The sequence below is a fragment of the Paroedura picta genome, chromosome 5 (assembly GCF_049243985.1).
Source record: "Paroedura picta isolate Pp20150507F chromosome 5, Ppicta_v3.0, whole genome shotgun sequence".
NCBI classification, from domain to species: Eukaryota; Metazoa; Chordata; class Lepidosauria; order Squamata; family Gekkonidae; genus Paroedura; species Paroedura picta.
In genome coordinates this window covers 67,469,680-67,878,363 of record NC_135373.1, presented here as the reverse complement: position 1 = coordinate 67,878,363, position 408,684 = coordinate 67,469,680, and the positions used below count along the sequence as shown (strand labels likewise).

The window sequence follows — 408,684 nt, the reverse complement described above, 5'->3', positions numbered from 1 at the left end:
TGGTTTGATCAGATTTGCTGTCACTCTATGGCTGCGGAGTCTCCACCACCACTTTTTCAAGTAAGAAAACCAATTCTAGGACACCTGGATTCAAATCGCCACATTACCATGGAGGCTCTCTGGCTGACCTTGAGCCTAACCTGCATCAAAGGGTTGTTGTTGTGAGGATACAATGGAAAAGAGGTGAATGGTGTTGCAAGTTGCATTGGGGAATAAAGCAGAGTGTAAAATATAATAAATAAAAATAAATATTTGTTTAACTTTACAACCACTTTCATTGTGGCATTCAAGAGTCTAGTCCCAAATGAGATTCCTATCAAAGTTTATATGTCTAATTTGAATTGCAGTGACATTCTTTTATGGTATTTCTTGCCTGCCTTTCCCACAAACTTGTAAGCAGGTGAATTGTGACCCACCTCTTACATCCATGCCTGGAAAGTCCCACCTTATAACAATTTTGCATGCTGAGAAGCAATGAAATCATAATTAAAAATGTTAGTGGTGGGGAGTCCCACAATCTTTCTTTTTAAAAGCTCATTTCAATATTACAGAGGTGGTCTGAATATTCCAACACCAACAGCATTTTAACTGGTCTCTGCTCCTGTCGTTTGCCCAGAAGCACCAGTGTTCCATTTCAGGATCAGTCAGATAGCTCTAAAGTCAGTGTGTGCATGTGCATGTACGGGTGAGTGTGGGAAACATACCCCATGTGGTATAGCATAGTTGTAAGCAAGCTGGGGAGACCTGGGTTTGAGTCATTCCTTGCCACAACATTTTCTCAACGATCTGGAATCAGTCAATCTCTCTCACCTTAATATACCCTGTGGGGTGGTTGTAAGGATAACATGGAGGAGGGGAGATCCAAGTACACTACCCTGAGCTCTGAACAGGATAAAAATTAACTTACTGAAAAAAATAAGTGAGTTGTAGGAAGGATAATAAGGTCCTTCATGCCATCACTACACAGAAGTCTCACCTGCCTATGAAGTAATGTCCTGGTCATGAACAAGACTAGGTTTAGGCAAGAGTTCTAATTAAAAACCATATGAATTAACAATAAAAGGGGGAGAAGCTCTTGAGAAATTGCAGAATTACTTCTTCTTCATCACAGAGTAACCACCATCCACCCCTCCATACACACCCTGAGTTAATCTCCCCCAAAATATTAAGTACAAATTTCCATCCTATTTATCCTCCAACTCTCCATGACAAAGCATGGCTATGAGTTATTATACGGTTGCTAAAATTGACTGGAAAGGCAAAGATATATAAAGCCATCAGTGGATGCCACTGAATGATCTGTGTTCAGCTTAATGTTTGCAAAGCCCAGTTTTTCCTTGTTGCTACTCTTGACAAATACAGATGGATACATCAATGGGACCTCAAGCACCTGGATTCTAACGTGACAGAATAAAGAGTAAAGGTAAGAACAATGGAATAGGATGGAAGAGATGCAAGTTCAAATCCCCACTCTGCCTTGAGTCTCCCTGAGTGAAGAAGAGTTCTTCCAACCCATTCCAGAGTTCTTCCAACCCTGCCCCTAGTCTAGCACCCTCCACATGCAGCCAGCTGGGTGACCTTAGGCTAGTCACAGCTTGCTTAGAGCTGTTCTCACAGAGTAGTCCTGTCCGAGCACTCCCAGCTCCACCTACCTTACAGGGTGTCTGTTGTGAGGTGTGGAAGCGAAGGTGATTGTAAGCCACTCTGAAACTTCTTCGGGTAGTGAAAAGTCAGGTGTAAAAACCAGTTCTTCTTCTTTGATATAGTATTATTCCAATATGTGTACCAAGTTCACTGAACTCTCAGCTTTCTTTTAAAAGGGTCCCTAGCGGCCCTTTGTGTTGCAGAGATGCAAGCAGGAAGGCTCTCTCCGCAATGGACGAGGTTAGTTTTTGAAATGTAAGCTGAGTGCTCAGACAAGCCCGCCGTATACATGTTGGTGTACTCTTATAGGGAACAAACAAATTTATGGGGATACTGTTTAAAAAAAGAAATCACAGAAGTCCTGACAGCCTAGGTGAGAGAGGGAAGGCCACTGGTGGGACTTGGGGCAAGGAGACAGTGGGAAATTCGGCTATGGGGCAGTTCCTCAGTAGGGTGCCAGACATGAGGAGGCACAAAATAGAGGGCGGCAGTCATTTCTTGGGAAGGAAGTCCAACGGATTTCCGGGTTGAAGGCGGTCAAGTCAGTGCCCACTCCCTGTAGTGCCCGTCCGCGTCGGGGCTCGCTTTCTCCATGCCTTCCGCCCAGGAGATCTTGGCGGCCTTCTTTTTTAAAAGGCTTGCACGAGCGAGGCTCCCGTGGCAGCAGCAGAGGCCCAGGGGGAAGCTCGGAGCTGCGGGCCCCGCTTGCTTGCTTGCCTGCCTCAGGCCTCCAGGTTGAGGGCGCAGCTCCCCACTGGGTTTGGGCGGCGCTCGGAGCAGAAACCCGCCCTGGGCCCGGAGCGCCTCCCCTTCCCCTGAGCGCGGCCGAAGCAGCCCGCGGGGTTCCCGCCTCTCGTCGCTGCCCCGGGCGGGAAAGGAGCCGGCGCGTGGCTCGCTGTTCGCCAGCTTTTGTTTATCGCTGTTGATTAGCAGCGTCGTCTCGTCTCGCGCGGGCGGGCGGGCGGATTGCCGAGGAGGGCTCGGGTGCCAAGAAACGTTCTCCGCCCCGACTCTGCCAGACGCGCTCCTCCTTGCTGCGGGGGGCTGCGGGGTTTTTCACAGGTGGAGGCCTTGGCGGCCTTGGCAGCAACGACAGGCCAACGGGACCGGGACCGAGTCCGAGCCCCCCCCCCCCCGGTCCTTTCGCCTTTGCTGTTTTTTGCAAGGGTAACCCGTTGGCGGCATATTGCCTGTATGCTCCAGGCAATGCGGCCTCAGAGGCTTTAATGCCTTCCAAGATTGTGCGTGTTTGCTGGCGGGGTGTTAATGAGGGAATATATAAACCCCAAAAACATTTATGTAAATTTATACCCAGCTTTGCTCCCCAAAGCAGCTTGCAGCATCTCACCTCATTTTATCCTGGCAGGAAGTTAGGCTGAGACGGCAGCCTAAGGTCATCGAGCGAGCTTCCTTGACATAGTGTGCATTCCATGCCCTCTAGAGTCCAGCCTGACACTGTTTCCACTGGCCCTTCCTGTGCATGTGTGATGAACCTCTAGCAACAACTAAGGAGGCTGGAATAACAGGGACAGTTCCGAAAATAATTTAAAGTATCATCAGCAAAGTGGTGCCTGCACTCCAGCCTCACAAAATTGACTCAAGGCATGTAATGGATTATTAATCAGTGACAGGGAAATAGCTAGGAAGTTGGATCTCTGAACTGGTGGAAGCAAATATTTGCGCTGAGAATTGATGAGGGATATATTAGAGTCAAACATGAAGGAAAATTTTCAGGTTTCTAAGGACTGCTTCAAAATTTGGAGGCTATTAAAGTTTTTTTTATGTAGCATCTGTTTGGATGGAAAGAAATCCAGAGCTCCTCTCTAGGATATTTTTAGTAAGGAGGAATCTGACTTTACTATTATATTTTCAGTATGAAGGCAGCAGATAACACTGAAATAATAGAATTTATTGTTGAAATGTGGTTAGTAAAACACTCATAGTTAATGTTTCGCTAAAGAAGGGTAGAGTGGGGCTCCAGGCTTGCCTAGTATACATTTATACCGTTCTCTGCAAATCACTGTCTATAAAGCATTGAGTTAGTTTGGAAGATCTCTTGCAGTAGAAAGAATGAGAACAATTGCATTTTAAAAACTCCATCTGAGAATGTTTTATAGAAGGGTGGAGGTGAATAATGGAGGAAGTGGGAAGCATGGTCAACCATTACTTCTTTGCTTAAAGGATTTTGGCTCTGAGGTGTCAATGGAAAACTTGAGAGAAGAAAAACTGTTCAGTCCCTGCAGAAACATTGTCATCTGACCAGTCAGGAAAGCCAACAGCTTGTTTGATTGCTAGTAAAGACTATTAGTTTGGACCTTGGGTCAATCTTCCTTTCTTTACCTCTTTTCTTACATGTCAAATGGGAGCAAGTGTTGAACTGTATCATCCTCAGCAGGGTAGCACACACTCTAACAACAAGTATAATCTGCAAGTGAAGCTTTATGGGGGATGGTAGTATGGAAATGCCAAGAGGTTCTGTGTTGATCCAACGAATATCTAAAACAATTATCTGAGTGCATTCCCATCTCTTGTTTTTCTTTTTAAATAATTATAGGTAAATGGAGAGGATAAAGTGTTTTCAGCGATAAATCAGATTACCTTTCTTTTGAAAGCACCAATAGATGGGAACAGGACAACTACGGAGTCCTGTTCTAGCTTGCCCACTGTAGGTGAAAGTTACAGGGTCCAAGTAATGTGTTTTCCACCCATGAGAGTACAGAGAGCCCCTATGCAAATCATGATCAAGGGTAGGAAAGGCTCCTGCAGTTGGCTTCTCCCACGGTCCCACACAGGTAGAGGGGCATTCTGCAGTCCACAGCTTATTGATCATTAGAAGAATGTTCTGCTGGCTGGTGTGAAGTTAAACCTAGGATGTAGGAAGCTGATATATAATATGTAATGTAAGCCATTTCTGGGTGGTGTTTTAGACTGAAGACAAACAAGCTGCCCACTTGTATTGGGATAGACATGTTGCTCAGCAGTGCCATCCTAGTTACAGCAAGCCAAGCCTATGGATGCTGAAAGGTGTATCTCCGGCTGGCACTGGCAAACACTTATGACGTGGAGGCTGCTGAAAGCCACTTCTGATTCTCACGTGGCACCAGTCTGAGTTTAGAATCATAGAGTTGGAAGGTACCTCCAGGGTCATCTAGCCCAGCCCCCTGAACAATGCAGGAACTCAGAACTACTGGTTCTTGCTGTTGTGGCCAGAAGGCAAGAGAGAAACACTGAGAGATCAAACATAAATCCTAACTAATGCAGGTTTTTAAGTTATTTTAAGAATACAAGCATACTTTTAACATTCTAGGTGCACACTCCCTCCACTGTCATTTTAAGGATCAATTGGGGCTGTTTGCACATTTGCAGCTAAATTTGGGACTTTGAAACAAGTAATTTATTAAGGATGTGCCCTTGGAGACATTTCTTTTATATACAGAAGTTAAACACCACCCCGCACTCTAGCATCTACCCTCTCAGCACACTACTACTTATGTTTACCAAGATATATGTGTGTCTAACCAGCACCTCTGTCCAATCACCAGTGAATGAACACAGACTGGTGTTGAGCCCCTGAAGACCAGAGCAATAACGAACTTGGCATGATCACTCCCTATCACAGAAAACCTTTGGCTTTTCCTGACATCATCTGGGAACAGTGACAGCAGTTCCAGATGGGAGATCAGAGCAGGCAAAACTGGACCCAGACAAATTTTCTACCTACTTTTCTTTGCTTGTGAAGATAATCTTCAAGATAACAGAATATTTTATTTGCCTTTCTCCTCACTGACAAAAAACTCCAGTTGAGTTCTTGGGGAATGATAAGTAATTGTCACTTCTAAAAGGAGCCAAGTCCTACCAAAGTGTAACTTGTCTGCCCTTGTTCTTCACAATTTACTTGAATGCTTAAAAAGAAATCCTCTTCAAAGCTTGCTACTTTCAATCCTTGAAGTCTTTGTGCTTGTAGAACAGCTGTGAAGTTGCCTGACCTGTCTTTGCAAAGAACAGTCACATAAGCTACAGAGATTCTGAATTGTTCAAGGAATTCATTGGAGTAAAACACTTCACTGCTAAATTATGGCCAGACATTTAGAGTCAATAGGAACAGACGTAATCCACCTCCCCTGCCTATGCACAGTACTCTTCTAGATCCCTTTAGAGTAAATTCAAGCTGTTGCCAGTTGGCAATAATGGATATGTATTATGTCAAAATATGAATATGAACCATTTTTTTTAATAAGGAGAAAAATAGAGAACACAATGAATTATCTGTGATAAATGGTTTCCTTTTTATGTTAAGATAAATGGATCTTAGGTTTTTCAAAATCTAAAAAGTTATGAGGTTTTCCAAATCTATCACATAAAACAGTATACATTGCAGAAGATTTAAAGACAACTTGTTTTTAACTGGAAAAAGTACACAAAGTCGAGTGATTTGAAATATTGCAAACATATTTTAATTTTAGAACCTTTATACAAACATACAGAAGTTGTTGTGACCAAAAAAAAGGGGAGGGGGTCTTATTGCCTGCAAGTTTTCACAGAGACATAAAAATACCAAAGGCATCCAACAAGACAAGAGATCTTTATGCTTGCAAGGATGATGAAAACGTAACACTTGGAATTTCATTTGTGCCTATTTTGCGGGCAGTCCTTGAAGTTGTTCTGCTGTTATATATAGCAAGGTCAAAGCACTAGATTTTAAAAATGCACTTCACCTAATAATGAATGTGGAAAATAAGTGCAAACAGCAATGAACCATGAAAAATATGGGGAAGGTTGTAATCTTTGCAAGTGACACAGTTGTTTGTTTGGAACAAGGACACTGAAGAGTTTCCCAGAATGACTCCCTGTAGGGTTATGTGTGACACACAAACTTCTGTTTTCTGCACAGGGCATGCCCACTCTTCGGTGACGTTACAGGAAGAGAATGCAACCTTACAAAACGAAAAGGAACTAAAGCACAAGTTGAGGGCAGGCTCCAAACTGGCATTTTCACAGTGCAAAGCAAAAGATACATAGAAAAATATGCAAAACCCTTCTATTGTTTTCACAAAGTCCTTGGCACTAACTTCTTCCCTTCTTCCAATTCCAACCTTTCAGAGACCATTTGCTCACTCCTTTGAATGGGATGAATTACATTTTCATTGTACCTTGTGTTATTAAGGCAAAACCATGAATGAAAATACAGGAAAAAATTACAAAGCAAAAAACCTCATGACACACCCACAAATCAGCCTTCTTCTTCATCACTGTCCTTCATTGTGATGCCTTGAAGTCCACTCCCATCAGACACAGAGACTGTGGCCTCCTCTACAGTCAGACGGCTGTGGATGGTGTCATACGTTTTGCTATTCAGAGTTCCTTCCAGCACACCTTGCAGCCTGAAGTCTCGGTAGGTCTTCTGCAGTAACAGGAGAATGTTTTCAGTGTAGTGTCTTCCCAACCTCTCTGTTCTGCCCATTCAAGAAACGTTTAGCTCAACTGAAGAGACAGCTGGAGTGACAGTGTTATATGGACAAGGAATGCAGTAGGATGGAAAGGGAATAGTGGGATAGACAGAAGCTAATGCTTCCTCCGACCTATGGTCCATACGGGCTAGAACCATCTGCTCCCAACAGGTAGCCATTCTCCAGGGCCTCAAGACAAGGTCTTTGCCAGTTCTGCATTTGAGAACTTTTAACTGGAGGTGGCCGAGATTGAATTTGCTTGACCTTTGCTATGCCTTTCCTGCTGCTGATACAGATACAAATCTGTTGGCTGAGACCAAGGGGACCCACTTGGTGCAAAGGCTGAGAAATGGCTGCCAATCCCAAGAATATCCAGACAATGGTTTAAATTGGGGGTGCCCAAAAGCTGAGCATCTGTTCTTACAATAGCATCCTAGTGTTCTTTTGTAATGTGTGTGTATATACACATGGATGCATTAAAAATGCATACAGAGCTGTGTTATATAAAAACATGGAAGTTTTTCAAATGATGCCTTTTCACATGCTATCGAAAGAAAAGTATATAACACTCCATTAAGTAGCTTGTACATCTGGGATAAACTGGCCATTGAGCTCACAAAGCAGCTCTTTAATTCTTTGTGTGGTTTAGGGAGGCATTTCTTTCCTCTCCATGCCTGCAACTTACCTATTTACTTGGAATGCTATAATCATTTGCTTCATTGCCCTAGTCATAGAATTCCAAGTTGGTTATTTTTCTTTATTGGCAACTCCACCCACTCACAAATGCTTGGGCCTTGATTCATTTAGTGACACTGGTACAGAGTAACGCCATCGGATTAATCCTGAATGTCACAGTATGAATATATGGCATTACTCAGGCTAGTAAAAGAAAGATATTCTTGAGGACATGTTAGGCTGATAGCCCTAGGGAAACTTCTCATTTTTAGACCTTCAGTTTCTTGCTTGGCTGGTGAAGTCAAAAGAGAGAGACTTCTTTCTTGAATGGTTGTTCTCTTTTGGTTGAAGCCATGAGAATGCTGAAATAGTGCTTGAAGCATTTGACTTTTGCTTTATATATTTTCAAATTGAAGAGTTTGGGACAAATAGGCTGGCGGCTATTTTCCCACTATTTGAACTGACATTTTCATGACCAGCCCAACTTGATTCGAATATAATCTAAACATTATGGTGTGGGCTCAGCTTGCCAGTCAGTGTGCCACTCACTGAAAACACCCTGTGGTTTCTGAGCCATAGTGTGCTGAGCTGTGGCTTGCATGTATGGCAGCATCTTCAGGAATGTAGATCTCACAATTTCTTTTGGATTGGAAGGCTACCATTTGATCAAAATTGTATGAAAAAGAATTTAATTACAGTAAATCTAGTTAATCAAACCCTTGTTTCTACATATCGCCTTCCTGTTTAAGATCCTTCCTAGACTAAAGAATTTTTATCTCTGAAAGAAGCCCCTTAAATGCCTTGGGTACATTTACAAGCACTAAAAACAGCTCTTGGCCATTCAAATTATCTTTGGGCAGTGGAATCAGATTTGCTGAAAGCAAAAATCAGTCCCTGTCAATCTTCATTTATGCAGTGAACCTTATAAATAGCTCAGATGATTCAGATAGACCTACAACCACCAATCACTTATTAATGGCCTTTTAGGTTTCTCTACTGTAGTTTATTGGTCTCAAGGCTCATGTTTATCATAAGCTAGAAGCATGCACAATTGGGCTTGCATACTGCTCTTGATTTTGCTATGTACTTTCAATTCAGTTGTGAAAACACAGAGTCTACTCCTCCTGATTATTGCTAAAGGCATTATTCTGGGGTCTTGGTTAACCACTGAAGTCCAAGGAATCTGACCAGCTGTGTGCATGTGTGTGTTTTTAATATGATGTTTATTTATTTTTGAATTTATTCCCTGCCACTTTCAGCACACCAGCTCATGGTGGGTTACAGAATAAAATCCCAATACAATAAAGCTCCCATTAAAACCCAATAAAAATGAATTAACATTAACAAACAAGCATGGCAGTAAAAACAAGCCCTCCCCCACTATGAATGGCACCCCCAGCCAGCCATCTGCTGGCCACCACTGATAGAACAAGCTTGGTGAAATATCTTCCTTAGGGGGGCCCATCAGAACTTGCCCCAGCACTGGCCTCACCCAAAAACCTAGTGGAAGAGCTCCTTCTTGGCCCTGTGGAATGCTGATAGCTCCTGCAGGGCCTGTAGCTCTTCTGGGAGCTCATTCTACCAAGTAGGAACCGGGACTGAAAAGGCCCTGGACCTAGTCAAGGCCAGGCAGACTTCTCTATGGCCGGGAATGACCAATAAGTTGGTACCAGCAGAGCACAAAGCCCTGCAGGGAGCATAGGGCAACTGGCGGTCCCGCAGATATGTGGGTATCAGACCACGTAGGGCCTCAAACCCTTGAATCTGATCTGGGCCACAACTGGCAGCCAATGCAGCTGCCTTAGCATAGGCTGGATGTAGGCCCTCCAAGATGTTCCTGTGAGGACCATAGCAGCCACATTTTGTACCAGTTGCAATTTCCAGGTTAGAGACAAAAGCCGGCCCATGTAAAGCAAGTTACAGAAATCCAGTCTGGAGGTGACCGTTGCATGGATTACTATGGCCAAGTGCTTGGAGGACAGATAGGGCACTGGAAAAACACCTGGCGGGCTACCATCTTGATCTGTGCCTCCATGGTCAGCGAGGCATCCAAGGTCATCCCCAAGTTCCTGGCCTAGGCTGTGGTGTTCAGTTGTTTCCCAGCCAGGACAAGTAAATGTGCTCTTCCTACCCAGTCATAGGACCTCTGTCTTGGAGTGGTTGAGTTTCAAGCAACTCTGCTCAAGCAATCCAGCCACGGCTTCCAAACATCTGGAAAATGGTTCTGGGTGGGGGGAGTCTGGGTGGCTATCCATGAGGAGATAGAGCTGGTTGTCATCGGCATACTGATGACAACCCAGACAAAAACTCCAGACCAGCTGAGCCAGAGGGTGCATGAAGACGTTGAAAAGAGTGGGGGAGAGTACCGCCCCCTGAGGAACTCCACAAGGGAACTGACAATGACACGACAGCTCATCCCCCACTGTTACCCTCTGGGTCCAGTTTTGGAGAAGGGAGCATAGCCAGCCAAGGGCTACATCCTGTATTCCCGTGCCGGTGAGGTGGAGGGCCAATAGCTCATGATTGACCACATCAAAGGTGGCCAACAGGTCTATCATTACAAGAATGGCTGACCCGCCCTGATACAGCTGGTGCCAGAAGTCGTCCATCAGGGCAACCAACACCGTCTCCACACCGTGGCCAGGATGGAAGTGAGAGCCGAAGTTTCTTCCAAAATTGCTAGGAGCTGGTGCCTTCAACAATCTGACCCAGAAATGCAAGATGTGAGACCGGCAGTGGCTGGCCAGGTCATGTGGGTCCAGCAATGGTTTTTTAAGGAGTGGGCAAACTACTGCCCCCTTCAGTAGTTCAGGGAACTCCCCGGTCAACAGGGAGAGATTAATAATAGCCTGGAGTTGACCTCCTATTTGCTGGCCACCCCCTTTGAGCAGCCAAGACGAGCAGGGATCAAGGGGATAAGTAGAAGCCCTCACCGACCCCAGCAATTTGTCCGCTTGCGGTTAAAGAGAGCTGCCTGAAGCCAGATGTTTGTGTCATGTCAGAGTGGTATGAGGATGGGGGCCAGAGTAAATCTTTGTCAAAAGACCCATGGTAGCTGGTGACCATTCTGGTTTGACTTAACATGCAAAATGTTAACAGGTGCACAGTTTATCAAATTATGATAAAACATGTTTGGCTGGTTTTCATTATATGCACATTCACCACAGGAAGGCTTAGTTTGACAAGTTAAACAATAATTTCACTGTGGATCTTTGAGCCTAACTGGGATTCAGGTGACAAACCACTCGTAGCACTAAATATGGCTAAGTGTTATGTCTACCAAAGTCAAGATGAGTAACCAAAAAGTCTATTTCCTTCCTGTATTGTTGTTTGTGCTCTGAGTCTCGTGCAGTGGCAACAGCTTTTGATCACAGGAAGACATGAATGTTAAGACGATGACATTTTGGCTGTTGATTTGCAATGTTGCTGTGCAATCCAAATGTAATATAATTTACCTTCACCATCTTGATGAGCGTTTTCAGCTGGTAGATATGAAGCTGGAGGTCTAATCTACCAGCCAGCCACATGCATATGACTTTCATGGAGCTGCTGTACCATTGCTGAAGAGAGGAAGGGGGTTGGGGAAAAAAAAAGGTCCAGCGTTATTCATTTAGCAGATTGGTAATGAGAGGGAATGGCACACTTTGAAATGACAGGAAATCAGCACTTCAAGTCAATAATGCTATAATTCCTGTTAGTAAAATTGCATGTGTTGTTGCTAGGAAATCAGCTAACTTGACCTGAACTGGTCTTCACATGAATTAGCATTAGCAATAACTGCTCGGTCTTTGAGCTGTGCCATATTCACGCAAAAGAGTGTTTTGCACTTTGCTATCTGCAGGCAAAAAGGGGGAGGGTATTAAATACACACACACGTACATGAAACAGCGGATTGCTGAAACAGTAGGGGGAAGATTATTTACAGAAAGGCAGGGGGAACCCATGCAACGCTACAAGTTTTGCTTAACAAAAATGAAATCTAACATAAGAGAACATCTCGTGATGAAATGTTCTTTACTGTTCACTTCTATGAATATCACAAAAGGGACTGGGGAGAGGAGAGAAACAGACTCTCTGCTAAAACTGGAATGGATGAAATTATCTCCCTCCCCCTGAAATAGATTGCTACTAAATCATGGATCTTTTTCTGAGATTCATACTCTTACCTACATTATTTCAAAATCATAGATATGCTGGATTAAGGCAGAACTAGAGCTGCCTTGCCTCTCCCAGGGGACAGCAGTACCTACGGCAGTCCTGGACCCATGGCATGCCTTGCAGAAAAAAGGTGCAGCCAGATTTGATTGGGGGGGGGGGCAACTAGTGCCCAGCTAAAGAAAAGCAGATGGGAGGCAATAACCCAACAGGGGGAGAAAAGGCATTTTCCAAGCTTAAATTACCCCCTACCCTGCTGAACAGATTTGGAGGATCTGGAGGTGGCGGTTTGGGAACTAAGAGCCTTTGCTTTCAGCAGAGGCCATTGTTACATGTCTGCTGGTCCTTCATTAGGTGAAAGGCACAGGACATGGACAAAGACCTAGGAGAAAATCAAGCTAGGCATTTCAGACTTGGGCGAGACATCTGCTTGTTCAGTCTAAAATATTAAGGTGGCTGAGAATGAATCCCCTCTGCCTTTGTCATCACAAACCGAATCTTGTCTTTCTCAATTAGCAAACAGAGTTCTTAAACTATGAGGTGAAGGACGAGGAGTGGTTGTTTCATTGTAAGAGTGAGATTACACTCGGAGAGAATTTACACCTCAGCCCAACAGAGCAGGGAAGCTTCCTCCTGATGTAATTTCCTCTTCCTGTACAATAGGAAGAGATATAGAAATGAGACCAAAAGAAAGCCCGCACAGCCAGCGAGTCAAGAATCTATGAATGGCATTCAGAATGTAACCAGGGTTTGCAACCAAGCAATATACCACAGAGCTTAGTATTCTCAAGGTGGATCACAGAAATGGGAAAAGTAGAATAATATAATAAAATCAACCAAACATTAACCACATTTCCAGTGAGTCTAGAAATCAAATACAGTGCTAATAATAATGTCTGAAAGAACACAGAAAAAGAAGCACCTAAAATGTGGTAAGAGTAGCAAAAAGGGACAGTCTCAGCTGAAACATTCAGCATCAAGAAATGCTTGGGAAAAAAAGACTATCCAGCATTTAACACTTAAAGGAATAGATGGCAGGTGACCCCACTGAATACATGTAAAAGCACAATTGCTATTATGACACTGCAAAACCCAACTACCATCTTCTCCCATATGGTGCATGAGGAAGCTACCAAGAAGAGCACTACAAGATGCCCCTGTGAAAGGCCTTCAGTGGTCCACAGGAATGCAGAAATGGCTGCCTGTAACCACAAGATCCAGGACTTCCCTCAAACACAGATGCAAATGTGGCCAAGCAACAGATTATAAAAAACACTGCTGACAAGGGAAACAGCCAGGGCCAGAGACAGAAGGATGGTAGCAAGGTCACGGTCAGCATCAAAAGTCTAGTTCTCCTTGCACACCAACCCCCCCCCCCCGGCTAAAAACCTTCAAGCGATTGGGATGTGAGTGTCCTGCATAGTGCAAGGGGTTGGACTAGATGACCCATGAGGTCCCTTCCAACTCTATGATTCTAAGTGTTGTGCACAGATCCAGGGTTTTTACTCCCTCTCTGGGATGAGCTGGAAATAGTGTCATTTGCTTATCAGTAACTGTACATAGAATGTGGATGTGATTGCACCAAACTTGTTTGCAGTGGTGACTGTGCAAAGGAAACATTTTGCAAGAGAAGGGGATGGGGGACACAAAAAGGAGGAGCAGACATCACAACTGCAAGCTTATGCTACACAATACTTGTGCCCACTGGTAGCTGAGTGGGAAGCATTCACTCAAAGTGGGGAGGAAGTTGAAAATTCCATTCCTGAGTAACGTGAATGTGGTCCTCACAAGGCAAAGCCCTACCCTTTTCAGGAGTTTGGTAGACTGTAATAGTTTTGTTTGAATGTGCCAAAATGGGCAAAATCAGCTACCAGTAAATGTCCATTCTTTGTTGTGGTTGCCACCTTGAGGAATGACCAGCTTGGGGAGATAGGAAGGCTCCCACCACACTTTTGGAATTTTGCAAGCTCTTGAAAACAGGAGGACATTTTATAAAGGCAGAGCTTTATTATAATGGTTCGTGAAGGTGTTTTAACAAAGCGAATGAGACTGTGGACTATATACAGGCACAGTATGCATTATTTGCTGCATTATATATTATCTTACACTGTATTTTCTGCTCATGTAATACCATTTTCTGTATTGTCTACTGTATCATCTTTAATACTTATGCATAGTTTCAGATCTCTTTAATCTTATTCCTGTTACATTGCTTATTAGTAAGAAAGTACGAAGGGAAGACTATAAATAAAAATAAACATATAAACAAAAGGCAAGGCAAAGGAACTGCAACACCCACTTGTTATTCTGCAGAGCAACAGCAAGTCAACCCTCAAGAGCAGACAAATATTGATTAAATGATGGGGCCTTCATCGTCTCACAGCCCATGAACTGCTGACTTCCTCTTTCTCGTGTGTCATGCTCTAGAATTCACCTCCCTGACACTGTGAGAACTTTGCTGATTAGACAGGGCATGTTTTACATAAATACAGTTTAAAAGACCCACAAGCCTCATAAACTTTGGACCCAAGGTTTGATTTCTGGTACAGATCCCCCCAAATATTACTAGGAGTAGCCATGCCTCCAGTCCTGAAGCACTGCGCTGTGACAGCCAAACAGAACAACTGGCCCAATGATCTCTCTGGGTCTGTGCCCAGGTGCCCCAATGATACTTTGATTTGCCTTGCCTCCTACATCTTCAGTTCAGCCTCTGTTGAACAGTGTGCATGTGTGTGTGGGGAGGTTATTATTGCAGTGCCCCTAGAAAGCGATTGCTCTCTCCTCCCCAATGTGGTGAAAAGTGTGGAAAAAAGTTAAAGCAAAGTAGGAAAGGACAACTTTTTTATATATCTACTACTTACTGAAAGGGATGCTCCTTTGCAAGATTAACTGTGTAGGAGGCGGATAGAACTATAAGAAGAGGGAGAACATAGCCTGATGGAAATAAGGACCTTTTAAGTAGGCTGCATCCTGGCAATCACAACAGGTTGTTCTGGCTGGTCTTGCCTTGGTCAACTGCTGGCTTGGCTAATGGGTTTACCAGGATCTGAGAACCAAGGGATGCCCCTGAGCCTTTTAATAAAGTTTGCAGAAAGGCCAAGTTCTTTACTATGCCATGCCTTCTCTGTTTCCCCAGTGGTTGCAGTCAGAACTGCATTAGATTTCCCTCCCCCTCAATACATTAAGTGAATGCAGCGTGATCCAAGCTTGGGGCTCTCCACCAGATCTCAAGCCCCTCAGATTTTGTCTCCCCAACCCCCTTTGGGAGCTCTGGGACTCAAAGTATAGCAGCATGTTCTAATAGCCAAACCACATAGCCTGCTGGAGTTCCAGATGTGTTATTTGGCCTTAAAAAACAGCAACTAAGAACTGGGACCATTGAAATAGGGAAGGAGATGCTTCCTCCTCCCCACATCTTTACACCACTCCGCAGGAGCGGTATAAGTAAAACAGTAAGGGGTGTGTGGGAGGGCTCAGTCCGGGATGGGGGGGCAATGATTGGCCCCTTGCCCTTGGACTGACGAGTCGGGAGGTGCTTCATGCCTCCCAACCCGTCCACGCCCCAACCTGGGCTGCCTTCAGCTGACAGCTGCCATTAGGTGGCTGTCCGCCGACGAGGCAGGTAGGCAGACGCCTGGCCTAACCTGCCAGGCGGCCTTGGGGGGGGGAGAGCTTGGGCCGCCCATCCAACACTTCACCTCCCCTCCACCCTCCTTACCCCCCTGCCCCATCATCCACCTTCCTTCCTTTGCCCCCCTGCGCTCCGCTGCCGGTTTCCCACCCCCAGACACCCAGCCAGCCACCCTTCTCTCTGCTAGACTTTTTCTGCACCGCCCCCCTCGCTTCTCTAACCCGCGCTCCGCCGCCACTTCGACCCCGTGCTCCACCGCTGCTTTTCCACCCCAAACAACCACCTACCCACCCTTCTCTCCGTCAAACACTTTCCCCACGGTCCCCCTTGCTTCTCTATCCCGCACTCTGCTTTTGCTGCCGCTTCGACCCTGCGCTCTGCCGCCGCTTTCCCACCCCCAAACAACCAGCCATCCACCCATCTTGTCCCCGAACTCTTCCCCTGCCACTGCCCTCCCAACTCACCCCCCCACACCTGCCCAGTGGACCCTTCCCCCTTCCTTCCCCCCCTGCCCCGTCGACCTTCCACTCCCCCTTCCTTCCTTCCTTCCTTCCTTCCTTCCTTCCTTCCTTCCTTCCTTCCTTCCTTCCTTCCTTCCTTCCTTCCTTCCTTCCTTCCTTCCTTCCTTCCTTCCTTCCTTCCTTCCTTCCTTCCTTCCCTTCCTTCCTTCCTTCCTTCCTTCCTCCGTCCCTCCCTCAGCCCCCCGGGGGAGGGCTCCCGTGGCCATCCACTGCCTGCTAGCACCCGCTGTATTTTTCATACAGCGGGCTTAATTTCTAGTGATTCTCTAATTGAAAATGTCCTCCTGGAGTGCTTTAATCCCAGTGGGCTAAGGAGAGGACCAGTCTTTCCCTCTTGCCACAACTTACAGAAGCTGGATGAGGGTGATTTCTGACTAGAGAATGGCATAATGGGAACAATTAACCTTCTCTTCTCAAGAGCTGCAGCCCCTATCCCCTGGCTGCTGTGGGGCCAAACACTATGTCTGGTATACTAATCACAGAACTCCAACACATTGTGCATAGTTTGTCTCCATCCATATTAATTTGAGAAGAGTTTCTCTGTAAGAAATGGTGTCATTACAGCCTTTGTACACATTTCTCAAGAACATGCAAGAACCATTATTTCTTAAAAAAATGCATTCAAAAACATGTTTGTGTTGCATGAAACTTGAGCATGGGATGCAAAGTTGGTATTTCTCTTTTTGAGATGACTTTTAAAGCTGAATCCTAGTTAAAGGAAGGCAGTATTAAAAAGACACACATGCAATAAACTTTAATTTTTTAAAATGATAAAAATTATTAAAGCAATTTTAATTCTTAATCCAGGGATAACAGGTGGCATTCAACTGAATGCTGTCAGCTACAAAGAGTGTCATATTGCTTAACAGATGGCATCACAGTGAATTCACTTGCACTGATAAATTGACTCACCTAATAATTCTCTTAGCTGCCATTTGTTCTTTTGTACCTATATGCAATATGATAGGTCTAATCTGTTCTCTTATCAGTCCGTCTTTCAGAAGAATTAACCTCAGAGTTACACAACTGTGATCTAGTACTAAATATCCATAGAGAGCCCATGGTGTGGGCTGCTGATTAGTTATGCAAAGAGGGTTGAATATCAAACAATTAGTAGAGTGCAAGAGTGACGCTGGGCAGAAATGAGCAAGCTGCAGTTAGTGTGACAAGTACGGCAATTGGCAGTCCTCTGAAAGGAAATTAATGGGGCCGTCACAGGCTAATTGAGAACGGAACCTTGGTCCAAAGCCCTCCCCCAGACCCACCAATGCAGTCGGTGTCCAGACACACAACTCAGTCCCGGCCTGGAGTTTGGTTTCTAGACTTTCAAAAAAGCTAAATGCAAAATAAAACATTAGACAAGATAAGCTGGAAGAATGCCCCAATTAAAATTTAGAGTTTAAATTTGAATTTCTTCTTATGCTGCCTATAGTTACATGACCACCGTGGCGGCGGTGGTGCTGGGCATCTCAGAGCAAATCATTTTCAAGAATCCATTTCAGTTCGCATTCCATTTCTGTAGTATTCGGTAGTATGTGAAACACTAACATACAATGAACATTTTAAAGCCCAAGTAATAGTCAAATTTCCCAGGTGTTGGACTCCCTCTTCCCTGGGAGCACCTAAAACTTCCAGGAAAATAAGTGGAATATGACATTTGGCATGTCAAAGAGGAAGTGGTTTTGCTTCCAAAACAAACATCTGAAACTATTTTGACATGCTAAGAAAAGGTGGTTAATTCCTATCACTTTTTTCATTAAGTGATATAAATGTTCATGGTCTGAGAGAGCTAAGTTATAAAAACCAATAAACCCTCGAAAAGACAAAGAAGTCCCTGGGAAGACAGCTTACCCATCCTGAGCGCAACATTGTTGTGCAAGCACCATTCCTTTTGGAGGTTCTTGCAAAGGATCCACCCACTGAAATCATACTATTATTTTAATGTCAAATACTACTAACTTTACTAATAATGTATGATAACACAAGCAGTTTGCTTGGATTTAACTTACAGGCAGAAAAATACTGGCTGGATTTTTTTTTTCTCCAGTAGGAGCAGTTCACAAGTGGAATCTGCTGCCTAGGGAGGTGGTGAACTTTCCCACAATGTCTTCAAGCAGCCATTGTCAGGGATGCTTATGGTGACCAGATTTTAACATTGGTAAAGTGGGATACCATTGACTGGGGGGGGGGGTCTTGATTAAAAATTTGGTCTATATGGAGCAACAAAATTTTTCATAGAATGCATAGAACACAAAAATAGTATTGTAATATATATATATATTTAAATTTCAACGTAAGTACAATTTGCCAGCTGCCCCCAGATGTCCCTCCAAAAGTGGGACACTAAATTTTAGGCTGCTCCTGCGTTGAACAGGTGGTTGGATGAGGTGGACTCTATGGACCCTTCTAACTCTAGGATTCTAAGCTTAACTCATCTTAAGAGGCAGGATATTTAACACTACTACAAATATTAAGGATAATATGAAAAGATAGTCAGCTACTACCTGTTCCTGACCACCAAATGAGATCCCACTGTGGAAGATATTCACCCAGACTGCTAAGTTGTACCAATACTAGGCCCAGCCAATGGTCTGAAAGCTTTAACGTGGGAGTCTATAGCACAGTTAGACACTTCCAAGCACTTAGGAGAGTATAATTTTGCTTAAGGCTATGCTGTTAGGAGAAGAATTTTGGAGTGGATTTCAAAGTTCATAAATTAAACAATGACAAAACCATAACACTTTCCAAAAGTCTCTCCCTAAAACAAAATCACATTCTCCTATACTTGATGGAGGAGAATGAAAAAGTCAGTGTCGCAGCATTATTGCTATGAGAAAGAAAACAGAAAGTGTGTGTTATATATTTTTTCACACCAGTGCATGACAGCAGCCAACCATTTTAAAAGAGAATTTGTTCTCTCCCTCCCCTCTCCTCTCCCCCTCCCCCCTCATTCATAGTTCACCCAGCTCCTGTAAGGGCATGTATTACTCACTTCATTTTCCCCTGAAATATCTCTTTGAAGTACAAAAAAAAAAGGGGGGGAGAGGAAAGGCTAGGGTTGACTCTGCAAGACCCCTGTATTTATTCACACTTATTGTGCATGACTGTAGACTGGTAAATCATATTAGCAGCCTGTCTCTCCATCAAGCTGCTACTTGCTTTCCAGCCCTGGGAAGGTTCAACAAATCAACAGGAGCACGGAAAACAGAACATCAGTCTAATCTAGTGTTTAAGGTGAAGTTTTCAAACCCAATCTAAGAAGATCTTTAGAGCAAGTAACAAGCTGAAGGGCTCAGAAGGTGGTATCGACAATGAAAGAGTGTTGAAATATTGAGAAGCGCTGCACTTGTGCATTTTTAATAACAAGAGGGTCAACAAGGACACAGCTCCCTCCGCGCCAATAGTTGCCACCGACTATGGAAATTGCCACACCAGGGCCATAAACGCTTTCAGTTCATCAGCTTTCTTAAACACCCCTAAACCCCCTCAGTGGACCTTTAGTCTTGAATTAACAAACCAAAGCAATGAAAGAGGGTGCAACTTGAATGGCTGGCATTGATCCCCAACCGCGTTCGGCACTGCTACAGGCACTGAAAAACTCTCTCCATTGTCAATAGAAATTGACAAACCCTCCTCTCCTAAATAGTACAGCTGAGCCAGGCTGGATCCACGCAGCTGTAAAGGGCTCCGCTCTCAGGGCCCAGGAGCGCTAACAATAGAACAAGCATGAGCTCTTTGTCAGCCACAGACTCGGCAATTTTCTAACAAGGATTAAAGTTGTTTCTCGGCAGTGCCAGTGAAAAGAGATTTAGCAACATACCGTGCTTCAGGCGAAGTTAAAGAGAAGTAGTTAAGGAATTTCATTATGCTACTGACTATTGGAAATAGAAAACAAATATATTCAATATTCACAAGCCTCATCGCCCTTTCCAATCCTTAATCTATAATATTTTGAATATGCTAAAATAAATGTAAATTTTGATCCTTGAAAGCATGCACGTCTGATTTTTTTTCTTTTTTGGGAGATAGGGGAAGAATATTATTTTGATTTTTAAAAGGTGCCATTACTAGCTACCTGGAACGAAGACTCAATATGTACTAATACACAATGCCTTAGAGCTTTGCTGATAGCCCTACATTTGAACCAGATGACCACATAAGGTTTTACGTTTTTGTTTTTTTCCATTTCAGATTGGCTCTTCGGGCAAGTGGTCACCGAGAGATTGCAGTTGCTGATTTTTTTTAAAGGGTAGTACTGCATTTGAAGGAACAGAGCTGCATTTTCTGCATACCTGCATACAATCCTGCAAGTGTCAAAATAAACTGGGATGGGGGAGGGAGGCAACATGGGTTTGGCAATTGTGCTTTGCTTTTACAGATCAGTCCATGGTTTGGAGGCTGGTGCTGTAATGATCCTGGTCAGTTTTCATTACTTTTGACACTGCATAAGCAGTGGCACAAAAAATTGGGATTTCCATTGCAAAGGCTGGTAAAAGCTAAACTCCCTAGCGTGGATTTTGGAATGTGCTTGAAAAACTGGACCTCACGAATGAACACACATAGGACTGAGCTCCAGAGAATTAACATTGTGCTGAGGGATTCTGAGAAGAATGTTAATAGTCTTGAAGCTTGAACGGGACAAGTGATTTAAATACAGGTGAGGCAGAAAAATAAAATATGAATCTTGTCTAAAGAAGCTTTGCCTGTTTAGCACAGAGAGCTAAGAAAATGCAGTTTGCCATTTGGAAAAAAAAAATGTTAATCTGCATTCTTTTCCTTCCAGTGAATACTTCGGATGAGAGCATTTTAGAAAGTAACGGCAATAAAGATACCCATGCGCAACACCAATGTTACCTTTTACCCAATATTTAGTTCCAAAACAACAGTGTGTGTATTCATTCATTCATTCATTCATTCATTCATTCATTCATTCATTCATTCATTCAATCAATAAATGCCTCAGGAGGAGACTGGCAAATGAAACAAGCTACAAATTATGCCTCCCCCATACCAAAATGTACTTTATTATCAAAATACATAAATCAAACCTCAGTCATTTATTTTCAGGCTTTTGAACCATCTTTACAAAAATCACATTTTCATACATATTAACGACATAAAAAAGGACTTTTCAAAATTTTCTAACTTTTAAGGGGAAAAAATCCAATACGGTTAAGGGTAATTCAGAATATTTTGTTCCTTAAAGAGGACAACAAACATGATATGTTTCAGTGGAACCATCAGAAACCTGAACTCCCTGAAACCTTCTTTTGTGCTGTGGTGGTTTCTTCACAACACGCAACTGTAAGTAGGAGGGCTGAATGACCATATATAGATAAGGAAGCACTCTCATGCGTTGTTAAAAATTAATAGCCTGTTAAACTCCTTAGCTCTCTCCACAGTGAACCCCCTATTAACAGAAGACAATCATTCATTACCGTGTGCATCACCCCCTAATTACCCTAGATTAATAGTTGAATGGTCTCTAGTCAAGACACTCAAAATTAATATCCCAAAAACAATGCTGTTTTTTTTTTTAGTTTTTGGTTGGAGGTGGCAGGAAAGCTCAATCACTTGGCCTGTGCCAGAACTAATTTCATGCAATTATCCCCACTTTGTTGTAATTTAATTAACTTCAACATGGTGGCACATTTGTCTTCTTGAGGAATGGAAGGGTGGGTGGGAGGGAGAGAAGGATTTCTTATGCTAGTTTTACTGGCTACAGAACTGCCCTTCATTTTGTGTCTTTGCAAGCCGATCCTATTTTTCATGTGGATGGTGGTCCCAATAATAAAAGAAGGCGACACAAGTGATTGGGAGAAATGAAAATCTGGTGCATAGGAATATTTCCCAAGAATCTTGGAACTCTTCATCCTTAGGGATACTGTGGATCTAGACAATAACAGTACTTCACAGCTTCAGAGAGAGAAAGATTGCTGGGAGCAGATTTAATCGCCTTAGTAAATACTGATGTGTGGGTAAGTTAACCAGTGCTGACAACCCTTTTCAGGACCGGTGCAAGGATGGGGCTTAGGTTCTGAAATCACAGCCTTCCAGTTCTATCCCATTTCCTTTGTATTAATAATAAAAATCATCCCATACACTGTCTAATTAAGCTTGAATACATTTGATTAAAAGACATTCAAGTTCAATGCAAAGCTCAATAGGAGCTCCAGCATGTGTATGTAGCTCCTGTGTAGGACAGGTTTCTGATTGTGCAGAGCCAAGCTGTCCTCTGATACTGGAGATCTTCCAGCAGCTTCTGGATCTGATCTATAATCATTGTTTCATGAACCTTGGAGTGATTTGGAGCTCCAGGAGACTCATTTGTAGGACAACAGCATGGGATACTTATGGCTGCTTTTGGAATAACTTATTCATAGAGCCTGAGTACAAAGGAAGGAGCACATTGGCGCTAATTCCACAAAGAAGCTCTGTTCCAAGGCTGCCGTGATCTGTATGGCTGCCACTTCACCCAGCCCCATTAAGAGCACATTTACTAGAGATGCATCCTCACCTTGCACAAAAATGTCAGTGCAAATGACTGGAACATTTTGGTGGAACAGGTTGGAGGGCTTTAAAAATGGCCTTGCCCTCAGATTTATCCAACCAATGTAACCCTAACTGTTTCAGAAGCTGAGGTTTCACTGTAAGCATAAGGTTTATGAAAATTGCTGTAACTTCATAATAAAGCTTAATTTTGCAATGGAACCCATGTAAATCCTCTCTTTTTAATGAGTATATTGAAATGAGAATTTAAGCAAAACCAATTGAATCTGTTTAATTATATTTATGCAGTTTTCGGTGGCATCTTTTATGACCTTCCTCTCCCATGTGTCTTCCCACACATATGGCAACTGCTGAATAAAGCTGAAACATTGCTAAAAATCCCACACATATATACACACAGAGCTATTATCCAGGTCTGGACATCTGCGATGTTATTATTTTTTTAATTTAAATATTATGTGCTGATATAGACGCTTGTTGAAGTAAGGGGCTCCTAGATGGAGCATACAGAATTCCCTTTTCTGCCAGTCCTTATGCCCGAACCTCAGTGTGCTACTAGTGCGTGAGTTCCCTTGAGCAAATCCTACGATGGTGCCATATTGAGCTGTGATGCAGACAAACAACACACCTACTTAATGTTACATAAGATTTTCCAACAACAGACCTTGGGAAGAGGTGGAAGGCTAGGTTAGGAAATGCACTGGAAGATGATCTAATCAAGAGTTTTCTCTTTTCATAAACAGAAGGACTGGAATCAAATTCCCTTTGGGCACTGAGCCACTCTAGCAGCTGCTGAACCCTACTTCTCTAAAACATGCAAGCTCTCTACTAAACGAAGGCTTTGGTAAGTAAACATAGCTTAAATCAGTGCAATTAAATATCTAAATATAAAAAAAACCCAGTTGGTATAACTCCAGCACATGTGGTCACTTCCATCATGCTTGAACAACTCAGAAGCCTCTAGTGAGGAAGGGTCTCCAATTACAACCCTGCAGTAACATCTTACATGCTACCCATGTATACTCCCCCCACAACCACATACTAAGGGCAGACAGCATTTAAGATGCTGCTGATTAGCTACACTGGTCACTGGATTCCCTCTATAGTGGATTTGTTGGGGGTAAAAACCCACAGCAATTGTCTAAACACTAATATCATCACGACAAACCTTTCTTCTCCATTGAAAAAGCATAGAAGTGTAATGGGGCATGGCAGGGCAAATCCACCTTGGGAGTTCATGGCCTCCCATCAGCACTGTGGCATATTTGAGCAACTCCTGGCGTTTTCCTATCTTTGCTCTGATTTTTTCAAACCTATTTTGCTGTTAATTTTTGGGAAAGATTGCAGTAAAGTCAGGATGGCTACTGTGTGGGTAACAAAATTGGGATTGTCCTGTTCACATGGCATCCATTTTCCCTGACCCTGTCCCTGTAGCAGCCATTTCCTCCCCCCCCCCCACCACAGGAGGGTTTAAAAAAATTTTTAATTTCATATTGTTATACCAATAAATGTTAGCAGCGTAAATAAGTCAAAGATATGCACATGCTGCATTTTAGGATAAAGGCGGTAAAAGGATTTATTTATGGAACGACACTCTGTGATAGTGCAGAGGAGAGATAGGGACAGGCGTCTGCTCTACATGGCTACCTAAGTAGAAGAGAGACCTAAGCTTCCAAAAAGACGCAGGATATTGCCCTAAATGTAGCAATCTAAGGACAGACAAGAAAGCACACTTAATAGGAGAGAAAGGTCCTGAAACTGCTAATACATCCCGGTGTAACAGTATATTAAGAAAGCAGTATGAATATGTTGATACTCTTGGGGAACTGGGGCAGACAAACTGCAGGGAAGCCTGCCCTATGGAAGCCCTGTTGCCACTGTGCTGCATCAGCAGCCTCATCAGCAGTGGGGAAACGACACAAGTCTGTTCCCATGAGGCAGCAACGAGGGTTTTACCCACTTGTGCCCTAGAGACCAACCACCATGGATCAATGACCAGCCTCTTTTCAAATAATGTCGGAGAAAAATTGTGGAAAAGAGGATCATTTTCCCACTTAGGTAAGGACTTAGTGGATTTAAAAATAAAAGAATGGATGTCCAAATCCCCTCTGACAAAAATTTCCTGCACTAGAGCTGGTCTTTCTCAGTACTACATAACTCCAATAGTGGAAGTAGACAGCTTGTTCAATACCAGAGGCTAAACAAACATGCCATGAGCTGGAGAGCCACTCATAATTTCCATGTGTCAGAAGCACACAATCACTGTCATTTGTATGGTGTTTTTTTTACTGATATGGCAGATGCCAAACTTTAGTTGGTGAAAAGACTCTGTTTGTTCTGCAATATTTATTCAGAAAGCTGTAAATGTGAAAGGCAAGTCAGTCCTTGGAAAAATAACGATCTATGAATTAAGAAACCAAGGGAATTGAAAAAAAACTTACAAAGCCTGTATAATTTCCTTTTAGCCACTAACATTTTCAGACTTCAGAAATGTAGCAATAAGAGTAACGTAGGAATCTTAGCTGCCCTAACCAGTCATCGCTAGGTCCTTGAAGGCACAACACCAGTTCTCAAGTGTTAGCAATAGACTGATCCTATGAGAAAGGGCTGGTAAAATCTGGGATAAAGTGCTGTTCAAACTTTTTCTGGTGCTTGTTTATAGTAATTTGTCAGAAGATGTTGTGCTGAAATCCTAATAAATGCTTCTTCTTCTTCTTCCTAACTGGTAGTGGTGAAGCAGAGTCATATGTCTTGGCCTGTCTTTTTTCCTGACAGCAGTATTCATTGTCTTAGGCTATAGGCACCAAGTCAATGAAAATATGTTTCCTGGCCTACTGCCCCCTCTAAGTCTCCCAGGAAGCTGCTCTCCAGCTACTCAGTTGCCACATGAAATATATCTACTTAATTCAAATTTAAAAAGAGCACTGCATTCAGTTAAAGTATTTTAATATCTGTAAACATACATTTGAGGCAGCTTTTGCATTCCTACTGCTAGACTCTAGGAGGTTCTGCTACTGGGAACATAGGCAGCCTGGAAGCTCTATGCTGCTGATTCCTGGCTGTACAGTTCAGTCCTTGCCATTTCCCCCTTGAAACCCACCTTTTGTTCTCATGCAGTACAGCACATAGATGGGGAACACAGCATGGGTAAAATGTTAAGTTCAAACAAGGAACAGCTTCAGAGGCAGCTACTCATCATTTTATTACGGATGGCCATAAAAGAAACTGAGTCTCTGCAAGGAGGGCTACATTTTTGGCAGCTTTGCACAAAACAAATTTGTGCTGCCGTGAATACTGGCAGACTTCTAATAAAGCAAGCTTAATGTGCACAAGCACATACCCAAGAGTATAGTGATATAGGTACAATCAGTACAGACTTGGCTTTAAAAACTGTGAGCTTCTCCCGCTGATTAAGAGTGTGTATATTTACAGTAAGGAAGAAATCAATAATCCCTCAATGGCGCCTGCACTTGGCACTTCATGGTGGAAAGAATATGACCTAAGACAATCCAAATGGTAGAGACCATATTGATTTTTCCTCACTGCACAGAACAAGAAGGCTGCAGGCACAGTTAACACTCACCAACAGATTCACCTACAGCTTCAGAGCTATTACAGCTGGATGTATCCCATTGATCTCAGTAAGGTGCTATCCCATTCTGAAAGCCACCTAGATAAAAGGTATATGTAATTGTTATAAAACAGTCTTCTTTGCGCTTAGCCCTGCTAGCGTATGACGTGCTTGTGGGTTCACATTTAATTCCCAAACTGAGAGCGATCTTTTTCTCAGTCCTTGAAAATAAAAAGCACGCTTTTTTTTTTAAATAAAGGGAGCAATTTAAAACAAATGTTATATAAATGTGGGTTGTCTTTAAAAATTTGTTCACACAAAAAGGGAATTATTTCCCCAAATCATGTTGGAATAATCCAAATGACAACGATCCTGTTGGTAGAGGTGCCACTGTTGCCTTTTCTGACACTGTAAAATTCGTTAGGATTTTGAAACCACACCATGGAATATATTTTGATCTCTTTTGCCACCTGCAGCCTCAAAATGTTGACTTTTCAAATTTAAGTTAAAAAAAGAAAGGCAGATTCAAAGTTTTAAAAGCTGTACCCCCCCCCCCCCAAAAAAAAAAAAATCTATTTTGCATTTACCAGAAATAGAAGGTTTGCAAAGACAGCCATCATACTTCTTGGGCATGCTGTTCTGGGTTATCACTGCAGGGGCCACATTTGCATTTTCTTCTAAGTCCCTCTATGAAATGCAAAATGGTCACTTGGGAGGCAATGGTCACTTTACCAGACAAAACTCCACTCAGGAAAAAAAATACTGTGCTGTTTTAATAGAATGCAATACTTCTTTGCTTTTTGGAGGGTTTTTATTCCTCAGGACTGGGGAAGCCTGAAGATGTCAAGCAAATGACATGATTAGGCTTGTGAAGAGGAAGTGGCAAGATTAATTCTAAAGGTGTAACCTGCTGATTGAATTATGGCTCATGTGGGATGGATGCCTGTCTCAGGGAAAATTATTCTCATGTGTTCTCTGCCTGACAGCTGTGGCACCCACACGGTGCAAGAGTAGCCAGGAAAACCTTAGGCCCCTAATCTAGACTAGCAGCCAGATTTGGGGGGGGGGGGGTCTTACTCCTGCAAGTGTGATTCAGTGTCATTTAGTTAAATGTATAACTTATTCAGGGTAATAAAAATTTAAAAACATATAACTAGAATCTAAAGCCATAGGGAATTTTAAAAATGAAATAATGGTAAAATGTCCATGCTATCAGTTATATATAAAAGAGAAGTTGGTCCTGAAAGGTCGGATAGCCTGATAGGCCTGAAATATTAAGCAAGTAAAATTGAATTTTAAGCATTATAAATACATTAAATAACACTGCTAGACTCAAAGGATATATGGCTGAAGTAAACTAAAAAGATGTCCAAGCTTTTGGGGGACCTAAGGGAATCTATTTGTGCCAAGCTACCCCAAGCTTTTTATAAAGGAGCCACGTCTGGACTTAACAGGCATCTACTGCAGTGAGAGACTGAATTTATTTCTCTAAGGAAATACAAAGAACAAATTCTTAGAATAGCCTTTGTTCAATATGCACTGAGATAGAAAGCCCTTAGAATATCACTCATCTTTACAGTGGTATATTTCTTGTGTCTGTATTTAAACAAACGATTTTAAGTTTAATTCAAAGCTTAATGGCTGGAGAGACAACCGAGCAAGCGCTGAGGTTGCACAATCCTCATTTATTTTAGCAAGGTTTGTATGTCATCTGCACAGGCTTTGCTGACATGGCAGGAGGCTCTTCCACAGCAGTGTTTGGTGGACTGTGCTTTGTGCGTGCACACATATGTGTGTGAGTGTGCTCTTGTATAACAGCCTGCTAACATATTTGAAAATGTACAAGATTTATCTCTCTCATGCTCCATAGGGGAAACCTGATGCTACAAAGAGAGTGTTAAAGGAGGCAATTATTCCCCCCTTATTGTAGGGGGGTGGGTGGGCTTTGACCAGTTCTTACACTAAGGGGGGATTGTGTGTTCCCCATGCTTAAAAAAAAATTAGGATAATTAAAGGTGAGTTAAAGCTCAGTAGAAATGTAAAGAGTATCAGCAAATCCGAGCACTGCTCAGCTTTTGAATTGTTTTTTCCCCCTACTTCTCAGTTGTTTTAAATGGTTTTCTATGGCAGGAACATTTTTCTTAATTAGTCACAGCTAATTAGTGTTCTGGCATAGACAAGTAATCAGAAATGTCAGAGCTGCAAGGCTACATCTCCCTAATCCTTTGATAATAATTTAGCCTCCTGGGAGGGCCTCAAGCTGCGGTAAGTAGTGGTTGACAATAAGGCAAAATTAGGTGGGCAGCAGACCATTAGGATAGGAAAATAAAAAGCACTACCAGGTCCCGCTGAGCACCATCAGGCAACTAACTACATTGCCAGATGAGGTGCCTGTTTAAGCCTGTGTTGTTAATTAGCTGATTCTCCCAGACCTGCCACATATGTCCAGGTGCATCAGGCAAAAATGTCTATTTCTGGATTTGTGCCAAGTGACAGTTTTGTTCTGAGTTGGATTCTTGAAACCTGATAGCAGAAGTCCGCATATTTCTTGAAGATTATTTTGACTTATCAAAGAAATAAGCAGCTCAACATGCTACCCATGCATTGTCTTTGTGGAGTTTCTATAGGGAATTAGGTATGCTTCTCTCAGATTTCTTTGATTTTCATTCTTGTGCAGTTTGGATTTAAGGGGAGGACTTTTAATAACCCACCACCCGGTCTCAACTTGTAAGGCGACGCCCTGGTGTATAATGGAGATCAAAAAGAGATTTTTTTTTTGTTAGTGCCTAAACCTATAAATATTGATTTAATGTAGAAAACCAAGATGATGCCTACGGAGGCTAATTTGACAAGATTGTAATTTGAGAATGAGCTATTTTGAACATTTTAATGGGAAAATCCAATATTCTACCCTGGCAAATATGAGATGCTACTACTTGATAAGATAAAAAGCAGTGTCCATAATGTTGTTTTCCACAACACTACAAAACTCTAGTATGGCCCAACCTCTTGCTTCACCTTCCTGACAGAGTGCTGATAGGCTAACTAGTCTCCCTGAGACCTTCAGAAGTAAGCCAGAATGTAAATACAATAATATATGTTATTAACTGTGACTGAGAAATTTTAGCAGAATTTTTCCATGACAAACTTTAGAAAATAAACATTGTTTCTCTGAACGTCACTTCTTCAACAAGAAGCACCCCTTTCTGTGGAAGGGGAAAGCTGCAATGTGAGTGTTATTAATATTCCTGATAAACCCCAAATCATGTAGCCATCTGTTATTTTGGATGCAAATAAAGATAAAACAAGCATTAAAAATGCACATCATGAATAGTTATGACCAGGTCAAGAGGGCTGTTAACATAACAGTGTCTTCAACATGAAAGTGCCACAGAGATTTATAGTTCATTGCCTCTCATTTTTATCAAACCAAGGAATAGTATATCTAGCCTGAATTGAGCCAGACAAATGAAGGTGAATAAACAAAAAGGGATGATGGTCAAAGATAGAGTGTTGTGACTTGAAAGGAAAACAGAAAAAAAGGCCTCTATCTGGGCAAGTTCTTATGTTACAAGGGTGGTGTGGCTGTGGATTATAATGAAAAGGCTAATTCTTTACTTGAGTCAGCTTTATTGACCTTCTTTTCACACATTTGTAAACTCAGGGCCTGATTACTGTGTATACATTTTATGTAAGGATACCCAAATTGACTGTTGAAGAGTTTTAGCTACTTCTTGATGGAGCTGGTGGTACCAATTATATTTTGGGTATCAGTTAAGATGCTAGAGAGCCAGCTAGGTGTAGTGGTTAAGAACAGCGGTTTCTAATCTGGAGAGCTCCTTCACATGTAGCCATCTGGGCGACCTCAGGCTAATCACAGTCCTGATAGATTTGTTCTCACATAGCAATCCTGTCAGAGCTCTCACAGCCCCACCTACCTCACAGGGTGTTTGTTGTGGGGAGAGGAAGGGAAAGCAATTGTAAGCAACTTTGAGACTCCTTTGGATAGTAAAAAGTGGGGCATAAAAACTAACTCTTCTTAATCTCTAAAGCACAGAATAGCTTGGATAGTAATAGCCTCTCTTCAAGTTCATCATTATCTCTGCTATCATCAGATACCATCCTGTTGACTGTACCACCAAGTCTCAATGACAAGGGCATGGTGAGAAGTATTCTTAGTGATGGAGTTCACTTCTCATGAAGATTCAGAGTCAGAAATATAGTTTTCCCCCCTCATTTCAAGTGACTTTTAAGGCCTGGGGTTAAGCAGCTGTGGAGTTAATTTAGTCTGTTCAGGCATATGGTATTTCACATTTTAATTGGCTATGTTGTTAACTACTCTGATCCCTAGAGATGGGACAGGTTATAAAAGAAATATAAAGAAACCCCATTGCCTATGTTCACTCCCAACATTTCTGACCACATTTTATTTTATTTTTCCTTAGATTTAGATTTTTATGCCGCCACTCACAACAGGCCATAGTTTTAAAAATCTGGGGAGGGCAATGTCTTGTTGTCTCTTGTTAACTGTGTCACAAAATGCAGGTATACAGATTAAATGGTGTTACATTTACCTGTAACTGTTGATCACTAAGTTATCTTTTGTTCAGGTAAACATTTGGGTTTGCACAGGAGCAGAACATCTGAGAGTTTTCTACCTTCTTAGGACTGCAGGCACACTCCTCCCCCTCACAAATGCAGTGTCATTTTCCTGCTCAAACCAGTGAGTTCTGTGAGGGAGGTTGCTTCTGCACAGTATGATAACACAACAAACCTTTGTGCAGAAGGTCTTGACAGAGAGGGAAAGAATGAAAACATGGTCTGTTCATGAATCATAGAATAATAGAGTTGGAAGGGCCCTCATGGGTCATCTATTCCAACCCCCTGCACTATGCAGGACACTTACATCCCAAACGCTCATCTACTGTAACCTTCCACCCCTTTGCCTTCACAGAATCAGTCTCTACATCAGATGGCTATCTAGCCTCTGTTTAAAAATTTCCAAAGATGGAGAACCCACCACCTCCCGAGGAAGCTTGTTCCACTGAGAAACCGCTCTAACTGTCAGGAACTTCTTCTGGATGTTTAGATGGAATTTCTTTTGAATTAATTTCATCCCATTCATTATGGTCTGTCCCTCTGGGGCAAGAGAGAACAATTCTGCTCCATCCTCCATATGGCACCCTTTTAAATATTTGAAGATGGTTATCAGATCCCCTCTCAGTCATCTCCTTTCCAGGCTAAACAGACCAAGCCCCCCCCCAACCTTTCTTCATATGTCTTGGTCTCCAAACCCATCACCATCTTTGTTGCCCTCCTCTGGACACGTTCCAGTTTGTCAACATCCCTCTTTAACTGGGGTGCCCAAAACTGAACACAGTACTCCAAGTGAGGCCAAACCAGAGCAGAGTAAAGCAGTACCATCACCTCCCGTGATCTGGACACGCCATAGGTGCATACCCCAGGATAGTGACAGCAAGAAGAAGAACCATGGTTGATGTGGCCAAAAGGATGTTATCACTATGGCATGGGTTCTTTCTTGAGTCATCTTGGTGTTAACCCTTTCCAGAAGAGATATAACTGTATACAATGGTTCATCACCAAGAGATTTGAAAGGCATCACTTAAGGGATCACATATTCCTTGGTCAGGATGCCCCTTCCCACAGTTCCAAACCAGCTGCTGTGTTCTCCTCTGTCACAGAATAATTAGGTGCCAAGCACCAATCCACAGAACAAACAGAAGAGCTCATAGTGGGACAGGAGGGAGGGAAGGTGTGTTTGCACTGAGGATATCAATGAACAGCAGTTACAGGTAAGTGCAACTCTGTTTTCATTCTCTATCCTTTAATGCACCCCCACGTTGCTACATAACAGGATGCTGTTCGTTCGTTCGTTCGTTCGTACATTCATTCATTCATTCATTCATTCATTCATTCATTCATTCATTCATTCATTCAGATTTTTATACCACCCTTCCCTATGGATCTGGATGGTTTACAGAAAACATTTCAGAACCTTTACATGGAACAGTATCAGTATCAATATAACAATATAACAATAACAACTTACCAACTAGAACTAGAACAGTATTTTGACAAAAATAACTTTGACACTCCCTTGGTAGGTTTGACCTCTCAGTCTGGGGGGAGGGGGGACCTGCAGATGTTATGGGTCAGTCGGCCTCAAGCAAATGCGTGGTGGAAGAGTTCCTTTTTGCAGGGCCTGCGGAATTGTGGAAGTTCCGGCAGGGCCCTGACCTCTTTGGGGAGCAAAGTCCAGTCTAGAGGTGACTATTGCATGGATCACTGTGGCTAGGTGCTCTGGTTCCAGGTAGGGCGCTAGTAATTTGGCTTGGTGGAGGTGGTAAAATGCCAGCTGTGTTACCTTTGTAACCTGGGCTTCCATTGTAAGGGAAGCATCCAGAATCACACCCAGGTTCCTGGTGGAGGGAGTCACTAGGAGCTGCACACCGTCCAGGGTGGGCAGGCGCGCTTCCTCCCATGGTCCCTTCCTACTCAACCACAGGACCTCCATCTTTGCAGGGTTGAGCTTCAGACAACTCTGCTTGATCCACTTCACTGCTTCCAGGCATCTGGCTAAAGATTTTGGGGGGAGTCAGGGCGGTTATCCATCAGGAGGAAGAGCTGGGTGTCATCTGCATATTGGTGGCAACCCAGCCCAAACCTCTGCACCAGCTTAGCAAGAGGGTACATGAAGATATTAAATAGGATAGGAGAGAGGACTGCTCCTTGTGGGACTCCACATGTGAGCTGCTGATGGCTAGATTCTCTCCTATTGCTACCCTCAGTCCGCGACCCTGGAGGAAGAAGATCAGCCATTTGAGGCTGTCCCCCTATCCCAGTGTCGGCAAGTTAGTGAGCTAGGAGCTCATGATCGACTGTGTCAAATGCTGCTGACAGGTCTCATAGTACCAGCAGTGCTGACCCGCCTCAGTCCAGCTGGCGGCGGAGGTCATCTGTCAGGGCGACTAGCACTGACTCCACCCCATGGCCAGGCTGGAAGCCTGACTGAAATGGGTCAAAGGCTGAAGTTTCCTCCAGGAAAGATGATATTTGGCCCACAGCAGCCCTTTCAACCAACTTCCCCAGAAACGCCAGATGTGAGATGGGGCGGTAGTTGTCTGGCTCCTGCGGAGCCAAGGATGTTTTTGAGCAACGGGCGTACCACTGCCTCTTTTAATCCCTCTGGAAATTCTCCCGTCGAAAGGGAGTGGTTGATTATTTCCCGGAGGAGGGCTCCTATTCTTATGTCTGATATTTTTAGGAGCCATGATGGACATGGGTCTAGTGGGCACGTGGTTGGCCTCGTTGTTGCTAGCATCCTGTCCACTTCAGCTAGTAAGAGTCAACTGAAGTTATTCATTGTTCTCTCCAAAGACGGCCAAGGGGCTTCTAGTTCACTTTCTGTGTCCAAAGTTGGTGGGAGGTCATGGCGGAGAGTTGAGATTTTGTCTGCGAAGTGACTCGCAAATGCCTCACAGCTAATGTCCAATTGGCTATTGTTTTGGTACCCTTCGTTGAGGGCGGTAAGAGATCAGACTGCCCTGAATAGTTGCACTGGGTATGAGTGCGCAGACGCGATGCTAGTCGAGTAAAAGTTGCATTTCGCTGACCTCACCACCATCTCATAGGCTCTTAACTGCGTGCTATAAGATGCTCTCGATTCTTCGTCACGAGTCTTCCTCCAAACTCGCTCTAGTCATCACAGCTCCCATTTCTTCCCATGGAGTGCCTCGGTGTACCATGGGGCCCGCTTGAGACGGGAAAAGACAATGCAGTTCAGCCTTTCCAAATTCTGCCTCCTTCCAAGCCTAAAGGTCAGCACTGTAATGTTCAATGAAGCTATCTTCTGTCACCCAGATCACAGCCCTGCAGATTTCTAAGAAAGAGACTCTCTGAAAAAAAGTTGTGAAAGTGCTCTGAGAGTAGAATTAGCTCTGATGTCCAATGGGCAAGGCAGGAGCAAAAAATGATGTGCTATTTGGATTGAGGCTTAAAACCTGTGGGCAATGGATTGTGAAGTAGCTGCCCAACTCTTTCTTGGGCCCCAGTAACAAACAAACAAGGATTTAGAGACTAAACTGTTTTGTCCTGTGCAAATTAAAAGGTACAACTCTCCAATGAGTATATATATTTTTTCTTACTTGTGAGGAAAGATTTGAGAAGAAGCACAGGTAAAACAACTTGGGTAAAAATTCCAAACTCAGGTGCAACATGACACCACCAGGGAAGAACTGAATAAATGGCTGGTTTACTCTAAGACCCACCAATTTTTGCATGCACCTAGCCAATGGATGTCTATAAAAATGCCACCACTATGACCTATTATGCACGGCAGCAGCTACTGTGGCCGGGCGCCAGATGGATGCAGGGGACCAGAAAGCTGTGCGGTAAACCATGCACAAACGGCACGATAGCTAAGCTGGAGCAACAAGGGGGATGGACAAAGTAGTGGCAAGGTGGAGCATGCGGCATGGGAGCGCAGTGCAGGGTTTCCCATCTGCAGTCTGTCAGTCAGGCAGCCACGCCGGAAACAGGCTGGTTGTAGCGGGCTGCCACATGTGCAAACCAGCCAGCAGCCCCGTCCATTGCATAAATCCCGCACGGAATGTTCCGGAGGCCAGCCAGCGGACACAGCTGCCAAAGGAGGACACAGCGGCCTGGACAGAATGAGGGGCCCAGAACAGCAGGATGGATTGCAGGGCAGCCACAGTGGTAGCGGCACAGCTAGGCGCAGCCATCAGCCTGCTAGCCAGCGGCGTCCAGGCCATCATGGATGGCAGTCACATGGCAGCCATGTACCTGTGGCAGTGACGGCGGCCCAGGAGGCAACATTGAGCCACAGCAAGCTGGGTCGGGGGGGCACATGGCAGGGGGCCTCCCTGGCCTGGAGGTGAGCGGCCACCCAGCAGGCGCATGCCCTGGCCACAGTGCGTTTCTCGAGGGCCCAATGGACAGAATGGCAAAGCAGGGACTGATGGGAGAACTATGTGACAGCCATCTGGAGCAATGACCACTGGATAGCGAACTTCTGGATGACACACAACATGTTCCAGGAGCTTGTGACAGCACTCTGCAGCAGACTGGAGAGACAGGCCACTATCATGAGAATCCCAATCCCTATGGAGAAGAGGGTAGTAATTGCCCTGTGGTATCTGGCCACAGGGGACACGTACCAGGACATCTCCCACCAGTTTGGGGTTGATGCTAAGAAAAATGGAATTGTGATGTATGTTAAAGAGAATTTGAAACCAAAAATAGTGATGGCTGACAGTATGGGTAGATTTTTATTGATTGAAATGGGTAGATTTTTATTGATTGAAATTATACTTAATGAAATAAAGGTTTTGCTGGTAGGAGTTTATGCTCTGAATGCAGGGAAAGAGGAATTTTTTCGTGTTCTAAAAACTATTATAGAAGACTTGCCATATAAGGACCTAATCATGATGGGAGATATGAATGCAGTGGAAGACCCATTAATGGACAGAAAAAAGGAAAAGGGAAAGAATTTAGATAAAACTCTTGGTAAATTACCACAGATATTTTTGAGTTAGTGGAAAATTTAGGTTTAGTAGATATTTGGAGAAATAGAAATAAAAATTGACATGAATATACATTTTTCTCAGCCAGACATAAATCTTGGTCTAGAATTGATTCCATATGAGTTTCAAAACAAATTAAACTTATGACATCTAAAGTGGAAATCCTGCCAGGTGCAATTTCTGACCATAAACCTGTAAGGTTAAAACTTAAAAAATTGAAGGTCGGGGGTGTGGCTAAAGATGTCGTCCTGAGAGGGTGGCAGGGCATCTGCTCTGCTATCTCTGAAGCCTGACAGGGGTCAATTGTGCAAGCAATTGGCAGAAAAGAGGAGGGGTACGCAAACCCCACCTCACCTTTCTACCCAGGAAGTTCTTGGGGCCGTCTCCAATCCTTTAGGGAGTATATCTCCCTGGATTATAGGCTGTCAGCGTTCCAGGTCCAGAGGACGACTGCCATTTTCTACCTCGGACTTTCTTTTCTTTCTTCAATCTTAAAGTATCTGCTTCAACCCTACATGATGATTTACCACAAATGAACGCTTTGAACTGAGGGGAGGACATCGGCTGAGTTCCAAAACATCATTTACTGCAAGTATCTCTCGTTTTTTTTTTCTCCGTCTCTCTTCCTGCATCAAAGCCCTTTGTTTCCCCCCTCCTCTTACTCTGCTCTGCCCGAAGCCACCTCGTTAAGAGGCAGGCTAATTCTCCTAACTAAGCAGAAGAAGGACTCAAATCAACTCGAATTAATTGGCAAAAGCTCTTATTGTAATTGTTTTGGTTTTCGAAGATAAGATAAGCTGTGAATGGGAAAATCTCACGAGAACTCTGTGCCAGCACGAGAATCTCTGCCTTCAATACGTCACATGCCTGTGCCGGAACATTAGAGGATAAAACAGAGGACCTCTACTGGCCACTCGTAAAACTGTTTGGGGCCGGTTTTTTTAAAAGTCAAAATCATGTTTATGTTAAAAAGATTGGCTCATCTAATAGAGATACAAACCCAAGATTACAAAGTATTTTTAGATGGATTGATCAAAAATATCTCCAAGGAGATCCAAGATGGCAAGGAAGAAGTTTTCAATAGGAATGATGGATCAATAACAGTGACTGATGACAGCTTTAAACAAGGTGGAAAACCAACAGCAGAAGAGAAATCTGAAATTCATATCTTCAAGGAGATCCAAGATGCCAAGGAAGACGTCTTTAACAGGAATAATGGATCAATAACAGTGGCTGATGACAGCTCTAAACAAGGTGGAAAACCAACAGTAGAAGAGAAATCTGAAATTCTGGAGACGGAAAATGGGATGCCGGAGTTCTGCAGCCCAGATAAGGACACCCTTTTAAAAAAGACATACAGCCATCTCAAAGCAACAGTGTACAAAAATCAATCAAAAGAAATATGGATCTGCAGTGAAAGTAACCCATTTAAAGGATCTCTCTGGGGAAAAAATTGTATTGATACTGGAGTCCAGGAGGTGCAACGGCCTCAAGATTTATCGATGCATATTCTGCGGGAAAGAGTACAACTGCACTTTCTACACCAAAGGCCAATGGGACAGAATATAATTTTACGGGAACGACAAGATGTAGCAAGCCTCGAGATGAGACCCCCTTAAGAAGACCGAAAGCTCATATTGTTTTATGTTTAATGTTATACTGTATTCTATATTTCCATTTTTATGAAAAAGGGGAAGCAGTGTCTCTTTCTCTCTTGTTTTTTTTTGTCTCTTTTCTTTTGTAGGCATATAGGTAATATAATCATTAGTGCTGAAAATGTAAAATGGGGTTCTCCCCCCCTTATTTTTTATTTCTTCTATTAGGGTATTGTCCTAGGACTAAAGCCTACACTGACTTGTAGAAAAAGTTTAATGTTAAGCTTTCAACTTAAATCTGAAAATATATCTGTCAGGATGGTTCTTAGAATGGGTCAAGCACAAATTGTTTTGTAGATGTATCAGAACCAAGGATAAGGAGAAGCTATAGAAGACTGAAAGCTTATATTGTTCTATGTTTAATGTTAAGCATTTAATCTAAACCTGGAAATCTTATTATTCTCTGTATTAACAACATATACTGTATCCTACATTGCTATTTTTATGAAAAAGGGGAAGCAGTGCCTTTTTTCTCTCTTGTTTCTTTTTCTTAGTAGGCATATAGGTAATATAATCGTTAGCGTTGGAAATATAAAATGGGGCTTTCCCCCCTTATTATTATTATTTTTTTATTGGTGTATTGTTATAGGGCCAAAGCTCATATTGATCTGTAGAAAATGCAAAGCTCTCAACTTATACCTGTCAGGATGGCTCTTAGAATGGGTCAAGTATAAATGGTTTGTAGATGTATCTGTATTAAGGATAAGGAGAAATTATGAAATCCTTTTGTAATTTTTTTTCTTTGTACATCTTTAAGGCAAAGCCCTACTTTCCTCTCCCTTTATCAGGGTATTGATACAGGGCCAAAACTCATACTGTGCTATAAGAAATGTTTAATGTTAAGCATCTAACTCAAACCTAGAAATATCTGCTAGGATAGCTCTTAGATTGTATCAAGCAGTTAATGTGAGGTCTACGATCTCTCAAGTAAGTTGATTAATAATAACTTTTCTTTTGTATATCTAAACAGGCCTTTTTTTTTAATGTAGTGGAAATGTGGATGGCTCTTAGACTCATGGCTCTTAGAGTTTTGGGCAAAAGTTTATATCACTGTGGAGTCAATGTGGGGTCGTATACTCTCAAATGATGATTATATTTCTATCTTTATGAAAATAAAAAAAATCATTATAAAAAAAAAAAAAAAGAATCTCAAGTGTACAGTGTTTAAAACTTTCCAATGTACTAAAAATATAAAATTTGGAAAGCCGCTCAAAAAAAAAAAAAAAAAAAAAAAAAAATTGAAGGTCGGAGGGAAATTTAGATGGTCATTAAATGATTTATTGTTACAGAATAAAGAGGTGGTAGAAGACTGCAAACAGAAATTGACCGTATTTTAAAATCAGAATCTGAATAAAGGTGTTGATGACAGAATAGTTTGGGACACAAGTAAAGCTTATATAAGAGGAATTTTAATTGCTCATAAAAAGCTCCAACAAATTTTGGAAGAGATTAGAAAGGAAGAATTAGTATTAATGTGAAATCCCAGAAATGAGAGTGTAACCCAAAGACTAAATATATTAAAACAACAAGTAGATATGCTGTTAATAGGGGAAGTTGGTAAGCAACTAAAGGTGACAAAACAAAAATATTTTGAATCAGCAAAGAAGCCAGGGAAATGGCTATCTTGGAAGTTAAAGAAAAAACATCGAAAGAAATGGATTGATAATATCAAAGATGGCTCTGAGATTTTTGGAAACAGTGAGGAAATAAAGAAAAAACTACATTTTTTTTATATTACTCAAAATTACTCAAAATTATACATCAAACTTTCAATAAAAGGAAAGGCACAAAATTATTACTGAAATAATAAGATTAGTAAATTTAGTGAAGCACAACAAAAAAATTAGAATAGAGAATTTACATTGGAGGAATTAATGGCAGTGCTGAAAGTATTAAAGCCAGGGAAGGCCCCGGGCCCAGATGGTATTACTGCTAAATATTATAAATGTTTTTTTTGAGGAATTGTCCCACCCATTAGTTAGACCCATGAATAATATAAAAGTCAATAGAATACCAAACTCATGGAAGGAAGCAAATATTGTTTTAATTCCTAAAACTGACAATGTTGTACCAAATATTTGTGATTTTAGACCTATTTCACTCCTCAATGTAGACTATAAAATATTCACTTCAATGATTGCGCAAAGACTAAAATTAATCCTAAAAGATTTAATTCATGAAGACCAAGCAGGGTTTCTCCCAAATACAGATAAAAGAAAATATGAAAACATTAATAAATGTGATTGAATATTATCAAAATCACCCAGATAAATAATTAGCTTTACTTTTTTGGATATAGAAAAAGCCTTTGATTTTCTGGACTGGAATATGATGTTGGAAGTGCTGGAAAAGATGGACTGTGGAAAGAATTTCATTGGTTGGATTAAACAAATATATAAAGATCAACACGCTAGTTTAGTAATTAATGGAGAAATAACTCTTGCCCATAAAATAAGCAGAGGAACAAGGCAGAGGTGTCCTCTCTCTCCACTACTTTTTATTCTGGTGTTGGAAATACTGATTAATGATAGGAGGGTTTAGGATTAGAAAAGAGGAATACAAGGTTAAGGCATATGCAGATGATTTATTGCTTATTTTAGAAGATCCATAAGATAGCATTGAGTACTTAAATGCAAAACTAGAAGAATTTGGTAGAGTATCAGGCTTAAAAGTTGATAAGGGTTAATAAGTTAATAAGGGTAAATCTAAAATCAATATCCTGTTAAAAGACCAAAAACTCTTGGAGGAAAAATCAGGTTTTCAAATAGTCAGTAAAGTAAAATACTTAGGAGTTATAATAACTAACTCTAATTTAAATCTTTTTCAAAATAACTATGAGAAGGTTTGGGAAAAAATGAAGATATAAATAGCTGGAAGCATCTAAATTTATCTCTGCTAGGGTGAATCTCAGTAATTAAAGCCAATATCTTACCCCGAATTATGTTTCTTTTCCAAAATATACACATAAGTTCGGACAAAGTACTAAATTGTTGGCAAAAGCAATTAGCAGAATATATCTGGCAGGGATGAAAAGCAAGAATTAAAATGAAAATATTATGTGACACTAGAGAGAGAGGAGGTCTAAACGTTCCCAATTTAAAACTCTGTTTTGAAGCAGTGGCCCTCACCTGGGTGAAAAAAATGGATATTACTAAAAAAACATAGATTGTTGACATTAGAAGGAGAAGGGACCATTTATGGTTGGCATGCCTATATGTGGTATGGAAAAGAAAAAATAAACAAACAGTTTGGTCATCATTTATTAAGATTTGCACTAAATAGAGTATGGAATAAGTACAAAGGAAAGTTATTAGACAAAATTCCTTTATGGCTATCACCACATGAAGCCTTATCCAGTAGACAGGTTAGCTCTGAGGAAGTATGGCTCACTTACAAAGAACTATTAAATGAACAGATAGAAGATGGAAAAACTGAATTTAAACTAAAATCATTAGATCAATTACGCAAGGAAGGTAAATTAAAAGACTGGTGGCTTTTCACTCAATTAAGAGACAGATTCATTAGGGACAATAAAGAATTTGGATTTGAAAGTAAACCTACTCTATTGTTAAGTCAACTAATGGAAAGTAATGAACATCTGATATGAATAATGTCTGAGTTTGGATTCTGAGACTGAAATTATTAAGGACATTATGTTAACTTGGGCCAAGAATGTAGACATGAGATTCAATCTGATGACTAGCAATTTGTATGGAAAAGAAGGTTCTAAATTCTCAAATAGCTATTACATAAAAGAAAATATTTACAAAATGCACTATCGATGGTATTTGACACCATCTAAAATCTCAAAGATGAGTAAGAAGGCAAACGATAAATGCTGGAAATACCATGAAGAGCCAGGTACATTTTATCACCAATGGTGGACTTATCAGAAAACACAACAATTTTGGAGGGGAATTCATGAGGAAATTTCAAAAATTTTAGGGAAAAAGATTAAATTTAAACCAGAAGCCTATTTATTAGGCATTTTAGAGGATTCTTTAAAAATTGAGCTAGGAAATTTTTTTGAATACCTCTCTGTTGCAGTGAGAATTATATGGGCAAGAAAATGGAAGTGAGAAGAAATAACCACAATTCATGAATGGCAATGTAAAGTGATTGAGTTAGTCAGTTTTGAAAAATTAACTATCAATGTAGAAGACAAATATACCTCAGAGTTTGATGTTGAATGGAAGCAATGGAAAATTTAAATTGAAAAAAAATTTAAAACAAAGATATGAATATATAAAGGATGGCTCTATATATCATAGAATAACTCGAGATACTTGATATTGTGATACAACAAAGGTGTATATATGGACAAAATAGGTTAAGAATATTTTTTCTTTGTAAGTAGAGCTGGAAGTCTCTATTATTTATTTATTTATTTATTATATTTATATACATACTTATTTTTCTTTTCTTTTTTCTTTTTTACTATTTTTCTCCCTGTATATATTTGTTGTTCTGTAATTTGTATGTAACTTTTTTCTGTATTAATAAAAAATTAACTTAAAAAAAAAAGATCTCGAGAGTTGGACCAAACAAAACTTTTCATGGGCAGAAGAATGGCAATGAGGTATCAAAATTTGACAGCCTCTGGAGGAGGAAGAAAGGAACATTCTCAATTAGTAAGAGAAAACATAAACTTAAACTGATTAACACACTGGCAATTAGTGTCTAGAATGTAATATGAAATAGGGGAGCCAGAGAGACCATTAAGAGCAGTTTCTGAATTTGAAATGCAGATTAAAATAAATAAGCCTCACCTTTTCGGTCCTGTTTCTAACTGGTGGAATGAGCTCCCAGAGAAGCTGCAGGCCCTGCGGGAGCTTCTGGCATTCTGCAGGGCCTGCAAAACAGAGCTCTTCCACCAGGTCTATGGTTGAGGCCAGTATGGCAAGAAAATCTGTATGGCCCCCCTTCCAGGATAATGCAATGTGCATGGTGGCTATGGGTTCCATCTGCCCACATCGAGAGCCAGATTGGTGTAGTGGTTAGGAGTATGGACTTCTGATCTGATGAGCCGGGGTTGATTCTGCACTCCCCCACATGCAACCAGCTGGGTGACCTTGGGCTCAGCACGGCACTGATAAAGCTGTTCTGACAGAGCAGTAATATCAGGGCTCTCTCAGCCTCACCTACCTCTAAGGGTGTCTGTTGTGGGGAGAAGAAAGGGAAAGCAACTGAACGCCGCTTTGAGACTCCTTCGGGTAGAGAAAAGCAGCATATAAGAACCAACTTCTTTTTCTTCCTTGTCCCTCTATGGGATTCTTAGTGGGGGGAATGGATTGTGGTTGCATTGTTTTTTCCCCATCATATCTTTTCTTGACTGTATTTATGGATCTGTGTTTTCTGTCTGGGGTTTTAATGGGAGTTTTATTGGGGATTTTATTCAGACCTTGTAACCTGCCACGAGCCATTTGCGAGTGGCAGGTAATAAACTGAAATAATAATAATAATAGGTCATATATACAAATGTTTATTGAAACTAGAAATAGAAAATTAACAAGTTAAAAACTGGCATGACTAAATTGATGCAAAACTTTGGACAGGGAATTATATTTGAAGAATGGGAGCAACTGTATTCTACAAATGTCAAATTAACTAAATGTCAATCGATAAGGGAGGACTGGTACAAGATATTTTATATGTGGTATGTTACCCCTAAAAGCATCAGTAAAAATTTACAAAAGGCAGATGGTAAATGTTGGAGAGGCCAAAATGCAATTGGTTCTTTTTACCACATGTGGTGGTCTTGTAAAGTGATTCAAAAGTTTTTGGCTAAAATCCATAGTCTGCTGCAGAATATTATGAAATGTAAGCTTCTAAGGCATGCCAAATTTATGTTATGTTTTCTTCCCTCAAACTTACCAAGACAACTGAATGTTGCTGCTCCGTAGGTGATTGTGGATGGAATTGTTTCTGCCTTGGCCCTGTAGCCTGCTGATTCCTTTTTGGCTGTTGTTGATGGAGACTGGACAGTGGGTAAAAATGCTGGTAACTCCTGGAATACCTTGCATGTCCCAGCTGAAACTGGTAATGAAAGCACTGTTCGTAAGGCATAGCAATGGAACTGGTAATACCCACGGATATGGCTGTTTCTTTATGCTGCTTAATTTGTGCCAAAGGCCCATTATGCACGGAGTGGAAAGTCTGCATTCAGGGTGGAATGGCGGCGGCTAAAATCACCAATTATGCACGCTGTAGGTGGCAACCGGGTGCAGAGTCAACGTATACCACCGAAAAAGCCACATTAGCGAGATGCGGAAGTAAGTGGAGCTTCCTGGGACCAGGGCACAACCAGAAGCGACTCCGGAGTAGCCGCGTGCATAATCGGATACTCTGGGTTTTGCCGCCATTGTGTTCCGTCCCATGCATAATCGGTTTGCTTCGCTTCTTCCTCCTCCTCGTTCTCCATGCCACCATTTCAGCGGCCATGCATAATAGGCCAAAGTGTCAACAGTTTTCGCTAAGAATTACTTTCAAAAGGTAAATCTTCCACCTTGGCTCGCATTTTCTGGAGGGAGAGCTGTGGTCATCAGCCAGGAGAAACAATGCAAGGATGACAGTAGAGGCCATTGAGCATGCCTCTCCACGTTCATTCATTTTTTGGACAACTTGGTTGCTTTAGCTTATACTTGGGTAACATTTCAATATATGCTGTCATATACTCCCATAGAAACAGTTGGTAGGAAGCCATCATGTCATGGTAGTTTAAAATGTGATTTTCAAAGCTCCTGCCAAGTAGACTTTGTGACGAACTAATCCATTCTCCTGCCATCCTTATCCATGGGAACAGAGTGTGCAGTCTGCTTGTATCATGCCTGGGGATGATTAAATAAAAATATACAATTTTCTTGCTTTACTTTATACGTATTTTCTATTTCTCGTGAGGTCACAGACACTGAGAATGGTTTTTCCCAGAGACCAGAGGCAACATCTAATAAGTCCTCCAGCATTGGGAAAGCCACCCTCACTGGCATGTGTGAATAAAGCACACTTAAAGCACACTTGTATTTAGGCTTTCGTTGGGTGGAAAAGTCCATTTGGAGTGATTTTGCCATCTTCAGCATCTGTTCCAAGTATAGCTCCAGATGTTCCTTAGGGGAGATAGGTCTCGCATCCCCAACTGCTTCATTTGGCATGAATCCACAAGATATTTTGTTTTCTTAGGTTTTAAGCAAGTGCAGGATCTCAGAGTGGCAGTGCCTCAAACACTGCTAAAACAGAACTCATGCTGGACTGTGGCGACTCTGCATACAAGCAGACCATATCAGACTAGATGTCAGACCACCACTGCAATAAGCAGGATCATCCCACTCTTTTTTTTCAAAACATACATTAATCTTTATATATATTGTACAAATGATAGTATGTCAAATTGATATGTAACCCCAAGAAATGCTAAGGATCATGGTTGTTTCAGAAAAAGCATGCCTATGAATCAGAAATCATGTTTTCTGTGGAAATAACATCTTTAATGAGCAGTATTCACCTTTGCCATATGACCAGGCTAACACTAGCTAATTTTATTTTTATGCGAGATACTTTAGTGTCTCATTTAATAAGCATAATGCCAATTAAAACTCCATCAGAACAGGTAGAAATTTAGTGCATTATTAACATTTCACATGAGAATGTGAATCCTATGCTGAAAAAATGAAAGCTTTGTAAGAGAACTCTTTCTAAAGTCACCAGCAAGGACAGAAGCTACACAGGTACAAAGAAGTGGGCACAATGGGGTTTTTAAAGACACAGATGAAACAGAGATGTAGAGTTTTTTCATACTCTAAACTATCTGCTGGCCATTAACTGGAATAAAAGTCTGATTTTTGTAAAAAAAAAAAACAATCACCTCAAACCCTCAAAACGAAGAATGAATTCTCTGATCAGATTACACAAAGGCTTGGATCCTAAGCAGTGCAACTAAGCTTATGCTAGACCAGACTTTCTCAACCAGAGTGTAAACTGCACGGAGCTTTTATTCCAACTCCAGGTCGATTCAGTCCCTGCCCTCTACACAGGATGTGATTTCCGTTTTGATTTGGGGCAATTTAAATTTTCCTTCTGCAGCAAGAAGGATTGATCCGGAGTGACCCTGCCTTTATTGTGCGATATCTTAGAGTGCTTTTAATCTTGAATATATTATAAAATCGCATTGTTTTGAATCGGGGCTCTCCTCCGTGGTAGAGGACCCGTGATTGGCCACAGGTGGTCATGTGACGAATTTGCCTTAAAGGAGAAGCCCCTAATTTCTCTCAACTTCTGTGGGTCCTGGATTTTTTCTCCCTTCTCTGCCTTTTTCGATCTTCTCCCCCTCTGCTCCAAGAAAAGAAAGAGGCTCCGTGCCTGGCTCCTCTCCTCCCCCTTCAAGAAAAGAAAGAAAGAGGCTCGGCTCCCCCCCCCTTCTGAACTACTCTAACCACGTGCAGAAGACTGTCCTGTTTCAATGGGGGGGGGGGAGAGGAAGATCCGAGTTCAACGCGATCTGAATTCAACAGGATTGACAATGGAATAAACAAAGTAAGTGCAGACTCTGCCTAGGATTTTGTGAAATATTTCATGTTTTTTTCAATGGTAAAGAAGTTGAGAAAGGCTGTGCTAGATGAGGGCAGCCTCCCCACCTTGTCCCTCTCACTGCAATATTCTTTGTCACCCCCATCACCAATAATGCTCCTTGTGGTTAGAGGATCCCAAGAAACAGTGTGTGTTGGAGGGGCAGGGATTACTCAGCTGGAGGAAGAATGGCTGAAAAAAACCACCTTTCCCTCCTCTACAGACAGAAATGCTGTTCATTGGAAGAGTTTCTGTTGCTCTGATGAAATTGTCATGGGACTGAAGTTGGAATCTCTAGAGATTTTGCAGTTCTATGTGGCTCACAGAGAAGTTTCAGAATTTTTGCCTGTTCAAACACTGAAAAGAGACTACTGCTAAGATTTTCTACAACGACACAGTGCTTGGTCCAATACAGCATACCTTTGCACACTACTGCTTTCACATACTTCATGCACAGGAGCTATTCTACCTTGTCGCCTATATTCCTCTTGGGGTAATTTCCTAGGAATGAATTTACAGCCAACTGAGCAATCATCCTATGTGTGAGTGTGTGTGGAAAATACTTGAAATGCACATGACACACTGCTATCGCAAAGAGAAAAATACAAAACTGAGTATTCCAGAAGGCAGTTCTGAAGTTTCCTGCTTCTTGGGAGTTAACCAAATAATCCCCATACAGTGGGGAGTGGAAAAGTTCTCTTCTTCAACCTGAAAATCTCAGAAGCCTCCTTTTAAAAGATGAACAATGATTCAAAGGAGCTGAACATTTGGGGTGTGCCTGGGTTGTGAAATACTCCATTTGTTTTCACACAAGCAAAACCAAAAGACAATAATTTTCATCTCCCACAACATTTTTCTGTAGCTTATTTTGATAATCTGACAAACTGGAAAAGTTTAATCTTCATGCCTGCTTAAAGGTGAACTGTCTTTTAATGTACTGTCCCAAGAATGAAAAGCTTATAATCGGTTTCATCACTGAGAGCTAACCATTGGGTTGGAATCCATCTCTTTTCTGTGCAGAGGACCGGAGTGGATAAATGAGGGTGAGGGGCAAGCATAGTGACTGAAAGTTACATTCCACACCCCAAATCCTCCCCCCCCCCAGTATATCCAGGGGAAGAGCACTGTACCAAATGTTTAAAAAGGTAAAGGTATCCCCTGTGCAAGCACCGAGTCATGTCTGACCCTTGGGGTGACGCCCTCTAGCGTTTTCATGGCAGACTCAATACGGGGTGGTTTGCCAGTGCCTTCCCCAGTCATTACCGTTTACCCCCCAGCAAGCTGGGTACTCATTTTACCGACCTCGGAAGGATGGAAGGCTGAGTCAACCTTGAGCCGGCTGCTGGGATTGAACTCCCAGCCTCATGGGCAAAGCTTTCAGACGGCTGCCTTACCACTCTGCGCCACAAGAGGCTCTACCAAATGTTTACTTGAAACTTTACTTGCTTCTGACAATAGTTTGTATGTAGGAGATTAACTATGCCTGAATCATTGATTTCAGTGAACTAAACAGAGTAACAGCATTGTATGTCACGGAGCAGGTGCTGCTACTGGGTGCTGTAATTCCTTGAAACATGAACAGCAAGAGAGGGTAGGGCTGGCATATCTTTTTCTTTCTGTCTCTCACAATTCATCATTCAGACCTAGCTTCCTGACTACCACACGTGGAAGAAATTATTTTGGTATCTTGTAATGTGAATAATAACAGTAACAACAACAACAATGAATTATCTCAGTGATATATTTGACTGGTCGATGGTGTTCTGCAGTTTCAGATCCAGCCACGTTCCTGGGAACTGCAGATGTATCTTAGAAGGATTATTGATGTTCCAAGCAACACTGTAATCGGGAGCTGAGCTGGTGTTATTTGCTCAATGGCCATAATGTCCAGGTGTTTCTTAAAACTTCTAGGCACTTCCAAGGGTTAGGATAAAAAGCCTGCTTTAGTCAGAAAGAGACCAGAACCTGCAAAGGCAAAAATCTTTTCCTTTTCTTCAATGATAGGGAGTGGTGTTAGAGGGAATAACCTTTCTTATCAGTGGCTAAAAAAGAACTGAGGAGAGTGGGCCACTCCATCCATGTCATCATTTCCCCAACAAAAATAGAGTCCAGCAGCACCCTTAAGACCAACAAAGATTTATTCAAGGCGTGAGTTTTTGAGAGTGCATGCACTCTTCCTCAGACTAGACTCTATTTTTGTTGTGCTGCTTCAGACCAACATGGCTACCCACCTGAATCTACCATTTTCCTAGGTAAAGATAACTTACAATGGTGTGAGAATGGAAGGGTGCCCTCTAGAAATGAATCTTTCCACAGCAGGGCTGCTTGGACACAGTTCACAATGGGGGTTTGCACAGAAGACTGAAGATGAACCTTTGTTTCATCATTCTCTATGATTTTGTCTGCTTTGAAACTCTCATGAATTTCTGGCTGATGGTATGCCATATTTCTGGCAAAGATTCCAGTGCATCATAGCTGCAATTCTATTGTGGCATTCTTTATAGTCAGTTTGATTAATTTTACTGCAGACTGTTCATGTGATTGACTGTTTCATTCTTTGTCTTGCAAAGTTGACATTTGCTGTCAACGCTGGTCTTCTGAATCTTGCCTTTCATATTATTCATTTTGAGTGCCTGCTTTTGTGCAGCTAGAATGAGTCTTTACTTTTTTTCTTTAAGTGCTCATTATGGGGCCACTTCCAGGTGTTTTTGTCATCCATCACATATTGTCCAGTTTTCATTGCAATTGTTTTGTCATCTTCTTTGGTTCCTGTAATCTTACAAAAATCTGCATTATACGCTTCTCTTTGTTTTTCTTGGTATAGTAATTCAATACTTTTTTTTCTTCTTCAACTGCTTGCTTAACTTTCAGGAGATTTCTGCCACCTAATTTTCTTGGTAAATAAAAACAATAATCATTTCTATGGTGCACTGAATGATGCATTGTCATCTTGTGAGTTTTGTGATGTATTGCTTCTTAATTCTGCTTCTTCACTAATCCCAGCTTTGAATCTTGGAACTTGCACTGCTGAGGTGTTAATTGCCTTTACCGTGTTGTCTCCATTTAATTTGTTTTTGCAATATCTTTCAAACTTTTTAGTAATACTTCTTGATTGTATTTCACTTAACAATGGCAGGTTTGATGTTGTCAGCTTCTAAAATCCCAAGCTTAGTGTTTTGATGTTGTTGTTCGGCATCTTATTTTCCTCTTGTCTAACAATTTTTCTTCTATTCAGTGCTAATGCTGCCCATTTCTCAAGGCTAAATATCTTTGCTGACTATTAAACTGTATTTAGTAAAGAATCAATCTCTGACAATGTATTTTTTTTAGTCATCCATATACAATGTGTGAAAAATGTGGGCCTTTTTTTGAAAGCTTGTATCAAGGCATCTGCTTATGAGAATGATTGAGAGTTGCATTAGGGCAAAGAATAGTGATGATAGTAGGGATGGACGTGAGCCAAATTATGAGGCTAAATTCATCACGAATTCGTCACATTCGTGGCTTGTGAATGGGTTTACTGTTAAAAAATTGTATAAACTTTTAGAACAGTTTGTGTATCTCATAAACGAAGCAGAAAGCCACAAAAATGCTGGGTGGCAGGGAGACATTCCTCATCACTCTGCTACCTTGGGTTGTCGTGTAGTTTTTTTTTAAACTTTAAAAGGACTGCATAAGAGATGCTCCTTGCTACACAGCTGTGCTCCCTGCTACACAGCTGTTTTGGGCTGTCTTCAACAGGCCATTTAGAGCAGGGGTAGTCAAACTGTGGCCCTCCAGATGTTCATGGACTACAATTCCCAGGAGCCCCTGCATAGCGAATGCTGGCAGGGGCTCCTGGGAATTGTAGTCCATGGACATCTGGAGGGCCGCAGTTTGACTACCCCTGATTTAGAGTTTAAAGGGACTGCAGAAGACAGCACAAGAAAAAGCAGCATGGGGGGAGCTGATCCCTATCACACTGCTTTCTTCTGCAGTTCTTCTAATGTTTAAAGGGACTGCAGAAGACAGCATGAGAAACAGCTGCATGGGGAAAAGTGTTTCCTGCCACACAGCTGTTTTAGCTTGTCTTGCACAAATCCTTTAAATTTTAAATGGGCTGCAGAAAACAGTCTGAAACGGCTGTGTGGCAACGAGTGCCTTCCCTTATGCAGCTGTTTTTGCACTGCTTTGTAGTCTCTTTAAATGTTGCTATGATTATTATTTATATCAAACTAGTAAAAAAGCCCATTGTATAACAAATACAATGGGCGCTAGCAGGCGGGGGCAGAGCGAGGGACTGGCGAGGGTAGGGTGAGGAAAGGCGGCTTACCCATTAGAGGCGTTTTGCGAGGGTGGGCGGCTCCTTGGTGGTGTCTTCTTGCCGGCGGCCATTTTTGTTTCTGGCGGTGACTTCGTTGAGGCTCGCAAGTCGACGGGCGGGAAGGCGCCGCGCAAGCAATGGGCTACCAAGGCTGCCCGCAAGAGCGCTCTGGCCACGGGCGGCGTGAAGAAGCCGCACTGCTACCGGCCGGGCATGGTGGCGCTGTGGGAGATCCGGCGCTACCAGAAGTCGACGGAGCTGCTGATCCGCAAGCTGCCTTTCCAGCGGCTGGTGCGCGAGAACGCGCAGGACTTCAAGACCGACCTGCACTTCCAGAGCTCGCCTGTGATGGCGCTGCAGGAGGCGAGCGAGGCCTACCTGGAGGCCTCCTGACGCGTCAGGTCGCCGGCAAAGGAGCAACTGCGAGCTGCGCACAGCGCGGCTCGCAGTTGCTCCAGCAGGGAATCGGAGGGACCGCGCCTGCCGAATGGTCCCTCCGATAGTCTGTCCAGAGGAAGGGGCCAATCGGCACCCTTCCTCATCCCGGACACATCCTGCCTTCCAAGGGCTTACAGCTTTATTTAGTCCGCGGCGCCGCGGGCTTGTGTGAAGATTGTAAAATGGATGCCTCGTGACTGTCACAAAGGCTGCAAGACCACTACACCCTTGGTGTTTCTACTTACTCAAAGAACTCCCATTCCCATCTCATGATGAATACAGAAAATAGTCTATAGTCACACTGAAAGTAATGTATGTTTGTGAGGATGGACAGACAAGGAGGTGGGGAAAATAGCTTGCTCGTGCTCCTGTGAGCTTATGCTGGAGGTGGGCATTTCCCAATAGTCGATCCCCACCGCTATTCTTCACGGGCACAGTTAGTGGTCAAGCAGCACAAAGGTGTGCCCCTGCAGACAAGATCAGGATGTCTGCATATTCTAGGCAGGGGTCTCCTGAGTATGATAAAAATACGAATTTGTAAGTTAAAATTAAGCCCTTCCCTCTCAGACTCACATGATGAAAACTGAGTATACTCATTGTCCCTGTAATGTGGGATACAGCTGGAATCAGTAAATCATGAGAATGGGGGGGGGAGGGGAAACCAGCTTAAGTCCTCACCAGTTTATGGCAGGAATTATTTGGTTTGGAGGGAAATTTCCCATTCATTTACAAACTTCATTCCCTGTGATTCTTTATTAGCCCCTAAATATTCCTTGCAGAAACACATCTGTTCTATTCTCACAGGTGGGACAGCAAAATATGGCTACTATTACAGAAAAACACTTATTTCAGAAACAACAACTAAAAGACACGGTTGCCATGGCCATAAAAAGACAGCAAATACTCATTGCATATAATGTTGAAGACATATCAATTTACAAAAGAGAACAAAAGTATGATGACAGGGCGGGAACTTGGCTTGCCTGTGTCTCTGATAGTTAACAGTATCCTGGAAATGGGGCAAATTAAAATTGGATGATAATTTTTATACCCCAATCCTAATTCCACCCTGCCATGCTAGTCCAGGAATCTGAAAGCACAACTTCCTCCAAACCACATGCTCCCTCACCCATAAGAATAAAGACGGAAAGGGAATGGAATGAGGGATGTCCCTGCTGTAGAATCTTAAAAGATACCTCTTCTCAGAGGGAAGGGGGGATAGAAAGTAGGAAAGTAAGATGTGGGTGTGAGGGAACCGGGCATCTTATTTATTCTGAAAACTGTGTTCCATACCGCACGACTTCAATGTTGCAAAAGGCTTGCAAATTGTAAATGCTACTAATTTGCAGTCCCGCAAGATGTTGCACACAATCTGCCACACTCCTGAAACAGTCCCGCAAAAAGCGATTCGTTGTAGTGCTTAAAGGGAAATTGGGAAAAGTGGATTCACCCTCTGAAAAGCGCTACACTCTTGCAAATAATCTGCAACACTAGCGAAAAAGACCTGTGTGTTCTCATTGTTGCGGTTCCAGCAAAGTCCCTCCCCCTGGCTCTCTCCTCTGAACTTCTGGTGAAGCGATCGCCTTTTTTTTTTCTCGAAGCGAGCAGAAAGCAACGAACTGGCGAGCCTTCATTCACCCAGCGAGGCTTCTCCGGCTAAAGTCCCTCCACAGAGATGCTTTAAAGCTCCCCTAAGTCTCCAAGCACAACACAGCCCCGTTTGCAAGTTCCCTTTATTTTCGGCCGAAAATCGTGCCCGTGCAGGGGGGGATTTTTCTTTTCACTTGGGGGAGCATGGCAACAATGAATCGCCAGCTCACACGCCAGCTGCCAGCTAAATGGGTCTCTCCGTTGCAACGAATTAACGCATATTTGTTGCAACGTGTGTATTTTTTTTTTTAATTTCTTAAAGGGAAAGGGGCTTTCCCGGAGCATGATAACAACCGCCCATTGGCTGTTCGTTTGACTGACGGCCAGGGGCGGGACAAAGCACAGGAAAAATCGCTTCCTGTCTAGTGATTTTTGCAAGACCGGAAACCTGTGGGAAACGAATGAAACGCTACTGGATTCCACTAAAAAAGCAGGTATGTGTAACGCCGGGATTGCACTTTTAAAAATAGTTTTTCTGCTTTATGGGACCAATTGGCAACATTGGTCCTTGTGCAGAATCAGCCTGGATCTCCACCAGCTTTCTGTTTAACAGACCTAATCTTCAACAGACAAGTAGATTGAACGGTGCTGGGCCTGATTCTTCTCGAAGCAAATAAAGGGCTGTTCTATGACCAGTTACATTGTAACAAAACTGCCGTGGGGAGTGCAGAGTAACAGGTGTACAGGAATTCTTGAATAACAACAACAACAAAAATCAAATTACATTAACTTGAATAGTGAGATACCCCTTTTAGTGTGGAAAGTCCACAGAGTTATAATGAATTACACGGCTGTTGAAAGGATCCAAAAAGCTCATTTCTACCTCATACTGGAAGTTAGAGACATTTGCCCCTAGATCAGCCACTACCACAATATACCACATGCAGCAGTTTTTGTTTGTTTGTATTTGCATTATTAAAATCAAACTGGACAGGGACTATTGTAATGTTCTTTTGCACCTCACTTAAATGTATTTACTAGTTGTCCAATTATAAATACAGCAAATGATTGTAAGTAAAAGCAAGGGAAATGAATAAGTACATTTTCTGGATTAACCCCATTTACTCCTGCAAAAATTCAAAAAGCTAAATGCAATTTATATACCATCATAGTTTGTAGACAGCAACTGTGGTTTTGTGTCATGGCTAACAACACCAGAAATCATAGTGTGTGACTTGGGCAGAGTTTACAGTGTCTCACAACTATGGACTATGTCTAGTATCTTACATTATTCATGCTAATGGTGCTTTGCCTTTATCCAATCTATCTATAGATATCTCATTACTGCAATAATTCTTCATTAGATTTTGCTAATATTTGTAACATGGTCTACTAATGTAGCAATTAAACACCAGCATTCAGCATATAACCAGCCAACGGTTCTGCTATTCTTGTGATGTGAGATCTGTTGGACACATTTGATGTGGTCGACCATGAGTTCGTAGCCCATTGTCTCACTGGGGCAGGGATATGTGGGGCAGCCCTTCAATGGCTGATCTCCTTCTTTCAGAACCAGACACAGAAGGTTGTGGTGGAGATGAGACATCCTGCCCCTTTCAACTCCAGTGTGAAGTTCCACAGAGGGTGGTTTTCTCCCCCACACTTTTTAACATCTTCATGTGCCCTCTGGCCCAGCTGGTCCAGAGCTTTGGGCTAGGTTGTCATCAGTATGCAGATGACACCCAGCTTTATCTCCTAATGCATGGCTGCCTGGACTCCCCTCTCCCCCCCCCCCCCCGCCCGGAAAAATTCACCAAATGTTTGGAAGCTATAGCTGGATGGCTCAAGCAGAGTCACCTGAAACTCAACCATTCCAAGATGGAGGCCCTGTGGCTGGGAAGGGGGCAGACCAGGAAGCATGCCTGTCCAAGCCTAGCTGGGGTGCAGCTTAACATCTCACCTTTTGCCAGGGCATGACCCTTGATGCCTCCCTTCCAATGGAGATGCAGGTCATAAAAGTAGCCCACCTCGCATTTTTCCACTTTCACCTGGCTACTAACGCCCTACCTGTCCTCGGAGCACCTAGCCATGGTGATCCATGGAACAGTCACCTCCAGAATTGACTTCTATAACTTGCTCTACACGGGCCTTCCCTTGTCCTTGACCTGGAAATTGCAGCTGGTACAAAATCCTCACTGGAATACTGGAGGGCCCATATCCAGCCAGTGCTGAGGCAGCTGCATTGGTTGCTAGTTTCAGCCTGAATCAAGTTCAAGGTTTTGGTTTTAACCTTCAAGGCCCTTTGTGGTCTGAGTCTCGTGTATCTGAGGAATTGCCTATTACCCCCTGCAGGGCCTTATGCTCTGCAGGTACTAATTTCTTGGTGGTTCTTGGCCCATGGGAGGTTCATTTGGCATCAACCAGGACCAGGGCCTCTTCAGTTCTGGCCCTGACCTGCTGGAATGAGCTCCCAGAAGAGCTGAGGCCCCTGCAGGAACTTTTTTGCAGGGCCTGCAAGATGGAGCTCTTCCTTCGGGTCTTTGGTTGAGGCCAGAACAAGGAAGAACTAGGGGCCCTTCCACATTTAGTTAGATCTACATCATTTTAAACTGGAACAGCAGGTGCCCCAGAACCCTGGTCAGAGATCTGGGATGGGGTGGGAGGTTAGGATTTTTAGCTTGCTGCCAGGTTATCATGGGTGTTGATTTTGTTTTTATTGTTGTGACCCACCGCAAGACAGTTTTTGATAGCAGAAAGTAATACATCTAAATAATACATAAATAATTAAATAAAATAAAAAGGGCAGAAGTACCACAGAAGTACTGAGGTGGATTCAATGAAGTACTTAGGGCCTTAAGTACACACTTTATAGATAACCAGGGGCCAAGCCCATTGCATTCAGGAATAAAACGGGTGCTAGATTGAAGAGGTGGGGTGGAAAAATTCTGTGGATGGCCTCTCCCTCCCCCCAGGACCTGGAAAGGCTGGAGACCCCCGGGAAGGGAACTCACCAGCAGGGGCAGCTCTCATGCAACAGGGATCTGCAGCCTCTGTGAGAAGTGGAAGGAGGAGGGGGTGGTCAGGGGTGGGGGACGGAAAGCAACTGGCTGGCTGCTGGACAGACAGGCAAGACGGTTGGAGGAGGAGGCACTCAGGGGTGGGACAGCCACCTTGAGTGGGTGTTAACTTAAGCCATGAGACACTCTCCTCCTCCAAGGCCTTACCAGAAATATATAATGGGGGACAGATATCAACAGCAGCTGTCCAACAACTGAACAGTATACAACGGCAACTGGGAACCCTGTGCTTTTTTTTCTTTTTAAAAAGCACAGGATAAGGACTATGTATTCAGCTCTTATAGTAGCCTACTAGCCCAGTCTAGCCTGATCTTGTCAGAGCACAGAAATTAAACAGAGTTGGCCAAAGTCAGTATGTGGATGGGAGACCACCAAGGAAGATAGAGCAAACCACCACTGCTCCTCTCTTGCCTTGAAAAACCCACACTCAAGTGGCTGCCACAGGTCAGTTTTGACTGGATGGCACACAATTATTATTATTATGTCCAGCTCCTGGTAGATACAAGGGCTAATTGTCTGGCCAAACGCCCATAAAATATGTAGAAAACTTCCTGCTTCAACATCTCTGCTAAATGTGAATTTGTACATAAGTTTTAATTTCTTTTTTTTTAAACAACAGTGCTGTAAAGGAGTAGGGATGGAAATTAACCATATGCTTGCAGATCCAACACAACACCAAACTGACAGAGATGTTGCTAATATGGTTCTGGTGCTTTGTAGAAATGCCAGCTGGAGAGATTGGTAGTTTTCCTACCCTTGCTTTTGCACACAAAAAAATTCATTCACACATATTAACACTTTGCTTATTAAAACAGATGATACTTTTATTTTAGAGCTGTCTGGCAGTCTCTCCAACTAGGGCGTTTGAACGACAAGGCTCATTTCAAGCAGCCAAGACAGCAAACAACCAACACTGACACGACATATCCATGGTGGAGAGGCTTGTGCGGCAAGACCTTCTGCAACTGCCATGAGTGAAGTGTCACAGCAAAGGCTGTGAATTGCTGTTATGAAAACATTTGTGGTAACTTGCATAATTAAAGGAAAGTGCCAGGAAAAAAAGCTTTCTAAAATGCTGTGGTAATGGAACATAAATAAATACACTTTGCGACAAATAAAATGGGGTTCACATTGGCTTCTGGAATGGACTAGATAACCAGCAGAGTCGGTATTTAGATGTCATAAACATAACACAGTTTGGACATAATGCGATCAAGCCAGAAATCCCTGGGCTTACATACTCCTCCCTCCTTCTCTTATGTGCTGTTCAGAGGCTGAAGGCTCCCCATTTTAAGAAGACTTCACCTCTAATGCCAATTTTTGCAATTTAGAATAATACTTAATAGGCAAAAAACTCTTAATTTATTAAGTCATCGGAATTTGGTCATCACAAGAAGCTATGCTTTTGACTGGATGTTCACAAAAGGTGCTACTGGACTCAAAATTTGTGAGATGAATTTGGGCATCCTTTGAAAACACAGCTCCACTGGAGTGGGATGTGTTTATTTAACACCACAACCAAATAGAACAGCTGATTCAGTATATTTAGGCACAATTAAAGCTGGAAGTAATGGTGATGATAATTTAGAGATTACAGTTGCAAAAAATGGTAGAAGACACCATGTAGGACAGTACACGAAAGTCCCCCATCATGGGGGAAAGGCACTATGGTCTCAATCTGAATCAGGGCCCTACATGTTTCAGAACTGAGTTCCCAGCAAGGAAATTGCTGACATCTGAGTGAAAGCTCCTGCTTGGCACCAATGTTCCCTCTAAACCATGTGCATAAGTGGCTGCTCATTAACACAGGAAGCCCCGCTCAGCAGCAATCTTTAGCCGTATAGGGTCTTGCAATGCCCATTGCCATTTTAAGATTACAGCAGTTATATTCTACTCAGGTTGTGAACTGCTTTGCTCAGTAGGGGAAAAATTAGAGGGAACTTTGCTTGAAACTAGATGTTAACAGCTGAGGGTAGTGTTTCTTCACTCAAGCCAAGATGCTGATTGGTGACTCTGACTCTTCAGACTACAGCTGACTGGGATCAGAACAAAATGGAATACTTTGCTTGCATCATAGGGTATTCTGCAGTATTTTTATATTAGAAGGAAAAACACTAATTCAGATTTAGGGAGGCTCATGGACTCCGTGAACTTCCTGGTCTCTCATTTCAATATGAGAAAAAGAAAAGTAATGTTAGGATGACTAGCTGTAGCTTCTATTTCTTAATTTGCCCCCCTGTAGCTTCAGTTCTTGGGTTGGAATCATCAATGGTAACTTGAATCACAAAACAACCAACAGAACAAGCATCTCAACAGGCAACTGAGACTGAAAGAGTGGGTCAAAATACTCAGATGCATCAACCAGTAATCCTCACAGAAGCAGCTACTTACATCAAACAATTTTTCAATGTACATTTCTTCATTGATCTTATCACGAAGTATATCTTGGTTTTGACGAACAAACATAATATAAGTATCTGCTAGATCCATTCCTGGTTTCTGCAAGAGAAAGAAATAAGGGGTTCTAACTGCCAGTATTACAGTTTTTTGCTTACAAATATATATATATATACCAAAAACATGCACACATGTGTTATTATCTTATCTGAAAATTTGTCATAAACATGGTAACAATTTAGAGTAGATCTACATTTCAAATTGATAAAGTCAACTTCCCATAATGAAAGTTGACCTTAGGTTGTTTAATTTTTTTTAGCATGTACATAAATCTATATGCAGATCAGTGATACTGATGTGTATTTTGCAGTCACTGAAATAAGAAGACAATAAAAACAGAAAAAAGTCCCTCAGAAAGATGAGTGATTATATATAAGCTTCTAGAAAACAGAGTGGGAAATTACATGCTCAATAGTATGAAAAAAATTAAAGTCCATTATATTTACTCATATATACATACACGGTTGTGGTCTGTAGTCTGGATGTATAGTAGCATAGCATGGATATGAAACAAAAATGGATACATTACCAGTCAGAAAAACACCGTATTTTCTGCTGCTCTCCCCTTCTGCCTCCCAACCATTGCCTATGTAGTGCTGAAGCCAACCCTAGTCTTAATCTGATGAATTCATGACATCATTCAGAAGGAGAAGTGGCAGCAATATAAATAGACTTCCTTTCATTCTTTCTTCAGGATCCTAACTGGAAAAAAACCCAAATAAACAAAACAAAAAAACCCAAGAGCTCTTCAAAGTGTTGGCAGGATTATGATCCCAGGGACATGAGCCACAAGTATGAAATATAAAATCTTAAGCTCTGGAAGATGCATTAAGAAAATAGAAACAAACTGGCATTGAGACTCAACAGAAAATGCATGGGAAACAGAAAGCAGAAAGGCTGAGTTTTAGGACTGGGTCACACAATAACTTTTATTTGCATGAACAGTCCTAAGACCTAAGCTGAATGTTTGTTCTTTTGCTACAGGTAATTTAAAACCTAGGTGTGGCTGGAGATCCCAGTCAAAGGTTAAGAACCAAGAGGCTCTTGATTCTTTGGTTCTTAAGCATGTAGTTTACAGTTATGAACTTGGCCCATTATGCACGGAGTGGAAGGTCCGCATTAATGGCGGCAGCTAAAATCACCAATTATGCATGATGCAGGTGGCAACTGGGCACAGAGTCAACATATGCCACCAAAAAAGCTGCATTAGCGAGATGCAGAAGAAAGTGGAGCTTCCCGGGACCAGGGCGCAACCAGAAGCGGCTCCGGAGTAGCCGCATGCATAATCAGATACTCTGGGTTTTTTCGCCATTGTGTTCTGTCCCGTGCATAAGCGGTTTGCTTCGCTTCTTCCTCCTCCGCGTTCTCCATGCCGCCGTTTCAGCGGCCGTGCATAATAGGCCCTTGTGAGAACTTCGGTGGCAGAACCAGAAGCAGCCCTGAGAAGACCTTGGAGCTTCAAGGGTACATTGAGGGCTGAACGTTGTTAGGTTTTATGCCTTTATTTAAAATGTATTTTGTTTTGTGAGCTGCTGTGGCCTATACTGGGAGAAAGTAGTATTTTATTAAAACATTCATGAAGAAATTAAATCTATGAGCCCACCACAAACACAGCCACCTGCTATTGTTACTGTCACTATTACCGGGAAAAGTTGGCACGATTCCTTAACTAACACATTCTATAACCAAGTTGCACTGACCTGACTAGCCTGATCTCAGAAGCTAAGCAAGGTTGACCCTGGTTAATATTGGATGGAAGGTGACAAGGAGGACCAGGGTGAGTATGCAGAGGCAGGCAATGGCAAACCACCCCTGAGTAGCTCCTGCCTTGAAAACCCTACAGGGTTGCCATAAGTGGGCTGTGACTAGATGGCAAACAATAAAAAAACTCAGTTATGTCTCCTCTTGTATCACAGCTTAACATATTCACAGTAGCCACTTAACTATGAAGAGAGAAAAGTTGTTGTTGTTGTTTTGCTGTGGCTTATATTCTATGCTGGACAGCAGGAATGGGTCCATGCTAAATTGGGACAAATTGATGTAAAACTGGATATTCTCCCCCCCCCCCCATAGTTACCTGCATCTTCTATGTTGTGTTTGGTGCCAGAAAACAGGGTGAAGAGAAAAAAGACTCCCACTTCCCTTCACTACCACAAAGACAAGTGCTATAGGAAATGAGGTGGCAATGTGAGGAAAAAATTCCCTTTATGATGAAATCCCTGTGAAAATGCAAAATGTTGCAAAATCTATCAAAACTGTAAATTCTGAAAAGCTGTCTGTCAGACATGAAGGGAAATCTCTGAACTCATATCTTTCTTGGCGGGCTGTGAATTCACAGGCAAGCAAGAAGTCATTCTATTATGTTTCCTTCCTACTGTGTCAACAGAGTGGTGCCATGAATGTAGCCGTCCCTAGCTTCCAATATTTCTTTCAAAAGTTTGGACACAATCATTCACTGAACACTCAAAACTAATAAATAGTGGCTTGGTGAATGGATGTACCACTTAAAGTAACTGAAAGGTGTGTTATCTTGGAGAGCCAAAGGAAAGTTATCACAAGCCCAGACCTCTCCAGATCCCATGTTTTCAAAATTTATTAAATTTTTATATTTTAAGGAAATTGCAGATATCTAGCATAGAAATCCTATACACAGTTACATTGAAGCCAATGCACTTAGAAGGGTAAGAAAAATTGCCTGATAATTTCATCCAAGGTAATAAATTGAAAGGTCTGTTGCGGGGAGAGGAAAGGGAAGGCGATTGTAAGCCTCTTTCTCCATCGGGTAGAGAAAAGTGGCATATAAGAACCAACTCTTCTTCTTCTTAATGGTGAAAACACTGTAATATCTCCACACAATATCCTCAATGCCCATGCAACAAGAATTGAAACATACACACACACACAAAAGTGAAATCACAACTGAAAGAGATTTGGAAATTTGTATTATGCTAAAGATCAGTTCATCCTGACATATCCTGTGTTGCCGGTATATTTATGAAACATGCAAATTTACTTTCAAGTTAGTTTTTTTTAAAAGTATCTCCCGAAAACAGTCAATAGGAAATAAAAATCCCATTAGCAAACTCTCTTCTATTTTCTTAGAGATGTTTACCTAATCTATGACATATGGGAATTTCACACCTAGTGAATATATTTTCATGTAGCTTGTGGCATGAGACTCTAATCATTAGAAGAATATATACAAGTAAGAGAACTGCAACAGCTGGTGACATTTACCAATTAGAATTACAGTTCTTTAAAACACTTTATCCTTTCCCCCCTGGTGTACACAGAGTAATTATCTTGGATAAATTGATGAAAAATCTAATTTTCCTTAGAAACACTTTTACTTACTGTATAGACATACTTGGATAAAGTCAACTGATTCTCAAAAGAACTTAACAATGACAAAGTTTTCACTTTCAAAGCCAATGAAACTGGATTAACCAGGTCATTAATAACCAATAAAATTATATTTGGGGAGAAAGCCATTTTCAGTAAAATTAAATATTTCAAACAAATGGTGTAAGTCTCTCTAAACCACATTTAGCATTATAAAAAATTGTTTCTTCAAATTTATCACATTTATCACAAGCCTGAGACTGGACACACTATGTTAGCAGTTAATAATTACACATTTTGGAAACTGGGATAAAAGAATTTTTGCAGCATTTTCAGTGATTTTCACCAGGACTGAAATTAAAAAGTGCTTTTTTATACATAATAAAGTAAGCTACCCTTGAATTTAAAAAGCAGCTTGATTCTTTGTTAATGTGAATTACTATAATAAATTTGAAAACAGTTATTAAGTGAACAACTGTGCAGGTAGTTTTCTCCTCTGCATTTTATCTTTTCTTTGGATCTTGACTCTAATCTTTTCTGTATTGTATAGCAGTTAAACTAAGCTTAGAAATATTCAACATGAGGCTCACTGAGTTACCTGGAGTCATCATTCTCTTTTAGCTTAATCTATCTCACAGGGACATCGCCCCTTTCAGTAAAACTGTCTTGCCGGGGTTTACACATAACATTCAATAGACTGACACAGTATAGTCAGTTACTACTAAAACAATAAAAAACATTTAAGATAAATTAAAACTGCATTTGTCGCTGTTACATCATTACTGGTAATAATGCGTGACTACTAGGTATTAAAATTGGGGAAGAAGAGGGAAGAAAGGGCAAAAAAAGGGAGGGCGGGAGGCCCCAGATTTTTCTATAATACTGTTTATTGTCCAGCCGGCCTTAACCATAGGCCTGGCAGAAGAGCTCTGTCTTAGGGGCCCTGTGGAACTCGGAGAGTTCTGACAAGGCCCTGGTCTCTTTAGGGAGCTCATTCTGCCAGGCAGGAGTCAGGGTCAAAAAGGTCCTGGCTCTAGTTGAGGCCAGGCGGATTTCCTTAGGGCCAGGGATCCTCAGCTGATTTGCTGTGCTTGATCAAAGAGCTCTTTGGAGAATATATTCAGAAAGATAGTCCCTCAGATACATAGGGTCCAGACCATGTTAGGCCTTAAGGTTAAAATCAGAACCTCTAAATGCATCTGGAATTCGACTAGTAATCAATGGAGCTGCCACAATACTAGTCTTATGTGGGCTCTCCATGGTGACTGTGTAAGTACCCGGGCAGACAAAAAGGAAGACAGGAGACCCATGTGTGTTTCCTTGATCTCCAGAACATCAGTTTGGTGCAGCAGTGTCTCTTAGCAGAGCCAAAAGAGCAGTACTCTCTTCTCTGAGATATGGTAAAACAGCTCAAATCAATGCTTTGACAAAGAAATTGAGAGAAGGGGCTATCTGATATTTATTTATTACATTTGTATACCACCCTCCCCTGATCTTAGGAATTGAAATGAAGAAGTAGGTACCTCATTATAAGCATATGCCTAATAGCTGATAACAGCTGTTGGTAATGGGAGCAGACAGGAAAGCCACACAGAGAAGGCCTTCTGAGCTGCCTGACCCCAAAAATATGCCCATTAGTGCAATCTAGGGTGGCCAATAGCTGGAAGAAAAATATCCCATCCCTTTAATTGTGGCATAATGGCATGTTCTTTATTAGACTATGTTATTTACCTTCATGCCATGCCTGTTTTGACACATTAGGCATCTCTTAAAAGGACAGTACCTTTTGTTACCAGGTTGTTGACAACCTTAATTGTAATCTTATGCATGGTTAATCTGACTGAACTCAATTGAAACACATGGTATATCACCACTTCAAGTCTAGGGCTATGCCGAAATCCACACAAAGTGCAATATGCAAAGATTTCAATTGTGAATCCTGTCTCAAGTAGCCAGATAGAGACCTTAAATATTTTTACATGACAATTTGTAGTCAATTTTAAGCAAATACCAGACCATCTTTACAAATAAGATCATATTGTAATGGGATTTAAAAAAATTAGATGACAATGAGCTTTGCAGGGTGTAAAGAATCTTGAAATTGTTCAGTTGCACGTAAGGGTTGGCTTATTTTTAATATAGTGCTTTTTAAGAAGATGGGTAAGAGCTCAGTGCAAACAAGAAGCCAAGAAGTCTTGGTCACAGTCACACATAAAGACAAGTAGAAATACTGGAAACACCACTAAGGCATTAAACAAAGATACTTGGAAATTAAGTGTTGTGATAGGGTTACAGTGTCACCTGGCAACACATGTAACCAAACACACTGTCAAAATAAAAGTGTAAAAAGTTTAAAACCACAGGATTATTTTCCTGGGGTTAATCACTAGTTAACTTGGCAAGATGAACACGATTGAAGAGAGACAGAAAATGCCTCCTTAATTATATACTGCTGTAAGTGTTCTTACTTCCTGTTCCTTAACCTAATCCCACAGGTGTGGGTCATCCCTTGCTGTTCACTGCTAAGAAAGTCCATCCTTCCATTTTCACATTAACTGAATTAAACAGAAGCCCCCACTCTTCTGAAGGATGGAAAGTATAACAGATAGTCTTTAAAAAAATACTAAATGGTCAAAATACTTAAATAAACCTTTGCAGATTTTAAAAATGGTTGCTTAAAAGCTACTTTATAATTAATTTAACTAGGGGATGAATTTTTTCCCCTATGGAAGATTTAACTGCAGTCAAAAAACCAAATTAGATGGTGTGTTTGCACTGAGAAAAAAAAACTGAGACAAGGAGTTACAAATTAATGGACCTAAGATATAAAAAGCACATAAAGAGAATGTGTCAGGATATTCAGCAATTGAAAGGGCACTATGATACACAGAGTCTTGGTTAGGTAGATACTTGGAGACTTCTGCATGTGACTTCTGCAAATTTAGCAACTTGATACACTCTTAAGAATTGTTGAAGACTTTCATAGCTAGAATCAACTGGCTGTTGAGGGCATTGCAGGCTGTGTGGCCATGCTCTGGTAGTTTTAGTCCCTGGCATTTCACCAGATGCCATTCGATTCCACCACTGCTACAATCTCCAGACTATAAATATCAGCTCCCCAGGCAAAAATGCGTGTTTTGGAGGACATGCCTTCCAACCTCAAGGAATATTTCCAACCCAGGGGTAGCCAATCTCCAGGTGGAGCCTGGAGATCTCCTGGAATTAGAGCTCATCTCCAGACTATAAAGATCAGATCCATAGGCAAAAAGGCGGCTTTGAAGGTGGGGCTCTGAGGCATTGTATCCTTTTGAGGATCCATGCCCAAATCTCCTGAATTTCCCTATCAAGTGTTGGCAACCATGGCCTGGTGGGCTCTGGGGCCTTTGAGAGCTGCAGGCTTGAGGGCTCAGCCTGCCCATGCTGCCCAGCATCCTTCCCAGATGAAGCTGAGCCTGCCCCCTCATTCCCTCCCCCCTTGTGGGAGATCTGCCCTCTTGCTTCCCTCTTGTCATCTTAGAAAAGGTGGTGATGGTGAGAGCTCTCTCTCTCTTTCAGCAGGAAGAGGTGTGCAAGGCTGTGAAAGAGGAACTCCCCTTTAATGTGATATGATTCTTCCAAGGATTGGAGTGCAACTAGGAAGTGCTTTTCCTGTGTCTGGGTGGAGTTCATTAGAAAGTCCATTAGTCAAGGTCTTGTATGTCTTATTTGATGGGCATTTTCGCACATAGTTAAAAATAGCGTTACACCAGCTGAATGGCATAGCACTAAATATTATTGAGCCTTCCGGCCATTCCTCACTGTCTTGCTGTCTGCCGCCTTTTCACATTTCTCACCCTACACAAGCGCTGCTGGAAATGGTGGAAGAGAGCAACACGGTTTATACGCAAATCTCTTCCACCTGTCAATCAAGCCAGGTAGCCAATCCTCTTTCTCTTTTTTTTAAAGGTCCCACGATGCCCGCCATTTTTTTTAATTAATACTTCTCCGTTTAAATGCCTATGCACCTAGTCATAGATGCATCTAATCATATACGCATAGTGCTTTTTGAACACCACCCCTTATGGAATCACAAGTCTTGAGTCTTATAAAAATTAATCTTGTTCCTGATTTTTTTTTTTGGTTTTAACTTTTGGAAAAAATATTATTGGCTTTGCCTGCACGCTTGTATGCCTACTCATTGCTCCAGGCAGTTTGCCTTAAAAAAAATCCCATCCCTGGAAGGGTGAGGGAGGCAGATGCAAGGGCAGGACATTGGAGGCAGAGATAATGCTTCTTTGCCTCCATACATTTCTTTTGTGTGTAGTCTGCTGGTTGTCTGATGGGGGAAAGTGCTTTTTAAGTTCGTGAATCCATTTTCTGGGATTCACCAACTTGCGCTTTAAAATGACGGATATCATGAGTAGTTTACTGGACACAGGAGATTAGCAACATCATGCAAAGGGTCCAGAACATAGTGTCTGCTGGGGGTGAGTATGATGCTATATTTATGGCATGTGGAATGGCCCGATTTGAACTGTTGAGGAGTGTTTTTGAATTCCATTTTTTTTTATTCTGTGTTTTTTAGGGCTGGTAGATGGGTTTTATTGATTTTCAGACTCTTCTTTAACATGCCCTCCTCCTTTCACAAACCTATATCATGAATTCCTTTTTCAAAGCCTGAAACTGTGTCAGTGTTTGTGAATTTCAATGGCTTCCCTGTATAGTCTAACATAGTGTTGTCCACCATTTCTCTGTCTTCAAATAGGATTCAAATTGGTTTAGAACATGTTCAGCTATTGCTGATTTCCCAGGTTATTTTTGTCTGCAGTTATCTTAACACCGCCCGTGGCGCCACGGGCGCCATGAACTAAATAAAATGGTAAGGGGTTCTGGGGCGGGATGTGTCCAGGATGAGGAAGGGTCCGGATTGGACCCTTCCTCCGGACAATTGGAGGGACCAATCCACAGGCGCGAAGCGCCTGCCGATTGGTCCCTCCGATTCCCAGCCCCGAGCAACTGCGAGCCGCGCACAGCACGGCTCGCAGTTGCTCCTTTGCCGTCGGCCTGGCGCGTCGGGAGGCGCAAAGCGCCTCCCGCCGCCTCCTCCAATATCAACGTGGAGCCCCGCAGCCTGCCGCCGAGCCGCTGGCCGCACTCCGATATCCGCCAACACAGCCAGGACACCGCTGAGCCGCTGGGGGGGGCCCCCACCCTCCTCAAACGGCGCGAATACAAACAGCACAACGACAATCCGCCGCCCGCCCTCGCACTTCACCGCCGACATGACGAGACCGCCGACCAGCCGCTGCAGGAACCCACGGCCTACCTTCTTACTTCCTGTTGCTGGCCACCGCCACCACGACGACGCTGCGGAGCCGCCGCCCACACTCCAACATGGCCGCGCCGAACGCCAACACGCAGATGAGCCGCTGCCCACTAACAGTTCGTGCCAACTTAGTCTCCAAAATACCGAGGCCCAACGACCAGCCACCACACGGGACCAGCGCTGGAGCCGCCAGGGTGCACGCAGCAGGCAGAAGCTTCTGCGCCGGCAAAGCTGGCGGCCTCGTCAGCGGCACTGCCGGAGACGTCTGCGCCGCCCCTGAAGCCCCCGCACCCAGCAGCTATGCCGCCGCCGCCTCTTGCTGCTGCGCTGAGCTCTGCTGCTGCCGCTTCCTCAGCTTGCCGCTGCGCCGAAGCCTCCTTCTCCCGCCCATCAGCCAGCCAACCTCGCCTCGCTCAGCAAGGGCGCAGGGCCTGCCACGCGGCCTGTGCACCCACTCCGCAGGGCGAGGAGAAGAGCCTGAGGAGCCCTCGATGAGCGGCCAGGGCAGCCGGCAGGACGGAGCTCAGAGGGGGAAGGAGAATGCCTCCGAATGGCTCTCCGCTCTTCCTCCCTGCTACACTTTAGGTAGGCCATTCCGCTGGGGGGGGGGGAGTAACTGCTAGGGCCCGCTGTATTCAGACAACAGCGGGCTTATTTTCTAGTAAAAGAATATAAAAGGAAAGAGATTCCCATCTTGTCCTACCTCTGAAGATGCCAGCCACATTTATGGACAAGATGTCAGGGACCAAAAGTACCAGACCATGAGCACACAGCAGTCATAACAGTGAATTGCTACATTCTCGTTATACGTGTCTACTTCTGGTTGCTTAGCTTCCTTTTTGGAACTTGAAGGAGAAAACAGAATTGCTGACCCAAGGTCACCCATTCTTTCTCAGCCTAATCCTGAGGTTGTTGTGGTATTAAAATGGGAAAGAAGACAACTGTGTTTCAGTTCCTTGGAGGAAACATGTATGTGTGTATGTGTGTCAGTGAGTGAGAGAGATCAATGGGCATTCTGGATTACATGAACAACAACAACAACATGAGATGAGCCACTGCTAAAAGAACAACTAACAGCAGACTTTTATTTCACATTGCTGACTTAATGTTACAAGACCACCACACTGAACTTCAATGGATACAGACTTTTAAAGAGCTTTTTTCCATTTATATAAGAAACTATTTCATTTTTAAATTTTTTACAAGTTTCTTTGAGCAAGTCTTTTGGAGAGGTGGTATAATGGACATATTCTAAAAGAAAGAAGGGAAATAAGCACTTTTTTTGGGGGGGGAATTTTACACTTATAACGGCAGCAGAATTGATAATTTTGGATTATTCCAAGGATGAGAATGTAGAAGTTCTTTTATTCTTATGATTTGGTTCTCTGTGTTCTATACTTTATACTATTACACAACTTTCAGCTCTTTTTCAGCTAGAATACAAGATACCGGCATACCAAAAGTACTTATGAATGACAGCTAAGAGCATATTGTAACTCAATAGATCAAGCATTAAAGGGAGGTTAAAATCTTTAGAATCCTTCTCTGATACAAACATTAATTGCACTACAACTTGTAGAAGTGAAATTCTTTGCCGCCTAGACTATATTTTAAATTTGATAGGCCTTGCTCAGCTCTTTTCTTTTTCAGATCTATATTTTAAAACACTTTTTATTCATGCTTTAAACAAAGCACTAAATATCCAGGCTCCTTAAAAGCAATGATGAGCCTCAGGGAACAAGATATTCATGAACTTCTACTTTCCCAACAGAGCCACTTTTCAACCTCTCCTAGCTCTGAGTTCAAATTGTCACTCTGAGTTCAATTTGCCGTAAAAATCTTAAGTAATGCTAACGGCTGATCTCCACATGATGGAAGTTGGGACTGAGGTCTCCTCTCTCTGTACAAATGAACTTTTCTGTTTCCAGACACATGACACTCCAATTGGATTGTCACCACAGCTCATGTGGAGAAGGAGCTCTAAGTCTCCCCCTGCCCTGAGGTATTTTCTTGTACTTTAATGGTACCCGAGAGATGCTGTTGAGCCTGTTGGGAAACTCACAAGTTTTCATATGGGTTTCCCCTACTGGCCGGACACTACCCCCCCTCCCCCCAACCATTCTGTCTCAGAAAAATGGAATGCTGCACCTCAGTTGGATTGATATTGAAATATGTTTTGATTCTTAGTTGACTTTGGAAACAGTCAAATCTGAATCAGGGCAAAGCATATAGGGCTGGACTCCACCTGTTTATCCCATAATATAGAAATTGGCCCTAAGGGAGCATCGTTCTAGGAAAATGGTTTTCTAACAACCTCTAGAAGAAATTGTAACTACTTTACTAAAGGGATCAAATCGCATGTTTGACTGAACACTAAAGCACAAAACTGGAAGAATGAGAAACTCCCATGAGTATATACTGCAGAGTAAGACTGTATCAAAATTAGCACAATGTTGAGCGCATACAAGGTTGATTTGTGTATCTGAAAATGTAGAAACATCTGAGTGCATTGTGGTGTATGAAGTACTATGGTTAGCAAGTATACATTTTTACAGCCAATGCACATTTTTCATACATGGCATAGCGAGTAAAGTACCTAGTTTCCGGTGGATAGCTATGTTGATCTGCAGCAGAAGAGCAAGATTCAAGTCTTATAGCACCTCAAACAGCAGCAAAGATTTCTAGGATATAAACTTTCAAGAGTCAAAGCTCCTTTGTCAGATAGCTCATGAAGAGAGCTTTGACTCTTGAAAGATTATGCCCTAGAAACCTTGTTGGTCTTTAAGGTGCTACTGGATATGAATCTTGCATGTATATGGCATTTCTATTTCAAACTGTGTGACCCGGCCCACTACCCAAGGTAAACTGAAAAGGACAAAAGGGATGGAAAAGAAGAAAGCTGGGAGAAGAGAGGCCCAGGGAACAAAAATTTTAAACTAATGGCATCAACCTAAAGAAAGATTTAAAATCTTTAAAAAAAAGAAAAGAACAAATAGTAAGATGAATAGGAAAATGCAGACAAAGGAAAAATCTAGGATATTCTTAAGGTGGATAACACACTTGATATTTTCACTAAGCTTGATCTGAACAATGGGTGGCAAGAGAGCATAAGGGTCACAACAAACTGTTCATGGCCATAGATGTAATTCTGTAGAAAATGTGGCAGGAGTGTTAATTTTCCTGAGAAACCCAAGTGAGCGAAAGCCTTGGCACAACGACCCAAAGGATGAAGCAGTCCCTTATGAAACAGTTCCTAGGTTACACTCCTCAGTTCTCTGCAACTGCAAAAGTGCATGGAGGATAACCTTCCCAAGCTTTGCTCTGTTGGCTGCTACTTGAGGGAAATGAAATACCCTCGAGAGGCAACACTGTATCTGTTTAAATACTTTGTGCAGAGCTACAATGAGCCTCTAAAGCAGGGGTAGTCAAACTGCGGCCCTCCATTCATTCGCTGGCAGGGGCTCCTGGGAATTGTAGTCCATGGACATCTGGAGGGCCGCAGTTTGACTACCCCTGCTCTAAAGGAAAGTGCAATGGTCACGTATGAAAAAAAGAAGAAAGAAAAAAAAACAAACACATGCACACCGTGGAAAGCAACAATTTACAAAAATTAATTTTTTCCTTCGGGGAAATATCATACTTACAGGAACATCAACATATTTTGCAGCCGCTTTCACCTTAAAAAAAATTGAAAGTAAAAAAACAAATACTGTAACCAGCAACCATTAGCACTAAGTGGACTTTAATAATCAATTGCAAAAGAACTGAAGTACTTACAGTGAATGAAAGGATGGACGAGAAGAAAGTGCCTTCATCATACCTTGATAATTTAGACAGTACGCTTTCCAGCACTGCAATAAACTATATTAAGAAGAACTAGGTAAATATTCTCACAGGCACAAAGGATTCATGAAAATGACTCATACAGCTGAGGAAGGAGAATGTTTCCTCATGTGGCTGAGACCATGCAGTCAAAATGCTATACACTGGCAAAAAGGGTTAAACTTAATCTGTTCAGCAACTATACAGAAAGTAGCCATTAAGGATACACATGCATGGGTAACCATTACTAGAACAAGTCAATACAACAACTAAGCCTTGAGATAAGAGATTCCGGTGTTTAAAATCAAATCAGCCACTACTGGTTTCAATGCTGGATCCACTTGTTCTGTTAATGCATTTCTGAGGTTGGTATTTGTTACTGAAGTAGAAATGCAAGAAATACCAACGACAACCCCTCCCCCAAATTCATAAAATATCCTGTTCTTGTTTATTTTTGTTTTTTAAACCCCAAGATGGCAGAAAGATTTTTTTTTGGGGGGGCACCAAAATAAGTAGACATCCTATACCATACTTCTGTGGCTATTTTTTTTAAAGAGCTTGGATCTCACTAGAAGAAGAGTTGGTTCTTATATGCCGCTTTTCTCTACCCAAAGGAGGGTCAAAGTGGCTTACAGTCACCTTCCCTTTCCTCTTCCCACAACAGACACCCTGTGAGGTGGGTGAGGCTGAGAGAGCCCTGATATTACTGCTTGGTCAGAGCAGTTTTCTCAGTGCTGTGGCGAGCCCAAGGTCACCCAGCTGGCTACATGTGGGGGAGCGCAGATTCAAACCCAGCTTGCTAGATTAGAAGTCTACACTCCTAACCACTACACCAAGATGGCTCTCAGCACTAGAAAACTAGTTCTGGCAAAGATGCAGATTGTACTTTTACTGTTTTATTATATACTAGGGGCAAAGCCCGTTGTATCCAAGAATATAACGGGCACTCTAGAAGAAGGGAAGGAGTTGTTCAGTCTGTAAGGGCATGGGGTTGAATGTGTATGTTGTGTGGGAGGTTGTGGTGGCGTGGTGGAAAATGAGGGCATGGGTGTGGGGATATGGGTGTCAAGAACCTATGGTTTGGAATGTTAAGTGTGGGAGAGGACTGACCTTTGGGAATTGTGGCATAGTGGTTACAGATGAGCTTTCTGGAGCCATGCCTTCAGATATGTGAAGGGAAAATCAGACTGGAGACTCTTCTTATGGGGGGATTACATGGCAACCAATTCCTCCCACTTCTGCGTCTTTCCCCTTCTTGTGTGAATTAGGCCACAGAAATGTCCCCCTGCCCTTATACACATGGGGTAGTCACAGTACACAGGGCTGGCACAGCCTGTCCAAGCCTCTGGTCTCATCCCCCTTGGCAGCCCTACTGACTTCATCTCCCTGCGGTGGTCAAGGGCAGACTGGCAGCGATGTCTCCATATTGCCCCTGGCTGGGCTGGGTTGACGGGCCCTGTCAGAACTTTGGCTTCGCGCCTCCCTACTGGCTGGAACTCTGATCTGTCCTGTTGAGGGCCCAATTGGAAGGAGCTTTGTGCCTTCCGATTGGGCCCTCACCTGGACCAGCCCCGCCCACTCTCCACCCACTTAGGCCTTAGCCTTTTATGTTTATACAGCGACAGCTGTATAAAGACTAGCAAGAAAGCCCATTGCAAGCAGGAATGCAATGGGTGCTAGGACCCAGGAGACAGCGGGAGGTGCAGATCTCTCTCTCTGTGTCTCTCCCTCTCGCTGCATATCTCTTGGTGTGCCTTTTAGCAGGAGGAATAGCAGGTAATTAGGGCTTGTTCTTAGGAGGGAAGCAGGGCTGGTGTGCAGTTTGGGACAGCTCTTTCTGTCTGTCTCTCTCTCCGTTGCAGCAGGGGCGGTTTTCTCTGTGTCTCTCTGTCCGTGGCAGCAGGAGCCATAGCAGGTAATGAGAGCTCATTCTTAGGAGGGAAGCAGGGATACTCAGCAGCTTGGGGCAGCTCTCTTTGTGTCTCTCTCTACCTCCCTTGCAGCAGGAGCAATAGGAGGGAATGAGGGCTCGTGTTCGGTCTGGCAGGGCTCTGTATGTCTCTCTGTGTGTCTCTCTGGTGCGGCTGAGAGGAACGTGGCTAGCATCCAGGGAGGGAGGGAGGGAGCTGTAGGGGCAGGGCCAATCAGGGTGCAGCTAGTTGCACCCTGATTGGCCCTATTCCAACTTGGACAGCCAGACACATTCCACCCCGCAGGCTGTTTCACAAATATATAGCGGAACCATGGATATGGATGTATATAAGAGGCAAAATTGACATGGGATATTAGCCCACCATTATTCTGCACTCAATCCTGCTCATTCTGGCTCTGAAGGATGGACAAAATTATCTTACAGAGCTTACCTTCGCAAAAAGACCCCTAGTTTGGAGTTTGTTTCACAAGGGATATAAAACCAAGCTGAGAAACTCACAGACTTGGCAAATACAAATCTAGGGTCCCGAATTTATGTACACATACTTAGCAATGGTAGTGTAACTAGCTGCCATCCCTGTTGCAAACCCGCTTCAATGTGAAGAAACTGAGAAGCGTTTTAAAGAATAATTGCTTGACAGTTATACGCTCATTCCTAGAACAGGAACAGCATTTTACAAGTGAGAGGACAGGACAAAATTCCATCTGGCATGCTGTTAATGGCTACTCTAACAGTGTCATAACAGTGTCATATTCCTTGTTCTCCGTAAGGATCTCTCACCTTACAACAGATTCAGGCTCCTAATGGCTTAAAGGAAAAACAGAAGTGAACAGCACTCATCACATCCTTAACCTGTTCCAGTTTTTAACATATCTCCTTTCTGTGTCATTTGTTTTACAATATTATCTAAGATCTATATCAAAAAAGAAGTGAGCTTCACTCTATTCTGAACAACTAGGAAGAGGGCCTACTTTTGATGTGATTCAGATTCTCTGGCTTGTTGACTAACACATCAGTGAATCACATATCCGCAGTGCACTCCAACTAGCGATATCAGGCAGGCCTCTTCCTGCAAAATGCTGATTATAATGGAATTATCATAGATTATTTTAATCTCCCTGAGCTAATAAAGTTTACATGGGAGATGAATGACTGCTGGAAAGGTAAGATGGTCTGAGAGGTGAGGGCCAAGCTAGATGTGACATTTGTCACGTATTCTCCACAGGGAGTGGCAGACATACGATAGCTGCTGGTCCGCATGGAGAACTCCCTCAAAGTACTAAGGAACTGGTGCAGAATGCAGCTGCTAGGGGGTCCTCACAGGTACATCTTGGAGGGCCCATATCCAGCCTGTGCTGAAGCAGCTGCACTGGTTGCCGGTTATTTTCCGGATCCGGTTCAAGGTTTTGGTTTTGACCTTTAAGGTCTTATGCAATCTGGACCCGGTGTATCTGAGGTACTGCCTGTTGCCCTATGCCCCCTGCAGGGATACAAACAGGCCCCCTGCCTGTTGCCCTATACTCAGCGGATACAAACTTATTAGTCATTCCCAGCCCCAGAGAAGCGTGCCTGGCCTCGACCAGGGCCAGGACCTTTTTGGTCCTGGTGCCGACCTGGTAGAATGAGCTCCCAGAGGAGCTGCAGGCCTTGCAGAAGCTTTCAGCATTCTGTAGGGCCTGCAAAACGGAGCTCTTCCACCAGGTCGTGGAATGAGTCTGGGCCACATGGACAATCTGGCCCCCCTTACAGTGGCAGTAGTGCAACCCATCTGGCACCCTCTGTCATCCCCCCTCCCCCATAGCAGGTTACGAAGGGGTAGTGTAGATATGAGCTGTGTTTTTGCCGCATCTTGTTTTACTCTGTGGGGAATTGTATATGATACATTTTTTATGTTTTATTGTATAGTTTTAGTGGGGTTTTTATATGTTTGTAACTCTCCTTGGGCCTCCGGGGAGAGGTGAGGGATAAATCTAACAAACAAACACTGACTCTGGGCGGGACTGTGGTGCAGTATCAGGGCCTGGTATGTTAGTTCAACCATGCGGTTTCTCTAGAAAAGGAGTACATTATATTATTAGTTGGAAAGCCTGCTGCATGCAGAAATAAAGTCGGCACTAGCTGGAGGCAGTTGGGGGGGGTGGAGGCAGGGCTGGGGAGGTTTGGAGAGGGCTCACGGCTACTTGGCCATGTCACCCTCCCCAGGTGGCAGGTTTAGTGCGTGGCGGGTGGACTTATGGTGGTCGGGCGGTGCAGGCATGGGCAGTGTCCTCTGGTGCAGGGACCTCAGCACTGCCATGGGCTCGCTGTGGCAGCTCCGCGTACCTGGTGTGGCCGCCGGACTGGCACCTTCTGGGACTGGCTTCCGTGGCCTCCTCACCAACAGCGTGGCCTCCTCTTTGGTGGCCGCAGTTTCTTGGAGGCACGGGCTGCCTTATGCCGCCATTGTGCTGTTCAATAGTGGGCTGTTGGTAGCGGCAGTGACACTGCCTCACTCATGCCAAGGTCAGCAGCGCCAGCAAGGGCTGGCAGTGTCCTGTAGGCTGGCTGAGTCCCGCTGGTATCACCCTTACTGCCATCGCCCTCGCCACTGCCTCCAGTTCCTTCTAGCCGCAGCCAGTAGCTGCAGTGAGGGCCGGGCAAGCGCTGTGGGCCAGCCCCTTCTCGCTGTTGCCACTGCTGCCTCCTTCTTGGCGAGGCTGGCGGCTCCTGCGAGGGCTGGCCTCGTAGGGATCAGCCCAATCAGGGCCGCACCCTGATTGGCTCCAATTGGAGCTTGGACAGCTGGACACGCACCACCCTCCAGGCAGTTTCATAAAAATATATAGGACCATGGATAAGGATTTTGAGACAATGTACCACTGATGAAGACACCATTAAAATGTGTTTAATCACACACACTATTCAGAAATAAGGAATGGTTTATTTATTCTATTTACTTATGAAATTACTGTTTATTAAAATTTATTTTCTATTGCTTCAATAACAGATTAATTTATACCTTTCTGTGCAACCTTTCTGGGGGCTACTTTTAGTGCAGCTGGAGCTTTAATCCTCTGTAGAAGCTTCTAGGTACATTATTTGACATTTTAAAGTTATTCGCCTAAGATCTACAGAGGAATCTCCAGACTTTTCAAGAAGAGTCTATCTGGGGAGCTGGCAATTCCTAAGAAAAGTAGTCATATTCTTCAAAAGCTTTTGTCCATCTTGGTTATTGTATGATTTCACAAAAAATCTGATTGACTGTTTCTTCTTTTAAAAAAGAAGATAGTAAACATCTGTAGCTTAATGCACAATGCCTCATGAGGGAGGAGACCATAAATCTGAAATGGTTCCTCTACTGCATGGCAGCTCTAGATAGCTGGAGAGCAATAATCTTTGCCTCTATGTTAAGCTGAGCAGTGCCTGGCTTCCACAACTGGAAACTGAAGAAAGCAGGTGTGTGCCAGATGCCGCAGATGAGGTGCTATGCCAGATGTTCTGAAGTGGCCACCCCATGGGAAAAGGCCACAGAACTTCCAAAAATGAAGTCTAAGTTGAGGTGATACTTTTCATTTTTATGTAATTAACATTATGTAATTAACACATTGTGGGGGGGGGAACTTTGCCTCATGACAATTTTGTAGCTTGCATGGTACTGCCCTAAGTAAAGCAAAATTCTTATGGATCATGCTAACTATGAAAGGGTAGTGAAAAAGGCATCATATAGGAGTTCTACCCAACTTGGAATCCATAGCTTTGCTTTCAAAGGCACATGACTTTGTGCTATGAAATAGGCAGGCTCAAGTAGGCATAATTCAGAGAAGTTGTTTGCTTGTGATCCATGTGTCTATCTCCATAAAGCCTCAGAGCATGGAATCATTCATTCTGAACAGTTTCATGGCTAGGAGCATTCCAGGACTATGGACAGATACTATGCTAAGTGTGTGTGCGTATATGTTAGGGGGAGGGGTAGAGGCAAACATTCAACACTTCTCACTAGCAGCTATTTTCCTTTAGAGCAAGCTGAGGTTATTCTTCCACTGTTCTCATTTTGTACTGACCCCTCCCCACTCAAAGATTCATGGAAGTTCATTTTCTTGGTGAAAAGTTTTTAAAATTAAGTTGGCTAAAATATCATCCGATTTTATCATTTCCCTCTCTAGTATAAAGGAAAACTACCAAGCTGCTACATTTAAACTTCTGGAGGCCAATAAGAAAAAGTTTAAACATTAGTCTTTTAAATGTAAATGCAATGGCTAGGTTACAGTATGAAAAAATGAAAAAAATACTTTCCTGATCTGCAAGATAATAATGATGCCCCTAATTAAAATCTAATCCTAATATGGCAAAAAAAGAAGAAGTGATGGTGCTTGATGCTGGTAATTAATTAATTAAGCCACTTTTGCATGGAACACAAGAGAAATATATCTGATTGACAGATGCTGCAGAACAACCCCCCCCCCCCCATTTAAACCTGTAAACATCCTGCTGAACTGATGGAGTGCTGGCTGATATGCTTATTTCCCCTTAAAAATGAACAGGTAAAATACAAAACAAAAGCCTCCTTTCTGCAGAAAGCAGATATGGAAATGGTTTTTTTCCTGTTTTCCCGCTGCCACTCAGCTACAGAGCACAAACACATTTACCTTTGCAACAAGGAGTGAAATTACTTCCTTCACTGTTTCTTCTATCAAGTCGTCTATTTTCGAATGGTATTGTTGCTGTGTTTCAGAAGACAAAGGCAGTATTAGCGCGTGTATGAACACAGTACTTTTGTCATAAGTCATATATGGTACAAAGCAGCTAACCCTGACATATCAGATTTACTGAAAATTATCATTTTGAATACCAGAACAAAACCTTGAAAATGATCCACCCAATCAACACTTTCCTACCCATGGCATTGAACATTTTCCCATGTATGCTGTTGAGTTAAGCAGCTAATGGGGTTATTATTTAGATGAATTGAGTTCTTATTCTTATTCAAGCAAAGGAATGTGAAGGATACTTTTTGTCTTCTCTGTAATTAAGGTGGCTGTGAGCCTCCCCCGCCCCAGTTTGGTTTAGCCAGAGAAGCAAGATGAGAAAAAGATTTAATTAATAAAGCACTTTATTTCCAACAACTCTCATTCAGATTTTATGTCCTTCAGAAATAAAATAAGGGGCCAATTGTTAAATCTTAAAAGACCCTTTTTATCAGTTGCATGAGTGGCAGTTTATACAACTCCTACTCAATCTACTCAAACATGCACAAAAATAAAATTTCATCAAGATAGCTGAAAAGACAGTAATAATTCTCTAGGTTATAGAAGGTGTAGCAAATAAAGCGCCCTGAAACTGCTGTCTTTAAATCTGAAAGATTTCCATACTCTGTCTCTATGACAATAGAAGAGACCTTCCATTCTGCAGTCAGCAGGAACAAGGGCTTTTCTATTCTCAACATACATCCATTAAAAAAGAAATTCTCCCACCAAAAACATTTCCCTGAGAGCAAAGAATCCCCTACCAGTCGCTTCACCAAAAATGTGACTTGTAAAGACTAACCCTATCTAGATAGTTCAAGGCTACCTGAAAACAGCATGAACAGAAATGCTTGAAGTAAAAGCACCAAAATCAATATAAACATTAGCCTAACTTGGCAGGAAGCCCACTGAATAGTTTTCTAAAATTTAGCTTTTTCAAAGGCTATCTGCCTTCTTTTTTCAAACTTTCCACACAGACACACTGCAGAACTCCCAGGAGAGCTGCCCTTTTGTCCCACAAATGCCCACTGTGCGTAGATTAATGGAGCAAGCATAGTATATACAAGGAAATGGATGCAGATACATATGTAATGTTGGAAAGGGCCAATTACTGCTTCTGGTAAATCATTCAGTTATACATTCTGAAACACTATGGAAATCATAGCAATAGACACTGGGATACCCATAGACCATTGTACATTATTAATTTTGGGAGGGGGATTATTTTTAGGAGGGAGGGAGATAATGGCAGACAAGAGAGTTAAACACAATTCATACTGAAGTGTATGCACTTTGGCTTCTGCTAACCCTTCTATTAACTCGAGTGTACAGATTAGGCTTTCCCCCCAGTGTACCCTGCCCCCCAAATAATCTCTGCCTGGTTGACAGTTGTTTGTGGATGGGTAACTGCTAAAAACCAGCAACTCGTTGTTTATTTGTGCTATCAGAAACCCTTTCAGGTGATTGGTTTTCATTCCTTTGGTTTTGAAGAGAGAGAGTTCATCTATCTAGTCTAGGTAGGAGAAGACTGGATAGCTATGCCTTTACAGTGAGAAAAAGAAAAACTGAAAAGAGCTGGCTCATTGGGGTGACAGGAGGAGACTATTTTTTTGTAAGTTCCACCAGTGAGGGAATACAAACTATGCAGGAGGGCAATATAGGGAAGACTCCTTGTAAAAGACATGACGTAGCACAGTGGTTCTCAACCTTCCTAATGCCGTGACCCTTTAATATAGTTCCTCATGTTGTGGTGACCCCCAATCATAAAGTTATGCAAGTATTCTTTCATAGAAATTAAACAGAAACTGAACAATGGCGTGAAGATCCATTGTTCATGATTGCATATAAATTGTTTTTTCCCCAGGGTTTCTCAGTTCAGTTCTGCCTCTTGTCCCACCATACTGATCTCGCTCTTTTCTGCTGCTCCAGACAAACGAAGGCTCTATCTCAATCTACTCCAAAAGGCTGTTGTACACATGGCACCCTTCCCGGCCAGGCTGCTTGAAAGGGTTGTTTGACCCCCAAAGGGGTCCCAACCCCCAGGTTGTGAACCACTGGGCTACTTGGAATCTGAATAGTAAAAGGGCCAATAAGGCAGGTACGCCAAGGGAATGAATGCAGTGGTGGGAAAATGGCAAGGCAGCTGGAGATGAAAATTGTTATCCTTTCCTTTGTAGTTGTGAAAAGTTCAAGGGCCAAGTTACACACTGCATAGTCCCTGGCCACTACAGGTACTATGAGAAACGCGCCCTGTGAGTTCCATGCTCAGTAGTTAATTCCCAGGTGCAAGTGAATCCAATTCAGATTGGGCAGACAGAGTTAGAGGACTCCCCTCCACCCAGTGACATTTTATCAATTTGTAATGGTCCTAAAGAGCCACTCTTTGACCTGTCGAGAAAACATATGTGTAGTCTACTGGTACATGGGTAGGTCAGCAGTTAAGGTAAGTTTTGCGAGTGAGGCAAATTGTGCTGCCTAGGACTATTTCAGTTTGGGGAAATGGGGGGATTAAACTCATCTCCTTATATGCCATGGTCTCAGCGGTTCTTTTCTTCACCATGACCCCAACTTTGGCGGTGGCTGGTGTGGTGGTGGCGGTGGCGTGCGCAGACACAGCGTGCGCTCGCAGGTGGCATGTACGTGCATGCGTGAACGATCTAGGTGGCGTGGAGGCAGCCATTGCCATGGCTCCGCTGCCTCCGTTCACCTCTTCCGGCTGCCACTACCACCCGCCTCCTCCTCTGCCCATCACTGCTGCAGCGGCAGGCAAGCTGGCGACCCTAGGGAAGTGGCCAGGTGACCCCAAATGGGGTCCCAATCCCAAGGTTGAGAACCACTGATGTAGCAGGACAGGAATGGGATCTCCTCAAATGCATGTATTTTTGGCTGAAGATATTAATCTGTGTTTATTGCTTTTCATTTTCTGTATTTCAAAATGCTCACAATCCCTGGAATGGCTTATAAATTTAAAATAAAAATTAGATAAGTTCACTTAAAAATGATCAGATCTATAGAATATACAGAAAATGCACTGGTAGCCAATGTGGTATTAGATTAAGATTGGGGAGAACTGGGTTCAAATACCTGCTCTGTCATGATACTCACTGGTTTACCCTGGGCCTATTTTAGGGCAGCCAATCTTAGAGGGAAAAATGGAGGACAGAAAATACATGTATATAGCTCTGCACTTTTTGAATGATTGTTTTGTGTAATTCCCTTTGAATTTTTGTCTCCTTTCTCAGGAGACTGTTATGCAAAAATCTCAGAATTTGGGTTTTCAAGTTTGAATGATGAATCCTGAGGGAATTCTCTTTTCCTTTCTCTTTTAGATGTCAACATTTGGTGTGTGCATGCATCAATGTATGCAATCTGGGTGTCAAGATTTCAGTTTTTGAGAATGAATAGTTCTCATTTCAAAATACCAATATCCAAAATAGGTCAAAATAGCTACAGTTCTTATTACATTGTAGTAGAAATAGAAAGCAATTTCTTGTGTCAAGGATGAATTAAAAAGAATGAAATACCTGGAACCAGTTTAACAAACTAAAAGGTTTCCTTAAGATGTAATAATTTGTTATATGGCTATGATTAATAGTAGTTATAGCTACTGCATTTGCAATACCCAGCAGCTGCAAAGACAGCCTTTAAATAGTTGTTTGGAAGAGGGTGTAGCTTTTTCTATTCCGGAGAGAACAGTTGCCAAATTCCCTTTCCAGCATAACTATTACAGCTACTGGAACCCTGACATCAGGGCCTGATTAATAGGCGGGACACTGCCTGGAGTTAAGGGCCTCAGGGGGTACCTGTCAAGGGCTATCTAGTCAAATATCCACTCAACAACTGAAACAAAACTTTTGAAACTAAAGGACTAAAGTTAACTCTATTCCTGGGTCTACTCAGAAGCAAGCCCTTTTTCAGTTCAGAGGGCTTTATTGCTAGGAAAGTGTTTTTCAGATTGCAGCCTCTATTACCTGCTGGAAACACTGGTTAATACTAGTCCAATAAATTTGGACATATGTTTGAATTTCTGGATGTCAGTAGATAATCTCAAGAAACTTCTATACACAATTAGAGGAAACAGATTTGGTTTATGTGGCATAAATATAGATTTACAGATCCTAGAGGGAAAACCAATGTGATGTGATAAATCAGGTGTGCAAACTGTTCATCAAAGCTGTGAAACGGGTTACAAACTGAATAGCAAAGTATTTAAAATGGCCAGATTGGAATTGTGTGGGCTACCAAAAGAAACAATACTTTGTTTACAAGTAACAAACATGGGAAAAAACTGAAGATAAATTCTAAAACAACATGAACTTACCCATTGATTAGCAAACTGGGTCATGTGACAGAAAGTCCCCAAAAAAACAAACAATGAGGGGAAAATGGTGAAAATAATAATTATAAAATTATACAAGAAACAACTGTCTAAACTGATGACTAAATGAAGTTAGTGATATAAAAATTCAACAGGAAGCATAAAACAAAATAAATAAAATAAACTGAAATGCACAGTTCTGTACAATGTTACGGTAGGTATCTGAGTTTGCAATGCCTGAGTTTGCAGATCAGGGGTCCACACATTTTTGGCTGGGCTCAGTTCTTTCTTGTAGCCAAGGAGGCCAGAAATGTTGGGGTTTTAAAACATTTTGTTTTATGTAGGCAAGTAAATATGTGGGTTTTATGTACTCTTCTCAGTAAAGTTTTTTTTTTTTTTAATGGGAGAAGCTGAGAGTGTTACCCCCCTCCTGTAGTTGAGGATCCGGAGACCAAATAAGTAAGATTAAGCCATTGTTGTTGCCACTATTGTAAATTTATTGGATCTTATTGTTATTTTATGGTTTTAGGGGACGGAGTTATGTAAGCTGCCTCGAGCCTTCGGGGGGAGGCTGGGTATAAATACAACAACAACAGCAACAACAACAACAACAATAATAATGATGCTTCCCTGTACAGCATGGAGCCTCACAGCATTTTGAAAGAGAAACTCTCAGCCTCTCTTCGTTTCTGGTAGCTTTAAAACAATTTGACACTCTTAAGGCAGAGTTGTTATTGTTGTTGTTGTTAGGTACGAAGTCATGTCCAACCCATCGCGACCCCATGGACAATGATCCTCCAGGCAGAGTACATTTCCCAATTCTGGTTGCTAAAGGTTAAGATTCTGGTCACCATTGGCGACTGTGCATTTGTGGATCCCTGCTTAAAGCTTTCCCCACCTTGGCAGCCTAATGTGGCATAATATTCTGGGGGCTATGACTTCCAGTCTCAGGTGGTTCTGGAAAGAAATCTTTCACTGACAATGGAAGCCAAGGAAAGGCAAGCAGGCAGGCAGACATGTTACAAACCTGCCAGCAAGTACAAGTAGCTATATGCTACTTGAATGCTGAAGACCATTTTGGGATATGAAACAGAAGAAAGATGATCTAATGGGAAAAAAATCATCTAGTTCTAGTAATTAAAGCACTGTATTGCATATCAGGTTCCCACAATCCTTAATTTCACAATACATGAAACTGGATGACTGTTCTCAACAAAGCTAAAGTACAATGGATCTACCATCTGCCTCTTCTGATTATTGTGCTGTAATTGTTTCTTGCCTCCAGGAAACCAGCAACTTACCTCCTTATTATCATATAATTCATTGTGGTCTGTGTACTAAATACTTGTATATTCACAATAAATGAAAAAAATGTGTTGCCAATCAATAGATAATGCTCACAGAACTTCACAGTCATTAATTCTGCAGGCTTAACAACTAGCCAGTAAGACAGAACAGCAGCAGCATCTCTACATTGCTGTCTGAGGATGGGTGTTTCCTCATCCCCAACTGGCAATGAACTACCCCATTAGCTGACTAGCTGTGATTGGTGGCAGCTGGTCACATTGAATCCTAACCACCTCAAGTGAAAGCAGGTTCTAGAGAGAGGCCAGAAGTTCTGATAAGAACTTGCCATGCTCAGTTTAAATAGACTAGGGAAAAAGCCATTGACTCACCCTGCTTCCTGGTCCAGGTGGTGGAGTACAAGAACCAAAGACAGGAGGGAAGATGATGCCTGCAAACGACTGCTGCATGTGAGGCCATGAGTGTGGTTCTTGGGGAAAACAGAGGTGGAATCATGACTCCAAAGAGCCAGTTCCTTACATTTTCTGGGGTTGGGGTGGAGAGACTGAGCGATATGTGCTATATGTAGAATAGGCTGCCTCAGGAGGTGGTGAGCTCCCCCTCACTGGCAGTCTTCAAGCAAAGGTTGGATACACACGTTTCTTGGATGCTTTAGGATGCTTTGGGCTGATCCTGCATTGAGGAGTAGATGGCCTGTATGGCCCCTACCTAGGACTAGATGGCCTGTATGGCCCCTACCAACTCTATGATTTTATGATTCTATGATTCTACCAGTGTAATTTATATACCCATATTGGTACCATGCCACCAAACTTCATTTCTGCATTAGCAGTGGTGTTAAATGGGATAGGTGACTGAGAGGGCAGGTGGAGATTGAACAGCCAATGTTATACTAGATCTTCTAGATGTTTGTTGTTATTTGCACAGCCATGGCAGGACAGACACTGGTGGCGGGGGCAGGGGGATCAAGGACATGTTAGGATAATGGGGTGCTCCAGTCCCTGGCCAATACTTTTATAACTGAATGAAACACAAACTTGAAGTATAATTCTCTCGCCCCTTTCAACCCGCAATAGTCAATCCAGAGTGTTGAATAGAAATTTGGTAACTTGTGTGTGAGCTGCTGTTAATCTTTTTCACAATGCATTTAGGGTACTTACACCTTCACCTACCTCCTGCCCCCCATCCAGAATACACAGTTTAGCTATTTGCTTCTTTGCATCAACCAACACGTTGAACATTGTGCATACAGAAGAGGGAATGCGCAAGTCTGTCGATTTGCTTGTCTTTTGCAGCTTGAGTTCAAATGCAATTCTTGTTCTATTAATAAAACATAAATCATAGCAGAAAAAAACTGTAATAATTCTAAATAATTGAAACGTACAAGCAAAACCCGCACGCAATGTGTTAATTTAAAACCTATTTATTTCAAGCAAGTGAAAATCAAGCTAGAAATGTTTAGCAACATGCTGCTTTAAGCAGTAGAATTATCATATGCATGTGACTTAATAAAACTTTCCTTTGAGGTGACTAGGTAATCATTTCAAGGTTAGGTACTAATTTAGCTAAATAATTGCATGCCAAAACAACACATAATATGTAGATTGCTTCTGACAGATCAACATCCTTACAGTTTATTTAAAAATAAAACCTCAGCTAAAACCAGAATATGATGTTGTCTATGTCACATGTTCAGTCACTTTTGACATAAAATAAATGCTTTTAGAGTTCTAGTGAGACTGACAGTTTTTTTTAAAGGAAACAAAAGCAAAAGAAGAAAATGATCATTACTTCATTTTCTCAGCCAAGACTGTTATACCGGTATAATTCAAGGAGAAATGATATTGGAAGTATTGCTTGAAATAACTAAGGATCAGTATGCTTTTATTAATTTAGAAAATTTCTATGCTGCCTCTCCAGAGAACTACTTGACCGATTCTGCACAGGTGGAAAAGGCCAGGCTTGAGCAAATTCCCACAGCCATATGATGTCAGCCTGGCCCCATCTCATGCATGGCACACCTGAGACCCTCTTTTGCCCCCGTGCAAAGGGAACATGGATGACCGCATGAAGGGATAAAATGTGGCTTCCTGTTTGCAAACACGGGATGGTAAATGTCGCGTTTGCAGCTCTCCTCACGGTAGACTCCTCCCACATTTTGCTCTGCCCCGTTGTGGCTTTTTGCTAAGGGAAAGCAAAATGAACTTCTCCCTCTGCTCCTTGGCTTGTCAATCACAGCACAGCAGTTCGCTCATGGACTGAAACTTTCTTCCCATCCCTGAGTCCCGAAATTAATTTTTTAAAAAAATGGGCTTACATGTTTCTGTGCAATAGTTCCACAACACAAATGCAGTTTTAATAAAAACCAACACTACCACGTTGCTATGGAAAAACACTAGATTGATACAGCATTCCCCCACCTTTTTTGGATTTGTAATTTTTGGGACTTTATTTTCATCAGGGTGGATTTTTGAGATGCTGAACATGGTCCCTGGAACCCCAAAAGACATTTTGTGTTAATGGCTGGCTTAAAAATATAGTGCTCAGATCGGGAGAATGATGCTTGATCACCTGCCCCCCCCTTTCCCAGCTCATTCCCCACCTCCAGAAAACAGAAAAGGGGCTGTATTTTGCCTGCCTAATCCCAAAAAAGATTTTTAACGAAGATTTTATTTAACCTTTGACAATGTGGGTTTGCAGTCATATTGCAATGCAGACCATGCCATTTAAAAATAAATTACTCAAAGCAGGGAATGGAGAGAGGAAGGAGGGTGTGAGGGCGGGACAACGCTGCAGAGACTATCATGCTTTTTACCCTCCATATGGGCTTGCCCCTGGTTGCTCATCGATGGGATGTGTGATTTAGGGTTGTAAATCCAGTTTTGGCAATTTCTCTAATTGTGATTTAAAAATGGCCAAAACTCAACCCAGCTCCTTAACAGCCTCGGGATGTAGGCGACATCATGTGGAAGGGGTTCTAAAAGCCGCCAACATTCGAAGGCTGTCCCGGGGCAGATTCCTCATGTTGAAATGGTTGATGTTTCTGCATTCCCAGGTTTGCTGCAGGGGCCAACATGGCCTATCTAGCCCCTTCTACAGCATCCCAGAAGGGACGAAAAATGGTCCAGTGAGCTCCATGGTGCGCTGCAATGCTATGGTGCTGAATGGGGCATTTAAAAATTTCCACCTTCATGGAAATACCTTCCCTGCACATCCCCCCCCCCCCACTTGGCAGAATCTTTCTGCCCTGACTGCATTGTGAGGATGCAGCAATCTGGAGTGGACGGTGTGCTCCATGGAAATAGGTCCTCCACGGGGACACAGGAAGCAATGAAGCATGCTGCTCCGATGCAACACACTGGTGGCGGCCCGAGTGGTGAATCTGGTGCAAAATATGTCCTTGATTTGGCTCACAAGGTAAAGACTATACTACAATAAAATTATAACAGTGATCAAGGTTAAAGCCAAAACGTCTTTAACGGTTAAAGCCATCAAGGTTAAAGCCAACAACAAAGGAAGTCCACTAGAAGACAAATGAAGCATGGAAACAATGGTTCATTCCACACACATTGGATAATGAAATTTCAATGCACTTTAGAAGGAGATTTTCCTGTTTTGCATAGGACAACCCATCTGCAAGAGCACATTGAAAGTGCATTATCCAATATGTCCTTATTCAACAGCACTGAATGAAACAACCTTCAGGCTGGAAGGTGGCCATAAAACAAACTAAAAAAGAGAGAGCCCTTCTATATAAAGCCTGGAAAAACAGAAATAATTTGGTCTGACGCCATCCTGCTTGTTTGCTTATTTAGCCCTGTCCCAGAAGCTCACAATAATTAAAAAATTGAAAAACAAGTTCTCCAAAACCTTGAAAACGGAAACAAAATGAGAAGACTAGCTGAAGCTATTCCTATGAAGCATTACAGGTAAGAACTTTGATCAGGGTTTCAACTGGAGTCTCTAAGTTTGGCAACTAATACCGTATATACTTGCATATAAGCCCCAGAGAAGCGCATCAGACCTCAACAAGGGCCAGAGCCTTCTCGGTCCTGGCCCCCACCTGATGGAATGAGCTCCCTGAGGAGATCAGAGCCCTGCCCGAACTTCCACAGTTCCGCAGGGCCTGCAAGAGGGAGCTCTTCCACCAGGCATTCGATTGAGGCCGACCGACTCAGAACACCTGCTGCTCCCCCAGATCAGTGGTCCACAACCTTTGTCAGGCTGCGGACAGCTGCACCGGGGTGCGGGGAGGGGTGACCCGGGGCCCCGCGTGTGCGCAGCAGCCCCGGCGCAAACGTGCATGCGCTGACTTGCCATGCGTGCGTGTTTGCGCCCCCACCGGACGCAAATGCGCACGCGCGGCAAGTCTGCGCGTGCGCGTTTCCGCCGCCAGCATGCCGGCGACCGCGGCTCCCTCTCCCCGCCCCTCCAGGCCGCAAGGAAATCGGCCGCTGAAGCGGCCGATTAGCTTGTGGCCCGGCAAGCTTCTCTTCCCGCCCCCTCCCAAAGCAAGAAGCTTGCTGTGCTGCAAGCTGATCGGCTGCTTCGGCGGCCGATAGGCTCGCAGCCTGGCGAGCTTCTCGCTGTGGGGGGGGGTGGGAAGAGGGAGCCGCGGCCCAGCGCTGAGGCCTTCGTGGCCCGGCACCAGGCCACGGCCCGGGGGTTGGGGACCACTGCCCCAGATGCTCTCCCAATATTACTGTTAATTGTTATTTATATTATAAAATGGTTTTGTAATCTTTTGATGCTTTATTGAAAGTTGTTTTGATGTTATAGTCTGTATAATGTTCCATGTAAGTTATATAATGTTCAGTGTAAACCGCCCAGAGCTGCTAAGTAATGGGTGGTATAGAAATCTAAACAAACAAACAAGCAAGCTGACCCACATATAAGCCGAGGGTAGGAAATGCAGCAGGCTACTGATAAATTTACAGGGTGGCCTAAGCGCTTAATCCATGCTCAATCATCACAGGTTCTCCAATCTAGCCTCCCTCCCAACAAATACAGAAAAGTCAAGAGGATGAATAGCTGCTGGTTTTTGTACCCCGCTTTTCACTAACCAAAGGAGTCTCAAAGCAGCTTACAATTGCTTTCCCTTACTCTCTTGATGCCAGACACCCCAAGAGAGCACTGACAGAACTGCTCTGTGAGAACAGCTCTGGCAGGAGAACCAAACAGTGCCCCCAGGCCAGCAAACCAGAGCAGAACAACAGTATCCAAAGTTGGCAACCTACTACAAGTACAACAGCTACCAAACTGTGGGCTACAGTGCCCCCCAGAACAAAACACTGAAATAAAGAACTGTAAAACTGAAAACTGAAAGAAAGAACTGTAAAAATCAACTTTTAAAAGAAACACAACCCCAAGAAGAAAAGGCAAACAATGCTGCCCCTCAGATAAAAGAAGAAACACTGAAAAAACAGTAAATCTCAAAGCATCCCCAAAGGAATAGGATGAAAGAAAGATCTAGGACCACTTGCTGAAAGTTGCTTTCCAGAGATTTTAGAATCATAGAATCATAGAATCATAGAATCATAGAGTTGGAAGGGGCCATACAGGCCATCTAGTCCAACCCCCTGCTCAACGCAGGATTAGCCCTAAGCATCCTAAAGCATCCAAGAAAAGTGTGTATCCAACCTTTGCTTGAAGACTTCCAGTGAGGGGGCACTCACCACCTCCTTAGGCAGCCTATTCCACTGCTGAACGACTCTGACTGAGAAAAACTTTTTCCTGATATCTAGCCTATATCGTTGTACTTGAAGTTTAAACCCATTACTGCGTGTCCTTTCCTCTGCAGCCAGCAGAAACAGCATCCTGCCCTCCTCCAAGTGACAACCTTTCAAATACTTAAAGAGGGCTATCATGTCCCCTCTCAACCTCCTTTTCTCCAGGCTGAACATTCCCAAGTCCCTCAACCTATCTTCATAGGGCTTGGTCCCTTGGCCCCAGATCATCTTCGTCGCTCTCCTCTGTACCTTTTCAATTTTATCGATGTCCTTCTTGAAGTGAGGCCTCCAGAACTGCACACAGTACTCCAGGTGTGGTCTGACCAGTGCCGTATACAATGGGACTATGACATCTTGTGATTTTGATGTGATGCCTCTGTTGATACAGCCCAAAATGGCATTTGCCTTTTTTACCGCTGCATCACACTGCCTGCTCATGTTTAGTTTACAATCCACAAGTACCCCAAGGTCTCGTTCACACACAGTGCTACCTAGAAGCGTATCCCCCATCCAGTAGGCATGCTTTTCATTTTTCTGACCCAGATGCAGAACTTTACACTTATCTTTATTAAATTGCATCTTGTTCTCATTTGCCCATTTTTCCATTGTGTTCAGATCTCGTTGAACTCTGTCTCTATCTTCCAGAGTATTTGCCAGTCCTCCCAATTTGGTGTCATCTGCAAACTTGATGAGTAGTCCATCCACCCCCTCATCTAGATCATTAATAAATATGTTAAAAAGTACCGGGCCGAGCACCGAACCCTGAGGTACCCCGCTACTCACCTCTCTCCAGTCTGATGAAACACCATTGACAACAACTCTTTGAGTGCGGTTCTCTAACCAATTCCCTATCCACCTAACGATCTGAAAATCCAGATTGCAGTCCTTCAACTTATCCATCAGAACATCATGGGGAACCTTGTCAAAAGCTTTACTAAAATCCAAGTAAATGACATCAACCAAATTTCCCCGATCCAGCAAACCTGTTACTTGGTCAAAAAAGGAAACTAGGTTGGTCTGGCAGGACCTGTTGGAGACAAATCCATGCTGACTTCCTTGGATCACCAAATTGTCCTCCAGATGTTTGCAGATCGCTCCCTTTAATATCTGCTCCATTATCTTCCCCACAACAGAGGTCAGACTCACTGGTCTGTAGTTTCCCGGGTCATCCTTCCTCCCTTTTTTGAAGATCGGAATAACGTTTGCTCTTTTCCAGTCCTCCGGGACATCTCCAGTCCTTAAAGAGGTTCCGAAGATGATGGACAAGGGCTGTGCAAGTTCTCTGGAAAGTTCTTTGAGTACTCTCGGGTGCATTTCATCTGGACCAGGGGATTTGAACTCATCCAGTGCAGCTAAATGCCTCTCGACCACCTCTCTATCCATGTTAACCTGCCACCCAGACACTATCCTTTGGCTACAGCCATCTCTAGATGTGCCTAAACACTTAGACCTGTGGGAAAAAACAGATGTAAAATAGGCACTAAGCCTTTCTGCTTTCTCTGCATCTTTCGTTAGAGTTTGTCCATCCGCACCCAACAGCGGGCCTATTGCCTCCTTTACTTTACGTTTGCTCCTCACGTAACTGAAAAATCTTTTCTTGTTACAATGGGCTTCCCTGGCCAATCTTAGCTCACTCTCAGCTTTGGCCTTTCTGATGATTGATCTACAGTGCCTAGTAACCTGTAGGTACTCTTCTTTAGAGCTCTGTCCTTCCCTCCATTTCCTGAACATTTTCCTTTTCTTTCTTAGTTCCTCTTGAAGTTCTCTGTTCATCCAAATAGGCTTCTTAGAGCTCCTGCAGTGTTTTCGTATTTCTGGAATAGTCATTGATTGAGCATGCAATAGCTCTTGTTTGAGTAGCACCCACCCTTCACATGCTCCCTTCCCTTCCAGCATTCTCGTCCATGGTATGACACTCATCATGTCTCTGAGTTTATTAAAGTTTGCCCTACGAAAATCCAACATCCGCGTCTGGCTACAAGCTTCCTTGGCTCCCCATCTCAAAAGGAATTCTATGAGGACATGGTCACTTCCCCCTAGGGTCCCCACCTCCTTCACCTCATCCACCAACTCTTGCCTGTTGGTCAGTATTAAGTCCAGTATGGCTGAACCTTTTATATTATGGCTGAACATTTTATATTATCATCAACATTTATTATGATCAAGAGATCAATCAATGACAATTTAAGAGCACTGTATAAATACAAATGTGAAACTAATATACAGAGATTCAAATTCATAGCTTTATTGTAAGAACACATTTCAACATTTCAACATAATGCAGGTTTACCTCTTGACACAGGCTTCAATCATGTCGCTGGCCATGAGTTTAAGTCTCTGCTCTAAGTGGTGGGCAAATTCTGGTTCTGGCCAATGAAGATCAAAGACAAACATCTGTAGTGCATCAAGTTTCCAGAACAGATCTTCTGATGTTGCTGATCCATTACTGTGAAATAATTTTAAAATTGCTAGTAATATTCAAATAAAGAGCAATAAATAATACAAAACTCCCTCCCCTTTACCCCAATTACACTTCTCAGTACTTCAGGTCTGGAGTCACAGTCATCTTCCTTTAACTACTGATCAGTCCTGTCTTGCTTTAGCTGCTGAAATATGTTATTATTGTTTTATTTATATCCCACCTCCCCCCGAAGGCTTGAGGCGGGTCACATAAAATCCCCATAATCCCTTAAAACCAATAAACCAATAAAACTAACACAATAAAACCTATTGACCAAGAATGGCAGCAAAACTCATCCTTAGTCTCACCCAAACCGCATCCCCATCTAAAAGAGAGGTGAAGGGGAGTTGATGACACACGCTACCGCCATTTTGTGAGGGGGGGCAGATCTTCCTTGCTGCCTGGCCTCAACCATAAACCTGCCTGAAGAGCTCCGTCTTGCAGGCCCTGCGGAATGCTGGAAGTTCCTGCAGGGCCCGCAGGTCTTCTGGGAGCTCATTCCACCAGGTTGGGGCCAGGACCAAAAAGGCCCTGGCCCTGGTCAAGGCCAGGTGAGCTTCCTTGGGGCCAGGGAAGACCAATAAGTTAGCCCCCGCAGAGCGTAAAACCCTGCGAGGGGCATAGGGCAATAGGCGGTCCCTCATATACACTGGGACCAGACCACGGATGCCCTTAAAGGTCAAAACCAAAACCTTGAACCTGATCTGGAATATAACTGGTAGCCAATGCAGCTGCCTCAGCACTGGCTGGATGTGGGCCCTCCAAGATGTGCCTGTGAGGACCCTAGCAGCTGCATTTTGGACCAGCTGCAGTTTCCGGATCAAGCCCAGAGATAGTCCATTGTACAGCGAGTTACAGAAATCTATTCTGGAGGTGGCCATTGCATGGATCACTGTGGCCAGGTGTTTAGAGGACAGATAGGGTGCTAGTAGCTGTGCCTGGCAAAGACGGAAAAATGCCTGGTCAGCTACCTGTTTGACCAAACTTGGTCAGAACTACTGTAATAAAGTTTGAACTGAACTGTTTGACCTGTGATGAGTGCTAGTGAAACATTAATGATCACCCCCAAATTTCTGGCCTGGGATGTGATCTTAAGTTGCGTCCCTGCCAGAGAGGGTAAGCGCGCTTCCTGGTCTGCCCCCCTACAGCCCAACCACAAGGGCCTCCGTCTTGGAGGGGTTTAGGCGACTCTGCAGGAGCCATCCAGCCACAGCTTCCAAACATCTGGCGAATGGTTCTGGGGGAGAGTCCGCGTGGCCATCCATGAGGAGAAAGAGCTGGGTGTCATCAGCATACTGATGACAGCCCAGTCCATAACTCCGCACCAGCTGAGCCATTGGGTTGTTGAATAATGTGGAGGAGAGCATTGAGCCCTGAGGGACCCCACAAGGGAGCCGATAAGGGCCTGATAACTCTTCCCCCACAGCCACCCTCTGTATCCGGTTTTGGAGGAAGAAGCATACCCTTCCTCCGTATCCCCGTACCGGCGAGGCGGTTCGCCAGCAGCTCATGTTTGACCACGTCAATCTCGGCCGACATATCTAGAAGAACTAGCATAGCAGAACCATTTAGTGGCAAGATCTCAGCATCCTCTGCAAGGGGGCACCATTTTGAGTGTTTGCATTTGCATGTTTCTGCCACTATACCTTGCCCACTGTGGATGTCCTCATCTAAGTCTTTCAGAAATAATACCATTCCCACAGTAGAAGAATTTGGCTATATTTTATTTAATTCCTTGAAGGCTCTGCATATCCACCTAGATTTATTTTGTTATAATATCAGCTCCAGTATCTCTATTCCAACCTCATCCATAGAATCACAGAGTTGGAAGGAGCCATACAGGCCATCTAGTCTAACCCCCTGCTCCATGCTAGATCAGCCAAAAACATCCAGCTGCTCATCACCTTTCTAAGGCAGCCAATTCCACTCTTAATGGCAATTCTTTCTAATATCTAGCTAGTATCTTCCTGCCTATAATCTAAACCTATTATTGAGACGCCTGTTCTCTGCTGCCAACTGGAACTACTTCCTGCCTTCCCCTAAGTGCCAGCCTTTCAAATACTTAAATGGAGCAATCATGTTTCCCCTCATCTTCTTTCCTCATTGCTCTCTTCTGTACCTGCTCTATTCTGTCCACACCCTTTTTGAAGTGAGGCCTCCATAAAAGCACACAGTACTCCAGGACTATGACATCTTGTGATTTGGATGTTAAGTCTGTGTTAATACACCTCAATATCACATTGGCTGTTTTTTCTGCTGCCTCATATGGACTACTCATGCTTAGCTTACAGTCCACCTGTACCCCAAGCTCTTGTTCACAAACCCTATTAATCAGAAGTGTGTCGTTTTTGTTACCCAGATGAAAAACTCTGCATTTATCCTTGTTGAACTGCTTCTTGTTCACATCACACCCCACACCTTTGTAGCTTGAACTCATCACTTCTGCCTTCAAAATTAAATCATGGATTATCACATAAAATAATGTATTTTAGAAGCACCTGGAGACAAGTCACAGAGAGAGACTTGTCAAAGATAGCTCCATGGGCTTCATTGTCATGGGGGAGGGCACTTTAACCTAGTTATCTCCTATCCAGTGCTGATACTCTTATATAAGACTGCATTTATTGTCACCAATTCCTCTCTCAGGATTTGGGAGAGCCCCCCCCCCCCTCAGAAAGTGCTGGTACTCAGAACTGATGACTACCAGCAAAAATAGGGCCCTCCTAGTCCAACATTCTGATTCTTGCAGATTCATTCATTGGTTAGTTAAGCTTGTTCCTATTGATTCAAAAGCACATGCATCATTGAGTGACCTGAAACTGAAGGTCTATGAAGCTTCCATTAACTGCAAAGGTCATTTAAACAAGTTAACACGGGATGCTGCAGTTAACAAGACGTGTGGACTCAGTCTCATCTTCAAGATTCCCTTTCCTGTAAACGAACTCTAGAATTGATCGAATGACCCCAAGGAAAATGTTGGCCTCCAAAATTTCATGGGTATCTTTGACAGATGTCAGAACAGCTTTTTAAAGATCAGGGCAACTGTCCATCCAATCCAACATCCTGCTTCACATAATGGCCAACCAGACATCACCAGATGGCCTACTACAGGAACCAGGGGCTATAGCCTCCCCCTGAGATTGTTGTCTCCCCAACAACTGTTATTCAGAGAGTTAATGTCTCTGAATAAGCCAATCTCTCTTTTTCTGGAAAACTGATATGGGTAGCAGATCTGTCTTGTAGGAGGTTTTTTTTTTTTGCCTCCATTTTGTGCTGTACTGGTATATTTGTAAATAAAGCAAATATTGATGAAACACTGTAAGTCTCTTGTTCCTCCAAAGGCAACCAATCCAAGTAAAGAGCTACCCCTGGAAATTCTCACCACTGGTATATTTGTAAATAAAGCAAATATTGCTGAAACACCATAAATCTCTTGTTTCTCCAAAGGCAACCAATCCAGGTAAAGAGCTACCGCTGGAATTTCTCACTACTCAGAAAAATGGAGCGTGTATAACAGCTTCTTGAAACATTTAAGAAATATAGCAAAGAATGTCTCTTCTATTTATATGATACAAAGTCAATATTCCCATTGGTTCTTTCAGGTGAGAGGGGAAAAAGAACAAACTCGTAAGAACACAAAGAAGGAAAGCTATGGCAACATGAAGAAGTAATATGTACCTAATAAGCAGAAATTTGCTTTTAAATTGATTGGATCCAGCAGTAATTTCTGCCGGCAGAAGGGACTTCTATGAATGGAATGAGATTTTCTTACACCCTCCATCCCCAAATGCTCCTCCTGGGAAAGAGGGGACAACCCAGGAACACCATTAGAAGTTGGAGGTCTGCAGCAGAAGATAGAGAATCTCTATATCCATTAGTGGAAAACTATTGTGGCATTCCTTTAACTGTGTGAATAAAATCTTTTATTTTTTATTTCTCTGAATAAAATCTTATTAATGTGACTCAAACTTTTTTGATATCTTTTAATCCTTTCCTGGCCACAGGATTGGAAAAGGTCAGTTTACATTCCAATCCCAAAGAAGGGCAATGCCAAAGAATGTTCAAACTACCGCACCATTGCACTAATTTCTCATGCTAGCAAAGTTATGCTCAAAATCCTACAAGCTAGGCTCCAGCAATATGTGGACCGAGAACTTCCAGAAGTACAGGCAGGATTTCGAAGAGGCAGAGGAACTAGAGATCAAATTGCCAACATACGCTGGATCATGGAGAAAGCTAGGGAGTACCAGAAGAACGTCTACTTCTGCTTCATTGACTATGCTAAAGCCTTTGATTGTGTGGAGCACAACAAATTGTGGCAAGTTCTTAAAGAGATGGGAATACCAGAGCATCTTATTTGTCTCTTGAGAAATTTATATGCAGGTCAGGAAGCAACAGTGAGAACCGAACATGGAATCACTAACTGGTTCAAAATTGAGAAAGGAGTTCGGCAAGGCTGTATACTGTCACCTTGCCTATTTAACTTGTATGCAGAGCACATCATGAGAAATGCGGGATTAGAAGAGTCACAAATTGGGATCAAGATTGCAGGGAGAAATATCAACAACCTCAGATATGCAGATGATACCACTCTAATGGCAGAAAGTGAAGAGGAACTAAAGAGCCTGTTGATGCGGGTGAAGGAGGAGAGTGCAAAAGTTGGCTTGAAACTCAACATCAAGAAAACAAAGATCATGGCATCCGGCCCTCTCAATTCATGGCAAATAGATGGGGAAGAAATGGAGATAGTGACAGATTTTATTTTCCTGGGCTCCAAAATCACTGCAGATGGGGACTGCAGCAAAGAAATTAAAAGACGCTTGCTCCTGGGGAGGAAAGCTATGGCAAATCTAGACAGCATCCTAAAAAGCAGAGACATCACCCTGCCAACAAAAGTGCGTTTAGTCAAGGCTATGGTATTCCCAGTTGCAATGTATGGCTGCGAAAGTTGGACCATAAGGAAGGCCGAGCGTCAAAGAATTGAGGCTTTTGAACTCTGGTGCTGGAGAAGACTCTTGCGAGTCCCTTGGACTGCAAGGCGAACAAACCGGTCAGTCCTAGAGGAGATCAGCCCTGACTGCTCTTTAGAAGGCCAGATCCTGAAGATGAAACTCAAATACTTTGGCCACCTCATGAGAAGGAAGAACTCCCTGGAGAAGAGCCTAATGCTGGGAGCAATCGAGGGCAAAAGAAGAAGGGGGCGACAGAGAATGAGGTGGCTGGATGGAGTCACTGAAGCAGTAGGTGCTAACTTAAATGGACTCCGGGGAATGGTAGAGGACAGGAAGGCCTGGAGGATCATTGTCCATGGGGTCGCGATGGGTCGGACACGACTTCGCACATAACAACAACAACAACAAAATCCTTTCCTATTTCCACAAACACCTGACCATTCATAATGCAAGAACAATGAACAAAGGGCAAAACAATGTGCCCTACAGAGCCTTAGAAAAGGCAATTTATCCTGATTTCCCCTCAGAATGGCTGGCATGGTTCTCCCTCCCTCCATTTAAACTGTCATATAGAAGGGTAGGCTGAGAAAGTATGTTTGACTCAAAGTCATTCAGTGAGTGTCATGGATGAGTGGGGACCAGAACCCAGATTGCCCCTCAGTCCTAGTCTGAAGTACTGACCACTATACTATACTGACTTTGCTTAACTCATACTGATCCCATGCAGACCCCATTCCTAACACAAGCTATTTTATATAGTATTGTCTAGGATACCCTTTCTCAACCTTTTTACCATTGAGAAACCCCTAAAACATTATTCAGGCTTCAAGAATCCCCAGAAGTGGTGTGATTGTGTAGAATATGGTTGGGAAGTATAGCTATATACGTACACACCCAGGGACCTCCCCTTCCCACCCCCTCCAGTCTCATCATTGGCCATGAAACCCTGGTCTAGGAAGTACGGGCCATGGATGATACACATCTTAACCCTTTTATCCAGTGCTTCAGGAAATACTCAAATGTTTCCATTTGCCTTGTTTACAAATGCCTTGTAAACATGAACCCACATCATCCATTGAAATCTGTTGGGACCTAAGCTTTGCTTGTACTGTACTCTTTTCCATGGCACAGGTCGTCCTCCACTGTGGAACATGTTCCTCTGCACTAGGAGCTTCCACTCATGCAAGAACAGCAGCTTTCAATGAGACCAAAAGCTCTAAGGGCCAGCGGAAATTGCTGCACAGTGGATTTCTACTTCAGCCAGTGATAAAGATGGGCATACACAGAAGCAATGTTTGAGATGTTATTCTGCACTTGTTGGGAGTCTGTACTTTTTAATCCAATTCAAAACCCAATGGAATTTTAGTGAATATGATCCTTATCACAACCTTATGTGAATATGTTTCTTATCATTCAAAGCAAGCCTCAGACCAAACACTTTGGCTGTTGTTTAGAACTGCTGAAGTGAACAGTGATGGGAAATAAATGAGTATCTTTCAGGGAGAACTCCTATCTTGGCTAATTAAATGCTCTTACCTTCCTCCCCAACACATTGTTCCAACTCCCTCCAGCTTCCAATGTGTTTTCCTTAGACAACTAGGAACATAATTCAGCATGCTTTTCATGTCTAGCCAAGATGTCCTCAGAGTTAACCTCTCAAGGGACCAATCAAGCAGAACACTGAATACTACAAAGGGCATTTTGCTCTCATAATACCTCCTCAATCTTAATGCACAGTGCCCCAAATGTACCATTAAAGAGGAGGACCAGCAAAAACAACTGAAAACAAAGTAATGATGTTCCTGAGACTATAATGATAGATAAGTGCACACGTTTACTGTTTCTAACCACACAAAGAAAAAAATCCATTGTGTGCGAGCAGAAATGCCAACAGGGAAGAAATATTATACTTCACCACTGGAAATAGCCCATGTACAGAAACATAAGCCTCATGGCAGATCTAACCCTAAATAAAGCCACGAATGTGATGTCGATAGTGTGTGAAATCTCACCTTGAGTAAAAACAGGTGCTGTTCAGCAAAGCACATTTAACCCTTTGTTGGTTACACAGATTAAAATCTACAGTTAATTGCTTCAAGAAATCTAGACATTGCTAAAAATTCACAAATTTTAGGGTTGGTGGACTCCGCAACATCTAATAGTTTCAAGGCTTTTGAAATCAACTGTTATCTTTTCATATAAGCATGAAATTAGCTTTTTAATTTTTTTCAATTATGTCTTATCTGCTATTCTGGTTGTTATGAGATTTATCTTTACTGACATTACAGTTAATTTACCTACAAAATGCTTAGAATTATTTTCACTATTCCTTTGTGGGAGAAGCCATAGCTATGGCAGTAGATATTTTGCATGCAGAAGGTCAAAGATCCAATTCCAAATTCAAGGAAGTATGGTAGCATATTAATAAAAAACCTCCATTAAATAGCTGTAGCCAATCAAAATAAGCAGTACTGGTTTCAATAGACTGTCTAACTAAAACAAGTAATAATTAAATTTTCTTATCATTTGAACCTTAGTTTTGCAAATCTTTTTTTTTAATGTTTTGGGTTTTAGTTTTCAGCACAAAGTGGCTTATTACAGTGGCATTACATAGTTTTTAATATTATTTTTATTTTTTTCATTAGACAAAGAAAAGAAATATAACCGTGCCAACAGAATTACTATGTGGGAAAAAAACAAAAACACACACAATATGATTAACTATATATACAGAGTAGCATATTTACATAATTAACTCCCAAACTCTGCTATCTAAAGATTTCTTTTTGTATTTTATTACATTTTTCCAGACTGAATCAAATTCATACATTTGACAAGCTCATTGAATTATTCTTGTATTGTAAGTTATTTTTTCTAGAATCATACGTTGCTTTAGTTTGTTCCACCATTTATCCATTACCAAATTTTCAGCATTTTTCCAATTGTTAACAATAACCATTCTGGCAGCTAGAATAATAAAACTAACCAAAGTTTTTTTGTTTACAGCACACATTATGATTCAAAAATAAATTGAGAAGCTAATAAAGCTGATGATTCAATATTATTTTTTATAATTTATTATCTTTCTTTAAAGATTTTCCCCCAGAATTCTTTAACAACTGGACAGTCCCACCACATATGAATATAGGTCCCCAATTAGCCACCTCACCAACAGTTTTTGTTTTGAGAACCACTTAGGTAAGATAATCTAATTGGTGTATAGTACCATTTCTGAATTACTTTTAACCCATGTTCTTGAATATTTCTGGATACTGAATTAAAGGGAACTTGCTTAAATATTTTATACCAATCCTCTTTTTTTTATATTTATATGAAGTTCTGATTCCCATGTTTCCTTTCTGGATTGTAAATTTGGCAGCCTCTTATCTAATAATATTTTATATAATCTTGATATTAGTTTACCTTCGTTTCTATATTTTCACCTAATTGTTCAAATTCTGTAAGAGATCTGCTCATTTGTTTTTGAATTTCTTTTTTTTAAGAAAAAGATATTTCAGAAACCATATATACCCAGGAGGGAAAACATCTTTCTATATCTGATAGAGCCCCTTTTCCATCTGCTTCTAATGATTTCATAATTTTTTTTTTACAAGGATATCCTTTAAAATCCATATAATACTTTTTGAGTGATTGAAAGTTAGGGTGATAAAAAATAGGTATAAGGGGAGAGATCCCAGGGTACAATTCTTTCCTCTATTTTTTCCAGATCAATATTGGGCTATGTAAGGTGGACACTGAACTCATATTTCTCTCCAAATTTTTAGAAAATAAAACCTTCTCTTTCTTCTCTTCCACATTTTATACCTTTAATCTCCAGATTAGATCTTGACATATTTGCAAAAGGCTCTAAGGCTAAAATAAAAAGTAATGGAGAAAGTGGGCAGCCCTATTTAGTCCCACAATTAATTATACTTTCCACTATATTATTAATAGACTAGATATTAAGCCCGCTGTGGCCAAAATACAGCGGGCCCTAGCATGGTGAAGGAAGGAGGAAAAGGAGAAAGAGAGACAGAGAGAAAGACAGAAAGAAAGGGAGGAAGATAGAGACAGAAGAAGAGGGAGAGAAACAGGTAGCTAGAAAGAGGCAGATGGGAAAGAGGGAGGAAGGAAGAAAGGGAAGGACAAAGGGAATGCTGGGAGGAAGGGAAGGATAAAGGGAATGCTGGGAGGAAGGGAGGAACAGAGGAACAGCAGAAGGCTCCGGACGGGGGCAGCGGGCTCTGCAGCCTACTGCCGGGCCCAGGGGCAGGCTCGGCTGCCCCAGGGCCCGGCAGAAGGCTCGGGAAGGCGGTGGCAGGCTTTGCGGCCTACTGCCGGGCCTAGGGGCAGGCGAGGCTGCCCCAGGGGCCAGCAGAAGGCTCGGGACGGCAGGGGTGGGCTTTGAGGCCTTCTGCCGGGCCCAGGGGCAGGCGAGCCTGCCCCAGGGCCCGGCAGAAGGCTCCCTGGGTGAGGGGAAGCCAGCCGGAGGACTTACCGCTGGGGAAGGCTTATTCCTCTGAGCGGCGACTCCCCGGTCGGCCCAGGCGAGGCTGGGCCAATCTGCCAATGGAGAGCCGCGCTTTGCACTTTGCACGGCTCCCCATTGGCTTCTTGGCCCTCGAGTGACACTTGGAGGGCCCAGTCAGGAGTTTTTATCCCGGACAGAGCCCGCCCTATCTCCTCCCCTTTAGCTCCTTTATTTAATCCGCTCCGCATAAAATGTCAACCAGCACATACTCTACACAGTTAGGGCACAACTCAACAGCAACCATTGGTATTACTGATATTTCTATATAGCGTTCAAAGGCAGGTTCCTAAGTAAAGTACACTACAGTATTCTAAAGTGCATGTGATCAGAGAATGGGTTGATGTGGCCAGATCATGCCTACTGAGGAATAACTCTAGGGCCGATTCTGCACAGGCGGAAAAGGCCAAGAGGATGGTCATATGAAAGTGGGGCTAATCCCTGCTTCCGTATGACAGCCACTAGGCAGGCTACCTGCCAGGACTGGTATGGATCAGGCCCTCAGTTGCCCCGGGCTAAGGGAATGCGGATTCTTCTGTGTTCCCTTAGCCCGCCGCAGGGGTCAATAGAACATGTCCCATGGCAGGCCTGTGTGGACAGGGAAGAACTGTCTCTTCTCTGCCCTACGGTGGCCCTGAGGGGGCAAAAAATGCCTTGGTTGGCTTTGCAGTGTTTCACTGTGCCATGGACCAGGGCATTTATTTTTATTTTGCAGGCAGATGGAATTGCATGGAACACAATACCACCTTCCTGCAAAATAACCCCACTGCACCCCTGCCCTCACATGCTGGAATCATTCCACCACTGCTTTGTTTCCCAGGATACACTTCAGCACTGGAACAGATCTGGCACTGAAATGTGTCCCTCAAGGGGACACAAAAACCTGTGGAGCATGTAGCTCCACAGCAATGCACGGGCGGCAGCATGGCATGGCTGCTGCAGGACGGACTCGCTCTAGCTGGTGTATCAGCAAAAGCTGATAGGTGATGAATGAAGAACATCAATTGGGGTGACAGTGACAGTTTTAATCACAAACCTAGGTCTGAATCCAGATCTAATTGGTCTAAATAGCGCTTGCTTCAGCAATGTATAAGACTGGAACAATACTGAAATAGGTCTAAATAGTTTGTCTCCTTCAAGATCATTTGAAACTGTTACAATTACCTGCTTGAGCACCTTGATAAAGAAGGAATGGTGGATGCTGTATAGTAATTATTGAGGCCATTTCCAGTAGGGATATCATGACTGATTTTTCAAAGTAATCAAGCTTATACCTTCTGACCTATATGGCAAACCTGACCCACCTAGATGTTATCAGCCACAAGGATCAAGTTTAGATATGGTGGATCTACACTTCAACAGATTTTCCACTTTATTTGGTCTTACCAATGGAAAAAACACATATAAAACTAGGACTAGTCTCTATTCCAGTAGCATCCTTATTGATCAGGGTGTAAACTGCATGGACCTTTTATTCCAACCCCAGATCGATTCAGTCCCTGCCCTCTACACAGAATGTGATTTCTGTTTGGATTTTGGGAGATTTAAATTTTCCTTCTGCAACAAGAAGGATTGATCCGGAGTGACCCTACCTTTATTGTGAGATATCTCAGACTGCTGTTAATCCTGAATAAAGAAAGCTCCGTGGTAGAGAACCTCTGATAGGCTACACCTGGTCATGTGACACACTAGCCTTAAAGGAGAAGTCCCTAACTTCTCAGCTTCTGTCGGTCCTGGATTTTTCCTCCCTCCTCTGCCTTTTTCGATCCTCTCCCCCTCCCCTCCAAGAAAAGAAAGAGGCTTCAAGAAAAGAAAGAGCGAGCCCCCCCCCACCTTCTGAGCCTCCCTAGCCACGTGCAGAAGACTTTCCTGTTTCAATGGGGAGGAGGGGGGAGAGGAAGAATCGAGTTCAAAGCGATCTGAATTCAACAGGATTGACAATGGAATAAAGAAAGTAAGTGCAGACTCTGCCCTGGACCAGTCATGGCATCTAAGTATATAATTGTGACACTCACAATTTTTAATAATATTTCCACCAGATGGCACTGCACAGATGGAATGAGAAGCAACAAAAACACACTTTGTTGCTGCCACCAACATTACCAGAGAGTAGGCATGATAAAATCCTCTCATCTATGTTTGGCTGTATTTACTATGATTTACCCTCTGTTTGTGCCCTAATGGTCCACTCAACCATTTGATTACCTCAAGGTCCTTGGGAAACCAAGGGGAATTGTGGCTCCACCTAAAAGTAGAGGCTGCTCCACAGACATCATACCTACTATCCAGGTCATATTTAAATTCAACAGGACAGAGTTTTGACAGGAGCACCTATCTTGCTGAGTAGAAATCCCCAAGAGATATTAGAAAGCCCTTTGGATCCCTCAGCCTCCTGTACCATCCTAACTGCCCCCTTACCACTGTGGAGGTTCAGAGTATCCTCCAGTCTAAATTTCCTCAGGTAATGGTTAGTCCATAAGAACGGCAGAGTGAAAAAATCCCTAATTACCTAACCATGTACTGTATTCTTAGGAAACAAAACAAATCAAATGTATACACATTTGAACTAGAAAAGTTCCATAGTTGTTATGGCAGTCATGAAGTCCTAGATCATTACACAAGCAATAATAATCTGATAGCATAAGCACATACTGTAATAGAACCAGACCTCAAAGTGCTGGTATATCTACCATGAACACTGACTAAGCCTTAAGTATAAAAGATTAATCATAATGCTGTAAACCTATTTTCTCAGAATGTTACTGCAAAACCTTGTAATAGAAGCCCTTCTAAAAGTCTTTAATAATTGTCTTCTGCCATAATGTGTAATGCTAACTACAGAGCTATTCATTTATAATATGAAAAGCTATTCTGATTTCCCTCTTATTCTGATTTCCTTCTTTAACAAAAAGAATGAAGCAACTTCAGACAGCCACAATTTAATTAATTGGGAGTTGAACTCTATTAATGCTAGAAGTGTCCTATTAAAGAGATTTTTATAGTCCCATAAAAACACAATGAATTGTGGATGCTGTTTTCAAAATTCTTTGGCACATGCAGTGGATTAGTAACAACATGCCAAAACATAGAGAAAGCTCAACAATTAAAAAACAATAACAAACAACCCTCCAGTACAATAATTTAAAGTGTCTCCACACTGCTTATTAACTAAATAAGAGCAATTATGTAATTAAGGGCGATGACTGCCAAGTGTACCACAACAAACCTTTGCCTAGTTAATTTAAAGTAACATCCTACTGAGATTTTACACACCAAAAAGCACAACCCAATGACATGCAATGCTTGGCTTTCTACCAAAAAGCTGTAATTTCCAACCAAATGATCACAAACACCATGCAATCCAAATACAGCTGTACATGATACCAGCAAGGCCATGCAGAGCTGACATACACACACTCAGTGTTTAAACATCAGTCAAGAATACACACGTGGAGTCATATAAAGAAGCCATCCAGGTTGGTGCAGAAAAACTAGGTATCTGGGGAAGATTAAGAGGCAAACTTGGAACTTTTGGAAGAGCTACATTGGGAAGACTGTTGGTGATGGTCCTGTGAAGAAATAAACAATGCAGGAGTACAATAAAAATAGACTGTGTAAAGGTCAGTTGAGGAGTATTGTAAACCAAACTGGGACTCAAGACATTACAGGTGAATTTGACTTAGGTCTTCCAGAAACACTTACTTGACAGGCTGCCATGATTCTTGCTCAAGACCTCTGTGAAGGGACTGTGCAACAGATGATTCCATGAGATCAATGTAGCGGATGACCAAGGGAACAAAAATCTCTTGCAAGTGCTTGTGAAACTTTCCATTGCACAAAAGTGCTTGAAAAACAAAACAAAACAAAAATGGTTCTCAATTACTTCCCTAGGTTTTGTCATAAGAAGCTTGAAAGAAATTGAAATTATTCCCTAACAAGTGTTCTACCCCAGCTATCCCCAGCCCCTGGTCCTCTCCCTCAGCTGCTGCCTCAGGGGCTGCCCTGCCACTCTGCCGCCGGCTCACCTTTGGTGCTCTCCAGCGTCCAGCCATGGCTGGGGCTCCCCCTCAGCATGGCACTATGCAGCTGCTTCTGGCAGTGCCCCCAAGTGGGCGGCGGGAAGTCAGGGGCGCCGGTGGGAAAGCAAGCAGAACAGGGGCTCAGGCAGCAGTGGCAACGCCCCTCGGCAAAAGACTACCCCCCCCAGCCTCAGTAAACTTGTCAAGCGTTGACCAGTCCCCCGTGATAAAAAGATTGGGGATCACTGTTCTACCCCACTGCTTAAATTCAGTCATCAATGTCCTTTCACAATGGTTCCACACATCAACAGCACCTGCTTGCAATTCTGCCTCAAGGTCATTATCATAGCCTAATGCTATGTTCTGCAAATATGGCTTACCTACTTTCATTGATACCTCAGTCAAAACAGACCTCAACACTACTTATATCTTTGCTGCAGAAAATATCAAGGTTGATCTGACAGCACTTTTAGAACTTACTATGTGTGGGTTCTTGCAGCTGAAGCTGCATACATGGAATTTGATGTCAGAATGTGGTCATAGAATCATAGAATCATAAAGTTGGAAGGGACTTCATGGGTCATCTAGTCCAACCCCCTGCACTATGCAGGACACTCACATCCCAATAGCTCATCTACTGTAACCTGCCACCCCTTTGCTTTCACAGAATCAGCTTCTCCATCAGATGGCTATCTAGCCTCTGTTTAAAAATTTCCAAAGATGGAGAACCCACCACCTCCCGAGGAAGCCTGTTCCACTGAGAAACTGCTCTATCATCTTCAACTATTTAAAAGGGTGCCATATGTTCTGTCTTGCCCAAGAGGGACAATTATTGATTATTTGTTTATACTCATCCTTAGCAATAAGGCCTTCCTTCCATTTCCTAAATGACTCTTTTTTTATTCCTCAAATCTTTTGACAACTGCTTATGGAGCCAACGTGGCTTCCCTAGGCTCCTTCCATCTTTTCTTCTCAAGGGAATTGTTTGTGATTGAGTCTTCAGTATTTCACTTTTAAGAAACACCCAGCCCTCTTGGACTGCCATCTCTTTAAGTCTTTCTGACCACGGGACTCTACATATGGTTTTCATAAAGAGATCCCCCTCACTGAATGCATTTAGCATCAAGTGGCAATTCACATGCATGAAAGAGTTATAGAACATGGCTAAACTGTGTCTTTTCTAACCACTAAGAATCTACTGAACTGGATTTTTTGGCTGGTATTAAAAGAAGTGTAGCTAGAACACTGATATTTTCACATTTACTTTGCTCCAGTTGTCCCTTCTGATCCCCTGGAAAGATCATTTCTAGGGCTGGAGGAATAGTCTGGAAGACAGGCTAGGTTAGCATACAACAATGAGCTGGAGAATGATGGCAAAATTCACCTTCCTCCCTCTTTCACCAGTATAGCTTTCCATCGCCACTTCACTGGATACAAGCCATTAACTTGAAACTTCAGGCCACAATCTTAAACTCAGTAATTTTTCCTTAAAACCCATGGACATTTGATAGGTCTAAGCATGGCAAACTGGACACATGACTGCAGATACAGAATTTATCCTGATTTTGACTGTAGACCATAAAGAAAAACACAGTATAAAATAACAAAGAAAACCATTAGCACGTCAGTAAAGAAAAATGTTGAATGTTGAAATTTCATCTGCATACTAAATTCTTATACCTCTGTCATCAAAATAGCTGGGGGGGGGGGTTTATACATTAACTTTGCACTTTTGAAAAGTTTAAATACAGTTTTTGAGGTGCTCAAATATACCAAAAATAAAACAAAATACTGCAGATTTAATGCTTGATCCATGACCATCTTTCACAGGCAGTACTGAAGAAAAGCTGGTGCTGGCTCAGTGTTGCACTGCAGGACCCAAAAGGGGCATCTTGGCATCTCCACCAATCAGCCAACAAAACAGACTCTGTAGTCTTGCAGATCTGGGCTTGTAACTGCTGGACCACACACAGTCTCACTGGCATTCCCTAAACTGCTACTACCACAAGCAACTGTTTAGATTGTCTGGACAGTGAACCACATGCCAGGGTGGGTGGGTTGAGGTAAAATATAAAAACAACAAAAATAACAAAACGCCTCAATACCTAACACTAGAACTGAACAACATGTTGAGATTATTACAATGTAATTCTGTGCAGTGTCACCCCTGGCAAAACCCATCAGTCTCAATAGACTGGATTAACTGTGTGTAACACTGTGAAGTTTGCCACCCATTGCTGCTCATGATTTCTAAAATCAATTGCACAAGTTATGCTTCCTTAGTATTAGCATGCAAGTGTTTGTTAAAGAATAAATATATGAAAGAAACAGTGTGTTGCTGTTGTGCAGTAACAACATAGGCAACATATAGGTATTATAAACTGAAGATTTTGCCCTTGGGCTCATTAATGCCAGAAGGAAAAAAGCCTCCCGAGGCACTTGCTCTCCAGACACCCTGGCTGTTGTTCTTACACATGTCTTTTAAGTGCCAGCAACTGTCCTGTCTCTTCCTGCCACAACACGATACTCTATACCTTCACCTCTATATCCTCTCATTTCCCACCTCTCCCTGAACCCAGCCACTTCATTAAAATATTCTTGGCTCCCCAGCTCCCCTGGACCTTGATCCAAGACCTGAAGGAGCCAGAGCTCAAGCAATGAATGCAGCACACAGACGGGCTGTTCACTCTGCCATACCTCCTACCTGTTCCTCAGTTTCTGACTAGCTGGGCTATATGAAATGTAACCTTTACAGACACGTTAACTATCTTGCACTGAACCTGAGGACTTTTTGTGTGTGTTTAAATATGTTTTTTCTAGACACTGTAAAAACAGGCTGCAGCATGTTTGTATGATGAGCTCAACATACAAGTTCCTCTTGTCAATTAAGAGACAGTTATGATCCTATGAAGTGAATTGAGCTTATGAGACCGATTTCTCCCCTTCTACTTATAAAGTGCTGCTCTGGGCACTTCGGGTACAAGTAGGATGTGGCGTAGGGAAAATCATTTTCCCACAGCTGGACGTGCATTTGTTCTATTTCTATTAGAATCAGCATAAAATGAGAGATTATTTCTGATTTCTGTTCAAGCTATAATCTACTGTGTCATATCTCACTTTGTTTCTAGGTGGGCTCCAGAGCAGCTTTTTAGGGATACGGGTGCTTGGTGGGGGGAGGAAGGAGACCTGTATACCCTTTCCGAGGTAGGGTCTCTAGTGCTCTACCTTGTCTGATCACTGTACTACCACGGTAGAGGATGGAGCAAAGTTGTTCTCTCTTGCCCTGGAGGGACAGACCAGAACTAATGGGATGAAATTAATACAAAAGAAATTCTGTCTAAACATCAGGAAGAAGATCCTGACAATTAAGAGAGGCTTCTCAGTGGAACAGGCTTCCTCGGGAGGTGGTGGGTTCTCCATCTTTGGAAATTTTTAAACAGAGGCTGGATAGCCATCTGACAGAGAGGCTGATTCTGTGAAGGTTCAAGGGGGTGGCAGGTTACAGTGGATGAGCGATTGGGTTGTGAGTGCCCTAGATCAGTGGTCCGCAACCTTTCTAAGCCTGCGGACCAGTGTGTGTGGGGGAGGGCGATCATGCGGCCGCGCATGCGCGGCCGATCCGCACATGCGTGTTTGCGCTGGTGGCCCTGCTTCCCTCTCTCCCCCCCTTCCACAAAAAGCAGCTTGCTGGGCCGCAAGCTAATTGGCTGCTTTGGCAGCTGATTTGCTTGCAGCCTGGGAAGTTTCTTACTGCGGGGGGGGGGGGGGCGGGGAGAGGGAGCCATGGCCCGGCACCGGGATGCAGCCCAGTGGTTGGGGAACACTGTCCTAGATCAGTGGTCCCCAACCCCGGTCCGGGGACCGGTACCGGTCCGTGGATCAGTTGGTACTGGGCGGCAGCTCCTCCTTGTCCTCCTTCCCAGCTGCTGCCTCTGGGGATGCCCTGCCACTCAGCCGCTGGCTCACCTTTGATGGTCTCCAGCGGCTGCCATGGCTGGGGCTCCCCCTCGGTGTGGCACTGCGCAGCTGCTGTGGGCAGCAGGAAGTCAGGGGCGGCGGTGGGAAAGCAAGTGGAGCAGGGGCTCAGGTGGCGGCAACGTCCCTCAGCAAAAGACTAGCTACACCACCGGGCCTCATTAAAATGGCCAAGCATTGACCGGTCCCCGGTGATAAAAACATTGGGGACCACTGTCCTAGATGACCTAGGAGGTCCCTTCCAACTCCATTATTCTATGATTCTATGAAAGACAACACAAAAGAAAAGTTCCACTGTAACCATTTTGTGGATGTTTCAGCTTAATGACTGTTTACTGCAATGCCCTCTTGTAATCCCCAGTTCAAAGGAAATTGCTTAATCAAACCTCATGGGCAGGATGGCAGGTGTTGCTATTCAGCTGCTACAGAAGAGCAAATAGAATGGAGACAAGAGACCATGCAAACCAAGACCATTACATTACAAACAAGCAAAGCAGTGTACAACCTTACAACATTTCTTCCTTCACATCATCAAATATCAACATAAAATGTAGGGATGCTTCCCATCTTGACAGGAACAGCTAGGATTTTAATATACTATGCGATGGACACAACAGATGTAAAATATTCACTTGGAATACTGTGTTCAGTTTTGGGCACCCCAGTTGAAGAGGGATGTAGACAAACTGGAACATGTCCAGAGGAGGGCAACAAAGAGGGTGAGGGGTTTGGAGACCAAGACGTATGAGGAAAGGATGGGGGGACTTGGTCTGTTTAGCCTGGAGAGGAGATGACTGAGAGGGGATTTGATAACCATCTTCAAGTATTTAAAAGGGTGCCATATAGAGGATGGAGCAGAGTTGTTCTCTCTTGCCCCGAAAGGATGGACCATAACCAATGGGATGAAATTAATTCAAAAGAAATTCCGTCTAAACATCCGGAAGAAGTTCCTGACAATTGGAGTGGTTTCTCAGTGGAACAGGCTTCTTTGGGAGGTGGTAGGTTCTCCATATTTAGAAATTTTTAAGCAGATGCCGGATAGCCATCTGACGGAGAGGCTGATTCGTTGAAAGCTTAAGGGGGTGGCAGGTTTTGGCCCAATCGCTTCATTCATTCTGGTGCTACTCGTACTAGCCGTCTGCTCATCCCCAGTAGCATATCGGACACCTTCCAACCTGAGGGGCTCATCTTCCAGTGTCATATCGTTTTGCCTTTTGGAACTGTCCATAGAGTTTTCATGGCAAAGATACTGTGCTTTTTTCACAGTAAAGATACTGTGAAAGCTTAAGGGGTGGCAGGTTACAGTGGATAAGCAATAGGGTTGTGAGTGTCCTGCATAGTGCAGGGGGTTGGACTAGATGACCTACGAGGTCCCTTCCAACTCTATTATTCTAGGATGTCCTGTTATTGGCTGCCTGAATTTTTATGGCCAGAGCAAAAAATTTAACTAAAATAATGTTTTCTAATCTAGAATCTATTAGAAACGTAGTAACTAAAATATCTGGATGAGAATCATTCCACTGTTGTATAAGGGGTTTCATCCATTGCTCTCTAGCCTCATTATACAATGTACATTCAAAAAGATCACGGGTCATAGTTTCTGTCTTGTCTAAACAAGAACTGCTGTTTCTGTCTGAGAATGGTATCCCTATTTCCTTCAGAAAATGCAGACAATAGTACATTTAATCTTGCAAACATAATTACTCATCTATTGGAACTGAGGGACTGAGCAGATATTTTGGTATTGCAAAGAGCACATATAGAGAAGAGCAAACACATCTAGACAGGCAGGTATTACTATTATTATCAATCTCCACAATCAGCTGCTTAATAGTCTTCAGCGCTAAAGGCTATACTAGAGCCAAAAATACATTCTCTGGACCCATGAACCCCCCCCCCCCCCAATTCTTAATTTTTCTTCTATAGACTGATTCCAAGAATTGGAGAAACTCTTGTCCTCCAGAAACACTATTGTCATTTTCAGATTTAACGCTCTAGCCTAAGCTCTAGCTTCAACAGAATGCAGACAGAGTTCCAATCTGCCTACCAGCCACAAATTTTGGTATCTGAGAAATCTGGCATAGAATGCTATCATAGTTTTACACTGAGATTTCCAACAGAATTGTGACCAATAGCACCTTTAAGACTAACAAAGATTTATTCAAGGTGTGAGCTTTTATGTGCATTTACACTTCTAGATGTGCAGGCAAATCTAGACAGCATCCTAAAAAGCAGAAACATCACCCTGCCAACAAAAGTGCGTTTAGTCAAGGCTATGGTATTTCCCAGTTGCAATGTATGGCTGTGAAAATTGGACCATAAGGAAGGCCGAGCGCCAAAGAATTGAGGCTTTTGAACTCTGGTGCTGGAGAAGACTCTTGCGAGTCCCTTGGACTGCAAGGTGAACAAACCGGTCAGTCTTAGAGAAGATCAGCCCTGCCTGCTCCTTTGAAGGCCAGATCCTGAAGATGAAACTCAAATACTTTGGCCACCTCATGAGAAGGAAGGACTCCCTGGAGAAGAGCCTAATGCTGGCAGCGATCGAGGGCAAAAGAAGAAGGGGACGACAGAGAATGAGGCGGCTGGATGGAGTCCCTGAAGCAGTAGGTGCAAACTTAAATGGACTCCGGGGAATGGTAGAGGACAGGAAGGCCTGGAGGATCACTGTCCATGGGGTCGCGATGGGTCGGACACGACTTCGCACCTAACAACAACACTTCTTCAGACAAAATGTAACAAGAATCATGAGAGTACAGATATATAGAAAAGGTAAATCAGTGGCAAATTAGTAAAATGTCTCACTGTATCCAAATTAAGTCATATGATTCCATATGATAATTCTTTGCTAAAACTGCTAATCAGTCCTTTTGAGTTCAGTTGGCGTTCACAAAAACATGGGAGAAATAAAACTGCTCATGTTAGTAATTAATGTCAGACACTTTCCCAGTTGTGAAAAGACATAATTAAAAGAGACTAGTTGCTTGCCCCATCCATCTCTGCCCAAGCGTGGAAGCATCCCTGCAAGTGACAAGCTGTGCTGGCAAGTTACCTTGTCCTGAGACCAGTTAGATTTGAAATTACATTACAGACTACTTACATCACATTACTGTCACATTGTCCCAAATAAAATAGAATAAAAAGAGGAGGGGATAGTAAGGAATTGGATATAAGAGTTGAATAAGGTTAGAATGTATAGTGAGATAAAAAAACAGAACAATGTCCTTGCTGAGTCCAGGGTATGCTATTGTTTTGAGTGCTGTAATAACTTGCATTTCTGCAGTCTCCCTTTCTAATCTGTTCTTGATGTTTCTTTACAATGAAACAGCTACTTTGTGGTTCCTTATTGAATGTCCTGGAAGGTTGAAGTGTTCCCCTACAGGGTTTTCAGTCCTGTGATTTTTTATTTATTTATTATATTTATATACCACCTTCCCCGGGGGCTCAGGGCGGTTTACATAATAACATAAGAACAATACATGGAACAGTCTATGTATTGCCAATCAGAGACTTGCCAGTCAGAGACTATGACCCCCATCCCAGTCTCCACACAGGTTCAGATTCATGTACAGGACTCCAAATGAGAGTGTAGGCCTTCCCCTTAGCGCCTTCAGTGACTGGCAGTGTTTAGTAAATGTGTGTTTGCAGAATATTCTTTCAAGTTCCAGTGGCTTGGGTGTGGGTGGGGTGAGGACATGCCAGTACTCCAGGTCTGGGTTATGTCAGCCTTATGTCCATTAATTCTTTGGTGGTGTGTTTGACCTGTTTGCTCTATGTAGAGAACAGAGGGGCATTGTTGGCATTTAATGGCATATACAATGTTAGAAGATGAGCAAGTGAATAAGCCTTTGATGGTGTGGGTGATGTTGTTAGGTCCAGTGATTGTATTATTGAAATGTATCTGGCAGCAAAACTGGCATATGGATTTATTACAAGCTCTAGTACCAGTGTCATGTTCACATTAGATGCGCTTCCTGCCATATCTCACCTCCTCACTTTCTCATGTTCTTCTCCCACTTTCCCACACTTTCAGGCACTCCACACGGCTGATTAAAATGGCTGCAGAGAGGGACTCGCAAGATCAGTGAGTCTCCCCCTGCCTGTCAATCATGGCAGCCAGCCAGCCAATCAGCTTTCTCCTGGCTTTAAAGGGAAAGCAATCTTCTTTTTTAAAGTAGAAATTCTCTGTTGCTATGCCTATGTACCTAATCATAAATACACAGTGCATAATTTAATGCCATCACGCTACTTCTGGCCACTTTGGTTATGCACAGCCATTTTTCATGTGGTTCCCGATTGCTCTCCTCCCACTTGGGCTACAAGGCTGGGGAATCCAGTTTTGTGGATTCCCCAGTTAGCATTTTAAAATGGAGGATATAGCTGCCAGTTTGCTGCTGGAACACTGGATGCTGATGACGTCGTGTAAAACATCAAAAATAAAAAAAAAGCATCTGCAAGACCCTTTCACTAAATTTTCTGGGTGTGAAATGGCCCAAGGTTTGCCCCGCAGTACTTGGGAGAGAGAACTGTCATTATCCAGTAGAGGTTTCCAAGTTAGATTTGCGTCAAAAGTTACCCCCTCCCCCAGATATTTAAAGGACGACTTGTTCTAATTCATTACCATCTCACATCAATTTATACCTCTCTTGTAAAGCCAGATAACTTTGACTTTACAAAGTTGATTGTTCTCAATAGTAGTTAGAGAAGGACTATTAGCTTTCATAGTTCAACAGGAAATTGTGATATTAAAGTGGCATCATCCGTGTATAATAGAATAGGTATTTTGAGATCCCCAAGCTTTGGCAGATGGAATTGGCCTTGAGAGACAGCTTGGTGTAGTGGTTAAGATTGGCAGTTCCTAATCTGATAATCTGGGTTTGATTCCCTGCTCCCCCCCCCCCCATGCAACCAGCTAGGTGACCTTGTGCTTGTCACAGCCTGATAGAGCTGTTCTGACCAAGCAGTAATATCAGGACTCTCTCAGCCTATCCTAACCTACCTCACAGGGTGTCTGTTGTGGGGAGATGAAAGGGAAGGCGATTGTAAGCTGCTTTGAGACTCCTTTGGGTAAAGAAAAGTGACATATAAAAACCAACTCTTTCCCCTCATGGCTCAGAATGGTTTTCATTGGAATACTGAAACATTCATAGTATGATACAGCACAACATCTTGGTTTGAAACACATAACATTTTAACAATAAGAATTTTCATCAACTTCCATAATACAGTAAAATATTAACTTGATTTGTCACTCCAGTTTAGTATTCAACACTGGGATTCAGTTTTACTTTGGAGTAGCCGGGACGGGGGGGCTTAGCTTTCCTTAGCCAGTGTGTTCCATCCCCATTTAGAACTGGCAGACTGCTGATATGAGCTTCTTTGGCAAGGGAGATAGTAGCTCTGTTCTTGTTTTAAGAGCCCTGGGATCTAGGCCGTCACATGAGAAAAGCATTCAGGAGTAGATGCCCACCACCTCCTTCTCCAGGCTTGCTCTCCTTCCAGTGTTTGGACAATGCTGCCAACCAAAATACAAATAATGAGAATGTTGACAAAATAATGGCCAAAGCAATGACATTTAGCAATGGCTAAATAAGGCAGCCTCATATTTCAGCATGGTTGCCATGAGATTATTCTGCAAAGTGAGGAGGGAGGTACTGTATTTGGCTCCACCCCTGAAAATTCCCAAAGTGTGTGCAGGCTCAAAAAGATGCACACTGTCAACATTATTTTGTATTTTGCTTTACTTTTCTTCCCTCCCCCTTTTTGAATTTTACCCCAGGGTTTTGTTTCATCCTATGTTTTATTAATGAAAATCTTTACTAAAAAACTATTTTTTAAAAAGGTGAGCAACATTGATTTAGAGCACTTATAACCTGACTGGCACCCATGGCTGCAGATAAATGTAAAGTAAAATTACAATTTAAAAAATTCAAAAATATATATAACACTCAAAGATTTTTCATCTAAGCTTACATAGATTTCTTACCAGTGATGACATGCCAGCATAGACTGAACTCAAAACAGACAGATGTGCATCAGAGTATAAGGTTTATTATCATGCCATATGGTTTAACAGAAAGGATTTCATTATAACAAGGGAATACTTTATCCAACTTGCACCTTTACTCATGAAGCACATGTTATGGTAACATTCACACTAAGGTAAGTCTTTTTATGTTTGGCCTTCAGCAATTCAGCTGCTGTGGAGTGGCTCAATATGGTAACATTAGTGCAGAACACTCCACTACAGCATGCAAAGAATGCCCAGCTTCCAAGAGAGAACCCACCTCTCCTCGCAGCTAATGGTATACTTGCCAATTGATTTCATCCATTATCTGACTTCAGATTGATAAAATACACAAATCCTTGGCCTAGAAGAAAAAGAGAATTACTGTCCTGGCAACCTAACATTTATATGTTTTTTTCCCCCAATTAAGTAAGCATATCATTGTCCATGGGGTCACTATGGGTCGGACATGACTTTGTACCTAACAACAACAATGTATATTCTTTTTTTTTTTTTGCTAATAGTTTACTGAAATAGTTTGTAGGAACTATTTATATGGTACCAGTGACCACACAAGGGTATGAAATGGAATTAAAACCCCCCAAACTCTAAATCAAAGTTTTGATGAGTCATTTATTTGATTTAGTTTTCTTCTCCTCTGGAAAGCGGATTTGGTGGAATCATGGTAAAAGATATTTCAAGCAACAACCTTACCATGGGTAGAACTGTACTGGATTAGGTGCAAACAAACAAGTGTTTTAAAATTAACATCCTATGTTACAATTGAAATACTGAAGGCTTAATCACAAACAATTCCCTTGACAAGAAAAGATGGAAGGAGCCTAAAGAATCCAAGGTTGCACCATAAGCAGCGGTCAATGATTTGAGGAATAAAAAAGAGCCATTTAGGAAATGGAGGGAAGGCCTTATTAGCAAGGAAGAGTATAAACAAATAACCAATGATTGTAGGGAGAGTGTTAGAAAAGCTAAAATTCATTATGAGCTTAGGCTAGGGAGAAATGCTAAACATAGCAAAAAAGGGTTCTTTAGTTATATTTCAAGTAAGAAAAAGAATAGGGACACTGTAGGACCACTACGAGAGCAAGAAAGTAAAATTATAACAGATTATGAGAAGAGGGCTGAACTGCTGAACTCCTATTTCTACTCAGTCTTCTCTTGTGAAGAAAATAATGCTCAAAGTGGCAAAACGTATCACAACAGGGGAGATGGGAATGGTGGCCTAGGATCACTGTAGTGGCAGTCCATAAACACCTTGTTTCTTTAAATGAAACTAAGTCTTCTGGGCCAGATGCATCCAAGGGTACTAAAAGAACTTGCACCTCTGAACCTCTGTCCATTATTTTTGACACTTCTTGGAGTACAGGTGAGGTGCCAGATGATTGGAGGCAGGCAAATGTTGTCCCCATCTTCAAGAAAGGGAAAAGGGAGGATCCAGATAACTATCGACCCATCAGCTTGACATCTGTAGCTGTCAAAATTTTGGAACAAATCATGAAACAGTCAGTCCTTGAGCGGCTGGAACACAGAGCTGTGATTTCCAAGACTCAGCATGGGTTTCACAAGAACAAGTCATGTCAGACCAACCTTATCTCTTTTTTCGAGGAAGTGACTACCTTGCTGGATCAGGGGAATGCTGTGGACATAGTTTATCTGGATTTCAGTAAAGCTTTTGATAAGGTTCCACATAATATTCTTGTTGACAAGTTGGTAAAATGCAGTATGGATCCTAATTCTGTCAGGTGGATCGATAACTGGTTGACTGATTATATGCAAAGGGTACTTGTTAATGGTTCAGCATCCTCTTGGAGAAAAGTGATAAGTGGAGTTTCCCAGGGATCTGTCCTGGGGCCTGTGTTGTTCAACATATTTATAATTGATTTGGATGAAGGATTAGAGGGGGTACTTATTAAATTTGCAGATGATACTGAACTGGGAGGGGTAGCAAACACAGCAAAAGACAGAATCAGAATACAGGATGATCTTGATAGGCTTGAGAAGTGGGCTTAACTAAATAAAATGCAATTAAATAGGGACAAATGTAAAATTCTGCATTTAGGTAGGAAAAACCATATATGCCAATATAGGATGGGGGAGACTTGTCTTGGCAGTAGTATGTGTGAAAAGGACCTAGGAGTCTTAGTAGACCATTGAACATGAGTCAGCAGTGTGACTTGGTGGCTAAAAAGGCAAATGGGATTTTGGGCTCTATCAAACCGAGTATGGTGTCCAGATCATGGGAGGTGATGGTACCACTTTATTTTGCTCCGGTTCAGCCTCATTTGGAGTACTGGATTCAGTTTTGAGCACCACAGTTGAAGAGGGATATAGACAAAATGGAGCTTGTCCAGAGGAAGGCAACAAAGATGGTGAGAGGTTTGGAGACCAAGACGTATTAGGAAAAGTTGGGGAAGCTTGGTCTTAGCCTGGAGAGGAGACGACTGAGACAGGATCTGATAACCATCTTCAAGTATTTGAAAGGCTGAAAGGAAAAGAGTTGTTCTCTCTTGCCCTGGAGGGATGGACCAGAACCAATGGGATGAAATTAATTCAAAAGAAATTCCATCTAAACATCTGGAAGAAAGTCCTGACAGAACGGTTTCTCAATGGAACAGGCTTCCTCAGGAGTTGGTGGGTTCTGCATCTTTGGAAACTGGCCATCTTACAGAGAGGCAGATTCTGTGAAGGTACAAGGTCCATTCAAACTCTATTATTTTATTATTCTATTCTAATCTTTTTAAGTCTTTAAGATAGTACAAGATTCCTGTTTATTTCTGTTGCAACAGATGAGCACAGATACCCACCAAGTAAGGTTTAGACTCAAATGGACTAGGATATTCTGTTGGGATGGGGACAAATTGAGGAGGCCTGCCCTCAGAGGCTAATGAACCCAAATTGTTTTCTGACTGCTTGGAGAATTACCTATTGACATGGCTGGTACTCCTGTCACAACCCTGGTTAAACTTAGGAACTCTGACCTTGGGCTACTGACATGATTGTCTCTAGGCAATCTGTCCCTTCTCTTACTGAGATTGTTCTGCTCCATGGTTTATAGAGGGCCTGAAGACAATGGAATAACTTGGGGAACTGTTAGAGCTCAAATGGATGAAAATTCTTGGTGACAATGACTGAATACAAGTTAGAGCACATCTCTGTACCTGCTCTGTGGCAGTGATGACAGGCAAGCAGGGTCACTTATCCATCACCATTGCATCTGTGTAAAGTCATCCAACAGAGCTCAGCTGAGTAGGTAAGAAGACTTTTTCATCTGAATCCTCAAGTGGATAATGTGGATAACCCAGGGGCCTGCTGAGACTTGCTTGCAAGACATTTTGCAGACAAAATTGTTCACATTCTCTCTGATTTGGACTTGGTTATTCTCGGCCAGAGAAGTGTAGAATGCTATCAAAGTGCAGTCCGGTCAATAGTCCTTGGGTAAATTTCAGTACCTGCAACCTGATAAAATAGACTAACTGCTCAGAGAAGCATGACAAATTACCTTTTAGAATGACCTTTGTCTATTTTGGCTTATTATGGTCTGCTAGGATAGCTAGCAATTTGGTTAGGCCTGTTTCTCTGAGGAAAGGGGTTATCCTGTTTACCTTGAAGAATGCAGATGTAAGTCCCCTCTTGAAGAAGCCCTTCGATCCCAGCAAACGTCTACAAGATGTTCCTGACAGTTACAGCAGTTTCTCAGTGGAACAGGCTACCTTGGGAGGCGGTGGGTTCTCCATCTTTGGAAATTTTTAAACAGAGGCTGGATAGCCATCTGACAGAAAGGCTGATTCTGTGACGGCTTGCTTACTAGAGAGGATTATTGGCCAATTTTGAAAGATCTTGATTGGCTTCTAAATTGTTTACACACGTAATTTCAACTGACTAGTCCAAAATGTCCTCATGCAAAGGTAACCTAAGGATGCACTTTACCTCACTGTCACCAAGGTATGTGGCAAAGTCCTCCAGGTTCTGTGCTTAGCAACGTAGTTAAATTTGTTAAATGAGTGCCAGATGATGGTACTATCAGGTGGGTTCATTGCTGGTTGGAAGTATTTATCACTAGAACTTGAACACGATGGGGGGAGCTCTTGAGAGTGCTGCTGCATTTTTTGATACTTTTATTAATTACTTGGATGCAGAGGTGAAAGAATCCTTGCCAGTTTTGCAAGATACAAAACTGGGAGAGGTAATACTTCAGAAGTCAGTAATAAAATTAAAAATAATCTTAACAAATTGGAAAGCTGGGCTTGAACTAATAAAATGTAATTCTATAGAGACAAGTATGAAGTTCTGCATTTTGGAAAAAGACATATATATGATGCATGAATATCTGGCTTGCCAGTTGGTATGTAAAAGGTATCTCACGACAGTTGGCCAATCATGAGCAGAGCATGCACTGTGGTATGGTGCTCTTCTGAGTCAAGATTTAATGGAAGTTACAAAACGGTAGATTTTGGATAAATGTTAAGCCTCCTAATGGTAACAACCAGCCTGACAATGGAGTCAGTTTCAGGGCAGGGGGATTCTCCCTCACTAGAAGCCTTCTAGAAAAAGCTGGAAAGTTCAGAGTGCCAAAAACTCTGGATTTCCTGCATTATGCAGGGGTTTGCACTAGATGCCCTACAAGACCAATTCTTAGACTCTTGTGAACCTGCCTAGTAAAACCTTTATCACCCTGGATATCCCTACTCTCTGAGGTGAGTTGCATGGTTATTAAAAAAACTAGCAAGAAATCCCATTGCAACCAGGAATACAATGCACACTAGGACCGAGGGGACAACGGCAGGCGCAGCTCTCTCTCTCTCTCACAGCAGGAGCCATAGGAGGTAACCAGGGCTCCTTCGTAGCAGGGAAGCAAGGGTCGTTTGCAGTTTGTCTCTGTCTGTCTCTCTCTCTCCCGTGCAGCAGGAGCCATAGAAGAAGAAGAGTTGAAGAAGAGTTGGTTCTTATATGCCGCTTTTTCCATACCCGAAGGAGGCTCAAAGCGGCTTACAGTCGTCTTCCCATTCCTCTCCGGTAATAGCAGGTAATCAGGGGTTGTTTGCGGTTTGGCAGGGCTCTCTGCGTCTCTGTGTGTCTCTCTCAGGCATCTGAGAGCAAAGTGGCTAGTGTCCAGGGAAGGAGGATGGGAGCTGGAGAAGGAGGGCCAATCAGGGTGTGGCCAACTTTGCTGGCCACACCCTGATTGACCTTATCCCATCTCAGACAGCCAGGACACTCTCCACTAGCAGGGCTATTTCACAAATATTAAGAGGAACAATGGATAAGGATGGTCTTTTCTATAGCAGCACCTCATTTGCACCTCACTTCCCTACATCTGTTATCCTGGAACCTATTCCTCTCAGGCATCAGTGAAGATATTTCTGTTAAATAATATATAAATAATAAATTCACAATATTTACACACTATATGGAAAAGAGGACAACTCACTTCCTACTTAAATATAATATGCCAACATGGTATAATGATTGAGTGTTGGACTATAATCTGGGAGACACAAGGGCAAAGCACCACTGTGCCCCAGAAGCTTTGGTGGCTGATCTTGGGCCAGTTTTACACCCGCAGTCCAACCTACCCTGGGGAGAAAAACTGGATAGTAGAAGTAGTAGTAACAACAACAACAATCACCGGACATAATTTCCTGGGGAATGGTATCCTCAAAAGCTCTAACAAAACATATACCATTGGGAAATTATCATTTATCTCAATGTAGTTTATGCAGAAAAATTACAAGTGGACAGTGCTAGCTTCACACAAAACAAGTTGCATCAATCTGCACCAAAACTACTTAAAGTGAGTTTGTGCGTGTGTGTGTTCAAGATGCATTACTGGAACAAAGAGCAGGAAAACAAGTAGAAGAAGAAGAGTTGGTTCTTATATGCCGCTTTTCCCTACCCAAAGGAGGCTCAAAGCAGCTTACAGTCGCCTTCTCTTTCCTCTCCCCACAACAGCCAGCCTGTGAGGTGGGTGAGGCTGAGAGAGCCCTGATATCACTGCTCGGTCAGAACAGTTTTATCAGTGCCGTGGCGAGCCCAAGGTCACCCAGCTGGCTGCATGTGGGGCAGTGCAGAATCAAACCCGGCATGCCAGATTAGAAGTCCGCACTCTTAACCACTACACCGGCTCTCTAATATTAAACAGGATCATATAAGATGGTACACATAGATAAGTATCTAAAGTGGAGAAATAAACATGATATTCATGGAAAATAATTCAGAGTACCATGTAAAACTGTTGCCCAAAAGCTGAATATTATCGCAGCCGGTTATTCCTATATTCTGTAGCTCAAAAAGATAATTTCAATCTTTCCCGATATGTGGAAGCTTTATACTAGTAGGGGCTTATATAAATATAGCAAGACTTCTACATGTGTAAACATACACTGGGCACTGCTACTCAGCAATAGCAAAAGCTGGATCTGAAGATTTGCTTTCTACATATCCAGGAGGGCTTTGATATTATTGCTGGGTAAGGGAAGGACTGACCAGCGCATCAAGAAAGCATAGAAACCAATTAATTTTAGCAAAAGGCCACAGCATTTATTAAATATACATAATCTCATTCACATGAGCAAAGACAGCCCCAACACAGGGGGAGGATCCAAAGGCCCACTACCCTCCCATTTCGCTGACCACAACCCCATGGGAAGGGAAAAACCCATACAGCAGGCTCACCTGCGGGGTCCGAGCGACATGCCTGTCAAGCTCCCCCTCTCCATCAGGCCTTCTGGTCTGCCAGGAAGGTGAAGCTTAGGGGAATCCCACAGGTGTCAGCCTCTATTGGGGTCCTCTTCAGCCACCTCAAAATGTGCGGCAGTGGAGGACGCTACTGCTTTGTCACTTGGCACTCATAAGGAGGCTTCCAAGACTAGGCAGAGCTTGGGTTGCTGGCACACGCTCAGCCCCCAAAGGATCCGATCCTCAAGTGAAACTGCTGCTGCTGTGACAAAATTAAAACAACATTGAATTGAGGGAGGGAGCAAATGATCCTGGGAGTGGGCAAGCGAGTGGGGAGCAACTGCATTACAGGCTCCCTTTTAAAACCCACCGCACAGCAGACCCCGACCCAGAGGCCAAGCTGAGCCATGTGCCTGGCAACTGTACTGACTCATGCTCCCTGGCCTTGGGGCCTGGCCCAAGCTGTGAGCCCTGCCTTTGCCTTGAGCGCCTGGTCCTCGCCCACCCAAGCAATGGCCATTGCATGCCCAGGTAGGTTGGGGTGGGTGTGATTGCTCATTAGCTAAGGCAGTTCATTTGAATATGCTTACAATATACAAGCTTCTATATACATAAAATTGGACCGTACACCTTGACAAAACACTGAAGGTTTGGAAGCCACGTATTGGTAGAATATCCCCCACTCTGGGCCGACTGCTGCTCTTGCTTGGGATTCCACACCTCCCCCCTTCCCTTCTGGCCTGCTGTGAAGGGAGCCTCTAACAGCCCCTGAGGGGAGGGAGGCATTTCCAAGAGCAATGTGGAGGAGTCTGTGGGCATGGGTGTGCATCCCTTTTGAGGGGGGAAAGCTTTCCGATTCTGTCTAACTGCTGGCTGACAGGGAGGCCACAGAAAAAACCCTCCTCACTTAAAATACTGCTGTGGCTGGCATCCCTGCTGGAGGGACAATGCAGCCAAACCATGAGTGTCTCTTCTCCACCACTCTCTGTACCATTGAGCCTACCACAGAGGGTTGCTGTGCAGTAGGCCTCAAGTGTTTTGTCTCCACAACCTGTGTGGGGGGCCTCAGATGTTTCTTTTACACAATAGCCCTATCCACCCTCCAAAGTAGCTATTTTTGCATGGAGAGCTGATGTTTATACTCTGGAGATGTAATTTCAGCAGGTCTCCAGGCCCCATCTGGAGGTTGGCTACCCCTGGGTTGGAAATATTCCTTGAAGTCTGGAGGTGGGGCCTCAAAATGGCACAATTCCTCAGAGTCCATCCTCCCAAAGCAGCATTTTTTTGCCTGCAGAGCTGATTTTTATAGTTTAGAGGTGAGCAGCAATAGTAGAGACAATGGTAGAGACGTCCCTTGGCAGCATGGTATAGTGGTTAGGAGCGCTGACTTCTAATATGGCAATCCAGGTTTGATTCCCCACTCCTTCACATGCAGACAGTTGGGCAACCTTGGTCTTGTCACAGCATTGATAAAACTGTTATGTCCGAGCAATAGTATCAGGGCTCTCTCCTACCACAGAGGGTGTCTATTGTGGGGAGAGGAAAGCAAAGGCGATAGTAACCTGCTTTGAGACTCCTGGTAGAGAAAAGCTGCATATAAGAATCAATTTTGAAAGTGGGGCCTCAAAAGGATACACCCAACCAGCCACATAGTACCCCCGGCCTATCTCAGATCAAGAAAACCTTGCAGAAAGAAGGTAAGGTAAGGTTGCCAGATAGGAATAGGTTCATGTTCTGGAATTCAACACTTCCTAGGTGTGCTCGAAACTGCTTTGGGTCAGGACTGTTGTACACAGAGACTTCCTCTTAGGATTGCCAGCTTCCAAGTGAAGCACAAAACCATGAGCTAGCACCCATTGCACTGCAGCACAGAATGGGCTTTACTACTAGTTGTTTACGTGAAGTATAAACAAGTAATTAACTAGCCCTAACAGTAGTAATTAACAATACTAATTTGAGAACCCAGCTCTTATAGTGGACAAGACAAATTTGCACTGATGTATCAAGGACAGAAGGCATGCATTGTATCTCCAAGATGAGGACCTAAGCTTGCTTACAAGAATAGCTCTCTGATCAAAGATCAGGAGCAACAACAAAACAATGTCATGTATGGTTTTAGATCTCACTTTGAGCTCTTCCAACTATTGTATTTACATGGGTAAATAAACATTATACATCAAATCTATTGAATACCAAATAAAAAATAAATCTTGTGCATGGAAATAAGGAGCTGCGTTCTGAGATCAGCAAATCTACATGATGCAAATTTGCTGTACTTTACAATTTTGGCTAAATCCTGATAGCTGGGCTTTGACACACTGTGATAGATCCCCTTCAGTGCCCTGCAATCTGGAAAAGAACATGGGGAGAACGTAAAGGCAGTTGCAATCCAGTTGGTATTGCAACACCCTCTGCTATTTCTTATATGGTATTTTAACAACAGTAGCTGTACAAACAAATACCACTTCTCAGTTTTATTAAATACTCCCAGTGTTAGCCAGATTATACGGCTCAGTTGCTGGCAGTTTACTCCAACTGAGTGCATTGAGAAACAGTCTTCCATTTCACAGATTCAGAATTCATTGAAAGCTCTTGACACAGAACAACAAGCAGGTGCCAACCATCCATGTTTCAAAGGCAGAAGATTAACCTGGTGTACAATATGGTGACCTAACAGTTCTCCCTTTTCAAAGAAAACTGAAAAATAATCTCCAATACAGCCCTCAGTGCAAGAATAACCCAGTGGGATTTCCACCTCTTCATTTCCTAATGAGCTTTTTGATAATGAGAGGTGACTTTACCAGTCACTCTGGGCTCTATTATGGCTAATTTGACTCCACTTCACTCTCTGTGTTAATTATTAACACTAGCCTTTTTATCCTCATGAGAACCCAATCCAGGGTTCCTCTTTTTTCAGATTTATTCAAGGCTCTCATTCTATCTTTTCCTAAAAGAGGCAAAAGTCTTCAGTGTCAAATGCGTCCTTAAAGGTTGAACTATCAATTCTTATTCAACATTAGAAGAAGATCTAGTGACATCAATATTATAATCATGGGATGGTCTCTCTAACAGCCTTAATGTGCTAACTCTGTTAATTAAAGATTAAGCTCCACGTGGTATGTTTCATTTGGGAATTGGATCCTTGTTGAATGGTCATTTGCCACTTGCTTGCATCCTTAGGAGACAAAAGGGTGACCAGGAAAATGCTCTTCAATAGTGATGAAAGAAAAGATTTCCCCTAAATTTTCCAAGCAGCTTCCCTATACTTAAAAAAAAATATTACTCTTATAACAGCATTAGTGGAATTCCCAAATAGCTCCCTTGACCAGAAAATATCACACCAAACTACTTTTTTGTTAGAACACTGCTAAAACACACTATACAGCTTTGAACAAGCTTAGGAACTAGTTACGTTATACACAATTACCCACAAAAGACTTCTATAGTCTCTCCTTCCCCCCCCCCCCGCCCCCAACATTCGGAAAGATTATAATGCCAACCTCCAGGTGCACTTGATCTTTAGATTACAGAGATCCATTTTCCTAGAGGAAATGGCAGCTTCAGATTGCAAACGGAATGGTATGCCACTAGGTAAAACCCATCCCCAAACCCCACCCTCCCCAGGCACAACCACCAAAATCTCCAAATTTCTTAGGTTGGAGTTGGCAATCTTAGGGTTGATGAAGTTGCAGGGGGTAGGATACAGAACAATTCTGCTCCAAGCCCTCCTCATTGTTCTTTATTTTCTTTTTAAAAAGTGTCAGGGCTCTGATCCATGTATATATTGAATATAATACACAGCTTCCCAGGTAAAAATGGCTGTTTTGGAGGGGGGACAATTCATCTCCAGGCTTCTAATGAAAGGGCTTGTTTGGGAGGGGTGGAGGAACTCTGAAGCAGACAGGTTGTGACATGGGAGAGGTTGGGACCTGGGAATTGCTGGAAGTGCAGGTCATTTCCAGGCAACAGAGATCAGTCAACCTGGAGAAAAGCCCTCACTTTGGATCCCAAGGAGGTTCATGAATGCCAGGCTCCAGATGGGAAACAACAGAAATGATGGGTGGCAGCAATTGCTAATAACAAAAAACATCCAATAATTCATAGGTGTGGTGAGCTGGATTTGATTCCCTGCTCCTCCTCATGTTGAGTGACCTTGGGCTAGTCACAGTCCTGTTAGAAACTGTTCTCACAGAACAGTTTCACTCAGAGCTTTGTCAGCCTCACCTACCTTACAGGGTGTCTATGGTGAGGAGAGGAAGGGAAGACTATTGTAAGCTGCTCTGAGACTCCTTTGGGCAGTGACAAGCAGGGTATAAAATGTAATTGTTCTTCTACTGGGAAGGTGCTACTGGAATGCTGCTACTAGGAAACAGTGTCTCTCCTCTTTCACATGTCCCCATGGTGATTCTGTGCCCCATCTACACTTTCCCCATCTTCCATGGCATTGCTCTCAAATTTGCTTTGTTGTGATGGTCTTGGAAAGACTGAAACAATACCAAGCTGCTATCTATATGGAAAGGGAAAGTCCATATTTTCTGAGTTCCACCCACTTCACCATTATTTTCCCTGCTGCTATTCCCTGTGATGGCTACCCCCAAAGCACTCCAGATTGCAAATTGCAACATCTCATGACTTACTCATGAGTATACATTCCCAGGTCAGAGGCTTTTCCTGGCTACCCTGTGTCCCAGAGGGCCAGCAGGGGCTGTTTCTGGGCATTCCACAGCCCTCTCTCCAGAAGGCATGCAGAGGCTACACCAGGAGGCACCTCACTCCCCCACATGACCTCCAAATTGAAAGAGGCCAGAAGGCCAGGGCAACTTACTGGCAGCATGGCATGCTCTGAAGCCAGCTCCTCTTCCACCCAGCAATCTTCTGAAACTAGCAGGGAGTTGAAGTTGGAGAGCTGATCTCTTATTAGCTTTTCCTGACTGATTTGGGCTAAGTTCCCTCTTGATTTGGGCTAAGATACCAGGGCTGAGAGCCCTCCTGATTGGAGCTAAACTATCCTGGCTGAGGGCCATGACTTACTCATGAGTAAATATTCCCAGGGTAAAGGCTTTTCCTGGGTGTCTGCCTGCAATTTGACCTGATTGGCCCTAATTGGCCGAGTGTGATTTAAACTAATTGGCCCTCACTCATGAGTAGACATTCCCAAGGTAGAGGCTTTTCCTGGCTGTCTGCACACAATGTGATCTGATTGGACCTCATTGGCAGAGTGCAGTTTGAACCAATTGGTCCTCATTAGCAGAGTGGTCTCTCCCTATTGGTGGCATACCTCACAGGATGGCCAATCAGGTAGGGAATGAGTTGGCTGCACGCAAGTTCAACTTTATAATGTTTAGTGATAAAGATATTTTGTTTAGCTTCTAATCCAGCTCATCCTGGAAGCTAAGCATGGTTAACGTTTGAAAGGCAGGAATAATCAAAGACCAAACCAGTTATACTTGGAAAAGCTTACAGTCATTCCTTAGGAAGTTATTTAGCAGCTGGAAGAGAGGAAAACTATCCCAGGAGTCTGGTGTCTGGGCCTCCAGTGCTGAATCCATGTCAACCGTAAAGAGGGACCAAAATTTCTCTGCATGTTCAGACAACAAATCTGGCCACCAAGCAAATGCCTGCATCATAAATCAGAAATATTTTTTAAAGACAGTAGTGTAAACAAAAATCAAAAAATTCAACTTGTACTCTCTTCCATACATGATTACAGAAAACAGAAATGAATAAATGCATTTTTACTTAGCTACAGCAAGGGTGTGTATATGCTGCATTTTAAAACTTTAAAAATCCATTACCTTTAAACCTGATTTTTTCAAAAACCAAAGTTTCTTTTAATTGACTCAGCTATATTGTTTCATCAATGGTGGGTCTCCCCATTTCAAGCAAAGAAAGGTATTTCCCAGCATTTGTTATCTTACATCCTTTAATTGAATTGCCAGGGCCTGAACCAGGGAGCATCTGTTGCTGCTGTTCTACCACTGAACTTGCACAAATATATAAATGTGTATATATTTTCATGCACTTACTTAGATTATAGATCAATAAAGAAAATAATTTTTACTTCCTTTGTTAGTAATGGTTGAACCCCTTCTTTGAACCTAGTTGAAATTATTATTATATTCTTCACCCCACATGGCATGACATCATTTACATTCAGTGCTCCAATTAATTGTAGGGGTGGGGGAAAACTGAAAGCAATAGAGCCACAAGATTATTTTACCAAATGTTGCATGGAATAACCAAGAATCCTATCCACATGGTACAGTGAATGCATAAGGCCATTCCATGATCCCACAACAGAAGCAGTCTCAAGTGGAAGTCCAATCAATATCCACATAAACAGATTCAAGTGAAAAGGGAAGACTCCAGTGAGATATCTTGCAAAAGATTGCCATCAAAGAGCAAACTGTGTCAGATGTTGAAAAGAGCTTAAAAGATTCATGCATGAAACCACAAATAGATACAAAATACAGTGTTTGGTTTGCAATGAATAACATACCTCTTTTCCCTGTAGAAATCCACATTTTGGAAGTTTGTGGAACAGAAAAAACAGTCAAACTGTTAAAACATCAATTAGAAGCCAGCAAGTTATGGCTTTATCTTCTTATTGTTGAAGGTATTTCTCTATTTTCATTAGCAGTCTCAGCTTACTTTCAAATATTAATATTTATATCAAATTAATACTGGTTTTGAAAAATTATTAAGTTAGATTCTGCCCACATTAAGCTATTATTAGTAATAAGAGTAAAAGTATCACAACTCTATTTTTTATTACTAACAGAGAGGAAAAATACTTAAGAAAATGTACCTGTGGAATTAAATATCAGAATGTAACTCTTTGATCACATATTAATTTTCAGAACTTCTCTGAACTTATTTTCTTCTTTGAATGCACATTAACAGAAGAAAAAACTTGCATATACATATTATCAAGTAATTATTTACAGCATAACAGAATTGTTATACTAGTACAGAATAATGCCCTTTGGGAATTCATTTCAAATGATTGAAGCAGCTGTTTCTGCCATATAAAATAAAATATCCATAACAAGTTCACACATGACAGATGTGAGCTAAAATCTAGAACTGACAGTGTGAGGCAAAAGCAGATGTTTTGAATGATCATATTTATAGACACTATATCTTAGTTTACCATTTTGTCTGCTTTCCCAGAAAATTATGAAGGTTTTTAAAATTTTATAATATGAACTTCTTTCCAAGAAGTTTCATGCATCACTAAAAACCTAGCAAATCAGATTTTTTAAAATACTAGTATTATTAACAGTTATTTCAAAAATTGATTTGTTGATTTGGTAAAATAAAGGGAATTTTTAGTTCCTGTAGCAGCTACTGTAGTTTCCTCTGTATGAATTATTAGGAATGCCTCCTGCCTGACCAAAATAAACAGGACTTGTACATGAATACTCTGTGTCCTTACTGACTTCAGCAGGTCTGCCCAGGGGCTCCCTGAAAACATTGTGCCCACATTTTGAAAAATAATTGAACAGTAGTACTTCTTGGATCAGCTTTAGAGAAGAGTATTATTAAACAGAATCTCCTCTTTTGCTTTCTAAAAATGTATATATGAAATAGACACTTCACACTCCTGTTTTATTTTGCTTGGATTTATAACGAGAGATATGATGGGAATAATAATTTATATTAACCTGCATTCTTCATGTGATTTCAGGACCTCTGGCTGGCAATAGCTCTGCCTTTCCCTTCCGCTTGATCTGGTGCAGGTTTTTGAAATGTTTAGATCTGAAGCTTATTCAAGGGGATCCAAGTACAGTTTTATTTCACTTCACTTTCCGTAACCTTCAAAACTATTATGGCTCTGCAAATGTGAACTGCCTTTAACATATGTCAGAGGCTTTTACCATAATGTTTCTTGACAGAATTGCTTCACACCGAGGCTGTACAGGGTGGCTATCAAGCCTTATTGTACAGCTAATGCCGTTATCCTCACCTCTGAATGGTGCTCTTCATTTTGCTGCAGGACTTCAATGCAGAGCTCTGCTAAATGAATAACCTCTTCCAGCTTTACCGAAGGAGGCGCTTGATTCAGCGTTTCTGTGGTGGAAGAAACACATAAACTACGATGGTGGCAGCTACGAAAACATAGGATGGGAAATGAAACAATACACAGACTAGATGGTTTCAGAAGGTTGACATCACTTAGCTCTCCATGCATGCTTTTAATGCAAATGATTATAACTGCTTTTATGATCAGACCATATGTATTTTAAAAAGTATTTTACCGACTAAGAAAACAGAGGCCACAGTCTGGCCTTTCCAGATTAAATACATGGGAACTAACAGGTGCATCTCTAGTGGCACATCAGATGTTCAAGTTCAGCAACAAGCAACTTCTATTCCTCTCCAAGGTCAGCGGCACAAATGGATCACAGGCCAGGGACTTGTTTTCCCTTCATCTTACTATGCCTAGAGTGATATTCATGATGGATTAATTACTGTGCTCAACAGGCAGAATTCATACTCTTTCTTTGCAGCTGAATTCCAAGCATGTATAAGCTGAATATAATAGGTTTCAATTTATCTAAAAATTAAGAAAGAACTATGGTACTATGCAATTAGCTGACCCTTTCATGCCTCTGTACTTCTCACAATGAAGGCCACAAGTTGTCCTGCTAAAGCAGCAATTAACATTAAATATTAACAATGAATAGGAAGATATAAAATGAAAACTGGATTAATAAAGGAAAAAACAATTTCACCTTTAAAACATATACTAGGAAATCCCCCCCCCCAAAATGGAGTAGGCACACAGACAACAAAAATATATCATGAAGTTTAATTTAAATTCAGATATATTTGCAAAATACTCTTCTGAGCTGGCAAAACTATTAACACAATTAATTGGAGTAGAGAAGCTGATTGAAATTATTTAAAACTAAACATATATGAAAGACTATTCCTTTCCAAGCATATGTGTATTAGAGACCAGCAAGCGGAAGACTGCATTAGCTATACTGAATAAGTCCGTGAAATTCTGTCCCTCTCACCTCTTCATACCACTTTTTCATCAACAAGATAACCACCTATCCTTAAGAGGCTCTTTCCCTTTATCACCCCTCCCTTTGCTTTGCAGCACACAGATCCTCCCAAGTCCTCCATGAGGTTTTTCTCTGAAGCAAACATCCTATTTGTATCCCTTATAGCAGCTGTACTGTTTGCCAACAGTCTAGCCTTCAGTCTCCTCCTCATTAGTAAGAATACTTCATGTGCACATTCCTTGACATCACAGCATTCCAGCTGGTCTGTGTGTGATATCCAGTTTTTGACTCTTTCAGTTTGCTGGGTTCCCTGTAGCAAAAATATCATAGCTTTACAAAACAATTAAAATGAGAGGCATGATAACATTACTTTATTACAAAATGTATTTTTTCATAGCCAGACACACATCTATCGATGCAGTTAATTAAACAAGCTAGCAGAAGGCTATCCAATATCTGAAAACCTTCTTTTGGGATTAAAAAAAAACTGCCACCTGAATGAGGTTGTTGAACTGATAGCAAGCATAATGCCCAGAACAAGTTCCTACTTAGAAGAAGACAGCAGGCTTGCAAATTAGCATGAGGTCTTTTTTCCCCTTCTGTTTGATTTTCATTCAACAGCACAACAATCAGTGTCTGATAAAAATATATTTGTGAGTGGGCAACTCACTGATCCTGCCCTTTGTTCTTTCAGTGAAATGAACATGCGCTAAGAGCTTTAAATTACAAAAAAGCCCTCTCTCCACATGTACAAATGGCTCTACTCTGCCTTCAGTTCAATAGTGCTTGTAGTGCTCTTGTTTTCCTTCAGATAAGTCTTTGTGAGCTTGGAGGGCATTTACATGCAGCAATTCTTTTTTAGAAGAAAATTTGCCTGCAGAAGACCTCATTAAAAGTGGTTTCAGCCTTTGAGCAACGGGTCTGGACAGAAGCCTCTCATTGTCCTTTTTCCTGGCCATAGTCCACTTCTTCTTTGTCTATTATGAACGCTTGTTTTCTCCCCTTAAAAAGTGAATGTGCGCCACTGTAACCATTTATCCAGCTTGTTCTACTATCCCATAATATTCTTTTACTATCGTATGGGGGGAAAATCAAACTTGGAATTCAGGGGTGAAGGAAGGACACAGACATGGAAAAATAAAGACAAGGGGAGACAAAAGCGAAATGACATGGAAAAAATCTTGGTGCAAGCACCGATCTAAAAAAGCTCATTTTAAATTTTAAACTGGCATTAAATCTGCTGTATCTCTCTGGGACATGCTGTACACTTTGACCCCTCTGACATCGTTCAAATACACAGCTCTCCCACATGCAGAGTACCCACCATCCCAATCATAGAATTATAGAGTTGGAAGGAGCCATATAGGCTATCTAGTCCAACTCCCTGGCAGGATCAGCCTAAAACATCCAGGATAAGTATCCGTTCAGCTGCTGCTTGAAGACTGCCAGTGAGGGGGAGATCACTGCCTCTTTAAGCAGCTGGTTCCACTGCTGAATGAGCCTCTTGTGGCGCAGAGTGGTAAGGCAGCAGAAATGTTGTCTGAAAGCTCTGCCCATGAGGTTGGGAGTTCAAGCCCAGCAGCCGGCTCAAGGCCAACTCAGCCTTTTATCCTTCCAAGATAGGTAAAATGAGTACTCAGCTTGCTGGGGGGGGGGGATGGTAATGACTGGGGAAGGCACTGGCAAACCACCCCGTATTGAGTCTGCCATGAAAATGCTGGAGGGCGTCACCCCAAGGGTCAGACATGACTCGGTGCTTGCACAGGGGATACCTTTACCTTTACCTCCACTGCTGAACTACTCCAATGGTGAAACCCCCCCAACCCTGATATCTAGCTGGTACTGCCCTACGCATAATTTAAACCCATTACTGCGGGTTCTATGCTGGCAACAGGAATTGTTCTCTGGCCGCTTCTAAATGACAACCTTTTAAATACTTAAAGAGAGAAATCATGTCCCCACTCAACCTCCTCTTCTCTAGGCTGAATATTCCCAAGTCCCTCAGCCTGGATCATCCAAATCATGGAGTTGGAAGGGACTTGGCTCATCTAGTCCAATCCCCTGCACCATGCAGGACACTCATACACTATATCCTGCCACCCCTTGAACCTTCACAGAATCAGCCTCTGTTTAAAAATTTCCAAAGATGGAGAACCCACCACCTCTCGAGGAAGCCTGTTCCATTGAGAAACCACTCTGTCAGGAACTTCTTCTGGATGTTTAGACGGAATTTCTTTTGAATTAATTTCATCCCATTGGTTCTGGTCCGTCCCTCTGGGGCAAGAGAGAACAACTCTACTTCATCCTCTATACGGCACCCTTTTAAATACTTGAAGATGGTTATCAGTTGCCTTCTCAGTCAACTCCTCTCCAGGCTAAACAGACCAAGCTCCCCCAACCTTTCCTCATATGTCTTGGTCTCCAAACCCCTCACCATCTTTGTTGCCCTCCTGTAGACATGCTCCAGTTTGTCTACATCCTTCTTCAACTGTGGAGCCCAAAATTGAACATATTTATTTATTTGATTTCTATACTGTCCTTCCATATGGCTCAGGGCGGTTTACATACAACATCATAGGGGATACATGGAACATAGTACTCCAAGTGAGGCCAAACCAGAGCAAAGCGTTACTATCACCTCCCATGATCTGGGTACGATACTCCGTTTGATACTGCCCAAAATCCCATTTGCCTTTTTAGGCATCGAGTCATTCTGACATGTTCGATGTCTGGTCTGCTCTTAGATCCTTTTCACACATACTAGTGCTAAGACAAGTCTCCCCCATCCTACATTGGTGTATATGGTTTTTCCTACCTAAATGCAGAACTTTACATTTGTCCCTATTTAATTGCATTTAATTCAGTTTAGCCCACTTCTCGAGGCTATAAAGGTCACCCTGTTTTAGAACTCTGCACTTCTCCTTAATAAATTGCGTCTTGTTCTCATTTTCCCACTTTTCTAGTGTTTTCAACTCTCACTGAACTCTCACTATCTTCTGAGGTGTTTGCTACTCCTTTAAATTTGGTGTCATCTGCAAATTTAATGAGGAGTCCCTCCACTGCCTCAACCAGATCATTGATAAAAATGTTGAAAAGTACTGGACCCAGTATGAAGGCCTGTGGTACCCCACAGCTCACCTCCCTCCAATATGATGAAATATCACTGACAACAACTCCTTGGGTGCAACATTCTAACCAGTTCCCTAACTACCTAATCATCCGAAAATCCAATTTGCAGTTCTCCAGTTTACCCATAAGAATACCATAGGAATCGTTGTCAAAAGTCTTACTGAAATCCAGGTTGGTCTGGCAGAACTTACTGAAGACAAATCCTTGCTGATTCCCCTGATCAACAAATTCTTCTTCAGATGTTTGCATATCACCCACTTTAAAATCTGCTCCATTACCTTCCCTGCAACTGAGGTCAGATTCACTGACTTGTAATTTCCTGGGCCATGTTTCAGTTTTTTGAAGATTGGGAAAACATTTCCTCTCCTGGCACCTCTCCAATTCTCAAAGAGATCCTACAGATGATGGACAAAGGTTCCACAAGCTCTCCACTAAGTTCTTTGAGCACTATTAGGTGAACAACATCCAGTTCAGGGGATCTGAACTCATCTAGTGCAGCCAGGTGCCTCTCAACAACCATTTTTTCCATGTCAACCTGCCACCTAGACACTAGTCCAAATTGGCCATTTCAGGCTGATGCAGCCAGTGCTGTGCCACAGAGGAGGGGAGGGGAGGTGCAGGCAGCAGTGTGTAACTTGGTGCACACACACAGGTGCAGAGCCTGGAATGGCTGACTTGGCCGCTGCCATGCACAACCCTACATACCTTGCCTACTATCATTCCCAAACATATTTATATTCTTCTGGGAAAACACAGAGGCAAAATAGGTACTGAACCTATCTGTCAGAGTCTTTCCACCTTCACCCAACAGCGGGCCTATTGCCTCATTTACCTTATGTTTGCTCCTTACATATCTGAAGAAGCTTTTCTTGTTATAGTGGACTTCCCTGGCCAGTCTCAGCCCACTCTCAGCTTAGCTGCCCTATCTAGCCACATCCAGTGGCAGCTGTGCAGGAGGTGCCTGGGATGTAGAGCATAGCCAGAGTCTACACCATAGCAAGGTCAAAGTCCAGTCTGAGTCATTAGGTATCAAAGCAAGCAAAGTTAAGGGCAAGGTAAAAAGTAGTCAAGGGGAAGCCAAGGTCAGAGTGCAGATAAGCATATAGTCAAAAAAGCCAGCCCAATTACCAGGTGCATAGTCAAAAGCCGTTTGCCAGAAATCAGGTAAGCTGATAGGAGTAACAGGAGGTCAGGAGTTCACAGAGCCAGACAGGAGGGTTTCTGCATAGATTGCACCCATGCTGAAGAGCTGCTGTCTTGCCTAAAAGCAGCCCAGCTAATTGGCTGCACCTGGGGGAGGACTCGCTCATCCTCCCCAGGAGCTATCCCAGCTGGGCCCCATCTACTCTGAGAGCATGCCTGCAGTCTTTGGCTTCTTCAGCGTTCAACAAATATCACTATTCTGCATCCTCTGCTTCTTTCAGGTGAGCTGTCAGGGCTGGAGTGCATTTGCAGCTGCTCCAAAGATGCCTCTTGGGAAGAGCCTGGCTGACTTGTGTTGTTTTCCCCTGCTGCACATTCAGAAGCCCCTCTCTCTTCTGCCTGAGCTGGCTCAGCAGCAGGCCCTGGTTACTGTGGCAACTCCTTGGAGATGGGAGGTAGCAGTGGGGGCATGACACCTGGAGCGAAGCAGCTCCAGGGATCAGCTATGTCTATTTATATGCCTCTGACTCCCCCAATTTTGCTTTTCCAAATCAAGTTGACCCTGAATCCCAGTACCGAGATCAATCCCCAAAATAAGCCATTTTTTTGTTCATCTCTAATGTCATATCTTAGCAAATGTGTACATTTTAACAGTGTCATTTCCCCTCCAGGTACAGGGTAACCAACAAGAGCTTTACAATTAATGATAAGCACATATTATTAATGTATGTATGAGACGAAATCACAAGCCCATGTAACTTGACATATGTTCCACTGAATAAGCAGCAACGTCTTCTACATAGCTATATTATATATATATAATATATATATATAATATGCCATTAAAATGATATCCTCTTTTATCAGCCATCTCTCATGTTTAACAGCTGAACCTCCCAGCATTAGTCACTTTGGGCAGTAGTGCTAAATTATCCTTTTTTCTTTCATTACTTCAACATTTATTTTCAAATTCTTAAAAGTACCATTATTTCTCTTTCGCAGTACCAGAAAGGGCAACTCTGATGAAAACCACAGTGCCTATTTTCAGCTCTGATTGATTTGAGCAACAAGTATTTCTGAGCAAAAAAAGTAACAAACCATTAAAAGTCTATATCAAGATTCTATCCCTGTCCTACACCACAGCCACACACTTACAATGGGTAGCGAGGTTCCTTTTGTTGCCTCCCTCTTCAGATTTAAACAGTGACTGAGTTGATTTGAAATTGACATTTCTGAGTAATGACAAATTTAACAGACACTCTTAACTTAAAACAACTGGTCCAGGGAAAAATAGAAGCATTAAGAGGTACATGTCCACACATGGTTACACAAACCTTAAGGGTTGTACACTGTGGGTTATCAATATAGGACAGATACAAGAGATAGTAGCAGAAAGTCTGATGAGGCTTTCTGCAACCCAGCTAGAAGCAGTTTAGACACACAAATAGTTTGTCTCTCAACCAAAACATTTCTTGCTGACAACAAAGGCAGCTGTTTTGCTAGCCTAGAGAGTAGGTATCTAAATGTTGCCTGAAAGTACAGGTCTCGATTCGTATGTAATATTCACACACCATGAAGCCAGCTCAAATCATTAACCTGTGAAGACTAAAACACGTTTTCTAAATAAATTCTCCAACAGCCCCAGCACTTTAATAAAGTGCCAACCTCAGCAGTAATCTACACAAGTACACTTCCCCAGTGAAACCACTGTTTCTTCTAAAATACAGAAAGAATAACAGTGTACCAGATGTGGTCATGTACAAACAATTTTACACTCACTGTTAAATTGCTGCTGGTAAGTCAGCTCCTTTGAAAGAACAAAAGCATCAACTTACTAAAACTTGCATATGGATCAATAACACATTTGTAATATAGTGTTGGGTGCTGCGGGCCACACTGGTGACTCCTCGGAAGGCTGATAAACTCCTGACCCAGATCCTTCCCTTGTCTCTGGTTATAAAGCTTATTATTAAGAAATACACAGAAAATAATATTTTAGAAACAAATATTGAAGCATTGGTGGCTGACACAATTTAGAAAGCTCAGTGATCATACTTTTGACACTTTGCATATATGTTATGACATTGCTCAATTTCATGCATCTCTAAGCATCTCTTAAAAGGCACTAGAAATGCCAAGGATAAGACACTGTTTAATATGGCTTCATTTGTGGTAGACAGAGATCAATAAAACTCAGCCATAAAACCTTTTCGATAGAAAATGGGTGATAATAAAATAACCCAGTACTTGTGAGCATGCCAGTGTTCCATTTCCTTATCATTTGGTCAACTCAAACCAACTTTGAACACATTCAAGAGCTTTTGGCGTTCCGCAGGGCCTGCAAAATGGAGCTCTTCCGCTGGGTCTTTAGTTGAGGCCGGGCGGTGAGGAAGATCGTGCCCCCCACCCCCGAAGTGGCGGTAGCAAATATCATCGGCACCCTCTCTGCCTCTTCCTGCTGGAATTAGTTGGGAGTTTTGGGTCTGGGAAGGGTTTTTATGCTGCTGCATCTTGTTGTAGGGGGTTGATGTTTTATTGTGTATTTTATATATGTTGTTGGGGTTTTTATATATGCTGCAATCCCCCTCGAGCCTTCGGGGGGAGGCAAGTAAGAAATTTCATCATCATCATCATCATTCAGGATTAGGGCAGGTAGGAGGACTAGTGGTCTTCTCAGAAATAGATGATAAATGCGCTAAATTTTATTACATCAAAATCACGAGGCAGTCCAGCCATTCAAGGACGTTAGCAGAGCAAGACAAATAGGATACTGTTGTTTTCTTTCCTTATGTTTGTGTAGTGACTAAACGCTCCTGGGAAAGACAAAGCTCAAATCTCTGCATCATTTTGTTTTGCACAGGACTGCTCTTCAATTTCCCTATGCCAAATGAATCTGCCTGCATGGCACTACTGTGATATGTACCAACACAAATGTTCTCATTCAACTGGTGCAGTCATCAGTATAATCTTTCCTTGTCATCATCAGCTGTGGGTACAATGCCACTGAAATGCCTTGCTCCACTGAGGTCCACTGGAAGTTTTCTGATGACCTGAAAGCAGAATCCTCCACTATGGAAAGGTGATGCAGATTTATGGAAACCATCAGCCGAGCATACAGTGCCAGTGACCCGTCTTTACCTTCTAACTGTCAGGATTGCAGATTTGAAAGAAAAACTCCACTATATAAAAGACGGTAGTTTTAATCAAACAGAACTCCTTGGACATACATAGACGAATCTACGAAACACAGGTCAAACCCCAGCTCTTATCCCCTCAGCTTCCCGCCTTTCCCAGACCCGTTGACATTCACATTTCATCCAGACATAATAGAGATACAGGTGCAAGGCCCGGGAAGCCAGCCAGACAAGATAACAGCCAGCAATACTGGCCTTGGAGAACAGTGCTTAATTGTAAAAGCGATACAGAGGAACAGGAATAGAGACTACATTTCAAAATGGTTACACTTAGGTTCAAGATACAGCAATCAATCATGGCAAAACCTTGGGATTATAACATTCTGCCCCTCCAATCAATTCCCTCCCTTCAACCTGCTGCCGAAGGACTGGGGTTCAAAGGAAATGCCTGCTGAAACTACTGGACCAAACGGGCATCCCTAACATGTTCTGCACCCACCCATTCCTTATCCCCCATGGGGAACTCTTTCCAGACGACCAAATAATGGAGCTTGCCACGATGTCTTCTAGAATCCAAAATTTGCTGCATTTCCTAGTGAGTGTGCTTATCAACAAAGATTGAGATAGGATCAGCACGAGCAGTGTGCCATTTATCTGGAGGTGGGGCTTTCCTCAACAAGCTAGAATGAAACACAGGGTAAACATTTTTATAAGTCTTAGGCAGAGACAGTTCAACAGTCACTTCATCGATAATTCTTATCACTATGAACGGACTGTGAACAAGTAAGCTAGATCGCCCACTTTCCACTGCAGAGCAGGACCCCGTTTTCTGTCTGCTTGGATCTTATACGTGTCCTCAGCTGCCTCCAGAGCACGCACAATGTCTGGCCAGGCTGCAGCAATGTGGTCTGCCCAATTTAAGTCTGTAGGGCACTCGGGTGAAGGTGTCCAGGTGGGGGCAGCCAACAGATCTGTACCATACACCACTTTAAATGGTGACAAACCAGTATAGGGAGTAAGAACCATTTGGGTTTCCCCCTGGGATTCTTTGATGTGATGCAAATGGCACAGCCGCGTACATAAGATTCTACGTCTCTTCTGAGGTTAGGCCACCAATAGTGACGCCGAACTGTATAGAGAGTTTTTACAAAGCCAAAATGTCCTGCGGGTTTGGAATCGTGGCATAATTTCAGAATCTCCCCCCTCGCCGATGATGGAACGTAGATTTTTTCTCCTTTCCAAAACGCCCCCTCCTTCTCTTGGAGAGGCTTGTAGGCAGAGAAACTCTGGATCCCCAGCCAAACCTCTTTGAATCCATCTCCCCGGAGAGGGTCCTCCAGCTGATGCTTGACTGCGTGTGACCGCCGCCAATCCCAGCTGGGCAGAGTTAAACACTGTATCCACCAATGGCTTTTTTCTGCTATCATATTGCGGGAAGCGGTCAGGGTGTTGGGAAGAAGGTTCAGTTTCCCTGGAAGGTGCTTGAGAGTAAATGTGAATTGGGAGAAAAATTCCTCCCACTGCATCTGTTTGGCCATCAGAGTTCACAGTTGGTGCAGCTCCTGCAAGTTTTTATGGTCTGTCCAGTCTGCAAATGGGATAGGGGAACCCTCTAACCAGTGTCTCCAGCTAGATAGTGCCTATTTTGCCGCAGCAGCCTCTTTCTCCCAGTTTTCCCAGTTCTGTTCCGTGTCATTCAATTTTTTGGAAATACAAGCCAGAGGGTGCAGTTGACCATCCTCTCCCTTCTGTAAAATCACTGACCCCATTGGTACATCACTTGAATATACTTGCAACACAAAGGGCTTCATGGGGTCTACATGACTCAAAATGGGTTCAGAGGTGAACAAGGTTTCTAAGTCTCTCAAACGCCTCCTGGCATTCTTCGTTCCAAGCCAAAGCCGCACCAAGTTTCAACGCTTTGATGCCCCCCCCCCTTTTGTTTTCAACAAGTCTGTTAGGTGCAACGCCATTCAAGCAAAGTCTGGAATAAAGGTATGGTAAAAATTGGCGAACCCAAGGAAATTTTGCAATTGCTTCCTCGTTTTAGGAGCCTCCCAACATAATAAGTCCTTTACTTTGTTGGGGTCCATACTTATTCCCCTAGGGGAACTGCGATACCCCAGGAAATCCACACTGTCTTAATGAAATTCACATTTAGACAGTATATATAATTGATTGTCCCGTAACCATGTAAGAACTTCACAGACCAATGCCACATGGTCCTCCAGATTCTCTGAATACAAAAGAATATCATCCAGAAAAACCAGGCCTCCTTTATACCAGTGGTTCCCAATCTCCGGTCTGGAGACCGTTACCGGTCTGTGGATCAGTTAGTACCGGGCCGCGGATCCTCCTTGTCCACCTCCCTGGATGCTGCCTTGGGGGCTGCCCTGCTACAATGCCACTGGCTCACCTTTGGTGCTCTCCAGGGGCCACCATGCCTGGAGCTCCCTCTTGGCGTGGCACTGCACAGCTGCTGCTAGCAGCGCCCCCAGTGGGCGGTGAGAACTCAATGGCACTGGCAGGAAAACAAGTGGAGCAGGGGCTCAGGCGGTGGTGGTGACATCCCTTGGCAAGAGACTACCCTCCCCCCCTGGGCCTCAGTAAAATTGTCAAGCGTTGACCGGTCCCTGGTGATAAAAAGGTTGGGGACCACTGCTTTATACAATAAATCATGAAGCACTTCATTAATTAGGTTCATGAACATGCTGGGAGCGCTGGGTAATCTGAATGGCATCACTTGGTACTCAAACTGCTCCAATGGCATGTTAAAAGCAGTTAAATGTTCATGGCCTTTCTTTATTCTGACCCTATAATAAGCTTCTCTCAAGTCCAGCTTTGTAAATAACTTCCCCTTCCCCAACTGTCCCAATAAGTCCTTAATTAGGGGAAGGGGGTACACATTGGCAGTAGACACTGCATTCAACCCCCAATAATCTGTACATAGCTGCAAAGAGCTATCTTTCTTTTTTATGAACAAAGTGGGCGCCACCATGTGGGAAGTTGTGGGAGGAATAAAACCACAGATTCTTGTCCAGAAAGGCATGCAACTCTGCCATTTCTCATGGACTCATGGATTACAGTTTCGATTTCGATAGGGGCACAATCAGTCTTACAAAGGGGGGGCAGCTTATCGAATTCTTGTTCCTTAAACACCTCCCCCAAGTTCCAATACTCCTTTTGTAACCCTGGCACAGTCCTCCAGCACAATGCTGCAAACTCTTGCTGCCCCTCCTGGGCAGGCTCCGGTGCGGTTCCACGGCAATGGTGTTTACACCCAGGATCACTGAAAGTGAGCACCCAAGAACGCCACCTCACACTGGGATCATGCTTCCTCAACCAGTCCAACCCCAGAACGAAGCTGCCCGGGGGGCTACTATGGGCTGTATGTGTTCCCAATGTTCCTCTATGTCCAAGTTAAGGGGAAGGGTACAGGCCACTGCCTTTCCCCCCTTAGAGAATTCTCCGTCCATCTGGGCGAAACTAATGGGCTTCCGTAGTGGCTCTACCCCCACCCCCAAAGTCTGTACCATGTGCGGATTTACTATCCTGGTACACCCACAGTCCAAAATCCCTTGCACCCTAACTCCTGCTCCAGTTTTGGGATCAGACAAAGTCACTGGAATTAGCAGAAGGGGTATGGGAGTTACTGAACGACTGCCCCTGCCTCTGACCTGCCAATGGGGTTGTCTCACGACAGGTCTGCCCTGTTTCCCATTGGCTTCTGGGGATCCTCATCTTCATCCGACCCCTTGCTGGATAAGGTTTCCAAGGGTTCGGTCAGGAGAGTAAGAAGAGTACACACTGTCTTCCAGTTCAATTTCCCACCTGGAGTATGGGCGGTGGGTTTCACTGCAGGTTTCGGTGAAGGGGTTCCTTCGATGGCGGTACTTTCCTCACCTTCTTGGAGGAACAATCCACCAGGAAATGCCCCTGGCCCCCACAACCCAGGCACAGTGCCTTTTCTCGGCTCCTCGCTCTCTCTGCCACATCAGGTGTTGTGGGCTTGGCTGCCGGTCCCTTCTTCACTCTGCTGGGGTGCTTGGAGGGTTTTCCACCAGCATCCCATGCATCCATGAAGGAGAGAAAGCACATTCAATTTTCAATTTCCCCAGCCAACTGGATCCAGCCCATTAACGTGTGTGTGGGGGGATCAGCCCACTCTCCTTCCCTGCATTCCTTACACTTGGTGGTTCGAAGTTTGTTTTCATGCATTGTTTACTTTGTCTCAGCTGGCGATTTGGGGGTGAGCAGATCCTAGGGAGCAGGAGCCCATGCCTGTGTGCCCAGCTCTGCCAGGTTTGGGGGCTTCCATAAGAGGCTGATGCATGCAGGACAGTGGCATCTCCCTGGCTGGGGGGATGGCTGTGGTTTATGGCAGGTGGCCAGGGGAACCTCCAAAAGACATTTGTGGGGATTCTCCTGTGATCACCTTTCTGTGTATCAGCGGGCCTGAGTGGTAGGGGGAGCCTGACCTGGGGTGTCACTCGGCCTCCGTGTGTGGGCCTGCTGGTGGCTTCCCTGTCATCCCTTGTGGTCAGCTGGCCGTGAGATGGGGGAGCATTTGTTTGGGATCCGCCCACCTTTTGATGCCTATGCTCATTTACATAACAATAAAAACTGTCACCTTTTCAAGCCAAAAAAGCAACATTTTGTATCCATGTCTTCTGTTTCTGGGAATTGTCCCCCTGCCCAGCAAGAGTATTATATTAGAACCATCATATCTTTCCTGTGACTATCACCATACAAACTGTCCTAACTGTCAAAGTTTTTCTCAACTTTCAGTACAAAACAAATCTCTTCTATCCCAGAACAGCCCTACAAACTCTCAGAAGGAATGAATTGTATTTCAAGTCTGACTTCCAATGCCTTAGAATTCACCCATGCAAGTGGTAAGAAACAAATGAATACATGAATCCTTTTGTGAAAAGAAAGTAAGCACTAGTAAAGCTACCTCTCCTTCCTACTGCAATGCCCTGCTATTATGCAGACTTCTAACTTCCTTGGAAGTGATGTGTGCTCCCACACTCTCCTGTCCATGTAGCACTTTTCTTCTTAATTAGCAAACAAAGTATCCTATGACAGCGAGACACAACCCTTTGCCTTGCTATATATGAGCACCACACGTCCATTTACCATGCTGTACAGAGATCTGCTAATCCCCAGCAGTCTTGTGACTAAGGATGATATGGTGACTGCTGATGTGTTCCCTGGCAGCCATTTACTTGCTGAGCCTTGGGGATACAATTCAAGAGGGTGGAATGGAAAGAGAAAAGGGAGCCCCAGGTCACTCCCCAGCAACTCACAGACATGCAGACTTGGACAGATGGATTGTGGCTGTGTGCCCTCAGCCTGACTAAATACTCTCGTGTTTCAGGACCTGAAAACCTTTCCCTCTGGCCATGCAGGGAACAAACTCTTCAAAAGAAAGCAAACAAATGTCTTCCACACAGCAATGCAATGTTTCAAGTTCTGCAAACTAAACTGAATACACAATTATGTAAAAATTAAACATTTTTGCCTGCCAGTAAGTGCTCATAGAGTCTGATTTTCAAAAGGTAAAATTTGGATTTTCAGCCACTGCAACAACCTTTTCATTTTTCACTAAGAAAATAAAGCACTGCTTTGAAACCATGATCCGTTTAATATGTACAATATACCATCCTTTGGAAATTGAACTCCAGAATCTATAAAATACCCTCTTCATTAAAAACATTAAAACCAGAATGCTTTTACTAGTAGCATTCCACCAGGTCTACAATAGTCAACTTCAAGTGTCCCATACATTTTTCTTTCCTGGTGCTCTGATATATAAAACACAAGACATTCATGCAATTTAAACATAAGTCACCTGGATCCTTGTCGTTTGCTGCTTAATTATGAGAAAAAGGACAAGAAAAAAATCAGGAATATCATTAGTATATTTTCAGCACTGCAAATCAAACAATAGCAGCAATCTGAGTATTTAATAATATATTCTAGTACAGAAAACAATATACACCTTATTAGACTTCGATCAAAAAGGAACCTTAGTACTTCAGCCTCCAAACAGCAAAGTTATTCTGATAATCAAACTTATGTCTGAAATTATATGGGATAAACAAGATAAAATGGGACAACAGAAGATACATGATTATATCGTATCCAACTGGGGTTTTTATTTTTCACTTTAAACACTGAAATAATTTTTGCGAGAACAGTTTTTTGTTAAAGCAGGTTATGAAATAAAGTCTGCTAGTGATATGAAACTCATATTTCTTTCAAGTTAATAATCACACATTGTTTTATGGTCAAAATAAATATTTAAGTAAGTTAGTCCCATTTTACTCAAACTGTAGCTCCATGACATTAGAAAATACACAAAGCCTTAGGAAGTGAACAAGTGATAGTTAGATGTGGTTGTGGACAGATGGGATTCCATTATAGTGCTTGAAGGCAGTTCAGCTACATGTATATGTAAGTAGGGCTATAAGAGCACAGGAGAAGCACAAAGTTGCACACATGTCTGGATGTGTATTTTTGAGCAATTACAAAGGCAAGATTATATTCATAAACTAGCAGTAGTTTTGCAAAGAGAAAAGAAAAAATAGTGATTTTAGGTGATACAGCTCAAAAAATAACTCACCAATAAACCTGCTTTTTCACTTCAATTGTTAAAATCACAGGAGTCGCAAAATAAGCAAACAAGCAAGCAAGCAAGCGAGCAAACAAACAGCTTTGCAGACAGGTTGAATAGAGTTATATGAAAATCTTTATGTGAGTGTCAATGTAGAAGTCAAGCTTCCTTTAAAGATAATTCCAAGGATTTTACAAGGTAGGACTGGATCTGATCAAAATGCAGTCCCCCAAGAACTTGAACATGCTGAAGAACAAATTGTATGCTGTCTAGACCAAAAAGTTACGTTGTCTACTGAGAAGTATAGTGCTTTTTTATCCATGGAAATGTCACTTTAGTTAAGATGATTACTTTGTTATTTTTTTAAAGATTCAGAGTATAAGAAGAATATGTTTATTTCACTTGAAAATATGGAGTTACACACCGAGATTACTTTGCTGATTTTCAAGACAGCTTGGAAGATTTCTTTTTCAAAAGTTTCTATTTTTATACCAATTATTCCAAACAAGTTTGTTAAAAACTCAAGATAATTGAACAGCAAGAGCACCCTGCTGAAAGTCTACATATGAGGCTCATAGGAGGTGAAAAGGTATCTCTCTCATTTTCTAAAAGAACTACATTTAAACACAACATGATATCTTAATTAATTATGACAAACTGGTTACTAAGGTGCTTTCATGTTGTTATTCCCATGATATAATATTGGTTGCTATGGTGATGAGATGGCTTTTTTTTTGGTTAATCACTCAGGAGACTGGTTAACTCGTGTTTGTCGGTGATCTTGTCTTGACAAGATATAAAATAAGTTGAAAAACAATTCCGAAACACACCAGCCATTTCCTTTTCCCTTGGGTTTAGTAGAGAAGTTAATATTTCAAAGTCATACTGAAAATAAGTTTTAGTAAAATACTGTAAAAACATGCAACAACAGAGGGTATAAAATCATTTGCCTTACACTAAATGCTCCATTGTTATTTCCACTATTATAACTGGAAAATTCTTTTCCTTCTACCTATATAAATATGTGATCTTGTTGCATTTTAGTCATCAGAGGTGATGATGCTGTTCCACTTACAGATTTAATTTTTTTTTAGACATTTCCAGAACTCAAAACTGCAGCTTGTTTGATTATTGCCAGTGATTATAAAGAGAGAATGGAAGGTTTATTTCTCTTATTGAGGATCCCCCTTCTTGGTGGTCCTGAGGTGGGGCAGTCTGCCTGTAGGGAGGAGCTTCTTCTCACCAGTTCAGACTACCCCATCGCAGACCACCGGAATATCCAAATGTTCTCATGTGCAACTATGTGGAGACAGAAAATCTGGCAAAAACGTAGGTGAAGGATGCAATTAATCCCTTGCTTGCACACAACCCTTATTGAAAATAAAGTCATTAGCCCAACAGCAGTTCTTGATGGATTTCACCCGGAATATAAACATTCAATTCCATATTGTGAAAATCCTAAAATCTTACATTGCTGTAGCACTTTACAATGAGGCTTGAACAGATTTCTAAATATCTTAGTATATACTTTAAAACATGCTTTTAGGTATTTTAATAAAGACAACAGCCACTCTCAAAGACTAAAACATTACATGTACAAAAAGGCAAGTGGGGGGGGGAATTACCCAATACAAATACCCTGCCCCTTGCTTAGAACTCAAAGTGAACAACATGCTGTTTTACATGAGAAGTAAACCATTGCAGATATCTTATGACACATTTTATGATGCATATAATCTATTGGCAAATAGAGGCCAAACAGTGCCATAATGCTTAGGCCTTCTGTTGCTCAGGACTGCAAAAACCAGGAGCAGCTTGTTTATACGAGGAGCAACTGAGTTCAAATGTCAGAACTGGCCAAGAGTTCCCCCTCCAGAATGGGCTGCTATGACCCATTTTCTGCAATATACAAAAGTTCTCTGAAAATACAGGACAAAGGACAACTGCTGCACAAAGACTAGATCATTCATTCAAGTGTGGTCCCAGGAGGTATATTAAAGCAATGAATAGGAAAAAGCTCAGTAGTTCACCAGCTGAGATTCTAATGAGATATTTCCTCTTGCTGTGGTGCAGGTTTTGCAGAGGAAAGAGAAAAGGCTACTCTCTAAATATATTCAGTTAATAGGCGCCAATAGCTTTTACAGCCACGATGGTAGCTGATCATGGCACTAACCTTCTATTTTTGCATAATCCGTAAGCCGAGTGTAATTGATCAAGGCTGCTTTTTCCAGACATTTTCGAACCACTTTTTTCACATCTTCTGCTGGTATGGGAGTAGCAATATCTTTCATTAAGACCTGTGCCAAAGACAGCCAGACCTACTTGGTTAGATGTGTCACCATAGCCCATCAAAACACATATTTATTTTAAATTTGCTAGTAACAAGAAACTGAAAGGAAAGTAAGTGGTTAATCAATTACATGAATTGGAAATCCAACTTCAATACTCATTTAGCTCATAAAGAGTTAGGCATGGTTCACCAATGCAGGACAAAACCAATGGCAGAGACAGAACTGACTGAATCACTGAAGAACACAGGTGGTATATTCCCGCTCTGAGTGGGGGGGGGGGGTTGCATAAAAAACAACCTCCTTCCAACAAACAGAAAACTAGCCTAACGTGGTGAAAGATTCTACCTGCTCTCTTTGATGTGCTGCTTTTAAAATCTATTTGCTTGTAGAGAGTTTTACATATAGGGTAAGTTTCTATGATCCTCCACTTGAACTATGAAATGATGCAGTCCATGCTACCACCTCAGTTTCTTATCAACTCATTCTGCTCCATGTGTGAACCAGGTGTTAGTCTTGCTCATTAGCAGACTGCTGTGCCTACCACTTTTTTTACACAAAGCCTCAAACTAAAATAAGTATTTATATAATAAATTATGTATTCAGAGTGCTCCACAATTATCTCAGGCATCTCACAAAGGTAAGATTGCCAGCTCTAGGTTGGAGATTTTCCGAGGATTCCCCTTTCCCCAGACAGGGTACTTCAACAGGTTCAAGGCTTTTTCCCCCCTCATCAAACACCTTACACAGAACCTAAACATACCAGATCAAAAATGATAGACCATTAACAGGATGCTTGTTTTTGCCACTAAAATAAACTTTCTTTCCCAACCTGACCCCCAAATTCAAACTACAAAGCCAAATAAAAGCCTGGCTATGCTGAGCTATAAAATTCCCATTCCAAAAGTATGAAAAAGTTTCTTCACTCTTCTTAATCTGCCTTACCCTCTTCCATGCAGTGGAGTTCCTTGGACTCTAATTGGCTGACAATCTTTATGTGCCCTCTGGCCCAGCTGATCCAGAGTTTTGGACTGGATTGTTATCAATATGTAGATGATACACAGTTGTACTTCCTGGTAGATGGCCGACTCGACTCCCCACTGAAACACTGTTGAATGTTAATATGAATGTTTTTTTTTTAATTAAGGGGTTTTCTTGAATACGAGGATCTATATGTAACCTGCCACAAGCTGGCTTTCGGGAGAGTTGGGAAATAAACCAACCAACCAACCAAACAAATAATAAATAATAATTTGCCAGATGTTTGGAAGCAGTGATGGTCTGGTGCAAACAGAGTTACCTGAAACTCAAGACAGAACATCTGTGGTTGAGTAGGAAAGGACCAGATTCAGAAGCATGCTTGCCCTCCCTGGATGGTGCATGACTTCAGGTTGCACAATCTGCCAGGAATTTGATTGTGTTCTTGGACGCTTCCCTTTCCATGGAAGTACAAGTCACCACAGTAGTCCAATAGACTTTCTTCCATCTTCGCCAAGCTGGGCTACTAGTGCCCTACCTGGCCCCAGAACACTTGGTCCCAGTGATCCATGAGACGAACCCACATCCAACCGGTGCTGAAGCAGCTACACTGGTTACCAGTTGAATTCCAGATCCAGTTCAAGATACTGTTTTTGACCTTTCAGGTCATCTATGGTCTGGGTCTGGTGTATCTGAGGGACTGCCTGTCTGCCTATGCCCCCTGGAGAGCACTTCGCTCTTCAAATACTAACAGGTTGGTTGTCCCTGACCCTGGGGAAATCTGCCTGGCCTTGACCAGGGCGTGAGTCCTGGCCCCTACCTGGTGGAATGAGCTACCAGATGATCTCAGGGCTCTGATGGAACTGGATCAGTTCCCCAGCACCTACAAGATGGAGCTCTTCTGTCCAGGCATTTGGTTGATGCCTGGATATAGACAAAAATATTGGGCCCCTCCTCTAAGCCAAGACAACCCTCTGCTGATCACATATTGACATCATGGAGTCAGTTGCAAAGTATATCTATTTACATTTAATTCATCCTGTCCCTTTCTTGCAAAAAATACAATATCAACATTGTTTTTTTTGGTTTCCATGATTCCTCTTGTCAGCCCCCTCTTCTTATCCTCCATAATAGCATTTTCTCCATTCTAGGTGCTTTGCTAAACAGCAAAATTCAGGCACCCATCCCACTCAACTTTTTAACTCCATGAATTGCCATGTTGAAGCTATGTAAGTATATAAGGGAGATAAATAACAGAATCACAGAATCATAGAGTTGGAAAGAGCCATACAGGCCATCCAGTCCAACCCCCCGCTCAATGGAGGATCAGCCCAAAGCATCCTAAAGCATCCAAGAAAAGTGTGTCTCCAACCTTTGCTTGAAGACTGCCAGTAAGGGGGAGCTCACCACCTCCTTAGGCAGCCTATTCCACTGCTGAACTACTCTGACTGTGAATTCCCCCCCCCCTAATATCTAGCCTATATCGTTGTACTTGTAGTTTAAACCCATTACTGCACATCCTTTCCTCTGCAGCCAACAGGAACAGCATCCTGCCCTCCTCCAAGTGACAACCTTTCAAATACTTAAAGAGGGCTATCATGTCCCCTCTCAACCTCCTTTTCTCCAGGCTTTTCTTCATTCCCAAGTCCCTCAACCTATCTTCATAGGGCTTGGTCCATTGGCCCCAGATCATCTTCGTCGCTCTCCTCTGTACCCTTTACATTTTATCTATGTCCTTCTTGAAGTGAGGCCTCCAGAACTGCACACAGTACTCCAGGTGTGGTCTGACTAGTGCCTTATACAATGGGACTATGACATCTTGTGATTTTGATCTGATGCCCCTGTTGATACAGCCCAAAATGGCATTTGCCTTTTTTACCGCTGCATCACACTGCCTGCTCATGATTAGCTTACAATCCACAAGTACCCCAAGGTCTCGTTCACACACAGTGTTACCTAGAAGCGTATCCCCCATCCAGTAGGCATACTTTTCATTTTCTGACCCAGATGCAGAACTTTACACTTATCTTTATTAAATTAGCATCTTGTTCTCATTTGCCCATTTTTCCATTGTGTTCAGATCTCATTGAACTCTGTCTCTATCATCTGCAAACTTGATGAGTAGTCCCTCCACCCCTTTATCTAGCTCATTAAATATGTTAAAAAGTACCGGACCGAGCCCCGAGGTACCCAGCTACTTACCTCCCTCCAGTCTGATGAAACACCATTGACAACAACTCTTTGAGTGCGGTTCTCTAACCAATGCCCTATCCTCCTGACTATCTGAAAATCCAGATTGCAGTCCTTCAACTTATCCATCGGAACATCATGGGGAACCTTGTCAAAAGCTTTACTAAAATCCAAGTAAATGACATCAACCGAATTTCCACGATCTAGCAAACCTGTTACTTGGTCAAAAAAGGAAAGCAGGTTGGTTTGACAGGACCTGTTGGAGACAAATCCATGCTGACTTCCTTGGATCACCAAATTGTCCTCCATACGTAATGGAGGAAATATGCTCTTAGAAGATATATCTTATGTTAGTTGTGTCAGTTTATCTGCATCTACAATCACCAGGAATGTTGAAGAACTAAGAGAAGAGCTGCATATGTCACTGTTTCTCAAGGCAAACAGTTTTGATTTTTTTCCCCCTTTGGCATTAGATGAGAGCAATGACCTTATAGACACTGCTCATCTACTAATTTTTATCAGGGGGATAGATTACAACATCAGAATTACAGAAGAGTTTGAAAAGCACTACAACTGCAGAAAATGTATTATTGAAGGTGCGTAAATCAGTCAAAAATCTTGGTCTGAGTTGGGAAAAGCATCACAACTGATGGTGTAAGAAATATGGTGGGAAGTAAAACTGGTGTAGTTGCAAAAATCAGTGAAGGGATATTGAAATTAAATGGTACACTTGCCATGCAATTTCACTACATCATCCATCAGCAAGCCTTGTGTAGTAAGATTTTTCAGTGAGCAGGTGTGATATGTATCATTGTATCCATCATTAATTACATCAGACATCATGGTCTTGCTCATTGTCAGTTTCAAAATTTTCTCTCAGAGATTGCTGTAGAATTTGGGGATGCATTATACCATGCAGAAGTAAGGTGGCTTAGCAGAGGCAAAGTCCTCAAATATTTTTTTAGTCTTCACCATGAAATAAATGTCTTTCTTAAGAAGAAAGGAAAAGGTCAAGAAGCACTTTCTGACTCTGAATGGATTTTTGATTTGGCTTCCTTAACAGCTATTACAAAAGCATCTGAACACACTGAATCTAAGGTTGCAGGGGAAAGGAAAGCTTGTGTGTGACATGTATACTGAACTGAAAGCTTTTGAAACAAAACTAAACATTTTTGTGAAGCAAGTTAGCTAAAGTAACTTTCAAAACTTCTCATGTTGCAATGGACTAAAATTTGAGAAGGATGGGAATTTACAATTCAGTGTTGAAAGACACATCAAAGCACTAAACCTATTGCAGGTAGAATTTCAGAACAGATTCACTGATTGTTATAAGCCTGGAAAGAAAATAAGAATGTTTCAGAATCCAGTTGAAGTAGCACCAGAAGAATCAAATAACTTCTTTTAGATGGAAATAATGTTTTTTGCAAGCCAGTGATCATCTCAGAGACATTTACAAAGTAAATAGTCTGTTAGATTTCTATTCTGGTCTATCTGATAAATTTATCAACCTAAAAAAATTTGCTGCAGGCATATTCACAGTTGTTGGCACCACATACATCTGTGAACAAACCCTTTCCAAGATGAAAATTGTGAAATAAAAGTGTAGGGCAAGGCTTACAGATGAACATTTACGCGACATTTTAAGAGTGTCTTTCACAAACCTTGACTTGGACATCCATGCCTTTGCTAACAGAAAACAGCCACAAAAATCACACTGACTAGGTAAGCATATATAGCTAAATAAAAGAATCCCACAATAGAATATTGTTCCAAAATTGATTGCATTGAAGTTAACATTTTTTCAAAAATTTTTACCTTTGAATGTTTATTTTTGATCTAAATAAATAGGTTAATAATTTTGTTACATTTTGGTTTAAGATGTAGCCCTCTTTAGGCAATGGGAACACTAATGCAACCCCCATGTGCCAAAAAATTGTGGACCCCTGCCATAGACTACACAGACAGTAATGCAAGGAGGAACTTTGCCAGAAAGTTTTTATTATTTTGTGTTATGAAGGCTCTAATATCTCTTCACGGGTGGCTATAACAATACTAAACATAAATAAATTAATGTATTGCTCAATTTGGTTCATCCTTCAGGAGCTTCCTAATGACAATATCTACATACAAGGCTATAGTTGTGTTGCATCTTCACATAAACCCTTTGGAATACAGGATTAAACATATCCATTCTAGAGCCTGGACAAGAGACAACAGGAGGAACTCTCCAAAGTCATTGCTAGACTTCAGTCTATGCCTCTTAGGACCAAATCTAAACTGATCAGCCACTGGACTGCATTGTTCTTTATGATTACACAAAAGTTTGGAACACAGTAGGAAAAAAATGCAACTGTTCCCATGGTAATTTGCAAAGTGTAATATATGCAATTAAAAACAAAGCCCTCTATTCCTCTGACAAATATATTTAGAGTTATTCCTTAAATTCTCTCTTTATGCTTCAAGGTGTATTGAAATAGGTCAAATTATTTTTAGAAAGCAAGCGGAAACTTTGAACTTTGTGTATTGCCACATACTTGCAGAGAGAAGCAAGCTTATTATCAGGAGTGCAGTTTTAAAGGTTAAAAAAAAAAGAAAAAAAGAAAAAAACGTTAATTCTTTTCATTATAAATTCCCCAATATAAACAGAACTGTAAGGATACCCATCCTGTTGTCTTAAACCCCCTCACAACAGTCAAAATATAGGAATCAAGTTCTGCTCAGTTTTCTTTAAATAGGTGTTTTCAATACACCCAGAAGAAAAATTGTTAAAAATAAAGCACCAAAGCAAAAGAGTACTAAAAACACACATTTCCTCCAAAGTGAAATAAAACTCACATACCCTTTCAAGTAATGAAAGTGTAGCTTTTAAAGCTCCTTCTGGACGCCCAAAAGGGAAACAGTACCTTAAAAGATGCCAAAAATACACTTTATTAGATGAATCAGCATGAAGAACATGAGCTATATTAATTATTTTCAACTTAGAGATGAAATTATATAAAGTAGCTATAGAAAACGATTCAACTAAGGCAGCAAAGTATAGTCAATCAAGTTCCCTGTAACTCTTTCTGATCAACTACAAAGTAACAAATGTATTTACAACACAAGCTTCTCAAAAGGACCAGTTTTTACACGGTTTCAGGGTTACCCAGATAAGTGGTTGGCTTTATACTTTTTATCTTGCTGGAATTCTTGCACTGCCAGTTAGGTTGCTAGGCATTTTCTAGCTGCTTTGAGGATCCATGGGTTGGCTGTACATTATGAATAATTTTATTATTCTGCTTTCTGTTGTGCATATTTGTGCTAACTGGCTATGTAGTATTTCAGATAGTTTAGTGATTCTAACAAATAATAAAACTTGTGTGGTAATTATAGATTATGTGGTTAATCTAGTCAGGGTAGTCCTTACAGAATCCCTCACAGAAGACAGAATCCCTAACAGAATCCCTCACAGTGTCTTGCATAGATCAGTGGTTTGACTCAGTATAAAGAAAACTTCATGTAAACTATATAGGTTCTATACAACAAATGTATAATACCCCAGAGCTTTATCTTCTCTCTCAACCTATTTGGGGAAACCCTAGTTTGATTACAAAAGAGGCTCACTAAAAAGCCCCAAAAGACTGACCTGGAGTTGCTGCTGCAGGAAAGAGCGCAGCAAGGACACGCAGGATGGGAGGAGAATCCCATTCCCAGCAGCCCCTTGGGGCTAAAATTGCGCGTGCGTGTGATTTAGAAGGGGCGGAGCCGGGCAGCCGCCTTATTAGGAGCAGCACAATGCTGTTCTTCCCACACCTGCGGCCCTGGGCGGTGGGATCAGACTGCTAGGCCAGCTGCCTTTGCGACACTTGAGGAGCCTCTTCAGATAATTTTTATTTTGGCGACGGGGGTTTTAAAATCGGGAGTGGGAAGAGAAGCGGACACATGGCACGGCAATTAAAAAACAATTAGACGTTGCCACACGCGTTGCCTTCCCTCCTACCCCCACCCTCAACCCCAGTTAGCAAGGGGCACAAGAGGGGTTTGCAAGGGGAGAGGCGATCAGGGGAGAAAACGGTGGGAAGGAATGGCTGGCATTCCTCCCATGGATGCTAAGGGGGGGATGCGGCGAGCTCATCAACGGCCGCTGGCTCACACGGGGACTACGGGACGTGCAGTGCTTTAAGGTGCATAGCGAGTGCAGCAGCCTCTTCTGATGCAGCAAACGGGGCAGATGGTGGTTCAGGGGGGGGTTGACTTACCCCTCACACAATGCTAAAGCAAAAAAGGAACAAAACCCAACCTTAACAGGTAGGAACTCAAAAGTTGAGCTGAACAATAAAAATAATTTAAACTTGTTAATTATTTATTATAGTGCACAATTAAAAACAGAATAAAAACTTCTTTAAAACTATACTGAACTAACAGCACATAGAACCAAGGAACAAACGCGTTTCGACCCTTCCGGGTCTTCCTCAGTGTTCAAGATTATGATGATACACTCTATATAGTAATATACCTATATAGAACTCTCTATAATGTGTAGCAGAATGGTTGAGTGGGATCTGTAATGTGTAAATTTTATCCTTTATGGAAACCAATTCCTATGTTATGTCCCTAAAGTCACCACTCTTCACTATCATTAAGTTCTGTACTCAGAGTGTAATCTCATGTGCGTCAGAAAAATAATGAAAAGCCAATAGAAAGACTAATTACTCTTTTTTCCAGTTGTCTTTTCCAGTAGTCACAAGAGATACAGAGAGTTCCATAAACAGCTTCCATCATGAACAGCTATTACAGAGTTCACACCTCAAAACATTAGCTTGAGTGTTTACCTGTGGCCTAGCAAATGATCTTTGAACTGCAAAATTGCCAAATACTACTGAAATTATAACAGTTAGATCTGATTGATAATCTGTACTGGAAACCCATGATAGCACTCTAACAGCATTATTAATCCTTCTTAATAGTCAATGTTATATTCTCATGCCTGTTAGTGGGGTTGTAAAATGGGGCCATACACAGAAAAGAGTTGCTATATGTTTGGGTGACTCCATAGGAATGCAGAAAACTAGCATGCAAACTGGAACAATGTCCTTTTCTTCCCTTAAAATGGCCACATGGACGCTAAGAAGAAAAAGAAGAGTTGGTTCTTATATGCCGCTTTTCTCTACCCAAAGGAGGCTCAAAGCGTCTTACAGTTGCCTTCCCTTTCCTCTTCCCACAACAGACACCCTGTGAGGTGGGTGAGGCTGAGAGCCCTGATATCACTGCTCAGTCAGAATAGCTTTATCAGTGCTGTGGTAAGCCCAGCTGGCTGCATGTGGGAGAACGCAGAATCAAACCCGACTCGCCAGATTAGAAGCCCGCACTCCTAACTACACCAAGCTGGCTCTCTAAACATGATCACTGCCCTCCACGAGTCATGGAACATTGAGGACAGTTCAAAATCAGATGAATGTGACAAAAGGAAAGAGAACATTAGGGGAAAGATGGAGAAACTGGCTTGACTGATCACCTAACCATCAAAATAACCTGAGAGGGAAGGATAGGGCCTGGGGATACATTTTGTGAAGTGTACATTCCCTCTAATCCTAATTCTGCCACAGGCCTGATCGTGGTGCTATAACTTTAAGGGTTTGGAGCACATTAAAGAGAACATGTTGGTAAAGTAATTAATTAGGAGCAGAAGAAAAGCCATTACTCCAGTTCGAATAACTTCCACACATCGCTGGGACTTTATTGACAAGTTTGTAGCATCTTGTAATAGGCAGGATAAGTCAAGGTGAAGGGATGCATGTTGCATTCCCCAATACAGATGACCTCTCTCCATTTCCCCATAAGCATGTGTATGTGGGGATAAGGTAAGAGAATCTGTATGTACATTAAAGAAACAATCAAAGCAATGGCACTTCAGTGCTGGCCTGTGAGGTTCAGGCACTGAGGAGCAGGGCACTATTCTATCCCCAGAGATCAGCTGTTTTGTGCTGTTATGATGGAGAGAGGGTAAATTTCCTAAACAGAATGATCCCTAACACGTGTCAAAGACCTCTCCCCTCCGGTTTGTATTCTTAAATAGAAGAAGAAGAAGAGTTGGTTCTTATATGCCGGTTTTCCGTACCCGAAGGAGGCTCAAAGTGGCTTACAGGCCTTCCCATTCCTCTCCCCACAACAGACACCCTGTGGGGTGGGTGAGGCTGAGAGAGCCCTGATATCACTGCTTGGTCAGAACAGTTTTATCAGTGCCGTGGCGAGCCCAAGGTCATCCAGCTGGTTGCATGTGGGGGAGCGCAGAATCAAACCCGGCATGCCAGATTAGAAGTCCACACTCCTAACCACTACACCAAACTGGCTCTCAAATAAACACATATACAGTATTTGCTGGCGTATAAGACTACTTCCCCCCCCTGAAAAACATGCCTCCAAGTGGGGGGGTCGTCCTATACGCCGGGTGCACTTCAGATGGGATAGACATAGCTGCCCATAGTAGCCTCTCAATGCCCGCCCACCTCATTCTACATTCCATCCAGTATCGCGTGGTATCCAATGCGGCCACGGCGGGTCATCAGCATGGCTGTGGCGAGCATCAGCAGTGAGACAGGGGTGCCAGCCTTTTCGGCATGACCGGCCCATTCTGCTCAGCAGGAAGCAGCAGCGCTCCGGCCCGCCCCTTGTCTACGCAGAGCTCGCGTAGTGCCAGTCACAGGGAAATGCAGGGGTGGGCCAGAGGCGCTGCGGTCGCGCTGTGGCCATACAATAGTGACAATGACCGGTACTGTAATGTAATGTAACAAATTCTATATTTTGAGTGGAAATGTTAGGGGGTCGTTTTATACGCCCAGTTGTCTTATGCGCCGGCAAATACCGTTTGTGTGTGTGTATAACAGCCTTCAGTTCTATGTTGTATGTTGATTCATTCCATGTATACAACATGTTGTATGTAAACTGCCCTGGGCGGTATAGAAATCAAATAAATAAATAAATAAGTCAATAGAACTTTTCCCTAAGCAAATATGTGAAACCTAAGGATGTTAATGCTTAATGATTTTTATTTCAGGAATGTAAATGGACATGCTTTTAACAGCATATGTCAGTTGGAATATTGTAGATCAAATGGTCATATTTGGGGAGCTCTGCTCCAGGGGTTCCTCAGAGGAAGCCCTCTCCATGTGCTCCCAATATTTAATGCTAGGCAACTAGTTGTGAGGAACAGGGCCTTGTCTGTAGTAGCTAGGGTGGCTAAGTTAGCCCTCCCCCCTCTCATGCAGCCAAAGGACAGACTCTTCAGAATTATCCAGAGAGCCAAGATATTTAATTTTGGCTCATTCTGCTGTTAAAATCTTAAAGCATGGGGTTAATATATGATATAACCAGTTTCTGTGAATGTATGAAGCTGGGGCAATACAGGCAGCAACCAATGAATTGATCTTGAGACTCCTGAAGGACTTGTATCAAAGCCTGTTTTTCTGGGCTAAGAAAGAATGGCAGAGTGCCAGTATTTTTTCCTGACTACTGTGAGGTGAAATGACCTTAACACATAAACTGAAGTTGATGCTACAGGGCTTAATAAGAAGAGTTTTTCAAGGAGAAGATTCCAACTAGCAAGGGGTAGCTTGTACAACATGATTTCATTCTGGTCACCCATGTGGATGTCATTGCAAGAAACAATGAACCAAGTTTTGACTGTTCCCTGGTTATCTTATACAGCCATATCTGTCAAACCGGCAGAATGCAAACGAACTCACCTGAAGTGACTTATCTGGTTTTCTAAAAGGGAAGCAAGCCTTTCCTTAATATCTTCAAACCTCTTTTTTTCTTCAATGGTTACCGTTCCAATTCCATCAGGCCTAAAATTAAAGATCAAAAAAACTTTTTTTCTTTTTAAAGAAGTAATCTCCAGTTATGTCTGCCACTTATATAATACATTTTCTTCACTCACTGCAGAAAATCTTCTATGTATAAGTGATATTTGTAAACTGTCTTTTCACATATTAATTCCAACATTAAAACTCCCCAAGACTTGTAAAAATGTGCACCTTGTTTTCCACAGCACTCTGCTCAAATAAACCCTGCCTCCCAACCAGGAGCACCCAGCACCTTATGCCCCAATTCCTATGTTTGTTGATGAGCACGTGCTCTACAAAGTGGCCAAGATTCTGGACTGTCGAACCCATAGGGGTCAGCTTCAGTACCTTGTGGACTGGAAGGAGTTCCCAGAGGGGGAAAGGGAATGGGTTGATGTGTGGGCTCCCAGGCTGATCCAGGATTTTCATGAGTGCTACCCTGACAAGCTAGCTCTGGATAGGTGGGGGAGGAGAATACCATGACAAAGGGGGAGAGGAACTCTTCATGTGAGGTCCTCTCCCTGTCAAATTAGCAATTATTTGGAATTCAGCTCCTCTTTGAAGAATGGATATAGTGAGAAGATCTGAGCAGGAAAAAAAGAATACCTCCATTACTCTCTTTCTTCCATATTCAAACTCAGCAAGATTTTGAATAGTAGTAATCATATGGATTCATACAATCCATGGTCTCAATACAGCATTTGCTGTCTGGGTGTAGCATTTTGTATCATCAAAGAATGTTAAACTCCCACTCTATAGCACAGATCTCAGCATGTGGGGGGGGGCAACTTTCAAAATGTTTAGTAGGTACTGCAAGACCATTTTATTTGCCAGAGTATTTAATTGGTACAGATTACAATTATCTTGTATAAATGAAGAGGTTATTTGGAGTTTTATTTTATTCTAGATGTTTTAAATTGTGACCAGTAAGCCATGAGGGCAGGTAGGATATATTTTATAAATAGACTAGAATGATCGTGGCAAGCAACAGGCACTAGGGCAGATCTGTGGGGTGGAGGAAGGGACTGAAGGGTAGGCCAGCTCACGGTAAAGCCGCAGAAGGGTCAGTAAGGGCTAGTCCCAGGTGTTGGGGGAGGGTATTGGTGTGGGGTGGAGGTGGCGGGCAGGTCTGTGCTCATTGGGGTGCCTGCGAGAAGTCACAGTGGCGGCCGTGGTGGTAGTGGCAGGTGGTAGGGTGGTGTTCTGGGGTAAAGGGTCACACAACATAGGCGAGTCCCCGGAGGCAAGGCCACCCAGGAAGGCTGACAGTTTAATGGGGGGAGTTTTTGGAATGTGCAGGAGGGTGGGGCACAGCTCTCCCAGCGAGCGGGGCTTGGAGACTCTGGGCAAGAGTAATGGTGGACAAACAAGGTGAACAGCACAGGAACTGCCGTGGCTTGGGCAGAGGGGGTGTTTGGCAGGACATGGCCCTGCTGGGGCATTTGTCGCAGTGCGGTCTCATGGCCAACAAGACTTGGCTGCCCTTTCTGCCTTCAGGGCTGGGGAAAGGAGAGCGTCTGGACGATGCCCTCAGTTGCATGCCTGGCATGCCTTACCTGTGCTTGGTGGGCTGTAAAGGTGGCCAGAGAGATTGGAGGGTGGAGTGGCTGCAGCTAGCGAGGGGCTGCATGGCTCCTAAGTACTCGGGAAGTACCCCTGCATGGCGGGTGGTACAACTGTCATGGAGGGTGGCCCGAGGCTGTCCATGGTGGGCCGTGAGCATGGCTGGTCTGAGCAGCGGCCCAGCCAGGGTGCCTCATGTTCGCTTGCCTAGGTGGCCAGGCTGTGTCTGGCCACAAGGCTTCCAGAGCGCCACACGGCCGCCTCGCAGGGGTGGGTCTTCTAGAGACTGGCCAAATCAGGGGGTGCTCAGCTTTGCTGGCCATGCCCTGATCTGCCCGCAGAGCGATCCGGATGGAGATGGAGGCTGGACACGCTCGACCCAATATGGCTCTGCGCTTTTATATATAAGAGAGCCACTAAATGTTGATAAAAGTTCCTCAGTAATCTTCACAACAACCCTATCAGGTCAACCAATATTTAACTCATAATGCCAATGAATGAACTGGGGGAAAAGGACAGCAGCTTGGTTAGGACCATCTTGTGAGATGAGCTCATAACCAAGTTTACACAGTTGCCCAGGTATCAAATACGATCACTCATTAGCCTACAGTATACTCTGCTGTAAATATAGTTCTGAGTTTCTAATAATATTAATACTGTCAAAAGGGTCAGGAAAGATTAACCAGATGAAATATAATCTAAATGTTTTAGTTATCATGAACAAAGTATAAGACACAGCGATCACTTGATCATGACTTGATTTGCTGCAACAATAAGCACATAAGCATTTCCCCTCTTCTCTCTAATAATTTCTTCTTGTGACCTGTCAGGTGAGGGAGGTAAACATGCTTTCTTCTTTAAAAAATAATTTCAAGGACAGCAATAACATCAGACACAGCAAAGATATGTACATCAACTGCCTCTTTTATAAATATAAAGTGAAAGAATGGTTAAGTTCTCTTATCTCTTCCAATGAATGCCATGACACTTTACCTCAGAGTTCTGACAGATGGAACGTGCTTAAATTCAGGCACATTTCTGTCTGATTTCATTGTCAGGAGAGATTGCACTCTGCAGTGATAAAGCAAATAAGCCTGTCATATTAAACTTCACTAGGGCATGTCATGGATGTGACAGAAGAGAGCCAGAGGACCTGATGATGACAAGTGAGAAAGGTGAGGCAGGAGAATGTCACCATCTGTCAACCTACAATAAGAAAAAAAATGCTACATCCACACAGGAGATCTCACTACCTGTCATGTCACTACCTGGGTTTGTTGTCGTACAAAGCTCTACTGACAACACCTATGACTTTAGAATAACTTGATCCATTTGCAGAGGTTATACAGTGTCCTGTATAGAGACATCTAGAGAAGGTGGCATCGTAGGAAACCAGCAGGAGCCAATTCTCAAATGAAATGTATGAATCTTGCCCAGGGTGAAAGGTACATTTCTAGAATTGTGAGGCATAATGTTTAACATGGTACTTCCAAGGAGATACAGCAGATAGGGAGGCTTTGTGCCCCTTGCTGTGCTATCTTTACTGCTTCTGAAAGGATATGATCCCCAGGAAGGAAGAGAACCCCTCCAGCGATGAAACTATTCATGGCAAGATAGCAACCTGACCCTCCCTCCCCCAATGTCAGTTGAGGAGTGTTGGAAAGAAAATAATTTATTGCTGTACATTCATTTCTCCCTTCTTTCATGGCTTTGTATCTAACTGTTGCTTCAGTATGTGACTGAAGTCAAAAAGTTCCTGATGTTCTTCAGAATTCTCCCTCCCCCATTTTTATTCTTCTTAGCAATAGACAGGTGTTTGTCATCCAGAACATTTTGTTGACTTAGGACGCTTGAGAACAGACAACAATGAGGTTATGCTTGCAACAAGTACTCAGTCTTCTGGCTATGCTATTAGGAAGTGAACCATCAGGATAGAGATGCCATATGGGCTGTAGGGAGTGGACATGCCTGAGATGAATCCTCGTTTTTCTTCCAAAACTGGAAGTAGCATTAGGTAGCAAACAAATTATCTTCAGGATTAGTGATAAGCACTACAATACCATAAACCCAGCTATACATTTACAAACAGAAACATGGGTAGTTTAATCAGTGCTGTGTTATAACTCTAATTTTTATCATAGGATGGCTTTCTGGAATAATTCTCCTCCATACTCTGGTCTTCCCTCTTCAAGTTAGTCAAGTATCTTATAGTTCAACAGCTATGTATTCCCTCCTTTTTTCTCCCACAAGGAATAATTTTAAACATAAAAGAAGAAATTATAATGTTTGTGGTCAGAGGCTTTATTTGATTCTTGCGAGATGGTTTCCACATTTATTATCCATTTGAAGAATGTTCAATACATCAGCTTCCTCCAAAGAAAAGGAGTGAGACACCTAATGGCGGCGGGGGGGAGGCTTTTGTCAATTCAGCCTGACTCTCAGCAGGGGGAAAAAGTCACTTTGCACTTCATGTATTTCCCACCAACATCATTTCAGAAAGAAAGGTACAAAATGGGAAGTCGCAGCATGACTAGATACAAAATGAGAAGATGAGGAAGAAAACAATAGCTCCTTTTCTGTATTTTCTCTACCTTCACTTAACCTCCACTGTTTAGATTGTCAATTCTATCTTGTACTTACATAATTAGCCCATTACATGTGTTTTTAAATTTATAAAGCTAAGAATGAGGACAGCACTGAGAAGCTATATTAGATCTGCTGCTTGTGATACTAAATAATGGCTGTGTCTCAGAAACACCAAGTAGGAAATAAATATGCAAGTCAAAAAGTAGGGCTGAACTTCATGGACCCATTCTATGAAGAATGCCACCGGAATCAAAAGTGGCTCCCCTCCTTCAATTATTGTTTTAAACAACATTGCAAAAGGACTGCAAAGCTGATTGTTTTATGATCTCAGATACTTTGTGACCATCAACTGGCAAGGATCCAGTATTCTCACTCTAAAATGACTTCATTTGCCCTTAGTCATGTCAGCAAGTCACCAACACTGACTGACTAGAGTATAACTATGCTCTATTTGTATTCCCTTACTGGCCAGGATCGCTTGAGGACAAATCAGACAACAGTCAGCAATGAAATTAAAAAGACCACCAAAATTAGCACTGGCAGGGTGGTGGTGGCTGTGTGCAGCAATGAACAGCCATGAGAGGGGAGTAAAGTTTTAGGAGTGGGTGAACCCGTATCTCTATGTAAGCCTGGAAAACGTATTCACCCCTAGTGAAAAGCTAAGGGAGATAAATTGACAGTATTTTCTACGGCATTTTTGCATGCACAGAGCGCTTACCCTACCTTTACAAGACTGCATCATCAGTTGTGCTGATTGTCTATATCAGGCTGCTGGTGGCATATGTAATATTTACTGAATCTGGGACTGCTAAACATTTAGACCACAGGCAATACAGAACTATGCTTGCACCTTATTCCCACTGACATCCAGGTAAGAGAACCTCCCCCGGTGTCTCCACTGAAAATTCTACACCGTAATCCAAGAGAATCCATTAAACCTTCTTCACATTTAATGCAACATTCTGTATTCAAGAGAATTTCATCAGCACTTACTAGTCTCTTGACTTATACAGGCTTTTTGTGCCAGTGCTGCCTCTGTTACATTTTGAGAGAAATTTCTTCTCTTCAGAGTATTTTCTTTTGGAATAGCCCTCCCTATTAAAAATGCACTACCTACTTACACACCTGATGACAGACTGAGCTTCCTTCAGAGCAGTCCCGGGCCTTGGCTTGTTGATGACAGCTTCAGCCATCTGCTGAGTCCTGCCAAGCACCTTGAATTTAAGTGATATCCCCACTTCTGCCTTTCCACAAGCATTTCTGCTTTGAAAACTTGTCTGACATTATATAGACGTCTTTGGTTGTTATACCTGACAACATTTGTTGGCCCACTTCCCTTTAATGACACCTTGCACTTTTTCCTTTGGACTGGTAACTTTGAAGCCTTTCACATGAGCAATTTCTGCCAAACCAGTCCATGGTTCTTTGATGGACACAATGTCAAGGGCAGTAGCACCAAGACAATGATATACATTTTTTGGAATTAAAAAAAAAATCACGGCGCTTACATCCAGCCAGCCCTGTCCTAAATCGGAAAGTCAGCAGAAGGATAAACTGCCCCAGGACTGTGCACATGCAACACAACACCATTGCTCTGATTCCACCCACGGCACTCACTTATTGCCATAGTCCATCTTAATAACAAAAAAAGCCTTTGCTGTGGAAGCCTGAGAAGCAAGAGCAATTTAGCCACATTGCTATTTTCGGAAGAGCAGTTGTCAAGTTAATGGGCAGCATAACAATTAACATGGGTTGGGGACTTCATTATGTTGGTCTAAGGCAAATGTATAAACCTCCCAGGTATAAACTGGAATTTAAAATAAACACGAAATAACATGAAATGCTTGCTTCTACAGAGAAGGATAACTTGTGCTGCTGTGCACCCTCTTTTGAAAAGCAGCTATGTTTGAAATAGTCTTTGTCAGGCTGGTAACAGGGCCATGATGGCCCTCTTAACAACAGAATACACTGCTCATCTAGCACAGCCACACCATTTCATCACTGGGCCATAAAGACCCATTGTCTTGATGTTGTAGTCTTTCTCCTTGTCAGCATGACTTAGAAAACTAAGATGTATAATCACATATATCAGCCTAGAACTTTGACCTACCAGGTATTGTCTGTGAAATTCTTTTTTCCCTCCTTTAGTAATGCTGGAGATGAATGAGTGGATGTTATTATCTGGATGTGTGTGTGCATGTGCGCAATCCTGAGTGAGAGCTTCTCTTTCTGTCCTTGACTTACCTTTCTTCTCTCCCCCCTTTCTTCCCATTTCTTTTTCTCTTATTTTCAGTGTCTTAATATCAGCCAGACCCCTCTCTTTACAACACTATTCCCATTCTTTTATTTCTGAGACACTCATAAATGCGGTACAAATACAACAGTTTGAATAGGAGGAATACATACAGAGTGCTCACCACAGTGGAGGAGGATGAGCACTCCGAGAGATTTTTCAACACACTGTGTGCACTGTTGTCCTTCACTTCAGTTAATAAATAAAAGAAATATGTCTATCTTCCTTTTGAATTCTTGAGAGAAGTTTGGGCAATTATCAGTTGAATTTCTATTGAACATTAGTACCCACAGGTTCAAAACCAGACAATAAATAAGGGTCTAGGGAGGTAAGCTGCAAGGAGTCACGCTTCCATGGGAAATTTCTATGAATGTACCTGGGTGGCTCAGGAACTGGCATAGAAAATATGCTTTCATTGTAGCTTGTAAAAGCCTTGAAATTATAGACAAAAAAAAAAGAAAGAAAAAAAGAGAAAAAAAAGAAGAAGCCCATTTCCATTCAATAAGATAAAATGACATTATTGGAAGGGAATGGAAATCTAGTCCATCCAAGTTCTCAAAGAAACCCAGTTCTTCCTGCACTAGCCATTTTAAGTACTAATTACAGTTGGCAATCAAGAACAACATCCTAACAATAGAAAATGACGTTCTTAGCAGCACAAACCAGATTGTTTTGCTTTGCAAAAATAGACTGCTTCAAATTTTATTGCTGAATGACAGCATCCATTGCTTGTCTTAGCATATGCTTTTCAGAATCAAAGATGTCAAACTAAAAGAGCAACAAATACCATGAGATAGAGTTGGCACTGTCTTTTTAAAATTTCTTAAAAAATACAGCATGCTTAAAAAAAATCTCAGGGAGGCACTAGTACTCAAAGCATAAAAATTCTTCAGAAAAACACACACTAGAAAGCAAAACAGTAGCACTACAGGATTGTGTTTGGAACACCTAGGCTTCTTCTAAAAGCTTCAAATGCTACCAACCCTCTTACAAGCTAATGGATCCCATATACCATTGAGTCAATGAAGGGGCCAAGGCCTTTCATCTCATTTAGTTACAGGATACACAAGATACACAAGTGGATAAAAGCCTTCTCAGATTTAACTTCACATGAGAAATTACATTTGGGAATCAGAGTTAACTGAGTAAAAAATTAGTGACACCCAGGCTCTCACAGGTACGTGGGACACATACCTGCTCGGAAGCTCTTTAATCCATTCCGCCTCTCCCTCCCTATCTCAAACACACACACACATGCAAACCCCTTCCCTCCCAATTTCCCCCACCCCTCTCTCTCCTTCCTTGACCTACTCCCTGGTCTCTCCCCCCCTAGACACACACACACAAACACTCCTCCCCCACCCTCTTTACCTCTTCTCCCAGGAGGGCTGTGCCTGGGCCTGCGCCTGTGTGCCAGCCCTCGGAAGCCTGAAGGGCAGCTGCCCCACTCCCGGAAACCACATGGCCCCTGCCCCCAGAGTCCTCCCCAACACAGAGACTCCCTGTTCCCTCCCCTGCTCTCTTCACCTTTGTGGTGGCGCTGGCCTGCCCAGCCTCTGCACTGCCTTGCAATGTCCCATGGTCAGATGTGGTGGCACTGGCCCGCCTGGCAGCCACACTGCCCTGTGACTGCTCAGGCCTCCTTGGGCAGCACGACGGTGGCCTGGCTTCCTCCCGCAATGGCCCATGTTGCTCCAGGCAGCTACCTGCTGCCCCAGTCTCTTCTGACGTGCTCCCTGAGGCAGGGCTACGGATGTCATGTCCATACCCATTTACGTACCAGGGGCTGTACCAGAAGATGTGTCCCACATAAAAAATGAAGTCCCTAATTGTTCCCAAAGCTAGCAGTCATCAGTAGACGCTATTTGTAAGACCTAATTCCTACATGTGACAGCTGTAAGAATATTCAACATAATTTGCTCACGTTGGCTTATTCACAGAGGTCCAAGAGGGTTTTCAAAATGGCAGTTTGCAAGATCTGCTCATATTAATAACATTTTTAAGTGCCCAGAAAAGTTCAGGCACAATTCATAAGTTTTTTTCTGACAGAAAGGAGGATGTCACATCCCAGTTGCAATAAGCATCTTTAAGGTCTAGTACTTGACACAACTGTTATATGGGGTGCCAGTAAGTATATCAAGCAATTTGGACTGTGCAGAAAAAGTTCAATCTAATTTTCTGAGAGTGATTTTCCAGCTACCAAATAACTTCTCGAAATGCAGTGGTCAGGATCGAGACAGGAATGATTAGTGTTCAGCTTAGGCTTTGGCTAACTACAGTCAATTTCTGGTTAAAACTTCCATCAGAAGGTCTGACAAGCTTAATATTGATAGATTCTTATGCCACACCATGGCAAACTGCACTCACTAAAAACTGGACAGTTATGGCCTCGATTATCAACTTGTTCTAGTCTTGGGATGCAACAAAGTAAACTTCTTAAGACAAGGGTGACATAGACTGAGAGGCAGCATGATCTTAACAGAATCCTGGACTCTGGCTAGCTACTGTAATCAGGAAAAAGTGGGTTATTAATTTTCAAGCACTGAAACAAGAAATATCTGTAACAACTTAAAATGGATCCTTCTACCAAATTTATTGTCCTTAGCCTATGATAGGTAAGATTGAATGATATTATTTTATAAAATCTAAACTCCTTTTAGGCACTCTTATTAATACTATCTAAATGTTATCTTTCATGAACATGATTAGATTGTTCTTATTTGTAAATTTTATCTGCTTCTTATCTGTATTATGTATATACAATGACTATTGTTCCATGACTTCTATAAATGGGAAGCAGCATAATACCTTGATGCTTAACACATGATTTTGGATATTCAATTAAGTGACTTATAACTTCTATCTAATTTTCTCTCAAAGTGTTTACTCAGCCTTCTTGTAAATTAATATTTAAATTTGCTTAGATTATCTGGTAATAACAGTAGTGATGGACCACATTCAGTCCATTCCCTTTTCTTTTGTTATTCTGGTGAAAACAAGACAGTGTTGAAATGTTTCACCTGGCTTAATCACTGACACCCCCCCCCACACACACACACATATTTTTTAACATTTAAAAATATTTTTACTTTACTGGACTACTCATGCAGAAATAAAATTATACAGAGAAAGAGTGAGAGAAGACATTTCAACATTTCTATCTTAATTTTATATTAAATTGTTTACTTTTGTGTGCATGCTGGTGAAGAAATGAAATCTCTCTCTCTCTCTCTCACACACACACACACACACAGAATTTTCTCTGGGGAAAAAGGCTACATATTAAAATCTCTACTTAAAAAAATAGTCTCTGTTGGAGTGCTCATACTCTTGTGCACAAAGGAAAAATAAAAAACACACAGGAAAAAATCTTTCATATAAAGGAGGGTTTCATATTTGTTTAAAAATATTTTATAATGCATCTGTATACTTTTTATTTTTCTTTCCTGTGGCAGCACTGGAATATGTACATGCATAGACCATTTATGCACTGGAGGTTTCATGCCGGGCTGCAGTCTGGAGCTTTAGTCGTGGCAGGTTGCCCCACTTCTTCCTGCACCCATACGGGGGAGCATTTGGCCTGGTGTGCCTAATCCACCCCTGATTTGTGCTCCTGCACGGGAGCTGGGGCAGTGAAGTTCCCAGTGCGGAAACGGTCATAGAATAGGATATAATATTGTACCATTTCCTGATAAAGCAGAACTTCTTCCTAGGTATATTTTTATTTCCTGAATCAATGTTCCAGTAAAGTTAAAAGAAAGGATATAAAATAACAAAAGACTTGCATAAGAAAATACCTAGATCCACTTGTTGAGTTTTTGTTTTGTTTTTTGGTCTTTACAAATTCTTGATTGTTCTTCTTCACATTGCTGTGATAAAGATGGCTAAATCAAGCAGATATTTGGCAATCTCCAAACTTACTGCTGAGAACTACAGAAGGGGCCTAAAAGATTTTACATACCTCATGAGGCAAAATATGCTATTTCCCAGAGGAAGAAAAACAACAACAAAGGAAGTCTAGGAACTGGTCTCTTGGATAAAACTGGGATTTTCAGGAAGATTATGGGATCACTAGATGACAGTGAGACATTCTTTTTTGAAAATCCACAGGCAGCAAGAGTCTTTTTGGTTTATTAGCATTAGATAACAAGGAGTTTTGATAAGAAAAGTTTGCAAAACAAGGTTACATATCAGGGATAATTATGAAAAATATATACTTGAACTGGGGCAGGCGTATGAAAATCTAGCACTCTATGGCATTAATCTGACTGATGAACAAAGGGCAAACACTATGCTTGGGACTTTGGGAAAAGAGGCAAAAACTTTCAACCAACCACTAAAACAATTGCAGGAGGAATGCTCAAAATGGGTTATTGAATTTTAATCACTGAATGGCTCAAGTTACATTTCTAGAAGGAAATTGAAAGAGCAAGTCTCATCCAGAGAAAGGGAGAAAAACTAATTATTGCATCGCTCTAATTGTAACAAAGGTGCCACTTTGCAAAGGACTGTAGAGTGTGACCAGCTAAAGGTACTTCTGCTATGATGTTCAGGGAACAGCACACAAGCTATAAAGAAACAGAAGCAGTTTGAAAAATCAGAGCCATGATGGTCCTAATGCAGTATATAGGGTTTTTTTTAAACTAATTGACCAGAAAAGACTTATTTATGATGCTGCTGAACCAGAATTAGAAGAGAATACGTGGCTATTAGACAGTGGAGTATCTAGTCACAGCACACATTGTAAGGATTTCTTTGATGATCTTAATGAAAGTAAGAAACGAAAAATAAAACTTACTAATGGTGAATGCAAATGGATTCAAAGCATAGGTACTGACACTTCATGCTGTGGCACAGCTCAGAAACATTTCCTAAATCAAGCTGTAATTGACTGAGTGTGTCTGCACTAGGCCAGAAAGGCTTTGACATATGTTTTGGAAATAAGAAATGTACTATTGCCAAAGAAAATATTGTATAAGCACAAGGTAACCAAAAGGGGATAGTCTATGAATTGAGTCTTGCAGGTGAACAGGTACACATAGCACATGAAAGGAAACACAAAAAGAGGCTAGAACTGGGGTGCAGACACAGAGGACATTTGAATCCAATTGTAATTTTACATCAGGCTTCTGTGAAACCCCGAGGTTTCTTCATGGCCCTGGAAGGGATTCCCAAAAGGATGTTAATGAGCAACTACTCATGTCGGCAGTTTAGGGAATACCAATCTTGGGATCCTTAGTAGAATGACAAGTGCACCTTGAAAGAAAGAATGCGTTGTCGTAAAAAGGGTGGCTTTAATCTTAAAGGGGACTTTAGGTTTGAAACTAAAATTACCATTCTTCAGTAATCCAAAATGATTTGGTTACACAGATGCAGATTGGGCAGGAGACAGTTTAGAGCAGTGGTCCCCAACCTCCGGTCCGGGGACCGGTCCCGGTCCGTGGATCATTCAGTACCGGGCCGTGGCTCCTCCTCCCCAGCTGCTGCCTTGGGGGCTGGCCTGCCACTCTGTCTCCAGCTCACCTTTGGTGATCTCCGGCGACTGCCATGGCTGGGGCTCTCCCTCAGCGTGGCACTGTGCAGCTGCTGCTGGCAGTGCCCCCCAGTGGGTGGCGGGAAGTCAGGAGTGCCAGCAGGAAAGCAAGCGGAGCAGGGGCTCAGGAAGTGGTGACGTCCCTTGATAAAAGACTACCCCCCTCCGGGCCTCAGTAAAATTGTCAAGCGTTGACCGGTCCCCAGTGATAAAAAGGTTGGGGACCACTGGTTTAGAGTATAGAACCACAATTGGGTATTTGTTCCTGTAAGGAGGCAAATCAATCTCCTGGGGCAACAGAAAGCAAACAACAGTAAATTTGTCTTCCACAGAATCTGAATATGTAGCAACTGCTGAAGCATGCAGAGAACTGTTATGGTTAGATCAGTAACCGAAGGACTTCGAAGAAGAAGACAACCAGAGCTGCATTAAGATTTCTCAGTTGGAAAAAAAAAAGGCTGTATGCACGAAGCACACTTTTGTGAAATTTCATTTAGTGTGTGACCTAACTGAGAAGGGCATAATATAGAGTCCTGTTCAACAGAAGCGATGGTGGCTAACATCCTGACCAAGCCTCTATCAAAAGTCAGATCTGAAAAACTGCAAGATAAGCTGAAACTTGAGAACTCTTGCATGTGGCGTTAAGAAAGGGTGTTGAATATTGTAACTCTGCATGCAAGAGAATCTGGAAGGGAAAGGTTTAAGAGAACTCTTTCTCCCAGGTATACTTGGCAGTTGGCCCCAACTTCCCGGCAGTTAGACGTTGACTTGCTTTGGCTGTTGACTGTAGTTGTCATCTTAGAGAGTCCTTTTCTCTCTTACATAAGCTTGGAGCTGTAGCAAATTAACCTTTTTGAAATTGCTCTGTTCACAATAAGTTAAATGTATCTAACTTGAATATGTAATGTCTTCTTTTTTAACTGAAATGTATTTCTCTTATTACCATTGGAATCAGATCATCTTTGCAATATTTTGAACAACATTTTGCTTGGGACATCATGTTCTTGCAATTTATCTAGCATGGTCTGCAGATAGAAGGAAACATCTGGAATGAGACAGATAAATAATGGATTCAAACTAATGAGCCACAAATCCATCACACTGAATGACTGTTTGATAGGGATAACTCAAGTTATTGTGCTGTCACAGGTGGTATGGGCTGGGGAGCAAACACAAGTAACTTTTGCTTCCTGCCCCACCAGCAGCTGGAGCTGAAGAGGAAGGCAAGTCTGAGCTGAGTTGGTGGAAGGGAAAGGCCATGAGGCAATAACAGCCACAAGTCTCCTCATCTTTTACATGGCTTCTCAAATTGTGGTGGCCAATCTGGCCACCTGTGTTATGAAGTGGTGCATACAAAGCAACTCTCAAATCCATCTCTTGACTGAAAGGAATTCCATGGCATTCCAAAGCAGAAGAGATAATAATGGGAGCAAGAGGACAGCCAACAGTCAAGCTAGTGCCTTCCGTGGAGGGGAGGAGAGAGGAAAGCAAGGAGCAAAGTAAAGATAAAAGGCAGAGGAGCAGATTGTCTTGTAACCTCAATGAATCCAGAGTTAAACATGAGCCTTAGTTATGTTTAGAACTGCAATCTTTCCTGAAATCCATTTTGTTGAACCTGAACAATAATTCCTAATGGGTTGCTTGACATAGGAGTAAACTCATCTGTTTCATAAAATCAAGTCAAGAACCCAAAGGCTGAGCAACCAAAAAATACAACTATTTATTACACAGTGCACATAAACCAAAGCGACATACAAAGGTGATATTAAAAACTCAACTTCTTGCACACAGCAACCAGATGAAGCTGCAAATTCAGGGCCCAGTCTGCACACAATAGATAATGCACTTTCAATGCACTTTAGAAGTAGATTTTCCTGTTCTGCACAGGAAAATCCATCTGCCAAAGCACATTGAAAGTGCATTATCCTATGTGTGCAGACTAGGCCCTGGTTCAATAATGGTCACATATGTATAATAACCAAAGAACCCAATGTGTTTTGACACTGAGGGCCTTCTTCTGTAGATAAACTACAAACCTTGGGCAACTTTGGGCCACTCAAAGGTTGGGCATTTTATCAAACAAGTCTTAACTATTCTATTTTTTAAAAAATGTATGTACTGCTTGAATTTAAGTGTACATTTATTTTGGGAGAGAACACAGACTAGTTTGGAAAAGAATGGGGCCACAGAAGGCAAGAAGCCAGCATGAGTTGGGTCTGAAGTGCAGTAGTTAATAAGCTTCAACCTTCCACAAACAAACAGAGAATACATATATTTTTGTTTTCAAATTCATCTCACAGCAAAGTCTAGCCTAAGGTCCATGAGGTGAAAAAAAATCAAACAAAATCTTAAAGTAAGTAATTGGAATCTGTGATAGGTTTTGATAAGTAATCCTGATATATTGCACACAGGTAACCAAAGTTTCTTAAAGTAGCAGAAGACAAGTGTTACTAGTCTGGCCATTTTCTCACTGGCATCCCATCTCAGCTTACTTTCGCTCCTAGTTAGAGGCCATTAGGCAGCAGCCAGGTTAATGACAGAACTATACCAGGTGACGAATTCTAAAATGCAGGCCTACAGCTTTTTGGAACAAACCTTGTTTCTTTCTAGGAGATGATATTCACTGCTTGAAACGGTATCATAACTCATGGGCTGGATCCAGTGCTGGATGTCCTCTTGTTCGAGACCTTCTATACCAGTGCATGCACACAACCCTCCCCCCTTTTGTGTTTCTCTTTATGCATCCAATTTCTAAAAAGGCAAGCTTTGGGTCTAAAATATATGCAAGATCTTAGAGAGAGTTGCATGTCTCCCAGGGAGCACTCTAGAATGGGAGCGCTCCCTGGGAGGCATGCAACACTCTCTCTCTCTCTTGGTGATGAGAAGTGAGAAATGGCCCTCAAACACAGAACCTTCTAAGAGCTTGCATATATTTTAGACCAAAGCCAACCTTTTGTATAAAAATGTTTTCACTGTGCTCCAGAATTGATGTCGCTATTCTGTACAAACTGAACTCCTGATGCTCATTCCTTTCTTTGTCATGCAGCAAGCAAGCATTGCACTTTTCCCCCTTATCACATAGCCTAATGACATCAGCCGCATGATTGCATATTAAAAATACCTGTTGCCATGAACATGAGAAGCACAAAAGGCAAAGCTGTAATGGAGCAAGGTTGGGTCAATGACAGCGCCATTCTCTGAGTGTTCCATCAATTCATTCAGATAGCAGAGATGGCGGTGGCATCCTCTCACACCGTAACGAGCGCAATATTCATCTAGCACGAAGACCTGGCCTGGGCTAAACCAACCCTGTAAAGAGATGGGGAGGGAGGAGGAAAACATCACTTTAATGAAATCAGATTGTTCTTTTCTTTGTTTTGCAAATTAGATTCTCTCGTTGAGAACGAAGGGGGGGGGATAAGATCTTGCATGCATTAGGAAAACACTTGTCATGATATTACATCTATAACAAATCAGGTTATGACAACAGGGGAAGTTCAAGGGGCTAGGCACCCAACAATAACTTGACTGAAAAATATTATGGTGTCATGACAGTTTCTTTTACTGTAATTCAATGTTGTATACTGTAAAACCTTCTAAAATACAGAGCCACTAAAATGGTTGAAGTTGGTTTCTATGTGTTCGTTCGCATAACAGAGAACAACAACAAAAGAAACCTACTCATCTAATGGAAAGGAGTTTTCTCCTTGTAATGCTGACCTGGAAAAATTATGGGAAAAATAAAGATGAATGGTTAGGGACATAAAATTATTAGGGAAGTAGGCGAGAGAGATTTGTGTACCATAAGACTGTAGAGAGACTGGACTGAATTCAAAGCCTTTTTCAGACCTTATAATTAGGCATATTCAACTGTACATACTGAGACCACATGCTACCCCTGATCTTCCTGATACACATGTCCACCATTTCTTCTGAAATATATCCACTTCAGACAAAATGAAAACGGTATGTACGTGGAGGACCATGGGGAAGGTTTGTTTCACTTACTGTGAATCTCAGTGGTCTTAGGGAAGTAGCTCCTTGCTGGAGGCAGGCAGGGTCACAGACAATTAAGATCCCATAGGGGAGAAACTTTTCTCCCAAGATCACAGACCGATTCTGAAGCTGTCCAACTCTTATCCATGAGTTTAACAAATAGATACTCCCCCCCAACCAACGGCCAAATGAAAGGAGATCAACACAGAACTATAGGGATCAGAACAAAGCAAACATAGGAACCTACTGGGTGCTTTACAGGAAATGTTCAGGACCTTAGGACCAAGCAACATACCTCAAACAGACTACAGGCCATCCTTGGAAGATGGGGCTCTACCCCTGGGTAAGAAGACACTGCCCAATCCTAGAACAACTGAGAAGGGAGATTCATGGTAAGAGAAACAAACCTTCCATTCTCTGGTGGTCCAGGGTGGAGCAGGCTTCAAGTATATAGAACATAAAAAATTAGAAGACCTTAGCATGAAAATGCATGCTGCAGAGCCTTTCTACCAAAAGCTGCATCTGCAGAAGCTGCCTTTCCTGGACTTATATGCTAGCAAAATACACTCTCTGACCCAAGGATACCTTCCTAAAGGGCACAAAACATAGTCTGATTTGTGAAAGAGCTTGGTCTAATCTAGATAAAAGCTCAATGCTGAACCTTTGAAATAATGAATTAACTTTGAGGATAAAGGCCTAGCACTGTGCAGCATTACTCTGTCCTTATAGAAAATGCAAAGTTCCTTGTCCACAGAAAGGGCCTAAACTCAGAAACTGTTCTAGAGGGGGCGATTCCCACCAGGAAAATGGTCTTAAAGGTGAGTTTCTTAAATGGACAAGTGGCATGGGCTCAAAGGGGGCCTTGAGAGAGAAAGCTTTCAGCAGTATGTTTAGGTTCCCAGAAGGGAACCAGTAAGAACTCAGAAGATTCAAGAGAGATGTTCCCCTATGAAATCTCCTCCCATAAGACTGATGAGAGAAACCCCACCCCTTCTTGACTCCTCTTATTGCAGAAATGACAGCCACCTGTCTTTTGAGAGTGCTAGCACTCAGATCCTTATCAAGACCTGCTTGAAGGAAAAAGAGATGGCCTAATTTAGCTCTATGTGGGTCTAACCATTTCTCAGCCCACTAAAACTGGAAAAATTGCAAGGTACCATTGTAGACCCTATTGATGAAGCTCTTTCTAGAAGCAACTAAAACAGGCTTTCTTCAACCAGGGTTTTGTGAAATCCTTGGTTTCTTGATGTCCCTGGAATGGCTTCCTGAATGGGTAGGAATTAAGTTTTTTATAGATTTTTAAAAATTTGTTAAACATTGGGTGATATGAACATATATGGTCATGTCGACTTGCCCCCCCCCCCAGTGGGAAGAGGAGAGACCCCAGGTGGCAAGTACATGGCTATGCTTCCCAATCATATTTTGCACAATGGTGCTTGAAGAATGTGTCAGAGGTTTCCCAATGGTAAAAAAGTTGACAAAGGTTGCACTAAGGTATCTAGGATCTTATCTGAATAACCTAACTCACTAAACTGTAACTGCTCAATCTCCAGGCTGAGGCTTATTTATTTAATGTGATTTTTTAAATTTGTATCCCACCTCTCCCAGCATGGCTTGTATGTCCCCTTCCAACTCTATGATTCCCCTGTTCTACCCAATGAAGTGTGAAGACCCATCCAGATGTAAATCCATTTACCCATGCAACCTTAAGACCCACTGCTCCAAGACAGAAGGCAGAGGGGGAGGAACACAGGGAAAAAGAAGAAATATAAAGAGAAAAAAAGAGAAGAATCAGAAAAAGAAAGAGATAAAAAAGGGGGGAAAGGGCTCAGCCAGCAACCCTTTACTGCCTTGCAAGCATGGCCAAGACTGGGATCTTGGGACAGAAAGTCCTCCCTCAGAAAGTCCTCCCAAATTATCTGTGATCCTGGGCTGATTCTGCACTTGCTTTGTTTATTCCATTGTGGACCCTATGGAATTCAGATCGATTTGAGCTCGGGTCTTCCTCTATTCCGCCCTTCCCCATTGAGACAAAAAGTGTTCTGCACGTGGTTAGGGAAGCTCAGAAGGGGGGAAACAAGTGCAGCAGAAATCTCTTTCATTTTTTGAAGTGGGGGGAGAGGATCGGAGACAGGAGAGGAGGGGAAATAAATCCAAGAGGAAAATCCCTTCCAAGAGAAATTAGGGCTTCTGGAGATTCTGCTGAGAGAAGTTGGGGTAGCAAGCTGGGAACAAGGAGCAGGGGGGTTGGACTAGATGGCCTGTATGGCCCCTTCCAACTCTACGATTCTATGATTCTATCCAGGATATTGTGGGGGAAAGATAGGGTCACTCTGGATCAATCATGCTTCTTGCAGAGGGAGAATTTAAATCACCCAAAATCAAAATGGAAATCACATTCAGTGTAGATGGCAGGGACTGAATCGACCTGGGATTGGAATAAAAGCTCCATGCAGACTCAGCTCTTCCTGCCTCCAAGAAGGAGCTACTTCCATAGACCGCCCAATCTTGGACCACCGGAGAAATGCTTATGAATAATAGAAATCTGCACTGGCTTTACCACTTGGTGTACTCCCATCCTGCAGCTTCCAACACCTCTTATGTCTGCTTGCACTTCAGTGAAAGCCCAGAAATTGTTCTGGGGACAGGAAATGATCGACCCACCATCCTGGTATCAACATGAAGAAGCTAGCCATGGGGATACTACTGGTCAAACAATACCTCTGCTTGAATGGGTAGGGGAACAGGGTAGATTAAAATCTAATTTGTTGAGAATATTAGAGCACAGCATGCACCATGGAAGGCAGCAGTATACAGACGTCATGATGCTGTTCCAGTATATAAAGAGCAAAAGCAGGGCATCCTTCAGAGAAGCAAAGAAGAATATGCTCAAAGGAAGAAACATAGGAAGAAGCCACTGGGATCAAAGCAGCTTTATGAGACAGGGAGAGATGAAGAGGACCTTATTCATAATCAGGGACCCAAGCTCATTGATAAACAAAGGCCTGCAGAAAGTGCTAGATGGCATTTTGCTTGAATACAGATGACAAAGCCAAGATCAGGATCCATAGGCTATTGGACCAGACAAGGCAGACGAAAAAGAAAACACAGAGCACCAGGATTTCAGAGCATTTAAAATGATCTGGGGGAAAAGGAATCATTTAGGAAGGAGTTGCTTTCAAAAGTCAACTTATTTCAGCAAGAAATGGACCTGGAATAATTATCCTCCATCTTCTGCTTTGAAATAGGACTTTCTAATAGTTTCCTAATCGAGAGCAGCACACTTGAGTCTGACCGAGCTAAAAAAGATGGTGGTAGTGGGTGGCTTCTTGGGCATGCAACAGTCTTTTGCACAACCACTTCAAAAGCTGTGTGGCTAGACACTTTACTGTTCTGCTTACATGAGTAATGTGCAAGCATGGGTTGGCTGCCTGCAAAGAAAAAAAATATACAAATGCTTCACTTTTGAATCCAGCGGTATACTGAAAGAAAGAGTTGGTTTTTATAACCCTGCACTATCCAAAGGAGATAGGTGGGAAGAGGATGGGAAGGCGATTGTAAGCCACTATGAGACTCCTTTGGATAGTGTGGGACTGAGGGAGCTCTGTGACTGGCCCAAGGTCACTCTGTTGGCTGATGGAGGAGTGGGGAATCAAACCTGGTTCTCTAGATTAGAGTCCGTCGCTCTTAGCCCCTACACCACGCTGGCTCTCCTACCAACTGTGTGTACCAAGAATGTATTCTATATGTGATCCTCCCAAATGCTGATTCAAGGATGTTAGCAGTGCACATTCCCAAAATACCCAGTTGGATTCCCACCCCCACAAATATAATGTCTGACAAAGTCTTCTGAGCAGAGGAACGATGGCTAAAACAGAAGCATAATGAGGCGTTCTCTCACTACCCTCACAACACCTTCCACTAGAATACACACTGATTTATCCAGACAACAGTAGGCTGAACATTATTAGTCAGGTAATGTTGTCATAATCACTTTCTTGTGTTATAATTGCTTAGCAACTCCCCACTGTCTACTGAAGAGTTCAATAAAGGAATTTTAGTATTACTAATAATTTTAATCATAGGTTATGTTTAACCCTAATTGTTTCACATTAGGTTGATTTTGTTTTGCAGGGAAATAGTGTGTGTAGCTCCTTTCCCTTAATTTGCTGAAATGCTAAGATGTACTTTAAAAGATGTTTTCAGCACGGGGAGATTGAAAGGGTTCTATACAAATCATGTACGGTAAAATGAGAGAGAAATACAAATCTCTCTCATGCTGAAACATCAAAAAACCTGTTAAAAGAAAGTCCATTATTGATATTTTTACTCCCTTGGGTCAGTCACAGTTCTCTCAGAGCTCTCTCAGCCCCACCTACCTCACAGGGTATCTGCTGTGGGGAGAGGAAGAGGAGTTGTTTTTTATACCCTGCTTTTCATTATCCAAAAAAGTCTCAAAGTGACTTACAATTGCCTTCCCTTCCTCTCCTCACAACACACACCATGAGGTAGATGGGGCCAAGAGAGCTCTGACAGAACTGTTCTATGAGAACAGCTCTGACTGTAACTAGCCCAAAGTTACCCAGCTGGCTGCATGTGAAGGAGTGGGAAATTAAACCCATCTCTCCAGATTAGAGGCTGCCAATCTTAACCACTACACAAAGCTGGGAAAGGTGATTGTAAGCAACACAAAGGCTTTGGGGACCTCAGTGCCCTACTGGAGAGGCTGGCTGGGCATTGAGGACACTGTGAACTGGTGGTTCATTTCTTATTTGGCTGGCCAATTGCAGAAGGAGGTGCTGGGGAACTGCTGTTCAATCCCATGGCATGTAAGCTCCCCACTGTCTCCTGAAGACCGTGTTTTTTTAATTGACTATGTTTGATTTGTGTTGTGGATCTAGACTGTTTTATTAATGCTGTTAATGGTATGATTTCCTTGTGCTGCTTTTATTGTTTGTTTATGTTTATTTTTGCGAGCCATCTTGAGAAAGTCTGGAGAGGTGGTATACCAAACTTTCTAAATAAATAACTTTACAGACATTTAACATGGGAAATGCCATTGATGTGAAATAGTAGTTTGGGATTTCAGGTACAAGAGACAAGAACACAAGATACTCAAAAGAGAGAGTGTATACTTAGGTTGGATTAAAATTTACAAGACATATTTTTGCATAATACAAGAAACAGCTTGCTAGTTCTTGACTCCCAATTTTCCTAGGTGGGATCATTCTAGTTGCACAAGGAGAGGCAACACGAGGATTCACTGGTGGAGAAATTAGTAAGCATTGATTCATGAGTTTCCTTTAATTCCCCCCCCCTGTATTTCACATTTGTGTGATTTGAACCCCCCCCCCCACAAATACTCCACAAAACCTTCAAATATTAGTCAGTAATGGTAAGTAATTTATCTAGGCTTTAAGCCCATAAAGCTAACCTTGACTCAGCTGAATGCAAGTGCAATACATTTATTTGCCTTTCTACCCCTGTGGTTTTGAGTCTATTCTTTGGCTTTCTTTTCCCTCTCCAGCCCATAAAAGGGGAGAGAATTACAAGATAGATGACATAATGCTTGACATCTGGCAGGCTGGATTTGTACCTTAAAATGCCTGTACAGGTGTTAGCAAATCCTACCACAGAGGGTTCCGTATTTATTAAAGCCTCCTGTTTTTATTCAGCCCTCCCTAGAGGAGCAGATAACCCATGGTTCAGAGTCAGTTTGAGTCTATTCTCTTCTCTATTGAGTGGCACAGCAGTAGTCTTCAAGTGTATAATTTTCAAATTTGAAGCCAATCGATTGAAATCCTTTATCCCAACCTCACACACAGTTATTAAATGAGTCTGGAAGAAAAGACCACTTTGCAACAACTATTTCTCACGTTTTCTCTCTCTCTCCCTCCCCCCCCTCTCCTTTTATCCCAGCTTTTTTACTCACCAAGCAAGAATAGGAATCGTTCAATCGGTGATCCAGAGTCTGCCTCTGAAGTACTCTAAAGAGTGTGGCATGGTCAAACTTGCAAGGATTAGCAGATATAAACTCATCCATGCCATGCTTCTGAGCACGATCGGCAGCTGGATTGTGAGGAAGGAGAAAGAGGGGATGGATTGAGATGATCCTACTTGAAGGCTCTGGTTTCAAGTTTAATTGGAAAAAGATTTATTCAGGGTTTTTTCTTCCTCCATTTCCCCTCCCCAAGACGAACAGCCATAACTATATCATCTATGAAACAGCCATGATTTAAATAGAACCACAAACAAGAAGATAAAGAACACAAAGATGGGAAAATCTCTTCCAGGGATCAGCCAAATCATATTCTGAAGTGTTGATTTTTACCAAACCATCCAATATGTATTTTGTAGTGTGTGCATGTGTGTGTGCAGTGTCAATTTTAATAGTGTGTTGTGCCTATGGAAAACTTCAGTGATCATAAAATATATTGGCAAAACACCGAATTTATTCCTGTAACAATTTTCTTCATAAAATACTCTGCTAGGCGGCAGATTACTGAATCTTCTTGTATCTATATAACACACACTCACACACACACACGCCTGTACTAATGGGCACTAGCAAGATGTCCATCACAGGCCACAGTACTGATGAAACATTGTATCTGGAAGTGTGCTTCTCAAATGGCAAACTGGAGCAGAAATGAACACACTAGCTTGGCGCAGGGTCATTTCCAGCCTCTTGCTTTTTTTATACACAGCTTTTAATGAAACTAACCTTAATGTAGTAATGGCAAAAAGCTCCTCTAACTGAAACCGGGAGCGGTAAAAAATTCTTTGTGTGTGTGTGTAAATTATATATAACATCTCAAATGGCACTACAATCAGAGACCCAAATTTATTGTTTGCAGATTGCATCTTTCAACGCCTTTGAACCCCGCGGGTTTATCAAAAGACAAGCTCTAGCAATTGCTTTCGTTAATGGGTATGTTTTGTGAAAGTCCTCAATGTGAGTTTGTCTACCACGTATGGACCGAAAAAAGCCTTCCAGTGGCCAAAAGGACTAGTTCTGCATTAGCACATTAGTTCACTACACGCAACATTGGGGGAGAACAGTTTGCGATCAACTCCAAATTGACTTAACTCTTACAATGAAGTCTCTGCTTCTTTGTCCCCTTAATTTCAAATATAGGTCTTTTTATGTTCATTACTAGAAAAGATGAATCCTTAACGTACTTCTGAAAAAAAAATACCCTGCATAGTACAAATCTAAAATTTCTATAGAAAAGGAGACAAAAGTTTATTGATTAAACCCAATTATAGAGTCCAGCTGATAATAAAACTCTATATTGATCTGTAGGCATGATGCTAACATAATCAGTCACATTTAGAAATTTAGCCCCAGATCATATTGATCCATGTCAAGTTCAACTTTCAGCTGTATTTGCAGATGGAAGAATTATTTAATTCAAGCTGAAGGATCTGTAGTATCTCATGTTGAAAAGATGCAAGAACTAATTCATATCACTTGGCTCTGCATTGTCAAAGCAAGAGTCACATGAATGTGACAGATTTCACCAAGGTAGATACAGCAAATAAATGGTGTGACAGTACATTGATGATTTAAGGTATGAGATGATCACCCACAGAAACAGCAGTATATTTTGCTAGAGTTCATGAAGCAACACCATGTATGATTAAACACCCTTTAGGCTATAATCCTGTGCATGGTTAAATTCTGCTGAAGTCAGTACGACCTATGTGCAACTCCATTATAGAAATGGAGGATCCAAAGAGATCCTCATTTATTCTGCAGCTTTAATAAAGAGCTGATCTTATAAATAATGGCATGGTACAAGTGGTGCTAAATGTTAAGCAAAACAGAAACCAATGGAAATTAGATTTATCTGGATGGCATTTTAATTCTGCTATTTTTATTTAACACTTTGCTACTAATTTAACATTTCTGAATCCAACAATTCCACCACACTTTATCATCTCTTTATTTGCTGAATAAAATAAATGCAATATTAAAAGAAAAAAGAGAACAGCCCTTCTTTGTGCTTTATCTCATGCACGTGAATTCAAGCAAGCCTACCCTACCCAAAGAATTTGTAGCCTTGATCTTTCTTTCTGTTGTTATTGTGCTCTCTCTTTTATTAAAAGAGAAAAAATTACACATTTGTTTATGTGCAGTTATTAATGCTTTTGAAGATGTATATATATTTATTGTCTGCTGCTAGGTATTTAAGGCCTTGACTACTTGTTTATAAGCACATCAACACAAATTGATTCTCCCTCAGTCTACTGGCCCTATGAGAACAAACTTGGGAGCTCAGCCAGATAAATTAAACAAAGAATCTAGAGTTACACTAAGAGAAGAAAAAGCTCCTTGTTAAGATATGCCCTGAATACTGTCCAATAAAAGCTGCGCCCGTTTCAGTTGTCATACTATTCTCAGAGCCTGTTCATTAAAACAAACCACTGCTTATGTCTTCCCTCCACAGAATCAGATCAAGGCTCAAAATCTGCATTTTGACCACGAGATTGACCCAGAAGGTGGATGGGACTGGCCCTAATAGCTTATAGTCTTCTTTTACTCCCTCCTCCATGGGTACAGCTGGGGTGATCTATCAGGCAACTGTCTGACCTTAACTGGAGGTGGTGGAGTAAATTAAGTGATCCAGTCTGCAGAGAAAAATAACAAGTAACTACTGTTAGACAATCAAACACCCACAAGGGGCATGGCTAGGCAGCGTAGAAGGGGCTAGGCTGAAATGACAGGTGCACACATATAGAGATGCCTCACTGTGGTTGGATAGCTGCTACATGTCCATTGGCTCTTCCACCATCGTGTGACTATCCCAATATCTACCTCTCATGTTGGAATGCATCTTCCTTCAGACAGAAATCAAATCTAGTAGAAAGCTAGACCTTTGCTACTTTAATATTTCAATGGTAGCTGTGATGTTGCCTCCTGGGAGACAGCTGCTACAGTTCTTCTTTATCATTGTGGTCCTGACCACTCCCCGGTAAAGAAATATATCTCATTGAGATACAACAGAATAAATACTGAACTTTGTTAATGGGGATCATCAGTTCTGCTGCAGGAACAAACTTTTCCCTTGGGAGCCAATGTCCTGGGATTTGATATGTGGACCTGCTCTAACTCAGTGAGAGGTGACTGGAATGGTAGTTTTTTTAAAAAATAAAAATTTTCTTTGCTCAGCTCTACCTTTTCCCCATGGGTCTGGTACTTTTCCTGCCTGTAGAACTACAGGACTATGCTTTCCATGCCTACTTCAGTACTTAGGACTAAACTGGGGAAATGGTTGGAAAACAGACACCAATCATATAAAGGAGGCAAAGCTCTATTAGATATGAGGCTAAGGAGGATTTTCATTCCCTGAAGATGAACGGCAGTGAGGTTGCCCCAGAGGGAGCTGATCCCTTGCCTATGATGGGCTGAATCTGTCCTGCTGGGATCAGGTTGTGAAACAGAGTAGGACCAAGCAAGGCAGTCACACCAGGGAGCCTTGTTGTTTCTTGGTTCCTTCCTTTGTTATTTGTACCTTGTGTAACTGTAGCATTCCTGACTATTCCATTTTCACAGTTTTTCTCCTATTTCCTAGTTATAGTGTTTGTTTAACAAACTGTTTCTTGTTCACTCTACCTGGGTTCATCACACCTCAAATCCAGCCATACATCAGGGCATGCCCCTGACTAAAGAGGATGTTGTTTAGAGGTTGGGAGAGTGCTCTGGGCCTTCTCTAGTATAGCTCCAGAACCAGAATAATGATGGTTAGTTAAGGCTAGGATTACCTAATGTCTTTTTTTAATGATGTCTTTCCTCTTTGGATGAGCCTCTTGTGGCGCAGAGTGGTAAGGCAGCCGTCTGAAAGCTTTGCCCATGAGGCTGGGAGTTCAATCCCAGCAGCCGGCTCAAGGTTGACTCAGCCTTCCATCCTTCCGAGGTCGGTAAAATGAGTACCCAGCTTGCTGGGGGGTAAACGGTAATGACTGGGGAAGGCACTGGCAAACCACCCCGTATTGAGTCTGCCATGAAAACGCTAGAGGGCGTCACCCCAAGGGTCAGACATGACTCGGTGCTTGCACAGGGGATACCTTTACCTTTACCTTTTTTCCTCTTTGGGGCACTTTAAAAAAGTCATTGGGGGTTAGAAGTATTCCTAGTATGTAGCAATTATTACACCTTAAATAGTAGGAGTACTTAAAATTTGTCATAGTGATCACTTGTTTGAAGTAGTCAGTTGGGAAATATATCTTCTTTGATTTTCAAAATAGGGGAACCCTATGAAGGCCATTGAGTGACCCAGATCTGAAGAGAGCAAGAAGAAAGGAGGGATTGGGCAGGCCACTGAGAGAGGGAGACTGGAAGACAAAATGGGGGGGGGGGGGGGGTTAGCTGCAGGGCTCCTGAAGCAACATCCTGAATTCACAGAATGCATGGGGGTAGGTGGGGAAAGGAGGACAGAGAGACAGGTAGAAAGAGTAACGAAAAAAGAGAGAGATGAAGAGAGAAATAGGATAGAAAAAAGAGTTAAAAAGAAATAGGAAATGAGAGCGTGAAAAGAGAATGACAGCCAGAAATATAGGCAGAAGGAAGAAAGAAAGAGATGGATAGAAAGAATGGAGAGAAAGAGAGGGAGAGAAAGACAGACAAAAAAGAAGGCAGAAACAGAGAAAAGGAAATAGGTAGGAATAATGAGAGGGAGCCTCTTGTGGCGCAGAGTGGTAAGGCAGCCGTCTGAAAGCTTTGCCCATAAGGCTGGGAGTTCAATCCCAGCAGCCGGCTCAAGGTTGACTCAGCCTTCCATCCTTCCGAGGTCGGTAAAATGTGTACCCAGCTTGCTGGGGGGTAAACGGTCATGACTGGGGAAGGCACTGGCAAACCACCCCGTATTGAGTCTGCCATGAAAACGCTAGAGGGCGTCACCCCAAGGGTCAGACATGACTCGGTGCTTGCACAGGGGATACCTTTACCTTTAATGAGAGGGAGAGAAAGAAAAAAATAAGGAAGATAAAGAGAGAAACAGAGTGATACAAAGAAGAAAAAAGTTGTTAGGAAGAGAGACACAGAAAAAGAGACAGGAACAGGAAGAGAGAAAGGAAAAGAGAGAAGCCCCCCCCCCCCCAGCTCTCTCCGCCACCCCAAGAGCTGAGGCGCCCCTGGCCGCCACCGTCCAGAGCTCCTCTGATCCATGTGTAGGCTGCGGGAGGGCTGGAAGAGGTGGGTGGAGAGTTCCCCCTCTTGCCCCTCCCCACAAAGAACAGCAGCACCTCTGGCCAGCTTCTTCCGGGTTCAATATAATATAATGTTGTTTTAATGTGGAATGTTTAAAGATGCATTTGTTTGGCATATTCGTAAAATTGATTAAAATTATGGCTTAAATACAAAGTCTCTCTATCAATCAACAGTTTCAATGTAAAGACCTAATGCATATTTCCTTCTGCCAACAACTGGGCTGACGTGCCCCAGCTAAGCCCCAACAAATGACAGCTGGCATCTGAGAAGGCCTAGGACCCAAGTTCCAGTTGCTAAAACTGCTCAGACTGGGAGGAATGCGGCTGTTCCAATCAAGCAGGAGTTCTGTACAGCAGTGGTCCCCAACCTTTCTGTGGCTGGGGACAGGCAGGGCATCAGGCCGCGCCCCCGCGGGCCGCACCCGCGCATCGGGCCGCACCCGCGCATCGGGCCGCACCCGCGCATCGGGCCATGCATGCGCGATGCGCGGCCCGGCCCTGTTTCCCTCTCCCTGCCCTCCCGCAGTAAGAAGCTTCCCGGGCCGCAAGCTTGCGGCCTGGGAAGTTTTTTACTGCGGGGGGGGGGGGGCGGGGAGAGGGAGCTGCGGCCTGGCGCCATGGCCTTCGCGGCCCGGCACCAGGCCGCAGCCCGCAGGTTGGGGACCACTGCTGTACAGCACCTTGCTTCCCCCCCTTCATTGGGTGCAATCCTGGCTGGGTGGTGTTGTGTCCATCACGACTGATCACTTTAGCTTTATAGGGAATGTTGCATAGCCACTGGGCTATGAAGTGTCCAAGCTCCAAAACATATATATTTAAAATGAACAAAATTGCTTACAATAAAATTACATCTTTTAATAATGTTTCCATGGGAATATACATTTGAACTTTAATAAAACCAACTGCCTATTTTTACAGGTAATGCAATGGCAGTAATGAGCTGCAACTCAAGTGTTACATGGCTAAAAATGGCACAAACAAATCAAGTTTAATATTGAATAATTAAGATCAAGAAGTTAAAAACTAAACAAAACACGCAAAACAATACAAACTTACTTTGTGACAGATCGGTGTGGATATTGCTACCTTTTGAGTTCATCTTCTGTGCCTGACTTGTAGGGATGGGCTTATAAGACTGCCCTGTTGCTCTGTACATGGCTTGAACCCACAGGATTCTATCCTGTTCATCATCACTGGCAAATATCACAGTGTCACCTTCTTTTACAGCATTGAAGAACATCTGGCCACCTTGGAGACCTGCAAAATTGGGAAGTCAGAGTCAGGGCTGGCTCCAGCAATTTTGCTGCCTTAGGTGAAAATTAGTTGTCGTCCCCCCCTTTTCTTGTTCTGTACAACTGAATAGAGGGAAGGGAAGAGGGGAGGGCTATATCTACCTACAGGCCCTACAGGCAAACAAAGAAGGTGTGGAGAAAGGCCAGGAGGTATATTCCTCTCCAAAAGGTATTACCCAGTTGCCGCTTCTTTTCCTTGTGAGCAAAGGGTATATATGCACAACCTATGATTTCCATTTTATGATCATGAACATAACAAACTTTTCCACTCATAAGGCAAAAATCTGTTGCTTTAGCTCTTAAGGAGATTTGATAAATATTCAGAATTTAAAAAAAAGAAAATAATATTCCCCCACTCCCCAAAAATTAGATGGTCAATCTTATTTTTCTTAATGTAGTAAAACTCCTTGATGTTGAAAGAATTCTGTTTACCAAACATGTATAATTTGTTTTAATGACTGTATTGTATCACTGAAAGATGCCTGTGGAGTGAACAGTAAAATCTGCTCACTATTCCAATACGGTTAAGAAGGGTTAAGCAGCCACATGATGCTGTGCAATAAGGAATTGTTACTACTGAGGAACTCTGCATTCCACAACATTAAATACCTGAATATTGTATGATACTGGCAACTTTGATTAATATTTTTGTAACTTTTTGCATGGCTTCAAAGACAACCTATTTGCAAGAATATGACCAAGGAACACGGTTCAATTACATAACTAGTGAGTATTATGTCTTGAAATACCTGAATGAGGTTCTGTATAGTCCACTGTGTATCCTTCAAGTTGCATTAATTCCTGAGGCTCAGATTTCTTTTCTCTGTAGCTGCACATAGCAAATGTGTACTGACTAACCTGAGTAAAGAAAGTGTTAGGTTTGCAATATTTCATTATACAATTTTAGTTGTCTATCAGAAGACAATAATTACAAAGTTTACTGGAGGAAGTGATCATTTAAGTTGCAATCTTCCCAAAAACAAGTCCCATGCTATTCAAGAGGGCCTGCTTCCCAGGATAGCATCCTTAGGATTGCATTTTAGATACTAAAGGTATGGTTACAAATGACATTTCACACAGCTAGCAATTATGCAGTATAAATGAGGATTTCAGAAATACAGGACAATTTGGTCTTTAGTTTATCCTCCAAAAATACAGGAGCACACTGATTACTAAACTAATTATTTTCAGAGAATGGAAGCAGTATATAAATATGAGTTTTTAAAGCAATGCAGACTATCCTGTGTTGAGTTAGCTTGCTTGCCCCTGGCACAATCATCTGTGCCCACCACTTCTTTTTGTCAAAATGCAATATGCTCTTGGGAGTAGTTTTGAAAAGTGGCATTATTGTTTTATCACCTTAGAGAGGAGTGACTTGAGGATTGGGGGTGGGAAGTATGGTGGTGGAAAGGGCCCTCAAGTCACAGCTGACTTATATTGAAGGGTTCTCAAGGCGAGAGACATTCAGAAGTGGTTTTCCTTTGCCTGCCTCCGTGTCATGATTCTGTTATTCTTTGAAGGTCTCCCATACAAGTACTAGCCAGGGCTGACCCTGCATGACTTCCGAGATCTGATGAGATTGGGCTAGCCTGGGCGATTCAGGGTGGGTGGTAAGGAGAGAGACACTATAGTGTGTTATGAGGGTTAGGGAGGTTGAACTGAAAGACAAGCAGGTGTCTTCGACTGAAAGGAGGAGGTATCTATCACTCATTTACAGTTGACGAAAGGGAGAGGCTGTGGCCCAGTGGGTGAACATCTGATTGGCATGCAGAAGGCACCAGGTTCAATCCCCGGTATCTCCACTTAAAAGGACCAGGCAGCAGGGGATGTGAAAAATCTCTGCCTGAGACTCTGAAGAGCTGCTGATAGTATTCAGCAATACTGACCTTGATGGACCAGTGGTCTGATTCAATAAAAGTTGGCTCCATATGTTCAAGTGTTAATCGACAGCAAGATCCCAAAAACAAAGGTTGTGTAATACTTTTGATTCAGAACAGCCAAAGCAACACTCAGTATAATTGTTTTATAGTTGTTCAGAAATCTGCATGAGGCTGGCTGTGCAAACAAAAGAGATGGGAGGACCTTCCAGGCTGTGCTTTTAATGCCTGTGTCTAACAGAAGCCTTACGGTTGTGGCCTAAAATAACTATTTTTTTCCTAATCCCCTCCTCTTTGTTTTTTTTGCAATCCAGCCCAAGAGTTCTGGGTAGCTCAAAAGCTTAAACTATACTTTGTTTCATTTTGGCTATTCTTAAAACGTATTACGTTATACTTGTTTTTGCGTAAAAAAACAGGTGGGCAAACTTAACAACACAAACAGTAATAAATTAGCTATGATTCTTGTTGACAACAATGTTAGGCTGAAACTGGAATACCCTGGTCCATATACTTCGTGCCTCAAACTATTCACAGCTATTGCTATAAGTTACTCAGAATGAGCATGGGAAGCTGCATTAGACCACCAGGCTATTGAATCATCTAGCCAGGATTGTTTTCTATAGCTGGCAACAATTTGAATCAGTTTTTTCCCAGGCCTGCTACAAGGGGTGTACAAACAAATTTGGTATCTTTGGGTTAAACTATATGGAACCCAAAAATATCTGGATTTTTTCCAACTCAGTTATAGCCTACGGTGACCATTATAATAAATGGTCCTGATAGGCTATAATGTAGAATCACTCTGGGGCTATTTGGGGTTCTGGGGGACTGTTTTTTGGAGGTAGAGGCACCACATTTTGAGGTAGAGGCATCAAAGAAGGTGCCCCCATCATCCATTGTCTCCAATGGAAGGGGGAAAGACATTTACACTTTAAAGGAAACAGGGCAGTAGTATGAGCAAAAAGGTTCTAGGGGTCTTAGTAGACCATACACTGAACATGAGTCAGCAGTGTGACTCAGTGGCTAAAAAGATAAATGGGATTTGGGGCTGTATCAAAAGAAATATAGTGTCCAGATTGTGTGAGGTTACTCCTCTCTGGTTACATCTCACTTGGAGTACTGTGTTTAGTTTTGGACACCACAATTGAAGAGAGATGTAGACAAACTGGAATGTATCCAGAAGAGGGCAACAAAAATGATGAGGGGTTTGGAAACCAAGATCTATGAGGAAAGGCTGAGGGAACTTGGTCTGTTTAGCCTGGAGAGGAGATGACAGATATGATAGCCATCTTCAAGTACTTGAGGGGCTGTCCCATAGAGGATTTTTTCTGTTCCTTTAAAAGTTCAGGCCAGAACCAATGGGATGAAATTAATTTTCAGCTAAACATATGGAAGAAGTTGCTGACAGTTAGAGTAGTTCCTCAAAGGAACGGGCTTTCTTGGGAGGTGGTGGGTTCTCCTTCTTTGGAAATTTTTAAACAGAGGCTAGATAGCCATCTGACGGAGAGGCTGATTCTGTGAAGGCAAAGGGGTGGTGGGTTACAGTAGATGAGCAATTGGGATGTGAGTGTCCTGCATAGTGCAGGGGGTTGGACTAGATGACCCTGGTGGTACCTTTCAAATCTATGATTCTAGGGTAACTTTACAATTTAAATGCTTTTTGCAAGCCATGGTAGCATGAGTAAACTCCAAAGCCATTTAAAGGGCTTGAGGTCCGTTAAATGACTTCTCCATGCTGAGAATTCACTCCAAAGGCATTCACTCCAAAGGCGGGAGTGCCGCGCATGTGTGTTTGCAGCCGCGCATGGCGCAAACGTGCAAGCGCGGCCCGGTGCAGCCCTGCGGAGGCAGGGAGCCGCGGCCCGGTGCCATGGCGTGCCGGGCCGTGGCCTGATGGTTGGGGACCACCGCTTTAAACCACTCGGGGAGCGGTATAAATAATTGGTTAAGAGCTAAGTGTGTGGGGCCTTCCAATTGTGTGGGCCCTACCAGGACACACAAGAGTTCTAGCCAGTCGGGAGAGCCCATCGGAAGGCGCTTTGTAGGGAGGCCTTTATTCACTTTTTAACTCACCCCACCTCCTTGCCCTACACCTTCCTTCCATTCCCTCTGCATTCTTCCCTTCTTTTCTCCCTTCTTTTAGATCAATCTTCTTCATTCATACAACTCTCTCCTCCCATCCACCCTTTCTAGCACCCGTTGTATTTACAAGTACAACGGGCTTTAAATCTAGTAAATAAATAAATAAATGCAAAGATTTTAGTAAAGAAAAAGCAGAAAGATTCTCATTGGAAGTATTTTCCCTAGTGTGAGATGACTTGGAATGTCCATTGACAAACGGTTCAGGCATTCCTTCTTCGCTGTAGTCCTCAGGCATAATTCTATTGATCTGTGTCTATCAAAAACCACAGGATTTAGTTCAGAGAAATGAGCTAAAGTGAGTATTTATGGACAAGGAGGACTTCTAAAATTCCATAATCACAAGGAACTACAGGAGATTTGGCATTACCCCTGGACAGCAACCTCCCATGCAAATTTTACATTATGCACATAGCAAGTATAAGTTGCCAGTTAAATGAATTTATATAGACAAATACACCAGCTCTAGTAAAATAACTATGGGGTGGAGATCAAGTATATCACTAGAAGGATCAATACAGAAAAACTCAAAGCTACCACTATATGCTGATTTGAAAGCTTTTGATCATTTGCACACGGAGGGGTAAAATGCGCATGGCCTCCTGCTTGCAAATGTGGGATGTTAAACCTCCCATTTGCAGCCTTACAGGAGATCACTGCTGCATTTTTCCACTGCCCCGTTGCAGTTTTTTGCTTCTTGACGAGGCTGCAAGGGAAAACAAGCACAACTTCTCCCCCCACTCCTTGGATTGTCAATCACAGCAAGCTGCCAATCACAGCACAACGGTTATCTTGTGGACTGAAATGTTCCCCCCCCCCCCCCAAGCCCTGAAATTATTTTGGGTTTTTGTTTTTTTAAGGTACTTCTGTTTTGCTATGTGGTAATGCCACAACACAGATGCATTTTTAATAAAAATCAACACTGTCGTGTAGCTATGGAGAAATGCTAGAATGATACAGCATCCCCCCCGGATCCATGTTCTTTTGGATTTCATTTATGTCTGGGTGGATTTCTGATAAGCTGAACATGGTAACTGGAACCCAAAAAGTCATTTTTAGTAGACGGTTGGCTTAAAAACAAAGTGCTCAGACCCCTGTATGATTGGGAGAAAGCTGCTTGATCACCTGCCCCCCCCCTTTTCCAGATAATTTTCCACCTCCAGAAAACACAAATGGGGCTGTTTTTGTCTGCTTGAGTTGTGGGAAGGCTGGACATGGGAACTGAACCCCGAAACTATATTTTTGGTAAATGGTTGGCTTATATAAATTAAAAAAACACGAAGCGCTCAGATCTCTGTTTATAATCAGAAGAAGGCTGCTTGATCACCCCCCTCCCTTTCCCAGCTCATTTCCCACCTCCAGAAAACAGAAACAGGGCTGTGTTTTGCCTGCCTGATAAAAAAAAGACAGTGGACACTTTGCAGAAGATTTTATTTTACATCTGACAATGTAGATTTTTGGTCGCGCTCCAATGTGGACCGTGCCATTAAAAAAGAAAACATTCTTGGAGCAGGAAATGGAGAGAGGAGGGTGGATGTGAGGATGGGAAAATGCTGCAGAGACTATTGCACTTTCCCCCTTCCATACAGTCTTGTCTCTGGTTGCTCACTGTTTGCTCACTGATGTGATGCGAGATAAAAAGTGGCAAATCCACTTTTTGCAATTTCCCTCATCCAGAGGCAAATCTGGGCAAAACATGAGCCAGGCTCTGGACATATGGAGGGGGTTCTAAAACCTGTTAGCAACCATAGGCTATTCAGGGGCAGATTCCACATGCAGAAATAGTCTTTGTTTATACTGTTTATAGTATTGAAAGTGGCACAAGGGTCTGATCAAATTTGCTGCATCTGTCTGTCTGTCTAATTTATATCCTGCCACCCATGGCAAGCTGTCTCTTGGTGGGTCACATCGTTAAAACCCACATAAAACATAAAAACACAATATCCAATTAAACCTCCCTTACATTACAACTTGGCGGTGAAAATCTAATACCCACCCCGAACAACTGCATCACGGGGTGCCAGAATGCGGGCATTAGCTGACAGGCACCAGTATGATAGTCTGCAGATATCATCCATGGGGCTCCTGATCCACCATACCCCAACCATAAAACTGGTGGAAGACCTCGGTAATACAGGCCCTGCAGAATGCTGGAAGTTCCTGCAGGGCCCGCAGCTCTTCCAGGAGCTCATTCCACCAGGCTGAGGCCAGGACCGAAAAGGCCTTGGACCTAGTCAAGGCCAGGTGAACTTCCTGTGGGTGGGCATGACCAACAAGTTGGTACCTGCAGAGTGTAAAGCAAATGCTGAATGAGCATTAAAGCTATATGCTGATTTTTGGTCTCACATGGTGTTTTGGGAATCATCATCCTGCTGATGAACAGAACAAAAATATGTGAAACAGAAAGAATGGCAAAACACCACCTCAAGTCAAGCTTGGCTGGTAGGCTAATAACCTCCTCCTTGCCCTGGAGAGATACATGACTTTAGAACAATGGGTCACTCCTCTCTTGCCTTAAACACCTTAAGAATGGGGTTTTAAGAGGGCGGAGGTTACTTGTAAGTCAGGTTGCTATCTCTGGAGTGGGAAAGTTTTGGATATTTGGAGGTGAACCCAGTAGAAGGTGGCATTTGGTGAGGGGCAGGACCTCAGCAGGCTATAATGCCAAATAGTCCACCCTCCAAAGCAGACCTTTCCACCTGGAGAACTTATGCCTGTAGCATATCAGATAGAATTCTGAGAGAACTCCAGATCCATCCTGAAGGTTGGCAACCCTAAGTATAAGCCACATTAAGCCGGACTGTGGTGACATATTCATTTCCTAAATAAACAATCAGAGTTGCTTTCTGTGGAATGTCCAGGAAAGGTTCTGAGAGCTGGATCAGAGAGTTATCACAGATCCAGTTCATGAACACAACACATGCCCAGAGGTCACACAAACAGGACATGCTTGGCTGTAATCAATTAAGAAATGCAACATAGTTCTCAGAACTAAACCACATGGTCTTCTGATGAAAAGCAAACAAAATACTGTGTGAATAGAAGGCTGTGTCTGCCCTGAGGCTCTACTGCTTTTAATTACCTACTTAATTTGGACAGCAGTTTTTCAAGAAATATGGTATGAAATGCTACTAACCTGTACAAGTACACAGTAACGCTTTTTCCATCTTTTCCATACCTTCTGTCCAAGAGCATACAAATACCTGTCAAGGATAAGGGCAAATACATTCTGTTAAAAAAAGCGACACCAAAATATCCCCAAACTGCACTTTCATAAGGTAAAGGTAACCCCTGTGCAAGCATCGAGTCATGTCTGACCCTTGGGGTGACGCCCTCCAGCATTTTCATGGTGGACTCAATACGGGGTGGTTTGCCAGTGCCTTCCCCAGTCATTACCGTTTAGCCCCCAGTAAGCTGGGGTACTGCAATTTTTGGATTGTACTGGTCCCCGGACTGGGGGTTGGGGACCACTGGTGTAGATGAAAGCATGGTAATTTTAAACATATTTTATATCTGCTTTCCTCTTGTTTGCCCTGCACGGAAGATGACAGAGCACTTTTGCAGGGTTAACCTTCTTAATTTTTCAGGAATACAGAACACCAAAGAACTGTTTAGAGAAGATCTTTGATAAGTTTCTTGAAAGATTTTAAGACCGAAATCAATATAGAAACACACAAACCCCTTCAGATTTTCAGATAAGTTGTGTGTTTAATAAGAAGTTTTCAAACTGTATTGCGGAGAACCCAGGGGGCCTCAGAAATTTGCCAGGAATTCCTACATGGAACACTACTAGTGTAGAAACATCCCTGAAACAAAATTTAATTCTCAGTACAATATTTTCCCAGCACTGTGCTCAAAAGGAGTATGTTCTAGCATACAAAGTTATCTGAAAACTGGGGTGAAATGACGGCATCTAACACGCTTGGCCTGTGTATTCCAAAAGCCAACTGCCTGCTCTAGAGCCTGCCACAGGAAACCAACTTGTACCATGGAGGAGGCCTATAGTGGATGTGAAAGGGTCAAGGCAGAAATGATTTTTCTGGAGTCAGGAATTCTCCAATTAAGCCACTCACTCTGGGTAATCTATGGTCCGTCACTATCCTTAATCCAAACCTATCAGAGTTGTGGGGATAAAACATGTAAGGATGAAGTACACATGCCAGGCTCCTTGAAAGAAGGGTTGGATAAAAACGTAACAGACATTTACATTGTATAGTATACTTTTATGTGTGCTGGCAGGGTTACATTAATATATATTTTATCTGAGAAACATAACAGACATTTTTAAAAGATATCAAATTTATCTTTTACAGTTCTGTCAATAAATACCTTTCTATATTTTCCTCTTTCTTCAGGCTAATAGTTAGAAAATGGTCTTGGGCTACTATAATATAGCCCATTAGAAAATAAATATTTATCTTTTCTCCCAAAGATATGGGAATGTCTCTGTCTATAACAAAGAGTCAAAACATACTGCATGGTAGTTCCAATTATCTGGCAACATGTCAAACATGAGAAGAGAGAACAAAAGTTTTTTTGCGTATTTTGACCACACTGCGAGAGTTCATGGATCTGGGGAGGAAAAAAGCTTCTGTTTTAATGAATAGCATAATTGTCTATGGAGCACTCAAACAATCTGCTGATGGAGAGGGAGATGGGGCTTATTCCTTTAACAGAGATCGTCTCCTTCCCCTTCCAAGTTCATCCTTTTTTTTTCATTCTAAGGAATGAAACAATCAATCTTCATCTTGAATACAAATCCTCCACTTTTACAAGGATTTTTTTAAAAAAAATTTAGCACAATGAGGGGGAAATTACAGAAAAGCTGGGGGGGGGGATCAATAAATACAGCAGTTTAGTCCAGCAAAGAGCTTTTTTTCTTTTAAAAAAGAAGAAGCCTCCAGTCAAGGTTGAAAGAGCAATTAATGCAGTCTCAAAATCTGGGCCATTCTGATAGAGTTCGGTTAACATGTGGCAGAAGTAATCATCCACTTGTGAAAATGATTTTCAGTTCATTCTCAAACACCTTTCAGACACTCATGATCCCATTTAACTGACAACAATACAGGCTATCTGTGGGCATCATTGCATTCAATGTGAGAACCAATAGGGACCAAATGCCCACAAGGCACTTTCAGTCATTGAGGCATGTTCTGTATTGCCTAGCATGAAAGGAATTCTTTCCTTGGGCTGCATTCCTCTTTTTATTTAAACACCCCCCCCCCAAGATTAAGCTATCCCCCCCCCCCTCAGTAGAGGATACAAGAAACAACAGACTCAAGATAACAATGTGGGCTGGGTAATCGGAAGCCTAGCAGTAAACATTTCCAGATTGATTTTCATACTTTTCTGTGCTTTTGAGAAAGCAGACCAAACCAATCTTACAACAAATGGGTGGGAAAAAGAAAAAAACACAGCCCAAACAGCTGTTGTAATTATGGCAACTAAGGACAGAGACATCTTGAGGAGTGTCAAGTTAGCCAAGTGACAATGGAGGAGAACATTTCTATTTACATCTGATGATCAAAATGCTTATGATATGAATAGGAAAACTGGCAATAAAGCCCATGCTATTTCCTAGCACATTTTCCATTTCATGCATGCATTTTACCAGAGATATCGGATCATAGAGTCACCTTCTGTATACTATGGGAGACACTGGAATTTCTGAACATTAAAATGATAGTGCTTCCTCATTTGAAAAAAGACAAGTTGTATGATCTAAGATGGATGATTTAAACCAACATAAATATTTACTTTTCAAGACATGCTTGAAAATTTTCATTACCATTCTAGTAATAAGCCCCTTGCAAATAAAAGGCATCAAGAGTGGAGCATCAAAACATTAATGCTGTCAGTATGTTCCAGGCATTATTTATTTGTTTATTTAGAAAACTCTACAATGTTAAAAGTTGTTAGTTTAAAATTAACATTTAAACCCAAGACAGAGTACAAAAAGCATAAATCACTAAACAGCTTAGTCTGAAAATAATCATCACATTTATATTTTAAAAAATGGTGTTAGAAACTTCAGCCCTAGATCCATACCAGTCGGGCTTCCATCCTGGCCATGGGATAGAGACCGTGCTGGTTGCCCTGATGGATGATCTCCAGCGCCAACTGGACCGAGGCAGGTCGGCCATTGTCGTGTTGTTAGATCTTTCGGCCACATTTGGTGTCGCTGATCATGAGCTCTTGTTCCGCCAACTCGTTGATACAGGGATAGGGGGAACAGCCCTTAAGTGGCTGACCTCCTTTCTTGAGAACAGGTTGCAGAGGGTTGCATTGGGAAGGGAGTTAACAGACCCCTTTGCACTACCGTATGGGGTGCCACAAGGGGCGGTACTCGCTCCCACTTTGTTTAACATCTATATGTGCACTCTTGCCCATTTGGTCTGGAGCTACGGGCTGGGACGAAACCAATATGCAGATGACACCCAGCTCTAGCTCCTAATGGACAGCTGGGAAGAAACATTCGCCAGTTGTTTCGAAGCAGTAGCTGGGTGGATCAGGAAGAGTCATCTGAAACTCAACCCCGCCAAAACCGAGGTTCTGTGTCTGGGCTGAAAGGGGCAGGACCAGGAATAGCATCTTCCCTGGCTGGACAGGGTGCAACTAACATCTGTGCCCCAAGCCAGGAATTTGAGAGTGATTTTTGACGCCTCCCTGTTTATGGAGGCTCAGGTCACTAAGGTAGCTCGGACAGCATTATTCCATCTATGTCAAGCCTGGCTATTAGTGTCCTACCTGTCACCAAAGCACCTGGCCACTGTGATCCATACAACATTCACTTCCAGGTTAGACTTCTGTAACTCACTGTACATGGGCTTACCCTTGTCCCTGGCCCAGAAGCTGGTACAGAATGCGGCTGTGTGGGTCCTTACCAGGTCTTCCTAGAAGGCCCACATGCAGCCCTTGTTGAAACAACTTCATTGATTACCAGTCTGCTTCTGGATCAGGTTCAAGGTACTGGTGTTGACCTTTCAGGCTTTATGTGGCTTGGGCCCTACTTACCTATGGGACTATCTATCTCCTTATGTCCCCTGCAGGGCACTCCACTCTGTGGGTATGAATCTGCTGAGGGTCCTGGGCCTTCTGGAGGTGTGCCTGGCCCTTACCTGGTGGAATACACCAATATAAGATGGGGGAGACTTTTCTTGGCAGTAGCATGTGCGAAAAGGATATAGGAGTCTTAGTAGACCATACATTGAACATGAGTCAGCAGTGTGACTCAGTGGCTAAAAAGGCAAATGGGATTTTGGGCTGTATCAAACGGAGTATTGTGTCCAGATCACGGGAGGTGATCTTCAGATCTTCACTCTGCTCTGGTTCGGCCTCACTTGGAGTACTGTATTCAGTTTTGGGCACCCCAATTGAAGAGGGATGTTGAGAAATTGGAACGTGTCCAGAGGAGGGCAACAAAGATGGTGAGGGGTTTGGAGACCAAGACATATGAAAAAAGGTTGGGGGAGCTTGGTCTGTTTAGCCTAGAGAGGAGACAACTGAGAGGGGATCTGATAACCATCTTCAAGTATTTAAAAGTGTGCCATATGGAGGATGGAGCAGAATTGTTCTCTCTTGCCCCAGAGGGACAGACCAGAATGAATGGGATGAAATTAATTCAAAAGAAATTCCATCTAAACATCCGGAAGAAGTTCCTGACAGAGTGGTTTCTCAATGGAATAGGCTTCCTTGGGAGGTGGTGGGTTCTCCATCTTTGGAAATTTTTAAACAGAGGCTAGATAGCCATCTGACAGAGGCTGATTCTGTGAAGGTAAAGGGGTGGCAAGTTACAGTAGATGAGCGATTGGGATATGAGTGTCCTGCATAGTGCAGGGGGTTGGACTAGATGACCCATGAGGTCCCCTCCAACTCTATTATTCTATGAATGAGCTTCCGGACAAACTGCGGGCCCTGATAGGACTCTCTGATTTCCACATGGCCTGCAAAACAGAGCATCTTCCACCAGGTGTTTGGTTGAGGCTGGGTGAGAGGGCCCCCCGGGGTATGAGATCTGGTCCTCCCCCCGAGTTTGGACACATCATTAGTGCTGTTGATGGCCGTTTCCAACTTCCACCCTGGTTTTTGACCATCAACCACTGGTTACTATCTGGACGAATACCGGAGGGCCGAAGCATTTTTATGCTAGAGTTATTAGATGTTAATACTGGAGTGTTTTATGGGAGACTTATTTTTATGTTTTCTATTACTTTGTGACCCCCTTCAAGGATCGCTGCCTTGTTGTGGCAAGGGGGCTTGCGTAGTTCAGTGAAGCTATGAGCTATGCCGTGCAGGGCCACCCAAGACGGACAGGTCATAGCTGAGAGCTCTGACAAAAGGTGATCCACTGGAGAAGGAAATGGCAAACCACTCCAGTATCTTTGCCATGAAAACTCTATGGACAGTTCCAATAGGCATAACGATATGACGCTGGAAGATGAGCCCCTCAGGTCGGAAGGTGTCCAATATGCTACTGGGGATGAGCAGACGGCTAGTACAAGTAGCGCCAGAATGAATGAAGCGACTGGGCCAAAGCCGAAAGGACGCTCAGTTGTGGAAGTAACTGGTGGCGAAAAGACAGTCCGATGCTGTAAAGATTTTTATTCCATAGGAACCTGGAACGTCAGATCCATGAATCAAGGTAAGCTGGACGTGGTCAAACAAGAAATGACAAGACTGAACATCGACATTTTAGGAATCAGTGAACTAAAATGGACAGGAATGGGTGAATTTAATTCAGATGACCATCAGGTATACTACTGTGGACAAGAATCTCGCAGAAGAAATGGAGTAGCCTTCATAATCAATAAGAGAGTAGGAAAAGCAGTCTTGGGATACAATCCCCAAAATGACAGAATGATCTCAGTTCGAATCCAAGGCAAACCATTCAACATCACAGTGATCCAGGTCTATGCCCCAACCACTGCTGCTGAAGAGGATGAAGTTGATCAGTTCTATGAAGCCCTACAACACCTTCTAGAAGCAACGCCCAAAAATGATGTGCTTATCATCATGGGGGATTGGAATGCTAAAGTAGGAAACCAAAAGATAACTGGGATAACAGGCAAGTTTGGCCTTGGAGTACAAAATGAAGCAGGGCACAGGCTGGTAGAATTTTGTCAAGAGAATACAATGGTCATAGCAAACACTCTTTTCCAACAACCCAAGAGACGACTCTACACATGGACATCACCAGACGGTCAACACAGAAATCAGATTGACTATGTGCTCTGCAGCCAAAGATGGAAAAGTTCTATCCAGTCAATAAAAACAAGACCAGGAGCTGATTGTGGTTCAGATCATGAGCTTCTTGTTGCAAAATTTAGGCTTAAATTGAAGAAAGTAGGGAAAAGCACTAGGCCACTCAGGTATGAACTAAATCATATCCCCAACGAATACACAGTAGAGGTGACAAATAGATTTAAGGAATTAGATCTGATAGACAGAGTGCCTGAAGAACTATGGACGGAGGTTCGCAACATTGTACAAGAGGTAGCAACTAAAACCATCCCAAAGAAAAAGAAATGCAAGAAATCAAAATGGCTGTCTGAGGAAGCTTTACAAATAGCTAAGGAGAGAAGGGAAGTGAAAGGCAAGGGAGAAAGAGAAAGATACACCCAACTGAATGCAGAATTCCAGAGAAAAGCTAGAAGAGATAAGAATGCCTTCTTAAACGAACAGTGCAAACAAATAGAAGAAAACAATAGAATGGGGAGGACCAGAGATCTTTTCAAGAAAATTGGAGATATGAAGAGAACGTTTCATGCAAAGTTGGGTATGATAAGGAACCAAAATGGTAGGGACCTCACAGAAGCAGAAGAGATTAAACAAAGGTGGCAAAATTATACAGAACAACTATACAAGAGCGAGCTTAACATCCCTGATGACCACAGTGGGGTACTTACTGACCTGGAGCCAGACATCCTGGAATGTGAAGTCAAATGGGCCTTAGGAAGTCTGAGCAATAATAAAGTTAGTGGTGGTGACAGCATTCCAGTTGAACTATTCAAAATCTTAAAGGATGATGCAGTAAAAGTGCTACACTCAATATGCCAGCAAATTTGGAAAACTCAACAATGGCCACAGGATTGGAAAAGGTCAGTTTACATTCCAATCCCAAAGAAGGGCAATGCCAAAGAATGTTCAAACTACCGCACCATTGCACTAATTTCTCATGCTAGCAAAGTTATGCTCAAAATCCTACAAGCTAGGCTCCAGCAATATGTGGACCGAGAACTTCCAGAAGTACAGGCAGGATTTCGAAGAGGCAGAGGAACTAGAGATCAAATTGCCAACATACGCTGGATCATGGAGAAAGCTAGGGAGTACCAGAAGAACGTCTACTTCTGCTTCATTGACTATGCTAAAGCCTTTGATTGTGTGGAGCACAACAAATTGTGGCAAGTTCTTAAAGAGATGGGAATACCAGAGCATCTTATTTGTCTCTTGAGAAATTTATATGCAGGTCAAGAAGCAACAGTGAGAACTGAACATGGAATCACTGACTGGTTCAAAATTGAGAAAGGAGTTCGGCAAGGCTGTATACTGTCGCCTTGCCTATTTAACTTGTATGCAGAGTACATCATGAGAAATGCGGGATTAGAGGAGTCACAAATTGGGATCAAGATTGCAGGGAGAAATATCAACAACCTCAGATACGCAGATGATACCACTCTAATGGCAGAAAGTGAAGAGGAACTAAAGAGCCTGTTGATGCGGGTGAAGGAGGAGAGTGCAAAAGTTGGCTTGAAACTCAACATCAAGAAAACAAAGATCATGGCATCCGGCCCTCTCAATTCCTGGCAAATAGATGGGGAAGAAATGGAGATAGTGACAGATTTTATTTTCCTAGGCTCCAAGATCACTGCAGATGGGGACTGCAGCAAAGAAATTAAAAGACGCTTGCTCCTGGGGAGGAAAGCTATGGCAAATCTAGACAGCATCCTAAAAAGCAGAGACATCACCCTGCCAACAAAAGTGCGTTTAGTCAAGGCTATGGTCTTCCCAGTTGCAATGTATGGCTGCGAAAGTTGGACCATAAGGAAGGCCGAGCGTCAAAGAATTGAGGCTTTTGAACTCTGGTGCTGGAGAAGACTCTTGCGAGTCCCTTGGACTGCAAGGCGAACAAACCGGTCAGTCCTAGAGGAGATCAACCCTGACTGCTCTTTAGAAGGCCAGATCCTGAAGATGAAACTCAAATACTTTGGCCACCTCATGAGAAGGAAGGACTCCCTGGAGAAGAGCCTAATGCTGGGAGCGATCGAGGGCAAAAGAAGAAGGGGACGACAGAGAATGAGGTGGCTGGATGGAGTCACTGAAGCAGTAGGTGCAAACTTAAATGGACTCCGGGGAATGGTAGAGGACAGGAAGGCCTGGAGGATCATTGTCCATGGGGTCGCGATGGGTCGGACACGACTTCGCACATAACAATAACAATAATAATAATTACTTTGTGAACTGCCACGAGCCAGTTTCCTGGAAGCAGCAGTCTATAAATCTAATAAATAAATAAATTTAAAAGATCAATGCTCAGTAAAAAGCCTGGGTAAAGAGAAACATTCTGGCCTGGTGCCTAAGAGAGAGCACTGTAGGCCCCAGGTGATCCTTAAGGGGAAGGGAGGAGCCGTTATTGAAAAAGTGCTTCCTCTGGTTGCCACTGACATGGAGGCAGGCTTATTAAGGAGATCTCAACTGGCAGGCTGGCCAATATGGGGGAGCCACAACCCAAAAGCAAAGACTGCAATGGTTTGGCCATATCTGCAGAATGAACAGCAGCAGACTGCCTCATAAACTGTCCTGGAGAGAACGACCAACTGAATGGAAGATCCAACAAATGGTGCCAAAGAAACCATGGCTCAAAAAGAGGAAGACCTTAGAAACTAGTGATTGACTATCCATATGGCCAAAACTATTGCCACCAACCGCCAATTATAAACAAGGCAAAAAATCCACCTACCTATAGAAGTGTATTGGCTGAGAGAACAACCCGCTCTACCAATCACCAGGTAAAGGATAAAAAGAAAATAAAAAGAATATGGGGGAGCCCGTCCTTCTAATACCCTGGCCCCAAGCCACATAAGAAAGATGACTTCAAATTGTGCCAAGAAACAAATGGGCAGTCAGTACAGATCAGTACAGGGGGTGATACAATCCATATCTCACTCCATAAAAAGTGGAAGCCATATTTCTTCTGCCATGAAAACCTTCAAAATGAAAGGCAGGGGGATAGTGTAATATTATTTTAGAACAGTTATTGAAAGAAACAGTTTTCTACTGTAAGACTATAATCAAAATAGTGTTACCAAAAATGTTTACTGCAATTTGATTGCTAGGGCGTATCAGCTCTGTTTGTATTATTGATAATACTAAGGAACACATTTAATTACTCTTGAAAATTCAGGCACCAGTCAAAATTATTGGAAGAGAATAGGATTTGAATGCAACTAATATATCTATTCCTTAAAATGTCTTAAAATATTATAGGGATTTTTTTTAATTACATATATATACATTCTAGTCTATACTTCTCACCTCCAAAAAACTTTTCTATCATTGCTAATCTTCTGATATAAATATTTCTTTACATGAGAACACATTCAAAGGAGAAATTTACAAAGAGTTGAAGTTGCAGATAATCTCAGTCCTAACAGAAGTTAAACCTAATGTTCTATGTAAAGTGATCAAACCAGAGCCAATATATAGAGAGAAACTTCTACAACTAAAAAACAACAAAAGTACCCTCTTTGTTTGATCCTCTAGTACTGGATGCTTACTTCAATATAAAGTTAAATTAATGATCTACAATGTATAAAATATGTCCTAAATACTAAGGCCCATTCCATGCAAGGACCAAAGTTGCCAATTGGTTCCTGATAGCGGAAACGCTATTTTTAATAGTGCAATTTGGCGTTATGCATACCTGCCTTGTAGTGGAATCCAGTAGCGTTTCAATCGTTTCCTACAGGTTTCCGGTCTCGCCAAAAATCGCTAGGAAGGAAGCGATTTTTTCTGTGCTTTGTCCCGCCCCTGGCTGTTAATCAAACAAACAGCCAATGGGGGGCCGTTATCATGCTCCCGAAAAAACCCTTTCCCTTTAAGAACAGGTTTTTTTTTTAAAAAAAGAAAAACACCCATTGCAACGAATATGCCTTGATTCCTTCTAACGTAGAGACCCATCTAGCTGGCAGCTGGGATGTGAGCTGGCGATTCATTGTTACCACACTCCCCCGAATGAAAAGAAAAATCCCCCCCCCCCCGTGCACGGGCGCAATTTTCGGCCAAAAATAAAGGGAACTTGCAAACGGGGCTGTGTTGTGCTTGGGGACTCAGGGGAGCTTTAAAGCAGTTCTGTGGAGGGACTGTAGCTGGAGAAGCCTCGCTGGGTGAATGAAGGCTCACCAGTTCGTTGCTTTCTGCTCGCTCCGAGAAAAAAAAATGGTAATCACTTAGCCGGAAGTTCGGAGGAGTGAGCCAGGGGGAGGGACTTGGCTGGAACCGCAACAATAGGAACGCACAGGTCTTTTTCGCTAGTGTTGCAGATTGTTTGCAAGAGTGTAGTGCTTTTTGGAGGGTGAATCCATTTTTCTGGATTTCCCTTTAAGCGCTACAACGAATCGCTTTTTGCGGGACTGTTTCAGGAGTGTGGCAGATTGTGTGTGATGTCGTGCATAACTGCAAATTAGTAGCATTTACAATTTGGAAGCCTTTTGCAACATTGAAGTCATGGGGAATGGCCCTAAATAAGGGAAGGGCAGAAAGATAGGACAAACCAACACAACCACAATCACAGCTCTCATAGCACCTGCCCATCTGAATGGATGTTGTTTCTTAAGAAAACAATTGAGAAATAAAGAATGATAATACAGATATTATTCCAGCCTGCATATACTAGGAGTCAGTTCCTAGTTTCACTATATCCACTACAACATTAATTGGGTGCAACATGGTTTAAGTATGCTCTATGCCAAAATAATATTTCTTGATTACAGAAGTCAGAATGAGTGTCAGGCTGATGGCTCCTATAGATCAGAACTGTCTCTATACATATTTAGAATACTGGGTGGAAGTTATCCTCATGGCTACCTTGGATCTTTTCCACTCTAAATAATGGGGGATTATAGCAAGAAATTTGGCCTTCCCGGATTGAAGATCAAATTTTGGGACCTCCATGCTATCTGGCACTCATTGCTAATATGTGAAATTACTGATGTACATAATGATTGTGATGGAGCAATTTAGTGCTTTTCCCTAATTTGTGCAGTGAAATATTTATTAAAAATGCTAAATTATTTTTGTAATATAATCAGATTCTTACAAAAGCTTCCCAAGAAATTAATTTAACGAAACATATTTTAAAACATTGACAAAGCCTGAAACTAATCAATGAAACAAGTTCAAGTCAACCATCTCATTAATTGTTTAATTGCAATACAGTTTTACAAATTTATTACCATGCCCCAGCAAGGGAGAGACCACCTCAGCCTCATAAGAACAAAAGACAGGGAGAATGGCATTATATTTTCATGACCATCGAATAAGATTGAATTCCTATTCACCATTAATCCCACTTAGCACAGTTTTAGAGCTGGAACCCAATATATAGTACTTGATGCTCCCATGAAAACAGTTTGAGAAGTGCCATTAAATTTACCCCTTATTTTGGATGTCCAAGTGGCATCAGTGGTTCCAAGCTTAAAGAGAAACAGTTGTCATTTGTCCTGGCTACACTGAGGTAGCTTTGCAACAGTTATCTTTGCTCGGCAACATCTAGATCAGATTACTGTAATGTGCTGTACATGGGGCTGTCTTTGAAGACTGCCAGGAAAACTTCAACTGGTCCTGATAACAGCAGGATTATTGACTGGGATAATTCCCCGTTTCAATAAAAGCACTGGTCCTTACATATAAAGCCCTCAATGACTTGGTTCTATAATCCTGACCAATCAATCTAGCTTTTCTTCAGACAAGAAGACAAGAGGGTTTTAATCACTTTATACCACTGAGAGCCAGTTTGGTGTAGTGGTTAGGAGTGCGGACTTCTAATCTGGCATGCCGATCGGGGGGAGCCCAACCAGGAAGGAGACCGATCAGGGGCAGCCCAACCAGGAAGGCCAGCTCATAGGGAACCAAAAGTAAAAGGATTCAGATGCCTATATGATTCTATGATTCTGCGCTCCCCCCACATGCAACCAGCTGGGTGACCTTGGGCTCGCCACAGCACTGATTAAAAAAAAACTGTTTTGTCAGGGTTCTCTCAGCCTCACCCACCCCACGGGGTGTCTGTTGTGGGGAGAGGAATGGGAAGGTGACTGTAAGCTGCTTTGAGCCTCCTTCGGGTAGGGAAAAGTGGCATATAAGAACCAACTCTTCTTCATCTTAAATACAAATCCTCCTCCTATTATTATTATTATTATTATTATTATTATTATTATTATTATTATTATTATTATCATTATCATAATCATCATCATCATCATCATCATCATCACCACCACCACCACCACCACCACCACCATCACCACCATCACTATCATCATCCAGGGTCTGCACATAGCCATGACAGCACAGAGTGGCTCACACCAATGCATACTGATCTTACTCTCTATCTTCTGTATGGTCAAGTCCTGAATTTCTGGAATTGGCTTATAATTGAGCAGTCTATACCTCATTGTTTTTTCCATACAATTTCCTGCTTTAAAGTCTTATATCTGTTTTGCTAGGGCACAATCCAGTTTTAAAATTTGAGCAATGACAATATGGCTTTCAGATTGCCTTCCTCTTTTAAACATTTGTTTAGAGGCACTAGCAATACTGTTCCTTAGCACTAAACTAAACACATCACTTTAAAAATACCTCTGTAACACAGCTACTTATCATGTGTTATCCTGTACCATTTCAAGTAACATGCCAATGGAAGAGTAATAAGTGCAGCAAAGTAGAACTTTTTCAAACATATCACAGTAAAAAACATTAGCAAACATTGAAACCACTGGTATGATGCAAGTAAAGGGATGACTTGGAGGGCGGGCTCAAAGTTTACAAGAAAATAATCAAAATAATCCAAACTCAGAATAAAAATAATAATAAAAATTATTGAGGGGTGAACAACAACCTTTATATTAACACATCTTTCCCACTTAATAAAGCAGTAAGAGGGATTGGGGTGAGCTGAGTCCGTGATCAAAACTCACGGATTTGGCCCTTGCCCTCGGACTGACACGGTGTGTCAGTCCGCCCCTTTGCGCCCCTTTCGGACAGCGCATGAAGTGTGCCACCCAAACCCGCCCCTGCACTCGACATCATTGCAGAGCACCAACTCCCCTAGCCATCACCCCGAATGCGCGGTGGCCTCCCTCATGGCCTGGCCCCCTTGAGGCGCCTCCCCGCATGCCAAGAACTTCCTCTGGGGATCACCCCGAGATCACTGCCGCTGTTCCCTCCGGCTGCGTCCCCGCCCTCCTCGCTGCCCCACCCTCTTGCTCCCACTCTTGCACCCACTGTCGCCTCACCTGACACCCCCAGCCCAAATGCACCGCCGCCCGTGCTCCCGCCTCCCCCATGGCCCTGCTCCCTCTAGCCGCCTCCCCGCCGGCAGCGAAGACCCCATCTTCATCCGGAGATTATCCTGGGATTGCTGGCATGCCGCTCGCGCCTCCCTCTGGCCACATCCCCGTTCTCCTCACCGCCTCGAAATGCAGCCACGCCTGGCCCCAACTTCGCCAGTGCCGCCTGCCACCGCCAGGACTCCTCAGGTACATGCTCGAGCTGCACTGCCATCCCTGCCCTCCCCAATGGCTTCCCTCTCCCCGCCAGCAGAGGCCCTCCTCCGGCACCCACAGCCACGCAAGCCCCTCACTGGGGGCCTGCTTGCCCCGCCCCCTTCCAGCGCCCATTACATTCCAAAGTGCAATGGGCTATATTTCTAGTTTATGAACTATCACACATATTATTATCTAAAATAATAATGCTTATCATTAATGTATTATTCTCCCTCCCTCCCTCCCTCCCTCCCTCCCTCCCTCTCTGTATGGATGTATGTATGTATGTATGTATGTATGTATGTATGTATGTATGTATGTATGTATGTATGTATGTATGTATGTACCAGAGATTGGGGGAGGAGTATGAAAAAGATAGAAGGGGGAGTGGGTAAGAAGGATGTTCAAAGGGGGAATAGATCACTGATGCAGAAAAAAAAGCTTTTCGCCCATGGCATCAAGGTGATTTGAAAATCAAATCAACCTATAATTGCTCTGAAAAAAACACAGCAAAACCCCCACCAAAACTCTGATATTGACTTGCCATGGAGAAAATAAGTTGCAGAGCAAAAAATTAGAACCGAATAACATGATTGTGTATCCAAATTAAAGTATGTATGCAGAACTGGCCAAAGTTAACTTGAACAGCATCTAATTCCAGCTGCCAGAATCTGAGTAGCATCCATTTCTATTACAAAAGTTTAATAGTGCATACCTGGCAATCATTAAGACATCACATTTCCAACTCTTATCCCTGCAAAGCTTTGCACATAAAATGGGAGCGGTCCAACTTCTTGTGCTATCTGAAAGTCTTTCAAGCTGGTACAGCAATCATTGTGCCCATATCTAAATGCTTACTTCATGAGTACAGCATTCAGATCAGATTGCAAAAAACATTTTTCCCCAATATCAAGAACAACAATTAAAATAGTCATAATTTTGAAGCCTTTAGTTTACTGTACAACATTATTAATTTATATTATTGATTCCCGGTTCCATGCCATATCATTTTGCTGTTGTTTTAGAATGAATGTGGGTCCCTGTTGGACAATATGCAAGCATGAAGGCTAGTGAAACTGTATCTTAACCTGGCTCCAAACTGGAGGGTGTGAAGTTCTCAGAATCCTGCATTCATTGTTCTCAGTGAAGTTACAAATGCTATAAGCAAACATTAACTGTGGAAATGAGTAACAATGATTGGGGCAAAGTAAGTCAACTGGTGGCCAGATGTACATAATTCCAGCCATGAGCTTTCCTCAGAAGAGCATTCACATTGTTTTGGTGAGATAAACAACCATGGCTTATGCTTCAAGCTCAGACACATGCGTTCTTCAACCCTGACCCTGCTAGACAAATGGTCTGACTCAGTGTAAGGCAGCTTCTTGTCTTCCTGTTTGATGCTGAATTACACTCTTTAGCTGGCTAATTTTTTTTTATAAAGGCCAACTATTAATTGAACCAACTTAAAGATCCTGAAAAAATTATTTTAGAAGGTGGACAGCCAATATGAAGCAACAGAAATAAACAAAAGCACTCAATTAAAATACATGTAGAAGTGGCAATTCAGGGGTAATTTTGTGGCATGGGCTGGGGAATAAAAACTTGCACAAAGGGAAGTGTGTGTGTATGTGTGTGCGTGCGTCTGTGGGGGACTTCTTTTTGTAAACGAATCTGTACACACACTCACTTTATGATTACTCTATATTAAGAATTACAAGTGCTTAGTTTTTTTTCTGAAGTGAAATCTGTAAATCTCAAACAAAACTTTTTATCTATAGAGTCTTATTTTATGTGGTCAAAATGAGATTGTGTTAATAACTGAGTTAACTAAGTTAAATACTCTAGCATTTCTGACAGGGAAGTCTGTTTATATGTATTTCTATTTTAAAAAAATATCACTCTGCTTAAAACCACAAAAGAGAGACCCAAAGGGGTTGTACAGTAATCTTATAATTGTACTTGGAGCACTATTAGGAGGCACTTCAATGGCTGCTTACACTGGTATAATCCAATTCAAGTCAATGAGACTACACTGCTATTAAGTGGGCTTTGGATGGCCTTCTCAGAAACTCTCAGGGGATGTTTGTCAGACTATTGAGTCAACAAACACCTAGGCAATATATACATACTCATGCACACCTACACACCTGTTATTGCAGTTCATGCGATTCATATAAAACAACTATATGTCATAAACCACACCCAAAGTAACAGAATATTATGCAAACAATTTAAAGAAACTCTCTGCATATTCTCTTGCAGGCAATTTGGCAAATATGACAGGTGATCACTGGTGATTTTTTTTAATCCTTCTAAAATCACCCATTCTAGTTGCCGCTGAATTGGAATCCAGACAGGTATTTCCTCCATAATTCCCAGACTTTTATTTAAATTCAGCAAATCCACTTTTTATGCATTCATGAATGCCTTGTATATGATTTATAACAGAAGAATAAGGAAGAATACTAAGCTGGCAAAACAGCAAAATAAAGCAGGGCGGTAACTATGGAAAGGATACATAGAGCCTATTTCTATACAAGGTGAAAAGAGCAAAATATAAGCGTTTCTTTACATATGAACATGTAAGTGGCTTCATCAAAAGCATTACAGAGCTTGGTAAAGCCACTATTTTGGACAAATATTATGAATCTGCAAAATTACATAATTAACTACAAATCTACTTCTGATACATTTCATTGGCAACACAGCTGATGACCTTTAAAAGCTATAAAGGCAGCAATGCAGAATGCCATAGAAGTCGCACAACAGTTTCAAATAACTGTATCCAGGAACAATCCTGAGGATGGCCTAAAAACTCTTCTGCAAATTTTGTACAGTTACCAAAATAGACCTGTGTGGCTTGATATAGAGTGTCCGCTGTTAATTTCGTAGTGTGTATGGACCGAGATACTTGGTTCTAGATTATGGTCAACTGCAGTTTCCCTGACACCTGTTCCTCTTCTTCAACCAGCATCTTGGGCAATTCTTACTTATGTCACCTGGTATAAAAACTTGTCCCAAGAACCTCCATATTGGGTTCAACCTGGAATCCATGCCTTCAAACTTAGGACCTGTCACTACACTCTTGATGCAGCTGCATTGTTTCACCAGACTATATATTAACGTGAAAGCATCATATATGAAAACGAAACACTTTTTGGAAATAGTCCAGCAAACACTATTACTATTTCTTCACTTTTATCTTGTCTTTTCTCCAAGAAATTAATGGGAGATGTATCAAGTCCCTCCTCTCTCCATTTTATTTTCACAGTAATTCTCTAAGGTGAAGGTCAAGATTGGTTGGTCTAAGACCAACAAGTATGGTTGTAGCAAAAATTAAGATTTGAATATACATTCCTTCCAATATAAAAAGCTGTGTGTGCTATACTTCCACTTTAATTCTGAGGAATGAACTGGATTATATCTGTATTCTTATTGTCCACAACAGAGTGACTGTTTTGTGTATAAGTATGTTTTGACAGAACAAAACATTGGTCTTACCTGAAGGTTTCTTCAGTTTGCAACTATAAGTCTGAATACACATAAAGGCAATATTATACATTTCACAATTTGAACCTCAAAGAAACCAACACACTTTTATTGCTTTCCTAAACTATGGTGCCCTCTTGTGGTACATAGTATTTAAAATCTGCACAGAGGATCTGCACAGAGGATTGTATATATTTCACTACTTTATAAGGGATCCATAAAAGTAGCTACGATGGATTCAAACAAGTAGCCATGTTAGTCTGAAGTTGCACAATAAGAGTCCAGTGGCAGCTTTAAGACCAAACAAGATTTATTCAATGCGTGAGCTTTCGAGTGCAAGCACTCTTCCTCAGACTATGAACTGACCAACATGGCAGTGGGAATATATAAACAAAAGTTAATCCTGTTACATCTAGTAACCTAGTAGCCATGATGCTCAGTGATGGATTTTGCATTACACTAAACTACTAACACAGTCCATTTCTGAACTGTAACCTGGTGCCACAAATTAGTTGACCACAGGCCTCTCACAATGTGAGAAAAATGATAAACTTGAATTCAAATTAGGTAGCAACCTGGAGACCCACAAACAACCTTGGATTCTTTTACAAAGCCAGTGTCGACCAATTAAAACGCTAGACGTGAAGAACAATATGACTATGCTGTCACCAGGACTCTGGTGTTTCCCAAGTATCAACCACTTCAGAATTGCCTTCTGAGGGCAAAACCACATGTTACACATACATTGAGATTGCTGCAGGGACTTGCCGCGGGCCGGAACTCAATTTGGAACCCTGCAAGGGCTTGATTTTTATCAGGTCCACAGCACAGGGGGACAAGGGAATATTGCCCTCTTGCCAGTGTTTTCCAGACATGAAACCTCTCCCCCCCCCCACCCAATAGGGCAAATAAATTTCCTGAGGATGTTTCAGTGAGGAAGAGGATGTGCGTGGAGGAAGGCAAATCTCGTCCTCTCCTTTGCCATGTTATCAAGCTGAACTGCACCCATCTGGCACTTCTAAATCACATTCCCACAGGGAATTTGTAGGTGCTGTATGGCTGCAAACTCCCAGTGTGGTATACGTAATATGCTGTTTAGACCAAAGACAAGAACTAATCCAGATGTGTGGACAGAAAACTGGAACATGTTCACTCAGTATCAGCAGTGGGCGCTGACAAACTTAGAAAAGTTTGATGGGAGTCTTGGAATAGGAACTTAGGGTGGAAGTGATTCTAGATAGGTCTTAGGAGACCTATTTCTCAGTGAAGCTGTAAGCCCTGTCTAGATTTGGTTTCTGGGACCATGGGATAGGCTTTCTTGAGGAAGGCCTACTAGCTCCTGATGGACTGTACTTATCGAAGTTGGGGAAGAATGTGTTTGGCAGGAACCTGGGGAGATTCACAAGGGGAAGGAGATGTTCAACATAGGGAGTGTAAGAAAGGAGATCGATCAGGGGCAGCCCAACCAGGAAGGCCAGCTCATAGGGAACCAAAAGTAAAAGGATTCAGATGCCTTTATACTAACGCCCAAAGCATAGGCTATAAGAAGGAAGAGCTGGAACTTCTCATGCTGATGGAAAGGTATGATCTAGTAGGCATCACAGAAACTTGGTGGAATGATTCTCATGACTGGAATGTAATAGTGGATGGATATGAACTGTTCAGAAAAAAACAGAATAGACCGAAGAGGTGGAGGAGTGGCACTGTATGTGAGGAAAGGGCTTACTTGTCAGGAAATTCTAGTGAAGGAGAGCATATCTACAGTGGAAAGCATCTGGGTGAAAATAAGCGAGGGGAAAACAAACAGTGTGGCGGTTGGTGTCTGCTACTGACCGCCTGACCAACGAGAGGATGTGGATGCTGCACTGTGTGAGCAGCTTGGGAAAATATCCAAGCGGCAGGACCTTGTCATCGTGGGTGACTTCAATTTCCCAGATGTGTGCTGGGAAGCAAACTCTGCAAAGCATCCTCAGTCATGCAACTTTCTGACCTGCCTGGCTGACAATTTCATTTATCAAATGGTAGATGAACCCACAAGAGGTTCAGCCATACTGGACTTAATACTGACCAACAGGCAAGAGTTGGTGGATGAGGTGAAGGAGGTGAGGACCCTAGGGGGAAGTGACCATGTCCTCATAGAATTCCTTTTGAGATGGGGGTGGGGGGCAAGGAAGCTTGTAGCCAGACGCGGATGTTGGATTTTCGTAGGGCAAACCTTAATAATCTCAGAGACATGATGAGTGTCATACCCTGGACAAGAATGCTGGAAGGGAAGAGCATGTGAAGGGTGGACACTACTCAAACAAGAGCTATTGCATGCTCAATGACTATCCCAGAAAGACGAAGACACTGCAGGAGCTCTAAGAAGCCTATTTGGATGAACAGAGAACTTCAAGAGGAACTAAGAAAGAAAAGGAAAATGTTCAGGAAATGGAGGGAAGGACAGAGCTCTAAAGAAGAGTACCTACAGGTTACTAGGCACTGTAGATCAATCATCAGAAAGGCCAAAACTGAGAGTGAGCTAAGATTGGCCAGGGAAGCCCATTGTAACAAGAAAAGATTTTTCAGTTATGTGAGGAGCAAATGTAAAGTAAAGGAGGCAATAGGCCCACTGTTGGGTGCAGATGGACAAACTCTGTTTTTTCCCACAGGTCAAAGGGTTTAGGCACATCTAGAGATGGCAGTAGCCAAGAGATAGTGTCTGGGTGGCAGGTTGACATGGAGGTTGTCGAGAGGCATTTAGCTGCACTGGATGACTTCAAATCCCCTGGTCCGGATGAAATGCACCCGAGAGTGCTCAAAGAACTTTCCAGATACTTGCACAACAACCCTTGTCCATCTTTGGGACCTCTTTAAGGACTGGAGATGTCCCGGAGGACTGGAAGAGAGCTAACGTTATTCCGATCTTCAAAAAAGGGAGGAAGGATGACCCAGGAAACTACAGACCAGTGAGTCTGACCTCTGTTGTGGGGAAGATAATGGAGCAGATATTAAAGGGAGCGATCTGCAAACATCTCAAGGACAATTTGGTGATCCAAGGAAGTCAGCATGGATTTGTCTCCAACAGGTCCTGTCAGACCAACCTGGTTTCCTTTTTTGACCAAGTAACAGGTTTGCTGGATCGTGGAAATTCGGTTGATATCGTTTACTTGGATTTTAATACTGCTTTTGATAAGGTTCCCCATGATGTTCTGATGGATAAATTGAAGGACTGCAATCTGGATTTTCAGATAGTTAGGTGGATAGAGAATTGGTTAGAGAACCGCACTCAAAGAGTTGTTGTCAATGGTGTTTCATCAGACTGGAGGGAGTTGAGTAGTGGGGTACCTCAGGGCTCGGTGCTCGGTCCAGTACTTTTTAATATATTTATTAATGATCTAGATGAGGGGATGGAGGGACTACTCATCAAGTTTTCAGATGACACCAAATTGGGAGGACTGGCAAATACTGCAGAAGATAGAGACAGAGTTCAACAAGATCTGAACACAATGGAAAAATGGGCAAATGAGAACAAGATGCAATTTAATAAAGATAAGTGTAAAGTTCTGCATCTGGGTCAGAAAAATGAAAAGCATACCTATTGGATGGGGGATACGCTTCTAGGTAACACTGTGTGTGAACGAGACCTTGGGGTACTTGTGGATTGTAAACTAAACATGAGCAGGCAGTGTGGTGCAGCGGTAAAAAAGGCGAATGCCATTTTGGGCTGTATCAACAGGGGCCTCGCTTCAAGAAGGACATAGATAAAATTGAAAGGGTACAGAGGAGAGCGACGAGGATGATCTGGGGCCAAGGGACCAAGCCCTATGAAGATAGGTTGAGGGACTTGGGAATGGAGAAAAGCCTGTATAGAACTTCTCCATCTTTGGTTGCAGAGCACATAGTCAATCTGATTTCTGTGTTGACTGTCTGGTGATGTCCATGTGTAGAGTCGTCTCTTGGGTTGTTGGATAAATATTAGGCTAGCTAAAACATCTGCAGAACTAGAGGCCAATTTAATCCATAGGTGGTGGGAGTGCAAAATGGTAAATGATTTCTGGCATCTATAATATAGTACTATAAAAACCATGGTAGTATATGTATTTAATCTTTCCCTTGACATATTGACTGGGAAATGTTTCCAAGGACATTAAAGATGAAAGACATACCACAATTTTTCTATGTACAGAAAAACATATATCAGGAAAACGTTTAGGGCAGAAATCTCTGATTAAATATAGTATTTGGCAAGGATGGCATCTGACCAACCAGGGAGCCTGGTGCCTCAGAGTAAGCATAATGCAGTAAAGGAAATGACATATTATCTCAAAGAGAAAACAGTTTGCTTTCTTGCTTTTGTTCCTAAGGTTTTACAGTGAGAAAGCAGCTAACATTATACAAAAATAGGTTGTCTTAAGGACCTTATACATGAGCCCTTGTTAAGAAAGAAGCCATCTTAGAGGAAAATCCCTGTTAAACTTTCATTCACTGTAGTGTAATTTCTTTGAGGTATCAGTCACTCCCCAATGGTTACTAGCTAAGGTAATCTCCCAGGCTTGTTCATTAGCTCACTCAATTTAGTGGAGGGTAGTGGAGGGGATAGCTTGCTCCTGTCCCGAATGTTCATTTGAGATAGGTCTATGACTGATTGGGGAAGGTCAGAAGGTTATGCCAAGCATTTCCTATTAAAAATACCCTATGATTAGAGAATACATCACTGCCCGAAAGGAGAACCCAGTGCTACTGTTGCAAACTGAGGCCTGTGGTTTCCCTTATTCAGTCCATCCATCTCATATTGGGTCTTCCTTTTTCCTACTGCCTTCAGGTTTTCCCAGCATTATTGTCTTTTCCAATGACTTTTGTTTTTTCATAATGTGACCAAAGTACAATAGCTTCAGTTTAGTAATTTTAGTTTCTTTAGAGTGTTCAGGCTTGATTGATTGATATACCGCCCTCCCTGAAGGCTCAGGATAATCAGAAATAATACAGATAACTTAGTTTAACAATAATCAAAGAAACTGTATATAAACTCTCACTAAAATTTACATGTTGCTAATCCATTTATTAAGGATGGGAAATACTAATGTTTAGATGCTAACTGACCCAGCACCATCCACATTTCATAAATATTTCCTTAGGTAAAAATAAAGTTATTATTTTCTTTTAAGATTCTCTAATGCTCTTTTACTACACAATGAAATGGATCCAAAATAGCCCTTGTGCCAATAGATGGCATATCTACTTCCAAAAGATGTATCCACAATTTCTGGGGAGTTGCTCCTTGAGTTGTATTCAATGGTGTTTTCAAGGGGCCCACAACCCCCTAGTTTTTAAGCAGAGGTCTGTAAAAGACATTCAGAAAGATCCATTTTGCAACCAGAGTTCAATCTGCAGTCCTTTAGATCAGGGGTAGTCAACCTGTGGTCCTCCAGATGTTCATGGACTACAATTCCCATGAGCCCCTGCCAGAAAATGCTGGCAGGGGCTGATGGGAATTGTAGTCCATGATCATCTGGAAGACCACAGGTTGACTACCCCTGCTTTAGATGCAACGTATTATTTTAAAAATGCGTCTCAAAATTAATAGAAAAATAAAATGCATGATGTTTTATTACTGCAGGATTTCTGTCAGCAGAGTGCAACACGCTTCGGTCCTCCCAGTACAGTTCCGAATGCTCCTCTTAGGGATGGTGGGGAACCCAGGAAGAGGCCAGTGGTTCATTTGGGGTTGCAGTGGAAGAGAAAAATGATGAAAATAATCTCCCACTTCCATTTGTGGAAAGGTTAAGCAGAATCCGGCCCATTACCTATATTGTTGCATGGCATTATACATTCTTATTATTAATAAGATAAGATGGGGCAGTTATTATAGTTCCAATAAATGGAACAGTTATTCTAGACATCCATTCATTCCATAATCTAGAATACAATCAACTTTCAATTTTGAAAACTTCTCAGAAAATTATTCTTGAAGAAGTCTCAGACTGAAAAAAAAACCCAAAGCCTCAAAAGTGTTTAATATTCAAATGAAATATTGAGTTTTCTGCTGTTAACTGCCAATCAAAGTAACAAGCCTCCCATGCTAATAAAAAAGCAATTGACCCCAACAGTGAGGTTAATTAAATGAGGTAAGCTAATTAAATGCTTCTCAATATGTAATCAAAATTGAAGCTGTAAGTGTTTCAAAGTGACCCCCCTTCTCTCAGCATTAGCTTTCTTATAGCATGAGAATCAGTCTAGTTAAAGGTAAATGATACTTGTAAGGCTAGAACAAAAAGTGCCATTATAGGGGATAACCACAAGTGCTATGATAGGCTAGCACTCTGGTGTTCCCACATGAATGCTTCATAGCTGAGTACTACTTCCATAAACTGTAGCCATACAAAATGGCCCAATTTAAATAGGATTATGAGCAGCAAAACATAATAGTGAACTTGGAAAAGCTACTTTGCAGTAACACTAGTTAACAGCTAGTTCCATCCACAATGAGATGAAGGAAAAGATGTGCCCACCTCTGTTCTGTGTCCTGATGCCTAGGTATGGCAGCGAACATCCACCAATAATTGTTAACATGCAGATGCACCATCAATGTTGACCCACTGCTGAAATGTTGATATTTGGGTCAACGTTCTCTCTAGTTCATAATAGTATTTAGTGTGGGGCTGTTCATAAGGAGCAGCTGTAGTGAGCATGCAGAAATTCTACTTCATAGAGTAAGCTGATGAATTACAATATCAAGGTCCAGAAATCAATAACAGAGATCAGGCATTTTAGTTTCTGCATATAAAGGTAAAGGTAAAGGTATCCCCTGTGCAAGCACCAAGTCATGTCTGACCCTTGGGGTGACGCCCTCCAGCGTTTTCATGGCAGACTCAATACGGGGTGGTTTGCCAGTGCCTTCCCCAGTCATTACCGTTTACCCCCCAGCAAGCTGGGTACTCATTTTACCGACCTCGGAAGGATGGAAGGCTGAGTCAACCTTGAGCCGGCTGCTGGGATTGAACTCCCAGCCTCATGGGCAAAGCTTTCAGACGGCTGCCTTACCACTCTGCGCCACAAGAGGCTCTTAGTTTCTGCATATACACAATTTAAGTTTTCCTGTTATGACAATGCCTGATTCTAAAAGAAAATAACAACAATGGAAATAATTCTAAACCAGAGCTCTGTAATAACTCATAATGACTTTGCTGCTCTCATGATCAACGTATAGTGTTTTAAATTTTTAATTAGTGTTTTAGTTGAGATACAGGGATTAGAAAATCCCAGGATCTAGGGTTCAAGCATTCAGTCTGTTTCTCACTTAGAATTTGGGGGTCTCTGATATCCTCAAAGGCTCCTGATGTCACTGGTGTCAAAGGCTCCTGATGTCACTGATGTCATCCTTATGGGCAAAATCAACCAGAGCTACCACTTGGCAAGTTACTCCTAGCCACGGAAAGGCCCACAAGATTCCTGGTTTCAGATGTACATAAGCCTGTGCCCTCCAATCTGTGGAGGGAGGTGCTGTAATGTATACGAGGAGCCTCTACTGGCAAATCTGTGCTTTTCTTTCAGTTTAGCCCTGCAGTGCTCCTGTATGGCAGTCAATAGTTGACCAAACTGATTTAAGCTGATTCTACATGGTGGTGTGTAGCTACATGCTCTGCAGCTTTTTGTGTACCCACAGGGGATACATTTCACCAGGGTACCTAGTCCCCTGCTGAAATATGTCCTCCTGGGGGATGTAGCTGTGGTGGAAAGGTTCCACCGTGTTTTTTTTGGGGGGGGGGGATTGCAGGAAGGTGAGATTGTTTGAGCATGCAATGTAGATTCCTTCAGCTCAGTCAAGCCCTCACCCAAGTACAAGCAGGCAGAGGAGCTGGGCTATGAATGTTCTGCTGCAGTGGCAGGGCAATTGGAATTGGAAGGCAAAAACTTCCTTAAGCACCTCAGAATTTTGAGTTTTAAATGTGTGCTTTAAGGTCAATTTAAAACATGAAATCAAATTGTTCTCAAATTCTTTAAAGAAAAAAATGACATTTTAAAAAACTGTAACCCAGAAGAGTTGTGACTGAAGGCCATTCCAGAAGAAAGAACCAAACTGGGGTTCTAGAGATTACAAAAGCTCAGTATGTAGCTAAGAATATTTAGGGACATTTACTGCAACCCATCACTGGGCCAAAATTTTAGGCTAAGGTTACAATCCATTACAAAAATTCAAATAACATGAAGTGGTTGTCCAACCACATAACTCTGCAAGACTTCAGATTAAGTCAACTGTGGCTAAGCAATGTTCAGCTGGGATCTCCATTTTCTCCCAGGTATGACAAGTATGTCAGACTAATTACAGGAAAATGAATGCAAAGTGATACCTCAGTTAGTACTACATCTTTAGGCAATTAAAATCTGCTCAGCTTCTCTCTGCAATTAAAATGGCAGCAACTTGTTAGAAAGGTCTCCAAGATCTCCTTACTAGCAATTATTACTATAATCATTAAAAATCAGGCTCATAGCTATAATCTGGTCTCTAAGGAACAGGCAGCAGGAAACACACTTCTGTCGTTTTCTTTCCTAACCATTTTGCATTTAACCTCATCATAATTATCCAGTCAGTCAGTAATGTAATTTTTTTGCGCCATATCATTTGATTTTTGTTCTCTTGTCTTTCTTTTTTTGCAAACAGGCTTATATCTATTCATTGTGCTCAAATTATAGAATACACAAACACTTAAAGGTCAAAATGGCATTCCAATTTTATTTTAAGGGGAAATCCTTAAACTTAATTTAGTATAAACTAAGCCAACACTTGTCTGTAACGAGGATAACAGGCATTTGTACAACAACCAAACCTGTTTGCTATAATTGAAGCAAATCAATTGATTTGGAGTATCTGAGAAATAATAGGAAATTGTAGAATCCACCCTAAACTTGTAGCTTATAGGCATTTATAGGGCACCTATAAGATTGATTCACCATGTGTCTGTGATAATTTGTAATTGTTTTTATGGGACGTTTTATCGGTTTTATTGTATTTATGGATGTTGGAAACCGCCGCAACAAATGTTGGAGAGAACCAGTATAGAAATCGATAAATAGATAGATAGATAGATAGATAGATAGATAGATAGACAGATAGACAGACAGACAGACAGACAGACAGACAGACAGACAGACAAAATTTTATTGCACATTATTACACTGGGGTAAATTTCAGGTTTTATTCTTGTCTGATGTTTTGAAGTATGCATCCTGAGTCACAGGGAAAGGTGGGATACAATTTTTAAAAAATAAACAAATATCAAAGGAAACAAATATGCTCACTTGAAACTATTTCTTGGAATTTCTTTTAAGTACGGTACTTAAAGTTAAAGGTATTCCTTGAGCAAGCACCGAGTCATGTCTGACCCTTGGGGTGACGCCCTCTAGCGCTTTCATGGCAGACTCAATACGGGGTGGTTTGCCAGTGCCTTCCCCAGTCGTTACCGTTTACCCCCCAGCAAGCTGGGTACTCATTTTACCGACCTTGGAAGGATGGAAGGCTGAGTCAACCTTGAGCCGGCTGCTGGGATTGAACTCCCAGCCTCATGGACAGACAGCTTCAGACAGCACGTCAGCTGCCTTACCACGCTGCACCACAAGAGGCTCCTCTTTAAGTATTTAAGATCCAATTAATAGTCCTTTCTGAAAATTAATTTTGTGCCATCAAGTTGAGTCTTTTCCATCTCACCAAAAATGTAAAGAAATATCAAGATTTTGCAAAAGGTGCAAATCCCCTTCTAAACTCTTTCCCATTAATTTATAAACTAAATGATGTGCGACGGTGCATCCAAAGAATGAATGTATACTTTTATTACAAATTGTTAGAACTATGTTTTAAAATGGTTTTAAAGTATTTTAGTATTAGTGTTTTACAACAAGCCTTTAATAGCATATAAAAGTACAATATAAGAAAGAAAAGTGAAAAAGGATCCACTACTATACAGAGTAAACATTTTAGTATTAGTATTAGTCATTTTCAATTATTATTTTTAACAGGATTGGTACAAATATTGCTAGTTGCCTTGAATGCAGGAAAAGCAGGATGCAAATCCCACAAGCAAATAAGCAGCTTGGCATAAGCCTGGAAAGACATGGAAGCTAGGACTAGGCTTGTGCGATTCGGCCGCCGTTCCCTCTGGGTGCAGCCAGCACCATGCTGTGGGGGGGGGGAGGCAGGGCGGGCAGTGACGGCAGGCGCAACCACGCAGGCGCGGAGTTCCGTGACTGCGTGTTTGCGCTCGCCGTCACACTGCCACCGCCCACACCGCCCTCCCCCCCTGCAGTGTGGCGCTGGCGGTGCCCAGAGGGAACACCTGCTTTGGTGGCCGAATCGCACAGGCCTAGCTAGGACTGCATGAAGAACTGTCCAGTCAGCCTGATGCCAAACAACAAAAACAACAACAAAACACCCTTGAGGTGGAGTTACTGGGCTCAAACCCATCAGTGGCAACAATGAGCAGTGTCAGCTTACCAATTGCCTCCTGTACTATAGCAATGCTGAGTAGGGATGGGCACGAACTGGCTCATGAATTAAGATTTGTGATTAATTTTGGCAAACTATGGTATGTGAACTGAATTTTGTGGAAGGTCAACTTTCCCACAGTTTATGAATGGATACATTTCCAGACAGACAGTTTCTGCTCAATCCAAATATTTACCAAACACTAATAAGGGGGGAGGGGAGAGACTGTAGAGAAACAGTGGCAGGGTGAGGTTCCCAGTATGTTTGTTGTGTGTAGCTTGCAGAGGATCCATTCTATACACTTTTGAACCTTTCTGACATTAAGGAACTTTCCTGGGGGCACCTTCTTTGGATAGCTGTTACTCAGACCCTGTAAATCCAATCATCACCAAACTTGGAGGGGATGTAGAAGAGAATCAGCTGGAGAGCCCCTGTGAATTTGGTGTGCCTGTAGCATGCCAGGGGCTGAGAAACTAAACTGTTTTTTTTTTAGAGCCTCAAAGTACATGAAGGTTTGTGCCTCATGAACCGGCATTCTGTGAACCAAAATGAACCACGTTCCCTAATGCTGAGCTTGACGTGCATTATTGGTATCTGGCTCAATCTGAGCTGAGTGATCCCTGCACTGCTGGTATACAGCACTACAAAGCCCACTCAGCAAAGCTTGTTCCTGGGCCATTTAAATTTCCCAGTATGCCCCAAATCTTGGATAACTGCTCCCAGCCAGAACAGATAATATACTAGGTGGACCTATGCTTTCACTCATGGTATGTCCACATGTCCTTTATGACAAGAAAGGCTGGAAGGGAGGATAGGGCAGTGACCGAAGTACAAGTACACAATTACACACACACACACACAAATAGTGAGATTGCCCTCCAAAGACCCAAAGTAGTATACAACAATTACCATATCAAGGAACCCTGATTCTCCTCACTTTTTCTTATAAATTACATTATTGTCACATGCCTATAATTTACTGTCTAAATTTAATTAACATCTTAAGATTTTTGTGTTCAGATTTGTTGAAGCAATACATTCTTTTAGCCACTAGGCTATGCTAGAACATAACTCATATGATCAAATGCATTTCTAGCACAGACAATGTAAGTTAAGATTCAGGTGACTAGTTGTGTTGGTCTGAAGCAACAAAAGTAAGTTTGAGTCCAGTGACACCTTTAAGGCTAACAAAGTTTTATTCAAGGTATAGGCTTTCAGGTGCATGCACACTTCTTCAGATGCACATAGAAACTAATAACTTGAATAAAACTTTGTTGGTCTAAAAGGTGCCACTGGACTCACTTTGTTCTGCTGCTTCAGACCAACACCACATATCAATATTTTCCGGCTATTCTTTCAGATGCATAGTGGTTGGGACTGCATTTTGAATCCCACATTTATCTGCGGACTGGCATCCAGCTTTATTTGCAAAGTGAACACCTGCTGGTTCCTTCTTAAGAATGTACCCATGTACGTATGTATATTCAAGATGTACACTGTAACATGTAGATAGGGCTTTTGGTCATATTAATCAGGACTAAACGAGAAAAGAACTGGCAGCCTAAACTCCAGTCCTAAACACATCTGCACACTGGACACTCGAGTATGTTGCCAAAGTTTACAGCTCTTTAATGGCACAAATCATAGTATTGGATTAGGCTGACAAAAAACACCCTCTGAATGTTTAATCCAAGAAAATTATAGACTGTGGAGAACAGGTGCTTAATAATCAGGGGACTGTGGAGTACTGGCAGCGATGGTTATATTCTAATCACTTAAACCACCCTTCTTGTGTCTAACTCAAATGAGTACTTTCCATAAATTTTTAAAATCCTATCATAAATTATTTAAACAGTGACCTTTTCATTTTGCTACACATGGAACTGTTTGTTTCTTCTCTGGAAAAGTTTTATCGCCATTGCCCATTACCAAAGAGAACTAATGGCACAGGGATGTGTTCACATAGAAGAGTTGGTTCCTATATGCCACTTTTCTCTACATGAAGGAGTTTCAAAGTGGTTTACAATTGCTTTCCCTTTCCTCTCCCCACAACAGACACCCTGTGAGGGAGGTGAGGCTGAAAGAGCCCTGATATCACTGCTCGGTCAGAACAGCTTTATCAGTGCTGTGGCGAGCCCAAAGACACCCAGCTGGTTGCATGTGGGGGAGTGCAGAATCGAACCTGGCATGCCAGATTAGAAGTCCAAGCTCCTACCACATACATTTATTTCAGTCAGTGACCAGTACAAAATACAAAACAGTAAAACACAATATAAGATTGGTTAAAAGTTCCAAAATACTTCATGTGTTCAACAGATCCATCCTAACCCTTATACATATTTAGCCAGGCACTTCTTGCATATTTGGCAATAATATAGGATAAATTCTTATTTTTATCTCAAAGGAGTTTCTTTCAGATTGTCTTGAAGTAGCCCTTAAGTAAGTGAAGATGGAATACAGCAATTCCTGATGCAATTGGTTGTAAATACAACAATCAAAAGTCATATGTTCGGTGTTCTCAATGTTACCATCCTGACATATGCAAGTACATTCCTGGGGTGGAAGCTTATTATATTTTATCTCTACCTATGCTGAAGGAAGAGCATTGTAAATAATGTAAATGCCCTTCTAAATTCAGAGTTGTCAATATTAGAAAGATAAGGCATAAAAGATAATCTATTTAGAAGAAAGGTGTCATACAGTGGATTATTGATTCTATTCGAATCATACTGTCTTTTCAACCTCCTGTATTCTTAGCTGGCCATACCCTGATTGGCCCTATTCCAACTCAGACACCCTGGACTCGTTCCACCCCCCCCCCCAGGCTGTTTCACAAATATTAAGAGGAACAATGGATAAGGATTATATGGTTCAAAATTAAGCACTGGTCTATGATGGATCTTCCTACTCTGAACCTTCCTTGTTCTTCAGCTAGGTAATTATTTTGATCTAACCAATCCCTTAATTTCCACTGCAGATGCTTTGCATATACTTATCCTAACCAATACACCAAGCTGGCTCTTGACAAAGGCTGGAATTCAGTTAAACCAAGTGGGATTTTGGAGATTCTTCTGCCATATCTCAATCTACATATGAAAACTCTGCCCAATTCAAAAGTGATTTGGTAAGCAGCATGTGCAGGGACAGGAAAGGATGCATTTCTCTGGAGCGGTCTAAGGAAATCTATTTGGTAAAGCCCTTTCTCGCTGCTGTATATAATAATACTTAGAAAAGTACAATGGGAAAGAATTGGATGCTGAAACATTCTCTCATTCATGCACAAGAAGAGGTACAAAAATCAAAACTAAATAGTCGGAAAACTGCAGTGCCACAATTCAAGCAGAGTTCTTGTAAAATCTAACACACCTACATTTCCCCCCTTACCATATCTTGCCTTTGCTGTGTTTTATTCTTAAATGAGTTAATATAGTGTATAAGTTTTTGAACTTTAAAATTAAGCTCCTACTTTCTTGTGAAGTAGTATACCACAGCCACAGTTTGCTTCAAGTGTCCTTATGTTATATGATCTGGGCATTTAAAACCAACTTGCTGTTTTGCAGAGGAGATGCTCACCCGCAGTGCTTCATGTGTGGTGGTTTATCCATCCTCACGGCCAGCTTTATCCTCAAATCCGAGTCTTGGCTGTTTTTGGGGACAACCATTTTATGCAGCTCAGGCGACTTTGAGCTATTGGATGTTGGATACAATACTACCTGCAGAAGATGAACCATGAGAAGCTGTTTATCACAGTTACAAATAATCTTTGATCCAATAAGGAATCTCTATCCATGTCAATTTTTTTCCAGTTTGAAGAGAGATCAAAGAAAATACAAATAACAAGGCATAAGGCTTCCATTACATTGCTGTAACACATAAACACCTTCAAAACTTTATTTTCTCTTTATTTGAAAATGTTATTTTCTCACAAATGTATGCTTGAGGATCATGAAATAGCTTGTTTTCTACAAGGGCTCCCACATTTTAAATTCAAAGCTCTAACAGGTGTTACCTGAACTACTAGACAAATTCCTTTTCAGCAGTACAAGCACCTACAGCCTTGTACTGCTCAATACTGCATAATTAACATCTCTGTTTAACAATAGGCTATACAGAGGATAGCATTTGCCAGCAATTCCTGGAGACGATAAAAACAGAGCATTTCATACTGCCATTATCATTCAATGCCACTAATGAAATCCAAATAGGCAATCTTCTGGTTTTTTTATCATCTGTAATCAGGATTAGGCAATTCTGAATTATTTCTAAAGGATTAGATACACCTGGAGTAGACCTGATTCCACTTGATTTATTCAAAGCATTCCCTAACTGGTGGGCCCCAGTCTTAGCCAGCGTCTTTACTCCGATAAACGAATCAGGCATCATGGCTGGAAGATGAGCATAGTGGTTCCTACCCACAAAAAAGGCAACAAGATCGACCCACAAAACTACTGCCCCACTAGTTTACTAAATATGGATCTAAACTCTATGGAAAATTCCTCCTACATAAACTAGAGGATTGGGCTGCTGACAACCATATTTTACACACACACCAAGCAGGATTTAGAAGAGGCCATTCTACCATGGACCACTGTGAAACCCTCTATTATTTAGCTTATTCCAGCATGGAAGGCCCTATGAGAGCTCTATATGCAGCTTTCATTGATTTAGCCACAGCTTTTGACTCCATCGACAGAGACAGACTCTGGTCAAAGTTGAGGGAAACTAACATCGATAAACGCCTACTGTTTCTGATGCATGAACTGCATTCAGGCACCCACACAAAAATTAGGTAGGTGCTTCAGGCCCTCTAACTAAAGAAATTGCAGTAAGGAAAGGGATAAAGCAGGGGTGTGTATTAGCCCCTGTGCTTTTCAATATTTACATCAATGATATAGTGCAAAGACTATCGGGCTCAGAATTTGTACCCCCTTCTGTTGGTCAGCAAAAGGTTTCTATTCTGCTTTATGCATATGACATGGTCCTGGTTTCCCTTACAAGAGTTGGTCTGAAAAAGCTACTTAACAACTCGGGTACTTAATGTAAGGAAGAGTCCCTATCCACGAGGAGGCAAGCTAGAATTGCACCCCTCCCCAAGGAAAATGCACCATTCCAAATTGGACCAAAATTGCTCAGTGATAATCAGTGAAGAAGTAGATTGTGTTCTAAATATTTCCCAGAGACAGTGTCAACAAGATATATTAAGATTTTAATAAACAATTCTAGAACTGCAGCAATAAAAAGTCACACAAAAAACCTCTCAAGAAATTAGTTATTATTGACTGATGGAGGATTTTTCAAGCATGTTAAAACACAACTGATTTCCCCCCTTAATTATTTAATCAGTACAAAACTAAATTATCTTTATATTCAAATAGTTTCTATACTTAAACACCACCTGCTGCTCTCTCCTTGTATTCATCTGTGTGTTAAGCAACGGACAATAGCTGTCACTTTGAATTAGCAGTCCTGAATATCTTGATACACAAAAGGACATGGGGCCTCCCAGAAGTGAAATGCTCTCTGGTGTTAAACATTTCCATTCCAAATGCAAGAGCCATCTCCCTCCCTTTCCATGAGGACCTGTTTAGACAATTCCCTTGCTGTCTACAGTCAACTTCAAAATAATGTTTTTATTATGTGTGAAGAGGTTGGAACTACTGCAATCCTGAAGCCTTAATAGTTTATGCTGGCATTAAAATTATATTCATTACTAGGGGCAAAGCCCGTTGTCTGCAAGAATACAACGGGCGCTAGAGCTTGGCAGTGGGAAGAGGAAGGGGAGGAGTAGTCCAGTCTGTAAGGGCATGGGGTTGTCATGTGTGTTGTGTGGGAAGTTGTGGTGGCATGGTGGCAAATGAGGCCATGGGTGTGGAGATATGGGTGTCAAGAACCTGTGGTGTGGAATGTTCGTTGATTGTGGGAGAGGACTGACCTTTGGGAATTGTGGCATAGTGGTTACAGATGAGCTTTCCAGAGCCATGTCCTCAGATATGTGAAGGGAAAATCAGACTGGAGACTCTTCTTAGGGGAAGATTACATGGCAACCAATTCCCCCCAGTTCTGCGTCATTTCCCCTCTTGTGTGAATGAGGCCACATTAACCGAAATGCCCCTCTGCCCTAATACACATAGGGTAGTCACAGTACACAGGTGTCCACCCTGTTCCTTCTGTCTCCCATATTTTCACTGTTGGTAAAATGTTATGTGCCCACATGCTTCTTTCATGGTTGCTCCTTGGAAGAACGGATTTTTGCACCCTATTGCTTACTACCCAAAGGAGTCTCAAAGCGGTTTACAAACACCTTTTCCATTTGTCTCTCCACAATAGTCAACCTGTGAGGTATGTAGGGTTGTGAGAGATCTGAGAGAACTGGGAATGGGCCGCAGTGACCCAGCAGGCCTCAGGTGTCTCAAAGCATTTTCCAATCGTCTTCCCCTTCTCTCCCCATAGCAGACTCCCCATGAGGGAGGTGGGGTAGCGAGCCTCACAGGGAAGCTGGCAACCCTAAGAGGAAGACTGTCTGTGCACAGCAGTCTTCCTTAGTAAGGTTTTTAATACAGTTTTTTTATTTGCCAGGCCAAGGTTATTTGCCAGTTACTATTTCAGTTACGATGTGTCTCCAAACATTAACTTGTTCTCTATTTAGTTTCAGGCTGTAAATATTTATTTAGATCTTCCTGCACTTTCCAGACTCACAGGACTGATGCTGGTCTTCCTGTGTGCGCCCCAGAATACAAACAGTTGCTGATAAGGGCTGGCCATAACCCATAGGCCAGGAGGGACACTCCTGCACCACTCCCTACCAACTGCAGGCAAAAATGGCTCATTTGAAGGCTGGACTCTGAGGCATTGTACGATTTTGAAGTCCCACCTCCAAACCTCCAGGAATATTTCCAACCCAGGGGTAGCCAACCTACAGGTGTGGCCTGGAGAGCTCCTGGAATTACAGCTCACCTGCAGAGTATAAAGATCAGCTCCCCAGGCAGAAAGGGCTACTTTGGACAGGGTTGTGGTAGAGAAGAAACATTTAAGGCTTCCCACACAGGTTGTTGTGCAGATGAAACAGGAGACAAAAGAGCCAGCTTCCTCTGCAGAATAACGCTGTGCAGTGGCCTCAAATTTGCAGAGAGTTGCAAAGAAGAAAGACACATGGCTTGGCTGTGTCTAACCCCCGGCCAGAGCAGTATTTTAAGTGAGAAGGGGCTTTTCTGTGGCGTCCCTGTCAGGCAACTGTTTGCCAGAAGCGGAAAGCCCCCCCCCCCCATCAAAAGGAAGGCCCTCAGTCTCCCCTGCATTGCTCTTGGAAAGGCCTCCTCCCCTCAGTCAGGGCCTGTCAGAGGCTCCTTTGCAGCAGGCCTGAAGGGGGGGAGGGGGAGCACTCTGCAGCCTCCTGCCAGCTCTGTCAGGGTTCTGAGGCAATTTACAGTTGGACATGACAGTTAGGACAGCCTTGGGGTGAAAAGGGCTGGCACAGCCTGTGTTCTCACCACCACCCCCCCCCCGGCAGCCCTACTGACCTCCTCTCCCTGCGGTGGTCAGGAGCAGACTGGCAGCCAAACTGGGCTGGGTGAATGGAATTTTGGTCTGTCCTGGTGAGGGGCCAATAGGAAGGCACTTTGCGCGCCTCCCCATTGGCTGCTTGGCCCTGGATGGACACTCGGAGGGCCGAATCAGGAGCCGCTTTGCGGCTCCTGATTGGGCCCTCTGAGTTTTTATCCTGGACAGGGCCCGCCCTAACTCCTCCCCAGGTGGCCTTACTCTTTTATTTAATAGGACCCTGTCCTATTTAAAGATTGGCAGAATGCATATTATGCATATTATGAATGCAGCTCCCTCTGCCATACAGTTCAGTCTTCCAAACTGCAATGTTACACTCTATTAACAAATTACTACATATTTATGGTTGGTGTAGAATTATTCTCCCTGGTATTACAAGTGACATTATCTAAAAATGAAACACACTGTCTTTTCTGTTGAGCATCTCTCTCATTCCACATCAAGACATCAGAACCAGATAGCCAGAAGATTATATACTGGTATTAAAAACATGTTTCTTATTGATAGCAGATACTTATTATCTCTGGAATAATTCTTGCCCTGTCTCAAGTCTACAGCTTATCTTTCATAGGCTTGTGAGAACATAAAGAAGGGACAGAAACCCCCCCTCCCCCCACACACAAATGGTACCCTGAACTACTTGGAGAAAGAAAAGCTAACAACTTCTATGGACATTGTTAGAAAAGTACATGATCTTGTAACATGACCCGAAAATTTAGAGTTTACATTTCAATGGAATCAGGAGCAAATCATCTGCTAGTCTCCCCCACATCATCTTATGGAGATCTATCAACACAGGAGTAACAGAAAGCGCTATAATTTGCTCTTCAAAGAAGACATGAGCCACTTGGTTTCTTTGAAGAGAAATTTATCCTGTTCCCAGTTCTTAAGCAACAAACAAATATTCAGGAGGACTTCCCTCACAGACCTTAAGGAAACATATCACTAGCACACAGGAGAATGCCATACTGACATCCCATCATGTGGGTTACAGCTCCACCTGCCATACCACAATAATCTTCTGCTGTGCAGACATGCAGTGGCGTGACCTTACAAGAATAAGAGAAGGTCACTGACAGGAATGCTACTTTGTGGCTGTATCCCTATGAACATATAGAGCTCACCATTCATTCACTCCTCACACTCTATCATTAGGAAAACAGAAGGAAGTTGATAATAGTAAAGCATCCTTTGCATATATTTTACATGTCTTGAGCAATTCAGAGATAACAACAATTCTGGTCAATGCAACTTTGCTAATATTTCACAATCTTTCTTAAAAAGTGAACCTATCTCTGAAAGACTGTGTTAACAACATGATTTTTAAAAATCCATTATTACAAGAATAGTTGTATCTGTTAAGAGGAAATCCTGGCTCTCTTCTGATTTAAGGCCTGGTCCCAAAGCAGAACTGCAACTATCTTTGTGTCCCCTCACTCAGCTCTTCCCAGTGTGCCAGACTGGAATATGGGCATATGAGTGGCCCATATCAGAGGCCCCAGCAAGCCTGTGAGAATACCAGAGATTTATTTATTTATTTTATTTAGATTTCTATACCGCCCATTTCTTTGCAGCTCTGGGCGGTTTACACTGAACATTATATCACTTACATGGATAAAAGGAAAAGCAGTCAGACCTTGATTATCTGTGTCAAAAATCAGATCAGATGAGGGATCCCCATTGTAGTGCCCATAATAACATGGTAGCCACGGTCACCTTTCCTGGAACCTGCCAAGTTGTTTTAGAAAAGTGGATGGGGCCAGGCAAGGCTTTTACCCAGTAGGCCTTTTGATTTGCCACTGGATGTGCAGACTGAAAGTGCTTCTGCCTGAAATACTGAAATATTACTATTACAATTGGCTGCCACATTTTATTGCTGTGCCCATCACCCTGGCTCAAAGAGGTTAGGGACCCTTGCTCCAGATCCTCTCCATCGATAGTAACCAACACTAGAGGATTCTGGGAGGGGGGGCCTTCCCCAGAAACACCCATCAAGCTAAAACTGCCCCTCTTCTGAGTTACTTAGTCCAATCACAATAGAAGGGTGGGAAACCTATAGTAAGGGGGTATATAGTCTGGCACTGGCTGAGAAAGGGGATGGGTTTCCTGCATGAATTACATAATTCAACCCTATAAGCTAGCCAACTCTGAGTAAGGGTGCTCTGTGTGTACTGTGTTCAGCATGAATAAAATACTAGAAAAGCAGCTGGGTTTGTGTGCCTCCTGCAGAAAACTGAGTAAATGTTGTGGTACTGGTTCTATTCTGTCTCTGTCTAGTCAGTATTTCTTTTACTCAATACATTTGGCTAATTTTTATCCAGACTCCTATCAAAAAGATCCTTCTTATTCACAGAGAGCCAACAAGATTTGGTAGTACTTGGCAACCCATAAGACCTGATTGATGATGCAGGGTTGGTGCTTGGCATAAAGATGAGGTGAGTTAATGTGCATAATTCTCCCAAACCACATTTTAAAAATGACTTAATTAAAAAGTCATCAAAATTTACTGATTTTGCAAACCTCCTGTTACAAAACAAGGAACAAGTAAGAGAATTCCAACATATACTATTAAACAGAGTGGTTTAACCAAATACTGTCTGAGAAACTAAATGTATTTTCCTTGTTTACTGAAACATTAGAGGGATGAAGGAAACAGACTGATAAGTATGCGTGTGATTCAAACAGAGTCAGATAAATGTTTTATATTCTGCTTTATAATATTATATAGTAACTCTACTTTAACAAATTATAATTTCTATTTCAGGTTTGTACAACTACAACAGAAGATTTTGAACCGAATAATTGGAATATGATCTAAACACAGAGCTCTGCAGAAAGTAAATATCTCAGAATTAGTCTAAGAGATGCAACCTTTGGAATGATTAAGAAATATTTAAATTGGCTTAGCATCATAAACTTTTCATAGACAGGAAGTAATCTAATTTAACGTAGCATAGTTAAAAGTACTCAAAAGGCCCCTGTTCTGATTAAAGTGGAAATGTACAATTTCAAAATGAGACATGATAAAATTGGACTGTGCCTTTCCTACTTATAGTGGCACTCACTTTCCAAACCGAAGAGCAGAATTTTGAAGATTTACACTTGAATATCTAGAGTCATATTTCATGGACAAAAAAAGAGCATTATTCAGTCACTAAGTAGTGCTGCACTGTGAGGAAGAAAAAGCAACATTGTTCACAGAGGGGAGGAAAAAATCTTTCATTAGGTTACTTATCATTAGAAGTCGTTTGGCTCAGAGTAACAGAAATGAGTTTTGATTGCTGTAAAAGAAGTCCAGAAATGAAGCCATCCGCTAATGCAAGCCAGAATTACAACCGCTAAGATTACATTATTAAAGCATTATGTGAACACAATGTTCCAACCAGGATTATCACAGAGTCACTCTCCCTTTTCTGATTGTAGTTGAGAGCGGACAATAAACCAGACGACTTGGTGAAGAAAAGTAAATAACATTATTCAATGTCCAGCTCTTTCTGCAGTTTGGATGCATCCAAGTCCACAAGGCCTCTGTCATTCATTTCAAATAAGGGCAATTTTTTTGAGTGTGTTTGTGTGGAGGGGGGTATCCCATTCTGTAGCTGGCAAGCTGGACAGGTGGTTTAAGTGTCAAAGACAAGAACAAGCGGAGCAGGATCTAGGAAGTCAAGGTAGTAACTGAAGACTAGAATCTCCACAAGAAACAACTAAGAAATACAAGAAACAAGCAATAAAGCTGCTATCCAGGCTAGAGCACAAACTGCTTGACAGGAGATACTGAACCAGCAAAGGCTGGGTCTCCACTGCAGAATTATATATGGAAACTGAGAGTTCCACCCTATCCTGTAACCAGGGCTTGGTCTGTGACCCTACAAACATTTAGAACTAGATCCTTGATCCTGACATATTATAAAGAGCTGCACCTTCCAACTGAAAGAAGCCAGAGTGGGAAGCTCAATCTGCCAACATCTCCCGCATCCCCCCCCTTCAGGCTTTGGCTTTAACCTGCTGCTTTTCCAGTCCGGGGGTAGATTCTGGAGGTGCGGAAGGTGGTTGAGGTTATTCAGAGATTCTCTGAGCCATTGAATTGGATCCTGTTGTTGGGAGAGGTGGCAGGAGATCTTCTCATGGAGCATGCTGTGTCAGGGATCGCCCAAGAAGGGTTAAATGGCTAGCAGCCATTTCACCAGTCAATTTTGCTTCCCCCTGCTTCCAAGTGTGCATACCCATTCGCTGTTAGGCTGAAATGGCTATGGTTCTGCTTCCCCCTGCTTGGAAGCGGAAAGGGAGGGAAACAGGCTGGCTAAATGGCTCACAGGCATTTAAACCTAACAGCTGATGAGTGGACCCAGCAGATTGTTAAGTTTCAATGACTATGAGCCATTTCACTTTCCCCTACTTGAATTTCTTCCACAGCCTAAGTTAGCTCTTTGCCTTCATTTTATTTTAATCTGATTCCCCATACACCTTGTCAGTCTCTCAGCAGCCCCTTGTTGCGCCATCAAAAACAGGATTTTTTCTCTTAAATCCAATCCCCAACAGTCTAACAGACAAAAGTATCAAAAAGGCTAATTTGTCCAGCAGTTTGAATTTGGCCAATCTTAGAAATCAGGCATCACATTGGAACCAGGCAAGAACTCTAACTTGACCAAGGACTATCTCCACCCCTCCCTAGGGCCCATTCTGCACACATAGGATAATGCATTTCAGTGTGCTTTGGCAGCTGGATTTGAAAGTGACATTATTGTGTGCAGAATAGGCCTAGATCATAGAACATCCCCCCCCCCCCGACACACACACTCTTCTCATTGAACAGGAATACTATATTGTGTATTCTTCCCTTTATTCATCATTCAGGTATAGTGTCCCCCACAGTATCTTTACATAAATCTAGACTGTGTAGTAGATTCCTGTGGTTATATATGATATTCTGAAGTACCGGCTGCTTAGATTTAAATTGTCTATCTCTGCTTTTCTTTAAACTACTTCCTTTATTCTAGATAAAAGTGTACAGTTTTGCCTCCCATTTCTGGGATTCGTATCAAGACTGACTGATGTATACATAGACTTAAAATTCCCAGAAGAAACACAGACTGGTTTGAATGAACCAACAAAGCCTGAACTACTGTACAGGGAGCAGTCTGCATAGCATCATGCTGAGAATCATGGGATCCGTATGTGCAAAGGCATCTGAGATGGAAGCTGCAATACGATCGTAAAGCCTCTGTACATGAGCTTTATTAAAATCTAAATACTGCAAACCACATTCAGTTGACCAGGAAGCATTCCTTGAAAATACCAATCAAACAGAACTATCCACATTTAGAGTTAGCTTCCAAAATCTATCCTCCCTAATAATGGCAAGTATCTTAATATTGGCAGAGTAGGTCATTCCCAATCCCTTCTCTAACAGAGGTTCCTGGGAGTTAAAACAGGGAGGTGCCTAGGAAACCAATTGGTACTTTTTGGATTTCAGGAAGAGACTAAATACCAATATTCAAGAGTATTTGGGTCCCCAATACCAGTTACAATCAATTTATAGCAAGGGTCTAAATTTTACAGGCCCCAGAATAAGATGTTTCTAGCCATCCAACTTGTCTTCATTATTTCTTATACGAAACATATTCAAAGACATCAAACACACATGTAAAACCACTGGCCAAAGGCCTCCAAATGCAAACGGGAGCAAAAATCTCAAAACAACCAATGTCAAAACAGATTCCAACAGAACCTAAGGCCAATGTGGCAACCCAAACAAAACCAACAGCTCTTCATCACCGGAGCTCCTGTTCCCTCCCACACAAGAAGAAACTCAACAGCAACACAGCTTTTTAGGTTCTTTTTTGAGATCAGCTTCTATTTATTTTAAACTAATATTTATCTACTTTCCTAACATCTATTGTTGGCAAGAACAACATTTTCAGAACTGTATTGATTTATTCTCTGCACAGAAGTGCTCTCCCAACATTTGATCCCATTGCCTAGGAGAGCTGACTGCCTTTTCATATCCAGAAGATTTGTAAAATTTAAGGAAAAACAGGCCAAAGAGCCTTAAAATGCCAGCCTTAAATATTTTCAGAAATCAATATTTGGTATTCTGAAAATCCAGAATATAATTTGGATATACCTGACAAATACCAATAAGGTATTTTTCATGTTTGTATATTATACTATGTGGCAATAGCCAATTTCCATGGTTTTCAAAAAGGAGATGCTTCCAGTGGGCTCTTCCTTTTACTAGCATCTTAAACTAGGGACAATGTTAGTACTCACTCTCCCTAATTCCTTATCTTCAAGTGCCAGGACTCCAGTGCTCTCTGTAAAAAGTTTAACTTTGACGACAGGTCGAGGATGAGTTGTGGTGAAATCCCCTTGAGTTCCCCATCTGTAATAAAGAAATGACAAAATTCAATTTCTAAGTTCATTCATTCATTCATTCATTCATTCATTCATTCATTCATTCATTCATTCATTCATTCATTCATTCATTCATTGTTTCAATTTATATCCTGCCACTCTCCATGGACTAGTGGCATGTCACATAAAACAATATAAAATCCCCAATAAAACCAATTCAACTCCCCCAATAACATAGAGCACAAGAAGCTGAAAATCCCAACCTCCCTTTTCCACAGCCAACCATAATCACAGGTAGGGAATTCACAAGATGGCACGGAGTTTGGCCAGAGAAGGGGTCTCAGTTGGTCCTGGTCCTGGCGTCAACCAAACACATGGTGGAAGAGCTCAATTTTACAGGCCCTGCAGAACAAAAAAAGCTCCATCAGGGCCCTCAGCTCTTCAGGGAGCTCATTCCACCAGGTCGGGGACAGGACTGAAAAGGCCCTGGCCCGGATCGAGGCCAGGCATGTTTCTTTGGGGTCAGGGACCACAAGCAGATTAGCACCTGCAGAGCTAGAGGCCCCATATGGACTATGTCCATGTAAACAAACTTAACATTTTTACCTCCCTACAGAGAACTTGAACAGTTCCGCAGGGCCTGCAAAAGACCGTTTATGCACTGGAGGTTTCATGCTGGGCTGCAGGCTGGAGTTTTAGTTGTGGTAGGTTGCCCCACCTCTTCCTGCACCCACATGGGGGAGCATTTGGCTTGGTGCACCTCATCCACCCCCGATCTGTGCTCCTGACAGGGATCTGTGCTCCTGACAGTGCATAAACGATCAAAGGGAGCTTCTCCGCCAAGCATTTGGTTGACGTTAACCTGAACCAACTCCTTCCCGCTAGCCCCTGAGCCTCCCTCCTATGGTAACCACTGCCAATCCATCCAACCCACAGGTTCATCAGTATGCGTTAGTTGACTTAATGTTCTCACCATTGTTCTTCCGTCCTACTATGTTTTTTTATTGTTACTAGCGTATTATTATTGTATAAATACTGAGTTATCTGTATGGTTCTTGCTTTATGTAAACCACCCTGAGTTTTCAGGGAGGGCGGTATATAAATATAATAAATAAATAAACATACCTCCACCTGACAATTCAGCTCCCGGAACGAAACAGATTTAATTATTTTCATATATTAGCTTTGTCATTAAAAATCATCTAACATCACAGATGGCATAATGGGAGATATACTCATGGAGTATGCAGACTAACCATATGCAGGGAGAGTGCATCGTCAAGCAAATGGACTTTTACTAAGTTGTGTTCGGTAAGTTCCTAGTTTTCCACTAAAATAAACTGTAGACATTTGGACCGATTATATTACATTAAACTTGTTTTTCCCCTTCCAAACATGTTACAAAATTGACCACTGTAAAGATGTGAGCATTGTTTCACCAAACTGCTGTTTGGCTTCTGTTGCTCTGAGAGAAGTACTGGTGCCAACATCCAGGTATGTAAAGTAATCAGTCATCCATATGTGTTACTTACCTATGTTATCTATGTAGTCACACAAGCTATCTTTTCTCTCCACTGCTAGTGTCCTGCCTCTGTCATGGGTGGTGGTGGGGGGGGGAGGGTCTGCAAGATCCAACTGATAGGAAACCAGAAAGTGGCTCATCTCATACATTTATGTCGTGCCCACAGCGAGTATCAGTTTCTAGGCTATAGCTCAATAATCTTTTGGAGATTTAGAATACTTTGATGGACTGCACAGAAATTATTATGTAAATTATGGCTACATAGTCACAGGAACAGAAAGAAGAGAGGCTCATGAGATGAATCTTTGTAGTCTTCTAGAAGTCTAGCTCAAATTAGAAGAGAGTATTTGCGAAGCTCTAACTCAGTGGAAAATATAAGAATGTGAGGGCATATCCGCACATCATAAAAAATAGCATTATGCGAGCTGAATAGCTTAGTGCTAAATATTATCACGCCTCCTAGCCCCTCCTTACATTTTTGCTGCCTCGCTCTTGTCTGCTGCTTTTTCGTGCTTCTCACTCTCCACAAATGCTGCTGGAAATGGCGGAAGAGAGCAACGTGCTTTACACCCAACTCTCTTCCGCCTGTCAATCAATCCAGGCAGCCAATCCCCTTTCTCCATGTTTTAAAGGCTTTGCAATCCCCATTAATTTTTTTAAATTCATAGTTCTCCATTTAAATGCCTATGCATCTAATCATAGATGCATAGTGCTTTTTGAATGCCACCCCTTATGGAATCACACGTCTTGATACTTTAAAAAATTAATCTCGTTCCTGATTTTGTTTTTTTTGGGGGGAGGGACTTTAAAGAGGCATGCATTGTGTTACAACTTTGGGGGGGGGATTTTTTTGGCATCACCTGCACACTTGTCTGCCTATTTGTTGCTCCAGGATGTTAGCCATTTTTCAAAAAACGTTCCTGTCCCCAGGATCACAGGAGAGGGAGGCAGGCACGAGGGTGGGATGAAGTAAGATCCTTTAGTGCGTTTTAGCCTCCATAACTTCCCTCTGCTGGTTGTTCTCCAGTAGCTCATGCTAAATAGGTTGGTGAATCCACTTTATGAGATTCCCCAACTAGCACGTTAAAATGGAAGATGTAGCCTGCCGGTTACTGCCTAGATGCTGGATGTTGGTGACATCATATGAAGAGGCCGGAATATAACGACTACCTAAGGTAAGCATTTCACTATATTAAATAGGTGCAGAAATGGCGCAAGTTTAATCCATGCCTATAGTTTCCCAGGGAAAAGGACTCTGGAACATGCTGTCTGATAGTTTGAGGATCTGGTATACAGACCAGTAACTCTACTCAAGTAACTCTTTCAACTACAGTGTACTTCCTTGTGAAAGTTTAGCTATTAATCACTGCAAAACCAAGTGCAGGAAAGCACTGAAATAGAATCTGAAATCACAGGAGATTAGAGCTACAACCTTTCTTTAATTGCAAGATACATGACAGACACAGGTTTACAGGTACATTGCATGTTTGCTTAGTATTTCCCCCCCTAACATGGCAGTTTCCGAAATCCCATTGTAGGGGTTTGGAAACCCTTCATGTGGAATACAGAAGATCAAAGTTAACAGCCAGTCTTCAAAGATAAATATGGTATTATGACCCATTATACAAATTCAAATACGTATACACGGGCTGGAACACCCACTCTGGCAGCATCAGGGCATTGGAAAATCCCTGATTACGTACGATGATGACAGCATTGCGGGCGTGGATTGGCCCAGGCCCACGGAAGGCCTGCATTACGGGAATGTGGGATCTTCCATGGTCCCTAAGATACTGCGGGCGCCGGCAGAGGCTGGGGCAGGCCGGTGCCATGTGTAACTGACAGCGCCGGGCCTTTTGGCTTGGTTCCACCCCAACCTATGGTGTCCCTGCAGGGGACTGAAGAGATTTCCTTCTTTTTTCACAGACTTCAGGACTGTTTAACACAATTTTAATTTATATCATTTTGTTTAAAAGTCCCAGTTATGAACTCACTGCTTCCCCACTTTCAATAAAAGTTATTTGTTTAAATGCTGTTCAGATCATCCATTGCTATAATTTCAAAAATCAAATAGAATTTTTTTCCCTACCTACTCGGATTGAGGTGAATCCTACCCCTATCCTACCACTACTCTGAACAAAGTTTACTTAAATATTTATACGTTTTCTTTTGGTTTCAGTTTGTAGTGCTGTCCCAGTCAATTGGAGGAAGAGCTACTTAAACTGGAGAATGGCTCCTGAGGCTGGAGGAAGCCTACGAGGAAGATGGTAGAATCCACTCCATTATATCTACATATGAGGGCTTGTTATACATTTTTCTGGAACCTGAGAAAAGAAGCCACATGCAAGGTCCAAGCAAATGATATTTCCCAAATGCTAGACCACTGTCTGAAGAATACAGTGACCCTGAGTACACAACATTTATCGATACCTTTTAAAACACCATTTTTACAGGTATTTAGATTTACATTTAATCTACAACCTTTTAAAATATTTTGCACAAGTTATTTGTTTTGCTTTCTTTCCTGGAGCACCAAACATCTGTGAACCATCACAATGGGAATTGATTCTGTTGTGAGAAATGAGTGCCTTGAAGACACAATGCTAAAGTCTCTTATACACAGGGATAAAACAACTACAACATATCAGTCACTGCGAAATTTAATATTTGTGCAGCTCTGCCATATTAGTGGCAGTGAGAGAAGAAAGCAACCTGAATACCAGCTTTGTCTCATGGAAATTCAGCCACTTTTAACAAGAAGAGATACATCACAGAGATTTTTTGGTATACCAAAACAACAGCAAAACATTAAAATCAAGCACTAGCATGAAACGAATACAAAGGCAGATTCTGCACAGGCAGAACAGATCAAGCCAGTGCCCATATGTTCTGTGGAGTTAATCCCTGCAGCCATATGATATCACTGCCGTCCCAGCCCCAACCAAGGCCTGGCGTGGACCAGGCCCTCTATTGCCCCACGTAAAGAGAAAGTGGTAATATCTGTGTGGACGGGGAAGAGCCGGGCCTTCCTATGGAGGCTTGCAGGGGACAACAAATGTATCATTCAGCTACGAATGGGGCATCTTTGCTGGAAGGTAGGTGGGATTGCATTCTCACACAATCCCATCTTCCTGCAACTCCCCAAAAAAACGCCTCCCCCACCTGGAGTGGCAAAACTATTTCACCCTGGCTGTGTCCATCATGATGTACAAATGCAGGGTGAACTGGGTCTGCTGCCTAAATGTGTTCCCCATGGGGACACAGAAAGCAGAGGAGAATGCAACGCACTGGCAGCAGCCCAGAGTGGCATTGCTGGTGCAGAAACAGCCATAGTGAACCTACATACTTAGATCTTCACAGCAACAGCTGTTCAGGGTCCCTGGCCAGAAAGAGGTGAAGTTGGCCCTGGTCCCAGCCTCGTCATGGCTCTAATTGCCTTACAAGTAATAATTTTTTTAAAACACTATGTAAAATCCACTAAATAAAAATCCCCTCTAAACTCCTTCCACCAAAATATCCCTGTAGATTATACTGCATTAAAAGCTCTGGCAAATTACCCTTTGAAGGAGATTTTGGTGATAGGCAGGATTCACTGAAAATAGGCCGGGGCCTTGTGTTTCACCATAAAACATAGGAAAGAAAAAGTCCCATGCTCTCTAAAGCAAAGGACACTCTCTAGCTTGTTTAAGAGCATCTAAGATCTGAAGGATGAGATGGACCAGCAAAGCTCCAATGGGTTATTCCAATAAAAGTTCTGAAAGGATTCTTTTTTCCTAAAGTCTCCCGTACATGTAATTTCTCACCCAAAGGCATTTAATTATATAAATCCAGTTCTGAAGAGCATTCCTTTCTTATGGACATTCTACCTCATCCCTATATTTCAGCCTTTCTCAATTTTTTTACCATTGAGAAACCCTTGAAATATTCTTCAGGCTTCCAGAAACCCCAGAAGTGGCATGATCATGCAGAATCTGACTGGGGAACACAGCTGTATACATGCCCACATGGGGCCCCTAACCTTCCCACTCCCTCCTGGCCCATCATTAGCCATTTTGGAAGAGGTGGTGACTGACTGAGAAAGCTAATTTATTACCTAAGAGACAGGAGTCTTGGAGAAACCTGAAAGGCCAATAAGTTTTTCATTTAGTATATTCGAGTATATTCTGGGCTAGATTTGGTATACTACATTCATTCCTTCTGTCCTTGTTCATTTCAGCATGATGCAGAGTGTTGGATCTGGGAGAACCAGGTTCATATCCCAACTCTGCTATGGAAACTTATTGGATGAGCTTGAATGAGCAGTCACAGACTCTCAGCCTAATCTACCTCCCAGAGCCATTGTGAAAATAAACAGGAGAAGAGGAGAACAATGTAAGTGACTTTGGGTCCTCACTAGGGATGAGGTATAAACAAAGTAAGCACTCCAAAATCTAAAGCATTCAGACAAGTATCGTTTATATTCAGTTTTTCTTTTGTGAACTCTAGGTGCCATACATAAGGTGTGATAGTGGCTGTGTGTCTAGGCACCAAATGAATCCATGCCTGCTTAGCTTCTGTAAGGACTATGCATATTCAAGACTATGCTCTGGGACCATGACTGAAGGCTGACATTTGCTGCTTAGCTTGTTCCTCCCATATTAAGAGGACAGGCACTGGTAATACTTGCAAAGGAAAGTTTCCTTATGTATACACTGAAATCTCCTCCTCAAAATCTTTCACTTCAAGAACTCCATCCTACAAAAGGAGCAGTTGCTAACATTCTAGAAGTTATTCTCCCATTGCTGAAATGCACAAGTAACTTTTGTTTTCAATACTGAGAAATGCTACAAATTATTCATTTAAATAAATTATGAGTTACATCAATCATCTAGTCTTTATATTAAGATATCAATGCACAACTTCATCATATTTTACTCATTCACAGTGATCTCAAAGCTATTGATGAGGAATAGATATAAAAAGCCACAAAGTGATTAATTAGATTTCAACACAAACATATATTACTTGGGAGTTTCGATTAAAATCCCTCTAGAAAGCAAATGTCTTATTCTTGCTGAACTTTTATTGTGCACATTATCCAGGTGTAAAGCATATAAAGTAATTTAATGTTTCAAGCATTATTTACTTATATTCTCCATGTTGACACAATATAACAGCTGCAATGTTTATGGAGGTAGGTAATTTTGTTGTAGTGACATCTGCAAGCATTGTGTCAACCAATATATAACATAATTTTGCAGAGACTAAAAAAATTGAAACTATCAAGATTAATGTTAAATAAGATTTCACTATTCTTATAATTTGTTTAGCATCAGCAATCACAAATATATTTTTGTAGGAAATCAAGATAGGAGCAGCCCAGTAACTTTATAAGGTTGAACTATATAAGCACGAATCTTTCCTCAAAGACATAGCTCGTGACAGTAGAAAGGAATATAAAAGGTACCCTGAATAATCAAGTCAGTGATCCATATAATCTATCGTCCCTTTTTATACAGCGGCCAATCTGCTGTCCTGGAAGAGAGCAGAGGCTAAGGTCTTCCTCTGATGTTGCTTCCCAGCACTAGTTTCAGATGTTTTCTCCTCTGGATGCGGAGGCTCCCTTTAGTCATCATGGATAGTACACTTTGATGGACCATCAAAGTCTCAGAGGTAAGGGGAGGCCTAAGCAACCTTTTGCTCAACAAAAATGCAAAGTGTAACCCATTTGACTCTATTTTTAACATAAAACTATTTGTGGTCATTAGCTCAGAACACAAATTCACTGCCAATGCTTCTACCGAGTCAAACTAAACCTGATGTCTCCCTGGTTTATGTTGTGACCCAATGCATATGAACCTCTTGCTGCCTGGGGACAGTGACCAAGAACAGCCAAACATATCCACAGCTGAAAAGGCAACCATAAGATGCATTCTCTCATCAGTACATCTAATTCTCAAGATGGACAGAACTGTGGACACTTAAATCCTAACTCAATCACAGACTGACTCAAAAGCAATTATTATATTATACGATATAGAAATAGAGAAGGGAAGATCACAGTGGCTGTTTTCAGAATTAGCCACCATTTTTATATGATCATGTTTTGACTTTATACCTCCTGCAACAGGGGAGTCACTGTTTACAAATGAGTCCCAAAGAGCTAGACTCAACCAGTACTACTAAAATCCATTACAAAATGTTACTTTGGATACATTTTTAAATAAATAAACATGTGCTTTGTATAGTGATTTAAAAACTGCAGTGTTTCTCCTCTAGAGCTTATCAAGGAGTTCTGATGAACTGCTGCTTATGCATTTTATTAAACATTTCCAACTATTAACATTAATGGCTAAGAAGCCACATGGATATTGCTGCACCCAGCTCCATTTTAGCCCTAAATAGCGATGTCAATAATGACCAAGAAGGAAGTGCTGGGTATCTGCCATTCAGGGAACAGGGACACCCTATAGTGTGAAAGCAACAAAGCAGCACTGGACTTCACAGAGCTAAGGCTCTTTGAAAACACTGCTCTAACAGGTTGGAGAGAAAAGGTCATTTTCTATGCTGGTGGCCTTTTGAAAGCTTGAGAAAGTAAGAAGCTGCTGGAGTAGAAGGAGGGAGAGGGGAAAAATAGAAGAATGAATATTTCACAAACAGTAACAAACATTTAGCATGGCTGGCAATTCAGGATGCAATATGAAGGTCAATTTGTAAATAAAAGCATAAAGTTGGACCAAGTCAGGAGGTGAAACCAGCATAATTTGGAACGTTTTAGAAACACCACCTTATGCTTCACACTGTACAAAGGCACTTGCATGTCTGTTTGTGGCATTATTCCAAAGGGAAGTCACCCATGTGTGAGTAGAGGAAAGGCTTGCCAAATGGAAACAGAATTCCAAGGCAATTCCAGTCAAAGGTTAGCTTGATCATACATTTACTATTTGAAACTGATTTTTCAAAAACTGATGTTTTTTCTTGTTTACTAACATGCCATCCCTCAGTAGCTGGCAGGAAATAACAGCTCTAGAAATACAGCAAACGTATTTCTCTACTTTTGGGAAGAATTCCCCTCCGCCATTGGAAAAGACAGTCAAAAACTGTAAGCACTGACACCTTAGACTTACATACCAATCACATCTCGAGCTGGGGAAAAGCAGATAGTATGGCTGCACTTTGGTACTGTTTGAGCACTGGAGAAAGTGACCACACAACAGTAGCCTTTAATGACAATTTTCCTGTTACATCATGGCAATAACAAAGATGCTGCTCCCTCATAGGACAAATAGATAGAGATCTTTGAGTTTTGTCCACAATTCTACAGCCGTCACTCTTGTTAATCATTCTGCTCTCATACAGTCCAGCCATCTCCACTTAGACCAGCGATTCTCAACTGCTCTTACCTTGCAACCCCAAATGTGGTGGCGGTGGGGTTGTGGTGGCGGCATGTGTGTGCGCAGGTGCATAACAGTTGGGCAGCATGCAGGTGGCCATTGGAATGGCTCTGCCACTGCCCACTGCCTGCTGCTGCCCGTCAACGCCTGGCGCCGCCTGCCACTGGCCGCTGCCGGCCACCAGCGCTGACCACCACCACTTGCTGTTGCCACCACTTGTGGTGGCCGCCGTCACTTGCCCCTGCTGCTTCCCATCTGGAAGGGCCCAATTGGGGTCATGACCCCTAGGTTGAGAACCACTGGTTTAGATGTCTTTTGCCACCCATTCTTATGATATTCCCTTCTGGAACCCATGGAGTGACAATTTTAAATAATCAGGTTTTTTCTTGGTGCTGTTCTCCAGTTACATCAGAAGAACAGACTGTGGCTTTTGATTTCCACAAGCAGTGGCCACCAAACAGAAAGGAATCATGAAACCATAAAGACCACGTATCTGAAACAGAAAGACTATTTCTGTAACACTTGAAGCACGTTTAAGCCTACAGCTCTTGTATAACCAATAGGAACACAATCACATTTACATGTTTGATATTTCATAATGGAATTTTTAGATAAGTTTAGAACTAGTGCCAATGTCCTGGCTGTCGCTTAGAGAGCACTTTGACTACAAACTTCAAAATCTGTTTTTCATAGGATATGTTAAGGAGCAGGAAAAGCTCTCAACAGCCTACTTGAACAGACACCTACAAAAGATCCTGAATGACATTTTAACAAAAGGGAACAGAAATTAAGGTAAATGGCCGCCCCACAAGACGATCAAACCTCCCAAACATGCTTAATTGTCTTCCCATGCGTCAGTCTGGCTAGTTCAAACTAGAGGTGGCATGTTATTTTCTCCCTTTTGCTGCCTGCCTCTCCCCATAATTAACTAGAATCAGTATATCTTGCAATTCGCAATGGAATAATCTCAGAAGGTAAACAAGCTTGGTTGGGATGGATTGCAAGAGTATTGATTTTAAATTGTTTGTTCCAGCCAAGCTTTAGTAGCCCTGCTCCATAATATCCTAGAAAAGATGCAAGCACATTTGATAAAGAAAAGGCTACATTTTGGGGGGTATTAAAAAGAAAAGAAAAAAAAGAAGGGTGACACTTATGTTGTGTTGCTGCCACATCCCTCAAAAAACATGGGTGACTATTACCTGAGATGCAAAAAAAAAAAAAAGAAAGAAAAAAAATTCAATATTTTAAGTTTACATTTTTAGGAACTCTGTCATTTTGTATTCACACAATGTCAGTAGATATGCTATCGTACTCCAGCAATCAGACCAGGGCAGAGTCTGCACTTACTTTGTTTATTCCATTGTCAATCCTGTTGAATTCAGATCGCTTTGAACTCGGGTCTTCCTCTCCCCCCCTCCTCCCCATTGAAACAGGAAAGTCTTCTGCACGTGGTTAAGGTAGTTCAGAACGGGGGGGGGGGGGAGAGCCAAGCCTCTTTCTTTCTTTTCTTGAAGGGGGGGGGAGAGGAGCCATGCAGGGAGTCTCTTTCTATTCTTGGAGGGGAGGGGGAGAGGAATGAAAAAGGCAGAGGAAGGAGGAAAAATCCAGGACCGACAGAAGTTGAGAGAAATTAGGTGCTTCTCCTTTAAGGCAAGCATGTCACATGACCAGATGTAGCCTATCAGAGGTTCTTTTCCAGTCTGGATATTGAGGATTAACAGCATTCTGAGATATCGCACAATAAAGGTAGGGTCACTCCAGATCAGTTCTTCTTGCTGCAGAAGGAAAATTTAAATCGCCCAAAATCCAAATGGAAATCACATTCTGTGTAGAGGGCAGGGACTGAATCGATCTGGGGTTGGAATAAAAGCTCCGTGCAGTTTTCACCCCAGATGGCTTGACTTGTCCATACAATATAATCCAGTTGCAATATATTACAGTAGTAGTGCAACAACAACACAATACTCAATGATGTGTAGATGGGGCCTAAATCAAGTTAGTAGTCAGTAATAAGGTGGTCCATGTTAAAGCAGACTTAGTGGGCCAACCTAGTCCTTCTGATGAAAAAGGAAGCAGAGATGAGAGTACTGAATCCTCCCCTCCACCCACCCACCCGGAGTGCTTTTCCAGCTGAAAATATTTCTTTAGGGTACTATTCTCCTATTGTAATTACTATTTATAGGAAGCTTCAATGAGAAAACACAAATTCAGGGAGGAAAGCTGAAGTAGATCATATCTACCCCACAGGTGATCTGGAGACAGACACTTATCTGCACACAGCTTTGCTGCTGTCATATATAGTTTATCCCCAAATACACTGAAAAACGAAAGCAGGTTGTCTTGGGCACTCTCTGCTGCACTTTCGTCACACTAGCTAGTCCTAATAGCATAAGGTAGGGACCTCTTATGGTGGGGATATTGAATGGAGCCCCCTTCCTCAGCAAGCTTGATGTACTGGTTAAGAGCGTGGACTTCTAATTTGGCGAGCCAGGTTTGATTCCCCACTCCCCCAGGTGGGTGACCTTGGGCTCTCCACAACATTGATAAAGCTGTTCTGACTGAGCAGTAATATCAGGGCTCTCTCAACCTCACCCACCTCACAGGGTGTCTGTTGTGGGGAGAGGAAAGGGAAGGGGATTGTAAGAGAAGGGGCATAAACCAGCATATAAGAACCAACTCTTCTTCTTCATGGTATCATGTGATATTCTAACCAAGAAACTACTCTCACTTTTGTTACAATTCTCCCAAATATCAATTTCCTTTAAGGCTTTCTTTAGTGTTTCTAGCTGCAAAGGTAGCCTGAAAACTAGAAAATATTTAGAAGGTTAAGAAAAAGAGACACAAAAAATAGCTATTTTCTTTGTTCATAATCTCCAAGTGCATGCATCAACAGAGTCTGAATCAAATTTTCTCCCAGGTAAGGGTAAAAGTTCTGATTAAATCATGGTCACACAAGGCTTACTGTGGTCTTGATGCTTCTGCTTGGTCCGTTTGGAGTTTTTCCCCTCCTTCCACTTCCATTGTGCAGTAGACAATGCGGTTGGGAGCAAGGGACTTCAAACCCTGAACTTCCATAATAACAATCTAAACAAGAATGAAAAAGAGAAACGGCATAGCAAACATGTATCAATACCTCGTAACACAGTATTCTACATACTTGCTGTAGTAATATTAGCAGCAAAATTATCAGACTAGGACTTGGCCAACTCTGTAGCAGTGCTGTGTTATTTTTCTCTGTTTTACTGGACTCCTCACTCATTCTGTCCTTGAAATTTTCTAACAGATTCATCTCCAGGTTATAAAAGTCACCCAACAGCCTTACTCCCATGTAACTGTAAGTACATGTAAAAGCTGCAGATACATAAAGAGCCAATACACCTTCACTTTACAACTGAGACTGGAGACCAGTATTTGGAACACTTTCCACGGTGTGTGCATTGATTGTAACAGAATTACTCAATACATTTATAAAGAAAATCAAGCATACACTGTACAAGGGAACATGTGTGTTCACTGTAACATGTGAAGAGGGCTAGTATGGCATCGTTGGGTAGACTGAGATTAGGACATTGGAAACCCAGAGTCAAGATTCCTACTCTACCATGAAGTTCCTTGCATGACACCGACATTCTCTTAACCTAATCTACTTCTCAGGATAGTATTGGGTGCAAATATTTAAGGAGGCAATGCCACCTAGACCTCCTGGGAGAGAAAAAATATATATTTTAGAGAGGCAGATCCTCAGCCAAGTGCAGGCTGTGGGTGCAAGTGATCATCCCTCATATTAGATAACACACAAGGCAAAAAATCCAGATCCTCAAGTGATACTTCCATGCACTGAGATCTTAAACTTAAGCTTAAACTGGCTCAGAATAAGGCAGTCAAGCTGGCAGGGACACACTGTATTCATATAATTTCAATAATTTCAATAATTTCAATAAATTGAAATAATAATAATAATAATAATAATAATAATAATAATAATAATAATAATAAATATGTACAAATGTAAATCTAAATGAAAGATGCTGCCTCCAGCTGCTGCTTTACCTCTTTTTATTAGACTGTGTATTGGTCTCAAGCATATCTACTACTAGTTAAACAAAGACTATGAGAATCCAAGGTTATGACCAACTATGTTTTCCTGATGGCTTGCAAACTTATTTTGAATAGCCTTGTTCTGTTCAGACCAGTTAGGAGCAGAAGGACACAATTCATGGGGAAACTACCTTCTGCTGCTCCTTTCTACTATTTTGATTCAAAAGGCTGTAAAAACAAGTCTTCTGATTTAACACAGCCAGCTTGCAAAGCAATTACCCTGTACCCCTTGTAACGATACTACCATCTGTGGCAGGAACGCCTCTGACTAAAATGCCATCTCCTTATGACACATTACGATAATCCCATGCAGAACTTAACCCTTGACCATATGGCAAGCTTAATCACACTCAGCCCAGCAGTTTTCAGCATCATTTCTTCCAATTTCCAATTAGATTCATACATTCAATTCATTAATTTAAAAAACTGCCTACCATTTTACAAATTAATACAGGAAAATGGTGTAAATGCTCTTCATACACATGACAGCTTTATTAAAAAGACAGAGACAAGATGGCAGATCTCATTTATTATATGTGGGTAAGTCCCATGTCTGTGAATTACTTTTACTTTTGAAAAAAATATATCATTCAACATAAATCCAAGCACATCATAGGTAACTGAGTGCCTTGTCTGTAATAGCTGCAAGGCCTTCCTACATCTGCTTATTATTCAACAGTATATTCAATATTATTTAGATTCATTGCTCAAGAGATAACTGAAGACAATCTCATGCAAATCTAATGTAGATGCTCCTGAATTCCAACACTTAAAAATCCAAGCTTGATGTATCAATGAAATGAGATCAGATTCAAATATGCAAAAAACATGGGATGGTTAACTTCCTCATTTTTAGAAATTAGATGGGAGGTATAATCCAAATATTTTTATTCCATGTTTTTAAAGAGAAGGCAACAATGCAGTAGTGTAGGCCGCGGCTCCCCCCCGCCCCCCCCCCGCAGTAAGAAACTTTCCAGGCCGCAAGCAAATTGGCCGCAAAAGCAGCCGATTAGCTTGCGGCCCGGCAAGCTTCCTTTTGTGTGTGTGGGGGGGGGAGGGAAGCAGGGCCGCACATGCGCGTTTGCGCCATGAGCAGCCGCAAACGTGCATGCGCGGCAGTTTCGCGCTTGTGCAGGAGTGCCGTGCATGCACGTCGTGTGGCCGCGCTTGGATCGCCCTCCCCACTGCCGCTCGTCCGCAGCCTTAAAAAGGTTGCGGACCACTGGTGTAGGCCACAGTACCTATCTCTTTTCCTTCTCATATGTCTCACCCCAGGAAGACTGTTCTTAACTTGTAAGCTGTCATGAACCCTGATTCATGCCATCTAAGTTTCGTTTCTTACATGTCTTGAGGCCTCTCACCAGCCGGCCCCAGCCAAGGCCATAAAGCAATAAACCTGTCGGCTAACTCCCAGCCTCCCTTCCTTTTCCCAGCGGGAGAGGCTCCATGCTGATGTAACAATCTTACTGTAAGTATCCTTGCAGAGACAACTCGAAGTCTCAACAAAGTGTCAACTGCTTAGATAAGATTCTGGGCCATCTGGTCGCTTGGGAATCAACCCATCTTTGCTGTTCTCTCGCTCTCCTGCCAAAATGTCTATGCACCCCCTCCCTTATGTGGTGGGCTCTATAACTGCCCTGAGTGTCCCTTTGTACTTTGTTATTATCAAGATTTTTGCTTAGGAAGATCTTGCTTTCCCTTAGCGTTCTGTGGCCTTTGTTTAATAAAGCTCTCTTAGAATCTTCAACTGGCTGTTGGATTTCGGATGTGCCTTTATCTCGGACTCTGCAGGCTGGGCTCAGCCTAATTCCTGACATAAGCTCTCTGAGAAAGAAAATAACCTCCTTCTCCCCCCTTACTCCATGTTGCCCAGTGGTTTACTTATTTGAAAATAATAACCTTGAAGGCAGACTACTTTTGATAAGTCTGATTCTACTGAAAAAAACTTCCTTATACTCATGGCTTCATATGATACTACCACAAAGTAACCATTATCCTGTGTCAAAGTATACTGTGCCTGGCACAGGCTCCCAGATTCTCTGGTGGAAGGACCCCTGCCCAATCCTTCCTACAGGTTTTCTTCACAGTAGATTATCAGTATTGAACCTGGGATCTTCTGCGTGCAAGTCTGTGCTTAGCCACTGAGCTATCAACTCTTTCCTCAGTTGTTTTTTAGCAAGCTGAAATGTTCACTAACTTCGGCAGCTAATGAGTTATAGAGTCTTCTAAAGTACATGTTCCTTGCAAAAAAAAAAAAACTAGTGTATCAGCCAGAATCCACACATTTGTTCCTGCCTTGGGTTTAGTCCTTTGCTAGCTTTCTTTTTATTGCCAAAATTATTAATGTCCTTTTAGAAAGAAATGTATCACAGCATTTACTAGAAGGCGAGACACACAAGCCAGAGCACCTGACAGTTAAAAGCCATTAAGAAATTCTCCCATCAATTGCAATAATTATTTATTTGCTAGGGGCAAAGCCTGTTGCAATCAGGAATATAACGGGTGCTAGACTGGGGTGGGGCATGGTGGAAGAATTTTACAAACATCCTCTCCCCTCCCCCAGGACCTGGAAAGGCTGCAGGCAGCTGTTAGGGAACTCACCAGCAGCAACAGCTCTCACGTGGCAGGGATCTGCAGATTCTCAACCTCGGAGGGAATTGGAAGGAGGAGGGGTGGGCAGGGGAGGAGACAGAAAACCACTGGCTGGCCACTGGAAAGACAGGCAAGCCAATTGGAGAAGGCACTCAGGGGCGGGACAGCCGACCTGAGTGGGTGTTAAATGCTGAGTGTTACTTAAGCCATGAGACACGCTCCTCCTCCAAGCCCTTACCAGAAATATATTATGTGGAACAGATATTTGCATTCCATGGTCCTGACAGTCTTAAAGACCTACAAAACTTCAAACACAGCACATGCCAGAGGACCACTCTGAAGACTGGATTGCATAAAACAGAAAGCTAGAATATGTGAATTAAAAATCCTGAAATCATGTCTAAACCTGAAAATTCCAAAGCAAGGAGAACAAATAAGTATAATTTCAGCTGTCAGGAAATATTAGATGACTTGTACCCTTACCTCTAACGTGAACGACAGTACCACATCTGATTTTGACAACTGAACATCATTTTCATCTCCTATATCCATAAAAGCAGAATTCTGTGACCGTTTTAACTTCTGTAGTTTAAATTCAGGACCACCTTTTGAAACTGGAAGACTTTCCAAATTTGCCATTAGCAAATTCACTGAAGATCGTAATTCTTCTATATACATCTGCTCCATTTCTTTCGCCACAAACTTTGGATATTTTCTTTCCTTGAAAACAATTTAAAAATTGAGAAAAAAAGTTATTGTTCCAGACACAGTATGCTTGAAAGACAAGTCTAACTTCCTTGTAGTTCTTCAATAAATCTATTAAAATTTACCATACAAAATTAACCCAAAGAAGTGTGTCGGACCTCAACAAGGGCCAGAGTCTTCTCAGTTCTGGCCCCCACCTGGTGGAATAAGCTCCCTGAGGAAATCAGAGCCCTTCCTGAACTTCCACAGTTCCGCAGGGCCTGCAAAAGGGAGCTCCTCCATCAGGCATTCGCTTGAGGCCGACCAACTCAGAACATCTACTGGTCCCCCACCCCAGGACACCCTCCCATGACTGAAATAACTGACCTCCCAATGTTGTTATATATTGTATTATTGTTGAATTGTTATAATGTTTTATTGAAGGTTGCTCAATGTTGCAAACTATGTAATGTTCCATGTAAGAGTTATACAATGTTCAATATAAACCACCCAGAGCCGCGAAGAATGGGAGGTATAGAAATCCAAACAAACAAACAAACAAACAAACTAGTCTTCTTCTTGAAAAAAGATATTGGAATAGATTTTTTAGACTGAAAGATTATTCAAATTAATATTTTAATTCCCATAAATTTCTGATCAGTACTGAGAAACTGGACATGAGTATCCTTATGGTCCAACTTTCACAGCCAGACATTGCAACTGGGAAGACCATAACCCTGACTAGATGCACTTTAGTTGGCAGGGTGATGTCTCTGCTTTTTAGGATGCTGTCTAGATTTGCCATAGCTTTCCTCCCCAGGAGCAAGTGTCTTTTAATTTCTTTGTTGCAGTCCCCATCTGATTTTATTGAGGCTATGTGCCTTGGGTTTTTAACTTCAATAAATATTAGTACTAAATTTTAAAATTGTGTTCTACTCTACAGAGGCTTTAGTTCATTTCCCTTATTTTGACCTTTTTAGGTTATTGAGTTTGGTTTGGGTCAGGATATTTTCTCCATTTTGTTTTAGTATCCAGGAGACCCAGGTTGGAATCGCTTTTGCTGAATGACCTTGGATCAGTAACTCTCAGTCTAATTTCAAAGGATTCTTGCAAGGATCTAATAGAAGTAAACTGCTTTGGGTCCCCACTGGGAAGAAAGGTGAGATCACTGAAATAAACAGTGAAGGATCAGACTGAAGGATCAGAAAAAAAAGTGAGTGAGTGGGAAAAAGAAATAGAAAAATGGAAAGGATATGGAACTGCCAGAAGAGAAAAAAGTAATGCTGTAAGAAAAAGGATACAATGGCAAATGAAGTGATCAATGTAAATCCTTGCAGGTTCCCCACTTGTATCCATCCTATAGGACCAAGACAAGAAGTCTCCCGTGCTGTAGTTCTTGTCATGTTGCGGCAAGGATGGGGGGGAGGGAGTATTAGATCTTCCCACCATCTCCCTGATGTTGTTACTCTCATCCCTTCCCTCAAGAATAGTTTGAACTTTAAAAGTCACAGGAGATTCTGATCACTGTCTATAATCTGTGACATTTTAAGCACTGTTCACTGCACTGCTTGTTGTACAGGATCCATATTGTTGCATTGTTCTTCAAATTCTTCTTTATTGGTATGTATTATATACAGTTTTTCTAGTGCATTCTTTAATTGTGTAATCCAGTTTCTATTACATAGTTTCCTGTACAGTGTTCCCATTACAATATTTTTAATGGGGAATCCACCATGAATCAGTGAGAGAAGTAGTTTTATAAATAGGGTAAATCAAAGAACTCCTCCATTCTGTGGACTTTGGATACAGATTTCTGAATATATATTCCCTGATACTCATTCATGAGGTATAGGCAGGGTGCCTTTATTCAGTCTAATACAGAACTCGCGTATGAGGTCAGGATTCCCTCCTACCCACACACGTATGCTTCCATGTATTCATTCCCTGCTAGAAATTGTCCTTCAGAAAATGACTGCATTCTCCTTTGCTTTTCCTCTAAAGTTTAGATCCTCTTGCTTGACTGAAATAATGCCAAAGCCTGCCCCATATGCGGTACTGGTAAGAGGCTGCAGCAGTTTTTTAACTTGACAATGCAACCCTATGCAAAGGGGTTAAATTGGGATAACTGCATAGGATTGCACTGTTAGAATGACTCAAAAAGACAAGCTCTGAAGAATCTGGTTCCCATGTAAACTTTTACTGCTCACATTTCAGCACAGGACGACCTAATTGACCCCTGTGCCTTCAACAGCTCCGCCAATTCAGAAAAATAGGAAACGTGCAGGAAACATTCTTACACCCACTAGGTGGCAGATTTTATCTTTTACACCGATGGCTATGCCTACATTCTAAAAAAAGTCAACTTCCTTCTCAGCATTAGTGCCTATATTTTAATTAGTGACATTTATTTATGCGACTTGTTCGATGACTCAGTCAAGCATTGTCCTTAACACCATAGATCTTTTAAAAAACAAAACACTTCCCTAATAATCCAGACACACTGGTACTGCACACAACAAGCAATCCATCCCTTCTGGGAAGTGAATTCCTTAGAATTGTGATAAAGAATCTTGGTCTGATGCCGTTTTCCTAAACAGAACCTAGCAAACATTAAATATAAAACCTCAAATGATGATAAAAAATGGAGACATCTCTACATGTTTTGGGTACCTGTCTGAGCCACTGGTGACAGAGATTGCTCATGTCTGATGCTGAAGTGAGACTAAGTTTAACAAAAGTGAGCTTCTGCTCAAAAACCCCCTTCTCTTCCTCAAGCGCTCTGAGGGTATAGCTACACAGTATGCCCGACATGTGTTGGGGCATGGGTGGGTAACTGGACTCTCAGTTAAATGTGTATCAGTCAAAATCTCTTAAAAGGCTCTCCGTCCCTTGTTGCTGGGTTTGTCGTTTTCCTCCCACCCTGCTTTTGCTTGCAGAAAGGGAATGGGGGTTGCCCCTTTTCTCAGCTTCAGACATCCTTCCTAGTGATGGAGGTTTTCAAGCAGCAGCAAGGACAGCCATTTGTCAGCAACGTTATAGCTTTTGGTTTCCTGCACTGAGGTGGGCTGTTGGACTAGATGGCCCTTCCCAGCTTACAAGTCTAGTTTAGAAAGGCTTAGGAATGGATAGGAATCTTCACAAATCCTAAATTAAAGGGGACCCTCGGGAACAAAAGGGGGGGCAGAGGTCTGTAGCAAGAGGGGTGAAACTAACAAATCACACACATACCCTTTCAGTTCATAGAAATTCTCTAGGGGATCCAAACCAGCAACAACAACAGCAACACATATAAAAGTACCATATACTTAAATATGACTGAATATGTTTTATGCCATAAAGCAAGAAAGAGGTTAACAAGCTTACTTTTGCCATTTGGTCAACCAGCTGGAGGCGCCCATCAAGTTCCCGTCTAATCTGAGCTGCCTGTTCATCTGCATTGTCCAACTAGGTGGGGAAAGGAACAACATAAACAGTCAACTACTAATGTGTTGTTGAAGATTTGCCCACAAAAGTAACATAACATTGTTATACATACGCCAAAGGATCTGACTTTGTAAACTATGATGCTGAAACCAGCAGTTAATATTTTTTAAATGTATCTTTTCAACTAGAGCAGGGGGTGAACACCCTGTGGTGCTCCAGATGTCCGTGGACTACAATTCCCATGTGCTGGTGGGGGCTTCTGGGAATTGCAGCCTGTGAACATCTGGAGAGCTGTAGTTTGGCCCCCCCTGAGTAACAAAAGGTTATGCAGAGCTTTGTACTACATATGTATCCATAGATGGGGAGAAGGGGAAGTGTAAATTTCATATTATAGGCAACACTCAAACATTCTGCAGCAAAGTAGAATTGTTATACCATATTTTTTAATTTTAAAAAGCCAGTTTTATAACTACTCTACAGGAATCTTCCCAATCTCTTATCATTTTTATGGGGGGGGGCATCCTAAAGGGTGATCTAGAAGGGATAGCACTTTCAGGTTAGAAGCAACCATCTCCACAGGCGCCAACTAACAAATCCCCCAAGACTTACAGAAAGATCCCTGGCAAGCCTAGCCTAGAAAGGTGTAACTCTGCTTAGAAATTCACTATTAGCCTCCTTGTTCTAATGATGTAGAAAATCTATGCAAGACACTGTCACCTGCACAACTGAAAATCCTGCCAAACTAAAACCCTCAGCTTCTTGAAACATTTCCAGTCAGTGCCTACACAGCTTCAAGCCTGTTTGAACATCCGGGAGGAGTAAAAACTCCCTTAAAAAAAAAAAGGCTTTGCTTCCTCAATTCTGTATTCAGTTCTCACAGGCCTATTTTGTAGAGCAATTTGCTGAGTTACCTTGTAAAACTACATTGCTTATTTCACAAAGCCATTTACCGAGGCATCTTAATTACACACATTTACCATATACATTTGTAAAGCATAACATATTGAGCATAAAGATAATGTATTAGAATAACTCAAAAACATTCATATGATAAAGCACTGAAGTGTTGATAATATGGTTATAAATACATTGCTAATTATGCAGTTCTCTGGTTGCAATATAAGACAACTGGCAACTTAATACTCCAGAGAACTACTACATTTTCTATTCTGGCTGGGATTACACAGGTCGGCAGCATTAAAAGAAACCAGAGAACTGGGAGTGGCCACTCCCACAATGACAGTGTTGCATTTATTTATAACTGTTGTTATTTATTTATTTGTTACATACCGCTCTCCCTTGCGGCTCAGGGTGGTTTATAGTAAAAGCTTATAGCTCACAGTTCATTGTGATCTTGATACATTACAGAGAACACAAGTTTTAGATGCATAACACTTTAAACATCATAATACAACATTTATAAAAGTATTTTATGCTTATAAAAACTGCATAACACTTAACCATTGGTTACCTAATTGTGCATGCTGTTTCTGTTTAATAGGTGGCCAGATCAGGAGTTGCCCTACGTTGTATCAGTCAGGCATTGCTGGTAGTTGTTAGAGTGCTTCTGAGTTGGTGTAGCTCCACTGGTCTCAACCAAAGACTTAGTGGAATAGTTCCCTTTTGCAGGCCCTGGTCTCTTCTAGGAGCTCTTTCCACCAAGTGGGAGCCAGGATGGAGAAAGCCCTAGCTCTGGTTGAGGCCAAGTACACTTCTTTAGGGCCAGGGATCAACAGTTTGTTTAAATTTGTAGAGTGCAGTAATCTCTGGGGGGTGTAAGCAGAGAGGTAGTCCAAAGGACTACCTCTCTGCTGTTGCATTCCGTTCATCAAGTTGTTACTGTACAGGCACATGTGGGGTACTCCACAGACATACAGGGCAACTGCCAGAAGATTTTTCAGTTAGCTTTGCAACAGAGAAGGAGGTGCCTCCCAGCGGATGACATTGGAACTGTTTTCCCACCTAATGATCACGTGGTCCAGGGAAGGGCTCTGTAATCTCCCTCTGTTCTCGAGCTGCCACTATGAGTCAAAGATTTTTAAATATATATATGTAATAGATAAATATATATATATATGTAATATGTAATCACAGCAGGATAAGGAGGGAGGGATGTGTGTCTGCACAATGGCAATTCAATGAACAACAGTAACAGGCAAAGACAACACTATTTCTATCATTGTTCTGTGCAGTTCTATATGGCAGACTAACAAGCTGAATTACCAGGTGGTGGGGTGAACAATTCATTGGAAAACAGAATGTAAGATTGCTGTTCCCACTGATGTCTCCTTTCTTGTATTAATGTCTATAGAGTGTTTTATGAAGGTGTCTACAAATAACCAGGTGACTGCCGTGCACACCTCAGCCAAAAGGATGCCTGAAAACAGAACAGATGTACAGAATAGGGACAGAAAATAGCAGATGTAGATTGAGACCTTATTGAATGCACTTGTATGTGTAATAGGCAAGACTAGATGGATACTTGTTCACAGGCTGTTCTGATTGTAGAGACAATTCATCTAGATGTCATCTGGGTTGAAACAGCCTTTACCTTAGAAGGTCTGGTAAAGCGGATGAATAATTGCATGGTCTTCTTGAACTCACTTGTTCACGTTAAATAAAACAGTTTCACATGTAATGTGTGTAATCTCATTTTTGCCTCTGATGATGGGTGTGGAGAAAAATGGGATCTGAAATATCCAGACTAAGGTGAAAGTTGTAAACAGCCTTGAGTAAAAAATGAATGCTGAGTCTTCGTACCACCCTATTATTATGGAATAGGTAGTCAGATCTAAGTGCTGTTATTTTCCCCTACCCTCCTAGCAAATGTGACGGATACAAGGGGAAAAAAAACTTGAAAAGAGAGATGCTCCAGGGAGCAAGTGGGCAACAGTTTGAAGGGAAGCTGTATTAGGTGTATCAAAACCAGTATGAGAGACCACTGTGGTCTCCTGTGGGGCAATGGGAATTCTGGGTAAGTACAAATTATTGACACTCTTGAGGAATCTTTTTGAAACCTCATATAAAAAGAGTGATTTTCCATACATAGGACATGGAAAATAGAAAATGCATTAATGTTAATTACTGGGTTGGAAAATGATTGACTGTGGTTCTCACAGCAGGCAAATAAAGTGTTCATCCATAGATATTCTACTCCAGTGGAAGCAAAGAGAGAACTGAGGGAGACTGCAAAGCCTCTCCCTGTAGCACGTGACCATTAGGCAGGAAAACGTCTCCAGTTGGGAGGGGTTCCTCCTGCTTTGTTGCTAAGTGAACTAAAAAAATCTTTGAGCAGCTGGCCCATGAACCTGTATAGCACCCCATCTGGGAGTGCACAGGACAATTGTGATGAAGAAGAAGATATACCATATACCAGAGAAAGATGAACATGCATGTGCAAGTACACACACATGGTGTGTTTTTGTGAATGACCAGGCCCCCCAGTGTCATGTCCTTGGGCACTATATTGCCCGCCAACATGTGTTCTGGCACCCACTAAGTATCCTTAGGAAACAGATGGGGGTTTTGTCCATCAGGACTTCTGACTAACCACTGGAGATGTGATTGGCTGGGCAGATTTTTAAAAATAAAGCTTCAGAGGTAGCAGCCACCACAACATAAGGATCTCCGCTGCCTTACTGAAGTAAGATTTGTTTATGCAAGAAAATACTTTTAAATAGTATCCTGTTAAACAGAGATCCTGTCTGAAATGTTGATGACTTACTATTTTAATTATTCATTCATTTATTTATTTAATTTATTTACCACCCTCCCCTGAGGCTCAGGGCAGTATATGAGAGTTATACATGACCTCACACCTAGACTGTAATTCAACTCTTAGCACACATATTCCAAATATAAAGCACCCATCTAGTAAAAAAATACTCATAAGAAAATAAACACAAATTCTAATTTAACTCTCAAATAACTAGATCTACACAATAAGCATTCCAAGTACTTATACATATATCTGCCTGAATGCTTAAACTGCTTTTGATCCTCAGAACCTTCAAAACATGAATGCCAAAGCAGTCATAAATACGCAGAACATATCCACTGATAAAATAATTATCCCTCCATGCCTTGCAGCAAAACTTGCATTTGCCATTTTAAGCGTCATAGGAAAGAAAAAAAATATTTCTGCATAGACATAAAGGTTGTCTGACTAGATTTTGGTGTTTACAGTCTGACAACGGGGAACTAATTACAGAAGACTTCTACTGAGAAGCAGTCCTGCTGTTCAAGTGGAAGATTCATATTTTGGGGTCAAACTTACAACTAAAATCTTCAGAGCCAACGATTTGGACAAGCCCATGACTGACATTTTCTGCATTCATTGTTCAAGGATAGACAGACCACACTATATAGTATTCCTCTGAAAATGTGGAGAAGCAACATGAGCATTTAAATAACTTTACAAGTAAGGATGCCCGCAATGGATGTTTATGAGCAGGAGTTGACTTTTAAAGCCTCAATTGCCTAGTGGTTAGGACTGTGGACTTCTAATCTGGCGAGCCAGGTTTGATTCCGCATTCCCCCACATGCAGCCAGCTGGGTGACCTTGGGCTCGCCACGGAACTGATAAAGCTGTTCTGACTGAGCAGTAATGTCAGAGCTCTCTCAGCCTCACCTACCTCACAGGGTGTCTGGTGTGGGGAGAGGAAAGGGAAGGAAGGGGATCGTAAACCGCTTTGAGACTCCTTCGGGGAGAGAAAAGCAGCATATAAGAACCGACTCTTCTTCTACAACATCTTAAGCATCATGCATAAAGGTCTCTTATTAAGGCTCTATGTGCTGCTCCACCCTCTGGAGATCAAGAGGTTAATCATAGCAGCTAGGGCCTAGTCTAAGCTAACAGAGAAAGCAAATTTTATTTACTGCACTCTTCTGCAATACCATTCATTGGTAGATCCTGCAGGATGCTGCTTAGTTATTTTTACTGTTCTTGTTTCTGTTGTAAAACTTTGTGAGACCTGTCCAGACAAGGATGAAACAGAAAAATTGCATGGAAAAAAGATTTTATTTAGATAATTAAGTCTTGCAATATTGGTTAGAGTGTGTGACCAAGACCCAAATGGAAGCTAGCTGGGTGATCTTGTGCGAGTCACACACTATCCTATTTCATGGGGCTTTTGTGAAAAAATGGAGGGTGGAATTCTATTGTACGCTGCTATGATTTCCCATAGGGGAAAAGAGAGGGGAAAAAACTAAACAAATAAGTATAGAAGTTCATATTCATTGGAATTCTACAAGAAAACTCTTAGCATCTTAAAGTGAGTCCTAAGTAAACATATTATTTTATTTATCAATAAATAAATTGACCAATTCTCAGCATTCCTGGAAGAAGCCACATCCTGGTCAGGTTTCCGGCTTGGCCATGGGGTTTAGACAGCGCTAGTTGCACTGACGAATTACCACTGTTGCCAGTTGGACCAAGGCAGGGTGGTTCTGCTTGTGTTACTAGACCTCTCAGCTGTGTTCAACACGGTCGACTACGAGCTTCCAGCTCACCACCTCGTCAATACCAGAATACAGGAGATAGCTTTTAAATGGCTGATCTCCTTTCTCTGGGATCGCAGACTGAGGGTTACAGTAGAACAGAGATCATCAATCCACCACCAGCTTGCATGCAGAGTCCCTCAAGGAGCAGTACTCTCTCCAATCCTATTTAACATTTTCATGTGCTCTTGCTCAACTGGTGCAGAAGTTAAAGCTGGGATGTCACCAATATGCTGACACCCAGCTCTTCCTCTTGATGGATGGCCACCCTGATTCTCTCCCAGAAGTATTATCCAGCTGCCTGGAAGCAGTGACAAGATGGCTCAAGCAGAGTCGTCTGAAGCTCAGACCTTTAAAGATGAAGGCCCTGGGCAGGAAGGGTCCAAAGCAAGGAAGCATGTCTACTCAACCTGGACGGAGTCCAGCTATCAGTGGCTCACTCTGCCAGGAACCTGGGCATGATCCTTTATGACTCCCCTTCAAAGATGTTCAATAACAATGTGCATCAAATCAATCCTTGCTGGAACCCCAAGTTAGGGCCCACAATAACAACCTCTCTCCACCCATGATTACTTTTTGGAACTGAACCTAGAGGAATGAAGAGAACCAGCTCAAAGCCATACCCTTCACTCCCTGGGAGGCTAGGCAGTTGACAACGACCAAGTCATCTACTGTGTGAAAGGTGGCTGACAGATTCAACAGGATCAGTAATGCTGTCCCACCTGCATCAAGATGTAACTGCAGATAATCAACCAGAGCAACCAGACCCATCTCCATCTCAAGTTCTGGCCAGAAGTCAGATTGATGATGTTATCCGTTCAGTTGTGTCCGACCCTCGGCGATTCTATAGGAAAGTCTTTGCCATGCATCCCTGTCTCTGACTGCTTCTTTTAATTGATTCATGGTCATCCCTGTACCGGCTTTGATTGTGTCGAGCCAGATTGGAAGTGATCTAAGAAATATGTCTCATCCAGAAATTCCTGTTCAATCACCTTCCCAGAAATTAAATATTTGATACTTGAAGGTAATTAGCTAGGTTCCTCCCATCTAATTATGACTTTTTCAGGAGAGGCATTGCCAATGTTTCCTTGAGGGAGCTAGGGAAACAACCCTGGGAGAACAAATGCTTATAATATCTCCAAAAGCTCCTCCTACCACTTTCATGGTGGCTTTTACCAACAAGGAAGGATGAGGATCCAAGGAATTAGTAGTAGGCTGAATGGCTGATAAGACTTGTCAACATCTACTCCCCCCCCCAATGGACCTGATTGTGCACATGGAACCCTGAGATTCCTACTAACTCCAAATCCAACGGCCAAGCCTTGGCAGAGGTATGAGACTATCAGAAAATGTTACACATGTGTCACAGCTAATAGCCAAATGTTTATCTACTTTTGTAGCCAGGATGGTCAGTTGTCTAATAAATCCAAACAACTGAGCTGGATGTGACACAGCAGACACAATGGAGGCAAAGAAGTAAGAACATTTTGCTGCCTTTGCTCCCACTTCACAGGTCCCCAAACAGGCGCTATGAAGTGTTCTTATTACTTTGTCATGAGTTGGCTGCCAGCACCACTTTAGCCACCTTAGCCCCCTTTTGTCTACTTTTAATTTATTAATTTACCATGAAGCCAAGGTAGTATAGGGGCAAAGAGGGTGCCAGGGGGGCTACTTGGTCAATGCCTTCCTGAAGGCCCAGATTCCAGCCTTCAATGAGCTCATCGGCTGCCAGCACAACCAGATAAACCACACAGAACATTTCAGAATTCAATTGGGTCCATGAGTCTTTGGATGTAAACTCATCACCACTGCAGAGTGGGGAGGCAAATCTCAAGTCAACCTTCATAAAACAATAATCAGGTTCACAAAGCACCACTGACTCCAGATCAATTTCTGCACAAAAGATCAGATCCAGTGTGCAACCTGTTTTGTGTGTGGGGAGGGGGGATACAACCTGGGAGAGCCTTGATGAAGCCATGACAGTCATAAAATCCAAGGACAAACCACTGAAGTCCCTCAAGTTGGGTACATAGTAAACCAGCAAGACTCTCTCCTTTCCCTGGCAGCTCAGACCCAGGCATACACATTCAGTGCCACCAATGTTTGGTGCAGGAAGCTTCTCGAAGGAAATATAATTATTGGCTCACCCTATTAATGGCCCAACAGCACACAGACTCCCCACTTCATACTTTCCACATGGAATATGCAATCAGGTCACTAAAGCAACAAAGGGACAAATCTCCTCTAGAAGTTAAGTCAAGCAGACCCAAACCAGGGACTGTAGCTACTGGACAATGTTCATGCTATCATACATTTTCAATACACACACACACACACACACACACACACACACACACACATATATATATATATATCTGTTGATCAATAGCTGACACTTTACAATGGGTATCCATATCAGAAGTGATATACAGCAGAAACCCTAACCAACCTAATTGGCTTTCAAGTATACACATATCATAACACATCTCATGTGCAGCACATGTATTTTCTACAACAGACCAATAGTCCCTATTTGTCTTAATTGTCATGCAATACATTATTTTGAAAAGGTACATCTGGCATTGTGTTTGATTTTCTCATGCTACCTTTCATGCAGTTTAAAGAACAGCTTCTTAAGCATTGCATAAGTATCAACAGAGAAGCTGACATTTATTCAGCTGCGCCATTCATGTTGTCTTAGGGAGTCAACAGGTTTCAGGATCATGTGGCCAGAAATATGGTGATAGCTATAACGTGGTTCGGGTTAACAAAATTGAGTCCATTAGCACCTTTAAGACCAACAAAGATTTATTCAAGGTGTGAGCTCTATAAATTAGTGGCAAATTAGTAAACTGTGTAATTTTTCCAATATTTTTGTGAACTACAACTGAACTCAAAGGGCTGTTTTAGCAAAGAATTATCATGTGACATAATTTGGTATAATGTGGATCTGGATACAATGACACAGTTTACTAATTTGCAACTAATTTACCTTTTCTATATATCTGCATTCTTATGATCCTTGTTCCATTTTGTCTGAGGGAGTGTGCTGCACACGAAAGCTCATGCCTTGAATAAATCTTCGTTGGTCTTCAAGGCACTACTGCAGTGGTCCCCAACCTTTTTGAGGCTGGGGACCGGCAGGGCAACTGCCCGCCTGCGCATGCCGCGCATGCATGCCTGCGCATGCTGCTCATGCACGCCCGCGCATGCACGGCCAAAATCGTGCATGCTTGATTTAGGCTGCGCATGGCGCATGCGTGGCCGCAACCCTGATTCCCTCTCCCCCCCTCCCGCAGTAAGAAGCTTCCCGGGCCACAAGCTTGCGGCCTGGGAAGTTTTTTACTGCGGGGGGGGGGCCGGGGAGAGGGAGCCGCGGCCTGGTGCCAAGGCCTTTGTGGCCCGGCACCAGGCCGCGGACCGCGGGTTGGGGACCACTGCACTACTGGACTAAATTTCTGTTGTGCTACTTCAGACCAACACGACCACTCACCTGAATTTATCTTCATGGTTCAAGTTAGTACTTGAAGTTTTCAGAGCTACTTTCTCATTCAAACCAGAGAGTATAGAAGCAGTCCTGAACAGCTTTACTCTGTCCTATGCTATGTAATGAGGTTTACTCCCAGGTAAGTGTCTCTGGGATTGCATTTTCTGTTTTATAAGATAGTTTCCTTCTGAAAGAGATATGCTTGTTAAATACTAGAATCGATGTTTAGATGATCAAATACTACATTTCTGTAATATAGTCTTAACTAGTTTTGTAAGGTTAAAATATAATGAACGTTCCCTTAACTATTAATTCACTGATGTATGACTTAAAATTATCTCACAAGGATAAAAAAAGGAAGTGTTCGTTTGTTTGGGCCATCCTACAGAAATGTTTCCCTTCAGATGGTCTTTCATTTCAGAGGTGATGGAAAGTATAGACAAGTTCACCCATTTCTATTTGACATGGAAAAGTCATCAAGACAATTGACTGGATCAGATGATAAAAAGGTGTCCCATATTCCCCTGAATATCCACTAAAGGCTTTATGAATTTCTCAACATTTCTCTCCCTGTCCCTAACAGCACTAGGAAAATATTATTTCTCCCATGGCTTCAAAATGTCCAGAATTACAATTACTACATAGCTATCACATATTAAAAAGCAAGTCTTTCATTCTAATCCATCCTTATGTTGTTAAACTGACGTGTCAGTCTGCAACAATTACTGCTATCTAGAGTAGAAGCAACAGAACCACTCTAATGCCTAATTCTTGAGATTTCTACTGTGGGACTTAATTATGTTGTCCCAGCTTCTTGGTCACCCAACAGTGGTCACAGGTTAATATTCTGTGGCCCAGTAAACATGCATAAATAGAAAATTGGTCCCTCTAAAGCTAAATTGTCAAAACAGTACATTAGACTGCTCTGTTCCAAGCCCGAGAGTTTTGTAAATTTAATTAAACCAACCGTGGCAATGCAGCTAATACAGCTTAATCTTTTAAAATCCAAAATAATGGAAAGCAGGGTGGATAATCTTTGCTTTAAATGAATGAGGACAAACATCTGATGACACCAGCAAATTAGTTACGCCTGCAGCATACATTAATTAGCAGAAAAATCTTTGAGGGGAAAAAATCAGTCACAGAATTATCCTAGCAGGAATGTTTGTAGAATGCTTTGAAATTGGGGTTGCCAATTCTGGGTTGGGGAATTCCTAGAAATTTAGGGATTGAGCCTTGAGAGGGTGGGATTTGTGGAAGGAAGGGACTTCAGTGGGGTATAATGTCAGAGTTCACTTCCCAAATTTCTCCAAGAAAATTGATCACTGTAGCCTGAGGATCAGTTGTAATTCTGGGAGATCTATAGGCCCAACAAGCAGATTGGCAATCCTATCTGAAACATAAGCACACAAAAAATTAAGAGTACATTGTAATATCTCTGTACTATGGCTTCTGTCATGATGTAGTGGTCAGAATATCAGACTAGAATCTGGAGACCCAGTTTCAAATCCTCACTCTGTGACAAAACTTTGCTGGGTATCCCTGAGCTAATCTTTGACACTAATCTGCATAACAGGCTTGTTGTGAGGATACAATCGAGGAGTGAAGAACAAAAAGATCAAGTTTCAAACTTGCTATGACCACTTAGTAAAAAAAAAAAAAAAGCATTAGCAAAACTAGGGGTCTTCAACCTTTTGAGCCTGAGGGCACTTTTAGAATTCTAACATGGGATTTTGGGCCCAACCACAAAATGGCTGATACAGGAGTCAAAGCCACCAAGTCTTAGAGAGTAAAGTTATGCAGAACTCTTCAGCTTTTCAGGTATGCCTTTTAAAATTAGCATATTATTTCAAAAATATTTTCTTGCATACACACAGCTTACCTGCAGTCCCAAACTTAATATCATTATGTTGTAGTGGCAGTTACAGCTAAAGGTTTAAGCCATCTGAAATCTCCAATGGCCAGCCAGGACAAAACCCCCATCAGGCTCCACACATTAAAAAAAAAACACTTAGTGGATGCCAGGAAAGGTGTCAGCAAATGCCATATTGGGGACCCATGACCTGAATGACCTGCATCATTCAAGAACGAGGCACAGGAGCACTATTAGCAAAGAAAAAAAATAACATGGACAGGTTTTTGTATCTTAAATATTGTAAGCAATTCCAACAGTGCAATCATATGCAGAAGAAAACCCACAAATTAATGTGCTTAGACTGAAGAGGTGATGGTGCTACTACAGACTATATTTTTGATTCCTGAGCCTCATAAAAAGTATCCTGTCTGATATAAACTTGTAGAATGGGGAGAGGACTATTATAAGTCTATCTAACATTCAAGTAGGGATGCCAGCCTTCAGGTGAGACCTGGGGATCCCCCATAATTACAGCTTATTTCAAGTCTACAAAGATCAGTTCCCTTGGAGAAAACAGATGCTTTGGAGGGTGCTCTATGGCACTGCAACGCACTGAGGTCCCTGTTCTCCCCAGGTTCCATCCCCAAATCGCTCAAGAGTTTCCCAACCTGGATCTGACAATCCTATCCCCCTTCCCTCACTGGTGGCCACGGGGGATCTGGCATCCCTATGTTCCAGATTACTATATTCAGGGAGTTTTTAATGAGTGGAAACATCCCAAAATGCAAACTATCAGGAGTGCCTACTGTCTGAACTGGCACAGTCTATATTTCTACATAGCAGTCCAATCCAGAGTTTTGCCTTATTCTAAAAACTGCACAGAGCAGGTCTTCCTCATACTCCCAAGACAGCACAATGCAAACTGAGCACAGAACATCCTTGAAAAGCAACTGCAACTCAAAAATATTTTTCAGCTCCATACAGTTCCATAAATCAATATTAATCTGTACTAAATCAGTTGCATAATTAGTGTCTCTCACTCCCCCCATCCTTCCTACCCCCCGCTATGGAAAAGGAAGCACAGTTATACAAAATTGCCCCAGCTCAGTTAACTGCATCAGTCCATAGAGATGTCACGTGCCAAAACACTGTTCAAATGGATAATGAAAATAATGTTTTTAAACCACTGTTTTCTTCTTGGAAATTAAAATTACAAGTCAATTCACATGTAGGGAACAAGAAAAGAAAGAAAAAAGTCATTAAGGTTTTTTCAGTAATTGCTGTTTGGAGGCATTCCAAGTCCCCTCCTTTGGGGGCCACCCCCATGCATTCTCCTCCCTCCACTTCTTCTGCCTCTTCTCTCTCTCTTTGATTTGCAGGCAGAATAGTGCTAAGGAAAGGAAATTACCATCAAGGGCCATGGAGGCCGTTACCCCAAAGCCTCAGTAATGTCATGCTTTGCTGGAAAGCAGCATGAAGAAGAAAATTTGGATGAGAACGCCTCATGGCTACATTTTCCCTCCCACCTTCTGGCACAGCAAGCCTCTCATTTCAGAAGATAAATACAACCCACACACATCCTTAAAACTTAGTGTATTAGGAGTGCTTCTGCCACATCATTACTTAGCTCATTCTGCTGGTAATATAATTGTGCGCCTGAAAAAAAAACCCTCTTCATGCTACATTCATAATATCACATCATTTTATCAGTATAAATTAATCTAGACGAGTGGTTCCTAAACTTTTTCTGGCCCTTGGTTCCCATGCCACATCCCTAGTGCCCTCCTCCCCTCCAGGTATGAACACACACCTCTGTCCTGGTTTTAAGTCTATTGCAAATTCAAAGCACACTATATTGCCTATGCTTCTTTTTTTGTTTTTATGCAGTGGCCATATTTTAGTATGGAAAAAATATACAAGTTCTTTGTAAAAGACATTTGTAAAAGCCACTCTGGATCCTCATTGGGGAGACAGACAAGGAAAGAAAGTGAAAGGGAGAGAGAAGCAGTAAATGAAAAATCCAGTGGCAAGAACAAATAGGAGAAGGCTTTTCCAACCTACCTCAAATGAAGACTTTTGGGGATGGGCTGCCAACCCTGGAAATCTGGGGTGGAGCTGGGAAGACAAAGTCTGAGGAAGAAGAACTTAACAGGAATATGATCCCATCCAGCCCATCTTCAAGCTGTCATTTTCTTCAGGAAGTTAAGCAGGGTTGGCCCTGGTCAGCTCTGGGATGGGAGACCACTGAGGAAGGCCAGGGTCACTACTACCTAGAGGCAGCCAATGGCAAGCCACCTTGGAATGTTTCTTGCTAGGAAAATGCAGCCGTAGACTGCTGCCCCTCTACTACCCCAATCTTCTTCACCGCTTCCCTGGATCCTTCCAATGCCCCCAGGGGAGGCATGCCACCCACTTTGGCAACCCCTAATCGAGACTATCAACCATGTCTCAGTTCTATTGTCACAATCACAAACCAGAACTAGAACATGATCGGCTTTGACATTGGGAAGCAAATTTCTTCCAGGCCAGGGATTCTGGTTTGTTGAGGGGGGAGCATCATCTGGGCATAGAATTGGGATTACTGTGGGTGGGCAGGTAGTTGTGTATTTCCTGCATTCTGCAGGATGTTGGATTAGATGACTCTGAAGGTCCCTTACAACTCTATGATTCTATTATTCTCATAGATGTGCTTTTAAAGAAGAAAATTCCATCATGCCTGTTTAGTCAAAAGGCTGAGGAAGCTCATAAGGAGAAGGCTGGGCCACCAAGTAAGTGACTAAAGAGAAGCAGAGCCCTGAACCTATAAAATAAGTTATTTTGAGGTTGCAGAGTGCAGGGTCAAATTATGTGCAGGCTCACAGATGTCAAGTGGCCAAGGGTACCCAGTACTGGCCAACAGTACCTAAATTGTCCTGCCCCTGAAGGCCCCACCTTGCTGCTGCCTTACTACATCAGCTTGTAAAGGCATATGTGCCATGCTCTAGGTCAAGGTAAACTTCGTTTTGAATAATATTCCTGGTGCATCAGTAGCAAAGTGTAACTTGGTAAACTAGCTGGATCAGTCATGTTTGCATGCCAGGGAATAAAACACACCTAATCTGATAACCTGTCCACATGTTCATGTGGACAAATAGTATACACTCAGTGCTAATAAACAATTTTAGTATAACACTATATATGTTAAAGATTCTTATGTATTCTGAATCCAAATCTTGGCAACCCAAGAAAAATACCATTCAGAGGGGGGAAAATAATTTAACAATGCTGTAGGCTGAACAGATTTCTGGTGATATGCCAGTTTCAATCGATCTTCATCAACAGCATTAGCTAAAAAAACAGTGGAAGACATATACAGTACCTTAATACTGACAGCAATATTCAAAACACACAATACATCAGTACTGTTCACTAATATAAAGGATATGAACTCAGAATGGCAACAAGTTCAGTGTCGTTGAATCTCAGTCTTAAAGACCAAGACAAGGATGAAAACTATGTTCTAATACTACAGCTATCACAATATGTCTATCCATACATTCTATCAACTAACATTACTTATAGAGCAATCAGCCAGAGGTACCCCAAATTTTTCTTACAAAGTCCTTTAGAAGCTTGCTGCCACTCATTGCTTCCCTTCCTAGTTAAAGGGACGTGATTCAAAAACACTTAATGAACATTAAAGGACATACTCCAAAACCATTAAACCTCCATTAACCTCCAGGGAGGGCGGTATATAAATATAATAAACAAACAAACAAATAATGCATATTACAATAAACAGGTCACAAACAGGCATGTTACAACATGACTATGAGGTTTTCTTATTAGAAGAGCAATTCAAAAACACTTCATGACTTATTACAACCAAACTACAAAGAACTAGAGGGAAACATCCACTTAAATAAAAGCACCCAACTCCCATGAGATGTCCCATCCTTTAGGTGTTGACAACCTAAAAATAACATTCCTCTTGTATTAAGAATCTCCATCAGTACCAATGATCATATCAATGTTGTTGAAAGACCTTCAAAACCACGAAATAAAAACCATACTCCATATGTTGTTGATCTTGAAAGAGTTGAGCAATTGGTGTCTCACTATTCCCACTTCTTATTCTGGAACAATGTTAATAAAGCTTATTGCTCAAATAATGGCACCTAAGAGCTTGTTCTTTCTCTGATACTGTTCTCACAGGTATGGTTATTGTTTTCTTTAATTAATTCACCAGCCATTCCCTTTCCTCAGTTAACAGAGAGTGAAACATCTGGATATCTTTATTGGTCACTCATTTGTCTTTACTTGGGAAAGCCATTAGGATTCATCCTAAAGCAATCACTGGTGTCCTCCCTGATATGGGAGCAACTGGTAACTCAAGCAAATGCTTTTTACCAACAACAGAGCAAGTCCCTGGTCAACATTTCTGTACCATACTGTGATGAACTCATTAACTCCTTTGTTTTAGAGACTTGCTGCCTAGCCTTAGCCTCCAGACATGAAATAGGATATTTAATATTTAAACTCAGACTCTTGGCCATAACCATGTGTGTGTCATCGTTCTATGCAGACCACACACCCAGCATCATGCAGGTCATATCTGCTATCCCTTTTTTGGATTTATCCATATCAGAAGGAAGCTATTAATCTTTCTCTGACCCAAATCTTATGCCCTCTATCACATCATTTCAACTCTTTACTTTCCTTTTGTGTGTTTGTGTTAGTTTAAATCATGTGCAAGTGTGTAGGGCTTTAAATTTATATTTCAATACTCTTTTTATTTTATTTCAAACTAGAAATTAAGCCCGCTGTAGAGGAAATACAGCGAGCGCTAGAGAATGGGGAGGCAGACTGTAGGAAAAGAAGAGGAAATCAGGTATGGGAGGGAGAAAAATGGGCAAGGGGTGGTTGAAGGGATGGGTAGAAGGGAGAAAGAAAGGAAGTAAAGGAGAAAGACAAAAGCAAGTGAGGGAGAGACAGAGAGACAGGAAGGAGATGGAGAAATAGAGGAAGTCAGGAAGTAAGAAGGAAGAAAGGAAGGCAGGCAGAGAGGTAGATGAAAGGGGAGGGGACAGGGTGTGTGTGAAGGGTGGGGGGAATCACAAGGGGGGAGAATCGGGAGAGGTAGGTGGCGAGGGAAGAGGGGGGTAGAGAGGAGTGTGTGCCTGGGTGTGGGTGGTGGGGAAAGGGGTGGGAGAGCGTGGTGGGTGGGTGGCTGTGTGTGTCTGTGGGCACGGGGAAGCGACAGCGGGGCAATGGCACGGTGGGGCGGCCAGGGGGAGTTGGCTGGTTAGGCTGTGTGTGTGTCTGTGGGCGCGGGGAAGCCACAGCGGGGTGTTCACACGGGGGGCGGCCAGGGGGGGTTAGCTGGTGAGGCTGTGCGTGTGCGCATGTGTATGCATGCGTGTCTGTGGGCGTGGGGAAGCTGTGGTTGGGCAGGCGGCCAGGGGGGGTTGGCTAGTGAGGCTGCGTGTGTGTGTGTGTCTCCGGGCGTGGGGAAGCGGCGGCGACACGATGGGGGGCGGCCAGGGGGGTTGCGTGTGTGTGTGTGTGTGTCTGGGTGAGGGGAAGTGGCAGCGGCGTGATGGCCATCAGGAAGGGACCGCAGGGGGAAAGGAGCAGGGACACCCCCTTTTGCGAGGTCGAGGGGAAGCCAGCAGGAGTACTCACCATCGGGGAAGGCTGCTTCTCCTTATGTGTGGTGAGTCCCCAGCTGGGCAAGGCGAGGCTGGGCCAAGCAGCCAATGGGGAGCCGCGCAATTGGCCGCTTGTCCCTGGGCTCCTGATTGGGCCCTCTGAGTTTTTATCGCAGACAGAGTCCGCCCTTTCTCCTCCCACTTAGGGCTTAATCTTTTATTTATTCTGCTCCACAGGAGCGGTTAAAGATTCGGCCTTTGCCTGAGTTTTCTGAGAGGGTTACTCCCCCCATATACATAGGTGGAGATCTTACTAGTTACCTACCTGTCACTAAATCTTCAGAATTTGACAATTTCAGGAGAATTTAGATGGTGGAATCCGCGAGTTCTGGAAATTCTATTTTGAATAATATTATGGTCACTAGTAATCAAGCCCGCTGTACCTGGAATACAGCGGGTGCTAGCAGGGCCACGTGTGGCCCCCGAGTCGGCAGGCCACAATTGCCGGCGTGGCAGTGGCCTGACGCGTCAGAGGTGCTTTGCACCTCTCAATGCGTCAGGCTGCCGGCAAGGGAGCAACTGCGAGCCGCGCACTCCCTTGGCGGCGGGGTGGCAATCGGAGAGCCCAATCGGAGAGCTTTGCGCCTGCCGACTGGGCCCTCCCATTGTCAGTCCGGAGGAAGGGGCCAATCCGCACCCTTCCTCATCCCGGACAGAGCCCGCCCTTACTCCTCCCACCAAGGCCTTATCGCATTATTTAGTCCTCCCACCAAGGCCTTATCGCATTATTTAGTGTTAAGATTTTGGAACTTTGAGGACTGGGAATGGGCACCACCACAAAGCGGCTGGCAAGCAAATTATAGCCAATTGCAAAATATTGGGAAGCCACAAGCCAAACCAGTGTCTAAATGGATGCTCCCTACAGGCTCAAAGGTCAGGCCTACAGGGTTCTTCTGAAGTACCTCCAATGCAAGAGGGATGGAGGAAATCCGGGACTAACTCTTTGTTTTGAGGAAGAAATATTTTGTTGAAGAACTAAGTGGGTACCAGCAACAGGACAGCAACGTGAAGAAGCACACTGAATTCTTAATAAGCATTTAGCCAGCATTAAGTAATCTGTAGATTGTTTTTTTTAGGTCAAGCAAATCTATTCAGCCATCCCAAGCCCACTGCAAAACCAAGCAAAGCTTATTTGATCAGATATGTGCATAGCTGTCATATGGAATTATCTTAAATCTAAGCAATACCTACATGGTAAGTAGTCTGCCTTTGGTATTCCACAAAGATACAGAGACCTCCTCACCACAAAGGCTTTCAATGACGTAGAAATAGGAGGCTTCCATGTGTGGAAGTTGATTGGGACAAAACTGCTAGCCCCACAGGGGTCACAGGTAGCAATTTAAAAAGCATCCAATGCAGCCACACTAGCTTGCACTCTCTATAGTGCTTCCACTCCAGGGTTTTTTGTTGCGATACGGATTTCATACTTGGCTTAATCAACAGCCTGCATTCAGCTCCTGACTTTCATCTAAAATAAAGCATCTTGGAATGCTTTTTAAACAAGGACAAATGCCATTTGAAATGTAACTGGTATGGGAACGCCAATGAATACCAGGTGGCGTGAACAATTTTATTATGAAAGTCACCTTCAGTAGTAAATAAAAGAACACATTGAACTGAATGTTGAGTGGGATAATTACTCAGAAACTGGGATTCTAATGGAATAGTCCTTTCAGACAAACAAAACATTTTGTTCTTGTTTGTATCAACTCACAACCTTGAACATGAAAAATTGAGGGAGACAAGGAGATGTTTTAAAACCAGAAGTTCATGGCCTGTTTCCTGCTTCTACCCCTGCATCAGGTGATGGATACATCAAATGCCTTCATTGTGAGAAAGCAATGAAGAAGCCACCACTTTTGCCAGCTCATAAGAGGGCTAGGTGCTCTCTGCTACATCTTCAGTGTCAAGGCTGGGCAGTTGAAAAGCAGGGAACCAGATCAGTTTCCTGTGGCCTTCCTCAAATACAAATACAACAGCCAGTGTGGATTATATATAACAGTATGAAATACATTACAAAGCTTTGTTTAAAATAAGGAAATGAAGAGGTTTTGTGGTTCAAAGTATGCTGATATAGAGTGTGCTCACACATATGTTCTCCTTATGTTCTTACCTTTTACTCTGTTTCCTAACTATTCATTTGCAGGACATCAAATTGGGGGAGCATTAAGATGCGCCTCTTCCCACCAGAAGTATGGATTCCCACAGAATTCTGCCACCTCATTCTACTCCATCTGTAGGCTACGCTTTGAAGGCTTGGGCAGAAAATGGTTCTCAGAAAGTCAGTGTGGAGTAGCAGTGAGACTGCTGGGAGGGAGGAGTGGTGATGGCCTGATTTGAGAGCAGGGCTGACAGCAACAGGCTTTTGCTGGCTCTTACTATCTCAGAGACTAATCTGTCTCACAGCGGTCTTGGAGGACAAAAAGATGGAGGAGAGATGTTCTAAGCCACTTTATATCTTTACTGGGTAGAAAAGTACAGCATAAATACCTAGTAACCTGACATTGCTTGCAGCAACACATTCATGAAGAATTTCCCATACTTTTTATGCTTCAAATCAAAGACATTACGTTCTTTCCCCTAAGTTAAAAAACAAAAAACGAAGTAGGAAAGCAGGACAATGCACTAGTTGCACACAACATAGGAAAAGACTATGAAACCCATTTTAAAAGGCACAGTATGTCCCACTTTCTGCTCTTATTCATGAAGAAGTTAGTTTTTATACCCCATTTTAACTGCCTGAAGGAGTCTCAAAGCAGCTTACAATTGCCTTCCCTTCTCTCCCCACAACAGATACCCTGTGAGGTGGTTGAGGATGAGAGAGCTCTGATAGGACTGCTCTGTGAGAACAGCTCTAGCAGTACTTTGACTAGCCCAAGGTCACCCAGAGGGCTCCATGTGGAGGAATGAGGAATCAAACCAGGCTCACCAGATTAGAAGCCACTGCTCTTAGCCACTACACCATGCTGGCTCTCTATAACACATTTACTTCTGACTAAGGCGCAAAACCTTTCACAAAGTTTTGCAGCCAGATCAAGCAGGGCTTTACCAGTTTTCCTTGTCCAGACTATACACAGTCTTAAGAAGGATGCTAATACAACTGCGACATCCTAAAAAATCAGTATGGGTTGTGCAACCTTATCCACTGCCTTTGTGATGATTTCCCTGGTTTTTTAGTCCTCTGAAAAGAATTGTACAATATTGCACAGTCTGTTTGGATTTCCCTATTATATTTTTAAATATAAATGGACTCCGGGGAATGGTAGAGGACAGGACGGCCTGGAGGATCATTGTCCAAGGGGTCGCGATGGGTCGGACATGACTTTGCACCTAACAACAACATTATATTTTTAAGACCCCAAATCAACGGTCCTTGCTTTTTCAACAATGTAAAAGGGGATTAAAGTCTTTCATTAAGTATGGCAATTAATCTAGACTGTGCAAATAGTGAGGAAGGCAAGAAAAACTGTCCAGAGAAAGGGGTCTATAGCAGCACAAAGCAGACTGACTTTCCATTAACACATAGAGCCACCATGCTGGCTGTGACTGAGCAGAAAGGCAGTATATTTATTTATTATTTAATTAATATAGACTCAGCCTTTCTCCACAATGGGGGCCCAAATCATTCTCAGTTCCATCCACAACAACCCTGTGAGTTAGAGAGTATGACCAGCCCAAGGCCATTCAGTGAACCTCAATGGCACAAGTGAGGATTTGAACCTGGGTCTTCCAGATATTAGTCCACACTCTTAACCACTACACCACACTGCGTCTCATATAAATAAACTAAACTAATAAAACTGCTAGTGCCAAGTGCTCCATTAATACCCATTAAGATGGAATTTCCACCAATATTTTTACATGTATATGGAGATAACACAAATCTTTGGGGGAAAAAAACTATTCTCCATACAGATAGTCTGCACTTAACTGTACTCCCTGGCCTCATTTTCACACTTTCTCTGGAAAAGCAATTACCCATCCTTATTTATAGGATCGTTCATGCAGGGGGGGGGGGGGGGAGAAGCAATTATTTTGAAGCTGGAAAAAGGAACTATATATAAATCAGCTACAGAAGATTCAAAACACACACTCCATTCATCATTACCCTAACCAAATCAGCTCTGTCTTTTGACACGTATTTCAAATATCTGGACATAGAAGACAGACTACCAGGTGTACCTTCTTGACTTTACAACCCACCTACTTCCTGCAGCATATTTTCATGGCTAGGTTTAACTGACAATATTCTTGGTTAATATAGGCCCAACTTTTCTTCTCCATGACTTCAGTCATTTGTTTCCCTTGCACTGAAGCAAAAGTTGGGCCTCCATTACCAAGAACTCTATTGGCAAGAGCCGTGTTAGTGAATCAAATGAGCTGTTATCCGTGCTGCGTGTATGTCCTTGTGCTTTATATGCTTCCACAATGCATGCTTGGATGCATCTGCTAATGGCTGTTTTAGACATTTTGCGACCCAGGTTTGAAGGAGACAGTGATGTAAAAAGACTGTCTATGGGATCCCTGATATAACTACCCCCGTCTTTTGACACTAACCCTGTGGAAGGAACAGCTACCACAGGGGCATCGACAGCTGGCGCAATACTTCCTCTGCATACTCATGAAGACCGTTTATGCACTGGGAACTTCACTGCCCCAGCTCTCATACAGGAGCACAAATCAGGGTCGGATGAGGTGTACCAGGCCAAATGCTCACACGTGCAGGGAGAGTTGGAGCAACCTGCCACGACTAAAACTCCAACCTGCAGCGTGGCATGAAACCTCCACTGCATAAATGGTCAAAGAGTGTAAAGCCGTTTCACAAAAGATGGAAATGGTTTATTTATTAGTGACTTTTCCCACTCAGCTCTCATTCTTTTTTCAAAGAAAAATGACATGGGATATAATTCAGGGGCACTCTCAGTTACAGGACAAAATTCTTTGGCCCCTCATTCTTTTACCTGTTCCTCTTCTGTTTTAAATTTCAACAAAAATGTATACATTTTTGCAATAACATGTTCATCATTTGTACATAATTCAATTTCAAATACAGTCTTAATTTCTTCAAAACCATACAATTTTATCTGCTTTAAATCTTTCTAATAATTGTGCATAATAAATATCTAACCTTAAAAAGAATTTTTTATATTATGATGTATTGCTGATATATGGCTCTGGATAAACTGGGTAAGATGTATACAAATACTTCAAATAAGTGGTGTAAATGCAAACAACATGATGGTCATTTTACCATATGTTCTAGACTTGTAATCAAGTGGAATGTATTTGGATACATTCATTAATGAAGATTACTTAAAAGACTAATTTACCAATGAGACCAGAAAATTTTCTTTTGAGACTGATAGATACAGCTTGAAAATAGGCATGGAAATTTATTTCTATAGATGACAAGAGCAGTGAGACTGTTATCTGCTCAAAATTGGAAACACTTGAGAATACCCACAATAAAGGATTGACTGCCTGAAGATGCTGGAATTTGCAGAGATGGCTAAACTTCTTTGATTAGAAAAAAGGCAACTTCATTCCACACAACAACTGAAAACCCCTTATTGACTTTTTGCCTGGAAAAGAAAAATAATTTGATGATTTTTGGTTTTGAGCCTTAGGTATAAAGAATTTTTTTAGATTTGATTTGATGATAATAGAGTTTCATATTTAAAAATTCCTGTTATAATTTTGTAACTATTTTAGAATCTAGTTAAAATCTTATAAATTAGGGTTAATTACTGTTATCTCTCTTTCCCCCTTTTTATCAGTTTTCTTTTTCTGAACTTTTATTTTTAAAAAACATTTTCAATTAAAAAAAGAAGTATTTCCCTAGTTCCATAATTCCAGTTGCCTTCTCACCAGTAATGAGGATCTCTGCTCTTAGGACACAGATCATCTGCCCCTGTGGCAGCATGAACAATAATGTAATTTTATCCCGGCATAAATTTTGTTACTTCTAGTACATGAAAGCTTACTGTTGGAAAAAAATCTTTAATATGCCACAACATTCATCTTATTATATTATTAAGAGACACTTGCAAATTCTGCTGCCAGACACCTAGTTCACAAGAGAAGCAAAAAAGTTTCTGGCTCAGATGGATTGCAGTCAGGAAGTACAATATACAGACAAGGTTTGATCAACAGGGCAGTCTAACAAGGAGCAAGGAAGGGACACTCCAGGCATGTGAGAGAACAGGAAGGAGATCCTTACTTGGCAAGCATTGTAGATCAACTGGTGCTCCAGTTTCTTGATGCCAAGAATCTGCTGAAACATTTCATAAAGCTGTTCTTTGCTCAAAATAAGTTCCGATACAGCACTTAAAGCCATCCGGTTGGAATGTTTGTACAAATCCTCTTCGCCCCTGTAAATGGCATCATATTTAGCTATCCAAGAACTGAGTACAGTCTCCTTACTTAATCCATCAATTTCAGGCAAGCTTCGGACCCGTTTTTCTATGTTCTTCTTAAACACATCTCTAAAGTCATTGGCAGAACATCCTCCACTGTGGACCATTCTGGCAACTCGATCACTTTTGAGAAAAACCTTTAAAGAAAATGAAATATGGAATTAGAAACAAGCACACAAAAAATAGAGTTTGTGGAAGTTACCATTACTATATGATGGAGCAAATCCATTGGATGTATTCAAGCATTTACAAAGTTATTGAACAGAACTTATGCTAAACAAAGACACCTCATTCAGCACCATCACCATCATCATCATCATCTTTTTTTAATAGCCCACCCTTCCTGGTTGGCTTAGTGTAGGTAACAATATACTAAACATACAAATAATATAATTACATAATTAAAAACAATATACCATATATAGTTTGACTACATTTTTTAAAAACAGTTATTTAAAAAACCTACCCGGGATGGTTGGTTATGTCAGGCAATACAGAGTAGACAGTTCTTAGGAAATGAGGCCAGTGTTTACTCAATGTTAAATACCTGGGGCCATTCTGCACTACAACCAATGTTGTTAAATGTTTGCAGTATGCAGAAATGCTATATTTAACAGTGGAATTTCGTCATACCACACACCTTCAATTCTAGCGGAATATTGAAGTCCCAGTGGTGGTCTATTCATTCCCCACAGGTTTCCGGTCTCGCCGGAATCACAACAAAGGAGGCAATATTTTTCCACACTTCTTCCCGCCCCTGGCTATCAATCAAACAGAACAGCCAATGAACTGTTGTGTTCGTGCTCCCAAAAATCCCCTTTCTCTTTACAAACTGTTTTTTAAAAAAACCCAAAACACCAGTAGCAACAAATATTTGTTCATTCAATGTCTCAGAAAGACCTTTTTCGCTGGCGCTTAATCGTTTACACGTTCTTCAAGTAAAAAGAAAAAATCCCCCCCCCCCGATGGGTACAATTTCTGGCCGAAATTACGGCCAGTGTCGAACAGGGGGCTGTATTGTGCTCAGAAACTTTAAAGACAATTGCAGAGGGGGGCTTTGTTTTACTGTTAAGCACTTCAGTGGAGGGACTTTAGCCCAAGAAGGCTCACTTATTCGTTGCTTTCGCCAGTTTAAGGGGGAAAAAATGGTGATCGTGTCTCCAGAAGCTCGGGAGGGACATTCTTTCTACCGCTATTTTGAGAATGCACATGTCTTTCGCTGATGTGTTGCGGCTTGTGCTCAGAAGTGTAGTAGATTTTTCGGGGGGAATCCACTTTTCTGGATTTCCTTCTAAGCGCTATAAAATTCCGATTGTTCCTGGAGTTTGGCAGGAGTTTTACGGTTTGTTTACAATGTCATGCGGAACGTTAAATTAATAGCGTTTACAAAAGGTAAGACTTTGACTACATTTAAGTTGCGCGGAATGGCACCTGGTCTCACCCATAAGCCTGGCAGAACAGCTCTGTCTTGTAGCCCTTCTGGAACTGTTTCAGGTTCACTTGTTTCAGGTTCATTAACATGTTTCAGGTTCATTACTTCAACTGTTAAAGAGCCAATGCTGTGATATAAGTTGCTGTAGCAAAAACAGCTTTACTGAAAGTGAATGATACTACAATCTCCTTAGTCTGCATACTCAGAGGTTAATCCAATTGGGTCTACAGTGTATTTAAGATCACAGTTTTAGTCACTTTAAGGGGCTCATCTCTAGAAATGAGAACAGGCATAAGAAACAAAACTAAATTCCAGCTCTCGGTGTAATTCTCTTTGATACATATGCACTCCTTTGAAGTCCAGAGAAGTCCAACTATCTGTGCATGGAGAATGGCACATGACAACCTTAGTCAATGGACTGCAATATCAAATAATTATGTACTCATGTAAAGTAATAATCAGTCAAAAAATCTTGGAACATTTTGATAACATTTCACATTAGGAATTTCATTCAGGTCTTCGCAAATGTGAAAAATAAGGAGGTATTTTTCTTTAAAATATTATTCAGTGGAGGCAGTTGGGTAATGCCAACATGAAAAGATACCTGATAATGTGGGGATTGGCTCTGGCTGATAATATACTGTTCCTGCCTTCCCAATCTCAGAGACTATCAGTATTCACAATTCTGTTATTACCAATCCTGATACTATGAAAATTATGAATTATGTCAAGGATACAGGAGTAAGGTAAAGGTAAAGGTATCCCCTGTGCAAGTACCGAGTCATGTCTGACCCTTGGGGTGACGCCCTCTAGCGTTTTCATGGCAGACTCAATACGGGGTAGTTTGCCAGTGCCTTCCCCAGTCATTACCGTTTACCCCCCAGCAAGCTGGGTACTCATTTTACCAACCTCGGAAGGATGGAAGGCTGAGTCAACCTTGAGCCGGCTGCTGGGACTGAACTCCCAGCCTCATGGGCAAAGCTTTCAGGCGGCTGCCTTACCACTCTGCGCCACAAGAGGCTCTTACAGGAGTAGGTAGGGTGATTAATTTAACGGTCCATTAATAGGAAGCCCTTTGAAGTTTAAAAGGCCAAAGTGCTGCCAATGAGATGGGGGCTAATTGTCCTTCCTCCCTGCTCTTGCTCCCTTGAAGGGGAGGGGGGGGTTATGCTTTGAATTCTATGAATAAGCTAGGAGGGACACAATAGTTTTCATTAAATAGTTGGAGTACTTTGATTATTCCAGAAAGTCATGATGAAAACATTAGAACAATACTTTGGATATTCCATAAAAACTATTATCGTACACCTCTTGGCTTTACCATATGGAATTAAAACAATAATTTTGTAAGTGCACATCCCTATGCTTTGTGGCTTCTCAGATGTTTAATTTAGCCTTTCTCAACTTTTTTACCATTGAGACACCCCTGAAACATTCTTCAGGCATCAAGAAACCGCAGAAGTGGTGCGATCATGTATAATATGGTAGGGAAGCATAGCTGTGTACACACCCACCTGGGGCCTCTTTCATGTCTGTAGGACCAGCCTAGGTGATGGCACCAATTTCCCAGCAAAGAAAGATTGACTTCTAGAAGCATGCTTGCCAGAGTAATAACACCACATAATTGCACTTGGAACATGGTAGTCTGCATCCTTCAGTCTGCATTACTTAGGGGCTTTACGCACCGGGATCTTTGTTGCAAATTGGTCACTGAATGAAAAATCGCCATTTAAAATAGTGGAATTCGTCGTTATGCATACCTGCCTTTGTAGTGGAATCCAGTTGCGTTTTGTAGCGTTTCCCACAGCTTCCGGTCTCGGCAGAAATCGCTAGAAAGGAAGCGCTATTGCCAAGCTCGTCCCGCCCCTGGCCGTCAAGCAGCCAATGGGCAGCCGTCAGCATGCTCCCAAACAGCCCCTTTCCCTTTAAGAAAGGTTTAAAAAAAAAAAAACAGACCCATTGTAACGAATCTGTGTAGATTCGTTGCAACGGAGAGACCCATCCAGCTGCCTAATGTGAGCTGTCGTTTGATCGTGTGATCGTTGCCACGCTGCCTCGAGTGAAAAAAAAAAAATCTCCCCCCCCCTCTCACGGGCCCGATTTTCGGCTGAATGAATGTGTAAAAATTAATGGGAAAATACATCAGCAAACGGGCTTTTCTGTGGTTTGTGCTTAGTGACTAAAGGTGAAGGACTGAAGCCAGGGAAGCCTCTAGACAGAAAGAGGCTCGCTGGTGCGTTTATCCCCGCTCGCTCGGAGAAAAAAAAATGGCGATCGCTTCGCCGGAAGTTTGGAGGACAGGCTCAGGAGGAGGGACTTTGAAGAAACCGCAACAATGTTAACGTACAGGTCTTTTTCGCTAGTGTTGCAGATTGGTTGCAAGAGTGTAGCGCTTTCCGGAGGGTGAATCCACTTTTTGGGATTCCCCTGAAAGCGCTACAAGGAAGCGCTTTTTGCAGATTGGTTTCAGGTGTGTGGCAGATTGTCTACGACATCGTGCGTTATGGCAAATCAATAGCGTTTCCAATTGGCAACCATTGTGCAATTTTGAAGGCGTGCAAAAAGCCCCTTAATCTTGTGAAAGAGAAAGCAAAGGTGAACTGGGCAGATCCTGGTGAGCCACTACTCTGGAGTGCCAGCTGTGCCACTCACCCCCATAGCACAACTCATGAGGAGCAGCATGGAGGTAGGTGCTCAGCTTTGCCCTGACAACCCATACACTTTTCAGTCAGTGAGAAGCAATAAGGTAGCACCTTCCTCCATGAGCTAGCTGTTTGGCCCTCCATCAGATCAGGGATACATGATGACAGTTGGAGAGCATGGCCTTCTTCCTGGGCCATTTTGCTCCAGGTAGGAATGGTATTTTTATTTGCTAAGTAAAGCCTTCCTGGCCAGACCTAAAGCACACACACACACACACACACACACACAAACCCCTTAGAAACACAGAGCTGGAAGGGAACTCACAGGCATCTAGTCCAACTCCCCGCCCAATGCAAGAAACTACCTTTCCCTTCCCCCAGTGACCCATGCTCTATTCCCAGAAGAAGGCAAAAAAGTTCCAAGATCCCTAGGCCAATTTGGCCCGGAGAAAAATTATATCCTGACTCCAAAGGCAGTCAGCATTACTCTGGGCATGTAAGAAAGGACGACGGCCAAGCACTGGCTCAATCCTTTCTGCCCTTATTCTCATAATTTGCCTGAATTCACAGAAGAGTACACTCCAGCTGCCCTGCCAAAGTAGAATGCAATGCCTATGTTGTTCTTTTGGCATGCAGATATGCTAAGCAGCAGTGAAGGGGATAAGAACTTCTTACCAGACATGCTATAAAGTCATGTCCCACTGAGGAGAAGGGATGGACTGGGGTGACCACAGGCCAATAGCCAGGCTCAACCACACAGATGTGGATTGCTGGGGATGTCCTAAAGATGCCACAGACGTACGTTTCAAATTTTAGTGGCTCACTGTTAGTTCTACAACAACCTTGACATTTGAATTGCTGGACCCAATGTAAATAACTGGTCAGATGACCTTATCCAAGATATCTGACAGTACCTACCAGAATTCTATTTTTACAAAAAGGAAGTGATCACCCAGCAATTGTACAGCTGTGTTCTTCCTACTAATCAGCTCAAGAGGGAAGTCATCACAGAAAGCTTAGTGCCTTCAAGATCTCAAGTTTTTTTATTTTGATCCTTCAGCTGCTGCCACACTAGGGATACTAGATTTGCCCACTTAATGTAGATGGGGCAGACGCAAAAAAAGTGAGAATCTGCAATTCGGGAGGACTAACCAACAACAGCCCTTGCGTTAAATAAAGAGGAGCAAGAGAGAATGCATCTGCTCCAGTAATTTGTATCCACTGGGAGATTGCTATTGGAAATCTCTTTGACAGGGAAGTCTTCCTTATACCACCATCTTGGTTCCAAGCAACATCATCTTTGGCAAGCTTAGAACCTCAAGACAAGCCAAAACAGATGATGCCACATCCCCAAATCTGTTTCCACACTAGCTGATATTGTTCAGATTTGCATTTTTAAAGGGTCACTATTTTTCATCCATTTCAACAATAAAATTTGCTTATTCAGGCGCAGTCTCAAAGTGATCCCTCACTTGCCACGGAGCAAAGGAATACCCTGAAAACCGAATTTCATATTTTCAAGCGGGGTCTAATTTGGGGCTGCCCAATGTGGAAATGTATGCAATCAGCTTTTTCCCCGCACCTGCCATTTTGAGTCATTTCTTCGTCGTCATCATTCCTCCCCCGTCCCTTCCTCCGCTTCTCTCCATTCTGAAAAATCTGCTTTTTAAAAGCAGGCGTGTTCGTGTTTCTAAGTCTTAAAAAAGTTTCTAAGTCTTAAAAAAGAGCAGTCTTGCACTCTTAAAATAGCAGGGTGTGTTTTTTAAATTCATTCAGGAAGCTTTGGGGGGAGGTGATCAAGGGTACAGAATGGTGAGATTAAGCGGCACAACAAAAACAAAGGTGCAAGCAGGCACCATTGTCAAAACATTTTTTTAAGGGGAAGGGAGCAAACCATGATGGGAGGCTGCCTCCTTCAGACTCAGTGCAGAAAGCATGTAGGGAATTTCAGCCTGAGAAATAGAGGAAGGCCCAAATGTGGAAAGGCTAGAGTCACCTTGCAGCATCCAAAGGAAATCCAAAGCAAGGCTTTAAAAAGGTATGTATCCTAATGTGGAAACAGTTGAAATCTATCACAGGGACACAGAGCTTAGTGTTTTTCAACTTTTTAAAACAATGTGGTGGCTAGTCCTGCTCAGAACTGCAAGTGAGGGACTCCTGGCTCCTCACCAAATCATTTTCAGGAGTCTCCACTCTTGAAAATGGCAGGAGGAGTGAGACAGGAGCCCCTTATTCCCCCACACCAACGTCTCCAGCAAGATGGGCATTTTGAAAAAAATTAAAAATTCTGAAATGTCCCTGTGGAAGACTCGGGGATGCAGTATTATGTAGTTTGGTCCTAAGTGAATTTGGCTCTTTCCTTCATCACATACAGAGCAGCAGTAACACCACATAAGGAAGTGCCCATCTACAAAGAAAAGATGCACACGCTGGTCTATAGTGCATATTCTGAGGGTACACTTGCCGTCACAAGTAAAGGTCGGTGTGAGAACTACTGCCCTGAATTTATTTCAGTATTATTTACTGAGACAGAAATTAGATTTGCAAGTCTGTCATCTTCTTTTAAGAAACTAATTCTCACTCTTGGGTTAGTAATATACTGTGGCTCATTGATGTGTCTGATGCAGCACCATGTTTTCCCTTAAGCAACTGACAAAACCAACACCATTGCAAAATTAAGCCCAAAGTACAGTCAAGTTAATTTGCACATAGTCCTAGTTCACATTTAACATTTGATCTTAAGAAATATACAGAGGGTACATTTCAAATGATTGGTTGTTCTGCTTGAGGTGAAAGGCTGATAGAGGCTGCAGCCCTCTTTGTTGTTTCACAGTTACTATGAAGGAGAGATGAAACACTGGACTCTTGGTTCCAGTACCAAGGCCATTCAACAGAAGAACTCATTACAATTTCACTCCTTGCTGGGGAAAATGTTTATACTGCTGGAAAAATAGTTGTTATTTTATCAAATATAGTCATTGAGACTAGATACTGAATGCTGAGAGAACTCTGTTAATCAAACACAGAGAAATGCAACAATGTCCTTATGACTGAAAGGATTGTACAAATAAAACCTTAGAGTACAAATCTACTGGGACACAGCATGCCCAATATATTTCTAGTACTATTTCCCTAGCAACTCTCTTTTTACCTATGCTTGTTGCGGTCCCTCTTTGTTTGACAGTGCAAGCGTAACTATATCAAAAGAGAATTTTACAGCAACTGGAATTTGATATAAGTGAATACAGTGCACATATTACTTTGAAGAGACACTAATGCTCCAATATACATTAGATGGGTGGAACAAATTCATAAACTTCTAAGGCTCATGGCCCAAAAGCTCTGAATTTTTACTCACATAGTGCTGCTGCTCTGGATCCAACAAGCTTTTCCACTAGCACTAAAGGGATGACAGATCCCTTCAGGCTCCTGAAAAACTTTCCTTGGGAACACAAGACAAATGTGGGTAAAGATGACACAAGGATGGGGGCTGCAGAAAGGACAAGGATCAGGCAGTAGCCGCCTTCTTCCTCAGTGGGTGCCAGCTGATTGAAGTTCAGTAACTAGCAGAACTGTGTGAAAAAACACTCACTGCATTTCCATTAGTTTTGGGATGATCTGCCTCAACTTTAGGGCAGCATTTGCAAAACTATTTATTTGCATTGCCCCCTCTCTCCCAGTTGGTCTTCCTGTCCTCTGAGAGACTGTTTTATAGTGAAGCCTGAGTGGTTACGTAGCACTAGGAAGTCGCCAGCTCTCTGTGTGGTTCCTTGATTTGCTAAGGCTCACTCTACTGCACTTGCTTTAACAATATGCGGCCTGTACATGTTGGGTGCCGTGAATTGCTTTTTGAACAGCCATTGAGTCATAATTCTAAAATTATGTAAATTATAAGTAACATTGAAATGTGATGCTGAATCAATGGAGGAAGGAATAAATAACTAGCAGGGTCACCAAAACAATGACAGAGAGGGTACCAAATACAAGTGCTGAAAAGGTTTGCCTTTTGGTATGGGAACAAGCTTGTAATTCACTTCCCAGTACTTTGTTGGTAAAAATGGAATTTAAAAAGTAATCATTATGCGTATCTGAAGAACAGACAAAATGGAATTACAAGCATACTATTATGCAATCATCTACACCAGTGGTCCCCAACCTTTTTATCACCGGGGACCACTCAACGCGGGGACGTTTCATTATCGTGTATCGTGGATGAAGTAAAGGGCCGGGGGGGGGGGGGAGAAGGCATCCTCCGTGGCCCACCTCCAGTTAGTCCACGGACCACTTGTGGTCCGCAGCCCACAGGTTGGGGATCGCTGATCTACACAGTTTTGCTTGGATTTGTTGAAATCACTTTCCAGTTGTTGTTTATTCATCTTTACATGCTTCTTTTATACAGCTTATACTATTTAAAACACACTAATAATGCCTGACATTTGTTAATTTCTATTGTATGCATCACTGGCATATAGTTATCATTTTCAGCCAGTCAATACAAGATTCTTCTTCTTCACTTGCAGGTTACACTCTGTTATCCCCTTTCCTTAAAGGAGAGAGAGAGAGAGAGAGAGAGCTCTCTTCACCAAAACAATGACAACAGAAAAAGACTGAAATTGATCAATTTCTCACCATTAGGGTGATTGGGGAAAATGCTTCTACCATCAACATTATTTTTGGCTTGAAAAATGGGAAAGTGAGAATATTCAACATAGCCCAATTTGTTCAAAGGACATTATCAGAACTTTGAGAATGATAGTTTAAAATAATGAAAGTGGAGATAGTGAAAGAAACTTGTGAGGCAGGGAAAATTCCATGCACCTCTGCTAGTTTCTACTTCCTCCTCATGTTTATTTTTTTTACAACTACCTCTCTCATCCAAGTATTGCTTGCATCTTCCTGTCTTTATCATGGCCTTCACTCCCATCTTCCTCACCACTTTCCCAAATTGTTTAATTGTAGCTTCTACTTTAATCCACTTTCCCTTGCTCACCTACCGCAGCTGCTGCCTCTTGCCTCTCTTGCTCCGTCTCTTAGTTTGTTATACCTGCCTACAGCATTCTTTGTGGGATTCCTAGGCAACTCTCAAAACTGCAGCAGATACTTTTTTTTTCTGGTACACTTAAGCTTCTGGGATTTTTTAAAAACCCTGTTCCCTTTCTGTTGTGAGATTATAAACCTAAGGGTTCTGCCATATCTCTTGGCAAATCCCCTCTGCTTGTACATGGATACATTTGCAGATTTTAAGATCTGCATTCTAAAGCAATGTTCAGAATTAGATATGTGAAGAATCCAGGTAACAATTACAGGGTGCTTTTTTCCTTTCTAAAAAAGATGACTTGACCCAAAATTCAATTGCACCTGGGCCCCTTCCAACCTCTGTCCCAGCCCTAGGGACACTAGGGTGGAGGCAAATCCGCCTCTGACACTGAAGCTATGCAACACTAAGTCAATAAACAAAATGTCTACCCTGCAAACTTACTTTGCAGAACATAGAGTGGAACTGGCATGCGTGATGGGGACCTGGGTCAGGGAGGGTGAAATAGTTGCCCTTAAAGAACTAGCCCCTGCTGGATTTTCTGTCCTCCGTCAGTCTCAGATCGCATGGTGGGAGGAGGGATGGCAATCCTAATCTGAGAGGATTTCTCCTTCAGGGCTTTTCCCATGCCATCAATCCCAGGTATTGAATGTGTAGGCCTTGGGTGAGGATCAATCGAGAGCATGGCCATCTGGCTGGTGTACCATGTGCCCAATGCGCCTCCAGATGCCCTTCCAGCCCTACTTGAAGTGGTTGCGGACTGGATGCTACAGTTCTCTAGACTATTAGTTCTGAGGGACTAACATCCATACTGAGCTGCCATCCCCTAGGAGTGGGCTGGACCTGGTGTCAGCCATGGCAACACTAGGGCTCTCAGAATTTGTTGTTGGCCCCACCAATCAAGAAGGCCACACCCTGGATCTTATTTTTGGCAGAGGGTTGAACATTGATCTGGTCATGGCAAATGCCATGCCATGGTCAGACTACTATGCCCTGAAGGCTCAGCTAAAGTTACAACCTCAACTTGGTGTAGAGCGAAGCGCCTCCCAACCCGCCCTACCCTCCACGAGGGCAAACCTTCACCCCACGGCGGCCATTCCTCTGCTGGCCGCCGAGAGGGAAGGTGGCGGGGGGGGCTTCAAGCCTTCCCAGGGCCCGGGGAGTGCGATCACAATCCCCGGGCCCTGGGAAATCTTTCTCCTGGGGGGGGGGGGGCTTAAAGCCTTCCCAGGAGCCGGAGAGTGCGATCGCTGGCTCACAGAGCTGGCACTCGTACTACCCGGGCCTTGGGAATGCTTTCTCCCGGGGAGGGGGCTTAAAGCCTTCCCAGGGCCTGGGGAGTGTGAGCCGGCGATCACACTCCCCGGGCCCTGGGAACGCTTTCTCCCAGGGAGGGGGGAGCTTGAAGCCTTCCCAGGGACCGGGGAGTGTTCCTCCCTTCCTTCCTACCTCCTTCGTTCCTTCATTAGTCTTTTTCTCTAACTCTTCCTTCATCTCCTTCTCTCTTCCTGCCTTTCTTGCTTTCTATTGTTCTCTCTGGCTCTATTTCTCCCTTCTTTCTACCCCTCCACCCACCCACCTTCCTAGCATCCGCTGTATTTTATCTATAGTGGGCTTATTATCTAGTAAAGGAATAAAACAATAAACCTGCAAAACCCCTGACGCATTAAAAGATGGCTATTCATTGGAGTTAACTCCCCATCTCTCCTCCCCTGTCCAGCAGCAGTCAGGAGCTCTTTCATAGAATCATAGAGTTGGAAGGGGCCATACAGGCCATCTAGTCCAACCCCCTGCTCAACGCAGGAATAGCCCTAAGCATCCTAAAGCATCCAAGAAAAGTGTGTATCCAACCTTTGCTTGAAGACTTCCAGTGAGGGGGGGGGGCACCACCTCCTTAGGCAGCCTATTCCACTGCTGAACTACTCTGACTGTGAAAAACTTTTTCCTGATATCTAGCCTATATCATTGTACTTGAAGTTTAAACCCATTACTGCGTGTCCTCTCCTCTGCAGCCAGCAGAAACAGCATCCTGCCCTCCTCCAAGTGACAACCTTTCAAATACTTAAAGAGGGCTATCATGTCCCCTCTCAACCTCCTTTTCTCCAGGCTGAACATTCCCAAGTCCCTCAACCTATCTTCATAGGGCTTGGTCCCTTGGTCCCAGATCATCTTCGTCGCTCTCCTCTGTACCCTTTCAATTTTATCGACGTCCTTCTTGAAGTGAGGCCTCCAAAACTGCACACAGTACTCCAGGTATGGTCTGACCAGTGCCGTATACAATGGGACTATGACATCTTGTGATTTTGATGTGATGCCCCTGTTGATACAGCCCAAAATGGCATTTGCCTTTTTTACCGCTGCATCACACTGCCTGCTCATGTTTAGTTTACAATCCACAAGTACCCCAAGGTCTCGTTCACACACAGTGCTACCTAGAAGCGTATCCCCCATCCAGTAGGCATGCTTTTCATTTTTCTGACCCAGATGCAGAACTTTACACTTATCTTTATTAAATTGCATCTTGTTCTCATTTGCCCATTTTTCCATTGTGTTCAGACCTCGTTGAACTCTGTCTCTATCTTCCGGAGTATTTGCCAGTCCTCTCAATTTGGTGTCATCTGCAAACTTGATGAGTAGTCCCTCCACCCCCTCATCTAGATCATTAATAAATATGTTAAAAAGTACTGGGCCAAACACCGAGCCCTGAGGTACCCCGCTACTCACCTCTTTCCAGTCTGATGAAACACCATTGACAACAACTCTTTGAGTGCGGTTCTCTAACCAATTCCCTATCCACCTAACTATCTGAAAATCCAGATTGAAGTCCTTCAACTTATCCATCAGAACATCATGGGGAACCTTGTCAAAAGCTTTACTAAAATCCAAGTAAATCCAAGTAAATGACTCGCTCTTTCCTTTGGAGCGAGGGTCCTGATCTTACTAATTCTAGGGGATCCCCTGGGAGTAATTCCGGGACTTCAGCCTAGCCTCAACCATATGCTTGGTGGAGCAGGCCCTGCGGAAAGCTGAAAACTCAGGCAGGGCCTTTAGCTCTTCCAGGAGCTTGTTCCATCAGGCTGGGGCCAGGGTCAAAAAAGCCCTGGCCCAGGTTGAGGCCAGGTGAATGTCTGGGGGCCCAGGACAGCTAGCAGATTCATACCCGTAGAGCGGAGTACCCTGCAGGGCCCAAGTCGCATATAGCCTTAAAGGCTAAAACCAATACCTTAAACTTGATCTGGAACCAGACTGATAACCAGTGTAGATGACATAACACTGGCTGGATATGGGCTCTCCAAGATGTACCAGTGAAGACTTTTGCAGCCGAATTTTGTACCAGCTGTAATTTCCAGGTCAAAGATAAGGGTAGGCCAGTGTAGAGCGAGTTACAGTAGTTTAACCTGGAAGTGACCATTGCATGGATCACTGTGACCAGATGATCAGCGGACAGGTAGGGTGCTAGTAGCCACGCTTGGTGCAGATGAAAAAATGCCATTCGGGCGACATTTGTGACCTAAGCCTCCATGGAAAGGAGCTGTATCTCACTGATGGCCCAGTTGATGGTTAATCAAGGACATGGCAAAATCAGATGTTATGTTATCACTAGCTTCAAAGCCAATTCCTAAGAATGGGCCTTGAAAGAGCCCCCTCCCCTGGACCCTGGCCAGGCAGCTTAAGGTGGCTTTGGGCCGCAGTTAGCAGCCAGATCAAGTGGGGCAGGCGGGGGCTGGGCAGCTCATTAGCAGTGCCAAGACAGAGCTCCTTAGCAGGCAGTCAGCAGGGCAGGAGGCCCTTGTTAGCAAGGCCTCCACCACAACCCTTTGCCCAGGGCCCTCTCCCCTTACCTGCTGCTGGCTCCAGGCACTGAGGCATCTGAGAGCAAAGAAGCTAAAGTCCATGAATGGAGGTTGGGAGCTGCAGGGGCTGGCCCAATCAGGGCAAAGCTGGCTGCACCCTGATTGGCTCTATTCCAACTTGGACAGCCGGACACATCCCACCCCCAAGACTGTTTCAGGAATATATAGAGGAACAACAATGGATAAGGATCTTGCTACTGGCCTGGAGTGCTAAATGTAACTTTCTGGAATAAGAATAGTTTTTAATGGAAAGTGAAAGCCATTAAACCAAAAATGCCTGAGGGCACCATTTCTGCTATAGCAGAGATAGTTCATGTATTTCCTGCTCAGCAACTTTCTACTCTTGACAACCACCCCAGCTGGCTGGTCAGCCTGTGAAATCCTGTCAGTGAGTTTCCTCTCTTGTTCTTGGGTCTCACACCCCATAGATATTACCTTTGCTGTCTGTTTCCCGCTGTTCTAGGCTATTAATTCCAAACAATCTAAACTAAAAAAAAGCCTTATTTTTGAACTATTTCAGCTTTAAGTCAGTCATAGCTGTGAATCAATTATTTTTCAGAACAAAGCTATTTGGGCCGGAAGTGTCAACTTCAGAAACAGAAATATAACTTCAAATCTCATGAACTCGTTGTGTGTATATTAACATAACCCTAAGGTAGAAAAATTCACTCTTCACACTAAATAGAGAAATGTGCAACGCTCACAGGTATCTACTCTCATAAGAACAAAAATTAGTCCATATTTCTAGAGAGACCAAAGTGGAATTTTATTTCAACCACACGAGGCTGATCTTTGTTAAAGTAAGGCACGGAAAAGCTACTCTCCAGACTGGGCTCTTGCACGGCTTGGCATTTCTCCGTGCGACTGACAGAGAGCACTGGAAGGAGCTTCACTTGGTTCTTGAGCATCTAAAGATTCTGCTTCATTTCTAATGCCTTCAGTTGCTCCAAGCATGTTCCATTTGCACACAGGGCAGGTCTGGTTCTTTAAAAGCCAGGGGTCAACACATGCTTGGTGAAAGAGGTGCCTGCAACGTAAAACACGTGCCACATCTTTAGGCTTGTATGTTTCCAAACATACTGCACAGCTCTCGCTATTCGATCCAACCTCCTTGTCATCCTCCCTCAATGTCTGAAGCTCAAGCTGGTTAATGATTGCTTTGATATCAACTTCTTCCTGGCAGCTTTCAGTTGGACTCCTTGCTCTTCTCAGCTTCCCAATGCAGTGATAGGTGCAATATACCAGAATAAATGCCAGAAAAACAAAAATGGAGCACATGTAACGATTTAGCCCCGGATAATGGTGTTTTCCTACATCAATTGTTACGCCGATCTGGATGCCATTCTGAATCAAATGCAACAGGTCCATTCCTATCAGGTTCCCGATCATAACTGCTACAATGTCTTCGGCCCCAAAGTTAAACATTGGAAATATGTTATCGCCTGTGCCTGGGGAATTATAAATTATTACTCCAGTAGCACCTTTTTCTGAAGCCACACTTATTTTTTTCACAAAGGAACACTGTCCCCTCATGATGAGAGCAATCCAGCTGACAGAGTTGACTGGCTTAACAAAACTGGTCAATGAGCTGCAGGCATTTTGGTGCAGTTCCTCTGGAGGCACCACAACTCCAGAAACTTTCTTCAGCGGAGAGGCTTTGCCAAACACCCCAGTTTCTGCAATCTCCCACAGCGTTGTGTTTCTTACTTGAAATGATATCTTGAGATTGGCTATCCAGAATGCGCTGGCTTGTGAGCAATGCATACCGAACAGGAGACCGATGCCAAGATGCAGGAAACAAGAAGATGTTACCCCTCGTCTCTGAACAGAAGATCCAGGCAAAATCATTTTGGCTTCAGCCAAGCAGTCACAGATTGAAAAACTCAGAACAAAACAAAAATTGTTAATATGCCAGAACTGTGAACAGAGGGATTTAAAAAAAAAGAAAAAAGAAAAAAAAGAAAATCCAAAAATTGTGGAGAAACAGCCCACAGAGGATCTGCCTGGGGATACTGGAGACTTTTGCGCAGCTGGGATCAGAAAGAAACTATGACTTCTCCCCCTTGCATGAAGTAATGCATTGTTGAGTAATGAAATTGTGACATCATGGACAACTCAAAACAGTTAGCACTACATTATCTACATACAATCTGACTGGCTTAGCATTCAAATATATATTCATTTCTGACTAAGATTGAATTCTCAAATTAATATAAAAACCTTAGAGCTTACTGAAAGCTTTGGCTTAGAATGTGAGTCCTTTATGAGAGGTCCGGTGGTACAAAATACTATACCGGTAATGTGCATTTTATACTATCATATATGTACCTGAATAGTAGTTCTGGTGGCTTCAATCGGCACTTGTGAATGTTTTCAGTATTCCAAGGAATGATTCAGAAAGATGCTGAAACCATCCCTGACTCTGTACTTATAACTAATAGTGGGAAAACTGGTAAAATGTTAAACTCATTACTGATGTATTCATTACACATTTCTCTCTACATGTCAATAAAAAATGAGGTTTGGATTTGAAAACAAGCATCTCAAGAGTGCAAGCACCGAGCAGAGAAAAATATTTCTAGAAAATCAAAAGCTGTATGAGGGGAAAGGGAGGCCAAGGAAAGCTGAATAAACTTATCTTACTGCTTTAGAAACTAAACATGCATAATTTATAACTTGCTAGCATTAAACAATTCTATTTGGCATGTTTATGTGACTTTTAAATAAAAATTGCTTAGTTTGCTACAGATGAAATTGTGGTTAGGGCCACTACCAGCCAGAGAGCAAGTGCAAACAGAGCAAACTGCTGCACCTTATCTTACCTTAGCACTAGGGATCGGCACAAATGGCTTAGGGTGACTTTGAAAACAAAACCCACCTAGCAACTCTGGCCTGAAAATGGTAGACAAGAGTGGGTAGGTGTTTTTTTTTCCCAACCTTGGAAAAACCAGCAGGTACCTCCAAAGCTTGATAGGCACTGCCGTCTGTTTTCCTTCCTTCACTTCCTTTGGGCACATTTGTGGACAGGGCAATTGCCAGATCCACACTATCAATTTGCATGCAAGAACATGTGGTGCATGCCAGAGACCGTTTGTAGCAGCACAAGCTTACATCCACATGTGTGGGGTTCTGGGGCATCCTCCTTGCCTACAATAGCCTGAGAGCCATGCAGGGCATGCTGCTACTGGCACAGCCTAGAAATCTGCTCTGGGCATGCAGTGGCAGCACAGCCCAAGGAGAGTCTGTGGGCTGCCCCAGGCCTGGCAGTGGTTGCCAAAAAACCTAAGGACCATGCAGGGCCCAATGACAGCAGTCCCACAACCTGGGACTCTGCACTGGGCCTGGCAACGGCGCAGCCCTGGGAGAGCCCAGGATCAGCACAAGGTTTGGCAGGTGTGTGGGCAGAAAGATGGGATTCCCCCCCCACACACACACACAAGTCTCATATACCCCCAGTCATTGCTGTCATTTTTCTATTATTAGTTTGCCTTTCTCACTGGAACTCAGGGTGGATTTTAAATATTAATAAGAACCATTCATTCAGCAAGCAAATTATAAAGTATGATGATTAAAATCATCTGACTATAACAGCAAAGATTCCTAGTAAAACAGAATAATAGAATGGGGATTACAGGTATGAAACACACTGTTCAGTCAGCCAGTGATCTAAGCTATGGTAAGGCAATTCAATCTGATAGTATAAAGGTTCATAATAACATAGCAGGATTGTGATTGAAGAATGGGGAAAACAGCACAAGCAAACAAAACCTGTCTGATGCAATGAAACAATGTAGTTAAATTTAACCTAACAACAAAGATTCTTAATAAAACAAAACCGCCCTGAGCCTCCGGGGAGGGCGGTATATAAATATAATAATAAATAAAATCATGTAATGTGGCTGAGATTGAAGAACTGTTGTCTAAGGCAGGGGTCTTCAACCCCCGGTGGGCGGCCCGGTACCAGGCCATTAAGGCCATGGTACCGGGCCGCCAGCAGCCGCGCCTGCCTTCCCCCCCTGCAGCAAGAGGGGGGGAAGAGGAAGGCGCGGCCGCTGGCATGCCAGCAACGCAAATGCGCACGCGCGGAGCCGCCGCGCATGCGTGTTTGCGCCCCCTGCTAGCAAAAACGCGCACGTGCTGCTGTTCTGCACATGCGCGTTAGCGCCACCTAGTGGCGGAAACGCGCATGCGCAGCAACTGCACGTGCGCGTTTACGTGCAGCTGCTGTGGCCGGGCCGCCGTCTCTCTCCCACCCTCAGAGGCAGTCCCCGACTACAAGAAGGTTGGGGACTGCTGGTCTAAGGCACAAAACCACTGGAGGAAAACCAGTGTAGAAGTCACCTCCTAAGTGAAACCACCATTCTGTAGTTCTGCACCCTTTATGAGCCTACACTGGGATCTTCTCCTCCAACAGTTCCTTACTTAGTTACTTAGTTACTTAGTCAAGGTCACAATGTCCCTGCACAGTCCTTAGGGATTGGGAATCATAGCCTATTATTATGGCTATGCACAGTTTTTACTGTCAGCTTTTAAGAATGGGGTGGTGCCCTTTCTTGAGAAATGACTGGACTCCTTTCCTGAAGTGCGCAATTAATGGGAAGCAAGGAAGGTGTTCTTGTAATTTATCAACAATTCTGGATAGGAACAACAGGCTGCCTCTCCTGAGTGGTGGAAGCTCTTGATAGTGAATTGACAATTTCATGAGAAAGAAGGGATGTTGCCTAGAGAAAATAAGAGGATGAAGAGTCTCAAATACTAATTTCCCCTGCCAAGTTCCATATTTCTAAATTGATTTGTCTTTGCCTGACTCTCATTCAGAATGGAATAATCAGGTTTATTAAACTAGGCTGACAACATGCTCTATAGCATGCTGGACTCTTTTATACCAGAGGAAGGCAGAAGGCAGGCCATGGTCCACCAAGCCACTCTCTAACAAATTGAGTAAGTATTTCTGATTGCATGGTCTTTTCCAAAGAAATGTATTAGAAGATTGCTTTTTACACGTTGCAAAGGACAGCTACCCTTCTAAAGAAAAGGCCTGACTAGTAAGAGTTCTTGGATCATGCAACACTGATTGGTCATGCTTTAACCAATAAGATATCTTTGGTATGCATCCTTGTTTAGTAAATTCAGACACAAATGGGCAGCCAGAAGAGTTCTAATAAAAATGCCAGACTAGAGTCTATTATTTATTTACAATTTATTATTTTTCTTTTTGTGACATGGTCCATACTCTTTGTAAAAAATAGCTAGAGTCCCATCTCATATACTGCAAGATCAACACTGCTACCAATACTTAAAAAAACAGGGGAATTATTTTTTTTTAATTTAAGTTTTCAAGCAAATATATTGGGGTAATGTTAGTTACCCAACCACTGCAGGAAGCAAAAGGTTTACAAAAACAATGGCATACAACCAGCAAGTCGGGAGGCTTATTTAGCAGGATGGACTCACCTTTGTTATTTACCAGATGTCAAATCAAGGTACCGTATATACTTGTTTATAAGCTGAGTTTTTCAGCACAGTATTCACACTGAAAAAGTCCTCCTCGGCTTATACACGAGTATACGGTAATTGAAATAACAGCCTGCTCCTAGCCAGCCAATCGTTACATTGCTTCTGCAAACTGCCTGCAAGCTGAAGCTTACTTGCTCTGGCTGCTTGTAGGACAGCAACGGTTTAACTGAGGGACTCTGCTCTTTTTTCTTTCCTTTTGCCTTCTTCCAAACTATTATTTTGGTTTCTGTGGGTGCGGAGGGGTGGGGGTAGGTTTTGGGGTGCTTTGGGATTTACTGTTTATTTCTTCTATTTTCTGAGGGGCAGCATTGTTTGCCTTTTCTCTCTTGGCGCTGTGTTTCTTTTAAAATATGATTTTTACAGTTCTTTCTTTCAGTGTAGAGTTTTACAGTTCTTTCAGTGTTTTGTTCTGGGGGGGCAGTGCAGTTGTAGTTAGAGTAGTCCATTCACCCAGTTTGGTAGCTGTTGTACTTGTTGTAATAGGTTGCCAACTTCAGGTACTGTTGTTCTGCTCTGGTTTGTTGGCCCTCTTTTGTACTTACAGACCTAGTTTACTGTTTTTCTTTGAAATAAATATTCAAAAACACTGAACCTACTGGTGCCTCAATTAATGTAAATTTAGCAGTAACTGCTTCATTTCCCACCCTTGGCTTATATGCAAGTCAATAAATTTGCCCAGATTTTGTGGTAAGATTAGGTGCCTCGGCTTATATGCGGGTTGGCTTATATGCAAGTATATGCCTTAAATCAACTCTACTACTTAAATTATTAATTTGAGTCAAAAAGCAGGGGAAAAAGCAATAATTAAGTGGTTTTTAATTAACTGCTCCAAAACTCTTATCTTTTAAAAATACTACTGCATTGTTTGGGGTAACTCTCAACATATGAGCAGAAGGGGGATACTAACAAGTGATTTCTCCTTATAACTCTACCTTGATTTAAAGAAAATACAATGTTATTTGTCTTCCATCATCTCTGCACCAACTGCAAAACGTGCATTGAAAAATTGTTAAGCCGCCTATTCCAAATTTTCGGCAAAGCACAGATGTTATGTTTAACTTTTCAAATAAAGAGCATACTTTAGGATGGCACTTATGAGTCCAATAAACCACACAAGGCCACTACACTGCTTGTAATATGCACCTCTAGAATTTGGAACACAGTTGTAACCACTGTGACATCAGAATTGCCTTTAATTCTTGCTGCATTCATGTGCACAGATGACAGAACAGGGTAACCGAGAGGCTTCACAGGTACACAGTCTAATAAAAAGACCTTCCAGTCTGCATTCAACAAAGGAGAGATGGCTCTTTAAAATTAGCCAGTAAAAACGTTCTTCAGGATATTTAAGATTAAGTGCCTTCAATATATAGATTTATTTAGACATCTAGATATACAGTTTGCTCTTTCTCACTCAGCAAAGCACTACATCAGGTCAGTAAGGGACTCAAAGGGGTGGAATAAACTGAACTTTAATCCAAGTAGAAGTTACTGTTGGCTGGATATTCAACTGAACTTCAAAATGACTCAGACTGTGCTGGATAAGGCTGAATATGTATTTGTTTGTTTGTTTATGGATTTACAGTCTCGCGGTGGTTTCCAACATCAGTAAATACAATAAAACCCATAACACATCTCATAAAAACAATTACAAATTATCACATTTAGACAGATGGTGAATGAATCGTTGTTGTTAGGTGCGAAGTCATGTCTGACCCATCGCGACCCCATCGCCAATGATCCTCTACCATTCCCCGGAGTCCATTTAAATTTGCACCTACTGCTTCAGTGACTCCATCCGGCTACCTCATTCTCTGTCATCCCCTTCTTCTTTTGCCCTAAATCGTTCCCAGCATTAGGCTCTTCTCCAGGGAGTCCTTCCTTCTCATGAGGTGGCCAAAGTATTTGAGTTTCATCTTCAGGATCTGGCCTTCAAAGGAGCAGTCAGAGCTGATCTCCTCTAGGACTGACCGGTTTGTTCGCCTTGCAGTCCAAGAGACTCGCAAGAGTCTTCTCCAGCACCAGAGTTCAAAAGTCTCAATCCTTTGATGCTCGGCCTTCCTTATGGTCCAACTTTCACAGCCATACATTGCAACTGGGAAGATCATAGCCTTGACTAGACACACTTTTGTTGGCAGGATGATGTCTCTGCTTTTTAGGATGCTGTCTAGATTTGCCATAGCTTTCCTCCCTAGTAGCAAGCGACTTTTAATTTCTTTGCTGCAGTCCCCATCTGCAGTGATTTTGGAGCCCAGGAAAATAAAATCTGTCGCTACCTCAATTTCTTCCCCATCTATTTGCCAGGAATTGAGAGGGATGGATGCCATGATCTTTGTTTTCTTGATATTGAGTTTCAAGCCAATTTTTGCACTCTCCTCCTTCACTCGCATCAAGAGGCTCTTTAGTTCCTCTTCGCTTTCTGCCATTAGAGTGGTATCATCTGCATACCTGAGGTTGTTAATGTTTCTCCCTGCAATCTTGATCCCAATTTGTGACTCATCTAACCCCGCCTTTCTCATGATATGCTCCGCATACAAGTTAAATAGGCAAGACGACAGTATACAGCCTGGCCGAACTCCTTTCTCAATTTTGAACCAATCAGTGATTCCATGCCCGGTTCTCACTGTTGCTTCTTGACTTGCATATAGGTTTCTCAAGAGACAGATAATATGTTCTGGTATTCCCATCTCTTTAAGAACTTACCACAATTTGTTGTGTTCCACAAAATCAAAGGCTTTGGCATAGTCAGTGAAACAGAAGTAGATGTTTTTCTGGAACTCCCTAGCTTTTTCCATGATCCAGCGTATGTTGGCAATTTCATCTCTAGTTTCTTTGCCTCTTCGAAATCCTGCCTGTACTTCTGGAAGTTCTCGGTCCACATATTGCTGGAGCCTAGCTTGTAGGATTTTGAGCATAACTTTGCTAGCATGAGAAATGAGTGCAATGGTGCAGTAGTTTGAACATTCTTTGGCATTGCCCTTCTTTGGGATTGGAATGTAAACTGACCTTTTCCAATCATGTTGCCACTGTTGAGTTTTCCAAATTTGCTGGCATACTGAGTGTAGCACTTTTACTGCATCTTTTACTGCATCGTCTTTTAAGAGAATGAATCCTATAGGTGCCCTAACCCTCCCTACCCCCCCCTTCAGCCCAAGGGTCAGTTCTCATAGTAGGAACGATGGCCAGATCTAATCAACATGGAGGGGAGATACTCCGATGAAAACACCCGGATGCCACTCTGGTCTCAACCATAAGCCTGGTAGAAGAGCTCCATCTTGCAGGCCCTGTAGAAAGTTGGCAACTCTGGCAGAGCCCTTGGCTCCTCCGGGAGCTCATTCCACCAGATTGGGGCCAGGACCGAAAAGGCTCTGTTCCTGGTCAAGGCCAGTTGAACATCCTGGTGGCCCAGGACAACCCAGTTCAGAGGGTGGATGTCCTTTTGTACTTGCTTTGGCTTTTGAATGGCCAAGGTCTGAGTTTGGCCAAGAGTGCATATAACCAAACTGAGGCTGAGGTTGTGATCTTCCTTAGAGATCACTAGCTTAGCCACAGTTATGCTTGGGGCCCTTCCTGACAACCTCACCCAGGCAACTCCATAGTATGGGAACCATCAAAGATTACATGTGAATAGGCAGTTGCAGATTTTACTTGTTTCCAGGATGGCACCTTCAAAAAGGCTTTGCTGAAATTAACACAGTCATTTCAGCAGAACACAGCAAGACAGGATTGCAGATATTTAGGCCCAAAACAATTAACAGCTTTGTAAGTGATACCCATGTTGGAATAGACAACAACCAAAAACCTTGAATTGAACCCGGTAGTTGATTGTACCAATAGCTGATTGAAAATAAAAAGTGTTTGCATAATTTGTTCACTGCTGCACTTTCTCTGTATTCCCCAAAGCAAGAAAATGGAAAATTCAGTCATCCTTTCCTAATGACTCCAGGCCCATTGCACTAACCACTGATGCTGGACTGGGACCAATATGGTGTTACAGTAAAGAAAAAAAATCATATAGATTCACAATTGGTAGCAATAATTATCTATCACAGGGGAGTATAGCATCCTATTTCAATGATTTATTTTATTTTATTTTGCTAATGAAATAATATCACCATTATCGATATGCTACTGAATTTCTGATATCCTCCCATTTGACTTCAGGCTGGTAAGTCTGCCATGTTATGGGAACTGGCACAAAACATATCGGCACAAAAGTATACATATTTTCCAACGGTATTTGTACATCAATGGCACAGAAATCGTACAAAACAAATTAATCAGAAATGCCAGCACTAAAGATGGTTAATGAATATCAACAAAGTAAAAACAAAAAGGCTAATACACATTTCAAAATAATTCCCTTTCACAAGGGAATTCTATTCAGGTGACAAAAAATGAATCTTCTGGATTTCTTAAACAACGTTTGCAGAATTGAGTTTCTAGAGAAAATATGTTTTGCTATTTATATAAAATGTTTCCAGAATTGGAAAGTTATATTCATAGACTGATTACAACACCCCCAACCCAACCCAAAAGCTGCAACGGCAATTTTCTGTGAAATAAATGGTATCAAAACTGAATGACCACATAGTTCTTTAATGATCACACAGGGCAAAAAAGTAGTACTAGAACTAATCACCAGTCTGCCACAAAAATTAGTTCTTTGTCATTTTTGGGTAGAGAACTTTTGACATGGTCCTGGAAGTGAGAGGATGCCAGATGTCTGAGAGAAATATGTTGTAACATCTTGCTCAGTTCTTTTGGAGAATGTCACAGCTGCAAATTGGACAAATCCCACGCTTTAACAACCAGCGGTCAATACATCGTTTGTGGAAAACGTGTCTGCAAGTTAAAATCCGAACCACTTCTCTCTGCTTGTATGTCTCTAAGCACACGACACAAATCTCTTCCGCTAGATCAATTTCGCCCTTTTTTAACCTGCGCACCTCAAGTGAGTGAAGAGCTTTACAGAATTCAGTTTTTGCTGCACGAGCTCTCCTTTCCTCATGTCTTGCTATCATCAGTCCTGGAGAACAGCATAACACGAAGTAGGCTACAAATGTCAAAATGAGGCAGTAGGCACACAAATAGATCTTCCAGAGGCACTGCACGGTTCCCACTTCTATGACTGCAGTTACCCGAATACCCTTCTCAATCAAACGTAGTATTTGTTTCTCTTTCAAGCTGCTCATCATCAGGGCAACAATATCACCTGCATCCTTGCGAGACAAAACAAGAATCTCTTTGCCTGGAGAGACATTATCATAGATGATAACACCGGAAGCCCCTTTTCCTGCAGCTATCTTTATTTTGTCTGCAAAAGTGCAGCCTCCCCTGATGACAAAGGCAATCCATGTCTCAGTATCTGGCGGTATGCTGAAGGTGGTGTCTATGCTACAAGCATCCTTAGGTTGTCCCTCTGGTACCACCAGCTCTCCAATCATCTTCTCTGAAGGCAGCGTCTCTTCAAACAAAGCAGGATAATATACTTCCGACATGGCCCACTTCCCCCAAATAAATGTTACATTTGTATAACAGTTAGAAATACCTGAAGCTTGGGAGTGGGCCAGGCCAAACATCAAGGAAAGGCTGAAAGCCAGTTTCCACCAAGATGAAACCTTTCTTTTGTAGTTATCATGAAGCTTCATTCTCCTGCTTGCCTTCTGCAAAAGGCAAAAATAAATATCCAAGGGGTGGCTCACATGACCAAACTGCCAATGCTGAATAGCGTCTTCAAAAAAACAAGGCATGGAAAGCTAACATTTCTTTCTGTGTTTCTGTTTGAGAGATTTTTCTGGGATCAACCTATGCTTTGAACAGCCATATTAAGTAAGGAAGCTTGGGGTATCCGATGAAAAACAAACAATGGACCAGTTAATTTGAATACTGAAAGGCTATTGGCTAAATGGTTACATAGGCTAAAGCTGTCCTATTGCTGTGTCTATCATTAGTTAACATGATTTCGGCCTCAGGGCTATTCACATGATGAAGGTAAGAACTGGGGAGAAATTTCCCCCCCTTAAAAATAAGTCTAGCTAGTGCAATCCATTGATCATTTCAGTGGTGTAGAGTAATTGTTCAGAAGCATGCTGTCAATGCAGAGACATGTGTTTTCTGCCAACTACCCTTCAAATAAACACTTAAATTTGAGTCCAGTAGCACCTTTGAAACCAACTTTCAAGAGTCAAAGTTCTCTTTGTCAGACACAGGTAAGAATAGACATCTCTCCAACTCGTTGGTCTATAAGAAGGTGCTACTGGATTCAAATTTAAGTGTTCTACTGCAGATCAACACTGCTAGCCTCTGAAATAACCTTCAAATAAAGACCATTTTGGTATCTGCATCCCATTTTGAAAATGTTACATGTTTACAAAGGATGGAACTAGGGATGGGCACAAACTGCATAGCTGGACCGGGCTTGACATGGGACACAACATCCCCTCAAAGAAAGGTTCCAGGAGCCATGGTTGGACTTGGAACTGTAAAGCAAGCCACAGTCCTTGAGGTCAGAGGAATGTTCATAGGGATGCCCCCATTCCCAGGAAAAAGGGCAAGGGGGAGGGCTCAGGAGAAAAAATCAATCACTTCATTACTGAGAAGATTGCCATGGGTGGCCAACCATTCTCCCTCATGTCCTTTAGTGGGATGCTGCACCAAATGGCTGTCTAAGGCATCATCCTCCATGAGGACCATGATCCAGTGAGTATTGGCCTCCATGCATCAATTTGTGTTGAAGCCAGTTAAGGCCAAGCTCTCCATTCCGCGAGGCTGATCCGTCCACCTGGCAGTGGACCTCTGGTGTAGATGGCACCAAAGCTACCAACTGGCCACTAGATGTAATTGGAGGAACTCCAGAGTGGGACTATGGTCACACCCCAGGAGGGGAGAGGCTTTCTGACCTCTGACTACAAGGTGGTTCCTCCCCCATGCATGGGACAGATGCAGAGCACACGGCCTCAAGCATCACTGCAACAATACAGAGTAGCCTGAAGGAGCTGTTAAGCAGCAGATACATCATCCACTGCTACCTTGTCATGAATACCAGCACAAACATGCAGAAAGAAGTGATAGTGTGCACCTGATTAATTTCATTTGCCTGGCACACAAGTTGCATCTGGTGGTGAGGGATGCCCTAGGGCTGGGAAGGTTGGTGAGCACTGCTAAGGAAATCTGGGAAAACATGGTCCTTGAGATTAAGGTCCTACTGGAGACCTGCAGGTGCCTGATTGGCTGGTTCTCCTGCATCTGCTGAGAGAGCAGCTGAGGAAATGGGAGGAGCCTGGACACCTCATCCAGAATGCAGCCACATGGAGGAACTCCACATACACTATGATTGCATGCTTGGTGGAGTAGAATAACATGGTACAGTAAGTCATTTCCTCTGCTTGCAAGATGACTGCAAAGGATGGATGTAGTTCCTAGGTGTCTGCTTCCTAAGGTTCTCCAAGGATTGGAATGTGTCCTGGTATTCAGGCTGGTCATGGACTCAGATCCAGGACCATCCAGTTTTACTCATCCCACTGGCAAAGTGAGTGGCAGTGCAGGGCAGTCTTCCCATGGTATTATTGCAATCACCAATGATCATGTCCATCTCACTGTACCCACAAGTAGGAGCTGCGGGGGGAGGGATTCCTTGAGTTCCAGGCACGATTCAAATCCAGCACTCTTGTACCAGTGACAAGGCCATACACTTCTGGGGTGTTTGCTGTCATTCCAAATGGATCCATCCTTCTTGATGAAAAATAAAGCATGGGGGGGGGGCATGTCTTACATCCAAGAGAACTGTTTGGGCTTCTATCTCCTTGTCTTGTGTGGTTTTGTCTCCAAAGCCACAAATCCCCTTTCACTACTACTGCTGGCAATGTCAGTGCATGGCTGTTCCATCCAAGAAGCTTGTAATGGGTTGTAGATCTGAATACCTAGCACTATCACCTGATATCAGTTCCAATCCAGAGCCTAGTAGAAAGCACAACACATCCCTCTAGGGATGCACCTTTCATTCACCCTACTGGAAACGTTACTGCACGGCATAGCCAATCCCAGCTGTGCGGACTCAGAGGATCGGTTCAAGCCACCTCACCACATCATTCCTTTCACTGTCTGATTAATTCCAGAATAATCTCATTTGTACCTGTACCACTGAGAAAGCAGGTGACTGAAGGCTAGCTCATCCCATATCTGGGGCATTTTGTGTGATGTGTGGAAGTGCTTCGTTGGCAGCTTCTGTGCTGGCAAGGTGAGAATGCAGACTGGGCTTCCTTCCAGGGTGTATTGGGGATCCGACATTGAATGGTGACCTGGATTGGTGAAGTCTTTTAACACTTCTATCCAGTTCTCATTCTCGTCTCTCCTATTTTCTTGCAGGTATGCCTCATCCACTTTCTCTCCAAGTATGGTGCCATCCAAGCCAGAGCCATTCCTTTCTGAGTTCTAGGTCTTGCTGCAGCCAATGACCATGTCCATCCACCTTGGGACAGTTGCATGCCAGAGCCTGAGTGGGGAACATAACATGGTTTATGGAAGACTTCAGGAACTCATCCTTTTATTCAGTCTGGCACTAGCTCCATTCCAGAGTCAGGCTGGTTTTGGCATCAGGTTTGAACTGGAGCCACCCCTCCATTCTCACAATCTGTTCTGTCAAAGGTGGCAGTCAAGTTGGGGTGTTTGTTGCACTAGGTGTTCTGTGCTTCAAGCCATCCTGTAATTCACCCTGCTATGCAATCATGGTGCATGGCTGCCTGGACCTGCCTTGAGCCATCAGTCATTGAGGGACATTGTGCAGAGGTTGTCCATGATGGAATAAGTTTAGACCCCAAATGTCATGATGCATTTTGGCTTCTTCTTCAATGGTTCCTCGAAATAGGAGCCTACTGGGGCTTTCCCATGTTCCATGGCTCCATAGACAATCTCCACACTGACAAGATGACTAATCACAAAGCATGGATGACCCTACTGAGGCATGTGGGCATCATGTCACATTTGCCTGGGCATTTAGCCACCACTTATCAGGAACCCTCTTGTGGCGCAGAGTGGTAAGCGGCAGAAATGCCGTCTGAAGCTGTCTGTCCATGAGGTTGGGAGTTCGATCCCAGCAGCCAGCTCAAGGTTGACTCAGCCTTCCATCCTTCCGAGGTCGGTAAAATGAGTACCCAGCTTGCTGGGGGGTAAAACAGTAATGACTGGGGAAGGCACTGACAAACTACCCCATACTGAGTCTGCCATGAAAATGCTAGAGGGCATCACCCCAAGGGTCAGACATGACTCGGTGCTTCCTCTTTCCTTTACCTCTTTGCTTTCCTTGGGCCCTGAGTCTTAGCAGCCTCCCTTTGTGTTGTGGTTCCTGGACACCAGCCAACGTCATCGTTTGAAGGTCGGGTGATTAACAGGCCCAGGCTTCCAGGCTGTTGTCAAGAACATGTAGTGCATGTGAGTAACCCTTTATAGCAGGGGTAGTCAACCTGTGGTCCTCCAGATGTCCATGGACTACAATTCCCATGAGCCCCTGCCAGTTTGTAGTCCATGAACATCTGGAGGACCACAGGTTGACTACCCCTGCTTTATAGTACTCATCAGAGCCTACCCAACTCCAGGTCCCCAACCATGCCTGATATTTTCTTTCGGGTTAGGGTCATCCTTTCTCACTCATCCTGATGGCAAGTTGTTTGAAGGATATAGGCTCCAAAATGCAAGGTGGCTGGAGGATAGTGGGCACATACATCCAATGCTTCTGGAAACAGGATGTTCTTGGCAGAAAGTGAAAACCTGAGCCACCCCTGACAAAGATCTGTCAAGCACAGATTCTTTTTTTAAAAGATAAGGTAGGAACTAGATAACTTGGAGCAAGCTTTGTCCACAGAAGAGAGGTACACCCAGGGAGACACAGACAAATGTTTGGGTGTTTAAGCCCTGTACTCAAACCTGTTTTTTTCAGATCATGTCCCTCTCTATATGGAACTGGCACTAGAGCCAACAAAGATGTATTTATACAAGCAGTGAGGACAAATGGCTGGTAGGTTTTATGCAAATCAATGTTTGTTTGTTTTTTAAAGGAACAGGATTCAGTAACAGAGCACCAAGTTGAAAAGTGAGAACAACTCCTTATTTTTTTCTCACATCACCAGCTCCTCCCTATCCTGCAACATCACTTTAGGAAATATCTTTGTTTTGTTGGAAATTTGCTTGAAAAGATAAAAGACACATTATAGAAGTTATGCTATGCTTTATATTTAACAATTTAAATGCAAGTTGGGCAAAATCCCAATGTCTTCCTTTTGAAACAAGCTGGCACTAGAAGGTAACTTTTCAACTATGTCCATGAACATTAATGGAAAAAACACTACATAAAAACCTTTATCAAAAGAATGATTTATACTTTTTATTACTATTTAAAAACACATACCTAGCACAGCTCTCAGCTTCCCCATCTAAGTCAAAACAGTAATATAATGAATAAACAAATCCGTAAGAGACAATAAAGTTATGTCCCAGTTTTTAAAGCCTCTTATAAAACAGACCTACTCAGCAGTAAGAAAATGATGAATAGTAAAAGGTGCAGTATGAGAAGAGGCAAACAGATGAACGAGTAGGGGAAACAACTATAGACAAAAATCTTGTAGAAAAAGAGGAAGTCTTTTACCTGGTGTTTAACATCAACAGGCTAGACACTAGTTATGGGCACAAAACAAAAAATTCCGGTGCGAGGTGTTCTTGAACTGAACCAAAAGTGCCAGAATGAACTGGTCAGTTTGGGCCGGTCTACTTTGCTTCTCCCTACATAGAAGAATGAAGCGAAACTGATTGCTGAAATGGATGCCAGCTGTCTAAACCTAACATCATGGCAGGACAGCCTATCAATTAGGTTTAAAGTAAGGTGACCAGATTGTCCCACTTTTGGAGAGACATCTGGGGGTACCTGGCAAAATGTACTTATGTTGAAATTAAAAAATATATATTACAATAATATTTATGCGTTCTATGAAACTTTTTGTTGCTCCATATAGACCAAATTTTTAATCACGACCCGCCCCCCCAGTCAATGGTGTCCCGCTTTACCAATGTTAAAATCTAGTCACCTTTGTTTAAAGGGCTGGTAATGTTCAGAGGTGGTTTGCCATTGCATGACTCTGGTATTCCATGGTGATCTCTCCCATCCATACACTAGCCAGGGCTGACCCTGCTTAGCTTCCAAGATCTAATGTGATGGGGCTAGCCTGAACTATCCAGGTCAACATATTTTACACTCTATTTTATGTCACACAGGTCTTTGGATTATTTATTTTATTGATTTTGACTGTTGATTGATTATCATGAACAAGTCATGTCAGACTAATCTTATTCAAGAACAAGTTGTTTCAGACTAACCTTATCTTTTTTTTTTTGAGAAAGTTACTACCTAGATCAGGGGTAGTCAAACTGCGGCCCTCCAGATGTCCATGGACTACAATTCCCAGGAGCCCTTGCCAGCATTCACTGGCAGGGACTCCTGGGAACTGTAGTCCATGGACATCTGGAGGGCCGCAGTTTGACTACCCCTGACCTAGATCATGGGAATGCTGTACACATTGTTTACCTTGATTTCAGCAAGTCTTTTGATAAGGTTCCGCATGATACTCTTATTGGCAAGTTGGTAAACTGTGGTATGGATCCTATTACTGTTAGGTGGATTGAGAACTGGTTGACAGATTGTACCCAAAGGGTGCTTGTAAATGGTTCGTCATCTTCTTGGAGAGAAGTGATGAGTGGAGTGCCTCAGGGATCTGTCCTGGGCCCTGTGTTATTCAACATGTTCAAAAGTTATTTGAATGAAGGAATAGAGGGGGTACTTGTTAAATTTGCAGATGATACTAAATTATTTAATTATAATTATAACAATAATAATAAAAACTGTTTTGGGCACTACAACTGATGAAAGCTGTAGAGAAACTGTAGTGTGTCCAGAGGAGGGCTACAAAGATGGTGAGAGGTTTGGAGACTAAGTCATATGAGGAAAGGTTGAGGGAGCTTGGTCTGTTTAGCCTGGAGAGAAGATGACCGAGAGGTGATATGATCACCATCTTCAAATACTTGAAGTGCTGTCAAGATGGAGCAGAGTTGTTTTCTGTTGCCCCAGAGGGTTGGACCAGAACCAATGAGTTAAAATTAATTCAAAATAATTTTTGGCTATACACCCAGAAGAAGTTAGAGAAGTTCCACAGTGGAACAGGCTTCCCTGGGAGGTGATAAGTTCTCCTTTGGAAGTTTTTAAGCAAAGGCTAGATAGAAATACGGATTTTATGAATTTAGGCAGATTGTGAGTGGGTGGGCAGTTAGTTGTGAATTCCTGCATTGTGCAGGGGGTTGGATTAGATGACCACGGAGGTCCCTTTCAACTCTATCATTCTATGATTTAGTGGGGTTTATGCCATATGATTTCAAGTAAAAAAAGGAGCGGTTGCCTTATTTTTTTTGCATTTTATTGCTTTACTATTATTGTCTTAAAAGCTTTTACAATGATCTTGTCTGATATTGTTGTGAGTCATCTTGAGCAACTCCATTTTGGAGAGGTGGCACAAAAATATTTTTTTAATGTGTTTGTATGCATTGTGGATGATGACTGGGGTTAGGACAAGGTAGTCATAAGAAATGACATTGCCATCTTTTAATGATGGTAGACAAGAAGAAGAACAATAACAAGAAGAAGAAGAGTTGGTTCTTATATGCTACTTTTTCTCTACCCGAAGGAGTCTCAAAGTGGCTTACAGTCACCTTCCCTTTCATCTTCCCACAACAGACACCCTCTGAGGTAGGTGAGGCTGAGGGAGCCCTGAGATTACTGCTTGGTCAGATCAGCTTTTCCAGTGCTGTGGCGAGGCCAAGGTCAACTAGCTGGTTGCATGTAAGGAAGTGCAGAATCAAACCTGGCTTGCCACATTAGAAATCCAAGCTCCTAACCACTACACCAAGCACTTGGGAAACCTGATTGACCCAAGCCTCCCAGTATTTAAATATCTAAACCTCCCCTTTCTTTCCAATGGGGACCCAAAGCAGATTATATCATTGTTCTTCCCATCTGTATTTTATCCTCAGAACAATCAAGTGAGATTGAGTTACCCAGCAAGCTTCTATGTCAGGAATGGTTAATCATATCTGGCTCTTCGTGATCCTAGTGTGACATCATTATCACACTGGTTTATGTACTTGTATGACCATTCCCACAAAAGCAAAACAAATCTTTGGAAAAGAGAAGCCAGATTCCTGCTATGCTTTCATGAGGATGATACTATATAAAAGTTAGAGGCTACATCAAATGTATGTGATGGCATACTAGAAAGAAAAGAAATGTTCTAAACAAAACTTCTAATACACACTCAGAAAAGAATTATAGCAATTCTTGAGAAGGTAACTTAGTTGTTTAGGCCAGTGGTGGTTCCTACAGCACCTTCAGCAGTAAGCCTCAGCTTTACCTACTGCAAATGTGAACACATAAGTTTTCCCATGTTTTACAGGCTGTGCAGGAGCATCATCATCAATCACGAAAAGGTAATTTTGATTGTCCTGGTGTTCCTTTCATAAACTTAAAAAAATTCCAGTACACATGGAAGATTATTGTAGAAATATTATATTGTTAAGATGGGCATATAAGTAAACATATACAACATCACCTCTCTATCTACTGCACATTAAGAATTGTCCCTTTGCTTTTAAACCTTCTCGTGCTGAAAGCAAAGTAGTTGCCACTCATCTTACACAAGGTTGACTGGACCAAAATGATGCTTGTAAATCTATAACTTGCATGATAATTTTCAAAATGCATTCTGAATACCAAATTCATTTAAATTTAATAATCATCCAGTTGCACTTCAGACAGCTATGTTTCAAGATCAACAAACATTTGGGTACAGCTTAATTGCTTCAGATTTTAGTATGCAAACTGTATTTTTTCTGCATCCCAATTAGTTTTTGCATAGCCTTAATAAGTAACAGCAAGATGTCTTAGTCATTGTAACTTCTCCTTTTAGGCCTATTTCCATTTAGAAAATTATTAAATATTTAGTGGACTGTAGTATTTTGTAGGCACTAAAATGCCTTTAAATGAGAACATGTATCCTCAATGCATTCAAATTCACTGTCATTCCTGTTCTCAGTAGAGACTTCCCTCTTAGGTGCACACGTTAGTATCAATAGAATGTCCACTTGAAGAAAGAAAAAAATAGTAGGATGGGGAGGATCTATTAAGCTACTGGCTGTCAGTCACTATTGCCAAGTCCCTTTGGAAATGGTGTTCAAGGACTCAGTTATGATCTCTCCTTTCTACCTCACTTAGTCCAATACATGAAAAGTTGAATTCTGGCAAATTACAGACCAGCAACAACCACCCAAAGGGCTATCTGTGATCTTGGGTACCATTCAATCCAAGGAACCTTACAAACAAACCAAATTTGAAATTTTTGAATGATATTTTTTACCATGGCAGAAAGAACTTTGCAGGCCTAATATCATATGAGGTGTTTTGTTTTTGCCTTTTGCACCACAAAACATCTAAGAGTGCCGGTGACAGTCCACAAACAGCACAGGATTCCCCAGTTAAGATCTACATTCCATTTCCATTCAGGGAATGAAGGAGGGTCCGAGACATAAAAAAGGAGTTTTAGTTAGGATACAGAGAGGAAGGATTTCTAGCCCTTCACCCATTTGTTATATCTGATCTGGCACATACCTTTTCTGTCCAACAGGCCTCCCACTTGAGGTCCCTGTTTTCTCCTTGCTGAGGAGTTTTATAACATCATTTTAGACCATTGGTTGCAGAGGTGCTTTTATATCATAGCTCTCTTTTCATTAGCTTGGCTTATTTGTAGTGGCATGTTTTTATTGCTCTTTTAATTATGAAATTGTCTGAGCTTGGTTTACTGACTTTTTTCTTGATTAGTTTTGTTTTATAGTTTTAGTGGTGAGCTGCCTGGAGCAGTTTGGAAAGGCAACAACCTAAACAAAGTAAACCCTAACAGTGAAGAAAAGATAGAGAAAGAGGTTTGCGTTTCTGTCCTGCAGAAGTTATTCAAAGAGGTATGCAGAAGACATCTGTTAAAACAGGCTATGTTCAAATAAAGAGGCTTGAAATTTTAAAGCCACATTAGCATTCTTTGCTTCAGTCACATTTCTAAAAATTCATCCCTAGACTAAACCCAAAGAACACTCTGTTCCTCAATACCATTCCCTTTCCTTCACCACGTGAGTATTGCTGTTACATAAAAGAAAGAAGGAGATACCAATTAATTTCCCAATTTGTTTGCACTGCAGGCAGCAAGACTGATGTCTTGATTGCAGACACACAGCAGGCAGACACAGGTACAGATACCAATTAGACTAAATTCACAGCTTCAGGTTTGAGGGGAACTCCAAGAGCAGGATCCTAGTGTACAAGCCAGAGACAGAGATGAGAGAATCTGTCCAAGATGCAGGTTACAAGGTCAGTAACTAACAGACTCATTGCTTCTTTGGCTGCTTTTAAGCATCACACTAAGCACCTGCCAGCCACCTCAGCCCTGTTTCTGCAAACTCTCTGCTTCATCATTGAGGTTCTGTATTGCCAACCTGGCACTGTACTTTCTGTCTTGCAGTTCCCTCCTTATCTTCCTCCTATGCTGTTTCCAAGGCTGTGATGACAGGGGAAGTAAATTGGCTGGCACAAGACTTCCTGTTGCCACCTCAGGGCTGAAAGGCTTTTGTACTGGTACTTGGCTCCTCAGTAATTGTCTCCCCCTGCAATGTCTCTATCAGTCGTTTTGGCTCTGGGTCAGGTCTGCTAACTGCTTCTTCCCCAAAAGACTCCTCTGCTTCACTTAGCTGAGCTGGAGCTGGCTAGCCCATGACAACTGATGAGTAATAAATCACACTGTATTACTTCTATTACTGGGACAGTTTGGGGAAGATAGCATGAGCAAGAATAACACTTGAACATGGACCCTGAGCCTGAACTACCAATTAATCTCATGGTTCTCAAACTGTAGACACAAAAGGGAGTGGCTGCTCTATTGCAAACAGGTTGCAAAGCCTAGATGGCGAAGAAGAGGAAGGAGGTAAGCTGGGAGTGGAAGCTATGGGAAGCTGGTGACAAATGTTTCTTCTACATCAGGTGCAAAATAATGATAAAATACTCTGGTTTCTCTTCAGATCACATAATAAAATACTGCCTATTTTTCAGTAATGTTGTCCTGTATCCAACCAAGCAATCTGAAAACTTAAAGCTGTTTAGGTTTGCAGAAGAGTGGTGGTGATACATTTTGCTGATTCCTCCTTCTGGATTCAGCCACTGTTCCTGATAGTCAAGAACAAAATTGTCAGGCTGCTGAATGAACTGAATCAGGAGGGGGAGGAGAGATAAAAAGGTGACGTTTCCAGGGTAGGCTTCAGAATAAATACCCCCTTTAAGAAAAATGACTTTGTATCCATCCATACAAATCTAAAGAAAAGGCATGCACCTACAAAAGCAGGTGGCTGTGAATGCCTAGGCAGCTGAACACGGAGTGTAAAGGAGCAGGATTTCATTTAGCATCCCAGCCTTTATAAGAATTTCTGGAGGAAATGACAACTGTATAAATGCTAACACAAGCTGAACAAATTCATACACTCCAATAAACAGTTACAAGTTCTGGCACCTCTATTATGCAAAACTAGTCTTGGGAAGCTCCCAGAAAGCCAACTGAGACAGGATATTGAACAGGTGTTGAAGCTTGGGTGGAAAAGACAGTGTTCTACGACTCGTGCTGCCAGTGCAGTACTGGGTCCATTTCCTTATTCCCTCCTGGTGGCATCTAGCATATTGGCACAGTTACTCCTCTCCCTTTCCACTGTTTCGGCCAGAAAGAACACTATCCAGGCAGGCGTATGGCCCTCATGTGGAAACAAAACGTGTTTCTCACATACTGGAGCTGGTCACATATTCTCCTGGCATGCATAACAGAAGATAAGGGCAATATAATGGCGAGCAACAGCACAATTCTTTGAACAAGCTGGCCTTATACTGGCAAGCATTCAGCAACCTTATCATCAGAATATGCAATGTCTAATGTTTGAGCCTTTTTCAACAGTTAGAGACTTGAAAGGGGTGGAGATACCACACGGAATATGATCCTTTAGATTTCTGCAGCAAATCAGAGACATTATGCTTGAATAAAGTAGAAAGGGCTATATATATAAGAAATAAGATCTTCGCCAGATAACATCACAGTGCCAAAATGGGAAATTACAGTTAATTTATTTCAAGAGCTTGATGAGAATGTTTCTTCAGATTGTCTTAAAGTTGGGCATATTCCTTTAATTGAATTTATGCATGGCAAAATGTAAATTAAAATTGTTCCTGTTAATAAAAACTGAGATTTGAATGCCCTGGGGCAAATGATGTTAATTCTAATTTATAATTTAGATAGTACATTTGCCTAGATGCACGTATTTGACAAATCACAGTTGTTCAGGGAAGTGCTTGAATGAATTATTACCATTTTAATTTTTAAGGATGTTCACCACATACAGTTAAGTACTATAGCTTACAGTTCTACAAAGGTGGCATTGTCTTGATTACTGTGAACTGTCCTATCATGCTTTCCTCTACCTTGCAACTAATGGAATGATCAGTGTAATGATCCTTTAATATCCTAACATCTCTCCCAGTCTTTGGAATATTAAACTCAGAGTCTGGGATAGGGGGGGAACACAGCAAGAAGAGAATATAGAAGCAGAACTGAACTGGGAGTTTTTAAGCTAGAATCAACTAAACAGTAGTTTATCAGATGTTTTGATGCAGTTTACACTTATGCTGCCTGCTGTAGGAATCTGATGGTTTTCATAGTACTTGGTTTGTAGATATGTACATTTTTCAAAGAAGCAAGCTGACTGAAGGGCTACTATCCAGGTAAAGCTACATGTTTTGCCCCTGGACTTCCCACTGACTTGTAAGCAGAAAGCACATATTGGTATCTTACAGCAGGGGTAGTCAACCTGTGGTCCTTCAGATGTCCATGGTCTACAATTCCCATGAGCCCCTGCCATCATTTGCGAACGGTTCGGGTGCGAATGGCTGCTTCGGGCACCGAAGTGCCCAACCCTATCACTCCCTTGAATCACTGCTACCCCCTTGAATATTCACAAAATCAGCCTCTCCATCATATGGCTATCCAGCCTCTGTTTAAAACTTTCCAAAGATAGAGAACCCATCACCTCCCGGGGAAGCCTGTTCTACTGAGAAACCACTCTGTCAGGAACTTCTGGATGTTTAGACGGAATTTCTTTTGAATTAATTTCATCCCACTGGTTCTGGTCCATCCCTCTGGGGCAAGAGAGAACAACTCTGTTCCATCTCTTCAACTGAGGTGCCCAAAACTGAACACAGTACTCCAAGTGAGGCTGAACCAGAGCAGAGTAAAGCGGTACCACCCCCTCCCATGATCTGGACACAATACTGCATTTGATACAGCCCAAAATACCATTTGCCTTTTTAGCCACCAAGTCACACTGCTGACTGATGTTCAATGTATGGTCTACTAAAACTCCTAGATCCTTTTCGCACATACTGCAGGCAAGACAAGTCTGCCCCATCCTATATTGGTGCATATGGCTTTTCCTACCTAAATGCAGAACTTTACATTTGTCCCTATTGAATTTCATTTTATTCAATTTAGACCAGCTCTCGAGCCTATCAAGATCATCCTGTCTTCTGATTCTGTCTTCTGTTGTGTTTGCTACCCCTCCCAGTTTAGAATTGTCTGCAAATTTAATAAGTATCCCCTCTAATCCCTCATCCAAATCATTTATATGAACAAACAAAAAATGTAATCTATATGATACAGTGCAAATGCGACCTAGGTTACATAGGAATAATGACTAGTTCACTCAGGACAAGAATTACGGAACATTGGTGGACTAGAAACATGGAAAAAAGATGTACTTGTGGAGAGTTCTACTCAGCAAGTATTACGGCAACGTGAATGCTTCTATATCTTTAATTGTAACACACGGGAGCCAAACAGACTCAAGTTGGAGTGGGATTTGGCTTGTTTTTTGTGAATAACGAGCAACACCGGTTAGATCAGTCCTCTACAATTACATTTGTGACTGTGGGTGGGAAGGTCCGATAAAACAAGGATCTCAGAATAGGATGTGTGCCTAGCCAATGTGATAACGAATACGTGGGAGAGTGGAGATATTGTGAAGATACGTTAGATGGGTAATTTGCTGGGGTATAAGGCTGGAATTTATTGTAAGGATGTTATAAATATGGTTTACTATATCATTATTTCCTTTATAGAGTCCTAATCACTAAAGAAGACAGGGAAAAGAGAGTTTACCTGGGAGCCCGTTTTGTTTGTGAATTGATTGTGAATACTAATAACAATTATTTTGGATAATATATTGAAAATTATTACAGAAGAAATAAAAGAATATATTATTGGACTTTAAATAGCCTGTGGAAATCCAATTTTGTATGGAATTATGATACACAAGGAGTTGACAGTTCATTAGGAGTTTGAGACTAACCACTACCCCCAGTAAGTCACATATTGAACACTACAGCACATGTTCTACATGTAGATGTTCCCAGGTTCAAATCTTTGGCAGTTCAACACAGTGTGGGGAATGCCTGGAAAATGCTGTTTTTCACAACAAGCAATAAAAATCTTTTCGAGATGGACCAGCTTCCTCATTATTAAAAGAAGAATGGCAGTTGAATATTCAAGATTGTAATTTACTGTTGAGTAGTGAGGTGGCAGGGAAGAAAATTGAGAAAGCCAAATAATTATGTGGATACATTAGGCTCTTTCAGATGGATACAAATTGCTATTTCCCACATGCAGAGAAGATCCCTCACAACAACAAAAACAATTGTTCTAGCAACTCTATATTATCTGATTTTTTAAAAGCTGTACAAAAACAATTATTTGAAGCTCCTATTTTTCAGTAACTTTATGAGGATTCCATAACGACCAGTAGACAGTATGTGTGTGTGTGTGGGTTTAGATCAGAGAGGTCCAAATGGTGGTTTGCCAGGTAGGTCTAACTGGAAATCCTCATTCAGCTATGGTGCTCAGTTCAGGCAAACCATCTTCTCACTGCTCAATTAACTCACAGAAGATGAACATAAAAGTATACCAAATTTTGGGAAGTTAGGGCAAGCTGACCTCTAGTGACTTCTATTTTTCCGTAACTGTTCATTAGCTGCATCCATTGCAGCTGGGTATCAGGCTTCTAAAGCCTGACACACCAATCAAATAAAGATCCTGCTGCCACCACGTTAGGCATCTGTAAATATTGATTCATCAGGGTACCTCTGGTTAATAGTCCCAATTTAACTAACTCCTCCCTACCAGTGCGATAGAAGCTAGTGAGTTCTTGATTCCATGACCTCACTGACCATTGGCTCAGCCTCTCTCTAAGCTTCTGCCTATTGGTCTTTGCCATCTCAGCTAACTCCTGCTGAGTTCTCTTACTATTTGTGTTGCTTGCACCGCTTGCGGATTGTCAGGTGGCCCCTTATAAAAGGCTTGCTTCATCCATGCAATTTCATTCCCCTCATCATCTTTTTCTGCGCACCCAAGTTCCTCATCATTTTAATCCCATATATCTCCACTCTAAATTTCAGCGTCCCATTCCCTGTATGAAACAAGAGCTCTAATCTTACGAGGATTAAGGGCGCATATTTTCTTTGCCTGCTTCTGATGCTTCAATTTAGCAAACCGAAAGGCCATGGTAGCAGTTCATTCCTCAGCTAAATCCCCTTCCTCCTGGGCACCTTCTAATGCCCCCTGCAGAAGAGCCTGCTCATCTTTAAGAGCAGCCATTTCTGAGTGGCCTCCAATTACTCCCCGACACTACAGAGTCCAGTAAGAAAGATCCATTCAAGCGCCTTCACCACCTTCTGCTCTTTCAGTTTGGTGTAGTGGTTAGGAGTGCGGACTTCTAATCTGGCATGCCGGGTTCGATTCTGCACTCCCCCATATGCAGCCAGCTGGGTGACCTTGGGCTCGCCACAGCACTGATAAAGCTGTTCTGATGGAGCAGTGATATCAGCGCTCTCTCAGCCTCACCCACCCCACAGGGTGTCTGTTGTGGGGAGAGGAATGGGAAGGCGACTGTAAGCCGCTTTGAGCCTCCTTTGGGTAGGGAAAAGCAGCCTATAAGAAGCAAGTCGTCGTCTTCGTCTTCTTCGTCTTCTTCTTCTTCCCTCCCATGCCTATTAACTGCATACACTTAAGCACAGCCACACTTAAGCACTGCATACACTTAAGCACAGATTACATTCCCAAAACACCAGTGGAGTCAACTGGTACAAGACTTGAGTCACTGAACCCCAAGCACTTGTGTTCTCCTTTGCCACCAGGGCATTGTCAACAGATCCTGTTTATGATTCCAAATGTTTTGCCAAAGGAACTTGGCCAAGGTTCTTCACTGGATGTGGAAACAATAAGCAAGGATGATAGAAAAGCAGACTGTCAGAATTGTCTTTTACACAGCCTTTTATACTGTTGTAGTATCACACCCCAGATTAAATCATTATCTAATCAGCCACTCCTGTACACTTGCTGATTTGTCCAATTAGCCACAGTCAGATGTTTCAGAGATTTCTTCCCTGCTCTCCTAGGGAATTTTTTTTTAAGTAGATGTGATTTTTAGCATTTATATGAGATCGGATTGTTGACCAAGAGTAAGATCTGGCATTATGTCATGATCTTTCCCATGGTCCTTATCTGCTCAATGCACAAGTGTCTGGACAAACAAGTAATTTACCAGATCTATAGCCCCAGGTGGACTGGCAATTTCCCAATGACACTGCAAGGAATGATACAGCATGTCATTACACTCCTGGAATTTACCATTTTTCTTCTGTGATTCCACTACAGGACCTCAATAGGGTACAATGCCACAGAATCTATCTTTCAAAGCGATAGTTTTCTCATGGGAAATTGATCTCATTTACAGAATTCGTCATTATGTAAATGAGCTATAATTCCAGGAAATCCATGGTCCCATCTGAAGCTGGCATTCCTAGAGTTCTGAGACAACTGTGAGTGGCCGAAGGTCATCCATCAAACTTCAAATGGAGGAGTGGGGAATCAAACCCGGTTCTCCAGATTAGACTCTGTCACTCAAACACTATACCGTGGTACACCATGACACCTTGTTTTTGACCAGCAAGATTCTGACTGACTACTGGAGATGTGTGCAGAATGTTGCTTTAGCAGCAGCTGCCAAGACAGCACAAGGATCTACACTGTGTTTCTGTAGTTAAGCTATAGCAATCATTCTGTAGCTGGTTCAGCTTCCTGCGGCAACCAGTTTCTGCTGGGCCCTTTTGCTGTTGCAGAATTCCAAATGTGTCTGCAGGTTCAAAAAGTTTGAAATCTCTGATCTAAGCTATAACTGGCAGTTTCAACACTTTCACTACTAGACAAGAGCTTGACAGGGAATTCTGAACAACTAGTTTGTACTACTGCAGGTAGGAGCTCATAGGCAATGCCTTCCTCACAGAAAATTAATTGGTAGATATTCAGAGTTACAGAAGTTCTAGCTGAGCTTTTCGGCCTCACAAAACCCTAGCATATAAGGAAAAAGCTAGCCGCCCTTGAGCTTTCTATAAAAAGGAATTTTTAATAGGAATTCTGAGGACACAGGCTTATGTCTTCACTGAATGTTAAGCCCCAAAACAGGAGGTGGAAGAGAAATTCCCCAGCCCCCAACATACTGAATATTAGGAATATGCCATTTGTCACACAAGCTAATAACTGGGTATTTATTTCAGAATCCCGAAACTTTCAGATCTTGTCACTGAAAAAGTAAACATATAAATGTTGCTGTGAAGCCTCCCTATTTGCCTGGATCCATTATGTAATTGGCTAAGGAGCTGGTAATATTATGGCTAAATGCTATGTTCTCCCCTTACATTGCCTTTGTGCCATAGCCACCACTGCAGGCCGTACTAATCCGAGACAACAGGATAATCTGAGAAGCCACAGGTCATAGAAGAACCTATACTGGGATTATTTTATATGCCAGCATCACCCCTTCTGGAATGTTGGATAAGTATGGGAGGAATAGCAGCTCTCTCCCATGAGCTTCTCACATTTAGCCTAGGCTTCTCACATTACCATGGTGGTATAAGGCAGCAACTATGACATAGAAACAACATAAAAAGCCCTGTCAAATTCCATTCCACTGTATAGAGTCTGAAAAATCAAACTTTCTGGACTTTTGCTGTCTTCTACTTGTTCTAGTTTTTTAGCCTCAAATGATCGTGACCAAAGCAGTTTATTTGTCACTCTTCAAAAAGAGCAATATTGCATAATGTTGAAGAAATAGACAGTGTAGACTAGAAACTCTGTACACCCTTCCCCTTCCTCATGTGGGAGAGGCAGACAGGGGAAGGAAAAACAAAAATAAACCCTTAAGATGTGTGTGAAGTCTAGGAGAGAAGGAAAATTACTTGGCCTAAGCCAAAATAATGCATTTTAAGTAGATACTCGATAGCCTCACAAGGTTCCGCTCAGGGTAACTAAGTAAATAAAAGAAAGGAGCTATTTACACTGAAAAGTAGTGAGCTAGACAATAGGCTTGTGCTTCCTTATTAAAAGGAAATAATAAACTGGAAAGTATGGGAAAGTTCTGGGTAGCAAGGGCAAATCAGAATGTGGAACAGCTTCCTTAATGAGGTAGTTACTGCTAACAAAAGAGAATAATATTTCCCAATATAAGCAGACCAAATAATTGATTTCTCTTATTCATTCTGCTTTAAGGCATGTCCCAATGAAAAATCAGCAAAGCAACAGCTTTGGTTTACTTCTGGCTGTTAGCCTCTTTCTTGTTCAGCAAGGCTATAACACAGCCATCAAAAAGCGAACATAAAATAATAAGCACAATTGTTTCAACAGCATTACCGCTATTACTCTGGAGAATACAACCATATAGAGATCCTGATTTCCCAGTTTGCCTTTTCTGTGAACCACCAGGGTAGAAAATAGAAATTGAACCAAGCTCCTCTCCTCTTATCCAAATGTCAAAAAATACTTGTGCTGCCACTATCAGAGTTCCTCAATCACTCAAACAGATTATTCTAAAGACAATTTATTTCTCCCTGGATTCTGCAAATCGATCATGAACACTCAGGTTGCCAGTTTGTATACATTTAATACCACACAGTGTATTAGGTCAGATATACTGACCTCCTCCTCCTCCTTGCTCAGCACATGGCCCTGGCTGGCTTACATAGAGGTTAGCTTCAGATCTGACAGGTCACATTATCTTACAGATCGGAGACACACAGTTGCTTATTTCTTCATTGGAGTGCTTTTCAGAAGTATTTCAATCCAAACATGCCTTTTAACACTAGTGGGTGGGGGAAATCAGAACCCTGAGTCCCACACCCCCAATGTTCTAACCATCACCACCACCACAAATTCAAAGCTTGTTTTGAATTTTCATCCACAAGGAGCAAAAGTGTAACATCAATCTTTCTAGAACAGTTCAGATTTAATCTATCCAAGACCAAAATTGTGACATCACTGCATCATATTAAACATGGTCTCATTAAAGATATACAGGCCCTTACCTCCCCAAATCTCACGACCCTAGAACAGAAAAATGCCCATATGTAAGTCATTTTGCTATACACTGTCAATGTTTGCAATCAAATTAAAATATTTAATAAAATAATCAAAACTGAGATAAATCTGAAACCAGTACGGGGGTGGGGGAGACCACCTAGAGCCCTGGCACCAGGCCGCGGCTCCCTATCCCCGCCCCCCCCCCGCAGTAAGAAACATCCCAGGCCGCAAGCTTGTGGCCCAGCAAGCTTCTTACTGTGGGGGGGGGGGGGAGAGGGAAGCAGGGCCGCACATGCGCAATGCGAATGCCCTCCCTGCTGCCGCCGATCCTCAGCCTGAAAAAGGTTGGGGACTACTGACCTAGAGGATTTCAGGGGGGGGGTCTATTATTTGCATTCTACCTCCCTCTTTCATACTGCCTTGAGGCTTTTCTTTTCTTGGAAGAACAGAACATACAGTTTTTGTAGCCAGTACACTAACAGACTAAATTTCTCCATTTTCACACCAATTACAAATGAACCTAGTTTGGAATAACCAAGATTAATGAGGCCAATATGGGCAGGATACCTCTCCACTATCAAGTGCGTTGTTGTACTGCAAAATTATCCCTTTAAGCACAGTATCTCCTTCCAATTCTGCAACTAAGTTCTAGCTCATACTGGGAGCCCTGCCAAGTTTGCTCCAGGTCTGCTCAACTGCATGACCAAAGTTCAGGATTTATTTTTAAGAACCACATGGGCATGGCATTCCCTAATTTTTACATTCAACAATTGTAGAAATAATCCTTGCTGCTTTTAGCTGCAAATATTGTACAAGAATGTGCTATCATAAAAGCTTGTCACTCAGCAGGAAGGGATGTGCCAGTGTTTGTCTCTTGTGGCCCTTCCTTGCATACCCAGCAAATTGTTGATCACCACTGTGGGATGGTAGGTGAATTTCCTCCAGGCCAGGCTGGATTCTGGAGATTTTTTGGGGGGAGGGGGGATCCCTTGGGCATGAAACTGGGGTCACTGTGGGTGGGCAGGTAGTCATGAGTTCCTGCACTGTGCAGGGGGTTGGACTAGATGACTCTGGAGATCCCTTCTATGATTCTACGACTCTAAGTTTCCACTAACAATAGATATTGGAAAGGCTTGACAACATGAAAATATGGCTACTTTGGCTAGGAGAACTAAAGGGTAGGTTAGAGATGCCAAAATGCCTTTCACTAAAAAGAAACCTAGTTAAGGGGAAAATCATTTATTTATTTATTTATTTATTTATTTTTAATAGGCTATCCCTCACAACAACAGGTTAAAAACCCATTCAGTTAAAATTTTACATTAAATTCCTGTCACTAGCCATCACTACATAAGCAAGCAACAAAAGGAGTGGAGTTAAAATTCTAGATCTAAGAGCATTGTGAACAATACAAAAATCCTTCAACAAAATAGGCGTTTACACAAAGTGCACAATGTTTAAAACTGCAGGGGAAAAACCTGCTTACCTCATAATAACTTCGAACTGCATTGCAAAATGCTTCATCAGCCACAATTTGTGTCTCTCCATTGAGAAAAGCCTGAAAGTGCTCCTTCACAACCTGTAGCTGTTGCTTGTTCAGCTGGAAAAAGAACAAGAATCCCATTAGTACAACAAAACAGTTCGGTTTATTCTATCGTTTATCCTCAACAGCCATATGGGATAGGTTGGGCTGCCAAGGCGCTGGCTGGATAAGTCTCTCGCTTGTGTTTAAGGGACTGGAAAATCTTGCCACTCTTGACATACAAATTCTCTCCCCTATCATTTTGTCACTACTTCCAACAACTTGGTTCCAAAACATGTATTCAAGTATCTTGTACTCACACTTATTTGAAGAGTGATCAAGGTGGATTACAACCAAATATCAAATAACAATAATCAGAACTTTAAAAATATTAAGAGTTTTATAGCTGCAGATCAAACAAAAGAAGCAGTCAGTGCTCAAAGCAGCAGGCAATGGGACAACAAAATCACAGAAAGTGGATTAAGACATCAAAAACATTAACAGTCACCTGAGAGTCCTCTAGCACAGTGGTTCTCAACAGGTGGTACACATACAACTCACAGGATAAAGGAAAATCTAGGTGTGATGCAGGGTTTTCGTATGAATTACTAAGAATCCACTCTGTCAGTCCCCATATCCACTTGCATGCATGATGTACTATCCCTTGCTGACTCTACCTGCAACAGATTACCCATCTATAGACTTTTGGCATGACAGAAGTAACCTATAGGATAGTTGGTGTTTCTCCTTGTCCCCTGTACACTTGCCCACCAGCAAACATCTTTGATGTGGTGTGTCCTGTTGGCCCAACCTGCCAGGGATTATCCACTGTGCGACTGTAATTGTTATGTCTTAAAAATGTATGTACATATGTATACAATAAATATACTAACAGAATACCAGTAAATAATGTCATCTGAAAAGTAGGGTTTTTGTAGGGTAGGACCCTGTTTCTTTTAGTAAGGATGCAAGATAGGTTGAGAGCCACTTCTCTAGAAAACCCCAAAAACATGCCTGTAAATTTTCTTTCAGTGTCCCAATTAATCCCCTGTTCAACTCTCCACTGCTTCCATCAGGGTGTCTGAAGTTATTCCAGCAGCACCACTAGCACTTCTCATACATCACACAACATTGCTGTTTTTCTTTCTTTGTTGTAAAAAAAGCTCCAGAAGTGGAAACACAGCCAGAGGAATATGCTCAACAGGGTTAGGACAGACGGTAGCTGATCCAAGCAAGTGGTTCTCATGCATTTGCGTCTCCCCTTTATCTGACTACATCATTAGTCCAATCTCATCACATCTAGGATGCTACGTAGGGTTGGCCCTGATTAGTACTTGAATGGGGGCCACCAAGGAGTGCAGGGTTGCTATGCAGAGGTAAGCCATGGCAATTCACCTCTGCTTGTCTCATGACTTGTAAAACCCTATGGGGTTGCCAAAAGTCCACTATGACTAGACAGCACTTTCCACTGCCAGAGTAAGCCATGTTGTTATTACAGCTCCATTGGCAGCAATATTAAGAGATCAGGCAGGGTTGTATTTACAAGCAGGATATGTGGCCATTACCTCTAATTAATAGATTGGAGGACACTCGTGTATGCAGTTCGACAGGTTACAGTCAAGATCCCAGCAGTTCAATCTGACCCAGGAATGGAACAATAACCAAGAGACAACTGGTGTAGTATAAGAATTATTTTAATTCAACTCGGACACCCCTATGCATTTCATATACACATCAACAGGAGGATCTGCCCTGCTCCCCTCCCTCTCAAAACTCCACCAGAGTGCTCTGGACCTGTTTGCACTGTTTATTGTTACAAATACCTGTTATTAATATTACTGTATGGTTATTCGTGTGTTATAGATTGTTTTATGTATCGTTCATATGTTCCATGTAAACCACCCTGAGCCTCCGGGGAGGGCGGTATATAAATTAAAATAAATAAATAAATAAATAAATAAATAAATAAACAAACAAACAAACAAACAAACAAACAAACAAACAAAATATGGTCTGAAGACTTCCCACAATAACACATGAGCAAATACTGATGAAATCATTGCCAGCCTCCAAGTCAAGCAAAGAGAGATTGACGATCCCAGAAGGATGCAAGCTGAAAAAAGAATAGCCAATGGCAATCCAATAAACAATTTTTTTCTAAATATTTAAAGAAATGTTCCATATGTAACCAAGCCAGAACGTGTACTTAGGTTTGTACTCCATTTAAAAAAAAAAACTTACTCAATGGCTCTATTCCTACAGAGTGTAACTAATTTTTTTCAAAAAGGTTTCAAGAACAGTCCAAGTCAAAAACTCTTGAGAGTATCACTTGGGCTGTCTGCTCACAGTTTAACGGAGAGTACCACTCCTCTGTAATGTGATCTGTAATCAGTTCCCCTAGAGGAAATGGCAGCTTTGTAGGATAGAGCCTATGGCAGGGCTCCTCAATGTGGCTTCTACAGGATTAAATGTTTAAAAATAATAATCTTGCCTTGGAACCAAAGGCTTTATGCAGCATCCCCAGTTCTCCACATTCCCCTGTTCAAACAAATTACAAAGATGATCTGACTCCAATGGTAACAAAGAAAAAAAAATTACAAACAAAAGTAGAAGCACAACTTAAATGACATATCCATAAATGTACATTTAGTGTATTGTGAATAGATTAACTTCAAAAAGATTAATTTGCAACAGGTCCAAACTATGCAAGGGAGAAAAGTCAGGCCTATATAAGATGAAAACAGGAGGCAATCAACAGTCAAAGTGGTCCAACATCTAACCAGTAAGAGGGTGGAGCCAACTGCCAAGAGTACTTGTGTGATAGAATTCTTTTAACCTTTTCCCTCCCAGATGCTCTTGCATGCAGACTTACAATATCCAAATTTGGAGGGCAGAGTCTATGGCAGTGGTGCTCAATGTGGCATCTGCTAACACTCTTCCTGGTGCCTGTTATGCACAGTCTTGTTCCCTGACGTTTTGTGGTTGCATCAATCTTCTGTGGCAGTCATTTGGTAGTTGCAGCCATTCTCTGTGTTAGAACTGCAAGTTCAGAAAGGTTGCGGTATCCCTGCATCCCCACTGAGTTTCCTCCCTAAGACACCATCCACAATTTTCAGAAAAGCTGTAGTTAGAAAACCTATTTATACAGTTAAAGTAGGGCAATAGTAGAACGGAATGGTTCAGAATGGTTCTTTTATAAAGAGAACAGGACTGTAACACATGCCACTGTGCATGCTATAAATTATTTTTCTATGTATTATCCTAGTTTTACTGAACTGTTTTCAACCTGTGTTATTCCATGCTTGGCATCTAATACTGTTTTTGAAATCCTAGTCTTACTGCATTGTTCATTTGACCTCTCATGCTATTTAATTACAGTATTTGCTGGCGTATAAGACTACTTTTCCCCCCTGAAAAACATGCCTCCAAGTAGGGGGGTCGTCCTATACGCCGGGTGCACTTCAGTTGGGATAGACATAGCTGCCCATAGTGGCCCATAGTACTGTAATATAATGTAACAAACTCTATATTTTGAGTGGAAATGTTGGGGGGTCGTCTTATACGCCCAGTCATCTTATACGCCGGCAAATACGGTATATTGTTTTACCCCATGCAATCTGCCTTGGGACTCAGTGAAAAGGCAGACTGTAAATTACATAAATAAACAGCTCTTTAAAATTACTGTTTATCAGTTTGTACATTTTCAAGGTTCCTGAACAGAACACTCTGAAGTGGGCCTTCAAGATAGCACCAAGCTTCACAGTAAGTCAAAATAAAAACTGTTTTAGGATTTACTTCTCAGCAGTCTCAATCATCTTGAAGCTGGTTGTTAAAAATCCCCCCCCCACACACACACACACATTTACCACGTCATAAATAAACCAGTGAAAAATAAATGGTGAGCCTTCTGTCCATTCCTTGCAAAGCATGCTTGGAGAAAAATTATTTTATTAGACAAGCAAAATATTTACTCTCCTTGAGCAAACCAAAAGGCACTGTTTGCTAATAGAAACACGCTGTAATTTAGCACATTCCTATGCTAAATGGAATAATTATTCCCAGAAATGTTTCATGATTAGATACTGTCACCTGATCTAGTTAAGGATGGAAATCAATTTCTTACAGTTTCCCCTTATAAAGCTAGGAGTTATCTACAAACACATATGCCTCCCTTGTTGGCTTCTCACAGCTAGCTCTGTAACAAGGCAAAGAGATCACTGCTGAAATTTTTCGTTTTGGACATTCTAATATAATGACAAGCCAGCAGATGGCGGGATGCTTTTGTGGCTGCAGATTTCTTTTCATGAAGTATAAAAGGAATGTAAAACAAGGTATTCAATTGCCTTTACAAAGCAGAACAAGCACAGAGAGCGAGAAGCTGATGATGCAAATAAATGACCACTTAAGATTATCATTTGCTGTACCTGAAACTGTGGACCATATAATATTAACATAATAATGAAACTACTTCTAATTACGAGCTGAATTTCAAGTCTCAGCCACTTCTATCATGAATGACGGTTTCTTCAGCAAGAGTCAAAATGCTTTCAACTTCAGGTAGCATTACACAGTATTTTTGGGCTTTGAAAGCAAGCTCCAATGTCAAAATTGGCCTTCTAATTCCTCAGGCATCCAAAAGGGATATTCTTGAACTCAGAGACAGGTGAATATTCACTTCCACTCCGCAAGCACTGCTTCCCTAAAACTTGCGACCCTACTGGAGTCCCTCAGAAACTATGACTCTCTGGTGTAAAGTGACAGAAAAGCAGGTATAGGAAGAGTGTACTGCATAGCCAGGGACACAACAGGATCTATAGCCTGAAAAGTATGCTGTAGTTGTTGCTGTTGTTTTTTTAAAAAACTCAGGCGAGATGTTTTTTCTCAGCAAATTTACTGGATTCAACTCAACACATCGTTCTAGATTGCCAGCTCATGAAGAATTTTTTCGCTCTTTATTGCATTCTAAGGGAAGGGATTTGCAAATCAGGAAAGTGCATTTCAATACTTAATGGGCGATTATTCACCTGAAATTACATCCACAGCTGCAAAATGTTTGGTTGAAGTTCTAAAAGTTAGAACTAAGCTCTTTTAGTGTATCTTTAGTGTACCTGCTTCCTATACCTGCAATTGCTCTGTTGTTGGTTATATATATGTCCAGTTATTTGACTCATTTATACATTGTAAGATATATGGGATGCCAATAAAGGGAATGAATGAAAAAAAGTTTCTTGCCTACCAGAATCGTAATATTTATTCCCAATTAGTGCAGCCAGCAAGAATTTTCATGAAACTAATTCCTTAAAGAAATCACTCAAGGTAATTTTCACAGAGCATCTGAATTATTTGTACACCAATAACAGTTAGCTTCAGGTTCCATGAACCCCAAGATTGCCAGGAACCTTAACTGAAATATTTGCATAAACCTCCTCATCCAGTGGCACTTTTAAGATCAAGGGTGGGCAAACTGTGGCCCACCAGATGTCCATGGACTAAAATTCCCATGAGCCCCTGCCAGTGAATTCACTGGCAGGGGCTCATGGGAATTGTAGTCCATGGACATCTGGAGGGCCACAGTTTGCCCACCCTTGTTTAAGACCAACAAAGTTTTATTCAAGGCATTCGCTGGCAGGGGCTCATGGGAATTGTGGTCCATGGACATCTGGAGGAGCACAGTTTGCCCACCCTTGTTTGAGACCAACAAAGTTTTATTCAAGGAATAAGCGTTCATGTGCATGCACACGTCTTCAGATACACTGAAATTATTATCCTGGTATTATTCAAGATAAATATAGATCAGATAATCTGATGGACTACTGATATAGCTGAGTCAAAATAAAGTCTATGGAGGATGACTTTTATTCAGATATATTCAGCTATACCAAACATCAACTCAGGTGGCGGGAGTTGAGAGGTTTGTACCACCTAGGCTGGTTTAAACCATTTGTTTAATCAGTATTTTTTTTCCTCAGATTATTGAATCCGAAAAAATCAGGATTCCTAGAAAATCCCATATTCAAATATTAAGCTAGGCAGCAAATCACCTCTCTCCATGTTTTAAAGGGCCCACAATGCAAGGTATTTTTTAAAAGTAAAACTTCTCAGTTTCTATGCCTATGCATCTAATCATAGATGCATATTGCTTATTTTACTGCCACCCCTTTGTGAATTATGAGCCTTGAAGCTTTAAAAAAGTAATCTTGCTCCCGTTTTTTTTTGGGGGGGGAGGTGGCGTTTAGAGAGGCATGCTTGGTGTATTACCTGGTGGGGAAAAAACTTTTTTTTTTTTTGCTCTGCCTGGATGATTTAACACATATTCATTGCTCCAGGCAGTTTGCTTCAGGAAAAGAAAAGAAAAAGCTCCATCCCTGGGAGAAGGGAGAGGAAGGTGGGTGTGAGGGTGGGCACTGAAGGCGGAGTTAGCGCTACTTCGCCTCCACACATTTTCTTAGTGTGTGGTTGCTGGTTGCTCTCCTCTTGGCCACGCTGCATAGTTGGGGGAATGCACTTTTGTGGATTCCCTTACTAGCGCTTTAAAATGGAGGATGTAGCTGCCGGTTTGCTGCTGAGATGCTGGATGCTGGATGTAATTTAAAATGCTAAAAATATGGCATCAGCAAAAGGTAAGACTTTCACTATATTTTCCGGGTACAGAATGGCCCTAAATTTTTCAAGGGCAGGACAGAAATTTCCTGCCCTCCTCTTCTCACTGCAGTGCATTGCTCTTAACAAAACACTACTCCTGGGGGAGAGGAGAATGTCATGAGGAAAGGCAGGATTCATAGCATGAAGGTGAACTCAGCGGAAATTGTCCAATTTGTCCAGATACAGCTGGTCACTTGATTCAAATATTAGATTGTTCGAGACAGCTAGAATTCAATATGCTTTATAGGACAGAAAAGTTTAAGAACAGTGTCGTAGCTCTGTGCTTGCCAGAAACAGCCAGTCCCACATAAAGAATGAGCTGTGGGACAGTAATATAAGTTCCACCAGTGTTTTAAAGAATGCTGAGATCTGCTTCTGACACCAGCTTGAAAATACACACACACACACACACACACACACACAGAAACAGCATTGTTCATTTTTTTAAATCCTCTTTACCCAATTTCTCCCAGAACTTTGGCAACACTTTCTTTTCCTCTTTTAGGAACTCAGAGCCTGTTTCAATTCAATTTGTTTTGATCTAAGAGAAACCCAAAGAGAGGAAAGACGGGAAGGGAGATTCAGCACCACTAAAAAGAAATCAATGCACTCTTTTGTTACTTCCACCATTGTTGTTGCTTGATGTTACACACCGTTGGGTGGCACTCTAGGAGGAGGTATCACCTGCCTTAAGGCATCTACAAAGTGAAATTATGAGATTAGCACATCATTTCTTGCCCCTTCTTTCTCTGAATTCCTTTTTGTTCATAATAAATTGGTTAGAAATTTACTCAAAATTCCTTTAAAATGAAAAGAGATGGTTGATTTCAGAGAGAAATTGGGTAAAAAATAATTCAGACAATTTCTCTTAAAGACCCTTGTTTTGTTTACTAGCAAAGCCTTACTGAATCACTGAGGCCTTCATTGTACCTGCCAGGAAATGCTTAACTTCCAAGTCATTAATGCTGGTACAAACTTATCAGTATGTTCATTTTCCCCCTCCCTATTCCTTGTGTGCCTGTTAAAATATCCACATTACAGTTGTGAAATGGGGCTTTGATTTGGCTTTAATAGCACACACGTTGTTCTAGTAATTAATGACCAGTATTAATGCATGAATCTCTTGCTCCAACTTTAATAGCTTTCTAATACGGGCTCCATATTTCACACTTCTCTATCTGCCTCCCCTCCTTCCCATGACAGGACAATCCCTAGTAACTATCCCTGATTAATGCACTACTAAAGGTCCGATCTAGTTCTAATATCAATAACATTAATTAACTTGTCAGGGAACACTGAAATTGGTCTGCAGTTGCACAGTGCAATATACCATCATTTGTTCATTTATTAAAAACTATGGTCAACAATCCAGAAATTAGTCAAGCTCAGAACTCCTGAAACTGTAATTAACAGCCACATAATGTAGGGGGGAAATACCAAAGCAAATCAATAGCCAAAGCATAACATTGAAGGTAACACCAACAAAAATCTGCTAACAGATTCAAGCTTGAGAGAGATTTTATTCTCAAATCACACAGTACTAAACTGTGATCGTGAATCAACACTGTTAACAGAAAACCAGAGTGTACATGCATCAACTGGCTTGCATCATTCTCGCCTGCATTCAAAAGATCTCCACTAGTTACCCATCTGTTTCTGGAGACAATTCAAAGTGATGGTTTGGGATTGAATACAGGAAAGACCATATCTTCCATGCTAACTAGCCCACCAATTAAGGGCTTCCTCTCAAGCCCTGCTCGCTGTACACCTGCCTTCAGAGGTGAGGCATTTGGGAACTCAAGACAGGGCATCTTCTGCAGTGACACCTTCTCCTTGACAATCACCTGCAGCCTACTTTACCTTCTTTTAGGCACCATGCCAAAAACATCTATTTATCCAAGTTTTTAATTAAGGGGGCTATCTTATCAGCTTTATATTGCTCTGGTTCTGTTCTATAAATAGTTTTTATGCTGCTTATATCTAATGGGTTTTTTAAAATTATGGAATGGTTTTAATTATAAGCCCCCTTGAACAGGACTTTGAAGAGGTGACAGAAATATCCTAAATAAATAATCTGTTCCCCACAGTGCCCCTCTTTCACTGAACCCTGCCACCCCAACTATGACTCTATCTTCCAGTTCTAAGCTGAAATAGTTAAATAACCAATGACCCAATTTGCAAGCACTCAGATTAGGCAGTCAGATGAAGTCATTTATACAAACAAGTTGTGATGTGACTGCATCAGGTGCACAGTCTAATCAGTCAATCCTTCCTTCCTTCAGGTCTGTCTCCCCTTCAATGCAGCTTCAAACACTAACACGGAAAGGTGCTATGTGATGCATCATCATTAACAAAAGAATGCAGTACAAACACTCCTATGTTATGATAGCAGATAGGATCCAGTCACAGAAAAAAAGTGCTTATGGAAGTATCAGCTGGGCCTAGAATCATAGAATAATAGAGTTGGAAGGGACCTCATGGGTCATCTAGTCCAATCCCCTGCACTATGCAGGACACTCACAACCCTATTGCTCATCCACTGTAACCTGCCACCCCCTTGAGCCTTCACAGAATCAGCCTCTCTGTCAGTTGGCTATCCAGCCTCTGTTTAAAAATTTCCAAAGATGGAGAACCCACCACCTCCCAAGGAAGCCTGTTCCACTGAAAAATCGCTCTGTCAGGAACTTCTTCTGGATGTTTAGACGGAATTTCTTTTGAATTAATTTCATCCCATTGGTTCTGGTCCGTTCCTCTGGGGCAAGAAAGAACAACTCTGCTCCATCCTCTATATGGCACCCTTTTAAATACTTGAAGATGGTTATCAGACCAGTGAGTCTGACCTCTGTTGTGGGGAAGATAATGGAGCAGATATTAAAGGGAGCGATCTGCAAACATCTGAAGGACAATTTGGTGATCCAAGGAAGTCAGCATGGATTTGTCTGCAACAGGTCCTGCCAGACCAACCTGGTTTCATTTTTTGACCAAGTAAGAGGTTTGCTGGATCGGGGAAATTCGGTTGATGTCATTTACTTGGATTTTAGTAAAGCTTTTGACAAGGTTCCCCCCATGATGTTCTGATGGATAAGTTGAAGGACTGCAATCTGGATTTTCAGATAGTTAGGTGGATAGGGAATTGGTTAAAGAACCGCACTCAAAGAGTTGTTGTCAATGGTGTTTCATCAGACTGGAGAGAGGTGAGTAGCGGGGTACCTCAGGGCTCGGTGCTCGGCCCGGTACTTTTTAACATATTTATTAATGATCTAAATGAGGGGGTGGAGGGACTACTCATCAAGTTTGCAGATGACACCAAATTGGGAGGACTGGCAAATACTCCGGAAGATAGAGACAGAGTTCAACGAGATCTGAACACAATGGAAAAATGGGCAAATGAGAACAAGATGCAATTTAATAAAGATAAGTGTAAAGTTCTGCATCTGGGTCAGAAAAATGAAAAGCATGCCTACTGGATGGGGGATACGCTTCTAGGTAGCACTGTGTGTGAACGAGACCTTGGGGTACTTGTGGACTGTAAACTAAACATGAGCAGGCAGTGTGATGCAGCGGTAAAAAAGGCAAATGCCATTTTGGGCTGTATCAACAGGGGCATCACATCAAAATCACAAGATGTCATAGTCCCATTGTATACGGCACTGGTCAGACCATACCTGGAGTACTGTGTGCAGTTCTGGAGGCCTCACTTCAAGAAGGACGTCGATAAAATTGAAAGGGTACAGAGGAGAGCGACGAAGATGATCTGGGGCCAAGGGACCAAGCCCTATGAAGATAGGTTGAGGGACTTGGGAATGTTCAGCCTGGAGAAAAGGAGGTTGAGAGGGGACATGATAGCCCTCTTTAAGTATTTGAAAGGTTGTCACTTGGAGGAGGGCAGGATGCTGTTTCTGCTGGCTGCAGAGGAGAGGACTCGCAGTAATGGGTTTAAACTTCAAGTACAACGATATAGGCTAGATATCAGGAAAAGGTTTTTCACAGTCAGAGTAGTTCAGCAGTGGAATAGGCTGCCTAAGGAGGTGGTGAGCTCCCCCTCACTGGAAGTCTTCAAGCAAAGGTTGGATACACACTTTTCTTGGATGCTTTAGGACAGTGGTCCCCAACCTTTATGAGGCTGGGGACCGGCAGAGCATCGGGCCGCACCCACGGGGACCGCGGCCGCACGGGCCACGCCCACGCGGCGGGCCACGCCCGCGGATCGGGCCACGCCCACGAGCCACGCCCGCGGATCGGGTCGCACCCGCGGGCCGCGCCCGTGGATCGGGCCGCGCCCGCGAGCCACGCCCGCTGATCGGGCCGCACCCGCGGGCCGCGCCCGTGGATCGGCCCGCACCCGCGGGCACGGCCCGCACGGGCGCAGCCCGGCCCTGATTCCCTCTCCCCGCCCTCTCGCAGTAAGAAGCTTCCCGGGCCGCAAGCTTGCGGCCTGGGAAGTTTTTTACTGCGGGGGGGGGCGGGGAGAGGGAGCTGCGGCCTGGCGCCTTGGCCTTTGCGGCCCGGCAGCGGGCCGCAGGCCGCAGGTTGGGGACCACTACTTTAGGATGCTTAGGGCTAGTCCTGCATTGAGCAGGGGGTTGGACTAGATGGCCTGTATGGCCCCTTCCAACTCTATGATTCTATGATTCTATGATTCTATGATTCAGATCCCCTCTCAGTAGTCTCCTCTCCCTACTTTGTTTTTATAAGTGCTTTTTAACTCACCAGTTCCTTGCATTACAAACTCTGAAGGTCACGAGAGAGAGAGAGAGAGAGAGAGAGAGAGAGAGAGAGAGAGAGAGAGAGAAGAAGATGCCTTAAACTACAGTCCTGTTGTGTTTTATCACTGAATACTTTTTCTGCTATTTCTTGATGAAATCTTTCTCTGCTTAGTCTCTGGAGATTTGTATAACCTAATTACTCCAGCAAAGCCAAACACACTGTAATCCAATTAACAGTCCCTCCTGAAGCCTTTCTACTCCCTTGCTTTAAGGACAGGTTAATCTCACCTTGTAAGTGTGACATTGTATTTTGGTTATAGACAAAATGGTTCAAAGGGAACACAAAAGCTTGCTGCTTGCTGCTGGAATTTTACAAATTAGTCTGCTTAAGAAAAAGTAAGTACTTCACTTGGTTTTAAAAACACTGCAAGCACCAAAGGAAAAAAGAAAAGTGCACAACACAAGGCAGAAATATCTGCTAAAACATGGAATCTAATACAGAGATCTGAAGCACAGCATATTCAATTTGGAGATTCACAAAACACGAATATGATATTTTTTAAAGTAGTACTTTATTCCTTTTTACCTGTCTCTATTTCAAAAGGTTTTGATGCCAATTTTTTTAAAAGCCTGTTTCTTTACTGCCGCTTTGAAGAAGACAAGAATATAAACATAAGAGCCCACCTGAAAATAGATTAAAGTCCTCTTACTCCAGGACTGGAAAGACAAGAGCATCAAGAAAACAAATACAGAGGCCATGAGGACAACAGGTCACTGCAGAGCTACATACCACCTAAGGCAGGGAACTCCATTGTGGCACCGAAAGGCATCATGCTGCCCACCAACCATCTGGAGCAAGTGCACAGGGCCAGCGTATCCTTGTACTCTCCAGGGTTTTTGATTCACCACTAAATATCTGATCGGCTGTGCTCATTTTTGAAAAATTACTTACACAGTAGCAGCCATCGTGTCTGAAGAGTTAGTAACTGAATAAACTCACTGCCTAACATTTTGAGGCTATCTCGGCCTACTGTAGAAGCCATTTTGTGGTTGGCTCTGCCTCCTGTGGCAATTATTTTGTGGTTGTGTTCACTGCCTGTGACAGAGTTCTGATGATGCCCGCAGGCTCAGAAAAGATGGGGAATTCAGGTATGACTTTGGATATACTGTCAGCTGGAAAAGCCACTGCAGTGCAGGGAGGTGGGAAGCAGGTACATGATAACATGACTATCTGGATACTCTAATTGGTGTAGTGGTTAGGAGAGCCAACTTCCAGTCTAGCGAGCCAGGTTTGATTCCCCGTTCCCCCACATGCAGCCAGCTGGGAGACCTTGGGCTCATGGCACTGATGAAGCTGTTCTGACTGAGCAGTAATGTCAGGGCTCTCTCTACCTCACAGAGCAGTTTCTTTCAGAGCATCTGTTGTGGAGAGAGGAAGTGAAGGCTATTATAAGCCACTCGGAGACTCCTTTGGGCAGTGAAAAGCAGGGTATAAAAAGCAACTCTTCTACTGGGAAGGCGCTACTGGATCGTTCCTCCCTCCCCCCTCCACATGTCCCCATGGCCTCATGGTGCTTCTATGTCCTCCTGTCTACAGGTTTCCCATCTTCCATGCCATTGGTCTCAAATTTGCTTTGTTGCGATGGTGTTGGAAAGACTGCAATAAGACCAAAATGGTATTCACATGGAAAGGGAAAGTCTACATCTTCCCAGTCCCACCTACATAAGAATTATTTTCCCTGCTGCAATTGCCTTCTCGTATTGCAAATTGCAAACCTCACGTTACTTTCTCATGAGTAAACATTCACAGGGCAGAGGCTTTTACTCTGCCCTTTGTCCTCCAAGTTGAAAGAGGCCAGGGGCCAGGAAAACGTACTGGCAGCAGGGCATGCTCTGAGGCCAGCTCCTCTTCCACCCAGCAAATTTCTGAAACTGCGGACTTCTAATCTGGCAAACCTGGTTTGATTCCCCACTCCTCCACATGCAACCAGCTAGGTGACCTTGGGCTCACCTGAGCACTGATAAAGCTGTTTTGACTGAGCAATAATATCAGGGCTCTCTCAGCCTCACCTATTTCACAGGATGTCTGTTGTGGAGAGAGGAAAGGGAAGGTAATTGTAAGCCACTCTGAGATTCCTTCTGGTAGAAAAAAAGCAGCATATAAGAACCAAATCTTCTTTTTCACAAATAAACATTTCCACTGTGGAAGTTTTTCCTGGCTGCCCTGGGTCCCAGTAGGCTGGCAGGAAGGGCGTTTCTGAGCCACCCACAGCCCCCCTTCTAGAAGGCACACAGGGGCTTCACCAGAAGGCAGCTTGCTTCCCCCCCACACACACACGTCCTCTGACTTGAAAGAGGCCAGGAGGCAAGGACATGTTCTGAATCTCCCTCCTCTTCCACCCAGTAAACTTCTGAAACAGGAAGTTGAAGGTGGAGAGCTGAATCCTTATTAGCCCTTCCTGGCCAGGGGCTGCCTCCTGATTGGGGCTAAACTACCAGGGTGGGCCATTCCTTGCTGAGGGCCAACTCCTATTGGGGGCATATTTCAAGGGGGGAGCAATCAGATAGGGAGGGCGTTATCTGCATGCAATTTGAGTTGATTAGCCCTCATTAGCAGAGTGCAATTTGAACGGATTGGCCCTCATTGGCAAAGAGGAATTTGAACTGATTGGCCCATATTGGCAAAGAGCAATTTGAGCTGATTGGCCCACAGAGTGTTCTTGCTCTGTTGGCAGCATACTCCCAGGGAGGGCCAATCAGTTATGGAATGAGTAATCAACGAGCTTTATAGTGACGCTTTAGGCACTGAGCAAGGGGTTGGACTAGATGGCCTGTATTGCCCCCAAATTTATGATTCTTACGATGAGTTGGTTTTTAGACCCCACTTTTTACTACTCAAAGGACTCTTAAAGTGACTTACAATTACCTTTCCTTCCTCTCCCCACAACAGACACCCTGTGAGGTAAGTGGGGCTGAGTGAGCTCTGTGAGAAGAGCTCTGACAGACTATCCCAAAGTCATCCAGCTGGCTCCATGTGGAGGAGCAGGTAATCAAACCTGGCTAGATTAGAAGCTGCTGCTCCCACCACTACACCAAGCTGGCTCTATCTTGTGGATGTCAGAAGAATGTTCATGATTACTGACAATTAAACACTCATGAAGAGTCATATATCTCCTGGGCAACTATATGAATACCTTGCACATCTTCCACAAAAGCAGAGAGAAAGGATCAAAAGCCAGATGAAAGCCTTTACATAATTGTCTTTGTTGCTGAAATAGGATCTTAAGATATACAAGCAATATTTAGAAAACATAGTTTGATTCCTGATGCTACAGCTGTCGCAGCAACACATCATTTGGTCCCCTACCAACAGATAAGGAGAGGAATGTAGTGGCTTTGAATTTAAATACACTGAAAAGCTAATTAGAAGGGGCTGAATTCAAAGCTTACTGGTAGAAAGCTTTAGAAGAACAGAGTCCCACGGTAGCCAGTGAAGCCCTACAATCACTCACTGACTAAACAATATTGATGTCTTTGCAACACCTCATCTGTTGCTATCCACACAGAGCACAGTGTTTCTTCACAATAACAAGACAGAAAATCTGCTATTCAAGACTACAAACTACCCATCTGTGATTAGAGTCAGGGGAACAAAGGTGTCCATTTGACACCTTTAAGACCAGCAAAGTTTTATTCAAGGTATACGTTTTGTGAGCATGAACTCTTTCATCAGAAGGGATAGGTGTGAGCATGAAGGAACTGAGTACTCTCAGAACATACCTATCTGTAATGGTCATGTCAGCTCTTTGGACTTCATTGATTCTGGGTTTGTCATTGCCAAAATGATGTACTTGGGAGACAACAAATCTGGTTCAGCAGAAATACAACATTCACAGGCAATATGGTAGTATTTTGTGTTCTTGGATACCTCGGTATATGACCATCTGATCTAACCAGTCAATTGGCCAGCATGGCAGAATGAGACATAATGCTCGCCACAAGGCTGTTTGTAAAAGTGTAGTCCTGTGACAAGTTCTTCCATATGCTGTATGCAGATTTACCCCTGTGTTTTCCCTGCCATCTGTAGCGTAGCATAGGGAAAGGTACAATGAAACACACAGCATGCTGACATCACAACATGGGTTTACATCTATCTAAATGTTACAGGCAAAACTCAGCACTGCAATTGACCTGCAGATGGGATACTTTCACTAAGTGATTCACAGAGTTGTAAAAGACAGAAGATCCAATACATCCTCACAGGAGTCCACAAGGTATTTACTGCTCAGTACAGCGCTTTTAAACTCAAATTATTTTCCATCTAAACCACCATTTGCAAGCTGGCTTTGACAGAATGATCTGCAATGAGAAAAATCTTTAATTTTAAGCGTTGACTGGTCCCCGGTGATAAAAAGGTTGGGGACCACTGCCTTATTCCATTAGCTGCAAGCAACACCAGGGAATCCTGAAGTTTGCCATCTCTAGGTTTCAAACAAATAGGCATACCATCTCTCTGCAAGGGCTATCCGTGCCGAATTTTCTAGAAGGAGGAACTGCAGAGATCTCCCTGACAGGCAAGAAACTTTATACCAACCTTATGCAACACATGAACCATAAGTAGAAAAGAGTGAGATGTAACAAGTGCTCCCAATTAAATGTACCCGTTTATCTGGCATCCCTACACTGAGACCACGTAAAGTCCTTCCAGTAGTCTGAAAAGCCAAAATTCAATTTTACTACCTCAGTCAGAGTTAAGCCTTAGAAAAACTCTAGCCTAAAGATGTGTTATAATGATATGCATGTCTTGGTAATAGATGTCACCTTTGACACATTGCAAATGTTTGCAAAACAGCTCCCCCAAAAACCTGTCTCACCCTGCAAAATAAAAACAGCCTCATTCTCTTTCTCCCCGAGTTAACATTCTAGAGAGCTTCATATTTTTAAAAACAAAACACCAATAAAAAGGAAGACATTCTTCCGTTCCTTAGCCTTTCTAGATAAACATACTTGTTCAATGGCAAATGAAGATTTTGTGTAGAGGAAGATGCCCCCAAGAATTCCATTTACAAAAAACACAGCTGAAATCAACTCCCACCTTATCTTAAATCCCTATGCAGTTCGGGAAAGTGACAAAGTTAAATAGTAGCAAGCATAAAAACAATAGCATCTGAATTATCAACAAAGCACGTACCAAACAACTCAAATCAAATCAAAGCCAGATATATCCCAAGGAACAAGCAAGCCCCATGTAAAACACAAGCCTCCATAGCTCAAAGTCTTTTACAAAGATTGGACATGTTAGAGTCTTGAAATCAACCTGACTAAATTGGTTTAGACCTGTTAAAGGTAAAGGTAAAGGCAAGCACTGGCTCATGTCTGACCCTTGGGGTGACGCCCTCTAGCGTTTTCATGGCAGACTCAATACGGGGTGGTTTGCCAGTGCCTTCCCCAGTCATTACCGTTTACCCCACAACAGCAAGCTGGGTACTCATTTTACCAACCTCGGAAGGATGGAAGACTGAGTCGACCTTGAGCCGGCTGCTGGGATTGAACTCCCAGCCTCATGGGCAGAGCTTTCAGACTGCATGTCTGCTGCCTTACCACTCTGTGCCACAAGAGGCTCCCTTTAGACCTGTTACCCATGGGCAATTTAAGTTGCTGACACCAAACAGGACTACAGTGACTATTTTGAGTTGGTGACAGAAGGAATAAAGCACCTCTAATGTAATTCTGCTGTCCTTACAAAGCCTGAGGTGCACTTTTACAATTCTGCAATGAAGAGATGAATAATAAATTAGGGTTGCTTGCCTCCACATGCAACTTTTGTTTCAGTTTGGCAAACTAACAAAAAGAAGGGTGTGTGTTTGTTTGTCTACACCAGGGGTAGTCAAACTGTGGCCCTCCAGATGTCCACGGACTACAATTCCCCCAAGCCCCTGCCAGCATTCGCTGGCAGGGGCTTGTGGGAATTGTAGTCCATTGACATCTGGAGGGCCACAGTTTGACTACCCCTGGTCTACACCATGTCATCCTCACTTCGCACACATTCTGGGGCTTTCTCTCTTTCCTAACCATACAAAATCAGAGTCTAGTGGCACCTTTAAGACCAACCAAGATTTATTCAAGGTGTGAGCTTTCGAGTGCAAGCACTCTTCCTCAGACTATGAACAAATCTCTGTTGGTCTTAAAGGTGCCACTGGACTCTGGTTTTGTTGTGCTGCTTCAGACCAACACGGCTACCCACTTGAATCTTTCCTAACCATGTAGGCAAAAAGGTGGCCACTTTCAACGCCCCAACAACTTAGGTGCTATTTTATTGCTGTCATCCCCCAGTGCCCACGATTTCCCTTCTCCTGCCCAATGTGCCAACATAGGCTGGCTTTAAAAGAAACCCTGATATTAGCTATAACATTATATAACTCTGTAGTGATATAAATTTGTTTCAGAAACCAGCTGAGCCCTCCTATGACTGTGGGGAGGGGGGACAGCAGGCATGAAGAAAACCATTTGGTCACTTCGTTACTGCACACAGTGGTGTTGTGTGGCATCCAGTGCACAAAAGCCAAAAAAACTATGCCTATTTCAAAACAGTCACTTAGAAGTGCCTTGAATATGGACTGAACCCACTCATCATCCCACATGCCATGCTCATTCCACTCACTAACGACCCTTCAGGTGGTCTTGAATTAAAGAACCTACTACAAATATATCTGCTCCTTGAATTCCCATAAAAGTTACTTACAGGGATTGAAAAATAACTCCTGTCTGATGACATAGGTTTCCTTATTCCTGTAACTTAGGGATAAATATTATTCAGGCTTGGAGAAATCTCAGAAGTGGCGCAATCATGCATAATATAGCTGGAAAACATAGCGTTCCAGAACGCCATCAGCTAAGAGCTGCGATTAATACGACCTTACATACTGTCCAAGAGACAAGATTTTTTGGCATATAAGAAGTGTGTTTGAAACACTCATATTTGTCCCTTGATAAAGCCAGGTGAAACGCGTTGGGACTTATATGAAGGATTAAAAAAACAACTGAATATTGAAGAGAGACGACTTTTCTTTGATTTATTATTGCCATTGTTGTCCCAGTGCATCTGTACTGTTTCACAGCACTGATAAAGCTGTTCTGACTGATCAGTTCTGTCAGGGCTTTCTCAGCCTCACCCACCTCACAGGGTGTCTGTTATAGGGAGAGGAAAGGGAAGGCGACTATAAGCCACTTTGAGACTCCTTTGGGGAGTGAAAAGCGGCATATAAGAACCAACTCTTCTTCTTCACCTTCTCCCCCAGGATTTCAAAAACCCTGGTTGAGAAAGCCTGCTCTATGTGTCATTATAACCCACTAAAGTACCCCCCACAAATCTAAGCTTCCTTAGGCTTCACCTCCCAAAATCTCCTGCTATTTCTCAACCTGGGCCTGACAACTTACTTTAACTCCATCCTGTATTTCTCGTAGGCATGACTTCTGTTCCATACAATTTTATCTTACTTTTCTTTTCCTTCCTGTCTGCAAGAAATTGAAAAGATGTCACCTACTATCTGGAATGTAGACTCTCTACTGCATGTCATAGTCCTGTATTCTGATATGGCACAAAGCTATGGCTACATTTATAGGAGAATCTAGTGACAGTGACATGGTGCTCTGCTGAAAAAACACTGCTTGAACATGACACATTTTAAGATCTTGAACTGTGAGAAAGGCAATCGGGACAGCACAGTTGCTGTCGCAGAGAAGCCCTCGCCAAAAGAAGACTGTGGGGTGGGGATTACATGTCCCAAAATCCCCTGGGTCTATGGCACACGGCTGGGGGATGCTGGGAGAAGGGGGGCTGTATAAGCTCTTCCCAGCCTCCACTTTTGCCTTATAGGCAAACCCTCCCTGGTTTCACTGTTTTAAGTAACTAAGAAATGTACGAGTAACATAAAGAAATCTGAAGTTAGTGGTTGAATAAAACTGTTATGCAAAATTTCATTGTCACAACTTGCAGGATTTGGGCATGGGGAGGAACCATATGCAAGCAGACCTAGCCTGCATGCTGGCCTGCTCTAGAGAGGGGGCCTCCATAAGAGGTTGCATGTTGGCAGAGTCAGGCAGCCATCACTCATGGAGGATAGGCCTTAATGGCAGAGCCACATTCCCGGGTGGCTAGGGAACCCTAGGTTCACGCCTGAATGGGTTCAAGATCTTAAAATGTGTCAGGTTCAAGCAGTGTTTTTTCAACTAGGTTCACGCCTCAATGGGTTCCCAAAATGCTGCCACCTCCCTGATAACCAACAGGTCATTGGGGGTATGAGGAGCCTGGTGGAGTGCCAGAGGGTCTCGTGCATGCCTGCTGGCAACTACAATACCAAGAAGTTTTTATATTCCACTTTTCTCTACCTTAAGAAGTCTGAAAGTGGCTTACCATCGCATTCCCTTTCCTGCCCCACAACAAACACCTTGCAAAGCAGTTGGGGGTGAAGGAGTTCTGAGAGAACTGTGACTGGCCCAAGGTCACCCAGTTGGTTTGATGTGGGAGAGTGGAGAATCTAATCCACTTCTTCATATTAGAACCACTGCTCTTAACCACTACACCAGCTAGCTCATGCTTTAAACTTCATAATACTGATAATACTGAAAACACTGGACTCTTTAATAAGGAATTATCATTACCTTATAGCATATCAATTGTTGCCATAATTATTTACATTCTAGAAATACGTTGCTGCCCCCTGATTGGCCCTGCCCCTACAGCTCCCGTCCTTCCTCACCAAGCCTTCGCCCCTTGCCTCCCAGACATGCCTGGCTGCTACAGACAGCCAGTTGGTGCCTCCTCCACTCCACTTGCAGGGCCCCAGGTAAGAGCCCTGGCCAGGGGGTGGGGTGGGGGGGAGGGAGCGCTTCCCAGAGGCCTTCAAAGGCCTTGCACAGGCCCTGGGTGTGCTCTCAAGACCTTTGGGAAGCCATCTGGCCGAGGGGAGGAGAGGGGGCGCTTCCCAAAGGCTTGCAAAGGCCTCCCTGCCACCCTGGGTGTGATCCTTTGCTACTAGTTTAGGATATAATACTGACATTGTTATGTATCAACAAGACTAACAGTACATTGTGTGGCAACTCACTATCTTCAGGCATTGTTGTTGATCAAAGGAGTTCCAGGAGCTTCAAGAATCAGTCTACTGACAGCGTTGTTTAAAAAATTCTATTGTAATACAGTCATCTGAGACCAACAACTCCTGGCAGAGTTCATACTGCAGGACTATCATCCAAGTGTAGTTTCCTAATAAAAGTCCTCTATTTGCTGTTACGGTCCTAAATATTTTGAAGACTTGTGATCTCATTTGTATGATTTTTCTGGGAATCAGAGCTACTGAGAACAGAACAACTAATTCTTATGACACTAGTAGGTGTTAGGTTTGAAACACCAAGACTGCATTTAATTGTGTCTCAATTTCCCACAATACAATGGGATCATTTTACTGAACGGTCTTTCAGTCAAACGTTTCTTCTGATATGTCAAGGATTTTAAAGTGAGCACTTCTACATGGCTTGCTACAGTCTGCCTTGATGTGCGTACCAATTACGTCTGGTGTTCAGAACAAGAAGGCTGCTGCACTCTGTGGCCTCATGGCCACTGCTGAAGGTTTAGTGCCCATGACAGTTCCCAGTCTGATTTAACCTATAAAGCTAATTATGATCCCAAGTGGGGTCACTTACTATAAGCTCTCTATGTAAGATTTTTAAGTGTTTACCTTTCAAGTATTCTGAAAACTCCTGCAATCTTATTTGGAGGATCATTCTTCCTCTTTCTAAAAACTGTTCTTTTGCTCTTGCTGGGTGAGAAGCTTTTCAACTTAAGGTGCCAGTACTTTACCTAAAACCTCATGAAAGTGCAATAAATAAAAACTATTGCCTTTAATGCATTCAAATAAATAAATAGATATTTTTAAAAGATAAAATGGGCAGGAAAACAAGGGAGTTAGTTACCTACACAAGCCACTTATTAGCTGTATGGTTAGGAGGGGGCATGGGTGGCTGCTCCTTTGGTGCTGGGCAGAATTCAACTGAACACGAGCTGCTCTATGACAAGGGGGGTGGGTAGAGATACTAGTGGGGTTTAGCCCAATTCTGTGTGGGAAACAGTATAATGCTCAGATATGTTCTTGCCACTCTGTTTAAAATAATTGGACCTTTCACCTCCCTCTTAATGGAAGACAGAGAAAGTTGAGGGGAGGGGCTAACTTTAAAATGCCAGCATTTGGCAAGGTGTTAAGATTGTCATAACATAGAGAGAGCCCAAGTATTGTAGCCAAACAGACGGGAATGCATAACAGTAGCACTATGAACTAGCCAATATTTTGGGATATGGGTTAAAATCCAACCACTGCAGCATCAGCGGTTAAGTCAGTGACCCCCACTGTGGTAACCATGAGTGCTATGATGCCTACCAGCATGTTTCCTGGTGACCGGCTACATTTTCTGCAGAACAATGTTTCCATCTCATTAGAGTTTAAGGTGCTTCAAACCATCCAAGGAAGAACCACCTCTGGGTCTGCAAAGCGCCCGTTCAGGAACAGCTACCTCATCATAGGAGGATGCTTGGCTTGGGTTCCCCCAATATTTTGTCATAGTTTCCCATCAGAGCCATTGTGAGTGAAGCTAGTCTTACCTCCCATGGCAGCCATTTTCTTGTGCAGTACCTTTTTCAAAACTCCAGAACTGCCTGCAGCCTAACCAAGGTTAGGAGGCTCCTGTGTCAGAATTTAACCCAGCCTTCTTCAACTTTTTGACCATTGAGGAGACCCTGAAATAAATCTTCAGGCCCCTGAAGAGATGTTAGCTGCCCATGCCTCCCTGCCATGCCCCCGGAAATGACCTGACATAACCCACATCCTTTGCCTTCCTTTTGTTCTTCCCCCCCACACACACCTTTACTACTACTATGGTGACTCCATCTCATGTGGGATGGAAAGAACGGCAGGAACAGAGAAGACAGCCTGGACCCCACCACACCACACCCAACTCTCCCCCTTTGATTTTTATACCCATGGCCTACCCACTAGCCCTCCTGGCAGAGGCAGCCAAGTTCCTAGCTTGTGGCCAAGTCCATTAGCACAGGAGGGGAACAGCCACGGACCCCCTCTGGAGTTCCCATGACCCCTGGTTGGGAATCCCTGACATAACCTATACAGCTGAGTCTGCCTATCCATTTCCTATAACAGATAATCTAGGGCAGTAAACCAAGAATGCTTATTTTCTTCTTCTAAATGTCTTAGTGTATGCCCTTAAGAATGTTAGAGACACACCTCGGAGTGACTCAGCATGCTTGTAAAGGTTAAAAAGGAATCAATGGCTTACCAACTTGAGAGAGGAATCATCACTAATTCATCCTTCCTCTTGTTTTGAACTTCCAAATTACTAACTGTCATATAGGAAAAAGTCATGTTGATTTACCACATGACATAGATGTCATAAAAACTTGTATCTGAAGAATATATCCAAACAGCAAGAATTGGTTGGTTACATGAGAATAGTAGTTCAAATTAGTGCTAAACACAGTTAATCAGTATTAGACTGTTCCAGACAATGTTCAGTCTGACTCCAAAACCTTTCTCAAGAACTAAAATAGAGCTCTTAGGGAATTCACTAAATTAATGTTTCCAGACACACAACCAATTTGCCACTATGTTAGGAGCCCAAGCAAGCTGTTCACAGAAGTTGTAGAGGTGAACAAGTTTAATAAATTCCAGTACGAAATTCAGCTGAATAACAAACTACCAGCCACACAACACCAAGAAGCCTTCGATAAACCAATTCAAAAGCAGTCACCTTTTAAAAAGTAGCTCAGACAGATTACTCAATACAAGTCTATTTTAAGATCTGCAAGAACATCAGAAGATGCCCTTAAATTGTCTGTCACTCTGCCCATTTTGAAGTCAGGCCATACTCACCGCAAGCAAATATCTATCTGGTAGATTTCTATCCCACTCACCTTCAAGGAGCTCAGAGAGGCATATTTTATTGTCTAATTTGATTGTGTATTTCTCATATATGCCTTACCACAACCCAGTAAGATATGACAAAATTAGTGTGATTGACTAACCCAAAGTCATCTAGACCAGTGGTCCCCAACCTTTTTATCACCGGGGACCACTCAACGCTTGACAATTTTACTGAGGCCCGGTGGGGGGGGGGGTAGTTTACTCCTCTACTCTCAACCACTGCCCTAACACTCTCTGACTCTGGTTGCTATGGTAATGTTTAAACATCCCTTCAAAATAAGATACAGACACGCCACAACAATGAACATAAGGAACATTTTATTTTCATGGAAATTTTAACTCATGACAATGACAAATCAATGGGAACCCTGCAACGAGATAGTCCCATCTGGGGGTGATGGGAGACAATGACACCTGAAGTGTGTTGTAAAGGGCGGGGGGGATGAAGTAAAGGGTGGGTGGGGAGAAGGCGTCCTTCGCGGTCCACCTCCAATTAGTCTACGGACCACATGTGGTCTGCGGCCCACAGGTTGGGGATTGCTAATCTAGACAATGGAGACATCAAGCAACTAGTGCAGCTAAACTGGAATTTGCAAATCTAACAGCCTAGTTACTTGCAAGTGAGTAGTCCTGTTGGTAGCGCAACAAAATTTAAATCCAATAGAACCTTTAAGACAAAAAAAGATTTATTCAAGGCACAAACTTTTTTGAGTGCATGCACTCTTCCTCAGACAATGGAACAAATATCATAAGACTATATAAGGAGAGAGTAAATTAATAGCAAATTAGTAAATTGTCATAGCATCCAAATTATGCAGTATAATTCTTTGCTAAAAATTCTAATCAGTTCTTTGGGTTCAGTTGTAGTTCACAAAAACATTTGAGAAATAAAATTGTCAAGGTTAGTAATTAATGGCAGACATCCACAGGACTGAAAACCCTGTAGGGGAACACTTCAACCTTCCAGGACATTCAATAAGGGGCCCCAAAGTAGCTGTGTTATTGCAAAGAAATTTCCAAGAACAGACTAGAAAGGAAGAATGCAGAAATGCAAGTTATTACAACACATTCCTTACAATCCCCTTCTTTATTTGGGACAGTGTAACTGTAATATGATGTAAGTAATTTAGAAGAAGAAGAGTTGGTTCTTATATGCTGCTTTTCTCTACCCGAAGGAGGCTCAAAGCAGCTTACAGTCGCCTTCCCTTTCCTCTTCCCACAATAGACACCCTGTGAGGTGGGTGAGGCTGAGAGAGCCCAGATATCACTGCTCGGTCAGAACAGTTTTATCAGTGCCATGGCGAGCCCAAGGTCTCCCAGCTGGTTGCATGTGGGGGAGCGTGGAATCAAACCCAGCTGGCCAGATTAGAAATCCGCACTCCTAACCACAACACCAAACTGGGTCTCTAAGTTAGAATCTAACTCTTTGGTCTCAGGACAAGATAATATCTCCTCACAGCTTGTCACTTGTGGGGATGCTTCCATACTTAGGTGGAGATGGATGGGCAAGTAACTAGTCTCTTAATTATTTCTTTTCACAACTGGGAACGTGTCTGACATTAATTATTAACCTTAACACTTTTATGTCTCCAATGTTTTTGTGAACTACAACTGAATCCAAAGAACTGATTTGCACTTTTAGCAAAGAATTATCATACTGCATAATTTGGATGTTATGACACAGTTTACTAATTTGCTACTAATTTACATTTTCCCTATAGTCTTAATATCCTTTTTCCATTGTCTGAGGAACAGTGCATGCACTGGAAAGTCCATGCCTTGAATAAATCTTTGTTCGTCTTCAAGGTGCTATTGGACCCTAGTTACTACTCAACACTGGTCCTTGAAGGTTTAGGGAAGATGTTTTGTTTTAAGAAACAATATTAAGTGGCCAAGTGTTCCAAATGACAGAAATGAAATTTATACTGTGGAAGGCAAGGCTTGTACCAGATACTTTGGGTTAAAAACCAGACTCAGTGTTCCTAAATAGTTCAAGTGGCTGCTAATAGAAAGGGGGAGAGGGAGAAGAGGTGTTACTAAAATCTGAGAAAGCACATTCTGTCTATTGATTTAGAAATCCATTAACCCAAGATAAATAGCGTATCAATACTATCAAGCTCTTTAAAAGAAAAAAAATGTAGTGCCTTCCAAGGGAAAAAATAGTAATCATAAACATGAATCGTAAACATGAAACATGAATTTAGCAGCTGTAAGCACTGCACATATAATTATTTTGTTCTACGTTTGTACTGTTTTTTCAGTTATTAAGCACATTAATTGAGAAGCCAGATTATCTCTTCATTGTCTTTGCTCCCTGATGCCTTGTATTTGAAATGCCGATAAAGGTCTAAGCACTCATTAGCAGTAACAGCGTTACCCTAATGTAGATCATTATTCATGTTAAGCAAGCAGATTCTTCAGCAGTTTTAATCAGAGACTGCCAGTTCAGTAGATCTACTTTCATTTGATAAGCTGCTAAAATAAATAAATTAGCTTTCAAGTATGACAAAAAACTAAGGGAGTGAAGATACTGCTTCTGTGCAAACAGACTTCTTCACACCAGACATCTTGACCACTTGCCGCCAAAAACATGATGCAAGTTAGCATTAGGTACATCATGATACATTTCAATATCCACACAAAACTGTACCTGAGCCACTTCTCAAATCCATCCCAGAACTAAAGTTTCCCAGAAGCAAATTTTCTATTACGTATTAAAATGTTTTAAATTCTAGCCAGTAACAGAAAATTACTTTCTTTCTGAATGGATCTGAAAGTTTCAAATTATTTTAAACTAGATCTAAAGCCCATTTTAATCAAAAATAAAATGGGCGCTAGATGGCCTCAGACTCCCCCCCCCCCGACTCCCAAAGTCTTCTGCGTAGCCGTGGATGGGGTCCGTGTAGCCACAGAAGCCTTTCTCCACCTCCTCCCAGTGGACCACGGAAGGCTGAAGCGTGGCCGGGGCTGGATTTGGGGGAAGCGGCCTACCTGTCTTCGGGGCCATCGGTTTCCTTAGCAGCCGGGAGCTGCGGGGACGCTGGTTCCGGGCAGGCCTGAGGCAGGCGACCACGTGGCGCGGCATGGGGGTGGTGGCCCAGCGGCGGTGGCGGTGGCATTCCAGTCACGGCCAGACACCTCCCCCACCCCCGGCTCCCACCCCCCACCCTCCCCAAATGGCGAACGGCGTTCTCTTGCCCTCCGGAGCGCCCTCGCTGCAGCAAGGGCGCTCCAGAGGGCGAGAAAAGGCCGGCTCCCACCCCGCCACCCTCCCCAAATGGCGAACAGCGTTCTCTCGCCCTCCGGAGCGCCCTCGCTGCAGCAAGGGCGCTCCGGAGGGCGAGAAAAGGCCGGCTCCCACCCCCCTGCCCCCGCGGCTCTCTCGAGCCGTCTCCCGGGCGGCCTCGTGGCCTCGCTGCGTCTACGACGCAGCAAGGCCACTCCGCTGCCCGGGAGAAGGCTTCCAGGCCCCCCCGACCCCCGAGGCTCTCTCGAGCCGTCTCTTGGCCGGCGGAGCGGCCTCGCTGCGTCTACGACGCAGCGAGGCCGCTCTACCGCCCGGGAGAAGGCGGCGCGGCCCACCACTCACCCGTGGCTGTCTGTGCGGGTGAAGCAGGGAATGGGGAGCCGCGCCTGCTTGGGCCGGGATGGACACTTGGAGGGGCCAATCAGGAGCCGCTTCGCGGCTCCTGATTGGCCCCTCCGAGTTTTTATCCCGGACAGGGCCCGCCCTAACTCCTAACAGTGCCCTTACTCCTTTATACAGTCTGTGGCGCTCCGCGCCACAGGGCTGTTTAAAGATTGGGAGGGAGGAGCTCACAAAGCAGCCTCATATAAATGTCAACCATGAGATATTAACAGGAAGATGAATAAACTATCAGGATAAAAAAAAATCCAAAATGAGATCCCCCCCTTAGAAACACTCAAATTAAGTTTTAAGGCTTGAGCAGTAATTATATGTCACTTGTCATCATTGCAACAAACAGTGATCTGTATCCAACTTTCTGCCTATCGAGTTGAATCCAGACTAGATGTACAGCTTTCAATGATTTCTCTGTTAGTTTTCAATGATTTATCTCCCTCATTAAACTCCTCAGCCCCGCTCCCCAACACCATTTTATGGAGATCACTGGGAGGGGAAAGGCAGCAAAGTTCTATTCCACCACTGGAAGATTTGGTATGGATCCAAGTGATGGATGACAGCTCCCCCCCAAAAAAAAATTTCTAGAGGACAAGAAGGGTTGGAGAAACAGACAGATTGTTTCTGGGGTCATATGACCCATCCAGAGGAACAGCTATGCAGGTCAGGTGTGGTGTAGGAGGAACAAGGGGATGAAAGTGCTGCCCCCTCTCTTCCACAAGAGCAGTTTCCATGAGGGGAGGAGACAATTTCATCCCCTCACTCCAGCCCAGATCCGTATGGTTATTCTTTCATGGGGATCCCAAGAGAATCTTTCCAGAGGTCAGAAACAGTTGCAGGAACAAAAAGGAATGCAAGAAAACTTCTGTCTTCAGATGATTGGATAGAGGCCGGTGAAAGCACTGCCCTCTTAGTGCTTTCAGGACAATGCAGGCCTGACAACGCCAGGCCTATGGTTGAGTCCCAGAAATCAACACCAAGATAACACTGGCCTCCCTTCTCAAAACATACCATCCTCAAACTAACTGCCCAGCAGAAATGAAGCCACCTCCTTCACAAGACCCTAATACAGGTGGTCTAATAAGTTAATAATATAATTTGATTACTAATTTTATTTGAAAAGTTATATTGTTATCAACTGTTATTAATGTAATTTCATTGTATGTACATGCCTGTTGTTACCCACCCATACAAATAAAGAACAGGAGCATTACATGACCTCTCTAGCTGGGCATGCTAGGAGCTATTTGAGCTTCAACAGCACAGTCAGCACCTTAGAAATGTGCCCAGGTCCCCTAGACAGAGAATGGGTCCTGCAGGGCGAGCAAAATAATCTGGCACATCGCTATTCAGCACACATACTTCGATTGCCTACCCAAGGTTAAAATTAAATCAAAAACATATTGGGGGTTAAAGGAAGTAGAAAAAAGCCAAAGATGGCCCCCAAACTAATCATCAGTGATCTCTCTAATATGACCTAAAATCTCACAATTACAACCAGTAATTGCCAATCAGTAGCTCTCTGGGGTCTCAGGTGGAGGTCTTTCATACTTCCCATCTCCTTATCCTTTTAATTGGAGATGGGGGAGGCACAATGTATCAGGGACTCCTGCATGCTAAGCAGGTGGTCCTACTCTGAGAAACAGGAATGAATCCAACAGATGATTTACTAGTACAAGCAAAAGCACTCCCCACTGTCTGCTTGAACTAAGTGATAGTTTTCTTTATCATGATCTTTTCTGTTTACACAACTCACAGCACATGGTATCTCTTCTGATATAATTTCAAGAGTAAATTAAATAACATTATGTGAACCATCTGTTGTAGATGCCACCACTCTACACACATGTTATTTTGTTAAAAATTAACCTAACTCTGGTTAATTTGCAGAAGCAGAACTATGCTAAGTCTATTTTTCTTTCTATTCTCACATATCTAGATACGACTGGGCATGTGCATTGGGTTTGCAAAAAGAAAGAAATAGAAAAAAAATTACCTTGACAGTATTTTTCAATACTTTCTATACTGAATACAGATTATTCTATATTCAGCTACTGATACAGTAAATACCAAAAAAGCCAAAAATATTTAGCAATACTGAATATTTTGCTCCATTATACCCTGTGGGATCATTAAAGACAATAGCAAAACTAGCCTGAGTCTTTTTAGTGGCCTAGTGAAGAGGTAGAGACATCACATTTGCAGCACAGCTGCTGGAACCTCTCCTTAAAAGAACCCCCAAATAGGACCAGGGGGTCCATTCAAAGAAAGCGCCCTCATTGTTCCCAATAGGGGAAAATATCTAGGCAACAGTATAAGCTCAGCAGAATGCCCCAGCAAATCTCTGCAGTGAAAGTGGTGAGGGCATTTTTTGAAAGGTCAGCCAAGCAGCAGAACCAGTCAGTGCACATTGGGAAGTCAACAAAAAATTACTGGGCTTCTGTGTATTGGTCTGTCATTGAATGCCTGCCCACCCTCCACTTTTGAGTGTTCTGCAGGGTTTCTTAAAAAAAAAAATACCTGTGGAATTCTCAGATGTGCCGGTGGTTCTGTTGGGTTTGCGTTGTTCTTCTGCTACACTAGCACTGGCTTTGTGCAGTTTGGCACTATTGTACTTGTTCTGCTGTCCATGCAACCCCCTCCCCCGTGCAGGGATTTTGATTCAGTGCTGCAATCCTGTTCAGTTAGAGTTGCCACAAGTACAGCAAGTTACAAAAGAATCCAGCCTACAGGTGACTGTTGCACAGATCACTGTGGCTAGATGTTCCGGGGCCATGTAGGGTGCTACTAGTTTGGCTTGGCGCAGATGGTAAAATGCCAGCCATGCTACTCCTGTGATCCGTACCTTCATAGAGAGGAAGGCATCCAGGACCACAGGTTGGAGAGAACCACAGATAGTTGTAACCCATTCAGGGTGGGCAGTCACACTTTTTCGCTTAGATCCTTCCTGCCCAGCCATAGGACCTCCATCTTTGAAGGGTTGAGTTTCAGACAACTCTGCTTGAGACACTCTGTCACTGCTTCCAGACATTTGGCTACGGCTTTTGAAGGAGAATCAAGACAACCATCCATCAGGAGGAAGAGCTGGGTATTGTCTGCTTATTGATGACATCCCAGCCCAAACCTCTGAACCAGCTGGGCAAGAGGGTGCGTGAAGATGTTGAATATGACTGTGGGACTCCAAACATGAGCTCCCTGTGGGACTCCAAACATGAGCTGGTGGTAGCTTGATTATCTCTTTCCAATTGCTACCCTCTCTCCTGACCCCGGAGACAGGAGATCAGCCATTGGAGGGCTCTTGCTGGGCTTTCCTCCTTCCCCTCCCCCCAAAAAACTTTATTATGGATTTGTTCATAGTGTGTATATCTGTACCCGTCACTTCCTTACTATAGTATTGATTTATGCAAAAAGTGCACCTGCTTGGGCTCTGTAGGTAATCACTACATTATTTCTACTGCTAGAAATGAAATCATGGTGAGTTATTTTTCTCCCTCAAATCCAATCTTAAAAAAAAAAGGCAGCATGTAGCCTGACTTTCACAGCAGTTATCCTGACTTATTTAAATTACCCAAACAATACTTAAACAAATAAGCCACCCAGTTCTGTTGTAGCTTGCTACAAAGGCACTGGGTCTCAAATATGATCTGGAAAGTAAAAGAGGTTAAATAGGCAAGTACTTTATTTCTTATCCCCAATTGCTGCTATCATTCATCCAGGGAAATCCTTAACAATTAGTTTAAAGACAGAGATTTGTTGCCAGCTTCGAGAAATAAAAACAGCTAGCTAGGTACTATGCAGTGCACTGCATTTTTGTATTGTAACAAATAAAACATTCAAATAGACTGTTGGAAGAAGTTGTTTTCCAAGACCCATTCCATGTCTTCTTCCAAGACCCTTTCAGAGCCTCTTACGAACTGCATTTTTAAGTATTGGGAAAGTTGTAGAACAAACCCATATCATGTTGCCAGAACTGATGTTTCCATGTCAGCATTAGTCCCCGTTTTTGCCATGTGCTTACATATGCTGCATGCTCTCATACAAAACTCTGCAACACTGCTAGTTATTTCTGAAGAAAAATTAGAGAGAATCAGGGAGGTGTAGAATTGCTCTGATCTTCCTGGAGAGTTTACTAACATTGGTGTGACATATTGTGAGTAAATATCACTATAGTAGGAGCAGTGAAATAGTACCTGCTCTACAGTCCCAACCTTTCCTATTTGGCAGGGACATCCCCTTTGTGAATGAGGAATACAAAGGTATCTGACTTCCAGAAAGACAGGGCAATGTATTGAATCATGCCAAATTAAATAGTCTTTGGTATTTAAGGACTTCTAGTGCTGTTAAATAATTTGCCAGCAAGAAGGGGGTTTTAGAGATGCATGTTATAAGGAGATGTCACTGAAGCCGGGTCCTATCAGATTGGAAGACCAAGCCCCAAATCTGCAGCTTAAGTATTTCTTTAGCTTTTCGAAAGACTAGCTGTGATAAGGCTGAAATGGGAGAGACTATTCTCAGCCAATATGAGCAATGGTTATCTTGAAGATAAGAAGAATAAGTCCCTGAGGTTACAGTTCAGTTTTAACCAGTAAGTGGATATTTGAACTCACATGTGTGCCTTGACTGAGACCATCCTTGCCTCTAGCCTGAGGACAGCATTTGGTATAAATCAAGGAATTCTAAATATTGACTGCAAAAACTTGGATTGCACTGCTTCCAAGGAGTGAAGATCTTCACAAAGACAGAGCTGAGAAACATATGTTAGCAGAGAACTCAACTTTCCTAGAAAACCCTTGATTGCTGCAGGGATATAAGAAGCTGTTTTCCTAAAGAAGAATTTTAGAAAGGGTAAGGTTGTTCTGGGGGCATTCTCAGCCACATGCATTGCTTTGGCTCTCCATTACCTATTGACTGGAACAGTGGTCCCCAACCCTCGGTCCGGAGACTGGTACCGGTCCATAGATCAGTCAGTACCGGGCTGCAGCTCCTCCTCGTCCTCCTCCCCAGCTGCTGCCTTGGGGGCTGCCCTGCCAATTTGCCACCGGCTAACCTTTGCTGGTCTCTGGCAGCCGCCATGGCTGGGGCTCCCCCTCGGCGTGGAACTGCAAAGCTGCTGCTGGCAGCACCTCCCAGTGGGCAGCGGGAAGTCAGGGGTGCCGGCGGGAAAGCAAGCAGAGCAGGAGCTCAGGCGGCTGCGACGTCCCTCGACAAAAGACTACCTCCCTGGGCCTCAGTAAAATTGTCAAGCGTCGACCAGTCCCCGATGATAGATAGGTTGGGGACCACTGGACTGGAAGACTACACCTAAATATTTAATGGATTTTCAATACTGTGTTCCTCAATCTGCCATCTGTCCTCTTACAAATTTTGATAAAGATTTAATTTTTTTGGTAGATTACAGCTGTTCCTTGCGGCAAGATACAGTAAAAGCCCAAAGCGCTCTTCTAAGGCCTTCTTGTGAATGAGAGAAAACAGGTTTTTACTTACCAGTAACTGAAGTCTTGTATGCAGACACATATGGTAACTGCACAAGTGCAGGCCAGCCACAGAAGTCTTTTGCAGCTAAAAATCTACAGGAGGTGGGGTACTGCCCCACCACTGTGCACATGTGTGCAGTTTCCCGCCAGGTCGCACAGGTGATCTAGATGGAGCGCCCCAAGAGGCTCACAGCGGGGACGGAGGGAGGGAATGTATGTCTGCACACAAGACTTCAATGAACTACGGTTGCAGGTAAGTGAAACCGTGTTTTCATTTACAGTCTTGTTCTGCAGCCAAGTTCAAGGGGGGGAGCATGAAGACAGAGAGCACTAGACATACAGACCACTGTAGGGCCATTTTGGGGGGTGGGAAAAACATATTGGCTAACCCCTTAAGGAAGCACTGGGAGAGCTTGTATGCAAAATGTGAACAGCCCTGAACCTCTTCATGGAAAGCTGAAAGAGTGCAGATGTAGGATACGGCTAGAACCTGTCGGGCCAAAGTCAGCAAATATTCTAATACCATTGGAAGTGGACAGGAGAACAGGCATAGGCTCTTCTCCGTAATCCCATTGTTCAAACCTAGCCCACTTAAAGTTGCAAGAGTACTTGGTGGAAGGACTACTTCCTTAACTCCCTGAGAAAGAGTCTCAGAATTTAGTGAAGTCTCCAAGCTGCTAGATGCAGCATCTCTGGGTTGAAAAACAGAGAGGACAGAAAAGAGAGTAGGTCTGGACTCTCCAAGGAAGGGAATCATCTGTCCTGCTGCCAGTTCCAGGAATGTCGGGTACCATCATTGGCATGACCAATCTGAGGCCACTAATATCATGGAAGACCTTTCCTTTTGAGCCTTCTGGAGGACCTTGGGGAAAAGTGGTAAAGGCAGGAAGGCATAAAACAGAGTTCCCATCCAACAAAATTGGAAGGCATCTCCCACTGAATGCTGTCCCATGCCTGCCATTGAGCAGAACAGATGGAACTTGGCGAACAGGGGGGAGGTGAAGAGACCTATTGAAGTGAACTCCCATAACTCTAGGACTGGCAGTAGATAATTGAAATTCAGGAACCAGTCGTAAGGTGGTACAAATGTTCTTCTGAGGTCTTCCACCTGAACATTCAAGACTCCCGCTATATGTATGATCCTGAAATCTATATTCAGGCTGATAGTGGTTTCCCCGGTTCTTATGACCTCTAGGCAGTTATGAGGATATTCCTCCTTGCTTGTTCAGGTAGTAGATGCAAGAGGTATTGTCTGTCTGAACTAGAAGATTTTTGCTCTGTAACATATCTGAAAGATGAGTCAAGGCCAAATGAACTGCATGCAATTCTAAGAAGTTAATGTGTGACAATTGTTCGATAGATGATCACTGTCCCTGGACTGATCTGTTCAAACAGTGAGATATTAAAATGATATCTAAGCAGACTATAAATTGTTATACTTTATTAATTGCTATAATCCACTGAATTATGTACTACATGTTTCCTACAGAAATCTCTCCCACCCATTTATTTATTTATTTTATTATATTTATATATACCACCCTCCCCTGAGGCTCAGGGTGGTTTACATGGAACGTAGACAACAGTACATGGGATTTAGTTTTTCATAACAGCAAAAATAATATTAGCATTAATAACTATAACAGGGGCAGCTGGCTATAACAGTGCAAACAGGTCCAGGGCAGAACGCATGAGTAGATTTGTGGGAGGGAGGGAGGGAGGGAGCAGGGGCCCTGTGGATGTTGCTGGTTCCGCTCAGTCTCAACCAAAGGCCTGGAGGAATGGAGGAGGAGCTCCCTTTTGCAGGAAAGGAAGGAAAGAGTTCACCCAATTCCTATTTCTATCTTAATCACTTCCAGGTAGTTTTAGGAATCATCAGGAATTCTGTGGTCTGAACTTTCGGTAAGTAGATAAGGCCTTATTTTTCTTTTTAATATTTGTCCAGGGACTCTTCCTCACCTATCTGCCTGGCAGCCCTAACCATGATGCAAACAAAATCCAAGCAGGGAAAATCACCATCAAGGATCCAAAACAAATGAATTCTTGTGTAAATGAAACACTGAAAAACAGATTGGCAAGATGGCAAGTAAACTGGTTACATGACATTAATTACATGAAGATCCCCCCCCCCATTCTCTTATGCAAAAATAGCCAACAGATCACACCTGACATAGAACAGCACTTGATTTCTCCCTGCTTTAGCTGTTGGGACATAACAGCTGCCTGAGAGATGGCAACATCAGAAGTGTGACTTTTGTGTGTGGTTCATCTCCTCCCCTCCCAGAACAGAGCATAACATAGAAATTCTATTCAAAACTAGTCCTGATTACCCATGGCACACAAATGCAAGCATGCAGTTCAGCCAGTTAGTTTGCTACCCCCTACACACACACACACAAACTGGGTTTCTAAACCAAGGGGGAAAAGCACAGGATGGGAGGAGGATTAAGCCCTATCTCTACTCACAGCATGTTCCCCAGTCTGAATTAGGCCTCTGAGCAGAGAACCTGAAGCATATATCTGATTGGCAGGACTTGGGGAGCATGTGAGGAAATATAATGTGTAGTTTCACCAGCTATCAGTATGAAAAGATTTATACAGAAAAGGAAAACATGTGGAGGAATGTTATCTCAAATTTATATACTACTAACAAACTCTAGAAAATACTCCACGAAAAATAAATGAAAATCTTATGAGGCAATCTAACTAAAAAGTAATTTTGAACTCTCTAACTTTATTATCAGGTGTCAATGCGAAGCAGAATCACCAGGAAATGCTTGATAGCTTGCTGCCAGGTCTCATTTCGGCTGAATGAAATCTGCAGAACTGGTGCACATAATGAATATTAGTTCGCATGTGCCACTTGTGCCCAAGGAGCAGTCAATGAAGCATTATGAATAACTTGACCTCATCATTTTGCAGGTGTATTCAGAAGACTCAGTGACACTTGAACACAACAAACTGTTGTAGAATTTGCTAGCAGCATCCATCGTGTTCAGGCAGCATCACAGCCTTCCATCTTGGAAACACTTGGTAATGAAAATAGGTCCAAAGTGGTCACAGTAACTGAATTTGTTAAACTTCACGGGACTGTTCAAAGTGTTTGGTGTCTATTAACTGATTTCATGAAAATCAAACTCCTATCAGTCCAGACCAGTTGAATACGGTCAAGTATTTCTACTAGTAACCAAGAGAGGGAGAGCAAATACAAAAGAACAGGTTAAGGGGGAAATCTATGAATATAACACCTAGCTAGCTCATAGTGCTTTTGCACTGTTGAGCTGTTTTCTAAAGGAAGGAGAGAGGAAGCAAGAAGATAAGTTCCTGCCAAGCCTTCCCATTATGGGGATCTAGCTGGGTAATAAACTGTAAATGCTTTAAATTTTAAATTTTAATTAAACTGGTTTTTTAATAAAAGATTTACAATATTTTAAAGAATAGATTTTTAAAAACTTATATTTCAAAGCAGTCACCATCATTTTTAGACTGGTATGGGTAAGAAAGAATTTATTAACCAGCCATTTAATAACCTCCCTAAGCCAAATAACCTACACTGTCCAGATAAGGATAAGGGAAAAAGTTAATCCTTCATGACAGTGTATCACAGCACCCTGTAGCCAAAAGAAATGAAAAGCCTTGATGAGCAAACTTTAAGAGTAAACTCTTTAAATTGCTGAATAGAGATTGGATGTAAAAGTAAAAGATGACAGAACTAGAACCATAAATTCTACAGAATCTTAAATCTTAAATGCAGCAGTCCAGTGATTGCACATAAACTATAATAACCAGTGTAAAGAAACAGAACAAAAAATTAAAGAACAAGAGATCTATTCCACAAGAAACGAATGGGAAATTTAACCCATGGCTAAAGATCTAAAGCAGTGGTCCCCAACCCACGGGGCGCGGCCCGGCGCCAGGCTTAGAAGGCCTCGGTGCCGGGCCGCGGCTCCCTCTTCCCGCCCCCCCCAACAGCGAGAAGCTTGCCAGGGCGCAAGCAAATCGGCTGCCAAAGCAGCCAATTAGCTTGCAGCCCGGCAAGCTTCTTGCTTCAGGAGTGGGGGGGAAGAGAAGCTTGCTGGGCCGCAAGCTAATCGGCTGCTTCGACGGCAGATTTGCTGGCAGCCTGGAGGGGCGGGGAGAGGGCCCACGCATGCGCGGCAGCCCCAACGCAAACTCGCATGCGCGGACTTGCCACGCGTGCGCATTTGCGTCTGGTGGCACCGCAAACGCGCGTGTGAGGCAGTTCTGCACATGCACAGTGCTGCCGCGTGTGCGCATTTGTGCTGGGGCTGCTGCGCATGCGCGGGCCCCCCAGGCTGCCCTCTCCCCTTACTGCGCAGCAGCGGGCCGTGGCAGCCAGAAGTTTGCCGACCGCTGGTCTAAAGGATCAACATGGAAATACATTTACCTAACACAGTGGAGAGCTACACAGAAGAGATAAAAGGGTAACAAGTTTTTTTAAACAGCCTCCTACCATTTTAAAATGTGAAGTGAGAATGCACTGAGAGCAACTGGAAGAAACGAATAATCAGGAATAGGTGGGATATCAATAGGGCTTCTTCAAACCACAGAAATATAATTCATCAAAATCTTAGAAAGAACCTACCAACAAATATGGAAAACAGAAAAACAGAACAATGACCCACAGATTGGAAATGCTCGATTTACATTCCAATTTTAAAAAAGGATATGTCAAAGGCTACAGCAATTGGACTGTCATATTAATTTCATATGCAAGTAAAGCAATGCTCAAAATCAGTTCCCATATAGGAAATGAGAAATGCTAAATGTTCAAGCTGAATTCAGAAAAGAGACCCTGGGAATCAGAAATGTACTTTGGTTACAGGAGAACAAAAGAATTTTAGCATAAAGACAACTTGTGTTCCAAGTGTTTTGGCTATGTGGATCATAAAAGTCTATGGTTGGTTTTAAAAGAAATGGGTGTATCACAATATCTGATTGCTTTAATTATACAACCTGTGATCTGGACTGTTAAGACTAAAGGTAAAGGTAAAGGTATCCCCTGTGCAAGCACCGAGTCATGTCTGACCCTTGGGGTGACGCCCTCTAGCGTTTTCTTGGCAGACTCAATACGGGGTGGTTTGCCAGTGCCTTCCCCAGTCATTACCGTTTACCCCCCAGCAAGCTGGGTACTCATTTTACCGACCTCGGAAGAATGGAAGGCTGAGTCAACCTTGAGCCGGCAGCTGGGATTGAACTCCTAACCTCATGGGCAAAGCTTTCAGATGGCTGCCTTACCACTCTGCGCCACAAGAGGCTCTTAAGACTACTAGACTGAATATGGAGAAACAGAATGGTTTCCAGTTGGCAAAGGTATCAAACAGGGATGTGGTGCGGGAAGAGTTTTAGGTATACTGTGACCGTTTCCACACAGAGGGGTAAAATGCGTGTGGCCTTCTGCTTGCAAACGCAGGATGGTAAACCTCACATTTGTAGCCCTCCATACGAGAAACCCTTCCCGCGTTTTCCCTGTGCCCCATCATGGCTTTTTGCCTCCCAACAAGGCTAGAAGGGAAAACAAGCTGAACTTCTCCCACCGCAAGCCACCAATCACAGCACAGCGGTTTTTTCATGGACTGAAACTTTCTTCCCTAAAAGGTTTGAAATTAATTATTTTAAAGGCACTTTTGCGTTGCTATGCAGTAATGCCACAACACAGAAGCATTTTCAATTAAAAATAAATAAAACTTCCACATTGCTATGAAGAAATGCCAGAATGATATCCCATCCCACCGCCCCAGTTTGGGATTTGTGGTGTTTTGGATACTATTTATGTCTGGGTAGATGTATAAGAGGCTGGAAATATTAACTGGACCCCGATGAGTGATTGTGTGTGAACGGTGGATTTAAAAACAAAGTGCACACATGCTTGGATGATCGGGACAGGGCTGATTCATCATGTACCCCCCTTTCCCCGATCATTCCCCACCTCCAGAAAACACAAATGGGACTTATGTTTTGCATGCCTGATCCCAAAAAAACATGGACACTTTATAGAAGATTTTATTTTATCTTTTACAAAGTGCTTTATGGTCCTGCAGCAACATGGACCACACCATTTAGGAGGGGGCTCTAAAACCCAGAGGCAACCAGAGGCTGTCCTGAGGAAGATTCCTTGTGCTCAAACAGTAACCGTATCACCAAAAAGATAAATTACTGGGTGAAATCAAGCCTGAACTCTCTGTGGATAATAAAATGACTGAATTGGGGCTATCATACTCTAGTAACACCATAAGAAGACAATAACACAAGAAAAAGTTGAAGGTGGCAGGAATAAAGACTCAACATGATAAGCCTTGGCCCTCTGTTTTAAAAACCTGAGAAAGGCTATTAATTATAAAGACGTTTTGGACATCATTAATTTAGTGTTGCTATAGGTCAGAAACAACTTGATGGCATTTAATTCCCAACTAAACAGAGGGTAGTATATGGATCTAGTGCAAAATTTCCACTTCTGCTTGAGCTCTTTCACAAGTGGAAATACAAGAAAAAGTTCACAGCAGTAATTTGTGTTAAGTCAAACTTATTGTGTCATCATTTGTGTTTATGCTTATACAAAAAAAATTTGCAACCAGATTCAGAATCCTATAATATAAATGGGGGCCCATGCATGCAACTTATGGGAGGGGAATCTGATCTCTCAGCCCACTCTCTCACTGTACCTGGTACAGCCTCTGTACCCCGTCTTCCCTCCTGGCCTGCTGCTCTTTGATGGTCACTCGGAGCGGAGCAGTTCCAGCTTTCACACAACCATCCGCAACAGCATCTATTTCAGTATGAAACCCTTTGGGGTTAAACATGCTTCCTTGTAGGTAGCATCTTTCTAGAAACAGTAACTCCAAAGCAACGATACATATATAAATATATGTGTATATGTATATGTGTATGTATATATATATGTATGTGTATGTATGTGTGTGTGTGTGTGTGTGTGTGTGTGTGTGTATAAATATGCCTCTGTGCATCTAACAGGATACCTAACTACCCTGAAGCTTGAAAGCATGAGATAGCAATTGGAAAATGCTGCATTTGGGATTAAATGTTTCCTTGATCCCCTACTTAAGGGGATTAAAAACTGCTGAAAAGTATATTTTATTGCTCTATCAGTCAACTTCACAATCACAAACTACTTTAGGCTGCAGTCTCCCTTACAGGCAGTAATTTCCCTTGTGACATGTAGTGCATATATCATATGGCCATTAAGGGTCATCACCCCGTGATTCTGAAACTGTTTTGGATTCTAAAGTGCCACTTAATCAGTGTGATGCCATCTGTGTAACAAAACAGCACTTCTGTTGGCAGAGAAGATACTGCTCTCCCATCCTCCTCTTCTGATTCCCCCCCCCCACACACACACACACACTTTGCTCCCCAATGTCCATTGACACCTGGAGGAACACAAACCCAGGGAGGCACAGAAGGCATGGGAGTTGCCTTCCTATAGGGTAACTCTTTTTGAGCTTCTGATGCAAGCCTAAATTTAAGTCAATCGTTAATACAAAGAAATTCCAACTTCTCATATTGAAACTGTCTTAAACCAACACCAGAGCAAACTTTGTCCTACAGGATTTGTGTACATGTGAAATGTTACACAAAGTAATTTTAAGAAATTTCTCCTTTTGATTTGAGACAGCTCCAACTCAGACTGTTACTTCCAAGGCTTTTGTTTTCATACGCACAGGAAAATAATAATGAAGGATAAAAAGAAAAGCAACAGACTTCATCCCTTTGCTCATTGTTTGTCCTGTTCCTCACCCTGTCAATATTACCCATATTCCTTTCTTGCATATTTCAAAACAAGTTAGGCTGAGGATGTGGGACTGCCTCAAGGCTCTCCTGTGAGGCTCCCTGGGGTATGAACCTATGTTTTCCAGATTGTGCACTATGATTATGATTAGACAAAATGAGAACATGAGGCCTGATGTTCAATACAATAAAATATTTTATTTAAAGCATTTATAATGATCTGGGGCCGAGGGACCAAGCCCTATGAAGATAGGTTGAGGGACTTGGGGATGTTCAGCCTGGAGAAAAGGAGGTTGAGAGGGGACATGATAGCCCTCTTTAAGTATTTGAAAGGTTGTCACTTGGAGGAGGACAGGATGCTGTTTCCGTTGGCTGCAGAGGAAAGGACATGCAGCAATGGGTTTAAACTACAAGTACAACTATATAGGCTAGATATCAGGAAAAAAAATTCACAATCAGAGTAGTTCAGCAGTGGAGTAGGCTGCCTAAGGAGGTGGTGAGCTCCCTCTCACTGGCAGTCTTCAAGCAAAGGTTGGATACACACTTTTCTTGGATGCTTCAGGATGCTTTGGGCTGATCCTGCATTGAGCAGGGGGTTGGACTAGATGGCCTGTATGGTCCCTTCCAACTCTATGATTCTATGATTCTATAACTAACACTTAATCTAACACTTGAATCTTCAGAGATCTTAACACCTGAATCTTGAATTGGCAGCCACGCCCAGGGACATGAGACCTTCCCTAACCTGCAGTTAAGGAAGGTTAAGTGGATGCAATACCTAATCCAGGCAGAAGGAACCTCTACTATAAGGTGAACTGGTCTGTTCTCCCAGGAAGAGAAGGGCACCCTTTGGATGACTGGGATATTAGAAAGCTATTCCATCATCCAGAGAAACAGGCTAATAATCAAAGTGACCAAGCCATCCGCTGAAGAACTCTATATCTAAATGCTGCATCACAAAGCAAGAGAGTCCAATATGAAGTATCTGGTGCATGCAGACATGGAGATCTGTGGCTGTCTTGCAGATATCTGTCACTGATGCATTTGTGTTAAATGCTGCAGATGCTTTATGAAGCAAGTGGTAATTCTCAATTTGCTCTTCTCTCAGCAAAACTAGGAAAGACTCTCTCTACCCATGTCAGTATGTGCCTGCGGTGCTCCTGAGTGCAAATGATTCAACCACATAAACCACATAGGCCCAGTGCAATGTTGCATTCAATGGAGTACTTCTCCTTCAGAAATCACTACATCCATCGCTAGGGCTAATACACATTTGTCAGAGGAGCCTGGATTGAACCCCATTGGGAATTGTCTACATTCTTTCAACATAAATAAAACTTTGTCTTAAGGGAGAAGTCCACTGTCCCAACACACATCCAACCTAACCTACCTCACAGAATTGTTAAGATAAAATGGAGGACAGAATAATTATTTAAATTGCTCTAGGTCCCTCAATGACCGTTTATGCATTGGGAATTTCACTGCCTCAGCTCTCATGCAGGAGCACAAATTGGGGGCAGATGAGGTGCATAAGGCCAAATTCTCCCCCATGTGGGTACAGGAAGAGGTGGGGCAACCTGCCATGACTAAAACTCTAGCCTGCAGCCTGGCATGAAACCTCTAGTCCATAAACGGTCAATGTGGGGAAAGGCAGGGTATGAATGAAGCAAATAAATATATCTGGAGATGGACAAGGTAGATAAATGGCAAGTTGGCGGTGGGTGAGAAGGAGAACAGGAGGCAGGAAAGTGGGGAAAAGGCTATGGGGCCATCAGGAAAAGGAAAGAAAAAAATAGTGGAGGAAAGGAAAGTAAGATGTCCCTGCAGCGACTCCCTTCCCCCTCATATCTAAATCTGGCAGCATCTGATGCTTCATGTTCTGAGCTATAGGTCAATATATCCGCAGACCACACAAGTGTCATGAGAGGTACAAAGATAAAGGAGAAAAAAAGAAAAGAAAAGGCTTTTTTAAAAGGATACAAACTATGACAAGGTTAAGTATTTAAGCTGTACAGAAATAAAGACAGCTGCTATGATGTCCCCTTCATCCTTCCCTACACTGAGGTAAAATTTACCTTAAATTTGTAAGAATAAAATTTTCCTATAAGATGTATGTGGAAACATCTTACGTGCTATCCCCAGCTCCCTGGATACCTTCTCATCCCCCCACTCTCTCCTCCACTCCCAGTTTCTCGTATAATCAAGAGGTGACCATGGACTTTCTAACCAGCAACCACTGTGCCTAGTTCAGAATTCAGGCTACTTCAGAGCTACAAAGAAATTCCTGCCAGTCCGACCAGCAGATGGCCTTCCTTTCCAGCAACAAGAGCCTGGTAGTTTTTGCTTACTAATTGTCAGTTATTATGTATTTCTTCTCACAGAGCATCTCCTAAATGGCACCTATACTGAGCATATGAATTTGTAACATTTATTAAACAGTTAAAGAACAGTCTAAAATGGTTGCATTGGTCAGCAGCCATAATAGAGCATGCCATCAGCTCTGAACTAGATGAGGGCTCCTCCTCTCCAAATTCCATAACTCCTTAAGATATGCCCAAAAGCTGATCAGCACTATCTCTCTGCACTGATAATAAAAGATTTGGAAAATAACATTTTGTTCCTATCTTCAGCTGCACCACTGATGGCAATTCACAAGGCTAGAGACCCAACCGGTTTCTCCCCCACCATCACCACCACCTTAGTTCATTATAATCACAGCAGTAATTATTTCCAAGAATTGCACATTAGAGCAAGAGAACTTGGCATAACATCTGTCTAAATTAAACAAATTGGTACACATTTTCCTGAAACTCTAATTGCTTAAACAAACATTTAATCTCTTTCAACAAGGGAGAGACAGCTATAAATACACTGTCTGCTACACTTTTTAATTCCTCACTCTATAAATATCTATATATTTTAAAAAGAAAATTACCTGTTGCTCAGAACTTTAATACAAAGCTATTATCATTCCATAGTCAGACCACCATGCCCGGAAGGCCTGACTGAGGATGCCACCCAGTTGGGCGATGGACATATTTTAGTCCTCCAGTGGAGAATTATGGAATCTGAGAGGTTCCGGAATGCTCTGTGGGACCTGATGCCCTCTGGTGTCTCGCTGGTGGCCTTGGTGGAGTACTGGCAGTCATTCCAGTCGGCCGCCATTGATGAGATTGGTCCTAAGCACCCTCTCCGCCTTCGCCTCATACAGGCCCCCTTGGTATTCCCAGGAGCTTCAGAAGAGGAAGAGGGAAGTGAGACAGCTAGAGTGGTTGTGCAGGAAGACGTGTGACAAGGCAACTAGGACATCTCATTGCACAGCAACCCACTGCACGCTTATGAAGGCATATGAGAATGTGGTAAAGGTGGCAAAAAAAACCTTCTATGCCGCAGAAAACATGTCTGTGAGCTCCCACACGGCACAACTGTTTAGAGTAATTAGGTCTTCTCTTTCCAGGTCCACTGTTCACCCACCACCACACCACATCACTTCTAACTTACACACTACAAATCATGGCACCATCTCTCATCCCATTCCAACACCTCAAGCACATCTCTCTCATCAGCAGGCAAAGAAAAAAGTAAAGATAACCACAATCAATTCTCATGTTACAAAAATCCAGACCCATCTCTCCCCTTCATTGAATAAAGTCACAGAGATATACAACCAGCTCTAACCTGGTAAAAAACAAAGTGGAGCACCCTCATCTTCCTTCCCTGAATCCACCAACCAGAGATCTCAGTCTTCTCCCAAGGTGGCTCTTTCTGCCTTAGCACAGATGTTGAAGCAGCATGGTTTGCTTGCCACTTCACATTATGTCCAGAGTAATGGATCCACAGACAACTTTGCTACTGGCTGTGAGACCAGCAAGCTAAGAGCCACAGGCCAAGGGCCCTTTAGCTGATCCTGAGGACTTGTGTCCCAGGTAGCAGCCAAAGTCTACATAGTTGTACCTGTAAGGAAAGGGGCAGAAGGACCCAGTAGCAACAATGGTTGATGAGTAGCAGCTATCCACAATCTAGCTAACAAGCTCACAGGCTGCTCCCTGCTTCTAGCCAGTCCCTTCTTTCTTTTGAAAACACAAAAGGCATCTGAAGTTTGCTGGTGAACAAACCCTAATGCTGGGGGACATTTTAATCCACACTGGACTAAGACACCCAAACCAGAAATCTAATTGTTCTGATGATGTTTATCACAAAGGGAACATGGGGGAACATCTTTAACTTCCAGGATGCAAGCACTTTCCATATCAACCATAGCTAAACTCTCAAGACCGTTCGATATAAAAAGGAATTCTTGCAAACATCTGAACAAAAGAAAAGTAGATCTCTAGCAACCAGCCATCAAGCAGCACCTGTCACTAGTCCAAGCCTTCAACATGGATGCACAAAAGAGTTTTCATTTTTATTCAATAACAGATTCTAATTAACAGTGAGATAGGAAGCTCTATCAAAGTCATCACTTGGAAAAAATCCAGCGTTAGCATTCTAGTGACCTTTTGGAAAAGGTACAGCAGAGCACCTTCTGGGAATTCTGTGCAGCAACTATGTGTTAAGACAGGGATTGTTATGAAGTGTCAAGCTCAACGATCACTTGAATATCCAAGCCACTCAGTTATTAGCAAGGAAACACAATACGGACTTACTGAGTCCACACATATAATTACTACCACTTGTATAGAGTGAAAGGGAAGAAGATGTCAAGCATGATCATAACTGGAGACAGAACATAACTGGGCTGAATGCCACATTGACACAATGATTCTGCAGAGGTGCCACAGGGAAAAGCCATCCTTCTGGCACTGCCAAAGCAGAAAGATTGACAGCTTCTGTATTTGGATTGTTATTTCTCCGACTTCAGAGCTACTTGTTGTTGTTGTTGTTAGGTGCGAAGTCGTGTCCAACCCATCGCAACCCCGTGGACAATGATCCTCCAGGCCTTCCTGTCCTCCACCATTCCCCGGAGTCCATTTAAGTTTGCACCTACTGCTTCAGTAACTCCATCCAGCCACCTCATTCTCTGTTGTCCCCTTCTTCTTTTGCCCTCGATCGCTCCCAGCATTAGGCTCTTCTCCAGGGAGTCCTTCCTTCTCATGAGGTGGCCAAAGTATTTGAGTTTCATCTTCAGGATCTGGCCTTCTAAGGAGCAGTCAGGGCTGATCTCCTCTAGGACTAACCGGTTTGTTCGCCCTGCAGTCCAGCACCAGAGTTCAAAAGCCTCAATTCTTTGACGCTCGGCCTTCCTTATGGTCCAACTTTCGCAGCCATACATCACAACTGGGAATACCATAGCCTTGACTAAACGCACTTTTGTTGGCAGGGTGATGTCTCTGCTTTTTAGGATGCTGTCTAGATTTGCCATAGCTTTCCTCCCCAGGAGCAAGCGTCTTTTAATTTCTTTGCTGCAGTCCCCATCTGCAGTGATCTTGGAGCCCAGGAAAATAAAATCTGTCACTGTCTCCATTTCTTCCCCATCTATTTGCCAGGAACTGAGATGGTCGGATGCCATGATCTTTGTTTTCTTGATGTTGAGTTTCAAGCCAGCTTTTGCACTCTCCTCCTTCACCCGCATCAACAGGCTCTTTAGTTCCTCTTCACTTTCTGCCATTAGAGTGGTATCATCTGCATATCTGAGGTTGTTGATATTTCTCCCTGCAATCTTCTACTTCTGCTAAATATAGTAATAAAAGTTGTGATTTCATGCTACAGTAAAAACTACAACTTTGAACCTTTACTGTCTTTCACAGAATTAAAGCTTTTAATTATGTATGGTGAGACAGAGCAATAGATTTACTGATTTTGAGCATGCCTCACTCACCCTGTAGATTCAGGCTGCATTACAACTACCTAAACAAATACAACTGTAAGGCACTTCTTAAAAAAAAAACCCTGAAAATGTTGTGTTTCCATAGTAAAACTTAACAGTACATTGTGCACATGACTAGAGCAAACCTGAAGGATCACAGTATTAAACTACCTGGCCACTATGGTCATCTTTTGGGTGCCCCTGGACTTCTGAGATTAGGCAGAGGGTAACCCAAAAGGCGGCCTTCTCGGTCACAGCTCAATAACGCAAACTGTCCTTAGGGCAACCTGCCTACCCCTTTGTTTCTTCTTGCATTTCTTCAGGGATCCCTCCTTCATGCCCTATATTATTAATACTGTTTTTATGGCTTCGTATGCATATTTCAGTTTTGATTTTAATTAGGTTCTTGTTTGTTTTAATCATCTAAGACATTTGTATTATGTTTTTAATCTGTTAGCCCCCTTGGACTTCTGGTAAGGTAGAAAAAATAGGGTATAAATGTTGTAAATAAATGAGTAAATAAGTAGTGTTCAGAATAGAAAGAACCCTTTGTCAGACTATGATCTTCTATATGACAGGAAATATATAGCAAAAATCAGTTCTGTTATATCTGTGTCACAACCAGATACAGCCAATGATAATCCTTTGTCAAATCAGCCAATCAATCCCCTAGAATTCAGTGTACTTTACAAAGAGAAACCAAAGTGTTGCTGGTAGAGAGATCAAAGGCTATCACCTCTCCATATGTTGCTTGCTCAATTCAACTGTGAGACATTCCTCCCGGGGAATTGCTGGTCACTTCCCAAGGACAGGGAGTCAAACTCAAAATTCCATTACAATGCCATATCTTACAGTCATATTATCTTTAACCGCTCCTATCTTTAAACGTTCCTATTAAATAAAAGGGTAAGGCCACCTGGGGAGGAGTTAGGGCAGGCCCTTTCCAGGATAAAAACTCAGAGGGCCCAATCAGGAGCTGTGAAGCGGCTCCTGATTGGGCCCTCCAAGTGTCCATGCAGGGCCAAGCAGCCAATGGGGAGGCATGTAAAGCGCCTTCCTATTGGCCCCTCACCAGGACAGACCAAAATTCCATTCACCCAGCCCAGTCTAGCTGCCAGTTTGCTCCTGACCACCGCAGGGAGAGGAGGTCAGTAGGGCTGCCAAGGGGGATGAGAACACAGGCTGTGCCAGCCCTTTTCGCCCCAAGACTGTCCTAACTGCCATGTCCAACTGTAAATTGCCTCAGAACCCAGACAGAGCTGGCAGGAGGCTGCAGAGTGCTCCCACTCCCCCCCTTCAGGCCTGCTGCGAAGGAGCCTCTGACAGGCCCTGACTGAGGGGAGGGAGGCCTTTCCAAGAGCAACGCAGGGGAGCCTGAGGGCATTCCTTTTAAGGGGGGGGGGACTTTCCCCTTCTGCCAAACAGTTGGCTGACAGGGAGGCCACAGAAAAGCCCCTTCTCACTTAAAATACTGCTCTGGCTGGGGGTTGGACACAGCCAAGCCACGTGTCTTTCTTCTTTGCAACTCTCTGCAGATTTGAGGCCACTGCACAGCGTTATTCTGCAGAGGAAACTGGCTCTTTTGTCTCCTGTTTCATCTGCACAACAACCCTGTGCAGTAGGCCTCAAGTCTTTCAATTCAACAACAACCTGTGTGGGAAGCCTTAAATATTTCTTCTCTACCACAACCCTGTCCAAAGTAGCCCTTTCTGCCTGGGGAGCTGATCCTTATACTCTGCAGGGGAGCTGTAATTCCAGGAGCTCTCCAGGCCCCACCTGGAGGTTGGCTACCCCTGGGTTGGAAATATTCCTGGAGGTTTGAAGGTGGGACTTCAAAATCATACAATGCCTCAGAGTCCAGCCTTCAAATGAGCCATTTTTGCCTGCAGTTCATAGGGAGTGGTGCAGGAGTGTCCCTCCTGGCCTATGGGTTATGGCCAGCCCTTACCAGCAACTGTTTGTATTCTGGGGTGCAGACAGGCAGACCAGCATCAGTTCTGTGAGTCTGGAAAGTGCAGGAAGATCTAAATAAATATTTACAGCCTGAAACTGTAAATAGAGAACAAGTAAATGGCTGGAGACACATAGGAACTGAATGACTTATTGGCCTGGCAAATTAAAAAAAAACAGCATAAAAAACCTTACTAAGGTCAAGACTGCTGTGCACAGAGAGTCTTCCTCTTAGGGTTGCCAGCTTCCCTGTGAGGCTCGCTACCCCACCTCCCTCATGTGGAGTCTGCTATGGGGAAAGAAAGGGAAGACAACTGGAAAATGCTTTGAGACACCTGAGGCCTGCTGGGTCACTGCGGCCCATTCCCAGTTCTCTCACAACCCCACATACCTCACAGGTTGACTATTGTGGAGAGACGAATGGAAAAGGTGTTTGTAAACCGCTTTGGGTAGTAAGCAATAGGGTACAAAAATCCGTTCTTCTAAGGAGCAACCATGAAAGAAGCATGTGGGCACATAACATTTTAAAAGGTAAAGGTAAAGGTTTCTCCTGTGCAAGCACCGAGTCATGTCTGACCCTTGGGGTGACGCCCTCCAGCGTTTTCATGGCAGACTCAATACGGGGTGGTTTGCCAGTGCCTTCCCCAGTCATTACCGTTTACCCCCCAGCAAGCTGGGTACTCATTTTACCGACCTCGGAAGGATGGAAGGCTGAGTCAACCTTGAGCCGGCTGCTGGGATTGAACTCCCAGCCTCATGGGCAAAACTTTCAGATGGCTGCCTTACCACTCTGCGCCACAAGAGGCTCTACATAACATTTTACCAACAGTGAAAACATGGGAGACAGAAGGAACAGGGTGAACACCTGTGTACTGTGACTACCCCATGTGTATTAGGGCAGAGGGGCACTTCGGTGAATGTGGCCTAATTCACACAAGAAGGGGAATGACGCAGAACTGGGAGGAATTGGTTGCCATGTAATCTTCCCCTAAGTCTCCAGTCTGATTTTCCCTTCACATATCTGAGGACATGGCTCTGGAAAGCTCATCTGTAACCACTATGCCAAAATTCCCAAAGGTCAGTCCTCTCCCACACTCAATGAACATTCCACACCACAGGTTCTTGACACCCATATCTCCACACCCATGCCCTCATTTGCCACCACGCCACCACAACCTCCCACACAACACGCACATTCAACCCCTGCCCTTATAGACTGGACAACTCCCCTTCCTCTTCCCACTGCCAAGCTCTAGCGCCTGTTGTATTCTTGGATACAACGGGCTTTGCCCCTAGTCACAAATAAAATACATAGTGGGGAATATGGATACACAAGATGAAAAAGGTTAGCATGAATAAAAAAGCCTTCGTCTCTATTGAGTATTGGGCATGTCATAGTATTGAGTTTTGTAATAACAGTCACATAATCCCAATTAAAATAAATTGTGAGGAATGCGGATACAAAAGTTACATAAGGTTAGCATGCATAGTGAGATAAAAAACCTTTGTCCTTGTTGAGTCCAGGGTATGTCAAAGTATTGAGTGTTGTAATAACTTGCATTTCTGCAATCTCCCTTTCTAGCCTGTTCTTGACGTTTCTTTGTAATACAACAGCTACTTTTAAAGTCCCTTATAGAATGTCCTGGAAGGTTGAAGTGTTCTCCTACAGGTTTTTCAGTCTTGTGGCTTCTGATGTCAGATTTGTGTCCATTAATTCTTTGGCTGAGGGTTTGATCTGTTTGCCCTGTGTAGAGGACAGAGGGACTTTGTTGGCACTTGATGGCATATACCAAGTTTGAAGATGGGCAGGTGTATAAGCCTTTGATGGTATAGGTGACGTTGTTAGGTCCAGTAATTGTGGCACTGGAGTGTATATGGCAGCAAAGTTGGCATCTGGGTTTGTTGCAAGCTTTAGTACCAGTGTCCATGTTCCCATTCGATGCTGCATTGTTGTGGGTAAGGTGTTGTTTGAGATTGGGGAGCTGTCTGTGTGAAAGAAAAGGTTTACCCCCCAGTGCTTGGGAAAGAGAACTAGCATTATCCAGTTCGGTTGTAAATCACTGATGATGTGTTGTACTGTCTTGAGCTGAGAGGTGTATGTAACCACTAGTGGTGTTCTGTTGTTTTCTCTTTTGGGTCTGTATTCTAACAGGTTTTCTCTTGGGGCCATTCCACACTCGTCCAAAATAGCACAATGGTTACAAATTGAAATCGCTACAGTTTTGCCATTATGCACAACGTCGTTGACAATCTGCAACACTCCTGAAACCGATCCGCAAAAAGCGCTTCGTTGTAGCGCTTTCAGGGAAATCCCAAAAAGTGGATTCACCCTCCGGAAAGCGCTACACTCTTGCAACCAATCAGCAACACTAGCGAAAAAGTTCTGTGCGTTATCATTGTTGCGGTTTCTGCAAAGTCCCGCCCCCTAGCTCTCTCCTCTGATCTTCCGGAGAAGCGATCGCCATTTCTTTTTTCTCTGAGCGAGTGGAGATAAATGCACCGGCGAGCCTTTGTTTACCCAGCGAGGCTTCCCTGGCTGCAGAGTTGTTTTAAGTCACTAAGCACGAAACAACACACAGCCCCGTTTGCTGGTTTATTTTCCCTTTATTTTTTACTGTATTTTTGGCCGAAAATCGCACCCGTGCTGGGGGGGGGTATTTTTTTTTCACTCGGGGGGAGCGTGGCAACAATGAAACGGCAGCTCAAACACCACCTGCTACCTAGATGGGTCTCTCTGTTGCAACGAATCTCCGTTGATTCGTTGCAACGTGTTTTTTTTTTTAACTTTCTTAAAGGGAAAGGGGCTTTTTGGGATTGTGATAACGGCTGCCTATTGGCTGCTTGATGGCCAGGGGCGGGACGAGCTCGGCAATTTCGCTTCCTGGCTAGCGATTTTTGCAGAGACTGGAAACCTGTGGGAAACGATAGAAACGCAACTGGATTCCACTACAAAGCCAGGTATGCATAACGACGAATTCCACTATTTAAAATGGCGTTTTTTCGTCCCGCAACCAGTTTGCCACATAGATCCTGGTGCGGAACGGCCCTTGGTATCTTTCTGGCTTTGTTAATCTGTGCCTTGACCTCCCTGGCTGGGTATTTTAGTTCCAAAAAGGGTTGTTGTAGCACTGGGGGGTAAACCTTTTCTTTTTGGTTTCTCTTTGTAAAGTACACTGAATTCTAGGGGATTGATTGGCTGTTTTGACAAAGGATTATCATTGGCTGTATCTGGTTGTGACACAGATGTAACAGAACTGATTTTTGCTATATATTCCCTGTCCTGTAAGAAGATCATAGTCTGACGAAGGGTGCTTGCATTAGAAAGCTCACGCCTTGAATAAATCTTTGTTGGTCTTAAAGGTGCTACTGGACTCTAATTTATTGTGCTACTTCAGACCAACACGGATACTCATTTGAATCTAAGAACAGAAAGCATTCACAACCCAAACAAAGCAAAAAAGCAGGGCTTTTTGGTTTCATCCTGCAATACACACAATCTCTAAGGAGAAGGAACCTGCCACTCTTAATTTCTGAAGACCTAATGCATATTTGATATGCCAAAAAAAAACAGAGCAGTTTTTATGATGCTGAAAAACAGCCTTTTGATACCCTGCCATGAGGCATTTGAATCTGTAATTCAAAAATTAATGAAGGACCTCAGGATACAGTAGACACCAGCTGAGAGCTCTACCGAGCCACAAGTCACTGTATAGATAATTGCCATAATTCGCCTAAAATGCCTCAAGCAAGTTTATTTGCTTTTTACCTATCACTGAGAGAGAAAATGAATATAAGGCCATTGGCTATCAATGAACAGCTTAAGTTGATGCTATATTATATTGTCACAGCTTGGTTAAGGGAGCAAGCTACGAGAAAGGGAGCAAAATCTTACCCCTGCTCTAAAGGCACTGGATGACTTTCCAAGGCACTGCCTCTTAGTATCAACCTCCACCCCAACCACATCCAGTATGAAAGAGGGTGATTTGACCACCCAGGACAACCTTTATGCAAAGTCCAGTATGGGCTTTAGTAGAAGCCCAATATGGTATGAGCGATGGACTTGTCCTGGGAGATCCTGCCCAGCTTTCACATGGAGTTGACTCTCTGTGGAGTTTTACTGCCCCTGCAAGTCCTCAGGCATTCTCAGAGGCTATGGAGCTTTCACCCAAGGGTCTTCTCCCTGCTCCTCCCCCCACTCATATCTCTTACTCAATGTCCACTGCTTTTTTTACAAGTTTCTTTTTTTATTAGCAGTAGGTACACTGATTTTTTTTTTTAAGCAAAAAGCCTCTCACAGTGCAGGGACAGAAAATGGCACCAGGTTTCAGAACTCACACCTTTCTGTCCTCACTTGTTTATATCTGCTTTGAATACAATCTTTCAGGAAAGCTTATACAAGGCAGGTTGAAGGAACCACACAGATGAAGGTGTTCTGAAGTTGAAAGCCCACTGTAGTCTGGGAAGAAGTGTAGCACACAAGCTCTGCATAGAAGCAGTCCTGAACTCAAATCCCTACACAGGCAGGAAGCTAAACAGGTAGGCTAAAGCGAGCAACTCTCTTTCATCCACCACTACCTTATTGGGTTTGTTATATGGAGTAAATGAGATAGCTCTCATCTATATATAGTGACCATTTATCCCGCTTCTTGTAGGACCCTCCCGCCTTCAGACAAACGGTCCCGAGACCCACCACGTCCTGTAAAAGTCCTGAGACAGCACCCGGCCCCGTTGCTAGGTGAGGCGGCCAGCCCTAGGGAGCTGGAGGCTGAGGAGGAGCCGCCCAGCGGGCCGGCCCGGATGGGGTGGATGGTCAGGCAGTTGCCTCCGCCCTGCCCCCCACTTTGTGGGCCAGCCCGGGTGGGGTGGGCAGCCAGGTAGCTGCCTCTGCCCTGCTCCCCACTTTGCGGGCCAGTCTGGATGGGGCGGGCAGTCAGGCGGCTACCTCCGCCCCACTCCCTGCTTTGTGGGCCAGCCCGGATGGGGTGGGCAGCCGGGCAGCTGCCTCCGCCCTGCTCCCTGCTCCCCTCCACCTGCCTGGCCAGGTGCCATGCCCCAGAGGAGCCACGGCCCCATTGGGCAGAGCAGAGGTGAGGCAGCCAGCAGCCTGGCCCAAGAGAGTTGGAGGCAGCGGCGGCAGCAAAGGAGCCGCGCAGCACAGACCACCACGGCTTCTATCCATAAGTTTTGTTCCTGGGGTCAGCAGACTCTCAGCAACAGCATGAAGGGCAAAATGGGGGACTCTGCAGTGGGAGGGGAGGTCCTGTGAAAATGTCCATCTCTTAAGAAATCCTAATTGCCTGTAAGTCTTTGAAATGTGTGGCTGGAGGCAGACTATTGTCTATAAAGAAGTGCCTTTCCAGAAAGGGTTAAAGCAGGGTACATCCCTCCGCATTTGGGGAGCTCCTTCCCTCCAGTGCTTGAAATGTGCTATGTAGTATTATATTTATTGACTGCTGATATATACATTTATATTTGTTTCCCATCAGTGCCTGGAAGAGAGAAGCAATGTGAGGTTTTCCATTGCAAGGCTGAGGCTATGATCAAAGTAATGATAATTCTGGAGGCTGTCATTAAAAATATAATTTTTCTTTGGCCAAAGATTTGTAATGTTTTATGTGATTCTGGATGGGTTACATTCATTGTAGTATGTGACCAATTCTAAATGAATAATTTTTATACAGCCCTTTCCCATATGGTCTTTGGGTGGTCCACAATCACACCATTTTTGGTGTTTCTCATTGTTAAAAAAACTGAGAAAGGCTGATTTAGTCAGATGGAGTCTCACCCAAAATAAAGAGGGTGGGGATATGGATTGAGTTTTTTTTTTAAACTTTATTGTAATTATATTATTGCGACTGGGCTGCAGGGGAGAGGTGGATTGGTGGAAATTTCTGCCTTCTCTTAAGATAGGTTACCCTTCACACCTAGAAACTGTGTGGTTGGATACAGGCCAATAGACCTGCATGTAAAAAGCCCATGCAGGCTTGAGTGGTGATTCTGGAACTCCAGGCCACACCTGGAGGTTGGCAACCCCCTGGTCAATGGTGTCCCTCTTTACCAATCTTAAAATCTGGTTACCTTACATCTATACCATCTTAAGCTCTTTAGAGAAAGGATTGGGTAAAAATACAAATGAGAGATAAAACAGTTATTTTACTCTAGGGTCACTCTCTCTCATGGATCTGAAAAAAAGATTTAAAATGTTGCTATGACTCACAAGCCAGTCACATCTTTATTACATCCAGATTTTAGATTTTAGATACTTATACCCTGCTTCCCCCCCAAAAAAGACTCTAAGCAGCTTACAACACTTGTCTTCTTCCATTTTGTCCTCACAACCACCTTGTGAAGTAGTTGAAAAACAATGATTTCCCTGAGGTTACACAGGAAGCTTCTATGGCAGAACGGGGATGTGAACCTGCATCACTCAGATCCTAGTCTCATATTTTAATCAACACACTAGCACTAGTGCTATTAACAAGACTTACAAACGATTGAGGATTGGAACATTAATCTGGTTTCTGAATTGCATACACCCAAAGATGTTTAACTTATTAACACATGGTGAACACAGAAGTCGAGGGAGGGAGGGAGTGGTTTTTTTTTTTTTTTTAGCTACTGAACCACATGAGAATTTCTGGATTTTCAGTTACTGGTTTGATCCCAGAAATTAATGTAACAATGTTACCTGTATAAAATTCACTCCCTATTACCTAATACTGTGAAGTCAAATTTCTGTTAGTAACATGTATAATATTTGTGACAGGTAGTCATGTATCGGCACTAATAATATGGGGCATAGTTTTATTTGAAGTCTAAGACATCCATTTGCACAACCCAATAATGCATGATCAAGCAGAGATAAAAAGTGTAGAAATTCGTGTTAGCATATATCTTCTCTTCTGTGTTGAGTTTTTGCTTTTAATTAAACTGAGCTGAATATGTTTAAAAAATGAAACAAAAATCTTGTGCAGTGCATGGAGACCTCATTTTACCTTAGGATTGCCAACCTCCAGGAAGGGGCTTAGAAAACTCGCTGAATTTCATTTGAATTTCAACTGATCTTCAAACTACAAAAAACAGCCATCAAAAATGGCTGCTTTGGAGGGTGGACTCTAAGGCATTATATCTCCAGGAATTTTCCAACCCAAAATTGGCAATCATATTCTACCTTGTCCATGTGAAGGATGTCTGGATGAACATACAGGAGGTAGAACAACCTGTTAAAGTACATAAAGCTATCCAATAGGAAGAAAGGGAAGGGCTCAGGGCCCTATGAGGATTCTTTTCATCGGGGAAGGAACATACCCCATAGGTACAATGCATTCTGAATTTTCTGAACGTTTGCCAGAAAAAAAAAAGATAAACCATCTCTATTTCTTAATTCCATTTTCATTCATGAAATTGTTCTGCCAAGTCCGCCTCCATGCAAAGGTGTCAGATACAAAAGACAGATGGCAGAGGCTGCGGCAGGCTGCTGCCGATTTCTTGCAGCGGGGTGGCATGCCCCACCACTTCCTGAGTATGCATAGGGGATGCAATCCCTCAGCACATGTGGACTGCCCCAACATAGCACGCCCGCACAACGCTGGGGCTGGAAGAGCCCATTGCGCTGCGAGGTGGTGGCAGTGGGGGGTGGAGAGGGATGGCACTGCACAATTGCAGCACAGTGGCATACCATTCTCCCACCATCATGGCGGTGGGAAAACACCCCATCCAGCTCTGTGGCACCACAAATCTGACAGGGGCATTTGGTGTCCCTGTAGGGCCACCATAGACTGAGGGAGGAGCCGGGCCCAAAGGCCCAACTCTTCCATTATGCACAAGTCTGGCCCAGCAGGGCCGCAGATGGTGACCATGGTATCACAGGGAATGCAGTAGCATCCGCATTCGATTACCACAGGCCATCCGAGGTGCTGAGTTGGGCCAGAGCTGGGTAGTGGCCAGGACGGCGCAGTCATCATGCACAGTCGGGTATTAGCCTTCCCACCCTGCCACCACCAGTGTGGCCTTTCCGCCCCATGCATAATCAGTCATAGACACACATCCCACATAAGCTTCAGAACCCACTGCTCAGTGGTTCTTCACATCACATCACTATAACTATCAAAGTCAAACACCCTTAATTGCTGCATATAGATGCCCAGATGCATAAACCCCTTCAAGGTTAAAAAAAAAAAGTAAGAAGAGTGTGCCTTTGTACTTTGTACCCAAAGTTACTGTGAATTTTACCCTCCCTTGCTTTTATTGTCTCTGCTGCCATTTTATGACATGTGAAACGGAGTCCCTGCTACCAGAAAACCAACTTCTCAAGTGCACTGACACTTGTAAAATTCCTGAAATTCCTTCTAACAATAGTCTCTTTCCTGCTTACAGCTAAGTTCCTGGTTAAAAGATAAACCTTGGAGAGGAAAGAGAAGGTGGGTCAGGCAACAAGAAATGCACTCTGCTATACTTAGTGGATTAGAGTTCTCTTGGCATTTCTCCTACAGTTTTGCCTTGCAGAAACTGTGGGTGCTACCACAGAAACACACAATTGAAACTTGCCAATATCAGCAACAGTACTATTTGAGGAAATTGCAATGGTGCGTACTACTTGAAAGCTTTTGTTGTACAAACTGCAATTCAAACAAAAGACATCATTCATTGCATTGCCTGCCGAACTACTGAATACAAATCTGTATATGCCGTTCTTGTCTTCCCAGATGCCCATTTTCTTAGTGTTAGTAAATGATGCCAAGGTTGCATGCCTTACCAATTTATGTTCAGAACAGCTGTGTGTCTCACTAAAAGTTCAATGCACTTAAATTTTCAAGGGCTGCCTGGCAATACGGTGGAACCCTCAACAGCCTCAGTGGGCTTACAAAGGTATCACTCTGATTAGGACAACAAGGATACTGAGGTAAGAGTGCCATAAAATTAAGCTGCTAGATAAAAAGTCAGCTTGCAATCCGGCACTACTTAAAAGTTATAGCAGCTCGGCTAGATCTCCAGTGAACGGAACTGCACATGCGAGAAGGACATCAGATATTTCGTTCTTTTATTTAGCAGAAAAGGGAGACTGAATATTTAGCTGGAGTCATACAAATAACTTTGGGTTTCCAAAAAAGAGCTTTTCAACCCCCCCCCCCACCAGCTACTATAAATTCCTGATGTGCTCTTTTTTATATCGAACATGACCTTATTTATCCATTATACTTTAACCAATGGTACTTGTGCCTTAGAGAGAACCACAGCATCTCAAGCAAGATATGACTTCGACCTGGCCACCTGTCAAAGTGTTTCCTGAAAAGCAAGACACATCCCATGCTAAGATCCATTTTACATGCCAAAATTATATGTGTTGTTTCTTTTCTAAGAATATAAGAAGGGCCTTGCTGGATCAGGCCAGAGGCCTATCTGGTCCACTGGTTCACACAGCTGCAAACCAGTCATCCCAGAAGACCAACAAACAGGTCACAGAAATCAAGACACTCTTTGATATTGCCTGCTTGCACTGGGTTTCAGAGGTTAATTTCCTCTGAATGTGGTAATTCCCTTTACTCATTTGGGCTTTCAAACAAATAACCTACATTAATTAATCTGTATAAATGACTATACTGATCGCCATCTCTACATGCACTGGCAGCAAATTCCACAATTTAAATATTTGTTAAGTAATTATTTACTTTGATTGTCCTCACCTTTTACCAATGAACTTCATTGGGTGCCTGAGTTCTTCTATTATGGGAAAGGGAGAACAAAGTTCCCTCTATCCACTCTTTCCTTCCCATGCATAATTTTGTAACCTACTAGATTCCTCCTTAGCTGTCTTTTTTTCTAAACAAAGAAGTCCCAAGACTTTCCTCACAGTTGCCCATTTCCATCTTCTATGCCCTTTCCTGTTCTCCAGCTCTGCAACATCATTTTCAAGATGAAGTAACCATAATTTTATATAGCTTTCCCATTGTTTCTTGTATTTCTTGTAGTTAACCACTGAGAAGCATTGGTGCAAACATGCTGACACTATGCATGAAGTTCTTCACAATCTGGGACCTACATATCTGAAAAAACTATTTCTTCCATATGTCCCTGTGTATGAACTATTGACTTCAGGCAGCCATTTACTGACTATTCCACTGCTTCGAGTGGCGTATTTGACATTGCCAAATCCAGGGCCTTTCCAGCAAGGTTCCTGCTCTGTAGAATGAAGTTCCTGATGATGTGAAGGAGCCCACCTCCTTGGAGAACTTGAGAAGGCTCTGCAGAAATGGCTTGTTTGCCAGGACTTTTTAATGGGCATGAGTGGCAGTCCTCTTTAAGGAGAGAAGGGAGGAAAAGACTGGATGTTTGTTTTTATTCTAGTTTTAACTAGGGTATTTTAATTTATTTATTGGATTTGTAAGCCAGCCATATCTTTCAACCATCTCAGGACAGCATTTTTTGTCACTTTCATTGAAAGACACCTTGAACCACAAGAAAAAATGACACATACCTTTTCCACAGGAGGAATCCAGCCCAACTCACTGCTCATCTAGGATTGAGCGGAATTCCCAGTACTACCCACCACAATTCATTTCAGTTTGGTTAACGATTTGTAAGTTCATCCAAGTGAATGAAGACCACCAGAGTGCCATGTGTGTTTTCATTTTTCACTCACCAAGGAAAAGAAAGGGGGAATTCTCCACACTGCTAAAGTCCCTTTAGATACCAAAGAGCTTTGTGTAGAATAAGGGGAACACAAGTTTCCCATCCCTGTTTACCACACAGACACCCTGAATGCAAGCATTCAGACTCATGCTCCAGTCTGCAAGGAAAACAAAATCACTTGTCAGGTGCTTATTTGATATTTTGGAAGGCTAAATAATGACTGGGGAAGGCACTGGCAAACCACCCCGTATTGAGTCTGTCATGAAAACGCTAGAGGGCATTACCCCAAGAGTCAGACATGACCCAGTGCTTGCACAGGGGATACCTTTACCTTTAAATACAGTTATAGTCAGTGGAACTATAGCCCTTCTAGTTATGTTATGGAGTGTGCTGCTACCACTTCCTCTTCATATCTAGTGTAAAGTGACCAGATCGTCCCACTTTTGGAGGGACATCTGGGGGCACCTGGCAAATTGTACTTATGTTGAAATTAAAAAATATATATTACAATACTATTTTTGCGTTCTATGCATTCTATGAAAAATTTTGTTGCTCCATATAGACAAAAATTTTAATCAAGAACCCCCCGGTCAATGGTGTCCCACTTTACCAATGTTAAAATCTGGTCACCTTAATCTAGTGGTAATGGAAGAAAATGCCACTAAGTCACAGCTGATTTTTCTCAAGACATGAGAAGTGGTTCGTCATTGCCTGGCTCTAACAATCATTGTCTTCCTTGGTGGTCTCCCATCCAAACACTAACCAGGGCCAACTGCTTAGCTTCCCAAACTTGGCAAAATCAACCTTCCACCTAGGTTGTGACTATCCAGACTGCAACCAGTCATAGTATAATGTTGCCAAACAAAAGGAAAGGATGGCAGAAAGGCACACTTGGATGTAACAGCCACATATACAACTATTTGTCTTGGTACATCAGCTTTCCAATTAGTTTTATCTAAATTGTATTTGTGGAATGCATTTGGCAAGTAAAACCGGAAATTGTCAGGATGCAATAGTGGGGTTGGCTAGAGCACAATATTATTCAACCATGGTGGACTACCCATCTGACCCCCAAAAAGCAACTAATGTATCTAATTAATTTCACATTTATGAAGAGGCCCATATCTTGATGAACATAATGAGAACTGACCTCTTTTCATATCTGATGGGAGAAGCTGAATGACTGCTCATTGCATTTAGGAAGAATTAGAATTCATTAGTGAAACTGAGCTCATAAAATTAAGTGTTATGGTCCCACAGAAGAGTTTTGCTATGTTTTACAAAAAGCAAATAGGAAAACAATCCCTCCAAAGCTGAGCTTTTTTCCAGAGAAAAAGGTAGGTTTAACATGCAGCTTTCATCACACACTGTAATAAGTAAAATATTCTGCAAAAGGCAGTCAACACCATCATCACTAAACATGATGAAGCTCAAATTGACAACTCACAACCTATCTGATTGGCTCTCCCCTGGGGGGTGGCTAATAGGGAGAGGGCACTCCGCAAATGAGGGGCAATCAGTTCAAACTGCACTCTGCTAATGAGGGCCAATCAGTTCAGATTGCACTCTGCTAATAAAGGTCAATCACCTCAAATTGTATGCAAACAATTTACTCCATACTTGATTGGCCCCCTGGGAAATATTCCCCCAATAGGAGGTGGCCCTCAACTTGGAATGGCCTGTCCTAGTAGTTTAGCCTCAATCAGGAGGGAGCCCCTGGCCAGGAAGGGCTAATAAGGACTCAACTTTCCACCTCCAATTTCCTGGCAGTTTCAGAAGTTTGCTGGGTGGAAGAGGAGACAGCCTCAGAGCATGCCCTGCTCCCAGGAAGTTGCCCTGGTCTCCTGGCCTCTTTCAACTCAGCAGACATGGCCCCTTCTGGAGGAGGGGCTGTGAGAGGCCCAGAAAGGGCTCCCTGCGGGTCCTCTGGGACCCAGGGCATCCAGGAACAGCCTCCGCCCTAGGAATGTTTTCTTATGAGTAAGGCATGGGAGGTTTGAAATTTGCAATCTGAGAAGGGAGGAAAGTTTTCAGGATAGCCATGACAAAGCAATTGCAGGAGGGAAAATAATATTGATGTGAGTGGAACTGGGAAGATGTCGACTTTCCTTGTGTATGCATGCCCCATTGGTCTTGCTGCAATCTTTCCACGACCATCACAAAGAAGCAATTTGAGAGCAATGGCATGGAAGATGGGGTTGCTTTCCATTACCCAAAGGAGTCTCAGAGTGGCTTATAATAGCCTTCCCTTTCTCTCCCCACAACAGACACCCTGTGAGGTAGGTGAGGCTGAAAGATCTCTGAAATAAAGTGCTACGTGAGAACAGTTTCTGACAGGACTATGACTAGCCCAAGGTCATCCAGCACACGGAGGAGCAGGGAATCAAATCCAACTTGCCACATTAGAAGCCACTTCTCTTAACCAGTACACCAAGCTGTACAAACTGCCATTGCCTTAAAAAGATGTAGCCAGAGAACAGGCAGAAGAAGCTGTTGCAGGAGGACGGTGTAAGTCTTTTTTGACTGGTTTATTGACTATTAGGGGATTCTTTTCCTTTAAATTTGGACCTTCTGGCCACTGGCTTCTCAGAACAATCCAAGGTGAGAAACACTCAGTTATTTCCTACACGAAGGGGTGATTGTATGGTTAATAAGGTTTGCTATTTGATAAGGAAGGATTTTGTCTTGTGTGTTCATTCTCTCTCTCTCATATGTGTTTGGGGGGGGGGTGCTCCACAGCCCCACCATCCTCTCCCAAGCAGCTCTTTCCTCCAGGGAAAATGATCTCCACAGTCTGGAGAGGAGCTTTTATTCTAGGCGTTCTCCAGGTCCCAGCTGGAGACTGGCATCCCTGCCACTGGAGATCCCACTTCTGGTGTTTGTCAAAGCCTGAAGAATATTTCAGGGGTTTCTCAATGTTAAAAATGTTGGGAAAAGCTGACAGATACTAATTGAGAAACCCTCTGTCAATTCTTTGCCAGCCCATGTTTTCGTGTTTGATTGTAACATACCACTGTTTTGTATTTACACTGAAATAGAACTGAACTGAAGAACTTAGACTGAACTGTTTTCAGATCTGTACAAAGCCCCTACCTAAAACGCTCTTGTACAACTATGGGCAAGCCAAATTTCTCACCCTCCCACCCACATACTAATGCACGTGTCAATAAATCGCATAGAACCACAAACATCCTTGCAAAAAATGACAAATTATTACAGAAAAATCTATTTTGTTAAAGCTAAAAACTGCCTTTTGTCTGCAGGATACTGGAGCAAGTGGGGGGGGGGGCTGCTTTGCTGCCAGGGAATGTTCACAAATATACTAAAAGCTGAAGGAAAAGGGACATTTGGCAAAGAAGCTTTCGTTGGAAAAATGAAAGACCAGCTTATTTGCCTTATTTTTCCAGTATACTGTAGAAGACAGGAAGAGAGATTGGGCAACTTCACCAAGTTTGAAATGTCATATGAGCACACTGTTATATCTTAAGCAGATAGCACATACAAATGAAGCCACCACAGACTATACAGTATACATCTGTGTGCAAAGACACAGGCTTAATCCACACCACACAGAGTACTTAAGGCCTAGTGAATCTGAGGACTAGATTTTAGATTGGGTGAATTTTACAGATCAATTACAGATCAATTACGGGTTCTAATACAGCTGAACACATCCATTCATACAAGGCAGCGTTGTCAAAATAGAGAATTGGATTGCACACACAGCTTTCAAGAGACATCTGTCTCCAGCAGCATAAAAATAGCAGCATACCTTGCAAGAAATTCCTAATTAACCTTTATTCGGGAAACAACAACACTTTATTTACAGTCATTTAGACCAGAACAACAAATACAAAGTAAAATGTTGAATGCATTTAAAACTCAGAATCATAAAATCTTAGTTAAACTGCAAATTATATAAAATTTGCAATCTTATTTAAAATGCACCAAAATTTAGTTCCCTGTGAAATTTTTATGCATCGTAATAGCAACACAACACAGAATTTAGCAGTACATAGAGTGGTGTGCAAGACATTTAGCACAAACACTCTATGTAGCAAATGCAGAACCTGCAGAATATTTACACTTAAATAGTAAGAGGAAATTGGGGAGGAGGAGCTGGGGGTGCACTAGAACACAATGTGGTGCTCCGAGTAATTCACAATTTTTACAGGCACCATTGTTGCAAGTTTGGCTTAGAGTACAATGCAGTCAATACATTCAATATTTCATTACCCAGTCCCTACAATAGGGGAAGGTCAGTGTTCTGAAGTTCTGCACTTCATAGGCGCTTTAAGCCCTTAACTGTCTGGAACCCTCATACCTACAGGACCGCCTCCCCCACTACAAACTGCCCCCCCCCCGTGTCCCCTTTGGTCATCTTCAACGGTCCTTTTGAAAGTGCCTGGTCCCAGGAAATCTTGGTTAGTTGTCACCAGAGAAAGGGCCTTCTCAACTGTGACCCCTACCTGGTGGAATGCAGGATTCTATGCCCAGCCACACTAGTTTTCTCAGGGCATACAAGGCTAAACTGTTGAGGTTGGCCTTTGGAGGGTAGCCACATATTTGGGTTGTTTTTATTAGAGTTATGGTACAAGCCACATTTTAATATTTTAATGTTATTTTTAGATTTTTTGTTTAAATGCTGTAATTATGAAATAAAGAAATATTTATTTATTTTGGGATTTATATCCTGCCCTGTCTTTGAAAACTCAGGGGGGGGATTACAATATTGAATAATACATACAATTATGTATTTTGAATAGACACAGATCTGAACCAAGGAGTGTGGGCAGGAGAGGGGACAACTTGCCCAGGTATATAAACTGAATCTCTGTGTAGCTCACTAGTACATGTGCAACCCCCACTGGGGTCTACAGTACTTCTCCAGGTCATTTCAGATAAGGAAACTGATAGGCCAAAAGTAGCTCTCTACCCACCACAGTCACAAGCATCATTGTGCATACATGCATACAAGAAGCACAGAACTTTGGAACACACTTCTCCACTAGACCCACAGACTTCTCCAAGGGAAACCCTGCATTAAATTAGGCCCTGAAAGTGCAGCATCCGTATTTGGCACACAGGAGATTCTTATTGTTGACAGTAAATCCATTGCTGATGAAGTCATCACTGGATCCGTGGGAACCTGCCACTACCAACCCATCTCTCATCTGGCATTTTGGGGGAAATGGTAGAAAGGGCTGCCACAGACCAAATATCAGCAATCCTGGATGAAGCTTCAATCCTAGATCCATCCCTGTCAGGTTTCTAGCATGGCCACAGGGTGGAAACAGCACTGGGCACCCTGACAGATGACCTCTGCCACCAGATGGACCAGGGCAGGTCAGCACTACTTGACCTTACAGCAGCTTTTGACCTAGTCCAGTGGTCCCAAACCTTTTTATCACCGAGGACAGGTCAATGCTTGACAATTTTACTGAGGCCGGGGGGGGGGGTAGTCTTTTGCCAAGGGATGTCGCCACCGCCGCCTGAGCCTCTGTTCCACTTGCTTTCTCGACGGCACCCGACTTCCCACCGCCAGCAGCAGCTGTGCAGTGCCACGCCGAGGGGGAGGCCCAGTCATGGCTGCCACTGGAGAGCACCAAAGGTGAGTCAGCGGCAGAGTGGCAGGGCAGCCCCCAAAGCAGCAGCTGGGGAGGAGGACAAGGAGAAGCCCAGGCCCAGTACCAACTATCCACAGACTGGTACCGGTCTCCAGACCGGGGGTTGGGAACCACTGAACTAGTCAACCATGAGCTTTTAGCTTGCCGCCTCACCAACACCGGGATATAGAGGACAGTCCTCCAATGGCTGAGCTCTTATCCAGGATCGCAGACAGAAGGTAGCAATTGGAGAGAGACAATCAAACTGTGGCAAACTCTCTTGTGGAGTTCCATCAAAAGCGGTCTTCTCTTGCCCAACTGATGCAGAGGTTTGGGCGCCATCAGTATGCAGATGACACCCAGTTCTTCCTCCTGGTGGATGACTGCCCAGATTCACCCTCAAAATCTTTAGTCAGATGCATAGAAGCAGTGGATGGCTCAAGCAGAGTCATCTGAGGCTAAACCCTTCAAAGACGGAGGTCCTGTGGCCAGTCAGGAAGGTTCCAAGTGAGGAAGCACGATTACCCAACCTGGATGAAATACAGCTGTTAGTGACTCACTCTCCCATAAATCTGGGTGTGACCCGATATGCTTCCTTCTCCATGAAGGCGCAAGTCACAATAGTAGCATGGCAGGCATTTTTCCACCTGTGCCAAGCACCCTACTTGGCCCTGGATCACCTACTCACAGTGATCCATGCAACAGTCACCCCTAGACTGGATTTCTGCAATTCACTCTTCATGGGCCTGCCCTTGTCCCTTATTCAGAAATTACTACTGGTCCAGATTGCAGCAGCCAGGCTTCTCTGGAGAACACCTTGGAGGGCATACATCTGGCCCATTTTCCAACAGCCGCAATAGTTACCTGCTGAATCTCAGAACAAGCTTAAGGTTTTGGTAATTGGCTTTAAGACCATACGTGGTTTGGGTCAAGCATACCTTAGAGACCATCTCTCTGCCTATGCCCCACAAAGGGCACTACACCTAGCCAATGCCAACCAGCTAGTGATCCCTGGCCCCAAGGAAGCACACTAGGCCTCAACTAGGATCTAGTCATTCTCTGCCCTGGCCCCCTATCTGGTGGAATAAGCTCCTAGAAGAGATCTGGGCCCTGTCCAAGCTATCACAGTTCTGCAGTGCCTAAAAAATAGAGTTCTGCTGCCAGGCATTTGGTTGAAGCCAGAGACAACATCTACTGGGCCCCCAGAAACACTTCTTATCCAAACAAGCCCACTCTATGGGCTTTAGAAAATGAGACTAGGAAGACTAGCCTTTTATAAATTGGTTATACTAAGTATGCTAACTGAAGAATTGTAAACAGGGCTTTCTAATCGCAAGCACCTTCTAAGTTAATCGCCTTAAAAAGCTTAAGATGGCAATGTAACATTGCCTCAAAAATGAAAATGAGACCTTCCTTTTAAAAATCCTATATTTATGCACAAATATTCAATTTCAACCAAATGTTATACAGATTCTGCTACTGGCTTCAACTCACCAGGTCCTCCATCAGCTAAGACTCTAAGCTGGGCCAGATCTGCACTGGGCTTTTTATCCCCGGTGACCCCAAATTAAAACTCATCGACACCTTCTTTGATTTCCATTCTGATATTTAGCACTTTAAATTTAAATTTCCCCTCTGCAACATCTATGATTGATCCACAGTGACAGTATCTTTCCCCCACGATATCTAGTCTAGGAGCAGATATAATTCGCTGCATTTGAGAAAACTGCTCTGAAAACCCCAGTATTAAGTGTAGATCTCTGCATTTTGCCAGATTAACTTCCTCCCTCTCCTACACTGACGTAGCACGGTAGTCTATTGCTGATTGGTCAGGGCATCAGTTCAAAGACTGTCTGGTTCCCGGTTGCCATTCCCCCACAAGACTTATTTTTGCTTTCATTTCTAAAGTGATTGTGCTCCAAGCCCACACTTCTATGTGCAAATGCCTTTCAGATTGTCTTCCCCCACTTCATTTCCCGACCCCCTCATTTCAGGGGAAAAATTCATTTCAGGGGAAAAAATAACAATCAATCAGCCTCCTGCTCCATTCCCCCCCCTCCCCACTTGCATTGGCTGTAGAGGAGACAAACGGCAGGAAATAAACCACTCTCCAGCCTTCTGCTCCTTCAACGCTGGAGATTCATGACCACGGCTCCCTCCCCCCTTCTGAGTTTCTCCAATCAAACCGGAAGGGGGCAGCAGCCAGACAATTAAGTGTAGAACACAATATCTGTTTCAATTTGGGAAAACAAAGGTGGAAGGATCCAGGTTCAGATCAATCTGAACTCAGCAGGATCTACAGCGGGGAAAATTTGAGTGCATAACCAGCCTTGGTCACAGGTACCTATGACATTGTCACTAGGGAGCTGCCCTCTGGAAAGACTACTGACAGCACAGACACACAGGGTGCAAGACTGTTGTACAAACAGTCTTTTCTTTGTATGGATACAGTATGGAAGGGTCATTATTTGTTGAAGAAACCTCCAAGGCTTTGACCCTTGGCTTGTTCTTCACCCTTGTGTTTGGCTTGGATTCCCTGTCCCTGGCAGTCACAGCTGCCCAAAGTTGTAGGCTCCCCATCTTCACAGCACATAACTCTGATGTCGAGCCCCCTGCCTTGGAAGGCTGAAGAGTACTGTTCCAGGGTACATATGTCCGTACAGCTAAACTCTGAACTCCAGCAGCCTTCGCCCAACTAGAACACATCGCTAAGGAGTTCAAGCTTTCGTGCAGTGCTAGGCAACAGCACAGTTGCACTTTTCCCTCACCAGCAAATGACAACCAGGACCATCAACTGCTTATTAAATAGCTGTCCCTAAAAGGTGTACAAAACAATTTTTTAAAACTTCAACTGAATTAAGTAAACGTACACCTAGTAAGATGACAGCAATAAGCATATCTCTATACTAGCCATTAAACAAGATTAATGACCACGGCTACAAAGGTCTCTTTCAGAGGGAATCCTACTGCAGTACAGAAATTAATTTGTTCATGTGAAATGTAGATGCCCTAAGAAAATTAATTCCCAGTTAATTAATTATGGTATACAGGAACTGTCAACTTCCAAGTTACATGTACTATTCAGCTAGAACATAAACTTGTTAGCCAATACCCAATAATTTAACCTGATTTCTATGGGATATTGCTAAAGCGGTTTTTTTTTTAAATACTACTTCAAATAAATTACCTTACAGCTTGGTCGTATTGTTCTGCTTCCCTCAATACACATCATTTCCACTCTAGGCCAAGCATAAATAAAGGTAAAAGCAAGATGAATTTTACAACATGCCCACAGGAGTAGGAAAAGGTCAATTTGCAACTGTGGCCATAACAGAGGAGAAGGGTACTCTCTAGTCTTGCTATTCATTACAGATGGTAGTGACATGGCTGAAAAAGGAAAATGACATTACATACATCAATAAAATCACTAATTGACAGCTCAGCACAATTCAGACAAAATCATTGTTTTTATTTGTGGAGGAATTGAACTTTGTTATGATTCTTCCCGGGCAGATGCTTCCATGGGGATCTATCCACAGATACTTGATTTGGACTGTTTGGGCGCATTCTTCCATCTCCCCAAGGCACCTGCCCAAAGGCAAGCATTCATCAGGATCTGACTTCGAAACCAAGAAGTACTGTATTTGGCCGGAGAAAATGGGGGTGGAGAAAAAGGAAAGGGCAAGAGAAAGGAGCCATCTACAATGGAACTCTGAAGCCCAAATCCCATCCATCATCCCTTTCCAAAGTTTTCAAGAATGTATCTCTCTCTGCTGAGCATGATGCATTTAAAAATATATATTTAGTGAAATCACACATATTGCGGCCCACATCTCTAGAGGCTGTTCTGAACTGTGCCCCAAGACGGTGTTTTGCCAGTTAAATTCAGTTTTGTCATTTGCCTGTCAGTAGCATCATTTCATTGGCTAAGCATCTCTTAAGGCACAGGTTCACAGGGGGAACAAACAAAATGGATGTCTTATTGTCAAAAGCATCTCCTGCTCTATTACTTTGTCTGCTTGCAAACACCTGCCTTCCAAATGAGACCATAGATCACTTTCAACACATATAGGACGTTTCTTGTAAAAGGTATTTTATTTATTTTCATATTTCTCTGCTGCCCTTCTTTGAAAGCTCAGGGTAGCTCTCAACATTTCTACAGCAATTCAAACCACCACTCCTCCCCAAAAACCGATCTCAGGAACTGGAAAAACATATAATAAAGCAGCAACTGGATTTGGCTACTTGAACTCTGGAGGAGCAGATCTGGTGACAAGAAAGTTGATCAACCTGCTGTCGGCCTTACCGGATTCAGCAGGACTTCCCCCAGAGTAAACAGGCGCAAGACCGAGCGGCACCGATTCTTCCGTCCCCAGACCCAACCCTTCACTCTAATCTAGTTTCTTCTGATAGCTGACGTAGTTATGAGCGCCAAAGCCCCCCCCCCCTTTTTTTTTTCTGGCTTCCAAACACGGTCACCTAAGCGAAGCAAACAGGGATCAGAATAAAACGTAAAAAATGACGCGGTTGTGGCAGCGACAAGCGTGCCCGCGAGCTCCGCCGCCTTCCAGCCCAGCGATCTCCGGATCGCGGGATTCTCAACGCCCCGTTCAACCTGTTGCGGTCTCAGAAAAGCTGCACTAGCTGAGCGAGTTCGCTCTGAAGCGCTCGTCTCCCGCGTGTTACCCCGGAGTAAAGCATGCCAAGCGCCACAAAGCCCTGCAAGCCAGGAAGCTCCTTTGCTTTTCCCACAGCTGGTGCGGGCGACCCACTGACATAATGCATCACGGCTACGTGCCAAGGACTCAAGGTAAATGATCCGTCCCTCCCAGCCACCGCAGGAGTTGCCGGGAAAGGGGGGGGGGGAGAACCAGCTTGCTGGCTGCCGCTGCCGAGGTTGGAAGTGGGAGGACCAAGCGCCCCAGCCGAGCCTTGGGGAAACAAGGGGCGGTCTGCGAAGTCGGTCCGCCCGCCGGCCGCGGCTCACCTTCTGCTGCCTGCGGGCCATGTCTGTGGGCTGCTTGGCGTTGAAGGGGTAGGCGATGCAGCGCGCGATGAAAGTGTAGAGCTGCAACCGGAGCCGCTTGTCGCTCTCCTCCTTCTGCAGCCGCTCCTGCTCTTCCCTGCCTTCGCTGCGCACCGATGGACTGGGGCTGGCCGGTCTCGCCGTCCCGCCGCCGCCGCCGCTGCCTCCCTGGCGGCCGAGTTCCCGGTTGGCCGCCGGATGGGATCGCTGCGAGCTGGCGGCCACCACCAGCACCTCCCGTCGCTCTTCCTCCGGCACCTCCTCAGACTCTTCCTCGCTGGAGGACGGGTCGAGCATGGTGTTCCGAGCGCCGGCGGGCGGGCGAGAAGAGAGAGAAAGCGCGCGCTGAGCCGCCGGCGGTGCAAGGCGAGCGGCCACCTTTCAGGACACGTCGAGCTTCTACCGCTAGACTGTTTTCTACGCGCGGTTCGGAGGCGGCGGCCGCCCAAAGGAAGAGAGAGGCGGGGTTTGGCGAAAAGGAGGTCGAGCTTCGGGGGAAATTTACTGGGCTCGCCTCCTATCAGGGCCCGGCCTGGCCTGGAACTTCTTCCCCGGGCGGGCGGGCGGGAGGCGTGGCTCCGCCAAGCAAAAGAGCAGCGGCGCGGCGCACAGGTGGGCAACCTGTAGCGCCCACAACAAGCGACACGTGGAACGGAATGCTAATCGGCAGGCGCCGCAGACAGCGCGGCCCTTCGGCTCCTTCGCTTGCGCTTGACTTCGGCCGCTGCTGCCCCAGCCATCTTCTGACGCTGATTGCCGTTCATTGCGGCTCCTGCAGCGGCGGGGTTTTGACCATTCGATTTTTATTGAATACTTGTCATCCGTCTAGCGGGAGGGGGACCACTTGGCATCCTGTTTTTCTTTCCCGTAGGGAAAAAATGATCATCTTTTATCTTTCTAACCCTGTGAGGAGGGGGGAAAGGGCCATAATTCGCGGGAGGACAGAAATCAGAAATCAATTGGGCTTATTTCCTAGTCCTAATCAATCTCCTACATATTTTATCCCACCTTTTTTTGCCAAGGAGTTTGAGCCAACATGTGTGGTTTCCCTTCACACTCCCTTCACACCAGCCTCAATAGCACATCACTACTGAGTTCTCTCTGCTTCCCAGGAATCTCCGGGGCTTTCTCAGACTAGAGTTGGCAACCTTAGCAGAGGGTATGTGTTCTTGTTACCAAGTTAAAGGCTGTAAGGTTCTTACTGACCCTGTGGAGGGTTATTGCCACCCAGCCCCACTGGGTTCCCATGGGATTTGATGAGCAGGAAAGAATTCAGACGGAGACCAACATAGGTATTAAAGTTAATTTCTAAAGATATGACATTGACAAAGAAACAGAGGGTCAATCCTGGTTGGTTTAGCAACGGTGCTGTGCTCTCCCCGCTCCTGTGCAGAGCTAAGGCAATGCTGTCAATTTCAGTTGCTCTCAGTGACATGTATCAGCCTCTGTTGGCATCAACCAAACAGTGGCAGCATCAGATAGCAAGATCTCATGGGATGCATGAAACTTTGAGTTCCTCATCGATTCATTGTCATCCTGAAGAGTCTGAATATATTTACATGTACCTGTAAGGATACAAATACCCTTACATTTGAGAAAGGATAATTATTTTTCAGCCCTTTGAAATATATTGTCTGTTTAATGAAATAATCCTGAGAGATGGTTTCAATTTTCCCAGACAGCTTAAAAAACTGAAATAACCTTAATAACCTTCATATATTTTATCCAGTTTCAATAAATTGTGGATATAATTAGTGTGGCGAAATGGTTAGAGAGTCAGACAAGGATTGGGGAGAGCTGGTTCAAATCCCTGCACTATCATGGGACCTTTCTGTCCATATAGAGCAGTGGTCCCCAACCACCGGGCCACGGCTCCCTCTCCCTCTCCCCGCCCCCCCCCCCCACAGTGAGAAACTTCCCAGGCCGCAAGCAACTCGGCCGCAAAAGCGGCTGATTAGCTTGTGGCCTGATTAGCTTGTGGCTGATTAGCTTGTGGCCTGGCAAGCTTCTTTTTGTGGGAGGGGGAGAGGGAAGCAGGAAGCAAATGTGCATGCACGTTTGCACCATGCATGGCCGCAAAAGTGCATTTGCAGCCGTGCATTGTGTGTTTGTGCGTGCGTGGACCTGCCACGCATGTGTGTTTGTGCATGCATGGCATGCGTGGCCGCTGGATCGCCCTCCACACCACCACTGGTCTGTAGCCTTAGAAAGGTTGCAGACCACTGATATAGAAGATGGAGCAGAGTTGTTATCTCTTGCCTCGGAGAGATGGACCCGATCCAGTAGGATGAAATTAATTCAAAAGAAATTCCATCTAAACATCCAGAAGAAGTTCCTGATAGAGCGGTTTCTCAGTGGAACAGGCTATCTTGGGTGGGTTCTCCATCTTTTGAAATTTTTAAACAGAGGCTAGATATCCATCTGATGGAGAGGCTGATTCTGTGAAGGCTTAAGGGGGTGGCAGGTTACGGTGGATGAGCGATAGAGTTGTGAGTGTCCTGAATAGTGCAGGGGGTTGGACTAGATGACCCATGAGGTCCATTCCAACTCTATTATTCTATGATTCTTTGTGTGACTGTATAGCTTTTCCCTTCTCCAAGACCATAAATGGTCACTATTACCAAGCGTGCCTGCAACCTTTACCTCATCAACCAATTCTTCCCTATTGGTGAGAATCAAGTCTCAAACAGCAGACCCCCTGGTTGCCCCTTCCACTTTCTGGGAAATGAGGATGTCAGCAAGACAAGTCAAGCATTTATTGGACTTCATTTTTAGCAGAGCTGGTCTCCCAACAGATATTTGGGTAACTGCAATCTCCCATGAGCCCTCGGTCCCATCTCTGAGAACTATGTATTCTCTGTTTAGAGAACTTCTCTCAATTAGGCTTTTATTGTCTTTAGCTTTTGATAGGTAAGACCAAAATAGGTTATTTTATAAAATCTTAAGAACCTTTTAGTGATTCTTATTAATGCATTTTAATGTTTTATTTTAGGATGACACAATTAGATTGTTCTTATTTGTTAATTTGATACTTTTTGTATTATATATGTAATATGACTACTGGTCTTCTATGACTGCCAATAAATGACTTTGACTCAATTAGGCTACAAGAAAGTGGAAATGCAAAAACTCATTTAGAAACATCACTGAATCTAATTGATAAACTTGCAACTGCTGATAAAGTGCTAGATGAGGATTTACATATTGGCTATATTCCCTATCTGAATCTGAATCTGTTTCTGTATTCATTTCAACATTTAATGGGAAAGGTTTTATGCTGGAGGAAGTTCTGAGGTTGGTGTGCTGAGTATTGTAAACAAAAGGGCTATCATGTGCAGCACAAAAGCAAAACTGGCTCAAGTTACATGGTCTGGTAGGCCAGGTTTGGGGGGGGGGGGACTAAGCCAATTGTGCACAGAAAGCCCAACCTCAAAGACAAAATAAATTTCACACATTGCTTCGATTCTAACAAACCAGATAAGTTATGCTCATCCAAGATAAATGCAAATGTCAGCACTAGCAAGCAACCTCATGTTCAGACACAGAGACAGAAGAATTTACCCCAAAGTAAACAATTTACTTATCACACATCTCATTTAGCAGAAATGAATGAAAATCACAAGCCTTTGCTAATTGATAGTGGTTCTTCCATACATATAACTTCAGATATTACTTTGTTTAATGAACTGAACACAAATGTGTCAGTAAAAGTGCACCCACCCAATGGAGATAAAGTATAAAAGGAAAAGTGACACTAAATTGCCAAACAGATGATGATGGAACTGAAATTACCATGGTGGTGAATGATATTTAGATCAGTCCAGGCATTCTTAAGGGAACTTGGAATCCAGCACAGACTTACTGTACCTTAAATACCAGAACAGAATGAGGTTGCTGAGTGCAAGAATTGTTCTATAATGGATATGAACAGATGTATGCTAATTGATTCCGGCTTTCCATACAGGTACTGGGGAGAAACCAGGTGGACTAACACAACTGGAATAATAGGATTGAGGGCTACAACTTATTATAAGGGACAGACAAAGAAGGGAGAAGGAGTAGCACTATATGTTAAGAATTTATGAGGAAATATATGTGTCTGAGCAATAGAGTTCAGCTGAGAGTGTTTGGATAAAAATAAAAGGAGTATGAAATAATTATGGTAGGGGTCTTCTATAAACTGCCAGGCCAGGCACAGGACTTGGATGAGATGCTCCTAGATAAGGTATCTCTCTAGGCTAGTCTTATCCTCCATAGATCTTCCTTTAGGTTTCACTCATCCTTTTTTACAGTTTCTTGTCCTTTTATGTACATCAATTGGGAATTAGCCAGTGCATTCTCCCATCTTGTGATCTCATTTTCAGATCCAGAAAGTCATGGAGCAGTTAATAAATTAGCTTTTTCCTCCTTGAGCTGGTACCCAATTCTCAAAAGCCACAAGTTGAAATTTTCTCCATTTAGCTTCTCTAGGATTGCATATTGTTGGGTCATTGTTTAGCAACTCAAAAAGAACAGAGAGAAAAAATTCTGTACTCAGAGCATGGAAGCAGCTGTTAAACAAATTCCCAGTGTCCTTTGTTCTTGCCAGGTGACAAACTGCTCAACAGGAAAACAAGCAATAAGAAAAATTCCTTTTATATTTTAAAATTAATTATGGGCATCCATAACCCAAGGGTATGTGGTTAATATAGCAGAGCTTTGTCCGGTCATAGAAGCATGATAGTGTGCAAAGTAAATAAATCTCCCAAGAAATATATTGAAAAAAAGGTAAATTTAGGCTTAGTCAAGTAGAACCAGTTTGCATTCAGATTGCAGTCAAAAGAAGAATACAACCTAAGGAGTACTTTCTCTATTACAAAAAGCCAACTTGCCCGCTGGAATCACATGTATGGGAGTATGAAGGGAGCGTTGTGTCTACAGGATAGACATGCAAAGACGTGTCTCGATGGACGAGAGAAAGAGGAGGAGTCAGATGGCCACCCCCTGTTAAGACAAAGAGAGGAACTCAAGGAGATAATACTTAATACGCACTTACAGTGATGAATTCTACCCGCTCCCCAAGTCCAGGCAAGCTGAGTTGCTCATCCCAATAAAGGAGGCTATAAATTTTTCAGTTGGGAGAAATTTAAATATGTGTTTAACTCTCTCAAAGGAATCATTTGACACATGTCATTTTAAGCAGAATGACAAATTGTCAGAACAACTGAGAATTCTAGCCCTAAATTGTATACTTTTTTGGTTCTTATTTTATTTCTTTAGAAGTTTCAGCATATTGTCTCACCACAGACTTGACTGAAGCAGCTCATAAAGTAAAATCATATGCTAAAATAATAAACATAACATAACCATTATCAATATTAAAGCTAACCACAAAGACAAGCCAGGAACCATATCACTCCAGTCTTGTTCCATCTACACTGGTTTCCAATTTGCTTCCAGGCTCAATTTTAAAGTGCTGGTATTTGTTTGTTTGTTAGATTTTTAGACCACCCATATCTGACAACAGTCTCTGGTTAGCTAACATCATCATTTAAAACCATATATAAAGATACTTTAAATTGTTTAAGCCATTTATAATTTACATAAAATCTCTTGATAAGAATGCTCCTTCACAACCTCCCCTAGAACCTGGAGCCAAAACAGTTCAAATTAAATTATCTTTCCCAGGATTCAGATAAATGGGGTAGAGGTAAAAGTAGCGGGCCCCGTTCTGGAGCTATCAAGTGCTAGCATTGTCCTCAGCTATACACTTGGCAGAAGAGTGCCATTTTGCAGGCCCTTCAGAACTTTGATGGGAACTTTGCCAGGCTCCCTGCTGGCAACTCGTTCTACCAGGCTGGAGTCAGGCCAGTTGCAGTTCTCTGGGAACGGGGACCACTAGCAAGTTGGAATTTGCTGAGCAGAGTGCTCTTTGGGGGACATACTCGGAGATGCTGTCCCACAGATACGCAGGGCCAGACTGCGTAAGGCCTTAAAGGTTGAAACCAACCAGAACTTGACCAACAGCCAGGGCAGGTGCTGGATGGCAGGTCAAATATGGGATCTCAACAAGTCCTAGGCAGCTACATTCTGGACCAGCTGTAATTTCCAGTTCAAATTTAAGGGGAGGCCTGCGTAGAATGAGTTATAGTAACCTAGTCCGGAGATGACCATTGCATGGATTAGTGTGGCTAAGAGTTCTGGTCTAGATAGGGCACTAGTAGCTTTGCTTAGCATAGGTGGAAAAATGCCTGTTGAACAACATTTGTGATCTGCACCTCCATGGTAAGGGAGGCATCAAGGATCACCCCCAAGTTCTTGATGGTATGTGCAACTACCAACTCCACCCCACCAAGATAGGAGAAGTACGCTTCCTCTTCTAGACCCTTCCTACTCAGTAACAGGACCTCAGTCTTCAGGGGGTTAAGCTTCAGGTGGTTTTGCTGGAGTTACTCCATCATGGCTCACACAAACCTGACCAAGGATTTGGGGAGGATATTTGTCTGGCTGCTTATTAACAGGTAGATCTGGGTGCTATTCGCATACTGATGACACCCTCACCCATATCTCCAGACAAGCTGAACTAGAGGGTGCATAAGGTGCATAAAGATGTTGATTATTAGGGAAAGAATTGTGCCCTGTGGTACTCCACCCTGGCATTTGCAATGGTGTGATGGTTCCTCCCCAGTTGGAACCCTCTGTCCCTGACTATGGAGAAAGGACACCAGCCACTGTAAGGCTGACATCTATATCCCCACATTGGCAAGGAGATCATGATCGAAGAGATTTAATAACATGTGTAGTACTGTAGCCCCAAGCTATTTAGTTCCTTAAAGGCTAAGAACCAGCACTTTCCATTGTGACCAGAAGCAGCTTCAAAGAACTTGAGACCTCAGTTTTAACAGTACTGCTATAAGCAAACGTACATCCTCCTTAAATCCATTGAAGGGCTTAGAACATTGTTTAGGATGGATGGCACGATCATTTGCTTAGTTCGGACTGGATCATGACTGAAGAGATAACCTTCTTCTAAACTATGCTAAACCGACATACATAGATATGCCAACTGTTCAGTTCAAGTCATTCTTAAATTTGGCAAAAGAATATGGAAGCAATTTCCCTAAAAGTACAATAGAAATGTAATATTAGAAGGAAATGGCTAATATTAGAGACTAAAAAATGGAACACTTTCCCTATTCCCCACAGGCATATATGGCAATCATAACTGATAGCACTAAAAACACTGTTGCTTTGAAAAAAGATATTTTGAGCCACCTTGTTAACTGTAGCTTAGGAATGCTGCAAGTTTGTTTTGTGAACCTACTGGTGTTTGCAAACATACTGGCAATTGCTTTTTAACATATGGTCAAATGGAATTCCTGAGCCTATTTTTGAAATCTGCTTTTTAAGGAATTGGTCAGCCACCGAATCCATCCGAATGCATGAATAAATATATAGACCTTCACATCAGATTGGTTGAGATGTATTTTTTAGAGATTGAATATTGTGCAGACAACCTGATTTTCATACTTCTGAAAGAAATCTTATAAAGCTAGGGATATAGCCAAAAATCCAATATTTATGAGGTGAGCTTTCAATAACTGCATTAAATGGATCTACTTTATCCCTACCAATTTTGTCTTTTATCAGAAGAGCTCCAAGGAGATCTAACTCTGTTGCATTCAAAGAACAATAGTGGCCCAATGAAATGTAATTGCTATATTTGATGTCTCCCTGATTATTATTCTCTAAAACAGTTTATGCACTGGGCTGAAGGCTGAAGTTTTAGTCGTGACAGGTTGCCCCACAGCTCCTTGCACCCACATGGGGGAGCATTTGGCCCAGTGCACCTCATCCACCCCCAATTTGTGCTCCTGCATGGGAGCTAGGGCAGTGAGGTTCCCAGTGCATAAACGGTCTAATGGTTGTATAGATGTGCTGCTTGGGTTGCCAATGTCCAGATAAATTCTGGAGATCTCCCAGAATTGCTACTGATATCCAGCCAACTAAGATCAATTACCCTGGAGAAAATAGCTGCTTTGGACTCTAAGACAGTGGTTCTCAACCTTGGGGTTAGACCCCATTTGGGGTTGCCTGGCCCCTTGCCCGGGGTCACCAAGTTGCCTGCCACTGTGGCAGTGGTGGCGGCATGTGGCAGCCGCAGTGTGTGGAGGCAGGTAGTGGCAGCAGAGGCGGGCAGAGCCCGCGGCGGGTGTAGGTGGCGGAAGCAGCAGAGCCATGGCAATGGCTGCCTCCATGCCATCTTGATTGTTGTGTGCATGCACACACACGCCACCCGTGCACATGTGTTTCCAGCACTCCACTGGCTCCTTCTGCAGCTGCCCAGCCTCCCTGGAGGGTCGCGCCTGCGCCTGCCGAGGAATGCGCCAAAACACTTTGCTCAGCTCTTTCAGAGCTCTTTCAGACCCCCATGTGTCCAAAGTCACCCATCCCACCTGACTCCATCCGGCAAGCCCTGCGTGCTCTGCAGCAGGGCCACTGCGGAACCCCCGTGGTTAAAAGAAGGGAGAAAGAAGAGAAGCAGGGAGCCAAGGAAGCAAGACACGTGCCCGAGCCCAGCCTGGAGCAGGACAGCGAGCAACGTGGATGTAGCGGCAGCCCCCTCCCCCAGGCATGGCCTTCACCCCCCTCCAGTCACCTCCTGCAGGGGGTTGCCCACGGGGCTGGCGGAAGTGCCTCTACAGTGCTAAACTGGCAGCTCCTCCGGCTGGGTCCCTGCTGGGCTTCGGCACCAAAGAAAAGGCTGAGAACCGCTGCTTTAAGGCAGTGGTCCCCAACCCGCGGGCCCGGGCCACGAAGGCCTTGGCGCCGGGCTGCGGCTCCTTCTTCCCTCCCCACTGAAGCGAGAAGCTGACCAGGCCACGAGCAAATCGGCCGCCAAAGCGGCCGATTAGCTCACAGCCCAGCAAGCTTCTTGTTTCAGGAGGGGGGGGAGAGAAGCTTGCCGAGCCACAAGCTAATCGGCTGCTTTGGCGGCCAATTTGCTGGTGGTCCGGAGGGGCCGGGAGGGGGAGCCTTGGCCACCGGCATGGCAGCGGCGCAAACACGCATGCGCTGACTGCCGCGCACACGCTGGGCGCAAACACTCGTGCGCAGCAATCCGCGCATGCGCGTTTGTGCTGGGGCTGCTGCGCATGCGCGGGCCCCCGGGCCGCCCTCTCCCCCCACTCCGGAGCAGCGGTCCACGGCAGCCAAAAGGTTGCGGACCGCTGCTTTAAGGCATTATACCCCACTGAGCTTTCACCCTCCCCACATTCCACCTCCAAATCATCACAAACTTCCCAACCCAGTGTTGGCAACCCTAGTCACCACATTGGTTCACCTAAAATAAATGAATGTGAGAGGAAGGCTCAGGACAATTTCAGTCTGGGCTCTACTCATGATCAAAAGGTGTCTACACATAGTTATGACCTCAATGCTTGTAAGTTTTTCTAGGTGCTTTTTGGTACACTGGGGAAGATGGAAGGTAAATAAATCAGCCTGGGAATTTGTGCTCAGTGCTGTCAAGTCAAATGCATCATGATCTGAGACTAGCTGACCTGATCTCAATTATCCCCTTTGCGTGTTCATTGAATGACCAATAATAATTATGCATTGTTGATACAAGGAACATTCGGGGTGTTGAGGCAAGAAGACAGGGCCTCAGACCACAAATCACAGGGGAACTTATATGCAATCCCTGGACAAATAGAGAAAGCACTCCTGCATGACAACATTGTAACTGAGCTCACAAAAGGAGAATTTTGTAGTAGAATGTGCAGGATCATACAATAATACCTGGGAACAGATGCCTTCTGTCCTGATGGGATAAAACACTGTAAGAGCAATAAATTAGATAGAAAGCTGAATACAGCGCAAAAAAAAATATTATTGTTAGGTTCCTGCCTGTAAATGAAGAACATGCAGTCTATTAACTACTATTCCATGAAAATGTGAAATGAGAATAAAGAAATGGAACAGTATTAGAACTGTCTTGAATGTACTGGACTTGCCTATCTTAGATTAAATATTGAGAATGGGGTCAGACTTTGTTTGGGGTACCCTAATGATTAATAATAATTAATGGAGTGGCCCATGTTCTGAGGAAGAGTGCTTGCACTCGAAATCTCTCGCCTTGAATAAATCTTTGTTGGTCTTGAAAGTGCTACTGGACTCTGATATTATTGTGCTACTTCAGACCAACATGGCTACCCATTTGAATCCATGTTCAAATAATCACAGTGAATAAGCCTGTTGAATTAAACTAAATTTGTATGACATCTGAACAATTGACATTATCTTGTTAGAAACCTGAACTTTGGCGTGAATTTTTAATTATGCATTGTGGTCATTATTTTTTTAAAGCTGGCATTTTACCTGTCCTGTAGGTATTTCTTTTCACTCAATGCATTAGAATTGCGGGAACTGTGTACTGAAGGGCCCCACAAAAAATGTGGAAGTCTTTTCAGGAAGAGGGCTGACCATCTTCCACATGAGAATGAGAGGGCTTTTCATTAGACTGTAAATCCCAGCCTGCCCCTCTCTTCATCAACACATAGTCAGAAGGACAGTACAAAGGAGCCCTTTCTGCTCCGTCTCATTTGTATTTTAGATTTCCTTTATAAGCCAGCTTGAAGTTATTTTGAAAATGAAGGGTGGTATGTATTGTGTTGTCGATACTGACACAGACATAATCAATGTTTAACAAGAAATAGTGGTTGCCTGCCACAACAACTTGCTCAATGGAGAAACCAGGACTGCCCACAACCATGACATAACTTCTTGGTATGTACCAGAAGTGATGCCATAATATCACATAGTGTTCTAGGAATCCTCAAATCTCAAAGGTAAAATGCACAAAGATTTATGAAATTTCTGGAGTACTCTATGACACCATGACATCACTTCCACTATCCAATTGGAAGGAATATCAGGGCATCAGTGACGCTGGTTTGCAGTCTCTGACCTGCACATAGTCTCAGAAGTTGACAAGGGCTGACAGCTCTAATAAAGAGCTATTTATTTACAAAAACTAACTGGAGCTTTCCTAGAATGGAGCCAAATTATATGTGACAGTGTGTGTTTGTTAGAGTGCTTGGAATACCAAGTGTTTCTTACCTTGTCTGCTGTCTGTTCACTGCTGCAGTCTTATCTGCTACTGTATCCATGTTCACTGGCCATGGGTTTTTTCAATTACCCCGTCAAGTGATTGAAAAATATGGATATGCAGTTGGATGTCCAGGTGACTGTGGACAGCACAGACATATGGAACACTGCTGGGAATATGAACAAGTGGACCTGCAGCAACATGTTAAAGGACAGATTCAAATGGTTAGCTGTGTTGGTTTGAAGTAGCACAATAAAATCAGAGTCCAGTAGCACTTTTAAGACCAACAAAGATTTATTCAAGACATGAGCTTTCAAGTGCAAGCACTCTTCCTCAAATTATAAACATCCATCATGGCAGTGGGAATATAAAGCAAAGTTAATTCTGTTAAATTAGTAAACTGTGTCACATATCCAAATACAGCCAAAGAATTATCATGTGGCTATATTTTGATGTTAAAGGATAGTGAGGCAACACTTAATGGAATGCTTACATTTCAACTGTAACAAGGAGCTATTTATTTACCAAAGAGCCACTTAAACATGCAGAAGTCTTCCCAGGCTGGAGGAATTTCCTCCAACATGAAGTACGTCCATAAATATTTCTGTTTTGATACTCTATATTGTAATTTTAGGGGGAGAATGAACACAGTTCTCTTTTGAACACAGTTCTCTTGAATTTCAGTTCCATATATACTCGCATATAAGCCGACCTGCATATAAGCTTGAGACACTTAATTTTACAACAAAATCTGGGCAATCTTATTGACTCGCATATAAGCAGAAGGTGGGAAATATAGCAGGCTACTGGTAAATTTACAGGGTGGCCTAAGCGCTTAATCCATGCTCAGTCATCACAGGCTTTCCCATCCAGCCTCCCTCCCAACAAATACAGAAAAGTCAAGAGGATGAATAGCTGCTGGTTTTTGTATCCTGCTTTTCACTAACCAAAGGAGTCCCAAAGCAGCTTACTGCTCGGCCTTCCCTTCCTCTCTTGATGCCAGACACCCTGAGAGAGCACTGATAGAGCTCTGTGAGAACAGCTCTGGCAGGAGAACCAAACAGTGCCCCCCAGGCCAGCAAACCAGAGTAGAACAATAGTACCCAATAGTACCCAAAGAGTAGAACAATAGTACCCAAAGTTGGCAATCTACTACAACAAGTACAACAGCTACCAAACTGGGGACTACAGTGCCCCCCAGAACAAAACACTGAAATAAAGAACTGTAAAACTGAAAACTGAAAGAAAGAACTATAAAAATCAACTTTTAAAAGAAACATAACCCCAAGAAGAAAAGGCAAACAGTGCTGCCCCTCAGATAAAAGAAGAAACACTGAAAAAACAGTAAATCCCAAAGCATCCCCAAAACCCACCCCAACCCACCCACAGAAACCAAAAGAATAGTTTGGAAGAAGTGATTAGGAAAAGAAGGGGGAAATTATCAGAATCCTTCAGTCAAACTATTAATGTCCTACAAGCTGCCAGAGTAAGCTTTCAAGATATTTGCAGAAGGCAATGGTTAGCTGGGAGCAACTAGCTCACTTGCAAAGAGCTTAGTTTTTAAGATCTTTGCAGAAGGCAAAGGCTAACTGGAGGCAACTAGCTCACTTGCCAAAAGCTTAGGTTGCAAATGCAAGGCTGCGAAGGCCTGGATCATTCTGTGGTTGTTTTAAATATTTTCTGCCATATTCTAGTCATTCTAGGATCCATCTATTTTTAATGTTGATCTTCCTTGGCATATTTTAGGCCTCTGTTGAATTTTTTGGTGTTATTGTTTTTCTGAATAACAGAAAAGCAGCAATCCAACCTGAAGCCCTTTTCATTCTCTAAAATGTCTCAGACATAAACATGCAAAGAATAATGTAGTCAGTATTACCTATTGTCATAAGTCTTCAAATGTATAATAGATGTTCAATGGCTAGCCAGTTATAATAACAAAGCCTGTTTGAGGTTTAATTAGATTGAGCCTTTAAAAACTCATTTCAAGTTTGTGGAGTACAAGATTATGGACAGGTGATTTCAATATGTAATTATATGACATATTTAAGTTGAAATTAACTACATGTCAAAGGGGCACATGGTTGGATTAAATTATTGTATAATTTTCCCCATCTGCACCCCAAATAATGCAATCTTTGACAGAGTTACATCCTTCAAAACTCATAGATGTCAATGAATTTAGAACGGTATAATTCTGTTTTGGATTGTATTTTAACACACCACAGTGTAATCCAATCAACCAACTTTCTTCCACTGGCTCCTCACAGGCTGGGAAGGATGCTGTGTTGGATGACTGAGAGGGGTAAGGGGAGAGAGACAAGAGAGAGGTTCAGGACAGTTTACCCTGTCCTACTCTGCCATCTAGTTGCCATTCTTGCAAACAGAGAAAAAAATGGATGCATAGAGGCTATGGCTAGATTCTACCTTGAAATTATTCTGAAAGTAAAGGCTAGTTGTGCTAAGGGATGCCAAGCATCCTCAGTATCTTAGGGCACATCACATGATGTTTTGATATCACTTCTTTGTGAAAATATAGACACAATGTCAGCTCTAAAGTAGCAAACTAGGAATTTCCCAATGTCTGTGGTAAATATATGTGTTGTTACTGTTTTAATGGGTTTTTTATGAGGTAATTGGCCACAAGCCAATTCGGGAGTGGCGTGAAATAAATCTAATAATAATAATAATCTGCTCCACTTAATATTTCTGGTAAGGCCTAGAAGGAGGAGCTGGTCTCATGGCTTAAGTGCCACTCAGCGCTTAACACCCACTCAGGGCAGCTGTCCCACCCCTGAGTGACTCCTCCTCCAACCAGCTTGCAAGTCTGTCCAGCAGCCAGCCAATCACATTCCGTCCCCCACCCTGACCACTCCCTCCTCCTTACACTTTCCTCAGAGGCTCAGAGGCTGCAGATCCCTGCTGCTTGAGAGCCTATGCTGCCAGTGAGTTCCCTCCAGCCTGCAGCCTTTCCTGGTCCTGGGGGGAGGGAGAGGTCATCTGCAGAGTTCTTCCACACACAGACAACAATCTATTGCCCATTGTATTCCTGAATTTAATGTCCTTCAGGCTAGTAATAATAATAATTTTAAAAAGAAAATGTTTACAAGCATACTCTTAGAACAGAACCAGATTGAGGAAGGGATTTAAAAAATAAGGCTAAAATGCAGTTCCTCTGTGTCTCCCTCTATATATATGCCCTATCTGTTGTCTGATCTCCTTAGCACGGACAGTTACAGGAATCTACAACATTTCAGTTATCTTGAAGGCTCTGTCAGGTGTAGGCCAGCACTCAGCAATGGCTACCTCCTTGTCCTCAGTCAAGAGTTGTGTCTGCTCTGTTGGACAGCGTAAAGAACCCTACTTCTTTCTGTATGAGGAGTTTTATCAACCTCTTTTGCCACCCACTGGCCAGGTCAAGCAGAGCTGAAGGATTTCCTGAAGTCTCCATAAATTTCTTCCTGAAGTCTTTCTATTATTTAATACCTCCAAATTTCTTTTCCTGCTTTGTAGGGTTGAGGGTGGAGAGGGGGAGAGACTGTCTCTAGATATACATTAGCATTTCTTGAGGTAGCTGAAGTAAAGCTATTGAACTGACTTCCATGCCTGTTCTCTGCCCAGAGAGGAAAACTTTAAAAATCTCCTTGTAAAGGTTCTATTCAGGTGAAACTTCTGTCCCCAAAATGAATTTCTTCACAAGCTAGTTTTTGCAGTAAGTGGAGCATTTTGTGGAAGCAAGTTTGAGTATTGCCTTGCTTGCTGCCTTGCACCCTGTCATGCTAACCTGTGTTTGCTTTTCAGCTAGAACCACAGACTCTGTCTCCTGTCCTGGTTTCCAAGCTTTGAACCCTGTTCTTCAGACCTTTCTGTTTCCCTGATGGGCCCTGCCCATATATGGCCTTAAAGGTTAAGACCAGAATCTTGAACCAGATCTGGAATTCAATTGGGAGCCAGTGTAACTGCCAGAGAGTATATAGGCCTCCCAGAGTGTTAATGTAAGAACCCACATGGCCACATTATGGACCAGTTGCAGTTTCCAGAACAGGAACAAGGGAAGGCCCATGTAGAGTGAGTTACAGTAATCAACTCTGGAGGTAACTGTCATGTGGATCACTGTGGACAGGAGCTCCAGGGCCAGATAGGGCACCAATAGCTTGGCTTGGCAAAGATGGAAAAATGCCAGCTGCACTAGTCTCATAATTTGAGCCTCCACAGAAGGCATCTAAGATTGTGCCCAATTCCTGGCTTTCTATGCAGTTAAGAGCTGCACTCCATCCAGTTTGGGCAGCCACACTTCCTGATCTGGACCTTTCCTACCCAGTTTCAAGCGACTTGCTCTGAGCCATTCCACCATAACTTCCAAACACCTTGCCAATGAAATTGGAGGGGCATCTGGCTGGTCATTCATCATGAGATGGAGCTGAGTGTCATCAGCATACTGATGGCACCCAAGCCCAAAGCTCTGGAATAGCTGGGCAGGGTGATGCATAAAGGTGTTAAATGTCATTGGGCAGAGAATCACAACCACAGGAATGCTCCACTGGAGTTCACAGCAGTGTGACTGATTTTCCCTGACAGCGATCCTCTGTCCTCAGTCATGGAAAAAGGAGATCAAGCACTGAAGGGCCATCCCCTATATCCCCATATCAACAAGGCAGCAGGCAAGAAGCTTCTGATCTACCACATCAAATGCTGCTGTGCGATCAAGCAGCACAAGCAGCGCTGACTCACCTCAGTGCAGCTGCTACTGGAGATCATCCATCGAGGCCACCAGAGCCATCTCCACCCCATGGCCTATGCAGAAACCAGAATGGAACAGATTCAGGACTGGTGTCATCAAGCTATGCTAGCAATTGGTCTGTATCCTTGTTTCTTGCTTCTGGCCTTATCCTTGTGTCTTGTTTTTGCCGTATTTGATTGTGATAGCATCTGTACATCCTGGACTCTGCCCTGAATGTGGCATTTGTTTTGCTTGCTATTAAATGTGTTTGTGCACTCTGGAGTCTCATGTTCAGTAAACACCAGGCTAGGCCTTGAATGTGACAATTTCATTGGGATATGGTATCCCATCTGTTGATCAGATTAACATCTGATGAGAATGTTGAAAAGAGGTATCAGCATCTCAGTCTGTTGGAATCATAAAAAACACTTATAGCAGACACACTAAAGCTTCTTTATAAGAGACTAATCACAAACCATCTTCTTAAGACAAATCCCCTGAATCAGTGAAATTTATTACAAAACACAGGTGGCCACTCTACTCTGAAGTAGCTAAAAAGGATGTAATTTCTAAAGGCCTTTATATAGCTACAATGTGAAAAAAGGATTTACTTCCTCTCCCTCTTTAAAAATAAAGAATGTGCTTCAGGTGAAGACCGTAGAGATTTAGGCCATTCCTACAGCATCACAGGGTGGCTTTGATATCAAGTTGAGATTTTCACTGAAAGTCATCTTTTGATGCATGCAATGCTTTTTGCTCCCAAGGGTGCCACATACAGTCTGGAAAGCTTTCACTGTTTGTGGAAGCTAGGATGGCTTTCCTAGAGATAATGCACAGCTTTGAGGCACCCCTCAGATCAGCTCCCCATCATATCTTCAGCCTAAGGAGGGGCCATAGCCCAGTGGTAGAGCATCTCCTTGGCATGTAAAAGATTCCTGGCTCAAATCCTGGCATCTCCAGTTTGAAGGATGAAATAATAGGTGAAGTTAAAGACTTTGCCAGGGACCCTGGGGAGACACTACCAGTCTTAGACAATACTCGTGTGATAAGCTGCTCTTTTAAAAAGCTTAGAAGTGTTGCACAAACAGCTGAAGGACTATGAAGAGATAAATAAAAACTATGAAGAGAGAAGTAAAAGCTAAGTAATCAGACTTTGGAGCAAAGTGTCAAAGGAGAGAAAAAGCCCATGTGAAGTTCATGAGAAATACACGGGTTAGATCAGATGAATGGCCATTTAAGGGATGATAGAAACTCTGCGTACATCCCATGAGTGCATACACTGAACACGCTGATAGGATACAACATAAATGAGTCACTAAGCCTTGCCTGCACATGCCATTAGCAAAATGTCATCATTCTGACAATGTCAACATATAGATTCTGTGGAGCTGTAGTCTTACGGAATGTACACAGAGCCTTTCTCTGCTTTTCTAGACTAAGTCAACATAGGTACAGTTGGTATTTGTATAGTCTGTGCTGATGTGACACCATAAGTAGGGATTGGGGCCAGTAGGTGCACACCCCATACCTCATCCTGCATATATTCAGTGTACAGACATAATATACATGTAGGGCTAGTGTTGCCCAAGACCCTCACTTCTGAATGATCAGGGGCTTGAGGAGATCCGCCATTTGATACTAAACCAGAGATTCCATATTATGGAATCTATCAGATCAAGCACTTGTAGAAGAAGCAGCTGGGTTACCATGCGAACTCTGAAGCACACTAATCAGAGTTTTCTTCTATGACCCTCCCAAACTCCCCATATTCCAGCAACTTATGCTTGTAGGACAGTATCTCCCAAAGACCACACAGGAATTTTCCTTACAATGGAGACTTTGCTGGAAACCTAATCACATGCATGGTCAGGACATCAACTCTTCTCCTGACCTATTATTTGTAGGTATTAGTCATACCTGTTAGACAGGTAATTCCACTGCCACAGTCCAAGCCATCTTATTATATCACCTAGGAACATTCCCCTTTTAGCATTTCCCACCAAAGAAATGTCAGATATTTCAGTAACAGCTCAGATACAATTTCTTCCAATGAGGACACAGATCCTATTACAAAGTTCTCCAGCGAGAGACGACCCTAGAATCTGGCCCAATAG

General features: G+C 42.8%; 2 protein-coding genes and 1 long non-coding RNA gene across 17 annotated transcripts; 1 reads left to right on the top strand and 2 right to left on the bottom strand.

Moving 5' to 3' along the window:
• Positions 1-6,075: 6,075 nt before the first annotated feature.
• CADPS2 (calcium dependent secretion activator 2) lies at positions 6,076-391,386 on the bottom strand. Of its 14 annotated transcripts, none has more exons than XM_077338370.1 (31): positions 390,729-391,386; positions 321,502-321,615; positions 276,771-277,103; positions 253,960-254,040; positions 250,396-250,632; positions 246,185-246,306; positions 234,244-234,355; positions 223,990-224,129; positions 192,848-192,914; positions 186,445-186,553; positions 185,460-185,660; positions 179,125-179,261; positions 172,318-172,505; positions 157,123-157,224; positions 152,241-152,304; positions 146,119-146,242; positions 143,181-143,198; positions 128,873-128,976; positions 126,365-126,521; positions 103,915-104,056; positions 103,662-103,781; positions 90,562-90,717; positions 83,703-83,862; positions 81,241-81,255; positions 76,824-76,898; positions 70,221-70,304; positions 70,088-70,120; positions 58,257-58,274; positions 57,731-57,838; positions 11,222-11,326; positions 6,076-7,045 (listed from the first exon to the last, which is right to left on the bottom strand). In XM_077338370.1, the coding sequence occupies exons 1-31, from the start codon at positions 391,062-391,064 to the stop codon at positions 6,875-6,877; spliced, it is 3,933 nt and encodes a 1,310-aa protein (XP_077194485.1). In that variant the 5' UTR covers positions 391,065-391,386; the 3' UTR covers positions 6,076-6,874. The 14 variants fall into 14 exon arrangements, with proteins under 14 accessions (XP_077194485.1, XP_077194486.1, XP_077194487.1 ...); XM_077338371.1 differs by having other exon boundaries at positions 83,715-83,862; positions 143,181-143,201; positions 390,729-391,385; XM_077338372.1 differs by lacking the exon at positions 81,241-81,255 and having other exon boundaries at positions 143,181-143,201.
• Positions 290,671-291,984, bottom strand: RNF148 (ring finger protein 148). Its single transcript, XM_077340928.1, has one exon. The coding sequence runs from the start codon at positions 291,775-291,777 to the stop codon at positions 290,746-290,748; it is 1,032 nt and encodes a 343-aa protein (XP_077197043.1). The 5' UTR covers positions 291,778-291,984; the 3' UTR covers positions 290,671-290,745.
• On the top strand, positions 301,406-310,530 carry LOC143839069 (uncharacterized). Of its 2 annotated transcripts, none has more exons than XR_013231578.1 (5): positions 301,406-301,440; positions 303,564-303,685; positions 305,381-305,458; positions 308,934-308,967; positions 310,368-310,530. It is a non-coding gene; the product is annotated as an uncharacterized LOC143839069 (long non-coding RNA). The 2 variants fall into 2 exon arrangements; XR_013231577.1 differs by having other exon boundaries at positions 310,355-310,530.
• Positions 391,387-408,684: the final 17,298 nt, after the last annotated feature.

What these genes read in the sequence shown, in the direction of transcription:
- RNF148 (XM_077340928.1), bottom strand. Translation starts at nt 291,777, where the DNA reads ATGATTTTGCCTGGATCTTCTGTTCAGAGACGAGGGGTAACATCTTCT.
- CADPS2 (XM_077338370.1), bottom strand. Translation starts at nt 391,064, where the DNA reads ATGCTCGACCCGTCCTCCAGCGAGGAAGAGTCTGAGGAGGTGCCGGAG. An exon ending in TAACTTCCTAAGGAATGACT is followed by an intron (nt 104,057 to 126,364) that starts GTAAGCTTTTCC and finishes TTGTTTTTCAAG; the next exon opens with CACTTTTGTGCAATGGAAAG. An exon ending in CGCTCATCAAGATGGTGAAG is followed by an intron (nt 7,046 to 11,221) that starts GTAAATTATATT and finishes CTGTTACTGCAG; the next exon opens with AAGACCTACCGAGACTTCAG.